Source organism: Perognathus longimembris, chromosome 10 (genome assembly GCF_023159225.1).
Source record: "Perognathus longimembris pacificus isolate PPM17 chromosome 10, ASM2315922v1, whole genome shotgun sequence".
NCBI classification, from domain to species: Eukaryota; Metazoa; Chordata; class Mammalia; order Rodentia; family Heteromyidae; genus Perognathus; species Perognathus longimembris.
Window position 1 is genome coordinate 45,031,425 of NC_063170.1, and position 576,716 is coordinate 45,608,140.

The following is a 576,716-nucleotide window of genomic DNA, read 5'->3' on the forward strand; positions in this document are numbered from 1 at the left end:
GCACATTTTTTTAGTTCTGCTTGTAATCCATAGTAATTTAGAGTGGTCAGAATCTAATTATGCCCACTTTTGAGTGACATTTAAAATAGGCTGTCATCTTATCTGGAAAGCTTCACGAGGCAACCATGCAGAAGTTGCTGAGATTTTTTTTTCCAAGTTCTGGGGCTTAGACTCAGGGCCTGAAGCACTGTCCCTGGCTTCTTTTTGCTGAAGGCTAGCACTCTACCACTTAAGCCACAGCACCACTTCTGGCTGTTTCTGTATATGTGGTGCTGAGGAGTCAAACCCAGGGCTTCACGCATGCTCGGCAAGCATTCTACCACTAGCCCATACTCCCAGCCCAGTTGCTGAGATCTTCCCGGGGGATTTTTGCCTATTTTAAGGTACCTGTTTATATTGCAGTACACTCTTCAGTGCCCAGAGACATTTCTGCAGTACATGACCATGGCATTGAATAAAAGCATTCTGAAATGCAGGAGAGGGATTAATTCATTGCAGGACAGTTTTTAGAAGTTCATCTCTAAACAATGAGTTGTTGGAGAAGCAACTCACAGTGCCTGCTGGCTATGCTTTTTGGCTGTACCATTACTCAGTCAAGCTGATTAAGCCTAATTTTGGTCAAAATAAGTTTATGCCTGGGCAAACAACCAATGTGCAGAGGCAATTAAATTGAGATTCATTTTATGATGGAGACTCTTAATAACTACTGTGATATTCAACATCATTCTGATAAACCAAAGACACCATAATGTCCCCATTGTGTCAGACTGTCCCAGAATTTATTTGCTATATTTTGCCTCAGATTTGTGCTCTTTGATTCTGGCACCTCCTTGTCTCTGCTAATGGTTCATATCAGCCAGTCTGATTCATGGCTACAGGGAAGGTTTTCACAGGAGCTGGTTGGATGGTTGTTAAAAGGAATAACAAGCCTGGAGTGACAGATGGTAGACTTTATTTTTCTGGATCATCTGCTTTTGTAGGGAATAATTATACATTCAAAATAAGAGGCTCCAGAAGTCAGATCCTCCTGAAGTCTACCTCACATATATTTCTTCGTGGAGAACCTAAGATACAGTAGCAGGGAGAGCAAGGCTGGGAGAGACCCCTGAAAACACAGTCATGATGTGATCTGGGTCATTCCTGCAGTATCCTAGTCTTCTGACCTTATTCTCAGCTGATAGCCTAGGCTTTGCTTTAGCACTTTGAGTTATAATGGGGAACTTTAATCTCCAGATACACAGTCATTATGACTTTATTTCCTCCTCTCCTCCTCCTCCTCCTCCTCCTCCTCCTCCTCCTCCTCCTCCTCCTCCTCCTCCTCCTCCACCTCCTCCTGCATCATTGTCTTCTTGTTCATTCGGGCTTGAACTCAGGGCCCTGGGTGCTGTCACAGAGCTGTTTTACACAGGCTGGTGCTCTGTCACTTGAGCCACAGCTTCACTTCTGGCTTTTTGGTAGTTAATTGGAGATAAGAGTCTCATAGACTTTCTTATCTGGACTGGTTTCAAATGTTAATCCTCAGATCTCAGCCTTCTGAGTAGCTAGTATTACAAGCATGAGCCACCCATGCCAGAGGAGGTAGAATATGGTTGAAATGTGGCAGTTTGGGGGGGGAGTCAGGGATGCCTCAGGTGGAGGAACTTGAGATAATCCTTCTCCTGTCATGACTCCTGAAAGCATTACAATAGCCTGTCAGGGTCCTTCTATTTATTTCATTTTCCCCCCTTTATCTCTTTTGCAGAGAGATCTAGTGTAATGTACTTAAAACATGTGCTTGGTTCTGTATGATTTCATATAAAGCACATGGTGCTTCTGTTGCATTTTGTTTGAAGTCTTTCATAAATAGTATTGTTTTATGGGTCTTGGTTGATTTCTTCCATAGTTCAGGATGCAGGTTGCTTTCAGAAATTCCCATGGGAGGCGCTTTCCACCTGGTATTTTGCCTCCTTTTCTTTCCTAGCCTACATTCACACTTTTTCTTATCCTGAACTCAGTGGCCCTGATATTTTCATCTATAATGCTATGGTCCTCCTGGGGTTTGGAGGATGCTCTCTGTATGAGAGGCTTGGTTACCTCTATAAAATCACTAGCGATGAGCAGAACCTGTTCACTCTTTTTTGAACAAAAGATGGGCTCCTTTCTAGATATATTTTCTATCTGCTTATTTTGCAGGTATGAAGTGGTATAAATTTTCATGTTTCTGATTCCTTGTGAGGTAGGGACTCGACTCATAGCACTGTTAGCCATTTAGACTTCCCTTCCTATGACTAGTCTGTTGCTATGGCATTTTGTATCTTTTTCTAGTTGATTTCTACCTGTATGTTCCTGATATTCATCCCATGGCATTTCAGATAATGCAAATACCATAAACATTTCCTCTCTAATACATCTGGGTTTGGTTTGCTAAGACTGAGGTTTTTGCTGTCTCTCATTGCAGATGAGGGTGAACGTTGAGTAAGAGAGGCTGTTATTACTTTTCTGTGGAAAATTCCAGAAGGGCCTTCAATTTACTAATTTATCCCACTGTCTGTGTGCAGTGTATAGAAATGTATCCACCAGATGTCAACTAAGAGCCCTTCCTTTTCAGCCAAGTGATACTGCTTTGAACCTATTCAGCTCGTTGGAAACCAGAGAAATTAACCCCTATAGGAAATAACATCACTATAGGAAACTTACATTGCTATTGAGTTCCCCCTTGCTTTGGGACTCTCCAGTTCCATGGTAACATGACACCTGGTTGTCACTTTTCATTTACTTCTCCAAGAAATTGTCCTGCTCCATGCATTTGCCAACAATTTGATTTCCTCTCTCCCTTCCTCCCCTCCTCCCTCCCTCCCTCCCTTCCTTCCTCCTTTTTCTCCTGTCTGGGGACTTGAGCTCAGAGCCTGGGTGCTACACCTGAGATTTCTTTCACTCAAGGCTAGTGCTCTACCCTGAGCTCTTGAATGACAGCTCCACTTCTGGCTTTTTGGTGGCTTTTGGAGATGAGTCTCCTGGACTTTCCTTCCTGGGCTGGCTTTGAGTGGTGATCCTTAGAGCTAAGCTTCCAGAATAGCTAGAACTATAGGCATGAGACACCTGAACTCACCCCCCCATCCCCAATTTTCCCATTAGGTTAGATGGGCCTTTTAGAATGGGAGAATATTTCTAAAGCTAAGCTGCCTTTTCTCTTGTTTTTAGAGACTAACTCCATGGACTCTGACATTTATCAACTGTGTGATTTTGGAAAAATCCTTTTCATTTTAGATTACTGGAATGATCTAGAAGTCTGTGATATGATGCCAGAACCATTCCCCATATCAAGTTAGTAGCCAATGACAAGAGTTTGAGGTTTGCTTTGCCTATGTAAAGGGGTTATAAATTTCACTGGAATATCTATGTACTCTCCAAAGTTAAAACAAATTAGTTGACTTTGGGAATATATAAAAACATTGGCTGTGAAGTAGGGAGGCACATAATGTACAAGAGACAATGTAAAGGTTACACTCATTCTCAGGTGTCTGATTAGAGAATTAGCTTTCGGTACTGCTGTAACCTTGGGAAATGGATGTTTACTCTAGTTTACTGTATTGTGCACGGGCTGACCTATTCCATGAGCCAGGGAGGATGGGATCCAACATTTTTTTTGAAGTGTTTTTGGCTCATGTCCTAGCCAGATCTTCCTGAGTGTCCTGTATGTTGAGGGTTTGCTTCTGCCTTAATTTCCCATGTAGCTAATTTTTGCCTTTGCCTGCTCACCATTCTTTTATCCTCTGTGGAACTGTGTTTTGAACACAAGGCATTGGGCTTTCTAGCTTTCTCTACTACTGGAGCCATGCCCTCAGCTCTTTTTTGCTTTAGGCATTTTCTAGGCGTGAGCTTGCATTTTGGGGGTACAGTCTCAGATATTGATCTTCCTAGGTGTGGCCTCTCATATAGCTGGATGATAGGAACATACTGCCATGCCCCATGTCCAGCTAATTGACCTAGATGGAGTCTTGCTAACTTTTTGCTTGGGCTGGCCTTGAGTCATGATCCTCCTCATCTCTGCTTTGTGAGTAGCTCGGATTACAGGTATGTGTCATTGTGCCTGATTCTTCCTCACTCCTTACTGCAGCAGCAAGGCTTACAATATTCCACAGTCATCTCTGCCCTAATTCTCAGTCCATAGCATATATGGGGCTAATTATCCCTTTTCCCTACTTACCAGTCCAAAAATTTCAAAGGATTTAGCTAACTAGTTCCAACTATCTTAATTAGCATACTGGTTCTCTACTCAGAGCAATTGTCTTGGGAATGGGTTCTTGATTTGATTTGGGGCCCAGGACTTTTAATGGAATTGCTGGGGACAAAAAGCCCCTTTCTTGTCTATTTTATTTGGAGTTGTAAAGCAAATCCTGCTTCTACTGGTAGCCACCTAAATGGAAAGGCTATGTGAACATGAAGGGAAGGCCAAGCAGAAAGCTTTCTGAAATATCAAGTGAGTCCCTAGCTATGCCTCAAGATAGCACAGCCCCAGATTTTCTAGATACTAAAGTCAAAAATTCCCTTTCTTCTTTAAGCTGGCTTGACATGGCTTTTTTTTTTATCACTTGTCTTGGAAGGAGTCCTACATAATACATTCAAGACATGGAGATTGAGATATATGTTGGTAGCTGCTGCTGGCATAATTCTATGAGCAGTATTCTGGAACATTCTGATATAAGAAAATGAATGTAGTCCTTGAGTTGCTAAAACCTACCTCTCCCCAGCCTTCCAAAGGGATCTTCTCCAAGCAGCCCTGCCCCTGCCCCTTCCTCCCTCCCAAGTTAATCTACTTGTCCTAATAGATGTGAATGACTGTGCCTTACCTCATTGCAGCCTGTGGCAGCAGCAGAGGTGGGAAGAGCAGGCAATTCTGTGCTTATGTAGAGAGCAACAATATTTAAAGAAAGAGGCAGGAAAGTAGATCCATATATGATTTTTCTTTTTTTTTTCTTTTTCTCTTTTGTAGAATTGAAGCTTATGAGTTTATCTATGCCCACTATGTTCATAATTACAATTTAATATCTGCATACAAAAGCTAGGTAAAAATCCATTTTTCCCCAAATATACAAATTTTCTTTTTTGGATAGTTTAAAACATTTGATCACAGATTTCAACAGAGTTTTAGGCTGAAAAAAATATATAACCAATCTAGCAGTATCACTTGACACTGTTTGCAAAACACACATCTTCCAAAGATCGTAAACCTCTCTATTCTGTAGCATTTTTCGGATTTTTTCAGGGCATGAAAACATTACGGGGTGGAGGAATGTCTCACTTTCTTCAGACTAAAATCTATGGAGAACTAATTTGGCTCTATGATCACATGAAAGACGTTGGGTTCATAAGAAAGATCCAAAAGAAAGAGATGGCGTAAATCATGCCAGCTCACCATGCCCGGATAGTGTCTGTATCCAGAATGCATGCAAACAGTGTCTCCTGTCTTACGTTGTGCTCCATAGCCTGTGTGAGAGCTGCCTGTGCCTCGAGGAGCACAGGCTTGCTTCTGATTGTCTTGTGCATAGGGGAGTCAGTTTGAGCTGAGCAACAGAAAGCCACAGACAGCATTTTACCTGCACAGTATTGCTCTTGAAGGCAGCATTAATTAATGTGGAAACACACTAGAAATGCACAGTTTTTGCATCTGCAAATATTTATACAGCACAGTAAAAATTCTGTGATAAGGCCAAACCTTTTTTCCCCCTCCCTAGTCTGTTTTTTTTTTAAATGTGTGTGTTTTTAATGTATTTTTTGAAAGATTAAAGTGAAACATTTCAATCGTAAAAAATACACACCGGGCAAATCCTTACCTGGATAATAAATATCTACATCACAGTACAATAAAATTTCTTCTCTATAAAATTTACATATGGATTATAGCCTGTCACTATTAAAAGAAGCACTAATGCTAATATTTCCATATTATTAAAATAACAGGAAAATTATGAGCTTATTTTAGAACCTGATGCCATCACCATTGGAAAGGGCAGAGATTCAAATGTCTGCCAGCACTCTCCTTGTAAGGAGGAACTGTGGCTTGGTTTTTTACTTAAATTAAGTTCATGAAAAAAAGGTTTAGCCTTACAAACGCTGGCTACATTTCAAAAACCATGATAAGACTGATTTCATAATTTATGACTCATGCAGCAAATGGTCAATATGACACAAAACAGGTTAGAGTTCCACAGAATAAAGATGTCTCACGACAATGTCATGCTCTGAGGAGGCTCAGCAGGGCCAGGAGGCTGAGTCTAGGATGGGGTCGGGGGAGGCTGTGTGGAGAGGAGGCCAAGGCCAATACACCTGTCACAGAGCAGAGCTGGGCCAGGCAGCCCTCTCTCAGGATTGAGCTGCAGACCAAGGTGGTGACACTTGGGGCACAGGTGGTGGCAGCGCTGGGCTGAGCTGAGGCGTCAACACGTCAAGCACATCATTGAGGACTGTGACTAGAAAAAGCTGTGAGGCAGCATGTGGTGTTTTTCAGCAGAATCATAAAGGAAAGATCTTGTTTTAGATTCTAGAAGTTCTTCACATCGAAGTTGAAGAGCAAGGTACACCTGAGTGTACAAATACACCTGTTCACGCATGTTCGTGCGCGTGCACACGGGCACTGTGTGTGCACCCACCCCATTCATCCCTAAAAATGAGTGATTTCTAAAGAAGAACCCCAGAGCCATGGCTGTGTTCCCCTCAATGAGAAGGAATGTCTCCCCACTGTGGTCCACACTTGATTTGAAAGTCGGAACAGTGGTAAGGAGAAAAAAGTTAAATAAGTCAGAATGAACCCCTCAATTGGATTACCTTTTATAAGATGGAGTCTTAAGATGCACTAAGTATCTCAGTCAGCTTCAGAAGGAATGAGTTCAGTCCCTCCATGCATCAGAGTCAGGATTCTTTGAGTCCTTATAACACTTCTATTTTCTTTTCGATTTGAAGCACTCTTAGGCTTGTTCTACCCAGCATGAAGTATTCCGCCCTCAACAAGGTTTCTAGACCAGTGGTTTGTCATTTAAGACAGTCACTTAAGGAGCTGAGGATCAAACTTTGCCTGGGGCTGGCTGGATGGTTGTAGAGCTAATGTGCCAACCATCTGGCCAGGGGCCAGCAGTGGGATGTTGCTTGAGGTCAGGCTCTGCACTGACCTGGGTGCCGGATGTTCCAAGGGACCTGCCAAACCAATGAAGCAACTTCCCCCCAGAAACTCTGATGTTCTAGGAGGTTCAGAGCTTGCTCAGCAACTCACCTGCTTGCCTCTCCCCCATTTCCCTTTGGGAGGAAAATGTGTCTCCCACAGCAAACATGTTTGATTCCTTAGAGAGTGATGAGTGTTTGTTTTGTAGAGTTCCCTAAGGAGATTGATCAGAGGCAGCAAAGGCCATCTCAGAGCAAGTAAGGAGACTGCCAGACAAAAATGAAGCCAGCGGTCTGTAGGTACTCAAAGCAGGCACTCTGCCGACGAACTTCATGATTACCATTTTAATCCCTTCACACTGATTTTCTTATTTCATTTCCTCCAGAAGCTAGTTTAGTGGTTTTAGTGCATCAAACATATCCCCTCCCCACCCCATCCTCCCAATGGTTTTCAATCATACTTGGGATTTTCAGTGCTGTTCTTTTTTTACAAGGCCACCCTGCCTTCGGATAAAGAGTGAACTAGTATTGTCATTCTTACTTTGAATCAATATCAGATAAATATATTTCTTAACTGCTAATGGGCCATGCTTTTTTGTGTAATAAGCTAGAAGTTTGAAAAGGAAAGAAATAATCAAAAGAACCATATGTACCTTACATAATTTCATACAATATTGAGGATCAGGAGGATTTTGGAGATCATAACTTATTCAGATTATAAAAACCAAACAAACCAAAAACCCAAGACCTAAAGTCTGGAATCTACCAGTTGACAGAGCATAAACTAGAACTCAGGCACTCTGACTTATCCAGTTATGCTCCACCAAACCTGAAATTAAATTTTTCACTTGGTTTTCACAGTGACTTTCATTCCTTTGTAGGTAAATCTCACTGATATGGCTTATTTTCCCCAATATTTGCAGGATAAGGCAGTAGAAGGCAGGCAAGGAATAGTTCATATCTACTCTGCCGGTGAAGAATGAGATACATTCAATTTTATGGGTACATTCTCTGCTTATTTTCTGGTGTTAAAGTGATATGTCACCATTTGTTTTCTGGGCACAGCTACTCTCATTGGTCATTAGAGGGACGAGTTGGGTGTGAAAGGTAAGAGAGTGTTCCCATAAGTGGTCCACAGGAGTTTTCTGTTGAGTTATCTGCCAGGGTAATGTTATTGAAAGGATGGGAGGTTCATTGGCAGGGCCAGGCTCAGAGAGTTGAGCTATTTAGTGCCTCAGAATCTGATGGAAAAGGGGACTAGGAAATATTTGTGAATACAGCAAAGAGCTTGAGGGTCTAAGAACAGAAGGCAGTATCTTCCAACTACTGTACAGGAACCCTGCATTTCCTTCAACTTCAGATGCAACTACACTAATCAAGAGTTCAACTTTGCATTGCTCCTTGATTAGAAGACTCAATCTACACACAAATCTTCTGTTAGTCCAGCAACAATGCAGCTTGTGTAAGTAACTTCAGGGCCTTGGCAGAAGACAGATCAGATGCGATTGAGAAGTGATACCTCCCTGTCAATAGGTCTGATTTCTGTGGGAATGTCCTGGGAGCTTAAACCCACAGGACAAGCCTTCTTGAAGTTGTCCTGCTGTGAGGAGAATTTTTGGAAACTACATTAACATTGAAGATTCCTAATTTGGGGGAGGGGCTCACTGAAAAAAAAATACTTTGCTGTGGCCCCAACCAGTCAAATTCTTGCACACCTTGGAGCCACTCCCTTGTGCAACTTGAATCATAAAGTTACAAAACAATATCAAAAGGACGGTTGCTATGTTAGGACGCGAATATTCTTGTACATTCCAAGTTATGCTGCTAGGAGGGAGGAAGAATGCCGAAAACAACATGCTCCCGACAAGTGAAAGTTAGTTTGAATCTTTCCCTAAAAAGCTACAAGTCACATTTAACGACAGGTGGGTGATCTTTGTTCCATTAACTTGAGCCCTGAAAAGAATCAGGATCACACCAGGCTAACTAGATTGTCTTGGTTTTAAGGCTTCTTTAGTCTTCTGCAGTGCCATTTGGTTTGCTCAAGTCTCTGGCTAGGGACAGGTGGGAGCTGGTGATGGCTTGGTGCTGGTGAAATGGTGGTTCCCCACCCCACCTCTACCTCCACTGCTGTGAAACCTTCAAAGCATTCACATCCCAGGACAAGGGAACTAAACGCAATAGTGACAAGTACCCGCACTTGAGGGGCAATTTCATCCATGTCTAGGCCAAGACTTCCTCCCTTCCCCTCACACACTCCCTCCAGACACAAAGAGACAAGGAAACAAACAGAGAGCTTAGGCAATGGAATGAAATGACACCCAGCAGTGCTGTAGGAATTATGAGAACGAATCCAGTCTAATCCTCGAACACTTCCAAGAACAAAGGGGGGAAGAGCTCTGTGGGGCATTCCACCTTCATGTGGAGGAAGCGGCTGGCGTGGCAGGCTCCAATCATCCGCAGGTCTGTCACTTTCATCAGGAGTTTTGGCCAAAAGTGTGTCACGTGGTGTTTTCGGTAATTGATATAGTGTTCAAAGGCCAGCAGGAAACTGTCTTGGTATTTCTCTATTCTTTCAACACAGGCCAGCCCTGGGCGATCTGAGGGGAAGGAAGAAGAAGGGTATGAATTCAGAGGTGGAAATGGTCCAGGTCCAGTCATTTAGAGGGTGGTGAGCAGATCTGGGGACTTTGTGACCCCTAGGAATGGGCAGGACACACTATACACTGGGCATGTGGGGACCAAGTTACAGGGAGTAGCAGTGCTTGGTCAGGTGAGTGTTTCTAGTTTATGCCGATTGCCTTCTTCAATTGGAAAGGGGCTGCCCCCTCCTAGGTTAACATAGTTTGGTACGAGTTATATAGCAAGGGACAAGATTCTGAATTTCCACTGTCTGCCTGGAAGAGAAGATGGACAGACTTGGCTATGCAGAGGTAGTGGGAGGGGTGAGAAGAGACTGGAGGCATCACAGGAGGCCTGGAGACTCAACAAAGAATTCTGGACAGTAAGAAGGTTTTGGTCATTTGCCAAGCTCAGTGACTCACCCTTATTCTTTTTCATTCAGCAGTCCTGTTTTAGCCATGCATATCAAGCCCCAACACCCCTGTACCTAAAGCACCTCAGTGTATAAATTGTCCCCTGGTATCCATGGTATTGGTTCCAGGTATCAAATCTGAAGATAATCAAGTCCCTCAAGTGGTGTGGGGCTCTGCATATAACCTACAACATCTTTCCTAAGTTATTTCTCGATTACTTATGATCACTAAAGCAATGTTTTGGAAAAGGCTGTTTTACACCCCTGCTGAGGAAGTGACCAGAGGGCAAATATTTTCAAACTGTGGTTGGTTGAATCTGCAGATAGCTTGAGGACATGGGCCCAGTGTACTATTTTTTTTTCTTCTGATACATACACACCTCTGATAAAGTTTAATTTACAAATTGGGGAAAGGAAAAGACTAACCACAATAATGGTAACAAACAATTGTAATGAACAGTTATAACAACATACTATCATAAAAACTGGTTTTTCTTTTCCCAAATAACCTTACCGTACCTTTTCAAATATAATGATTTTCTACTAAATTTTGCATATACAAATTGCCATCATCAACACTCTTGTGCTTCGGGGGCACTTGCTAAGGGAAATTATCGTTTATTGTTGTTAATCATAGGGCTTGAACTCAGGGTCTGGGTGCTCAGTCTATGAGCTTTTTCGCTTAAGACTTGCTCTCTACCACCGTGAGGCACAGTGCCACCGTGTGTGTGTGTGTGTGTGTGTGTGTGTGTGTGTGTGTGTGTGTGTGTTTAGTGAGATCCATTTCAGCAAATGAACCAGAAGTAGTTGCACATATTCTGTAATCTCAGTTAAATAAGTGCTGGTCTAGCAAGTGTAAGATATTGAGCTCAGCATTCTAGAACTTAAATTTTTTTAAAAGATACCGTGTAACTAAAATGCTACACAGACTATCAGCTTAGAAGACAAGGCTGGGGGTGTTAGGACCATTTGTAGTCTAACTTCTAGGCTTTGTCAAGTGTACGATATCTTGCTTGTGATTCATTTCTGGACTATCAGTGCTACTGACAAATGTCGTTATACAGGGAAGGGTTATTGAAGGAGTATAATAAGATCAAGATCAGTCCATGCATGGATTCATAGCATAGGGTCTGCTGGGAGGTGGTGGGAATGTCAGGAGGGGGGGCCTCCTTGTAGGCGGGAGGAATGCAGGAAACTGCCCTGAAATGGCATCTTTCACACCAGTACTGTGGCTGAAACCTTGGAAGCCATGAGTCACAATACTCCTCTCCCCTTTTCTAAGTGGTGCTGGGGTTGAACTCAGGACCTCCTGCATCTGAACAAGTACTCACTCTATCACTGAGCAAAATATCCATGCCCCTTGTTCTCCCTCCCCCTTCTTCTTCCCTTCCCCTTTCTCTCCCTTTCCTTCCTTTTTTTTCCTCTCACTCTCTCTCTTTCTCCCTTCATTCCTGACACTGTCTTGATATGTTACTGAACTTATTGGCTTTGAACTTGACATTCTTCTGCCTCAGCTTCCTGTGAAGCTGGGAATTTAGTCATATATTGCCATACCTAGCTTTTTTTGGTAGAGTTGATTCTCTCAGGCATTTGTCACAGAGGCAGAAAGCTAACACATTGGCCATGACCACTTCTTCCCTTTATCACCCTTACTAAAAAGGCGATCATTTTCTTAACCATCTGTTGAACTGACTCACAACAGAGAAAACACTGTTAACTCAGTAATACACATTCCTTTGCCATGAACGGAAGACAATCATGCAAATGGACAAAACCCTTTTAAAATAATAAACCTTATGAAAGGTAAAAGGTGAGATGGCAGCGAACTTGTAAGCCACATGTTCTGTGTACACAGAAGATGAGGTTTATAAGAGGGTGTGAACTTGAAGGTGGGAAAAGGGGTCCTTCAGAGGGTCTGCCCACCAGTCTCTAAGATGGTCCATTGTGCCAGGCCATCTATTCATATTTGAGATTTTTCATAAAAAATAATTGAAAAAAAACACTTCTCTAAAAAAGTCTGCTATAACAAGTTTTCCTGTAGTAAATACATTCCTAGATTATCTGAAGAACTCTGGTGTCTCAAGTCTATAAAGCCAGCATACTTGTGGCTGCTATTTTATTCCTATAATCAGCCAATAATCACGGATTGAATCTTATGAAACACTGCCCTAGGATAGGCCAGTGGAATTAGACAGAAGACAGCTCTTTCCATGGGAGATAGACAAGCAGGAGTTATAGAAGCTTATAGGAGTATAGAAGCTTATATAAATTATATATGTTGATAGCCAAAGAGAATGTTGATAGTGATCAGAAATCATCTCTAATTAAAGAGCAGCTCCCTTTACACCCTGTGGTGTGTTTTGTGTTTCTTATGACATGAACAACAAAGAAGTGTCATCATCATCATCATCATCATCATCAATATCAATCAGTCATCCACCCCTTACAGTTTTGATAAGATGTTCCATATAGAGGTAGGCTACTGAATCAGGGCAGGAGCTAGGACTGGTTGGCCCAGGTGAATATGGCTGATATGATTTAGGACTGGGCCTGCAACTCATGTGCTTACCATATACTCCCTCGCAAAAGCCAACAGCTGGGGAAGAAGTCTGACGGCCTACTAAGATGAAAGGCTGAGTAGAGAGGAGTGTGAAACTGTGTTCTAAGGCCCATCTCCAACTTCAGCCATCTTCGATGTTTCCTGCACTTCAGTGTTGTATTGCAGTAGAAAAACTTAAGTTCTGCATGTGGAAACCACAGTTCTGATTTAACAGGCAATGGTGTGTCCACTCATATGTCTATCTTGTATATGCAAAACCAGAAGGCAGCAGAGCTGGCTACAAAACAGGCTGGGTCATGGGTGCTGGAAACGGGTCATTTCATGGAGCTCCAGTTACCTTCTTTGGTTTCTTCCCACAACCTTGGGGGAATTGCAAAAAGCATCAGATACCTGATGCCCTTGTCCAGTTTCCAGCCCCCTAGCAGACCCCTTCCTTTCTTGCTGAAGGAGAATAAGCAGGGATGGAAAGCTCCTTGAGTGATTTGAATTAGTGCTGGACAAACAAAAGCCTGTCTCCAGTGAGCCTGGGCACACTTACCTGAGGACATCAGCAGCACGGCCTGCAGGAGGGCAACTTCCGTGTCATCCAGGTTGAAAGACGACAGAGACATGCCCAGGTCGAAGATGGCATCCGACACTACCCCAAGACCTCCATTTTTCAGCTGGCCCCTTGTCACTGCCATTTCCCCATTCAAGGTCAAAGTCTCGCTTTCTGGGTCATAGCGCACAGCGGCTCGGAGGGACATGATCTCCATGCAGCAGCCTTTGAGGAGGATGATCTGGTCTTCGCATGGCAGCTGGAAAGAAGCAGCCGCATCAGCAAAGCACAGGACAGGTCCAGTCACAGACAATCACATGCGGCCTGCATTTCTTGGAGCCCAAGCCTCTCCTTTCCCTACCTGGTGGTAGGCTTGTGACCACCACTTTTGAAATCTGAAGCTTGGTTGTGCTTTTCACTAACTTAAATCTTAGTTTGCATTCTTTTTATGACAAATAGTAGTGTCTTGCTGAACCAGTGACAAAGCCCTTCCTTTGGGGGTTTGGAGTTTGCCCTACATGTAACTAACTGCCTGGGAGCAGGGTTTGTGTGAAACTCACCAATTTTTGTCCCGTGGCACCTACAGTTAACAGCTGACTCACTGCTTAGCTAGCGACAGTGCTTCAGTTTTTGGAGCAGGTTTCTTTCTTGAGTCTCTTCAAAGGCACAGAGCTAGGAGATTCCTGACAGATACAGTTTAGAAACAAGGCCCAGAGGTAGAAAAGATCTCCCAATGTTGCCTGGTGAGTGAAGGGCAGACATAGGACCAGAATTCAGACTTCATAGTTCTTCTAAGGTTATGTTCTTTAGAGTAACTCAGACACTAGAATTGCTTAGCACCATAAGATCTTTTGCTAGTGTCACAATCTCTCCATGAGCTCATTGGCTTACTCTGTTAATTAGGATTTGTGATAATGAGATAACATTAATAATAAAAATTAAAAGAGAATGTTGCTAAGAAAAATAAAAAAAAGAAATGTGTTTTCTGGAGAGGGCAAAAGTTTTAACTAAATGTCATTGTCAAACTCACTTTTCATGTACTGGGTATTATGACAAGAGTCACACACTTCTTTCTTGTCTAGGCTGGCTTTGAACTGTGATACTCAGATCTCAGTCTCTTGAGTAGCTAGGATTATAGGTGTGAGCCATTGGTGCCTGAGTTACAGTAAGGTAAATATTCTAATTCCAATTTACTTATAGGTCAGGCCCTGAGAGGGTAGTGTGCTAGAGTTTGAAGTTTTTTTGTTTTTTTTGAGTGTAAGTTGTGGGGCTTGAACTCAGCCTGGGTGCTGTCCCTGAGCTCTTCAGCTCAAGGCTCTACCACTTGAGCCACAGCGCCACTTCTGGTCTTCTTTTCTGGTGGTTAATTGGAGATAAGAGTCTCATGGACTTTCCTGTCCTGGCTGGCTTTGAACCTTGATCCTCATCTCAGCCTCCTGAGTAGCTAGGATTACAGGCGTGAGCCACCAGCACCCAGCTACATGAAGATTTTGTAGGATGAAATTAGAATTTGAAACTAGCTCTGTCAGAATTCAAGCCCCAGAGAAGAGAAAACACTTTTTGAAAAAAGTATCATGGATGTGACTAAGTTTTGATAAACTTCATTTATGTAAATTACACCTAACATCTTCCTCTTCATTAAAGGTGCTAACAATTTCTTTCTGGAAATTCTTCTTGCCAATTTTGAGCTATTCCAATAGGTTATCATGTAGATGAGCCAAAGCCCAATCTCCTTTACAGTTCTGGCCATTTTCAAGTTTTTACTAGCTCCAGCAGAGTCACCTTACTGTTTCATATTGCTTATATTTTCCTACAGAATAAAAGTCATTTGGTTCTGGGTTATGCACACAAATTCTCTCATTCTACTCACTTTGAGAAATGACTGGGTTTTGCTTTTGTTTAGGTTTTAACGTGAACTCATCAATTATAGCCTTAGGTGTCTGCTCAACAGCACAGCGGGAATCCTGTGCTTGGTGAAGGCCTGTGCAGGTGAGAGACGAGGCTGACCACTCAAGGCCCAGGCTCCCCATTTTAGCCCCTTTAGGATCATCTGAGGGCTTTTGAAGATCTCTGCCCTACCCACAAATGTCTGCACTTCTCCAGGCGCTCTGGTAATACTTCTGCTGCAGGTGTGTGTGCGTGTGCGTGTGTGTGTGTGTGTGTGTGTGTGTGTGTGTGTGTGAGATATTTGAACTGAGGGCTCTGAGCTCCCAAGGCAGGTGCTCTGTTGTTTGAGTGCATCTATAGTCCTTTGAATTTAGTGATTTTACTCATTTTATTTCCCAGAAAGGGTCTTGTACTTTTTGCTTGAGTGAGGCTCTTACCTCCTCTTCTAGCATAGCTAACAAGTGTTTATTACCATGCCCAGCTTGTTTGTTTGAGATGGGGTTTTGCTAACTTTTTTTCTTTTGTCTCGGCTAGCCTAGAATGGTGATCTTCCTGTCTTTGCTGCCCAAGTAGCTTGGGATTATAGGTGTGAGCTCCTGCTACCTCCCCGCCCCCCCCCCCCCGCCCCGAACTGGACTGCACTCTTGACGACCCCTGGAATATAAGAGCAATGAAAATTCCTCATTGTATCAAACTACTTTATCTGTCACAAAGAATGCTAACTCAGGCAGGCCCCACCTTTGAAATTAGGTCTTCTTCTTGATGAAGTAAGTAGATGTCTTCTTTTGAAAAACCTAACTATTGACGATGAGTTCATATTTAAATAAAAGCTGAGTAAGTATTTGCAAAGTTCACTAGGGGCTTAGTAACTGGGCCAAATGCTTTTTCCTTAAAGGGTTTACAGGGTCCTGATGAGATTTGTTTCAACACATGTCGAATAATCTCTGTGGCACCTGCCACACGCCTTCATTGTGAGATCAGTCCAATAAGAGCCTGACAGGCAGAAGGGAGAAGCAGGGGGCCTTCCACAGCCTTCCTGTCTCCTTAGGAGAGAATCACTCAGGCTGATGGGCATACACAGTGCACTCTGGGGGTGGTTCTCAAGTGTTGCTTTGGCCTCTCTACTGGCAACGGCTGTAGCTCTCACAAAGGCTCCATATCACATCGGCCTTTGCTAGGTGGGCAGAATCTTATCTGGGTAATTACACACAGACATAGTTTGAACTGCAAATGCACTAGACTGCATTTGGTAAGAGTCTACCAGCTCCAAGACCACCTGTATCTCCCTCCCACAGGTTGCTCAGGGCCATGAATAGTTCGTGACCCTCTGGTGGGTATATAAGATCATAAGATTATAAGGCTGGCAGATGCTCAGGAGTCTAGGATTGGAAACATGTGTCTTTGCTGTGATAGTGCCTCCCACACTTTTGTGAATTGGAGATAGTGAAGTATCATGGATACGATAAGTTGGCTAAATTTCCATAAACAAGGAAGGGTTGAAAGAGGGAATCATGGCAGTAAGGCATCTTACATTTCCAGGGGAAACTTGGAGGGAGAAGCTCACCATAACTCAGGCTGGGGAAGGCCTCAGTCCACTGTCACCCATGCCACAGACGTGAGCACGGTGTCTGTTACGTTAGGGTAATGTCCTTTTCTTCATCCTCTGTCTCCCCCTCCTCTCACTGAATTTTCCTTTTCAGTGGTTGGTTTACATAAACTTTATTATTATTTTATGCTAGACCTTTACTATAATTATTATTTGCTTGAACTCAGGGCCTGGTGCTGTACTTGAGTTCTGTTTTTGCTCAAGGCTAGTGTTCTACTACTTGACTTATAGCTCTACTTCCAGCTTTTTCTTTTTCTTTTTTGGTAGTTAATTGGAGATTACAGTCTCATAGACTTCTCTTCTGCCTGGGCTGGCTTTGAACTACAATTCTCAGACCTCAGCCTCCTAAGTAGCTAGGATTACAGGCATCCAGTTTAAGCTTTACAATTTTTTTAACTTTTTTTTTTTTTGCCAGTCCTGGGGCTTGAACTCAGGGCCTGAGCACTATTCCTGGCTTCTTTTTGCTCAAGGCCAGTACTCTACTACTTGAGTCACAGCACCACTTCTGGCTTTTTCTACATATGTGGTGCTGAGGAATCAAACCCCGGGCTTCATGTATGCCAGGCAAGCACTCTGCCATTAGGCCATATTCCCAGCCCCTAAGCTTTACATTTTTAATCAATATTTCTGGTGGGCATTTGGAGGGTGCTTGCCACATGGACAAAATAATGAGTGCTGACTGAGTAGAGAAGGTGAGAAACACAAATGAAGTGTATTTTCACGATGTCCTGACAGTGCTTTCAAATGACTGAGCCTTGCTAGTTAATAACAATATTATTATAGACAATATCCACTATTCCTGGAAACTGATGGGACTATGATGAACGATAAAGCAGAAGGAAAAACAATGTCCTCACCTCACAAAACATAGGCAACTTTTTGGCAAAATCCACCACTCTGGTGATCGCTGGTGTGATGATTTTTGTGAAATGGCTGAAGGCTTCCAGGTCAACCTTCCCACCTTCTGGGGCATTTACTATTGGTGCTTGTCCAATGTCTTCTGGCTGTGGGGAGAAGCAAAAGTGATTTCAGATGCAGAGAGAAGCCTGGCTTGCTGCCGTTCTCACATGGCAGAAAATATCTTCTGAGTTGACATCCAGCTATGGCTTCTGATTTCTGCTTTGTCCATTAACAAATGGAATAGTTTGCACAGCATTCATTATTGAGCCAAGTTATATGTCCTGGCCATTGCTTGAGTAGGCCTTGCTGATAATGTTCACAGGATTGGTGTGGGGAGAGAGGGGTGGGGGTGAAGAGGAGGAGATATGGAGGAGCCAGGTATGGTGGTAGCCTATCTGTAACCCCAGCTGTGAGGGAGGCTGGGGGTGGACGGTCATGATCTGAGGCTCACCTGCTCAAAAAACAAAACAAAACAAAAAACAAAGCAAGACTCCATCTGAAAACTAAGCCAGGTGCCAGTGGGTCGCACCTGTAATTCTAGCTACTCAGGAGGCCAAAATAGTTCAAAGCCAGCCCAGACAGGAAAGTCTGTGAGACTATCTCCAATTAAGCACCAAAAAGGCAGAGTGCTAGCTTTGAACAAAAAGCTCAGGGAGAGCACCCACGCCCTAAGTTCATGCCACAGAACTGGCACACAAAAAATATTATTAAAGGGACTGGGAATATGGCCTAGTGGTAGAGTGCTTGCCTCGTATACCTGAAGTCCTGGGTTTGATTCCTCAGCATCACATATATAGAAAGAGCCAGAAGTGGTGCTGTGGGTCAAGTGGTAGAGTGCTAGCCTTGAGCAAAAAGAAGCCAGGGACAGTGCTCAGGCCCTGAGTTTAAGCCCAGGACTGGCAAAAAAAAAATTATTAAGGCATAGCTCAAGTAGAACACTTGCCTAACAAGTATAAAGTCCTGAGTTAAAAATGGTGTGTGTGTGTGTGTGTGAGAGAGAGAGAGAGAGAGAGAGAGAGATATGGGGGAATGAATGTAGGAAAAGGGATGGCAGACACTAGGAGGTTCTAGTTCTCTTAGCCAAGAGTGTTGGCTTTGGGCATGTGTGATATGCATTCTGAGGGCTCTGGGGTGACATTTTCAGTGCACTGCACAGTAGTGTGTTAGTAGATAGGAGGAAGGCAGAGTATAGATTAAGGTTGGGGTAGAAGTTGGGTGTGCCTAGCAAACAGCACCCTGTGCTGTTCTTGCTTCTGTTCCAGTGACTGGGCCTTGAACTCTGTCGTTACAGACCCTATTTGAAACGGTGTCAGTGGAACACCAAGGGGAGAATCTCAAGGCTGGGCAGTGAGTTGTGCAAGCCTTAGAGAAGAATGGGAATGTTACTGGTCTCTGCTATTTACTTGTTCAAGCAGAATCTATGGCCTTTCTGGTAAAAGGAGATGGGCAGGGTGGATATCAGCTGGGGAAACTCTCAGGCCCTCCCTGGGCCTGATGGTGTACCATCAGCATTTCCTGTTTCCTGCTTTACTGCTTGTGGAAATTGGCATCTCTGTGGCTCTTGATCTTTCTTGTCTGAGATAGCCACCGCTTACTTGTGATTTGTGAGCTGCCCCTGTACATAATCTCAAGTGGCCTTCATTGAAGCTCAGGTGGGCAGGTGAGCACACCTTGCAGGGTCTGGGAACCCCTACCCTACACAGCAGCCTTTCAAGGGATTGTCACTCCTCCTACCACTCCTCCTGCAACTCCTGACAGCACACTTTCCCCTATTCTTTACACTGTTCTTGCCAGCCTCTCCAGCTTTCCTCCAAGTGGTGACCAGAGAGATCACTGAGACTCACAGCCTGCTCTTTGGTGGCCATCTTTGCCTTGAGCTACAGTGAGTAGACAGGAACAAGACCTGGTCTCTTTCAGACACCCATGGAGCTGGGGGGTGGGGGGGAGGAGGAACTGATGCCAGGACGTTGCTTCTCACTCACCTGTGGCAAGACCCAGGCCCCAAACTTCCTGTGCTTGAGAAGTAGCAGATTTCCAGGCCCTTCATCCAGGGAAGGGCCAGAGAAACTGCATTTCTGACAAGTATGCAGGACACAATGGCTGCTGCTGCTGGTCTGGGGCCACACTGAGGGCACTGATTTGGCTGTAACCAAATCCAGCTCAGAACGATCAGCAGCCATCTTTCTTCCCCCATATCCTATTAGCTTGCAGCAGGGAGGAAAGCAGATAAGTCTCACTGTTCAGCTGCCAACATACCAGAGTAGACTAGAGTTGCCAGGCCCTGCATGGCTGTGGGAACAGCCTGCCTCAGCTGCCCAGGAATCATGCCTTGTTATGCTAGCAAACACTTTACAATATCTAGGTGGTCCTCTGTATTGTTTGTATTGGTCATGCTGAGTGGACAGAACTTGGGTTCTGTCTTGTTTGGGTAATTAAGTGACTGGTAATGGCCTGGGGCAAGGGTTGGCATACTTTGCCAGGCTAGGTTTGGGGATTTTCTGCATGCAGATCAAATGACTGGAAAAATCATGGACACATCTTCTCTGCCACTGGTGAAGCTAAGGGGCAAGGGACATCATTCCCTCTTTGGGTGATGCTGTTCTCTGCATCCTGTTACCATGTGCATGAAGTTCGCTTCCCTCATCTACTTCACAAGGCTGGTGTGAGGAACATGGGCACATTCTAAAAGGTAGAGAATTATACAAGAAACTCACTAATATATATGTTAGGAACATTTCTAAAGAATGGTTTTGGCTTAGCTGATCCAAACGTTTCCTGGTGGAATATTGTTAGGTCCAATCTGATTGTATTTGAGTGGTAAACACACTGTCCTTTGAAATGCTCAAGAGTTAATATGGATCTGTAATCATTTCTCTTCAATCTGTGGGTACATATGGTATTTCAGTCATGACCTATGACCCCTCCAAAGATTTGAAAGGAGTGAAAATAATGCAAGGAAATAAGGCAACATCATCCAAGTAACATCTCAGATGTACTTTTCTGTTGATAAATATTTGTCAGGACAGGATTAATGTTTACTAGTATGAATCTTAAGTGGCAAATATAGTGGCTATGTACAGAGTAAGACCTTTTGTATCATTAAGGTTTCTTTCCATAGTGGTTCTCGGGAATAGAAGAAAAGGGACATCTATGAATCAACAGAGTTTAGTAACAGGTATGGGAAGCCTTGTTGTGACTACCTCCCCCAGTTTCCATTTATAAGGACAACACATAACTTGATTCCCCTTGATCTGTTAGCCATCTCCCTGTGAAGCTCTTAACAATTCTCACCCTAACTTCTTTCCTGTACCATAGATGCATGTCCTAGGCCAGCCCAGCTGACCCCACCACATTGCTTCCACAATTTGCCTTACATGTTTCCACTTTGCTGTTGACTTTTCTCATCATACTTAGCCTTTTTCTGAAACCCCCACTTTAGTCTATCCTATCTCTTCATCCTGGAACCTACATCATTCATCTAGATCCAGTTTACATCCTGTGTTGTAGATACCTAGTCAGACGACTTCAGCTGAAAATGTTTACCTCATTGAACACGTGTATCTCTCCCATGGTGTTAAAAAAATATCACTTTTTATATGTAGGTAGTTATACATCCAAGATGAACTTTCCAAAGGGAGGAGAAAAAGACTAAAGTGTTTGCTACTGTGTACAAGGTGTTGTAGCAGGGGACACAAAGCTTATTGAGTGGGGAAATCAATGTTTGTTTATTCGGCTTGTATTTCCTGAGCCAGTATTATGGGGCCAGGTGTAGATCTAGATGATAAGATTATGGCATCAAGGAACTTGCAGTGGAGTGAGAAAAGACAGGCAATACATACATTCACTGAAGCATTTCAGTTTAAGAATGAAAGTGACCTGAGTAAAGAGCTGGGTTAAGGTCAAGTCCTCTGAGAAATAATGTGTGGTCTTTGACTGGAACAATAAAGGGGAAGCCAAGCAAAGAGCTGCAGGAGGAGCATGTAAGGCAGTGGGGGAAAATTCTCACAAAGTCTCAAGGCCAGGAAGGAGGACAGAACAGGTAGAGGCCAACAATGGCATGAGATTGAGGTGGGAGCTCATCAACTTGGGCCCTGTGGACTATGTATGGATTTGGAGATAAACTTCAATGCAGAAGGGGTCCACCGAAGATCTGCAAATGAGAGAGGCATTGGGAGACTTACGATTATTGTGTGTGTGTGGGGGTGGGGGGTGGGGGGGAAGTGATATGCCAAAGAAAGAATCTGACAGTATCAGTAGCTTGGGGGAAAAAAAAACTTGGGAGAAAATTATACAATGACATGATTTAAGTGCTTTTGGAGGTCGTTCTGCCTTGCTTGGCTAGAGTGGGTTGGACTGTGGGGTTGGCAGTTCAGATGGACAGAAATGGAAGGAGATGCCATGGATGTGGACTAAGGAATCCTGAGTGGCTTCTCTGGCTAGTGGGGATGGAGGAGGAGCATGTAAGGCAGAGGGATTTCTCCTTTAGTTGTTCTAGAGAAGTAGGAACTGCTGCCGGCTGGCCTTGGATCAAGTGACTGGCTCAGTGCCATGGGCTTCTTGGCTTGACCTGGTAGCTCTCTGGCACAGGCAGAGTGGGCTGGGGCCAGATGGACTCTGTCTTTCCCCTGCTTGTTCACTAGGTGTCTTCTTGCACTTGGGCAGAGGGCCCAGACAAATGGGGATTCCAAGTTCTGGGCCTTCAGACATGGCTGTAGATGCCCACTTTTCCTTTCTTTTACTCTGATACCATTTGGTAAGGGCACAAGGCAATTGAGCCTTATTTAGACAGGTGAAGTCACTTGCTCATGGGCACACAATTAAAAAAAAGCAACTGCTGACCCAGGATGTCTGGTTCTAATGTCCATCCTATGATCTGGACTCCTCTGCATTCTCTGAAATCATTACTTGATTGCATTTGTCCTGTGACCTGTCCACACAAACCATGTGTGGCTGAATCACTCATCCTGATCCACCCTTCTGTGTGTGCCACTCTCTGATCAGAATTAAGAGAATTAGGCAGTGATTTCTTCCTTGGGTAGAATGACAGGGTCCACAGACAAGGTTGTGGCTTATGCTTTGGAGCCTTTGGAAGACAGCAAGTGCCCCTTCCCCCAAACGAGCAGGATGGCTTTCCCTTGTTTGGCATTAGAGCTACTTGCTTCCTCCTTAGCCTACTTCTACTTTTCTTCATCACTGTCTATATACAGAAATTGTTGGTAAAACTGGGCATTTCTGTCAAGTCCAGAGACTGGAGTAAAACACTAGAATATGACATGATTTAAAGGTTTGGGGGAATGATTTCTATACTATGGCTTTAGATTTATTATGAAACTCCATATGGCTTTTGCAAAAGTTCCTCATTTTTTTTTTTGCCAAAGTATCATTTTCTCAAATATAAGATTTGAAACTGAGGTTCAACTTACCAGTCTTTTTCTGATTTGAATCTTTGCCTTAGGAGGAAAAATGATGGAGTAGCTTCTTTGGGGAAAAAAACTACTTACCCATTAATGTGTACTCCTAGCTTTTATGACAGCATATTATTTTTAATCTCTTGTGACATATTACTATGTTATTAACATAATAAGCCTTTTCAAAAAATTTCTTTGAGAACAGGTTGGGACATCACATAAAAATGAAGGAAATATGTATAAGCAGCCTGTTCTGTCCATCCTTACCTTGTGGTACACAGACACCATAGAGCATAGGTAAGGATTCTGAATTTCCTCACAGGAATAACTCCTCAAAAGTGTGCAATGTTCATTCTTGGCATAAATATACAACCAGAGCCACCCTCTGCATGGAGGACCTGTAAATATGCAAACTAGCTTGTGTACTGTCTCTGAGAATGGGCCTGTGGCACTGGCTACAGTTTTAGAAAGTTACCTCTCAGAGTTTTAGTGACTTATGACACAGCCGGAAGTGGGGCTCTTCCTGGAGTTTCCTAGATAGCTGCCATCAGATGGCAGCACAGGCTGGTATCCCAAAGGCTTTTCTGGTGTCTGGGTTGGTTGGGGATCTCTCCTTCCACAGGGTCAGCTTACGCTTCCTCTGGGTGGGCTCAGACCACGTAAAAGGAGGGGAAGTCAAATAAAATTCTAAGATACCCCTGTGGGAACAGCAAACCTTAGTCTGAGAAGTCACTCAGGCATCTTCCCTGCCCAAACCCATTGTTTGAAGGAATCAGACTTGCCCAGATCCAAGGAGAAAGAGTGACAGGAATCCTCTGTGGGAGAGAATGGGATGGCAGCCACCTCTGATGTGACACACCATGCAGGGCTGGCACTGATGGAATGAAGTCTCCCCGAGGAGATGCAAGAGTGATGTAGGCTGAAAGAGTGAATGACCACTGGAAAGGAAATACACTGTGGAGACAGATGGGACCATGGAGTACTGGTCCCCCCAGCATGCCTCTAAGCATACATAGATTGCAAGCTGTTAAACAGTTATATTTTGATCCAAGAGTTAGAATTTCATGTCAGCTCCATGGGTGGAAGGAGATGGGACAGGTACTTGTTCATCTTCCTGATGAAAATTCTTGTCATGGCTCTGGCACAAAGCAGGGCAAATTGCTCTGTGAGCTACAGAGCAATTGGTTCTTTAGGTGTTGGACCAGTGGCAAAGGGCTTTAAAACTGTAGACCTAGAGGCTGGTTCTCACTACTTGACATTGTGCTGTCTCTGCCGAGACCAAGAGACATGGAGAAATTTGTGCACATTTTGTTATGAATTTGGAGCCTCAGCTTCCCTATCTACAGCTCAGATGTCATCTCAGAGGTCCCTTTATTTCTCTAGACTACTTGATTATCAGAAGTGAATCTCTCTTCATTTATCTCATTTAATCCTAGTCATCTGTCTCCCTTCACTGGGATGTGGCTGACTTCCTTCCTGGCACCTGGTAGCTCCTTAGTAAATGTTTTAGTCTGGAAAGAAGCACCATTTTAGTGACTACCAAAACTAATTTTAGACTTGTAATTCTGTCTATGTGAGTAAAGAAAATAGGTGTAAAATTCCCTGGGAGAGGCCTGGGGTGTGTTCTGACTGCTTTTCCCGCATGGGACTCAGCTTGGATTCTACCTCTGGGATGTCATGTGAAACCAGAAGGAGACATCAGGCTGGATATGATTTTTTTTTTTTTTGAGGATGGAATGGATTTAGGCTAGTGGCTGGCTATAGGACTTTGTCTTGCTAAGTCCTAAATATGTTGGGTTAGGATGGGTCTATTGGTCTAGAATGAATGTTTTTGAGTTTTCTGGCAGGGATGCAAGGTGAAGACGTTCAGAGGACATCATTGTGTCTTGGCTTGGATAGGTGGTGAGGCTGCCTAGAGAAGTATGTGGAGCTCAGACTGGAGGTGGCTGCAGCCACCACCGCCACACACAAGCATGGAAGTTCTGCTGTAATGTAGAGACATTGATGTATTTATCATAGGGTTGGTGGAGAGAGTTCATGGATGGACTGCACTTCACTGTGCTAAGGTTTTGCTGCAAGGGAAGGCTATCAGCAGATGGTTAGCGTTGTCTTTTCAGTACCACAAAAATGAAGGTTAATAGTTTTAGGGGAAGTGAATTAGGGCACAGGCTTTTTATTCTTTCCAATATCTCCCTTTCAAGTCATTTTGACATATTACCCTATCTCCTTAAGATGGGGAGGAGCTCTGATGTGTCCTGGCAGTGGACGAAATCAGACCACTGGAGCAGGGCTCGGTGAGGTCCCATTCACATGCTCCCAAAGGGCTTCGTATTCTCTGGGGGAGGATCAGTCTCAGCCCTGGCTGGGCAAATGGTCCAGCTAATGAGGTGAACAGAAAGCCTGCACTCAGGAGAACTCACTTGGCTTTCGAGTCTTGGGCTGGGCTTGCTTCTCTCTTATCATTTAGACTCCATAGTGCTTTAAAGGAATGGGGAGCACTTCCCTAGTACACAGCACTGTATAAAGTACCAGTGGTCCACAGGTGTGGAAAGGTCTGTTTTCTCCACTGGCTGCCACCCCTCCCCACACCCATGCCCATTGTCTTCCTGGATTCAGACTCATTATTCCAAACTGAATGAACATTTGGATTTTGGTGACATAAAAATTCACCTGAGGTCTGGGCCTCATCCTAGAGGTGGTCCTGAAGGGCCATGAGACCCTGGGAGCACGGAAGGTAAGGCATCATACAGTCACAGGAGGGAGGAAATAACTGTAAAAGGGAAAGCTAGCAGGTAATGAATTCTGCCAAGTCGTTGGTCTTGAAGGCTTTCCCAACAGCAGTTGTAAGCGTATGTTACCCTTGGGAAAGTCAGTGAATCACAGAGCAAATAGGAGTGGCTGTTCTGTCTCCCACAGATCACTTCCAATCACAGCACTGTAAGGTGTTTTCTTCCTCTTACCTCTCCTCCCTCTCTGCCTTTCTTCTCCTCTTACTCCCTCCCTCTGACCTACAGTTTATCTATGGCTAAAATGGAGCAGAGAGCCCAGAAGCCCAGGGGTAGGAGGCCAATCGGAGTTGAGTGAGATCCACCTGATCATGGAGTCAATGCTGAGCTCTACAGGAAAGCCTTACCAGAAATTTCCGTTTCTGCTTCCAGTGGCTGCCCTGGGCATTGGTGGCCACATGTGCTTCAGTCACGGTCTTGATGAGCTCCCACTCCTCATCTGTGGGCTCTGGCTTATGCCCGATGGACTTCTGCAACTCCTCCCGCCGCCTCTTCTCCCGGTTCTCTTCAATCAGCTTCCTCTTGGCCAGCCTCTTGCTGTCATCCAGCACCACTGGAGAAGGAGAGGTGAGATGCACACACTGATATCGGCTTGCAAGACACCTGAAGCATCGCATGTCCCCCAGCCTGGGTGGCACCGAGGCAGGGGAGTTCAGAGGGTCATTTTATTTCCCCTCTGGCTAGCCCCTGTCCAATGGGAGCCTAGTGCCAAGTTCCCAATGCCCAGCCAGCTTTTAAGACAAAAGCTCTGAGGGGACTTGGATACTGGGTGCCCTCAACTCCACAGAAGGTGGCTACAAAAAACAGTGACGCAGAGAGGTAGGATTAAAGTCTGTTCCATTCACATGATCACAGGTAGACATGTCTACTACTCATCATCTGAATTCACAAGAGTTGTACTCTCGTTAGAATGGTTCAGTCAGGAAATGTCACCTTTTTATGGCTTTCCCTAGCTGACTGTGATGTGGCTGGGCAGCACAGGTACCATCTTTGTGTTACTCTTTATACCTGGATAGTTGCCAATGACAGGTAAAGGGTCACAATTGGAATCTGGAAAGACTTGGAATTGAATCCTGACACTCCCATCTTCCTCTATGGAATGAGATCAATATTACCCATTTCACACAGTATGCAATGTGATAATGTATTCTAAGGACACATTTATCATTTGTACAAAAGGGAAAGGAGGAGAGCAGGTAACAAGAAACCTATACTTCTGTGGTTAATTTCCCAAAGAAAACCATTCCACTAGACTTGTAACTGCAACAGAAAGGCTTGGGCTTCATGTTACACAGTCATCGTGTTTTAGAGTAAGAAGGGAGCTTCGCTATTACCCAGTCCATCTCCTTCCTTTCACATTGATCCAGAAAGGTCAGAACTTGCCTAAAGTTGCACAGCAAGGCTCAGGACTCTAGTTCTTCACTGTCATTGTCCTATGGCCATTTTGTTGGTGACCAGGTCTCCTCAGCTGTCCCGCAAATAGAATATTAGACCCTAGAGAAGCTAACCTGAGTTGGATGGTGAGACCTGTGTAAGCATTTACAAATGTGGGAAATACAAGTGAACACTGTTCCATCTGGGCTCTTTTCCAGAAGGATAATTGTAGCCACAGTCTCATTTCTTCAACCACTTCCATTGTACCAGAGGCTATCACACTTGACATGTTATCCAACTTAGTCCTGAACACAACCACCTACAGCTTCATTCTCGAGGTCACACAGCTGGTAAATGTGAGACTCAGAAGTTTTTCTGCCTATAAACGTTGAGCTCTTCACCTCCTGAAGAAGTAAAGGCACCCGCACTCTTTATACACAGTAGATGAACACTGCCACTTGTTTAACCTCAAACACTCAGATCTTAATGGATGTCCAATAATAATGACTCATTCTTAGTGACATATCTAAGCATTTGGTCCTGAGTCGCACAATTGCATATCCTTATCAGGAACACTGTTGGCAAGAGCTGCAGTCTCTAAAGATAAAGAACACCCTCAGCCAGACGTAGGCTGAGGTTTCCAGCCTAACATCCTAATAATAACACAAGCCTCTTCCAAGTCTCTCCATTCTATTTTCCTATTTGGGCAAAGGAGGACATTCCATGGATGTTTTTGTCCTCTCCAAGAAAATCCTACTTATCACACAAATGGCAGTCACGCGTATTTCTCTTACATCTGGAAAAAAAATACTCCTTGCATTTTTTACCTTTCCTTTAAAAAAATTAACTCATAATTGGAATCCCTAATTGTGTGCAAAATTTATGGCAATAGTAATCAATACTGTTGGCCTGGCAAGAGAGAGGCCATACCTTTCTAGGGACATAATTATGTTTAATTGAAGTGACTGTTATAAATCTCTCCTGCAGTGTGGGAGAGGAGAGACCCCTAAGGGCTAAACTCACCCCAATATGTGGTACTTTGAAAAGTGGGTAGACCTTTAGCTCCAGTGTTTTGGGCTAAAAATATAACAAGCAGCCATTTGAAGGATGACTCATGTAAAAACATTCAACCCCGAATTCTTCAGGCATTGCTGAACATGATGTTTTTTGCCACTAGCCATCTTAAAAAAAAGTCCATAAAATCAATTTCTGATTCTGCTTTTGAGAAAATATAAGGACTGCTCCATGAGGCCCTCACCAAAAGAAGCCTGGTGAAAGTATAACCTTGTGTTGCTAACATTCTGCCCTGCAGTCATCCCTTAGAATCTTTGAGAGTTAGAAGATGATATGGAAACACCCTGCAGGAGGCGAGGGGTAGTGAGAAAGCCAAGTATTCCCTACACGATCCTCCCATTCCTGATTCTTTTCCTGCCTGGTTGATCTTGAACCAAACCCTTCCCCAATCAACACTCCTTGAATATGAAGCAAATGAAAGCTACTTACAATCCGTTGCCATGCCAACATAGATGCATTTCTTAAAGCGACATTCCTGGCACTGATTTCGAGTGACTTTGTCTATGACACATTTTCCTTCATATTTGCAGGAATAGGATGGATGGAGATTTTTCTGAATGGTTCTTCTAAAGAAACCCTATAGGGGAAAGAAAGGCCCAAAACAATAGTTTCATATTTTCTAACAAATAAGTGATTCTGCAGTTTGGTGTCTACATAACTGAGGTCCAATGGTCTTGGATTTTAACTTATGTTGAGACCTCAATTATATCCTCAAACATAGGACAGTAAGCCCAATGTAAACTTAAGGAGCTGTCTTAGGACTGTAGAGTCTATATCTTTTTGACATTTATTCAAGGAAATGCAGCTAAAGGAAGAACTGAGGGTGTATTTATATATTATACATTGAGTGATATATTGAGTTTCATAATTATGTTGCTAAATTGAGCTGTGGGCACAAATACTTTAATAACTTAACCAGTAATTAAACAGTTTAAAAAGTCTTGCATTTAGAGATTTTAATTTTTTTTTTGACTCTGGAGATGGCTGTGACCAGACCAGCTTCTTTCCAACGATAGAACTTGGGGCAGGATGGGATTCTCTGTTTTCTACCCAAAACCTTAGCTGACTGCATCGGGATTTTCTTCCTCTGTCTTATCTCCCCGTATCTATAGACCTACCTACAAGCTTAATGCTTCTCTTTTTTCCTTCTGATGCTTTTTGGTCCTAGACCTGAGCCACTTACATTAATGTTCTCAGGGGTGTTATCCTGGATCTTTCTGGACATGATCACCAGGCCAAGCAACTGCACTCTGAATTGTAGGAACAGGAATTAATAATGGCAGTGAGTACTTCTTGTGAGGTGCACAGTACAGAGTGCTGCAATCCCAATTGCATCCTTCTATCTTCCAGACAGCCATATGAAGGAGATAACTCAATGATATATTCAGTAAAACAAAGGACTAAAATACTAAGCCCAGGCTCAGACTGGGAGGTGGACTGGGTGGGGGCAGGACAGAACCCTCTTGTGAAGGAGTTTTGACTCCCTAAGAGGTGATACTGGGAATCTCCCTCACTGTGAGCCTGACCTGGGTTTTGTGTGGTGATGGGAGCAGGCCCCCAGGACCACAGAGACTACTGAAGGAACATGCTAGAATAATAGTCTGTGCACTTTTTTACTGGAATGATTGAAATGAGAGTGTTTGATTTCTGTGTCCTACCTCTCTGATGACTTTTCTTGACTACTTCATGGGCTTGAGTCTCTTTATGCCATTGCCCTCGTGTAAACTATCATAGAGGAGCCAGGAATGTGGCCTAGTCATAGAGTACTTGCCTTGCATACATGAAACCCTGGGTTCGATACCTCAGCACCACATATATAGAAAAAGCCAGAAGTGGTGCTGTGGCTCAAGTGGCAGAGTGCTAGCCTTGAGCAAAAGGAAGCCAGGGACAGTGCTCAGGCCCAGAGTCCAAGCCCCAGGACTGGCCAAACAAACAAAAAACTATCATAGAGCCTATTTTGATATAATAAGGGATCACTTCATCTGAGTAAATGTAAAAATGCTTGGTCCCTTGATTTTAAACAAAGAGGAGTAAATCTCAGTCTACTTAAATCCTTTCAGGGGTTGAGAACTTAGTGATAGAGCATGAATGAGGCTCAGATGTCTTCAACAAATAAATGAGGATATATATGCCACTGACTTGATGAGCAGATTGCATTTATACATCAATATCTTTTGGGTTTCTGAGGAGCTGAGTCCATTTCTCAGTGGTTGAGACACACCACTAACTGGAAGGACAGGGAGCTAAGTACTACCCACCTAGCTCAGTATGTGTGCAACATTTTAAGTTTTGAGTCTTTCTTAGGAAAGAATAAGAAGCCTTTCTTCCTACAAAAAATGCATAAAAACTGGCACATCACAACACAGAAAATATCTCCCAAAGATTTCACTGGGCAAAGATTCTACCCATACATATTGTTTGAAGTAGATGGATTTTTAAGTTGTAGGTTAAATAGACAGTACATGAAGCATACCTTATGTGTTTCATTTTACTTTATTTTTTTGCCACTCTCAATTTCATTTGAAAACTTTTATCTCTTCCTAGTATTCTCTGTTTTTGTTTTTGGTGCTAGTTCTGGGGCTTAAACTCAGGGCCTGGGCACTGTTCAAGGTCAGTACTCTATTAAATTGAGCCACAGTTCCACTTCCAGCTTTTGGGTGGTTAACTGGAAATAAGAGTCTTATAGACTCTCCTTCCTGAGCTGCCTGAGCTGGTTTTGAACCATAATCCTCAGATCTCAGCCTCCTGAGTAGCTAGGATTATGGGAATGAGCCACTGGTGCCAGGCAAGAGGCTCTGTTTTTACACTAAGTAAGTATAATCTGCTTCTGGCCATGTCCCTTTCTTGTTTTATGTTGGAGGCAGTCTAGAAACCGGATTCTGATCACAGACAAAGGCACAGAGGTAGAAAAATCCAGCCCTCAGCTGAGGGACCACATGCAGTGGTATAAGCCTGTAATCCTGGCCATTCCAAAAGTAGAGGTAAGGTAATCACAGTCCAAGGCTGGCCTAAGCAAAAGTGTGAGACCTTATCTAAGGACAAACTAAAACCAAGGGATCGAGGCTCAAATGGTGGAGTTACCGTGCATCAGCTATGAGGCCTTGAGTTCAATCCCTCTAACCACCAAGGAATAAAAGAGAAGTGGGGGAGAGAGATAAGGAAAATAAATCTCAGCTGCATCAGGTCCCCAGATATCTGGCAGTCTTAGCAGAGAGGTGTGCTGACTTTAGTTAAGCATGGATAAGAGGCTCATTGCTCCCTTTGTTAAGGGTAGTTGTTGGTAATGCATTTAGTCAGCCTGTAGAGCCATTCGAGGAGATAAGTATAAAATGGAATTTTCACTAGGTTCTCTCCCAGAATTCATAATTTGTCCTAAGAAACTGATTTAAAATAATTTTAATGTTGCCTGACCAGGTAGGTAAAGACTTATAAATATGTGCTTAGAAAAAAAAAAAGGAAAAGGCCAGTTTCAAGTACTGGGCTTTGGGAATTACAGAAATGTACCTAAAGTTACAGAATTATTATTATTATTTTTGCCAGTCCTGGGGCTTGAACTCAGGGCCTGAGCACTGTCCCCAGCTTCCTTTTGCTCAAGGGTAGCACTCTACCTCTTGAGCCACAGTGCCACTTCCAGCATTTTCTGCTTATGTGGTGCTGAGGAATCAAACCCAGGGCATCATACATGCTAGGCAAGCACTCTACCGCTAAGCTACATTCCCAGCCCCAGAATTTTATTAATCTCACATCAAACCAATAAACTGCATGTGCAGTTCAACAGAGTCTACTAGTCTCCTAATGAATAAATAGGCAAGATATACTTGTAATTAGCTTGTAAAAACCCCTAAAGACATTATTTTCAGAGCCATCATAGCAAGCAACCTTCAGTCTAGTCTTTGTTTTGGAACTGCAAATTGCAGATCTAAGGGATCTAGATGAAAGAGGGCAGGTTTCATCACATTGCAAATAACAGTACTACAGAGAAAAGGCCTTGGAACTCCAGAAGTGTTAAATGCAGAACCTTGAACATGCTAGACAAGAGCTCTACCATGGAGTTATATCCTCAGTCCCTTTTTTTTTTTTTTTTTGCCACTCCTAGGGCTTGATCTCAGGGCTTGGTCACTGTTCTTGAGCATCTTTGTGCTCAAGGCTAGTGCTCTACCACTTGAGCCACAGTACCATTTTTGGCTTTTTCTGAGTAGTTTACTGGAGATAAGAGTCTCATGGACTTTCCTGCCTGGGCTCGCTTTGAACTGCAATCCACAGATCTTAACCTCCTGAGTAGCTAGGCTTATAAAGGCGTGAGCCACCAGCACCTGGCTGGCCGTTGTTTTTTTTGCGATTGTCTCAACTCTGTAGAACAGACTGTCTTTGAATGCAGTATAGTTCAGGCTGGCCTCTAACTTACAATCCTCCTGCTCAACCTCCCAAGCACTGAGATTATAGTATGGCTCCGATAAGTAAAATTTCAATATAAGAGGTAAATGCAATATTCCACAAGAAAATAATTTCCCCAACTTTAAGTACATCCCCATTAGCAAACCATTACCTGAATGCTGAATATAACATGAGATTAAAATTTTTCTTGGCTAGGTTCATGGGGTAAAAGATACATTTCATAAAGCATAATGTTGTCAGTAGGATTGTAAGTAGATATATTTAGACTTTCTTTGGAAACGACTGGACTGGCATTTCCTGTCACGTTCTCTCTCCTCAAGAAAGGTCTGTAGAGAACAGAATGGATGACCAGGATATATTTAAAGCAGACTGTGAAAAAGCCACATTGAGTAAATTTCAGAATGTAATTGAACCTAAATAACCTGAAGGAGATTTCCTAGTGGAGCCCTGATGGGCCAGTTCATGCAGATTTGCAATGGAAACAGCTTGCAAGAGATCAGACACTGGCCCCTCTATAGATGAAATCAGGAGAAGGAAAGATTTATTGCAATGATGAAGATATAGGCCTTTTCAAACCTAAACCGTAAGTCTAATTTCATTATATTCTGTGTATAAAAGCCACTTGGAAAGGTGAAGAACCCAAACATCACATTCTAGCGAAGTTTCATATCATCGTTTATGATTTGGGATAAAGAAAATTTAGATCTCACGAACATCAGGCACCTGAGTGGTCGCAGGCCATGAACGTTGACATTTGGTTTAACGTCAAGTTCTAGAGGAGCCCTGTTAGGGGATCGGAGCTGGGCAGAGGTCTGCGTGCTGGGCACCTGGGCACTCACCTTGCAGCCTTCACAGGTGATGCAGCGGTAGTGGTACCCTGTAGCCTTGTCCCCACACACGACACAAAGCTCGTCTTTGTCCAAGTAGCTGGGGATGTACCCTGTGAGAGAAGCACAGAGAGAACAGTGAGAAAATATCATGTGGAAAGACACGCCACACCTCTCTCATCGCTTGGTCAGGATGATGGTTTGCTAAGAGGGGTGTGAAGACAGAAAAGACTTAATGAAACCACACAATCTTGTCAGTCCTCGATCTCAGAGTGCTGGAGCCCCAGGTGGAATCTGTGCACTGTGCGGTGGGAACAGCCAGGAAGATTGTTTGTTGGGTCTCAGGAATCACAGTGATTTGAAACTGCTGCCGTGCCCTAAATCCTGAATGACACCATCTCAGTCATAAGGCTAGTTTCAGAACTTGTTTTTTAAAAGACTCTCAATGCTAGAGTTGAGTCACTCCATGCAATGAACTCAGAAACCTTCATAGCTGGAAAGGTCCTGAAAGAGCTTTTAAGCATTTCTCAAGTAAAAAAATAAAACAACACAAACAAAAAACAATAATAAAAAAACTGGCCTTGAGAAAACTGGGGAAAGTAAAGGAAGGGGTGACATTGTTCAAAACAAGAAATATATTCATTACTCGATTTATGAAATGGTAGCCCCTGGTACAATAACTTAATAATTAAAAAAAAACAAAACTCTGGCATTGGGTGGAGGTTGGCCTCTAAGGTACTACTGAAAACTACCAAGCAGTCTGAAACCTAGATTCTTAATTTCTAGTGTCCAGTTATGCTAACCTTTTTCTAAACTTCAATGTTTAAAGCAGAATACCCCAGGCCATCTAAAAACTTTTGGTCAACTTGAGATATTATAATATATAGTCCAACACCAGGGTAGTCCAAAGTATGGAATCACAACTCCCTTTGTACCCAGGATGCTGACGTTTAAAAACAAAAATGTGAAGTGCCTGTTTTCCACCTGTTGTTTTCTTCCTTACATGTAGAGAGGATCTGACACCCGGAAGTACCTGTCAGAGGGCCAGTTGGGTTCACAGGTGCCAATACTTTACTACAAAAGCAGGCTTTAGATTAAATCCTAAAAATCAAAGCAGGACATGATTTGTTGGGATGTGAGTGAGGGGAGGCTGAGAAAAATGAGTCTTTTCTTTTCCCCATCATGTGCTTAGGAAGTTCTTTGCCTCAGGAGATTTTTCCTAGTTTGAGCAGACTGGTTAGGTTGAAATGACTGATGACTTCTTTACCATGACATTTTCCAAGAACTTTTATTAAACTAGCTCACAGAAGGCTCACTTTTCAGGAAACAAAAGCTATAAAGAAAACAGAAGAGAAGGAATTGTTTCCATGATTTCTTAGGAACTACTTTGCTGAGGCTCCCGTTTAGAGAAGTGTTACTTCCCGCATGGCAGATAAATGACTTCAGCAGGAGATTTGGTAATGTGCAGGATTACATTTTTAAATATCACAGCTTTTCTTAGTTTACTTTTGCATCAGGCAAACCATGATTCATCTGTTGAGTTTACTTCAAAGTTTCCAAAACTTCCATCAGACATTTCAAAAATGAGAATTCTGGGAGGAAAAACAAGGAACTGTAATCGTTTGTGTGTTCAATCACTCACTATTCAAGAAGTCAACAAACATCTATTTAGCATATGATATGTGCTAAGCACTTTGGGAGACAGAGAGAATATAAAAATGAATGAGACATGGTCTTTGAGAAGTATATGAAAATCGAGTTCTGTTTCTCCAGCTCCTTCCTGCTTAGAGAGAAATAACTTACACCCCTTTCTCCCTTACCTCTGTACTCCGCATTTGATAACTCCAAAGTCTTTGTTGCAGTAGCTGCACAGAGTGCTAGTGGGAGCTGCTGTAGGAAGAGTCACAGCAGGTATTTGGGGGGACCTTCATGAGAGTTGGAGTTGGGGTAGCACAGGAAATTCACCTGCCCATCCTCATCCTTACCACTCTTGATGGCTTTAGCTTTTAGAGTTGGTGGTAGAACACTGAAATTTTCCCTCTCTCTGTGGTTCAATAATTCATTTAGGTGGTCACATAATTCAAGGTTCCGAAAGGTTCTGGCAAACTTGGAACCCAATGCTAATTCAGAAAATGGAATGAGCTCTTTTCATATTTTGACAGTTAGGGGATCAATGGTTTGCTTTTCTCTGTTGTTTTTTCTAAATTATTTTCTTGGTGGATGGAGGTGATTAAATGTCTTTAATCATCCCACCTTCTATAGAGCTGCCTACTTTTAACAACTTGAGTCGGTGGCAGTTGCTTACACGATCACACTAGCGCTCTCAGCCCACCACTTTCTTTCCCCTACAATATTAACACAGACACATTCATTGTATTTAACTAAAACAGTCGGTGCACGCAATGATACATCAATCATCATGCCTCAGTCCATTATTCACTGTGAAATAACTTTTGGCAAGCAATAACATCTCCCTCCCCCATCATGGCTAGGTTAGTTGGGGATTCTTTTCAGGAACTAGGTGCACCTGACAGCATCATAGAAGATCGCCACATTCTGCAGTTCTAATTCAGGGTCTTCCTATTCACAGACAAGTCACATGCCGGCCAGTAGGCTTCACAAAGGAAAGTATAACACTTCCATTGCCAAGTGTGGATTCTGATGAGTGTCATCCCATCAAAGGTGGTCTGTCTTGAAACAGGACAGACATGAAGCTACACTGCTCATGTGAGAAACTACCTCCACATGTCCCAAGGGACTGCTAGGAATGCCTAGCTAATCTACACCCCCCCACCCCCACACACCTTCAGGAAAACAGTGGAGGCCCATGACAATATGTGGTGATTCAAGGTTGCTGCATCTTTGCCAGCTTCTACTTGCTCAAATGCATTTTTCATACCACTGAACTCTGCTGCCACTTTATCAAGCATATTTTTACGAAAGTAAACATTCTGCTTGTCCAGCAAAGAACCTAGAGATGTTGTTTTTAACTGACATTTGGAAATGCCACATTAATTAAGTCTTATCTTGCATAAAATAATAGGTTGACAAAATAAAACATTAACTTTGTTATTGTTGGTGGTGGTGCAGGGGTTTTGAACTCAGAGCCTAAAGCTTGCTAGGCAAGTACTCTACTGCTCGAGCCACACCACCAAGTCCCTTTTTGCTGTAGTTTGTGTTTAGACAGGTCTTCTGATTTTTCTCACCTGTGTCTCTCAAGTAGTTGAGAACAACCATGTCCAGCTCACTTCAAAACAATATTTTTAGTAAGAACTTTATAATTCATATAATGGACAACTAAATAGCTTTCAATATACCCACAGAGCTGATTAATCATGACCACTATCAGTCTTAGAACATTTTTATCATCTCCAAAGATACTGCACAGCTTTAGGACTCACTCCCTGATTCTTCTCATCTTGCCTACTACTTCTGTCTTAGACAATCACTAATCTACTCTCTGTAAAAATTTGTCTATTCATAAAAATGTCATCACACAATATGTGATCCTTTGTTACTGGTTCATCACTTAGTTTAAGGAGGGGTCTTACTAACTTTTACCCAAGCTGACCTCTACATGGGATCTTCCTGTCTCTACTTGCTGAGAAACTGGGATTACAGGCATGCGCCACTGTGTCTGGATAGCAGAATATTGTCATGGGACATGGGATGTAAGAGGAAATTTGTGCAATTGCACTACAAATGTACAACAGTAAGATTGGCTTTGTGGGTTCCACTAGATTCCATGCTTTCTGTTAGAGTAAAATCAGAAAGTTGACCAGCACAACTTAGTTTGTCACAGCACAATTTGTCATCACTAGAATATGGAACCAACCCAGATGCTCCTCAGTAGATGAGTGGATCAAGAAAATGTGTATATGTGTATACGTATACACATGGAATTCTATGCTTCCATCAGATAGAATGACACTGCCCCATTTGTAAGGAAATGGAAGGACTTGGAACAAAATCATACTAAGTGAAGTGAGTCAGACCCAAAGAAACATAGACTGTATGGTTTCCCTCATCAGGAATAATTAGTACACATCTAGGACTGCCCTAGCAGAAGATCACAATAGCTCAATAGCTATGTACATATATGAACACAAAAGATGGTGCTAAGTGAAATGAACTCCAAGTTATGGAAAATAGTGGTTTATCACAGTTATTTTCAACATAACGTGAAATTATGCCCTTTTTCTTTTGACTTTCTTTTCTGTGGTTTTACCCCTGATATCACTGTACCTGATTTTGGTACCCTGGATATTGTATATACATGTAATGGAACTAGGGAAGGGAAAGAGAATATCAAAATCAAGAGACAAAGGATAAAAAGACCAATGCAACAGCAATACTTACAAAACTATATGTGTAAACCAACTGTACAATTCATGGGGGGGGGGAGGAAATGAGGGAGGAGGTAACAAGGTGGGTAAGAAATGTATGCACTACCCTACATATGAAACTGTAACCCCTCTGTACATAACTCTGACAATAAAGAAATGAAAAAAAGAAAAAAATCAGAAAGCTGGTTAGTTCTTTTGAGTAAATTATAACAGCATGGAAAGCACTAGGAGGAGAAACCTGGTACCCTGACTGACACATGGCTCTAGGTAAACTGAATATAAAGCTGATCAATCTTGGTGGAAGATCCAAAGTAAAAGCTGCCACCAGAAAAGAGAAATCCAAGTTGGGAAAGGAAACCCTTTCCCCCATGTGTAATCTTACTTTGGGTATAGACCATTTGCCTAGCCAAACCAATCCTGGCTCCTTAAGGTAGCAGCTGTGATCCCAGGTGGATGGAAATCCTCTAAGCAGGCCAAAGTGTACCTGGATGATACGTTGTTCACCTGAGGAATAATCCTGGAGAACAGATCTGATGGACTCTGACCTATCTCGCAGACTCTCAGATTTGAGCCATCAAGAACCCCAAGTTAAGTTGAGATTGCATTTTAACACGCACAAGAAAGCTAACCTATTAGCACATGTACTTTTGCTTCCAATTTTATACTGAATTTCCTCAGTCCATCTCATGCTGAAGATCCTTTCAATTTAAGCTTCTCCCCTGCCCCACCCCCACCACTGGAATCTTCTTCCTTAATTCTTTACATACTTAAAAAACCTTGAGTGTTTAGCCTTTTCTAACATATGAATCATGATCCCGCTTGCATTTAATTCTTGATACTAGGAACAACGCTTTGCTTCACACTCATCATTAACTCTCTGACAAAACACTATAGCAATTAATTAAACCATGTATCCATCCATTTATTTAGCAAACATCTAAGAGCTTTCTGTGTGCAAGTCACCGGGCCATGGACTTGAAATGGCATTAATGTAGAGAGGTCTTTTACTGCTGTCCAAGAACCCCAGCAGAGCTGTGCATGTGTGCATGTGCATGCATGCGCACGTGTGTGTATGTGTGTGTGTATGTGTGTATAGAGGGGTGGGTGAGTCCCATTTCACTAACTCTTCAGAATAGCCACTGCCAGCCTTCCCTTCTGCCTTCCTGGGAATGCTGAGCCTTTCATACTTTGCTCTCAGGCTGCCTGAGTGACAGCAAACACTGGAGTCTAAGGCTTCAACCTCTCATGCATTGGGAGTAGAGTAGGGAGGGGTGGTGGGTGGACCAGGACAGGGACTAATTTCAGAAGAGGGGTACGGACAAAATGACAGGGATTCTGGATTCCCATCTGAGGTCCCAGGATAGTGAAAAGGGCGAAGCAGGCATTGTATTATCTTTCCTGAAACTAAACCATATTGATGTTTAGTCCTAGGCTTTGGTATAACATAGTTTATGCACAAGAAGTCCCAGTTAAAACTTCCTTCTTCCTGTCTCTGTAGACTCACATTCTTAGTAGCTGACATAATCTTCCAATCTGCAATTCAAAAACAGTGCAATTTTACTGAGAGGAAACAGACTGGCATAATGAAATTTTAATCAAAAGGGCACATTCACTGGCATTCTACTGGGTTTGCCTTAGTCTTTTTAAAAAGTCATAGCCAAGATTTAAAACTAAGAGATTACACACAAAATCCAGCATTCTTACTTCATGTGAAAGAATGGGATATCTGACAATCTGAGCTCAAAGTCTCATGGGGCAATGGTTAGCTAAACTGAGAAGGCAGTCCAACCTCCCCTGCCCCCCAAGAAAGAAACATCTATGTTAGCTCTCTGCATTCTTCATCATGCCCTACTATGCCCCAACTCCAATGTCCAACCTTGGCATCATTTATGGTTTTTTTTTTTTCCAGTCCTGGGGCTTGAACTCAGGACCTGAGCACCGTCCCTGGCTTCTTTTTGTTCAAGGCTAGCACTCTGCCACTTGAGCCACAGCACCACTTCTGGCCATTTTCTATATATGTGGTGCTGGGCAAACACTCTTGCCACTAGGCCATATTCCCAGCCCCCATTTATGTTTACTTTTATATCTTGTTGCTTTAAAAATAAATGAAAATATTTCACAGATACTTAATCACAAGTAGGAAGACAAAAGTAGTCTAAGGGAAATGAAAGAGAACATATTTCCATGTCAAAATGAGAAAGGCTCTTATGATATAACATAAACATTGTATGTTATGCTTGGGAATTGGCAGCTGTTATGAAATATTACTGTCATTAATATATCACCAATAGCTCTGGTGCTCATGGACACTGACATTTTAGATGGTTGGTAGGTACTACTGAGATAGTTTCCTGCTTTGAAAGGAGTTATGGAGGTCAAATGGACTAGGGAGTAGACAGAGAAAGGGAGGCTTACCAGAAATGGATGGTAGGTGCTTCTCATTTTGCTTTGAGAGTCAGTGTATGACTTTTAAGGCACACATACTTGTTCTTACCGCTACTTCTTGTCTTGCATACTTGAAAAAAATGCATCTGAAAATCTATTCCAAATAAGATTTAAGGCTACATAGCTCTCAAAATGTAGGCTATCAATTATTCAGTGGTACACTGTGTAAGGTGGAGTTTGGGTAATGTCACTGTTGCTGAGTTCATTGCATTGATCTCATGGTCCAACTGCACTTCCTGCACAGAGTGTGCAGTAAAAGGACTTACTTAGTGCCTTCCTATACTTAGGAGCTAGGAAGATGTCATATAAACAAATATACATGGCCTGTTGCATGCATGTAAGCATTGAGTCACATGAAGACATGTAGATATATGTTCAGGTATATTCCACAGGTTACCAAATAGCCTACAACTCACATGCAAGTATCAAGTTGCATGCATCTATGTGGATGTTTGTTCAGATGTATTCCACAACAGTTGAATCACTTGGAGAACTGAGAAGGGAATTTTCCTGTCACATACAAAAAAGTTCCTTTACAAAATGTACTTTACTTCCAGTGTTTGGAAATATTGAATTCTTCACTATCAAGGCAATAGTTTACCACCACTAGGGGGTGATTTTGCTGTGCAGTGCACCATTTGGCAGTGGCTGGACATATTTTTGTTCTCACAACCAGTGTGTATATGTGTGTGCACCTGTGTGCTACTGGCATGCAATGGTCAGAGGTCAGTGCTTCCCAGTCTTCTTGCAGCGCCTAGACAGCAACCATAACAGTTACCCGAGCTTCCATGTCAATGGTGCCAAAGTTGAGAAGCCCTAGTCTGAAACACCTTAAATCACTTAGGTTACTTAATTTTTAAAATTAAAAGTGACAACCCAGTGCTGGTGGCTCCTGCCTATAAATCTAGCTACTCAGGAGGCTGAGATCTGAGGACTACAGTTCAAAGCCAGCCTGGGCAGGAAAGTCCCTGAAACTCTTATCTCCAATAAACCACTCAGAAAAAGCCAGAAGTGGTGTGTGGCTCAAATGGTAGAGAGTGATCCTTGAGCAAAAAGAAGCCCAGGGACAGATCCTAGGTCCAGAGTTCAAGCACCAGGACCTTAAAAAAAAAAAAAAAAAACAACCCCCAAAACAAGTGAAGTATGTGTGATTCAAGGATATTGTGTAAAACACGGGATACTTGATTTTGAAAGAAGCTACCAGGATGATGGCAGGAATATGGCTTTGGCTAAATGGAGGTGGCACAGGCTGTAACTAAGGTGATGCAGGCCGAGGACAGCAGGTCATCACAGCAGGCTGTATCTGCAGCAGGTCTAGCTGGAAGGAAGCCTCATTGGTTCTGGGCTGGGGCTAGTTGGCAGACAAAGGAACTCATGCAGAGATGGGCCAAGAGTTTTAGAGCAGAGGCTATAAGTACTGACCTAGATCAAAATGGAGTGTCTTGCAGCCAAGAAAAGTTGCCTAAATTTGTGCTCTTTAACTGGCCATGGAGGAGGACTTGAAGCCATGAGTCAGAGTCCTGTATTGGGACAGAGGACATGGAAAAACTGCAGTGTGTGGCTGAAAGATGGAGGAGCACAGGACACAGTGCTGGCAGGAGTTTCCAGGAGAGCCCAGAGCCTTAAAGCAGCCTGCTGAGGGAGCTAGGAAAGGCTGGTACCAAGGACAGTGCAGGACAGCTCAGCATCTCTGGATGTTGTGGAGACAGGAAGGATATAGAATCAAGTGAGTACTGACCAAGAAAGGATGCTGAAGATGGGTCCTAAAGCTGGGCCAGCATAATGGTAGAAGGGAGGGGAGCCTGACCTCAGGCTAAGTGCCTGAAGGCTGGGAACTAAACAAAGGGCTTTGTCCTTGGCTGCTGACATTGTCCATGGAGGGATGATGGAGGAAGTTGATGAACGTGCACCCTCTATGCAGGAAATCAGCAGTGCCACTATTCCTTCCCAAGCTTGCCAGGCATCTGACTACTTCAACTGCTCATTATGCCTTGGATTTCTACCAGTAGCTCTCATCATAAGGAGTGACAATACGTGTTTCAGGATGAGGTTAGGCATCCAGTGTGATCACTGAAGGACATTGCTTTGATAAGACAGATGCCTAGTTCTCAGGAAAGAAAAGGAATCAGAGCCCACTCATTTATCTGCACTAGAAATTGGTTTGGGAATTTTAAAAAATTGTTCTTCACTTTGCTTTCATTTCTGTAAGCAGCAAAAGTGTTCAGTATTTTAAAAAGTAGCATTTGCTGGGCATCAATGACTCACACATATAATCCTAGCTACTCAGGAGGCTGAGATCTTAGAACTGTGATTCAAACCCAGTCTGGCCAGGTATGTCTGTGAGACTCTTATCTCCCAAGTAACCAGGAAAACAAGAAGTAGATCTGTGGCTCAAGTGGTAGAGCACTAGCCTTGAGAAAAAATGCTCAGGGACAGTGCATAGGCCCCAAGTCCAAGCCCCAGGACACCTCTCCCCCCATACCAAGTAGTAGTGTTTTCTGGAGCAATGTTATCTTTTTATAGTATATAGGTGGAAGTGCATAATTTAAAAGGCTAATCAGTATCCCAATGGCACACTTTGTAGACAAAACTTCCAATCATAGCTCACTGGGACTGAATCCTCTGGATTTAATCTAAACAAGTTCAATTGGAGGGAAAAGGAAGGATGGAAGAGAAAAGCAATGTAAGGGGAAGTAATGGGGGGGGAGAAAGAGAGAGAGAGAAGGAGAGTGAGAGAGAGGAGAGAGAGAGAGAGAGAGAGAGAAAGAGAGAAGTTGGGAAGACTGCTTAATTACCTTACGTTCACGTTTATGGGTTGCAAAGGATTCCATGAAGAAATTTTTGAATCATTCTGCCTGCCTGCTTTTCACATGACTAGGTATGACTCTGAGGCTTGACAGTACTGTTTGTCACATAACAGGTTTTATTTGGGGGAGGGGTTTGGAAATGGGGGAGTCTAACATTCTCCATTCCCAATGCTACTCTATGGTAATCCTTCTCTAATTTAAAAAGTGGCCAAAGGAGTTCTAACTGGAGATTGTTTCTCTTTGGGGCTTAACTCTTCTTTGTAATCCATGTCTCTTGGTGTGGGTTACTTCAAATATCCTCACCTTGCCATTTAATTCCTATTTCTAACATCACATGGAGCCATCCCACTGAGTTACAGAACACAAAAAAGGACTAAGTCCTGTTTAGAAGAAAGAGGCAATAAGAACAGACTCAAAAAGTACAGTTCTGCTTTACTTCAGTTTGCTTTCTGCAGAACTAAAACAGAGTATGGAGCAAGAGCACATCTCATCAGAAGCAAAATTAACAACTCTCTCCTTGATGATGCTTCAAAACTAGAGAATTCTCAATCTCTTAGATGGATGGCAGTTCTGTTGGAAACATTCCAGCAATTTTTGGACATGGGTTCCTATAAAGACGGGGTAGAGAGGGTCACCTAAGAACCACGTGGAGGACAGCTGCCCAGGGTAGACTCCAGGGAAGGATTCTGGGTAGGTGGACTTTGAGGCTGCTGGCATGAGCTCCCTTCACAGCAGCCAGATGCAAGCATTTGGAGGACTCTGGAATCTGATTAAAATTTTGCATGAAACCAGCTAGCCAAAGCAGAAAAGATGGGGGAAAAAACAACAACAGAGGATGTGTCCATTTTTAACTATGATCACAAAGCAGAAGGCCCCCAAGTCCTGGCTGCCAATTCTCCATCTCATTTTAAAATTCATTCTCTCTCTTTTCTCTTGAACAAGTGGTGGTGGTAGGGGGCAAAAGTGTTTAATCACAACTAGCCAGCATGACTGATTTGAATAAAACACGAAAGACAAAGAGATCATGTCCATTCTAACTAGGATGAGGGAGAATCTCAATGTGGTTTTGATTTACATTTCTTTTATGGCCAGAGATGTTGAAATTTCTTCATGTGTCTGATGGCTATTCTTATTTGCTCCCCAGAGAAGTCTCTTTTTAATTCATTAGCCCACCTATTAATGGGTAGTTATTTCTTTGAGGATTTGTTATTGGGGAGTTTAATTGTTTGAGTTCTAGTATACATTTGATATGAGGGCCCTTGTCTGTTGTATAGCTAGTGAAGACCTTCTCCCAATCTGAGGGCTTTGTATTTATCTTGCTATGTGCTTTGCCATGCAGAAACTGCAGTCTAATGCAATTCTATTTATCCAGCCTTTCTTGGGTTTGTTGTTTCTGTTTTTTTATTTAGGAAGTTTCGACCTGTGCAAAGGAACCATAGTGTATCCCCTATCCCTTCCTGTAATATTTTCTGGGTATCTGCTCTTACCTCAAGGTTTTCGATCCATTTGGAGTTGATTTCAGTCATTATCAAGAAAACAAATAATAGTAGATGCTTGTGGGGATGTGGCCAAAGGGAACTCTCCTACACTATTGGTGGAAACATAAACTGGTTCAACCACTCTGGAGAGCAGTATGGAGGTTCCTCAAAAGACTAAACATAGAGCTCTCCTATGATCCAGCAATCCCACTCCTGGGCATTTATCCAAATGATTACAAACAAGGCCACATGAAAACTACCAACACAACTATGTTCATTGCAGCATTATTTACCATAGCTAAGATATAGAACCAACCCAGATGCCCCTTAGTAGATGTAGATGAGTGGATCAAGAAAATTTGGCATATATGCACAATGGAATTCTATGCTTCCATCAGAAAGAATGACATTGCTCCATTTGTAAGGAAACAGAATGACTTGTAAAAAGTCATATTAAGTGAACTGAGCCAGACCCACAGAAACACAGGCTCCATGGATTCCCTCATTTGTAATGATTGGTATATGACTAAGATATTCCTAGCAGAGGATCACAATAGCTCAATAGCTATGTACATATGACCATGTAAAATTATGCTAATTGAAATCAACTCCAAGATATAGAAACCAGAGTTTTTTTTTTTATAAATGTACTGTGTGAAGTTATTTCTTCTTTGCTTCTTTTTTCTCCACCTTGGTTTATCCCCTGTTGTCACTATTTTTGATTTTGGTACCTTGTGTCTTCTATATATGTTTATCTGATTTGGGGAAGGGAAAGGGAATAACAAAACGGTGAGGCAAAGGACAAAGAGTGAACCAGTGCAACAGCAGTACTCATAAGACACTATGTTGGAAATGAACTTTACAAGTTGGGGGGGAGGGGAGTAGGAGGGAGGGAAAGTGGAAGAAAACAAGGGAGAGGTGGCAATGTGCAATAAGAAATGTACTCATTACCTTACACATGTAACTGTAACCCCTCTGTATATCATCACCTTTACAATAAAATGTACAAAAAAGAAATGTCCTAGGAATGTCTAGTAGGTATGAGATTTTTGTTGTTGTAACTAGTCATGGGGCTTGAACTCAGGGTCTAGGTGCTGTCCCTGAACTTTTCTGCTTACTGCCATCATTGTATTACTTTGAGCCATAGCTCTGTTTCTAGCTTTTTGGTGGTTGGACATAAGAATCTCATAGATTTTCCTGTCTGAGCTGTCTTTGAACTGTGATCCTCAGCTATCAGTCTCCCGAGTAGCTAGGATTACAGGGATAAGTACTGTAAGGGATTTTGTGTGTCCGTGACTTGTTAAAAATTTGTTTTCTTGCCACATGTAGTGGTGCGCATTTGTAATTCTAGAATTCAGGAGGCTGAGGTAGGAGGCTGTGAGTTTGAGGCCAGCCTTGACTATAAAGTTATCAATGTGTTAAAAAGATGAAAGTTTGTTTTCTTATATTGCTTTGGGAAAAATAAGACTATGTATCTTGTATTTCAGCACTCTGAATGTGACAATTATATCTATCCTCGTTCTCAAAATTCTTCTAGTTTCATTTTAAATCAGATTCATTGGGCTAAATAAAGCATAACTCCTCCTTGGTGCATGTTCTTCAGGGTTTGATAACATTTTCCTTCCTGGCTACAAGTGCAAAAACACAGAGAACTAAAGGTCATTCTAAAGCCTACCAATTAAGGAGTCTTTGTTTTCATATATTCTCCAGTTCTGGTTAAATCTATTGTTGTTACTGCTCCCCTTGCCTCCCCCCGCCCATCAATGTGTACATCTAATTAAGGTACATTTTATATGAAACATTATGGAAGCTCTCTGCACAGTGGAAAACTCCTATTAAAGGCTAGAGAATAAAGCATCCTTAAAGTCGACAGCCACAGTAACAACAAAACACAGCAGTTATGAACCTCATGAAAATAGGTAAAAATCCAATTGGAAAATGAGGCCTGCCCCCACTGAACACCTGTTTGCAGTCTTAATTTTGCCTTAATGAGACACTACTTATGTCTTTCAACAATAGCAAGAATCAATAGTGGATCAATAGGGATAAACAAGTTGGGTATGACCTTTTGTCTTAAGACCCAGTTAACAGCTGGGTTTCATTTTTCTGGGATTTACTTGAAGAACTGTAACAGTAAATAATAGTGCATTTAAGAATATTTGTCTAATTTGATTTAGTAGGTTTGGCAGGTGGCAGTGGCTTTTCAATGGTTTTGAGAAATTACATAAATATATGCATACAATGTGTCTTTTCTTCTAGCTCATGCATCAGATTAATTAGTAAATAATCCCTGGCTTCATAAGCAAGTATTCCCTAGTGCCGGTTGAAGAAAAACAGAGTGAAAAGGACAAAAGGGAAGACCCTGAAAAGTTGTGCAGGAATTTTTAAAGATAGTGGTGTAAAAGACAGCGGTTATTATAATTCTGCATGCTACAAAAGGCATAGTCAAGCATGTTTAACGAGGTAATATTGATTCCTTTCAAAGGTAAATTCCTTATGAATAGAAATACATACCATTTTACTTATAGTAAAAACTAAGTAGGGATTTTAGGGTTTTTAAAAATTTTGTTTTTATAACAGGATACTTTTAATCAAGAGTCACATTAAGAAAATTTTTATAGAAACTGTCAACTAAATAAGCCATATGATTTTTTAAAGATGCACTTCATTAATTTCACAGAGAAATTTTCCTTCAAAGATTGAAAAGCATCACATTCTTGCAAATTACAGAAACCTGTTAATTTGGTTCTCTATACAAAGAGTTGTAGGTCATACTCAGGATGTACAAGGTGAATTTGAGGCATATTTGTGGTAGAATTTAAATCTATTAAAAGCCTTCCTGTAGCACTATTTGTTTACCTCTTTTATCTTTTTGTAATACAAGAAATGTTCTGCTGATTGGAAATTAAGAATTGTTCTGTTAAGATACATGTATGTTAACACTTGTTGTAATATTGGATTATTTCGAAAGTTATTTCACTTGATTTTCTATAACGAGCTCATTTCTTATTGTAAACTTAGATTTTAGGTGCACAAATGTCAAAGTATAGTATATATGTTTTTGTTTAAGTTTTATATCCTGTTTGATTTGGTTACAAATAGCTTTGCTAACAGTTCACACTAATAAATAAATGTATAAAAAAGAACATTTACAAATCTCACATAATCACACGATTGCACTGTCAAAGAAATCCTTCAACTATTTCTCCAGATAACTAAAACAAACTTTCAATGATGAAGTACCAAAAAAAAGTCAAAATGTAATTGTGGTCTGAATATGAACTGAGGAGAATTATCTCACTTCAAATTGTACCACGTCTGTCCAAGAGGAAACCTCATGCCTATTTTCCTTAGCAAAGAAATCGCTACCACTCTGTTGGTGAATAAAGACAGACAGACCCACAGGTACATACATCCTAGAAAACCAACTCTCTCCAGCTCTCACACCTGAAGAAAGAAGGTGCTTGGAAATCATTGTGGCCAACAGTCCTTCAATCACCTAGCAACCTCTCTTTCTGCTGCCTTTTAACTTTGAATTCTCAGCGTTCATATACAAAAAAATGTGACAAAAGAGATGCACACTAACTTCAAAAGGAAACAGAAACCACAAATGTAAGCAGAAAGGGTCCCTACCTTTTTTATGAGAGTACGATGGTGACTGCACTTGAGGAAAAGTAGGCTTTTCTTCAGGGAGATATGCAGGCTGGCTGTATTGATGCAGGGCCAGGTCCAAGTCAGAGTTCTTGCTTTTCAACATGTTTCCAGGGTAACTACAGGTATACGGCTGGTTCACTGCCCAGGCCTGTTCCATATATACGCTGTTCCTGGGCACCGTCTGAGCAGCACCACCACCGAAGCCCCTGCTATCCTCCAGGTACGTGTAATAATCAGTGGCCTGCATGTAGCAGTTGCTGCCGGCTGCTGGGCACACTTCATACATTTCTTGCATACAGTAGTTCATTTTGTTATCCTGGCTCAGTTTCTACTTTACATATACATCCACTCTACGCACACAGTCACCAGCCCCCTCCACCCTATGAGCAGGGCCTATACGCAGAGAAGCACATATACATACACATGAAAGGACAGGGCAAGATGAATAACCACGACCAGTCCAGCAAGCCAGCTTGCTTCACTTGGGAATAGCACCTGATGTGCTAATATCCTACCCAGATGGAGGTGTCTTGAGAGCTCTCCTGCCATCCACACACACAGTGGAAAGCAGATTTATGACTATAAAGGTCTTAAGCTGTACATGCAGCTAATTCCTGGGGAAGATGGCAGGCAGGTGCAAATGGCCTTACCCAGATAGGGGAGCGATAGCAAGAATGTCCCTTTTACTGTGAGGCTGGGAAAGATTCATTTTATACATGGGGTTTAACCCTTTTCAACTTGATTAGAAAATGATTAGTCATTGTTATGTCATTATAGTTGACAACTTAAGCGTGAAATGTTTTTGAAGACATCTTAAGATAATATCCTTGGATACACAGACAATCCTAAAATCAATAATCTAGTTTATTAGCATCAGCCAGAGAACATCTAGGAGTAATGAGCCCAACAACTGACTGGGAGGCTTTAATCTAGTATGACCATTAGTGGATGATTCTGTCATTGAATACTACCATTTGGCTTTTAATAGCTGGTTCCAGCCATCCTTCCATGATCCTTGAGTCCCATTGGCCACCTTGGAAAGCAGTGATATCATGTGTTCTATCCCCTTCCTTGTGCCTGGGCATTTTAATATTGTTAGCACGGATCTACATAAGACTTAAAACACTTGTCTTCATGACTTTTTTATAAGGGTGAGAGCATACCAAAGAGCCACTATGAAGAACAGACCTGTATTGTAGCAGTTTTCCAGTTTCTTTGTGCTCAACAATACTGATTAGCAGTGTGTGGAAATCTGTGCACCTTCTTATTTCCAGTTACATCTGCCTTTGTAATTATTTTCAACTTCAGTGTAATTGAAGTAGAAGAATTCGTGGACTTGTCATTTGAAGATAGTGATCTAAGAGGAAATGTATTTCCTCAAGAATCGCCATGCCTTTTTAACTAAGGAATTATCCAATTAGACTGGAAATGCTTGCAAGGTGATTGAGTGGCTTTCTTTCTGTGGATGGTAGCCAGTGTTGTCCACAGATGCACATGGTTCCTAGATCATGACATCAATGAGGTGGGAGGCTTTACTGTATGCCAGGGGCTCATTCTCTTTCTCCTGATAGATTAAAGTGGACCATACTTGTATGGTACTTTATAAATCTCCTAAAGGTTAATCGACTTAAAAAATAACCAAGAGACAAATTAAAATGAAAGAGACCCAAGCTGACCCATGTGTATGTTTGGCAATATGACTTTACAGTAGCCAGGCAGAGGTGAGAGGATTGTGAGTTCCAGTTCTCTAGGGTACACAGCAAGATCATGTCAAAAAAGGAAGAGGAAGAGCAGAAAGGGAAGGAAAGTGAGAGGAAGGGAAAGAAGGAAGAAGGCGAGGGAGAGAAAGAAGGAAGGAATAAAAGGAGGGAAGGAGGAATTGACTAGAAAACTACAATTGACCTATAAGTGAAGGAATGTCTCTATAATTAGTATTTCCTCCCTATTGAAAATGTCAATACATTGTATTGGAAGCAATGACTATTTTCTGCAAATCCCAGAAAAAAGATCTAAGCCTTATTGGTTTTTTTTGTTGGTTTGATATCATTTATCTCAATTTTCACAAAATGAATCTGAAAAAAAAATCAACCTTTCAATAAAGCAGTCATCTTTCCTGGCAACTATGCACTCTAAGTCCTCTTTTTCTGGTTGGGAGCTGGATGTGGAACCCATCTGTACTTATAGTTTTTCCCAGAGCACTTTCTGGTGTCCTCTCTATTTGCTAAAGGCCCAAATCTAAGCCTGTCCTGTTTCCATCACTAACAATGCCAACTAAAGCCAGACTACGAAGGGACACTCCAAAGGAACACTTGAAAACCATTTTCAGGAGTCCCTAGTGTGTGCTTGGGAAATCCCACTGTTATCCTCCCTCTGGAAAGAACATACACACTGTCATGAAAAAGGGTGAGGACAACTCCTGAAAACTTTCTTCCTCTCACTTTTTGTCACTGGTTATTGTGTTTAGGAAAGGGTGAATTTCCTCCAAAATGTTTGACTAGCATTCTATTTCACTTTTATCTTTTGGAAAAAACAGAACAAAGCTCTCACCCCAAGCTGGAATACTCTACTTGTAATGAATCCATGGAACTCTTGTTGCTGTTAACTGAAAATGGAGCTCAGTGCTTACATGAGAAACAGAGCCAAGTGTGTCCCCCATGGAAGCAATTACACTTATACCTGAGACTGGCTGTGCATGCTTTCCCCAGTCCTGGGGATTGAACTCAGGGCCTAAGTGCTGTCTATAAGCTTTTTGTTGTTGTTGTTGTTGTTCTAGGCTAGTGCTCTATACCACTTGAGCCACAGCTCTACTTCCAGCTTTAAAGAGTCTCAGGAACTTTTCTGCCCAGGCTGGCTTCAAATCATGATCCTCAGATCTCAGCCTGTGACTAGCTAAGAGTACAGGCATGAGCCACTGGTGCCCAAAGCCTCAAATTGTTATGTCCAAGCTGGTGTGGCACTTTCCTTATATCTCTGCCTACCAAGAATTTAGGATTATAGGCTTGAGTTACTTTGTCTGTCTGCCATTGAGATTTTTGAAGTTCATGTTATTTGCATAAGCAGTGGAATTTGAAAAACCACTGTATGACCTTCAGCCAGAACATCCAGAAATTTTATGCCTTTGGTTATTTCCTTTATTTTATATTTATTTTTGTGCCACTCCTGGATCTTGAACTCAGAGCCTATGTGCTGTGCTTGAGCTACTTTTACTCAAGGCTAGTGCTCTACCACTTGAGCCACAGCACCACTTCCTTTTAGTTTTTTTAATTTTTAATTTGATTTTTTTTTTTTTTTGGCCAGTCCTGGAGCTTGAACTCAGGGCCTGAGCAATGTCCCTGGTTTCTTTTTGCTCAAGGCTAACACTCTGCCACTTGAACTACAGCGCCACTTCTGGCCGTTTTCCATATATGTGGTGCTGGGGAATCGAACCCAGGGCTTCATGTATATGAGGCAAGCACTCTTGCCACTAGGCCATATCCCCAGCCCCTGGTTTTTTTTTTTTTTTTTTTTCCTGTCCTGGGCCTTGGACTCAGGGCCTGAGCACTGTCTGTGCCTTCTTTTTGCTCAAGGCTAGCACTCTACTACTTGAGCCCCAGCGCCATTTCCATTTTTTTCTGTTTATGTGGTGCTGAGGAATTGAAACCAGGCCTTCATGCATGCTAGGAAAGTACTGTATCACAAAGCCACATTCCCAGCCCCAACAGCCAGTTTCTTAAATAATTAAATATACTTTATAAATTAATTTCACGTTTAGTTCTTCAAATCAAGATCCAGATTAAATATATATGTTGAAATAATTTTTAAAAATAGTGGTAATATGAAGTCTTCTCCCTTTCTATGTTTTCCTTGAAATGGTTTTGGATAGAAAGCTTTATCATATGAGTTTTTACTGTAAATTTTGCTGATTTTCCTATATGCTAACAGCTTCCTTTATTGTTTTCTGTCAATAATGTCTACATGTTCAGTTTGATTTGGGCTTAAATTTTTAGCAAGAATGCTTCATAAATTGTACAGTGTGCTTTAATTACCTTTAAATAGTTATACAAAGAAGTGGCCATGTAACAAAACAGTTTATGCATGCAATGTATCTTGATCAATGCCACTCCTTTCAACATTCTCACCGATCCCATCCCACCCATTCCTTCCCTCTTAATTTTGTAGCATATACACTGAATTCTTGACTGCATTCTCTTACCCTTTTCCTCTGCATTAATTTAACCTCTCTCTTTAGACCCTCCCTACCTCTTGCAAGTATCTGTTTCTTGGGCTTTGACTTTACCTTTCTAAGGAATTACATTCTTTGAGTTCTTTCAATCTACCATATTTCAGTTAATACATTTGTAACCAGTTGCATGTCACCCTATGTGTTTTCTTACAGGTTTATAGGCTAAACTTTTATAGTTTAGCCTCCACATAAGGGAAAACATGCAACTCTCTGGGCCTGACTTACTTCACTCATTTTTCCCCAAGTTTTTCCATTTATTTACAAATGATATAGTATTATTGATTCTATTGGATGAGTAAAATTCCATTATGTATATATATATACCACATTTTATTGCCATTCGTCCATTGAGGGGCATCTGGGCTGATTCCATACCTTGGCTTTGGTGAATAGTGATGCAATAAATATGGTTGTGCAGTGGCCTTACTATATCCTGGTTTGTGATCTTTTGGATAAATGCCCAGGAGTGGATCATAGGATAGGTAGTTCTATGTTTAGTATTTTGGAACCTCCACATTGATTCCCTGAGTGGTTGAACAAGCTTATAATCCCACCAACAGTAAAACAGAATTCTCTTTTGGCTATATCTTTGCCAGTATCTGTTATCATTTTCTTGATCTTGGCCATTCTAAATAGGATGAGGTAGAATCTCAGGGTTGTTTTGATTTAAATTTCCTTTATAGCTAGAGATGTTGAGCAGTTTTTCAGGTGTTTATTGGCTAGTTTTACTTCTTCTGAGCTGTCTCTCTTTAGGTCATTAGCCTAATTGGATTGTTCGTTCTTTGAGAGTTTACTTTTTGAAGATTTAATTTTTTGAGCTCTAAGTCTATTTTGGATATTAGACTCTTCTCTGATAAATAGCTGGCAAAGATTTTCCCATTCTGTAGGCTTTCTTTTTAGCATGTTGGCTATATCCTCTGCTATAAAGAAACTTTAGAATTTTCTTTAGGCAGTTGTACAAAAGAGTTGCCATTCAACAGAGCAGTTAAGGAATACAGTGCTTATTGATCAATGTCACCACTTTTAACATTCTTACCCACCCCTCTAGCCCACCCCTTCCCTCACTTTTCTAGATTATATATTGGATTTTTTGCATTTAAAAAAGCAATTTATGTATCCAATTCATCTTGATCTGTGTCATCCCTTTGATACATTTCTCCCCCACCCTTCTATCCATCCCTTCACTTATCTTAGTTTTGTGGCTCATTTTCCACATTTCTTCTTATGCTATTCTCCTCTTGATCCCCTCCTACATCCCCTGCAAGTATCAATTTCTTAGTACTCATTTTGTTGGTCTCTGACTTAATTCTTTCTAAAGAATTATATTATTTGTGTTTTCCATAGCTTCTATTATTCTTCAGTTAATTCATTTGTAACTTCTTGGGTGCCACCCACTGTGATTACTTCTAGATTTTAGGAAGTTTCTAGTTCTCACTAATGAGGGAAACCATGCAACCTGTGCTTATCTGGGTCTGGCTTACTTCACTTAACATAACCTCTCCAAGTCTTTCCATTTCCTTATGAATAATTCAATGTCATTCTTTCTAATGGATGAGTAGAATTTCATTGTTGATAAAATGCCATTAAGTCTTCTTGGATTTATTGTGATTCTGAATCTTTATTCAAAGTTCCTGCCTATGCTGAGGAGCTCTAATGTTTCATTTCCTTTCTGTAAAAGTTTCATAGTTACAAAGCTAAGGCCTTTGATCCATTCTGAATTGATGCTAGTGCAAGATGATATAGAAGGATCACGATTTATAAGGATCTAGTGTTGGTTTTCTGTATGTGGACATCTAGTTTTCTCAGCACCATTTGTTGAAGAGCCTCTCTTTCTTCCAGTCTATGTTTCTGGCTCCTGAATATTAGATGACTATATAGGTCTGTGGGTTATTTTCTGGGCCTTCTGTTCCATTGGTCTACAGGGCTGTTTTTGTGCCACTACCAAACTGTTTTTGTTGTAATAGCTCTGTAGTAGAATTTGAAGTTTGGTATGCTTTTGGATCTTTTGTGGTTCCATATGAAATTTTGGACTGCTTTCTCTCTCTTATTGAAGAATGATGTTGGGATTTTGATAGGTATTGCACATTGAATTTGTAGATTGCTTTGGGCAGTATTGCCATTTTCATGGTGTTAATTCTGCCAATTCAGAATGCAAGGTCTTTTCTATTGCCTTATGTCTTCAGTTTCATTCTTTAAATTTTAAAGTTTTCACTGTAGATGTCCTTCACATCCTTGGTTACTTTCTATATTTTTTGAAGTTATAGAAAATAGATTGCTTTCTTGATTTTAGTCTCAATCTTCTCATTGTTGGCATACAGAAAAGCTACTGACTTTTGTGGGTTGGTTTTATACCCTGCTCCTTCACCAATATTTTAAATCAGCTCTAATAGCTTTATGGAGGAGTCTATAGGTCCTTTACATAAAGGATCATGTCATTTGCAAAAAAGGATAGTTTTATTTTTTCCTTCCCTATGGATCCCTTTTATGTTTTTCTCTGTCTTATTACTCTTGCTAGGAATTCCAGTAATATACTGAAGAGGAGTGAAGAGAGTGGACATCCTTGTCTTGCATTTCATTTTAGAGGAAACATTTTTAGTGTTCTGACAGTAAGTATAATGTTGCTGTGGGTTTGTTAGAATGTCTTTATTATAGTGAGAAATGCTCCATGTATTCCTCACTTCTCCAGAGCTTTTATCATAAAAAAGATGTTGGATCTTGTAAAAGTATTTTTTCTGTATCTATTGAGATGATCATGTGATTCTTGTCATTGCTTTTTGGAGAGTACATTGGACTTCAGAAGCAGTGCTTTAGGGAGGGCCTATCCAATGTACTTGCAAACAGGTAGCAAAGACAATGAATCTTAGGGCAACTGCAGAGACTTGTAGCTTCTATTCTAATTATTGTCTTCACTTTGCTTTAGTAATAGAATATCTAAATTTGAGTTGAGTTCATGCCCCTTTGGAAAAGCTTCTTATTTGCTAATCTTCTTGTACCCAGATGTGTCTATGTGACTTCTACCCAATGAGTTGTAATAAAGGAAGTGGTATAAGGCAGTTTATGGGAAACTTACAAAACAACATAAAAGATAACTAGTGCATACCATTTTGTTCTAACTTCTACTTGCAATGAGAATATGATAGCTGGGGCTCTACCCACCATTTTGGTCCATGAAGACAAGAGCCATACTCCTAGATAGTGTGTGAGTGAGCTATGAGACTAGCTTGCTGAAACCCACAGGACTGCCATACTAACTAGACTGCCAAGCTTGGGAAAACCCAAGAAATAACTAAAATGTATTTACACTGTAGTTTCATTTTTTTGATAAACTAGAGCACTACCCAGTTTATTGTGAAGGTTAAAGGACTTTAAATAGAGCTCTTGTAACAGTGACTGATGTAGGTGACATAACTACATACACATATAATCACTATTACTAAAAGGTGTACTTTCTCTTCTCAGACTACATTTCACTCTAGGTCACAGGCCTACAAACTATAGCCTGTGTGTCAAAAGCATCTGTTTCATAAATAAAGTTTTATTGGCACAAAGCTATGTTCATTTGCTAACACTGTGTATAGTTGTTTTTTGTGCTCCAATGGAAAAGTTAAGTATTTTCAAGAGAGATTATATGGCCTGCTGAAAATACTTACTGTCTGGCACTTTGGACAAAAGTTTGTTTCTCTAGGTGGACTTATCCTGTCTATAGATTTAAGTGCTGCTATCACTGCTGCTCCAATTCCATCATTACCAACAGGACTTCCAAAATAGCCTTCCCATTAGTCTGGCCACTCCTTGGCTCTTTCTGGACATCCCTACAAAAGAGAGATGCTTATGAACAGCCAAGAAGGCCATGTAAAATCATGGCTTCTCAGTGCATTTGGAATCACATCCACTCTACCAAAAGGCAATCTATCTCCAGTTCCCATCAACTCCTTCTCTTCTTGTATACTTGACTCCAGCCCAAATAGTGTCCTTGTTGTTCTGTGAACACTCAAGGTCTTATCCACCTCAACGTACCTCACATATTTTCCTTTCTGTCTGAAATGTCCTTTCCTTGAGATCTTTCCAGAAGAAAGCCTTTTCATCTCTCAGGACTGAGATTAAATGTCATTTGCTCTGTATTTCAGGAGCCTCTTGATTCCATTATAGGTCTGGAGGCCTGTGACAATCATCACATGTATAACAACAATATAAAATAATACATATATGCAGGGGATGGCTATTCCTTTAAGACCTGGGGCAGCTGCTAGCTGGCCCCTCCCACCTCCTTCCGGGTTCCAAAACCAGAAGAGAAGCCAAACCACCCCCGCCTCTCGGTGGTGAGCCAGAGGCGGAGCCAAGAGGTCTCTGCCTCTGTGGGAAGTTTTGTGACATCACTGTTATGGACACACTCATTAGCCTATCATTAGCACCTGGCCAGTCCTTCTCCTTCGCGTGTCATTACTGGTATAAGACTGTTAGCCCCTCCCTCGAATAAACCAGACTGCCCCTGAGGCTTCTCCGAGACCCCACGCACCCATGTCTTCCTTGGCAAGTATGGGGAAGGGGGCAGGGCATCCCGCAACCACACGCTGACTGAGGCTATCCGTGGACCTCGCTCCCGCAGTCAATTCCTTCTGGCCAGAGGAGATGCATTGAGAGCGATAGGGGACCACACGGTAAGGGTGGACAGGCCCAGGACCTCCACGTGGATGGAGGTAGAGCTTAGCCTGGCAAATGGCGGCCCAGACATGGGGTGGGGCGGAAAGCCCACAAGCAAAGTCCCGAGCTATCAGTAGCCCTCAGGAAATTGGAGTGGGTTCTCTGGGGCGTCTAGGTTCCCCCATCAGGCAGCTGAGACGGTGGGGCAGAATCGATTTGTGTTCCAAGGAACTGGATTGGACTTTTGGGACATTCGGGCCAAGGGCCGAGGGCGCGGTTTCGTGGGTCTCCTGGCGCCGGGCAGGGAGGGACGGCGTGGCTTTGCATGTCCTGCAGGAAACCCGCCATGGTGGCTGCGCAGTAGAGAAGCGCAGAGGGTGCGCGGGGCGGTTGCAGCAGCAGTCTGGGCCAGGACACTCCCCCCCCCCCCCACCCCGTGATTTCTGGGCCACGATTTGCGAGCGAGGCGGCGGCTGCACACGCTGGGCTCCGGGGACGCGGGGCCCAAGGCAGGTAGTGCGAGTTCCGTGGCGGGTGCTGCAGGGGTCACGGCCCCAGCGATGCTTGGGGCCCAGGGTGGGCGGCGTAAGTTCCGCGGTGGTGCTTGGAGCGCGGTGCAGGAGGCTGTGGGACCCACGGAGCTTAGTGCACACGGTTTTAGGGCTGGCCTGCGCCCTCTCTACCTTGCGCTGGCCCCCTGCTTTCCTTTCTGCTTCTGAGGCCCACCGGGGATGGCGCCCTGGAGCGCAGGATTTTTGGGGCTGAAACTGCCTTTGCGCCGGCTCCCTCCCCCTGCCTCTGAGGCCTTGGAACTCACCAGGCTCACCTACCTACCATCTAAGGCTGGCTAATCTGCTTTAAAGGAGACAAAAGGGTTCTCAGTTTCTGTCAATGTTCGCTAGTTGGAGATTCGTTAAGCTCTGATGTTGTGGGCTAAATTCTAAGATTGGTTAACAGATAAAAGAGATTCTAACAAACAGCCCCAGGTGCCAAATTCCTGGAGGCTGGGTGGGGCTAACAGCTTGTCTGCAGCCCCTCGGATGGTCTGTGAGAAAGGCGTCCCGCTGTGACCCTGCAGTCCATCCTGTTAAACTTGCAGCTTACAGGCGGAGTTAAAACAAGAAAAAGCCCCAGGTTCCCAACTAAAACGGAGTATTTGGGGGGCAAACAAATGGTTCTGATGCAACAATAAATAATTTGGTTGGAGTTCCTAAAATTACCAGTTCAAAGATACTAAAAATTGGAGGAGTTTTTCTTGATGGTTAAAAAAGTTTGTCTGATGTGATTTGATCCCTGTGCTACTCTTACAATGTGGAGATATTGAAAAAGCCAGGTGCTGAGGCCAAATCTCTTGTGCTTTATAATTCTGGTAAACACGGTTAAAGGTACTTTTGTCACAATTGTCTTGGATATTATTCTAATGATTCGGTGCTAAATTCTGTGTGAGACTCCTATCTTAAGTTACATATAATCAGGCAAGCGTTTTAAAGTATGTATAATTAACTGGTGAGGATAAAAGTAAATTCTCATTCACCCTGTATGTAGAAAAAATATGGCAAAGCAAGCTAATGGTTCTCACTAATTTATTGGGAAGCTAAATGTATAAGTGTTTCTAAATTTGTAATTGTGATTACTACATTAGGAAAAAAATTGTCATTTAAGTTCAGAGTCTTTCGGATGCAAACAAGGCTGAGGCAAGGATTAAATTACATTCCTAGATGAAAATTTAAACAACCAGAGTGCTAACATTTTGCCAAGTCAAAGGTACCATAGCTGTTGGAAGCCACAGAGTTATCTTGGGATTTTGTGACTAGGAAAATCTCTTAAAGTCATCACCCTGCTTGAGCCAAAAGGGCATCAGCCTACAAAAGCCAAAAGAAAAAAAAAATACTCAGAGCAACCAACCAAAAATTGCTGGGGGAGTTTAGATGTCTTTAACCAGTCTGTGCAGAATTTTGCAGGCGACCCAGCAGGAGGTGACAGTCTATCCAGAGGACTCTGAGAGATGCCACTACAGCCTCACCTAGATCCAACTCATCTCTCCTGCCTGACTCCATCACATGGCATAAGGCCTGCTAATTTGGGATGGAAGACACAGCCACTGCTAAAGCTGAGACTTCCACACTGTTTTAACCCTTTGCCCTCGATGTTCATTTATCTGTGTTCTCTTCCACCTGCCGGTAAGATCAAACGGTATGATTCAGATTGATGGCACATAGATCTCATGTTCTCTAAGGGTTACATCCAAAACTTTGACAAGTGGTTTGTGGTCAATTCTCAACAAGTTACAGATGGGTTATTCCTGTTGCTTTCCTTGTTGCTAATTGGACATAAAAAAGGGCTTTTATATCTGAGACTCCTTGGATCACAGTTCAAAGCCAGCCCGGGCAAAAGAAAATCTCTCTAAAACTCCATCTCCCAATTAAACAATAAAGAGCCAGACTGAGAGCTTGACTCAAGAGAACCAGCAAAATGCTGAAAGCAACACCGTGGCTCAAGTGGTAGAGCACTAGCCTTGAGCAGAAGTACTCAGGGACAGTGCTCAGGTCCTGAGTTCAAACCCCATGAATGCAGATGGGAGCATGCCATCCCAGCAACAAGCGCCAGAACTCTTGGGACTCAGCCAGTCCAGGAAAACAGGGATATGGAGAGGAGTGAGAGGAGAATGGTGTCATATCCTAAATGGAGTTGCCTTGTCTCGCCCTTTCAAAACTGATCAGAGCTGAGAGGTCAAAAGGAATAGTACCTGTCCATTTTCCTTTTTTCTGCCAGTTATATATATGTGTACATATCTATCTTAGCCTCTGCCTGGCTACTCCAAGCCGGTTTACTAGCACTAAACACTTCCTTCCGTTATTCCTCCTTCTTTGTAATTTACCACAATTGGGTTTATGCTCCAAACGGAACTTTTCTGGCTTATGCCCAGGGTATGTTCTATGCCATTCATGTTAACTAGCTCTGAAAACTTGCCAGTCTTTTGCTTGATCTTTTCAAAAGTCTCTTTTAACAGAATAACATCTCTCGATGAGGTAATCACCTGGGAACTTGCGGTTCAAGGCCATCATCTTCCACACTGCTGTGCCAAGCTACAGAGGCTGGCCAGAGGAGACCATGACACCCTTTCCCTGATGGCCATTCTCGTGTAATGATGGGGACTTTTGCCAACCACACTGGACGGTACCAGGCCATATGGCAAATCAGGGGCCCTTGACTACTTTGCCCCCTTTCAGCAGGAAGTAGTTTCAGAAGAAATGACCTTCGCCCATACTCCCAGCCTGGTGCCCTCCTGTGTCATAATTTAAAAAAACAAAAGAGGGGGGGAGCAGCCCCCATGACTAGTTAAGGACAGTCATGCTTACATTAAATATCTTAAGAAATATCTTAAGAATTTTAAATCTTCCCAAATCAGTACGGGAAGGAGCCTTGTATATGCCTTTCCAGATTGGGAAATTAAGCCCAGAGCACTCACTCTGGAGAAATGTCTCCTTCTTGCTTTCTCTGGGAAAACAAGGACCATGCCGGATTTCTTCTGCGCTTCCATGGGAATATGGAAAGCCTCTGCATACAATAGCAGTAAATGACACCAAAGGCAGCCAGCTTCCCTTCCTTGCTTGCTTTCTAGACTCTTCCTTGAGCGTCTCCCGTGGCGCAATGTTTTGCTGTGGCAGTGTCACCTGCAGCTTTGCATGAAAACTAGAGAAAATTTGTACTGTTGTTTCTCCTTTTGCTCTCTCCCTGCTGCTTATCTTAGGGGGTCCCATTGGAGGGAAATAGGAGCTGAGGGTTTTGACACCTTACTTCAATGTTTTTGATGATGTTTAAAAAAGGTAGGCACAAGGGTTTAGTGCCTTGCCTTTAATGTTTATGAAAAAAATGTTTTACTAACTACATATGTTAAGTCAGCTGCTGTGAACTACCAGAGTCGCCAGAACTTAAACCTGCTTCTACCTCACTGCCAAAAGAGGAATGATGTCTGCATTTATCCTGAGTGGCGTGGAAATGGGCTAAGGACTCCAACTTCTCTGGACTGAGCCAAATGGATGGCCTCTTCACCTACCCCTTCCTTTTGTGGAAGAGGCCCCATATGTATCTTATGTCAACATTTGCCTTATGCCTTCATATGCCATATGTTTACAGCATCCCCTGCTTATTTAAAAAACGAAAGAGAGGGAGAGGTAGGGGATGGCTATTCCTTTAAGACCTGGGGCAGCTGCTAGCTGGCCCCTCCCACCTCCTTCCAGTTCCGAAACCAGAAGAGAAGCCAAACCACCACCACCTCTTGGTGGCAAGCACGTGTGTTGTGATGGCGCCCGCTGAGCCAGAGGCGGAGCCAAGAGGTCTCCGCCTCTGCGGGAAGTTCCATGACATCACCGTGATGGACACGCTCATTAGCCTATCATTAGCACCTGGCCAATCCCTCTCCTTCACGTGTCATTACTGGTATAAGACTGTTAGCACCTCCCTCGAATAAACCAGAACGTCCCTTGAGGCTTCTCCGAGACCCCACGCGCCCCTGTCTTCCTTGGCAAGTATGGGGAAGGGGGCAGGGCGTCCTGCAACCACACACTGACCGAGGCTATCCGTGGACCTTGCTCCTTCAGTCAGTTCCTTCTGGCCAGAGGAGATGCGTTGAGGGCGATAGGAGACCACACGGTAAGGGCGGACAGGCCCAGGACCTCCACGTGGACGGAGGTAGAGCTTAGCCCGGCAATATATAATCCATATATAAAATATAGAGGACTAAGTGCATTATAAAGAAAGATACCATTTTCTTGAGAAAAATTATGTTCTAAAATAAGTCAGATTCAGAGACAAAACATGCATATTTTCTCTCATATGGGAGCTGGATCTAAAATACAAACATGCACAATAACATACATAGGATTTTACACATATACACACAAACAAATCGAGTAAAGGGTGGTATATGTAGGGGGAGAGACCAATGGTGTAACTCCTCTGAACTAGTTAACTGCTTAAGAAAATGACTACTAGGAAGTGAAATCATGTTCAGGGAGTGGTAAATTGGGAGGCCATGAGAATGGAGGAAGGGTGAGCAAACGTAGTAATTATATTCAATGTACATTATGTAAAAATTGAACTATATAACTTGAGGGTAGTGATGAGAGGGGGAAAGATGGGAGGGAATGATGGAAGGGGTAATATTGGCCAATATGCATTGTACTCATAACTTGACTTATGGAATTGTAACTTCTTTGTTAAGCTACTTAATAACATGATTAATGCAATAAATAACATGATACCATTTTAAAACACAAAAATGTCATGAGTTTAATAGGGGAACTGTTTTGGGGAGATAGCCAGTGGGAGGGAGAAGAATGAAATGTGAGGGTGGCGAGTATGACAAAGTGAATTATATACATGGATAGAAACATTTTAGTGAATTTTCCTTGTAGAATTAATGATTATACTTTATATATGGCAATAAATATATTATCTTACTCTCTGAGCATTCCTGATAGAGAGGAATGGTATAAAATCCATCCAGCTTTCTCTTTTATATGTCTGGCAGTAGAGAACAAAGATAGATCCATTTACCTTTTTTAGTCTACCTCAACTGAGTTTATAGAATTGTGATTCGTTATCACTGCCAAAGATCTCTGCTCCTAAAGAGGTTATATATCAAAGGCCAAAACATTTCTTTCTCTCTGAAGGAACTACCCAAATTGAGGCAAGTTTCCTTCCTAAATGTAAAGGGGTAGGGCCCTCAGTTTCACCATCCAAATGCTAAAAGACACCTGGATGTTAGGTCATATATTTGACTGTCAGATATATGCGTGCTTTTGTGGTCTCTTGATGTCTAGAATCTTCTGACTCACCACTTTTATAGATTAAGATTGTAAAATAGACACAAGAGATACATTAAAGACAAAACAATAAAAAGTTCAATAATCAAATGAGTCTGGGAAATGATGCACTTCCTCTTAGTGATACACCACACACATACACACACACACACACACACACACACACACACACACACACACACACACCCTGCTGTGTGTTTTTGTTGGCTTTGTGTAGCAGCATTTCTCTAAAGTCCTGTCAGAGAACTCCATGTCTTGGAACATTACAAATACCTGGTGAAACAGACTTTGAGAATGCATTCAGGCATGATCAGATCTGCTCTGCTTGGTATGTACACAGGTTCTGAGGCCACATGCAGGGATAGGGTCTCACCTGGAAAAGCAGTACCCTTTCTCAAGCTATACACCTAAAGAGGCTGAGCAGGTTCCGAGGGTGAGTGTTTTATTTTGTCTTTAGGAGGAAAGCCACAAGCTGGACACATGGACGTATAAATCACCAGGGGTTCCACAGAACAGGACTCAGAGCTCTTCTCTTTCAAAACCCATTGTACTCTGTATTTGTTTCTAATTTTTCTCTTTTGGTATTTAATAAAAGCTTTTTGACAGTGCCAGCTGGTTATAGCTCCACAAAAGGCTAGCAAGGGGAGCCTCTGGCTTACAACTCACCATAAAGTGAAACGTACTTTCACAGAAATGTGCTTGAAAGAAAAATGACAGCACAGCTTACTACAGAGGGAATGGTTTCTGATCTGGCATAGTGGAACAAATGGAGTGGGGTCAAGACACTTTGGGGGCCCGCTGACGAATGAAGTTGGCAAGGGAAGTCCTGGTGGCCTTCTCCACCAGATGCTATCTGGGTCTGAGGTTTATGGAGTGTTTTATTTCCATAAGGTGGGCTGGTTGTCCTGGCATATTCACAAAAGACTGCCCCCAGGGCAGCAGCCTTCCACTGGGTGAAGAGCAGTCAATGTTTAGAATTAGTGAGTGGAGGAGCAGCCTCGGTGTGTCTAGAAAGGTTTTAGAATATGCCCTAAAGTACCTGAATCCTCAGAAAGCAGTTCTGCAACCCCTAGCTTTAGCATCTTCAAGCTCTTTTTTTTTCTTTTTTTTTTTTTTTGGCCAGTCCTGTGCCTTGAACTCAGGGCCTGAGCACTGTCCCTGGCTTCTTTTTGCTCAAGGCTAGCACTCTGCCACTTGAGCCACAGCGCCACTTCTGGCCGTTTTCTGTATATGTGGTACTGGGGAATTGAACCCAGGGCCTCATGTATACGAGGCTGGCACTCTTGCCACTAGGCCATATTCCCAGCCTCTTCAAGCTCTTCTTACAAATGCAAAATTTTCAGCTCTACCCTTGGACGACTGGATCAGAAACTCTGGAGGGAGTTGGCTTGCTGGGGTTTCTGATGCACCTAAAGTTTTTTTTTTTTTAAATCTATCTACTTTATTGTTATTATAAAGGTGCTGTTCAGAGCTAGGTATTGAGTACTTTTCCCTTTGGACAGTGTCTTCCCTCCCCTCCCTTCTCCAGTCCCTCCCTCCCGTCTCTACTCACTAGTTGTACAGTTCGTGTTCATCACGGCATCCAATGCACTCCACTGAAATGCAGCTCAAGTTTGATAGTCACCACCCTGTCAGGTGGCCAGGTGGCCCTTAGGATGGTCTACCTCCAATGTTCATCTGCTCTGGCTGTTTTGGGAGCTCTGGATTCTTAAAACTTTTTTCCTTTCTCTTTTCCTTCTGTTTCTGTTTACCCCTGGTCTGGAGGCAGGACACCATAGAAGAGATGGACAAGGAGATTACATTTTTTAAAATGTGTGCTGGTAGAAAGACTTGAACTTAAAGGCTTCACTCTCTGGCTTAGTTTATTAGCTCCATTTGGCACTCTACCACTTGAGTTATAGCACCACTTCCAACTTTTCGGTGGTTAGTTGGAGATAAAAAAGTCTCTCGGCTTTGTTTGCCTGGGCTGACTTTGAACCAGAATCCTCAGATCTCAGCCTTCTAAGTATATAGGATTATAGATGCGCCCACTGATGCCAGCTAAAAATAATATTACAAGGACCAGACTCAAGCTAAAACAGGAATTGGAATCCTGTAACAGATGAGTAGATCAATAAAATGTGGTATATATACACAATGGAATTTTACTTATCCACTACAAACAATAATATGTCATTTGTAGGGAAATGGATGGACCTAGAACAAAATATGCTAAATGAGGAAAGCCAAGCTCAGAGAAAGAACCAACTCATGTTTCTCATATATGGAAGCTAGATCTAAAATGTAAGTGGACATGATAATCTACACAGGACTGCAGGCATTCACACACAGACCAAAGGAGGATAGCTTAGGGGAGGAACACAACGGTGTAACTTCTCTGAGCTTTTAAAATATTATTTATTGCAATGAACTCCAGGAAATGGAAACATAGGTTTTTGGGTTTTTTTTTTGGTGGTTTTTATTGTGTTGTTGGTGGTGTTTGCTTTTGCTTTGGACATTGTTTATTGTTTATTGTTTATTTGGACATTGTCAAGGGGGACACAGAGATGGAGAGAAGGAGGGGTGAACAAAATGGAATCATGCTATTTAGTGTACACTATGTGAAAAATGACCTATGTAACTTGTGGGCAGGGATGGGAGAGAGAAACTGGAGGAAAGTGAAGGAAGGGGTGACAAAAAGAAATGTATTCATTACCTGACTTATGAAATAGTAGCCCCTCTGTACAACACCTTCATACCAATAAAATATTTACAAAACAGGAAGTAAAAACTGAAAAATTAGAGCATCATTCTTTTCTTCCATCACCTTCCATGTTTAGATGTTCAGTTAGTAGACAATGGAAATACAGTGCTGTCTGCATCTGTCTCCTCTGAGATGCTAAGAAGCTGGCAACTTTTTAAATGAGCAGAGAGAAAACTGGAGGACATGTATGGAAGTGGAAGTTGCTTTGAGTCATCCAGAACACACTGTCTCTGATAATAATTAGGGGTTGGTAGCTGACCTAACTACTCGTAATCACCCAGCTAAGAAAGGCTAAAGACAAGAACCCTCATTTGGAGTCTGTACTCCCAATGTGGGAAGTCTTCACTTCTAATGATTGGAGCAGAAAGTTTTCCCTTCTCTTTCCTATTCTTCCATACTTTATCCTGGTGAACTAAAATGAATCCCTATTTAATGGCCACCTTGTAGCCGGGTGCTTATGGCTCTGAGCTATAATCCTAGCCAACTCAGGAGGATGAGATTGGAGGACTGAGATTTGAAGGCAACCTCAGAAGACAAATCTGAGACTCTTACCTCCAAATAACCAGAAAATAGCCTAACGTCGGGGTATGGCTCAAATGGCTACTTTATGAAACTTTCCTTTGGTTGAAACCCCTTGGAATGTTTTTTTTTTTTTAATTGCAGATCTCAAGTTCTTGTGATTTTTAAAGAAATAGGAATAGTATGCCTGGTATACTGTTTTTTGCTGTGAAGCTTTTAGACTTAATTAATCTAGAAAAACAGCATGCTCTATGTGGTCAATTTAGCATAACTCTCCTGGCCTCTAATTTGGTTAATTTAGATGACCTTATAGTCCCAGTACTTGGCAAACTCTATCAGAGATCTTCAGGACTCTATAAGGTACAGTGAATTTTGACATCTTTAAAACTGGTTTTGGTAGTAGTGGAGTTTGAACTTGGTCTTATACTTGCTAGGTAGGTGCTCTACCAATTGAGCCATGTCTCTAACCCTTTTGTCACTGGTTATATTCGGTGGTTATTTTTAGTGTCTTGCTTAATGCTGGGGTTTGTTTGGGCTGTGACCTTCCACCTTGTTCTTTTCTGAGTCACTAGGGATGAGAGAAGTGTGCCATTATCCTTCCCTCATAGCTAGAATAACAGGTGTGTGCCACATTGCCCAGCTATTGCTTGAGATGGAGTCTCAAGGCCTAGGCTGGCCTTAAGCCACAATCCATGGATCTCTACCGTCTAAGGAGAGAACAGACTTAAGCCACTGTGCTTAGCTGACTTTTGACATCTTTGCTTTTGTGAACACAACGTTATCATAAGCTTTGCCTGCACCCTGTCATCATAGCCATAGCCTTAGGATGCACAAAAAACTTCCACATCATGTTGTATATTTTTATAGGCCTCTTCTATCTCTAATTAGTTCTTTTTTTTTCTTCAAGAGTAGTTGCTTGATTTTTAAAAGTGTACTCTATTTTGATTCTATCTTCAACTACATTCTAACCATTTGTACGGTTATTAGGTGGCCTCGTTCAGCTTCATCAACTTAGTTCTACAATGTTTCCTGACTTCCAGTTTATGCAATGATCCAAGCACTGTGGTAACCACTTTTATGTAGACTATAGCCTATAAACTTTTTAGCTGCCTCACCAGTATCTATTATCCTTCTTTGGAGGCAAGGCAATACATTAAGAGAGGTTATATAACTTGTCAAAGGTCATAGGGCTGATATGTGGCAACCCGAATGCACACTAGAGTGTATGGCCGAGACAGACAGTATGCTTGTGTTGTTCTGTTGATGCATTCATTGGTAGCTTACCCTAGGGTCTAGGGTTCTATCAGGCTGTGAGGATCAAATCTACAGTAATTCTTTATAGTTGTCCATTGGTCCTCTTTGAGATATCCAGAAATGTAATCAGTTTTAGACAAGGGAATTTATACTCCTAGACAGCTTAGGTACTGGTGGCTCACACCTGTTTTCCTAGCTACTCAGGAGGATGAGATGGCTCGAAGTCAGGCCAAGCAAGCAGGAAAAATCTGTGAAATTTATCTCCAATTAACTACCAAAAATCTGGGAGTGTAGCTGTTGTTCAAGGGGTAGAGCACTAATCTTGAGCAAAAAAGTTCAGGGACAGTGCTCAGGCTCTGAGTTCAAGCCTCAGGACCAGCACAAAATAAAACAAGGCTACACATTCCTTGTTGGATGCTTAGCCTATGAAATTCTCTTTTGCATATTGAGAAATGGCAGTCTGCTTTCAGCATAAGGATTTATTCTCTTTGTCCCATTCAAATTTTCAAGTAATGAACTACAGGGCCCATTATTTCCAGATACATTTGTGCCATTTCAGATGCAAATTAAGGACTCAAGTTCTAGAACAGTATCATTCATATATATGTATATATATATATATATATATATATATATATATATATATATCTCCATCCTTAGGATGAAGATTCAGGGTTTTATTCTGATTGATATTTTCTAAGACCAAAGGCAAACTGTAAAGTTTCCTCGTGCTATGAGAGAATTAAACACTATCCAAAGAGGACACAAGATCCACACAGTTGGAGTTGCAAGGATGACTTTGGAAATGTTTTAGACCACTGTTATTATCTCAGAATTCTTCTGTTTTCTAAGCCAGCAGCAGAATATCTGTGTTACTTTCATGAATAAACATTTAGCTCAAATTCAAAACCAAGTCTGTAATGATCCAATATGGTCTCTTGTAGAGCATCATAGTCCAGAAAGAACAATGAAATTTTGGTTTGGAAATAACTTGAGTTGAAATACTGGTTTAATATACTAATGAGGTGTACTGCATGGCTAAAAGTGAGGTGGGTGTAGGTGTTTTCATTCATCTTCCCCAGTAGATCATGGAGAGAGAGAGAGGTTTTCTTTTCTTTTTTTTTTTTTTTTTTTTTTTGGCACACTTGAATAGCAACTAAGCAGGAAGAGGTTGGTAGTGAAAGTTAGGCTCTTATTTCACTCACTTGTACTGCTTCTGTTAAGTAGAAATTTATTTAAATGTTTTGAAAGTTCACTGATTTACATGTTTCAATACATTCCAAGATCACTTTGTGATTGATTTTTACAAGAATGTGCATAGTTTAATTCCACCTCATATTCATTATGGTTAATATATTTCCCTCTCTCTAGAAAAAATGCACTCTTCTGTATTTTGTTGTTTATGGATGTCATTTGTGTACCTCATTTTATGTGATTTTTAGTTATCTATAGCAATATATTTTCCCTTAGTTTGATGTGTTAAGATAATGATTTCTTTGTAATTCACACTGATGAAATCGAGTTGAAAAGTTGAATGGCTTTGTGAGGGGAATGTTTTTGACATTTAAAAGATATAGTGTACTTTATCCCAGGGCAATGTCTCAGAGATTAACTTTAAAATAAATTTCCATCATAATAGGAATAATGAATGAGTGATTGAGTCATTTACATTTACTTTGCCTTTCTACCTTTCAGAATAACGAGTGCAAAGATCTAGACTACCACAATTGATGTAATTTTCAAAAGATTCTTTGTTCACTAAAGGCTTCAGTCTTCCACTTACACTTGAAAAATGTTAGGAAGAATGGCAGGTAAAAAGTTCAAGGTATGGAACAGAGCACCACATAGGTGAGCTGTAAGAACAATGTGTAGGTGAGCTGTAAGAACAATGTGCTATGTGCAGATCCCTCTCATAAAAGACCTCATATCGTGGTGTTGCATTTTTGTGCAGTATCCAGAAAAGGAAAAGCTACAGGAAGAGAAAGTGGGTGAGTGGTGGCCAAAGGAATGGGAGTAGCTGGAAGTTGTTTTGGGGTGATGGGAATGTTCTAAAGACTGTGGTGATGGTTGCAAGCCTCTGTAAATACACTATCCATCACCTGTCCATCTAAAGCAGGAGAATCTGATACTACATAAGTTATATGACAATTATGTTTTATAAAAGTAGAAGTGGATGCTCACTTTGGCGCAGGACATACACTAAAATATATGGCACGATATAGGGAAGATGAGCTTGGCCCCTACATAAGGATTAAGTGCAAATTTGTGAAGCATTCCACATGTTTATAATAAAAGGTGAAGAAAATAGGAATAGAAAAGATGTACTTGAAATTAATAAAGGGCTATCTTGGAAATAAACTATACAACTTGGGGGGTCAGGGGGCCAGGAGGGAAAATACTGGGAGAGGAATGAGTGAGGGGATGAAACTGTTCAAAAGAAATGTAGTCAACACCTGACTTAGGTAACTGTAACTCATCTGTTTACCACTTTTACAATAAAAATGAAGAAAAAAATGAATAAAGGGTATAAATAACAAACATAGTAAATATCATATTAAATGGGGGGGGGGGAGAAACAAACTGTTTCCCCAAAGTCAAGAACAGGACAAAGATGTCCATTTTCCTCGCTCTTTTTCAACATTGTACTAGAATTCCTAAGCAGAGCAATTACGCAGGAGAAATAAAAGGGATTCAAGTAGGGAATGAAGAAATCAGATCCTCTGTATTTGTTAATGATATGATCCTGTATTTAACAGAAACTACAGACTCCACCAAAAAGTTCAAGAACTGATATTTTGGAAAAGTAGAATATAAAAATCAATACTCAAAAAAGGAAAACAAAAAAAAATCAATACTCAAAAAACCAGCAGCCTTTCTATATACCAACAACAAAACGGCTGAGAAAGAAATTAGGAGAACAATTCTATTTACAATAGCCTCCAAAACAATGATACCTAGGCACCAACCTAATGAAGTGAAATACCTTTATAATGAAAACTACAAGTCCTTGAAGAAATTGAAGAAAGTATCAGTAGGTTGAAAAAATCCTATAGTCATGGATTGGCAGATTTAATATTGTGAAAATGGCCATACTACCAAAAGAAGTATAAAATACAATGCAATCTATATTTATAAAAATCCCATTCTTCACAGAATTATGGTGCAAAAGTCAGTATGGAGGCAAAGTAAGACCCTAAATTGCAATTGCAATTCTGAGTAATAAGACCACTGCTGGAGGTATCAAAATACCAGTCTTCAAAGTATACTACAGAACTATGGTAATGAAATCAACATGATACTCATATAAAAACAGACCTGATGACCAATGGAATTGCATAGAAGGTTCAGAAATAAGACCACACACCTATACCTACTTTTTGACACATACAATGGAGAAGTGACAGTATTTTAAACAAATGGTGCTTAGAAAACAATGCATTTTCAGGAGACTGAAATTGGACCTCTCTTACCCTGTATAAAAGTCAACCTAGTTAGATCAAAGACCTCAAAGTAAGAAATTTTAGGTTTACCATGGAAAAAGACAGGAAAAAAATACTGAAAGATATTGGCACAGGTGTAAATTTTTCCCCAAATTGGACTCTAGATGCTCAGTGGATGGTAGTAAGAATTGACAAATGGGACTACATCAAATTAAAGAGTTTCTGCACAACAAAAGAAAAATCATTAGAATCACATGACAAACCACAGAATAGGTGAAAATCTTCACTAGCTATTCAGCAGATAAAGTATTAGTATCTAGAATACACAGGTAACATAAGGGAACAAGCAATCCTAGCAACAAATTGGCAAGGAAACTGAATAGATAATTCTCACAAAAAGAAATACAAATGGCTAATAGTATTTGATATCGTTAGCCATTATGAAAATGCAAGCTAAAGCCACATTAAAATTTTAACTCATTCTAGTCATAGAGGCAGTCATCCAGAAAACAAACAATAAATGCTGGACAGGATGGGGATTAAGAAGAACCTTCATACATTGTTTGTGGGAATGCAAAGTCTTGCAGCCTCTGTGGATGTCAGTATGGAGTTTCTCCCAAAGACCAAAAATAAATTCTCCTTATGAACTTACAATATAATGATAATGAACTTATCATTAGTCATATATCTGTTTTTGTTTTTGTTTATTGGTACTTGGGATCAAACCTAGGACACTGCACTTGCTAGGCAAGCACTTTGCCACCGAGCTACATCCCAGTCCTTATTCATATATCTAAAGGAACATAAACCAATACACAGAGGGACACTTGCATATCCATGTTTATTGCAACACTGCCTGCAGTAGCCAGATGTTGGAATAAAGAAGGTGTGGTGGTGGTGGTGGTGGTGGTGTGTGTGTGTGCGCTCATACTATGGAATATTACACAGCCATATAGAAAAATGAAACCATGTCACTTGCAGGAAAATGGACACAACTAGAGGACCTCATACTGAGCAACACAAGCCAGGCTCAAAGAAGCGAAAAACCATGTTTTCACTCATATGTAGAAGCTTGACCTAAAAGACACACATAGTTATAAACCTATATGTAAGTATATATGTATATATTCATATTCATGATTACTTATACAATTGAACATAGACCATGAATCAAGATGAGAGACTACTCAGGAGAAGGAGGGGAAATGGAGGGTGACTAACTTTACAAAACATTGCAAGTACATACTAATACAGCCTAGAGTAAATTCAACATAAGCAGATGATCAATAGGGGGGACAGGGGCTGGGGATATGGCCTAGTGGCAAGAGTGCTTGCCTCATATACATGAAGCCCTATGTTCGATTCCCCAGCACCACGTATACAGAAAACGGCCATAAGTGGTGCTGTGGCTCAAGTGGCAGAGTGCTAGCCTTGAGCGGGAAGAAGCCAGGGACAGTGCTCAGGCCCTGAGTCCAAGGCCCAGGATTGGCAAAAAAAAAAAAAAAAGAAGAAATGTACTCATTACCTGGCTTATGAAATGGTAACTCCTCTGTACAACACCTTAATAGTAACAACAAAATTATATAAAAAAATAGGGGGAACAGAAAGGAGAAATAGACTCTTGTTGGTTGGGAACTAGCCTGTGCTGGTGGGGAGGATAAATGAAGTTTTATACTGTCAAAATAGATTATTTGCAAGTATAAAAATGAAACAAGGAAACTTGTTGGAGATGATGATTTGCAGAGGGGATGAAAATGAGGCAGACAGTATGGAAGAGGGGCGAGACTGATTGTAATAGAGTATAAACTATGTATGGTGATGTAACAATGAGCTCAGCCCCTGGGTAACTAATACCAGCCAGACAATAGAATTTCCATCATTACTAGATTGTTAATAGATTTACTGATTATTTCAAAGCTTAGCCTCAATGTTCCGCTAACATGTCTGTTTAAAAATCGCAGGAAGACCTGGGTACTGGTGGCTCACACCTGTAATCCTAGCTTCTCAGGAAGCTGAGATCAGAGGGTCACCATTCAAAGCTAGGCCAGGGAGGAAAGTTCATGAGATTCTTATTTCCAATTAACCAGCAAAAAGGCAAAAGTGCAGCTGTGGCTCATGTGGTAGAAGGCTAGCCTTGAGCCCAAAAACTCAGGAACAGTGTCCAGGCCCCGAGTTCAAGTCTCAGGACTGGTACACATGCATGTTGGGGAGGGGTTTGAGGCTCAAGGGATCATGCCTATACTTTTCGCTTAGAGGATCACAGTTCAAAGCCAACTTGGGCAGAAAAATCTGTGAGACTCCATCTCTAATGAACAAAATGCCAGACTGGAGGCTTTATGGCTTAAGCAATAGCAAGATTGTCAAGCAACAGCGTGGGATCCTGAATTCAAGTCCTGATACTAACACACACACACACACACACACACACACACACACACACACACACACATCCCAGGAAGGAAAAGGGGTATGCTTTCGATTCTCAGCACATAGTACATTATTGGATACATAGAACATACTTGAATGAAAACATTTTTAGTAAGCACCAAGATGAATTCACAGTGTCTGGTGAACCAAACTGGCATTGTTATGAGCCCAAATAAATTAATGAGAACACAGGAAAGCATTTAAATAACATTTTGTGACCCCTGTAAAGAGGGGAAAAACAACACAAACAAACACAAGTCACCCTGATGGAGAATGAGCAAGAGAGGAAGACATATTTGAACTGGGGATGGAAGAGAATTTAAGAGTTTTTGAAATAGGATCAACTTTTCTTTTAATTTTAAAGTTAACTTGCTGTTGCCACTCCTCAGATCCAAATCTAGAAATGGTGAGCTTACATTCTTAATTTTATTTCAACACATCAAGACGTTCTACAAAGATTCACAGAAAATATGCAGTGACACTGTTTTTTTTTTTTTTAAATAATGTAATCTGATTGCACAAAGAAAAGAATGTCCAGTGAAAATGTGAAATGACTGTAAGCGGTGGCATCTGCTTGTGATCGTCAGGGCATCTACCAAGCCCAGTAGTTTTGCCAGTGTCATCTTGTCTTTCCTTCCTGAATGAACTATGCCAGGGGTGACAGAGAAACAAGTAACCTTGACTCTCCAGATTCACCCTCAGAACACTGAATGGAGCTTCTGAACAGAGCTTTTGGGACATACACTTCCCTCTAATTCAAGGAGATAATGAACCAGCCCACCGATGAAGAGCTGAACTATGTGGGGGCCTTAGCATATAAAGATCCAAACTATTTCTGAGTCACATAATGAAATTCAAATTCTTACAGGAACAAACATGTGCCACAGCTACTTTTTAATACTTCTGCCAAAAAATTATAATCTGATTCTAATCACAGGGAAAAGTCAGTCAAACCTAACTTGTGGGACATGCTGCAAAGCAGTCAGCCTGCACTTAGAAATGCCATTCCCAGCTGGTGGCTCACTAGCTACTCTGGAGGCTGACACCTGAGGATTGCAGTTTGAAGCTAGCCTGGGCAGGAAAGCCTTTGAGACTCTCATTTCTTTCAAAAAAGCCTGAAATGTATTTGTGGCTCAAGTGGTAGCCCTGCCTACAAAAGCTCAGGGACAGTGCTCAGGCCTTGACTTCAAGCCCCAGGAACTCAGGGCCTAGATGTTGTCCCTTAGCTTTTTTTTTTTTTTTTTAAATATAAACAGTTTATTTACTCTAAACAGCAGCACAGACAAAAGGCTATATAAACACAAAGGAAGTGGTGCATAATGGAGACCCTGGCTGACTTTGGATCTGAGGCTCATAAGCAACAGCCCAGGTTGTGAAGAGAATGTGTGGGAGGGAGGGAGCGGTGTGTGTGTGTGTGTGTGTGTCTACAGATCTCTTAAACGGTGTGAAGCATGCCTGCATCTGAGAGCAAAGGAACTAGCTCCTAGGGGCTTTCCCAAGTGTAAACGTTTATCATTTTATAGCAGTTGAAATACTGACATCAATATTAAAATAAAAGCAAGTTTTACATAACAATCAAAAATACAAAAGACTGAAGAGACCCTGTATGAAAAACTGGGGCAATTCAGCGAAATGGAGAAGTGTATGCAAGTGGCGAAATGGAAAATGGCGCCTGCCCAACCCTCCCAGGCAACTAGTAATTGTATGGAGCGTCTTAGATTAGCAAAATGTTGTAAACAAGTTCTTGCCAAACCAATCCCTTTCTTTCACAGTGCCAAGGGCGCTGCTTAAGAGGGTGCGAACTTCTTGGCTTGTGCCCGAACCCTTTTCTCATACTCCATTCTGTTTTGGCAGTAAATTGTATAGGCATCTGCTTGAGTTGGGTCTTGGATATTTAGTTCATTTATAAGTTCCTGTATTCCTAATAAGATCTGCTTGATCGTGATGGCAGGACTCCAGTCCTTGTCTTCCTCCAGGATGGACAGGCACACTGTACCAGAAGAGTACATATTTGGGTGGAACAGCGGTGGCTCAAATTTACATTTTGGTGGAGAAGATGGGTAATCATCCTTGAAAAGCATCCGCAGTTTGAACAAGCCTCCTTCCCATGGAGTCCCCTTCTTCCCTGGGATGGCCCACTCCCAGTTCATCAGGTTCATTGTGCCATCCAGATTCTTGGTTGGGATAGCCACTAAAGCCAAACGGATGGTCTTTCCTCTGCGCCTTTCTCTCCTGGGCGAGTCTGCTGAGGGTGATCCCCAACATATTCAAACTCCCTGGGAGGCCGCGGCCGGTTGCAGGGGAGGCTATCCCTTAGCTTTTTCACTCAAAGCTTGCGCTCTACAACTTGAGCCACAGCTCTACTTCCACCTTTTTAGTAGAGATAAGAGTCTCCAGGACTTTTCCTGCCTTGGCTGGCTTTAAACCATGATGATCATATCTCAGCCTCCTGGGTAGCTAGGATTACAGGTGTAAGCTAACCAGCAACCAGCTCTATTCTATAGTTTTTGGAGATTACATAGTGTGGTGAAAATACTTAACAATAATATAGTTTTGCAAAGTATCAATAGATCTTACATGCTCTCACCATGGAAAAAATTATAAGGATTGGGGCGATGAGTTTGTTATATCATTTAGCTTGACTTAATAATTTAACAATGTATACATATATCAAAGTAATGCACTATATACTATAAGTGTATTCAATGTTTAAAGTATATTTTAAGGGCTGGGGATATGGCCTAGTGGCAAGAGTGCTTGCCTCGTATACATGAAGCCCTGGGTTTGGTTCCCCAGCACCACATATATAGAAAACGGCCAGAAGTGGCGCTGTGGCTCAAGTGGCAGAGTGCTAGCCTTGAGCAAAAAGAAGCCAGGGACAGTGCTCAGGCCCTGAGTCCAAGCCCCAGGACTGGCAAAAAAAAAAAAAAAAAAAAAAAATATATATATATATATATATATTAATAAAGTTGTGGGAGGGAAGAAGCAGACTAGAGATACACATGAGCTCAACAAAATACATAATTCTGGAGCCTGGAGCAGAAAAATAATCAGTATAAAAGATAATTGGTAGTAGCCTCACCTGGCCCTGCCCAGAGGAATGAAACCCATGAAAATCATTCATCAAGGTCAAGTCCTCACTCCAGCCATGGTCCTCATCCCATGTTATCCTTTCTCAAGGGGGATGGGTACAAGAATGCATGGAATTTAAATAAAACCTGTATATCAGAAGATACTATGTGTCAATGATAAATTTCTTCATTTCTGATCATTATACCATGGCTTAGAGAATTTCTATGTTTTGAGGAGACATATTTAAGTATTTAGAGTTGAGGGAGATGATATTTGGAGCTTATTGTCAATGGCATGAGGTTTGGTGCATATACAAACCCATACATCCTGTCACATGGACAGAGGATAAGACCATTGGGGTAAAATGTTAACAGTGGGTGACATCCAGGTTAAAGGGCATATGGAAACTTTTCATGCTATTGCAGCTTCTAGTTACGCTTGAGACTACTTTAAAGTAAAAATGTTAAAAGGAATCTATGGGTCTTCCTAAGAGATCTTCCAAGAAAACATGTAACTTATTCAAACTTCAAGAGTGATCACTGTTGACCAATTTTGTTTTTCCAGTTCAACTCAGAAACAGAAACCAAGTCAAAAAGCAAATGGATTTACAAAAACAATGATCAAAAATAAGTATTTGTTTGATTTGAGAAAAATCAGTGAGATTTTCAATGTGATATTCTTGATATTGCGAAGTCTTAGAAAAGAATCATGGGATGGTATTAATTTCCATTTGGGAGGAAGGAGGTAGGACTCAGCAGACACAGTTTACCGATGGGCCTATCACAAGTGACTAGGAAGGGATAACAAAGCACTGTTTCCTATGTCTTCTCATAAATATTAAGAACTTCTTGTAGATACTGGTTCCCTTGGAAACCCATTTAATTGAAACTGCTGTAAAAATTAACATGCATTTTTCCCCCTCCTAAAAGGGCAGTAGCTCCTTTTACTTACACAGTTTTTGACCTTTAGTTTTATATCTTGGGCTTTATTATAAGTTCTCTCCAGAGCTAGTCAAACAAAGAGCCCAGTCCAAAGTTATCTTTTCATTAGTTCTGAGGGTTGACTTAAAATAGTATATGGCCTTTCTAGTTGCACATCATGGATGGTTCTGGGCAGTGGCAGTAAAATATGCCACTCACAGTATATTGCCATTTAGACTAATAAACCATCCACCCACACACAATATTCTAACTCAAATGCCAAGTGACTTCATAACAAAGAACCGAGTCTAACAGTTTTATTTTTGATACAGTTCTATATTTTAAGAGGCCCGTGTATAAGACAATTTTCACAAATATCACAGGACAGAGTTCCACCAGAGACCAAAATCCTGTGTCAGGCCCATGTCATGGAGAAGTCCCTGGACTATGCAGGCTTTCTGTCTCTCATCTTATTTCCAAAGCTCACCTGGTTCTGGATTTCTGGTACCCTTCCTATCCCCCAAAACAAAAGAGGCTCATGTCTATCCCAATTTAATCAAGGAGACTGAATGATCCAGATTTAAAAGACTAAGCTGTAAATACAGCCACCATCAGAATCAGCCACAAAGAGGATAATCAGAGAGAGCAAACAGCCCTGCATCAAGGTAGGTGGTTGGTGCAGGTGAAAGGGTCTCCAGGATGTCACCAACATTGTTGTATCACCTGGGCATGTCACTTAAACCTTTTACCCTGGGGAGATGAGGACATAATCAGTTGTGTCACCAACTGTATCAGAGGAGTGAGCTCATCACAGAATGTGAACATGTCACCAGGGTCTTCCCTAGGGAACTGCACGGGGTCTAGACCCTTATGGAGGGATGAGTTAGAGAAGCATCATGAGAGGAAAAAGAGGCTGCTGAAAGAGACAGTAGAGGGAATAATTTCCCTGTGCATCCTGGAGTTGATACTGTTTTCATTGGATTGATTATCACATAGGTTTTGGGAGCTAGTACTGATTTAGCATACTTTATCCTGTTTTTCCTTAAAAGGGGAAATATATACTGAAGAGCTAATGTAACAATGGAGTGCTGACTTTTTTCTTTGTGGTTTATTAATCTCTGACTATGTTCTTTGTTGGAGAAAATTCAGTGATTTATCTAGTGTTAAGAAGTTAGGCAAGGGCTGGGGATATAGCCTAGTGGCAAGAGTGCCTGCCTCGGATACACGAGGCCCTAGGTTCGATTCCCCAGCACCACATATACAGAAAACGGCCAGAAGTGGCGCTGTGGCTCAAGTGGCAGAGTGCTAGCCTTGAGCGGGAAGAAGCCAGGGACAGTGCTCAGGCCCTGAGTCCAAGGCCCAGGACTGGCCAAAAAAAAAAAAAAAAAAAAAAGAAGTTAGGCAAAGTAAGTCAAGCTCAGAGAGACAGCACATTTCTCACATGTGGAAGCTAGATCTAAAATATAACTGGTCATAACATATATAGGGTTTTAGGCAATCACACACAAACAGACTACAGGAGAATATTCTTAGGGAGGAACACAATGCTGCAACTTCTCTGAACATTTAAAATTGTATTTATGGAATCAAACTCCAGGAAATGGAAATAAGGGTTTGTTTGTTATTGTTGGTGTTTGTTTTTCATTTGCCTTTTTTTTTCTTTGCAATGGGTAAGGGACTTAACCACAGTGGGAGGGAGGAAGGATGAACAAATGCAATCATGCTATTCAGTATACACTATGTGGAAAATGACCTATGTAACTTTTGGGTAGGGATTGGAGGGGAAAACAAAGGAAGTGACGAAATTGTCAAAAATGTACTCATTATAAACCACTGTGTATAACATGTTAATAACAAAATTATTTTTTAAAAGTGTCAGAGCCGAGAACCAAATTGTAGCCAAGTGATCTAAACATTCTCTGTATCTATGAAGTGTTAGACAAGATCCCTAGAATTTAATCCAGTAGGCCAGCAACATAACTGGGAGATTCTGGAGTTATTTCTGGACAGCAGGTGAACAAAATGTTATTCACATATTTGTTTAACTTCAGTACATTTTGTAGTTTCAATCTGTACTCAAAGTCAGTCCTTTGGAAGGAGTGGTAGGTGGCATCTGTCTTCAAATCAGTGTGCCCCAGCCTCTACTTTGAGGTTAATGCTACTCCTGTTAAATGGTTTACAACCTGACCCTGCATAGTGGTTACTTAGTAGTCCTGTTCCTTATTCTGTCTCTCTTCCCCTACCATCTCCAATCTTCTCCTGGTCTCCTTGCATTCCCATTTATCCCATTGCTTTTACTGAATCCTGCAATTGGAGAAAGGAATTCTATCCAACCCATTCATTTGGAGATGCTACCTACGTGGTCAGATATCCAGGCAGGAAGTTTACATCTGGAAAGGCCTTAGAGAAAGGGCAGTGACAGAATTTGGGATATTCAGGGGAATGTGTAAGAGATCTCCTGGGGGAGGGGAGGCCTTGCTTTCTAGCATCACCTACAACTAACTGTTGACCTTCCCAGTGGTAACCTTTGAACTCCAATGAAAGGTTTAGTCGTCACTTGCTTGCCCCAATTTGGTCTGAAAGTGAGCTGTTGCCAAGTGTCAGGGGATATGACTATTGCACCAGTTTCCTTTCTATCCAGAATATTCCTGGCTGAAGAAACTCTAGTCCTGTCAGTGTTGGCTTAGTTGACATATAGCAAGAACCCTGGATATCTAGTGCTCCTCAGCATCTTTCCCAGCTCTGGTACAGCAGGAACATTTCCCATCTATTGGGTGCTTACTCTGCCCTGTGGGAGTTACACATTTCTATGAAATGTGTTTTCTTATCCATCTCACAGATGAGAAAACCAATGCCGAGCAGGGCTAAGTGATACATTCATGGCTCAATGGCTAATAAGCAGGAACACCAAAACAGGAGGCCAGACTATACAGGTGTGTGAACTCTCCCACTCCCAGCCACATATTTGCGCTCATACAACTTTTTAGCCTATTAAGAGTTTGAATGGGATATTATTCTTAATACATGCTTGCTTTTATTATGTATTCCTAAGATCATATCTTTTAGAGACTTTTCTAGTGATTATAGCATCATTTATTTGAATATGTCCATGTGGATTGACATGTAGCTATATGGCCTCCAATTTATTGGTAACCAATACAAAGGTACAAAGAACACTTTTGAACACAAATCTTTTTTTTTTTTTTTTTTTGCCAGTCCTGGGGCTTGAACTCAGGGCCTAAGCACTGTCCCTGGCTTCTTTTTGCTCAAGGCTAGTACTCTGCCACTTGATCTACAGCACCACTTCCGCCTTTTTCTATATATGTGGTGCTGAGGAATCGAACCCAGGGCTTCATGTATATGAGGTGGGCACTTTACCACTAGGCCATATTCCCATCCCCTTGAACACAGATCTTTAGGCTTCTGTGTGAGCATTTCTGTGGGACAAGATGTGAAGAGGGGAATTTGCAATCAGAACTGCATTTCACAAAATGGCAGACACTGCCACATTGACCTTGCAAAGCTCATGGCCATTCTCCACAAGAACCAAAGGACCAAAGCAAGATAGAACAGAATCTTGAATTTGTTGTTTTTCTGTCTTTGACATTGCCTTATTTCCGATTTTACCCTCACCCCACCCCTTGCTGATAGGACAAGCAAGGAAAGATAAGCTATTTCTTTCTTCCCTGGCCTACTTATGGGGTACTTGTCCCTGTCTTTGAAGTATATGATCCCCCAACTATCTTTCACATACCAGAGCAGATAGAGAGCCTTCACTCTGGTGTGGATAAGGGAGGCTCTTTGGAGTGCCTGTGAAGTGAATGAACTGTCTTCTCTTAGCAGAGCCTGAAGACTGATTCATGGTATGCAGGGCAGAGTAGAGAGCAGAGATGGATAGAGCTGATGGTACACTTGTACTGGGCACAGCGTCTTAATCTTCTACCTTCTAAAATACTCATTTACCCGAGTATGTCCTTGTGTTTTACTTAAGGACAAAGATAGTGATCACCTGGCTGAAAATGTGGATGTCTAACTTGAAGGATTATAATGCACACAGTGACTTGCATCAATGTCTCCATTTTTTAGAACACTTCGTTATTTTGGTAAATGAAGAAATGTACATCATTTAAAAATGTCATCATAGATTTGATTCATTTTCTTCTCTTTATGAAGAGCATGGAGTTAATAGTCTGCCCTGAAGCTGACACATTGTTTTAAAAATTACTTTACCTTGTCTAAATCTTGGAGACTGGTTTAATAAATTATGGCCCATCTACAACCAAGAATAATCTATAGGTAATAAAAGTCAAGATTTGGAAGAATATTTAATGATATGGGAAATGTTCATGATATATTACTAAGCATTAAAAACTGGTTAAAAATTGTATGCTTAGTGTGTTAGCTCAAAAATATAAAAAGATGGTATGCCTTATTCCAAGTTGGTAAAAATAAATATATACAGAAAGAAGGGCTGAAATAAAAATGGTAACAGTTCTTGTCCCTGGGAAATGGGATTCTAAGTGACTTTTAAAAGTTACTTGTGATTTGAAAACTAAGAGAAATTTGTTTTTTTCTGCAGAGGACAAGGAATTTTTATAATGAGAAAAAAATAACTTAAGAAATTATGACTTGCCTTCCTGGGTATCTAAGATTCAGTTGTTTTTTAAAGTTAAGACAGCAGAGATCTACAGAGAGACGTCAGTGGTATCAGAGTGTAGTGACCCTAAAACCAGGGAAGGGAGTGTCCTAGTGTTCTTGTCCTCTGGGGTTCAGTGTTTCAAGAAATTCTGAGTCTCCAAGGGCAAACATGAAGTATGGAGGCCTCGCTGGCTGTCCTGCTCCAGGGGTCTATACCAGCCCTGGCAGAACTGAGGAGGATCAGGCCCCAGGAAAACAGTGCGGACTTCCCAGAAGGACTCGAAGCCAAGAGGGATGTGCTGCCAGGCGGCCAGAGAGAGCAGACCTTCAACTGACCATTATCTTTAGCCAGGCCTAAGGAAGGCCCAAATATAAGTTCAGAGTCAAGCGGCTCCAAAATAGGGGCCACAGAAGAGAGGAAAAGTATACACCCCAGAGTACCCACTAGGTGGCAGACCAATTCCTAGTTTGAGAGTTTAAAAGTATTCTCAATGGCCTTCTGATTAGCCGGCAGATTCCTGGGCCCCTCTCCCAAGATTCAGTAGCCTAGGTGGGGCCTCAGATTCTTAGTTCTTTCCCTTCTCTCCTTCCCTTTTAGATATGCTCTCTGTGTAGACCAGGCTTTGCTTTGAATTCATAATCCCTCCGGTTACAGCCTTTTAAGTAGCTGGAATTATAGCTCAGATTCTCTCTACTCTCTCTCACGTGTGTATGTGTGAACATGTGTGTATGTGTGTGTATGTGCACACATACATGTACATGGGCTTAAACTCAAGGCTTCCTACTCTCACTAGGCTTTTTCCCTCAAAGCTGGTGTTCTACCACTTGAGTCATTGCCTTTACTTCCAAAGCTTTGTGCTGGTTAGTTGAGCTAAAAAGTTGCATGGACTTTTTCACCCAGGCTGGCTTTGAACTGTGATCCTCTGATCTCAGCTTCGTCAGTAGCTAGGATTACAGGTGTGAGTCACCAGCATCTGGCCAGGTTCTCATTTCTAACAAGCAATGATTAGAAATGCTGTTAAGTGCTGTCTGATATCCATTCATGCTGCGCACTTACTTCCGGGCTGGCTATCTCAGATCTGGGCTACATTTTCAGGCACTCATCCTTCAGTATATTTATATGAGTGCCTACTGTGTGCAGGATGTTCTTCTTGATGTCCAAGCATGAGGAAAAAGCATCGGACAAAAGGATATCCAACTAGTCCCTTTCCAAGGGCTCAAAGGTCATCATACAGGTCTACATTACAGAATTCCAAGTACTAAATTAACTGCCTGAATTTGTGCAATGAGCTGTTAGTGCAACTTGCTGGACTACCACACTTTGAGCTCCAAATATATCATGTCAGATAGTCCAGAGTGACAATAGATATAACAGGTAAGTGGATGGGTAAGAATTCCAAAGAGGAAAGGCAGATTACCCACTGTATTTTCCTGGCCTCTCTGGTGCTTCTCTAAATAAATACAGGTGTCCCTTCTGAAGGAGTCAAATTGAGTTAAGATTTTTGGGCCCTGCTGATATAGGCTCCTGGTAACATTTTCATGTTTAATGAGTGCACTGTCTTGTGAACAGATTAAGGTGAATCCTGGTGGTACCTCTGAAAATCACAGGGAAATTTATCTTAGTTTCCTTTCCACTAGAATCATGCACTTGACCAATTATATCTTCCTTTTGCATAATCTCTGACCTTCCGTGGAAAAGGGCTGGGAGAATGTGCAGGCTTCCAAGAAATGCCCCACCCCACTCAGCACACCCCTGCTATTCTCCCCTCCATTTCTTGCCAGGAACACATGGACAGAAGGAGATACACAATTTAAGGATACATAGCAGAATCGTAATAATCACAGAAAGTGCCAGTTGCTATTTAGAGGACACTACATGTTAGAAATCATGTCAAATGCTCAAATACAGTAGTTGATTTAGTTTTATCAGCCATCTTGTAACTTTGCTCAAAGATAGAAAAGAAAAAGGGCTAGGATTCTACCCATAATATGTCAATCTCTAAAAGCTGTGGTCTTAGCTTCTGTTCTATATGTCTAGGTTTTGCATCCAGAGACTTTTCCCTCTCCCTCCCCACTATCCCTTTATTTTTAGACAGGATCTTGCTATGTCACCTAGGTTGGCCTTGAGCTAGAAACTTTCTGACTTTAGCCTCTTAAGTACTGGGGCCTTGTAGGAACCATGCCAGTTTCCTCTCATTTTAAAGGCACACCAACAAACTGAAAAGCATAGTGTTGGTAACTCTAGGAACTCTAGGCCAGTACTTCTTATTAATGAGAATAGATGTTATGAATGAATGAATGTGGGTATCAATTGTGATTGAATCAACCTTAATTCATGAAAGTACTTAAAAAACATTTTTATTACTGTAAAGGTAATGCACAGAGGTATTACAGCTATACAAGTCAGGTAATGAGTACATTTCTTTTTTAAAAAATAATTACTTATTTATTGTCAAAGTGATGTACAGAGAGGTTACAGTTTCATACGTTAGGCCATGGGTACATTTCTTGTACTATTTGTTACCTCCTCCCTCATTCCCCCCTCCCCCCTCCCCCTTTCCCTCTACCTCCATGAGTTGTTCAGTTGGTTTACAGCAAATGGTTTTGCAAGTATTTCTTTTGGAGTCGTTTGTCTTTTTATCCTTTGTCTCTCGATTTTGATATTCTCTTTCACTTTCCTAGTCCTAATACCAGTATATATAGTATCCATGGTTACATTTCTTTTTCTTTTTTTGCCAGTCCTGGGGCTTGAACTCAGAGCTCAACCACTGTCCCTGGCTTCCTTTTGCTCAAGGCTAACACTCTATCACTTGAGCCACAGCACCACTTCTACCTTTTTCTGTTAATATGGTACTGAAGAATCAAACCCAGGGCTTCATGCATGCTAGGCAAGCACTCTACTACTAAGCCACATTCCCAGCCCTGTGAGAGTACTTCTTAAATCACAGGAGCATTTGGAGTGTGTTGTTGGCATTTTACTATGAACCAAAGACAAATGAGGTTTTAAGACTGCCTATAAAATTTGAAGATAAAAATCTGCTAAAATTTGTTCACTAGTGTTAAATCTCAATGATTTTTTTTTTTTTTTTGGCCAGTCCTGGGCCTTGGACTCAGGGCCTGAGCACTGTCCCTGGCTTCTTCCCGCTCAAGGCTAGCACTCTGCCACTTGAGCCACAGCGCCGCTTCTGGCCGTTTTCTGTATATGTGGTGCTGGGGAATCGAACCTAGGGCTTCGTGTATCCAAGGCAGGCACTCTTGCCACTAGGCCAAATCCCCAGCCCAATCTCAATGATTTTTAAACAAAGGTAGGTACACTCACACACACAGAAACCCATCCTACATTGTGATTCCTTTGAGACACTATTTGCTCTTTTTATTATTCCTTTCAAAATTTCAAATCTCTTAAACAATAAACATGGCGGTTCAAACACAAACCTTCTCAAAGGGACCATGTCTAGTTTTGCTGCTCAGATCCCTTGTTAATCATAACATTTGGATACACTATTTTCAATTCAAACCATCAGTATACTTAATTTTCCTGGTAAATGGGATACAACGGGCTTTAAAACTATTTTCAGAAAAACAAGAATGCCCTTTTGCAAGAATGACAAACAATTTTGCATTTATGTTCAAGGTTAAAGTTGGTATAAGTCACATTTGGAAGTCTACAAATTTTCATTATTATACATTGGTATATGACCATGTGATTCTTAGGTATATGATCATGTGATTTGTAGAGTATACAATTTAAACTCTTCCATGAGTAAAAGTCCTCAACAAAAACCAAAATGACACTTTTTAGTTTTTATACTCTAAATCAGAAAACATGGGAAGTGACAGGATCCTAGATGCTGAAAGACACAAATCGATTTGAGAAACACATTTTGGGAAGCCCTAAAACCATAAAGCGATCAGCACCGAGCCATCTGTTGGGGTGGAGGTGATTTGAGGTGAGGAACCACTAAGTCTCAAGACAACCAGGAATTTAGACCAGTTCAACTTTTTTTCTTCTTATGAGGTGATAACCTTCTAACACCATAATCTCCCCCATTCAGTATAATGACACAAGAATTTAATGAGTAAAAGACAACTTAAAACTTCTCTTCTGAATATCCATTTTCTATTTAGGTAAAAGGCAGGGTAATCTGTCTAGCTGCTGGCACAAGTGTAAAAATGAACACGTGGATATATTTACATACTCCATTCTGAGCAAGTAGCAAAATAAAAAACCAACTCTGTTTCCACTCAGATCTAAAAATAGAATTAAAGCCAAAACTTACAGGCCTTCTGCTAATTAAAGAAATAAACATGTTTTTGCTCCAAGTGTCCCAACACAATGTGAAACTAAAATTAATTGCTCTCTTCTGGATCCTACTTGTTTATATTTAAAAGAGAAGTTGAAGATAAACCTGACAGAAGAGTTGAGGAAAACACATGGATGGATGCTATGCACTAAAGAAATAGAGTATATAGTTGGAATAGATACTTTTTTTTAACCTTGTGCAAGGTGATAATAAAAAAAAAAATCTGGTTACCTTTACATTTCTTCTCCTCTGTTTGGAAGGCCTGGGCGCTGGAGACACTCTGATCGTTCACATCGTCGTGGTCCAGATGGAAGATTGAGTTCGTCCAAGTGGATTGGATGAGGTGTGGTGATTGCTCATTCTTCAGTGTGCTGCGCCTCTCTGCATGGCTCTTCCTATGCAGGCAGGCTTCAGACATTCCTACTAGCTTCCAATCCTCCCCCCGCTCTGGACAGTGCTTCGGTTTGTCCCAGGCTGGAAGGCCATTTTCTGGATGGGTTGAAAAACATGAGGTGATGAGCTGCTGGCATTGTCAAGGTTTTGCAGAGATGCCAAGTTCTGAAAGGCAGGCTGTTGCTTGGTTCTTTGGGGCTGACAGCACTCCCCTGCCCTCTGTCTGACAGCAGTGATGAGATGCAGGCTCCGTCAGCCTGGGGCCATTTAGTCACAGTAGATAGACTGCTAATATTGGAGTCATCAAAACACTCTCTTTACTTTCAATCCCTAGAAAGATTTTTGCTCTTCCATGGCTATATTTCACCCGTACCCTGCCTACAGCAATGGCCCAAGAGCAAGTTGACACTGCTTTATGTCACTGCTTAGATGTCCATGTGAGGTCTTTGGGAGGCAAGGCTGGCCATGACCTTAGGTTAGATTCTCAGGACATAAAACATCTGGGATTCAGCCTTGTTTGACTTGGGTTTTATCACAGGCTGACCTGAAAGACACTCAGGTACTTAAGTAGAATACACTCACATGGCCACACTGCTAGTGATATTTGTTATCACTACCTTATACCCAAATACAAAATATACACAAAACCAAACAAACACCCCTCCTCTAAACCCAAGGAACGAAATCTGAAAAATGAATTTTATAAAGGATTTCAATGTAGCCTCAAGCTGGCACTGAGGTGAGACAAGGGAAGCAGGGAATACTTTAGCTGGATGGCAAAGTAAGAAATGGGTAACAGCATGAAGGAGCTCCAAATCTCTTTGGCTTGGGTATCAGTAACTTCTTTATGCATATTATATTCTTTCTATTCAGTTTATAGAAATGTGAAGGCCTGTCCTTTAGGAAATGGGGGAAGTATCAAGAACATGAAAAAAAATTTCCATCTATCTCCTTGGTGGCAAATACTTCTTTATGTCTTTACAGGAAATAAAGCAGAAAGAAAAAAATAAGCAGTACATATGTGTCTATATGCTAATTCACAGACATTTAAAAATCTAAATATCTGGCTATCCTTATTCCCTGAAGTTCTTAAGCAACTGTCTGTCAACACTGGGAAAACTTATAGAGTCTTCCTAGTCAAGTGGCCATACAATAGTGGAAAGACTATAATCAATGTGGATTTCTTTATATTAAAATCACCAAAATGCTATGAATAACCGTATCCTGATGCTCATAGTCAAGTCATCGCTGACCTGGGTGTAGCCCAGGGAATTTGCAGACATTTAAAAGGAGTATCAAATGAGGAACACTAGCTATCTAGTTTAGCTTTATAGAAACTCCCTCTCTGAAGTCAGACATTTTCAGCTGAGGTTGGCTGTATGGTTTCTCTAAAGGTGTAAACTACTGTCTGTTACTTTTGGAGGTTATGCTTACACTTCAGAGTCCTCTTGTTACTTGTGAGACTCACGTGCTTTCTACTTCCACTTTTGGGAAGACTGAACAACAACAAAATGCTAATTAGTACATGCTTTTTTGTGAAGTAGAAATTTCTTTGTAAATAGAAATGCTAGGGCTGGAAGTAGTTTTAATTTGGCTCATAAGCAAAGTCTCCTTTACAAAAATCAACAGTGTGCTACTTTGGGGATATAACCTTTGATCTTGTTCAGAGAAGAGCTCTGAAGATGCACTGTATGGAAAGGGCCTTGTGAGGTCTTGTTATCAGGTAAGTTAAATAAATATGGGTACTTTCTTCTCGGTGTTTATAGAACATTATTGATTGCATGGTGAACCAGAAAGATCTGGCCTCAGTTCTAAGGTTCAAACATGCCAGCCACTAATGCAATTACTACCATTTATTCTCTCCATGAAAAGGAAACAATGGTTGGAGGCCTTGGGAGACTGCCTTGTATTTCAGACCAATCATATCTAAGTAGAATCTATTCAAGTATTATCAATGAGAATTTAAGGTTTTCATGAACTAAATAAAAAGTAGCTGAATGCAAATGTTAATTCGGGGCCTGAAGAGCTACATTTTATTTCTACAGAAAAAAAATCACCCATGCACATTTCCACAGTACCGATTAGATTTTCAGAAGCAATCACCAGCAAATTGTATCCTGTAAAGTTCAATTTAAATGTTAAAGTTCTCATGGTATTTTAGAAAGCCTTCGATAGTTTCAATTTTTTTTCTCTACAGAGATTCTAAAAAAAATAATACTAATTCCCTAGTGCCAACAGAAAGGAAGAAAGGTAGCCAAACTGGGTAGTTGCCACTCCCTGGTGAAACAGGGCTTTGATGAAAAGTGAAAGGCATGGCACCCAAGGAATACTGGCATATAGCACAGCCTGTTAAAGTTCGCTCAGCATGTCCATTGGACCAGCAAGAAGGGGTTTCTTATGAGGCTATGTTCAGGGTGGGGCAAAGGATAAGACTGCCTGCCACTTTCCTGAGCACTTGAGATGGATTGGGAAAAGGGCTGCATTCTCAGGAGGCATTTGTGAGCTCATAATTACTGTCTGCAATTACCTTCACAATAACATTCATTTGCTTAACTAGCAGGCTTATTGGTTGGGGCAATGCAGGGAAATGGAGACTGAAAAGTCCTCATTGGGTTATGGGAAATCCTAACAGGAATTTGTTTTTAAAAGGATTTTTGATCCTTAACAACAGGAGGTTGGTAGAGACAAGCAATTGCTATTCCATTCCTAAGGAAGGATGAGACAGCCATTACACCAGGCCCCGTAGTATCTACCTAGTGGGTGGGCTATCAATAACAAGAAGTCCAAGACTACCATGTTCATAGGGCTGGCAATAATTATTCTCAAGAATGTTTTCTATTACCATGTCCAGTGCCAATATAATTGCCTCCCATAATGCTCAGAGCAATAGGATGTTTCCTTTTAGAAAAGATCCTGAAGATTCAACCAGTGATTTTCAAATGTTGGTGTCTATCAGGATCTCCTGAGGAGCTATTAAACACACAGAAGACCCAACTTCTGAATTAGGCTCGGTATGTGTTCTCCAGGCAACATTGATTGATAACCCCATGTGACTTTGAAAACCAACAGTTTGAGATTCACAGGGTAAGATAAATTTAAGAAAATGATTACTAGGTGTTAGATATGTAAGTAACCTCATCAGATTTTCATGTTTTAAATAGCCTCAGAGTAAATTTGCATTGTTGTTCAAAAATCCATCAGTTGTTTTGGGGGTTTTCTAACTGACACATTAAAAGTCAGGTGTGAATGTTATCTTGTGGGTTCCAGGTAGGATGTAAACAACTATTTATTCAAGAAGTCTGTTTTGAGAGCATTATCTAGGAAATATTGTACAGAATAGAAATATAAGATTTTTTTTAATGGGGGGACTATAGAAATAATCATTTTCTTAGCCACACAATCTCTTAATCATGCTTCTTTGAACCTGCAATTCTCCGGAATAGCCTCCTTAAAAGCTAGGATTACAGGCATGCACTACTGGTATTTGGCTAACATTTGGCTTTTAATACTTCATATTCTAGCCACCAGGATGATCAATTTCATGCCAGTTATGATGAAAATTTGTTAAGTAGAAAATAACTACATGGATATGTGGTCTGCTGCTAAATTAGTTACCGATCAAGCTGTATGTTTCAGGGAATTTAGACAGAAAGGGTTGAATTTTGCATTTGATAACCATCACTAATGGCTTTGAATGTCACAACACTGATCTAAAACATCTTTTGCAAAGGAACCCCCCCCCCAAACTTCATTAGTCTAACTGCCTATGTATAACTCTGGAGATTTCACTAAAGATGATAGAAATCTGTCCATCAAGGAGGGAAAATTATACCAAAATTGTTCAAGTATTTCAGGACACAAAGGGAGTCAGCACCTTATAAACTGGTTAGCAAGGGTGAGCTGATTAAGTTGGGATTCCCTGGCCCCTCATTATAATAAGTGTCAGCAGTGCATGGTGGCATACAACTGATAATCCCAGCACGTAGGAGTGTGAATTCGAAATATTGTAAGTTTGATACCAGCTTGTGACACATAGCCAAACATTGTTGAGAAAGGGAGAGACAAGAATTTAATCATTCTCATTATTCAGATTAGTTTTAGGTACAACCCACACAGCCACCCCTAACTATGTAAATCTGTGATGTTTTTCCTGCATTTGGAAACCATTTATTTGTTCCAACAACACACAACTGTGTATAGTTTCTAAGATCTTCCTTGTGTATGTAGGTATGCTAGTATCTCAAGGGTAGAAACCTTGGACCTTGAGATTGGGACAAAATACTACTTTGGCATTCTCTGTAATTTAGACTCGAGCAATGGAGTAGAAAGTTCTGGCTATTCTAAAGCACATTCTATAGTTCAGGTCACAACTTGAGAGGAGGCTACTTCTAAAAGAATTCGTACAAAGATGAAGAAGGAAACCATATTATTGTATATAAATTACTTTAATAAATACTGGTATTAATACTAAAAATCTCCACTTTGTGCTATACACTCAGGCAATGAGCTTTCTTGAATGTACCAGGTTCTGTGTTAGTGCTCAGCTCAAAACAAAGGCAAGGTTCCAGCTATCCAGCCTGGTTTGATTCCTCAGCACCATATAAACAGAAACAGCTGGAAGTAGTACTGTGGCTCAAGTGGTAGAGTGTGAGCCTTGAGCAAAAAGAAGCCAGGGACTGTGCTCAGGCCCTGAGTTCAAGCCCCAGGACAGGCAAAAAAGAAAAAAAAAACGTGAAGAAAAAGTTCTACTTACATTTGCATTGAATTTTTTTAAAGTTCAGCTTCATTAATAGTGTAGAATTTATGATACAATGTGGCTAGAACTAGCCCATGAATCTATTAATAGTTGGGTAGATCCAAGTGCTTACAAAGGTTATTGACTGAAATATGGTAGACTCTGGGGAGAACTCTAATAGTGTAATTCCTTAGAAACTCAAAGCCCAACAGAATAGGCACCCAGGAATGGGTAGTTGCGAGGAGGTGGGTGGGGCCAAAGGAGATGGGTACACAGATGAAGAGGAGGTGGTGGGGGGAGAATGCAGTCAAGAATTCATCATATATACTACAAAATCAAGAAAAGGCCAAGGGTAGCTTGGAGGCTGGGTGAGAATGTTGAAAGGGGGGACACTGATCGAGAGGCATTGTATTCATAAACTGCTTTGATAAATGGCAGCTTCATTGTACAACTAGAGATTAGAAAAATATTATAGAATGAAGGGATTGAGTGCTGGAGGCTAATAATATGCTCAAACATTCCATCTCAACAATATGTCTGCAGCTGCCCTTCAGCAATGAGAGTTGATGGAGGCTAGTGGTTGGTTACCCTTTGCTGAAGGTATCCTCAAAATATCTTCTTGTGGATAAGTCTTACAATTTATGGTCTTTGTTTCAGGTAGGTTGCTTTCCATTGTCATATGGTTTTGTCTTTCTTTTACTGAGCACCTGCCTATTAATTTTCCCTCCTTTTGAGACTGGACTTTTCTGTGTGTATGTGCAGTGAATTTTAGTTTGCTATCACAGAGGGTTTCTCTTATTTCACTGGCAGGGACTCCAAGTCCATTAAGTGAGTGAGACTTGGGGGCTGCTAAGAGACAAAGGAATCTTTTCCTTATCTGGCTGTTTCCAGTTCTCTGGTTTTTCTGTGTATTCCATTAGGCAATCACTTTCCAATGAAAAACAATCACCATGGGCATAGAAACCTCAAATAATTATTCTGAAACCAGAAACTACAATGATAATCTCTTGATAATAAGTGAAACCCATGAACAGTTTTAAAAAGTTTGTGTTTAGAACATTTCAATGGTATACATCAACATATTTTAACAGGGAGCCTGAAATAAAAAAAGTAAAACCAAGTAAACCATAACACATGTTCAGAGATGGCGGCAATACCTTCATTGGTGGTGATGAGGATTATAAGCAACACTTTGTAGTTATTTAACTATAGGATAACTACCTGGCTGCTGGAGCATTGGCCAGGGGCTTCAAAGGCAGACCAAATTCTTTCTGGAGCACAGAGTAGAATGGTCATTTGGTTTTCTATAATTTATACTGGATTTTATTGGAGAATCCTCAGGTTAAATGACTCAACCTTTTGAGGTAATTACTCTAAAGGCCACAGAGATTCCATTTAGGAGATTAGAAAAGCTACAGCTGTTCAACAACATTCATATTAAAGAGCCACCAATGCATATACAAGGGAACAGATGTTTCCTTCCAGGATTAGATAGGTTCTCCTGTGTGGAGGTTCAAAGCATAATGCTTATCCTTTTGGTTGCAAGCAGCATTTAAAAAATAAGTTTATTATTACTATTAATATGTTGTACAGAGGGGCTACCATTTCATAAGCCAGGTAATGAGTACATTGTTTTTCATTTTGCTTTCCCCAAATTTCTTCCTCCCACCCCTGCCCACAAATTGCAACCAGCATTTTTGAAAGTGTAAGGTAGGCTCTGATGCTGGCTCTTCTTGAGTTCCCAAATGTGGACTGCCCCTTCCCAAAGCAGGAAATGCATGTGAATCTTTACTAACTGTGGAAAATGGGCTGGGATATAATTTGTGGATAAAGAACAAACATTTAGAATTTTTCAAGTAAACTGCATGAGTGTGACTGTTGAGTAATCAGATTCATTTTCTCCATCCCCCTGGAAGAGGGAGTCTCAGCACTTGGTAACAGAACAGATTCATTTAATATGCTACACTTAGGGATTAGCAAATGGACAAAAGTATTTGTGGTGTGAACAGTATGACAAATAGCTCTACCAGTTGCTGTCCACCCCTGGGGTTTTCATAGTATATCACTATATTTTTCTGTTTCTAAAAAGAATTATCTAGGATCAAGATCAAGGCAGATGTTCTCTTCATTTCGGGAACATTTGGACTCAGGGAAGTTTTGTTTGGGAAGGGGTTCTACCATGTTAAGCATTTGTCTTATTCTAGGCTATAACTTCAGGCAAGACTTTTAGATCTGAAGACTTTTGTAAGTAGAGACTTTGGGGGGAAGTTTTCAAGACCTCAAAATAATACTATATATATGCATTTCACTAAGTGGGCCTTAGTGGTAATAACCATCACTGGGTATCTATTGTCCCCTAAGCCATCTTCCTTACAGTCTGCACCTCCCATACATTATCCAAATAGTAGGACTAGAGGGAAGAGGTTCTGCATTGTGGTACAGGCCTATAATCAAATTCAAAGCCTCCAAGGGCACATACAAAGATGTAGTCCTGGGGCTGGGAATGTGGCTTAGCAATAGAGTGCTTGCCATGAAGCTCTGGGTTCTATTCCTCAGCACCACATAAACAGAAAAAGCTGGAAGTGAAGCTGTGGCTCAAGTGGTAGAGTGCTAAAAGAAGCCAGGGGCGGTGCTTAGGCCTCAAGCCCAAGCCCCATGACTGGTTAAAAAATAACACACAAAAAAACGCAATCCCAAGAAACAAAATAGCCAGGAGCTAGTGGTTCATGCCTATAATTCTAGCTACTCAGGAGGCCGAGATCCAAAACAGCAAAGTTTGAAGCCAGCCTGGGCAGAAAAATCTACAAGACGTCGTCTCCTAAATAACCAGAATAAATCCAAGCTGGAGTCAGGACAAGTGAGAGAGCGCCAGGGGAGCTGGCAAGCCAAGTAAATGTGAGGCTCTGAATTCAAACCCTACCAAAAATAAAACACAACGCAACAGACAGAAAAATAAAAGGGCCTAGAGGGAAAACCAAATTGTTTTGACCTACCTGTGTTGTGAAAGGTATTGTATTACTCTAGGTGGGCCCAGTTGCAGTTCTGTGATTCTTTTACAGTTCAGGGACAGTCCTTTGCAGGCCTTTTTTTATGCTTTTCAATCGCCTTAAATAGAGTTGGTGAGCCTGAGGCTGGAGAGGGGCGGGGTGATGAGTTCCTGCAGCCTGCCCCCCTCCAACCTGTCCACCTCCAACCAGGTTCAGCTGCCCCTAGCTTCCTCAAAAGGTGGCAAATATCTAAGCCCTTAGCACTCAAAGTATTCCAAGACTTACAGCATCAGCGTAACCTGGGAGCTTGTTCAAAACAAGTTTGGTCCAGAGCCAGCCTGTCATTTTAATAAGATCTCCAAGTCACTTGCGGGCATACCTGAGTCTCAGATCTGTTTGGTAGTTTCTATACCAAGCAGACTGAATTTGTTAATTGTGCTGTTTTCTTAATTTAAACTTTGGTGGTGAGACTTAGTATTTACCATTACTTATTATAATATCATATCTAATATAGAGATAAGACCTGTGAATTTTCTTGTTTGGAGGGGAACATAGTATTTGATGAGATATTAAAAAGGAGGTGCTTTAAAGGTCTTTATTTCCCAAATGGTTAATTTCATTCATGAGATGGGAAAATCCAAACACCAAGATTTTTTATTATAATCTTTTTTTTGGTAGGTTTCCCTTGCCAGAGACATTCAGCAAAATAATAAAAAGCAGCAGCTAATATTTTATGTAAGATGACTATGCCTGGCACTTAGTCGGAGCGTTTCCCGCTTCATCTTTACAGTAATTCTAGAATGATTATCCTCATTTTTATAAAGATATTGGGAGCACTGGCAGGTTCAACCACTGCTAGAGGTCACACAGTAAATAAATGGCAAGGTCAAGATCCAAATGCAGGCCGAGCACCTGAGCTCATGCTTGCAATCCTAGGCTACTCAGGAGGCTGAGATCTAAAGATTGTGGTTTCAAACCAGCCTGGGCAGAAAAGTCCATGAGACTCTTATCTCCAATAAACTACTTAGAAAAAGCTGAAGTAGTGCCAGGGCTGAAGTGGTAGAGAGACAGCCTTGAGCAAAAGGAGCTCAGAGCTCAGGGATAGCACCCAGGCCCAGAGTTCTGCCTTAATTTCGTTTTTCATGTTTTTAAAGTTCTCATCACAGAGGTCTTTCACTTCTTTGGTTAAGGTTATTCTTAGGTATTTTATGTTTCTTGAGGCTATTACAAAAGGAGTTGCTTTCCTGATTTTGGCCTTGGTCTTCAGGTATTAGCATATAGAAAGTCACTGATTTTTGAGGGTTTATTTTATATCCTGCTACTTTGCCAAAGTTTTGAATAAGCTCTAGTAGCTTGGGAGTAGAGTCTATGGGTTTCTTTAGGTATAGGATCATGTCATCTGTGAAGAGAGCAAGTTTAACTACATCTTTTCCTATTTGGATCCACTTTATGTTTTCTTCTTGCCTAATTGCTCTGGCTAGGAATTCTAGTACTATGTTGAAGAGCAGGGGAGAGAGTGGACATCCTTGTCTTGCTCCTGATTTTAAAGGGAATGAAGGAGTAGGAGAAACACTTGGGCTCCTTGGCACAGGATGAAACTTCCTTAACAAAGACCCAGAAATGCTACAAATCAAAGAAAGGATGGACAAATGGGACTGCATCAAGCTGCAGAGCTTCTGTAGGGCAAAGGACATAGCTTGCAAGATAAACAGAAAGCCCACAGACTGGGAAAAGATCTTTACCAGCCATACAACGAACAAAGGCCTCATATCTAAAATATATGTAGAATTAAACAAATTAAATTTCTCCAAAACAAAACCGCAAAGAACCAATAGCCCCCTCAACAAGTGGGCTAAAGACTTACAAAGAGGCTTCTCTGATGAAGAAATGAGAATGGCCAAGAGACATGAAAAAGTGCTCTACATCACTGGCCATGAAAGAAATGCAAATCAAAACAACATTGAGGGGCTGGGGATATGGCCTAGTGGCAAGAGTGCCTGCCTCGGATACACGAGGCCCTAGGTTCGATTCCCCAGCACCACATATACAGAAAACGGCCAGAAGCGGTGCTGTGGCTCAAGTGGCAGAGTGCTAGCCTTGAGCAAAAAGAAGCCAGGGACAGTGCTCAGGCCCTGAGTCCAAGGCCCAGGACTGGACAAAAAAAAAAAAAAAAAAAATTGAGATTCCACCTCACCCCAGTAAGAATGTCCTTTATCAAGAAAACTAACAAGGGGCTGGGGATATAGCCTAGTGGCAAGAGTGCCTGCCTCGGATACACGAGGCCCTAGGTTCGATTCCCCAGCACCACATATACAGAAAACGGCCAGAAGCGGCGCTGTGGCTCAAGTGGCAGAGTGCTAGCCTTGAGCGGGAAGAAGCCAGGGACAGTGCTCAGGCCCGGAGTCCAAGGCCCAGGACTGGCCAAAAAAAACAAAAAAACAAAAAAAAGAAAACTAACAATAATAAATGTTGGAGGGGATGTGGCCAAAAGGGAACCCTACTTCATTGTTGGTGGGAATGTAAACTGGCCTAGCCACTCTGGAAAATGGTATGGAGATTCTTCAGAAGGTTAAACATAGAGCTCCCCTCTGACCCAGCAGCCCCACTTTTGGGCATCTACCCAAAAGACCACAAACAAGAACATACTAAAGCTACCAGCACAACAATGTTCATCACAGCACAATTTATCATAGCTAGAATATGGAACCAACCCAGATGCCCCTCAGTAGACGAATGGATTAGGAAAATGTGGTACATATACACAATGGAATTTTATGCCTCTATCAGAAAGAATGACATTGCCCCATTCATAAGGAAATGGAAGGACTTGGAAAAAATTATACTGTGAAGTGAGCCAGACCCAAAGAAACATGGACTCTATGGTCTCCCTCATAGGGAATAATTAGCACAGGTTTAGGCTAGTCACAGCACAGGATCACAAGAGCCTAATAGCTATGCCCTTATGAATGCATAAGATGATGCTAAGTGAAATGAACTCCATGTTCTGGAAACGAGTGCTATATCACTGTTGTAATTACTTTCAACATGCCTTGTGAAACCGTAGCTTCTATTCTTTTTTTTTTTTTTTTTGCCAGTCCTGGGCCTTGGACACAGGGCCTGAGCACTGTCCCTGGCTTCTCTTTGCTCAAGGCTAGCACTCTGCCACTTGAGTCACAGCGCCACTTCTGGCCATTTTCTGTATATGTGGTGCTGGGGAATCGAACCCAGGGCTTCACGTATAGGAGGCAAGCACTCTTGCCACTAGGCCATATCCCCAGCCCGTAGCTTCTATTCTTGATGATTCTCTTGTATCCCCTTCCTGTGGTTGTACCGCACCATCACTGTATCTTATCTGAGTACACTGGATACTGTATATACTGGTATTAGAAGTAGGGAAGTAAAAGGGGAGAGACAAAGAATAAAAAGACAAATGACTCCAAAAGTAACACCTGCAAAACCATTTGGTGTAAACCAACTGAACAACTTATGGGGGGACAGGAAAAGGGGGAGGGGGAAGGGGGAATGAGGGAGGAGGTAACAAACAGTACAAGACATGTACCCAAGGCCTAACATATGAAACTATAACCTCTCTGTACATCACTTTGACAATAAATAAGAAAAAAAGAAGGGTTTATTGCTCAGTTTCCATGGTTTTACAAATTCTGACCTTTTTCACTCTGTACCTCAAATAGTAAGAGTTGTTTTTCTAAAAAAAATAAAAGCATTTAATTTTTTTTATTCCAGTAAATTTACTGAACAAGAGACGGCTGTGTCTGGAGAGAATGCATCTCCCACTGGCTGTTGCTGCCACTGCGGCTGTGTGTGGTATGTTTACGGTGGGCTCTGCCTTCAAGTATCCAAAGAACTTGGGAAAACAACAACAAACACAAACAACCAGCCCACATAATGGAGCACTGATTTGTTTTCTAGCTGCTTATTTGGAAGTTAAAAAGTCACAAAGTAATTTAGCACTGAAAGAAGGATAATTCCATTTGTGATTAGGATGTTGGGAGCTAACCCTCATAGAGTGCCTGCCCTGGGCCAGATCTGATGTAGACCATGTTGTCTTAACTTCCAGTTCCAGTGACTTGAGGGAGAGGCTATTGCTAGACCCAGATGACGTGTGAGAAAAGTAAAGATGGTTCTCAAAGTGACCTGCAGCAATGGGAAGCTGCTTTCCTCACTCCACTCCACAGGGGGTGCAGCTGAAGCCTACAGAAGCAAGCATCCACATCAGTCCCCAAGCTAGTAAGGGCCAGAGCTGTGCCAGATCCTTCTCAGGACAGAGCATGTGTCTGAAAGCAATGGGAACTTCCTGTAACCCAGATAAGCTATGTGAGGGGTTTATCCATCTCTTCAGGAAAGACAATCTGTACAAAAAAAGAATGGAGTCAAGGATCCTATTTCTTTAGACATGTATTTAAAACCTTACGTCCAAATGGATACCAACAGAATGAATCGAACATGGATGCTTAGGAACTTGAAGGACCTGATTTTTACGGGGGTGGGGGGGGGGCGGGAAAGCTCAGCTTTGGATAACAAACATTCTAGCTCTCTGAAATTCTGGCCTGAAATATTTTCTGTGCAAATTTTAGCCTAAAGAAGAAACATTATGCTGCCAGCAATTATCCTGTTTGCTGTGGCGTATGTCTACATGACATCTACAGATGATGGCTTCTGCAGAGATAACTGAACCACCACATGCTCTCCAGCCACACGGTGGCACATTTGCCTTGTGTCATCTCCCTGCTGGGTTTACTTAGGATGGTGGAACAAGTGGGAGGTATTGGAAGGTACTGAAAATCACTCAATTTTTGCCACGGTGCAGAATGGGCTGTGTGTCTCCTGGGGAAGCCTATCAACAGCTGTGCCAATTTAGGGGGTGGGGAGTAGGGAGTGGGGGGAAAGTGTATTGGCTTGAAGAATGAGCAATGAGGAAGGATGATGCCACTCTGGAAGAACGATCTCATTTCTGCCAATTGTCTCCATGGAAGAATGATTTTTTTTTGGGGGGGGGGCAGTCCTGGGGCTTGGACTCAGGGTCTGAGCACTGTCCCTGGCTTCTTTTTGCTCAAGGATAGCACTCTGCCACTTGAGCCACAGCACCCCTTCTGGCCATTTTCTGTATATGTAGTGCTGGGGAATTGAACGCAGGGCCTCATGTATACGAGGCAAGCACTCTTGCCACTAGGCCATATCCCCAACCCTGGGAGGATGATTTGGCAGATACTTGTGTATTGGTTTAAAGAGAGATATAGAGATGAGATGGATGTTACCATGTGTTCCATGGGGCTGCCCCTTGGTGAGGGTCCTTGCCAAGTTTTCTGTCCTCCTTGGAGATGTTAGCTGTGTTGGAAGATGGCTTTGGGGGTCATCACTTGGCAGGCATTGGTGTGAAGCTGACACTGAGGGGGTGTAGGACAGTTGATATTGAGAAAGCCTGACTTGGGCAAAAATTGTGAGGTGAATTTTTCATGGTTCTGATTTAAAGGCCTTTTCTCTTCCCTGGAGCTGTTTCCTCTCTGTGCTTGCTATCTTTTTCTTCCTACCAATCAGCATGCCTGATGCTAGGAGGGAAAGTCTTATAGGATTAATACAAATGAGGTATGGATGTGGTGGATTCGGTGCTAGCAGGAACATTTATATTTGAAATAATTTGTGATCTCAAGTCAGCTCTGCTGAATGGATTTTTTAGTGAGGGAATCATAATAATATGGACATTTTTTTGAGTAGGTGGGAGAAACGGAGGGATTTGTAAGGCATGGCTGGCTTCAAAAATCATAATATATATAATCTATATGGGCTATGGTACCAGTAGAATATAATCATGGATGCTTTTCTTGTTGCCAACAATGACTTGCACTTGGTATAGATTGCGTTTAATTTCCTGCAAGGAAACAAACACGATATGAAACCATGCATGCCTGGCACCTGGTACTCACACCTGTAATCCTAGCTACTCAGGAGGCTGAGCTCTGAGGATTGAGGTTCAAAGCCAGCCCAGACAGGAAAGTCTGTAAGACTCCTAGCCCCAATTAACCACCAGAAAACTGTTAGTAGTACTGTGACTCAAAGTAGTAGAGTGCTAGCCTTGAGTGAAATAGCTCAGGGACAGCACCCAGGCCCTGTGTTCAAGCCCCAGGACCAACCTGGGGTTTGAAAAAATAACACTTCTTCATGCATGTTAAATAAGCCTTACTTTAATTTCCCTTTATTGCAAATATTTGCTAAAAGCCATGTATGTGCTATCAATCATCCTAAATCTTAGGCTATGGTCTTTCTCAGCTGCTAAGACACATGTTTGGGGGACATGCATGTCAGAAAAAGGATACAAGCAGAAGCAAAAGCAAAGCAAAACAAAATAAAAGCCCCAAAAGAAAGAACAAAGCAAAACAAAAAACCTCAACCAAAAACCAGGAAGGGCTACAGAATAAATTCTTCCCATTTCAAGATTTAGACTACAGTTTTGGCCTTCCTCATGCCAGCTCATGATGATGCAAACAAAGGGAGTGACCTCGGCTAACCCATACCACGTGACTTTATGAATCACTTCACCTCATTCACCATACTTTCTTTTTCTGACTGCCAGCTAAGGACATGTGTGGAAAACTGATGCTCAGAACTATTCCATGCCCACTGCCAGAGGCAAATTAGCTCCTTTGGTACTGGGGCAATGGGCTCTGAGGGGTAAAATTTAGAGAACAGTGAGGACTAACAGGAACACTGGTGCTATACCAGTTCAACCACCTCATCTATAGAAAAAGAAATAGAGGGTCAAGAAGGTTCGATCAAAGCCACTAGGCCAGCTATAAGAAAAATCAAGCTTGGATATCACACATGGGCTGGGAGTGTGAGCTGTCTAAGTGAACCTGGGCAGAGGCAGAGAATCTTCTAGACTTCTTTGTTTTGGAATTAGCAGCTCATGTCCTCCATGTTTCTAATTTGTTTTCAGAATTAAGGCAGCAATTGGCTAATCAGAATCAAATAATACTGGGCTGAAATACTCAGAGGATTCCTGTGCCAATCTTATTAGTGGTCAGACTTTATAGTGTGCCCCTGGGAGTAACACAGGCATTCTGTAAGAGGATGGGCAACTCTGGCGATGGGTTGTGGCCTGAATGTGGGGAGGAGAGAAGAGAGAAGAAGAGACACGGGAAGGGGGAGAAGAGAGGAGGGGAGGGGAGAGAAGGAGAAAAGGGAGACAAAGGGAAAGGAGGGGAGGTGTGAGAAAGAGGAAGAGTGAGAGAGAGAGGAGGAGAGGAAGAGAGAGATAGCGAGAGAAGAGCAGATCAGGAAGTGAGTTTGATGACGTAATCAGCAGAGCCAGCCAAGCTGTCCAGGTCCAGGAGCCCCATGGGTAGCCAATTTATGTTTTGTCCTCTGGTCTCGTGCATATCAAGACCAAAGACCTTTATTCAACTGATTTGTGGCACACGGAAAATTCTTGTGAAGTGATGGGGTTTGACAAGGTCAGGAAGCAGAGAATTCTTAATCTTGGAAACCTGGACTCTAACCCAGGCTTCTACTAAATAAATATGCTTTGCCCACCTGCTTGGAAAGGGGTACAGCCTACCATGGATACACTTCCCTGCCTGAAAACACAGATTAACCAGCCAGTCCCAGTCTGAACTCCTAAGAGCAGGAGCAATGAAATGCGGGAACTGTGGAGGCAGGGCAACAGCAAAGACTCCCAGAAACTTTACCCATTGGCTTTCTACGTAAACACACCAAGGGATATTTAAAAGTAATGGATAATTCTCAAGCATCAGCCAGAAGTTGGAATGAAAAGGCCCATTTCTCAGTCAGCCCTGTGACACTGTATTGGTATGTTACCCTTGGACCATGGAGTGGGTTGTGATGGCATTTGGGTAATGGGGAGCATAAATTCACCCTCTAATGTGTTTGAAGCAAGATAACAAGACAACTTCCCCTAAGCTTTCCTGGGAGGGCTGGTGCCCTTGGCCTGCACCTATGGTGATGATGGACCACAATGACAGCATGTACCATTCATTATTTGGGGTTCACTATGTTCTAGCCAAATTGCTAAGCATATTGCATTGTTTCTTTTCTTTTTCTGTGCTAGCTGGTCCTGGGGCTTGAACTCCGGGCCTGGGTACTGTCTGAGCTTTTGTGCTCAAGGCTAGTTCTCTACCACTTCAGCAAGAGCTCCACTTTTGGCCTTCAAGTGATTAATTAGAGTCTCATGGACTTTTCTGCCAAGACTGGCTTTGAAGCATGATACTCAGAACTCAGCCTCCTGAGTATGTAGGATTACAGGTCTAAGCCACTGATGCTGGGTTGCACTATTTCTTTTAACCGTGACTAGTATGGAAATAAATAACAATCATCTCCATTTCACAAAGGAAGAGACTAATTTTGAGGAAGGGAAAACTGGGAGAGGTCACATGGAGAGATGTTGTGTCATACTAGACTCTGGGAAGACTTGACCTTAGGCCTGTGCATTCAGCCACTTTGTTGCCTGAAGAAGTTGGCAATGGTTTGGAGCATAAAAACATGATTGGAGTTCAGATGATATGTATCCTCTTGGTATATTCATGATGTGCTTTCCTTTCCTCCATCCTATTTGCATTTAAGATAGAAAGATAAAAGAATACAGGGAAATAAAATAGCTTTGTGGTAGGAATAAAGCAAGAAAGTAAAGTGTAGATCATCAAGCAGAACAAAACCATAGGAAATAGTAAAACAAGAACTGAAAGAAAAAAAAGTTGAGAGCCAAAAGTGAGAGTTTTCCCAGATGGGAAGGTAGCCATGTTGTGGCCTTTCTTCTCTTGGGGTTCATGCTGGCTCTTTCTGAGGTATCAACAAGTGAGAGCGCCTCTGTGACCTCATTGACCTTTCAGCTTTCAGGAAGCCATTCGCTACCTCTGAAGATCTTCCTCTGATTTATCCCAAAGTCTGAGCAATGTGAAGGCCTCCAGCCTTAAAGAGGGCTCTTGCTGTTTCTCTGCTACTGAACAAATATTTATATGTAGCTTGCAATTTATGTTAGAAGCCCTTGCAAGTTTAAGGGCTTTCTTTCATAGATACAAACAAACATTCTCACCCTGTAATTCTACTTTCAAACAATAGGAACAATTTGTACTTGGCCTAACACATCTTAACAAAAACACAAGTATTTACTAGCTTGCTTCATCTAAAATATATAGGGATAAAGGGCTTTTCTAGATAGGTCTGTAAAGGAAAAAGGAAAAAAGAAAAAAATAACGAAGAAATCCTATCCAGTTGCAGAGCGGGCAGTAGAAGGTGTCTCAGGAAGCATGGATATTAACACTTCTTGGGCACCTACTAGTGATAATGACTATACACAGTTCCTAGATTGACCCAGGCTTCCCTGAGCTTTTTTCCCAGCTCTGCTTTCCCCAGAGTATACTGTAGGGTCTGACAAATAAGAAGTGCTCAATAAATGTGTACTGATAGGTTTAAATAAATTTTCACACAAGTCTAGGATTCTTTCTGCCCCTATTTGACAATTAGGAAGTTGAATTCAGTTCAAAGTCACAAGGTTAATAAGTGACAAACCAGGGATTTGAACCCAAAGATACATGACTCCAAAGTCTATGTTCTTTGCACAATATCATGCACACTCCAGAAGTAGCACTAGTTGCTTGGTTCTATTACTTCTAAAGGTGGTCAAAACTGACTACCCTCACCTGCTGTAGAAATGCTGACATTGCTTGACACAGGGTCAGACCATGGAAACATGGTTTCTAAACAAAAAAGATGACTCCATTAGAAGGAGCAAATCCTTTCTAAGCCTGCTCACCTTCATAATTTTACTATGCATTTTGTAGCTCCAATCAAAAGCATATGCCATATTTCCTAGTGCATACCCAGACTGTGGTTTCTAGGTTCCTCGCAGTAAATCATGGTCAGGTGAACAAGTTCTACCCAACAGAATGAATGATAGCATTGGGTTTCGCTTATGATACAGTCCATGTGTTTCCTTCTATTTTCTTCCTCCTTTCCCTTTTTCTGTTGAATGAAGTCACAGGGATTTGAGTGTTTATCTACTGTAGCAGAGAGAATTATTTCACTAGTAGCTGGTGCATGATTCCAAATAGCTTTCCTTCCTACTATATCACTAAATATTTTTACAAATTCATTTAGAGTCAGTAGGAGCTTAAGAAGTGAGAAGTATGAAGAACTGTCTATAAGAACCAAAACATCTGTACTCAGCCTGGCTATTTAGCCATACACAGGTTTCTCTGTATTCATGAGCTTAGCTTTTCTTCCTATAATTTTGGATGTTGGGCCAAATGGTCTTTAAGAATTCTCCCAATGAAGCTGCGATAAGCCTTCTCAGAGATTAAAAGCACACACATTCTCATGCTCAGAAACTGTGATCCTTTGACTGAACTCTTGAAAGGAAAAGACTATTAGTCTGTCATGTTTATACTCCCCATATCCAATATCTTAGATGCTTAAAAAGTGTTCAATTTAATTAGCATTTTATGTGAAAACCTCAGAGAATTTACTAATGTTCTAATTTATACCGGTAATTTCTTGATCTAATTTGGAGCATGACATGAAGAAATCAAAATTCTCATGAATATTTTCAATATGCATTACTATGATAGTATATTTTATATTCATTTACATAGACTTAATCTTGATTTTTTTTAATACTACTGTAAAGAGTTGTTGATTAAAGGTAATGTGAGCAGTAATTAGTATTCTGATGGCATCATTTATAGTTCTATAATACTGGAGTATAATTCCTACTTTGAGATGAGAAATTCAGATTACTCAGAATTTTCTCTTTAAATATCTATTAGTGAGGCCCATACAAACAGAATTGGGAGAAGCTATGGCAAATTTCAAGAGTTTGGAAAATTTTAAAGGAAATTATATGATGACAGGATGCATCTGATACCCTTTCTCATGAAAAATCTCTATGTTTTTGAAATAGATAATTTTCTATTTATCTGTGTAGTATAGGAAACATTGGTCATTTCATTTGGCACACAAAGAGAATCAGATTAGTAATTTCCTTTTTTTTCCTTTACTAAAATAGAGCCCATTTTATTCCTTAATGAAATGTACTTACTACTTAATAAAATGTAGCTTGGTCAGTAAACCATTTGAAAGCACAGGGACAGGGGAGTTGTGAGTGGTGGGGGTAAATACTAAGAATCTTGACAGAAAAATGCTGGGAACCACAATTCAACACTACAAATAAAATAGAATCCAGTTATGGGAAATTAACTTCTTTTGTTGGTGTTGTTGCAGAAGGGAAATGTGTATTCCCTGCCACTTCCTGCTTTCACTTCCCCCATCCTGTGCCTATGGTATCCTAGGTTCTGCATCTTGGGAAGGCCTGAGCCTCCAGCAGAATACTGAAGATAATTCCTTTGCTTTGGCTACCATGGGAACTGATGCCTATTAAAGCTGAAGCAATAATAATAATAATACCAGCAATTTTTAAGATGTGTATTTTATTAGGTATTGCATCAAGGAAAGACTGTATTAAAAATTACCTCCTTCTGCATGAATTATTTGCTTCAATGCTTTAGATTATGACTTCACTAAAACATGTTTTTTAAAAATAGAATAAAGAATAACAAAGGTATTTCTTATCTCTTACTTTTTAGAGAAAGAAAAAGCCTTCAGCTATTCAGAAAATATAGGAAATATTTACTTGGGTCTAAATTTAAATGATCCACTGCAAAGAAAATGGGTGTTGTGGGGATGGGCTAAACATAGATTTTTTTTTTTTTTAAAAAAGCTTATCTGAAAAATAGACTTCTTAAAAAAATACAAATTCCCACATACATCTCCCACACCTTATTATAGAGTATTAATTCTATTGGCTGTTTCTTTTACAGTTAAATGAACACTTAAGTGTACAGGTTAGGTTCATAATGACTGTCCTATGCTGTGCCTCAATTCTTTGGACTTAAGGTTAAGTGATTTATATACAAGTTCACAACATTTCTTTAAGAAAAAGCTCAGCATTTTTAGCAGAGAGTTTTTTTTTTTTAAACCCTCCCCAAATGAGTTACATATGTATGCCTGGCTAAGAACAAGAAGATTGCACACCAGGGAACTACACTCTCGTGAGGCTTTAAATGAGGTTATTTAATTTGTTAAAATACATACATTAAAAAAGTTCTCCTATAACTGAATGTTATATAAGTGAAAACACTTTGATAAAGTGAAGGAGGAGGTAACAAGTTTGATAAGAAATGTACTTAGTGCTTTACTTATGTAATTGTAACCCCTCTGAACATTACTTTGACAATAAATTTTTTTAAACAAAGAATCATTAGAAGGGTCAGACATTGTGGTGCAAGCAGGTAGAGAGCTAGAAGGGTCATGGCTAGAGATGAACTCAGGTAGAGTTAACATGACATCTTATCTGAAAAACAAAAGTGAAAGGACTTCAGGAATGGTTCAAGTGGTAGATTTGCTTACTAACATGAGGCTCCGAGGTTAATCCCCAGGAAAACACACACACACCAAAAAAAAAAAAAAAGCAAAAAATAACACAGATGGTTTTCTAAGTCCATGACTACAGAATCACAAAGAATTTGTGGGAGAGAACCAAGTTTTCTCATGACTAGCTTATTTTTTTCGAGAAATCTGCCCTGGTAGAGTAATCTAAGGGAATTTTTTTCAGCTTTTTTTAAAATTAAAATTTTATTGACAAGATGATGTACAGAGGAGCTACAGTTACATAATAAGGTAGTGAGTACATTAAAAAAAATCTTTTTGAGGAGTTTACTACTCGGATGGGCCATTTCGATGCTGTTGTCTGTTGAGCAAACACAGGGCTTTAAAATTAAAATTATGGGTCTGTTACACATTTGGTAATCACAGAGTAACAACAGGCAGTCCTTGGGACTAAAGCACCAGCAATTACATTTCAGTTTGTCACCTGTAGCCACCTTAGGCCTAGTTGAGGTATTTTTGGTGGTGTTGTTAGGCATCTGCATAGATGTCTAAACTAACATTTTCTAAAACATGGCTGCTAGTGAGGGGAACCCATGTGTATCAATGGTTCTCAAACTTCTATGTGTATCTGAGTTACATAGAGGGTTAATTTCATGCATCACGACCCTGGCTCTCAGCACTAGCTAAGATGGTAGTACAGGAGTGCTGCTGCTTTCATTTTCACCGAACTTCCCAGTGATTCTGATATCCATCACCACGTTTGAATACAACTGCTCTTTTCTTAGTACTGGAAGCAGTTGGGAATCATTTAAGGAGTCCCCCAGTACTACTCCATGGAATCTTAGGGGTAGAACACAGGCATTGGTAGTTTAAATTGCTCCCCAGTTGACTTTCGTGAGAAGCCAGAGTAGAGAAACACAGGGGATAGACCATGGTTCTTAGACTGGGTTGTGCTCAGAATGTCTGCTGAGTTTGAAAGAAGTGCTGAGTCTTGGGTTCTACCTACAGCTTCCAGTTTAACCGTTTGAGAAGGATGTTAGGATTTGCTGAGCTCCTGGGGTGATTCTTGTATGCCAACTTTGAGCAGGATGAGGTTGGGTCCTGGACAACAGGCTTCTACTTCAATAAGTCTAGGAAAGATTGCTAAGCATACCTACCTTTGGGAATTCACAATGCATGTTAACATGATGAAGACAGAAATGTCAGTAAAGGACAAAGACTAAAGCAAAACAAAAACAATCACTAATTGGATTCCTTTAACCCAGTTCCTGAACGTTTGGGAATCAGTGGTCCAGAAATTTGGTAGTCACTGGGGTAAGACTGGGCAAATCATTTGTTCAGTGGGCTAAGATCACGCTGGCCTTGGCCTGTAACAGGTAATTTGAGAAGCTTGGAGAAAATGACTCAAGTCAGCTCCATGCCAGGACATGTGCAGTCGGTGGGTGCAGGGAACTGCAGCATGACCAAATCTCAGAGTTAGGATGGTATCATAATGGAAACTTGTGAGAAGAGCAGAGTTTTATAAACAGGAGCCTAGGACTTCCCAGCTAGGGCTGATGACAGGTGGCGGTGGCATGTAAAAATAACTCTACTCACTGTAAACAAAGCAACACCATATATTTCATTATGCGCCAAGATTATTTTCCATTCTTTTGAAGGAACTTGCATCTTCATACATACCACCACTGGGGGCTTGGGTGGCATCTTGGAGAACAGACAGGAAAAGAGCTCCCACCGTAAAAGAACCTTGATACCTTCTGGGCATCATTTACAACAGCAGAAGTTCAGATCTGCCCTGCCACTGTTAATTGAGATGGGTTTATTGGGGTGCAGATGGTGGAGACGTGGAGATAGTGAGATGATGGCAGTGGAGGGTAGTGATTGTAGTGAAGGAGATGATGCCAGAGGTGGGTTGGGGACCAGGGACTGTGAGCTAGGGGTTGGGGTGAGAGAAGGCAAACCCAGACATTGGAAAGGCTGGCTTCAGAAAGAATATAGAAGTTGTCGAGGAAGAAGCAACTTATTTTTCCCCATTTATTTCTTTATTCTCTGTAAAGCTTTAACTGGTGGATGTTTTCAACTTCCTGATCGCCTAGCTGCAGCTCAGACTTGGCAACAGAAGTTCTAGATTCAGCAGTGTGAGAGAAGGGAATGGTAACAGTTCATGAATGGTCTCTTTCAGAAATCCCCTTCCGTTTGGCAGTATCTTCTCCAGAAGTTCAGGGAAGTTAAAGAAGGAAGGGACAGGTAAACACAGGAGAGCCAGTTCAGCTCTACAATACCCTATGGCAAAGTCCAGCATCCTTGAATCATATGAAGTGTTAGTGTTCCTTCTTTATAGCCAAGGAAAACATTGTTTTTTTTTTAATTTGAAAAAGAAAAAAAAGGCTGAGGGTAACTGCACATGGTCTCTCTCTCTCTCTCTCTCTCTCTCTCTCTCTCTCTCTCTCTCTCTTTCTCTCTCACTCTCTCTCTCTTCCCCCTACCCACATGCTTTTGCTTGTTTGTTGGTTCATTTTTGCCAGTGCTGGAGATGGATCCCAGAGCCTCTCATGCTAGGCCTGAGCTCTACCACAGAGCTATACTTCTGGTATCTTTATGTGGTTCATTTATTAATTTTTTCCTTTGCTATGGTAAGAAATTACAGAAGACCTTGAGCTGAGATGCAGGTCAGCTCTCTTCCTCAGACTGCATGGGCCCCTGGAGGGATATTCACTGTCTTCTACTAATTTCTGTGTGACAGGGCACCATGCAAAGTGATACACATTTATGATTTTCCCTTCCCTTTCTTTCCGGGTGAGTGGGTTTCCTGGAAGATCTGTCTACTTTGGGGTTTGAAGAGGAGATGCAGATGGGGGATGTGCTAAGAAGGGGCCACGATGCTCACAGGAAATGAGCAGGTGGAGTTCTGGGGTGGGAGCAGGGAAAGAGGAGACTAGGAGGCAGCGTATGTATAGAAACACACAGGTTGTGATCCTCCAGGGAGAGAGGGAAGAGAAAACGTGAGGTTTGAGCGGTTCAGAGTAGTGTTCTGTGGGGGAGCTGTCTGAGGGTGAATTAAAGGCATGCTGTGTGATGTGTGGGCCACAGTCTCCTTCACGTCCTCCACACACTGCAGAGATCACTGATGTTTCCTTCCTAGTCTATTTGCAATGAGATCTTCATTTCTTTCAGAAATGATACTGTGCTGAGGAGGAAATCCTCAAGGTGCTGCTGTATCATGTGGCTACATACCCAAGATATAAAATTCAAGTCTTGTTTTTTGTAATTGGCTCAAACAACAGTGGAGCTACCTATTCAGGCATGCCTTTTCTCTTCTCTGTAAAATGATTCATGGCAATGTTGGTAATGTATACGGTTGGCTCTATAAAAGCCTAGGAAATATTTAACTGCTTTTTTATTTTTTTGGTCACAGTCAGGTTAATAGGAATCCAGAAGAAAGGGAAATAAGCCTCCAGATGCTTTAGAATAATTAGAATTTGGAATAAGTAGGCAAATTAGTCGCGAGACTGCTTTCTCTGGTGTCAGGAGGGAAAGAAGGCAGAGTAAAACATTGACACTGTGACATACTGGCTTCCCTGGGTTTCTATTATTCCTTCTTTTAAAAAGGTGATCAGCCTAAAGTCCTGCGTACCCTGCCCCCCCCCCCCCCCGACCCCGTCCTGCTGACTAGTGAAGAAGGGACAGGAAGATGGATGGAGGATGAAGAAAGAGTAACAATGAGAAGACATGGTTGAGAACTGCATATTGTATCCTCATAGATATTTTTGTATCTGACTATAAAAGAACCATATGTTGAAATAGAAGAACTAACTTACTCCAACGAGCCCTTGAGCTTTGGCTCTCCATTCTCACCGAATTTTTTTAAGTTTCACAAGCAGTAAATCATAACATGATACCCCAACAGAGACTATCATACATAAACTAAAACAGTTTGTGTGTCCCCCAATGCCACAGTTTTGAAAGTACATGTAAACAGTTCAAAATAAAAATAAACACAGATCAAGATGCATCATATTCATAAACTGCTTTGTTAAAATAGCAAAAACATCCAATATATTCTACAAAATTAAGGAAAAAGAGGGAAGGGGTGAATTGAGAGGAATGGGTGAGAATGTTGAAAGCTGTGACTGAGCAAGATACATTGTATTCATAAACTGCGTTGCTGAATGGCAACTCCTTGGTACAACTACTTAAAGATAATAAAAATATTTAAAAAAGCCAAAATAAAAATTAGATACAGATAGAGGGAGAAGAATAAATCAAATGTGATAAGATGTTAACATAAGAGTTCTGGGTGAAGGGCAGCTGGGAACTCTCGATATTTGTTTGCACCTTCTCAGTAATCATGAAGTAGAAGAGGTTTTAAGCCTGGTGCCAATGGCTCACAACTGTAATCATAGCTACTTAGGAAGCTGAGATCTGAAGATGACAGTTCAAAGCCAGCCCAGCCTGAGCAGGTAAGTCAGTGAGACTTTTATCTCCAATAAACTACTCAGAAAAAGCCAGAAAGGATGCTGCAGCTCAAGAGGTGGAGCGTTAGCTTTGAGCAGAAAGAAGCTCAGGGACAGTGCTCAGGCCCTGAGTATAAGCCCTAGGATCAGAAAAAAAAAAAAGGTTATAAAAGTAAAATGTCATAAATAAAAAAAAGAAGCATCTACTAATTTTTAACATTTATGATAGGTAAGGAATTTTTTTTGGCACATAAAGCTTAAAAAGACAAACACAACAATAGACAACTAAAACATGGTTTTTTTTTTTTGTTTTTTTTTGCCAGTCCTGGGCCTTGGACTCAGGGGCTGAGCACTGTCCCTGGCTTCTTCCCGCTCAAGGCTAGCACTCTGCCACTTGAGCCACAGCGCCGCTTCTGGCCGTAAAACATAAGTTTTGAAAACAATAAAGTTTTTGTAACTGATCCATTTGTGTGTATGTATAACCAAGTTAATTCTCAATAAGGAAAATGTATAGTTTTCAAAACTTGTAAAACTTTGCTTAAAGCTTAAAGTTACCCAGGAAGCAGAGGTGTGAGGATCCTGGCTCTAAGCCAGGCTGGACAGGAAAGTCCATGAGAGTGTTATCTCCAATTAACAAGAACGAACTAGAACTGTAGCTGCGACTCCGTGATAAAGTATCAGCCCTAAGTGAAAAAGCTAAGGGACATCACGCAGGCTGGGAGTTCAAATTCTAGTACTGGCACAAAAGCCAAACCAAAATAATGAGACTTTTGCTTAATAAACTACCTCCTCCAACACAAATAGACTAAGTTCCCCAAAATTCTGTAGTTGGAGGGTAAAATTTGAATGAAAGTTGAATGAAATTTGCATTGCTATTGGGTGCTTCCAAATAATATAGTTATAATTTGGCAATAGAAAACATTTTTAATGATGTTCGAGTCTTCAATCTAGCCTTTCCTTTTACTTAGAACTTAACGAGAGGGAGAAGAAAACCAGGTGCAAAATTATGTACTAAGCAGGTAATTATAAATATATATTCCATTTTCCAACAACTATACACTCATTCTGGTAATGCAGTGTTAACAGGCTAACAAGAAGGAACGATATCACTATTATGAGTAACTCAGTCTCTATGAGTAACAGCCTTTGGCTGAAGATTGCTTATTGACAACAGGAAACATTAACATTATGTTTATTGGTAACACTAGCTATCTTTGGGCTGGGGGTGTGGCTCAAGTGGTAGAGCAGCTGCCTAGCAAGTGGGAGGTCATTAGTTCATTTTGAAGTATGTCATTAGTTTGCTGTCAGTAGTAACCTTTTGTCAGTAACCACACAAAGCTCTCTACTTACTGATATGACATGCACACACTGTGATTCTGTTTCTGGAGGAATGAATGGCTGTTGAAGAGCATCTGATGAAAAGGAACACTTAAACACCTACCCTTGGAAAATGCCATAGGCTTCATAACAAAACCCTGAGTTCTCCACTCTTTCTGAGTTCTGAATTTTGTTTGGCTTTGCAAAGCTGGTTTCGTAGAATAGTCTCAAAACACAAAATACTTTGCTCCAGGGATTACCTTTGGTTTATGTTCAACCATCAATGCTTTACATTATGAAAATTTAATAAATATTCAGTTTTAAAATGTAAATTATAGGTTCTTCAAAGCAGAGGAGAGTTAGGAATGAGCTAGTCATACACTCTCAATTCATAAGGAATACAAGATTTAGAGAGACTGTCTTCCTTAATTGATATCATTAGTACACAAACTTCATTAAGTAAAGCAAAAATAATAAATAAGAGAGACAAAGTTCACAATAGGCAAATGGACAATAACTATGAATATCAAGTTACAGGTGAAATCCAAGTAGACAATGTGTGTGTGTGTGTGTGTGTGTGTGTGTGTAAAGATACTCAAACCCAGAAGTAATAGAGAAAATGCAAATACTGAATTATGCTTAACAGAATACCTGCTAATAAAACAAGTGAATACAGGGAAATGCAAAGGGAGGGAGAGGGAATGCAAGAGAGGGAAACAGGGATAAGTACAGAGAGCTACATAGGAGCAACCACCTCCCTGTTACACCCAGTGCTGATGCCTCCATAGCTGAAAAGAAGAGGAACCCCACAGGGAGGTTAAATAATCAAGGGCCTCACAGGAAGTGCCAAGGAATGAGGGATATGTGGTTCGCCCTTGGATTTCAAGTACATACTGTTTGTTGTCTTGCTCATTCTTTTTTTTTTTTTTTCCTGTCTAGGTAGCTGGTGCCTATATTTAAGGCCTCTTGTTGTCTATTTTGTTTATTTGTTTTGTTTTTGTTGCCAGTCCTGGGGCTTAGACTCAGGGCCTGAGCACTGGCTAGCACTCTACCTCTTGAGCCACAGCGCCACTTCCAGCTTTTTCTGTATATGTGGTGCTGAGGAATCAAACCCAGGGCTTCATGTATACAAGGTGTGCACTTTATCACTAGGCTATATCCCCAACCCCTTCTGCTCTCTATTTAAGAGTTAATTTTACTTACTGGATCTGGTTTCAAAGGCAACATTGATGACATAATGCCACCACCTAGTTTCCTGCTGCCAGGTTATACACACACACACACACACACACACACACACACACGACAGACCCTTACCTCTGCCTGCTTACACTGGCACAGCAGTCTGACTTGCTGCTTTTCTTTTCAAAAAAGTCCCAGAGCGTTTAACTTTGGTATTGAAAAATGTTAGGTCTTCTTAGATTTGAAAAAAAATTCCCTGATGCCGTAAATCATGATTTTATTCAAAACAGAGCTCATCACATGTCATACATGTGAGCAGAGCTCTCCTCAGATTACCTAGGAAGTGAGACCTAATTCCAGACTATTCAGATGTCATGTTAAGGTACTTTCTTATTTCCTCTCTAGGTATCAGTGTTTTTTTTTTTGAAGAGCAACTTTATGAAGTCCTAATTTTAAATTAAGTGGGTTAAAGCAATGCAGTAGGCATTGGAATGGAAAGAACCTATGTACCAAAGATGTGTATGGGACTGACAGATATGAAAATGTTGGCCTGCTTGCTTTTAGAAAAATAGAAAGAAAAAATATGAATACTTGGCTTTCAAATTTTGCTCCTGGAGCAAGCAGTTAGTCCTAACAGTTTACAAGTTTATTGTGGTTTTCCTTTAGGTTTTATAAAATAAATATGTAGCTATAATCCCACAGTGAGTGAGAGAAAGTGTGTGTGTATATATGGGGGGGGATAGAAAGAGGAAGGGACACTTTCCTTTCACAAATAAAATGAGCTTCCAAAGTAATGATTTCTTATTGAGCCCTTTATCATGCACTAGCACATACGTTTAATGGAGTTGTTTCTTATGAAAACACGACTACCTACAGTTACTTTCTATGTTAGGAAGCAAATGCTGGACAGGTGGCTCCTCCCACTAGGAAGCAGCTGGGCTTCCAGCTCAGCCTTCCTGGAAGGCACCAGAGCATTTAGAGGTTTATGGGTATCCTTCCTAATGCCATGGGAATCAGAAGAACAGGGCTTGGTACTAGGCTGAAGGGTGTACATCAGAGCTCATGAATCAACAGCAGGCAACACATTCTGACTGGCCCACCAGTCTTTGATATTTTTACAAGATAAAATGTGGATTTCTTACTTCTATTGACAATGAGCACTATCTGGATACACTGGGCTTTGTTCCTGCTTCCCAGTGATTGTTGTGTGTGTGCTGAGTACTCTTATTTGTCCTTACACCCCACCATTTCAGTCATTCCTTTTATTTGCCTGGCCCCGCAGGGGCCTATGAGTGTGCAACTTCTGCTCTAGGTGTACAAGGAATGCGTGCTGTGGGAATGTTACATCCTTCTGGGGTTTGTTCACTCTCTGCTATAATCCTTGCTAACAAATCTCATAGTGTTCCACTGGATGCCATTAGACTTTTCTGTTGAGTGGGATGAGCAGCCTACCTTGGGGAAGGTCCACAGACTTGGTCAGGATCTAAAGCCATCTGTTACATGGATGTGAGGGACCACAACGAGTAACATTCAGTGTGCAAGGGTGATCTTTGGAAGTCTACAGACTAACATTGCCCCTCCATTACCATCCTCATTATATGATATGCCTCATAGTTTCTGAAGATTATAGAACACATTGCAGGGATATATTCACAGGAATAATAATGGTTGCTAAGACCATCAGATTGGCCTTTAGGATCTGAACACTTCAGGTGGAACACAAAAGGAGACACAAAGAAAATCAAGGGAATATATAGATACCTGTCATACTGTTGGGCGTCATAGGTTAGTAATCATTCTGGATCCTTTTTTTCACTGACATTGCCTACAGAGAGAAAATACAAGACAAAAATACATTTTTTAAATTACATTACATACATTTTAATTAAGGAAAATGCATTTTACTTAATTTTTTGTTCTAATAACATATGAATTAATTAGCTTGAAGTGAGATTTGTTACAACTCAGAACTGAGAATTTAAAAAAAATTTTTTATTATCAAACTGATGTACAGAGAGGTTACAGTTTCATACGTTAGGCATTGGATACATTTCTTGTACTGTTTGTTACCTTGTCCCTCATACCCCCCTCCCTCCTCCCCCTTTCCCTTCCCCACCTCCCCCCGGAGGTGTTCAGTTCACTTACACCAAACAGTTCTGCAAGTATTGCTTTTGTAGTTGTTTGTCTTTTTTTACCCTGTGTCTCTCAAATTTGGTATTCCCTTTCAATTTCCTACTTCCAATACCAGTATACACGGTTTCCAATATACTCAGATAAGATTACAGAGGGCTGGGGATATGGCCTAGTGGCAAGAGAGCTTGCCTCCTATACATGAGGCCCTGGGTTTGATTCCCCAGCACCACATTTACAGAAAATGGCCAGAAGTGGCGCTGTGGTGCAAGTGGCAGAGTGCTAGCCTTGAGCAAAAGGAAGCCAGGGACAGTGCTCAGGCCCTGAGTCCAAGGCCCAGGACTGGCCAAAAATTAAAAAAAAAAAAAAAAAAAAGATTACAGAGATAGTGTAGGTACAACCACAGGAAGGTAATACAAGAACATCATCAATAATAGAAGCTACAGATACACATGGGACGTTGAAAGTAGTTACAAGTGTGATATAACAATTGTTTCCATAACATGGAGTTCATTTCACTTAGCATCATCTTATGTGTTCATAAGGGTATAGCTATTGGGCCTTGTGATGCTCTGCTATGACTTGCCTAAACCTGTACTAATTATTCCCAATAAGGGAGACCATAGAGTCCATGTTTCTTTGGGTCTGGCTCACTTCACTTAGTATAATTTTTTCCAAGTCCTTCCATTTCCTTACAAATGGGACAATGTCATTCTTTCTGATAGAGGCATAAAATTCCATTGTGTATATGTACCACATTTTCCTGATCCATTCGTCTACTGAGGGGCATCTGGGTTGGTTCCAGATTCTCGCTATAACAAATTGTGCTGCGATGAACATTGTGGCTATACTGTGATTTTGTTTGTGGTCTTTTGGATAGATACCCAAAAGTGGGACTGCTGGGTCATAGGGGAGTTCTATATTTAGCCGTCTGAGGAATCTCCATACTGCTTGCCAGAGTGGCTGAACCAGTTTACATTCCCACCAACAGTAGGGTTCCCTTTTGGCCACATCCCCTCCAACAATTGTTATTGTTAGTTTTCTTGATATATGACATTCTTACTGGGGTGAGATGGAATCTCAATGTTGTTTTGATTTGCATTTCCTTTATGGCCAGTGATGTAGAGCATTTTTTCATATGTCTCTTGGTCATTCTCATTTCCTCATCAGAGAAGTCTCTTTGTAAGTCTTTAGCCCACTTGATGAGGGGCCTATTGGTTCTTTGCGGTTTTGTTTTGGAAGAAGGTAATTTTTTTAGTTCTGCATATATTTTAGAGATGAGGCCTTTGTCTGTTGAATAGAACTGAGAATTTTTTTTTCTTTGTGCGTTTTGGGATTTGAACTTAAAGCCTGGGCTCTATCCCTGAGCTTTTGGGCTCAAGGCTTGTGCTCTACCAATGGCTGTTGTGGTACTTAATTGGAGATAAAAGCCTCATAATGCTTTCCTGTGCAGCCTGGCTTCAAACTATGATCCTCAAATCTCAGCCTGCTAGGTAGCTAGGATTTTGGGCATGAGCCACCAGCACCCAGTCAGAACAGACATTTTAAATATAGTTGTGTAAGATTACAAGGCCTCTTTACTTTGATCTAAGGGTTCCTACTATACACAAGTTTTCAAAAGGATTTTTTTCAAGGTCACATTCTTCCATCTCAGAAGAAAGCAACCAGCCTATTAATTGGTTATTTTTTTTCCTCCAGAGATCTTAAAATGAATTATCATCTCCCATCCAGGTCTTTGCTTGTTAAAATGTGATCTGTGGACCAGTAGCTTTAGCCACAGCTGCTAGCTTGTCACAAATAAAAAATTTGAGTCCCATCTCAATGAGACTCACATTTGGACAAAATCTCAGGTTACTGATGTGTACTTTGAAGTCTTAGATATTCGGCTCTAAAGAACTGAATCCTTTATCTGCACACTTAGGGCTTTTCTTCAGTCAGAGCTGACTTCCTCCCCTTTACCACAATATTAATGAGATCCATAGCAACAGAGAGTGGCCGTCAGACTGCCTCTGGCTGGTGTGTGTGGGGCAGGGGTGTCTCAGTGTGCCAACAGCCACAAGCACGTTGACGGAGAGCAGAGTGCTGGGATGCACAGAGATGGACACAGGCTGGTGAATAGAGGTCAGGGTTCTTCGCCATATTGTGGGACAGACGGGGCTTGGGCTCTGTTTTCTGGAGGGTGTCCTGAGAAGTAATTTCCAAGCCCTGTTTCATGTCAGTGTGAAGCAAGGAAATGAAGACAGGCTTCCTTTGTTCTCCAGGTTGTGCTGAGTGAACTATTAACGTACTGTGCACAGGAAAGCCACTGGACAAGGAGGGACCATAATAATGTAAGAGAAGAGGAAGCACATGGATGAGAAACTGTGTTTACAACACAGGCTTAATATATAGCCAGTCTCTGGCTCTACGTTAATGCTACAGTGATGAACTCATACCTTGATCATAGTTCTTGTCACACTCAGTGGAAATTATAGGCTTACATGGTCATCTTTCCCACTAGACTTTAATCTCTTTAGGGCAGGACCTGTCTGTCTCATCCTTCTATCTTCCACATCAAGTAGAGTATGAGCTATGTAAATACAGGTTGAATAATGTAATATAATGGATGAAGTTTATGATATGATAGAAATAATCTGAATTGACAACTGATAGAGAGATGCATGTTAACTACTAGAGAAATGTGTTCTTGATGCCAGCTTTTCAATGGATACCAGCCACTAGCCCCTGCTCTATCTTCATTCAACAGTTTAACTGCATTCGAAGTGAGAGGGATCAGGATCAGACAAGAACACAAGTGGTATTTACAATAGTGAATGTCTGACTCTATCGCTCTTTTCAAACACTATGCTCCCATGAATCTCTGCTTCCAGTCCATAGCTGCCATGTTTTTACATGATACACTCCCCTCTCTACTGACCCCACAAATGTTCTGGAGGGGGAAGGAGCCTGGCTCAGGCTGGGTCAACCACAATGCGCCCTCTCTGACCAAGCAGTTCAAGAATCTGAAGTGAGCTGATAAGGTGCCTGCCTCTTCCAGGATAATTGAAGAGAAAGGAAAGAAAGGAGGAGGGAAAGACAGGGAGAGATTTTGTTTATTTCCTTTCTAGAAGAATTCATGAGAAGAATTCACTGTTTTAGGCCATATATCTCCGCTACCTGGACAAAGCCCATTTGAAGATGAGAGAGAAGATAGATCTGACATTTAAAGAGAGCCCAAAGTGAAGAGAAAGCTGGGGCCTTATATCTGGCTTAGCTCTTCCTGAGGCCCAGTGGCATCCCTTCTCCTCTAAGGGTCTGGCCACTTGTCAACTCCTTCTGACCTTTGACCTAAGCTGCTTCAAGTCAGGTATCTTTCATCCCCACCCCAAAGAGTCCTGACTGACCTCACCTAGATTAGAACACAACACATTTAATGTCAAGGTGTCAAAAATAGAAACTGTCCAAGAACAGGAATAGCAATCTTATGAACACTTCAACCTTACGGACAGCACCAAAACATGTAGTATTATTTTCATCATTCAGTATTTAGTACAATTCTCCTTGATGTGTAGTGTGATTTGGTACTATTGTTACTGTCGTATAACAACAATGACTATGGCTAGAGCATTAAAAGGCATACTATTACTGCTGTTACACTAATTCTTCAGTATTCTTTAGCACTTTGATGGGGTCGTGTGTGTGTGTGTGTGTGTGTGTGTGTGTGTGTGTGTGTGTGTGTGTGTGTGAGGTGACAAGGGAACTGTGAGGAGATTCCCACAGGGCTAAGATGTCTCAGTCCATTCTTCCCACTTTCAAGGCCTGTGGCATGTTCTGTAGGAAAAAAAAAAACAACAACAAAACTTGTTCTCCCTGGAAGTGTGCAAAGTGAGCAGTCACCTTTCAAATGTGTAAAACATATTTATGTTTAAAAATGTCAGCTATGGGAAAGTTGCTATTGCATCCTTAAAAGCTGAGAAGTAAATGAGATTAACTATCAATACTGGAAGTAGATCAGGTATCTTGGGTCTCACTGTGAGCATGTGTGGGAGTACTGCCTACAGACAGGGGCCAGGGCATATGTAGCAGCTCCATTTTAACAGAGGCTTCTCGTGTTGAATGTCTGCGGAGATGGCAAAGCTATCTAAGAAAGTCTGAAGGAAATCTAGGAAAGGGAAGAGTCACAGGAAGGTTAGATGGTGGGCTTTGAATATTCGACAGGCTGTCAGAGGGTGAGAATTTGAAACATGTCAAGTTCATTGAGGACAGATGGGGGTGGGGAGACGCTGCTGGAGACGGCTACAGCACCTTCTCTGTTCAATCTTAGACACAGAAAATGCAGAATCTCATACTGGGGGCTGCTTCAGAAGAGGAGTACCCTCCCTTCCCAGGCTGCTTCTTGTTCTCAGAGCATCTCAGACATCCTTTGAGACTAATGTCTTGGGCTAAAATAACGGATCAGTGTGGGATATGGTTCTAGGCTAGCTCATGCCCCCTCCAGATTCTCCTCTAATGCTTCATGTGTTAGCTTAGTGGATTGCAACGATTAGAGATGCCTCCTCAAAGAATGAGTTACAAGCTCCATACTCTTGAAATACATTTTCAGGGGTGCTCAGACACCCCACAAAACAAAATCCACTCAGATGCCAGATGACCCTTTGGCTATAGACTTTGGTCTCTATTAGGATTCAAGTCCTTCTTGTAGAGATACAAGTTAATGTAAATATGCTCTAGAGGCTAAAATGAAAGGGAATATGAGAACTATGTTTTGATCTGGAGCACAAAGAAGGCAAGTTTCAAGTGACAGGCAGAAGAAAGATGGGTTTCTGAGAGGCAAACTTGGAGGTTTATGAGGACTTTGCCAACCCATAACTTTAGTCTAGGACTGCCCTGCTCATTCTTTTTTTTTTCTTCAAATTTTTATTATCAAACTGATGTACAGAGAGGTTACAGTTTCATACATTAGTGCCCTGTTCATTCTATCAGATGCTACCTCAGGCCCTGGGCGACTCAAAGTCAATTACTAGCCCAGCCTAGCCCTGGAGGCCTGCGTATTAATGTGAATGGATCATCTCTCTGAGGGAGGACAGGGTCCTATTCCTCTGCTGGGTGAAGGCTGGAGACTCTAGCCCTCTGAAACAGACATTAGTAAATAGCTCTTCAAAGGCTAAACTTTATTTTTCATTTCAGATTTTCAGCAAGTCACTGTTAAGTGTTTTTCCTTCAGGAAAGGAGACAATACAATGAATTTGCTGTGACTAATTATTTTGTTCTTAGCACAATGGACATCCTTTACTTCTACTACTTTATCCTCTCTTAATATGTGCCCAACCCTCTCCTTCTTGGGCTCATCTTCACTCTTCATTTTGGTCTGCACCTGTGCTGGAGACTGTGTGTCCCTCCACTCCCCCCTTTCTTTTCCTTCTCCTTTTCCATTTCTCTCCCAGGCAAGGTCACCAGGGCCCGCTTCATAGAGCATGGGCTTGAATACTTAGCAAAAGAATGACACATGGGGTGTTAAGAATCTAGAGATACAATCTGACTATGGAACAAGACTATTCCAGAGGGCAGTATGGAGACTAAATCAGATGCACGGTGGCTCTTCCATCTTGTGCTGGGGGAGCCAACGTTTACTGCTACTTTGAGGACTGGGTCAACTGTGGTTCAGGTAAGATTCTTGGTGGTCAGATAACTCCTGCACATCTAAGACCACCTGCTACATCACACCCAGTGAAACCTGGAGTACCTTTTAGTCAAATAATTCAGTGCTAGACAAGTGAAGGAGAAACTAGCTAGACTAGCCAACTTGGAAATGGTCATCTTGCCTCCTGTTGAGTTGGTAGTGTTGCTTGGTTCCAGCTGCCTGTCTCTACAGGTGGGCAATTATCTCGGCAGCTTCTAAACAATGAGAGTAGCCTTGCAGACACAGAGCAGACAGGTGGCTTGGGAACTGTCTGACTCAGCAGGAGCAAGGACTTCAGCAGAGCCCAGTTGGCAGAAGCCAGCCTTTCAAACTGCCTCTACTGCCACCTGGTGGACAGAAGGACAGCTTGTCTGTAGCAACTGGAAAGCTTAGTAGTGTTTGTGCACTTGTGTGTATACGTGTGTGTGTGTGTGTGTGTGTGTGTGTATGTGTGTGCTGATGGTCTGGAAACATACTCATCGTGTCCAGAGGAAATAAATAATTCCTGAGGGTACCACACAGAACCACCAGATGCCTGAAAGTGTAATTGTGGTTAGATGACTCACTGAGACACAGGCATGAAAAACAACAAACAAGAATGTGAAAACAAAACATTTGCATTGAAGCAAATGATTTATTATTGATTTCTAAAACGTATTTGATGATGAACTAGACAGCAACAAACAGTCCACTCCCACCCTCCCCTGGGGCCGCTTCAGGAGGATAGAATCCAGTCCATAACTAGTTGGTAGAAGTATCATCCACAGGAAACAGAAGTAAATAAATAAAAATCCACTCATGTCCCAGGGAGATGGCGCCACCCGGTCTGTGCTTGTGCTCTGCTGCTGTAACTGGAATCTGCAGGGGGCTCCTTACAGTTTTAGCACTGGGATTACCACTCATCTCTGTCATGAAGAGAGCTTTGCACTTACATTCCCCGAAGAAGAAAATAAGCCCCAAGCCTCTCCTAATAAGTGTAATTATTGACTACTTTTTAAATGCCCAATGGTGGGCGGAGGAGGGAACTGCACGTCAATGTTCTTACAGAAAGAGACTTCAGAGACAGAGCATGGTCATGCATGCCTGCAATTCAAGCACCCAGAAGGCTAAAACAGGAGGATTAAAGCTCAAGGCTACTCTGAGATACATATGGAGATCCCGTGGACAAAAAACAATTGAGATCAAAAGCAGGAGGGGAAGCTCAGTGGTATGGTGGTTGCCTAGCCACACAAGGCCCTGAGTTTAATCTCCAGCCCAGAATAAACAATAAAAATGACAAATAGATTTCAGCAGTATATGCAGTTAGGTTTGTGCTGCTTGGTGAACATTCTTTGGGTTAATTGTCAGCACTTTCAATGGTTTTTCTGTGAGTGTTGCACACACAGAATGGAACGCAGCCTGGATTTTATCTCTGAACGATCTGTTACTAGGTGGTTTTCAGTAGTGCATCAGAGCAATTACTAGGTCAACTTTGTATGAATATATTATGGTTAAGTCATGAAGAAAAGGCTGGGACCCTTGATGGGAAATTAGGTTACTTACTATTATTATTATTATATCCCAGTCAGGGAGCTGAGATGGTAGGATCTGGGTGGGAATATTAAAAGCATGGGAGTCTTTCAAAGAGGCGCATGGTCATACTTTGCTATTACGTTTTCCCCCTGACAGTTAGTTTAAATTTAGTACACACACGTGCTCACGTACTGCCTTGATGTATGATCTAGTCAGAATCCACGGGGGGGGGGGGGCAGCAGAGGAGCCACCACACAGAGATGCCCTCATCCCAGTGCATGGCATTCAACTCTCAATGTTTTCTTACCTGGTGACCCCAGGTTGAAACAAATATTTTAATGCACTGTTTATCCAGTAATTAGATTCCAACAGCTTGGTAATAGTATTTCCAGGGTGTCTAACAGTTGTTTCTGTGTTGCCCTAAAAAATGAAATGTTCCTGTGGGGTTGCAGTGATCTGGCTGGGGTGCCTGAGCAGAGTTTGGGAATCACGGCTATCACTAGTGAAAAGTACAGGGGTATGATTTGCCCATCTTCATTCTCCTCGCTCTGGAGCACTGTCTGTCCCACCATCGCCCCCTCAGTTGACCTTTCAGCTTCATCCTGGTAGGCAGTCTGTCTGGCTTAAAACCATAGGGTAAAGAACCAAGAACAAGGTCTTCCTGGGTGCATGGTAGTGCCACACACGCTCTTTTTTCTGTCATATATCTCTTCTAATAAAATTTTCTATCATTTTTACTTCCGAAAGAAAGAAAGGGAGAAGGAAGGAAGGAAGGAAAGAAGGGAGTGAGGAAAAACAGGAAGAAGGGACATGAAGGGAAGCTTAACAAGGTTTAAAAGGCAGTCTTGAAAACCAATCCGCTCTGGCAAGCCTTCCAAAGTTCCCAGAGCCCTAACACATGGGCAAGATGTGCTGAAGACTCTAAAATACAAAAAGAACCCAGCCTTGAGGGTGGAGAAGCGAGGGGATGGGGAAAGACCCAGTGCCAGTGGAAACTGCAACCTGCTAAAGACAGCTGAGGAGCTGGCCCAGTAGCAGAGCCTTGGAGTTCTTTGGTGAGACTCTGACCAATGAGGGTGAGGCCGTAAGCATGTGGAATGGCAGTGTGAGAACCCCAGCGGGCATCTCCTGTCGGTGCAGTTTCCAGCGGTAAATAGCGTGAGTTCCCTGTAGCATTCTCTAGCACCATCTGATTACTCGAAAGACTTGAAAACAGATTTCCGGGTTCCCTCCCACCCTCTGCCAGTTGCTGATGCACTTAGTTTGGGGGCCTCTGGGAAGTCTGCGTCCTAACACACATGCCTGGGGAATCCGACTTTACTTCCCAGGCCTACAAGCTGACAGCCACCAGCCTTAACCACTTAGGAAACATGGAGCAGCTGTCCTGCGGGCTGCAGCGAGCTATGGCCCTGGACTCACTCATGAGTGCTTAGAAGAGGCCTCTCCAGGGCCCTGTTGAAAACTTCTCCTGTGAGAGGCGTGTGGGCATGAGCATGTCCCACAGATCTCTAGAGACCTGCGCTGTGTGGCGGTGACTGGGAATGTCCAGTATGGTGTCCTGCTGCATCCTCTTAGTCACGAACACTCCTTCCCTGCCTCTTTTAACCATCCCCTGAGTGCTGGCAAAAATCACAACCAGCAGGGTTTATGGAACATAACATACTCATTGCTAAGGATGAAAACCTGGAGCTATGTGCTGGAGGACAGGTGTACAAAGGGGCACCGACAGCTCAGTCGCCCCTTTCCAGTGGACTTTGGTGCTCGACCATCCATTTTCCTCACCTGCCTCAATATTAATTACCTTAGAGCAGAGTTAGCAGAGTGGGGGTCCTCAGATCAGCAGCTCCAGTATCACACAGTGCAAGTGTTCAGCCTCTGCCCAAGGACCCAGGGTCCCCACTTCTGCAGGCCACACCCCCCACGTGGGGAATGGGTACTGCATGGCAGCGCTGGTGCTCCCCCGCCCACAGACACGGATGGGAAGGTCTTTGCAAGGTAGGATCGCTGTCCTGCCTTTCTTCCCCTGGCACGGATAAACATGTAATAGGAACAGGGGGCCTTGGCTATTGATGTTAGGACAGCTCCGCTGTTTGCCCATGAGAGTGACTAAGCACTCAGGTGGTGTGCCACCTCTCAGAGTTGCCAGCACATTCAAAGCCATCTCCTGCTTCTTAGGCTTGCATTTTCCATATTTACAAATCAGCATTCCCAGCATTGTCTCCAAGACTCTTACATTCCTTGCAACTCCCGAAGCCAGAAAACCAGATGCCATGTTTTAGCCAGTGTCTGTTTCTTCTGGGGGAAGGGCATTTCTGCATGATTCTTAAATTCCATCCTCCCGCCTGCTGATTATTTTTCTGCACAATAGAACGAGATTGCTGATTCATGTTCAGTTTGTGGCTCCAAGCGTCTTTTTCCCCCCTGCTGTACTTGTGCCGATACAACACAATAATGCTCTATTCATCCTTCTGAATTAGCAATGCCAACAGCTCAGATAGGCAGGCAAAGGATCCCCCTCCCCTTGGCTTATTTAAAGCCTTCCCACAAATAACACATTTTGAAATATTATATGGCCTTTGCTTTGAGCCACTTGGCTCACTCGCTGAAGTTCAAGTCACCTCCTTCAATATTGTGCACCAGAATAGGCCAACGAGCCCTGTCTTACGTTCAAGGACAAAGCCTTGCTAATATGCAGAAGCTTGTGTTTAGATCCAGCCAAATATGGGATTAACCTTAAGGGCTGATGATCCAGGCAGCTCCAGGTTTGCAGTCTGTAGTCGCAGCCCTGTTCATTCTGTAGCAGTGAGCTCTCTGGAAGTTTCTGGGCACAGTGTTGCCAGTAAGTACTTGGGGTCACTGCGGGGTTTTGTTTCCCAGCTGCAGCGTCAAAAGCAGTGGGATGACTTAGTGCTGTGCATGCTCTAGTGGTCAGGCTGGGCTGCGCATCAAACTCACCCAGGCAGCTCTGCAAAATCCCAGTGCCTGGGCTGCGACCCAGACCAATTAGAGCTCTGAACTCAGGCCACTTCTGGAGAGCTGCCCAGTGATTCTGCTGCCCAGCCAAGGTTGAGAATCTGGGCCCTACTGTGGCTTCAAAATGGGATGTGGGAGGCTCCCTGCATCCCTTCTTGTTCCTCCTCAGGAGAGCTACCACTGTAATCCTGCTCGAACAGGATTCAACTTGTGTGGCCTCTCTACTGGTTGTGACATCCTCTTGTCCCCCCAGTCTCTCAGTTTCAGCTTTGCCAACCGCCTCACTATTCCTCCAATATATCACTTATGCCTTTGCCACAGGGCCTTTGCCCAGGACATTTTCTGTGCATTTCCTACAATGCTCATCTCCTAGACACCACTTCAGGTCCTACCCTTGCCTCCATTTAAGTCTTCAACACCTTAGTGTTTGGGAACGTCCATCCAGATATCCAATCTCTGCCGCAACCCTCCCGCCTCACAATCCTCCACCGCTCGCCTGGCTCGCCATCCCACGGTGTTTAGCATGTCCTACAGGTAACTTCCTTCCCCTTGTCATTGTTCCTTATTGTTCTGTCCCCAAGAGCTAAGACAGTGGGTGGCACACAGAAGCTCTTAATAAATGCTCGTTAAAAGGATAACAGTGGCCATCTTTGAAAGGTGCTGGGTGGAGGAGTGGAGACTCAGTGACACAGGAAGAGAATTAATTTTCTCAAAAAATTACCAATTTTGATTATTCTAATTTTGCATGATTCTAATCACTAGGCCATGTCTAGGGGACAGAAATGCATCCTTTTTTTGAGAGAGAAAGCTGCAGAGTATTTAGCTATAGTCCAGTGGGGGGCTGGGGACTGGTTTAGGGGTAGAAAGTAACCATTGATGGGTGTAAAGTTTCCATTTGGAGTGAGCAAACATCCTCCTAGGAGAGTATGGTGATGGGTGCCCATTTCTGAAAATTTACTCAGGTCCACGAAACTGTACACTTCCAATGGATGAACTTCTTAGATGAATTGTTCAGAATGGACCCTTCAATGAAGCATCCCACAGCATATGAAAACTAAAGTGGGAAAAAAGCCCCAGCTAATATTGTTTCTTACCACACCCTGGGTTTTCTTTAGCACAATTTGCTGCCAGTGACAGCCATTCCTTCCTAAGCAAAGGTAACCCAGGAGTCTCAATGGTTTGAACAAAATGGTTTCCCTAATACCTTTCACACCTTTCAAAGTCTGAGGTCTTCTCGGGACTTTGGGCAGCCAGTTTAAGTGAAATCAAATTTTGTGTACACTTGATACCTTTGAATTTATAATGCCAGGAAGACCTCTAAGACTCTCTATGGATGGCCCCTTGTCCTGCACATCAGCGAGTCTGTTGGAAGCCAAATACTGCTTGTCTGGCAGCGCTGTGAGCACCCCATACTTCACTGACAGCACCGTTAGATCTGTCCACACGTATGGTGTAATAACAGCATGCTGCCATTGTGATCATGGAAAATTACAACCCCATGAAGACCATTCTCAATCTCTGGGAGGGAAGGAAAACTCTCTTTTTGTTCTTCTGCTTCCTTCGCTGTTCAGAATCTCATCCCATTCCTGCCATCAGATAGGGGGTCTTGTTAATGAGAAGAGGCCGGAGCTATCTGCCTCAAAATTCTCATCAGGAGAGTCCTAAGAAGGGTGCAGTGCTGTGCCATAGGAAGACTCCTGGGATTGTCCAGTGGTGCTAAGGATATGCAGCTACAATGCTCACCAAGACTCAAGATGTTTAAAAGAAAGTGATGCTCACAGTTCTTTTCTGCTATTCATGAAACAGAGGGTGGGATGGACCGAGAACCTTGATTTTCTCCCCACAACTGAGAAGTCAGAATAACCACCTGAGCCAAGTGCTCCTAACCACAGAGCCATCCTGCTTTCCACCCACCATGTGTGCACTACTCAGCCAGGTGCTGTGCTGGGCACTGCCTTCTCTCCTGGCAAGCACTGCTTTGTGAAGATGTTGGAACATCTACAAATAATTCAAATTAAAGGAGGCTGTATTTGGTAACTTTATCAAAAATTCAGATAGCCCATGGGAATGTGTACAAGGGAACGAATAACCAGAAATAACCAAATAATGCCAACAATGACATCAAAACAAAATGCTACAAACACAGATGCTCTGAAAATCCCTGGAGCTCCCTACACAGAGGCCATGCCAACCTCCTTGGTCAAGAGCAGGCTGTGGATGGAGCGTCCCTCAGAATGCAGGAATGTGTAAACTACAGGTAATTGGACTGAAGTCACTTTGATCATGCTCTCTGGACCCTTTGATAGAATATCTCCACGAGCTTGTTTTCATATCATCTGTCTTGTTCCCAACAGAGATGTGGTGTGGATGAAATGAGTGTAGACAGAGACAGCATTTAGGACCGTGCCTTCCACATAGTAAGTGTTCGGTAAATGTGGAGTATTAATGTTTGTTATGGGGCACTGGGCATTGGGCAGTGGAGAAGAATTCCATAAGGTCCTAGTTACTTGGTGGCAGAGAGAGAGAGAGAGAGAGAGAGAGAGAGAGAGAGAGAGAGAGAGAGACAGAGACAGAGAGAGACAGAGAGAGACAGGCAGAGACAGAGACAGAGACAGAGAGAGACAGAGAGAGAGGGGCAGGCTGGCATGGGAAGCTGTAGTTTCATCACAAGGCAGCAAGGCAGGAGTGAGAATGGGGTTTACTTCAAGTGGTGACTGTAGGGTGGTGGTTTTTGAAAAGGGCACAGTATGTGGTCGTGGTGAACTGGTTTTTAAAAAGATCTGGTAATCTTAGGAAAGAGTAGTGTAGCCAATCCTTTAGCATGATACAATGTAACAGAGATCAAATGTGGGGGTGCATGTGGGGAATCCTACTTATTGGGACAGCAGCTTGTGTGATTAATGGGTACTGTTTGAAGTCTCTGTGTAGACTTTCATTACTGCTTTCAGTGGGAGAACCTTTAGATTCCCTTCTGCTTTTTCTTAAAGAATATAGTTTAGCTCTCAAGATGGCACCTTTTAGGGATATCATTTGCAAAGCTTCAATTGTGACAGTTCTGGAGTCAAGAGGTGTTACAGGTCTCTTTCCTGATCCATTTTATTACATAAAAGGAAAGACAATGGGCCCTGGCCCACAGTCTATGTTGTAGATTTTTACACTGCCATCAACACATTTTGATTTTCCAAGAAAGAAAACAGTTACTTGATCTGAAAGCAAGGATATCCAGAGAAATAGGAATCAGTTAATTTCTAAGATACCAAACAACAACAACAAAAAGTCAATCCACCTCCAAGGTGGATCCCCATGAAATGCATGAGTAAATATCTGGAGCTCCCTATTCTGAACCTGAGGGCCAATTAGACAAATTGTGTTGCCTGGCTTTGTAATAAAAAATCTACAAGTCTAAAGAGTTTCTGGTTGTTGTGTTCCATGAAATCATGTGGAGAAAAACAAAAAGATAATGACACCTTAAATGTGAATCACCATACATGTGAAGATAATAACAATGAGGAAAATAAAGGGAATAACAGCAATAGCTGCTACTGTGTATGGGAATGTGCAGCACTGGGAAATTCTCTTAAGTGTCCTACACTTCTGTCTCCATTACTCCTTACAGCAACCTAGCTTGTAGGTAATGCCAACCCATTTTACAATTGGGGAGACTCAAGGTGAGAGACATGGCTTCCTTGACCAAGATTGGAAAGGTTTATAAACAGAATAGTCAGGAATCAGTTCCAGAGGTCTGAAGATTTGCGTATCCAGATTCAATGCTCTGGACCACACACTTGAGCACTCTTGCAAGAATAACAATGTTGGCATGCATTCACATTACCTCTTACATTTGTAATCCCACTGGGTGCTTATAAGCTGATTATTATTGTCTACAGATGAACAAGCTGGGGTTGAAAAGCTTAATGTCTAAAACTTCATGTAAAAACTGGCATGTGGAAAAGTCAGTGCTCAAAATGATGTATTCTGATCTTGAACCCATGCTTCTTCCTGCAGTATCTAAGCTGAAATCTTTCCTGAATGGGAGGTTTGGACAAATGATTTTTATGTTCCTACCTGTGAAGACAAAAGTCAAGGGTCAACCATGCCTAAATTTATTTTTAAAAGTGAAGTTTCCAGCTCATACTAGGAAGCAACTAAAATTTTAATGTATAGAGTACAAGATTTGGCCAGGATGACACAAATTCCTTTCAAATTTCACTCTCTATGAGTCTGAAAGCTTCTCATACAGCAAACTTTGTGCCGGCAAGACACTTATTACTTAAGTGGCAGGAAAACATTTCTTATTAGATGTGAGACATTTCTGAGTTCAGGAAAGGTGATGGAGTTTTCAGAAAATTAGAAGTTCTATTAATAATCACTGCTCCATTTGATTGAGGATATTATTCTTATTGGTTTGGAGTCAGGTTCATGAGAATAAAACCTTATCAGTGTACTAGCTGTGTAGGAGTAGGTGAAAATGACCTGCCCTTAAGTCCTAACCCACATTGCTACCTAGCTAATTCCGTACTGATGCTGTTAGAGATATGTATAAAGGGATTGCTAGTGAGTATTGCTCTAATGGGAGAAAAGTTCTTTTCTGAAAAAATAAGAAATAGAAATACTTACAAGACAATATACTGTAAGCTAACTGTACAACTTGGAGGTGGGGTGGGGGAGGAGGGAAGGTGGGAGAAAAATGAGGGAGGAGGTTACAAGTTGGACAAGAAATGTACTCACGGGCTGGGAATATGGCCTAGTGGCAAGAGTGCTTGCCTTGCATACATGAAGCCCTGGGTTCAATTCCCCAGCACCACATATACAGAAAATGGCCAGAAGGGGCGCTGTGGCTCAGGTGGCAGAGTGCTAGCTTTGAGCGGGAAGAAGCCAGGGACAGTGCTCAGGCCCTGAGTCCAAGGCCCAGGACTGGCAAAAAAAAAGAAAAAAAAGAAATGTACTCACTACCTAATATATGTAACTATAACCGCTCTGTATTTCACCTTGACAATAAAAATTAAAATAAAAAAATAGTTGGAGATGGAGGATATCAATAGCTGTTTAGAGGAAAGATCTGAGAAAGCACGAAGGAGGAAGGGGATGGCTGCCACTTCCAAATCACTGGTTTCCTACAGCAAGAACAAAGTGCCTGTTTGCTACAAACTCACCTTTCCACACTCTGTGATTCTGGGACAGAGATTTGACAACTATTTCTCACAGTCCCTTGCCTGAGTGCTTTCTATTTTATCCATTGTAAATGGTACTGATGGAAAATTGAATAAGAGTCTCATGGACTTTTCTGCCCAGGCTGGCTTTGGACCATGATCCTCAGTTCTCAGCCTCTTGAGTAGCTCGGATGACAGGCGTGAGCCACTGGCCTGGGGGTGGGAGTGCACTTTTAAATATGGGTTTGAGCAGACAGAATGGCAAGAAGGTCAACGGCCTTGCCAGCTCTTTGGATTTTTTCAAGAGAAAATAGAAATCCAAATTTGTCCTTGAAATCTGGTGTTTAACTCCTAACGCACTTGTAAAATAAAGAAAACCACTACTTTGCCAAATAAAACACATCTTGTCAGCCGATGCTGGCCCAGCGGATTGCCAGTTCAAATCTCCAAAGAAGTGAGCTTGGGTTTTAAAACAAACACATAGGAACTGTAAGCCCTGTCATCTTAGGAAGCCAAGCATGTTTTCCATTTCCTCAAGCATTTCTGGAACTTCTCACTTAGAACTAAGAGTGGCTCTTCAAAGCCATCTCCCCCCTCCCCCTTCACCACATCAGAAATCCTGTATCATGGGGACTTCAAGCTTGTTTGGATCCTGATTTTATTTACTAGATCTGATTCCCTTATAACGTTTGGGTTTTTCTGAAAATTCAAATTTACCCTCAAAAGACCTAGGATGTGTTTAATAAAATCCTCTTGGCCTTGAAGGAAGTCCCAAAAGAGGAGTTGCAAGTATTTAGAATCGGGTAACTAGAATCAATATTCATGCATGCTTGTTACTGCCGAAGAGGTTTGCATTTAAATGTGTAGGAAGCAATGCCAGGCTATTGGCCTTGCAGGCATTTGGTAAAATGCTCAGTATACTGAATCGGGATGATTGCCATTAGAGAGTCTTCCTTCCCTCCCGCCTTCCTTTCCACCCTCCCTTTTCTCCTCCCTCCTTAGAAATTGTTCAGTTCTTTGGATCTGATTCATTTTGGGGATCCTTGGCATGCACATCTGTACAAACAAGGGCCTTGTGCCAATCACAACCAGCACACACACCATTCTCCTAAGATCATTGGCTTAGTTAGTGTGGTCAGTTGATGACATTAGTCATGTCGACTCAAAGTGAAGAATAATTGTGGTTTTTTTTTGGGGGGGGGGGCTTGGCAGCTTGGATTTTCCTCCCTAACAACATGCATGAATCAGAGGACACGAGTTTGCATTTTAGAAATATTTATGGTAGTTAGGAAACACACACTGTACTTGTTATTGTTAGATTCCCATAGAAATAAGGTGTCCTTACGAAGGGTATAAAGGAAGCATGGAGCTGTCCACTAAGATGTAGACTCTAACAATCCCATGTGGTCAAATGTTTAAGTCTTTGTTGCTCATCGTTAATGAAAAGTGTACAATATTCATCTCATTCCATCATTCTGGTATCTATCTTGAAGTATGTTGTTAGGACTTTATCTTAGATTAAGTATATCATAACTGTACATCCATTCATCCTTCTTCCCTCTATACATCCTTTTATAAAATACATTTTTGAGCCTACTTTTGGTCAACTATTATGATAGTAGGAATGAAGTATGAGGCAAAGCAATACACAATATCTACTACTAAAAAGCTTAACTGTCCTTTTGGTGAGAACAGATAATAAACAAGTCAACTCTGGAAGTCAATGTAAAATGATGGGCTATGTTAAGTATTATAAAGGAATGATTAAAATGTGGGATTTGACTTAGGGTAGGTAGCCCTTCCAAGAAAAAGCAGTGAGTGGGATGAGATTCCCAGAAGTACCAACAAGGACAAGATCAACAGACACATAAGAGATGCCTAGGTGAAAAGAAAAGGTCAAACAATACCAATTAGGCTCCATGGACATGGGTAGCCTAGCCCACATAAGAGGTGACAGGAAGCTGCTAGAACTGGAGGAGAGCGAGGAACAAGAGGAGATGAGGCTACCGTGGTCTAGCCAGGTGGAGATTTTTAGGCCATAGATAGGATTTTATATTTATCCAAAGTTAGAATAGGTTAAAGTATCTTAAGTTAAGAAAATAGAAAGATTAGATGTTTCTGTGGGTGTGCCAATTCTAGGCCTTGACCTCAGGGCTTGGGTGCTGACCCTGAATTTTTTGCTCAAAGTTAGTTCTCTATCACTTAAGCCACAGCTCTACTTCTGGCTCGTTGATAATTTACTAGAGAGAGGAGCCTTCTAGGACTGGGAATGTGGCTTATTGGTAGAGAGTGTTTGCCTAACATAAATGAGGCCCTCGGTTTGATTCCTTGGTACCACATAAACAAAATAACAAAAATCATTAAATAAATTATAATTTTTATAAAAGAATTTAGGAGCCCTGGGTTATCAGTTATGATGACCATAATTTGTCATGGGATTTGGGACACCTCGTTCTCTGGTTCCTAGATTCATGAACTTAGATGATGTCTACCTATCCAGGGATGACCTCAACCATCATGGCAGACCCTTTCAGCATATCTGGATTGTTCTATTGATCTCTTTAGTTTTTAAGTTTTTGCGGGAGGATATTTTGAATGGACCAAGAAGAAATACGCAACATGTGAGAAGATGGAGACAGGTGTACAGTTAAGAAAAAAGAAAGAAAAAAGTGAGTCTGAGAGTTTATGGGAGCTGAGGGTACAAAGAAGCCCAGGAGAATTTAGTTCTTCAGTCCAGGAGATCTTAGTTTCTTCTAAGATCTATAGACAAATATATGTTTCACAATACTATATAATTTACCTAAAAAGACATTTAGGTAATTTATATAGCTCTACTCAATAGATAACATATAGATGTACAATATATGGAATTGAGGTATCTAAATTAGGGCTGTCAAACTTTACCATGAGTAGGCCAGATAATAAGTATCCTGGGCTTTGAGTGCTATATAGTCCTTCCCCCGCTGTCCCCCTTCAATTACTCAATCATCTGTGTAGTTCAAAGGCAGTGATAGACATAGAGTTAGTAAGCCATTTGCATAGTTTCCATGCAATGAATTATAATCTGCACTAATCACCTACGATAGCAGGTATGTGCACTCTTGTCAACACAACCATAGCTTCCCTGGGTTGCTGCCCCAACTCAGAGTTGCCTAGAGCTGAACACTGGGTGGCCTGTCATTCACTTCAGCTCTTGGAACTCTGCAATCAGGAGAGCGGTTGTGTGGTTTGGCTCTGCACATTTGTACTCACCCTTCCAAATCCACTGAGTGGAGAATCACGGTCTGAAGCTTTTGGGGATCAAATTGGTGTAATAAATCAAAGCCTTCAACTTCGTTCATTTATCTGTCACCAGGCTGGAGAGGCATACCTTGCATGGATCGGCAAGGAAGGAGAGATGGCAAAAGAAGCAGGCGAGGAGCAGAATGAGGACCAGTGCCTGGGGCCCAGTCATCACTGAAGAAAGAGGGAAAACTTTCAAAAGGACATCCAGCAATGCAAGTGACGCCTGAGAACCCAGGGGTGGGCGCGCTGCGCCAAGCTGAGGCCCAGAGACAGGAAGAAGAGGCCTGGTTGGCTGCTCTTAGTGAGCTCCCATGGGTGGGCCTAGTTTCAAAAACAAAATAAACTTGAGAGAACAAGAAGGGAGGTAGGAGAGAAACAAACAAACAAGTGAAGCTGCAGCTTAGGCCTTCTCCCAGCCAACTGTCCAGCCCTGTGCCTAGCTGCTGGGAACTCTCGCCCTCCTGTGCTGGGCTGTTGCTTTGTACTTAGCACGACTTGGTTAATCACTGCCTCTATGCTGGCCCAGCTAGGCTAGAAGTCTGAAGGCCATTTGCTTCTGTGTCAAGGCCAGATACACGAATGAAGATCTGGTGCATTGAATATAGGCTTAGTGTGGACCAATCCCTCCATGTGACTACTTTATAGGCTGTACTTGGGTGAGTAGCCAGCACTGTCGTTCCCTTTCTCAACCAGAAGTTACTGAGGCACACAGAGGCAGGAGGTTATCGTAAATAGTGCAATCAGGTCACTGGGCCCCAGCTTGTCACCTCTCAGAAGTAGATTGCCTTTTCTAGAGTTCCAAGTTGGAAAGAACATTAGAGATGGCTTGATTTCACTCCTTATTTTTAGATGTAGAAGTGGAAAATGAAATGGCTTGCCCAAGGTCGCAGAGAGCCACTCGTGGCAAAGCTAACTGGGCTAGTGGATACTTCTCCTTCACATCGCTCTGGGAGTATCCGATCACTCCTCCATAAAGGCCAAAGAAAGAGCAGAGGATGAGGCTGGGTAGAGGTGGCTTTCTAGCAGTATGAAGCAAGAGTCTATATGATCTTATGATTGCACATGGTCCACAGAAGCTCCCCACGCTAAGACAAATTGGCGGAACTGAATGATTTAGAAATCACTGGTGGTCACTCGGCATGCCCAGTAAGGAAGTGTCAATGTGATTTTTTTTTTTTTTTGCCAGTCCTGGGCCTTGAACTCAGGGCCTGAGCACTGTCCCTGGCTTTTTTTGCTCAAGGCTAGCACTCTGCCACTTGAGCCACAGCGCCACTTCTGGCCATTTTCTATATATGTGGTGCTAGGGAATTGAACCCTGGGCTTCATGTATTCAAGGCAAGCACTTTTGCCACTAGGCCATATTCCCAGCCCTGTCAGTGTGATTTTGAACATGGGCAAGTTGCTCATTTCAGTTCTGGCACAACAGAGATGCCTCCCTAAGCTGTGGGTAGACGGTGCTGTAAATGTACAGCAAGGCCATTGTCAGTGCTCAGCCACAGGACTAATGGCAGCGGAAACCAGTGTGTTGAGTGCGTGCTTCATGCTTCTGGCTCATTTGCCAGAAGACTCGGAGGGCGGCATTTGTTTTTAAGAGCCAGAAAGAATCCAGATTTGAAAAGTAGCATTAACAATAGATTTGATGCCAAAGTTCTCAAAACAAAACTACAGAGTTGGAAATTGGTTTTCCTTTTACTTCCCACCTCCTCCTAACTCCTAAAAGTTGTTTTCTTAGTGCAGTCTAGAAGTCTGTTTTGGATACGTCGGAAAACCCAAAGCACTGAAAGGAAGCTTTATCTCTACTTATAGATAAGAATCCAGATATAGGCTTAAATGATTTGGTTTATTTTCATTAACAAGTATTTAATTTTCATCTATACAAATAGGTTGCTTCAATGTGTGGGTGTGCAAGTTTTTTTTTAAAGTGGCTTTATTGAGACATAACTCTCATATCCTGCAGTTCAACCACATAGCAAGTGTATAATTATTATAAAGTATATAATTCAGTGGCTCATAGCACATCCACAGAGTTGCACAATCAAGGCCAGAGTCAACTTTGGAACATCTCGGCTCAGGAAAGTTCCAGACCCTTCAGCTCCCAGGCCTTAAGCTGAGGTAACCCACTAGACAACTTCATTTCCTAGGAAGAAAATTATATGAGATCGTGGTCTTTTGTGTCTGCAAGTTTTTGTTTAAATAATTTGATTCAAAGAAGACAGCATGAACAGAAGAAATTCGTTTGTGTTTTTCTTTTCTGGGAGCACTGTATTGAAGCCACCAGGGACTCATGGACCGTGAGACAGTGAGGGGGGGGACTAGACCCCATGCTTTCAGCAGAGGGAAGCAAGACAGGACAGGCCTGGGGTTTGGACTTCAAGAGAAAGAGGTCAGTTAGTCTTTAGAAAAGAAAACAAATGTCCTTGGGAGAAAGCTAGGCTTCTCCGTGAAGGTCACTTTTACAAGGCATTGATCATTTTTACACATTCTCCCTAATCATATCAGGTCCCTGGATATGTGATCATGTACTTCCTGTAGACACTGAATCGCAGGCACTCACTCCCCATCCCCCAGATCACTCATCCACTGTTAACCTAGCTAATGATTTCACATGTTTCTGTGCTTTCAACCTTCCAGCAGTTGCTCTTTACCTCCATTCTCAGCTAATGTCTCTCCCTATTTCACAATGAAAATAAAGATGATCAGCATGCAATTGCCTGGGCTTCCAGGACCACAGCAGCTACTCTCCAATCATTATCAATAGCTAAATAGTCAGACACTACAGACCAGGACTTCACCACCCCTCCCCCCCGCCCTCCAGTACCAGAAAAGGTTAAATAGTAATGCTTAAAACCGAAGGTAGGGCCCTGAATCATTAGGCCTGGGAGGGTGTGAAAATTTGCATTGCTAGTAATTCCCGGTGTGGTAGTGTGTCTGCCCAAGGACTCACTTCGAGAAGCGCTGTGGCAGATGAGGTGGCAGTGGTTCTGAGGTTATCCCTATGTGGGCCTTGGATGCCAGGCTCTCTCATGGGGGGATACTATACCAGCAATCCTGTCCTTCTTTGTCCCCACTTATTACTTTATTGGGTTGTCCCATGGACTGGCAAGTATGCTATTTCTTAGCTGTGTCCTGTTGGATCAAACTACTTTCCAGCTTCTGCCAGCAATCTCTTCCTCTTTACAGAACAAGTTTGTCCTTAAGACTGACTCCAGTTTCTCTCCCTTCTTCTTCTCTGACCTTTCCCATCAGCCATGGTCTCCACTACACTATGCAACCATCCCTCAATTATCTGTCATCAAAACCTTGACACATCCAAAGCTAGAGGACAGACCTTTCTCATACCTTAGAAACTCCTGACAAAATTTCCCCACTCTCTCTTCTGTAATCACCAGGGATAATTATTCTACATAATAAAAAACTTCCTCCTACTTCCCTCATTACTACCATCACTTCCCACCTGAATTATTATGATAGCTAGTCTTTCACCCATTTCTCAGCATTTTTTTCTCAATGCAGCAGTCAGAGGTGATTCTTTTACAGCTAATTGTGTTCTGTGTCTCCATGGGCCAAATGAGAAGTCAGCTCATTCCAATTTTTCCCCACCAAACCATCCACTGGTTTCCAGTCCCACTCAGGATTCAAATCAAAGTCTGCTTCCCTTCGAATATCACCTCCTGCCTTTCTTCCTCACTCCACTCCAGGCTTGCTGCCTGGACACATTGCTGTCACTTTTGCCTCAAGGGCTTTGGATTTGCTTTCTCTGCAAATCCACGCTTTCTCCCGCCACCATCTTCTCTAAGTTACAGCCCAACAGTTAACCTTTTCAATAAAATTTTATCCACTTCCCATTTCCTGATCACTTTCTTATTTTCTCTTCAGTGAGCATTCTCAACTTCAAATATTCTTCATGGCTTATTTATGTATATCATTTACTGCCTACTCCCTACTAGTTGTAAACATCATGAATAAAGGATTCTTTTCCCACCTCCTAAATTATTCTATGACTTGTAGGTACACCCAGCAAGCCCTACACAAACTTCAGCCAGCTTTGATAGCTGAAAAATGCCTTTCAGTCATTTATATGTAATGTTCAGAAGTTTCGCCACTTCTGGCATCCTGCCCAACCTTGCTCTGGTGCTGGACTGCTTCCAATTTTCTCTTTTTGCCTTTTTCACCCCACAGCTGCCACATAGTGAGTGCACATGCCAGAATCTTCACACGGTCTTATTTAACCCTACAAAAGCCACTGTGGATTGGGGCGCACGATCTCTGCTTATCAAGGGAAGAGACATGACTGGAGAGGGAAGTTGGCTTGTTGAAGATCACACAGCTAAATAAGAGGCAGAAAGAGAATTTGTCAGATCCTAAAGCCCATACTTAAAAACCCACTGATATGCATAATATACAATAGGCTCAATTTCTTAGCACTTAAGGTTTGACATTTACTTTGCAATTATTTCTGAATAATTACTTAAAATCCTGGGAGTGACTTCAAGGTCCATTAGATAGAATGATTCATGTAACTAGAGATATAGCTACTATTATGGTTTTTTTTATATTCCTCAAAAATAGTGATTTTTAAATAGTAGTATAAAGGGTTTCAGTTCAACATGGCAATTATGAGTACAATGCACCTTGATCAACATCACCCCTTCCATCTTTCTCTTTCATCTATCCCAACCTCATCCATACCCTCAAGTTTTCTAGTTCCATTTTCACATACGTGCATTGAGTATTATGATTGTATTGGCTCACCACTCTTATTATTTTTGTTATTTTTATTATTATGCTGACATTTCTTCCATAGAAGAATGAGGGCTTAGATGGAAGGGGTTCTGGATAAATGTTTATGAAACAATGTTTGCCAAGTTAGAGTCACAGATGATAAAATTAATATCCAGAGTTCACTGTTCTCAGACCATATTTACCATTCACAAATTAAGGAGAAGAGCTTTGAAGGATTAACTATATTAAACAAAAGCAAGTGTTTGTATAATGCTAACCTACAGCTGCACCCAATGGAATAAAATATATCAGTCCAAAGTTTTCATTTAAAGTAGTGTTTTACTTAAGATTTTGGAGCCACCGAACCTAGGAAGAATAAAAGAAATGACATTTCCAACCCTTCCCTGCATTGGTTAGACACAGTCACAGATCATTAGGCCTTCCTGAAAGTGCCTCACTTTTGAGGAAATGAATAGGTCTACAGAGCATATGAGCATTAGAGTTGAGTCAAGAACCGAAGGGCCCTTGCCACTAAAGAAAAATTTTGTTTTGAATTCTCCCCACCCCGCTGCCCCTTTTCCCCTGAGAAGTTGCAGATAAAGCTTGGGCATAGAGAATCAGCATTATTGTGTGGAGTTCAGGACAACTTTCTTTATATGTCTCAAATAATTGCCTTGGTTTTATAGCTGACAAGGCCTATGTTAAATGAGGTACTATATGGAAATTCCTTAGCCCAGTGGTTGGTACTGAGGAACCGCTCATTAAATAGTAACCTCTCATTAAACAGTAACTACCATAAACTATTATTCCAAGGGCACTTCATGCTCTAAGTCATTACTGTTCCAGGAAGACTAAACCCTCCATTCATCAGCTACCTAAAAGTTAATATCTCGACTATTTGACATTTGGACAACTCTCCCCCACAATAATCCTGTAGTTGCAAAACAAAAACAAACAAGAAAACCCATGTTATTTTATTAGCAATATCCTAATAGTCCACTAGAGGGCAGTGGGCCTCAGAGCTCAGGGCACTAGAGCTGTGGGCAGGCAGAAGGGTATTGTGGGTGCTGAAGTAAGTGATACTGTAAGATAATGCTTTTGGGTGCTAAGGTATGTTATGCAGAAAATGAAAGAATAATTGGAGAGAGAATGGTGAGGAGAAAATGGAAACACAAAGCTTTGGGGAAGAAAAGATTGGTCTTGCGAATGGGGAAGAATATTAATAACTTTTGAAGGAAGAATAGGACCCATGTTGGAAGTAGTCTTGGTCTACTTGAGAGGAAGAGTGAAGAGCACTGTGGCTGAAAAATAGTGAAAAGAGATAACAAAAATGACTAATTTGCCTGAAATCATGGGTTTTAGACCTTGAATTCATTTTTAAAAAAGCATGAAGAGAGCTTCACCTAAATTTACTCAAATTTTATGTTCCAAGACATAATGTGGTACAGAATGTCTCTTTTGTACTTTTATAACTTTGTGTAAAAATTAAGGTTCTTAACAATACCCATTACTAATTTTTCTAATGCCAAGAAAAATATTGAGAAATATCTTCATTGAAAACGATTACTGCCAGGTGGTAGTTGCTCATGCCTATAAACCTAGCTACGTAAGAGGCTGAGATCTGAGGTTCCTGGCTCAAAGCCAACTCCAGGCAGACAAAGCCAACTCTGTTATCTCCAATTATTAAGAAGCCAGGAAGGAGGTTTGGTTCAAGTGATGGAATGACAGCTGTGTGCTTAGACTTTGAGGCCTTGAGTTTCAGCTCCAGTACTAGAACAAAAACAAACAGAAAAGCAAGCAAGCAAACAAACAGAACCATAAACTATTTAAACCATTAATATTTTTTGTTTTCTGGAACTGGGACTTGAACTCAGTGTCTGATGTTTTCACTCAAAAGCCATACCTGTAGGAAACTAATCTTCAGATTTATATAGATGTTTATTGAGAATGATTGTTAATAAAAATTTTAAATTAGCATTAATGTCCAATAATTAGGAATTACTTGAATAAATTGGCATGTTTCCAAGTTATTAAAGTTATCTACTTTTAAATATTTAAATTTAGCTTAAATATTGATAGCATATTTTTAGAGGAAAAACAAGCAGCAAAATAAAAACTATGTGTAAAGAGTGAACCCAGTTTTTAAAAGAAACTATATTCAGAAAGCAATAAAAACATCAAAATGACAGAATGTCATTTATAATGCTTCTCTATATTGAATTCTTTTCAAAGAGTTCATTTTTTAGTCATAAAATAGTGAGATTAAATATTTAGTTTGGAAAATTTCATTTTTGTTAAAAAATATGTCCAGTGTGACTTTTATATAGATAGAAACTGATGTGGGCTGGGAATGTGGCTTAGTGGTAGAGTGCTTGCCTAGCATGCATGATGCCCTGGGTTTGATTCCTGAGCACCACATAAACAGAAAAAACCAGAAGTGGTGCTATGGCTCAAGTACTAGAGAGCTAGCCTAGCAAAAGAAGCTCAGGGACAGTGCCGAGGGTCTGAGTTCAAGCCCCAGGACTGGCATATATATATATATTTATGTATATATGTTATTCATATTTATATATGTATGAATCTTCCTTTTTAATACTTAATATTTAATGAATGAATTAAACAAATCAAGCAAAAATATTTCTAGCAGCCACAAAACAAAGAAAAGAGTATAAGTCTATACCACAGCTGGCTCTAGCAATCATCATCTTTAAAAGTATTGATCATAGAGGCTTATCCTGTAAATGCCAGATACCTGGGAGGTGTAGGTCAGACAAATCATGTTCCAGGTCAGCCTGGGCAAAAATGTAAAACATTTTCTGAAAAATAACTAAAATAAAATGAGCTGGAGGCATGGCTAGAAGTGGTAAATTAACCTGCCTTGCAGCAAGTACAGACAATAATAATAAATAAATTGTGGGCTTAAAGAGATATTTGTGATCATGAGGTCACGAAGAAGCAGGCTCAGGTTGTAACTTCAGAGGGAGCTGAATCCCACACCGTGGGGTCCCTTGTGGTGGGCAGAGGGGACCTGGATGTGGGGCCTCTAATGGCATTTGGAGGAAGAAGCCCAGCTCAGGTACCCAGCAAAGGCTCTAGTGTTCCCATTGCTCTAGAAAGAAAGCTACAAGCCAACACTTAGCTTTATCTGTTAAATGTACAAAGGGAGATCTAGGGCTTACAGATGACATGAAGAAAATGTAAAAACAAAAAACAAAATTGAAGCAATCACTGATAGAATGGAAGGTTTGGGCCAAGTTTCTCCATTAAGCATGATGATTAAAGACGTACAATATGTATCTACGGTGGTGGTGGTGTGGGGGGAAGGAAGGCAGAAATGGAGAGTAAAGGAGAGGGGAGGAAAGGAAAGGAGAGACAGAGGACAAGGGTAGTGAATTTATGAAGAGCACCAAACCAAGGAAAATAAGAAAATTCCTCTGAGACTTTACTAAGACAAGAGAGGAGAGCAAGATTCTAAAATAACGAGATGAAAAGCGAGAGGGCAGAATTAAGGAAACCAACAGAAACAGAGATAGAGCTAAAATGTTCAGACGAAAACTATAAAATAGTGAGGAGAGAGGGAAATGATGGAGTTTATAGCAGGTAAGTGAATAGAGGTGGATGAGGTAGTAGAATATGAAGATAAGTCAAAAGGACAGTCTAGATTCCAGGAAGAACTGGATTAAGAACCACTGACTGTTGACAAAGATTGTGTACTGGACTCCACTTTGGTCAGGCACCTGACATTTCTAGGCTCATTTGGACACTTCCTCTTATAGCCCAGCTTTAGCAAGAAACATTTATAATATGTAAGAGCCCTGCTACGTAGCATTCATAGTGTAAATCCACATTTATAAAATTATTTCTATTTACTCATACTTCCTTTCTCCTATTTTTGTTCATATTCATGGAGAAATAATCTAGGGAGAAGATTCTCCAAATGTTGGTGGTGCTTGTTATTTCTGAGTGCTTTGGGCTATTTATTTCTTGCTTTAGTTCTTACTTTTTTTTCTGTTGTGTTTAAAGTTGAGTAGTAAATGCTACTCAATTTACTTGTCAATCCTACTAAATAACTACTGAGGCAATATAATCTTTATGTTTTATGAGTAGTATACTAAGAGTAACAATGAAATAGAGTGATTTCTTATATTTTGCTAGCATTCAAGTATGCAAAGGAATGTTGTGAGTTTAATTAAGCAACAAAAACATGTAGTACAAGTAGAGGAAGGATTAGAGTTTTAATGATTTACCAATGTTATCTCCAGGGTCCAAGGACAGAAGTTTTCAGTTGCCTATGAAAAATAGATATATTTAAATGATGTTTGATTAAGAACAAGGATATAAGCTTCTGTGTTCGGTCACTGGCTTATTCCTTCCATAAATAATTTGATCACACACATTATCAGTAAGAAACAAAGTGTATATTTTAGATATGAGGCCTTTGTCTATTGTATGGCCAGTGAAGATCTTCTACCAATCTGTGGGCTTTCTGTTTATCTTGTGAGCTATGTCTTTTGCCATGCAGAAGCTCTGCAGTTTGATGTAGTCACATTTGTCCAACCTTTCTTTGATTTGTTGTGTTTCTCGGCTTTTAATAAGAAAGTTTTGACCTGTGCCAAGGCGCCCAAATGTTTCTCCTGTTCCTTCCTGCAATGTTATCAGGGTATCTGATTTTACTTCGAGGTCTTTGATTCATATATGTAGAACTCAAAAAATTAAATCCCCCAAAACAAATCCTCAAAGAAACAACTGCTCCCTTAATAAATGGGCTAAAGACCTAAAAAGAGACTTCTCTGAAGAGGAAATGAGAATGACCAAGGAACACATGAAGAAGTGTTCAATATCACTGGACAGAAAAGAAATGCAAATCAAAGCAGCACTGAGATTCCACCTCATACCAGTAAGAATGTCCATTATCAAGAAAACTAATAGTAACAGAGGCTAGAGGGGATATGGCCAAAAGGGAACCCTACTATACTGTTGGTGGGAGTGTAAACTTGTTCAACCACTCTGGAAAGCAGTGTGGCGGTTCCTGAAAAGGCTAAACATAGAGCTCCCCTATGACCTAGCAACCCTGCTTTTGGGCATCTACACAAAAGATTACAAGCAAGACTACACTAAAGCCGCCAGCACAACTATGTGCATCGCAGCACAATTTACTATCTCTAAAATATGGAACTAACCCAGATGCCCCTCAGTAGATGAATGGATCAAGAAAAGGTGGTACATATACACAATGGAATTCTATGTTTCCATCAGAAAGAATGACACTGCCCCATTCATAAGGAAATGGAAAGCCTCAGAAAAAATCATATTAAGTGAAGTGAGCCAGACCCAAAGAAACATAGACTCTATGGTTTCCCTCATTGGGAATAATTAGTACATGTCTAGGATAATCCTAGTAGAAGGTTGCAAGAGCTCAATAACTAGTACATACGAACACATAAGATGATGCTAAGTGAAATGAACTCCAAGTTATGGAAATATGTGATTTACCACTGTCATTGTCAATGTACCATGTGTAATTATGCCATTTTCTTTTGTCTTTCTTGCCCAGGGTTTTACCCCTGATGTCACTGTTACTGATCTTGGTACTGTGGGTATTGTATATATGCTTAATGGAACTAGGGAAGGGAAGGGGAACATCAAAATGGAAAGGCAAAGGATAAAGGATGAACCAATGCAACAGCAATACTTATACAACTATATGCTGTAAACCAACTGTATAACTCATGGGGGAGGGAGGGAAATGGGAGGAGATAAGTTGGATAAGAAATGTACTCACTGCCTTACATATGAAACTGTTACCCCTCTGTACATCACTTTGACAATAAGGTTTAAAAAAGAAACAAAGTGTAATGATTTTTGTAAATACATTTATGTTTTATATAAGAACAATCTCAGCTCTTCCTTGTTTGTACTGTTTTCTGAATTTTTTCTCATGAGGGAAAATTGTTTTTAACAGCAGAACTAGGTATTTAAGAAGCGTGGAAGGTAACAGTTCTATGGAAAACCGAAATTTTTTTAAAAAAGCAATTCAAATACAATATTGCATCTTGCTTTTTAAATAATCTGTCTTCTTGTCTTTGAAAGGCAAACAGGCCATTGAAAACGTGCATGGTGTGCTAGACACGTAGCCAGGTTTATTACTGGAGTGGGTACGATTTTATTAAACTTTAAACACATATTAATGTGCTGTGGGTATAGTTTGTGCTGCAAAACTACCATGAATGTTCCCTCCCCGGCTCACTTTAAACATGAAATACAAGTGTCAGGTTGGAGGCGAGCTGGAAATGCCTTTCATTATCAAAACTAACAAGAATGTAAAGGGATCCACGCTGCCATTTAATCAAGTGAGCTTGCCCTCTTGGGTGCTAACATTATGAGCCTCTATGTATAATGCCATTACTCAGGCTGGCGAGAAATTAGATCCTTCAGCCCTTCCAGCTGTGGCTGCCGCATGTGCGGCCTCTGTGCACACCAGAACTAAGGTCGCAGCGAAGGAGGCAGGGTTTAGCAGGACATGGAGATGTTGGTCAGACAGTGTCCTGGAAACTGCAAAGGATTAAGAAATGCCAGCTTCACTTCTCTCTCCAGTTCATCCTGGCCTCTTGGGCAAGTCTCTTTGCCCTTTGGATCTCATGGAGATTTGGCTAAAGTTCTTTCCTTCTCTAACATTTTTTTTTTTTTTTTGATAAGCACAGGCACGAGTTTTCATCTAATCTTAGTGGTGATGTCAAAGATTCAGCCTATCTACCTGGTGCCCCTGACAAAGTTCATCTCAATGATTCGTGAGGGGAAACAGGTTCTTGCCACCCCCAAATTCCTTCTCCCTTTGATACACAGGTACCAGAGGCCTTCCTCTTACTAATATACTGCATATATGTACTAATAATGCATATACAAGGATAACTTGTTCTTTCTTCAGAGTCAAGTTTTTATGGGCTATTTCAGTTATCTGTGTGCAGCTCAGATCTGTGGTCATTAAGAAAAGTTCTATATACAAAGGGTGTATTTAGTGCTGGAATCAGCGTCTCACTCCCTTCCTGTAGAAGGTTTTTATGCTTACACAGCCAAAGCACCATTAGAAAAAAAAATCAGAGTATTCTAGATTGAACTTGGTTGCAATGTGGCTTTGAAAACACCGAGAAAATCGTAGCCTGTTCTTCCTCTGCCCCCCTCCTCCCAACTTCCCATGATGCAGCTCTAGGACGGTGAGGAAAGAGTGCTGAGGACAAGTCTGATTCATTCTAGAATGTCTATCCTTGAGGGTGGCTAAATTCGAAAAGCAATTGCAATGGGAACCAGTGCTCTGATCTAAGATTACTGAAAGATTTTTATAAGGCCAGAGGGAGGGCTTTTCTGATTCTCATGAGAAAAAAAAATCACTCTTAATTTGGCCTTGGAGAAACAGAACACTTTAAAAAAAATTTTTTTTCCCAATGAGAGGTTTTCATTAGAAGAGAAGGCACCCTCAGCAGTCCTAGAACCTCCCAGTTTCACCAATGTAATTTTCTAGCTTTCTGGGGTTTCATATGGTTCTTCACAGTGCCATTTCTCAGTCACATGTGTACCCATGATACATGCTCTGATACCAATACCTTTCTTCCTGGAGAAAGAGGCAAATTTAGTTAGGAAAGGAGAGATAGGTGGTCTCTACGAGGCCTGTTTTTTGCGATACTAAAGGTGAAGGCAAATATATTTATCACTTTTTAGGTGATGTAGAATAAAGAATCAATGAAGATATACATTGGAACGCAGCTAATATGTATTCAAAGACAAACTAATAAAGATAATATGTGCTTTTTGATTTCATATGCCTTGTAGATGTTACTATTATGCTTCTTTTAGTAGCATCATCCTATTCACAGATGATAGCTGATGAATTCCTCGAAATACAAGTGCTCAAGCCTTAGACATCCTCCAGCATAGATAAATCAATACCACATTGGAATTTTTCAAGATGACAGATCATCACAAAGATGTCCAGAATTCAGCACCATTTAACTATATGATTCTTCCTGGATATTTTCTTCTTCTCTTCCTAAGTCTGTTTCATTTGTTTTGTCAGTACTAGGAATTAAACTCAATGCCTTGTATTTACTAGGCATTGTGTTGCACCACTTGAACAATGCTCTCCACTCTTTTTGCTTTGTTTTTTTATCAAGTGGGTCTCACATTTTCTCCCCAGGTTGGTCTTAGATTATGATCCTTTTACTTCTGTTTTTCATACATAGCTGGGATTATAGGCATACATCACTATGTCTGGCTTGTGGGTTTTTTTTTTTCCATTTCTATCAAGTCTTCAAGTTGATGAGGATACTTCTGGTCCAAGTATCATATATTGTTTTGTCTCTCCTTTGACGCTCATCTTCTCCCTACCTGAGTAGCTCTCCTTGCCTCCCTCACCCTTCCTGCCTCTTACCTCCCTCTCTTCCTCACCTATGGGGAACAACAGAACAAAGCTTTAGTTTCAGTTTGCTCTAGCTACTCATCTTTCATCTCCTCTAAGGCTCTAGGGGTTTGGGAAGTGAAGCTCATCAGTCCTGCTCTGAGGTGTTGTCAGTTCCTTGGGGTGGATGAGAGACTCCACAAATATCTATAACAAAAGGTGGAGGCTGATAAATGCTCTGGAGTTGATCCAGATAAAATGCTAAGTCCGTAACAGGAGAGGATTGGTAAATCTCTGTTCCTTCACTTAGCACAATAAATTCAGTCTTTTTAGGTGAATCAGGCTCTTAACCATTCATTAGGACTTATTGAACTAAAACTTTCAGGAATCAGAACCAGAAGTGATGTTTAACCTTTATCATGCCCTTTTTCAGTTCTTTAACTAGAATTAAAGTGGCTATTGTACACTTATTTGTGAATAAATATAGATAGTGCAGAATCATGGGGTTGGATTTTAGTTCAAACTTTTCTGTTATTTGCTCTTTAAAAAAATCAGAGGGGAAATTACAGTTACATAAGGGAATGCCTCTTTTAATTCTAGTAACTATGACTTTATATTGATTGTACTTTTTCTGTGAAAACATCAGGTATGTGATTTGTTGTACTAGTAAGAAAGAGAACACTAACTTTAGATATTTCTAAGTCTATATCAAAAGCAATCAATCAGTCTATCTATCTATCTATCTATCTATCTATCTACCTACCTACCTACCTACCTGTCTATCTTATTTCTCTAAACCTAGATATTTATCTATCTATAATTTTTCTTTAAGTTTGGGATTGAAGTCAGGGCCTTTCTGATGCCAGGCAGGTGTTTTACCAATGAATGATATCCTCAGCCATTCTGAATATATGTTTGACAAAACACAGTAAATCTACTTGTAACAAGTGTTAAGGAAAAGCATAACCCATGAGTGGCTTAGGAAGAAGTGGTCCTTGGGAGAAGGAAGGTTCCCAGTGACATTGGCTGGTGGACAGTTGTTTATGTTCAATGGACAAGACACAGGGTCAAAGCAATGCCTTATATTCTCTTTCTCCCACATCTCATATGCCAAGGACCCACCTCAACCAACCTTTGTACACCAGACGTAACACCAACTTCTAGCTAGAATGTAAATTACAAACATGGACCATAGGTATGTTTGTCACACATGGATCAAAGGTATAGCTATTTGTTTTTAGCAAAAGGGAGAAAACTGCAGTTAGGAACACACTTTTTGTTGAATATGATAGTGTCTGCTTGTTAAATCCCCTTCCTATGGCCAGAATGAATGTTTGTTCCTGAAAAAAAAAGATATATTTCGACCATACTAGTGTTCCAATGGACTTGTTTATAGGAAGGTGTAGAATAGCAAGGTTTGTAGCTCAGCTTAGAAGAGAAAGGAAGAGAACAGGCCAAAGGAAAATTGATCTCGAGAGATAAGTCAGGAGCACAAACAAAATGCAAATGAAGGAACTGCAGACACAAAGATGAGGCCAAAGGACCTAAATCTACAAGGCAGCAGAAAAAGGAAAGAAGGGGGAATGCTCCAAAGACAGGGAGAATGCACTTCCAGACTCTGGGATCTGGGCGTTTCAAGTCTTTACAAAGTATTGTACAAACTTGGAAGACACCAGGAACTTCAGTTGTCCAACAGACAACCCCTAAGTCAGAAGAGAAAAATGGGAATTATTCTAAGTAGGAGATTGGTTGGGTAAGGGTGAAGACACAAAACTTGTTTTTTTATGGACTGGTCCTGGGGCTTGAACTCAGGGCCTGGACATTACCACTTTGAGCCACAGCATCAATTCCAGCCTTTTGGTAACTAATTGTAGATAAGAATTTCACAGTCTTTCTTGCTCTGGCTGGCTCTGAACATGATCCTCAGATCTCAGACTCCTGAATAGCTAAGATTACAGGTGTGAGCCATTGGTGCTCGGCTTGTATTTAGATTAGTTAAAATTAGCATTAAGAATGTATTATAGAAGATAAAATTTGAAAGATGTTATGAAAAGAAACAGAAGTCCAACATACAGACTTAACACAAAGACCTTAGTCCATTTTATCTTTCACCTCAACTCATTAGAGATAGATGGCTTATAATTAAAATTATAGTGGGTACAAAGTATCAGACAACAATATCTCAGACAATCTTATAGTATAGAATTGTGAAACAAATTTGTTGGTAATTTTTCCAACACTCAATAGGACATAAGACAACAAGATGTTACAGCAATTGAAAGTCTTTGTTGTTGGGTATTGTAATTTGTAAAGGAAACCATGGGACTAATGTGTTGGAAAAAGGGACTATGGTTCCATGGACAGAACCCGTGTCAGATAGGCGGCATCTCAAACTCCATTTTGCCATGAATGTGACATATAAATAACTTGGAAAGTGATTTACCTTCATGGAGCTCAGAAAACAATACCTTAGCCTATGCACTTGGGGAGCATCAAATGTTGGGAAGGGCTTCCCTGAAGTTCCTTTGTCTACCTAAGGACTACCACCCTCCAGACCCCCCTCCCGCCCCGCCCCCCCCCAAAAGGAACATAGTTGCCTTGAAATTTCTTACTGAAACTTCATTCACCAAGGAAGCTTAAACTCAGTACAGAGTAAAAAGGCTGAAAATCACACTCCACACTCAGAGCCATTGTAGGTTCCACAAGCTCATCTTGTCTTCTAAATAACATTTCCTACCCCCTCTTAAATTGCCTACACCCATACTTTCCCCGCTCCTGCAAAGAGGGCAGCCTCAACCATCTGCTCTAACTTTGAGTTTCCTGTTCTGCATGTCTGCTATGCACACGTGCGTGGTAGTTGATCTGTGTGGCTTACCTACTGTTCACCTGCCTGTTATTCATTTGCTTCAGCAGGTTTAGGTACTGAAACTTCAGAGGGAGTGTTTGAGCTCCCTTACTCTTATCTGAATTCGAGTTTCCTCGATGATGATGTGGGAGTGAAAGCATTGATACCAGCATTGTAGTATTTATTTCAAAGTGGCCAATATGTACAAATGGCAATGTTGGGGTTATGATGCTTCCAGGGCAATGTTTAGAGGCAATGGGAATCACTGGACGCCATACTTATTGGGATCATTTACATTTTCCTATCTATCATGGTTGGTAAAAGTCTGCAGGATCTCGTCTTAGTTCTGAAAAAGACTGTCAATGATTTGTGATGAGCTCGCCTGTTGACTCACCAAAAAGATAATGATTCTGTCTTACTCTTAGTTGAAGATAAAATATCCCTGCAAAGAATCTTTTTCTTCTCATTGAATCACACTTTTGTCAAAACCACACCATGTAAGTCAAGGAAATGAATTTCTAGGAGGCTTAGGCCATGATTATACTAGTTTCTTTTCACCATCACATTGGTTTACTGGAGTTGTATTAATGTAGATTAACATATGCATGCGTATGTATATTAATGTATATTAATTCATGCAGTATAAGATTTCACATGTTCATCCTCTGAACTGTCTTGTTGTGCTTAGGTTCCTTTCCCCTGCTAAAGTTCATTGACCTCACATCTATTCTTAGACTATTTGGATCCAAGATAGCAAATAACACAAAACATTATGTCGCAAAAATAGCACCAAATCCTGGTTTGTGTTTCCAATGACTCAATGTATGACATCATTGGGAATTCCCTCATCCAAATGTGTTTATGACCGAGGAGCTAGTGCGAATAACTCACAAATACATGCATTTACAGGAGGAGTGTAACAGGTAACTCCTAATTATACTCACACACCCATGTGTATACTACAATCTCTCTCCACCATGAGCTGCCAATCATAATTTTTGTATTTGCAGGAGGTTGTTAGCTTGCAGATCTTTTGCCTAACTATCTAACCAACTCCCAGCAGCTGTAATACGTCAGAGGCTCTAGCAGTCTTTCCCACTGCTTTCTGTCATTTCCAGTGAACAAAATAGACATTGCAGTTTACCATTTGAAAATCTCTCCAATAATATCCAGGTTGAATGTGACATTAATTTGTATGTCTCACTACCACAGCATTGTGGGTATAATTAGAGAATCAGAAGAAATTCTGTGATCAGAATTTCAGAGTAGACACATGCTTGGTACATCATCAAGGCTAAGAGCTCTTGCTTATCAGTGGCAGTGATGGTACTGCATATATCTCTAATTCCTAGATGTAATTTTGAAATCCCCAATTCTTCATTACTAGTTTGGTGGCAAAATCTGACTTGATTTCATATCACTGTTCCACAGTCTTCATGGTTCTGACTTAGTGTAAGTAGTCATATGCTGTACTGCATATATTTGTTTGACTATGATATATATTCCTCCAGAAAACTAGGGTATTGTACTGGCATATAGCATATGCTCAGTAATACCTTCTTGAAATCCTTTCCCCACTGAAATCCCTGAAATCCTCTGCAAGGATTTTGGATCATGGGCTGTGTGTGAGGTCACCAACCATATTTTCTTTATGTTTTTTTTTATTGAAAAAATTTTTTTCTTATTCATTGTCAAAGTGATGTACAGAGAGGTTACAGTTCCATATGTTAGGCATTGGATACATTTCTTGTATTGTTTGTTACCTCCCCCCTCATTCCCCTCTCCCCCCTCCCCCTTCCCCTCTCCCCCCATTAGTTGTTCAGTTGGTTTACACCAAATGGTTTTGCAAGTATTGCTTTTGGAGTCATTTGTCTTTTTATCCTGTGTCTCTCAATTTTGGTATTCCCTTTCACTTTCCTAGTTCTAATACCAGTATATACGGTTTCCAATGTACACAGATAAAATACAGTGATAGTGCAGGTACAACCACAGGAAGGGGATACAAGATGATCATCAACAATAGAAGCTATGGTTTCACATGGCATGTTGAAAGTAATTACAACAGTGATATAACACTCGTTTCCATAACATGGAGTTCATCTCACTTAGCATTATCTTATGCATTCATAGGGGATTAGCTATTAGGCTCTTGTGATCCTCTGCTATGACTAGCCTAAACCTGTGCTAATTATTCCCTATGAGGGAGACCATAGAGTCCATGTTTCTTTGGGTCTGGCTCACTTCACAGTATAATTTTTTCCAAGTCCTTCCATTTCCTTATGAATGGGGCAATGCCATTCTTTCTAATAGAGGCATAAAATCCCATTGTGTATATGTACCACATTTTCCTGATCCATTCAGTACTGAGGGGCATCTGGGTTGGTTCCATATTTTAGCTATGACAAATTGTGCTGCGATGAACATTGTTGTGCTGGTGGCTTTACTGTGTTCTTGTAACAAGATCAGAGATGAAACAGGTAACATCACCACAGAAAACCAAAATTCAGAACACAATAAGGGACTATTTTGCAAACCTTTATGCCAACAAATTCGAGAACCTTGAAGAAATGGATGATTTTCTAGAAAAATTTGATATCCCCAAACTCAACCATGAAGATTTAAACCTTCTAAACAGACCCATATCCAGCATTGAAATAGAAACGGCAATAAGTGATCTCGCATCCACGAAAAGCCCAGGTCCAGACAGAGTCACAGCAGAATTCTACAAGGCCTTCAAAATAGAATTCACACCAATATTTCTCAAACTCTTCAATGAAATTGAAAGAGAAAGTTCACTACCAAACACATTCTATGAAGCCAGTATAACCCTCATCCCCAAACCAGGCAGGGACTCATAACGGAAAGAGAACTATAGACCGATTTCCCTGATGAACATTGATGCAAAAATTCTCAACAAAATTCTGGCCAATTGACTTCAATAGGTCATCAAAAAAATCATACACCACGATCAAACTGGATTCATCCCAGGGATGCAAAGTTGGTTCAATATACGCAAGTCAATTAATGTAATCCACCTCATCAACTGGAACAAGGTAAAGAATCACATGGTTATATCTCTGGATGCAGAAAAGGCGTTCGATAAAATCAAGCACCCATTTATGATAAAAGCCCTGGAAAAATTGGGATTCCAGGGAACATTCCTGAATATAAAAAAGGCAGTTTATGACAAACCAACAGCAAGCATAATTCTAAATGGTGAAAAGCTAAAGCCATTCCCTTTAAAATCAGGAGCAAGACAGGGATGTCCGCTCTCTCCTCTCCTCTTTAACATAGTACTACAATTCCTAGCCAGAGCAATTAGGCAAGAAGAAAACATAAAGGGGATCCAAATAGGAAAAGATGAAGTTAAACATTCTCTCTACGCAGATGACCTGATCCTATACCTAAACAACACCATAGGCTCTCCTCCCAAGCTACTAGAGCTGATCCAAAACTTTGGCAAAGTAGCAGGATATAAAATAAACCCTCAAAAATCAATGACCTTTCTATATGCTAATGACCCGAAGACTGAGGCCTAAAACAGGAAAACAACTCCTTTTGCAATAGCCTCAAAAAACATAAAATACCTAGGAATAACCTTAACCAAAGAAGTGAAAGACCTCTATGATGAGAACTTTAAAAACATGAAAAATGAAATTAAGGCAGAACTAAGGAAATGGAAAAACCTCCCATGCTCCTGGATTGGGAGGATTAATATAGTCAAAATGGCAATACTGCCAAAGGCTATCTACAAATTCAATGCAATACCCATTAATATCCCAACCCATTTTTAATGAACTAGAGGAAGCAATCCATATTTCCTTTAAAAATTCTTTCTTTTGATTTTTTTCTTGCTTTGGAGGTATAAAAATATTCTCATTCCAAGTCTTTCCTTTCCTCACGAATGGGGCCAAGTCATTCCTTCTAATAGATGCATAGTATTCCATTGTGTATATGTACCACATTTTCTTGATCCATTCATCGACTGAAGGCATCTGGGTTGGTTTCATGTTTTAGCAATGGTAAATTGTGCTGCAATAAACATAGTTGCGCTGGTAGCATTGGTGTGAGTGCTTGTAGTCGTTTGGGTAAATTCCCAAAAGCAGGGTTTCTAGGTCGTAAGGGAGCTCTGAAGTGAGCCAGACACAAAGAAACATAAATTCTATGGGTTTTACTCATTGGAAACAATTAGTACTTGTCTTGGATAGTCCTAGCAGAGGAGCACAATAGCTCAGTAACAATGTATATATGATCACATAAGATGATCCTAAGGGAAATGAACTACAAGATTTGGAAATAAGTGGTTTATCTTTGAAGTTGTTATTTCCAATGTACCCTAGAAAATTATGCCTTTTCCGGGCTGGGTTGTACCTCCGTGGCAAAGTGCTTACCTAGCAAGTGCAACGTCCTGGGTTCAATCCTCAGTACCAAAAAAGAAAAGACAAAAAAAGAATTATGCCTTTTTCCTTTGTCTTTCTTCCCCATGCTTTTACCCCTGATGTCACTGTAACTGACTTTGGTACCCTGGGTATTGTATGTATGTTTATTGGAACTAGGGAAGGGGAAAAGCAAAATGGAGAGATGAAGGGTAAAAGGTGAACCAACACAACAGCAATACTTACAAGACAATATGCTGTAAAGCAACTTTACATCAGGGGAGGGTGGGGAAGGAACTGGGGAGAGGGTAAGGTAGAAGAAAAATGAAGGAGGACATAACAAGTTTGATAAGAAATGTACTCACTGCCTTATGTATGTAACTGTAACTCCTCTGTACATTACTTTGACAATAAAAAATAATAAAATATTCTCATTCATGTGAAGATAGCAGACAGCAAAAATGTTTTCAAATACCTTTGTATATTTGGCAAAGCAGAAAGATTGGCCATATTGTATTTCTTGTAAAGTATGTAACTCATGTGTGGAATGGGAAATTCAGGTCCATACCAACCTAACCAACTGATAGATCATGTGGCTACTCAGATCTTCCCTCAATCCATCTGACAAATGGTTTAGTTATTATGCCTCCTTCCACTGACCCACCTAAAAAAGAACTAAAATAAACTATACAAAGAAAAAATATCACTACTAAAAAGTGAAAATCCAGAATTATTTACCATCAATAAGAGTTGAAAGGTGAATATAGCAGAAATAGAAGAATACCTATTGGTCCATATGAAACTATCTAGCACATGGTTCTATCCTGCTGTCCACTAGCTCAGCTCCCCCTCAGCAACTGGATTCCTTTGGCTGTCAGTAAGCAGAGCCAATCAACATTCTTCCTAGTCTTCCTTGTGTCTTTTTAAAATAGACCAATCTCATCTTGGAATTTTCCTCCCTTCTATGGTTGTGGTTATTCTTGGATCTCAACACCTCCAAGATAGCCTGGCATTTATTTTCCTTTAACAACAATTTGGACCAATGGTTCTCAAACTTTGATAAACACAAGATTTACCTGAGGATCTTGTTAAAAGAGCAGATCCTGAATCAGTGGTTCTGGGCTGAAGTGTGAGTCTACCTTTATCTTATTTTGTTTATTAATTTTGCTTGAAGATCTTTATCGGCTTAATTTGATTCTACAATTCAGAAAAACCTATGCTGCATAAAATAGAATGAGAATCCTCATGAGCCAGCAGAGGATGGGTTTCATGGACAAGGGCTTGAAGCAAAGCAGACACAAACAGAAAGCAGACTGTTCATTTCACAGTCATTTTCCTCGTAAGATGGAGATAGAGAGACACAACAGCAGAAATAGAACTGATTGGTTAAAGGAAAGTTACTTCAGGTTAATTTTTCTTGTGTAAAGACTAAGTAAGGCAGAGGGAATGTTATTATTCCATCTGAAACTGAGGAAATTTGTCTGCTAACTTTTTAAATTCTGATTTCTTGAAAAGTAAGAAAAACTACTACAATTCAGCATTATCATGTGGAACATTACTGTGAAGAGCTCATAGTTTCGTTTTATTGCCCCCAGTATTGAGGTTTTGAACTCATTGCCTTATGCTTGCCTACCAGGAGTGCTACCACTTGAGCCATGCCTCCATTCCATTTTTTCTTTTGGCATCTATGTCAAAGATTTTGATAGTCCTGCTCTACTGTTGTCCTTGGGTGCCACTGGGTTTGTTTTTTTTTTGGCTACATTATTATTATTTTATTAATTTATTTTTCATTGTTATTTATAAGGAGTTGACATTTCTCTTTTATACTTGGCTCCTACTACAGATGAATGAGAATATATATTATATATAATATATATTATATATATAATATATATGTATATATTTTTTTGGTTTGGGTTTAGAAGAGCAACTTAAGGCTGATATCACCTGCTTATATTTGCCATTGTTTCTTTTGAGATTTTTATTTATTTATCTGTTAAACTATCTTTAAGTATTTGCACAGGGAGGTGCCATTAGCAAAGTGGTTGATTGAGAGTGACTCAACCTTGTTTCTGTGCAGGGCTGAGGGGGATTTAACCCACAGGTGGGAGACCAGGCTCTGCCTTTTGAGATCTTTGTGCACAGTCAGGTTATCCTCGGCCCTTTCCATGTGAAGAATGTAATTATGATGCACACAAGGAGCCAACATCAGTGAGCTTTACTCACTCATAAGCCACCACTTGCCAAGTACTGAAATGTCCTGGGACTGCAAAAGGGAAAAAAAAAAAAGGAACTGAGTTTGCAAAATCTCCCATAGGCTTCTGTTAATTTCTTGCAAGGCAACCTTCTGAGAAAAGCCACTATTCTAGATCTATTCTTGTCCTATTGCAAATTCAAATGTCACTACTGTGTTACTAAATAGGATTGCTTGGGACAGTTACTTATTAGTTATTGTTAGTTGTAATAATGGACACTCATATTACAGTTGGTTGATAAATGGACTCTTGTATCACCATTAGGTCCAGAGAATCAAGTTAATTATTCACATTTATTCACTCATTTAATCTTTACTAAAGTGTGCATTCAGCATTTATACATACTAAATGCATTCAGCATTTATGCTCAGTTACTTGAGTGTAAGGATCAACATTCCTGAGTTCAAATCCAGGCTACATCATTGACCAACATTTTGGCTTTGAACAAATAGTCTAATTTTATAATTGGTTCTGTTATCTGTAAGAAGGAAAGTGATAGAGTCTACTTTGCTGCCTGTATTGTGAAGTTTAAAAAATTCTCCGCACAGTGCATAGGTCATGTTAACTAGGCAGTAAATGTTGCCATCATTACTGTCTTAATGTGCAGGGCACTGGGCTAGATCCTGAAGACACAAAAATGAATAATAAGATGAGCTTATGAGTGGTGGGGAGGTGACTTGTACTGAGTATAAGGTGTCAAGTAGCAATGTTGACAAAAATCCACAAAGTAAGTGTGCAGGGAACATTTGAGCAGACCCAATGCCTATTGCCAGGGAGAGCAGTAGATGCTCAGGGAAGATGGAAGGGAGAAATGCTGAAGCCAAGTTCTGAAGAAAGATAGCTGTGAACCACATCAGACAGGAATTCATTCTTGTTTCAGATGATTATATGCATGCTATTTATGGAAGCTAGTTCAAAGACATAGTTTCAAAGAAAATATATTTAAAATGTTTCAGTTTCTGCTAATCTTTTGTTGTTTATTTGTCCGTAGGTGGTTGAAGAAGAGAATACTTTAGTAATACCATGACTCCCAAGGGAGAAGGGACAGAACACAGAAGGAACTGCCAAGATGACATAGAGGAGGTGCCTGAATAGGGTGGGAAGTTTCTCTGGAGGCATGGGGAGGAATGTTATTGGCATTGGATAAGGAGAAGCCAGGGATGCTGCTAAGTATCCTATAATATACAGGACAGCCCCTTATAATGAAGAATTATCTGATTTAAAACGCCCATAGTCCCAGCGTGTCAACAGCATGCACTAGAATCACGTGCAGAGCTTATGAAAAGTCGCATTGCTGAGCCTGACTGCAGAATCTGGGACTCAGCAGGCAGGAACCTGGGTAGGAACCTGGAATCTGCATTGCTAACAAGTTCCAGGGTGATGCTGAAGCTGTTGGCCTAGAGATCACAGTTTGAGAACTACCTGACCTCTCAAATCTAAAAACCAATGATTTCTTTATACTTTTTCCTTTATGCAAAACTTGCGGTGGGTAAATTGCCCATTATATTTATGTCAGTTGCCAATAGAACCATTCAATGAGTTATAAAGATTTAATTTAGAAGTCTCCAATATGCTGCCCCAAGTCTCAGCTACTCCCTTCTGAATGTCTTATCTCCATGGATTTCTTGGCCAAAAGGAATATGATATTAAAGTTTTAGGCAGAAAGCATTTTCTCTAGTATTCAAATTGGTTACAAAGAGTCAGCTTGTACCAATTTACCACATACTCAATGTTCTGAATTAAGGGGTATCATCATTAATAATCTATTCACTTGACAATAATTATTAAGTTTATTTTTCCTTCCAAATAGAAGTCTAGTTCTCTTTTATTTTCATCTTAAGAAGGACTTAGAAGTTTCGGATGGGTTAAAGGAATCCATAATGACGCTGGAGCACTGAAAATCTGCAGAACGAAAAGGTATCAGAATCACAGAACACAAAATACACGAAGATTCATCCTGCCCTGCAAAAACACTTACACTCTTGCTAATTCACTGTTATGGTATTGGATAGAGAAGTTCTTGTAGAGTTGGGTTAACCTCTTCCCTCAAAACAGATAGATAAAGTATACCATAAAAAACCATGGAAAAGAAATGAGAAATAGCTTGAGTCATACTAACACCAATAAGACTTGCTAAGAAAGGTTGTGCTAAGACACAGGCACCCGTAGCTCACACCTAGCTACACAAGAGGCTAATATCTGAGGAATATGGTTTAAAACAAGCCCAGGCAGAAACACCCATGAGACACTTATCTCCAGTAAAGCAGCAAAAGGCTGGAAGTGGAGGTGTGGCTCAAGTGGTAGAGTACCAAGACCTTGAGCTCAGTACTGGCACAAAACCAAAACAAAAATAACACACACACACACACACACACACACACACACACACACACACACACACACACACACGAAAGGTTGTGTGCAAAAAGCTAAGCAGATTTTGCTTTACTATGGAGATCTGAGACAGTCTTGTCCATATCTAGGGAATGGGAGGGTGCTTGACCTCTGGCACACTTCAGGAAGAAAAACATGTTTGCTTCTTGACTGGGCAGCATGAATTCATACTTTCACAAAAGGATGACATTTTTAATTTAAAAAGAACCTAGAATTACGATAAAGGAAGACAAGTTTTGTTATACCCCTCTATTAAAGTTGCACTATTGGTGAAAACAATTTAAAAAGCCAGTAATCACATTGCATTGCATCTGTCTTCATATTTGTCCATCACTGCCTCCAGATTTTTAAGTTCTTACAGGCAGGAACTTTATCTCCAACTCCCTGCAATGCTAGTAGGTAGCCCGGCAGTGCATGTGGCAAGTGTTCAGAACTGCTTGGTCATAAATATGCACCTGCCGCCTGTTATATTTACATTTTTAACATTCCAATTTCACATAACATGAATTTGATGGTACCTTTATTCTGTAAATGGAGAACTGGAAATATTTACAACAGGAAAGTGAACATGTCCAAGAGAAAAATAAAGATATCTAATACTGAAAGAAAAAGAACTCAAGGTCAGAAGAGAATTGATTTAAGAAGAAGATGGTATAATTTCCGTAATCCTAGTTTGGTCTTTCTCAGCTTTCTATCAAAGAGCTTTTATAATACATTTGAACAATTCAGAATTTTTGTATTTTATCTCCAGAATGCCTTGTGAGACAGTAATTATAACACGCTGAAAAGTTTTGCTTTTTAAAATTTTATCATTTTCCATTGCTCTAGGATTCATGAATTTAGGGTTCTTAATGTATAGTGTATGGAACTTAAAGCTCTACTGATAAACCCCATTTCAATATAACGCGTTTCCTTTGTAACCTGTGTGTATTTTATGTCACACATTTAAGCTTTATTCTTTTTTTCTATCCATGACATTGGCTGAATTTATTTTATTGTTATTGGAAAGGTCATGTACAGAGGGGTTAGAGTTACATAAATCAGGTAATGAGTACATTTCTTTTTGAACAGTGTCACCTCTTCCCTCATTTTCTCCCAGGTTTTCCCTCCTGAGCCCATCCCCCACAAGTTATATAGTTCATTTTCAACATAGCGTCTAGAAAGTGTCACTGCTGCATTTGTTTACCTTTTGTTCCACAATTTCTGTGCTCTCCTTTCTCTCCCCCAAACAGATAAACTTACATACAAGACAAAGGTTCAATGGCTATGGTCATACATATAAAATGATGTTTATTGAAATGAATGGAAACAAGAGGTTTTATGTTATTTTTCTTCTGGTTTATCTTTTTCTCCTTTGTCACTGTTTTTGATTTCTGTACCTTTTGTGAGCTTTATCCTGAAGAAGTGTCCATAGACTTGATCAAAGAGCCAAAGAAGTCCTTGGCACAAAAATTGATACAAATATCAGGCCACCTTGGCTGGAAGATGATTACCTATTACTGTTCTTTCATGAGCTATCACCACTTTTTCATGACTCATGTACCTTATTTCCTTCCCAGAATACTGACCATTCAGTCCTAAGGGCCTGGTTATTTCCTGGGTCTCAAATGGGATGGAAATATCCCAGAAAATAGTACTTCCACAATCATATGTTAGAGAAACAATGGTTAATCTAGAATCCATCCTTAGTGTGAAAGTGATTTTGTGTCACACTAATCATTGGAAAGAGAAACTTATTATGACTGAATGTCTGTGCTCTCCTCAGATTCATATACTGAAATCCTATCCCACACTTCCTACCCAACATGATATTTGGAGTTGAGGCCTTTGGGAGATAGTTATATTTAGGTGAGTCCACGAACAGAGTACCCTTCCTTTTTAGATTCCTTTCTTTGCGACTGGACAGTTCTGCCTGGCTTCCCCCTACAAAGTGCCCTTGGTTTTACTCTTTTCTTTTACCTAATCCTTGCATATTCATCATAAACTTCCATCTCCTGGGGCTATGGGTACTAAAGGGCCCTCCTGTCCATTAAGTCTGCATAGATTGGAAGCAGACAAAGACTGAGCAGATGAACATTAGATGCCTTAGTATTGTCATATGTGTTACCTTATTTATGCTTTCCTTTACTCTCTGAACCATGTTAAGCGAGTAACGATTTTTCCTGGCCCTGACTGAGGAAATCACTGGTAGAGAAGTGTAACTTCTACAAGGCTACTATCTTCTAGTTTGCAAATGGCCTGAGAGATTCCTCAAGCGTTCCAGGTCCTTGAGGAAAGGCCAAGAGGAGATAGAACATTTAATCATGAAAATTGTCAAGTATTGGGTTTACTGGGCACTTTTCTCTACAGTTGTAGCTCCACAAAAGCTGCAGCTTGGAAGCTGTACTGAATAGGATTCTGTCTGTGTATTAATATAGCATGGTATCAAAAGGCCCTGGGCTAAGATTTAAGAGCATCTTTAAGTCTTTCCCAAATCTAGAAAGCATGTCTTTACTCCCATGTTCCCCAGCAAGACAAGATGTGACATGGGGTGGAAAAGCTAGGCTGTATGAGGCCAGGACACAAGTTAAGAAAGCCAAGTACTGGTGGAAACCCAGAGGAGACTCAGTTCCCAGCCTCAAGAGGAAATGAGGTATGATTGACAGCTGCCTAGCTCGAGTCTAAATCCACATCCTGAGTTCAGCTGTCTGCAAACCTTCCAACATACATGAAAAAGAGGCCAGCCCGGGATTATCATCAGCTGAGAGCTCACTCATGCTAAGTTCTACAGTGGGGTTCTATGGGATTCCATCTGCCTTCTGAGAGCGTGTGCTGGGACCATCCTCCATTAATAGACTTAATAACTGTTTATTTCCATTGCCAGTAAAAAAAAAAAAAAGTCGCCTGAAAGCCTCAAAAGGATGTTTTTACCCGGTTCCTAGCAATAAGTTCTGCCTTTTTCTGCCAGTATAAGCAAGCCTGCCAAGACTGAAAGTTCCTGGGTAGAATGAAGTACACAAAAGCAGTGTTTTTCAAAGTATGGATCCTAACCCATACAAGTGGTTTATGAAATCAATTTACTGGGTTGCAAGTAGTACCTTTTCAAAAATGAAAAGAAAGACAAACAAGACACAAAAAGAGAGGAAAAAAGAAGACAGAGCAGGTTGGGGAAAAGAAGAGTTTACTATTTTATTAAGTGGAAGAATTGTTTTGTAAAACTTTTGTTTGCATTGCAAACATACATCCCTTGTATTCTTGATCATTACATAAAATGTCTTTCTTGCTGTGGGCTATGGCCATCAATTTGAAAGCCACTGCACCAGAGCAATGCCAGAACCAGTGAAAGAAGTGACTTGCTTAAAGAAATAAAGCCCTTCTGATTTCTGACTGTTGCCCAGAGTGCTGGCTAAGAAAAGGAAAGGAGAGGAGAGGAGACCTCCGAAAAAATGGACAGGAGCCCAGTGTGGGATTTCAAGCCAGCGCCTGCTGGCCAAATCGAAAGCTGGCTATGGGACAAACAAGAGCTTCATTACTTCAGATTATTAGCTGCATGAAGACTGAGGAATTCCTAAAGAATTCAAGCACATATGATTTAAAGCACTGGCAAGATCCCCAGGTGGGGCTGGAGAAAGATGCTTCAAAGACGCGTGGTTGCCAGTTTGTGCAAAGTTCTAAGGGCATACAAAAGTTCAAATGTGAGAGATGCATATTCCACTAGGAAACAACATGACAAACTGTCAACATGTGGTCATTTTACCTTATGAAAATGTCATTTTTATATGGTTCTGTCATCAAAGAAACTGCATTCCAAGTTTACTTCAGTAAACAGCCAGTGTGTTGATATATAACCATCCATCTATCCATCAGTCTTATTTATTTACTTAGTTTGGAGGGAGAAGACTACGAATTAAAGTACAAGTTGTCTTTAAGAAATGAAGTAAAATGCTAAAATGTCACTTGGTGTTTCAGTTACAGCTGTCACATAAAGAAAAAAAAATCCCTCTTTGTCATGAGAAGTTTATTTCTTGGTTAGAAGGTCTTAACTGCAGCCTAGGCTAAAATATCTGAGAAGTTTGTCACAGTTTTTCTTTCACAAAATTCCTCTAAAATATTTTTTTAAAACCCTGAGACTGAAGTCAAGCTCGCTTCTTATTGACACAGCAAAAACTTCATTACTGTAAGATTAACCTACCCATTTCTAGCAAGACACTAGTATGTATGGCCTTCCTCTAGCATACTGACTAATCTAAAAATCCCTTCCTTCATCTTTATCATTTACCAAGGGCAATATTAACCATCTCTCCCCCTATTTTATTGGTGGCAGAAAGCCTTGAATCTTGGTTCCTATTTCCTTCCAGAAAAAGAAGTGAAATGAAGCTGTGCTTCCTTTTTATATTCTCAGCCACTCAAGATATACCTGCAAAGTTGCCCATAATTTCAGAGCTGAAACAAAATAAAACAAAACCCTCCAAAACAAAACAATAAAACCAAACCAAACCAAAAAAATACCCCCCAGGCCAGAACACTGGCAGAAAAAAAATTGTGCTTCTTTTTTAGTTATGAAGATGAGGTATAGCTCTTCTTCTTCTTCTTCAGTAAATTGCTTTAAAGACATATAGTGTGTGTGGCTCACTCTTCATGAGCCATAAAATTTTCAGTATGGGTGTCTATCACAATTCTACAAACAATTGTGAGAGGCATGGACCAGAATCCCTCATTGGGCCATTTCAGAAATGTCTGAATTTACACAAGAGGCATCTTGGAAACAAAATGTTATTTCAAACTAACAACAATCCCCATGCTTGTTGCCATCAACTTCCAAACTGGTTTTTGAAATAAAAAGATATGGATTGAAGTTCCTCCTTTTATTAATTCTAAAGATTCATGTCAAAGATTTAATATTCTCAACAACTCAATTCAGCTTTTACTTTGAGACAAGATGCCCAATTAAGTGGCTCAAATACCCTAATTAGCAGTGGCTCAAGTGGTAGAGGACTTTGCTTAGCAAACACATGGCCCTGAGTACAAACCAGTACTTTACAACAAAACAAAACAGAACCCCTAATTAATTAGAAATTGGGGAGCAGCTTTTCTGTGACTAGAGGAGCTTGCTTTGGGTCTAGCAATGCTCTATCCTGGGTGGGGATCAGAGTCTCAGCAGAAGACCTACATAGCAATGACTAACCTTGAATCTTTTACTTTTTAGATCTGCCAGACATGAAATAAAAGACACTGAAATGATTCTTGAACATTTTCTGACTAACCTCACTGTGGTGCAGGTGGCAGGAGCTCCCCAAGCTTCCTGATCATGAAAATCACCACACCAAAAGGAGTAGTTCAGGAGATCCACTTTAAAAAGAGCCTGGCCTTCTGGATTCTGTAGGACTGTTGTGTTGAGTAGAAGACACTAACTGATTCCCCCTTCTTGTCTGTCTCTCACCTTTTTACACGGTACCATCTGGGAACCTTGCCTAATCTATAAAAGAGGATCCTGCTACATTCCTCCAACGACAGATTAAAGTTGAACACGAACCCCCAAACTCATGCAAACTCAAACACAATTTCTATACTTGAGCGGCTTTAAGATTTTAGAAGGAACAAACAGTACAAGAAATGTATCCAATGCCTAACGTATGAAACTGTAACCTCTCTGTACATCAGTTTTATAATAAAAACTTAAAAAAAAAGATTTTAGAAGGAAGACTGAGAAACTAGAAGGCCTTTGACTCCTCAGCTCTACCCTTTCCATTCACTATCTTCCACTTACAGAGCTCTGTGTGGACCTGGCTACCTCCCATCTGAGATCCAAGCTACTCCACAGCGCCATCAGTCACCCTTTGAATCCCTGGCCTATTCTCAAGCACCTTTGTTGTAAAAGAATAGAGATTTTCTTTCAGTTGTCCATTGGAGAGCAAATGAGTTAAGCTTTTGACAACAGAGGATGGGCATTCTGTATCTAAAATCCTAAACTGGCAATCTTGAATGTGGCATGGTACAAGTGTATCTCATGTGATGGATCATATTTCAAACACAGGTACATTAAAAAGTACTATCTAACACTGAGTGCTGCAGGCTTGCATCTCTAATCCTAGCTACTCAGGAGGCTGAGACTGGAGGAATAAGGTTCTAGCCTGGGCAGCAAAGTCTTTGAGATTGTATCTCCAATCAACCTACAAAGAAAGCTGGACTGGAGGCATTGCCTAAATGGCAGCGTGCAATTTGTGAGAAAAAAAAAAAGCTGAGCAAGAGTGAGTTTCTGAGTTCTAGCCCCAGTAAAATAACAACACATTCAAAAATGATCTAACCAACAGAAGGTTGGGCTGAAAGCATGGCTCAAGGGGTAGAACATAAGTTGCATCAATAAGTAAGCAAGCAAAACAAGCACCAGGCCCTTAGCTCAAACCCAGGACTGGTAGAAAAGAAATAAAGTGAACAAACACAGTACATAAAATTACCTTTAAGCTATATGCAAAAAGTGTATACTGAACATGAATGAATTCTGTGTTTAGACCTAGAGACCCAAGTTTAATCATAAGACCCAAGTCTAAACAAAGATCTCCAGATATTTCATTATATAAATATGTACGCAAATGTTCCAGGAACCAAACATATCTGAAATCCAAATTACTTATGGTCTCAAGCATTTTGGATGAGGAATAGTCAGCATGCATTTTGACACTGTATTTCTACTTGTTGAAATATATATTCACAGATAATTCATTGTGGCACGTGTGATATTACTACACTCTAGAAACAACTTGAATGCCCATTAACTGAAGATTCAGAAAATACATTTTGGTTCATCTAATAATTCCATGGATTTAGATGTGGCTATTAAAGGGAATGAAGAAGTCATACAAAGTGAAATAAAGTTATATGGAGAAGTATGGAGAGACTTTTCTTTAAGGAAAAAAGAGCTCATCTGTGTAAAATCTATAAATACGCACATATCCCCACAGTGCATATGTACTGTGTCTATGGAATTTATAGTAAGATGCATAAAAATGGAAAAAAAATATTACTAGTGGCCACCTGTTGGTAGTGTGGCTCGGAGATATGATGGAGGACTTTTCTATTTATATCTACAACTGCTCATTGTCATTATGATTTTACTATAAACATGCATTGCTTTTGTTAAGAGTCTTTCAAATGATCTATGGTCATAGGAACTACAGAAATCACACCTCTCAGCCGTGGGGTTTAGAGCCTGTTCATATTCTAACACTTGGATTTTGGCGTTGTGGTGAAGTAAGGTTCTGAATTGAGACGTAAAGGCAGTGCTAAACTGGCTCCCTCCGCAGTTGCCCATGCACTGATCACCTATGTGCAGCACTTGGTTCTGTGCCCGGGGTCCCAGCTCTGTCATCAGCTCTTTGCTTGAGGTCAGAATCTATCTTACCCTCAGGAATAAATCTTCAGTTCTCAGTCCTGAGCCTGGACAAAGGCTGATGCGTACAAAACTCAATGACTCAACTCAAGTACAGTTCTAGCATAATAATGGAACAATAGAGTTTTGAGGGAAAAGGGGCTATTTTGCTGTAACGATTTTAGCAAAGTCGTCCATAAGCCTGCAAATCACACTACAGGGCATAACCTCCAAACAGCTGAGCGTGCTGTCCCCCCCACCCCTTTGGAAGGCTTTCCAGTCTCTTGCTTTCACATTCTTAATTTCCAGGTTATTAAACCCGTCTTTTCCTTTTGCAGTAAAGGACAGCCAGTCCCCCAACATGCATTCCATTGGAATTTAAAACTGTGCTTACTGAGACAACTGGTTTCCCACTGCTCAACCTTCTGCATGGCCTTTACTTCCTCTTCATTAAATAAATTCTTTTTTAAACTATTTTTTAAACAAAACCTGTGCTTAGCTGTTGTACAGAAAAAGAATTTTGGCAAAATCTGGTCTCTGCTGGTTAGATTATTCCCTTCTTGGGATGTGTTGGAGCAGGCAGGTGAGGCAGGAGGGATCAGGCTGCTAAAGACCACAGATGCTGTATGGGACACAACCCAGAAGCCCAAACGCGTCTGGAAATCCTAGTCTGTTGGATCAGGTTAGGGGCTCTCCTCGGTCTTGTTTTGGGAATCAATATCTTGTATGGCTTTGAAGTCAGGTTACCCTGGGTTCAAATCCAGATCCATCACTTCCTAGAGAGGTGCCTTCTTAGGCAATGTACTTAACTTCCCTCCACTTCCATTTTTCTACCAGTGAAATTCTGATCATGCTATCTTACTGAGGGAATGTGAAGATTCAGGGAGAAGATATCTGACAAATTTTGCACAATATGTCATTAATGGTAACTGCCAGGCTTTATAATTAATTTTGCTCTTGTCAATAACAGTGCAATACACATATATATATATATATAATCAAACTTAATTACAGAGAGGTTACAGTTTCATATATTAGGCATTGGATACATTTCTTGTACTGTTTGTTACCTCGTCCCTCATTCCCCCCTCTCCCCTAGTGCAATACCTTTTGATAAGATAATGCCAGTGTGCTCCAAAAGCATGAACTTAGCTGCAAAGTAGAGGCTAGGTTTCCACATTCTAGCCCTCTCATTGATCTGTGTCAGACTGTATAAAAACATTTGAATGCCAAAAGAGAAGTTTGACTAAAGCTATAAATTTGGAATCTTTTTTTTAAATTTAGAGATTTTTTTTTACAGATTTGTCCAAAGTATCATTTGACAGAACTTCTGAGCTGCAAAGTTTTTGTGTGCTGGTTTGGTACCTTCATGGCACTCAAGGTCTATTACAGAGTCCAGTATGAAACATTAGCTGATTATATAAAAAATAAGACTGGTTTTATTTTATTATTTCTTAAGTTATTTTAAGCAGTTGTGCAAAAGGGTTTCCATCCAACAAGTTAAATTATGGGTACAACACACCTAGACAGGTTACTCTTTTCTTTTTCTTTTTTTTTTTTTTTGGCCAGTCCTGGGCCTTGGACTCAGGGCCTGAGCACTGTCCCTGGCTTCCTTTTTGCTCAAGGCTAGCACTCTGCCACTTGAGCCACAGCGCCACTTCTGGCCGTTTTCTGTATATGTGGTGCTGGGGAATCGAACCCAGGGCCTCATGTATATGAGGCAGGCACTCTTGCCACTAGGCCATATCCCCAGCCCTAGACAGGTTACTCTTGAAAGTGTCCTGGGAAGCTTATTTTGTAACTGAAAAAGTCTCATTGCTTCCAGATACTCTGACTCCGAGGATGTTGAGATGTGTTGTTAACAAATCTAGTGTGCTTTCTTTGGAAGACTGTGTAATCACTCTGCAGAGACCTCCCCTTTTGTGTTGTGCCTTGGAAACAGGGAAACTTTAGACATAGAGGAAGAAATGAGAATTGAGCGTGAATGACTTTCTCCTCCTTAAGAAAATCTAGCTTTACTATGGCTGCCTTTAATTTCATTTAAAATTATATACTAGGTCAAACATGCAAAAAAGAAATAGAGGGCTATACAAATAAATATAATTTATTATTTTGATCATAATCTGATCAAATCTTATCGTTTTGTTATTCTGCTGATTTCCTATGCACATATTTTGTTTACTGAAAATGTATGGTAACATTCCTCCATTAAATAAACTTTACAGAAGATGAAGCCAGATTAGTTTAGGTCTCTCTAAAACTCAGGTATGGGTCGTCATTTCTTGAGTGTGACACTGTTGGTACTATATTCCCAAGGGCCCCCTGAGGGACTTCACTGGAACTGGCTGTATCTAGGTGATGACTGGTGCAGGAAGGCAGCTACCCCGTGAAGTCTGTGGCCATCAAAGTTAGTTTAGGCTCACCGTTTATCACTCACTCTGCTTAGACTCTTTCCTACCATCCATTCACATTTCTCTGAAGACTGGAAACATCCGGTATGCATGCTCTCTGTAGAGTGGATTGTTTCCACAAATGGCTGAAATTCTTCCCATCTTGCATTTCTTTGGCACTGTGAGTTTGCCACCCCTTTTATCAAGGCAAGTGGTCTGACTGAATCCAGCTGGCCCTTTGGCTTACTTTGACCAAGAGAGTGCTTAACTGGTGCTCTATGGCTTCTGATACTACACTTTGAGAGGCTCCAAAACCTTTATTTCACCTCTCCTTTGAAGCTGGCCCCTGAGGAAACAGTCAGATCTCATTGAGGTGACCATGCTGTGAGGAAGCCCAAGCCCACCATCCTGAGAGACCACATGGATTAAGAACAACAGATGCCCGAAGAGTATGGGATGTTGTAGTCCCAGCAGATGCCACAGAAACATCAGCCAGAAAAACCCTTTCCAGACTCCAGAATCATAAGAACGTGTTCAAAGCCACTAAGTTTGGGGGTAACTTGTTAGTGGGTAATTGAAACATGTGACCTCCTTCATTGTAAGATGTAAGCACATGACCAAACATGATGTGCTAGGCAGTTTGCAATGGAGAGGGTTCCAGGAAGATTTTGTTCCTATAATGAAACGCATGTAGGGAGAAATGACTATTTTTCCAGGCTTGGAGGTATGATGCTGTGTCATTCTGAGGGGACCTGAGGACAAATGTCACCATGAGAAAGAAAGGCAGAGTGACACAGCAGGGCACCATGATCATCCTGTCATGCCACACCAGCACACTCTAGAACCAGCCATCTCCAGAGTTCTTGCTTTGGGAAACAACACACCTTGAAGTCATTTTTTCCCCTCTCAATTCTGTTGTTTTTCTGTCAAATAACCAAATGCTATGGATTGAATTCCAAGGAAAAGAAGAAACTTCCTGAAATACCAGCTGCAAGTTGCTTTCTAATTACACACTGGCTCCTGGCACAGTCATCCCAGGTGCGAAAAGAGCAGGAAAGAGATGTCTTCCCTCCAGTGCAAGCAGACAGATTACCTATGAATTCCGTAAAATTGCTGTTAACTTTCTGAACTACCATGTCCAAAAATATGTTGACAGAAACTCAAATTCCTCATATAATCATAGTTCAAATGTTGTCCCAGGTCTGAAAACTTTCCACATTCGTTTCTGGAAGTCTAATTTAAACATATAAAAAGAAGCTGATATTCTTTATAGGAGATTAAATATAGGTAGGGCACAGTATTAATGAAAGTACCCCAAGGTATCAGTGAGAAAGAAATGTGAATACATGGAGAGCATAAACCATGTTTGAAAAGCCAAGACACTTACATCTATGCTCTATCCACAAACATGTGCACTCAGAAGATGTAAGGAACACCTTTTCTTTGGGGAATATTTTACTACAGGTTAGTATATAATTGAAATAGTATTTAAATAGGTGCTTTTGATGCTATTGATTGGCCAGCAAGTTCACTACATGATTTTGCTGAGTAATTGGAAAGAGCTTCTTACGCTGACATAGCTGAGTATTTATTTCATCTGAAGTATAAAGACAAGTTTGTTCAGAAGTTAAATTTTCCACTCAAGATAATCTATATAGAATGTTTATTGTTTTGTTTTTAGTGCTGGTACTGGGGCCTGGCATTGTCTTTGAACTTTTTTTACTCAAGGATGGCACTCTACCACTTGAGTTATACCTCCATTTATGGATTTTTGATAATTAATTTGAGATAAGAGTCTCACCAACTTTCTTGCCTGGCCTGGGTTTGAATTGTGATCCACAGATCTCAGCCTCTTGAGTAGCTAGGATTACAGGTGTGAGCCTCTTGTGCCTGGCTTGCGATGATTTTTTTAAATTTAAATTTTCACCTCAGTTTTTGTAAGTATGACTGGACTTCATGGCTACTTTGAACTTCTGAATTCAGCTAGAACCTGCTGGCCTTCTTCTCTTCCTGTGATTTACCTAGAAAAACTGAGCAGTGAAAAGGCAAACTTCACTGCACAGTGTTTTGAGACCAGCCTGAATGCCTTAAGTTTGGTTCTAAGGCTGAATGTGCCTCTCTGTGCCCATGACTGTGTGTGCTCCCCAGGTGTCTGGTATTCTGTCTGGTTGTGTCCGTGCTGTCTAGCAGGATGCGCAGTGATAATCATGTCTATCTGCACTATTCAGTGTGGGAGCCATTGACCCCAGGTGGTTACTGAGCATGAAACATGGATTCCAAGAAATGGAACATTTAGATAGTTAACTGGAGTATTTAAATTTAAATTTATTTTACATTGAATGTTAAACAGCCAGCTAGGGTTAGCAGATACAGTACTGGACAGTAGAGATAAGCAATCTAAGTCTCTTCTCATGGAAATGCTATTGACTCTTCATACTCCAGCTTTCTACTTCCTTTTCTTCTTCCTACCTCTTCAATAACTCTCCATTGTCTTTTTATTTAACTTAGAATTAAAGGTCAGATACACCTCGATTGCCACTCTAGTGTAGTCAAGACTTGAGACATAACCATCAGCATTAACCTGCTTCTTGAAATAGAAAAAATAAGGGCCAGGTCTTAAGAGGCTCTTTGATCTTCCATTAGAGAGTCCAGTTGGAGAGACAGGATATGTTTGCAAGGAATGAGAGCTGACATTTGAGTCAAAAGGCAGCCCTGGATGTGGCTTCTTATTTTAGGATAATAGTAGCTTCAGTTAGAAGCTTCACTGTTCAAAGCTGCTACTAATAAATGGTCAGGAAGTAGCAGAAGATGGGCAATTCGTTTCCAAACACTGTCTACTGCAATTACTTGGCGCAATGTTTCTGGCATGCCTAGGCTGAGGACAAAGTTCAGAAGCTGAGAAGAACGCTGGACTAATGGAGGAACCTGGTCACCTGGTCAAAAGATAAATATGTATAAACTCACCAGAACACGACATACCATCAACCGGTTGGAAAAACAAAAGGAGAGAAAAAGTCTTGGCTCCATTTTTGTTGAGCCTGAGAAGGTTCCAGAAGGAAGATCCTCCATAAAAGATGATCAAGAGCCTCAAAGATGATGGGTGTGCATTTTTGCCCAGGGACATGGCTTCTTCCAGGGCTGTACACTGAATGGGACTACTCATACTCTTCATGTTTCATTGTCTCTATCATGAAAAAATACAGAGGAAGAGAGCCCCAAGATTTGGCTTCTTTATGCTTCAGTAGTGTCTCTCATATAACCAACTGAGGAGTTAATCTCCTGTATAAATCAGTGTGTAAATTGCCTAAGTAGGGTCACGGAAACAGTTAAGTTGGATATTTCTTTAAAAACTCTTTCAAAAGACACTTTATGCACTATTTGTAAACCACACAGGTAGGTGTTTGAATTAACATGTTCTTTCCTTATTAGAAGAGCAATGAATACTCATTGTAGAATAATACAAACATAGAACAAACTAAGAATCACACTTTATACCTAAGGGTTCTTTAAAAATAAGAAAGACTTTCAAGAGTGGAGGCTGGGTTAATCACTAGCCTTTCTGGGAGCAAGGAGACTCTGTTAGCAGATCTGTGAAAACTTTCCAAGAAATTTCAGGTAAGGCCTTGAAACTATGCCTTGTGTCAGCTTGATGCCCTATCCATACAGCATGCAGACAATTGAATCAGAAATTACTTCTATCTGTCTTGTTTTTCCCAAACTACCAGGTATGACCATGTTCTCCTTCACCATTTTAAGACAGTTCCCATGATGGAAGGAACAGCATTTCTTACTTTTTTTGTATTCATCAAAAGTACTGTTTGAAATGAGAATATTTAGATATTTATCATGTGTATATCTAAATTCTTTTTATAACAGATTTTTTATTATTACCTTTAAGTAGTTGTACAAAGGAGTTGCCATTTAACAAAGCAGTTTATGTATATACTATATCTCGATCAATGTCACCTCTTTCAACATTCTTTCTCTACCCACTCCTTCCCTTACTCTTCTTAATTTTGTAGAAGATATATTGTATTCCTGTCTGCATTTTCCTTCTGTCCTGTCCTCTTTTGTGTGTAACCCTTTCTCCTTGATCCCATCCCATCTTTTTGGAGTACCCACTTCCTGGTGTTTTATTTTGCTAAACTTCAATTTTGGTGTTCTAAGGAATTACACTATTTGAGACCTCCCTTGAATCTATCATATTTTAGTTAATTCCAAACATATGTACTTAGGAGTTTGTAAGTTAAATCTAGACTCCACATATAAGGGAAAACATGGATCCTTTGTCTCTCTGGGCCTGACTTGCTTCAATTAACATAATTTTTCCTAGTTTTTTCCATTTCTTTACAAATGGTACAATACCATTCTTTCTAATGAATGAGTAAAATTCACATATATATATGTGTGTATATATATATATTTTTTTTCTTGATTCATTTGTCCATTGAGGGGCACTGAGGCAGATTCCTCACCTTTGCTATGGTGAATAGTGCTTCAATAAACATGGTTGTGCTGGTGGCTTTACTGTATCCTGGTTTTAAATAGAAATTCCAAGAAATTTGAGGATTCTAGGCAAGTGTACCTTAAAAAAATCATTTTTTCTGATTTACTTTCGAAGCAATCACACCACAGTTTATACCTTTCAAGCATGTGGTTTTTCTTGGAGGAGGAAGCTGTGTGCCATTTTCAGTGAGTTCTTGTTCCTTCAAGTACTCAGGGAGTGACAGGAGGCGGAAGCAAGACAGCTTTGGCTAAATGTCCTCCACCTTGGCTCTGGCTCCTAACATGCACGGCATTTTCTCACTTACTCAGCAATGACTCAGTCAAAAACAACTGATTGTATCTCTGGATCTGTCCAGTTAGATCACAGAGCAATATTCTCACGGTGCCCCAGGGAGGAAAGAACTTTTGGCGACTTCTGGAATTTAGCATATGTTCCCAAACAATCAGCGTGAAAGACAAGCATGTGCCATTTACTCACCTGAGGATGAAAAATGGGAACCAGAGTGGCTGGTGAAAAGGGACAGTACTTGTTATATTAAACCAAGGGCAACTCAATTCATGGTTCTATGAGTTATGACCCAAAAGAAAGTAAATTTTTTCGACTTAGTCTCTCAAACATGAATTCTGGAGCAAGCTAGAATCACTCTGAACACGAGAAAATCAGATACTTTAGGAAAGATACTCATCTTTCTTTCCAAATATTACTCGTCTCTTAGATATACATATTCATGATAGAGATGCATCGTGATTTTTTCCTCTGATCATTCTGCAATTGCTGTGTATTCATTTAGTTTCCAGATTCTTTTTATTTCCTCTCACCACAATGATGCAACAAAAATTTTATATAGAGAATGCTGCATACTGGTGTTTCTGCTTTTGTAGGCTAGTTTCCAGAAGGCTGAATCATTTAATACATGATGTATATGTGTGAGTGTTTTATTTGTAGACTGTGCTACACTGTTTTTCCAAAATTCATAAGATCACAGGCATGTGGTAGATACTTTTTCCCATTTCTTCATTTCCCATAGTGCTGGATGTTATCACTCCTTTAACATACTTACTGATTTTATGGGAGGGATAATATCTCATTGTAGTGGCTAAATGGTAGCTCCCCAAAAGATGTTCAGGACCTGTCTTCAGAATGCATGATTTGGTAAGGGAGTCTTTGCAGATATAATTATGGGTCACCATTTGAGATCCTTCTGGATTGTCTGGTAGACCCTAAATTCAATGACAAATGTTTTTATAAGAGACATGGAGGAGAAAGACACACAGGGATAAGAGAAGAGAGAAGACAGAGATTGGAATAATGTACCAGCTACTGGAAACTCAAGGAAGGACTCTCCAAGGGCTCACAGGGCAATTGTGGTCCTGCTCAGATCTTGATTTTTAGATTTCTTGCTTTGGGGAGCATGAAAAAATCCATTCCTATTATTTAAATCCATCAAGTTTATGACAACTTGTTATAGCAATGCTAGGAACCAAATGTATTCATTGTCACCATAAACCTGGGTGTTTGTCTGAAAACTGCTGAGATTGTAGGTATTTTCACATGGATTTGCATTTTTGGTGAACTGACTTCATATCATTCTCCAGTTTTCTTTTTTTTTTTTAAATTTTATTTCTCGGTTCTTACAATGGCTGTGGAAATGCAGACACTAACGCTTTGTCTTCCACCTGTTGTGAGACACCTAGCCTGTGTTTTTGTCTTTGTTTATGGTGTATTTGGTCATACTATACAATTAAAAAAAAATCCCATGGCACAGTACACTGAAGCTCTTATCTATCCCTTATGGGTTAATCGCCCATTGTTTCTAAATACTTCCCTGAGACATGGGTTGTAAAGATATTCTCCTAGATTTTTCTCCAAAATATTTCTGGTGAAAATAAAGATAGTCTCTAAAAATAAAGAGGTTCCTGCCCTCATGTTTATCTCACATGGCCAAAGGACTCTGCAGATGTGACGAAGGGTATAGCCTTTCAGTTGGGAGTCAATCTCAGCATATTCAAGTGGACCCAGCCTGGTTACCCGAGTCTTCATGAGAGAGAAAACTTGCTACTGTGGTGAGGAGTTGTGGCTAAGAATGTGGGTCAGCAAGAGTCCACACTGTTGACCTCAAAGATAGAGGGGAGAAGCTATATGCTAAGGGATGTGAAGCTCTGGGAATTTCAAGCAAAGGGCCTCTCCCTCTTCACTGAGCCCTCAGAGAGGAATGCAGCCCTGGAGGTAAAACCTGCATGAGACACCTTGCCTAGAGAGCTGAAGGGCAATTGTCTGTTACAATGACTTTGTATTAGTTAAGATGCTAGGTTTGTGGTGACTTGTTGGGCAGCAATAGAGATCAATACATGGTCTTATGTTTGCTTAGTTAAAAATGTATCTTCATATTGCCATCTGTAATTAACTTTTGAATTTATATTAGCAAGTGAGAATAATCTGGGTTGTAGGGAAACACAAATCTGTTATACAGATCGATTTGTTTAGTTCTTTGTCAATGTATTGTGTTGATATCAGCCATTTCAATATGTTTAAGTATTTAGTGGGACAAGTTAGTCTGTTTTGTTTTTAGAATAGTTTTTTAAAAAATGGATCTTATCTATGTCCTTCAAATAATTATTTTATATATATTTATACTTTGTCTAGTTAGAGAGACAATTCCATCTGCACTTATAACTGATGGTTCTTAACAAACAAAATATGCTATGTATCTTAGTTGAAGACTTATGAGCTTGAGGCTCCCTTTGCCTAGAAAGAAACATGCTGATCTCAGTTACTCACATGTTCTTTTCCTCATGGACACTGCAGATTTAGGCTCTTCCATTCACTGCTATTTTTCCAGAGATCAGACAAGTATGTAGCATCCAGTTGGTGTCTAATAAATATTTTTTGTGTGCTTAACTATAATGAAGACTTATTGATTTTCGTGCATTTATTTTTTAACCCAACCATCTTGTAATTTTTAAAAAATTAAAACCCTTTGGATACAATGTGTGAGTATTTTATTTGTACATACAATCCTGTCATCAACGAAAAAGATGTTAGTCATTTTGTGACTTTATGCCCATTTCTTACGATACTACCAAACTCACAGACATAATGATAATGATACTGGTGGAAGGGAGGACCCCTAGCTGGAGGAGATTGTAAGGATCTTCTCAGTTCACTACTTTTCTCCAGATTTCATGTTCTTTGCTATGGAGCTTTGCAGAGACTTTAAGCTCTACGTTTCATTTCAGCTACATGAGAGCTTTGGCCAAAGGGTTGCTGGCAGACATGATACAAGCAGAGGCTTGAAAAGTGCCACTGACACCGGACTTGCTCTTGACTCTACTGCTACCATGACAGCATGTCTGAGCTAGCTTGATGGAGAAGGATAACATGGAGAGTATAATTTTCCCATTGTTCTTGTAGATGCTATCAGCCCATGGCCAGCCAGCCCCTGACATGTGAGTATACCCAGTCAAGGGACTTGCAAACTAGCCCAGCCTGAACCTTGGTCCCCACCTACCGTGGGCTACATGCTAATTTACTGTTACCTGCTATGTTTGGAAGCTGTTATAGAGCATCATCATGACAAGAGACAATTCATATATGCTCTAATACCTGATTTTACTGCAAAGGGTCTGAGAGCTTTAACATGTAGACTTTGGTTATCAATTTTTTTCTTTGTTGTTTCTTTCTTTTTGTCATATTTATTCATTTATCTGTCTTTGGAAGGGTAAAGGGGGCCACAGAAATGGAGGGACAAGGGGTGAGCCAATCCAACAGTGGTACTCACTAGACAGCACAGGAAGTTGAGTCCATGAGACTCTTTTTGTTGCCAGTCCTGGGGTGTGGACTCAGGGCCTGAACACTGTCCCTGTATTCTTTTTGCTCTAGGCTGGCACTCTACCACTTGAGCCACAGCGCCACTTCCAGCTTTTTTCTATATATGTGGTGCTGAGGAATCGAACCCAGGGCTTCATGCATAGGAGGCGAGCACTTTACCACTAGGCCATATTCCCAGCCCTTTGGTTATCAATTTTACTTGCTCCTCCCTCTTTCTGTTTTCCTGCTCAGCATCTCAATCTATTTTGCAGATATATTACTTTGAGCTTGCCATACATTTTTCTCTCTCGTAAATTATTTTTTGCACATTGAATCTCTTTCATGTCTAGATATACCAGTGCACTGGCCTCTATTGCTTCCTGGAACATCATTTCCATAGAGTGCCAGGGGTGTGGAGGACAAATCTGCAGATGGAGTTTGGGTTGTACGCTGGGAGGCATGGATGATGTAGAGCTGGCAACTGAAGTTGTGTGTATGGGATGGGGTCAGAGGGGAGTGGAGCATGTATTGATAATATCTGCCCATATACTGGTTCAGATAATAAGTGGTAATGGACCCAAATCTAATTTAGGCATGATACTTTGCAGGTTGCATCATAATTACCAAATGAGGACAGACAGATATGATGAGTTGGAAGCATTTTGATGTATTTTAATAATGAGGTAAAGAGGCATATCAACTGTATCCATTATCAAATTTCTCTATCTACTATTAAGAGAAATTATTCACAGTTCCATATTTTAGAAGGTGAAGGATCAGAAGAGTTCAGTAATTTGCATTCAGTTCTATGCAGGATTCAAAATCAGGTTTGCCTTCACTTAATCCTACCTTGCTGCCTTCCTCTAAGCCTCTTAGACCATTTTTTTCTGAACCTGAGTTCACTTCCAAGAAATCTGAGTCTATCTCCTCCTCTAGCAGACTTCAAAAAGTGCCTTTTCCAGCAGATAACATACTCCCCCCCCCAACTCCTCCATTTATCAATTTAGAAATGCTTCAACGTTAAAGCCCTTCAATGATGTTTTTATTGCTTAGGTCCAGAATGACAAATCATTACACATGGTATATAAAAAGAAACCATTACAATATTAATAGTTCAGTCATTTGGGGATTAAAGGTTTGGAGTTTGTTTTGGCTCACAGAAGGAATATTAGTTACCTGTACTTCTGGTTTTCAGGAGGCTCATAACTGTAATAGATAACAGCTCCCTGAATCTAAATTTCCTGGCACCTGACAGGTCTGCTCTAGAAAGCTCAGATTTCCCCATGTCTGACCACCCACAGGGCGGAGGCTGAATTCTGTCAACAGTGTGGTCTCTTCTATAAAGCAGCTTTCCACAGAGGGCTCTGCTTCTCACATGGAGATGCAGAGCACTGCCCAAGACCACTGGGTTGTCATAAATATAGATTCCCTGAGAGGAGAAAATATAAACAGAGCTGAAGAACAAGGGAGAAATTCTCCCCTTTGGTCTGCTTAGAGTCAACTAACTATGCCTCTAGGAATGGAGGGGGTTCTGCGCCAACAAATTTTCAAGGTGGTCAGAACAGCTGGCCTCTTCTTTCTAGGGCACAGCAGTTTGACAACTAGATGAAGAAATAACCAGTTTGGCTGTTATATTTACCCTCTCAGCTTCCCTTGCTCAAAGTTCTTAAGTTGGCTGTTTGAATTGGGGACTCTCATTTGCTAGGCAAACCCTCTACCACATGAACAAATGCCCCAGCCCTTTTAATTTGTCTTTCAAATAGAGTATCATAACTTTGCCTTGGGCTGGCCTCGAATCTTGATCCACCATTTCTGTCTCTCAAGTAGACAGAATTGCAGACCTGTGACTCTATATCCAGCCTGATCATATTTTATAACCTTATAACAACATAAATCGATGGAGGGGGTATGAGAATTCACTGTAACTTTTAACGAGAACTAAAATCTATTTCTAGGCAAAAATAATTTTTTTTCACTTTCTTACAGTTAATTGACAAAGTCAAGTATGAGCAAATTAGCATATCATTCATATTCTTTAAAAAGTCACATCTTTAAAACAAATTAGTATTACAGACCCTCCTTTTCCTTCAAGTTAAAGGAAGAAGTCCCAATGAAATTAGAGTTCTTGATTGATTTGCAAACACTTCCAAAGTAAACGGTAACATATTAGTGTTACTTTATTATTTGGCAGTAGAATAAACAAGTATATACTCACTAATGTTAGTCAGCAAATTTCAGTATCTCACAGAGTCGTGTATATGTTGAATATTCTCTCTAGCCATGGATTATTTCTATGTTGACTGAAGATGAATAACATGAGCTTGTTTAAGTTAAAAGTTTGGAACATATGTTTGTGGGATTAAAAAGATTAAAACATCAAAAGATATCTGAAAAAATGAGGGCGAACACAACTATCTAGACTTATCAACTCATAGCTGAAACTGCATTGTAAATTTCTATTTTTATCCCTTTCCACCTAACATTAAACTTAACCATTTCCCCACGCTATAATCTCTTCATAAACAGTGATTCAAATGATTTTAATTAACCCACCATATGTAGTTAACATTATCCTACTGAAAGATATTTGGCTGATTCCCAAATACAAGTAATGCCAAAGATAACATTTCTATATGCAACAAAGTTTACTTGTGAATCCTGAGTTCTTTCTTTAGAAAAAATCCTGAGAAATATCCAAGAAGATTCCACAACTGTTGCTTAAAATAATTTGAACATTTAGTAGGCTCCTTGCAAGTTGTGATCCTCAACCATTTTTTTGAATTTAAATTTTTTATTGTTATTATAAAGGTGATATACAGAGGGATCACAGTTATGTAAGTCAGGTAATGAATGCATTTATTTTTGGAAAATGTCACCCCTTCCCTTCTCTCTCTTTTTTCCCCCCACTATCCCCATCAACAAGTTGCACAGTTCATTTTCAACATAGTGTCTATTGAGTACTACTTCTGTGTTTGTTCATCCTTTGTCCCTCCATTTCTGTGTCCCCCTTATTCTCACCAAAGACTGATAAACAAACAAGACAAAAAGAAAAGGAAGAAAAAATAACAACAAAGAAAAAATCTTTTGTTTCCATTTCTTGGAGTTCATTTCCAAAAATAACTTTACATGATGAGAGGCACATAGGCCTTGCAATGCCTTTGTGTTCTTCCCTAAGAGGATGCTTCTGTGGTCTCACTGTGTGTGTCTACAGTGCTCTATAATTTAACATGTCTTGAGGTATTTTAGTTCTAACTTTCACATAGGAGAGAAAACATGTGTCATTTCTCTCTCTAAGCTTGGCTTATTTCACTTAATATTATTTGTTCTAGGTCCATCCATTTCCCTGCAAATAACATAATATTATTCTCTCCAATGGCTGTGTAAAATTTTATTGTGTACAAGTACCACATTTTTTGTATCCATTCATCTATTGGAAGGCATTTGGGGCTGTTTCCATAACTTGGCTCTTGTGAATAATGCAGCAATAGACATGGATGTGCAAGTGTCTTTACAATATCCTGGCTGTGATGTTCTGGGTAGTTTCCCAGGAGTGGTATGGCTAGGTTGTAGGGAAGATCCCTGTTTAAGTTTTTGAGGAACCCCCAGACTGCTGTCCAGTTTACGTTCCCAGTTCCTACCAACATTGCTACAGGATTCCTGAGATTCCCTCATCCCTGACAGCATTTGTGGTTGTTCAGATTCACAATGCTCAACTATTTATTTGAAAAAAAAATTCAAGTATTTCCTTGTGTCTTTGTTTTGTCCATGCTCAGGGTTTTTTTTTTTTTTTTTTTTTTTTTTTTTTTTTTTTTTTGGCCAGTCCTGGGCCTTGGACTCAGGGCCTGAGCACTGTCCCTGGCTTCTTCCCGCTCAAGGCTAGCACTCTGCCACTTGAGCCACAGCACCGCTTCTGGCCGTTTTCTGTATATGTGGTGCCGGGGAATCGAACCTAGGGCCTCGTGTATCCGAGGCAGGCACTCTTGCCACTAGGCTATATCCCCAGCCCGCCATGCTCAGTTTTTTTTTTTTTTTTGGCCATTCCTGGGCCTTGGACTCAGGGCCTGAGCACTGTCCCTGGCTTCTTCCCGCTCAAGGCTAGCACTCTGCCACTTGAGCCACAGCGCCGCTTCTGGCCGTTTTCTGTATATGTGGTGCTGGGGAATCGAACCTAGGGCCTCGTGTATCCGAGGCAGGCACTCTTGCCACTAGGCTATATCCCCAGCCCCTCCATGCTCAGTTTTTTAAACCCTGAATTCCAGTTGCCTTCAGCTGAAGTGTAAAGCATGGGTTCCAGACCTCTTGCCAATGGCCTGAGCTTTCATGGCCCATTGTCACCAAAGCTGGGGTACATATCGGCAGCCTTTGAAATGGCCTTTGAAATCTGCCTATCTGGGGAAAGAGAGGATGCTGAGGTTTGAAGAAGGTACAGGCATCAAGGTGGCAGAAAATTGTGGAAAAGAATACTAGGTAAGACTACCAAAGATCGGGAGTGAGCTAGCCAAGAGATGGAGTGCTGCTGGCTTTGGAATTTGGGGTTCTATGAAGCATGTGTGGGGTTTGGGTGTCATGGAGGGTTGATGTCTCTGCAGAGCTAGAGTGTGGATATAGAACATCTCTCTCTAATGAGATCTACATTTGAGTGTGTGGCTAAAGAGGCAGAAACTATTCTAGTATGAATGAAACTTTTGTTATAAAGCCAAGAAAAAAATAAATTTGTGGTGTTTGGAACACACTTTTGGAAAGAGAAATGATTATCTTTTAAAATAAATAAATAATGATCTTTGGTCTTTTGCATATACTTAGGACTATGTACTTATATCTTAAAATTTTTTTTTTTTTAACCATTCCTGGGCTGTGAACTCAGGGCCTGAGCACTGTCCCTGGCTTCTTTTTGCTCAAGGCTAGCACTCTGCCACTTGAGCCACAGCGCCTACTTCTGGCCATTTTCTGTATATGTGGTGCTGAGGAATTGAACCCAGGGCCTCATGTATACGAGGCAAGCACTCTTTTCCCAGCCCTATCTTAAAATTCTTGATCAACTTTTCAAATGCATCCTAGATAGTACTTTTGCTCATAGTAAAAGCTCAATAAATAGTGGCTGATACATATATATATATATATATATATTTTTTTTTTTTTTGGTGAAGATATCTCCCTTCTATCGTGGTTGAAGTGGGGGTTGTCCATATCTTTTCAATGAAACTTTCTGGTATTAATGGAGCAGGCATATGCTTTGCTTTTGCCTTTGCGACTCCATCAACCTAAAGTTATGGAATCTTTTTTTTTCTGAGGGAGGAAACTACCTACTTTCTAGGACATTCAGATGCCATACGCCAGCTATTCAAGTAGAACCTCTGCACTTGCTTGTCACCCTGTTGACAAAGCTCTCCCTGACTCTCCTATCCTTTCCTTCTTTGGCCAGGTCTCTTCATCCACAGGCAATCTCCTCACCTCCTGAGGTCTATTATGGATCAGTGGTCCATCTATAGTATGCATTGTAATTTCATTTATTGAGTCATTTAAAAAATTTTAGTATTTTTCAAACTTTTAAATTTCACCATGAGAAATTATTTACATGAATTGATTTCTTCTTTCACACAACTGAAACAACAGTTTGCTGAAATAACAGACTGAAAATGTTTGGCAGTGAAATCTGGTTCCTTTATTCTACTTTATTAGGAACAATCACAAAGTTACAATCATAAAGGCTGCTGGTGGCCCACTAAATTGATCTTATAACTCACAGAGTATAACATAATATTTGAAATACTGGGTTGTTTTCTGTCTCTCCAGTTACCTGCCCTTGGCCTACAAAAAAGCCTATAAGGTCAGAGAATATATATATTTGTCCTGTTTACTTGCATACAGTTGAAAAAAATCAATATGTGGCAAAAAATGAATAAATTCCCGTATAAAATGTCACTAAATTTTTCTTCCTTATTTTGACATGTCCAAGATTTTAAGTAAAAATAATTATTGAAGAGGACTATGATTTCTTATTTTGATAAAGTGAGTTTTGTAATTCAATTTAACATTTGGGTGCCCAAAAGCATTTGCTGAAGAAGATACTGACATTTGCATGGAAGCTACTGACATCACTGAGTTCTTTAGCAAGATACACTAGAGGAATAGAATAGAACTTTTAACTTGATTTGTAGGATGCAATACAAAACTTCTGCTTAAATAAACCAGTAAACTCCACTCTCCTGTTCAGTCCTGTTTTGGGTATGAAAAAACAAAACAAAACAAAAGGACATGAAGCTAAGACAAAAGCCAGGAAAGATTTCATTGCTAGCACATTGGGTTTTTGAATAATGGGCAGTTAGGTGGGCTGGTTTATCTGAAGAGAAGCTGAACACCACACTGGAGAGTATGTAAAGTGTCTCTATTCTACTTCCTTATGTTTATTTAATTAGCTCAGTAGGCAGAACATTAGTCTCATCCTATCAGATACTCAATTATGCTATCATTGGTCTTTGAGACTGGAGAAATAAAAAAAAAATTCCATTCAGGGTAACAAAAATTTCAAGGGATTTAAACATAGTGGCCCATTCCTAATACTTTTCTATGATGGGAACCTGACAATTGTCTTTGCTTTTCTAAAACAAGATGATGTAGCAGGGTGTGATGGTACATGCCTGTCCTCCCAGCACTTAGGAGGTAGAGCCAGGAAAATTACAAGTTCTGAGCCTAACCTGGGCTACAGAATAAGTTCAAGGTCAGCCTAAACTTTTGGGAGACCCTGTCTCAGAAAACTAGTAGGGTAGCTCACTGCAAGAGCACATGTCTATCACACACGTATCTGTGGGTTCCATCCCCAGCCTCCAAAATTGAAACAAACTCAATTCATTTTCATTTCCTTTTGTTAAAGGGAAGAGCAGAGAAAGACAGGATTCCCTTCTCCATTCCTTACATAAATACCTTTCATGGGACATTCATGACTATTACTCTGCTCTGAAGGCTTCTCAAACTACTTTGCCTCAGGATTGGCTGGAGTGCTTCTTAAAGAGGTTGCTAGGACCTACCTCTACAAGTTCCCTCTCAGCAGATTGAGTTGGGAATCCCAGAATTTGCAGATATCACAGTTTCTGGCAATTCGGATGCTCCAAGCAGGACAGTTCGAGAACCATTGCTTTAAAGCGACAATTCTCAGCTGGGGTGATTCTGTTCTCTGATAGACACTGGACAATGTGTGGACACGTATTTTTTCTCTGTCAGCATTTAGCACATGCAGGCCAATGATGCTGCTACATAGATAACTACGATGCACAGAACTCCCTCCCCCAACAGATCTTCTACCCCCAAATACCAGTGGTGTTATGGCTCCATCTAAACTCCCTTTCTCATGGAAACACACTGTTTAACAAGAGCTTAAATAACAAGTAAAACAAGAGCTACTCATTTTAGAAGCCTACAACTAAAATGGGATGATGTCACAGACATTAAATTAATTGGGTGGTGTCTCAAGCAGCTATCTACTGTCATCTTTCTCTGTGTCTCTGTCTCTTCCCACATTCACATGTCCATTAAGCTTATAAAACACCATACAGCCCAGACATTTACTCATCCAAAATGGAAATGAAAGCCTATGTATGGTTGATGAGGGGTGTGAAGCCACTTGGGACTGGGAAACAACTTTATTCATCCCCCAAGGGGCTGGCAACACCTTCTCCAAAGCAGATAGGATTCTGGAACTTGTAAATACCAGGTCCCACAGGATAATGGAGTTGGGAGGACATTGCTATTTCCTAACAGACTCATTATTTCTTTTCAATATTATTTACTAATGGCAGACGATTTTGCTTAGTATGTTGGGCAGAGTTTAAACAAACCTAGGAGGAATTTAATTATTCTTTTCATATGCATTCTTTGTCTTCCTCTCTTTCATAGAGCCTCCTCTCCATCTAGTTCCAGAATTTCCAGAGACTATGCCACAAAGAAACCTGTTCTCATGTAAGAGAAAGGTATTTCACTATCAGTTGTGACTTCCTCTCTTCTTGCCATATGCTTCTTTTCACTCTGAGTTCCTGTCTTAGCCAGTGGTCCCCTAGTAAGAGTTACTGATGACGAAACTTAGGAGTCATTCTTATTTCTCTTTTCCCCCATCCAAATTATTTAGTTCATCTTTAAGTCTTTAGGGTTCTCCTTTTTATGCCCCCTTTCTAGACTTATCATTCTTTCAATTTTAGCTTTGTTTCACACCAACATTCTGACTCCTTGGTTATTATAGAATAGTTTTTCAGATGGCCTAACAACCTATAGACTTAGCCCCTATTCATCCTGCTTCCAGAGTAAATGCTTTAAAAGACACATTTGATCATGTAATCTCACTGCTCATTTCCTACTGATACATTTAAAGACCTTATGGTGTTTTAAGAGGTACATATAGATTGGTACTAATCATATTTTGTTCCATTTTTCTCCATTTACTCTCATTTTCTCATTATATTGTGACTAGTCTGAACTTTTGTGGGTTGTGTTTTGGTGCTCTCTTAGCATAGCTAGCTTTCCATGTTTGTGGACTCAGCAGTCACAGATTCAACCAATCATAGATGGAATATTAAAAAAAATCACATTCATAATGAACATGCACAGACTTTTTCTTCTTGTCGTTATTCCCTGAAAATACATATAACAACTATTCACATAACATTTTATGTTATATCAAAGGTTATAAATAATCTAGAGATGCCTCAAAGAATGGGAAATATGTGTAGTTTAGATGCACATATGATATTATTTTATACAAGAGATGTGACATTTGGAGACACTGTCCTTATATGTGTGCTATGTCCCCTGCCAAGAGCTGCTGAACCCTTGTCTCTGTCTTCTTCCCTACTTCCAACTATCCTAGGCTTCAGCTAAGATGGTACTTGTCCTGAGAAGCTTTCCTTTACCTCCCAATACAGAGTTAGGTGCCCCACCCCTGTGTTCTCATGGCACCTCGTAAAACTCCTCATTGCAATTATCCTCTATGGTAATTGTCTAGGTCCCCAGCAGCCTGCAAAGTACTAAGAATATTGGATCCTCACATCTATTTGTGTGGTCACCAGAATTTCTGTACCTGGACACAATAAATAATGGCTGGACTTCTTGGTGGCAATTTTAGAACAAATTTAACAAAGCTGGTGGTGAGAAACTAAAGCATCATTCCCAGGAGTCCTTGAAATCAAACAAATTTAACAAAGCTGGTGGTGAGAAACTAAAGCATCATTCCCAGGAGTCCTTGAAATCAAACTATGTGTCCTATATTTCCAACTCATACAACCATAGAACCAGACCAAGCTGCAGTGATAATATTGAGGACAGGTCTCCTATGATCTCCCATCCTTTCTATATTCTTTTTTTCTCTATTGTACATCCAACTAGATCAGCGAGTCATAGGAAGCCAATATGGCTCAGCCACGAGGAGTCAAGGTGAGAAGAAGGAGGGGTGAGATCAGTGTGGCAGCACCACACAGGGTCTAGTAGGCATGACAGGTGCAATGATTTTGTTCTTAGCTTACCAACAGCCCTTAAAATGTTTAAGTAGGGCTGGGGATATAGCCTAGCGGCAAGAGTGCCAGCCTCGGATACACGAGGCCCTAGGTTCGATTCCCCAGCACCACATATACAGAAAACGGCCAGAAGCGGCGCTGTGGCTCAAGTGGCAGAGTGCTAGCCTTGAGCGGGAAGAAGCCAGGGACAGTGCTCAGGCCCTGAGTCCAAGGCCCAGGACTGGCAAAAAAAAAAAAAAATGTTTAAGTAAAAAGTGACAGAATTTCTTGTTGATGGATTAGAGGATGTGCCAATGATGGAAAGAGAGACCAATTGGCAGACCACTAGGACATTCCAGTGTGTCTGTCGGGTGATGTGACCTAGGTGGCAGGAATGGAGACAAAAAGAGTGAGCAGACTCTTCATGAATTTTGGAGAGAGAACATGTACCAGTTGCTGTGAGTTTGGATTTGGGGGTAGGGGAAGAGGAAGTATGGTGTCTGAGTTTTTGGATTCAACAGTTGGGTGAAGAATGTTACTGTTTGTTGAGATGGGAAGACATTGAGCCCCACTAATGTTCTCACTTCTGCAATGAAAGTTGCCATCAGCTACAACTTACAATCTTCTCTTTCCCTCTCCACCACTTGAGAAATCATTATCCACACCACTGAATACCCCAGCCTAGCTTGTGTTCCTTGAAGGTGAGAGTCTCTTGCCTATCTTCCCACCTAGAAATACCTGAGTCAGAGCCTCCGTACAATTTACCAACAGCAAACATTCTGAAAGCTGCTAAAATACCTTGCCACCCACTGACTGTTCACATCTTTCAGATCTTATCTGAATTGGACACTCAATAAAAAAAACCCATTACCTTTGAAAACTATGTTCTTCTCTAAAAAAAGCCAGGCGTTTAACTTCTATTATATACTCTATTATTATTTAAAATTATTCCTTTTCACTTTATATATACTTACTTTTCTTTCCCATTAGGAAGTATTGCTGTAAAAAGTAACTTCCTTTCCTCTTTGATTAACTAGGAACTGAGGATAGGTTTCTTCTAATAAAAAACACTGAATTATTGCAAGTGCATTTCTTTTTCTACACTGTTCATTCAGATTTTGGTTAGAATGCTTTTAAAAAATATGATACCATAATATCATCTTTCACTTGATTTTACAAGTTTTTTTGAAAGACACAAATCTGGTACATATTAGGAGTCAGACTTATATTGTAACTTCCCACACAAAGCTAGAATGGTGTCTATAATTCTTAACAGTAAAAAGGAACATAATTATGAAGAACTTATGCACAGGCAGAAATTATGCTTTTTCTGTTCTTCCTTTCTACTTATGACCTTTGAGAAGTAGTCAGGAAAGTTTATTTTTGTTCTGTCTACTCCAGTACTGACATATATATTTTATCCATGTTTTGTCATTTATACCTCTCACATGTGATAAATTTTACCTCTCCTTCACAGCACAGCACACACAGTGAACATATATTTATCAGGATAAAATAATTTGTTGGAGGACATATGGTAGAAATAGTACCATCTTCATCCAAAGCCAGATCTTGGTAAACAAACAAAGCCCCAGGGATTTTCTGTACACAAATAGTCCATTCAGATTCTAGGGGAGGAGATCACCTTCAGACAATCCATTTCCACAGGCACACTCACCAAACTCTTTAAGAAGTCCATGGATTTCACAGGGGTCCGTGAAATATTTGCTATGATGTGCCAAGTTCACATTTATTTTCTGCACAGTAGGTCACTCTTTTTTTTTCCCTTGAAACTAGATAGTCAAAGAAGTCTTTCCCCTCACCCCATCCCAAAGTATCAAACCCTTTTTCCTGGGAATCCTGGACAAGCCATTGTTTCCCATACTTGAAATGAGGGGCAGTCACTCTGGCAAGCCTTTCCTTCTGTTGGGGTCCACTTCCACATCCTCCTTCTTTCTTGGTATCATGGGACACTCCTCAGGGCCAGCCTCTTGGGAACCATCCTCTGATACATATTTAGGTTTTTTCCCCCCTAAATCAACTAGAATAGCACTCCAAGTATGGCACTAGGAACAACTGCAATTTTCTCTTCAATTATTCATTCAGTGTTTGATTTCAAAATAGGAAGATAAAATTCTTCCCTGGTGACACGCTTCCTAAAAAATTTTAAAGTTTATATTGATCAAAATGCACTATACTCATGTTGAATTTAAACCCTTTGTACAACGACTATAAAGATAAAAACACAATTTAAAAAATTAACGATTAGGAAACACAGAATTCTAATCCATATCCTTTGATTCTCCTACTTCCCTTAATCTGTGACAGAAAAGGCTTGACCCCTAGGATGTAGATTTCAGCCTTTCCCTCTCTAACTTCAAGACACATGGGCAATAGCAGACACATTTGTGGAATCTTGCCCTTAGCAAGGCTATGTAAGAATTTCAAGAGGACTTGGCCATTGGAAACCCACAACTGGACTATGGCCAGACCTTGACTTAAACATTAACAAGATGGAGAGTATTCTGAGGTGGCGTGACACTCACCTGTCCTCTGGGCTCTGAAGATCTGCAGACATTGCCATACGTTCTGCCTGAGCTTCTCCTACTCCAAGTCCAGAATGGAGGCTCTCTAAGCAAATCAACTGCTGGAACTCAAAGCCACATCCTGAATGTAAAGCGGCTGAGCTATCCCAATTACATGCTCCTGAGATGCATCAGAGATGCCTGTGCTGACCACTGCTGGGCTGGCATCATGACCATGTGGGTTCTGCCATACAACGCTCCTCCCAGACAAACTGTTCTCAACTCCAGACTGTGCTCTCTGGCTGGAGATTCCTCACCATGCCCCCTGGCTTGCTGTGGGAAGCTGGTGTTGCAGCTGTGATAGGATGGTGAGCAAGGCATGTGGTAACCTAAACCCCCATGAAATGAGACTCCAGGAGTATCAGGAGGCTCCCAGACAGCTAACACCTGACACGCTACCCTAGCCACGTGCACAGGCACTGCCACCATTCCAATGTTTCCTCCCCTGCTGGTCCTGGTGCATGTCCACTCAGCCTGGTAATAATAATAATTGCAGAGAGCAATGCTTTTCTCTGCTAATTATGCTGCTTATAACTTGCAGAGAATAAAACAATAATTTGACTTGAAATAAAGCTTCATCACCCCCTTCACATGGAAAGTATCTTTGAGTTTGAAGCCATCAAGACTTCAGATTGATCATTGTCAGAATGCAATCCAAGTATCTTTTTTTTTTAAAGCAGCTTTCTGAAAATGTGCCTTGTTTACTGCTAAGGTACCCAGCAATGAATTTAATTTGCTTTATTGCCCTGTTCAGAGAACATGTTTCTGCTGGTGTGCAAGGTCTGGAAGCTGTCTACGTGCCAAGGCAATGCCCCCTAAATGAAGTCTTACATAAACCTGACAAATTATCTTTAGATAGAGGTAATCTCTGCTATTGCAGAGCCATGAAAATAACTGCTAGTGAGTTACCAGAGCTCACCGTAGCTGGTTGAACTGACTTGTAAAAGCCAGAAACACATATGTACTGGGCTGGTAACATCTTACTGTAAGATCTTTTAAGGTACTGGTATACTTTATTTTCTCTCCTCTTCCCAACCCCTTCTCTTCTTGTTTTCCTTCCTTTTTTTCTTCTTCTTTGGGTAGCATTTTTGTCTTTTCTCTTCTCTCTTTACTTACTTCTCCCTCCTGACTCCTGTCCCCTGTCCCCTTCTCATAAGCTATCATTGAGATTCTATATTTTACTCTCAATTTACCTGAAGCTTGTAGATTCCAAACATCCTGCATCATTTTGTGGATAACTGTTACCCAGGCTAGATCTTTCCAGAAGATGTTTATCACCTCAGCCTTCTACTTAATAGTTGTTAATGGCTTCAATGGGTACAAAGTGCTTTTCAAGGAGCCGGGTGTCCGTGGCCTATCCCTTTAATCCAAGCTACTTGGAAGATGGAGATTAAGATGATCAGGGTTCCACACTAGTCCAGCCCTCTGCCACCCCAAAAATTGTTTATGAAAACCCTAATCTAAGTTTAAAAAGCTGGGTACAGTGGCTTAAGCCATTCATCCCAGCTATGACAGAAAGCATAAATAGAAGAATTGCTGTTCAGGTATTTGCCCAGGCAGAAAGTAAGATTCTATCTGAAAAATAACCAGAGGGAAAAAAGCTGAAGGTATGGCTCAAATGGTCAAGCACCCACCTAGCAAGGACAAATAAAAGAAATGTCAAAGACCTCTGACCTATGTCTACAATCACTGCCTTGCACAGTCCTGCCACCTGTATTCATTCAAAGTGTACCTGGAATCTAGGATACCTGGAAGTGTACCTTGACACTAAGTGCACTGACACCCAAACAAGCTTCACCTTGTTACAGGTCAGAACTGCTGCAGCTACTTGTTCCTTTCCATGTAAGCCTTACAGGCCCACGTCCTTCCTTTACTTCCTCAGGCAAAGTAACTAGAGATACTTTCCTGCTGTAGTTAATGGTGCATTGCAAATAATTCTTCCTATCAGTCTCCCCATGTAGGTTGAGTTCCTGGGACAAAGTTGTTGCTGACTTGCTACTAGGCAGTTGCTCAATAAATGTGTGCTGAATGAACTTTGTTTCTTTGAGTTTCTCCTAGACGCCTTACAAATAAGAAGCAACATAGTCTGATGCTTAGGAATATGATTATGTGGAGTCAAATCCTGACCCTTCCAGGACTTGAACAAGTTAAACAGTCTTTAGGTGCCTCCATTTCCTTATTTGGAAAAAGAGAATGAAGAAACATTGCTAAATCATAAAGTGTTTATGAAGGCTAAATGAAGTTAGAGTGAGGCCTAGAAAACAGAGGCTCATGCTATATGAGGGTTTGTTAAATAAAATAGGAGTGATTTAATACCATATGCTAGTATCCAGATACTTGAGGAAGAAGGTTCTAGATGTTATTACAAGTGGCTCCATTGAGTTTAGTAGATTCTTAATTAGGAATACCATTACTCCAATCAAATGTATAGATACTAGATCTAGTAGTGGTTATTCATATGTGTGATACCAGCCAGCTCATTGGTAGAGAAGATCAAAGTTTAAGACAAATCTAGGCTAGATCTCAACAATCTAGGCATAAGGATAGACACCTGTAATCTCAGCTATGTTAGGTAGAGGTTGGATTGTGGTCCAAGGCTGGCAAAAAGTATAAGATTCTATCTAAAAATAACTAAAGCAAAAGAGGCAAATGGCAGAGTGCTTGCCTGCCTGGCAACAGCAAGACTCTGACTTCAAAGCCCAGGAATGCCCCACCACCACATGCAAAACATGCATAGATGTTAACACCAGGAATAAAACTTTAAGGCCTAGTATCGTGGTAGACAACTGTTATCTTGGCAATTGGGATGCTGAGGCAAGACGATTGTCAGTTGAAGGCCAGGAGTCCAGCCTGTAATTTATTATAGTAAAACCCTACCTCAAAAGACAAACTAAGGCATAAACACAATAAAACTCCATTTGAAAGGAGAGCTAGAGTAGGCTTATATCACACTCAGGGCTTTTGCACAGGTTGAACTGCTAGGTCTAAGATGCATATAGCAAAGAAACCTATCTTAGGCTATCATGTGTGTGAAAGCATATATCAGTTCCAAACTATTTAACACAAAAGGTGTCTGATGTCCAGAAAAGGAGTTCAAGTGAATCCTTCATGCAATTTAATTAAAAAGATAAAAGAATAAAAGACTGAGGAGTCATGGCATTCTGGATTTTCTTTGTGTGCAGGTAAACCAAAAAGGCCATTCACTAGACTGAAGTTCTGCAAAATGTATTTTAATTTCACCTCCGTATGCTCGTCATGTTTAGTCCTTTGTGGGTATATATCCTTGTGTGCAGTGTGTGTGTATGAGTGTGTATGTGTGTGTGTGTGTGTGTGTGTGTGTGTGTGTGTATTAGTCCTGGGGCTTGAACTCAAGGCCTAGGTACTGTTCCTGAGCTTTCTTACTCAAGGCTAGCACTCTACCACTTAAGCTACCGTTGCAGTTCCATCTTTTTTTGCTGGTTATCTGGTGATAAGGGCTTTTCTGCTTTGCTAGCTTCAAACCTCAGTCCTCAGATATCAGCATCCTGAGTTGTTGGAATCACAGGTGTGAGTCACCAGGGTCCAGCGAGCCTGGTGCATTTTATTGTAAGTATCCTCCTACAGGGCTTCAAACTCCAGCTGTCCTAACAGTCCTTCCCCAAGACAGAGGCCTACCTGTATGCAGTATCTCTCAGGATGTTCTCCATCTCCTGACTGTAACTCAGTTCCCGAGCACTACTCTCTTCAAAGTCTCTTGAATGTATCTGCTTCTCTAAGCACTCATCCTGCATGACAATGGCATGCTGCCTTTTTGTTTCTCTCATGAGAATGTGAGCCTAAATCTTTGTTGCTTTTTCAGGGCCATACACATTTCCTGGAACACAGTGGGTATTACTGAATGAACAGACTGCCCTGGGTCTATAGGGGCAAATTCACAGTGCCTCAGACAGCAAGCTCTCTCCCTCATGCATGGCCCTTTAGGGATACTGTGTACTGAGGTGTGTGGCTGAGGAATGTTCCCATCTGACGAAGCTAGAGCAATTGTACAATCAGGAAGGAAAAATAGGATTCCTTAAAAGGGTTAGTTAACTTCATAGTCAGAGCCAATAATTTAAAAGGATTAAAAAACTTAACTTCAACTATGTCTATTTTCTTTTAGAGGAAAATGTACCTTGTATACAGAGCAGGCTACTAGCATTTACCCATTAGGGTGTCCAAATGAAAAAAACGCTGGCACTACCAAGTTTTGGAGAGGACAGAGTAACTAAATAATTCCCATATATCAAAGTTGTAAGTTTGTGTAACTACTTCTGGAAAGCTGTTTCAAAGTTTCTAATATAGTTGACATAAACCTACCTGGTAATCTGTCAAATATATTCTTATATATATAGCCAAGAGAAATACCTATTACCCCTAGCTGTCAGCCCCATATGAGACTCCAGTTTCCTATTTTTCAAAAGGAGAATAAAAACCAATTTGTGGTACATCTATATCATCGATACAACATAGCAATATAGAAGAATGAAATATGAATCTTTGCCATCAGGTATGAGTCTCACAGTTTATACTGAGCAAAAAACAGCAAGCTCCTAAAAGTATGTATGAGTTCATATCATGTAGAAGAAGTTTAAGAACAGGTAAAAGAACCAAAGCAACAACAACACAAACAAAAAAGAAAAACATAGCCTTTAAGTAATGGTGATGAAAGTCAGGAGACAAGTAAATACCAAATAAAGGGGAGGGCAGGGCATGAGGAAGCTGGAACTATTCAATATCTTCTTCTGAGTCGAGTTCCATGGAGTACCATGAAGTCTTATGGAGAATTTTTTCCTTGTTTTGAGGCAGGGTCATGCTATATAGCACAGGTTGGTCTCAAACACAGTGCTTCTGCCTCAGCCTCCTGAGTGCTGGGATTACCAAAGCTCTTAAGCTTTGTAACTGCACGTACTACCAAAGCCCTTAAGCTTTGTAAATTGCAGGATATGCATGTTCTCACTCTCTAAAATTTTTGCTAAGACCAAGAGATTGTAAGAGTCTAGATGAACAGAAGGGCTCAAACCATACATTATTCACATGCAGCTCAGATCTGGGGAGAGGAAGGTCCTATACATCTTCTCTGGCTCAGAGAAATGACCCGTCAGGGCTATACCAGTGTAGGTGTGGAACATAGCACTGTGGTAAATTTAACATGTTCACATAACTAAGGGCAAGGACAGCACCTGCTCAGGTGGCCACACCTGCAGCTTAACTCTCTTGTTGCTACTGGTGAGCATCTCAACTTGGCTCTTATACTATTTTAGCAACAGACAGAGCCCTTTTCTCAATCACTTACCTTGTATCAAGTTATTTCCTTGGGGTGGGGGTGCTCTTTGGAAGTCATGTCATAAAAGAATGAAGTTAGAGCTCTGTGAAAACTGTAATCTTTCTAAAATCAGAAGAGAGGTAATAGAATCTTTCTGAAAAGCTCCACAGAAATGTAAGCGGAGTTAGAGATGACGGGAAACCTCAATTCTTGTAGCCTCACAGTGCCTGCCACATCTGTTTTACTTATAAGGGAAAGGCCAAAGATACTTTGGCCATGAGCCAGGCTGATCCTGACCATATGACACCCGTGGTGGCCTTTTCTGTGTTTTCATCTGGAGAAGACTGCCTCTGGGGAAGGCTAGATGGTTATGTGTAGGCCTGTCCCTTTGATGGAATGTCCTGAAGCTCAGCAGTGCCCAGCCCTCCCATTGCTGTCAGCTCAACAGTGTGCCTGGACACATTCCTTAGTCTAAAGAGCCCCTGCCGATGTGCTGGTGGAATCTACCCAGGGTTAGAATCTAGAATTGATCTTCTCATGGGTATTTATAATATTAAATACCAAGTAAATGTACATATTAAATGCAATAGCACTGGCAAGTCAGCATTTTTTAGAGTGATCACACCCCTGAGGAAGTGAGTCACTCATTACCTGTCTAGCCTTTGCTGAGTTGGAGTTTGTACTCGTGGACTTGAGGTCTATGCGACAGGTGGATCAAGTGACTAGTTATTTGTTTTCTTATTCCTTGGTTCATTAGGTCTTGCCAACTGGATTGTGAAAGCAGGAAGCTCACAAACAGGTGAGAGCAAGAGCCATCTCTAAAGTCTAGGACGGCTCATGGAAGCCTCCACCTCAGCCCTCATCTCTCTGCCACCATCCTCACAGGGTACCACCACAGATGTGTCTTCTGGCAAACAGAGCTAGGGAAGAAAAATCACTGTACAAAGAAAAGAAACAAGCAAAGTTCTCCGAACACTGCCATAGGAAATGACTCTGTCCAGTTTTATGCTTTCAATCCCCACTTCACTGTACAGGCTTAAGAACCGGTTGTGTTACTCTAATGACCTAATAGTAGCTCTGTGGTGACTCTATTTCATTCCTACACTCTTCCACAGGAAGCCTTAGTGCAGCCCCTGCCTCTGGTGCCCAAAGTCCTGGGCATTCTGAAGGTAAATTTAGGAGGAAGGTTTCTGGATAATGTAAGGAAATTAACACTAAAAGTTATTTATAGGCATCTTTTGCTTTTGGCAAAGATATTTATTTTTCATTTACAGAAAGAATATAAAATTCCCTTTTAAAATTTATTTATGCCCAAATAGTCAACATTAAAAAAATGTATATACACATTTCTAAGTCTTGACATAGAAAAGAGAAGGCTAAAAAAAAAACCACCTCACTGATACTTTTTAATACTGGTTACTTCTAATGGCCTTTTGGATACCAAGTTATATAAAATGTAATTTAAAACTAAACTCTACTTGTTATTTTTGTAATGTAGTTAACTAAAACCTTGAAAACTGCATATGTGATTTGACTTTGTGGCTCACATATTTACTGGGACAATAATACATTGGAGCATATGGCCAAGGAAAAGAAAATAATCTCAAAAGTGCCTAAGAAACTAGGACTGTGAATATATTTTAAAGTATTCTGTCAAGAAATTAGAGAATAATTTGGAGACAAAAATTATAAAATACCAATCTGTAGGGAAACAATGATATAGGTATAGATTTCACTTTGTCCTCTTAATCACTTAGCCAGGAAACTAAGCCAGTAGGAGAAGCTTAAACCCTTTTATCTTTTCAAATCAAAACTATGTTTCCATGGGTTCAAATAGAGGTAGAAAAACAATCATTTTTAAGAAGTTCCTGGGAAAAGTGGTAAGAGGATAGTATCATTTTTTTCTGAATCTAATCTACATCCACCAAATAACAGAGTTTATTGTATTTGCCCTGGGCCAGGCCCAGCTCTCTCTACTATTTTATGGCCTTCTGAGTGTAATTAAGGGGATAAAGTTTTTCAGGGCCCTCCTGAAGTTCCAGGGCCCAGCTTCAGACTTTGGGTCTGCAGGTTAGGGGCATCACAACATTTTTTCAGCTTTTCTTCTTGAGCTGAAAGCTGCTTGCTTTAGGGGACAGTTGCAAAGGGATATTACTGGGAACATTTTTCCTTTTCTGTTGTTATTATCAAGGGTCTGACTCACCTACAACATTCTTGTTATAGGAGTTGGTGTTTCTTGTGGTTGAACCATAATGTGAGTAGAGAGCCCTATGCTCATTTTTATTACATTCCCTTGTCTAATCTTTTACAGACAAGATCAAAGCCGTTAGCTCCATCTTCCCTCCCCAACATACTGCCACATTCCACAACAGAAACACTGTCTGGGTGCTATGCCATGGGTCACTCTCAGGTTGGGAACTCTCTCAGATAGAGAACTCAGGAGTGATTTAGTCAGGAGTTAAAAAAAAGAGCATTGCATTCTTGTCCACTTGTTCCCTGCTTGCCCCAATCCTTACTCTCCTGACATTTGGAAGGTAGGCCTAATGGTGTTAAGAGTTTCCATAAAAATTCATTCATTCATTCAGATGAGTTCTATGTGGCTTACAGATAAAGTCAACATCCTGGTTTTCTCAATGAATTGACATTTGCTAACAGAATTAGGTACCAGGCAACCACATGTCAGACAAGTACAGTTCTGAAGCACATGTTTTTTGAGGATCCTCTTCTCTCTTTGCTCCTAGAAGCGGTACTTCTGTACTTTAAGATGACAGCTATTTCTAAGGAGATCATCTCTAAGAATCCTTTCATTTCTAGAAATCTCTTTCTATGTGACCAGAAGCACCAGTAGCTGGCATAAGCAGATGGAGAGCTCCCCATGGCCTCTGTTAAAAGATTCTAGAAGTCTTAGAAAATTATTTTACTAGGAGGATTTAGAAATTAAGTCTAGGAGTCTATATTCAAACTATTTTAGAATTCTGCGATAGTATTGTTGCTGTGTACTAGTTCATCTAAATATATAGTTAGCTACTTTCTTCCCAGAGTATGTGTACAAAGGAGACCCTCCATACCAGAGTGGTATGCTGGATAATGCTTGGTGCAAACTGCATGCGAAGCAGGTGGTAGTGATTCCCTAACTTGTTACATAAAGTAGCTACCTTTGAATGGAAGGCTTTTGCTAAATTAATATTTACTGCTCAGTTTATTTGTTCTGTAAATACTAATGCTATCTGCAAGACTTGTTTAAGGTAGGATTTATTTCTGACAGCCCATGGAGTAAAAAAGCTAAGGGACAGTGCCTAGGCCCTAAGTTCAAGCCCCAGTGCCAGCACAAATAAAATAGCTTAAAAAATTTACAGATTTTTCCATCATACCAATTGCTTTCAAATTCCAAGTAGACACACCAACTGTCATGTATTTGATGCTCATATTCAATTTCTTGAATATCGGATCCTTCAATATAGCATACAAATACGTTAGCATTGAATTCTAAAAAGAATGTGAAATTTAGTAAGTGGAAGTCACAGTGAACTTATACACATTTTTTTTGGCAGTACTGGGGTTTGAAATCAGGACTTTGTGCTTGTTCAGCTGATAATCTACCACATGAGCCATGCCTTCAACCTTGGATTTGGCTAGTTATATTGGAGATGGGGTCTTGAGGACTCTTTGCTTGGATTGGCTTTGAATAGTGATCCTCTAGGTTTTGGACTATCAAGCAATCTAGAATTACAAGACATGAACCATCAGTGCCTGGCTTATGTGTAATTTTTATATGTGAGTTTTTATTGATGCAGGTCTCTGCCCTATAAACAGGGAGCTAAGGGCAAACTGTTGCAAATGCTGGATGTTGGGTGGGAGGGGAGAAGGTGAAGGAGATGTCCACTAGCCTGGCTCCAATGAGTTTGCAACAGACGACCACCTAAGTGACTGCCATGAAGTACAGTGTGGAATACAGGCTAGATGGAATCACTGTATCAATGGCAAGGCTTGCCCCAGAGCCCAGATACAACCTCCAGTATGGTCCCAAATTTGGAGAAAATATAACCATGCATGTAGCTTTTTAGCAAGCTTTGACATATAAGTTAATTTACAGTAAGTGCTGTAAAGGAGTGACTGTCTTCTGTATAGGCCACATGCCTGACATACCTGGTGTCATTTAATCTCAATGATTAGAGAAGTTCAAGGTCACAGAGGTGGAATTTGAATCAGTTCATGGCTCATATCTAAGTCCAAATGAGTCTCAACTAAGTTCAGCCAGTTATAGGATTCTCTATTTTCCAGTAAATAGGTAAATAACAATAGTAATAAACAGCAGCAGCCACCACTTAACATGATTTCTTGGATGTGCCTGGCAAAACTGTTTTATGCATTTTGCATACATTAACTGACTTCATCTTCATGATGATTTATTGACATATCAACATGGTGTTATAACTGAGAAAACCAATAAAGGCAAGTTCAACGGACCCTTCACAGCTCCAGAGCTAACCTATGGCAAAATTAGGATCTGAACTGGGAGTCAATAGGATTTGAACCTAGAGTCACTTTGCTGCCATATGGTGTGTAGACAGCACCATGGGCATTGCCTGGGAGCTCTTCTAGGGACATGGATGCTCAGGCCCTCCAACCAGACCTCTGGATTAAGAGTGAGCATTTTCAGCAAGATTTCTTAGTGCTTGCATGAGCATTTAAAACTGGAGAAGCAAAGGCTGCACCACCAGTGAAGGTTACATCTACTAAAGAGGAGGTAAGAGACTTCTACTTCTATCCTAGATGGAACCCCCAATCTGAAAGGCTTCTACAATTCTTGAGCTACTTTGGTAACTTACCTGTCTCAGTTTTTCCTCATGTAGACCTAGGTCAAAGGTGGGTCTTTTTTAAGCCAGGTGTGGTGGCGTATAACTTTAAGCCCAACTATTTGCAAGGTAGAGGAGGAGGATTGTATATTCCAGGCCAGACAACCCAAATTAGCAAAACCTTATATCAAAAACGAAAGACATCTCTGGGTGCTGGTGGCTCATGTCTACAATTCTAACTACTCAGTAGTCTGAGATCTGTAGGGTTCAAAGCAGCCTGGTCAGGAATGTCTGTGAGTCTCTTGTCTTCAATGAATCACCAAACAAACCTTAAAGTAGAGCTGTGGATCGAAGGATAGAGCACTAGCCTTCAGCAAAAAAACTCAGGGTGAGCACCTAGGCCCTGAATTCAAACCCCAAGACAGACAGGCATGTGTGCACACACACACAATGCACATACACACACACACACACACATATATCAACCAACCAAGAAAACACAACAAAACAGAAAAAACTAATAACAACAAAAGACAAAAACCAAGATGGTTCAGGGTGTATTTCAAGTGGTAGAGTACAGGCATGAGGCCCTGCATCAATTCCCAGTATTGAAAAATAAAAAGACAGAAAAGGCAAAGGTAAGTCCTTTTCATGTCCCTGTCAACTTCTTTACTGTGGATCACGGAGGTGAGAGATGTACTCTGATGGTTTGTCTAGAATCATTCATCCTATTATCTTCTCTCTCTCTCTCTGCCTTCCCCCTTTTTCTTTGCTTCCCCCTGCCTCCAGTAAAACAGTGGTAGTCTCACCAGATCCCATGGAGATGTATCTTTCTACCTCCAAACAAACTCACTCAATGATTTCCTAGTTTATTTCTTTAGAAGAATTCAAGCTACTAGGTATCACTAGATGTCACTGCCATCTTGTAACAATTGCTGTTTCTTCTCTAATCTCTTTATTCAGAAACACAATGCATACAGAGAAAAGACCACAGGTGTTAACATTTTACCTTCCATTTCTATTCTCTGATTTTTAATGGGGAACATTCATTTTTATTAACATATAAAATAAAAATATGAGCTATGGAATTCTGTAAACTGGCCATCATCTGTAGACCATAGATCCCAGCTGCAAATGAAGCTGAGGCTTAAAGTAGAAAACCTGAGATTTGGGGATTTAGCTCAGTGGAAGTGTAGGGCCCTGAGTTCAGTCCTCAGCTCTGAAAAAAAAAAGAGTTTAAAATATGAAACAATGAGAGAAATAAAAAAGGATAACATTACATGGATTCACTTTTGAAACACTAGGACAGGTAGATACAAAAAACAAAGTATTTATTTAAAAGATATATGCTGGGCAACCAGGTGCAAGGCTTAATTCGAGGTCCTTGGGATGGATCTGTAAAAAAACAGATAAAGGCTCCTGCACCTCAGCTTTCTTGGGGCTTGTATTTTAGTGGAGCCTAACAACAAACCCAGGCACAGTCATGTGAAATGTAGTCATAGCTACTTGGGAGGCTGAGGTGAGAGGATCACTTGAGGCCAGGAGTTCAAGAATACTTGGGCAACATAGTGAGATTTCATGTTGAGAGTAGAGGGAGGGAGAAGGAAAGAGAAGAAGGAGGAGAGGGAGAAAATGAATATAGGGAGGCTGAAGTTTTAAACACAGTTGTCAGATGAACATCAATGATTGAGTACAACTTGAATCAGGGCTTGCAAGGGGTGAAGACATGAGCATAGTAGATACCTTGTGAGAATACTGAAGACAAATAAAAGACTGGGAAACACAGTCAACAAATAAGATGGAAAAATGATAGCATTCTCAGCAGAAAACAAGTTTGTGAAAATCAATTTTAAAACATTCAATATACTTGATGGCACAGAAAAATCTTGAACAATGTGCACAAAAAAGTGCAGTGTGTCCAATCATACAAGTAATGAAAAGTACATATGAAAGCAGTGTCACTATTGTGTTATCCAGCTCATGAAGATTAAGTAATGCTGGTGACCTTATATGAGAGAAACAGTCTTCTATGCTGTTTGTGGAAGCATGAACAACACAGCCTTTATCAAATTATATCAATAATATAGATTAAATCAATCATATAAACAATGGAGACTACATCAAATTATCTTACAAAAGGCTATAAAATAATCCATGTCTATCAACAGCTTTTATTTTAGAAATACCCTTTATGTAACTGATTGGAAATTAAGGCAAATTTATGTGTAAGTCTATTCTTTATAATTACAAAGTCTAGGATAAATTTTTGTGCATTTTCTAAGAATTTGACTCCTCCCCATAAATCAAATATAAATACCTCAAATTTCAAATACCTAAAGCCAGATATACCTCCTCCAGCCTTTGAATATCTTCCTCCTCCACTTCCTCCTATTCTTTTTCTTCTGCTTCCTCCCCCTCTTCCTCATCTTCCACTTCCTCTTCCTTTTCCTTAGATCAGAGAATGGCACCGACACACACCCAAATCTTAAGATATAAGCCCAGCACTAGTCTTTGATGGCTTCTCTCTTACTTCCTGCATTCTATCAATCCCTGTGTTTTGCCAGTTCTACTTCTGTTGTGTTCCTGAAATCTACCCCTTCCTCTCCATTCACAGTTGGAACTGCACTCATCATTTTACACATAGGCAGCCTTTTCATTAGGGTACCTCCTTATCTGGTTGCTGTGGCCAGTCTCACCTCTTCCACCTTTTATATCTCATCTTTGCCACAGGACCTTTTCTAAACTATAAAAATGAATTAAATCCTTGGTTTGTCTTATTTTTAAGTGGCTTTCCACTGCTGTCAGATTAAAATCTAGGCACTATAGACAGACTTCCATGGTCTGACACTGATGGGAAGTTCTCTTGTCCATCTAGCCTGAATTCTTGCCCCTATCTGGAACAGTTGGAGCACAAATTACATCTCATACCTCCCTGTACCCTTGCTGTTCCTCCATGTAACTTACTGTTACCTTTCTAAACTCAGATGAGGGTATCCCATCCTTTAACAAGCCTTTCCTTACTCCTATGTCCCCATTTCCTAAAGAACACAGGGTATATTTACACCATAGCTTGTATTATGTTGCTGTACAAACAGTGGTTTGTTTGATGAGTGAAGAAATGAGTGATCATCTACACCCTTGTGTCTCCGAGTAAAAATTCTCTGAGATCAGTGGCTCCTAAAGTCTGGTCTGTGGATCACAACATCTACATCACTGGGGAAATTGCTAAAATGCAGATTCTCAGACCCCACCTGGGGCCTCTTGAATAAAAAACCCTGGACCTGGCATCCTGAAAACTGTTTTAACAAGTTTAACAAGTTAACTGCAGATGATCTAATGCATACCTGACAGTGAGAAACATTGCTGTAAGACTGCTCAAAACTAAAAGCAGCCGTATCATTGCAAGGAAACATACAACTTATGCTATAAGAAGTGCATTTGCTAAATGTTTAAAAAAATTCAAGTTAGGAAAGAGTTCACAGCTCTGCTCTGTGCAAAACAATATTGTAGACCCTCCCCCCCTTTGGTAACAATTTATATTTTTTCGATTCACTTTATCTCCCAACAAGAAACAAAACAGAATAAACCACTAATGACCTACCTTTTCTCTTCCTCTCTCCATGCTCTCTCATCAAGCTAACCACTATTTCACAGTTGGAGTGTGTTCTTCCCATACCTATTTCCATATTTGACTACATAAGAGTGCAGGCATTTATCTTTAACGATAGATGTTGTTCAGGAGATTCCTGAAGAAATCACAATGCCTGCCTGCCTTAGTAAGCTGTGGAGTCAAGAGCCAACAACATCTATCAATCTGCTCTTCACCAACATTTGGTGAAAACACGTAGAAATCACATAGGCCTTATCAAGTGTAGTCACACTGGGTTACATGTATTTATTGTAACTGAGATTTATTTTAAAGCTAAAATAAAAAAGAAGGCCTTTGCCTTGAAGTCAAGTGTGTCAGACACACAGTAGCAATAACGTTTGTGAGGATAAACTTGGTCATTTTGCCCAGACTTGCAAATCACATACACAGGGGAAGGATGCTTATGTGAGTATGTCATACTGTGGGTGTGTGGTACCCTAAAACAGCCACAGTGAGAGGGCAGGTCCTGACCATTCCTCAACACAGATTGGTTTCAATTTTGTCAACTGTTAATGTCTGGACACTACCTGCCACCTTCTGGCTTAATAAAAGAGATGTAATAATGGACTTGGGGTTAAATGCTTTGCAATTTGGGAGTCATAACAGAAAGTTTATGAAAATATGGTTATTAAACTATACACTTATTCCTCCTAAAATGCAAAGATGAAAGAAGGAAGGAATAGATAGAGGGAGGAAAAATCAAGGAAAATAGAAAAAAAAAGCAATTGATTCCTTCTCCATCCTGCCTAATTTTTCCTCTTCCTCCAGCTTAGTTTTTCTTCATCCTCTTCCTTCTCCTCCCCCTTCTCCTCCTTTGCTCCTCTCTTCCTTTTCTGCTTCTCCTTCTTCTGATTTCCTTCTCTTCTCTTCTCCTCCTCTTCCTCATGTTTTTATTATATATTAATGGAAGGGGTTTCATTGTATTATTTCTACAATGTGTATCATGTATTTTAATCCAATTTACCCCTCTATTGCTCTTTCTTATCCCCCACCCTATTTAAAAACAATCTTTAACAAGTTTCCTTGTTCTACTTCCAGACAAGCATACAGCTTGTAGCTGACTTCCCAGCCATCTTTACAACTCCTCCTCCTTTTATTCCCTTTAAAAGTCTGTTTGTTCACTCCTTGCTTTTTTGTTTTTCTTTCCTTCTCTAGGTGATTCTCATGGAGGGTACCTTTTGATTGTACACGTGTGTATATTTATTGGTGTGTTATTTACACATTGTGGATAGATGGCACCCTTAGTGTACTGCCATTTTCTGCAGAGAAATACATTCATGTACTTCTTTTGTTTATCCAGCTCCATAGCTGATGTCTGTCCTGACTGGTCCCTGGTATATATTCATAGTGGATGAGTATACATATGTGTGCACATGTGTGTTTAAACCCAGTTCTATTTTCTCCTATTTTTAACATCCTTGAACATTGTTTTGAACACAGCTAATTGATGAACACATTATCTGTGTCCAATTCATTCTTCATAAATACTATTTGGTATGTTTATTATTTCCTGGCTTAGATGCTATTTATTAATACAAAGCTTGTTACCACAAACTGGGGTCTTTAAAAAACTGGGGTCATTCATTGCTTTCCTTTCTATCCAAGATGTACTGCTACCAGATCAACTCCTCTAATCTCTTCCCTGATGGTGCTTGCTTTCATGCCAGAGGAGCCTCTAAAGTTGTTGGAACCAGGTCTGTTAGGTATCTCCACAATATTCCTCCATAACTGTGTCTCACTTTTATCAGAATAAAGGTATCAAGATACCTGGCTACAAGTTCCAGCTTTCTTTGCAACTAGGAGTCAGTGAATAAGATTGCAGGTAATTGGTAGATGGGAATTCTGGTAAGGCCCTCTAAAATAGAAAAAAAACGATTGGCTAAAGATGTCTTTTATCCTCCCCACTCATCTTTCTTATTGTCTAGAACTTGTACAGGAAGGTTAGAGTTCTAGCAGCTATCTTGAACTGACAGGAAACATGAGGGATAAAGTTGTATACTAGGAATATTGATGCAGACAAAAGCAAGGTAACACAAGTGCCTGATAATCATGGAAACATGTCTCTGGCTCTGCAAAGAAGAAGAAATCTCTGTTTGTTTACCTCATCATTATGAATGGTTTTGTGTTGTGACAGGTTCCAAATAGTATTTATTCTCTTGACAGGATACATTTGTTCAACATAAGATGCTGATTTAATTCCAATCTAGTGCTTCTTTTCCTAGAAATTGGGGCTTACAGACTGGCAGTTCTCAGCCAAAGTCTAGCCTTGTCCCCATGGAGTCTTCAGGTACTTCTCCATTTCCCCTTTGCTTTCCTTGTCTGGATACAGACCATGGAAATTCTATGCACACAAGAGAAATGGTTACATTTCTGTCACTTCAATAGCACTGCTGTAGGAAACAGTTCTGAAAGGGAGAAAGGAGATATAAGTCTAACCAGGATATTTTTCATTTGTGAAATCACTTATGGGATTGCATTATTGGAGAAAGAGAAGGAAAGAAGGAAAGAGGAAAAAGAAGGAGAAAAATAAAAAGAAAAAAATTCCAAGAACGTTGGCTCTAGGACAATCACTTGCCACAAGTCCCTGGAATGAGGAAGACATATAATTTCTGTCTTGGTATTTTCCAATGGGTTATGTTGACTCTGAATGTCTTGGAGCAAGTCTGTTTAAATGAAATTGCAAAAAGGGAAGCAAATTCTGCTCAAACTCCTACATTATGTAATTTCATCTCTGCTCTCATGCACATTAATCTAAACTAGTTGGAGAAAATCTCCTGCTAAATTAAATTTAGTTTGATTAGGAAATTTGCGTCACGTGTAGGCAAAGCATGGTATGTGTGGGCTAAAAAAATGTCCTGGTTATTTAAAAAATTTGTTTTACTGATGACTCAGTTTTACCATTCCTTCGTAAGCAAACTAAATTTGTGTTAATGTAGATCTGAACTGGGGCTAAGCAAGACTTTTGCCCTTTGCTGGGAAATCACTCAAGGAGTAGCCAGTTTGTTCTTTCGGAAGAAAAGTAATACAGCCACAAAGACTGGGACATTTGAGTATCTTCAAACCCTTCCTGCTCTGGCTCCATATTACCCTTTCTTGCCATTTCTCAAAATCGCCATAATTTCCTTTTCAGAAACATTTTCCCTGCTCTTCTCATTTTATTTTTTTTCAACAAGCTTTCAAGGACAGGATTGTTTCAAAATGAGAGGAAGGGGCTTGTGAGAAGACTTCAGCAAGAATGTAGGTCCAAGAGCAAGTATTTGGCAGTGCTTGGTAACTCCCGAAAGCAAAACACAGAATCTACCAGCATCCTAATTTATGGGTATCATGAAAGCCTGTTTTTCGAGCTCAGTCACCAGAAGTTCTATTTTGCTACAACGCATGAGGAAGGGGAATGTTACATTTTACAGGTCACCGAAAAAGTATTCAAATACATAGGAGTAAACACTTTTAAACATGAAAATTTCCCTATTATGAATAGTACATGTCAAAAGAGTACAGGAAAAAATAAGAAACAGACATTACTGCACAATAGACAGTCCCAAATAAAAAGCCAACGTTTCTGGAACTCCTGAAGTTCCAGGTCTCACTATGACATAACATTTCTCCATCAAAGATCAACGTGCCATTGTATAGCGAGTTACTTGCTGAGAACATCCAGAAGCACAAGTCCTATCCCTGTTATTTTATTTTATTACTTCATTTTATCTTTACTATATTCTGCATGGGCCAAAATTCTGAAAAGAGACTCAGAGGATGTTGACACCAACACTATCCTTAACTTTTGAGCTGAGTTTGAGTCAGTAGGAACTTGTAGAATAGTCCTGAATGTGCCAGGCCTGGACCCTTATCTATCTGTACAGGTGAAGGAGGCACAAACAAGGGATGCTTTAAAACTGTCTCATTCTGTATCAGCTGGCTGTTTAAGGAAGTAAGATGCATCAGAGTGAGATAAGTATGTGTTGTGCTTGTTACATGTTTTCCTCTGGTGAATCCCATTATATATGTGGAATTGGATAGAGAAGTCCAGTAGCCAATAGGTGAGAAACAAACTGCTTCTTAGGTGGGTGACCTGCATCATCTTCACCTACCAGCATTGCTTTCCTCAAAGACTTTTAAGGTGTTTCTTGGAGCCCTTAAAGCTTAAAAGACCCCTATTTAGAAAACATTCTCTCTCTAAGGGCCGTGGTGCTCATCCTTTAAAGCTTAAAAGACCCCTATTTAGAAAACATTCTCTCTCTAAGGGGCGTGGTGCTCAGTCTGTGACACCATGGGAAGGCAGTGATGCTTGGCCAGTGGAATCAAACATTGAACCTGGGACTCCACACCTGAGCCTCCTTGGGCACACTGAACCATCCCACGCTCAAAGACTCTCATGAGAGTCAGTGCTTCCATTGCATAGAATGCTCTGATGGAATTTTTGATTGGTGATTATTGAACAAAAATAGTACAGGAAGATCACAGGATCTCTGATCTTCAAAAGCTTTTTATAATGACCGTTTGACCCAAATCAGTGAATAGCTCATGCAACTTGAAGAAAGCAGATTGAATTCCAATATGCAATTGTCATAGTCTCATTTGTTATATGCCTAATTTAGTTTTTGCATTATTTCCCTTCTTTATTTTGATTGTCAATGGAAGTATCATTTCCATAAACTAAAATGTGCTGATGAGTTTTGACAAATGCCACGTAGCCCATAGTTGTGTATAAAAACACACAACATTTCTATCATTCCAGGAAATTCCCTCTTGTCCTTGGCCCATTAATCATCTTTTTTTTTCCTGAGGTAATGATGATTTTGATTGCTACTACTATGGATTAGTTATGACTTTTCCAAAACTAGACAAAAACGGATTAACAGAGTGTGCACTCTTGAGTTTAATCCCTCATGTTTTGAGCCTTTACAGAAATCTTTCCTTAGTTTTGTCATCTGTAAATGAGGGTGGGACTGTCTGGCAAGAACACGTGCAGGCATTAGAGTTCTAGATTGGGGTGGTGGTTATCAGAGGTCACCTTGATTGGGACAGGGGGAGAGGCTGAGGAGTTGAGACTTTAAAAGGTAAGCCTTTCTACTTCAAAGAGAGGGAACAACAGTCCTTTTCTGTGCTTTACCAATTGTAAGATTTCATTAGGGAAAGGAGAAAATTATTTAATATATATGTAATATGTACAATATGTGCAATAGGTAATCAATGTAAAATACAGTATGCAAGGCACACAAAATATGTAATATGTAACAGATGTAATATATTATGTGTAATATATGTAACAAGCTATATACACACACATTGGAGACCCACAGATTTCCAAGGTTCTTAGTAGCCCATTTTCCATGAACACTGCATGTATTACCAATGGTATTTTCTGATAGGAGAGCTGGGACTGGGACTGGGCCACTGGTTTGGAGGGCTGGGAGACAGAGGCAGCCAGACTGGGGCCCCCTGAGGGAGGGCTTGGGCTCTGAGCACTGTAATATTAGTACTGGTTACAATCAGATAGCACTAGCCCAACTGAGGCGCCTAGACAATAGGCCAGAGGCCATGGGTGAGGGGAGGCACAAAGACAGCATTCAAAAGACCCAAACTCCTGCAGCCAGTGAGCATTTCTATGGACTCCACCAGACCCTGGCCAAACCTGAATGCGACTCCAGTGCCAAAAGGATATTTTTTTTCGTGGTGAGGTTATAAACTGCTAAAAATAATAAACACAGAAAGGAAAGTGCTGACACAACCTTAAATGCAGACAAACTGAAACTGTTGTTCTACTAGTGAAAATAAATCAAGCTCCAAATTAGAATCCAATGTTCCAAAAAGGGTGCTTGATTCTTTTTACCACATATCTCTAGCTGAAAGGGGAATCCAAGTTTATCACTAAAGAAATGGAGCTCTACTACCCAGGTGTAGTGAATGTCTTTTCTCTCTGGCTGTTCTAACCAATGCTTATCTAATTCTTAAGAATGATTTTGGCTCTCAAGGAAAACATATATGACACAGGATGGCTGGATCTTTGTGAGACACAGTTTTCCTGCTTAGGGAAATGGGCTCTTCCCTCTCACTAGGTTATGATGACTTTCCTTCTTCAGAATAAAATTTTACCATTCTCTTGAATACCTACACAGTTCAAAACATTGTTAAATCAAAATGCAGCAATGCCGTAATGGGAAGATAATTCCTAGAATGCTAAAAAGTGTCAGTTAATAGTAAAAAAATCATAATTTTGCAAATAGTTAAGTCAAGCTTGGTATCTGACCTTCTTATTCATAAATAATGTGCAGAACTTGGCATCCATGCAGGTTAACCAACTGGAAAAGAATCCACAGATCTGGAAAAGAAAATAAACACAAGATAAATATATGTTTTATTTTTTAAAATTCCTCAACATTTGATCAATCTATACTTGCTCTAATTTCTATGTTTGAATAGGATCTGGTTTCTGACCTGTCTCTGATTTCTGAATACATGCAAACAGACTAGATTAAAATCTCTTTTTGAGGAGAAGATGGTTTCAGGGGAGGGACTTCATAGCAGTACAGAAATGGAATGACTTTGGTGGCTTCCATAGATCTACTTTTCTACATAGTTTCAGGAACAAAATCTAAAGAATTTTGCTTCAGTAAGTTGGCTGAGAGACAGGCATAAACATCAAAGTGATAGGAAATTTCATACTAAAGAGTCCAGCTTCCTGTCAGAGGATAGCTCCCAGTTGAGGTCTTAACAGATAAACTGTGTGTCTGTGCCTCATGAGGCACTGCTAGTTGACACCGGTGGTGAGGGGGAGAGGCATCAGGGGATGTGGCCTGGCATGATGCAGTAGTGTGGTCTAGACTCTGCTCTGGGCTATCAAACTGAAAATACTGCACAGATACAAACACAACTAGACAGGCAGACAAATAACCCACACCTATTGCAATGTTCTAAGAACTTGTCTGCACTGCCAGTGAAAAGGTGCTTTTCAACTGTGATACCCAGTTAGGCAGCTGGGAACTGTTGGTCTCAGAGCCTTTTCATATTGTCCCAATAGTAGGGAATTAAAAAAAGTAGCAAACAACACGGCATGATTCCACAGTGTTTGTGGCTATGCATAACTTAGAAATCTCAGAAGACCAGAGATTGGTAAAAGATAAAGTCTGTGTTCCCACTACCCTAAATTGACAATTGTTAATATTTTTGTCACGTTTGTTCTTTTGGTTCCCTGGGTATTGTGTGTATGTTTATCTGCATTAGGGAAGGGAAGGGGAACAACAAAATAGTGAGACAAAGGACAAAGGGAGAACCAATGTAACAGCAATACTTATGAGACAATATGTTGGAAATGAACTGTACAACTTGGGGGGGTTGGAGGGGAGGGAAAGTAGGAGAAAAATGAGGGAGGGGGTAACAAGTGTGACAAGAAATGTACTTACTACCTTAGGTATGTAACTGTAACCCCTCTGTACATCACCTTGACAATAAAATTAAATTAAAAAATATGAATACAACCTAGGTACAATTTCTTTGACAACCCTAACCTAAACTCAGAACATACATTTGTTTATATTTCTCCTTGCCACTTTTAAAAGCTGCATTTGCATACATATTTGCATACCAGGGCAACAGTGTGCTGTGACTGGAATCTCTGTGCCCACATCTCTCTGTACTCAGCATCACTCGTGGGAGCTCTGCTATGGGGATCTGCAGAAGCTCGTTGCTTCCAACCGCCACACCGGATAAATACTCAGTCATTGTCTCTTCACCCAACACCCAACGTTTATGGTACCATAAAAATGCTTGTTATGTCATTAAAGCGATTGCTGGTTATGTGTGGGTTTGCATATGCATGCAAGCATGTGTGTGTGTATGCTCGTGTGCGTGTGTGTGTGTGTGTGTGCAAATTGTCTTTTCTACTCCACTCTTGGCTCCTCAAAACTTGGGCTCTTCCATGTAGAAAAAGGCAACACATATTTGGGAAAAATGGACTTGCTTATTATTAATTCCTCCTCAAAGCACCATAAAAGAAGACTTTGGAATTGTATTTATCTATTTCCTTCAAAATCTGTGTACACTGCTCTTGCTATAAACCTTCTGATGCAAGCATTTGCTTTGCTCTCACCGTTCACGAGACCACCAGTGACGCTGGGAGTATGAGGCTGAAGACCCAGACATTTAGAAACACATAGTGCCCTAAAGCCTTCAAAAAGATTAACTCAACAAACCAGGAAGAAGCAGCTCGTGGTTGTAACCGTCATTATAGCTTTATGGCAATTATGAGTTAATGCACATCATTATCTCTGACATTAATTTCTAAAAATAAGCAGTGTCTTTTGCATATACATAATATTTACCTTTCAATTTATATTTTTGAGAGTTTAATTCCTAGACTTTGAGGACTGCGTGTGTGTGTATGTGTGTGTGTACATATGCATACATACATATACATACATACATATATAAAGTTGGCTCATGAACATAATCTGAAAATTCTTACATAATAAACCATACATGTTTTTATTTGTAACATTCATTAAGCACACTCCATGGACATGGTTGTGTTAATTTTTCACCTAGTTTCACATAAGTTAATCCTCATAGTGACCACATAAGGCAGGTCTTAACAATCCTATTTTCCAGAGGAGGAAAAGGAAAAGAGAGAAATGTCCAACCAACAAAGAAGAGACTGGCCAGGAATCTTCCTTGGACAGTCTGAGGTTATAGTTATTATGAACACCTGAGAACAGGCCCGGGCTCTAAATAGCTGAAAAGAAACTGAAAAACTTTCTTTGAGGATAGCTTCCAAACATTGCTACAAAACAGACACATAGCATCTCATTCATGATGTCTCCAATGGAGAGCAAACTTTCAAGCAGAAAAATTCAAAGTAATTTCTCCATGGTAAAGGCGATTTAAAGAAGCAAGGCCCAAGCTCAAATCCTTCCAACTTAAACAGACCCATTTTGCATTCTTCTCTTTAGAAAACAGAGAGCTGTGGATTTGTTTAGGGCTGAAAGGAGACTGCCCAGTTTTGTTTACACAAGATTCAAAGCAAAAATGAGAATCCCTCCCTAGGACAACTTTAGCTCAGAATGTGTGTTCTTTACACATTTTTAATTGGGGCTCCAATATATTAACAGTGCGGTTATTTTGTAGTTTCATAAGAATCTGTTTTGTAACTGAATCATATTTATATTTGGAATACATTTATTTCTGGGCATGAAACAGTTCATTTTATTACGGCCATCGACCTCAGGTGAGGTTGGCTTCCCATAGCTTCCCATAGCTGCTCCCAATTAATGCAAATTGAAGGGTAAAGGGTATAAAAGGCATCTTTACCTTGGTTGACTAGTATGTTATTTATAAATGGCTCTTTACAAATGTAACTGTACAGAACAAATTAGCAAACACATAATGTGCATGTTACTACAAACTTTGAGAAGGCTTAAATTTATATTTAATTTAATTTTAAAAGGCTAATATCATGGCAAAAGTTAATTCTATTTATCTAGGGAGCTGTCTCAAACTGTTTGAATAGCATTAGTAACCTACATTCCTTTTGTGCTTGCATTTAAATGGCTTACTCAGTCTTTTAAATTTTTATTTTGACAGTTACAGAGTATCCTCTTATATCATTAAGCCATAATCACACTTATTGAAAGCCAGCACAGTCTTTTCTGCTACTATTTCAAAGGACTCTAATTCATAATATGGCATAAGTACCAGTTCTCAAATGTAAGTTAATGTATATGACAATTAGCTCTTTAAGGAGAATGAATTTTTTTAAAATTTTGTTTGATAATTTTAAATTATACTCTTCAGGAGTAGTTCCAATTATATTTCATATCCCAAAGTCCCATTTCCCTATGCCTTTGCTAACATAATCAATTACTAAATATTATCTTTACTTATTTGATAGCAGATCAACGGAACCTTTTTTTTTTTTTTTTGTCAGTTGTGGGTTTTGAACCCTGAGCCTGGGCACTGTCTCTGAGCTATTCAGCTCAAGGCTAGTGCTCTAGCATTTTGAGCCACAGCACCACTTCCACATTTGAATCATGTTTTTCTTTTTCTTGCCAGTCTTAGGACTTGAACTCCACTTGAACTCAGGGCCTTAGCACTGTCCCTGAGCTTCTTTTTGCTCAAGGCTAGCGCTCTACCACTTGAGCCACAATGCCACTTTTGGAACCTTTGTTTTAATGCAGGTGAATCAAACTGAGACTCTTTGAATATGTTTGAAAGGTTTATTCTTATTTTGTGATATTTTTCCTCCTCCTCTTCCCATCCCTTCTTTTCTCCTGTTCTCATCTTCTCTTTCTTCCTTCCAATTGTCTATTTCTTTTTCTGCTAGTTAAACACTTTCTTATCAATGTAGGGATGCTTTGTATCTTCTACAGAAACAAATTCCTGTTCTTTTGGCTTTGCCTTTGTAAATTTCGTCAATTCAGATTTCTTTTTCTAATTTAGCTTTTCCTTCCTTCCTTCCTTCCTTCCTTCCTTCCTTCCTTCCTTCCTTCCTTCCTTCCTTCCTTCCTTCCTTCCTTCCTTCCTCCTTTCCTTCCTTCCTTCCTCCCTCCCTCCCTCCCTCCCTCCCTCCCTCCCTTCCTCCCTTCCTTTTTCTCTAGCCCTGGGGCTTCTGAGTGCTGTCCTTGAAGTTTTGTTGTTGTTGTTGTTGTTTTTGCCAGTACTGGGGCTTGGACTCAGGGCTTGAGCACTGTCTCTGGCTTCTTTTTGCTCAAGGCTAGCACTCTGCCACTTGAGCCACAGCGCCACTTCTGGCCGTTTTCTGTATATATGTGGTGCTGAGGAATTGAACCCAGGGCCTCATGTATATGAGGCAAGCACTCTTGCCACTAGGCCATATCCCCAGCCCTGTCCTTGAAGTTTTATGCAAGGCTAGTGCCCAACCACTTGAACCTCACAGCTCCACTTTAGGCTTTTTGTGGTTAATTGGAGATGAGTCTCAAGGACTTCCCTGCCTAGGCTGGCTTTGAATCATGTTCCTCAGATCTCAGCCTCCTGAGTAGCTAGGATTATAGACATAAGCCACCAGCACCACTTTCTTTCTTTTTAAAAGTTGTGGTAAGATATTTAACATGAGACTTACCCTCTTGACAATTTTTTTTTAATGCATAACAGGAGGTTGTTGAGAATAGGTGCAGTGCTCTGTCTCTCTTTACTGTAATTTTGTCCTTTTACACTGTAACTTTGCAGTTCTCCTCCCTGAAGAGGTTCAGTCTATTTTCCTGCTGTCTTTGGTTCTGTTTGCGGTCCAGTAACTTACTTTGCCTAATTACCAGGGTGTTATTGGATATGCTGCTTATAGAAGTTTGAAGAAGTCCTTGTTGTGTTTTAAGGGCTTCTCTGTCCTTCTGTGATTACCACAACAGCATACCTGAGCTGGCCTGCTACCAGGGAGAGGCATAAGGTGGAGCTGGCTCGTAGCAGGCAGAGAGAAGTACCTTGCTGATGTACAGTGTACAGCTGACCATAGAACCCACTCAGGGATTGTAAGAACTAATCAGCCAACCTTCAGATTCCTAAGCCAATAAATGCTAATGTTGTCAAACTTCTGAGTTTCAGGATGATTTGTTACTACCCCATTAGTTATTCACTAGCTAGCTAGTTATTCACTAGATAACTCACATAGGACTTGACCTATCATAAAATTTAGTAAATATCCATCAAATGTCAGCTGTATAGGTGGAGATTTAGCTGAGAAGAAATATAGGGTAACCTAAGTATTTAAATAGGAGTATATAATGCAGGCAATTGGTTAGGTGAAGGAAAAGATAGGTAGTTAAAGAAAGGAGAAAGAGACATCTAGGAACTCAGAAATGTGGAAAGCCTCTGAACTACCTAGATAAGAATGAAGGTATGGTTATTACAGCCCTATCACAAGAGTGATCCAGAAAACAACTGAAAGCACCGTGGGCCTGTCCAGAAGCTACTGAAATCCCAGGAGAGAGAAGACTGTGTCACTAGTGAGGCTGGCTGAGGCAGAAGGAGAGAAGACCCTGCATTGCCCCTTCCTTCAGTGCTACTTTCTCTTCCTAAAGCCTTTTCTCTGAACCCAGAGAAGGCACAAACCTCAGGAGGCCAGCCCTCAGGGGGACAGCAGGGGAGGGAGAGGAAGGGGGGAGGATTTAAAGGCAGACAGATACACACCCAGCACCAAGTATAAAGCCTGCATAAGGTGCTGCGAAGTTCTAAGTGGCACAGCCACAAACCTAAGTGAGAACTGGAAAAAGTGGCCTGGAGGTGAGGAAGAGTCTGACTAGGAAGGGAGGAACGGAAGGAGGTCTAAAATGGCAGTGGCTATGTCACAAAATGCAGAAACTTCTGGGGATAATGGGTATTTTGGTTTAACTTGGCTGTAGATTTGGTATTTAGGAGGAGGGCGCCGGGGTGAAGAATGTGTTGAGGCTACAAAGGCAGAAATGAGTCAGACACCTGAACAATTTGGGATTCTAAACCAAGAAGACTGGAGTTTTTTTTTCCAAAGGCAACAGAAAAGGGATCTGAGCAAAGATAAAATGATCCAAATTGTGCACCAGGAATATTACTCTAATGGAAAACTGAGGGCTAGATTGGAGAGAGAAAGACACCTAGAGAGAGAAAGAGAGAGAAAGGGACAGACAGAGACAGAAAGAGAGACAGAGAGAGAGACGCAGAGACAGAGAAACTAGATCATGAAATATGAATTAAGCATAGAACTCAGGGAATTCACAACCCTCCTTAACTAATTTGCAGGCATTTGTACAAGCACTGCTTCCGGAGAGATGGTACATAGATTTCTCATGGTTTTCAATGGACTCCATGACCTCTGACCCCATCAAAAAAAATTTAAGCCCTTGAAGCAACAAAGACATTGCAACATGTCTACTATAATTCTTCTAATGAGGATCAAAAACACAACAATGACAATTGGAATGGAAATGAGAAACAGATACAAACATTCATGAGATCTGATCTAGATGAACACGAACAAGAACAACAGGAACAAGAGATTCTGAAGGACTTAACTCTGTGTAACACCCACCTGTTGTAATTCCTTCCCTTCCCTTTGCAGCATGAGGAACAATGCTTCAAAGACCCCTAAAAAGTTCAGGTAAGCACAAACCAAACATGCTACCAACTGCTCCTCCCCCACAGACACTACTAATCAAATACAACAACCCCTTATTATTGCTGAACTCAAACACAACCCAAGTTCTTTTCAAACAGTGCCTTAGGCAGATGAAACTAACATCTCAGCTCACGACTTTCCTAGAGCTATTTTTATTTATGACATCAACTATTCTATCATTTTATAAGGGTGAAGTACCAATGAACAGGTGTATTTGGCTGAATGGATTACATGCCAATATGATCTGTAGATGTGTATCTAAATACCTAGTTTTCACTTAGTTACATAGAGTTGGATCACTACTTACATCTTACCCACCTTTGTGTATCCACTTAATGTTAAATACAAAGCAAAGCGTAGGTTTGAATTACACTGAATTGGAGGAACTCGTTTCACATATGTGGAAACTTATTCTATTATCAAGCTGTCATAGTGAAATTTTAAAGTCAGCATATGTCATTACAATAAACTATAAGCGACTTTACTGGGTGGCAAATTATTAACTCCAGTTATAGGCAAGTAGGTTTACAGTATTAAGATGAATCATCAGCCTTACAAAGTATGGGGATCCAGAGGTTACTATTTGAACACTATTATAGTGATTTACTATCTGACATTTGAAAGAGTGCAACTGTTGGATCTGCCTTCAGTGTAGATCTATAGGAAAAGACAGATTCTGTTACACTGAATTTGTTTTCTACCATCAGCTAGTCAGAAAGGACACTGTAATTGTCTATATCAACATGGAGACTTAAGTTCACTGTAACACCAAACTCTTAAAGTATAATCTGCTTAATTCAGAACACTTTGGAAAACTGTCTACATACTAATGATTCTCACAATAGTGGAAAAAATTGTAAAAGATTCTAATCAGCAATTATTTGATCATGATTCATAATGAATGTATGCTTTTAAAGTCTGTAATATATACACATATGTTAAATCTAAACAAGTTTCACAAAACCACACTTGTGTTATACATGTGCATATTTTCTATTTCACTGGACACTATTCTTTTTACTTTATTACTCTATTCAATTCATTCCAGTCTTTTTTCTATTCTTTTAAGTATACTTTCATTAAACAAGTTAGCAATGACTTGCTAAATTGATTTTATTACCCACTAATGGGGCCCAACCCACAAAAAAAACACTTTTGTAGCAAAATATCTAAAGTACTCTGACTTTATTCACCAATGTAAACATATCCACAAAAGACCAACCCTGAAAACTTAGCAAGAGGGGGAAAAAAACCCTCTTGGCTTGCTCTCTAGCATCCTGGATGAAACCAAGGTTTGTGGAGCCAACTTTTGTACTTGTGGTTGACAATGCCTGAAAACTAAAAGGCAGGGATCAAATCCTCACTCTCCCTCTCAACACATCTCTTCCGCTAGGTAATTTATACTGTGAGCCTATCAAGCTATTCAGCTTTGCTGTCAGTTACTGTTCTTTTTCCAACAGCAATGGAAATACAGCATTGGTTTACTGTATTATGTCTTAGGTAGAATTAGATTACTCTCCCTCCTAACCCTTTCAACAAAAATGGCATTCACCACTTCACAGGGCCACCCCTGGAGGATCTGCAGACAAAGTGTGGCAGAGAAACTATTCCTTATGAAGGAGCAACAGCAGAAGCTGGGTCTAAGCTTGTCAGTCAACATTATACACAAGAACATGCTTTGTGATGATTTCCTTGATTGAGTGAACACAATTGAAACCAGAGCAGCATCATCGAAAGCAAAAACAAAGGACAAATCTTCATTCTGTCTGCAGACAAAAAGCTATTGACTTTGAAAATTAAATCTTTTTTTTTGTCTCTTTCTAAAAGGACAAATACAGACCGATAATATGGTATACTCACACCACAGATCCTTTGGGGACTGTATTGAAGATTATTGTGGTTCTGGAATAGTGTGTTTTGCATTTTGCATTTTTTATTTTAAAAATTCACTTTGGCATCCACATGTGTTGTATCTTCCACATCCCTGCCCATCAAACCAATTAACAATTAATGAGGATGTCAGAAGCCATGAGCTTTTCAGCTCAATGCAGCACTTCTACTTGTAAGCATGTATCCCAAATAGGTAATTATAGCTATGTACCAAGGGTTTGTGACAAAGATTTCTCTATGGTACTATTTAGAATAGCAAAAGGTTAGAAGGATATATAATTAGTTGCTAAGTGTGTGTGTGTGTGTGTGTGTGTGTGTGTGTTGGTGATTGAATGACTGGTGGTTTATATTCTGTATATTTACCTATAGTTACTAGATAGTCCAAAATAAAAAAAACCAAATATGTTGAAAATAACAATGGTCCAGTGCTTAATACTTAGCTACTGTGAAATTTTCTTTTTTAAAATTGTTATTGTAGACTTGACATACAGAGGGAATGAAATTTTCTTTTTTAAATTGTTATTGTAAAGTTGACATACAGTGGGATTATAGTTATATGAGTTACGTAGTGAGTAATGAGTACAATTTTTTTGAACCATGTCTCCCCTTCCTTTGCTCTCTCCTGGTTTTTCCCTTCCTTCCCACCCACAAGATATCCAGTTCATTTTCCACATAGTATCTAGTAAGTATCACAGTTGTATCAGTTCATTCTTTTTCCATTTTTTTGCCCTCCCAAATACAAACTAACAAACAAGACTGAAGGAAAAGGAAACAAAAACAGCAACAATGGTAGCTAAAATGTCTCTTGTTTCCTTTTCTTGGGGCTCATTTCATAGAATAATATTTTATACAATTATCTGCACATACCTAGAATGTGCCTATAAATCTACAAGTAAATACACTGAAGGAGTACACACACACACACACACACACACACACACACACACACACACGGATATGATAAATTACATAGAACTCTAGACATTCGTATACTGAGGCCAAAGGAGGACTGTGAAATTTTCATGTGGAAGATTTTCACCAGTCCAAGTGAACCATGCTTTTAGAGAGCTGAAGAGCCTATCAGAGCTGGGCAGAGCACAACTCTGAAACAACAACATCTAACGTTCAGAATTACAATGAAGATTAATTAAACAAGATAAATATCAAGTGTATAACGTGCTTAGAAGGGCACCTGGCACATGAAAGCATGATGTGTTTGCTGTTATCATTGGCCAGGTTAGGGCAGATATTTGTCTGGCTTCTTGTTGAACTTAACATGAAGGCCCAGGAAAAGATGGGTTGGTTCTAAGGGACCCAAAAGGTATGCTCCCCACCTGGACTATTAGAACTACTGAACTCAGTAACAAAGTCATGGAATCAGCATAGTCCCCATCCAGGAGAATATGAATAAACGAGATGTGGTACAGATATATCATGGAGTTAGGCCATAAAGAAAGACAGAATTTTGTCATTGGTAGGAAAATGAACAAAGATGGAATTCATCATTTTAAATAAATAAGCCAAATGCAGAATGAGAAATAGAGAATGTTGTCTTTCACATGTGTAATCTAGAGTTTATAAAAAAGAGACGAAACTAGAGTGAGTACTGTTAGGGAAGAGGAAGGGGACCAGCAGGAGGGAGAATGGGGGATAACAAAGAGAAATGGGAGGAATGAATGTGATCAAAGCACGTTGTAGACATGTGTGAAAATAATAAAACCCACCATACCTTATAATTAATGCATATTGAAAAGAGTGGGTCAGAAGAATTTGATCACTGTTTTGATTATGGCAATTCATTACGTGTGTGTGTGTGTGTGTGTGTGTGTGTGTGTGTGTCTCTGTGTGTATCGAATTGTATATTTGAACTATATTCCATTTGTGTCAATTAGACCTTAATATGGCTATTTAGAGTTCAAGATAAAATAATTTTGTAGGAAGCAATCCTAAGAGAATTTGTGGCCTACAGGTCAATACTAGAAACATACTTAAAGACTAGATTTCTGGCAGAAGGAGATCCCAGATGGGAGATAGAAGGACAGGAAGGAAGGGGGAGCAACTGAGGTGGTAACTGCACATCGAATCTAATGGTTGGCTGTTTAAATCAGTAAGTTGCAATGTCTTATTGAATTTAAAGTGTACTAAAATTGAGTAAAACACAATAATCATACTAAAGAAAGGAGTGATAAGTGTAAATAAAGCAACCCAAATCCCTTTCATTTTTTGGAAAGTATTCAAAATCACAAATTATAACATATATCAACAGATGATCATTAAAAAACCCTGACTTGATGACTATTCTGTGTCACAGTGTTAGCTCCTGAGTCTGCACTGTGTCTCTGGCTGGTCAGCTTTTGTGCTTGCGATAAAGCTTGAATTCTCCAGACTTTGTTTGTGTACTGGACTTATTTTTGCTTGGATCCCATAACACTTTGATGACTTACTGCTTTTTTTGTGTTATTTACTGGAATTTTAATTGCTATCTGTAATCACTAACCCCAGTTCTGCTTCTGTAAACCTGCTTTCTTGTATAAACACCACCTGCATGTGGTCTTCCCTCTTAAAGACCCTGTTGAGAGAGGGGCCCATGTGCATTCTACTATACAAGAGGAGGGTGCAGTTGTCCACTAATAAAGACTCCTTGCCTGTTTAAAAAAATTGTAGAGTAACTGCTAAAGAAAAATAAAAGAATAAGTGACTAATGAGCCAATAGAAGAAAGATACTTCATCAATTCCAATTAAGACAATTAAAAAGAGGAAAATAAATGCTGAAGTATTAGCAAACAAAAGAGTAATACGATAGGCTACACTCTAAGCATATGAGTAGTTTCTTAAGATACAAATAAATATATAAAGTAATATACATTCTTTTTAATCTAAATAATTTTCAAAATCCCATTTGGGTGCCACTGAAATGAGACACAGTTTAGATGTAAGGATCCTAAAGTTTCAAGAAAAAATAGAAGATTAATGGCAAAAGACATTTCAGAATAGAATCAAGCCATAGGAAGATAAAGAAATTCTAAATCTGAATCGTCAGGGCTTAAAAGATATTAAGTCAACACTGCTAAAACTAAAAAACAGCAGCGAGAATATCTATCATTGGTGTAGGAGATTTCAGAGGGTTCTTTGAGGCCAGACTGTTATGAATGAGCAAATATATAAGTGTGGAATTGTGATGAAAAATTTGACCTAATTGATCCTTTTAGAGCACCTGTGCCAATAACTACAGAATATACACAATGTGCTTGAACATTTACCAAAGTTTGCCATGGACTGGAAAAGAAATGTCTGAACAACTCTCAGAGACTCAAATTATATGGAACATTTTCTCTGACCACAGTGCAGTAGAAACCAAGATCACACAACTAAAAATTACACTAATGTGTGGAAATTAAATAATGCCCTTCTAATTAACCCATGGATCAAAGATAAAGAGTGATGAAAATTAGGCAGTATTATTAGGAATTATAAAGAAAACATGACATATCAATTGTGTGAGATGCAGTTAAGGCATGATGAGAGGCTAATTTACACATAAGTTTGAGACCATCCTGGGTTACATAGTGAGTTCCAGCCTGAGCTACATATGAAGACCTTGTCTCAACAAACAAGAAAATGTTCATAAAATTGATAGGCCAGTAACCAGATTAATCTAGAATAAAAAGAGAAAGAGAAGCTTAACATGTGAAAGAAAGAAGTAAATCACTCATAATCTACAGTCATTAAAAGGTAGGAGGATTTGTGAGTCATCAATGGCAATATCAAAAAAGTCATTAGAGTAGATAAAATACTAATATTTTTTTCATATTAAACAGGACAAAAAGAGTAAAAAATGTGAATGGTTCTTCATACGTTAAAGAAATACACTGGGTGCTGGGTGCTCATACCTGTAATTGTAGTAACACAGGAAACTGAGACCAAGGATTGAAGCCAGCCTGGGCAGGAAAATCTGTGAGAATCTTGTTTCCAAATATCTACCACCACAACCCCCCTCAAAAAAGCTACAAGTGGAGCCACATGGCTCGTAGAGCCCTAACCTTGGTCATAAAAGCTCAGGGACAAGTTGGGAGCTAATGGCTCATGCCTGTAATCCTAGCTACGTAGGAGGCTGAGATCTGAGGATTTTGGTTTGAAGCCAGCTGGGGCAGGATAAGTCCATGAGACTCTTATCTCCTATAAACTACTCTTTTGAGGTCATTTAAATGTACTCACATTAAGACATTCAATAGAGTAGATGTACTGTGACGTGCTAAAACGTACATCTTTCCTGATAGTGTCTCAACATTCTCACCAACAGGCCGCCTTATGACAGTTCCCTTCATTCTTGCCTTTCCTGGAAGACATTCCAACACACTAATGGTATCCCTCATACCTTGTGCTATAAGACACACAGCCACAGTTCTCCACTCTCAGTGGGTCCTCGTCTGCTAATCGGATTCTGGTGTCTTGGTACTAACCCCTCCTCCCATCACACCATGTCTAAGGTATGCCTTCCCCTGCAGAACCTGTGAGAGTTATAAACCCTGTAATTTCACATGCCTCAAGCATATGTTCATGGCCATGTTGGGGTGATCCTTACAAACCCCACAAAGGGACTTATTCTTCATTTAGGATACCCTAGGGCTGGAAGGAAATGTTCTCCATCTGGTAATATTTTACAGCAAACATCCTACTTTATGTTGAATACTGAAAGTTTTCTGAACGTTTCGCTGAAACTAGGAATGCATAATTCTAGAATACCTTCAATTACCTCTTGAACTGAGTTGTTAGACATTGCATTAAGGATTAAAGAAGACACTAAAATAAAGACATCACAATAACTTTAGAAATTTCCTATATGAAGAAAACCAAAATATTCCACAGAGAAATGATTAAAACTAATAAATGAATGAAGTCTGGCCACTAGATATAAGATCCATATTTAAATTCAACTAGAATTCTATACACAGCCAACAAATAATTAGAAAATAATTTAGTAAGTTTAGACTTTGTAGTAGAATAAATGTTAAATATCTAGAAAGATAAATTATAAATATGCAAGACTTCTGCATATTAGCTGTAAAATCTTAATAAAAGTAAAGGAGGGAATACATGATCATAGATGAAGAGACTCAATATTCCAAGGATGTTTATTCTCCACAAATTACTATATATATTCAATATAGTCCAAGTCCCATATGTTTGAGGCGGTGGAAATAAGTGAATTAATTCTAATATTTATGTCGAAAGACAATGAGCCAAGAATAATCAAGGAACACTGAAGGAGAAGAACATTACAGAACTTAATACTGCCAGTGTTACAAGTCTACATTAATCCAAAAAGTATGCTATTGACACATGATAGAAAAATATACCCAAAGAATCCAGAAATAAATCCATCCACATGTCATCATTTATTGTTAAAGATGACCTTGAACTGCAGTGAAAAAAAAAACAGTACTCTGAAGAGATGGCTCTAAGTAGGTATTCATATTAGTTTTGCAAATTGTACTTTCTTTCACTTCATATAGAAAAATAAATTCTAGATGGACTTCTGGTCCACATGACAGAAATAAAACACTAAAGCTTCCAGAAGATAACACAGGAGAATATTTTCTGATTTAGGAGGCAAAAGTTTTCTTAATCACAATGAGCACTAAATAATAAGAAAACAAAAGAAAAAAGTAAAGGAAAATATGAAGATTTTTTATGGGGCTTAGGAAATGTTTTTCACCAATTGACAATTGTTACTAGAAAGAAAAGTGAGAAATAATATTTGTAACACATACGCCTACCAAGGGATCATACACAAAATATCTACATAACTCCTATAAACAAATGAGAAGATAGGTAATCTAGCATGATTTAGCCAAAAGACTTGAACATCCTCACATAAGAAAATACCCAACTGCAAAAAAGCCTATGAAAAGGTGCTTAACCTTATTATTGGGAAAGTGAAAATGAAAAACACTATGACACATACACATATTCACAATAATGGCTAGAATTTAAAATAATCCTAACATGTAGTCTTAGAGGAGACATGAAGAAATAGGAGCCCTCCATGTGATTGATGGTAGTGTAATTATTTTGATTTCTCTCTATCTCCTAAACATGAATATACATATATTATGAATAAGTAATTTCATCCCAAACCTGACAGATATGTATACACAATTCACCAGATGATCCAAGTAAACATGTCCATAGACACACTTTTTATAATAATCAGACTGGAAAGAATTTAAATGTCCAAGAGTTCAATTGCTCATCATAGTATATACACTGTATACATTATAGTGGAGAATAAAAGTCAGCAGTGACAGCAGTGACAGAAGTGGTCTTATGCATACAATATTGAAATATTGAGCAAAATTACCCAGGGAGGATAAAGTACATTCCACATTAGCCCATAGCATAATGTTTGAAGCACAAGTATCCTCAGCTTTCAGAATTCAGGAGGGCTCAGTCTCTCATTTGGAGACAGACTGGATGGGGGTGGGAAGAGATTTTTTTGTTTCCTGTCAATGTTCCATTTAAGAATAAAATAGACGGTTTCCAATATACTCAGATAAAATCACAGAGATAGTGTAGATACAACCACAGGAAGGTGATACAAGAACATCATCAATAGTAGAAGCTACAGATACACATGGGACGTTGAAAGTAGTTACAACTGTGATATAACAATCATTTCCATAACATGGAGTTCATTTCACAAAACCGTCTATACTGGTATTAGAACTAGGAAATTTAAAGGGAATACCTAAATCGAGAGACACAGGGTAAAAAAAAGACAAACAACTACAAAAGCAATACTTGCAAAACTGTTTGGTGTAAGTGAACTGAACACCTCATGGGATGAAAGGGAAAGGGGGAGGAGGGAGGGTGGAATGAGGGACGAGGTAACAAACAGTACAAGAAATGTATACAATGACTAACGTATGAAACTGTAACCTCTCTGTACATCAGTTTGATAATAAAAATTTGAAAAAAAAGAATAAAATAGATTCAATGGATATATTTACTATAGAAAAAATTTATCAAGCTGTAAACTAATGGTCTGCATATATCTTTCATATAAGTAGGTTTATTTAAGACAGATTACTGAACAACTATTGCATTGTGCTTTCCTCTTATAACCCATGAGGACATAGACATTTGTGAGAAGAAATTGTCATGGAGTTTGAATTGTTCACTAGGGTACATTTCAGACATCTTGCAGACTGTAGAATGATGCTGTTACTCTATATGGGGTGGGGACAAGAGACGGCTAAAAGAAACATTAAGGTATCAGTTTTCTACAAAGAGATTATTTCATTTTTCCTCTTTCTAAAGAATAGCAAAAGAAGTTTTTATTTTCATGTATATTAGTTATAGGAGATCAGTGACAAAGGTTTCTGAAAATAATCAGTTTCTTCTCTTCCATGGGGTTTGACAAACTCTGCCCTAAATTGAGCTATAACTTAAGAGTGGTCTTCAAATTTTCTTCATCACAGCCATGGAAAGAAATATAATTTACGTAATGACTCAATGTACAAATATATACGCTTTTCTTTTGGTAAAATGTTTGATTGTTATTATAAAGGTGATATTCAGAGGGGTTACAGTTACTATAAGTCTGGTAAAAAGTGCATTTCTTCTTGGACAATGTCACCCCTTACCTTCCCCTTTCTTTCTTCCAGTCTTTCCTTTTTTTTTTTTTTTTTTTTTTGCCAGTGCTGGGGCTTGGGACTCAGGGCCTGAGCACTGTCCCTGGCTTCTTTTTTGATCAAAGCTAGCACTCTACCACTTGAGCCACAGCACCACTTCTGGCTTTTTCTGTTGATGTGGTGCTGAGGAATTGAACCCACGGCTTCATTCATAGTAGGCAAACACTACTGTTAAGCCACATTACTATACCCCTCCCCCCCTTTTTGGATTTTATTTGGGACTTTACAGGTCATACAGTTAGACATTTGGGATTCTGTTAGACACTTTCTAACAGTACTTATGATGAGTAAAGTACATTATATGCACATATGAAATATTATAATGAAACCCATTAAAATTGTAAAAGGAATTTCAAAAGCAACCGTACTTCTATTGTGTTAAATTTTTGTGGTATTGCACGCCTACAATACTTGGAAGGCTGAAGGAGGGTCATGAATTTGAGGGTAGTCTGGTCTATATAGAACATTCCAAACCAGCCTGGGTCACATACGGAGATCCTGTCTCTACAAAACAATTTTATTTTGGATTGACACATACACTTACATAAATTTGAACCATACAGTTTAGCAAATAATAGCCTTGCTTTGTGCACTTCTTTCTGATATTTTCTATTGTGTTCTAGTCTTCATGCCCTAATCCATTAAAATGGCTGCTAGGAGTCAGTGGCCTGTAATTCTAGCTACTTGGGAGGCTGAAATTGAGAGGATCTAAGTTCAAGGCCAGCGCAGGTAGAAAAGTTTATAAGACACCATCTCTAGCTAGATACCCAAAAGCTAAGCTGGAAATGTTGCTCAAGTGATGGAGCACCAGCCACGCAAGCTGAGTGAGTGCAAGGCCTAGGAAATACCAGCATTTGTCCTCAAGCACTGGTGGCTCACGCCACTGTGATCCTAGCTACTCAAGAGACTGAGATCTGAGGATCAGGGTTGGAAGCCAGTCTGGGCAGAAAAGTCCCCATGAGATTCTTATCTCTGATTAACCACTCAGATACTGGAAGTGGCAATGTGGCTCAAGTGGTAGAATGCTAGCTAGCCTTGAGCACAAAGAGGCTTAGAGACAGTGCTCAGGCCCTGAGTTCAAGCCTCACAACTGACAAAAAAAATAATGAGGTGGCTAATTACTAAAAGAGTTAAAATAGTTATGCCAATAATTCGTGTTGCAACTGAGTTTCAAGAAGATTGTCTTCCAGAGTTCTGTGAATTTTGAACTATTATTTTGACCCCCAACTTATTGTTAGTGTCTGCTTTTGTTTTCCTTTGCCTTCTTGACATTTCAGATTTATTTTATTAATTTTTTTTTTTTTGCCAGTCCTGGGCCTTGGACTCAGGGCCTGAGCACTGTCCCTGGCTTCCTTTTTGCTCAAGGCTAGCACTCTGCCACTTGAGCCACAGCACCACTTCTGGGCGTTTTCTGTATATGTGGTGCTGGGGAATCGAACCCAGGGCCTCATCTATATGAGGCAAGCTCTCTCGCCACTAGGCCATATCCCCAGCCATGACATTTCAGATTTATGCTAACCTATATAAGTAGTCTTAATCTTTTCTTAAAAAAGTGCTTTAAAAGACATTTTCAGACGAGATCGGGCACGTTCAGGGTGGTATGGCCATAGACTAAAAGACATTTTCAAAGTTACATAGCAAATGGGTCAAGATAAAGCCAGTGGGGAGAAATTCATCTACGGCTGCAGAAAGAGGAAGCTCATTACCTATACAACAGATGCTTCCTGCCCTGCCTCTGTCACCATGTCGGGACACATTTGAGCAGATGGTGGCTGTGACTGAGCGACTGGGGCTCACCTCTAACCTTTCAGGGAACCATATATAGTCTAGCTTTCCATGAAGTTCTCTTGCATTTCCGACAGGTGGGAAAGAGAGTGCCAGCTAATTCTGAGAAACACAAAGACACCTTTGAAAGAGGAGCAAAGAACTCTGCACCTGACAATGCAGAGTGGTGTGAGCATCTCTGTGCACCACCGTGATAAAGGAGTTCACGGTCTTGAGTTTCCTTTATCTCTCTTTACAGGGTGTCAGGTCTTTCTCGGGCCATTGAAACTGTGTCTACAGGGGAGTTAGCAAACATGTCGGAAAGCAACTAGCTCAGACATGTGAGAAGAAACCCTCTCTGTCTAACACAGGGGCAAGTTTCACCTTAGTAACACTTTCATTTTAAACCATTCTCTACGGTCTGTTTGAACAAAAGCTTCCACACAAAAGGATCTTGGATCACTTTTAGGCAAGCTGATAAACCTGGCTTATGTTCAATATCCAAAGAAAGGAAGACATGTTTGGGGCTAAAAAGTGTGGTCTGGCTTGCTGATGCTGTCCCTGTGAGGACACAGGGCTTACAGGCTGAAGGTGATATGAATATGAGCTGCCATTTCTTTTGAGAAAAAGGGTCAAAATAATGAGGAATGGAATAGGGTGAACTGGACCAGCAGTAACAAATGTGAACTAAGACTCAAGTGCACAAGTGTGTCCACAAGGCATATGCTGTAGCATGAAATCAGAAGCAGCTTACAATTCCAAGCTAGGGAGGGAGAGGCACGAATGGATGTGACAATGCACCAGCATTAAGATAATACTTACAGGGGGCTGGGGATATAGCCTAGTGGCAAGAGTGCCTGCCTCCGATACATGAGGCCCTAGGTTCGATTCCCCAGCACCACCACATATACAGAAAACGGCCAGAAGCGGCGCTGTGGCTCAAGAGGCAGAGTGCTAGCCTTGAGTGGGAAGAAGCCAGGGACAGTGCTCAGGCCCTGAGTCCAAGGCCCAGGACTGGCAAAAAAAAAAAAAAAAAAAAAAAAAAGATAATACTTACAAATTCATAAATGTAATAAAAATGAACTAAAATACAATGAATTAAGCATTATTTCTTAAACATAAGAGTATATACAAATTATATATGCACAGAAACATTCATAAGAAACACTGTAAAATGTTAAAAGATGCTGCAAACATTATCTAGTGAACATTAAATTTGGTTTCTATCCTTTATCTTTCAAAATGCCCACTATGGGCATGGCTTGCTTTCACAGCCAGAGAAGTAGAAACTATATTTTAAAAATGTAATGACATATTGCTTTATAAGCTCTTTTTTTTTCGCCAGTCCTGGGGATTAACCTCAGGGCCTGAGCACTGTCCCTGGCTTCATTTTTGCTCTAGGCTAGCACTCTACCACTTGAGCCACAGCACCATTTCTTGGTTTTTCTATATATGTGGTGCTGAAGAATCGAACCCAGGGCTTCATGTACACGAGGCAAGCGCTCTGCCAGTAGGCCATATTCTCAGCCCCACTTTATAAACTCTTAACTTGTTCAGCCATAGATTCAAAAAATAGGACAGGATTTTGTCCACATTTTTTCTATAATGACAATTCCAGGAATTAAATTTTCAGCTCAATGCAGAGAACAGAAAAACTGCACACATCAGTGAATCATATATAAAGTAAGAGATAAACAAGAATTCTTACTCACTGGGTACACTTTCAGGTAGGAAGGCCAATGTAGGAAACACAGACCTTGGCTTGGGAGTAGAGCACCTTCCTAGTATGTGAAAGGCGCTAGGTTTTGCTTCCCCCAAATAAACAGCAAACACAAAGCACACTCAAATCTCTTACCAGAGACATGTATATGTGTATGCATGTATATTAGGTGGGATATGTGGAACAATTTAAAACTTCAGTCTACAAATAACATTAAAGGTTGAGATGGACTGGCTGAGAATACAAACTGTCAGTGAAAATGTCACACTGACATCAAGTTCCTAGATATTCTTTCCCAGTCCCACAGCAACTCATGTCACTGAGCTGGCAACAGGCGAAAGTGAGCAACAGACTAACCTCCAAAGATATTGAAAGAAGAATGGAAGGCAGAACAAAAATTGAGGCTGCTGGATTCAAGCAGGGACTATAGCATATCCCCAGTGAAACAGCAGGTGTGCACAGGCTAAATAAAGTATCCTCAGTTCACATGTAGTTTCTGGTTATTTACCCACTTTGCTTTCAGTATGGTCATCACCAAAGGCACAGTGTTGCTCTGGCAAATGTAAGGGTGAAAAAGATAGGCCAATCTGCTTTATTATTGATTTATCTAACTTGATAGATTTTACAAGGAATTTCATATGGCAAAAAAGCAAAGTTCCTATAACTTTTAGTATCTGATTATTATTAGAAAGGTACTTAATTTTTTTAAAGTCTGCTTTATTATCCCATAATTGAAATAAAACAATATATCAGGTCAGTGCAACACATTTTAAATATTACAATTCTGGGGAGTCATCTTGATGAATTGTTAAGGGCTGCTGATATTTTCAACAGTTTCTTGATAAGGTACATGACTAAACCACCTATGATACAGTTGTTCAAAGTCCTGCTCTCAATTAAAGGGTTCTAAATAAAAGAACTTCAAATGTTATCACAAAATCAGAACATGGTCTGAGGGAAAAACCATGAAATATGCAATGGATGGCTAGGATCTAGGAGCTATCCACTGGGTTTATAGAGAAAGTAAATTATTTCACCATCTTATGATGCTTTCCAGTCCTTAGGTTAAGACATTGCTCTTGACTTTGGAAATAACATCAGGTTATTGATATTCCACACTGGAAGAAAGAGAGTAGGATCCAAGTGGGAGGGGAGAGAGGAGCATAGTTGGAGTCTGGATTTCTTCTCTGAAGGGAGGGATTATGACATTAACTCATGCATAAAAGCTAAACTTGATGGCTATGTGAAGAACTTGGTTTGGAAATGAGACTACAAATCCCTGTGGTGTGGGGATGCTCCTGCCCATCTTCCTTCCTATGCCTCCATCCCAGGCAGCTCCATGCTCCCTACATGAAGTTGGTTTGCCATGGTTTATGGGGGAACTCATCACAGAAAGCCCAAGATCCGGCAAGGAGTGGTAAGTTCTCACTGACATCAGAAAATACACGAGTAGTAAATGAATAGAGGAGACGGGAAAGTTTTTCCCCTGCCAGAAATGCAGTTCATAAATATAGAAAGAATGACGGCAAAGGAAAACTATCAATGGATGACAATTTGAGCAAGAAAAGAGGTAGGTATATAGTCTGTAGGTATTTCCTTCAAACTATTATGTTAGTTTCAAAGAGAAAATCAGCAACTTTACAGTGAGAAAACCAGGCACATGCACCAAGTGATAGAATGCTAACATCCATAAATGGTACAAGCAGACTTTGTGCACTGCACACGATGTTGCATGGACATGGACGGCCTCCCTGCTACGAAAGTCCTCCCAAAGATACATCACCAGAATCTAACATGAAGGAAGTATCAGAAACCAAAGTATCAGACATCCAGACCTCTGACAAATTATCTGGTCTCTACTTTCCCCAAAAATGTTAAGGCCAAGAGAAAGAAAGGAGGCTGAAGAACTGTTGAAGAATGAAGGAGAAAATAAAATGTGACCAGCTAACTGTCAAAAGTTAGGGAAAAATATATCTCTGGGGGGAAAAAATTTAAAAAACAAAACTATCATCAAGGACAATGTAGTACAGCTGACAGGATCTGAGTACAGTAGGTCAATTATATAATCACATATATCAGTGTTAAGTTTTCTAGGTTTGTTAACTTCTGTATTTGCATAAGAAAGTCTGTCCTTGTTTGTAGGAAATATTACTGAATTATTTAGGAGTGAGGGTGAGAAAGACAGAAAAGTAAATGGCAGAGACCACAGTACAGAAATATCATTCTCTATCTTGGGATTCTTCCCTAGCCATGCCAGAAAGTCAGGCCAAGGAGGGGTTGGGCCAGCTGGGAAATGGGCTTCAGTTATCACCTAGAAGAAAAAAGAATGCATACATGCATGCCTACCCAGCTTAGGAACAGCTGGGGGGCATTTCTACCATTTCAACTATCTAATGCACACAGGAATATAAAATACCATCTTAAATATCATCTAAGATAGGTGTGAGACTTGATGATACATCCTGAGGCCGAATTTGGCTCCAGCTGTGAACGGGAGAAATTGGACAAAGCATGTATGATCAAATACACAGTGGGACCGCTAAAAGATAGACAGTACCATGCAAAAAAGGAGTAACAGAAAAAAAGGAAAGGCTGAAAGTCCAAACAACTCTCAAATCGTAGCAAGCCAAACCGACTCAGATTTTAGGCTTGAGGGTCATTCCTTTTGGTTTGTTGTTGTTCCTAACAAGCCCATTGGAGTGTTTTTTTGGTAATTTTTTTCTATCCCAAGGTAAATTCATAGAGGGCAATCTGATCCCTAAATCTTTGATGGGAGGTTTTCTGGTCCATTGAATTTGGGAGCCACTGGAGTTGATTTTGGAGGTCTTCCCCTTTCTTAACACTAGTGCAGGTTTAGAATGATTCTGAGAAGCCATGGGTTCCACTGAATCCAGGAAGCTCAACCCCCTTCATGCCTTCAGCCAGGTTTTGTCTAGCTCCTTTAGTTCCAACTGACACACTAGGCTCAACTGTTCATCCACACTTTCTGCACATACCTTGAAAACTCAGCCTCTAAAGCCACTGTGCATTTTTCCTCGTTTATGACAGTAGTGTCCAACTTCTCAGTACATTAAACCCCTTGGAAGGGCCATGGTGGATACTACAATGTGGACTGCATATGGCAACAAGGAAGGGGAAGGCACAGAAGGACTTGGTGTTTTTTCCCTATGCATCTCGAACTGGTCTTTGTGTTAATTAACGCTATCAGCTTTTTCTCAAGAGATCACAGTTAGAACCTGAAGACATCAAATACATTTTCATTGGGTACTTCAGAGAAAATTTTTTCAGCAGTTACTACACTTTTCAATAATCTAGTACCAATAATTAAACCACATTGTGAAGCTCTTATTTGTTTTGAGCCACCTGGCTTAAAAATTGAAATCAAGAAGAAAAAAGGGATAATAGCTCTAACCTAATTTTGTTGTTTTTTTCCCCCTTTCCTACTTGCTCTATTATTATTTTCTTTTTTTTAATGAATATTTAGGAGGCAGAGATTGGAAGGATTGAGTTTGGGGCCATCCTAAACATAAAAGTTGAAAATACTCCCAAGCTCAACCAATCAATGCATGTGGTGTTAGTTATGGGAGAAGCACAAGGGCCCAGCTTAATATGTGCATCTGTCATTCCCACAAGGAAGCACAAGGAAAAGTTTCACCACCCGGATACATGGCCCCAGCACAAGACCCAACTTGAACAATAACCAATTCATAAAGGGGCTCGAGGCATGGCTCGAAGTGCTAGAGCACCTGTCTAGCACAGTGTAAGGCCTTGAGCTCATTCCTCAGTATCAAAAACAAACAAACAAATAAACAACTTGCACTGAGACTGGAAACCCAGTTTCTTTTGAAAAGCATTGTTGTTCAAATAGAAGGAAAACATATATGAAGTATTGAAAAAAAATCAGAAAGTTTGAAAGCATACCCGTGGAAAGCAAGTCCCCCAAGTGCTGAGACTGTCAAGAAAACCTTATTTATTCCAGAAATGGTCTTTGTGTACAACTGAATATGTATGTGGATATATCCTTTTCACCAAAGAAGACAGTTCATATTATAAGTCTTTCTTGCTCTTTTGTTTGGCTTTTAATTTGAACTCTTTTCAAATCAATATATTAAAAATTACTATGGTCTTCAAAATCAGCTACATAGTATTCCATTATACTTATTCTAATTATAATTTTATTAATCCACCTCCCAATACCATATTTGGAGTTTATTGCTATTCTTTGACATTGTAAGTGATGTTGTATTGGACTGGCTGCATGGGAATACCTTGTGTGTACCTTCCCATATAATTCCCATACACTGTATTTACAAACTCCTATGTTAGTAACACTACCTATCATTATTTTTTCCTATTGCATTGTATTAGTTTCCTCTGCAGCATTTACTATGAGCTGAAAAAGGATGAACTTGGTAGTTTTTGACATATCTCTCTTGTAGAATGGAACTTTCCAGGGGTCAAGAACTTAGCTTTATTCATCATTGTATCCTCAGTTCTGGGAAAGAAACTGTCTTCTGGTCAGAGCATAAAAAGTGTGTGATGAATAAATGAATGAATGGTTTGCACATTTTACTCTTATGAGCATTGTTTTTTTTCTTATTAGTTCATAAGAGTTCTTTAATGATTCTTTCACTGTCATTTGTGTTAACATATTTGCTAGTGGGTGTTTACTTGACTATGTTGATGATGTTAATTTTTTTGCCATAAAAGTGGTCATTTTATAGACAAAATAACATATTTGTCTTTTATTTTACAGCTCTGTATTTTGTGTCTTGCTTAGAAAGGCCTGAAGCTCTCCAGAGTTACTTTTAAAATGTGTCTGGTATTTAATGATTTGTTTGCATGTTGGAAACTTTGATCCACTTGCAATTTATTTTGGCCTCATTTATGGTAGTGTAATCGGTTGTGCTATTTTTTTTCTCAAATAGCCATTTGACTTTGATCTCACATTAATTAAAGAATATTCTATCCTTTTCTCATTATTTGAATATTCTTTGTCCTATTCCAAATTCCCTTAAACACTGACAATTACATTGAGTCCCTATTCTTTATCATGCATTTGCCTTCCTAGTTCTAGGTTGGTATATAATTTTTATTTTATTTCTTTTTACTTTATAATGTATTTTACCACCTTGGTGAGACTGAGTCCTCCTCTTTGTCCACCCTTCCATCAGAATTTTCTTGTCAACTCATACAAGGTTTTATTTTTTTTTCCTCTAAGAACCTCAGAAACCACTGAACCAGTTTGCCCTGCCACCAAAACGTTCCTCCTTTGATAGTGATCAGATGACTGTGGGGATTAATCTAGGATGAAATGACCTTGATATGAGAACCTGCACCCTAAGTGTTTCTCTGCTCTCCCAACTTCCTGGACCCACATGAATAAAATTTTACTTTCTTCTAGAGGAAGGATGAACGTGACTCATATCAAAATTAAAACTAAGCGGCTGGTTTCAGCTACTGACTGTTGTGAAGCAAACCACTCCAAAATTCAGTGGCTTAAAACAGCGATCACTTTTACACTGTCTCATGATTTTTGGGATGGAAATTCAAGCAGGGCTGGGTGAGGCGATCTTTGTGATCAGCAGGTAGGTGGGCTGGGATGCAAGCTCAAAGATGGGTCCGTTCACTCACTATTCCCATAGATGGCAGGAATGCTGAGCTCAACTGGGACTATTTCCCATAGAACCTGGATGTGGCCTCCCTAGCCCTTCCAAGGTCATTGGGATTTAGCTGGTGGCTCAGCCTTCAAAACCAAGGCCTTTGATGGCCCGGCCTTGTAAATGCCCTAGAGGTTCTTCTACTATGTGCCCTTTTTCTTGATGAGATCACAAGCCTACATAAATTCAAGGAAAGGAGACACAGAGATGCCCAGATGTAGAACTGGAAACTTTGGCCTCAGTACTTTGGGACTCAGGCTTGAAAGACAGATACTCTTTCTGCTGAGACAGGCCTCCTGCCCTGATATTTGCTCGTTATCTTTGAGATGTGGTCTTTTTTTCCCATTTGGAGTTCCTGGGATTTATCTGGCTTTGTTAGGCTTCCAGTTATAGCTAGGATAACAGGCATTAACCATGGTGTCCAGCTCTGCATTGAGAAGTCTCCTGAACTTTTCTGTCCCTGCTGATCTTGACTCAAGATCCTCCCAATCTCAGTTTCTTAAGTAGCTAGGCTTACAGGCATGTGCTACCAGCTCCTGACCATTTTTGCTGTTGTTGATTTTGGGCCTCGAACTCTGGGCCTGGGTGCTGTCCCTGAGCTCTTCTGCACAAGGCTAATACTCTACCATTGGGCCACAGTGCAACTTCTGGTTTGCTGGTAGTTAATTGGAGATAAGAGTCTCATGGACTTTCCTGCCCTGGCTGACATTGAACCGTGATCCTCAGATCTCAGTCTCCTGAGTAGCTAGGATTACAGGCATAAGCCACCGGAGCCAGGCTGACTTATTTTTTAAGGAAACATTTCAGTTGAGTTTTATTTCTTGCAAGCACAAAGGACAAGTGACAGTGCTCAGCATGACACTGGCTTTCCCTGTTCTCACTGCCTTTTCTTCCTGGCTACTTTCACAGCTTCCTGGGCGTGTCTCCAGAAGGTGGCAGGAGCAGAGAAAGTCATCAGGAATTTGCCAATTTTTAAAACTTGCAAACATTTAAAATTTAGCAAATTGAAAAAAAAAAAAGACTTGCTAGTTGGATGCAATGCTGCCTAGTGGCAGAAAAGAAAGCTAAAAGTACATGATCAAGTGTTAGTAATGAAACTCAACAATGCGTTACAAAGAGCGCTGGAGCTGGTAGTTCTTTGAACTGATCCAGGGCTTGATTTCAGAGACCTTCAGCAAATATTCCAGTAAAACTGCAGTGATTTACTAATTATCTCCTGTGCTAGGTATCTATGCATGCCCACTGTTTAGTTGAGAACACCTGGGCTTCCAGTTATGCTTGGTAGGCCAGTAATATTAGCATTACCAGGCAGCATGAGAGAAAAGCAGTCTCATGTTGAAACCTACATGCACTATACCAAAAGATGCATTTTTAATTTTGCAGAGGAAGGGGTACTGGGGGTTGAACTTAGGGCCTCATGCTTGCTAGACAGATGCTCTATAACTTGACTTACACCCCAACCTTTCTGCTTTTTTAGTGTTTTTAGACAGGGTTTGTTGGATTGAGGTCCTTTTACCTCTACTTCCTGAGTAGCTGGAATTATAGACATGAACTACCAGGCCTGGCTTGTTTGTGGAGGAGATGGGTTCTCATGGACTGTTGCCCAGGCTGGCCTTGAATTGTGATACTGCTGTCTCTACCTTCTGAGTAGCTGTGATTACAGGTTGCTTGTAGTGACACTGTACCTGGCCCAAAGATCTTAGCAATTCAAACAAACTAGGTGATTCATATTCATATTTAAAAATTTAAACTATGGCTTTGTGTCCTTGATTCACAAAGATAACTGCTCAATGCAATCCATGGAGAGCTGCTTTTAAAATGCTGATATCTGAGCTCCTTCCACTTTAACTCCGATTTAATTGGTTTGGAGTGAGACCTGGGCATACGGATTTATCAGAGTTCTCCAAGTAATTCTAATATGCAGCAAAATTGAAGAAGCATTGTTTTATATAGTTTGCACTTGCTACCAAGTGTATATTACATCTGGAATGATTGCTTATCATCATTTAAATATGTCTTGTAGCCCCAACTTGAATGCATTTCATGTAACAGCTCTTTTCCAAGGCAGTTTTCTTTTGTACAAAATATGCACTCAGTAAACATTTGCTGCTATTACTGTTGTTGAAAACAGTGCTTTAATTGGCCTTCAGTGGGACTCAGGCATCTGAATTTCTGACAAAAACGCCTCGTGTGATTCTATTGTGAAGCTAAGGTTGAGAACCATTGGGCTGACTTCCACAATTCCAGCTGATGGTTGCTATGGAGAAATTTGGGTGGAGGAGTGCCAAATGTTCTGGTTTTAAGAAGCACCTCAAATCCCAGACTTTTATTTTTAAAAATGTTGATGACAATTTCATAATTTTTTTGCAAAAAAAAATTATGTGAGCAAAATAATGCATCCCTGTGGGTGGTGTGAGCTTGTATTATGTGTGTGGGGGTGCTTGTGAATGGGTCACAGGACATTCAAATACATTGAAGGTCATGAATGGGGATCCAGGATCCCCGAAGGATTGGCATGCTACTACTGCTACTGCATGGGAAAAACACATCATTACCATTCAGTAATCCTAGCTTCAAAAAAGTCATGATTATATTGCTGTTAGTATACATAATACATAGCCCAAACTAGAGGCTGTGACGTTCTTGGAGAATAATAAACTGTGCCTCATTCAGTATTCTTTGCAAATCTGGATGTGTCAACCGAAGCAGGGAATGTGTAGCAAAAATAAGGGGGTGGGAAGTATCGTGAGGTGCTGGGAAGAAGGATATCCTATAGGAGCCAGGCACTGCTGTCATGACTTCTACCGACTGCCTGAGTACCACCCAGTGAGGAAGCAAATCCAAAAGAAAGGAGACCGAGGACAAAGGCTGGGACAAGAAATAAGGGTCTGCAAGGAAAATCCGTCGCCGGAAGAAAGGTTTTCTATCTATTTTATGTTTCCTTTGTAGCCTCTTCTGTGAGGACTTATTTCCTTGGGCTGTTAACCAGGGATCCTTTGGTGAATGTGTGGTACAGGGATGGGAGCATGTAGGGACCATGCAGCCAGCCAGGCTGTGTTCTGTCATAAGGACTTCCTGCTGATGGGGCACAGATGGCAGAGGGCCTACAACCGGATGCTTACTGCCCACATCTCTGTGTTTGTTTCATCATAGTAAAGAGACAAGGGATAGCACCAACATTAAAATAAATGATAAGGATCCTTCTATTACCAATGGTAATTATAACAGTTATCAAATGCTGTGTACTGGGCCTGATAAAACATGTATTGGTGCACGTTTGAAATCAATTGAAATGTTTAATGTTGTTTGTCAATTCTTTGTACTTAAATTTATTTTAGATAGTGCATAAAGACAAAACATTTATGGGTGGTACTGTGTGTGGTTTCATACTGTGTACATGTTCAAATCAGGATGAACACATCCATTTCTTCAAATATTTATCATTTCTTTATAGTAAAACCATTCAAAATCCTTTCCAATAACTTTTGAAATATTCAGTCTGTTATCATTATCTATAGTCACCCCCGTGCAATTGTATGCCAGTACATCTTAAAGGTATCAACGAGAGCTTAGTACCCACTGATTAATCCCTCCTCATCACTGCTTCTCCTTTAACTCCCCATCAGCCACTGGCATACTGTTATATTATTAACTTGTATGAGGTAACTTTTTAATTCCACATGCAAGTGAGATCAGGGGGCATTTATCTTTATTTGCTGGTCTGATTTCATTTTGCATAATAATCTGTACTTTCATCCATGTTGTCACAAATAACAGAATTTCATCCTTTTGTGGCCAAATAATATTCTATTGTGTATATGTACCACATTAAAAAAATTATGATTTTTAAGTATCTGTCCAAAGGGGTTTCAACTCCACATGTCAGTGTATTCAGGATAAATGCACCTTGACCAGTGCTACCCCTTCCAGAATTCTCCACACCCTTCATCTATAAGAGAGTAGCTTCTAGCTCTTCTGCTCTCCAAACACTGGTTCCCTCTCCACTTGTCATAAAAGGCCAAGTGCCTGCAAACCTCTATGTCCACCAACTTCCCAGGCTCCTTTTCTATTCGCTGTCGCTCTGCCTCCCCACTTTGCTGGCCTTGCCTGGTACATCCTGTCTGCCCTTACCAACCATTTGCTGTTCCACCACAGCAAGACCTTTGCTCTTTCTGATCCCTCCAAAGGAACTCTCTTCTTCCTTTTCCATGATGGCTTCTTATATCTACTCTTACGTCCATATTCCCTTTTCTTCTTTAATTCTCTCTATTTTACTGGCCACCTTCTAATATTCAATATTTCATTACTGGTTCTTTTGTACATTGCCCTTTTGCTTCATGAAGATGAAGATTTCCTTTCTGTCTGGTTCACAGTTATATATCCAGAATCTGCATCAATACCAGGTACCTAACTGGTACTCTATAAGTATATTAGAGTGAATGAATAAACTTTATCTCACAGCCACTGAACAAATGTTGAATGTGAAGTTAGGGTACATTCATTGAAGATAATAAGTGACTAATTGTTAGAAGAGACAGTGTGAACCAAGCACTGCCTGACATTGACTGGTAACACTTGTGAGCAACTTGTCATTTGAATATTGTGGTCCTTCTTGGACAATGGCAAATGTAACAATGAGAATTGAAGTAGACATGTGTTGGGGACAGTTGGGATTAGGGAAATTACTGGGAGTTGGTGAGAAAATGAAGGAAAATTCTCAGTCTTATTTACTCTGGTTAGTTTCATTCTTAACTTTCAGAGCAATTAATGCTACTTCTTAGATGATTATTTGTTGGAGTTGGATCTTTGAAGTATTATTCTGGTAAGAAATAAGTCAAAGGTTAGCAAATTGTGTTTTCCTGGGGGGTAAATATGTCAAGGGCTAATTTAGATCTTAGGTTGCTTAAGGATTTCATCCAATGAGAGCCAGCTGCAGGAATTTCAGAATCTAAAGACACTGTAGGAAATTACTACTGCAAACATGTCCCCAGGACTCTTAAAGGCTTCTGTAGAGAGCTCATTAACTCAGTTTTTAATGTTTCCAACACTCCCCCATCCAAGCATAAATCAGATGTAATTCAATTCATGCCAGATACAGGGTGCCCAGCTGACCAATTGTGTCTAAAGCCTCAGGGCACTTGGTAAATATTAAGCAACCTACTCAAGCCTGAGCTTTCAGTGGGTCAAAGTGCTTAGTGCATAAGATCTTCATTTGTAAGATGTTTAGCAAAACTCAAAAGCAAAGTTCAAGGAAGAGAATAAAATATTTTCTTTGGATAAAAAGAAGTTTTCTTTTCACACATCTTTTGAAAGCTGTCTGAAAAAAAAGCTATACAAACAGGAAACATCTTTTGGCAACTATGTGAGAAGCATGGTGAATAAGAGCTTCCTAAGTCCTGCATACAACTTAAATATAAGGACGAAAATAATGGCTTGACATTTATAACTCATTAATTTAAAGCAACGAACTTTACATTTTCCATAAAAATAATTTATGTGCATTTTACCAGTGGAAAAAGTCAAATCTGTGTTAAGAACAAAGAAATTTAGAAAACTGGTAGATTCTACCTTCAAATATAAACACCTTTAACAATTTGTAATTATTTCCCATTTCTTTCTCTTCCTTCTTTCCTTCCTTTCCCTCCTTCCTTTCCCTCCTTCCTTTCCCTCCCTCCCTCCCTCCCTCCCTCCCTTCCTTCCTTCCTTCCTCCCTTCCTCCCTCCCTCCCTCCCTCCCTCCCTCCCTCCCTCCCTCCTTCCCTCCCTCCCTTCCTCTCTTCCTTCCTTTTTTTGTGCTGGTTCTGAGGGCCTAGGTGCTGCCCCTAAGCTTTTGTGCTCAAAACTAATGCTTTACCACCTAAGCCACAACTCCATTTCCTACTCTTTTGGTGGTTAACTGGAGATAAGAGGCTCATGGACTTTTCTCTCTTGGCTGGCTTCAAACTAGTATCCTCAGATCTTAACATCCTGAGTAGCAAGGATTACAGGTGTGAACCATGAGCACCTGGCTTCCTGTTTCTTATATGAGACCTAATTGTGAATTTTATTAGTAGAGAGTGAATGGACCCTAAGAAATAATATGAGGTTTAGCCTATGTATCTAGAATGTCTTGAGTTGCAAATATTAAAATTCTGTGTAAGTCCTAATATTACTTAGCTCTCTATCACTATAGAGAAATTCTTGAGACAACTCATTTATGAAGGGCAAATGTTGATTTTGGCTTATAGTTTTGGATGTTTCAGTACATAATCTGTTGACCTTTTAATTTTCTTTGGGAGGGGGCAGTATCAGGATCTGAATTCAGGATATCACGCCTGTTTTGTTTGCTGCCCATGGCTGTGGTCTACCACTTGAGGCACAGGGCGATACAGTCTACCTGAGTATCCTGGCTGAGCTGACTCTGAACTGAAATCCTCCAGGTCTCAGTCTTCTGAGTAGCTAGGATTACAGGTATGAGGCACTGGCCCCTATCTGGCCTTTTTTGTTTTTGATCCTGTGATGTGTCAGACTTTCATAATGACCTGTGTAGCGGAGAAGAAGCACAGCAAGGCCAGGGAGCAGAAAGAATGATGAGGGAGCTGGAATCCTACAAATATGTTTAACAGTATTCCTCTCCCTTTCCACCAATGACCTAAAAGCCCCTCACTAGCTCCCACCTGCTAAAAGTTCCACCAACTCCCAACAGCAACATCAGGAAAACCAAGGCTTTAGCAAATGGACTTTTGGGAGACAGTTAAGATCCCAAGTACAGTAAATGGATACTTACTTTAGCTATAAAGGCCTTGCCCCTCAATGCAAATATTCACTCATTTCTGTGTTCATTTGCTTATTGGCAAAAAGTTGTATATTGGTGAACCAATATCTGAAAAGAATATGGTAGTAGCAAAATAAATCAAAGAGCTAGAGAGTAGCTTTGGAAAAGATTCAAGGAGATGAGTAAAATGTAAACAGATATGTCAGAGAGATTAGTTACAATGATGAGTTCCCACCACTACCCTCCATTGTTCCATACCTCACTGGAGGGATTACTTGATTGTTCCCATTCTAATACTGTATTGCCTGCTATATTCCTGCATTACCCATATGAGGCAATGCAGTGGTGCAGGACTGAAGGCAATCACATTTTTTAATTGCCTACTATGTGTCAGACACTCATGTTTTAGTAATAATGGCTATATGCAGAAAGGATCTATAATATGAAAAGAATGACACACAAATTATTATTTCCAGCCTTTACAATAATTCTGTCAAGGAGATATTGTTATTGCCACTTTGTAGAAGAGAAAACTAGGATCTGAAAAGTGTTAAATAATTTATGTTGTGTCACTGAATAAGTAGGTAAGTTCGAATTCAAACCTGAGGAAGGAGATAAGCTAGAGTGCCCCAATCCTCATGCCTGATTATCTGTCTGAAAATGAGAAAAAAATCAGTTGGATTGACTTACACTGCTCTCTATGGAAAGGATTTGTGGGAGGGTTCACATGAAAAATTATAAAGCTGAACACAGATAAATGAAAACCAGCCTCTACAAGTTATACTTTTCAGATGAATGATTGAGAGGATGACTTGAAAAACTTTGTGGGGACATGGATATTTAATTTTGCTATAGGGGTGGGGTGGATCTGGCCCATGGGCCATATAAGGCCTGCGAAATCATTTGACCTTACCTGTGAAAGCAACTATAGGTAGGACTTGGAGCTTTTTTCAAAGATAAATTCAGTAAATCTAGGCCAGTGAATTATATTATACATATCCAAATAGCCTTTGACCTTTGGCAGAAAATATTTTCCTACGCTTGCTTTAGAGAAATTAAAATAACCAAATCAGGCCACTTTTGGGATGAAATATTAATTCATAATGGTGTGTTGTCTATGCATAAACATCTAGATTTTTCTACCTTGTACTGTTCACTTAAAAAGCATGATTCATTCATATCTTAACTCCAGATATGTTCAGCACACACCAGGAAGATTCACCATTACCTGCTAATAAATTCTTCTTTTCAATTTTAAAGCATAACTTATTTTTTCTGTGTATTAATTGTATAGACTTTATTGTGATATTTTCATATATGCACTAAATATATTCCCCCCACACTCTTTCCCTGATTCCCTTCTCATTTATTTATTCTGGTCTCCTTCCTCTTTGTTGTGTGCCAGGCCATATTTCCTTCTACTTTCAGCTCATCTTACATATGTATCTTAAAATATTCATATATAAGCACTGTGTTTATAAGAAAAATCATTGACTTGTGATTTTTATTAGTCTGGCCATGTTTTATGTATGAACATAAGAACTCTTCCTGTTTCTTCCAGCAAGAGTTACAAAGCACACCGGTCTAGTATAGAGTCACTGCATCCAGTTCAGTCCCTGTGAATTTGCAAGGGCTCAGGGGTGTGCAGGGCTGGGCTGAGGGCAGGCTGGATACTCCTGTTCATGTTTGCAAACTGATGGACTCCAGAGAGGAAATGATAAATGCCACAGAGTCTCCAGCCAACTAAGTGTCATTGGACTCTCTGAAAACAAATAAACTAAAGTCTTCTGACTGACTAGAATGGCTTTGGTGACCTTTAATAACATGCCTGCTTTGTGAGGTCCCTGGGAAGTTCCATCTTTACAAACTTGGGCTACAGATAAAATTCCTTGTAAAGATCAAATCCATGAATAGCTCATTACTGTAAACTGGATTTCTTACTTGGGAAATTGAAAGAAATATGGCAACTATAAACAAAATAATTGTCATATGGAAAGTTTGCTAGCTAGAAAAAATAGCTTTCTTAAATGTTTTAAGTTTATTTTTAAGAACTTGAACTTAAAAAAATTTACATTACCTGGTCTAATTTCTTTGTGGAAGTATCATCAAATAATGTAATAATTTATACTTGTACCCTCTATTTTCTTCGTTAGTGACTTCTTTTTTTTATGGAGTTTGAAAGCTCATGAGAAATACTAACTCATTTAGAATTTATTTTTCTCCCCATCTATATTTTCCATGTACTGCCAAGACAATATAATAGACACTTCAGATACCCTTTGATGCATTGGGGAAAATAATAGGAAGAAATAAGAGAACAGTAAGAATAAGTAGGAAGTAAGAAATTCTAAGTTGGGATTTTTTTTTTTTTTTTGCCAGTCCTGGGCCTTGAACTCATGGCCTGAGCACTGTCCCTGGCTTCTTTTTGCTCAAGGCTAGCACTCGGCCACTTGAGCCACAGCGCCACTTCTGGCTGTTTTCTATATATGTGGTGCTGGGGAATCGAATCTAGGGCTTCATGTATACGAGGCAAGCACTCTTGCCACTAGGCCATATTCCCAGCCTTAAGTTGGGATCTTTTGACCTCATTCAAACTTATTAGCTAAAAAACCTGAGAAATGTTTTTGGAAGATCAGAATTATTTGTTTATATGATGATTTCTATCCTTATTAAATGGGCTAGTATATATTTCCATACTGAAACTTAACGTCTTTTCAAAATTAAAAAAGTATGAGCACAGTTAAAATACAATGGGATGAAATATTTGAAATTAAAATTGCTCTTGGCAAAGCAGATTGCAAAATTCATCATATACAGTGTCTCAACTCTAACCCAGATGTGTGAGTCAGTTTGGGGGGGAACCCTAGAAGACCACCCTAGCATTCCAGTAAGGAGCAGATGAGTATGTATGAGCCATCAGTCCAAGCTGAGCCACAGCCAACTTAGCCCCTATAGAACAAGCATTAGCCACTTACTCTGCTGGCAGCTGTTATCTTACCTGCTGGGGACTTACACAGAATGTGTCAATTCTAGGCTAGAGGGGGAGGCGAGGGGAGGCAGAAGCAAGCCAGACTGCTCTTCCATTTCACATTTTCCCTTTTCAGAGAAAGTCATAGCCTGGCAGTGGCAGTGAAAAGTAAAACGTCAATACCTAGCCTTCTCTTCACCCTTGTCTCTGTCGCCAACACCAACATTGACTATTTCTACTTTCAAGGGAGTGCTGGCTCTCGGATCACTTTAAGGATCCAAGTCAAGTTAGTCGTGGTCCCATTCATCAGACCCTTTGGCTTTCTATCTTTTGTCTTCTGGGAATATACTACCACTTCCTTCTTCAAATAGTGCTAATGAACGCTTGTAAAATGAATGATATATTTATAATCCTTTCTATTTGTACCTGTTAGTTTATTAGGGACAGAATGGAGCCTGAGGATATGAGGATGCCAAGATCTTCACCTTCAAAGAACTGTCTTTTATTGGGAAGAACATGGAGACATTAGGCCACAAGTAGAAGAGGAGACAAAGATCAACGAAGCCTAAAGAGTGAGCAACCACACTGGGAAGAGATTGGAGATGCCTTCAAAGCTGGTGTGGTAGTTAAAATTTTGAAGTTAAAATTTAGAAGAAGGAATGGAAAGTATTTTCAAGTATGACCCAAGATACAAATATAAACTGTCCTTATTTTGGAGTTAGCACTCAGGGCTTTTCATTTGCTCTATCATTTTCATGACATGCCTAGTCTTTTTTTTTAACAGTGTGATTTTAAAAAATATTATCTTTAAGTAGTTGTACAAGAGAGGCATCATTTAACAAAGCAGTATATGAATACCATGCATCTTGATCTGTGTCATACCCTTCAACAATTTCATTTCCCTTTGGTCTACCCCTTCTTTTATATGTCTCAATTTTCTAGTATATACAATGAATTCTTGACTGCACTTATACCCTTCCCCTTCATTTCCTAGCTCTCTCTCTTGTTGCCTCCCCTTTGCAAGCACTCATTTCTTGATGCTTATTTTGTTGGCCTTTGATTTATTCTTTCTAAAATGTGTACTATATAAGCTCTCTACAGCTTCTATTATAATTCAGTTAATTCATTTGGAACTGCTTGCATAACACCGAGTGTGTTCACTTATAGATTTATTTGTTTCTCTAGGTCTGGCTTCGTTAACATAATTCTGTCCAAGTCTTTCCATTTCCTTGTGGATGGCACAATATTATTCTATTGTGTAAATATACCACACTTTCTTAATCTGTTCTTTTTTATTCTTTCTTTTTTGCTTTCTTTTTCGGAAAGGGTCTTGCATTTTTTTCCCCAGGACCAGCTTTGAACAGCAATCCTACTTACAAGCTCTCTTGTAACTGGAATCACAGATATGCATCATCACATGTGGATTATTGGTTGAGATGGCGGGGGTGGGGGGTCTCACTAACCTTTTCCCAGGCTAGCTTTGAACCATGATTGTCATGAATTCTGTCTCCCAAGTAGCTGGAATTACAGGTGTAAATCACCACACCTAGCCCTAAAATGCTCCTAATTGTTCAAATTTCAGACAGGGGAGGATATGCTATAGTCTTTGTTAACCACATGGGATTAACAGAGTAATGAAATAACAATTCATTGGACACTTCTTCTCATAGGGTACAGACCAGCATTTAGGTTTGATAGTTAAGTTGTTATGCAGAGACTTTGGGCTCTAGGCTTGGTTTGACGAGGTTCCAGTCCTACTATATTACTAAAGATGAGAGACAGTAGTGGAGTTGCTCGTGTTCCTGTTTTTTTTTTTTAAACCCCTTATAGGAATACTGCAGCAGAGCACTTCAGTGCATTGAAGATTGCTTCTCTTTTCCGGTAGGTCTAGACCTGAAAGGACTTCCCACAGCACTACAACCAGCTTGCAGTAAAGTGTTCTGAGTTCTGCTGAGTTTACAGGAAACCTCTCAGGGGTACAATCATCTGAAACAGGAAGGAGGGCCAATGAGCAAGTGGGAAAATTGCAATTGCTGTAGGGTGAAGAGGATGGATGAGTACCAATACTTAATCTGTAATTTACAAATTTCTACTCAGGGATATGTTGGTAAAATATTCCTGGCAAATAAAACTCCAATTTGCAGATTTGGTGTAAATAATCCCACTGCAGTTAAATTTAAGCTGCCAAAAGGATGTTACTACATGCTGAGCTGGCAAGAGAGGTGCACAACTGGCCCCTGTGGCTCTTGAGTGAGTACCGGTAGCTTAAGAGTTAACACAGGATCCTCCAGCTCCCAGCTGGTACTCTTTATACACTATCAACTTACAAAGGTATGATATTTATTTTAAACACGTATCTAGATCAATGTCCTGGGGATAAAAACCTTAAGACTGAAGCTTGAATCTTAAGACTAAAGACTGACTTGAGAAAGTCAGTTATAGGCATTTCTTTTCTGTGTACATCATGTACTTCAGTTTTGAGGATCCATCCCTGGTTACACCTAAAGGGACCATTGAAGCTGGTCCTGCAAGGAAGGATTCAGGTTCAATCCTCTGTACTAAGGTGAATCAGAGATCAATAGGTCCTTTCATTCCAGTCTCACAGACATTCTGTTTTCTAGCCAAGCATTTCTGTCATTTTCCATGCTTATCTGGCCACCCCCATTTTACAAATGGGAGAAGTCTGTTTTGGGAAACTAAACAACAAGCTCCAAATCATATCTTATCATACCTTATAATTGGAATGAATCTCTACTACTGCACCAATGTGCTTTGCCCATTGCTTGGGAAAATGTGGTGGAAGGGTGAAATAACCAGTGAAAGTGATATAGGATATCAGACACAGGGATGTGTTGGGCCCCACAAACATCCTATGAGTTCTGCTTTTGTCATAATGTGTAGACTACACTCCATGAGGCCTCAAGTGGCCTGTGAGACTCAATATCAAAAAGAGATTGGGTTCAAAGAGAGCAAGAATTTGCCCTTCCCATCCTAGACCAAATGTGAATTAAAGCATTATGCATATAGCTGGTTCTTTTTAAAATACTATTTCCTGCATGGTTTATCTCCCCAGTCATTATCCACAGACTCTGGGAAGTTCTAAGAATATGCAGGCGTAGACACAAAGCCTGGCTTCATATCCAACATTATGGAAAGGGACCATATACTATGGGGCAGAGTTCCTATAGCTATTTTATACAGTAAGTCTCAGATGAATTTTTTTTGAAGAAATGGTTTCATGACTTTAAAAAAAAATAGAAAACTCCAGCAAAGCCCAAGGTCTAACTTGTTAATTTTCAACAAAGCTCCTTGGTGTAAGATATGGGCTCTCATAAACTTAAAGGAGCCTCTATCTGCTTTTTTCCCATGACCTGGAGAGATAATATATGTATAAACACAATGAAAATAAAGATGTGTGCAGACTAAAGTCAACACAAATCCTGTAACCCTAGTCTGATCCTTCCTACAACCTAGTGTCATTTCAGTGCTGTGACTAGCAACCTCACTGACCAGGGTGACTTCAGATGACTTTCCAAACAACCCAGATTCTCTCAGCTGACACTTTGGGGGCTAGCCATGACTTTTGGCTCTCTGAACGAGCACACAAAGATAACCACTTTTCTCACATTTGCTGAACTGACAGCATCATAGGCTACACAGGCCTTTGACAAGCTCTCCATGAACATAATAAACAAGAACACCAGGTGAGGAGACCTACAAACAACGAGTCACAACATAATGCATTTCAGATAGAAAACTGAAGAAACAAAAAAAATGTCTTCTAAAATAGCTAACATAATTAAATTATGTCAAGTTGAAAAGAGAGACACAGGGGGTATAATACACTAAATAATAGAGATTTAATTTGCACTGTACTATATTTCCTTTAGTAATATTTAAATACTAAATACTTTTATGGCCAACACTATTAAAGTTGCAAGCAAAGATAGGCCTATACTGCAGCATATTTTAAAATCAATATTCATCTTGAAAATGTAGCTTTCCCATTGTAGTCACAATGGAGAATTACATTGAAAATTTGATTTGTGCATTATATGTTCCTACTATGCTTCAAAGTACTTAAATATATGTATGTGCATACATATATACAAATATATAATTCAAGTATATGTTTATGTGTATTTACAATTTTCAATAATTTTTTCTGGTGCTAAGGATCAAACCTGAGGCCGTGAATATGCTAGGCAAGAAAGAGCTCTACTGCTGAGCTTCCTTCTCAGCTTTATAATATTGTTTAATGGCTATTGAAATGTTGTATAAGTTCTTGTTGAAATAAAAAGACTGTGAGACTGATACTATAATTTTAAAGGCAATTAAATAATTTAAAAATTTTCAAGCTATATAAAATGACTATGGGTTTCTAGAATCAAGGTAAGAGTACTAATGCTTATTAGATGAGATTCCTTTTTCCATTATATTTTTATTATCTTCAAGTAGTTGCACAAAGGGGTTAAGAATTAACATGTCAGTTTATGAGTACAATGCATCTTTTTTTTGGCCAGTCCTGGGCCTTGGACTCAGGGCCTGAGCACTGTCCCTGGCTTCTTCCCGCTCAAGGCTAGCACTCTGCCACTTGAGCCACAGCGCCGCTTCTGGCTGTTTTCTTTATATGTGGTGCTGGGGAATCGAACCTAGGGCATCGAACCTAGGGCCTCGCGTATCCGAGGCAGGCACTCTTGCCACTAGGCTATATCCCCAGCCCAGTACAATGCATCTTGATCAATATCACACCTTTCAGCATTTACCTCATCCCTCTCAACCCCACCTATTATCTCAAGTTCCCCAGTTTTATAGGATGTACATTGAATATGTTTTACAATCTCTAGATTTCTAATGGAATGAAATGAACACAAATAGGAATAAAAAGTAAAGAGAGTTAAGTTCATTAAAGCTTTCTCATTTCACTTTTTCTAAGGTTATTTACATAAAGACAAAACACTTGAGTCATAGTTGCCAATGATGTAACACATTAGTGATAGCTGCTTGTGTCACAGTAAAAATCCAGATCACAGGCAGGGATGGAAAATATTGCTCTACTATTCTCAAAGCTTAATTTTGCCATACTTGCCAAGAATATAAAAAGTTAATCTTCAGCAAAGCTAATGTGCTTAAAATAGTCTATTGTTCTCAACAAGTTATAAACCTGGATTAAAGAACTGTTTAACACTAGTGATACAAAATTCAAATACACTGGCTCTTTTGCACTCTGTATTTTCCACTCTGTATTACTTTTACTTATTTTTATTTTTTTTAAAATTTAAATTCTTTTTTAAAAATTTACTTTTATTGTCAAGGTGATGTACAGAGAGTTTACAGTTACATAGGTATTGAGTACATTTCTTGTCATTCTTGTTACACCCTCCCTGTATTACTTTTATGAAGGCTCAGAATTTATGATTGGATTGTTTTTAAAGAAAAAAATGCAAACTATGTTAAAGAAAGTTGAGTGCTCACTCCAATCCTTTAAAGTAGCATTAGCTTTCTTCTAAATTACAATTTTGGATTTAGTTGCTTTGTCATAGTGAGATACTATATTCAAATATTTTATTAATATTATATATAACTATACAGAAAGAAAGAAAAACATTTAAATATCAGGAAACAAACTCAAATATTACCTGAAGCTAAAATTTCTTGTCTTCAATGCCACTACTGATAAAAATATAACAGGATCCTGAAAATAATCTCAACACCACCACTACTTGAAAAAGTTGCCATTTTATCAAAGTTGACATTTTTTTTTTTTTTTTTTGGCCAGTCCTGGGGCTTGGACTCAGGGCCTGAGCACTGTCCCTGGCTTCTTTTTGCTCAAGGCTAGCACTCTGCCACTTGAGCCACAGCACCACTTCTGGCCATTTTCTGTATATGTGGTGCTGGGGAATTGAACCCAGGGCCTCATGTATATGAGGCAGGCACTCTTGCCACTAGGCCATATCCCCAGCCCAAAGTTGACATTTTATACAGAGTTGTTGACAGGTGCTGGGACTTGAATTCAAGTTTCTGACATCAAATTCATTTTTCTTCCTGTATCTATAAAATTGTTCTGTATTGATGACTAGATCTCTACTGAAGAGAAAATTAGGAGATAACTTATAGCAACAGAAACAAATCAGAAATAGATATGTTTTTCACAAAAGATCAAGGACAGATTAAGTTACCCATCCCATAACTCATTTAAAGAGGCCTAAATTTGTCCTCAAAGAACTCCCAGCAATGTGAGGTAGCTTTGTAGATAAAGCCAAACTTGGTGAAAGATCAAATTTATATGTGCTTCAGTTGTAGTAGCACAGGAAAAGATTTTTAATTGAGTCTGTAATGGAGAAACAAAACACTCCATAAAACTAAACAACAACAACAAAAAAATGAAAGCAACAGTTGTAGGCTTTGGGCCACAGACAGCACAGGGCTTTCTGCCTTGAGTCACTTTCACATTATAGTTCATGCATGTGTATCTCAGTGAAATGCCTGCTGAGTAGAAGAAACATACACATTTGGATTGAGCAGGCAATTATGGAGCAAGGTACTGAAGAAGAACCTTCACAAAGGATGAACTCCAGACATATGAATAAGGTCAGTCACCTTACACTTTTAGCTAAAATTTAAGTAAAACATCTATTAGACTACCCAATAGCTATTCTGCTGATGGACAAGAAAGATGTCTGAGGGCTGTATAATGTCAGGAGATGCTTGCATTCCAATGAGCCAGACGAGAGCCTGCTAAAAGTTGAGGCTCCAAAAGGGGAATGCTGCAGAAGGACTACTCCATTCCTGGAGTGAGGACTACAAAATATTTATAAAAACAAAGTCTAAAACCAAGCCTCACTTACTTCCAGGGGATCTGTCAGAAAATTAAATCCTTTCCTGGATAGACCTCATCACTCTTTAAAGGAACACAATGGTATCCAATGTTTTAACATGATCACACCCACAATGTCCACCATGACATTTTAAAAAAATCATTACATATGTGTTCTGGCTGAACTTTGAAGTGGTTAGTTACAAGTTCTGCATGCTCTTGTCTGTATTCTGCTTCTGTATCCTACTTATAGTAGTGTATGCTGGGACTTAGACAGGAAAAGTATGAGTTTGAGGCCTGATTGGGCTACGTACTGAGACCCCTGCCACAAACACATAAGCAAACAAAAAGAATACAAATTTACAGCCAAAAAATCCTTATTGATCTTAGTGAAGTCATTCCATTTGGTTCAGTGGGTCCTTCAATTCTCAGTATTAACCAAATAGCCAGGTGAATGCCCACCTTTGTGAACACAGGGACAGATGGGCACATTACCCGTACCTGGACCAAGGAGTGTCCTCTTTGGCACTGGTCCTGTAAGAATGTTGCCATGTATGCTGGTGTTATGTGAGAGTAGTGGGGTTTGTGAATCGTGTGTACCTCACAAAGTGAAGTCTACTCAAGAGATGGGGAGGCAGAGGTGTAGCCACGATGATACTATATTGTACTGTACCTCTGGACTCAGTCATATCAAAAGGACTTTGCAGACCTGGATTGGTGAGACTGAGAAGTGTCTGAACTCTAGGTTATGAAGCAGCAACCATCCTGACAGGCTCAGATGCTCAGGGCAGCATGTGTGCTGCACAGTGACGAGTATGACTTCCTGATGAGAGTCGACACTTGATAGCTGAAAGATGATCGTCCGAGCTGCTGGTTAAAAGCCTGTGTTATCATGGCTAATGTCTCGCCCTCCCCCAATATCCTGAGAAGTGAGACCTTCCAGAATTTTATTCTAGCTACAAAATTCTACAAGGCTACAAAATAAGGAACTTTCTAAAGTCAGCTAGGTACCAGGTTAGTGTTAATTTGGCTTGTTCAAGCCAACAAAGAAAGTATAAGATGAGAGACACAGAAAGTTAGTGACAACACTTGGGAAGAAGCTTATAGGGCTTCTCCATACCTTAATTTGCAAAATCTTTGACCACTTTATATTTCTCATGTTTTCAAGGTTCAATTCAGCCAAGTCTACCATCTACTAATGTGGGCTCTAAAGAAACTCATAGTGAATGAGGCAGAAGTTGAATTAGGCAAGGTGATTTTTTGCTGTTTTCTTTTAGCCAGACTATGTCATAAAGATTCTGATCTGTTAACATGCATTCTGCCCTCTAATATGTAAACTTTACATGACCATTTAGGACTAGAAATGTGGACTTCAAAAACTGATTAATTATCAGGTGTTTCCTACTAATAAATACTATTCCTGGAAACTAATGAAAATTGACTATGTCACCTTTATATTCATTTTTAAAGAGAGGACACCATTAGATAAAAATCTAAGGAGAAAAAGGGCATAAGTCTAAAGAAGAAAACAAAGCTTTCCAAGATCCCGGAATACAAATGTAACTGCTTATTAATAACTTGGTATGAAAAGTCAAGAGAAATACTCAACTTAGAAATCTCCAAGTGAGAAGATATTTCTAGCAGTAGTCTGCCTACTTGGGTACTCGTTTAGTGCTCATTTTGTCTGAGACATTTTTCCTCCTTTAGGAGTAGAAAGTACTAGAACAGTGGTCTCTGGTGAGTATGAGGATTCTGTGACAGGTCTCCACAGCTCAGAGTGTGACTAAGCAAGTAGACGCTATATGTTCACCCCACCTCCACAGAGCTGAGCATTGTCAGTGCAGGTGATGTGCATGGTATTGGACTCTTCATCTTCATGGTAGAGCCCTTGGAAGGCTCAAACCAACTCAGATCCTCACTGACTCAGGAAAATCAGTTCTCATTCTTCTTAAGCCATGCTATTTCCAGCTCTCTCAGAATCTCACCAACTTCAGCACAGTTTCTCTAGCAGAAAACACTTTCCCCTCTTGACTGCTGCCACTTACTATAATGCATCAAATTCTGTCCGATTTTCTTCTTTACTTGTTTAGTCTATCAGAGTATCCACGTTCCCTTTTTGATAGTCTGGAATTGGTTCCTTCCTTACCTGCCTTAACCTTGAACAACCTTCTCAGGATTGTTGACATCATTTGACTATGTGTTAAAATGGAAAGGGGACCATTATTCATAATTATTCTGATAATGGGTTTAAATTGCATTGTCCTGCATACCATAGGTATATGCTCATCTATTTAGGGAGACTCCTCCTCCATAGACACTCATCCTTGCTTGGTTGCATCCCTTTGGCACATCTCTAGATTTTATAAAATATAAGCGTTCTGCTAATATAATTGAAATCAAACTCAAGACTCATTGGATTTAGAATCTTTCCCAGAGCTCTGTTAGGCTTGGGTAATGTGACCTCTCTCCAACTCTGCTATTCTCTTGCACAATCCTGCTATGTCATACAAGCTTTGAAAATGAGTTTTCTACAACCACCAGGTATGCTCCACTATTATGACCTTGTACCTTCTCACTCTTCTCCATCATGGTTGTTCATATTCCTTTCAAATCCATGCCTCAATTGCCATACCCACATGCTTAACCATACTTCCCTAGAAAAGTGAGCAGAATGAACAGTTAGGAAAGAAATCCTGACCCCCTATTCCCCCATCCCCTCGAGACATCTAGACACATCTAAGGTGAGCATAGCTCCTTGGAAGGTGACAGGTACAAACTATCTCTGACCCAACTGTCTCTGTCAAATGTTCTAATTTGAAAAGTCTCTCCAAATCATAAAATAACCTGAACTCAAGTGTTCCCATTAATTGGACTGGAATATGACTCTGTCTTTAAAAGAGCCTCTGATAGGAAATGCTAAATAAAATGACAAAACCAGGAGCAGATCCTAGCTTAACCAACCAGAATTATCCATAAGCCCAGATGAATCCTCCTCCTTTCTCCTCAGCAAAAGAAAAGCCTTGCAATATTCAGGCCTGGACTTTTATGTCTAAGAGAAGATGCCAATAATCTAGGAAGAGTCATAGATACAATATTTGGAAAAATAGACAGTCTAGCACTTTCCAAATTAAATATGAAGAAGACAAGAATGAAAAAGAGAAACTAGGCCAAAATAGCAAGGAAAATTTTAAATTGAAGAAAGATCAAAGAAGATGAAGCAAGAAAGGAGAGAATTATAAAGCTAAGACTGATGAAAAATGTACTCTAGTAATAACCCAACTTCAATAAATGGGAGAAAAACTCCTCAAAATGGTTTGTATTGCTGAAGACATGAACTAGGATAAGTTTGATAAAGGTTTAATAAAGCCAAAGATGAGATGAAGAGAGAGTGGGATAATAAACTTGGTTCACTGAATTCCTCCTGAAAATATCAGAATATTTGCACAAATATGATTTGTCTGTAGAAGTCGAACCAGAAATAAGTACATCTCCCTATTGTGCTGCCCAGAACCTTGAGCAACAACCCTGGCTATTGAATGCCTCTGGAATTCTGGAAGGTAGAACTTAACAGTTACTTATACAATCTATATCTGGTTTGTGCAAGCTACAACTTTCAAACGAGAGCAATTTCAAGTACAATTTTTACACAAGACAACCCCATGGACATTTCAATTTTACAAATAGTTCAATAAAAAAGTTAACTTAAGAAAAAGAGGAATTGAAGACCTTGGGATGCAAAAGGAATAACAAAACAGGACTTAAGGAAATCTCACAATTAAGTTAGAGAAAAATGGAAACAAGGCTGATATATTGTATTTAATGCCTTGTTTGTTATCTAGGGCATCTATGACAGTCATTGCATATTTCTCTTCATATCACATACAAGGCTTTTGTAAGACAAAGATCATTAGATAAATGAATAAAGGCTATGGATAAGTCTGTCATACTAAAAAGAACTATAAATGGCACACACACACACACACACACACACACACACACACACACACACACACTATGTATATACATACTCAAGCTCATTTTAAAGAGAGGAAAATCATAAATTTAATACTAATCTGATTGGCAAAATTTCACGATTGTGTTAGTTATTGGTGGAACAAGGAACCAAGCAATCTCAGAACATCAGTAATGGAAGAAATTGCTGCTACTTTATTTTAGGACATTTTTATAGTATCTTTCAAATATTAAGTGTGCCAATTCTTAATCCAGCAATTCCAGTAATGGGAATTTAACACATGACTGGTTTGTTCAAATATTCAAATGCAAATACACAGAATAAGTGTGGAAATTGTACTTTTGTTTGAAATAGTAAATCTACTTACCCCCTCAAATTAAAAAAACCATATACACAAGCAAACTCTGTGTGTCTAACAATAAGGTAATTATAACACATTTGTACCATGAAATGCAATGAACTCATTAGAAAAGGAATTATTGAAACATGGAGAGGGAATCTTCAAAACACATAATTAAGAGAAAAATTCAAGGTCAGAATGATGAATATAAGATAACTGAGTATACATTAAGAAACAAAATGAATCATTTTTATTTCTTAACATTTTCATTCTATCATTACTAAATCATATAGGATATTTTTTTCCAGAAGAAGGCTTTGAAATGCAACTATTTTTATCCAATCAATACTAGCTCAAAGTGCCTTCATTTGCTTCTTATACTTTTGCACTAGACTTCAACTAGATCCCAGCTCAGCACATCTGCACAGTCCATACTCCAGCCATTCTGGGCACCTCCAGTTAATTGAATAGCTATGGTCCTTGCGCAGTCTTTTGCATGAACATTTGCCTCAGTATGGAACCTTTTCCTTCAGGTCAACTCAGTTTTCCTTTCATGTTTCAATGCATTCAGCCTTTTCTCATATAGACTCATGTATGCTCTTTCATTGACTGCAATTTATAATGTGAATTTAATTTACAGTTTTCTTTAACATTGAATCTTCAACAAAGCTCCTGACCTACGACTCAAGTAAATGACAAATTTCAATTTATCCCTCTCTCTCACTATCTTCCTACCTGTTTGTCCCTCCATTATCCATCTATCCTTCTTTTGGTCTACCCTGTAATTGTATTTGAATATCTGAAAGAAACCACTAGCCATGACTAATATCTAGGACTGAGACTGAGGGAAGGAAGAGGTGTGAATGAAGACTTGATTTTTAAGTATTTGTATTTATTTTCACACTTAACAGATGAATTAAATAATTTAAGATGATATCATAAAAACTTGTTAATAGTGTTACATCATTTTTATTAAAAATATCCTCAGTCTACAAAGGCAATTAATACCTGAACTTCCTGTCTGTAAAACTATAGTCATCTCTAGAAGAAGAGATCATTGAGATCATTCTTTTTTCTCGTCAAATCAATTCAGTGTTAGTTTAAGAATCAACTAAATAGAACTCTTCACGAGCATTCTTCTGGGTGTTTGTATACTCATGAGAACATATATCTGTTTTTTTTCCTCTTATAAAAGGTATTAGAATAATTCCCCAGGAAATCCAGACACATTTGACATTGTCCTTTCAAAGACAGAACAACATCTAGGAAGCAGTCACTTGATTCTGATTAATGAACAAATGAACCTCTTTAACCTAACTCGCCGTAGGTTGCCTTCCCTTGATGAAACTACTAGCTCCTATACAACATAAGAAGGCAAATTCTCAATTATTATTGAATTAATAACATCAAAGGTCTTCACTGGCCTCCACCTCTACTGAATCTACAAATTATTCCTCCTTGGAAGTCTTCTCTGTCAGAGGAATCATTCCAGCAGCCATATTTCAGCAGGACTATACCAGGTCTTGTCAACTTCAGACAAGGCCACCCAGCATCTCCTTATTCATTGGCTCTCATTGAAGACACAGATCTCAGACCTCTACTTTTGCTTTCTAAACAGAGGCAAGCCTCGCCTTAAAAAGAACCATAGAACTCTAGAAAGAGCCTTAGATTTGAGGGAAAACAATGCCTTTCTGTGTTGTTTTGGGGCCTTCTAAACTATTATATAGCAGATGGCAATGTCTGGTTGTTTATTAAAGTCTGCATTCTGAGGTTTCGGATATCATCACAACTCCAAAGGATTTTTGGAGTTGGAGATAGCCATGAAGTATTTTAAAGAATTGTTTATAGACACAGTAAAGGATTCTAATTTAGATAATACCCAGACGAATACTTGGAGGTGGGGTCCTTGGTTAAAAAAAAAAAAAAGAAAGAAAAATTTAGTTGGGATTGGAATCTGTGAAAATCTCTGATTTCATTTAGAGAACAGACATACATAAAACTCATTCACCTTCAGTATAATTTCCACCCGAGGCATAATTTATCCTCGGGAAAATTAGAGCATGTGGCTTCTGATTGCCAAAGCCTAGGGGTGAGTCACTTGACAAGACAGAGTTTCTCTTACACAAATGACCTCTGGAAAGAAGTCAAGAGGACTTCCTTGTACTCTAGCACACTCCAATAAATATGTTTGGGAATTTATTGATATGGAAACATTGCACTTAAAACCCATGCTTCTCTAACTTATGTCACCATGATTGGAATAGGGATTACTTTTGGGGAGACATATGCAGCGCAAAGAGACTGAGGGAGGGGGCCTTTTGGGTGTGGGAAATGTTCTAAATTTGATCTCGCTGGCTGTTGGCTCCATGGTTACATACACACACAAAACTCATCAAAGCAGACATTTACAATTTGTGTACTACATGAATGTAATACCACAGTTAAAATAAAATTTAAGCAAAGGTATGATTATTTTCTGAAAGCCTAGGGGATTATGAATTGGGGAAAGGGCTTTTTAAATAAGAAGAGCAGTATGCAACTTGTCACTTCCAAAGTCTAATAAAAACTTTATAGTGTAATAAGGATTATATTACAGGTGATGTTTTGCAGATGTCCTAAAAGATGGAGCCCCATTAATAAAAACTACTGGAGCATGAGCATATAATTTGAAATGCTTAGTTTTTATTAATGATTAAGAAAGTAGGGACAACTGGCCATCAGCCTGCTACTTGGGAGAATAAACTACTTTGAAATTTTCCATTAAAGAAACTCCTTCCCAATCTTAGCTTTGAGATACACCATTTATATCACAGAAGGGCACAAACTATTAAAACATTACCAGGGAAAATGAAATATACTATAGTTCACATACATAAACACACACACACATTCTCTCTTTCTCTTTCTCTTTCTCTTTCTCTTTCTCTTTCTCTTTCTCTTTCTCTTTCTCTTTCTCTCTCTCACACACAAACGCATATGATATTGGGATATGCTAGAGTTCATGGAGGAGCTGGAGAGACTCTAAGTATTGGAGGATTTTTGTCCTCCTTTTTTCATATGCACCATAATTTGCTTTTACATCTTTGAGCTTCTGGACTACAAATTTCAAGTGTGGACCTAGAAATTATAATTTCACTAGCACCAAAGGTAATAATAGCTACTCTGAGCAAGACAAAACGGGACAGCACCAGTGACAGATAAATAAAAAACATATAAACCAAGTAGTAAACAAATAATCAGAACAATTGGAACTGAGTTACTGGCACCAATAGAAAGCAGCACAGTTGTTTCCAAATGGAAGTAGCCTATGAAACCTCTAAGAAATCTCCAGATAAATCACCAACCAATAACCTTTCCCTCACCTTGAAATGCTGCACTCAATCCTACATATTAGTTATTACCCTGAAATGAAAATTTCCATATTTCTTCCCATAGTATATACCCACATATGCAGCTCATTTTATATGAAATGATGGAATGTACAATATGACTTTCAAAAGTCATCTTCATTTACACCCCATTTAAATGTGTACCTTCAGACTCCTTAGCCTGAGTAACCTCAAGCCCATCCCATCCAAACTCTAGCATCTACCTAAACTTCCAGGCACAAGGTCCCCATGTCTCTTGGGATAGAACCCCATTCTAGAGACCCAAGCCTCTGTTTCTACAGTTTGAAACTGAACCTATATTCTTTGTACACCACTCTCTCCATCTTGTATTCTCAATAGCGCAGACTCAAAATATGTGCCAATGCAATGACCAAACCATCTCTCTTGTGCCTCGGATGAGTCCCTTCTTTCCATCTCCCCCACTTTCCCTGTTCCACTTACAAATGGCAAAACACCATGCAGGGAGTAACCTCCTCTCCTCTCTTGACCTACCTATAGCATCTTTCCTGTCTAGTCAACACAGAGTTAATTTTTTTTTAAATATAGATAATATCCCTTTCTTGCTCAACACCTTTTGTGGCTCCTTATTTCACATGAGATAATCTCTAACTCCTTAGTAACAAATGCTGGCAAGGATATGTGAGGAAAGGGGCCTTATATACTGTTGTTGGGAATGCAAGTTTGAGTCACCACTATGGGAATCAGTGTGGAGGTTCCTCAAGAAACCAAAAACAGATCTATTATATGATATTGCTGTGCTATGCCTAAGCATCTACCGGAAATCAATATATAATAGAAATACCTGCATACCTATGTATATCATAGCACTATATACACAGATTCCCCATTATGGAACCAGTCAAAATGTCTATCAACTGATGCATGGATAAAGAAAATGTGGTATACACACACACACACACACACACACACACACACACACACACACACACACACACACACACTGAGATATTATTCAGCCATGAAGAACAAAAGCAGATGGAACTAGAGATCATCACATTAAGCAAAATGAACCAGATGCAGAAAGACAAGTAGCACATGTTTTCTACCATATATAGAATTTAGGAAATAAGTTGAATAATTTCATTCCTTCTAAGCAGGTCTCACATTCTCCTCTATGCTCTTCCCATTCTCCCCACACTGTTCTGTATTCTTCATTTAGTTAATTACCTACCCATGCCTGAGGACATTAGAATTGATAAACAAGAATGATTGACTTTTTTTTTTTTTGGCCAGTTGTGGGCCTTGGACTCAGGGCCTGAGCACTGTCCCTGGCTTCTTTTTGCCCAGGGATAGCACTCTACCACTTGAGCCACAGCGCCATTTCTGGCCATTTTCTATATATGTGGTGCTGGGGAATCGAACCCAGGGCCTCATGTATGTGAGGCAAGCACTCTTGCCACTAGGCCATATTTCCAGCCCCCTAGAATTGATAAATTCTGTCTACTTCCAGAATTCTAGTTTCTAACTTTAAGGCATCTACTTCCTTGGTCAGGCTGCTACTTCCCTCAGTAACTACACACTTCCCAGTGACTTTCTTTCCCACCAAAACACATGCTCTTTGTAGGCTGGCTCCATGTCATCATTTCTTGGTAGTTCTTACCAGCTACCAAGATGCCTTTGGCTGGTGAATCCAGCCAAATGTGCTTGCTAAGAGAACAAAACTAAGCTGGAAGACTACTTCACAACATGGTTACAACCACGAGTGGTGTCTTCCCTTCCTGAATATTTCGAATGATACTCTGCATGACTTGTTGGATGTAGGAAGATGTTTCTTCTGACACACAAAAGAAGCTGGAGTATCCTTTCCAGAAGGTATGACTGCCAGTGTGCTTTTAAGACTACAGGATGAATTCAGACTTTCCAAGTGGTTTGGAACTGAGTTCGTAGCCCTTATCACAGAACTCATTGACTAAACTGAAATTCCCAAGAGCAAATCTCTGGAGAATTTAGCAATGCAGGGCAGGCCTTGGCTGTGTTGCTCATGTACAGGTAAATGCCCAAGTAATTGCTATCCGTGGGCAGTCAGTCAAAATGCAGCTTTGAGACTATAAAAGGGCAAGTGCTCTCATGAAGGAAAAATTATAAAGTATTGTTAGATAGAATAATATGTGACTGATGACATTTCACCTTTTATTATTATAGCAATACTTTAAGAAGGAAATGTAGTTAAGGTTGTCAGAATTTCATTTTAACCCTCTCTTTAAGGCTGTTAAAAATTCACTCATGCTGAAACTTGCCTTTCAGGTTCCCAGCCAGATTTGTGCTTTGTTTTCAATCCCTTGTTCTCTAATGGAATGCAAAATATCATTCAGGGGAAAAAAGTTTTTCTTTTTTTTCCCCCTCCCAGAGGATCTTTCTACATACTGTTTCCTATCTCCTTTCCCTTTTCTTCCTCTACTCCAGTCTCTGCCAGAAGGTGAGTGCTAACAACAAAAACAATCAGGAGATACTCTCCAGTAAGAGATAATTAACAGCTTTTTGGAAATGCTTACAAAAATAGCTGCAACAATAAGCAAAACTGAACAAGTAAGAATCTGTTCAATGGTATACACTAGAAAAACCACAGCCTTGGACTGCTGTAAATGACCACCAGGGATACAACAGAATCAACAACAGGACTCTTTGGAGCACTCACTAATAAAAGGTAGCCAATGACAGCTGTAAGGTTTCTTGATAGGTTGACATATCTCTCCAGGTGACAACCTTGTAGGAAAGAGGAACCAGAAATATTCTTCCAAGGAAACATTTGCATGACCAACTCACTGATTTTATTTAGATTGTGCTCTTGGCTAGCAAAGCCACATGGTCCTCCTTGAAAGCCCTCTGATATGGATGGTAACATGCCAGGGACCACTGATTCACTGGTCAGCTACCTTGTGTCAGGCAGAATGCTCAATTCTTCATAATAAAAATGTATCATGGGGCTAGCCAGAATCACAGACATGGAGGTATGTGCTCGTGCACACCTGAAATCTCACCTCTCAGAAGTCTGAGACAGGAGGATGACAAGTCTGATGCCAGTCTAAACTACATGGCAAAACCCTGTCTCAATTTCTCCAGAAAACATGAGAACCATCAAGCCTACTTTGCAGCTGAAATCTACTTTAGGTAGATCCACGTGCACGTAAATGGCTTTAAAACACTCCCAGGCTTGCTTTGCTTATCTGGAAACAGCAACTGACCAGACTGATTTTCTGTGCTGACTGGTATATGAGATATCAACATACAGAATGTTTGTAGACATCCTGCCAGTGCTTTGATAGACATGTTAGATCTTGCATGTCCTATCCTTATTACAGAAGTTCTGGAATCTGGGAAAATGTTGTAATTAGCCTTTATCATTATAAACAAGTCTACAATGCTTCCCATTTAAAAACTCCTGAACAACCAACTGGCTATTTTTCTGTTTTATGCTGGTACTAGGGAATGAATTTGGGGCCTGGGAGTTTGCTCTCTCTCAGCCTTTTTGCTCAAGGCTGGCACTCTACCACTTGAGCCACAGCTCTACTTGTGGCTTTTTTTTATTATAAGCTAGAGATGAATTATCTGATGGGCTTTCCTGCCTAGGGTGGCTTGAAACTGTAATCCTCAAATCTCAGACTCCTGAGGAGCTAGAATTACATATGTGTGCTAATTCTTACTCTGTCCAGCTCTTACTCACTATAACAAGAAACCAGATAGGTCAACACTAGTTCATTTGGCTTTATGTTTCTGAATCTTCAGGCCCAAAGTTCAAAGAAACCAAGGGTTGTGAAGTTGGTTCAAGTTTAAGACCAATATAGCTGCTCTGTTTTTAGCCAGGCTTTTAGCCTGATGCCCAGCTGCTTGCCAATCCTTTCTCTGAAAAAAAAAGTATATATATACATATATATATATATATATATTCGGAGAATGTATATATGTACATACACATATATATTATTTTTAAACTCTTGTAATTAGGAAAATTATAGTGGGAATAGTCTGAATTCTCTATTTTTAGCATGAAGAATGCATAGCCTGGGATTTTGCCAGGTACCATGGGAAGATTTTTGGTAGATATTAGAAACAGTCCTATAGACAATTTTACCCAGCTGGTGGAAAAGATATAAAAGAAGAACTATCCTCTAGAGAAGGTCATGTGGACAAATGTCCCTATCTCTGAGGAACTGGAATGCTTTGTCTACCATTCTTTGTGTGTGTGCACATGTGTGTATGTGCCAGGCTTGGAGCTTGAACTTAGGGCCTAGGTGTTATGTTTGAGCTTCTTTGCTCAAGGCCAGCACTCTACCACATGAGCTCTAGCTCTACTTGCAGCTGTTTTGGTGGTTTATTGGAGATAAGAGTCTCACAGACTTTCCTCTACAGGCTGGCTTTGAACTGTGATCCTCAGATCTCAGCCTCTTGAGTAGCTAGGACTACAGGCATGAGTCAATGGTGCCCAGCTTGTTGTACCATTGTTAAATAATGTCATCTTTTAATAGATGTGCCCATAAAGCATTTGTTAGACTACATAATCACTTTATAATCTAATACTTGTCATTAAATCTGAAGAAAGTGATTCCTTGTTAAACTTTGTTTTTAAAGTATTATCTTCATAGTTTATATGCAGTGATTGCTCCAAATATCCCTTCTTTTGTTGTCATTGTCAGTCCTAGAGCTTTAAGTCAGGGCCTTGGCACTGTTCCTAAGCCTTTTTTACCCTTCAAGGCTAACCGTTCTCTATGACTTGAGCCACAGCTCCACTTCCAGCTTTCTGGCAATTAATTGGAGATAAAGACTCTCACAGGCTTTCCTGCCCCAACTGGCTTTGAACTGTGATTTTCAGATCTCAGTCTCCTGTACAGTTAGTGTTTTATGCAGGAGCCACCAACACTGGCCCAAAGGTTCTATTTTAAAAGCCTATTAAGAGCTGTTGGGACTTCTGGGAAGACAGCAGAGGAGCAGCAGAGCCCTAGCTGAGCTCCCTCCAACATGGCAGTTTTCTCACCCCATAGAAACTTTTACTCCTAGAAAGACAGCCAGAGTAAGTTCTAACAGTACAGGGATTCTGGCCAGGAAGGAAAAATTGACTTTGCTCGTCTGAAAACACAGATTTGAGCTCCAGGCGGCATCCTGCTGCTGCGCCAGTGCAGGCACCGGCACAGCGCACGGCACAGCGCCCGGCACAGCGACCCGCACTCCACTTGGCTAAAGCACACAGCATAGACCAGGGAGAAATCCTCCAGATGGCGGCTGAGCATGGATGGGCTGAAATCGCAGAGAAAGCATGAGTACCCCACGAAAGATATTCTCATTCACACCCACAGAGCAGCTTCTGGAAGGTAGCCCTTCCCCCACTGCCAGAGCAAAGCACCATCTTTAACACTGGCATAGGGTCAGAACAGACTGGAACTAAAGCGGGACTGGGGAAAGCGAGGACAAAGGAGCCATCTTTGAAAAGGGCAAGAGGGACGGACCAGTGAAAGTCAGCTCTGCCCAGGAGAACGCCCCCTGCCCAGGTGGGAGGCTCGTCCTGGGCCAGGGCTTAGCCAGAGGTGCCCCGCCCTGCCCTGCCCGCCGGAATTTCTAACTTTACAGCAAAAGCGACAAGCAGTTACCGGCAGCACAGAAACACCAGACCGGGGAACAAACAGTTCCTGAAACGGATAAATGATGCTGTCACAGAGGAAGCCCAACTCCCAGCCCGAAACGGAGATGAATTCCATAGCCAGCTCCGCCAGGCAGCTGCCCCGCCCAGGAGGGAGGAACCTCCCCCAGGCAAGCAACTCTTAGCCGGGTAAACCAGGCCAGAGGTGCCCTGCCCTGCTGAGTCCACAGCCTATTCAAAGCCAGGCATTAAATGCTGCGGCCCCACAGCAAACAGAGGAGCCGCAGTTCCCAAGACTGCTCACGTCCCCATCTACAGAGGACGCCCAAGGCCTACCTGCAAGCTGTGCGAACCACAGAGACCCAGGATTGCATCAACAGGGGAGAAGGGTCACAACAGATCCACCCCCTGCAAACTGATAGCAAGTCAACCAGCCAATCAGGAAAATAGACTGCAGACCATCGCAAGGAAACCAGAGACAGGGGAAAGACCACAGAAACAAGGAGGACTCCATTTTTTTTTTCTTTTCAAATATTTTTAAACTTTTTAAAAATTTAAAAAAAAATTTTTTTCACTTCTGAAACGTCATTGGTTTTCTTGTTTTCCATTTTTACCTGTTTGTTTATCAAGTTTTTTTTTTTTTTTGGTTGTTCATTTTTTCTGTTTTTTTTCCTTTTTATTTTTCATTTTATTTTTTTTTAATATTTTTTCTCTGTTTTGTGCATCTGTCTTCCACTATTTTTTCTTTATTTCTCTCTTTGCGTTCTCTTTCTTTAAAAATTACTTTCCTATAAATAACACCTCCACTCTTTTCTGCTAACTCTCCATTGTCTATCATATTAACCTTGTTCTTTCTACTGATTCTACTCTTCTCCACATTTCCACGTCACTGAAACTAAACCAAAATCACCACCCCCCCAATACATTTTACTCTATTCTCTTTACTACCTCCAACTTACCCTCCTGACTTACTGCCTAGACCTCCAGGTTCCATTGACTCCTGGTTATTGGATAGAGGGTATCCCAGCTTAATCCGAGTGAATCAAAGGGGTTCATAGAGAAAGCCAGTCCTAAAAGAACTTAATATAAAAACAAGAATTGTGTATAGGGTTGTAACAGTAAATAAGTAAGTACTGAATACAGGACCCAGGATCGATTGTTATACTGAATTGTATTCTTTAGGAACGCTAAATCTAATTTTATAGACAGGTATAAAAGGTATCTGTATATAATTGTGAACTTGTAAGATTTACACAACAGTGCTTGGTAAGGGCTGCTTTGGGTCTTAAACGGTGCTCACAGGTGCTGGTAGACTGGCATTCCCAATCCAAATGGGCAGAAGGAACACAAGAAAGATGGCAAACAATGGAGTCTTTTCTCCCACTCAAAACAAGCAGGAAACAGAGCAGTCAATCAAAGACATAGACGAGAATGCTCAAAATGCTCTACAAAGTCTACTGATAAACATGATAAATGAAAAGTTTGAATCAATACAACAATCCTTCCATAAAGTAATAGATGATTTCATGACCTCAAAAAATAGAAAGATAAATGAAATTCAAGAGTCAAATGAAAAGATAGCTACCCAGCTAAAAGATTTGAGAGACAGCACTCAAAACCAAATTAATGAAGTAAAGAAGTCCATGCAAGACCTAAGAGATGACATGGAAATCATCAGGAAAGACCAGTCAGAAGGAAAAGAGATTCAAAATCAAGCAGCTAGCCTATAGTCCTGACTAACTGAAGCAGAGGATCGAATTTCCCTAGGATCGAAGATTCCCTAGAATCTATGGGAGAAGATCTAAAAGCAATACAAAACCAATCCAATCGACAAAACAGATCACTCCAAGAGATTCAAGATACAAACAGAAAGCCCAATTTAAGGATAATAGGTATTGAGGAAAACTTGGAGAAAGAAGTTAATGGGATAGGTAACCTATTTAACAGAATATTAGCTGAGAACTTCCCAAATGTCCAGAAGGATAGGCCTATACAGATACAAGAAGCATTTAGAACCCCAAACCGACCAGACCAGAATAGGACATCCCACTGACACACTGTAATCAAAACAGGATCAGTAGAGTACAAGGAAAGAATCCTTAAAGCTGTAGGGAGAAGAAAACAATCACGTATAAAGGAAAAGCAACCAGAATTACCCCAAACTTCTCAGCAGAGACCATGAAAGCAAGGAGAACCTGGAATGAGGTATACCAAACACTAAATAAAAATAACTACCAACTAAGAATACTGTACCCAGCCAAACTCTCATTCATAGCCGAAGGTCAAATAAAAGTCTTCCACAGTAAGGAAAAACGGAATCAATATATCTCCATCAAACCAGCTTTACAGAAAACCCTCAAAGATGTATTATACAGAGAAAATAATCAAGATCCAAATACAGACAGAGAAATGAACCCTAAATAGTAAACATCAGATCAAGAAATGGGAAGACACAGCTTTTAACAAGATAGTGATAATGAAAGGAACAAACGATCATCTCTCAATCCTAATTCTCAACATTAATGGACTTAATTCACCAATCAAACAACATAGGCTCATAAGTTGGATCAAAAATCAAGATCCATCTTTTTGCTGCCTCCAAGAGACACATCTACCTAGCAAAAGTAAACATCTTCTAAAAGTGAAAGGCTGGAATCAAATCTATCCAGCAAATGGCCCCCATAACCAGGCTGGAGTTGCAATCCTAGTATCAGACAAAATTGACTTCAAATTTAAAAAGGTAAGAAGAGACAAAGAAAGTTACTACATACTAGTAAAGGGATCTCTCCTACAGGAAGATATAACCATTCTAAATATCTACATACCAACTGCAGGAGCACCCAACTTCATCAAACAAACAGTACTGACTCTCAAAACACTCATAGACCCAAACACATTGATAGTTGGGGACTTTAACACTCCACTATCACCTCTGGACAGATCAACATGCCAAAAACTGAACAAAGAAATCATAGAACTAAATAACTGCATAGACCAACTAGACTTAACCGACATCTACAGAATATTCCACCCAGCAACAACAGAATACACATTCTTCTCAGGGGCACATGGAACATTCTCCAAAATAGATCACATCTTAGGGCACAAAGAAAATCTGTACAAATTCAGAAGCATCAAAACCATTCCCTGCATTCTCTCAGACCACAATGGAATAAAATTAGAGCTCAACTCAAACAGCCACCAAAGAAAATCCTACAATTCATGGAGACTAAACAACACACTGCTGAACCATCAGTGGGTCATTGAAGAAATTAAAATGGAAATTCAAATGTTTATGGAATTCAACCAAGATGAGGACACAAAATACCAGCTCCTTTGGGACACCGCAAAGGCAGTACTCAGAGGAAAATTTATATCTCTGAGTGCCTACACCAACAAACTGGAGAAACAGCAACTCAATCATTTAAGGAAGCACCTTAATTTCCTTGAAAGAGAACAACAAGCCAAACCCCAAGTTAATAGATGGAAGCAAATAATTAAAATCAAATCAGAATTAAAATCAATTAGAGACAAAAAAAACCATCGAAAGAATCAACAAAACAGAGTTGGTTCATTGAAAAAATCAAGAAGACAGACAGACCCCTGGCAAACCTGACCAAAAAATGAAGGCAGCACACTCAAATAAACAAGATAAGAGATGAAACAGGTAACATCACCACAGAAATAACCGAAATTCAGAAAATAATAAGGGACTATTTTGCAAACCTTTATGACAACAAATTCGAGAACTTGGAAGAAATGGATGATTTCCTAGAAAAAATTCATATCCCCAAACACAACCATGAAGATTTAAACTTTCCAAACAGACCCATATCCAGTATTGAAATAGAAGCGGCAATAAATGATCTCCTATCCAAGAAAAGCCCAGGTCCAGACGGATTCACTGCAGAATTCTACAAGGCCTTCAAAACAGAACTCACAGCAATATTTCTCAAACTCTTCAATGAAATTGAAAGAGAACATTCACTACCAGGCACATTCTATGAAGCCAGTATAACCCTCATCCCAAAACCAGGCAGGGACTCATCATAGAAAGAGGACTATAGACCGATTTCCCTGACGAACATAGATGCAAATATTCTCAATAAAATTCTGGCCAATCAACTTCAACAGGTCATCAAAAAAATCATACACCACGATAAAACAGGATTCATCCCAGGGATGCAAAGTTGGTTTAATATACGCAAGTCAACTAATGTAATCCACCACATCAACCGGAGCAAGGTAAAGAACTACATGGTTTTATCTCTGGATGTGGAAAAAGCGTTCAATATAATCCAGCACCCATTTATGTTAAAAGCCCTGGAAAAACTGGGAATCCAGGGAACATTCCTGAATATAAAAAAGGCAGTTTATGACAAACCAACAGCAAGTATAACTCTAAATGGTGAAAAACTAAAGCCATTCACTTTAAAATCAGGAACAAGACAGGGATGTCCACTCTCTCCCCTGCTCTTCAACATAGTACTAGAATTCCTAGCCAGAGCAATTAGGCAAGAAGAAAACATAAAGGGGATCCAAATAGGAAAAGATGAAGTTAAACTTTCTCTCTTCGCAGATGACATGATCCTATACCTAAAGAACCCCCATAGACTCTACCCCTAAGCTACTAGAGCTGATCCAAAACTTTGGCAAAGTTGAAGGATATAAAATAAACCCTCAAAAATCAACGGCCTTTCTCTATGCTAACTACCTGAAGACTGAGTCTGAAATCAAGAAAGCAACTCCTTTTGCAATAGCCCCCCAAATCATAAAATACCTAGGAATAACCTTAACCAAAGAAGTGAAAGACCTCTTTGATGAGAACTTTAAAAGCTTTAAAAATGAAATTAAGGCAGAACTAAGGAAATGGAAAAACCTCTCATGCTCTTGGATTGGGAGGATTAATATAATCAAAATGGCAATATTGCCAAAGGCTATCTATAAATTCAATGCAATACCCATTAATATCCCAACACCATTTTTTAATGAAATAGAGGAAGCAATCCAGAAATTCATATGGAACAATAAAAGACAGTGAATAGCAAAAACAATCCTAAGCAGAAAGAGCAGTGCTGGAGGAATTACAATACCCAACTTCAAGCTGTATTATAAAGCTATAGTAATAAAAACAGCTTGGTATTGGCCCGGAACAGGCCTGAAGACCAATGGAACAGAATTGAAGACCCAGAAATGAACCCACAGAACTACGCCTACTTAATCTTTGATAAAGGAGCTAAAACAATAGTTTGGAAGAAAGATAGCCTCTTTAATAAATGGTGCTGGCAAAACTGGCTCAACACATGCAACAAACTAAAACTAGATCCTTATATATCACCCTGCACCAAAATCAATTCCAAATGGATTAAAGACCTCGAAATCAAAACAGACACCCTGAAAACACTAAAGGAAGGAGTAAGAGAAACACTTGGGCTCCTTGGCGCAGGATGGAACTTCCTTAACAAAGACCCAGAAAGGATACAAATCAAAGAAAGGTTGGACAAATGGGACTGCATCAAACTGCAGAGCTTCTGCACGGCAAAGGACATAGCTCGCAAGATAAACAGAAAGCCCACAGACTGGGAGAAGATCTTTACTGGCCATTCAACGGACAAAGGCCTCATATCTAAAATATAGGCAAAACTAAAAAAATTAAATTCCTCCAAAACAAAACCACAAAGAACCAATAGCCCCCTCACTAAGTGGGCTAAAGACTTACAAAGAGACTTCTCTGATGAGGAAATGAGAATGGCCAAGAGACATATGAAAAAGTGCTCTACATCACTGGCCATAAATCAAAACAACATTGAGATTCCATCTCACCCCAGTAATAATGTTCTTTATCAAGAAAACTAACAATAACAATTGTTGGAGGGGATGTGGCCAAAAGGGAACCCTACTTCATTGTTGGTGGGAATGTAAACTGGTTCAGCCACTCTGGCAAGCAGTATGGAGATTCCTCAGAAGGCTAAATATAGAACTCCCCTATGACCCAACAACCCCACTATTGGGTATCTATCCAAAAAACCACAAACAAAATCACAGTAAAGCCACCAGCACAACAATGTTCATTGCAGCACAATTTGTCATAGCTAAAATATGGAACCAACCCAGATTCCCCTCAGTAGATGAATGGATCAGGAAAATGTGGTACATATACACAATGGAATTTTATGCCTCTATCAGAAAGAATGACATTGCCCCATTTGTAAGGAAATGGAAGGACTTGGGAAAAATTATACTAAGTGAAGTGAGCCAGACCCAAAAAAACACGGACTATATGGTCTCCCTTATTGGGAATAATTAGCAAAGGTTTAGGCAAGTCACAGCAGAGGATCACAAGAGCCCAATAGCTATACCCTTATGATCACATAAAATGATGCTAAGTGAAATGAACTCCATGTTATGGAAACGATAGTTATATATCACAGTTGTAACTATTTTCAACGTCCCATGTGCATCTGTAGCTTCTACTATTGATGATGTTCTTGTATCACCTTCCTGTGGTTGTATCTATACTATCTCTGTAATCTTATCTGAGTAAAATGGAAACCATCTATACTGGTATTAGAACTAGGAAATTGAAAGGGAATACCAAAATCGAGAGCCACAGGCTAAAAAAAGACAAACAACTACAAAAGCAATACTTGCAAAACTTTTTGGTGTAAGTGAACTGAACACCTCATGGGGGAAAGGTAAAGTGGGAGGAGAGGAGGGAATGAGGGACGAGGTAACAAATAGTACAAGAAATGTATACAATGCCTAATGTATGAAAGTGTAACCTCTCTGTCCATCAGTTTGATAATAAAAATTTGAGAAAAAAAAGAGCTGTTAATGATATTCTGACTGTACCAAGTAAAACAATTGTCCTCACTTAGCACATAGTTGTTATCTGGGGTTCTCTTCCTATTCTAACTATAAGCCTAATTGGCTTCTGACATTCTGTGTACCTCCTTTGAGTTGTCGGGATGACCGGATCCACTTCCCGTTCCAAAATCTGTTCACCTTTCCCAAATACGTTTGCATTGTCATCATGACAAATATCATGACCTGAGTGCCCTCTGTGTGACGAGCATTGTCCTGAAAATTCTAGAGGCATTAATTTATTCTTTATGAAAGCAATGGGAGTTTGAAGGATGCAGATGCTAGTGTCTAGAGAGGTGAAGCAATCTACCCTGGAGCCTCCATGTTGAATGGGGAGCACAGGTGTTGTCACACCCAACACTACTGTCCTCTGCTGCTCCTCATGGCCGGCACCCTGCCATGACACCCCACTGAGTGTGCTGCCATTCTCAAAGCATTTGCATGTATATCTTCTCATTTGGTTTTTCCAAGTACACACAACGTTTTGTTTAAAGGGAACTACTCCATCTGATTACTTCCTACCCCAAGGGAAATATTTAATATTTTATCATGGGCAAATTTGTTGAATTTGGCTACAGTTTCTTCCCTAGATAAAATTTTCTAGATTTCCTTGAGAATTAATTCCAGGTTTAATCTATCTAACAGTATAAACTTCATTTAAATAATTAAATCACATGTAAATCATCCTGAACTTAGTACCTATGGCTTCTATTTTCCTGTTATAAAGTCCTACATCTTTCAAGGTGATTTGCTGGATTTAGCAGAAACAAGGAAACATATTTAAATGTGTCTTAAGTTATAACTGGATGCATTTCAAAAAGTCATATATGGCTGGGGATATGGCCTAGTGGCAAGAGCGCTTGCCTCGTATACATGAGGCCCTGGGTTCGATTCCCCAGCACCACATATACAGAAAATGGCCAGAAGTGGCGCTGTGGCTCAAGTGGCAGATTGCTAGCCTTGAGCAAAAAGAAGCCATGGACAGTGCTCAGGTCCTGAGTCCAAGCCCCAGGACTGGCAAAAAAAAAAAAAAAAAGTCAAATATATTAGTCTCTACATATTTATATTTATATGAGTAACATTTGAATTACATGTTTAGATTTATTTATACTAAGACAAATCTGAGGAAGAATTTTCATAACTTTGTGACATATTTTACTTAGAATGTCAACATTCCTCTATTCTTATTGCTTGATATGGAGAATTAAGTATTTTATTTTATTTTACATCCTTTCTACTTCCATAGGCCAAGTTTTTCAGGACCTGTATGATAATATGGCTCAGTAAAAATAAATGCGAAATGACTAAATTACTTATTAATTTTTATCATGCTTTTCATTCATAGTTTCAAATTTGTTGTTTCCAATTTTTTGTGTGTGATTGTTTTAATATTTATTCACAGCATGTGTCTTTATGGCTCCTGGCTGCCATTGAAAGGGTGGGCAAGCAATATGAATTAACAATAACACACTTGGTATGTTGTTTCCAATTTTTGCACATTATCTCTAAGCAAACTATTGAGGTGTTTTTTTCCTGTAGAAAACAACTGAACCTAATTTCTTGGAGAGAAGTCCTCTCATGCCTGCTCTCTTACTGATTTTCAGGACATTTCTGGGAGGCCCATAGAAGAGTGCGACAGTATTTCTATATTATTAGATGCAAGGAAAATCTTCAAGAGAGGAGAATTAGATACCCACTGTCCCTGGAAGAAACAAGTGCTATGACTACTCTCAGTAGCCTCACCTGAACAGAGCTTCACACACTTGTCATGAAATGGCTTCCTCCTGCTGATAGTCACACAAAGAATCCTGCCCAACAAGAGTTCTCAAAACATCTCAGGGAAGGTGGTACTTAGGTTTATCTCTGTGAACCAAAAATATACATATAAATAAGTTATAAGGGTACCTGGGAGCTACCACTACACTTATCCCAACCAAATGACATAGACCAAGAAAGCATTTGCACAACCACTCAGCTACATTTCATCTTTGCATATTCAGACCAAAGTAAACAAATAACTGCTGCTTCAAACAGCTAGTTATTTTTCTGGAATGATAGGCATATAAATTCAGGAACAGTAGTAATGTTTTTCTTGGGGTGACAGGGAGACCCCATGAAGTGAGATTCTACAGCTTGCCATCAAACTTCAGTTGTGAGACTGCTGAAGAAACAGAAAGATAGAAGACACAGATCCGATACATTTATACAGAATCCAGTCCAACCTTCAACGGTAATGGTCCTTTTAATTCTTTGGATCCAAATTTTGTCGGTGTTGTTGTTATATTGTTTCGTTTTTCTTTTAATGAGTTAGAAACCAAGGGTTCATGTCTTTGTAGTTGAGGAATATAATCCACTAAGTCCCAACTTGGGCCCGGAATTTTTTCTTGTTACTTCAGTTATTCCAACATGATCTTTGATAGATATTTTTGTACTTTTTTAACACAGAAAATGGAGAAAGGCTTGAAGAAGTTGAATAACATTGAAAATCACCAGGTTATCCAGCAGAGCCAGGATATGGAGTCAGTCTGTAAGATCCTATTTCACTTGTTGCCCTTTTGAGATAAAAGCTTATGTGCCTCAGGAATTTTGGATACATGATGGAAGTTTCCTTACAGTTTCCAAAAGCACAGAGAATGTGAAAGACAAATCTGCCTTCAGGAGATTTACCACTTTCATAGCTACAGAGAGGGTAGGCATTTGACTTGGTCCTGAACAACGTGGCCTGATGGAGTTTCCTTCCCTGCTGGATTTTATTTCCAATTCACACTTTGAACATAGAGGTCATATCCTTCTACTTTAGACCATATTTCAAGGACCAAATTTTAAGGGCTCCAGAACTCCTTGGAGGAAAAATGTTTTATTTGCTCCTAATTAGTCCCATAAAAGCCAAATTTACAAACTCTCCCAAAGTGATTTCTGACTCAAAATTTTAGGACAGGTTTTTATCCCAAATAAGCACAAGAATAAAATACTGAAACACCATCAAATAGTACCAGCATTTACAAGGCACTTTCTGAGTAGATCACACAGGGCAGTTTAAATATGTTTATGTGGACTAGTGAGGAAAAGTGTTGTTGTTGTTTTCTGTAATTGATATCACTCTTCATTTAGTTCCTAACCACTATCCCCTCCTCTCTAGGGAAATCTTAGCTTACTAAACAGAGGCTATGTAAATAGGTTCTTTAGTTATTCCAAGGGTTTGTTTAGATTTTCAACCAGTGTGTGGGTCTCAAAAAAGAGTAACAACAAGCTCTTGGTATAAGTGTCCTATCTCCATGGCCCAGCCATGCTTCTGGGAAAAATTCATTCCAGGATATCGACTTGCAAAAGAATCAATTTGGAACCTTTCCTCACACTATATAAAAAAAAAATACCTCAAAATGAATTACAGATTCCAATGGATTTTAGAGTATATAAGGTGAAAAAAGAAAATGCAGGAGAAAAACCTCACACTCTTGGATTGTTTAAATCCTTTTTAGAAATGACATCTAATGCATAAGACATTTAAAAAATATATAAATTTGACTCCATCAAAATAAAAGAAGTTATGCTTCAATAGGACCTTTCAGAAAGTAAAAAGATAGCCTACAGAATGAAAGAATATATTTACAAATGCTATTATAAGGAACTTGTATGTAAAATGTATAAGGAACTCAAACTCAATTACAGTAAGACAATTCAACTAAAAATGAGCAAAATCTATAAATAGGAGTTACTTCAAAGATGAAACAAAAATATAAAATGAACACATAAAAAGTTCACCATCAGCTGGGCACTGGTGGCTTATGCCTATAATCCTAGCTACTGAGGAAGCTAAAATTTGAGGATCGTGGTTTGAAACCAACTCAGACAAGAAAGTCCTTGAGAATCTTATCTCCAATAAACTACTCAGAAAATGCTGGAAATGGCACTGTGGTTCTAGTGGTAGAACACTAGCCTTGAGCACAGGGGCTGAGGGATGGAGCTAGGCCCTGAATTCAAGCAAGCCCCAGGATTTGCGGGGGTGGGGGGTGGGGGAGGAACAACATCCTTAGTCATAGAAGAAAAGCAAATAAAAACATAATTGACTGGAATTTTCATCCCCATTAGAATGGTTACCACCAAAAATAAATAAAACAAAATAAGTTAATAGTTTTTGGGGGTATAGAGAAATTAGAGTTCTCATATAGAGAACTGAATGGAAATGTAAATAATATGGTACAGATGTTTTAGAAAGCAGTCTGGCAGTTCCTTAAAAATTGAACATAAAGGTAAGCGTATGTCCCATACATCTAGTTGTATGCCCAAGAGAAATGAAAATGGAAGTCCAGTTAAGAACCTGCAATCAGATGTTTATCATAATTCATAATAGCCAACACATACATCAACTAAAATACCCATTTGCTGATGTGTGGGTAAGCAAAATGTGGAGTTATATGATTCCGTTTACACAAAATGTCAGAAAAGTCAATGCTATAGAATTAGACTTTGTACCAGTTGTTGACTCAGGCTGGTGATGGTGTGGGAGGAGGGGGAGAAATGGGCAGTGACCACAGCAGATATCCTTTGGGAATGAAGAAAGTGACAAATGGATTGCAGTGATGGCTCAGCACTGTGAATACACTAACAACCGCTGACTGCATACTTCCAACAGGTGAGCAACACGGGATGTGAATTTTATCTCCACACAGCTTATGTGTATGTGCATGAATCTGTAAATGTGTATGTTTATATCCCTAACATCATCCAGGATCAGCTACAATCCAAAGTATGGGCCACACCCTGGACCAATGAAACAACATCTCTATGGGTAAGACACAGATAGCAGCCTACCTTCTGTGCTAGTTGATTCCAACATTCAGCCAAAGGTAAGAGCACAATCTCCCTGTGAGGGGTAAATTGCCAAAATTTTCCCTTCTCTGGAGGTGTTCCTGCCTCATGCCCTGTTAGATGACATCTGTGATATCTGTCACGTCAGACCTTTGTCAGGACGTTTCCCTGTGACCCTGACTGACACATTGCAGGCACATCACAGAAGAGACTGAATGCTTCATTTGGAGGTGGGGGGCGGGGGTGTTCTGTGCACTGCTGGAGGCATACCCAATGCTTGAACCTCTTTGTCTTTGCACAGGTAAAACTCTGGCTCTCACTTTGGAATCTCCAAAGAAGAGTGTTCAAAGAAAGTAATCCAATAAAACCCACCTGGCCAAAGCATTTCCCTAATTAACAGAGTGGTTTCACTTTGGTTCTTTTCATCTTGAACTCCACAATTTCACAACTGCATATGTACTGCTAGAGCAAGTGCATGACCTGGTTACAAAGAATTCACACATGAAAGCTGTAACTACTGCCTCGCTGGTCACTGGTAGCAGATACAAAATGCTATTGAGGAATGGCCACTTGAATCCCATTTTTTAAATTGACTGATCCTTGCTTTGCTAATCCTAAAGCAGAATACCAGTTAATGTGATTTTAAACATAAAAATGAAGCCAGGTACTGATGGTTCATACATATAATCCTAGCTACTCAGGGGGCTAAGATCTGAAAACGGTAGTTTGAAGTCAGAAAACTCCAAGATGCCCTTATCTCTACTGAACCATTAAAAAGCCAGAAATGGAGCTGTGGCTCAAGTGGTCGAGCACCAGCCTGTGTGAAAAACTAAGCAAAAGCTCAGATCCATGAGTTCAAGCCCTAGTAACTACATAAAAATAAACAAACATGCAAATAAAAAAGAAAATAAAAAGGATATAGTATATCAACTAGGACTCAAAATAGATTGTCATGTAAATTGTTACAAAGAAAAATATAAAACATCCAGATATTATTAATATAATTAAAAGTATGCTACAATCAACTTTTTCTATTTTTTGCCAATATTGGGGCTTGAACTCAGGCCCAGGCATTGTCTCTGAGCTTTTTTGCTCAAGGCTAGCACACTATTATTACTTGAGCCACAGCTCTACTTCTGGCTGTTTGGTGGTTAATTGGACAGTTTCACAAATTTCTGCCTAGGCTGACTTCAAAGTAGGATCTTTAGATTGCGGTCTCCCGAGTAGCTAGGGTTACAGGCACAAGCCACTGGTGCCTGGTGTTACAATCAACTTTTAAGTAAATGAAATAAAACTTTATGAGCCAAAGAGAAAAAGACAGTATGTGGAAAGATTCTGAGCACTGGGTTTGCAAAAACAAAAGGCTCAGGATTAGTTTGGGATAAGTGCCCCTCAGCAATTGATGGCCATTGATATGATGTGTAAGCTGCTTAAAGATTTGCTGCGTTTAGGAAAGTACATCCACAACATAAAACCCCTACAGCTACAACAGGTACCTAGAAATTCACTCCTTTGTTTGATGTGTTCTTTCTTTGGGTATAACACTGCTTAAGTCACAAGCATGTCTGCCTTGCAAATCATGCAATAACTTTCACCAGCCTTAGCATTCACAGTCTTGCTGAGCCCTGCATGATGGCACATAAGTAGCACTTTTACCAAGGTGTTTTAATATAGCATTTACTTCTGACATTTCTGGGCAGCTATTCTTTCAAAGTGGGAGTGGAACACATCTGGTCTGAAGAAAACAGCTGCTGATGAGAATAGCTCACATCACATGCAGAGATAAATCTTTTTACTAGTGGCATCAGACCAAAGAAGAATTCCCAACTCAGACAGTTGTGCTTGAGTTTCTCCAGAAAAATAAAAATGTACAACAAGGTGATAATTCAAAACAAAAACTAGCCTTTATTCTGTCCAATAACTGCTTATCTAGTAACGGAGAGAGTGATGCTGAATAAAGAAGTTGAAAATAGTTGGGGATAAATATCAGTAATTTTTTTTTTAAAAAAAGACACAGATGGAAGTGGGACAAGGGGACAAAAAGGCAATAAAAAACTCAGATGGTTAAAAATAATCCCAGAAAATCCATACATATAATTTTGTCAAAATTATACTTTCCTTAGCCCACCTGAAACATATATGCAATGGTGGCAAAAGTGATCATATTGAGGTCTGACTCTTTTTTTCTACTTTTCAATGCATTGAGAAGAACTGCATTTCCAGAACTAGCTCAATCATTTGTCTGGCATAGAACAAGATGAAAATGCAAAGTCCTTGTTGATAGCTGCAGGACAGTGGTAGCAAGGCATTTTACCAAGCACAGAGAGCCCTTCTGAGCACAGGACTGCATGACAGCCCAGGTTGCAGGCCAGAAAGCTGATGGTTTCAAAATGTAAGAAATGAGAGGCAAAAGTCTCTAACATGCTTATCTCTTGTCTCCTAGCCAGGTCAACTTTTCCTGTCTGATCACATACTTCTACAAATGCTTTCAGAAAACAGCTTAGTAATCACCTGTTGCTTTCTCATTTATAGAAACCAACACAAGAAAAATTAAATGACTTGTTTATGGTGTGAGTCAAATGCCAGTGCCAGAATTAAATCCAAACGACCCCACACAGTTACCCTGCAATACCCTGCCCTGAAGTTCCCAGGGTTATTCAAGGTTATTTGGGTTGGGGGGGGGGGGAGGAATAGGGCAGGTGAGAAGTGGTACTGGAGCTTGAATTCAGGGTCTCAAGTGCTTGCTTGGATTTTTACTCAAAGCTTGTGCCTTATCTGTTGAGCCACATTTCCACGTTCAGCATTTTGTTGGTTAATTGGAGACAGATTCCTGGATATGGTTGCCTGGGTGGCTTCAAATGAGATTTGCAGGTCTCAGCCTCCTGAGTGGCTAAAATTACAGGCCTGAGCCACCAGTGCACAACTGTTCTCCAGTGTAAATGCAGACAATTAGGAAATAGTAACTATAGAAAGCAACATCAAGCCACGTGCTGGTGGCTCACACCTACAATCCTAGCTAGTCAGAAGGCTGATGAAATCTGAGGATCATGGTTTGAGGTCAGCCCAGGTGGAGAAGGCTGTGAGGCTCTTATCTTCAGTTAACAACCAGAAAACCAGAAGTGGCACTGTGGCTCAAAGTGGTAGAGCACTAGCCCTGAACAAAAAGATCAGGGACACACCTAGGCCTTGAGTTCAAGTCCCATGACTGACCAAAAAAGAAAAAAGCCAAAATGCAGTTCTACAAATGACAAACCAATGTGACAGCAATACTTACAAAACTAGATACTATAAACCATGGGGGCAGGGGAGGAAAATGGAGAGGGGGAAGGCGGGGAATGAGGGAGGAGGTAACAAGTTGGATAAGAAATGTATGAACTGCCTTACGTATGAAACTGTAACCCCTCTGAACATCACTTTGACAATAAAGAAATAAATTTTAAAAATCATTAAACCTTCCAATAAAAAATTCTCAAAGAACAACCATCCCAGTAATAATTGGGATAAAGAATTAAAAAGAGACTTCTCCGGAGAGGAAATAAGAATGGCCAAAAGACACATGAAGAAATATTCAACATCTTTGGCCATAAATGCAAATCAAATCCATATTTAGATTCCACCTCACCCCAGTTAGAATGGCCATTATTAAAAAAAACAAATTATAGTAGATGCTGGTGGGGAGGTGACCAAAAGAGTACTCTACTACACTGATGATGGGAATGAAAAGTGCTTCAACCACTCTGAAAAGTAGTATGGAGATTCCTTAAAAGACTAACCATAGAAATAAAATAACATCCAGCAATCCCACTCCTGGGCATTTACCCAAACAAACACAAACAAGGCCACAGTAAAGCTACCAGCATAACTATGTTCCCTGTAGCATTATTTACCATAGCTAAGATATGGAACTAACCCAGATGCCCCTCAGTAGACGAAAGGATCAAGAAAATGTGGTATATATACACAATGGAATTCTATGCTTCCATCAGAAAGAATTACATCACCCTATTAGTAAGGAATGGAAAGTCTTGGAAGAAATCATATTATGTGAAGTAAGCCAGACCCAAAGAAATATAGGCTCCATGGTTTACCTAATTGGTAATAATCAGTATATATCTAGGATAGTCCTATCAGAGGATCACAATAGCTCAATAGCTATGTACATATGACCACATAAAATGATGTTAATTGAAATTAACTCAAAGGTATGGAAAAAAGAAGGTATTTTTTTAACATACTGTATGAAGTTATTTCTTTTTTCTTTCCTTCTTTCTTTTTTTCCCTTTGGTTTACCCCCTGCTGTCACTGTTTTAGATTTTAGTACCCTGTGTCTTGTATATACGTTTATCTGATTTGGGGAAGGCAATGAATAACAAAATGGTGAACAAAGGACAAAGAATGAACCAAATGCAGTAATGATACTTATAAGACACTATGCTGGAAATGAACTTTACAACTTGGAGTGGGGGAGAAGTCAGGAAAGGGAAGGGAAAGCGGGAGAAAAACAAGAGAGGCGGTAACAATGTTCAAGAAGAAATTTACTCATTGCTTTACTTATGTAACTATAAGCCCTCTGTACAACATCTTAACAACAAATTTAAATTAAAAAAAATCAGTTTTCAAATTCATGTCCTGAGTCAACATTTCCTAACTTTTAGGGTAAACAACATCATATAACAACTTCAAACCCTGAATCTCATTGTCTTTGCTGAGAGCTCATTTGCATTCTCAGTGTTAATGTTCATAGGCCAAGGTAACTATTACTGGTTATGAGGAAACATGTTAGCTAATCAGTGTTCTTGCACAAATATTTAACATAATTCCAAGATAAATCAAACTTCAACACTGAGCTAAAGAAACACCTTTTTAATCCGAACCTAAGATTCTAATAAGTTACTGCCTTTTGGATGTCCTTCAGCATGAGGTATATTTTTTCTTTTTTTTCTTTTAAGATTAACAGTTGAATGAAAATAAAGGTTGGCATTTTCAACATAAACATGAGGTCAAAATTGTTTCTTAACAAATATACAAAATGATATTGGGAGGATTAGTATAGTCAAAATGGCAATATTGCCAAAGGCTATCTACAAATTCAATGCAATACCCATTAATATCCCAACACCATTTTTTAATGAAATAGAGGAAGCAATCCAGAAATTCATATGGAACAATAAAAGACCATGAATAGCAAAAACAATCCTAAGCAGAAAGAACAGTGCTGGAGTAATTACAATACCAAACTTCAAGCTGTATTATAAAGCTATGGAAATAAAAACAGCTTGGTATTGGCACCGGAACAGGCCTGAAGACCAATGAAACAGAATTGAAGACCCAAAAATGAACCCACAGAAGTATGGCTACTTGATCTAAAAAAATAGGATGGAAGAAAGATAACCTCTTTAACAAATGGTGCTGGCAAAACTGGCTCAACACATGCAACAAACTAAAACTAGATCCTTATATATCACCCTGCAACAAAATCAATTCCAAATGGATCAAAGACCTTGAAAAAAAAAAGATACCCTGAAAACACTATAAAAAGGAGTAGGAGAAACACTTGGGCTCCTTGGCACAGGACGGAGCTTCCTTAACAAAGACCCAGAAATGCTACAAATCAAAGAAAGGATGGACAAATGGGACTGCATCAAACTGCAGAGATTCTGCAGGGCAAATGACATAGCTCGCAAGATAAACAGAAAGCCCACCAATTGGGAGAAGATCTTTACTGGCCATACAATGGACAAAGGCCTCATATCTAAAATATATGCAGAACTAAAAAAATTAAATTTCTCCAAAACAAAATAGCAAAGAACCAACAGCCCCCTCAACAAGTGGGCTAAAGACTTAAAAAGAGATTTCTCTGATGAGGAAATGAGAATGGCCAAGAGACATATGAAAAAGTGCTCTACATCACTGGCCATAAATCAAAACAACATTGAGATTCCATCTTACCCCAGTAATAATGTCCTTTATCAAGAAAACTAACAATAACAATTGTTGGAGGGGATGTGGCCAAAAGGAAACCCTACTTCATTGTTGGTGGGAATGTAAACTGGTTGAGCCACTTGTGAAAACGGTATGGAGATTCTTCAGAATGCTAAACATAGAGCTCCCCTATGATCTAGCAGCCCCACGTTTGGGAATCTACCCAAAAGATCACAAACAAGAACACACTAAAGCCACCAGCACAACAATGTTCATTGCAGCACAATTTGTCATAGCTAAAATATGGAACCAACCCAGATGCCTCTCAGTAGACGAATGGATCAGGAAAATGTGGTACATATACACAATGGAATTTTATGCCTCTATCAGAAAGAATGACATTGCCCCAATTGTAAGGAAATGGAAGGACTTGGAAAAAATTATACTAAGTGAAGTGAGCCAGACCCAAAGAAACATGGACTCTATGTTCTCCCACATAGGGAATAATTAGCACAGGTTTAGGGTAGTCACTATGAACGCATAAGATGATGCTAAGTGAAATGAATTCCATGTTATGGAAAGGTCTGTTATATCACTGTTGTAATTACTTTAAACATGCCATGTGAAACCGTAGCTTCTATTGTTGATGATCCTCTTGTATCCCCTTCCTGTGGTTGTACCTGTACTATCACTGTATCTTATCTGAGTACACTAGATACTGTATATAGTGGTATTAGAACTAGGGAAGTGAAAGGGAGTATCAGAATTGAGAGACAAAGGATAAAAAGAGAAATGACTCCCAAAGCAATACTTGCAAAACCATTTGGCGTAAACTAACTGAACAATTTGTGGGGGGAGAGGGAAAGGGGGAGGGGAGAGGGGGGAATGAGAGAGGAGGTAACAAACAGTACAAGAAATGTACCCAAGGCCTAACGTATGAAACTGTAACCTCTCTGTACATCACTTTGACAATAAATTAAAAAAAAACCCAAATATACAAAATGAAACACATCTATCTTCCTAAACTCAAGCTTGTGTGCAAATTTACTGCAATGAAATGTCTGTGGCTAGGACACACCCGTTGAAAGATGCTGTGCAAATGAAATATAAGTGAAACTTCAACAGCTTATGAAAAGCACTCAAGCAGGTGATGGAAAGAGTTCAAGGTGGACCAGCAATGGCATAATGCAATGAAATTCCATTCAGAGAGGCAGGTGCCACCCATCGTCCCTTCTAACAATGCATGAGGCAAGCTCCCAGCCTTAGGGCCTGACACATCTCCAGTTTCAATTATACCTCCATATGTATTTCATTTTGGTAAACTTCCCTAATTCATCTGCAAAATGTGGTGAGGAGAGTCACAAGGCTAGTCCACATGCTTTCTAGATGTCTTTGTAAACTCTGGAATTTGTGATGCATACACCTTTCATTTTACCTAATTGGGCTGTCTGCACCTCCCTCCCCCCACCCCCCCAAAAAAAATCCACTGGGTGGTTAAAATTAGTTTTGCATGAACAACACTTTGCCCTGTAGGTAGCAATAAGGAAAAACAAAATATTCTCTGGCTTGGATAAATTTTGGCATAATTACAGGTCTGGTGTTTGGAAAGTGAGGGCTGGATGAAATTGGTGCAGAGACATGCATTACCCAAAGTGCCTGAGACTACAGCACTTACATCTCATTAACCGCCAATTACTGTATTCATAATTTAACACAAAAAGGAAAAACACAAACGGGCTTAAAAATATCCCTTTTATCTAGACTTCAGTTTACACTTGGCCTCTAAAGACAGGATTAATGTAATAGGTTGAGAAAGGGAGTAGTTAGATTGAGCAATAAAAACACTTCTGATAACATGGAAGGCTATAAAAATGGTTTGGCTGAAGCTATTAGCCAAAGATAAATAATATGCTGCAGGATAAAAAGGAACAGTTTTTTTTTTCTGGATCATTATGTCTGGTATGTTTTTAAAGATCTTTCTTTTACTGAAAAATATATCATACCCAATCTTAGAAATATATTTGAAATTCATGATTTAATAGCCTTTGTTCATCAAAAATTTCTTTTCTGACAAGATGATGTTCAAGAGTTTTGGTAAAACATGGAAAATGAGAGCTGGATGTTGTGATGCATGCTGGCAGAGGATAATCTCAGCACATGGGAGGCTGAGGTACAGGAGGGTTAGAGGCAGAAGGCATTTATTGATAAATTTTTCTTTTGTTTTATTATTATCATGATTACCATTTGTATACTAGTATCACTATTCTTCTTATCACTATTGCTAAAAACATTATTGCTACTACTGCTGCCATCTAATCACACACCTCCTAATGAGAATACAATCTTAAGATTAGTGCGGTTATTGCATTTGTGAGTTCTAATGAATAGCACTTTCATTTCTAGGCCCTGTGCTGGCTTCCTCTCTCTAGTCAGTCTGCTGAGCTCTGCCAACAGTCCAGGAACCAGAGGCTTCAATGTGATTTGGGAGCTGCTTTTAAATGCAAATTCCTGGGCTTCAGGCCAGACCTACAGAATTAGAAGCTCAGGGGTAGGGGTTCACCAAAGAGTCTGATGTTCAGATTTGAAAGCTCTGCTCCACAGAGGAAGTAGCCCAGGTGCTAGAGAAATGAGGAGGGAGGGATGGGAGAGTGCTGAGGATACACACCTGATCTGCCACCTGCAGGCTTTACCTGTCTGCTTAGGGCAGGCTGCCAAAGCCAAGGAGAAGAAAGCAAAGTCTTAGGCATGTTAAGCCAAGGAGAGCAGAGTAAAGTCTGGGGTGGGTTTCTTCTTTCTGAGCACCAGGAGACGAGGCACCATCAGAATTCCTCCCTTCTTGCAACCTTCCCCCTGCCCTTTTCCACCCAGCTTTTGTTTGTCTCTTTTGCCTAATAAACACTGAGAATTTCAAGACTCCTTATTTTCTATCAGTGCAGACATTCAGATTGTTTTAGTTACTCTTTCTGTATTAGTATTTCTTAATGTATGAGATTCATGCTCTTCAGAGTATTGTTGGTTCTCAAGCACCCAATCAAAGTAGCTAGAGGCCGCCACATGCCCTCAAATGACTGGTGTACAGTGTCAGGTTTGAGAACAGCACTTCTAATTTGTGGGCCTGACCTGACAATTTGGACTAGCTTTCATAATATGTCCCCCAACTTTTTGGACTAGATATCAAATTATATCCTCCAACTTTTCTCTCTTCTTCCCTCCTCCACTTTGGAATAACATGTTCCTTGATAACCAAGTAGATAGTAAAAATACACGTATAAAGAAGAAAATATTCTTGACATGTATTCCTATCACCAATTTTGATCTATATAATTACATAAAAGAACATGTATCATTTAAATAAAATTAGGATATAAAATGACCACAGTCAGACCATTAAAAGATACTGTAAGTTATCTCACTTATCATTAAACAATTGGGTACAAAGATCTTTACATTTATCCCTGATGGCCATTCTGTTTTATTAGAAAATGGTTTTGAAGCAAACAGGGTAAAATGCCGACACATGTTGAATTTTGGATATAATGCTCAAAACATGGCCTAGGGGACGGTGTGTGGGGTTCTGAGGCTCCAGTAGGATGTCTATGGGGTTAAAAATATGTTTTATAGTAATATTAAAATGATATTTGTCTTTTCCACTATGCTGACATTTATACTGTTGGTAAAATCAACAATGGGTAAGACTGTGGCACCAGTCAGGTGGCAGTGGCACCGTAGGAATGGTCATTTTATTCTTCACACCACAACTTGCAGCAGAGCCATCAAACCAGCCAGTTTGACAAGGATGTTATCGCGGCAACAGTAAACATCCTCCTGATGCAAGCTTCATCCTGGGACTGGTTTTGTAATATTCTGAGCGATGCACACAGGTTACTTATGCATACCCAGAGCGGTGCAGATGGACACGTGGCAGGGTCTGGAAGGAAGGCGTTGGTGAGACACAACTGCAAACACACCTACATGCTTTCTTCATTGAACATCACATTTTCCTTGAAAAAGCCACCAAAACTACTGTTATTCAGACTTGGTTGCTTGATGAACTTTTTATCAAAAATGAATGAAGTTAATCCTTCAGCAAAAATAAGTGGTGGTATCTGTTACCAATGATACAATTCAAGTCTTAAAATGAAAGCAAGCATTTGGAAAAATGTACTTATCACCATGGACTTGACAGCTTCTTAATAAATCCCTTCTGAGATCAGCAGAGAGGTGTCATAGAAGATACATTTTTGTAACTGTAATAATGCCACTCTTGGGGCTGGGGATATGGCCTAGTGGCAAGAGTGCCTGCCTCATATACATGAGGCCCTGGGTTCGATTCCCCAGCATCACATATACAGAAAATGGCCAGAAGTGGCGCTGTGGCTCAAGTGTTAGAGTGCTAGCCTTGAGCAAAAAGAAGCCAGGAACAGTGCTCAGGCCCTGAGTCCAAGCCCCAGGACTGGCCAAAAAAAAAATAATAATAATAATTCCACTCTTCGCAATTTTTTTTTGTTTTAGAAAAGTTGGACAATTTTTATAAAATAACACTTATGTTTACATGTAAATAATCTTGTGTTACTATTTTCAATTAAGTAAGAATTCAAACATCTCTGTTAATTTTTAGTATGGTAAGTATTAGAATAATGATAAAATTTGTTTGTTTGAAATAGAATTTAAGAATTAGACCAAGTAAGTTAATATATGCTGATACTATTTTCTATACTTTTCTCAGTGCATATAAGTGAACTAAAAGAGTGAAAAAAACATACCACTGGCATGGAAGGATATACACATTTATATTATATCTTTACCATATCTAAAAACGACCATGAAAGAAAAGCAGATGAATCAATCTTGTCAATCTGATAGTCAAAAAATATTAGGTCTTGATGTTAATTTATATCTCTCATGTAAATTTGAAAAATGATACATGTTTGCTAGTGATTTTAATTTCTTTTGGAAAGTTCTGTTTTTTTCTTTTGTTTGTTTGTTTATGTTTTTGTTGGTGGTAGGGCTTGGACTCAGGGCCTAGGTGCTGTCCCTGAGCTTTTGCACTCAAGGATAGGCCTCTTCCATGTTGAGCTACAGTGGCACTTCTGGTTTTCTGGGGTTAGTTGAAGATAAGACTCTCACAAACCTGCTAGGGCTGGCTTTCAACTAGGATCCTCAGATCTCAGCCTCCTGAGTAGCTAGGATTACAGGCATGAACCTGGTAGATCTGTTCTTTTTATTCATTTATTTACTTGTTAATTCAATATATGTTGTTTGAGCAAGCTAAATGTGCACTGCTTGCTTTTTGGCTTATCTGGAATTCATAACTAAGTCATTTGCTTGTTACAGAAGCTGGTACAATATAATTGTGGGGCTCAGTTTGGCATATATCTTATTTCTATAAAATCTTAATGAAAAAGAATCGTATTCATTTGTTTATGTATTGTCTATAGCTGCTTTTGAGCCACAAGGACAGAGTTGAGGAGTTTGGAATGCCTGCAAAGTCAGAAGGATTTAGTATTTGTCTTTTACAGAAAACATTTGCTGGACATTTTAGGTTTTTCTATGAGAATGCTATCTCTTTTCTACCTAGTTGCCATACTGTTTTATGTGTTAAAGAAATTGTGTCTTGAAGATGTTTTCCCATTGTATTTATAGATTTTAAGTTTACTTATGCTTTTTTTTTACTGAATAGACTTCCATATTTTATGTAATAATTTTATCAAATCATTTGTTTATTATAAATATTTTTATTACCCTTAAATAGTTGTATAAAAGACTTGCCATTCAACAAAGTGGATAAATCACCTCTTCAATATAATTATTAACTTAGGGGGAGCATTGAATATTTTAATATGATTATTTTAATAACATATTTGCTATTTTGCTTTTCATTTACAGATTAAATTTTTTTTTAACAGGCAAGGAACAGAGAGGGGCACAGACCTTCCAGTGACTTTGGAGGTTATGCTTTAATTTTTTACTTTGTCAATTTGTTGAAGGAATTCCTCAGTGATTCTGACAAGCTGCATTAAATTGTTACACTACTTTGGGGAGAAGTAACATTTATAAAATATTAATTGTCCTTGTCAATGAGCATAGGATGTTTGTTCCCCTGTTAAATCTTATATTCATCTAAGTAATTTTATAACTTTTGGGCAACTCTTGAAAGTTTAGGAAAGCTATTTTTCATCCATTTGGTTCTCTCAAAAATTTCAATTTAGAAAAATGAGAATTGCTTGATTCCCAAATTTCATCACTTTATCTAGTTTTCCCCTCTTGACATCTGAATTTCAGAGAGGATTTCAGAGAAAATAATCATACATTTTTTCTTTTTCAGTTTGACAAATATAAACAATTTTACAGCTAAGGGGATATTAAATCTGTATGTCATATAATCTCCACCATCTTAAGTAATTAGAATAAGTTTTCATAATCAAAATGAATTAAATTTGGGGCATTTGTAGAGATGTTCTGAATGTTCTCATTTAATCTACTGATAAGATGAATTATAATAAAATGTATCTCTAATAGTAAAATTTCCATGTTTTAGATTCTTTTTTTTTTTTTTTGAAGAGCCAATTCTTTTGGTCATAATTTATTGTTATTCTTTTTTTTTTTTTTTTGCCAGTCCTGGGGCTTGAATTCAGGGTCTGAGCACTGTCCCTGGCCTCTTTTTGCTCAAGGTTAGCACTCTACCACTTGAGCCACAGTGCTACTTCTAGCCTTTTCTGTTAATGTGGTACTGAGGAATCGAACCCAGGGCTTCATGCATGCTAGGCAAGAACTCTTCCACTAAACCACTCCTTCTTGTTATTCTTAATGTTATTTGATTAAATTTTCTAGCATTTTACTTGGGATTCTTTAGTCTATGAAGCAGATGTACAGGGAGTTACTCTTATCTTTGTTATTACTGTCACATACTATAAGAGAAAATTAAGTTGGTATGGCCATATCTTTTTTCTCTTCGTAATAATATTTTACAGTTGTTGGGATAATAAATTTACACATGTAAGGCATAAAGTGGGTTACTAAAATTAAGGTAATGAAAGTGACATGTGGTACACACTTATCTCACCAAATAATAGGGAAAAAATATAGTCATGCTGTTAAGAACAGCAGTAAGAGTCAAATTTAGATTTTAATTTTTTGGTACATGGGGCAACGTTATGGGCTCACAGTCTTCCAAATACCAATATGTAGGCAAATGAATAACAGTCAACTAATGCTGTTAACGTTTCTCCTAGGTCTATTCGAATAGCAACTGGACTGAGACCAAATACAGAGCTTAATCCATGTATTAGCAAATCCAAAGAAAGAAAAAGTCAACCCTTGGAGCACAGCCACTGTAGATAAACTGAGCTAAAAAAAATACAAACTTTGGCAAGGAGTGTTGGGCACTGCCCATAGGAAGAATACAGAGCCTAAGAGCTTTGAGCCTAAGACCATAGTGATGCTAAACGTGTCCTCCAGTGGAAGTGTAGGCACTTCCCCAGCCCTCATCATGACCCGAAGAAATGTTCTTCTATACCAAGTAGCTTTGTGCATACCACCAACTTTGTGATTCTGTATTCAGAAATCTCTCCTGATCCTATAAAAGGTGTAAGAGGGGTCCAGAACCTCTGATTGCTTTCTACTAGGAAATATCATTCTTTACATGTGAGATTCACTTTGGTGCATATCTCTGAGAGTCATGTATGGCATACCAGACCCATCAGCTAAAACGGCACTTCTTTATGATTTGAAATGCTATTCAGTTATTATGACATTTTTAGAATAATTTCAAATACACTCGAAGTCATGCAAGAATAAAATGGCTAATTGCAGTACTTTGAATATTAGAAATAAATCACATACAACATATTTCACTGCTCATTGCAACTCATCCACGTGGGTCTCAACTCTTACTGGGTGGCTGAGACTGTTTGGTTGGATAATTTCAATGGGATTTCCATCCCACAAATCTATAGCTCATTTCATCTGGTTACAACTGCCTCACTCAGTACAGATAGATATTTTTTACAGAATAGTCATTTGACCATCATTGACTTTTTCCTATGATTAGATTTTGTCTATCAGCCAACAGTATCAATGGAATTGGGAATTAATTCTCATTCTCATTTCTAGTGAAATTTGCTAATGATGAACAATTGCTCTATTTTTTAGCTCTCAAAATAAAATTCACAGACTCTAATATATTGAAAATATATTTGACTCAGAATCCAGTTATTTATGCCAGTGCAGCCCATCCTTAAAATTATCCCTTTTACATGATTAAAAATATGCCCTCTTAAAACTGCAGATAGAAAGGATTCCTAAAAGGCTAAATATGAATTCAGTAAGGATTAGTTTCTGATTGATTGAACTATCTGAGTTTCCTGAAGCCATTTTTTTGATGAATGATAGATATATTTTGACCAATGAGACAGAAACAGTCAAATATCAGCAATTTTATCTAACATGGCTCAAGTATTAAAGGTTTATCAGCATATTTTCTCTTGCAGGTGAACAGAAATTTCCCCATCAATATCCTAATGACAAGGAAGATTTCTGAAATAAGTTGGCCTTATTTTCACTCAATTATTCAGACATAACACTTCTGAGAAGGGAATGACATTTGTTTCATGATCTGCTCTCATTTGGCTTCTCTTCCTGTATCAGACTGAGTGAAACAATATTGTACCATTCTGTTGTTGTGATCACACAAAATTTCAACATATGCTTAGTATTTGGCTCCAAGTGCCACTATGTCACCAGGTTCACACTTGGATCCATCCTTGAACACGTGTGTGAGCACGTGTATGAGCATGTGTGTGAAGTTGCATGCAATCTCATTTGGGTATTTGTTTCCTGCTAACAGAAAGTCAAGCATATGTTTGAGACCAAGCTTCCCTTTCTTTTTGACACATTTTATGTGATGAGTTGCATTAAAAATATAACAGCATTAAAAATTAGAAAGGATGTGTATTTGTAAACATTAACTGTGAGTATGGCAAAGACCTTCATATCAACTAAAATGTGTTTGCTAAAGCCATAATCCAACTAAAAAAAACAATTTTCATTTGCTTTATAGCACAGTTCAAATCATTAAAAAAAAGAAAAAAAAACTCCCCCATAAAAAATAAAAATGGTGAAATACCACAGGGCTTATTTGAACATTAAACTATCCTCTATAAAAATGTCAGCCTAACTGGATTACTTCCATCAATGCTGCAAAAGTAGAAACAACAAATGAGATTTTGATGGTGGTAGGTGAAAAAAAAATCTTCTGGTATTTCATTTTTGTGGTTTATGAGGTTACTAAAACCCTCAGTGTAATTATGGTTTGACACTTTCTATCATTTTTTATTTATAGTCTTCTAAGGGAAGTGGTGTAAATTGCATTTGCTAAAACATCATTGGACATGTTTTTAAGTACCCAAAATGTCACAGGGTGTGGGATATGATGACTCAAAACAGGAACAAGTCTCTGGCTACAGATTCAAGATGCGTGGAAAGCAGAGGCAAAGCTCAACTCTCAGTTAAATTAGCACAGATAGGCTACATTCTGTAGGAATCCAAGTTTGGGTGACATGAAATATATTTGGCTATATTTTCTTTTGAGCCAGTGTAATGCAGAAATAAAATAATGTGGGTTTTTTTTTAAATTTTCCCTATTTTGCATTTTTTTGTGTGTGTGATTTTTTTTTTTTTCCGGAGCCGGGGACAGAACCTGGGGCCTCACACTCGCCAGGTGGGTGCTCTTCTGCTAAGCCAGATCCCCAGCCCCTTTATTTTTTAAAATTATTTATTGTCAAAGTGATGTACAGAGGGGTTACAGTTTCATAGTTAAGGCAGTGGGTACATTTCTTGTATAACTTGTTACCTCCTCCCTCATTTACCACCCTCCCCCCTTATCTTTTGCCTCTCCCCGCCCCATAAGTTCTTCAGTTGGTTTATACCAAATGGTTTTGTAAGTATTGCTTTTGGAGTCGTTTGTCTTTTTATCCTTTGCCTCTCAATTTTGATATTCCTTTTCCCTTCCCTAGTTCTAGTACAAGTACATACAGTATCCAGGGTACTCAGATGAGATACAGTGATAGCACAGGCACAACCACAGGAAGGGGATACTAGAGGAACAACAGCAACAAAAAGCTATGGTTTCACATGGCATGATGAAAATGATTAAAACAATGACATAACACTCATTTCCATAACATGGAGTTTATTTCACTTAGCATCATCTTATGTGTTCATAAGGGCACAGCTATTGGGCTCTTGTGATCTGCTATGACTAGCCTAAACCTGTATTATTTCCTATGAGGGGTTTACCTGCAACAAATTAAAACTATATCCTTACATATCACCTTGCACCAAAATCAATTCCAAATGGATCAAAGACCTCAAAGTAAAATCAGATACCCTGAAAACACTACAAGAAGGAATAGGAGAAACACTTGGGCTCCTTGGCACAGGACAAAACTTCCTTAACAAAAGCCGAGAAATGCAACAAATCAAAGAAAGGTTGGACAAATGGGATTGTATCAAACTGCAGAGCTTCTGCAGGGCAAAGGACATATCTTTCAAGATAACAGAAAGCTCACAGACTGGGAGAAGATCTTCACCGGCTATACAACAAACAAAGGCTTCATATCTAAAATATATGCAGAACTAAAAAAATAAATTCCTCCAAAACAAATCCTCAAAGAACCAACAGCCCCCTCAACAAGTGGGCTAAAGACTTAAAAGGAGACTTCTCGGAAGAGGAAATGAGAATGGCCAAGGGACATATGAAGAAGTGCTCTACATCACTGGCCATAAAAGAAATGTAAATCAAAACAACATTGGGATTCCACCTCACCCCAGTAAGAATGTTGTTCAATATCAGGAAAACTAACAATAACAAATGCTGGAGGGGATGTGGCCAAAAGGGAACCCTACTACATTGTTGGTGGGAATGTAAACTGGTTCAGCCACTCTGGAAAGCAGTATGGAGATTCCTCAGAAGGCTAAACATAGAGCTCCCCTATGAGCCAGCAGCCCCACTTTTGGGCATCTACCCAAAAGACCACAAACAAGAACACACTAAAGCCACCAGCACAGCAATGTTCATCACAGCACAATTTGTCATAGCTAAAATATGGAACCAACCCAGATGCCCCTCAGTAGATGAGAGGATCAGGAAAATGTACATATACACAATGGAATTTTATGCCTCTATCAGAAAGAATGACATTGCCCCATTTGTAAGGGAATGGAAGGACTTGGATAAAATAATCTCTTGAAAACAAAACAACAAAAGTTTTAGAATAGAAGTCTTTATGATAATGGGTGCTTGCTAGGGAGATATATGATATTGTGGGTAAGAATGTGAGCTCTGGATTGTCAATAGGTTTTATTCAAATTATGGCAGTGTCACATGTTAATAGTGTTAGCTATATTACCCTGGGCTGTTGATTAACCTTTACCCATCAATTGCCTTAAGTATAATGATGGGGATGCCATTTGGCCACTGTAAAAAGTAAATGATGTACTGTGTTGAAGCACTAGCAGAGCACCTGATAAGTAGAAATGCTAGACAATATTAGATTCCTTAGACAAAGGAGTACATTATGAATTTTGAAAGAGGAGATTCTGAACACATTGTAAGAGAGAGGCAGCTGGGGAAATGTCTACAGATGTTACTACAGAAATTGTAGATGTCCATGCATTCACTGGTTAAGGGACCGTCTGCAGATGTTTTTGCATTCCAAACTCAATCTGTTGGGCTTGTCCATGATCATCTGAGACAGTGTCATTAGTAGACCTCTATGAGATGCGGAAAATAAAAATTTCTGGAACCTGTTTTCTCCATAGGCTACTAAAATTTGTTTCATTTTGGTGAATGCATTTTGAATGGAAGATCCTAAAACTGGGTGTCTGTACATCACCAGAACATACTCCTAATATTGTTGATAAAGAATCTTGAGCAATTCTTGATAAGCCAGGAGAAAAAAAATTAGGCAGCAATGATAAAGGAAACTCATTACATAAATGACATTCAGTTCCAGAAGTTTACAGGAGGGAAATGCAACCTAGGATTAGGCAAGGATAATCAGAACACAAAGTAAAAAAGAAAATGGGTAGAAGATGTATCAGGACCACAAATAGATCTGAGATCATAAGCCAAATTGCCTACCTGCATGGACATCCATTAGGTTCTACACAGGCAGACTAGCAGGAGCCATACAAAATCACTCCAAAAGCTTTGGCTGGAGAAGACCAAGTTTCCATGGTATTTACCCTTTTTACAACATATAAATTAAAAAACGTTAACACCAGAAAATCCTGCTAATACCCTGTAACAATATAAACCAACAATAAGTGCAAATAAAAAGGAATCTTCATCTCAATACTTATAAAAGACCTCCCATTCTAGTGAAGCTAATTCCTTGACTAGGCCATTAAAGTATTGGAAATTAATGTTGTAAGTAGACAAAATGAACTTACTTCAACTATATGGTTAGTACCACAAATTCAAAATCAAAATTAAAAGTTGTTTAAATGTCTTCTAAAACTGCAGCTGTCCTATTTATTAATTTTTAAAAAGCTTAAGTGAGAAGGTCATTGCCTCAGTGACCTGCACTAGATAGAAAGACAGCTCTGGTTTCGAATGTCTGCATTTTTTGTTTCTGCTGCGGAGGAAGATAACAGGATGACCCATCCTCATCAAAGGGCTAGGGCCTCTGCTCGTCCAGGCTAAACAGTCCTGGGAGTGCTGAGTTGACAACATGCTCTATTCTCATCTTTCTTTTGGCCACTGGCTGAGTGTGGTGGCCAGGGTTAGTAGTTCAGCCTGCTGCCGTAAAGCTAATTGAAACGGCAACAGTGACCCCATTATCATCTTTAAACCCTGTGAGCTAACTGGCTCAGACAGCTCTGGTTATATGCTAACATCAAGGCTGAAATAATACCAGTAATTATGGACAACAAATCCGAGCAATTTTCTAAATAACAAAAAAAGGTAAGATTAAAACTCAGGCCACCTAACGTATGAAACTGTAACCTCTCTGTACATCAGCTTGATAATAAAAATTTGAAAAAAAATAACAACATGACGAGGTAACAAACAGTACAAGTAATGTATCCAATGCCTAACGTATGAAACTGTAACCTCTCTGTACATTAGTTTGATAATAAAAATTTGAAAAAAAACCTCAGGCCATAATTAATTTACATGTTCTGATAGTATTATCAAATTGACAACTTTTCAAATTCAACATGTACCAAGATTAAATAATGACCGGTGAGATAAAGGAGGTCTCTAGGGGTGGAGTTGGGGGTTCACTTTGAGCAGCCATAGTAGTACTCTTCTTAACACTCATGTTTAAATTACATGGCTAAGTAGAATATGCCATGGGCTTGATTTTCTTTTTGCACAGGCCAATAAACAGGGATTACTGTGCAATTAATTGGGTTGCTTAAACCTGATTAAGATCTCAACAGTAGTACTAATAAATGAACTGAAGTTAAAAAATTATAATGCAGCATGCTCTATGATTATTTTGATCTAAATCAGTAATTCTCAGTGACAGTGATTTTGCTCCCAGGAGAACAACTGGTAATATCTGGAGGCATTCTTTTTATTAGCATCCATTAATGGTACAATGGGGTTTCAATGATATTTTCATTGAAGTGTATGATGGACTTTGTCAGATTCATCTCCTCATTTGTACTCACTTAATTTTCTTCCTCCCATTCTCCCTCCTACACATTATTTAGTGGATCTAATGATGTTGTCTTCACATGTATGCATATGTATGTATATATATGTATGTGTATAGTCTTTATGTATAAGTATATGAACATATACATACATACACATGGCACATGGAAACACTTATGACTTAGGGATAGGACAAGCTGATGCTGCTGGGGAAATCCACACAATCAGGGATATATATATATATATATATAATGCAAGCATCTGATTGGCTCACCATCTCTTGCTATGGGTGAAGGCAAAATCAGCAGGCTGGAGGGGTGAGAATGTTTAAAGGGGTGACATAGATTAAAATGAATTTTATTCATAAAATAGCTTTGTTGAATGGTAACTCCTTTGTACAACTACTTAAAGATAATAAACTTTAAAAAAACTTATGCTGAGAGTATTTGTTGCATAATGCAAAAATTTCCAGGATATTTTAAAATACAAAATACTCTTTGGTAATGAGTTTGAGGACAGTATAGGAACAAGAGAGGGGAAATTTTAAACATTGTTTGTGTAGAGTACTTCATTATAATGAGTCATTCAAAAATATGAGTGCTATTTACAGAGATAAATGCTGAAGTGGCTTGATTATAAGATAATCTACAATCTAGCTAGTTTGTTTTTGTAACATGGATGTCAGAATTGTATTAAAGCAGTTTCTTTGACTTAGACACAAATATAACTTTATGCCTGGATCTTCCTATATATAAGGACATATTTTAAAGTTTCAATGATTTCAAGTTCTCATCTTGATCAAAAATTCATTAAGGCCATAGAATGTATATCCTTCAAACAGAGATCCTTGTAACAATCTATCACCAGACCCTGTCAATGCCAAATCAATGGGTTTTTCACTAAAAACGATTTTGAGATAATTGATTAACAATCTGAAAAATCACAGTTATGAAGACAATTTCTTCCCTGTATATTAAAATGATATAAGAATATATTATAAGGGTATCAGAGTGAGGCATGCCTGTAATCTCAACTACTAGAAAGGTGGAGCACTAGGGTGATGGTCTGGGCAAAAAAGTTAAGACTATCAAAAAATACTCAAAGTAAAATAAAAATGGTTCAAGTAGTAGAACACTTGCCTAGCAAGGGCAAGGTCCTGAACTCCAACCTCCTTTACAAAAGAAAAAAAAATGTTACCAAGAAATTAGAACAAAAACAGATAGATGTAACCTCTGACTGTGGGATGGTGCTTTGTTCAAATCCTCCTACAGTGGAACAGGAGAAAGGCCAGGGAGACTGCAATGAAGCATCTCTCAATGAAAGAAGCTTACGTTTCCTCATCAAAACCTTAAATCATTAAAAATGATCAAAATTCCAACACAGAAGATCACATACGAAATAGACTTGTCATATTTTTGACAAAATAGTTTATGTAAGATTATTTAAAAACTAAAAAGTATTATCTAATAAATGATTGGTCAGAGAAACCAGAAAACATATCAAAGGAAAAATATGTTTAAAATATGTGTGAAAAATATCTCAGTTCATTAGTGCTCAAAGAAATATAAATTAAGATTGGGGCTGTAGCTCATTGGTAGAGCTCTAGGCTAGGATGCACAACATTCTTGGTGAGGTCCTCAGAAATACACACACACACACACACACACACACACACACACACACACACACAGAAAGAAATAGTGAAATAAGGTACCTTTTGCTACTTATCAATTTGCCAACAAAACAAAACAAAACAAAATCCTTTGACTTTAAGTAGGAGTAAAACTGAGAAGTCTTCTTATACTACTAGGTGATAGATTGGTGAAACCTTTGGGCTCACTGAACTCAGGAAAGTAAAAGGACTGAAATATCTCAAAATATGGGAAATACAATTTAATACGTAATTTTTTATACTGTTGATTATTTTTCACTTTTAGTTACATCTTTAGGGACAAGACATGGCAGTGCATTTACATAAACAAGCAGAAAATCAAATTCTACCATCTTTAACCTGATAAAATAGCACTGATGCTCAGAAGGACTTAAGGAACAATATTGCATCACTGAGGCATGACAACATAGCCTTGAGAAAGGATCTTCCTAAAGGGAAAAGTCTGTGTTTCCAGGGACTGAAGGCTGATTAGAAACCTTTGATCTTTATCTGTGAGAAAGTAAGTGATCATAGATTCAGTATGTTAATTTTACTTGGACAAAGGAAGTCCTGCTAATAGTAGGAATTTATTTGTTTTCCCTCTTTCTCTTCTAACCCAGTATGTGACTAAACAGTACATATCTTTATCTTAGGAACTCCAGACACAAGTGAAATAGGCAACAAGAAAATAGAACAACTAATTTCATGATAATTTAGAAGATGAAAAGGTTAAATAAAACTTTTACTTAGATTAGATTAGATGGACAGACAGACAGACTTGTGTGTAAAAGAAGAAGTACAAGCTAGGCATCAGTGGCTCACGCCTATAATCCTAGCTACTCAGGAAGCCAGGATCTGAGGATTGTGGTTTGAAGCCAGCTTGGGCAAGAAAGTCTGTGAGACTCTTATCTCCAATAAACTACTCAGAAAAGCCTGGAAGTGGTGCTGTGGCTCAAGTGGTACAGTGCTAGCTTTGAGCACGAAGAAGCTCAGGGACAGCACCCAGGCCCTAAGTGAGGGAAAGAAGAGAGAGGAGAGAGATAAGAGAGAGAGAGAGAGAGAGAGAGAGAGAGAGAGAGAGAGAGAGAGAGAGAGAGAGAGAGAGAGAGAGAGAGAGAGAGAGAGAAACTAAATACCTAACCTTCCCTATGACCCAGCCATACCACTCCTGGGCATCTACCCTGAATATCATGAGCCAGGATATGATAAAGACACCTGCACATCCATGTTCACTGCTGCACTATTCAGAATAGCCAGGATATGGAAACAACCCAGATGCACCACAATAGATGAGTGGACCCCCAAAATGTGGTACCTTTGCACAATGGAAATTTACACAGCCATTAGAAAGAATAAGATAATGCCATTTGCAAGGAAATGGATGGAACTAGAACAAATCATGTTAAGTGAGGAAGCCAAGCGCAAAACAAATAGTTTATGTTCTCTCTGGTTATGCAGGAATTAGATTTAAAATACACCTGGATATGATAAACTATACAGGATTCTAGAATGCACACACAGTGAGACCTCTTAGGAGAGAAACACAAAGAAGGCACAATGCCTAAGTGCCTTATGGTATTTATAGAAAATAATATACATACCAGAATGAACTCAACAATATGGAAACAAGAGACCTCTCTTTTCCTTTTAATTTTACTTTTTTTAAGTTTATAGTCTTTATTTTTTGATGATTCTGTCTTCCTTATGTATGATGTATTCAAATATCTTGGGAAGGATTGGGGGAAGGTACAGAATTTGAGGGAAAAGTGTGAAAAAGGTGAAAGAGTTCAGAATACAAGGACCCTCACCGAACAGTGAGGAAAGTAAACTATATAACTCCTGGGTAGAGAGGAGAGGGAAGAACTGGTGGAGAGCAAGGGGACAGAAGACACGGTACGAAAGGAAGTGTACTCATTACCTGACTCATATAATTGTAATTCCTCTGTACATCATCTCTATAATAACAATAAAGTAAATTAATAATAAAAAAGAACAAATGCATGAACAAGGTATGCTTCAATGTTGCCCAAGAACTCAGTTTTGAATTTTCTCTTTCAAAATTCAAACCTATAGCAACCACATAATCTCTATACTAATTATAACTTAAAAGTGTCAAGTGCAAAAAATCAGCTCTTCAGCTTGTCCTGGGTATAGACACATTATATTAGGGGGGAATTAATGATTTCTATGAATAGTGTCTTACTAACAACTTTCCCAAATTGTACCTGTTTTAGTAAAAGGAGTAGCTTCCTAGAAAACTGTACTAGCCAATAAACATGTCTACAATAAAATGACATCTGTTGCAACCAATCCCTAAAGGGCTCAAATAAACATGTAGTCAAGCACACAGGTCTTATGTCATTGATCAGAGATGAGCCTCCATTCATCTTTTATGTCTTGGCACATTGAGCAGAGGCACTGTCTGCCTTTAATGCAGACTCACTTTGCAAGGATGTTTGTATACTGAGCAGAATTGAAAAATAGGGACAATCTCTTGGTGCCTATAAAAGATAGGGTACCATAAACTCACATATCTGGAAAGAAAAGTGTCACGTGGACTGAATGGCAACCCTATGTGGAAATTAGGCATGAAACAGGCAGGAGAAAATAATGATAACTCTTGCCATTACCATTGTTGTGAATAATAAACTCTGTTTTGTGTTATGACCCAAGAATAATGAATTTTTTGCCTTCATGTGCAAAAGAGTGGCAGGCTACTTTGTTTGCTTGAGACTGGGACAAACATCTCAGACCTTCCATAGTTCTTGTCAGCATGAATTGTACAAGGAATCTTCCCCCTTTCTTATCAAAGGATTGACTTTATGGGCAAGCTAATGCTTTTCAATAAATTTAGTTTTTCCTAGTTTGAAGGTAATTTTTTATAAGGGTTGATTCCTGATACTGCAGAAGCTACTTTACTACTGATCCTGTTTTGGGAACAATTTTTAAGGTATCCAATGACACATATAGTTAGGGGAGGAAAAATTAGTTCAAGAGATCCAACTATAAGATATTTAGAAGCTGCTACCTGAAAGAACTACACAATAAAGACTTGTTTCAAATTAAGGAATTCCAGAAGCTCTGAGCAATGGGGGCAGAACTACAAAGTTCAGACATTCTCAAGCATTCTGTGTCTTTCTGCTGTGGAAGTGCTGAATGGGTAAGACAGATTCTTAACACAATCCTCACTTAACAACATGTGCATGAACTCCTGGGATTCTTATTATTTACTTATTTATTATCTTAAAGTAGTTGTGCAAAGAGGTTTCAATTTAATATGCCATCTTGATTAATATCACCCCTCTCATCAGTTGATACTTAAAAACTAATTTTTTAAAATTTCCTTATTTTCTTGAATACTGGGCTAAAAAGTTAGTGCATACAAATACTTTGTACAATATAGTTCCTGTCATATAAAACTGAAAATAAAAATACTGTGAAAAATATAGTCACTGGCATATACAGCTGAGCACACAATGTATTTATATCATGTAAGACATAGACACTGCTGTATGTAACTGAAAGTATAATGTATATAAATGCCGTGTAATACATAAACACTGAAAAGTACACTATATAAAAACATTATATAAGGTATGACATGTAAAACTTAAAGTATATTAGAGTCACACTGGACAATTTTAGCATACATTTATCTAATTACTTTTACTCCTTTACTTCATAGTTCATTTTTGTTTACTATCACTTATCTATCCCATTTGCTAAGTGACTGCACAGGTTCTATCCATGAATCAGATCTGGGTCATGTTCCAACAAGTGTGAGTATTCATAGGAAACATAGAATGGAATATTTGGAATCCAAACTGTTTTAGAAAAGTTGCTATATAATGATTTTGCTGGATGTTTAGGAGCCTCATTGTGGAATTTCATGTTTATTTCCTTGAGGCATATAAAATACTACCTTCAAGATACTGCCTTAAGTAAACATAGTTTGTTTATTTTCTTCCTATTGTGCTTAGGATCTCCAAGGAATATGCACAGCAAAGGGGACAGGAATTTAAGTTCAGAAGACATGGTGCTTGCACCTGGGCAGGCCAGGACCCACTGCCAGGAAAGTGTATTAAGTAGAGAAAGTAGGCCAATGAGAAATTTTCCCTGAGTAGTATTTGTGCCTTAAGATGAGAGGACATGGAGATGTCTTCAAGGCTTTAAGTGCCTTCCAAATTTCACTGGAAGCTATACTTGTAGGATGGAGTGCTAAGGAACAGCTTAATGATTAAGCATTGAAGATGAAGAACATGATGAGTCTGTTATCTTTCTTTGGTGGCTGTCCAATGGGTAGCTTGCTTTGTTTATAAAAGGCTTATCAGTGTTTAATAAATAGTTCTTTGAGTTTACATGGGAACCTCCCTTCAGTCTGTGTAGTCTACTCTCTGGTTCTATATTCATCAAGCCACTTACAACCTTGTTTAACTCCTAAGTAAGTCATCTAGGCCAGCATGTGTCCAGTTCTGTTACTTTGAACACATATGGATCAAAGTCAATGTGGCTTGTTAGAATGCAGATTTCTAGACCCTGCTTCCGGCCTACTGAATCAGTCTCCTTAGGTGAGCCCAAGATCCATCTACTTCTCAGTAACTCTCCCACTGAATTGGAAAATGGGCTGAGCTTTTGTGTAAAGGTCTACATTGAACATACCCTGCTCTGGAATTTAGTACTTTAATGTTAACTCAATTTGAGCAAAAACTCTTTAAATTAAAAAAACCACAAAAAAGTGGTTTCATAATCTTAACAGGCATCTCTTAAGTGTGTTTTCATGTATGTTTTATGTCTATTTACTATTACTTGACTAAATTTGATTGATCAAACAAGTACATATAATATAATGGCTGATAAATGTGGTCAGATGCCCCTGCAGAACTGACTGGCCTACTAATAAAGCATATTTGTACTGCTATTTAAAAGTGAACCAATTAAGTACATATATATCCATGAACATCATTCACTTAAGTAGGCTTGAGCAAACATATTAATGACATAAACTAAATTTTAAAACAGAGAATATCAATGCAAAATAACAATAATTTAACAATTACAAAGAGGGAATATCATTGCAATATATTTTTCTATTTGATCTCTTATTCTAGAATGCCTGAAAATAATAGTTAAACTTTTTTGCTTCTTGACTTTAAAGTACCATTTTCTACCATTGTATTCGGTTGAATTTGTAAGTTGTGTCTCTCCAGTTCAACCATTTCCCCCTGTACAAGAAGGCTGCTCTCTCAGCTCATTTATTGGTCTGCTAAAATTAAATGAAAAACTTGAAGTCTTGCCCATTATCTGTGAATATGGATGAATACCAGGAAGAAAATTTACCTCTATGTTTTTAGTTACCTTTGGTTGTTTGTAGTCTGATAAGTGGGACACCTTTCTCATTGCTAACCATGTTGTTCCATCTGGAGTCTCTGCTCCTGACTGCACAAAGTCAAGGCAATTTAATTTGCCACCAGAAACTTCCCGTTGTTTAAAATACACTCTATCTTTGAGCTATGGTTACTGTCTTCTGCAATCCTGCAGAATCCTGGTTTGTCCAGTTATCATGCACATACTCAAATACACACAACCAAGGGGGTAGCCATTAAAGAAACAAACCCTATCAGTGGCTTTTTTAATGTTAATTGGTTGAGTAAGCTATGGCCTTGAGACATTGTATTTGTTATTTTTATTATTATTACATTCAGTACTGGGCTTTGAACTCAGGGCTCATACTTGCTGGGCAGGCAATCTACCACTTGAGCTAGCTTCTCAGCCCTTTCCTTCAGTTTTATCTACTTATGTTCTCTATGCTTAACATTGAATAATTTATTTCATTGAGCTCTTTGTATTTTATGACCTACTACTGAAATCTGACATCACTGCAGTGCAGTGCTCATTGTTATTGAGACTATAAATAAACAAAAATATTGCCAACTTCAAAAAATAGAATTTTTCATACTTAGTCTTACAAAGATATGATCCTCCTATTTCAGTACCACATAACACACACACACACACACACACACACACACACACACACACACACAAATTACTGAGAACATTTGTAAAAATTCAAGTTCTTGGGCTTTGCCCTTCAAACACTTCTTTTTATAATTAGAATATATTAATTGTACAATGATAGGATTCACTCTAACATTTTCATAAATGTATATAATATAATGTACTTTGATTGTGTTCACCCTATCTAAATCCTTTCTTGGCTCTTCTCCCCACTTTTAATGTTCTCCTTCCTCTTCCCACTCTCCTTTTAACTTTCCTATCTTCCCTGCTGAGTTATAACTGTGGGATGACACTCAGGTATCTGTGTTTTATATTGGCTTACTAGGTGGTTGTTGATTTTGTTGACTGAGACATCAAAAAAATTGTACACTTTCCTTTTATTTTTTGTTGGCTGTAGGTCTTGAACTCTGCGCCTGAGCATTTTCCCTGAGCTCTTCAGCTCAAGGATAGGACTCTACCACTGTGAGCCACAGAGCCACTTCCAGTTTTCTGGTGGTTAATTGGAGATAAGAGTCTCATGGACTTTCTTGCCCTGGCTGGCTTTAGCCACCATCCTCAGCTCTCAGTCTCCTAAGAAGCTAAGATTACAGGCCTGAGCCACAGGCACTCAGCAACTTTTGGTTCTTGATACTCCCAGCTGCTACCATTGCTTATACTGCCACTGTCCCCACATCACCCTCAGGTGAAAAGTTGAATTTCAGACTTCCTTAAGACAAACTGGTGGATATAAGAGGGATAAGCCTCAAGTCACCACCTTTTCAGCTGCTACTGAAAACTTCTCCCTTCCCCAGCCTTCACTAAACTTGCCATATGGTGGGTCAACATGGACAATTTTGAGTCTCACATCTCAACGTGCTCTGGAATACCACTGTGCAAGTTGAATAGAGGGAAGTCTCCAATATGGCCACCATCTGCTGTTTCCTTCTCTACATGTCCATGCCACTCCTCTTTACAGAGGTGGAATCCCAGTGAAAATATGGCAAGGAAACTTGTTGAAATTGTTTTGGGATGATGGGAAAGGAAACTGATGTATGGGGTAAGATTGACTGGAATATTTTTTAAATATATGTGAAATGTTACAATGAAATCCACAGCTGTACAACTAATGCAAGCTAAAAAATATATGACAGAAAGATTTTGTGTGTGTGTGTGTGTGTGTGTGTGTGTGTACTAGGTATTGAATGCAGAGTCTGGATGTTCTTCCTTAGCTTTCTTGCTGAAAGCTAGCACTCTACTACTTCAGTCACATCTCCACTTGTGACTTTATGCTGATTCATTAAAGATCAGAGTTTGGTAGACTTTTCTACCCAGACACATATCTCAGCCTTTTGAGTAGCTAGGAGACAAAAAGGGAAAGAAGGAAGAAAAAAAGAGAAAGAAAAGAGGTAGGACCTCTTTTTCCTTCCTCTTCAATCTCTTTAATTGCCTTCTAATTTGCTTTGTAGGATAGAATGAGGAGGAAGTGGTTTGTTGGGTGCTGGGACTTCTTAGCTTCCGGCATGAGGAAGGACTGAAAGGGGCTGCTACTTTCTTCTTCAGATGCAGCTTCCTTGTAAAAATGGTGATTGTCCTAAAACCCCCATGCCACAAGGAAGCCCCAAGTAGCCACACAGGTAGGTCAGCAGGTAATTGAACAATTCCAGTTGGGTCTTTCAGCTCAACCCAATCACTAGCTGAAGGCAGAGTAGGCATCCTTCAATCAATATTATATGGTGCCAAACTGTCCAACCACTACTGCCTGCAGTTCTGACCTATCTACTGTGAAAAGTAGGAAAACAATGTTATCTGCAACCACTGAGCTATGGGGTGGCTTGTTATAGGAAAATAAATAATTGAAATACTTGGGAAGCAAAGAACATGTATGAGGTAAGGAAAGGGAAGGATAATGTGAAAAACTCTGTGATCAGTTTCTCTGGCTCCTGCTCCCCAGCATTGGAATTTTCTAAACAGTAGAATTACCCTGTAATGAACATTTGAGATCAACTTGCTTAGAGCTTGGTGCTTTATTCAATGCACATCCACTCTTATTCCTGTACTATATGTGACCTTAAATTATGTGTTGGTTAATGTATCAGACTAATGTGTTGTGTATGGAGCAGACTTGTAATACCAGGATACATACATTATGTGTTACAAGAAGGTGAATAGTGCTGCTCTACTGGTGTTAGTGTGTATGTATATATACTGTACATTCTGTTATGTATACTGTATCTATAACATAATATGACATAATACATGCATAACATAGTTATGAGTAGTTTATGCTAATCAATGCTTTATATAGGAATCTATTTATTGAACATAGTTTTATTCTAAAAGAAAAAAAAAGGTAATTCATGACCTACTCAATCTTTACTACTTCCCTAAAGATTGTCAGAGGAAATTTCTCTGTTCCAACTCAGCAGAAGACAGGGTATTTAAATTTACATGGCGAGCACTTTACCATTAGGCCATATTCCCAGCTAAGGTACTTAAATTTAAATAAAGAAGTTTTATTTACTTCCATGCCTGCTCTGCTCTTTTCACAGAGGCTGAGCATAATTGTTCTGAGTGGACACAGGCAATATGAGTTTTTGATGTTTGCCATACAATTCTAACATCGAATTATGTCTGAAAAAATGGTTGAGACTGTGTGGGCTTTACAATCATCTCTAGTTTTGAGGTCAAAGAACTTACTAGTTTTATAACCTGAAATTGCCATAACTGGTCCAGGACGATCCACCTATTCAGATTCTTGGGCTTCCCCCCAGACCCACCGAATCAGAAAGTTTGTTGGTGGTGCCCAGCCTACAGGTAACTAATTCTGTCATGGTGTACAGTGTGAGAATTATTGTGCTATGTCATGAGAATAAAATGACTGACTCTCTGTCCCTATCCTGTTCCTTTCCTAGAAACCTATTCTTTTCCATTAATCAAAAAATCTTGTTTTAATTGATTTTCTAAAGTCTAGTAGCAAAATTAAAAAAAAAATCCAGGTAATTTGTTTTCTGTTTTCCTTCTGATTTTACATATACACTTTGAATTTTGTTATAAAAGAATGAACAATAAAATAACTTATTTTATGATAGCATAAGTAATATTTTGATATAAATTTGCTTTTTTACAAAAAGGAGCATATTGTATATATTGCTCTAAAGCTTTCTTCACCTACTTTTCCATCTACTATATGTCTTGCATCCTACTATTCCATACCATTTTCTTTGCATTATTGGGGGTTGAACATGCTAGGCAGGTGCTGTACCACTTGAACTATGTCCCCAAACCTTTTGCTTTTATTCTGCATTTGACATAGGGTCTCTCTTTAGCTCCTTTGCCCATTTCCTAATTGGTATACTGGGCTTGGAGGGGCTTAGTTTTTTGAGTTCTCTGTAGATGACAGATATTATGCCTTTGTCTGTTGCTGTGCTGGTAAAGATCCTTTCCCATATGGTTGGCTGTCTTTCTATTTTGGTGGCTATGTCCTTAGCTGTGCAGAAACTTTTTAATTTGTAGTAGTCCCATTTGTTGAGTCTCTCCTCTATTTGTTGTGCCCCTGGGACTATATTCAGGAAGTTCCTTCCTGTACCCATAAGTTCTAGCGTCTTTCCTACTCTGTCCTTCAGTAGTTTCAAGGATTTAAGTCTGAAATTGAGGTCCTTGATCCATTTTGAGTTGATCTTGGTGCATGGTGATAGGCTTGGGTCTACTTTGAGTTTTCTGCATATGGCTGCCCAGTTCTCCCAGCACCAGTAGTTGAGGAGGCTATGTTTATTCCATTGTATGTCTTTAGCTCCTTTGTCAAATATCAGCTGACTGTAAGAGTGTGGTTTTATTTCTGGATCTTCAACTCTAATCCATTGGTCTTCCAATCTGTTTTTATACCAATACCAGGCTGTTTTTGTTATGATGGCTCTATAGTAGAGCTTGAAGTCTGGTATTGTGATACCTCCTGCACTGCTTTTTTTATTTTGCCTAGAATTGCTTTGGCTATTTTAGGTCTTTTGCTGTTCTATATGAATTTATGGGTTGCTTTCTCTATTTCAGTGAAGAATGTAACTGGGATTTTGATAGGGATTGCATTGAATTTGTATAACAATTTGGGCAATATGGCCATTTTCACTATAGTGATTCTGCCTACCCATGAGCATGGGAGGTCTTTCCATCTCCTTGTGTCTTCTTTGATTTCCCTTATTAGATTTTTATAGTTCTCATTAAATAGGTCCATCACGTCCTTAGTTAGGTTGATCCCTAGGTACTTTATTTTTTTTTTCTGGCTATTGTAAATGGAATTGTTTCCATAATTTCCTTTTCTGCTTGTACATTGCTGGTTTACAGAAAAGCTGCTGACTTTTGTGGGTTGATTTTGTATCCTGCTACTTTGCCAAAATGGTTTATTAGGTGTAGGAGTTTGGGTACTGAGTTTTTTGGGTCCTTCAGATATAAGATCATGTTGTCTGCAAATAGGGATAGCTTGATTTCTTCCTTGCTGATGTGGTTCCCTTTGATGTCCTCCTCTTGCCTTATTGCTATGGCTAGGGATTCTAGCACTATATTGAAAAGAAGTGGGAAGAGTGGGCATCCTTGTCTTGTTCCTGAGTTTAGGGGGAATGATTTTAGTTTCTCTCCATTTAATACGATGTTAGCAGTTGGTCTGTTGTATATGGCTTTTATTTTTTTGAGGAATGTTCCATCTATTGCTGTTCTCTCCAGAGCTTTTAATAAGTATGGATGTTGTATTTTGTCAAAGGGTTTTTGGGCATCAACTGAGATAACAATGTGATTCTTGATTTTAGTTCTGTTTAAGTGGTGAATTACATTGATTGATTTACAGATGTTGAGCCATCCTTGTGACTGTGGGATGAAGCCTACTTGGTCATGATGTATAATTTTCTTGATCAGTTTCTGGATCCCGTGAACATATTTTATTGAGGAGCTTTGCGTCTGTGTTCATTAGTGATATTGGTCTGTAGTTCTCTTTTTTTGTTGGGTCTTTGCCTGGTTTGGGAATGAGTATGATATTAGCTTCATAGAATGAGTTTGGGATTTCTCCTTCTGTTTCTATTTCGTGGAAGAGTTTAAGGAGTATTGGTATTAGCTCCTCACTAAAGGTTTTATAGAATTCAGTGGTGAATCCATCTGGGCCTGGGATTTTCTTTGTTGGGAGGTTCTTGATTACCCCCTGTATCTCTCTGTAAGTTATTGGTTTACTTAGTTGATTTATTTCTTCTTGGTTCAGTTTGGGCAGTGTATACTCCTCTAAGAATTGATCCATTTCTGTAAAATTATTGTTTTTTAGTGAGTAGAGGTTCTGGAAATAGTTCCTTATGATTGTTTGAATATCGTGTACTTGTTGTAATTTTTCCGGTGGAGTCCCTGACTTTACGTATATGAGTCTCTTCTTTTTTTGTAGGTCTCACGAGGGGTCTGTCAATTTTATTTATTTTCTCAAAGAACCAGCTTTTAGTCTTATTTATTTGTTGAATGGTCTTTCTATTTTCAATCAGATTTATCTCTTCTTTAATCTTTGTGATCTCTCTCCTCCTAGTCATTTTAGATTCGATCATTTCTTGTTTCTCCAGTTGTTTTAGTTTCGTCGTGAGGTTATTCACCTGCTCTGTTTCTATTCTTTAATGTGAGTGCTGAGGGCGATGATCTTGCCCCTCAGTACTGCCTTAGCTGTGTCCCATAGGTTTCTTTGTGATGTATTTTCATTGTCATTGTGGCTTATGAATTCGTTAATTTCATCTTTAATTTGGTCTGTGGCCCAAGTGTTGGATAACAGTGTGGGATTTAGCCTCTAAGAATGTGTCTAGCCTCTGTGGTAACTGTTGTTATTGAGGGTTACCTTTATTCCACTGTGGTCAGATATAATACATGGGATGACGTCAATACTTCTGTATTTGCTGAGGTTCTTTGTGTGGGCTAAGACATGGTCTATTTTGGAGTATGATCCATGGGCTGCTGAGAAGGTGTATTGGGTCTCTGTAGTGTGGAAGATTCTGTATAGATCTGTCAGATCTGTTTGGGCTATGGTGTTACTTAGGTCCTCAGCTCCCTTGCTAATCCTCTGGGTGTTGGATCGGTCTCTTGGAGAGAGTGGGGTATTAAAGTCACCCACTATGATTGTGTTTGGGTCTATCTTGTTCTGTAGTTCTGTGAGAATTTGCTTGACATATGTAGGGCCTCTTTTGTTTGGTGAGTATACATTTATCACCATGATGTCTTGATTCTGGATTTTTCCTTGTATTAAAATGTAGTGACCTTCTTTGTCTTTTTGAGTTTGATTTTAATGAGAAGTCCAGCTTGTCTGAGATCAGGATGGCTACTCCTGCTGTTTTGGTAGGTGCTTTGGTAGGTGTTTTGGAAGATCTTGCTCCATCATTTCATTCGGAGCCTGTTTTTATCCCTTGCTGTAAGGTGGGTCCCTTGTAGACAACAGATGGCAACTTTTTGTTTGTGGATCCATTCTGCCAGTCTGCTCCTCTTTATTGGAGAGTTTATACCATTTATATTCAAAGAGATCAGGATAAGAGTGTTTTTTCTCCTTCCATTTTCTTATTAGGCTGTTTTTCCTCTATTTTTTTATTTATTTTTTGTCTTTAGTGAGCTGCTCATTCTGTTGGGTTCTGGCTATTGTAGTTTCTGACTGTTTTTGTCTGTGTGTCCTGTCCGATTTCTGTTGGGTGGGATACCCTCTTAGAATTCACTGTAGGGCTGTTTTTTTATTCACATACTCCTTTAGATCCTCTTTGCTATGGAAAGATCTGGTTATCCCCTCAAATATGAACTCCAGTTTCGCTGGATATTTTATTCTAGGTTGGCAGTTGTTGGCCTGTAGGACTTGGATGGTGTTCTTCCATTCTCTTTGCGCGTGGTAGGTTTGTGTGGAGAGATCTGCTGTTATTTGGATCCTCTTCCCATTGTAATAAATTTCTTTCTTCACTTTGGCTGCATTCAAAATTTGCTCTTTATTTTTGAGACCTGAAGTCTTGATTATTATGTGCCTGGGAGTGGCTTTTCTAGGGTCTGGTCTTCCAGGTATCCTATAGGCTTCGGTTACCTGTATGAGTTCCCTTGTGAGATTGGGGAAGTTTCCTTCAATCACTTTATTGAAAATATGTTGAAGCCCTCTGCTTTGGTATTTGGCTCCTTATTCTGTTCCAATTATGCACAGGTTATATCTCTTGTCTTTGTCTACTAGCTCCTGGATTAGTCTTCCCTGGAGTGTTACCATTTCTTGGAGTGTGGTAATTTTCTGGACCTTACTGGCTGCATCATAGTCCAAGAGAGAGATTCTGGCTTCCATATGGTCAATTCTTTGTGCTGTGGATTCAAGTGCGGAGTTGATGGATGTCAGAGAGCTATTTATGGTTGCCAGATCAGCTCTGATCATGGAAATTTCTTCCTTTAAAGAGTTGTATTTTGGGGCTGGGGATATGGCCTAGTGGCAAGAGTGCCTGCCTCATATACATGAGGCCCTGGGTTCGATTCCCCAGCACCACATACAGAGAAAATGGCCAGAAGTGGTGCTGTGACTCAAGTGGCAGAGTGCTAGCCTTGAGGAAAAAGAAGCCAGGGACAGTGCTCAGGCCCTGAGTCCAAGCCCCAGGACTGGCCAAAAATAAAAAAATAAAAATAAAAATAAAGAGTTGTATTTTAAATCTATTTTTTCACGCATTTCACTTCTCAGGATGTTAAGGTCTTCTTTAATGGAGGTTTGCACTGTATCCATTTTTGCTTCCATTTATTTCTTGGCTTCCTGGATGTCCTTTGAGACTTCCACTCTAAACTCCTGGAATTGTTTTCTGATTTCATTTCTGAGGCTTTCCATCATTTCTGCTTTCATAGCCTCAGTTGTTTTTTTTATTCTCCATCTCTTCTTCAGTTGTACTGCTTTTTGGAGCTGGTGAGTTGGCTTGACCTTTGATGAAATTTGTTATATTTCTTTGTGATTTGCGCATCTGGAGATCTGTGGGTGGCTTCCCTGGTTTGGTTTTGTGCTGGTTCCCACTGGTCTGTCAGTGGGAGACTTGTTTGTGTTCTGGCTCTGGGTTTGAGTTTGGCTGTTGAACCTTACTTCCCAATGGGTGAGCGTGACTGTCTCGGTTGTTGCCAAGGTGGTCACCCTCACTGCATTTGGGGGTAGGTAGGTTCTGTGTCTTTCTCTGCGGGATAGTGTCCTGCCGCTGTGTTGTGCTGACCCTAGCGTGCCCCTGGTGGGGTTTTGCTGGTCGCTGATTCAGTGTGGTGTGGAGGCATTTCTCTTCTTTGGTTCTTTTTTCCACTCGGTATCTTGGTCAGAGGAGCTCACCTCTCAGGCAGAGTTAAGTATGTTAAAGCTATGCAGCACCTATACTGAGGATATTGTAAATAAATAGATGTGTCCTTTGCATAGATTCTTATCTGTGTGCCAGTGGCTCATACCTTAATTAGAGTTTCTCAGGAGGCTGAGATCTGAATATCTGAGATGAAAGCCAGCCTGAACAGGAAAGTCCATGACATTCTTATTTCCAGTAAAGCACCAAAAAATTCAGAAGTGGAGCGCAGCTGCAGCCGCCTCAGCCATGGCCCAGCAGCACTTCCCAGCCCCATCCCGGAAGTCTTTGCCGACACCCGGTGGACTCCGCAGGCCTCACAGCGTTGCCCTGCCTTCCTCGCACCTACGAGGCCTGCACAGCAGCCGGGTCTCGGGAGTGCAGGCTCGCGGTGGGGCTGGGTCTGAAGCAGTCAACCAGGACAGAACTTTCTTAACAAAGACCTAGAAAGGCTACAAATCAAAGAAAGGTTAGACAAATGGGACTGCATCAAACTGCAGAGCTTCTGCAGGGCAAAGGACATAGCTCACAAGATAAACAGAAAGCCCACAGATTGGGAGAAGATCTTTACTGGCCATTCAATGGACAAAGGCCTCATATCTAAAATATATGCAGAACTAAAGAAATTACCTTCCTCCAAAACAAAACCGCAAAGAACTATTAGCCCCCTCATCAAGTGGGCTAGAGACTTAAAAAGAGACTTCTCTGATGAGGAAATGAGAATGGCCAAGAGACATGAAAAAGTGCTCTACATCACTGGCCATAAAAGAAATGCAAATCAAAACAACATTGAGATTCCATCTCACCCCAGTAAGAATGTCCTATATCAAGAAAACTAACAACAACAACTGTTGGAGGGGATGTGGCCAAAAGGGAACCCTACTTCATTGTTGGTGGGAAGGTAAACTGGTTCAGCCACTCTGGCAAGCGGTATGGAAATTCCTCAGAAGGCTAAACGTAGAGCTCCCCTATGACCCAGCAACCCCACTTTTGGGTATCTATCCAAAAGACCACAAACAAGAACACACTAAAGCCACCAGCACAACAATGTTCATCGCAGCACAATTTGTCATAGCTAAAATATGGAACCAACCCAGATGCCCCTCAGTAGATGAATGGATCAGGAAAATGTGGTACATATACACAATGGAATTTTAAGCCTCTATTAGAAAGAATGACATTGCCCCAATTGTAAGGAAATGGAAGGACTTGGGAAAAGTTATACTAAGTGAAGTGAGCCAGACCCAAAGAAACACAGACTATATGGTGTCCTTTATAGGGAATAATTAGCACAGGTTTAGGCAGTCACAGCAGAGGATCACAGGAGCCCAATAGCTATACCCTTATGAACACATAAGATGATGCTAAGTGAAATGAACTCCATGTTATGGAAACGATAGTTATATCACAGTTGTAACTACTTTCAATGTGCCATATGTAACTGTAGCCTCTATTATTGATGATCTTCTTGTATCACCTTCCTGTGGTTGTACCTACACTTTCTCTGTATCTTATCTGAGTATATTGGAAACTGGTTATACTGGTATTAGAACTAGGAAATTGGAAGCGAATACCAAAATCGAGAGACACAGGGTAAAAAAAGACAAACAACTACAAAAGCAATACTTGCAAAACTGTTTGGCTAAATGAACTGAACAACTCATGGGGGCGGAAGGGAAAGGGGGAGGGGGGAAGGGGGAATGAGGGACGAGGTAACAAACAGTACAAGAAATGTATCCAATGCCTAATGTATGAAACTGTAACCTCTCTGTACATCAGTTTGATAATAAAAATATAAAATAAAAAAAGAAATTAGTAAGTAATTTAGTTCAAATACAGTACTGAGAGCCTGTAAAGAACCAGTCTATTTCCCTTTCCTGGGACTTTACTATGCTGAGGAGAATGGATAACGAACCTGTAGTGCCTCAGTTTGGATTATCATGAAATTCAAGTCCTAAACTGGGCACCTCAACATTTGTGTAGGCTGAGCCAGAACTGAGAGTGCAAAGCCAGTCTGTGATCCAAAGTGGGCTTGAGGTCACCCAGTGCAAGTCTCTGTCTCAAACATGCCTCTCTCCTCATACTCCTGGCTCAGTGGGTACTAGTTTTGCATGATCCAAACTGATGCAAGTACTTAATCTCTCAGTGCTTTTGTTTTCTGCTCTCTAAAAGTGAAATAGTAAAAATAACCATTCCAGCATATGGTTTCTACGAGAGGCAATATGCACAATGGTCAAGTACACAGATTTCAGAGTCTATTTGGATTCTAATTCCTACTCATGTATAGATTTTTATTTGGGCAAATTCTTAATCTCTCCGTTCCTAAGTTTCCTTTCCTATAAAATGAGGTTAATAATAGAATTTAACTGCTGGATTGGTGGTAATGGTCAAATGAGTGAAGATAGAGATAAATCTGGATACAAATTGATAACATATAGATCTATCTACCTGACAGTAAGAACAGCACCTGGTTGGTTCTGAGCTCTATGCATTAGCATAATAATCATTATAATTTAGAATAGTTTGCATATCCCATGCTGTTGTAACCCACACTAAAATAACAGTGGTGGTGCCATGACTACTGTGGAGGCCATTCGTGTTTGGAGTTGTACAAAATTAGGCTGCGTATCTACCCAGTTCAGGATGCATTTTGGAATGAATCTCTGAATAAGGCCTGGTGTGTACTTGGTTTTTGGTGATTGACCTCTTTCCATTCAATATGGAGTATGGGAGAACCAATCACGTTTGCCTTTTTTCATTTGTTTGTTTGACGTTGTTTTTGGTTAGCTGGAAACTAGCTGCAGAGATAAGTTTATGAATCTATAACCTGCTTCCAACCTACACTCACTTCCAGCCTTAATCTTGAAAATCTTGTACTGTGCCCTAGACAGGTTCATGTCAGGTTCCTGTCACAAACATCTGCATTAAGTTGATTTTTTTTGAGTCACAGAGTCTTACATTAATTTAGATTAACACAATTTCTGTATTCTCTGATTTATCTTCTATGCCAGTGAACAGGGAAACTTTCCGTCTGAACTCTTAATATGAATCATAATTAATACAGAAGATGGCTAAAAGATTCAGCATTTCAGTCATTTTATCTGATGAAAACACCCACTTTTATCTGCATGATTTATACTGTGTCAAAGGAAATATACCCATATGGAATACGCTTGTGAGTCACAAACAAAGCCAGTGCCCAAAATACAAATCAAAAACACCGTCTAGAACAACAGGCCTCAACTAATGAATTAAAATGATTGGTGGTTTCTTTAAAATATTAAGCCCATCAATGCTTGCCAAGAACCTCTTGGCTAGCTGAGGGATTCAAATGCATTGTTCAGCTGGAGTTTGAAATCCTTCCATTCATCATTGACATGTGAGAGACAAGACAAGGTTTTTGACAAAAAGGGGATGGGGCGCCAGCTGGTTTCCATCTGTATCTCCATTGATTGTACAATGAAAGCCCACCTACTCTAATCAGAAGGCTGTGGGGTACATGGAAAATGAATACTCAGTGTTTTTAAAGAAGCATAATCGCCCCTTCCCAACCATAGATATATAAATATTAATGAACACAATCTGGTTCTAAGCAAATTTAGCATGAACTTTTAGCAACCCTCCCTTGACAACTTCCTCCCATTTTAACTGAATTAAGCTTCTAAGTTCTGTGATTAAAAATAGCAAACCCTGCACTGAAGTTGGATGTGTAACTGAGGAAAACCTTTCCCTTCCAGCTAGTAACCAGTTACCAGAGTTCATATCATTGTGTGCTTTTTATAACCAAAAAAGGCCTCCAATTCAAATGGAGGCTTAGTAAGTGAATAATGAGACATACAATCAATTAGAAATCAATTAAAAGAATTTAAAAATCAAGGAATAAATTATTAACTTATTATTTATGCCATTTCTATTTTCAAAAGAATGTGAGAAAAATTTGAAGTTCTTATTTATAATAGGAAAAGAGTTGTTCTGTATTATATTTTAACTTCCCTGCAAACTGACAGACTGTGAAGAGAATTTTAAATGCTAATATTCAAAAGTAAATATTAGATGCTTTTCTGGGATGCTTGAACTTGAAATGCAATATCCCTAACCATGATTATTTGCTTAATCATTTTTATGACACTGGGGATAGAACTCTGTGACTTGCACATGCTAGACAAGCTTCTACCATTGAGCTATATCTCCTATCTGACTCAGTCAATCCTCTCCCTTCTTGATATACTACCAGGAGTTTTCCCTTAAAAATACCAAAATATTTAGGTTTGAAAGTTTCCACTAATTCCTTCTTTTACTTTTCTTCCTTCTAGTTCAAACAAGAAAAGTTTGCATATTTGCTCTAATGTTTTCCAAGAAGTATATTCCACATTTTTACCACTAATGGTTCCCTGTGGATCTAAGTGGTCAGAAATTCTAAAGCAAAAAAATGTCAAGTCAGGCCAAAGAAAATATGAAAAACTTAATCCATATACTTAGCTTTAGTCAACCATTTGACTGAAAAGAATTAATCTTTCTTTCCTCTTCCTTGATTTGTTCTCATCCTGTCAATAAAGAAATTATTTTGCTGAGCACCTACCATGTGCTGGGTTTAGAGAAGGTATTGAAGAGCAGCATATCAGAGTAGTGCTTCTGGTGTTAGGCACAATGTCAGCTGTCAGTGGGTGAGAGTGCTCTGTGCCAGATGATAGCTCCAGGATGTGCAGAACGCACAGGTGATTATCACTGGTGATGCTATCATTCTGTAGTCCCCTCTCACCATGCCTTCTAGTAACACATACACACAGGATGTTGGCCAGAGTTACTGCAGTGTTAGGGTTTAAGGTCAGTTTCATCAGATCTTGTTTTTAACCTTTCCCAACCCAATTTGGTTATTAGCAGGAGGATTAGATGTCAAGATAGTGTCAGTAAAGTTGAAGAAGAGAATAAACTAACGTAAGCTTTCCAAGAAAATGCTGAGTCTATCAAAATGAATTTTTGGTTATGCTCAAGGCAAGAAGAGGAAGTGCCAGGCTCGCAGACTGAGCCAGATGGTGTGACATAGCACATGACAAAGAGGAAGCAAAATGATTCTTCCTCCGGCTTCTTTTGCAATTACCACAACGAAGATTGAGCTTCAAAATACAAAGAGGAGTTCATTTCACTTAGCATCATCTTATGTGTTCCTAAGGGTATAGCTATTGGGCCTTGTGATGCTCTGCTATGGCTTGCCTAAACCTGTACTAATTATTCCCAATAAGGGAGGCCATAGAGTCCATGTTTCTTTGGGTCTGGCTCACTTCACTTAGTATAACTTTTTCCAAGTCCTTCCATTTCCTTACAAATGGAACAATGTCATTCTTTCTGATAGAGGCATAAAATTCCATTGTGTAAATGTACCACATTTTCCTGATCCATTCATCTATGGAGGGGCATCTGGGTTGGTTCCAGCTTCTCGCTATGACAAATTGTGCTGCGATGAACATTGTTGTGCTGGTGGCATTACTGTGATTTTGTTTGTGGTCTTTTGGATAGATACCCAACAGTGGGGCTGCTGGGTCATAGGGGAGTTCTATATTGAGCCTTCTGAGGAATCTCCATACTGCTTGCCAGAGTGGCTGAACCAGTTTACATTCCCACCAACAATGAAGTAGGGTTCCCTTTTGGCCACATCCCCTCCAACAATTGTTATTATTAGTTTTCTTGATATATGACATTCTTGCTGGGGTGAGATGGAATCTCAATGTTGTTTTGATTTGCATTTCCTTTATGGCCAGTGATGTAGAGCATTTTTTCATATGTCTATTGGCCATTCTCATTTCCTCATCAGAGAAGTTTCTTTGTAAGTCTTTAGCCCACTTGATGAGGGGGCTGTTGGTTCTTTGCAGTTTTGTTTTGGAAGAAGGTAATTTTTTTAGTTCTGCATATATTTTAGAGATGAGGCCTTTGTCTGTTGAATGTCCGGTAAAGATTTTCTCCCAGTCTGTGGGCTTTCTGTTTATCTTGAGAGCTATGTCCTTTGCCGTGCAGAAGCTCTGGAGTTTGATGCAATCCCATTTGTCCAACCTTTCTTTGATTTGTAGCCTTTCAGGGTCTTTGTTAAGGAAGTTCTGTCCTGTGCCAAGGAGCCCAAGTGTTTCTCCTACTCCTTCCTTTAGTGTCTTCAGGGTGCCTGTTTTGATTTCAAGGTCTTTAATCCATTTGGAATTGATTTTGGTGCAGGGTGATATATAAGGATCTAGTTTTAGTTTGTTGCATGTGTTGAGCCAGTTTTGCCAGCACCACTTGTTAAAGAGGCTATCTTTCTTCCATACTATTGTTTTAGCTCCTTTATCAAAGATTAAGTAGGCATAGTTCTGTGGGTTTAATTCTGGGTCTTCAATTCTGTTCCATTGGTCTTCAGGCCTGTTCCGGTGCCAATACCAAGCTGTTTTTATTACTATAGCTTTATAATACAGCTTGAAGTTGGGTATTGTAATTCCTCCAGCACTGTTCTTTCTGCTTAGGAGTGTTTTTGCTATTCTAGGTCTTTTATTGTTCCATATGAATTTCTGGATTGCTTCCTCTATTTCATTAAAGAATGGTGTTGGGATATTAATGGGTATGATGCTAAGTGAAATGAACTCCATGATATGGAAACAAGTGATATATCACAGTTATAACTACTTTCAACGTCCTATGTGAATGTGTAGTTTCTATTATTGATGATGTTTTGTATCACCTTCCTATGTTTGTACCTACACTATCTCTGTAATCTTATCTGAGTATATTGGAAACCGTGTTTACTGGTATTGGAAGTAGGAAATTCAAAGGGAATACCAAATTCGAGAGACACGGGGTAAAAAAAGAGAAATAACTACAAAAGCAATACTTGCAAAACTGATTGGTGTAAGTGAACTGAACAACTGGGCGGGGGGGGAGGGAAGGGGGGGAGGGAGGGGGGCATGAGGGACAAGGCAACAAACAGTACAAGAAATGTATCCAACGCCCAACGTATGATACTGTAACCTCTCTGTACGTCAGTTTGAAAATAAAAATTTGAGAAAAAAAAAATACAAAGAGGAGACCTTGACTGGTAAATGTTGGTAGTCTACTGAGAAAATGAGAAAATTAAAAATGAGCACAGAAGAAAAGTATCTGACCCTAAATCCAAGTGGATTCTGGTCTCTGGAAAGGATTAGGGGAAAGAAGCAAGCATGGGGGAGAAATGTGGAGGATAGAAGCAATGCCTATAACAGTTACAATTCTAGAAATTACATTTAACATAACTTATAACTACTATGGTAGAATGAGTAAAGAGTAACCTGGGATTAGGAAGGAGACAGTCACACATCATATAAATACACACACAAATGTATATGATGTGTGATATTTGACATGCATAACACATGTGGTTGATTTTGCATGTATACTATTTGCTAAGTTATATGTAACAGTGTGAATGTAAATGAATCCCCAAAGGCTATCCTGTGTTGAGTGCTTGGCTCCCAGCTGGTGGCGCCACCTGGGAAGATTGTGGAAACCTTAGGAAGAGGAGGATAACTAGATGAAATAGGTCACTGGGGGAAGAGGTAGAGGCAATGACGTTTGTCCCCAGTCTTTTGCTCAGCTATTTCTAGTGTGCCACAGAGAGCCTCATTCTCTACATGTTCCTGACTCCACAGGTGCTGCTTTCTGCCTCATCACGGGCCCCAGAGACAATGGAAGCAACCACTGTGGGCTGAACCTGCTGAAATTGTAAGCCAAAACCAATCCTGCTTCTCTCAAATACTCTCAGGTGTTTTGATCAGCAATACACAAAATTCTGACTAATATTGATCCCAGTGGTGTTGTATGCCTATGTAAACAACATCCTTAACATTGTCTGGCAAAGTATCCTTGAGATTAAGAGGATAGAATATGGCTTAAATGACAAATAATCAATAGATAGGTTGGACATCTATTAACTAATTAACATCAATTGCTAAGATAGTATGTAGAAATATGTCATCATGCTCCCGCCTGCCCAAAATTTTATTGATTTGTGTAAAGATAGAAAAGACAGTATAATGGTCATGTGATTGTTTTAAAACCATATGAATAATTGGATGAAAATAAATCAGATGAAATTTAGAGATTAAAAAATATAAAGTACTGCACATATGGTAAAAGTTTGAATTGGGAGGTGAAGGACGCATGTTTGGGAGAGTCATGCTGATAGCAGTTGAAAAGGAAAAAAAATGCTTTCATAGGGTGATATAGTAGCACTCATGAAAAAAAATAGAGGAAGATCTTAAAGAAAGAACGTTTTGGGGGTCCCTTTATTATAATCTTTATTGTAATCCTGACAGTGCTGGTGACTTAATTGTGTATTAGCATTTTCTATGAGATAATATAATGATAAGCAGGAGATGGGCCTGGTATTGTTATTAGTACAACATAGATCTACCAGGATGTTCTTAAGGACCTGGTTAATGTTGTGAAAGATCCAGAATCCTTAGGGAGATGCTGAAGAATGGGAAATGAAGAAGGGAAAGGAAAGCAACCATGAGACACTGACACAGAAATAGATACATTGTGCAATGAAACAGAATGCTGAGACAAAACAGTCTCATATAGAGGACTGTTATATTGGTGACAGCCTTAGCAGTTGAGATCAAAGTAGGATTCATGGACTATACATGTCATGCTAGTACACTTGTTTTTCAGACAAGAATCATGAGGTACATCTCATGCCTTGTAACACAAAACACATTTCCACATAAACTGTCCTTTTTAGACAGATAAAAAATTTAAAACCTATGGGAGAAATGTAGTGTGGGAAGGAGAAAACTTCTTTAGCACAATTTAAAAAATACAAACCTCAAGAAGAGATTGATGTTATTAACTACATAAAAATTAAAGTCTGGTAAAATGGATCCCATAAGGAAAGATGGCAAGAAGATGTGCTATGTTATCAGTGAAGTAGTAACCCAAAATTCATTATCAGCATTCACAAAGGACATACATCTAGTGGGCTTCAGGAAGAATAGGCTATGGGCACTCAAATAGATGTGACACTTACAGAGGAGGACACTGGACCCCCGCCCCCTCGCCCCCATACGCATCTCCATACCTGCTTCCACAAAGCTGTGTGGGTCGAAGGAATAAAGAATGTTCCATGTCATAGTGTTCAATTGTCCAGAAAACAAGCAGACTAAAGATTTACCAGACAAGTTTTATTCATTACTGTCAATGGTCTATTATATCTTGCCACTCATGGTCAGATAGTTATAAAACTTCCCAAAACAAAAACTGGAATTTATGTTCATATCAAATGCTATAAAGTAGAATAGCAAGCAAGAAAATTAGAACTTTGATATACTTAAAATGGATGAAGGATTTGTTTTTCTTATATATATACACACACCCTATGACTACTATAAATATCAAACAAAAAATGGAATTTCCCTAAACCAAAAAATGTGTTATATTTACATTTATAACTGCTATAAAATGGCAAGCCACAAAATCAGGATAGCTTGAAGAACACCTAAAAGAGAAAATGTGTGCAGACATGAATAATATTTCACACAATAGGAAATCTCAATGGCTCAATGGTAAAAACAGGAAATTTTGCTAGAAATCAAGGCAATACTTTTCAGACCCTCGTAAGATAATCTTTGGTTGGATACTGTTTAAGAATCTGACATTACCAAGGGTTAGCAAAGATGTAGAGTAATGAGAACTCTAATACACTGCTGTCTCAATAACTTAAAAAATATAATTTGGAGTTACATACTAAGGAATGCACTTACCCTAATTCATCAATTCCACTCCTAGAGAAACTCTTATTACCATGTGCCACATTGATTAAGAGTTTCACTTATTCAACAGACACTTCTGAGCAGTGTTTTTTGTAGTAGGAAATTAATGGAAATAAACTCTTCCAACAGCAAAAACTGAAAACTACATACAAGGACTCTGGCATATTTGCACAAGTGAATATCAATCATATAGTGGTGGTAAATAGACACAATCTACCTTTATGTAGTGAATGGATAAATCTTTGAATACAAATATGAATGAAAAGAGCAAGCCACAGAAAAGCATATATAGCATGCTACCATCTCTACAAAGTCCATAGAAGAGTCAAATTTTAGAACATGTATTATTAAGAAAGATGAAGCTAAAAATGACCATAAAAGTGAATAAACCTGAAAAAATTCAAAACGATGAATTCAAAATAGTGCTTATAGTCAGTTTTCCATTAGTTCCATGTCAATAGGGCTTGATTCGAGATATACTTTCCAATACAAAGAGAGGAATTCCTCAGCATGTTCAGACTTATTTTGAAGTATGTTTCAATGTTATGTTTACATTCTAGCCAACCTACAATACAGGTTATAGGCAAGAGATAGGGATAAGGAGAAAGAACACTCTAAACTCAACATATACATTATTGGTGAATGCCTACTTCTTAAAATGATTGCTAAGTTTATGGGAGATTTATTTCAGCCTTAATGTACATATACATTGTAATGTTTATATTTATTCATAGGTAAAATAAATTAAGGGAAGTGTGTATGTATGAATGAAAGAGAGAAGAGGGAGGACAACAGCCAAGGAGAGCAGATCTTCTAAATCACATCAAAGCGGATCATGTAGGCCCTGAAAGACAAGGCATGGGATAAGGAATGTTTCACTTTGTCAGCACTTGAAGTATGTTCTCATTCAACTACAGCTTGACATTGAATTCTTTCTAGAAGTGTGTTTCTCTGTTCAATTTTCTATTAGTTCCATGTCAATGGGGACATTATTAAGGGTATACTTTTTAAATAAGAGAGGGGAGCCTTTTAGCATATTTGGAATTATTCAAACTATATTTCAATATCATGTTTAGTTCCTGGCACCATAGTCCCAAGACCATATAAATTTGAAAAAAAAATAAAGAGCTTCCTATGAAAGTTAATGTAGACACTGGGCACTGAAAATCCTTTTCACAGGAACAGTTAAGTGAACTGGAGTTTGAAACCTTCAACGGAGAGAAGAGCTTAGGAAAAGATGTGATAGCCAACTTCAAAACTCAAGAGAAACTCGGTGAGGTTTCAGCTTTCTTCTGCATATAGAGTGGCCACCCACTGCCAGTGGAGAGGGATGTACTGAAGCTGACTTAAGCTTTGAAAATTAAAATATCAGCTCACAGCAGCTAGCTGGAGGACTAAAGCTGGAAGGTGGCCTATTATAGTACAAGCATTGCTACAGCTGTAAAAACTTGGTTCCTTTATAAATGTTAATAACCTCCATTTTCCTTGTAATGAATGGGCTATATTTTATCATTCAGACTAGGTGTTTAGTATATATTACTTTTTAAAAACCAAATAGTCCCAATAATTTTTAACTTGAGTTTAGTTATATCATTCATTCATTCATTCACTTATTTATCTGGCAGTACTAGGATGTGAACTCAGGGCCTCACACTTGCTCAGCTGGTACCTCTTGAGTTATGCCTCTAGCCCTGCTTCTTGCTGGTTATGTTGGAAATGAAGTCTAGAGAATGTTTCTGCCTGGGCTGGCTTAAACTGTCATCCTCCAGAATCTCCTTCCTGAGTAGCTAGGATTAAAGTTGTAATCTACCAGCACCCAGCTATATCACTTATTTTGTATTTCTTTTCATTCAGTTCCGAAAGTACAGATAAAGAAGGAAATGACTCCTTGGGAGAAAGAATTAGGAAGATTGTGGTTCAAAACCAGCCTGGGATAATAGATAGCAAGATCCTATGTCAAAGAACTAGCCTGGTATGGTGGTATTTGTTTGTAAAATAGGCAATCTAACTCCATGGAATTTACTTAACCCCTCAAAGCCTCAGCTTTCACCCCTGTAAAGTGGGATGATAATAATTTATCAGTGATAAAATAATGTTCCTTCCAAATAATTCCATGCCTTAATCTCCAGAGCCTATGGACACGTTAATTTAGATAAAAAAGGGGACTCTGCAAATAAACTAAGGAGAAATTTGTATGTAAGGGTAGACACATGCAGAGAGAGAGAGAGAGACAGAGACAGAGACAGAGACAGAGACAGAGAAACAGAGAGAGAACCAAGGGAAACAGAGATGAGACTAGTCTGGATTGCATAGTACAATCAGAATAGTCACATAGTTTGCTCATAAGAAGAGTGTAGGAGGGTCAAGGAAAGGAAGATTAATTGATGGCAGAAAAAGAGATTGGCATGATGGGTGCCTTCTTAAAAAATAAGGGAAGAAGCCCTTAAATCAAGGAATAGTGGATCGCTACAAGTTGAAAATGCAAGAAAAATAATAACCACAAACAGTACAATAAAAAATCCTATTGCTTCCATTTCTTGGAGTTTTGTCACCGTTTTGGATTTCTGTACCCTTTGTCTTGTATACAAGTTTAGCTGATTTGGGGAGTGAAAGGGGAAGCAAAGAAGCAGTGGGACAAAGGTGAACCAATTCATCAGTGACACTCACTGGATATCAGAAATGAACTATACAACTTGGGAGGAAAGGAGAGGGAAGGGGAAAATTGGGAGAAAATGAGGGAGGGAGTGACACTGTTCAAAAACAAATGTACTCATTGTGCCTGACCTATGTAACTGTAACCCCTCTGTATGTCACCTTTACAATAAAATTTAAATAAAAACTAAATAAATAGAAAGGTAGCTATGGAGTTCTCAAATCAGATTGAAAATGTTCCTTCCTTGTTCTAGCAGACTTATGAATTTATTATAAGTGAACTTTTAATTCTGTTAACGGCTCTATGTGTAGCTCTGAGCATAATCACATGAGTTTTTTTGAAATCTGTTGATCTGATAAATTATGTTGTTACTATTGAATGTTAGAGTATTTAACCTGAGATAAATCTCACTTGCTCATGATTAATCATCCTTTTCATATGTTTCTGGATTTAATTGATAATAGTATAGTAAGGTTTTTGCTCAACTATATTCATGTAGATTATTGACCACTAGTTTTTTAAAATAATATATTTGTCTGCTTTCCTATCAAAGCAATTCTTGCTTCATAAGCCGAAAAGTGTTAAAAACAAACACAGAGCCTCCCCTGAAAGCCTCTGAACTCTCTTGACTTTAGTCCTGGGGAACTCTGACTTCTGCACTATAAAATAATACATGTGTGTTATTTAAGCTCTTAAATGGTGATGGCAGCAACGGGAAACTACACCATCTCACAGAGAGTTTTGTGAAGACCAAGTGAGATAAGACAGTATACAGTACTTGGCTTCTATAAAGATTACACAATTTACCTAAAGGAAAGCTAACATCACAATCAGGCATATTAGTGTGTCCTTGGTGGTTTTCATACAGGAGTCTGGAGTTCACAGCCATTGGTGCTAGGCATCCTGACAGATGCCCAACGACTCCAGAACTCCACACCTAGGATGGAATTAGAGGCCACACCATTGCAGTCCTAAAATTCAATGACCATATGCTTACTTAGGTAGCCCAATAAATGTACTTCAGTCTACCTCTGACCTTCTCTCATGGCTTAACCTGTAGTTCACGTCAGAATTTTCTAGTGCCAACTGCTCCTGAGTTATCATTGCTCTGGGCACTGATTAACCAGGCGGTCTTAATCCCATGACTGAAACAAAAAGAAAGAATGAAAGAAGATTCATACCACTTCAGTTAAATTTAGATTTTAAAAAAAGGTATTCAATGTTTTACAAATTACATTCTTAGCAAAAACTTTTAGCTTTGAGAGTCCATATGGATCCTCCGGCGCCTTCTGTCCTGATCAAGTCAGCTGCTCCCAAGAACAGGGCTGCCTGGCCGCTCTCACCAAGCGTTCTGCCAGCTCCTGTCCTCCTAAGTGGCAGGCCATTTGACACAGTTTCCTTGCTGCTGAAGGTGTAGATAACAGTACGTGGGGATCAAACATGACCAAAATAGCGTGAACACTGAAGTGCTGTTGAACATAGCCTCCTTTTATATCCTACTTTCTCCAGCTCACCATGGGAAGAAAATCTGAGAAAAAAGAAGTTTTGCCATCCATAAGTCAGTCTTCAAGCATAGACTATTCCTATTGATTTTAGCTCAGCATGGGGAGGGATATTGTGAGAGAGATTGACAATACTTGGCTAACTCTCAGAGGGTTTCTTTGACCTGAGAAAATCTCCACAAGATGACTGTGAAAGGACAATAGATCTCTGTCCTCTAGGGATAATGGGGAAGACATTAGGTGAAAAAGACAGATACATGAGAGGGGAGAGAGGCATTCTAGGGGTTTGAAACAGAGTGGGGAGGAGACCGGAGACAGTAGGAGATGAGGTGCTAAGGTCAGCTGCATCAGGTCCATGCTGGCCATTCTGATTATCTGAAATTTTATGGTGCAGACTTCAGCCATTAAAGACATAATTATCATCAGGCATGCAGCATAAACAGATTTTTTCTTTTAGAAAGAGGAATAAATGGTAGTGGTTTCCAGGATGTAACAATTGTTTGGTTCAGGGAGAGGCAGTGGGAGTGGGAATGGACGCACAGGAGTACAAATTCGCTAGGTGTGAGGGAGACAGGTCCACAGGACCTGGAAGCTTCATGTTGCCTGGTTATGTGCATGAAGGCAAGGCATCAATAATGAGGTTGCAGGAAGAGTAAGGCAAACATACAACCACAGACACTAAATGGAGAAGAGTAGATGATGGAAGGTAAAGAGAAAATCAGAACCTTAGAGAACAGAGTAGCTCACACAAAGGGCTACAAAAGAAGAGAAAGGAAACGAACCCACAAGCAGCAGGACACAGGGGGAAATATATAAAAAAAAGTAAGAATGGCTGGGCTTCGGTGGCTTCTGCCTATAATCCTAGCAACTCTGGAGGCTAAGATCTGAGGATTGTGGGTTGAAGCCAACCTGGGCAGAAAAGACTATGAGATTCTTATTGCCAATTAACTACCCAAAAGGGGGCAGTGCCCTGAATGCAAGCCCTAGGACTGGCACACATAAAAATGAAAGAATGGTTTCAGAGAAACCCTGTGGGGAAAGATGGCCATGGAGAGTGCTCTTGAGCTGGGCCTTGAGCAGCAAGATGGTTCAGTGGAGCAAAATGAAAAAGAGACACCACCAAACCCTGGATCCCCAAAGCCTTGAGCATCCCTATGTGATGTGCTTTTCTCTCTCAAGCTTGGTGAGATGATCTTCACAAATTGTTTACGACATGGAGCCCAGAGGAGAAACGAGGCTTTCTCATACTCCCACATGTTGCCCGTGGTTAGCTCTAGCCACACCACTCTACTACTTAAAACAAAATTTTTCCCCAAAGGACTAAAAAAGCAAGATAGGAAACAAGAATCTAGGTCCTAGTAGGCACACAACAATGTGGAAAGTAGATGCAGTGCTGGCCTCCACCTCCCAGCCCTGCCAACTGTTAGAAAGAATAGACGATTAGGCCTTGGGATAATTCATTCTCTCACAGAAGTAGAAATTAATTGCAGCTTAAGTGACTAGGAAAAAAAAGTCAAAGAACTCCATCAATGCTTATACACACAATATTCATTAAATGTGCCCTTAAGAGCAGTGACTAGAAGAAGTGGGGACTGGAATAGAATGAAAAATGACAATTATGCCCTGAGAAAGGGATTAGATGTTCCCCAGGGTGAGTCACAAAACAAAAGAATGACTGAAGGAGAAGAGAGGAAGCAATTGCTCTAGCAAGCAGTGTTACTGGGGGTCAGTGCAAGGGACTCGCGGCTTTTCCTCGTGATAAGGAATAGACAAGACTGAAAAAGATAGGTCTTTTCTACCAATTAAAAAAAAACCCACACAGCAGAACAGAAGACAGAATGAAGAATGGCAAGAAGCTGAATCACAGAAAGGAAGGATCAGAACAGAGATGGAGTGGGGGAGGGGTAATTGGCTACTATGCACCATTCTAAATTCACTGGAGAATGCATTGTGGAGAGCAAGGCAAACTTTGATCTATGACCTGACTGAGAATGGCAGAGATGGAACTTCAAGTTCTTTAAAATGTCTATCTATAGATATAGACTAAGATAGAAATAGAGATCAATGATACAAATCATATAGAGATATAGAAATATACATATATAGAAACACATATACAAAGATGTCTCTTTCTTGAGATTAAAAAAATGTATCTACTTGAGTCTGTTGGAGGAATAACTAGAGACAATGCCTCAGATGACAAACTCTAGGCAAGTGAGGCTTTCAGGGGAAATCTGGGAGGAAGGGAAGGAAGCGGGGCGGGGGGGGGGAGGGCAAAGGCAGGCAGAGATGTGGTGACTGAAGCCATGTGTGATCCCACAAAGAACTCTGCAGTGTGAATCACACAGAGGCCTTGCTGCACTGAGCCACGGGGCTGGGTGCTGGCTCCTCAGCAATAGCCAGTCCCTAGTGAAGGGCTGTCCCCAGGGACGGGCCATAACCCCAGGCATCCATGCATAAAGGTGGTGTCATGGTCATGGGCAACTTTCCAGAGGAAAGTGCAGATGTGAGGAATGGGAGCTCCTTCAACACTTGCCACAACTGGAGACCAGGCGTGGCAGCCCAGGGACTGGCTCTGGGTACTGTGTGCACAGCTCCTGCTTATGGCGGCTTCTTCCTTCCAGAACAGCTACACAGCAGGCAGGCAACCTACTTCAGAACTGGGTGACCTCTCAAGGGGAGCTGGGAACTTTCTGTACTGCCTCCCACTCTATAAAATTACACCTGTAAGATTCTACTTTTTAAACCTTAATGCAATTTTGTATGTGGTCTCTTTGTTGGTTGGTCGTTTAAGCAACTACTTTCCCCTCAATGACAAGGCATGTAAGATTTCTTCTTAGTCTTCTTTTGTCCACCCAAACTCCTACTTGTATATCTTAAAGACAATGATTTAATAACTTCTGAAGGCCATTCATCTTACTTCGCTATACATTCCATGTAAGTAACTTCTTTAGTGAAGCAAAATCTATTTCCTTATAATTTCTGTCTTCCAAAGTCATTAAAAAGAGGTCGAATCCAAAATACCTTCTCTTTTACAAAGTGAAATAGCCACAGCTCAGATTATTCCACAATATGGGACATGATTTCAAATCTGCTTATCCATCTGCTTCCTGCTCCATGAAGAAATTCCAGTTTGTCCATCACTCCAGTCAGGGAGTTCCTGAGAACTACCCAGCCCTGCAGGAGTGGTATGACCCACATGGATCAAAAAGGAATATTTTTGCTCTGGGCACACCAACTCAATTAATGCAATCTAAAATTAACTTTATGATTTAACTAAATCCTACGACAAGATTCATTATACCACTGATTTACACACTAGCTTGTAAACAAGTAATTTACATATTTTTGCATGTGCTGTCTTATCCCATCTTTAGTTTCCAGATTGACTTTTATTTTAACTCAAGTATAGTCAATCTTCTGTATTCATGGATCAAAACTATTTAAGAAAAAAATACTAACATCTGTACTGAACATTACCAGATTTTTCCTTGTCATTATTCCCTAAGCAATATGGCTTAATAATTATTTATAAAGCATTTACATTGCATTAGGTATGATAGCTAACTTAGCCATAATTTAGAGTATATGAGGATATATGTAGTTACATGCAAATATTTTCCTCCTTTGTATAAGGGGCTTGAGGATATGTGTGTTTTGCTGGGGATCCTGGAATAACTTAATCCCTTGAGAATACCACAGGGCAATAGAATAGGCTTTTACAGATATTCTGTGAAAAGTTACGGGTGATCTGCTCACACCAGCCTGAAATGATCTCTTGGTTTGTAATTGTGTTACTCAATGTATGTGCTATGCTTCCAGGTTTCACATTAATCATAACTCTGATAAATATACTCCATCTATCTATGAATCAATTAATAGATATAGTATGCTTATACATGCATATATTTATATATACACATTCTAGTTTATTTCTACATATGTGTGTATATCCTCATAAAGCTATCAATAAGAAACAATGTTTTGATAGGAGTAAGAAAAGATCTTCAGGGCTGGGGATATGGCCTAGTGGTAAGAGTGCTTGCCTCAAATACATGAAGCCCTAGGTTTGATTCCTCAGCACCACATATATAGAAGAGTCCAGAAGTAGCACTGTGGCTCAAGTTGGCAGAGTGCTACTCTTGAGCAAAAAGAAACCAGGGACAGTGGTCAGGCGTTGAGTTCAAGCCCCAGGATTGGCAAAAAATAAAAAAATTTAAAAAAAAGAATAGATCTTCATAATCCACCATTGGAAACCACTGTACTGGGAGTCATTATAGTATCTATAGAGGTTAATTCATGCTTTTTCAAGAGCCAGTCCAAACCCTATAGTTAACACATCCCTTCATATATGAACTCTCATATATTAAGTGTTGAAGAATATAAAATAATTTCTAAAACACATGCAGTTATATTCATTTATTAGAATATAAAAACAGGATATGAAATAAGAGTAGTGGTGGTGGTGGTGGTAGCATAGTATTAGTAGTCATGTGTGTATTTGCCCATCCTGGGGCTTGAGTTCAGGACTGGGGGATGTCCCTTAGCTTTTTCACTCAAGGCTGATGTTCTGTCACTTGAGCTACAATTCTACTTCTGGCTTTTTGCTAGTTAATTGGAGGAGAAAATCTCATGGACTTTCCTGCCTGGACTGGCTTTGAACCATGATTCTCAGATCTGCTGAGTAGCTAGGAGTATAGGTGTGATGGATGGGATGAGATTTTCTGGAATACAGTGTAAACATGTATGGAAATGTAACCATGAAATCCACTCCCTTGTAAAACTAATGTGAGCAAACAAACAAACTTTTCTAGGTGATAAAAGCCAAGTGCAGAGTATGCCTTCAGAGTTTTTAAAGTTATTTTTCCCATGTAGAAGAGGATGGCAAGTCTTAAGGGATCCGGAGTAAGGATCCATAAGGCTCAAATTACATATATAAGAAAAACAGGTAACCAGAAATAAGAAAATACAAGGAACCAAATGACTGTATTAGCTATCTTTTGCTGCACAACAGATGTAATGTAAGATTAAGGAACTGTGAGCCCACAGTTCCTTGTATTACATTAACTAAGCCTTTTGCTTAGGACTCACCAGGCTGCAGGCACAATGTTAGCAAGGGCTGCAAACCCACTTGAAGCTCAAGCTCCCCTTTCAAGGTCACCGATGGTTGGAAGAATTCAGTTCTTTGCACTTATGAGGCTGAGGTCCCCAGTGTTTGCTTTCATTTTTTTCCTGACTACCAGCTGGGAACTACTTGCAGCTCCTGAAGAACACCTGCCATTCCCTGCCAGGTTGCCCACCCCACACTGCTCTTTACATGACAGGAAGGGAAACTCTTGATTCTGGTGAGATGGAGTCTCACCCAAAGAAAAGAGATCATAAACATGTGTACAACAAGAAGTGGGAATCAGGTCTATCCCAGAATTCCACCTGCCACAGGGCATTAGCATGGCTATAGTGAGGGACAGAGTGAGGGACCATAACAAAGATCTGCAGAAGTCTTTCATACCCTTTTATGAACTCTGAACTTTATCCCGAAAGTTACCAAAGGATATTTCTTACAAATAAATCAAAACTGAGAAATAGACAGTAAGCCAGGAAAAAAAGAGATGATATAAAAATCTTACAAATTATAAAAGAATATTGTGTTCATCTCCATACTTGTAATTTTAAACTATTAACAAAACATCAATCTTTAAATACAATATGAATTACCAAAATTGACAAAAGCAGAAATAGAAACTCTAAATGGACAAACTGATTAGAGAAAACAACAAATATAAATGCCCAACATATGTTCAAAAGTTGTAAGGCATTATCTGCTTCAAAAGTGATCCTGGCTGGCAATGGTGGCTCATACCCATAATCCTAGCTACTTGGGAAGCTAAGATTTGAGGATCATGGTTCAAGGCCAGCGCAAGTAGGGAAGTCTGAGACTTTCATCTCCAGTTAACCACCAGAAAACTGGAAGTAGAGCTGTGGCTTAAAGTGGTAGAGTACTAACCTTGAGCAAAGAAGCTCAGGGACAGCACCAGGCCCTGAGTTCAAGCCCTATGACCAACACAAAAAAGAAAAGTAATCCTGTCACAAAGAATTTAAGAGACTATTTCTTTCTAATTTTCAAGAACAATATAATTCCTATAGGTATATGGCACAGAAAAAAGATTAAAAGGTTGAATATGACACAAGCATCCTTTTGACATTAAAAATTCATACTAAAGACTAACTCAGTATGAAAACTGATGTAATGGTCTAAAATAATTTTTTGTTTTGCTTTTCAATGTTGAGGAGAGAACCGGGACCTTAGTTTTGGCAAGTGCTCTACTAGTGAGTTACACATGCAGCCTCAGAAACAGATACTGAAAACTGGCCACCTAGACTTGGTCTCCAAGAATGAAAAGATGATTAAATATTAGAAAAAATCTATGATTTTGGCACATCATTTCAATAGGTCAAAGGCAACACACAATAAACTAAAAGATAATATGATACTCATATCACCTAGTGATATATACACACATGCGCATACATATGCACATATAAAACAATTTTTCTTAATAGATATCATCATTATTTATATGATTTTCATATTAGAGAATAAAAATCTTAAATTGGACAAAAGTTATGAAGTGTTATAGAATCCTAATTCTATAGGAGGATGTAATTTGAACCCACATCTGTCTGGCCATAAAGAAGACACTCTGGCTTCTTTTTACAGTCTCCTTATAGATGACAATCATTTTGTAACAACTCAAAAGACACATCTAATAAAAAGTCTCAGGACATTAGGACTGCAATAAGGTTTCTTTGGTGTTTCTTGGAAAACTTATTGTAAAATAACTACAATAAGAAACAAAACAAAAATAGAATATAAGTAGTTATTTTTCATATTGCCATGGAAATTATGGCTAGTGCTATAAAACATGATCCCAAAAGAAGAAGTGTCTTCTTTGAAGAAAAGAACTATTTTATTTTAATATGATTGTTGACTAATAAAACACAGAACTAAGTGAAATATTTATTAGCCTTTAGCAAATAAATGGAAACACTGTACACAGTATGTCTGTGACCACTAACTAGAAAAGCAAGAGAAAATGATCTCAAATATAACTAAATTAAAAGCACCTAGGAATTGCCATGAAAAACATGCAGAATATCTATATGAAAGCAATATTTTTGTCATATTTCTTCATATATGAAAACCCAAAGATACCATGAATGATTGAAAACTGCAAGAATACAAACACTTGTGGAGTATTGCACAGTTTGCACATAATTCCATGCAAAATGCATCAAGGTTTTTAAATTAGAAAATAAATTCTGACATTAACCTTAAGGCATGCTTAGGTGATAATTGCTAAGATTCATTTTAAACTCAGAATCCTATAGGGCTGGAGGCCACCATTTCAGAAATAAAAGCAGATAGTATGCTTTTATGTAAGTCATATACGTTATAGTGGGCTATCCAAACTATAATATGGTTCTGCTACAACTAGCAACAGCTAATTAAAAAATAGACTGCCCAGATACAGAAGCCCACACAGTAACTTAATTCAGGGTAGATTTAATCACAGAATAGTAAAGAGGAATTTCAATAAATGTCATCAGGCTATTAAAAAATTTTAAATTATGTTCATATCTCATAGTATATTGCCAAAATCAATTACAATAGATGACACATTAAATTTTAGAGTAAAATTATTAAAGACAATAAAAAATATAGGAAGTTGCATATTGAACAGTGGGACACACTGAGACACAGTGGCACACTTACTGAGATAGCTCAGTAAGTAATAGTTGGTTTGAGTACAGTAACAAACATGAAAAAACACTCATATAGCATACAGCATAATAGAAAGCAGACATCAAACTAGAAAAATAATTTCCAGAGTTAAGACACACAAAGATAGTTCATAAGCAAAGTACTAATGGATAAAGGGCACAGATCAATAAGACAGAACTACAAATATCGAGTTAGCATTTGAAATTTCTTTAAGTGATTAATGCTGTTGAACTTGAAGAAAAACAGACACTCCCATGCATGTCATAGGAACGTATCTTGTCCCACATCTAAATCATGCCACAAAAATGTGGAAGCCCTTTGATTATATGTCCTAAATATTGTCAGAAGGAATTACGAAGGTCATACTAGAAGGGATGCAAAGCTATGAGCCACAGCTTTCCTTCTAGAAGAAGGAACATTCAGTTCTTACTGTATATCACAAAGTGTCAGTCATTGAATTACTACCACACCATGAAGAATATTTATGCAATGAGAAAATGCTTCCAGTGAAGATGAAAAAGATGTAAAAGTTTAACTAAACTATGGCTCTGATTCTGTCGTATCAATATATGCAAAGAAAAGAATCTGAAAATGAAACACAAATATGCCAGGCTTGCTATCTCAGAGTATTAGAATAAGTCATTTTTTAATTTTTGACATTAGAATAAAGTAGTTAAAGAATAAAAACAAACTTACTACTGACAAAGAAACAAGCCATTCAATATTAGACATGGCATACTTTCTAAATGCAACATAGAAGAAAGCCCTTGCTTTTTGTGCCCTTCTAGTTTTACTGCCCTCTGTTAGGGGGAAGTAAGCTGTTTAAGGTGTCCCATGACTCATCTTAGCCTCTGAAAATCATCCAAGAAGCCATTTCTCCATCAGATTTATCTAAATCCTTTTCTGCTCCTTCTACTCCGGCCTCTTCCTGCTCAACCTTTACTATTTCTATTTTCCTCCTCCTCAAAGTCTGGTCACAACAAAATAATCCCTACACAAGAAAGGTGGCAACAGGATGGTGGGCACACTGCTGATGGTGAGAAAAGGATACATGTTTCCCATAGGTGCATTCTGCCGCCGCCAAATGAAGGCTCGTTAGTACCATTCCCATTGCAAAGGGGAAGCCCCTAACCTTCACTCTTGAAAAACCCTCCAATTCCTACTATTCACCTTGACACCAGATGTCCCTTTCTACTTCAGCAGTTTAATCCAGGTAGCTTCAATAGCAATAACATTCAGTAATGATTTAGCAGGTGCCTTTTGTGGTTTTGGGAAGTGTAACAAGTATGGGTAGCTGGGTAATGGTTCTTAGAAATATTCCCACTCTTGTTGTCGGTGGTGGTGGTAATGGTGGTGGAGGTCATGGAGCTTGAACTCGGGGCCTGGCTAATGTCTCTAAGATTTTTGTGATCAAGGCTAGTGCTCTACCACTTTGAGCCACAGCTCCACTTCTGGTTTTCTGATGGTTAACTGGAGATAGGAGTTTCATGGTCTTTCCTGTCCAGGCTGGCTTTGAACCATTCTTAGATCTTAACCTTCTGAGTAGATAGGATTACAAGTATGAGACAACAGCACCTGGCCCTATTCTTATTCTGGAACTGTGAACAAATAAAAGGGCTTACAGGTATGATAGGATTGTGATATGAGAGCTTATCATGTATTATTTAGTTGTAATTTGTTATAGAGGCCAAATACAATAAATGCCAATAAGACCTAGTGACACCCTCCATGTAGCCTAGCTGGCACTTCCCATCATTAAGACATTTCTTTTTTTCCTCTCAAAATTTCTCTAAGTGTGTTATAGTCAATTCAAATTTTTCAAGAGTTTTTTAATTAGGCAAATATACTGTAACACCTTCTTGGAAATTCATGATTTGCTTTAGCTTATGAACAATGAAGTACTCTTATGCTTAAGTATGTTTTACTTTTTGCAATCCAAAATTTCCATATATATTTGACCAAAGAAGTTTTAACATCTATTTACATAACATTATTGACAATAACCAATATTTACTGCTTTGCATGCTCCTAGTACCAGGTGCTGGGCTGGGTTCTGTGGATACGATGAATCCATTCTTTAGATGAATCCATTCAGTATCTCTGGCCACGTCTAAAAAGAACCATAAAAATGTTCATGCCCATTGTTTGCATCTTCTAAGAATTGTCCATTACAAAAGTGACAAATGATGTAAACCTATTGAAGGCCACTTGTCATTTTAAGAAGTTTAAACAAACTTTAGTATATCCTATCAATTTCTATGGTTCTTGAGAAATCTTGTGTATATTTATGATCAAAAGTGTTCCAGAAAAAAAGTCATGTTGCTAGATAGCAAGTATGCCTCTTTGCATATAAAATTCTGTAAGTCTATCTTCCACAGTATCATTAATAGCATGTTTCATATTGTACCTATTTATTTATTTTTGCCAGTCCTGGTGCTTGGACTCAGGGCCTGATCACTGTCCCTGGCTTCTTTTTGCTCAAGACTAGCACTCTACCTCTTGAGCCACAGCACCCCTTCTGGCATTTTCTGTTTATGTGGTACTAAGGAATCGAACCTACTTAATGCATGGTAGGCCAGTACTCTACTACTCAGCCACATTCCCAGTCCCCCTATTTATTTTTTTACAAGGTATTTTGGGAAGGAAGATAGGAAATATTTTCCCATATTTAATTTGCTAAATAAACAAAGCTGTTACTGAGAAATCAAGCTAATGATCTCAAACTGTTTCACCAAAGGTTACAGAGGGCTTTTTTCCATTTTTATTTATTTATTTATTTATTTATTTATTTATTTATTTATTTATTTATTTATTTATTTTAGATGGAGTCTCACTATGCATCCCACACTAGAACTGGCATCAAACTCTCAATCTTCCTTCCTCAGCCTCCTAAACACCGAGATTATAGGGAGATACCACTATGCATAGCTAAGCATCATTACTTCTTAAGTGCTGATACCCTTACATACAGAGGAGCCCTTCTTCATTACCATTGTCCTTCTGCATCCCTCCACCTTCGGTTCTTAAAAGTCTAGGAGCTTTATGGATATAATTTATTGGTCTTATAAGACAGTGCAATGGTGTAGGAAAATCATTTGGGTTCTCACTTAAGTAGGTAATAACATTAGAGTATGAATCACGCCCTTATTTTTGCAGATGATAAAGATTGGACATGAATACTATTTGAGCCCAGCTATAAATGTTGCTACCATTGTTGTCCTTGCTAAATTTCTTTTGCAACTCTTCCCTCTCCCACAAGTACAGGGGACATGGTTATACAAACATTGCCTCTGTTTTTACAGGAAAATAAGTAATTTAAAATAAAGGTAGGTGAATACTTTTTAGCAGCATATATTTTAATTATAAAATGAGTAAGCAGGCCTGCTCTTTCCAATTACTTTTCAATTCCAATTGATAGAATTTCAAAAAACCATCATGGATTTATTTTTAAAATTCAATTAGAAAAATATCTGGAGCATTTAATTAATGTTAGCAATTATCATGTATACTAATGAGAAAATCCCATCAACCCTTTTTATATACTATTGAATATTCAATACAGTCCACCATTTTATACCAATTAAATAGGTGTTTCAAAAAATCAAATCTTGAACTTAAAACGATCTCAACAATTCAAACAATTTTACAGAGAATATGCAGTAAACCTAGCGCTTCCTCATGCCACACCTTTCTTTGCAGTAATGGGAGGGTTTGACTCCAGAGAGAATGCCCTTTGTTTCTTCTTGTGCTCTTACTATAATGACTCTAAGTTCAATTCCCAGAGATCAGTGTTCAGCTGTGTCACCACATTACTCAGAAATATCTGCTTCTATTTCACTTCAATTCAGCCTGTGGATAGTCAGTGGTGCTGTGACTTTTCTCCTTGAATTAAATGATGGTGGTCACACTTTTGAAGAACATAATGTACTCTTTACAACAGTACTAAGGACTATTGGGGAAGAGATCTCAAGTCACTAATGAAAGTCAAGAGAATAGGAGAGAAGCTGTCCATCCTGTGCTTAGAATATGTCGGGGGTTTCTGCTCTTAAATTTGTTGCAAGAGGCATCTGTCAGTCAGTGGCCACCCAAAGATGTTTTGGGAGGTTGTGTCACACAGAGAGAATAGTTGCTTCTTGCTGCGTAACACTATGGCCACAGGTCTGAAAATCCTCGTCATCACAGTTAGGAAGGTGCTCTTAAGTGCTTGCTCAGTGCTGGGGGACAGAAGATTGCTGCCCTTTTCCCTGACACATGTGGTCATCTATTGGATTAGGACACATTGTAAGCATAGAAATGCTGTCAATCTCTCGAGTTCTCCAGGTTCTTGCTGGTGATTTGTTGCCAAAGAGTAGAATCTAATAGCTATCTAAAACAAAGTTGAAAAAATCCATACAACTGTATTAAAAAAAACAACAACACAAACTGGGGTCAAAATTCTATTTAAAAATTTTTCAAAGACTCAATTTGAAAATCTGTACTGCTTAACTCTGAGAAAGTTGCTATCAACCAAAATTGTTTAATTAGGGTGATATTTAAAATGTAGGTGATGTTAATGATTACATTGGATATAAGCAATATTATAGACACAATCACTGTGAGTTAGAAATGTTAAAATATGCAGAATGATGGGAAGCCATAGGAGCTTTTAGAGGGGCAACAAAGCAGTGGTTGTAAAGTTGGTTAAAGAAATATAAGGAAAGAACAAAGGGGAAACACAGGATTTTTAAAAATGAAGGTTACAAACCCTTCAATGCAAACTACTTCAAATAAGCTATTTCTGTTCAAGCATGGTGAACACAACACCACGTGGTTCATTTTCCCTACTTGAAATCTGTTCTCAACCATTTTCATGAGTTCACACATGCACAACTCATGCTTGAAACCAGGCAGGCCACTTTCACATGCAGTGCAGTGTGACACACCAGGGTCCCATCAGGCATCCCCAGTAAGGTCTGATCACTGATTGACAGACAGGATCATTTCAACAGGTACTTTTCTGGGCCCAAGCTATCCACTCTGGAGAATACCAACAGAGGGAAAGAAGTAAGACTGTATTTTAGCTTGACTGGGAAAGAAGCTAATTTGTTCTTCCTGTTTATTAACAGACCAATATTTAGTCCAATATCTCTAATTTGCAGTGGGAATTTGCTTCTTCTCCTGAAAATTCAAACAGGTGAATGGGTTCTTCTCTAATATTTCCTCACAAACTTCATGATCACATGCATGCCTTTTAGAAAGATGAATAAAAGTTTTTCAAATTAGGGAAGCCAACCTAAAAAATGTTCATCTTGTATTTTATCTAAGTAACTACCTGTGAGAATAATTTATCTCAAAACAGGCAGTATACTGATAAGAATTTCTGCACAAGTGCTAGTTTTCATAACAACATGTAATAACGAGGTAAAATAAGTATAAGTTTTGATGAATAATAGGATGCTAAGAAAGTTATTAACTTTAACAATAAAAATCATGACAGTAGGAATAAGACATTGAAGCTTTCAGATGAACCCAAGAATGAGTGAGGAAAGAAAGAAAAGCAGGAGGGAAGGAGAAGAAAGGAGGGATATGAATTTGTTAGCTTGACAGTTACCTAGAAAAGAAATTGAAGGTAGAGAAGAGCAAGGGAAAAATTAGAATTCTTTAGATCAAATGTCCCAAGTTAATATTCAGTATTCTTTATACCAATTGCAAATCTTGTTGACTTCTTAAAAAACAAGTCCATTGGTGTCTTGTGTAACTGTAGCTTAGGAACCATGTGACATTTATTCAAAGTCTTTGGGTTAATTCAAAGGAAATAAAATCTACATGCTCAGAAAGATATTCCTGCAGAGAGACAGATAAGTCAGCATAAATTACAACAGATCCCATATTTACCCATTGGCAGCCCTTGCAAAAGCTAACTTGCTCTGAAGTTTCTTCTGTCTGAACTTTCAGAATTTGGAAGATAATTAATTATAAGAAAATATTTTCTACAGCGAGAGAAGGGGTAGGCTGGGAGGGCTGGGTGAGAATGTGGAAAGGGGTGACATTGATCAAGACCCAGTGTATATATAAACTGCTTTGTTGAATACAACTCCTTACAACTTAAAGATGATAAAAGTATTCTAAAAGAAAGTAAACATTTTCTCCTTCGTTGGACATTTGTGTACATATTCTACATTATTTTTGAAGTATTCTTTATATGTACTCTTAAAAAATATGCCACCCCAGTGTATCTACAAAGACTTTCAAAGTATTCATGGCAACCCTTGTACTTATTTTTCCTAAAAACTCAGAAGAGTGTTTCTGAGTTGTGTAATAATGAACTTCACTCATCCTTCTGTACAAATTAAACTAGGCATTGTAAAGCACAGGTAAATGAAAAACTGGGTTATAAAAAAGAAAATGTACTGACCAATCCATGTCAAGCTCAGCTCTTTTTTTTTTTTTTTGAGAGAGAGAGAGAGAAAGATTAAGGTGCATACAGTCAACTGGTATGAAGGTCACCAAACAAAGTGTTGCAACCTTAAAGTGCCATTGCAATGTAGCTAGCAAATGGCAGCCCATTTACTCATTCTGTTTCTTTACCTGGTATTAGTTCATGTCAAATTATCCATAAATATACACTATGACAGTCCCTATTATATTTGCAGCAAAGTATTTCAAAGATGAGTGCAATTTTTCTGTAAGTTGAAATAAAAATACTCAAATAGAGTATTTAAAAAAAAATTGGCTCCCTACATCCAAATTTTGTGAAAAATGACAGCTGAGCTCAGAATTCCATAAATGATTTCTTTAAGATAGAGATGGAGCTATGACAAATCTGTCCTTAAACTATTCATTATTCTGCCTGCTGACAATGGTTAAGTTACCAAATTGGTTTCTGCTGGAAATTTTTCTTATTCTCATGGGAAAGAGCTGAAAGCCATGAGGCCCTTCAAGTACCTTGATCTTTCTCAATTAAAACCAGAAGGAAGAAGTCTGGGCTTGAAGGCCTCCATTTACTTTTTGCCTGCTTCTTCCTGCCACTGTTCCTATTGGCAGGAGACCTTGCAAAGCAAGTAGTTCCTCACTAGGAGTGGAAGTGCTTATCTGCTTAGTCTCCCATTGCGGGCACAGTCTCTTTTAGGAGCACGGTCTCTTAGGAGGTGAATCAGACTCCAGCAGATGACCAAAGGCTCACCTTTGAACTCTAGACTTTTCTCAAGCATTGGATTATTTCACTTTGTGTTTGTGTTCCAGGGGTCATAGGTGTGTGAGGGGTGTATGTTGGGGGTAAGAATGGTACTTCAATGTCTATGTTGTAACTGAGAGAAGAGAGAAAGGGGCTAGTGTATGTGGTGGATGTGTGTGGTGAAGCGTCAAGGTCAAGTGCACCCAGGGTCATAGGGGGTCAGGACACATTCTGGACTCCTTCGCATCTAGAGATCACTGGGCAACCCTTTGCTATTGATGGGGTCTACCAGTTATAGGAGAAAACAGGAGAAAAGCCATGGGGGTTGGGGAGAGTTTTTAAGCCCTCTGCTTTCAACTTGTTTCAATAGCCAAAGGGGAAACCAGTAATGCCAATTCTCTATTTTCAAAGCAATATTTTCCACCATGGATCTTTCTTTGTATTGCTTTTGATTGTTTGGGGCATTAAGATATTTGTCTTGATGGCTGAATTTTTTGTCCTGTCTATAAATGTTGTGCCCAAGGAAATGTCCTCTACTCCCTTTCCCTATCCCCGACCTCACTGTTCCCATCCTGTCCTGTGATCTGAAAATGGAGGCAGAAGTAAAAGTCATGGGTTATGCCTCTCATTCTGGATCATTGGGAGGCTGAGGACTAAGGATTGCAGTTTAAGACCATTGGGGCAGAAAACTCACCAGACCCCTCCACAAGCCATAACTGGGTACAGCTATGTGGGAGGCTGAGATTGGGAGGATCAAGGTTCCAAGTCTGCCTGGGCAGAAAAGTCAGAGAGACTCTACTCCAGGGAAGGGAACTGGACATGGTATGGTAGTGCACACCTGTGATCCCAGCTGCTGTGGGTAACCCTGCTGGATCTCTTGCCTTTCTTTAAGCCCATCCCCACTGTTAACAAATCCACAACTGTACAAATATGTGTGTATGAATATAAAACATCTTTTCATTTCCAATATCTGTATAAAAGTGCTAAATTAAATATTCAATATTTAGAAACATAGAAGGAAACACCAAAATTTTTTTAAAACGAGACTTTTTTTTAAAGCCTTTGTGACTGGGTGCTAGTGGCTCACTCCTATAATCATAGCCACTCAAGAGGCTGAGATCTGAAGACTGTGGTTCAAAGCCAGCTTGAGCAGTTAAGTCCATGGGACTCTTACCTCCAATTAAACACCTCTCCCCTACAAAAATTATCTATGAGTGGAGCTGTGGTTCAAGTGGTAGAGTGCTATACTTGAGAAAAAACAGTTCAGGGACAGTGCCCAAGCCCTAGGTGCAAGCTCCAGGATCAGCACATTCAAAAAGCAAAACAGAACAGCCTTTGCGTTGTCATCATGACTGCCAACTCCATGCGAATAAGCCTCTCAACTGCTCTTATTCAGTGCCAGTGCGGTAAGTATTGGCAAGGGTAAGGAGAAATTAGAATCTTCATACACTGCTGATGGAGATGTCAGTGATGTGACATTAAAGAAACACAGTTTAGCTAATAAAAGTCTTCTCCCATTACTATATTGTGCTTTATCAATCTACAAGTAAATGTGCTGGATGGTAAAAGAAAGAATTACACTTCAACATGATAAATTATCTGAGACTCTAAACACTCATCCAACAAGACCAGAGGGAGATATTCTTAGCAGAGGATCACAAAGGCTCAATAGCTATGCACATAGGATCATAGAAAATGATGCTGAGGGAAATGAACACCAAGAAATGGAAACAAGAGGGTTTGTTGTTGTTGTTGTTATTTTGCTTTTCCCCCCTCTCCCTTGTCTCTGCTTTTGATTTTTGTCTTGTATGCAAGCTTATCTGTTTGGGGGAGAGTAAAGGGGAGCACAGAAATGGTAGTACTAAGGATGAGCAAATGCGGCAGTGACTCTCACTAGACACTCCGTTGTAAATGAACTATACAATTTGTGAAGGAGGAAGGTCAGGAGGGAAAAACTGAGAGATGAGGGAAGAGATGATACTGTTCAAAAAGAAATGCACTCATTACAAATGCAAATGCAATCCTGCTTTACATCACTCTTATGATTTAAAAAAACCACATTAAAAACAGTTTAGCAGATCCTCAAAAGATAAGTATAAAGTTACCATGCAACTCTGTAATTCTACTCCTTGATAGAGAGCTCAAAGAAATAGAAATAAATGTGCAAAAACTCATACCCAAATGTTCACACCAGAATAACCCAAGTTCCTATTAACCGATAAATGAGTAAGCAAAATACCACATAATATACATAATTAACCACTACTAAGCAATAAGAATTACAAGTTCACATACTACAATATGGATAAACCCTGAAAACATGTTAAGTGAGGGAGATCATCATAAAAGGCCAGAGGTTGTACAATTCGATGAATCTGAGAATAGGCAAGTAAAAACAAAAAGCAGACCATGAAAATAATGCACATAGTAATGATCACTTTCTTCAGATGAGAGCTTTAGGTTCTACTTTTCAATAGCACCCTAGAAAGGTCAGGTAAGAAAGGCCATTTTTCCAGAGCAGTTCTAATGGATAGCACAGTCTTATGGAAGGAAAAGGAACTCTAAAGAAGTTATAAAAAGAGCAGGTCTCACGGACGTAGTGATGGCTTTCCTTGAACTTGTTCCTTGGCCCAGTATTTACATTTATAAGAAAAATGACATCTGTTTAAAGTCAGCACATACCAGAAAGCTTAGACTAGAATATCTAACCAAGAGGGAGGGAGGTCTTCACAGGTGCCTGGCTCCTAGGCCAGTCACCACCTTTACTCAGTTCTTAAGCAGACCTCTCCTTTAGGGGCATCCCAAATGGGCCGATGAATTGAATTGCAAATTCTCTCTCTAACTTTTCCAACAAAATTGTTTTCCACTCGCCTTCTCTTTTCTGCCAAACTCTTGGTTTTTGAGATTCTGAGAGATCTCATCCAGTTTGGGGGCTTCTCTTATCCCATTTTTTTCTTGTGTTGGCATCAGTGAGAAATGATAATGAGAACTGATAAGGTCATTTTGTTTTCTTGTTGCTGTGAGTTGTCAAGCAGAGCTTTGGTTAAATCATTACTTAGGAGTCAATTTTCGGAGAAAAATGGTATGAACACAATACTCAAAAATAATCAAAACCACTTAATCTGTTCTGATAAGAATTTTGACCCTGAAAGTTAATCTTTGACTTGGATACTTCTTAGCGACCTCTCTTTCTGACTTTCCTCTGTTGCAGAAAGTCTAAAGTACCTGCATGAATTCTGGCTTCATCCCAAAGGAATATTTAGTAGGCAGGGGCAGTAGAACTGTTTTCAATGGCATATAGGATTCAGTTTTACTATTCCACTTACTTGGTTGCTGATGAGAAATTAGTGTGCCTAGTCTTAACGCTGGCCTACATGAGCTGGAGAATGTGAGTTTCTATTTGAACATCACTGTGATGCTGTGATTACTGGTCTACTTTCAGAAATGCATTTTAGAGCAGTTTATTAGCTGCTTCACTAGACTCCTCTGCAGATTAGCGTCCTCTCATGTAATATGGCAAAAAAAAAAAAAGAAAAGAAAGAAAAGAAAACAAAGTCTTTTAGGGGTTTCAGAGCAAAGCATTTTAAAAGTAGGTTGGAAGTATTTGTGAAATATAAAGGATCCATTCTGTTGTAGTTGTTTATGGATAGAGACTAACTTAGAATGAGATCAGTTCCTTGTCTATCTCATAAGATGATGGAATGGAATTTTATTCATGATGGTGGTGAATATGTTTAACTATTGTCCTACCATCCAGTTTGTATGGTATTTGTTGTGTTAATAATTCTCTTTCAGAGGCTTTTTTCATTTGAACCATTAGCATCTATCCTAGATAGAGGGATAAAGGCAATCAACTGTGACCTTGTCTAATTTTCAGTTTGTCTAGAAAATCTTTAAGGAAAAGTTAGCACAAATGGTAGCAGTTTGAGTGTGTGTCATAAATTAATAAATGTCATCTAGTTTCTAGTTAAACTTCATTACATTATTCTAAAGAAAGTAACAAGAGAGGGAGAGACTGCAAAGGAAGGAGGGAGGAAAGTCAGGAGGACAGAGAAAGAATAGAAAGAATGGACTGACTCACAAAAATCTGTATTAATTGCTATCATTTGAAAAATGAGATTTTACTGCCACATGAAGGTTCCCCCATCCCCCATCACCAGAAAGATGTAGCCACTCAAAGACTCTTTGCAAAAGAAAATTAAAAAAAACATTTTTTTTTTTTTTGAAAAAGCTTCTTGCCACAGGACAACACTGAAGAGTTGATTTGGATTAGGTAAACTACGCATAGCATGCAGTCCTTAAGATCCTTTCTAAGGGCGGGGAATATGGCCTAGTGGCAAGAGTGGTTGACTCATATACATGAAGCCCTGGGTTCGATTCCCCGGCACCACATATACAGAAAAAGCCGGAAGTGGCGCTGTAGCTCAAGTGGCAGAGTGCTAGCCTTGAGTAAAAAGAAGCCAGGGACAGTGCTCAGGCCCTGAGACCACGCCCCAGGACTGGCAACAAAAAAACAAAACAAATAAAGATCTTTTCTAAGTCCCTTCATGACTGGTCCCCTAAAGACATTCTGTCTGCAGTTGGCACTTGATCAGGACACCGTTTCACATGACTGATGCATGAGAGAAAACCTCTTACTGTCTGGAATAGTACTCTCTGAGATTCTTATGCATTTTCTAAATAATAAAATGGTGCGCAGGTCTCTATTTTTTCAAATGATTTTCATTAGCTGACCAACAAACCTGGCCTTCTTCAGCACAGTCTAATAAGGCAAGAGAGGAAACTGCAGGCATAAAGAAACGGCTGAAAACATTCCATCTGTGGTATCCATGCAAGTGTTTTCTCAGAGTTCTTTCAATTTTTATAAAAATAGGGCTGTTTTAACATCATCATGTCATTAAATAAGCCACCCAAGCAACAGAAAAACATTTTAAAATCTCAATACAAGGGAGCCTAAGACACTTTCTAGTGCTATACCCTCAGCAACACCCAGCCACATCTCCTGGTGAGGATATTAGCCTCACACGTTGGGCACAGTGGAAAGCCACATGAATTCACTGGGGTCATGACTGTGGCAATTGTTCAGTGTTGCCTCAGTGCTTGAAAGCAGAGCCTCTCAAACATGAATAATTCAACGGGCATCTTGTTAAATGCAGATTCTGGTCCAGCAGGCTATCCAGGTGGGGCTATCAGTCAACACCTCTTTTGCTTTTTCTAGCATATATATTAATTGTAAAAAAAATCATGGGTTTCATTATGATATTTGCCTACAAATATAATGTTTTTGATCATATTTATATCTTATTACCATTTCCTGTCTCCTTCTCTCCTGGGCACCTTCTTTTCCCCAGATAATCCCCCTTCACCTTTCATGTATTAAATCATGTTTAAATCTAGATTCTGAATATGAGAGAAAACATTTGATATTTGTCTGAATCTGGTTTATTTGGCTTAACATGATGATCCTTCAAATGGCATAACTTCATTCTTCTTTATCTTTAAATCTATCCATTTGTTGATGCCCATCTAGGGTAATTCCATAAAGTTGGCTATTCTGAATAGTGTTGCCATGAACATCAGCATGTACATATCTTTATTATAAGCTGACTTTTAATTCCTTTGAGGATATGCTACAGAACTACAGTTGGATCGTGCAATAATTTAGTTCTCTCTCTTTTTTTTTTTTGCTTTTGTGACCTCCATATTGATTTCTATAGTGGCTGCATTAATTTACATTTCCGTCAACAGTGAATAACAATTTCTTTATCCTCTGCATTCTCACCAGAGAATGATACTCTTTTCCATTTTCTTTTTTTATTGCTATTGTCATGTCATTTTATTAGTACAATGTATCTTGTTTGTCTTTTTGACAGCAGCCATTCTAACTGGAGTGAGCTGTAATCTTAAGGTTGCTTTCACTTATATTTCTTTTATGACTAAGAATGTTAAACTTTTCTCCATGCAGTTATTGGCCATTTTGTACATTTTCTTTTGAGAACTGTCTGTTAAATTCACTTGCCCATTTATTTACTTGAGCATTTATTTTGTTTTTAATATTTGAGTTATTCATCTATTCTGAATATTAATTTCTTATCAGATGCACAGCTGGCAAAGATTTTCTCCCATTCTGTAGGCTTTTTTCTCACTCTGGTAGTTATCCCTTTGCAGTGCAGAGGTTCTTTTGTAAAATCTGATACAATCTCATATATTAATTATTGAGGAAGTTGTTTCCTATGACTATACCATGAAATTTTTTTCCTTAATTATTTTTTAGTAGTTTCAGATCTTTTAAATTGAGATGAAGTGCTGGTATGCAGTCTTAAACGGGATTTAAAATCACTGTGCAGCCCAGGCTGGCCTCAAACTGTTGTCTTCCGGCTTCTGCTTCTTGAGTGCTGGGAACACATGGCATTCACGTCCATACTCAGCTTGATTTTTATACAGAGTGAGAGATAGGAATCTAATGTCAGCCATCTACATGATGATAGCCCATTTTCCTAGTGAGATTTGTTGAAGAGGCTGTTTTTTTTTTTCTCCAAAGTGCATTTTTGGCATCTTTGCTGAGAATCAGATGGCTGTAGCTGTGTGGGTTTATTTCTGAACCCTCCATTCTATTCCATCAGTCTACTTGTTTCTGTGCCAGTACCATGCTATTTTTGATACTACAGCTCTGTGGTATAATTGGAAAGCAGGTATTGTAATACCTATAGCATTACTTAAAAAATAGGATTACTTTGGTTTTCCAGAGACTTTTATAGTTCCATATAAATTTCAGGATTGATTATTTTTCTGCTTTATAAAGAATGTCATTGGAATTTTGAGATTTTTATATTGCTGATACATCCCTGTGGTACATCTATGCAAAGTTCTAAAGAAAGTATTAAAGTAAAGGAAATGAAAAACACTTTGAGCTATGTTTATCACAGCACAATTTCACATCACTAAAATATGGAACCAACCCCCTATGTTAAGAAAATGTAGTACATATACACAATGGAATTCTATGCTTCTATCAGAAAGAATGACATGGCCTCATTCATGAGGAAATGGAAAGACTTGGAAAAAAGCATACTAAGTGAAGTGAGCCAGACCCAAAGAAACATAGACTCTATGGTTACCATCATTGGAAATAGTTAGTACTTGACTAGGATAGTCCTAGCAAAGGATCACAATAGCTTAATAGCTATGTACATATGAACACATAGAAGATTCTAAGTGAAATGAACTCCAAGTTTTGGAAGTAAGTGATTTATCTTTGTTGTTTATTCTTTTTTTTTTTTTTTTTTTTTTTTGGCCAGTCCTGGGGCTTGGACTCAGGGCCTGAGCACTGTCCCTGGCTTCTTTTTGCTCAAGGCTAGCACTCTGCCACTTGAGCCACAGCGCCACTTTTGGCCATTTTCTGTATATGTGGTGCTGGAGAATTGAACCCAGGGTCTCATGTATACGAGGCAAGCACTCTTACCACTAGGCCATATCCCCAGCCCTGTTGTTGTTATTTTTAATGTACCATATGAAATTACATCTTTTTTGTCTTTCTTCCCATGGTTTTACCCCTGATGTTACTATAACTAATTCTGGTACCCTTGGTATTGTATATGTATGTTTATCAGAACTATGGAAGGGGAACACCAAAATGGAGAGACAAAGTATAAAAGGCAAACCAATGCAACAGCAGTACTTACAAGAGAGTATGCTGTAATCAACTGTACAACTAGGGGAGGGTGGGGAGGTAACTGTGGAGAGGTAAAGGTGGGAGAAAAATGATAGAGGAGGTAACAAGTTTGATAAGAAATGTATTCACTGTCTTACATATGAAACTGTAACCCCTCTGTATAGTACTTTGACAGTAATTTTTTTAAAAAAGAGAAAAACACTTTGAGGCAAATGAATCATCATGGCTGACTGCTTATCTGTGGTTCTTTGAAGGTTTAGTAGCTGGATTTGGGTGGCTGTGCCCCAGCGCTTTCGAGAGATTCAGCAGGCTGAAGCTCCCTATGGAACTGCCATTCCTGGCAGGGAAGGCCAGAAATGCATTTGCAATGAAAGAATATTTGAGGTTGGCTCTGAAACAGTTCAAGAAGACTTAAATTATGGCCTGCAGTTTATGAAATACTTGCTTGCAATATTTTTAAAAGTGTGTGTGTGTGTGCGTGTGTGTGTGTGTGTGTGTGTGTGTGTGTGTGTGTGTTTTGTAGGGTTCTCCACCATTATGACCTCTATTGCCTCTTGGTAGGTTTCTTATTCAATGCACTGGCCTCTAATAATGTAGCTATAATTTCAGTTTCCTCCACTGAACCTTTCATAAATGGTAAAATGAAGGAAGCATTCCCTTCCTCCCCCTCAGTATAGCAAGAGTGGCTCAAGAGCATGGATGTCCCACTGTGAGCACCCAACCTGCTGCTAAGGAGTGATTTAAACACTGCACTGGGAGAATTAGACATATACAACTCAAAAGAAATCCTCAGTTCTATAATGGTACAGAAATACTATACAGAAAATATTTAGGTACATCTCTAATTCTTAAATACGTTACATATGAACATTCTAAAAGGGAAAAATAACCAGGCTACCTAATTTTTATGTAATTGTCCTATCAGTGTTTTGATCAAGAATGTATTTATTTGTGTACTGGGGGTATATTACTATATATTTTTATTTTCATAGGACAATTCCAGCAAATAGCACAGTTATATTTTAGCCATTTGATGCTTCAACTCACATAGACCAGAAAGGCCCTAACATCTCATCCGCTGTCCCCATCTCTTTGCTCCTATTTTACCCAGAAAAAGTATTAGTCTATGTTCATTAAGTACAATTTTACTTAGCAGATTGTCTTACTGGTATTTTAAAATGCTAATTCTAAACTTTGGAAAAGGTTTGTTTCCAAAGACACAGGAAGCACTTGATAGAAGCTCTATGCATTCTTTCCTCTATTTTACCAGCCTGAAGGGATGTGATCTCTAAAATATTAATAGCTGACAATCTCAACTACTGAGTAACTCCCTGAATGAAGTCTCAGAACCAAAGAACTAATTCTGAAAATAATCAGTTAGTGAATTAGGAAACATACTTTGTGTCCTTTTCCTTTACATTAAGGTAGCTTACACAAGCGAGAGGAAATTCGGTTCTGCATTAGTATGTAAGGCACGTTAAAAGATAAGAAGAAATCTGGTGAAAACAATCATGTGCATACAGAACTAGCACTATAATTTGAAATTTTCTGTGACTTTTCCCATTACTAAAGCAGATAACTGAGGGTAAATTATTTTTCAGGGAAATTTGTGTGATCTGTGATATGGTAATGATGTTAGCTTTGTGTTTCAAACTGGTAGATTCAATTTCCCAGTGTGATGTGAAACAAGGAAAAAAACAACTTCTGCGTAATTTTGGAAAAATAAATTCGAATGGATAAGACTGTTCTGCTTACAGAGTTTACCAAAGGCAAATTACTTAACCTCTGTGAGCTATAGTTCTTTTATTCTATGAAATGATAATAAATCCAGTATACATTTCACTGAGCTGTTGTGTGTGGATTTAGTATGACATTTATAAAAACAAAAAGCTTGACACATCACTATGCACCCTCTGAATGAACTATAGCTGCTATTTTATTAGTACAACTGCTACTTGTTTACTTAACATTATAAAATGTACTGTGAAGGTACAGGCCTTATTTACCAAGATATGGCAGAATATCTTTATAAAAAAGAGGACATAGCCACTTAATTTAATAATTAATCCATATTTGGACAAGTCAAAGCTGAATAGATTTATCCTCTAAAGCAATTTTACTTTATTTACTTTATAGGATATCTGTTCTAGTAAAGTGGGATGACATTGGGTTTAAAGACTCCCTGGCTTTCCAAGAGTTTGAAACAGTTTCTAAGCAGATGTATTAAGTATGATGACATACCTGGAGTGTAGGATGCCATACATCCATTAAAAATAATGTTCACTCATATGTGATTATGCTTATCAGACATTGGTGAAAAAGGCAGTCCACAAAATTATGGGAAGACTGGGTCAAGAAGGTCATTCCTATTTTTCTACAAAGATGAACACAGCAAAGGTCTGAAAGGAAATATACCAGTATGTCAAGGATGGCTAGTAAGGTAGAGGGTAAATAGCTATAAGAACAATGACTATTTTTAAAATTCTTTCTGCTAGTACAAGGTTGGAACCCAGGAACTTTTGATCAGCTGGCGTCCTGCCTCTTGAGCCACATCTCTAGTCTAGCATTTTGCTGGAGTCTCGCAGGCTCTTCTGCCTGATCTGCCTTTGACTATTCTTCTGATTGTCAGCCTCCTGAGTAGCTAGGATTACAAGCTCGAACCACCAGCACATGGCTCAGTTATTGCTCTTGATTAAATAATGAATGAATGAATGAATGAATGAATGAATTGTTAAAAATTAAAACTGTCAGCAGAGAGCATCTTGGACAGGGCCTCACAGGCCAAAGACTGGATACCATGCGACTCACAATACATTGTGCCCCATACAAGTTAGCGCCCTCATTCGGGCCAAATGTTGCTCCTTGGAATTGAGAGCATTTGAATATATGATCTATGTCTCTTTCTAGGCTAACTTTCTAGAATTCCATGTGCTACAGACATATGTTGCAGAAAACCTTTTTTCCCCCCCTTTCAAGCTAGTTCCTGAAAGGAACTATGAGTGTGACATTGGAAGTGGTTAGGTCGACTAAGGTCCTTGTGTTCTATGTTTTTTGTATTATTGAATTTAACAATACAAATGTTACTCTTTTGATGAAAGAAATAAAAATACGAAATATCATTTGAAACAGGCAAGGAGCTCAATGTCATCATGAGTTCACAAATTGTACCATCTAGCCCACATTGTACCCAGGAATGGCCTCACATTTTATTTAAACTCAACAAATCAGTCAAAAATACGGTCCAAGAACAACAAAATCTGATGAAATGATATTGAAAGTGAGAAGAGAGAAAGGGAGAGTGGATGAGTTGGTGGGTTTGATAGGGACGTGTTATGTACATGTATGGGAATGTCACATGAGACACCCCTAGACAAATAATGTATGCTAATATACACACATGATAGCCACCGTTCTGGAATAAAGGACTCAAGTCAAATAGAACAAACTGTTGCAAGCGAGGATGAGGAAATTTTCAGATGGAAAGCCTCTGTATTATATTGCACCACCTAATGCTGTCAGCAGCAAAACTTAGCTGGCATCACAGTTCTAGTACAAATACTAAACATCCTGAAAATCTCTGTGATGAAACTTGTTTATGCTAATAAATAGCCAGCAAAGCAGCTTACTTGAAGCCTCAGACTCCAGACAGAACAAAATCTGTTGTAAAGAGCTCCTTTTGTCTAGGAATGAGCTAAATCTCCTGCAAGATCCAGAGGGAGAAAACACTTCCTGTTGTCCACGTTCCTTTCCTGGAACTAGTGTGTTCAGTGCTGACGGTGGGGAGCTTCCTCAAGGTGCTTTTCCATTGCCACTGAGAGGTAGTAGCAATGACCCAGAAGCCTGGGGAAAGAATCTTGTTTCTCAGGCTACCAGCCCCATAAACTCTTCTGGGCAAGGCACTCAATGTGTGGAGAGGATACCAGAGGGACAATCTATTCCTATCCTTGCATCCTATGGCTTGTATCCTTGCATGAGCAAGGACGAGATCTACCCACCAAAGACCACACTCCCATCACTGCTGAAAGGTTAGCCACCTCAGTCTTCCTCCTGGACAGAGACCAACTCTTCTGAAAGATTTACTCAGGTCCTGTGCCCCACAGAGGGTGATTTGGCTTGTTTCCTGTAGCCAGGGCCATTGAAGAGGTAGGGAGATGTATCTGAAACCTAAGTATTAGTAAAAGGATTAAGATTTCTACAGAACTTTGTTCCTGGAAAAATAAAGAGTCAGGAGGAAATGAAAGACCTGTCTTCATGCTAGCTCATTTCTAAATCTGATAATAATCTCTTAAAGACCTCAGTGGTACTATATTTTTCAAGGCAGAGGTAATTATGTTACTGCTTCATGAAGTGAGTTTAAAAAAGGAATTATACTGCCTGGGGAATTTCCACTGTGATTAGAAATTGCTTCAGAAGTGTACTTAATTCGGATATAAAATCTCATGGTGGATGAAGTACCTCCCAGGAATTGGGAAGGCAGGCTTGGAAGTAGTCAGTCAGCAAGCATTTCCAAGTACTCTCTGAGAATTAATGAGCACCCATAGATACAGCACTGATAATTTAGATGGTCACCTGTGAGGACACTGGTGATTTTATCAGTCGCACCCATCATCTGTCTCACTCTATTCTCTTTGAAAGAGATTGACACTTGAAATTCCCTTCAGAATTCCCTTCAGACATAGTTGCACCAACTTGGTAAATGTAGTATATTTCAACAGAAATAATGGTAAGTATAAATTATTCAACTTGGGCCCAAATGACATAGTTCTTATTTGGGTCTCATCTTAAAATATTTCATCTAATATGAATGTTGCAACTCTAGTTTTATTTTCACTGGAATTTACCTGGTGGTTCTGTTTGTATCCTATTACTTTCAAATGTTTTGAGTCACTGTTTTAGGTCTGATGTGTACACATAGAGCACCTGGACTTTGGATTTTTAGTGTAGTGTGTGATCCTGGTTTTCAAAATGAATCACTCAGTTTATTCACTGTTTCTTTGATCAAATATATATTGGACTTATTTAAATTGTTCTTTTTTGTTGTTTGCTCTTGAACACAATTCTTTAATATTATTTTTTATTTCTTTTTTGCTGTCTAATGAACCGATTTATTTAACTCCCCCCTACTAGTTTAGGAATATAATATTCTATTTCTGTTATTATGTTCAAGTTTGTGTGTCAAGCAAAATGTAAAGAAAACAACTACCGCTCACTTTCTCCCAAATAATACAAAGACGGTGCTATTTTCATCTCCCCTCATCCATGCTAGGAGAGTATTTAAGTTCTGTACTATTTTGCTAGGAGGGTACTTAAGTTCTATACTATTTTTAACCAAAACCCTTCAGAGCAGTGTGCATTAATATTGTTGCTTTACCAATACTGTTTGGTTAGATTTGCCTTCATGTTTGTCATTTTGCACACTATCCCCCTCATCCCTCTCCCTCTCCTGTGACCTAGTCCTTCTTTCTTAATTCAATTATCTTGCCATCCAGATATCCTTTAGTAGTTCTTTCAGCAAGGATTCAGAGTGGTTAATTAGTTGGGTCTCATTTACCTGAATGGGTTTCTAGTTAATCCTCAATTACATTAAATTAATTTATTTATTTTGCCAGTTCTGAGGCTTGAACTTAGGGTCTGGGCTCTGTCCCAGAGTATCTCTGTGCTCAAGGTTAGCACTCTACCACTGGAGCAACTCACCACTTGTGGCTCTTTCTGAGGAGTTTAATGGAGATAAGCATTTCACAGACTTTCCTGTCTGGGCTGGCTTTGAACCAAGATCCTCCAATCTCAGTCTCCTGAGTAGCTAGTAATCCTAAATTTTGAATTGTACTATAGCCTTTAAAGAATTCTGGGTTGACAATTTTGCTCAACATTAAACACACACACACACACACACACACACACACACACACACACACAAACTTCTTTGACAAACTACTGCTTGGTGTTTAAAGACTTGGAGGTAAGGTTCTAAAAATCCAGAGGGGGAGGAGGTCTGGTGTGCATGCTCAGTACATACTTCTTTACATAACTTTCAACTTTCCTGTGTCTGGAGACCTCCAGTTCAGCATGCATGCAGATGCACAGACATCCTTATACACAATCTTTCTCAGGCTGATTCCTATTAACTCTTGATTGAACATCTCTTTGCCTGGGACATTTTATGGGGGCCATACAGGAGCAGGGAAAGCATCTCAAGTAAAAGCTACTCTCATGGGTCTTTCGTACCCACACATGCTGACCTCAGCACACAACTTCCCAACAATCCAGGAAGCCTCGCGTGTCTTCAGATAATCTGAGATAGTCTCCTCATTAGAAATATGTGCATTTGGAAAACAATCAGTATATTTATTGGAATGCAATGAAATATCCATGAAAATGTTACTGTTGCTCTAAGCTATGATGGAGCCAGAGACATGCTAAAATCAGAATGTAATCTTTTTTTTTTTTTTTTGCCAGTCCTGGGGCTTGGACTCATGGCCTGAGCACTGTCCCTGGCTTCTTTTTGCTCAAGGCTAGCACTCTGCTATTTGAGCCACAGCGCCACTTCTGGCCATTTTCTGTATATGTGGTGCTGGGGAATCGAACCCAGGGCCTGGCACTCTTGCCACTAGGCCATATCCCCAGCCCCCAGAATGTAATCTTAGTGTGGAAAACAGGTAAAAGAAAATCAGGAAAAAAATAGCTGCTGGTACACTGTCTTTTGCAACACTATTCACAATATTTAAGCAACAAAATCTGCCTAAGTGTCTATTAGTGGGTAAATGGATAAAGAAAATGGAGCATAGATACTCAATGGAGTATTATTTATCCATAAGTAAAATCAAAATTTTATAATTTGCAATATAATGGTTGCAACTGAAGATCATCTTATTAAATGACATAAACACCTGTGTCACATGTTTTCTCTCATATATAGAATCTAGCAGGGGGAAAAGCGATGAAAAGAAAAGGGGAACTCTTTGGGATGCAGGAGGGAGAAAAGAGGGAGAAGACAGAGAAGGACAACTGAGGGTGTGAAGACAACATCCATAATACGTATGTGCAGAAATGCCACAATGCAACTCCTCACTTTGTACAATTTATTTATGCTAATTTTTAAAAAAGAAATGGCTGCTAGATGAGACTTCATTTTACTAACTTACATAATGGAGAGATGAGGAGAAACATTCTGAACAGTCGAGTCTACACTGGTGAGAAGGATGAGTAAAGAACAAAAAATAAAACTTATTTTTATGCCTGCCTTACCTGTGAGAGATAGGAGCTTTACAACATACACAGAGCTTCAAGCAAGTGAAGAGAAACCATCAATGGTTTGGATGAAGACTGTTGCTTAGAATTAATGAAGCCAATGGTTTCAAAGTGGTACAATTTTAAACTCAAAAAGTTTTAATTCCGCCTCCTCTCCAGGTTTAGATAGCATCCATGACTTTCCCAAGATAGAATTATTTTGGATTACAAGAACACTGTCAAAGCTGAAGTCCTGGCATACTACTGGATCCCATCACAGGCAGGTCAACTTTGTCACTCATCCCCAACTTTACCCATTGCCTCTACAGTTTTGCTTGACTACCACTTAAGTTTAAACAGTAGACACTAGTAGGTCCTTTATGAATACTTGCTCTTTTACTCTTTGGAAAAATCTATCAGAAAAGGGTTATCCCCATTTTAAATTGGAAGTGACAGACTCACAGAAACCTTGGAGATATTACCAAGGAGTCAAAGGCAATCAGCAGAGGAAAGCCAGTAGTGGAGAGGCCATGTCATATGATACTTAAAAACTTGAATTTCATGCCGTTGCCTGGGTTCAAATCTCAGTTCCAATATAACCTAATTATGTGTCCTTAGGAAAGTTGTTCAACTTCTCTAAACCTACTTTCTAAGGTTCTTATGAGTATTACCTGAATTAACATATGTAAACGTATTTGGAATAGTGCCTGGTGCTTATTTAGCAATCACAGTAGTGTTTGTTAAATACATAAAAGGAAGATAGCTATGAGTCAAAGCCATGTTGATCTAGAGCCAAGGTAGACACTTTTAACTAAGACTCTTCAGCCCATCAAATTTCTCAAATATTTGAAGAGGCTACTACTTTTTTTTAAATAATTACTTATTTATTGTCAAAGTGATGTGCAGAGGGGTTACAGTTTCATATGTAAGGCAGTGGGTACATTTCTTATACAATTTGTTACCTCTTCCCTCATTGCCCACCCCCCTGCCCAGGCTACTACTTTTAAAAAAGTTTATTTTCACCTTGCATTGCTCTTTCCTCAATGATCCTTAATATTACCTGGTTTCCAGAATTTGGCCCATCATTCTGGATGATTGTTCTTAAAGAATGAATAGGAGTCAAGATTTCCCCCAAATACTTAAGTATACAATAGCAAAACAATTTCTTACTAGGTATGAGTTAGATAGCCCTTTTGTTAGAGAAGTTTTTAAAATAATGATTTCAGGGAGCATTGGCATGACTGGGGAACATGCTGCAGATATAAATTCTCCAGCTCCACCCCAGGCTTAATGAATCAGAAACTGGAGATCCAGCCCAGCAATCTGTGTTTTAACAAGCCCTTTAGGTGATTATGATGCAGCTCAAGTTCGAGAATCATTATTTTCATGGAATTTAAAACCACAGTAAGGGCTGTGGTACCCACATTTTTGCATCAGCTTATACTAAATTAATGATTGGTGGTCTCTCATAATTTGGAACTCCAACTTGTGTAAGGTAGAATGCTGTGATTTGAGAGAGCCTTATCCTTCACATCTTCTTGATCAAGAGCCACTAATCTAGCTCCTCCATATTTCTCATTCCAGTCTTGGTGGTGGGGTATTTTGGCTCTCCTCTCCAACTCTGTGATCTCTGAACATTTGATAAGTATGTCATCTTCATGATATCTTTCACCACATCCATTAGATGAGAGTAGCAGAAAGCTCATTGTTCTTGGCAAAATTCCACTTCTAGCCTGTTGTTAATTTGTGAAAACATCCCATGCACATGACAGTTCCATTGTTAATCACCTTATCATCAGCCTGCCTACCTCCAAATGGACACCATAAGAAACATGCATTGTGGGCTGGGAATATGCCTAGTGGCAAGAGAGCTTGCCTCATATACATGAAGCCCCGGGTTCAATTCCCCAGCATCACAAATATAGAAAACGGCCAGAAGTGGTGCTGTGGCTCAAGTGGCAGAGTGCTAGCCTTGAGCAAAAATTAAGCCAGGGACAGTGCTCAGGCCCTGAGTTCAGGGCCCAGGGCAAAAAAAAAAAAAAAAAAAGAAAAAAAAAAAGAAACATGCAATGCTCAAAAAAGAAAAATTCTGTGAACACAGAAGACAGGGGTATTCTTAAATTTCCCTTTGTTCCTTCCCTTACCTTGTTCCTGTCTCTAACAGAGAGAAAGAGAAAATGGACAGGAAGCCAGTGAGATTCACAAAAATAGCTTCACAAAGATGATTTTCTTTTCCTTTCACACATCCTACTCTTCATAGCCCTGCATGGTAGGCAATTTTTCAAACTCTCTTCTACAGAGCCAGAAATTGAAATGCATAAAGTGAAACAAGGTTCTCCTAGGTCAAATCAGCTGGTTGGTGAAGTATCCATTGGGTATCCATTGCAGTCTGTACACTAGTTTGATATTTTGCCTACCATGTTATATTGATACTGCTGTGAATATGCATGGTGAGACAATACAAACAAGTTTGGAGGATCTATGAGATCTTCTTAGCCTACCCTTAGTATTCTCAGCAAAGAATACTAAACTCAACCACTGGTGGTCAAAAATCCAACTATGCTATCAATCAGAATGGCACCATCTTGAAATATCTATGAGGATCTAGCACTTAGTTCATTCTGTTAGAGTCCCCATAGTGTATGGACACATCTGGCCAGAATTGATTTAGTCCTCTGGCCTTCTGGCTCCAGAAAACGAATTCAGCTCTACAAGGGGCTCTAACACGAAGCCTATTGTCTCCTCCCACTCTCTCTGCCAGTCTTGGCAAAGTCAAGTCCTGGACTTGTTGAAGAAGGTGATTCATTCCTGTATGGAAAGAATGCCAAGATCCAACTGTACAAAAGATTTCTTTCTTCACATTCTTAGTTCCTGAGGACCTTAGATTCATTTACTGAAATGCAAACAATTATGTGTTTCCAGTTTTGACAGTTGAGTATAGTGGAAGGGAACACTATTTAGGCCTTCTCACAGACAAGTTTCCAGGGCATCTAATTGAACTGATTGACAGAAGACCTAATTTTTCTTGGCAAAATAAGAAACACAGCTCTGGAGACTTTCAGATAGCAGTTTCACACTGTTGTTCCCTCTTTACCAGTTTTTCTTTTTAAATCTTTCTAGCTTGGTAGACCCAGCAAAAGCGCACGTGTGTGTGTGTGTGTGTGTGTGTGTGTGTGTGTGTGTGTGTGTGTGTGTGATCCCTATACACTTTATCTTCTATAAACTATTACCTTCTTGTTTTTCATGGAAAGGGGATGAGCAAAGCCTTATGAGAGTATTGTTAACCAAACAATAAAGTAGATCATGAAGTCAAAATGATACAGAGCACAAATACAATTTTAGCACTTTCAACTAGAATATATCATATTTTCCTCAGTTGTATTTTTTTTTTTTTTGGCCAGTCCTGGGCCTTGGACTCAGGGCCTGAGCACTGTCCCTGGCTTCTTCCCGCTCAAGGCTAGCACTCTGCCACTTGAGCCACAGCGCCGCTTCTGGCCGTTTTCTGTATATGTGGTGCTGGGGAATCGAACCTAGGGCCTCGTGTATCCGAGGCAGGCACTCTTGCCACTAGGCTATATCCCCAGCCCACCTCCTCAGTTGTATTTTGAGAACTTTGCATATTAAAATAATTCCAAACATTTATTTATTTATTTTGGTACTGGAACTGGGGCTTGAATTCAGGGGACACTCCCTTAGATTTCTGCTTAATGCCAGTGCTTTACCACTTGAGCCATAGCTCTACTTCTGGCTTTTTGGGGGAGGGGCTAGAAAACAGTATCATGGACTTTCCTGCCTAGGGTAGCTTCAACCCACAATCCTCAGATCTCAGTGTCCTGAGTAGCTAGTATTGCAGGTATGATCCACAGTTGTCTAGTTGCCTTTCAGGTATTTAAGTACTCAGGACTCAGAAAAGCAAAATAAATAATATGTTCACTACATATTTTATGAGATTGTACTTAAACTTCTAATCAACAGTCAGTCTTGCCATGAGTTGTGGTGCATACCTGTGGGTCACAGTTGTTCTGAAGGGAAAGGAGGGGGATTCTGAGGAAGTTAGTGAGATTTTAATCTTAAAGTCAAATATAAAACAAAAGGCCAGAGAGCCATGGTTTAATTGGTAGAGCGTTTGTCTATTGAAAGCAAAGCCCTGGGTTCAATCCCTAGTACTTAAGAAAATTACTTTTATATAGTATTCTTTATTTACAAGGCTTACTTTTGAAAAAAAAACTATAAACAAAATTGCTGAGTAAGCATGGTTTCAGAAGTCAGAAACATAAAACCAAAGACAATTTAATGGTACAGTATCCTAAATATTTAGTCTTCCTTTGATAAGGACACAGATATAAACGAAAACAAAACAACAATAAAAATTATGAAACAGGCCAGGCACCAGAGGCTCAGCCTCTAATCCTAGCTACTCAGGAGGATGAGATCTGAGGAGCTCCTGGTTCAGAGCCAGCCCGGGCAGGAAAGTGTGTGAAACTCTTATCTCCAATTAATTACCAAAAAAGCAGAACAGCACTGTGGCTCACAGTGGTACAGTCCTATCCTTGAGCTAAAGAGCTCAGGGACAATGCCCAGGCCCAGAGTTCAAGCCCCACGACTGATAAAAATAAAATACCCCATGGCACCCAGTCCATCATTCTATTAATCTTTTTCCATTCCAGACATTACTAATCCAAAATAACACTCTATGACTAAACCCAGATAACTGGCCTTATCATACTTCCCAAATATATCAGCCCAAACAATTACTAAAACCTTTTGGAGTTGAAACAAAACAATTGGTCCTCTGAGACTTTAGGAGAAACAACAGTTAGATATCAGTGAGTAGATACCAGTGATGGTTATTGGTTTGGTTCAGATTTCTTAGGTTTCTTATGTGAGGTGAGGGGGTAAACAGCTACAATAATTCAAATACAAGATCTTTAAGAAAAATTCTAGCTTATGGAGTCTGTGTGTAGGTAAGTATGGGAGTTACAGGAAGAAGTTCAAACCTTGCACATTTACAGGTAGAGTAGTAGATTTAACTGTGTGGACATATATCACATTGGTTCATGTGGAAACATTTGCTTTGCTTACTAATTTGAAAAGTATAAATAAAATATGTATAATATAATGCATATAAAACAATGACTTAATATAATAAACTACACTTTTTAATTTAAAAAATGTTAGATCTACGATAAATCACGAAGGAGAAACCACTACACTAATGTGTAGTTTTCTATAGCCAATGTCCTAAAAAAAAATGTTCTATTTGGTATGGACTTGAAAATTGGCCATGTTCTTATTAGTCTAGAGGACAATGGTTCTACTTTATGCAACTACCTCCACAATACAAAAAGGACTCACATGATCTGGGAATGTGGCCTAGTGGTAGAGTGCTCACCTCATATACATGAAGCCCTAGGTTTGATTCCTCAGCACCACATAAACATAAAAAGCCAGAAGTGGCACTGTGGCTCAAGAGGTAGAGTGCTAGCTTTGAGCAAAAAGAAGTCAGGGACAGTGCTCAGGCCCTGAGTTCAAGCCCCAGGACTGGCCAAAAAAAAAAAAAAAAAAAAGGAGTCACAGTTTTTTAAATGAACAAAATATTGTTAATGATACATATCACAGGTTGATACTCAAATTAATGTCTCAATTTACAAAATAAGAACAACCTATAAAAATGATCAAACACAATATTCAAGGATTTTGATTTATTTCACTTAGAAATAAGTAAACATACATGTGCTATCATTTATAGTAACTCCAATATACTTTCTCATATTGTTCTTCAAACTGAGTTTATTTAGCATATACATATGTTATAAATTTAAATTAGTCCATATTAAACTGATATTTCATTGATGTGTATATGGTTGCAATATATAAAATCTTAAGAGCCATGAACTATCAAAAAGATAATGTTCAGCCAGGCATCAGTGGTACGTGTCTATAATTCTAGCTACCCAAGAAATTAAGATCTGAAGATCTAGGTTTGAAGCCATTTCTGGAAGGAAAGTCAACGAGATACTTATCTCCAATTAACCAACAAAAAGCTGGATGTGGGGGCTGGGAATATGGTAATGGCAAGAGTGCTTGCCTCATATACATGAAGCCCTGGGTTTGATTCCCCAGCACCACATATATAGAAAATGGCCAGAAGTGGCGCTGTGGCTCAAGTGTCAGAGTGCTAGCCTTGAGCAAAAGGAAGCCAGGGACAGTGCTCAGGCCCTGAGTCCAAGCCCCAGGACTGCCCCCCCCAAAAAAAAAAGCTGGATGTAAAGTTGTAGAGCACCAGCCTTGAGTGAAAAAGCTAACAGACTGTGCCCAGGCCCTGAGTTCAAGCCCTACAACTGGCACATGCACACACAAACATACATACAAGCATTATGCATTCACATGCACACACAAAGATTACTGATTAGTTTAGAAAAAAAGTAACAAAACAATTTAAAATAAGTAAAATCACATGCTTCATTTAACACTTGGATCTCATAAGAAGTTACAGTTAGGGCTGGGAATATGGCCTAGTGGCAAGAGTGCTTGCCTCATATACATGAAGCCCTGGGTTCAATTCCCCAGCACCACATATATAGAAAACAGCCAGAAGTGGTGCTGTGGCTCAAGTGTCAGAGTGCTAGCCTTGAGCAAAAAGAAGCCAGGGACAGTGTTCAGGCCCTGAGTCCAAAGCCCAGGACTGGCAAAAAAAAAAAAAAAAAAAAAAAAAAAAAAAAAGACGCTCTAATTATGGCATCTTTTATTACACATAAATTACACCCCAACTATATATTGATAAATATATTCTAATGGACATAAGCCAGGCACTGGTGGCTCATACCTGTAATCCTAGCTACCTGTAATCCTACTTGTAATCCTAGGAGGCTGAGATCTGAGAATCATGGTTCAAAGGCAGCCTGGGCAAGATAGTTTGTGAGAGTCATTAACCACCAGAAAACTGAAAGTAGCACTGTGGCTTGAAGTGGTAGCGCGCTAGCCTTGAGGGAAAAAAAGCTTAGGGACAGTGCCCAGGCCCAGAGTTCAAGCCACATGACCAAAAAAAAAAAAAGAACAACTTTATTATAAAAGTGATGATCTATAAATGAACAAGTTATAGAAGAGAATAAATCATTCACAGTTTTATAAAAATGCAATTTAAATTACATTTAATAAAATAGTGCTTTAAGTAACTCCTTGGACATTTCTGAGCAATCACTTGAGTAATTGCTCATTTCGTGGCAGTGTGAGAATAAGGGCCACATCAACAAGGGCCTGCAGGCCAGTGGAGAAGCTAGGTGGTGTCAGCAGTTGCAGCTGATGTCTCATGGGGCAAAGGCATTTCAAAGACAGCTCATGACTGGCACAGATCCTGCCTGGGAGATTGAAATCGCTTCCTGGGAACTGTATCCCAGCCTGGCATTAGCACCCTCCTGCAAGAAGTGTTTGGGCCTCACTCACATGTGGTGAAATGGGACTCTTTGCCCTCAGACCAGTGCTTCGTGAGGGACTTGGTTTTCCCCCTGTCTATAGACGCGCATGGCTTTGGAAGACTGTCTGGTTTAATTATCTGAACAACTTCTTTTGTGCTTGTTTATAGTTGTGACTTTGGAATAATATGTTTACAATTTTAACTTCACTAAAAAAGAAAAAAACAATAAATTTTCATTTTATAAAGGCCACTTTTCAAAATCTGTAAAGCTATATGAATGTTAAAGAATGTAGATGAGCTGGAAATCTATGGAATAGGAATATACTTCTAATCTTAGCTACTCAGGAGGCTGTGATCTGGAAGGTCATATAGATCAAAGCCAGCCTGTCTAGAAAAGTACACTAGATATCATCTCCAAATTAACCAGTGAAAGATGGGGCTGGAGGTATGGTTCAAATGGCAAAATACCAGCTTCACTTGATTTCAAACACCAATACTGAAATGTAAATGATCAAATTTTCAAATAATCTCTCATAAATTTGTAACATTTTTACTTCTGTAGGTATTACAACTATACTAGCACTTTTGTAACCTCCTGCCCCTCCAATTACCTGAGGAATTCTTTTGGATCCATAATTATTATCTACATCCTGTGGCTACCTTGCAGCTACTCTTGATCCCATCTTGATTTGAGTGAGGTATTCTGGGGTGGATGTTGAGGTGTTCTCTGCTACAGAATTGTTTTCTGAGATCGAGGGAACATTTTCAATCCTGTTGTCACTTGCTCTGCACTTCAGATAATTTAAACTCTTTCATTTGCTCCTTAGACACCCCATTCAATATTCTGAATTGGATAATATAGAATACTGACCAATGTACATAAATAAATATATTAAGTCTTTATGATAGTGGTTTCCGAGAATTATTTTCTTTTACTGTAACCTGAATTTTATTTTGCAATCATGAACTGAGATACACATACTGAGAAGGGGTGGGGGGGAGTGATCACATTTTTTTAATGAATAAAAGATTTCAAAAACATGTGATATATTCAAATATTTTCTATTCTAGTATGTTTTATATAAAATTTCTATTTATTGTGACTCATTATGTTGTTCCAAGATACATTAATTTGTTGGTAACCAAGTATGAAAAATACTAAATTTGACTAAAGAGGTTAATCAATACACAACAGGGCTACCATATTAACTCTTTATGTGTGTGTGTGTGTGTGTGTGTGTGTGTGTGTGTGTGTGTGTAAAATGGCTTTTTTCTTCCCATTTAATTAGAAGTAGAGACTTAACTGCTTCTCAAATTCTGTGTATGCTTAAGACCCTGGGGATCTAGTCAAATGCAGATCCTGGCTCAGCAGGTTGAAGCAGGGGTCCTAGACTGCATTTCTAACCATCCCTGAGAGGTTGTAGATGCTGTGGGTGGGTGAGACAGCACCCCGGAGAAATGAGAAATGAGTGTGTACGACTTAGTCAGGAGAATTGTATAGGCATAGCCAGGCTACCACCTTACAGCTAAGGCATCAAAGCAGGGGGCCTGCCTGACTGCCAGGCCTTTCTACCAGCCACATTCTACCACAGCATTCTTGGGAACACCAACACTTCACAGCCCTCTCTCCCTTGTGCTTTTTACCCTAGTTCCTTTCTCCATAATCTACCCCCAGCCAAAAAAGTACAAGCAATGCCATCCTGTTTCTCAGTGCTTGGAAGCCTCTTCAGAGTGCATAACTGCTGGATTAGGCAAAGCAGGAACAGGTTACATAAAACTAGCAAAAGAGGGTGCCAGCAAACCAGAGTGTGAAATACTCATTTAAGGAGCTTGTTAAACTGTGAAACTTGCTTGTCCAGGTGGACTGCACTCCTAAACCATGTCTGAATGTGACAGAAGGCAGTCCTGCAATTCAAAGCATGATTTCCTAATTCTATTCTATAGAAGTAGGGTTTTCAATTTAGGAAGTATGGAGCAAGGAATTATAAGATTTTCTGGGACAATACTAGGTTTCAGTACATCCATTTTCCATAATTTGGGGATACATGTATGGATTAAATAAAAATACACTGTGTTTTGAGGAGGCTATCTTTGGTATCATTATTTTGTATATATCTGGAAGGCCAGGGAAGATGTTTCTCACTACTATACTCAGCCACATAACTGGAGCATACTGGATACCAGACAAATGTTTGATAGCAAAGGAAATGTATGAACATAATTTTTACAATGTTGTGTTCCATCTTATTATATAACTGACCAGCTGATTTGCCATGACAGCTTGCTTTCCTGAGTTGAACAAGAGCCTTTGAAAAGGAGGCAGCAATAGAAAGTGGCATTCTCCAAGGTGCACATGTCCACTATGCAGTTGGAGAGAAAAGAGAGGAAGGAAAAAGGGTGTGAGGAGAGACAAGGGAGAGCAGAGACCAATAATTCCTAGTTGCTGGGTGGGGTAAGCTGTTGATAGGTGAGGCAGAAGCACTAAAAACAACTAGGAGATACATCCCATTTCCTAGACTTTGGATTCCTCTTCCTACCCCCATGAGGCCCAGGATCATAACAAATGGACAATCATTAGTGATAAGAAACTTGAGGGAGGGAGAGAGTCACGTACAGAACTAAGGTTTAAGGCACTGGTTTTCAATGGGAATGATTTTTGTCCCTCAGATATCACTTGGCAATGCTCAGACATTTCTGATTGTGACAGTGGGGACTGTGGAGGGGTGTGGGAGTCAGTGTTGATTAAAGGACAGGATACTCCTAAACAGCCCACAATATAAAACCGTCCAGCAATTGGCTATGGTCTGCCTCATCATGTCAACAGTGCCAAGGTTGAGAAACATCATTCTAGGGGAATAAAAGACACAGTAGAAACAACAGAAGCTACTAGGAGAGAGAATGCATTTGCTAAGCCCATTTGACTGTGTAGGTGCAGAATAGGGTGTTGGGGAGAATGGAAAGAGCATGTGTGAGAGAGAGGATGAGGTTGGGGGGGAATGAGGGTTCTGGCTGTGCTTCCTGCTCTCATGGATCTCTCTCTAGCAGATCCTAGACCACTGCTGGTGTGGTCTGCTGCAATGCTTCAGCCAAAGGCAGTCTGAAGCTCATGAGGACCAGGTAGAGGCCTTGAGGAGGCCAGCAACACCTTGGGAAAACTGGTTCAAGGCTGTCCTGCATGGGAGCCTACCAGTGATAATAAAAGCCAAGTCAGTGCTGTAGACACCCAGACCATGCCAATGCCTGTTGTCAGGTCTTTTGATAGTCAGTCGCTGCCTTCCTTTGCCTCAGGCTTCCTCTTGGCCACCCAAGTGGTAGTCCTGAAATTCCAGAGGATCAATCCCTTTGGGAGACACAAACATCCTACCCTCTTGCATCGGACAAGCATGAACCACAATGGGCTCTAAGTTTCCACAGTGCAACTCAGCTCAGTGCCCACAGTGGTCACTGCTCTGGCTAACTTTCCTATTGGCTGTCACTGTTTCCCTGGCTCACTCCCCACTCTCCCATTGGTATTTTCTTCACCCTTCCCTAAAGACAACTTGCACTTGAAGGCAAGTCTTCTAAAGAAACACTGGAGTAAGAGCTATGTGCTCTTACCTAGGTGCCTCTCCTGTCACTAAGGGTCACTGAGCCATTTTCTTAGGATGGTACCAGGGTTATAGAAGACTGGCTAACTCTGGAAAGTGGTATGGAGATTCCTCAGAAGGCTAAGCATAGAGCTCCCCTATAACCCAGCAGCCCCACTTTTGGGCATCTACCCAAAAGACCACAAACAAGAATACACTAAAGCCACCAGCACAACAATGTTTCATTGCAGCACAATTTGTCATAGCTAAAATATGGAACCAACCCAGATGCCCATTAGTAGACAAATGGATCAGGAAAATGTGGTACATATACACAATGGAATTTACACCTCTATCAGAAAGAATAACATTGCCCCATTTGTAAGGAAATGGAAGGCCATGAAAAAAATTATACTAAGTGAAGTGAGCCAGACCCAAAGCAACATGGACTCTATGGTCTCCCTCATAGGGAATAATTAGCACAGGTTTAGGCTAGTCATAGCAGAGGATCACAAGAGCACAATAGCTATGCCCTTATGAACACACAAGATGATGCTAAGTGAAGTGAACTCCATGTTATGGAAACGAGTGTTATAACACTGGTGTAATTACTTTCAACATGCCATGTGAAACCGTAGCTTCTTTTGTTGATGACCCTCTTGTATCCCCTGCCTGTGGATGCCCCCATGCTACAACTATATCTCATCTGAGTACCCTGGATACTGTATATACTGGTATTAGAACTAGGGAAGTGAAAGGGAATATCAAAATCGAGAGACAGGATAAAAAGACAAACGACTCCAAAAGCAATACTTGCAAAACCATTTGGTGTAAACCAACTGAACAACTTAAGGGAGGAGAGGGAAAAGGAGGGGGAGGAGGAATGAGGGAGGAAGTAATAAATAGTACAAGAAATGTACCCATGGCATTACATATGAAACTGTAACCCCTCTGTACATCACTTTGACAATAAATAATTATTTAAAAAATTGTTAACAGATATGATTAAATAACTGGTTAATCAAAAAACAAGAAAAAAAGAAGAAGACTGGCTAATTTTTCATCCCAAGGCCCTGGGCACAGGATCATTAGAGTTTCCTATGATCTGTAGGCTCTGATCCATCACAAGACACAACTTCCAGCACATTCCATTCCCTCCCATGGAGAAAACAAGCACAACTGCTTTTACTCAAGGATGGGATGACACAGAAGCACAGGCATAACCTCTCCGTATTGCTGACCAGTGGCCCCATAGTCCAAGGTGCAGGAGAACTCTGACAACAAGACTTTGAGAGGGGCTTTGCGACAGCTCTGGAAAGAGGCAAAGAAGAGCCAGACTGCCAGGGCTCACTCAAATGTTAATGAATCACCAGTGGAGACTTAAAGCCACAAAACAACACTGAAACAGTTATTTTAAATACCATGAAACAATGAGAAGAACTGGATTTAAAACTTCCTCAGGGAGAAGTCCAGTCACCCATATTTTATGTAATGAGTACTGTGAGCTAAACATCTTAAAGGGGGAAGAGGCCACAAAAATGAAGCTAGGAGCCACCAAAGTTGCTGTCATAGTGCTGTGTCCAAGAGGGTCCTTTACAACAGCAAAAAAGGAAACTTAAACAACAAAGTCACTTGACAGTGGTCTCAGAATTGTTGTTCCAGCAGAAACCTGAACTTGTCACCTAAGGAAGTCCTTGCTGACATACAAGTTGAAGAACCGGGCCACCAAGCTTGGGGTGTAGTCAGGGTAAGTAAGCCATCTTCAAACACCTCCCCTTGCTAATGCTCAGACAGGGGATATTTGCTGAGTCTCACTTTGGTGGAGAAGGTCCACTTTGAAGCTCTGCATTCTTGCCAATTTAGCAAGAAGAGATCTTCTATCTCAGGTCGGCTGTGAGTGGATCACTTTTTTTTTTTTTAAGAGAAAAGAAAAGAACAGCTGAGCTTTTCTGCAGGACAACCTATTCCCTTATTTATAATGCAGGACAGCAGGGCCTTGTAAGTGTATATTCTGGTTCATCTAAGGACACTCAGTTGTTCATTTTAAAATTAGATTCATCCTAATTATATGAAAACAGCCCATGTATGGTTGGCCAAAACAGCAGGAAAGCTTTGCTTAGCACCTGCCTGCTGCGCATACTTCTGAGATGGTGCTGAACTTGTTTAAGTGTGTGTCTTGCCCTCTTGGAACTTAAAATCTAGAAATGTCTGATTGATGAATATGAGTTTTGGACAATGCATACATTTGTAAGTGACTAAACATGCAAAGGTGTAGACAGAGGGGTGAGGGAAATTGTCATGGAAGGTGGTTTGTGTTTAATAAGACAGAATCAGAGAGAATTTTAATCATGATTCTAACTGAATGAGGCAGGATTTTACGAAATTAAGTGAACATACTGGTTCATAGTGGTCATAATGTGTGTGTGTGTGTGTGTGTTTGCGCACATGCACGCGCATGATGGGGTGCTAGGGACTGAATAAGACCTTCTCACATGCTAGGCACACACTCTTCCACTGAGCTATACCCCACTTTATATAAGAGAACTGAGCATCTACAGATTTTGGTAACCACTGGGGTCCTGAAATCAACTTGCCCACTCATTACAGTGTATGACACTGCAGCACCATCACATTCTATAGTAGCAGTATTTCAGAGGCCAAATGAGAATAAAATTGAGGGAGAAGGGGAGTTTTTTTTCCTTCACAGCCTCTAAAACATTTTTGATACTTTCAAACCACACCACTATTATTTCCATGGCACGGATGTAGTGACTGAAGTTCAAAACAGTCAAGAAACTTACCAGAGAGACCCTAACTAGATGTTAAAGCCAAGCACTCTGCATGGGTGTCCACAACCCTATATTTACACTGCTGCTTGATATATATTACTTCATGTCCCAGCTCCCACCCAACACAAGGCCCAGGACCTCCATCTTCTACCTGCCCATCTTACCTATGCTCAATACATGAACTAAGGTTTCTCCTCTCTGCTCTGTGACAGAACAAAACCGGAGCCTACACTAGGGGATACTCTCATCTTAGATGTCAATCACTGGCAGACATTGTCAGGATTAAGTTCCTATTGTTGCACATTCTAATTTTCAAAATACTTGTAATATTTCACAGAAACAGACTTGTAAAGAAAGTGGCCATTCCCAGGCTAATGCAAAGGCATATTATTTTGAACATGTTGACTCTATATCACTGATTACTTCTTAATAAATCTCAGTTTAATATGATCTTAGTGTCTCCTGTTTGCTTTGCTTTGCAGTGTTGGTGATTAAACACAGGGCCTTTACATATTTCCTAGGCCTCATTTCTTAGAATAAGACGTTCTAATAAAAAGTAAAGTCGGCACCACTGGCTCAAACCTGTTGTCTTAGCTACTCAGAAGGTTGAGATCTGAGGGTCATGGTTCAAAGCCAGCTCCGGTTTTGAAATGTCAAATCTGCTACTCTTATCTCCAATCAATCAACAAAAAACCAGAAGAGGAAGTGTGGCTCAAATGGTAGAATGTCAGCCTTGAGCAAAAAAGCTAAGCAAGCATGCGTGGCCTTAAGTTTAAGCCTTAGTACTGACACACAAAAAATTAGATAATGTTTTCATAAAGGTAAACTATTCTGCATAGTTACAGGGAGAGAGCTTCCTTTTCTTTGTACTTCTCTCAGGCTTATTATGCATATTCCTCCATTCAAAGACTTTTAATGACCATATATTAATTGTACAAAACAGAATTAATCATATTTACCTACGTATATGCTTACCACATATCCCATACCTTTTGTAGGTTCTTTATGGAACATGTGGATCTGGTGTATATGTGGTAAAGTACATTTATAATTTGCAAACAACTCAGACATCCTTTTGACTGCCCTATTTTAGTAAGCAATTATAAAATGCATACTAGAATAAATGCTAAGGAAATTAGTATTTTTCATCAAGCTGTTATGTAATGAATCATTTGCACAATCTAAAGCTCTTAAAAATTATTCCAGGCAAATGGCTTCCACATTTCTATCAATATAGCAAAGTCAACTCTGGCCTGTGTGCCCTGACATCTCCATTTATGTGCTTCTATTTTATAGAAGTACTCCAACTTAAACTATGTCACTAATGCATTTATACTGATTACAGGCAAACAATATTTTGATGATATCAGGTAAGATAAACTACAGTATTAAGCTCATGGGTTACTTTTTATCCTTTATAGTATGATTGTCAGGAAACACTTTAACTCATGTATAACTCACATATTTCTAATGTTCATTGCTGGAATATTAGAACATTATCTTTCTAATATTCAGTGCTGGGATATTAGGGTTATGTACACCACAACCTGTCACTTGTTTCTGTAAATAATTTAATTGATATGCAGCCAATGCTCATTTGCTTACCTGTTGTTTATGGTTGCTTTCTCTCTACAATGACAGGCTTGAGTAGTTTCAACAAAGAATGCATGTCTTGAAAAATGTTTATTATGTGCCCTGTTACAGAAAAATGCTTATCAAATCTTGGGCTAAAGATAACTGAGATAATCTACTTTACTTATACTTACCATTTTATGACTAAGGAAATTAAAGATGATATAAACCAAGCAAAGTGCTCAAAACATTGTTACTACTAATAAGGTGGTATTTATATCATGCCCTCTTCTCAATCATTTGCTCATTTTCATATTCCTCATCTAAAATCTCAATCAGCTAAACAATCCACATTTGATAATTAATAGTGGAACAAAACAATGTTAACATCATTTCATTGTGGCTGCATATCATCTGTCAGATAAGGAATTAGTAGCAAGCATATACAGTGTCCGCTTAAGAGGCTGTGAGGTAGTCTTTACGCTGATTTGAAAACATTTTAAAGGGGATCTAACATGGCCTCTGTTTTCAAAGTAAACTTGAAATTCCCCCATTTTTAGCCTGCTAAAAATATTCATTGTCAGAATTAAATTAGACAAACATTTCCACCTGTTGGAAAGGATGAAATCTGTTCCTATGTAAGTGTCTCCACTCCCTCCACCATCCCTCTGTGCAGATTCTTAGACACTTTCACTCATGAAAGATCCCAATGAACTCGTTAACAACAAAAATGTGATGTTCAGAATTTCTTGGATGTCTTCATGCTATAAGCTCAGTCCATGTTCCTCATTGTGGCTCCAGCATCCTCCTTCTTATCCCTTATACAAAGACTGGGTTCCTCATCATTTCCCGAACCCTTCACACTTGTATTCCTACTTTCTATGTTTGTATTTTATGTTCCTTCATGTTAAAGCTCTCCCTGCATGTCCACTATTCACTGACCTTACTACTTCATAAAAGTTACCATATGGCAATTGCCAGCTCAGTATTAGTGTTACCATCACTGTGAATTGCTGATATTCAATTGTGGATCAAATACAGCATTATTGTATTTAACCTTCACATATTACAAATGAAGAAACTGAGCACATGTCATGAAGCCAACTAAAGCCAGCATATGGGTGCACATGTTCCCCTATACAACGCTGATTCTTATCCTCTATAGCAGTGGTTTCAGTGGGCTGGTTCCACCTCCTAGAAGAAAATAATATTAGGAAACTTTTATGATTGTTACAACTGGTGCTACTGGCACCAAGTGAGTTGAAGCCAGCGATCCTGTTAAACATCTTACAATGTCCAGTAGGGAACTCTACTATATAGTGATGCCACTAGTATGGGGTACAAATAATTTGTCTAGCTCCAAATGCAAATAGTACTTGCTGTTGAGAAATACTGTGCTACACTAAATTGCCCTATAGACCAGCTCATATCTCTTTAGCAAGAAGTTTCAAATGTTGGTTCTCTCCATCGTCCCTGGCACCCAGGACCTGCCCAATTTGATAAGATTGTTGGGTGGAAGGATGGACTCAGAGGGTAGGGAAGAAGTTTAAGGTTTTGTTTGTGATAACTTCAATTAAATTAAATCTGAGTATATACTCATTTTTAAAGTCTTTTTAACCATTATATATACATATATATATATATATGGGATATTCAAAGGGGTTATAGTTACATAAGTCAGGTAATGAGTACATTTCTTTTTGGACAGTGTCACCCTATATTCTTAATTAATAGTAAAGGGATACATGTAGACAGAATTACAGGCCATTCCTTCACCTTATGGTTAGGAACCTAGAGAGTGGGTCACCAAATAAACTGTTTTTCAACAAGCCCCCAGGAGGCCAGATGCTTTTTAAATTCCTTATAAATACTACAGTACAGAATGAATCCATGGGTTCATCCTCCACAAAGATAATAATTTAAATTATTTTTAAAGATTTAACTTTGTAAAGTTCTCCTGGATCCTTTCTTATAAATAAGAAAAACAATATAAATTTATTTCAACCCTGTACTTTAATCTGTTGTAACTACAATTCAGATATAAAACACATTATTCTAGTTTTCCATGGCAGAAATTATAGTCAAGTTTAGGTGAAATTCCAAAGGTAACCAAACATACACATTGTGGGGAAAAAAGGTTTGTACAAATTAATGATATAAACATTACAAATAAATAGGAACCATAAATTATAATTACAATATTTAAAACGTAACATATTTAGGATGATTTTAAGAACATTGTAAAGTACTTCAATAGTAGTATTAATTAATGTTATATACAAACAGCTAGATTTTTTTAAATTAAAAAGCAAAAAGGTCCACTGTAGAGCTAGCATAGCTACTTTGATTTATCACTTAGTATGAAATGCAGCAAAATATTAAAATGAATGAGGCTAGCTTTTTAAAGTGCAATAAAGTGAATTTTTTCTTCACAACTTCTTGCATGGGAGTTTAGCTATTTTCCCCTCCCCCCTCTCAAAATATGGTAATCACATAAATTTTGCCACCTGCTTTCCACACTCTTGGACATTCACAACACGTACTAGAATTAACTTGGATTCCAAAAGTTCTATATGAAGTTATTAAGCTCAGGATTTCCCCAATACAAGTGACAATAAAAAAGACCAGATCTGTTAACACATCCAGGTCTGAGAGAGGACTGAAAACATGACAGGATTTGTGGTTGGGAACCTCCATGAGTGACATTTCTTACCATGATTTGGAAGCAGGGCACGGGAAATGCAAGAGAAAACAGAGACCTTTGTTACTGTATATGAGACAAACCTGTCACCAGAAGTGCCATACACTTGTCAAACAAACAGATTCTGCAGGTATGGACACGCAAGTTAGTTTGACACTTATACAGATGAGACAGCAATGTGAAAAAAGGTGACTAAGCCCAGGAACACTATGATTGTTATCATGATCCATCATTTTTTAGCACCTGTTCTGGGTAAACACGGGAGAAACAGACTTCTGAGAAAAAGAACTAATAAAGTGAGGAAAGTTTATGTGAGATTCAAGAGTTATGGGTCACAGGCTTAGGGCCAAAAGTTGGGACCAAATGTTAGAGGTCATAGAGAATGTGCAATAGGTTCCTGAATGTCAAAGTCATATATTATACCAAGAAATCCATGACTAGTCTCCTGATTCTTCCCATTTCAGGCACTGCTGAGCCTGCAAAGGCCACAGACCTGCTGTTAACATGAGTTCCTTTGTCCACGTTTTTGCTTCAATCAACTTCACACTCATGAATTTCTGATAAATCCCTAAGTCTGGATCATAAATGAGAGCCATGGGTTCCAGAAGGTCTCCTTTGGACACTAAAAACTTAAATGACTAGCTTAATTTAGATAAACTGTTTCCTGATTATTATGTGTAACTCATTTCCATTCAGCATATGCATATATACATACATGCGTATATATACATATAGACATGTATGCATAATATATTGGCAATTTTTGAAAAGCTGGATTAGAAAAAATATAAATCATAATCCAACATCTGGATTAGGAAGAGTTCATAAATGTAAACTAGAAGTTTCTTCACAGTGACAAATTGGACTAGGAACTTGTCGTTTTGTGTGTGTGTGTGTGTGTGTGTGTGTGTGCATGTGCGTGTGTGTATGTGTGTTGGTCCTAGGGCTTAAATTCAGAGCCTGGGCTCTGTTCTTTAGATTTTGCTCAAAAATAGTGTTTTATGACTTGAGCAGCAGCTCCACTTCTGGCTGCTTTTTGTGCTTGCTTGGAGATAAGAATCTCAAGGACTTTCCTGGCTGGCTTTGAACTTCAATCCTCAGATCTCAGCTTCCTGAGTAGCTAGGATTACAGGTTTGGGCCACTGGCTTATTCTTTCATTTTTGTTAAGCATTATCCATGGACTGTTCAAGGTTGTACTTTCTGGCCAAAGCCTCAAATGTCAGCTATTCTGGGTTAAGAGTAGTAGATACACAGATTACAAATTCAGGCTGTCAGAGACCAGCATTATCTATGCCCACTGGAAATATAGTCTAGAAAATATCTTGTTGGAATATGTCACTAACAGGATGCAAAGGCAGCTGCATGCTTTCCTGGGTAGAACCAAGGTTCCCAGGTTCTAACCAGATCCTCTTGACTTGTTTGGAAAAAGATACTTGAGTTCACAGCAGAGCTTGGTTTCTCACTCGGTAAAAATAGTACTGCCCAAGAAGCACTGCTAGTACAGAAAGTCTCCAAAGCCCTCAAAAATTAGGGCAGTGGGGCTGGGGATATGGCCTAGTGGCAAGAGTGCTTGCCTTGTATACATGAGGCCCTGGGTTCAATTCCCCAGCACCACATATACAGAAAATGGCCAGAAGTGGCGCTGTGGCTCAAGTGGCAGAGTGCTAGCCTTGAGCAAAAAGAAGCCAGGGACAGAGCTCAGGCCCTGAGTCCAAGCCCCAGGACTGGCAAAAAAAAAAAAAAAAAAAAAAAAAAAATTAGGGCAGTGGAGACCAAGGAACATTAGCATGGAATGTCCATCCCTATTGTAGCAGCAACTTGGCCAGTTTCCTGAGAAGAGGCTATATAGAAGGACATGAATGTGACTTAGTGATTTAGATATGGTGCTTGCTTAAGTGCCATCACCGACTAGCAATTTTAAAAACTCAGAATGAGCAGCCTTAATCAGAAACTCACAGGCCTAAACATATTAAGATCTACATTACTTGGATACAAGAAAATCCTAGGTGAATTGCAATAGAATTCACAGTACACCTGGGCTACAGAGACAGCGGCAATCAGCTCCACAGAAATAAGTCGAGTTTATTTCAGTTATGGTGTCATACCTGAATGCCAATAGGAATAATCATTTTATCACAATGGAAGGCACTGCAGAGTCCCTTGGTCTTAATCTCTATCCTTTTCTCTCTGGCTACACACTGAACCACAAAGTGCCTAGCAGGGCCAGGCATACAGTAGGCTCACAAATACCTGTACACTGGATGAAAAAGCAAAGCAAAGCATCCAAATGACTGTAAATCACACAAGGAGTTAACTAGCTCAGTATTGCTCAACCATCTTTGACACTAGCATGAGCCTTTCTAGTAAAACAGTCAGAGATCTGGACTTGTGATGCAATCCAGGCAGCAAACATTCATTTTGGGCAAAACCAAATTAGAAGGGACCTGGCATGGGAGGGAAAAACAGAAGCACCTCCCCTTCTCCTCCAGCTATCACTTCTTCCAAGTCTCAGCTGTGTTCATGTGCCAAACTCTCAACGATGCTCTTGCTGGGGTGTCAAGAAGGAGCAAACCCACACAACAATTCACCTCCCATTAAAATTCAGAAGTGGGGTAGAAACGGAAACAGCAAAAGAACTCTGTAGACTAAAGCAAAAACATCAGGGCCACTTGTTTAAGGAAGCCTGTGGCTATAGAGTCATTTTCAAGTTCTTGGCTCTCCTGTCCTCTCAGATTGCTCTACCCAAAAGTCTAGTGGACACACTAGATATCTGAGAAAGTTAGCTTAAAGGACTTGTTAGCCATTCATTCCTCTAGGTTTTCTGAGCTCCATTTCAGCATCTAGGACCATTGCCAGGAACTCTACCACTGGACCACACTAGCCCAGGCCCCCAGAGATAAACTCACATTGGGATACTTTTCTTCACAAAGCTGTGTGCAATTTTTTCTTCTGGAGCAAGGGCTGTGTGGCCTGCAAAGTGACAGGACAAACACAAATGCTTCTAGTGATGCTTCTTGTTAGCTGTGCATGGCTCATGTTCATGTGCTGATAATTCATAAGGCCCTTGAATGATATTATAAATTTCCAAAAGGCCCTTAGCAGAAAAAAGATTCCCTCTCACTGTGAGGAATGGTCAAAGATATAACCATACTTCATTTTCTATTTGAAATATTTTTGTCCATAATATGATTTATGATTGAATATTTCATATACACATGTTATCAGGTACCATAGCAAGAATTCTGCATCCATTACATTATCAGTACTAATCACTATCCTACACACCATCTCCAGGTTTCTTATTTTCTGTGAACTTGGCTACAATGGAACTTATAGCTAAATAAATACTCTAATGAAGTACTTAAGATTTTACTTTCATCTTCTTTCCTGTCTAAAACGTTGATCTTCACATTTTTAACAGTCTCATTGTTTTGTGGATGTGTGTGTGTGTGCACACACGCGTGCATGCCAGTCCTGGGGCTTGAACTCAGAACCTGTGTTTTGTCCCTGAGAATTTTTGCTCCAAGGGTAACCCTCCACAACATTAACCACAGGTCTACTTATGGCTTCCTAAGTAGATTATTGGATACCAGAGTGTCATGGACTTTCCTGCACAGCTGGATTTGAACTGCAATTCTCAGATCTCAGCCTCTTGAGTTGCTAAAAGATTCTAGGCATGAGCTATGGGTTTCTAACAGTCTTTTGTCAGATTTTTTTTGCCAGTCCTGGGGCTTGAACTCAGGACCTGAGCACTGTCCCTGAGTTTCTTTTGCTCAAGGCCAGCACTCTACCACTTGAGCCACAGTACCACTTCTGGCTTTTTCTGTTTACGTGGTGCTGAGGAATCAAACCCAGGGCTTCATGCATGCCAGGGGATCAGTCTACCACTAGGCCACATTCCCAGACCTTTTGTCAGATTTTTACTTTGCATTTACTCAGACAATTCTGAAAGTTGTCTCTCTAAACAAAAGCAAATTTCCATACATATCAATTATAATCTCTTTTCATTTTTCAATGGGCAAGACTTTTCATGAACAATAATTTGAAGATGATCCCTTAGGTACCATACTCTGGGGCCTACTGATTCAGAAAATGCAGTATTTTTCACAATTACATGATCCAAAATGTGTTATGAAACTATAACATAGGGAAAAAGAGAAAAGGTTGTCTGGTTTCACTTACAATACAGGGTAACTCTCAGGTTATTTTCAAATATACCACCAAAAACTACTTCTATCTAATTTTGGAACCTGCTAGTCCCATGTTTGCCTTCCACAGCTACCATTTTACAGCCTAAACTTGACCATCATATGCCCTTGGTCTCTTTAGGACTGCCAAGGCCAGAGGGACTGCCAAGACCTGCTGAGTGAGAAGTCATTGCTATCACCCAATGATGTCTGGTCTCTGGAATTTCACTCTTAGTACTGACAATGCCTCTGGAACAAATAAAGATGCCACTGAAATTCAGGGAGCTTAAGGTCAATGTCTTCAGGCAATCAAGTGGATACATATGACGACTCTTCTGTTGAGGAGTTCCATGTACTTATGGCAAATATTCCAAAAGGAACTTGTAGAAGCAGCCTCTACATTGTCACTACCCACAATGGTGAGCTGATTGCTGAATTTGTGAGTGAAAGAGAGAGATGACAGACAGACAGACAGGCAGGCAGGCAGTGAAAGAAGAGAGATTGATTTTGAACCACATACTTGGCTTGTATGCATGTACATACAAGCTGCAAATGTTATCATAACCAATTGGACCCAACTAACAATGCTCAGGCGTTGCGAAGAACACAGTGTTTGGATACAACTATTGATGTGTTCAAGAAAGATGTACCAGAAGAAGCACCTACTGTGCACCAAGAACTCTTGAACATGCCAGAAATCATTAGTGAAGGACCCAGTCAAGACCCCAGTTTTCACTGACTCCATTTTCTAAGGTAATTAACAATTGCCAAGTCAAAAGAACAATTCAGATTGCAAATAGGAAAGGACAAACAAGCAAACAAAAACCAGTGCGGCCTTTCTGAAAAAAAGAATAAGGGACAGCTCTTGTCCAGTGGTCAGAGAAGGGCTTTCTAAGAAGGTGACATATCATCTTACACTAGAATGAGAAGAGGGAGCTAAAGAAACCAGTCACCTTTACTCTGATTTCCATCAAAAAGATGAGCTTACTAAAAAAAGAAACCTACAAGTGCACTAGTGGCTGCACACACGATTTCAACAACTGCAGGTGAAATCCTCAACTTTCTCTCTTAAGGAGATTTTTTTTAGACTTATCTTTTTCCCGAAGATCGTGGATTAAAAGAAAATTTTATTAATTCATCTGTAATAATAGCAGAATCTGCTAAAAAAAAACTCTAAAAGAGGAGAAATGAGATTTTATTCCTCTTCATAAAGTCAGCGACTTTATGAAACAACCTCCCAATATCAATTAAATTATGCCTTTGCATTATAATACCAACAGGAATTGCTTCATGTAAAAGAAAAAAATAACAGTCCTGAGCTATGTTCAGCATCATCTACTTTCACTCATAAAACAAAGCCAAAATGTATTTACTAGAAGTTTCCTCTTTCAATACATGAGAAACCTTTCAAAATTTACTAAAAATAATGTTTTGATGGATCTGTTTAAGATATACAAATAATAAATAAGTGGCCACAAAACCTATTCACATAACGTAACATCAAAGAAATAAATTATGATGTAGCAGCTCTTTGGACCAACTGAACACAACCCAGGGTCATGAAAATATCTTAAAAAGTTATCCTCTACTTAAAACACTTTGCATTGAAACATTTTTTTTCCCGTTGGTGTATCCCTGCCTAGGACTTTCTTATTAGAACTAGAAATAATTAACAGAAGTGAATTAGGGAGCCAGACCAGTTACCATGAATATTCAAAATGAATCATGGAACGTTTTCACTGAAATGCATTTTTTTATTCCTTTCAACATAATGTATGCAACATATTATTACAGTATACACAAGCCATTACTAACTAAAGGCCAAATCTGGAAAAGATGTTGCCCAACAGGTCTATGTTACCTAATATATTTATCACTAAAGAAACTGCAGGTCTTGTGTTCAGACACTGTTAAAGGAATAGTTGATTTCTCCGGCTTCATATCCGGTTTTTAAAACTGAATCCCACTCCTACCTAAGATCGATGACGAGCTGAGTAAGAATTTCGAGTTCATTCACTGCCTAGACTTGGTGTTGGAATGGTCGCAATTTCTCAATGTGTGAATGAGTTGTCTGAACCTCGCTGCTTCAGGTAAACTCTCTTTGACTCATTTAATAAATGCTTCTAGGCCCTTCTTCAGAAATTCCCACTTGGGGAAAAAAATCAGACATTTAGCCTTTAATTAAAACAAACAAACCACTCTTACCCCGCCCCCCCTCCTCCTTAAGAACAACTCAGAAGGCTTAAGAATTAGCTCCCATAATAATCCTACAGTGGTCATTGGGAAATCGTCCTCCCAAATGACAACTCCCACTAAGAAGGACGAAAACCACTAGGAATAAAAAGACAACCAAAACAAAATTCCCCCGGATGAGTCCTTTCCCAGGGGGTGGGTCGGGAGGGAGGTGCCCAGCAGGCAGAAGTGGGGTCACAACCAGCTCCAGGCGACCCCCAGGACGATGCTGCGTCAAGAGAAGCCAGCGGAGAAGCGCTCGGGAGGCGGCGCGGAGCGGCTGAGTCGCCAGCACCAGCCACACACACTCGGGCGAATTCTCCTTTCCAAACCCGTGGAGCTGCCAGGGCAGTGGGCAGACAGGAGACAGGAATCTCACAGTCCCTTTAAACTGCCCCCCCCCACCCACCCAGCCATGCCAGCCAACCTTTTCCGAACCCCCGTGTGTCACACAACTTCCTTCTCATGGAAACTTCCACTAGGTTCCGCGGCGCTGAGGATGCCAAACTCCATTTCCCAAGGAGCCTGTCAACAACTAGGCTCGGGGTGGGAGGCACAGGGCCACTGCGAACGGAGCTAGGGGGGTGGGGTGGAAGGTGAGGGGGGGAGGGACCTGGTCACCGTGCTCCAGCGGTTGCCCATGCCAGGCTCGCCGGCGTCATAGCACGAGCGGGTGCCTTATCCCGGAGTCGGGGTGTAGCACCCTACGCGGAGACAGGTACGGAGGTGACACCCCCGCCGCCCACGCGCGCCCAACGCCGCCATCCCCCTCGGGGCTCCCGCGACACGCGTCCCCATCTCGTCCACCCTGCTGGACAGTTGCAACGGACCGATTGCCCCCTCTCCCCCTGTCCCCCACCCTCCGTGCCTCCGCGCCTGCCCGCCCGCCCGCCGCCTTCTCGCCCAATTTACCAGAGCCTTGGAGCCGGTCGGGTCGGGCGCCCGCGCCCCGGGGGGAAGGCAGCTTGCGGGCGCTGGCCCGAGCCCGGAGACGAAGGTCTCCTCTCGGCTCGCACTCACATTATTCATGTAAAGTTAATCCCCGCCGCGTCACGGCCGCCCGCCCGCCCGCCCGCCCGAGGATGTGCGCCTTCCTTGGCCAAGCCCCGCAGTCTCCACCCTCCTCCGCCCCCTCCTCCCGCCGGCGGGGTCCCGGGGAGCGCCTCGACACTCCGACCCAATGTCAACTCCCGGAGCCGGGACCGGCGGCCAAGCCAGGCCCGCGCCGGCCCTCCCGGGCCACTCCACTTTCACCCGCGGAGGAAGCGAGTGGAGTCCCGGGGCCCCGAGTCCCCGCCTCTCCGCGCCCCCCGCGCTCCCGGCCCGAGCCCCGCGCGCTACCTTACTCCGCAGCCCCGGGGGACGCCCCTGCTCGGTGCCGGCTGTGCCAACCGGTGACCTGGTTTCCCCTCTAGTCCTCTTGGCGGGCCGACTCGCGCGACGACGGTGGCGGCGGCGGCGGTGGCGGCCAAGAGCAGGCAAACCCGGCTCCGCCAGGGGCGCAGCGAGGAAATGGCCTCCTGGCCGCGCACCCCGCCGCCGCCGCCGCCCGGGAAAGCCCGGCGTGTGCTGACGTTCCCCGGTCGTCCCGATCCCGGACGGTGCTCCGACGCTCGGCCCGCGCCACCTGCGCTGACCCCTTGCCCCGGGTGCTCGCCCCACGCCCTCGTCCCACGCCGCCTCTGACCGGCCGCCTGCGCACCTGCCTGTCCGCGCCACCTGTGCCGACCCCTACCCCGGGTGCTCGCCCCACCCCTCGCCCCGCGCCGCGCCGCGCCGGGCCCGCCGCCTCCGCACCTGCCTCCTCAGGTGCGAGCGCCCGGCCGCGTCCTCCACCCCGCAGGTCTGCACAGGGTGGTGACTCTGTCCTGGCTTGGGTTGACCGCGCGATCTCCCACCCACCCACCCTCCCACCGGACTGCAGGTGCACGGAGGTTGGGGTGTCATTCTTGTAGTTGAAGAAGAGGAAGGAATGGGGGTGATGAGTGACCGGGAGAGGGGGGAAGGGAGGGCGGGGGGAACTTCCATGAGCGCGGCCTTCTTTGCCTGCCTGACAGGCGCGGCCCGTGCGCCTGCCTCACTTCTCCTTCCGCCCCCAAACCACTTGTGGCGCGCGCGTGTGTCGGGACATCTGGGCGCTCGGGCTCCTCCTGCGGGCCCCCTGGCTGGCCCAAGCGTCTGGAGGTTCTCACGACGCGGTTGCTACCGCTGCAACGAACAAACTGGAATTTGGAAAACGTCTGTTGCCCTTATAGAGCACATCCCATTATTTGGGATGTTATGGGAGAGTTATGTGCAGGATTGAGACTCCTCGGGCCACTCGTGAAGAGATGCTCCACGATGTTATCTTTATCTTGGAAATATGAACATAAAGATCTGGAAGACATAATTAATTTATACACTTGAAGTGTTCTGGTCTGGTAAATATTCAGTCTAAGATGTCCCCTTACCTGAAATGCCAAAGGTATGGTTCAGATTAGGGGAAAATAAATCAGGTGACTAATGTTCTGAGCAATTAATTCCTTGAGAAAACTATGAGTACCCAGCCAGCGAATATGCAGCCAATAGGAAGTTACGGTGCAACAGAACTATGTTGACAACAGAATACAATGACTAAAAACTACTTTCTAATGTACTATTCAATATACACATTAATGGATGTAACCCAGTATAACTGAGCTAGGATGATTTGCATCTTTCACTCAAGGTGAGAGTCGTGTACAAAAGATTTTTTTTTTAAATTATAGAGTTTTCTAGCTGTCCGGGTGGTGACAAGTGTCATATTCCAGCTTCTTTTGAGTGATGCAGGGAAAGGGAGCACCGCCCTCTTGCTGAGGACATTGACCATAATGAGCAGGAATTCTGAAGCTAGTCTTTGCATCTAGAAGAGCAGTTTCACCATGTTTTAAGAAAGAAAGATGCAGCCCCCAAGATTTGGCTGGGCAAGAGACAAAGGGCCTTATCTCCCCAATAGACTTTTTAGACTTCATTTCCCATGGACCATTTGCAAGTTTATGCTTTCTTCTTTGCCCTCAAGGAGGTTGCACTATAGTAGTTGTGGGCTTCTATAGTTGGAGTTGTTCTTTGTGGGGAAGTTCCTGGTCTGTGGTCCAGAGCTGCCCTGGATGTTTGGGTTGGTTTAAAGAAGAGCTGTAGTCTCTGCCACTAGGCCTTCTACACAGGCAGCCCCCTGGTGGCTAACTGTGGCTGAAAAAGCTGGTCATTAGTAAAAGCCTGGCTCAGGTAGGCCAGCAGGGTTTTCAGGTCTTTCCAAGGGCCAAGGAACCTTGTTAATAATTTTGTGGTACTGGGTGGTAAGGGGATGCAAATCTGTGTTCCCAAGATGGATGATAAGCCTGAGAACATGATGAAATGTTTGCCTTTTTTTCTCTTCTTGAGTATATGTTTGTCTAAAATCTTTCTTAAAAAGGAAACATATAAAAAGTGAAGTACAAAAAAGTTTGTTTTTCTTTGTTCAAATGTCTTTGTCTTTCTGATCTCATTTTGCCTGGAAACTTCTGAAATAAAGAGTCAATTAAAGTGCTCAATAAATCACAGTGGCATTATTCAAACTGTTGGTGAGACTGTGGTTGTAACACTGTTATGTAACAAGGTTATTGAAACAACATGAACTAGTTAGATTCATTTGAACAGGTCCTCTGAGGGCAGTGTTCTGAGATGTATGGCGGAAAAGGATTAGCAACAGAACATGACAGCTATTTGTCTGCTTTTACAACCAGGAGGGTGGGGGGTGGGGATTGAATGCAGGACTGACTGAAGGGGGAACGTATTACTCAAACCTACCCATGGTACAGTCAGACTGAGTTGAGAGAAGTCATCAGAGCTGTTTTCAGGACCTATGGAAATCCACTTGAGCCATCTTCATAAACAAAACCTAAGCATTTCAAGCTGACAACTCCATTCAAAGAAGTACTCCATTCATGGTCATTTCTCCCACTTTCAGGCTAAGAAAATGAATGGAACACAGGGACAAATGGAACTAAGCTTAAGTCAAACCAGTTTGAACCTGTCTATATTTAGTATTTTGAGAGATTGTTTATCATGATGTTTATTTAGTTATATTTTTATTTTAAAATATTACATTGAAATATCACCCTTGTTTATTAAGCTTTTTGGCCACTCAATGGGATTTTAGCAAACCCTTATGTGCCTAAGGTGTGTCCCTTACCTGTTGGTCTTGCTCTTGCCCTTTGTGCCCTCAGTATTACCAGTCTAACCAGAGAAATAAAGCTAAATTTACTAGGTGACAAAGGTAATTAATATATGGCATGATGCCTGTGGTCGGGCAGTTAGAGATGCAGAAGAGACAGCTTTAAGTTGTAAACATGAAATGGCATTTGAACATGGCCTTGTTAAGGACTAAAAAGATTGTTAGGACTGGAATCCCATTCTGTGGACTGAAACCATTGGTATTCTTTTGTTTATTCAACACTTCTTAGGCTGGTGGTACAGCCAAATAAAATAGCCCCGGAGATGCCTAATCTGTGCATTCACTGTTAGTTCCTCATTTTTCCTGTGAAGGGCCAAGTGACTGTGCTCCATAACTGCTAGATAAGAATATAAACTCTATATCAACCTTCAGGAAAGAGAGATTCTTAAGGAAGATAACAGACTCCAAATTAAGTATTTGAAGTCTGGAACTCTAAAGGGAAAGATATAAATTACAGTCACTTTTTGAGGGGATCCTAGAGCCAGGGTCTTTCTACTGTACAACAATCCATGGTTAAGCCTCATATATAATTTCTTATACACATGTCCTCCCATATATTTTATCTCATCTTTAGATTACTTATAACACTCCATGCAATGTAAATGCCATGCAGTTATGCTCTAATTGCTAAAGGAATAATGACAAAACAGGAAGCTGTCTGTGTTTACTAAAGATGCCATTTTTCTCCCATGCATCTTCAACTTGTGGTGGGTTGGCTCTATAGATGCAGGGCCCAAAGAGGTGAAGGGCCAAGACAGCTCAGGAAAAATGAGAGAGTATGGTGAGACTTTCTGCAGAAAGTGGCTACATGAAACATTTGGAAGAAGCCAGAGTGAGGGAATGTAGAGACAGTGATATTATTTCCTGGTCCTAGTACAAAATGAATGTGTGGGGCCTGTTACGCAAACTATTCAGAAAAAAAGGAACTGTCTTCTTCCTTCTTTGGCATTGTCATGACGTCTTTAATTTGCTATTTAGCTTTATTTTGAGTAAAGAAAAATAAATGTTTTAAATGACTGGCACAAATTTACCATTCCTCTTTATATTGTGCAATGCCAGTTTTCACTGCAAATATAAAAAGCCTTTTGCATATGTACAATACCAATGAAATTACAGTTTGTATTTTGTAGCTTATGTATGCCTATGTGTTTTGCCCTTACCAGAACAGTGGAACATGGAACAAAACTGTTTTTGTTTCACTTCTTAATGTGTGCCAGTTCTGTGTGCCAAAACTCTGCCTTTGGCCTGCTGGTGTGTGTGAGAGAACTGAAAGGAAAAGGAACTGGGAGCTGTCTTATCTTTCCTTTTCCTCATAGGTCATCATTTTCAGAGTAAGTGGTTAGCAAATACAGTGAAGCAATGGGAGTGTAAAGGGGAATGAAAACTTCCTCAATTGTCCTCCTTCTGGGTTCAAAGCTATTTCAGGGTAGAATAGAAAGCATAGCCTTGTAGGGTTGGCAAGGTCCCTCTTTCCTAGTTGCTGATGGGATATGCCTACCTCATACTGCCCTTGCTCAAGTCTCACCCACTGGAGCTCCTCCAGATTTCTATGTTTGTAGGACATCAAGAATGTTATATGTGTTAAGTAGGCATGCATGTGGTATGTGTTTCTTATGTCCATGCACATTGTCTCATCAGACTTTCTCTATAAAATGCAAGTTCCAAATTAAAATTGGTTCCGTATACAAGGGACAGAGTCATAAGGCATCTGGAAAGTGGCAGTGCAGGTGCCTGCCCCTACCTCTCCCCTTTCCTCCCCCCCACCCTTGCTCCTCACTTAAGGAACTGCTAGGCCCTGGGACAATGGGAAGGGCAGGTAGAGAATACCACTGGTTAGAAAATTGCATTCTGTTCCCTTGTTTTCCCACTGCAGATAGAAGGGTCCGAGATGCTTGGGTAGGAACTAGTAAACTCTAAGCTGAAAGAAGCCGGGTTCCCTAATTGCCATGTGGTAGAAAAGTACATTCCCCTACTGAACTGTTACAGCGATTGGATAAACAACATTTTTGTGTGTTAAGTCAATGAAAAGTGAGAGTTAATTCATTGCATTCAAAATAGTGTTGTCTTAATATACTTGTCATTAGGCCAAGTTCCATCACAGCATAAGTCATCTTTCTCCAAATAGATACAGTTAAGATAACGAAATAGATCTAGGTGCATCAGCACAGACAGAGATCCAAAACAAAATGTGTTAAAGCAAAGTTCACAGTGATCATTTTTAAATTGAGTTGTAATTTACATATGGTGATATAGATAAATCCTACACATTCAGTTTGATACACTATGTACCTTTATGCCACTGTGTAATTACTGCCCAGAATAAAATAAAAAAAAATTTCCAGCACTGTAAAAATTGACCATTTCTCTGTGAAGAGCCATGCCTCCTCCTTCTAGAGGGAACCATCAGTTGGAATTCTATCCCCATTGCTATTTTTATGTGACTGGAATCATAGCACATGTTCTTTCTTGCATATGGTTTTCTTTCATTCAATGTAGAGTTTTTTTCAGATAAATACATATTATTGTGGGGGTTAAAAAGTTCTTCTATTTTAAATTTTACTTTGATAATCTACTGCATACGTATGTGGCAATTTATTTATTCTCTACTGCATGGGCATTTGGTGTTTACAGCTTGGGAATGGAAACAAATCAAGCAGCTATGAACATTATTGAACAGTTTCTTCTTGGATACTTGTATTTGTATCTCTTGGACATCTGCTTAGGATTAGAACTGCTGGCCATTTATCAACTTAAATATTAAATAATATATACTTAATGTAGAATAACTGAATATGTACTTGATGATTCTATATAATAATTCTATTAACAGTACTATTGAGATGCCAGCAAAAGTATAAGCAATTAAATATAATCAATTAACTCTTAGTAACTGTAGCTCATTCTTACAGTTATCATAAATAAAATATTCAAGATCACATGGAATCTAACTAGAGTATTATCCAACATTACAAGTATGAGATCTTCCCAATGATAAATATTCAAAACTATTATTGCCTTATGTAGCAATTTGTTATAGTCTCTACTTGAAGCTTTCATAAACTAATACACATGCTAAAAAAAAAAAAGGGCAATGTAAGCCAGATGCCAGTGGCTCATTCCTACTCAAGTGGCTGAGAACTGAGGATTACTGTTGAAAGCCAGCCCAGGCAGCAAAGTTCATAAGATTCTTATTTCTAACCACCAAAAAGCTGGAAATGAAGCTGTGAATCAAGCATTAGCCTTGAAGAAAAATATCTAAGGAACAATACCTAGAGACACTGAGTTCAAGTCCCAATCCAAGCACACACACACACAAAAACAGGAATGCAAAAATGAAAATTCTGATGAGTTAAATTTAGTGCATCAAGGAAATGGTGAGTGAGGAAAATGGTGTCAAGAATTCTGAAACATTTTAAAAATTAAACCTTAGTTTTTTTAAATTTTAGCAATTTGTATAATAGACTTAATATGAATCAAGTAATTGCTAACTGGACTGTAATATCATGTTCATTATGAGCACACAAAAGTACAGTATGTTGCTAAATTGCCAGTCACAGAGGAGCTCTAGTTGTTCAAGATAGCTTCTCAAAACATGTCAATTAAAACTTTTAAAAATCACATTCACATGTATCTATTATGATTTGGATGTGGTTTGTCCTTCAAGCATTCATGTGTTGGAAGGTTATTTCCCAGTGTGGTTACAAGATGATAGAACCTTTAAGGAAAAGAGATAGCCTACTGGGAGGTAAATAGATCATTGGGGCCACAACTTTGGGAAATATTCATATAGTTCTTAAAGGATTCTATCAAGAGAAAGTTATTATTGTCATTGCAATCTTGGAAACTCTTCCTATTTTCATGTGGGCGCTTTCTTTTTCCCATATTCTCCTACCATGATATCACCTGTCATGATACCATGAACCCAACTGACCTCACCAGAGGCTGAATCAATGATGCCGCCCAATCCTAGACCTTCACCATCCCCAAACACCAGTTAAATAAATATCTTTACTCTGCAAACCATTCAGCCTTGAGTGTTTTGCTATAGCAATGGAAAATGAACTAACACATCAAAAATGGAAGTGCAATTTAAAAAATTTTAGTGGAGATATGCTTCCTACTTAGGAATAAAGTGAATTTTACTTATTTTCAGGGAATAAATGCTAATTCTGTAGATATATAACATATATAATATGACATTTATGCTTATGGTTATATTCAGATTCTTAAAATCCCTGAATGAGTCATATTTGGAACAGCAGTCCTAAGTTCTGATTTACTTGCTTCTGTCATTTTGAGTGAAATCTCAATTTGAGGACAATATAGGTCTTATGAAATCTATTTTTCTTTATTATGGTTTTCTTTTTAAAAAATAATTACTTATTTATTGTCAAAGTGATGTACAGAGGGGTTACAGTTTCATACGTAAGGCTATGGGTACATTTCTTATACTATTTGTTACCTCCGCCCTCATTCCCTCCTCTCCCTCCCCCTTTCCCTCTCCCCCCAATGAGTTGGTTTACACCAAATCATTTTGCAAGTCTTGTTTTTGGAGTTGTTTGTCTTTTTATCTGTTTTCTCTCGATTTTGATATTCCCTTTCACTTCCCTAGTTCTAATATCAGTTTATACAGTATACAGGGTTCTCAGATGAGATACAGTGATAGCTATTATGGTTTACTTTTACAACAAAACTCACCTCACCCTCAGTTAACAAAGTATTGTGAGAACTATTAGTCATAGAGCTCTTTCAACAACTTCCACACATATTTTGAGCATCCGTAAGTGATACATTTAGAGAAAACTGAGTCTCAAGCTAGTACAAGAAAAGCCTGTTACATTTTTGTAGACTTAGAGCAAAAAATGCTCATTGTGGTTCCGATAATGTCTGATTAAGGTTTGGAATCCAAGTTTATTTTTTTGTTGTTGTTGTTTTGTTTTAGTTTAGGGAGCTTCTCCAAGCCTCAATGTGAAAATAGAGAAACTAATCACACCTACTTGACAGGGAGAGGGGGTGAGGAATCTATGACAATGGTGAATTGTGTGGAATACCCTGCCCGACATGACAGTAGGTTGGTAATGAATGTGGTCATCATTGTTATTTTGGGGGAAAAAAAGTAATCCATAGTCCTCAAAAGCTTATAAAAATGGTAAAGGTGAAATTTTGTCTTGAAAGATAATTATTTTCCTTAACTAATTGCACAACAACAAATATTTATAACTTTCTTCATAGTACACCTACTTACTACATTGGCAGGGACTCCCGTATTATTGAACAAGATGTAAAGTTACTGAAAAGGATAAACACTTCCATCATTGCAAAAGATGAGTAAAATCCAAATACATTTTTGAATTCACACTTGTGGAGATAGTAACTTCTGGACATGGTCTCCTTTTGCAACCTATGGCTTTTAACTTTTAGCACTGATCTTTTAGAGAAAATGACTCTATTCTTAGAAAGATCTTTGTATGAATATTCTCTCCTAACAGTACCGACTCTTAAGTTGGAGCACCTTTCTCCAATGTTAACTTCTGAAATGTCTGGAATTTTTTTTTCTTTCAAAAGTAAATTGAATCATCCAGAACTCTTGAAATTCTGGGTTTGGAACTAAACTGATCTGAGCCAAACTTGTGTACTCTTAACTAACTTATTTATTCCCTGGTCCCCTTGGTCACATGAAAAAGTGCAAGGGCTAGGACTAAATAATCAATAAATCCATCTCTTATATTCTAGAGACCTGTGAAATGGCTAGCCCTTCAGCCATCAGAGAAAGATCTGTATTTTATAGAGTGCATTCTATTCCTTCTTAGCAACACAAAAATTTGGGAATAAATTTTTTTTAAAAACATGATCTGGTTTTATTTTTCTCTTGTGTGGTAAAAAAGGAACACATCTGAATTTCCATTTATTGGGAAAATAGGGAAGCAGCTATTTTTGTTTCCCTGATGAGCCTAACAGCATTTTTTTTTTTTTTTTGTCGAATGACAGGTAATTTTTATTTTCTTGGTTGGATGAACTATATATTGAATTAACTATCACTTTGCCTTTACTTAACTAATGACCAGAGATTCAGTAATTCAACTCATAAAATGTTCAGTGATTCCCATCCATTTTTTAATTCATCTGAAGTTGGAAGTTTCTTTTTCTTTCTTTTTTTTTTTTTGCCAGTTCTGGGGCTTGAACTCAGGGCCTGAACACTGTCCCTGAATACTTTTTGCTCAAGGCTAGCACTCTAGTACTTGAGCACTAGCACCACTATGGCTTTTTCTTTATATGTGGTGCTGAGGAATTGGAACCAGGCTTCATGCATGCTAGGCAAGCACTCTACCACTAGGCCACATTCCCAGGCCACTGAAGTTGGAAGTTTCTAACGGTGAAGATGGAAATTTACTCAAGGCTGAATTAATTAATTAATTAATTAATTAACTTTTTGCCAGACCTGGGGCTTGAACTAGGCATTGTCCCTGGGCTTCTTTTGCTCAAGGCTAGCATTATAACACTTGAGCTGCATCACTATGTCTGCCTTTTTCTGTTTATATGGTTTATGTGGAATGAACCCAGAGCTTCATGCATGCTAGGCAAGCACTCTCCCACTGAATCACATTCCCAGCCCCAGTCCCCCTTTTTTTGGCCAGTCCTGGGGCTTGAACTCTCAGCCAAGGCACTGTCCCTTGGTTCCTTTTGCTCAAGGCTAGCACTCTACCACTTGAGCCACTGTGCCACTTCTGGCATTTTCTGTGATCAATTGGAGATAACTCTCACAGACTTTCCTTTTCTGGCTTTGAACCGCCCAGATATCAGTCTCCTGAGTAGCTAGGATTACAAGTGTGAGCTATCAGCATCCAATGGTTAATTGTCTTTAATCCCTTTATTTCTGACTAGGAAAAAAAGTTCCTGATTCAAACTACACCCAAATAAAAATTGTAGCCCCTCCAGCAAGCCAAAGGTAAGGATTTAGTGAATTTACGTCATATCACTTCTGATGTCAGAGCTCAGTCTCCACCAGGGAAACATGAGCAATTTCCTCTTTGCTTTTGGAGCCTATTTTGAACCAAATTCCTCAGTTCTCAAGGTTCTTCTTCTTTTCCTTCCCTCTTAATTATTTCTAATTTGAGTTCTATCATAATTCATCTGGAAGCTGGCTTCCAGTGGACCCTGGAAAATATAGCTAGGGAAGATTTTGTCACTCATAATTTCTATTGTGAAAGTGACAAGACTCATAGCTTGTTACTGTAGTAATGGTCATTAGGAAAATTACTCTTGTTATACTTCCAGCATACTATGTTCAGTTCTGCCTCAGGGTCTTTGTACATATGAAGTTTATATCAGGCTGCCTTCCCAGATCCTAGCATGGCTTTTTCCATCATTTCACAGAGATATTTGACAGTGAGTTTTTTCTTTTTTTCTTTACCATGCCATCCAATAAAGCATTCTTCTTTCTCTCTCTGTCTGGTTGTCCAAACCTTGTACTCACACCAAAAGCATAAGCATTATTTGCAAATGTTTCTGATATGAAAATTCTCAGTCCATACTCAAGACCTGTTGATGTAGAGACCTGGAAGGATGAAGTATAGAAATCTTGATTTCAAAAGATCCCCAGGATTCTGATAAAAGCAGAAGTTCAAGACCCACTGTTGTATCCCTTTACTCCATCCTGATCCATGGTCCTTATTACCACCAAGATGATATTAGGTGCTCTGCTCCTTTTACCACCCATTTCCTTCAGTAGAACTCAAGTCCTCTGCTAGAGCTTAGGTGTGTTAGAGGAATTTACAGCTCTACTTTAGGTTGTATTAGAGGCCACAAATGTGTCCCCTACATTCTTCAGATATGAAGAATGCCTTCAGAAAAGATCTTGTGTGAATGAATGATCCACAATCAGAGAGGAACACACCATCTGACATCCTGTTAGCTTTCATTTCATACAGACTACTTCTAAATAAGTTGCTTAAATAGAATCTATTTATGGTTGTTCATTACTCTGGGGGTTATCTGGGCAATTCTACCAATTGAGAATGGATAATCTGTGATCAGAAACAGAACACAATATTGAGTACAAAGTTGCAACTCATTCTCTGGACTTCTATCACAGGTGATACAGACAAGTTGACAATGACAGAAAAGGGACTCAGGGTAGGAATTGCATCTGTCATTTGACTAAACTGTCCCAAGTTAGGATTTCTACAGATTACACTATGTCTTAGAACAAGGCTGAGATCTCACCATTCTGGCCTTACCATTGTGTTTGAAGTGAGTTGCAGGGAAAGACTATTATACTAAGACAGAGAGATATCATAGGAATCTGGAAAAGGTGTGGCATTAACACTTCCTTAAAGCAGATTTTGTTTTGTTTTATGCCTTCCCAGGATCTTTAATGTGCTAATTTGTATTGCAAATTTCGAAGTGGGAAATGCTTTAGAATGAGTGACTCCAAACTTTGGATCAGGAAGTCCCTTTTTGTACCAGGACCATCTAAGGGGAATAGAATTTGACAAACAGTGCCAGACTCATTTTATAGGCATATAACTTGTCATCTTGAACAGCCAGATAGTAACACTCCATCTGACATCCTATCCATTAGCCTTTGCTGCATAATGAACAACATCCCAAATTAGTAGCACAAACAAAAATTATTTTATTATTGTTCACAGCTCTGTTGGCTCTTTTGGTTAGCTGGGCAATTCCTGGATTGAAGAGTAGACAATCTATAGTAATTTTGTTGCATGTGTGGTGGTTTTCAGGATGGTCAGTGCAGAGCCTTCAGCTGAGATAGGTCAGTTTGTTCCTCATGAACGCTTACCTTTGTCAAGGTTTCTTTACATTGTGGTCTCAGAATCTAAAGAGAGCAGCAGAGCAGGCCTCAGCTCACAAGCTATTTTCATGTATCTGCTTATGTCACATTTGCTAAAATTCTACTGGCCAAAGAAAGTCAGTGTCAAATCCAGATTCAAGAGAGGGAAAATTAGGCTCTGGTAATTGAGAGGAGAATCTCTAATAGTATATTGCTAGGACGTATTTAGAGATACAAACCAAACATCTATTGTGAGAATTTGAATGAGAATCATCATGTATTAGTTTACTTTGTGCAGTCATTCCAAAACACCTGAGATTGGGTAGTTTATAAAGAAAAGAGATTTGTTTAGCTCACAGTTCTGGAGATCAGGTACATGAATTAGGCTCTGATTGGCTCTGGCAGGGCCTCAGGCACATGGCAGAACAAAAGTGAAGAATATGTATCCAGAAGACACAGGGTGAGACCAAAAGGGAGGAAACGTATCTGGTTCCTTCAAAGTGACCTGCTCTTACTCCCTGGAAGAAAGCATTGATTCCTCCTGAAGACTAATCATCCCCCAACTAGGACCCACCTGTTAAGGGTTCTACCATTTCCCAAATTGCCACATGGAAGACCTGTCTTTCAGTACAAGAACTTTTGGGGACAAATCACACTTGAACCATATTATGTCTTGTCTAATTTCCCTCCTGGAATTGAGCTTTTTTTTTTAACCAGTCCTGGAGCTTGAACTCAGGGCCTGGGCACTGTCCCTGAGCTTCTTTTACTCAAAGCTAGCATTCTAACATTTGAGCCATGGTGCCACTTCTGGCTTTTTTTCTGTCTATGTGGTATCAGGAATTGAACCCAGGGCTTCAGGCATGCTAGGCAAGCACTCCACCACTAAGCCACAGTTCCAGCCCAGTTAAGCTATTCTTTATCAAGCCTAAAGGACTTGGCACCATATAAAAATTTTTGTGCCAAGACTCATCAAAGTTTTTCCCCACAGTCCTTCAGAGACTGATAAGAATAATCAAGAACAAAGGTTATTGTACATGGAAAGGCTATTGTGGAATTTCAGAGTGGTCTTGGCCAAACTATGTTCCCTTCTTTACAGCTTACTCTCATTGTGCCACATGCACAGGAAAAAATGACAAGGGCTAAATAATAGCATCTATTTGTGCAAAGAATGATGATGGAACAATCTTACACAGAAAAGGGAGAGAGGCATGCTTGGGTGATCTCAGACTGTCAACAGGAATGTAGCTTGTGTGCTCAGCTTTGTGTGTATGTGTATGTTGTACATGTGGTGTGAGCACAGGGCCTCACACTTGTTGGGCAGTAGCTCCACCATGGATCCATCCCACTAGTCTCTTTTCATGTTGCCTTTTCAAGGTAGGGCTTTGCTTTATACATCGTCCAGCCTGGACACTTACGGTTTTTCTTTCCCATTGGAATAACAAGAGTTCAATCACTGACTGGAACAAAGTCTAGGCTGACCTGGAACCATGATACCCCAATCTATTTCCCAAGTAGCTAGGATTATAGGAAAAGCTGAGCCACCATGCTCAACAGTCAGATTTTATCTGACCATTATCTGTGATGATGCTGAGAACAGTGTAGTCAATCAGATGTCAGACTCTGGGGCTTGAACACAGGGCTTGGGCTCTGACCCTGAGCCTCTCTGGGTTCAAGGCTAGCACTCTACCACTTGAATCACAATGGCACTTCCAGTTTTTTTGAGTGTTTATTGGCAATAAGAATCTCATGGACTTTCCTGCCTGGGCTGGCTTTGAATCTTGATCTTCAGATCTCGGCCTCCTGACTACCCTCCTAGGATTACAGGTGTGAGCCGCTGGCACCTGACTTCTGAGACGATTTTGATGGAAAAATAGATGAGGTTAGTTCTTTGTGAAATTGAGTCAATAAGATGGAGAGTCATTTAAATGAATATCAGGTAGATATATTGTACACATACACATAAATGGAAGAAGAGCTGGGCACCAGTGGCTCATGTCTATAAATCTTGGCTACTTAGGGGGCTGAGATCTGAGGATTGAGGCCAGAGCCATCCAGGATAGACACATCCAAACTCCTTATCTCCAATTACCCAGCAAAAAAAAGTAAAAACTAAAACCATGACTCAGGAGGTAGAGTGCCAGCTGTGAACAAAAGAGCTGAATGATAGCAAGAGGCTCTGAGTTCAAGTTTTGGTACCATCACAAAAAGAAAAGTCCACAAGAGAGGGTTTTGAGTAAAGGCACTTAATTTAAATGAGGCAGTCACAGAAGACCTCTTTAAGAAAATGTTATTTCAGCTAAGAGCTGAAGAAACATGTACATGAAAGAAAATATTATATTTAGCAAAAAATAGCTGACAAAAGTAAACCAGACAACAACAGGAAGTGCAGAATTAAATAAAAGGAAACACAGTTGAATGTGTCTTGAAAAAAGAAGAAATGGAATGGTTAAATGATTGCAAAAAAAAAAAAAAAAGCGTGAATTGGGGCTGGGCATATAGCCTAGTGGTAAACTGCTTGCCTCGTATACATGAAGCATTGGGTTTGATTCCTCAGCATCACATATATAGAAAAAGCTGGAAGTGGCGCTGTGGCTCAAGTGGTAGAGTGCTAGCCTTGAGCAAAAAGAAGCCAGGGACAGTGCTCAGGCTCTGAGTTCAAGCTCCAGGACTGGCAACAAAACAAAACAAAAAAGTGTAAGTTGCCTGATCCTAAAGCTCTATCAAGGTATCCTGTTTCTTTTCTTTTTATTTAAAAATATCTTACTTCTGAATTTGAACAAAAATATAGTTTATGAGAACATCTGTTTTAAATTATCGTCATGTTTTAAAGGCTGTGCTCCATAAACAGAATAAAAAGCAGAACAGCACAAACTTTCACAAGTTAAAGAGCATGTGTGAACACCAGCTGATGCAGTATTGGGGACAAATTAGGAAAGGGAAAAACAAATTTTATGGTGTTTGGTGATACTATAGCCTGATTTGACAGAAAGCTAAGATTAGAAGTAAGGAATAAAATGATTTGTGGAGACTGATTAGCTGTGGTGGAATTGTTCAAACACTTATATTTCTTTTCTTTCTTTTTTTTTTTTTTGCCAGTCCTGGGCCTTGGACTCAGGGCCCGAGCACTGTCCTTAGCTTCTTTTTGCTCAAGGCTAGCACTCTGTCATGTGAGCCACAGCGCAACTTCTGGCCATTTTCCATATATGTGGTGCTGGGGAATTGAACCCAGGGCTTCATGTATACGAGGCAAGCACTTTTGCCACTAGGCCATATTCCCAGCCCCACACTTATATTTCTTAATGACATAGGAAACAGAAAGGAACAAATATCTCCTCTTTTTTCCTATCATTCATTGAGTTCCTTGCTGTTTTCTCATCTTTGGGTAGGATCATGGTTCCATATATAAAAGTTCAGACAATCTTAGTCATTTAATTGGTATTCATATCCCAATTCAAATTCTAGGCTCAGAGCACTATTGATGTTCTGGGCTAGATAATTCTTGGTCATAAGGGGCCGTTTTTACCATAGAGAATCAAAAGTTCCCTGGCCTCTACCCACTAAATCCCACTAGAACACATAGACAACCCTCCTATCATCCCCCAAGTCTCTAGATTTGCCATATGTCCTTGGGGACAAGGTCATCCTCAACTGAGAATTTCTGTTCTAACTTTCTCTGTCAGAAAATACAATTTTTGTTGCTGTTTGATTTCTAAAATTAAGAAACTGATGATTGGTATATTTTAGCACCACACAGAGAGTAGAGAAGTTTGGAGCTTCCTAATAACATAGCGTTTTATCCAGTTCTAGCCTAAAAAAGTATCTAATTAAATTAGAATCTTAATGTTTTTGGAATCGAGAAAAAGAGTTCTGAAGCACAAAGTTTTAATATACTTCTCACAAAATATCCAATAGACACAAAGTTACCAATTGGTAAGTTGATGTTTACAAGTTGCAAAGAAAAAAAAAACCCATATGTCTAATTATGAATCAATCTGCTACAGTTCTCTTGTTAAAAATTAGTCCCCTAACCACATAACAAAGGAAACTACTTGCCTAGGAAATACACAGCAGCCCTAAACTATCTCTGAATATCTTGTAACAACATCACCTTGTGGGTGCCTCTGCATACAGAGCCTGGGTATATAATTTGTAATTCTATACCTGGTCCTGCCTCACTCACACAGGACACTCTATTACTCACTGGCAACATGAAACAATTCATCTTTTTATATAATACATCGACACCTAAATAATGTAATCAAGTTTAAAGAACCTTAGAAAGGTCTGTTTTCTCAGGTTGTAGATAAAGTAATGCATACTTAGTGCTTTTACCAACATCAGAAAACACTAGAGTGAAAAGGCCCAAGTTTACTCAGCGGACACTGGCTCCTCCATGATGATAAATCAGCAAAGAATTGTTAATGTGCCTACATGGTCAATGACTAGTTAGCAAGCTGTTGACCTCAGTCAGTGGAGCATGCACAGGCTGTTAGGAATGACAAATGAAAAGTCTGTCTAACCCTAGCCCAGGCCCGAAAGGAGACTTATTGACTATGGGATATAAATGTAAATCAGACTGTAAATCAGTCTATCAGTTGTAACCAATGCATTATTAAGCAGATTCTTGCTAATATATTGCCACCTAGTGAAAGAATGTATGGAACAAAGTCCTGAATGTAAAAAGAGATCTTTTCTTTTTTTTTTCAGTTTCTATTCAATTCTTTCTTATTTAAAACACCATCCATCGATTATTTAGAGTTATACCTTTGTTGATAACAAAAAATTAGGGCTTGTAGAATATGCATACTTATATATTTAGTTGTTCAAATAGTGAACTTATAACTTTTTTAAGTGGGTATTGAATATATTTAAGTAGAATCTACACTGTTTTTTGAATCTGCAATATTATTACACCTTCTAGTCATTTCTAACAACCTCTCTCCAAGTTATCACTAAAATAAGTGTAATTTGAACTGAAATGTGAATGCTAGCTCAACAGATGAGTTGAATCTTATTACAACAGATGACAGCTAACATAAGAGGCTAAAGATAGTTTTATTTCTATGGGATCTAAATATAAGAGAAACAAATAAAATGTAACAGAAATAAATAAGGTCCACCCTCTGAGACCTTAAAGCCAAATCCCACACCAGTCTCGCATATTCTTGAATGTTGTGCTCACTCTTGCTATAAATACATTTACAATGTAAATACTCTGCTTGCCAACTTTAGTTGTCATATACTTTTGTATAGCTAAATAGCCATCTGAGAGCAGGTTGGAAAATGAGCTATGAAGCTGGTAGATAGCAAAGGGTGTGCTGAACAAAGACCAAAAACCCTAAAGCAATCACATAGTTACAGTAGGCCACAACATCCTAACAGGAGAGCAAGTGGCTATTGCCCTAAGAGAATCAGAATCAGAGAATCTGGAGTGGAGGAGCCTCAAAGTCTACCCTAGCCTTCCTTCCTGGTTTCTCAATGCTTCTCCTGTAGATCTAGTAAATGATCTGCTTATAGATATTCTAAAACCAAACAAGGATAGTAATGTGTTATTATTCTCACTCATCTAATTAACTGAGGGGAAAAAAGGGCAAAACTAAAGACAAAGCTCTCTGGCACAGGATGAGAAAACATCCACCCCAGGTAGTCCTTGTCCCTTAACCAACTCAACATGCCTTTAGTATTGTCTGGTGCATCTCACCAGTCTAATACTTCAACCATTTCTGCAGATTACCAGCCTGGCAAATGGAAGCATAGCCACCCCACATATTTATACTCAGGAGCCCATGCTGACCTCAAAGTTTCACCACCATCTTTTCTCAGGAATCTTCCATAATCCCTTTGGAACACATTTGGGAAATGTTGTTTCAATTGACTTTAAAATTGTAAGTCAAAAGACTCCATCTCCATATCCCTTCTAAATTCAAAATGAGTTAACTGCATAATGATAGAAGAGTTAAATTTTATTTAAAAGCTCCTAGTCACCGAAATAAAATAAAAGAGATGTACTTTAGGAACCTTTTCATAAAAATGGACTAGAATGATAAAGCATCCTATTTGAGGTCATGTGACTTGTGTGGCAAATTCCTTTACTCCCCATCCCTTGACAATGTCATTTATAGAAAGTAACTGTAGATTAAGGGTTCTCAGTGTGTGATCCCCAAACCAGAAGCACCTGTGAACTTGTCCAGAATGTAGAATCTTGGACCTATTCAAGTCCTCCTTACAAGCTTACTATCTTTGGGGGAGAAGCTCAGAAATCTATCTTAAAATAAACCATACCCTTTCTCCCCCGATGATTCTAGAACATGTTGAGATTTGACAGCCACTGCTGTAAAGGTAGAAATAGGATTGGATTATAGTGTGAGGTAACAATTTAAGTAGTAGTAATTTCAATAGATAGCCAGTGTGGATATAGTGCACTTTTATAGTGCACTTACACCTTGTGCTAAGTACACTGGATTATCACTAGCACCCCCAAAGTGCTGCTGTTGCTGTGTTTTTTGTAGGAAAATGAAGTTGAGGAAAATTTAGCAATTTGTTCAACATCAGCCAATAATTTGCAGCACTATTATAATGAATCAACTCTTACATACTTTCTTTACTATTATGACATGCTACCTTTCAGAATCAAGGAAAAGAAACCTCAGTTTGGAGGTGGAAATGTAATGCCTCAAGTTGTAGAGTGAAAAAGTGAAGGGATAGTGCCCAGGCCTGGAGTTCCAGCTCTCTGTCTCTCTGTCTCTGTCTCTGTCTCTGTCTCGCTCTCTCTCTCTCTCTCTTCTCTAAACTCACATTTCTTGTTTATGTTTGTAAAATTGCCTCTGTTGGGAAGATCACATCAGGAAACAGAGAGACCTTTGGTCATTTTCTCCCTGACCAGTCCTCAACCACTCAGCCACATCCTGATCTTTTCTCCTGATCTCCTCAGGGCTCTAAAAAATGCCCAGGATAATTTGAGACGGGTTTTTGTTTCATGTGAATGTAAATCTATTATTCACTCATGATCTACAAGCATGGGGCCCATTGGCCATCTGTGCTACTCAAAGCATGGTCACTAGACTGTCAGTCCTATTCTCATGCTGGCTCTGGCTATCTGCAGAATCTCAGCCCTGGAACCTACTGAATCAGAATTCCTATTATCACAAGGTCCCCTAGAATATTCTATGTGCACTGAAATTTGAGAAGCATTACTATATCTAAACCAATCCTTTTTTTACCTGAAGGCCACGGGAATTAAGTGATCAATTAAGTCATAGGTCTAGTTAAAGTGGAACTGACCTCAAGTTGAATATGCTGAATAGGTTTTTTTTTTAATGTCCTCACAGACTTTGACTATGTGCCACAAAATTATTCTAGCTAAAATTATTGGGAGATCCATATATCTTGGACATAACACTAGACACTTTATGTGGATTAACTCACTGAATTCTGTACATCTTATGAATTCAGTGTCATTATGTCTATACACTTCATATCAATTCAGTCCATTTTCTTATGGGGAAACTGAGATCCAGACTGGTTTGTACCTGTCTGAAATTATGAACTTTGAAATAGTGTACCAAGGATCAAAACACACATGGCCTAATTTTGAAATCAGCCCATAACAACATGCCTGCTTGCACCCCTTTATCTTTTCCAGTGACTATAGAAAAGTTCCTGTCAGCCTACTCATGCGTATCTGTACGTGTCAATCCAGCCATCCATCTATCCATCCATCTAATTTGATGACTGTTTTTTGGTTGGGATGGAGAAGTATGCAACATGTATGCAATCATTCTAACTGAAATTTCTGTTTTCTCTTTTATTATTCACAATAATAGCACCCCCCCACAGGTGTTCAGAAAAGGAATGGAAAGGTCCTTGCCTTCTAGTTATCTTGCCATCTTTCTCAGCTCCTCTCCCTTGCCCTTCAAGTCTTGTTCCTCTACCTCTCTCCTGTTGCTCTATGAACCCAGGTTGGTGATCTCTGCCTATAGAGTTGGAAGGTTAGGAAGGCTGTTCATTTCCCTTCCTGGAAGCATTGATAAGATAAAGGTAGGGTGGGGGAAATAGTTAGGAACAGTTATGAGAGAGCCATACCTTAGATGAAATAATTGCTTTTGTATGCTTCTTGAGAACCCAGCTTGGAAGAAGTTATTTCCAGCAGAAACCTCACACTCCAAATCAATGTAACACCTGAAATGCAACCCAAGTTTAAGTTGGAAATAGCCCTGGTTAAGCTACAGTATAATTATGAAATTTCGATTTCAGATTAAAATGATTTTCCCTAAAATAACCTAATAAATCCTCTTAACATTATGGACACCGATAGCCAAATAATATAGGAAAAAGCCTATCTTATAAAAAACCCTAAAAATTTTAATTAACTGTTAGCACCTATGAGAGTAATATTCCACTTTCACAAAAGTCAAATTTTACATGATTTTTCAGCATGTAGTTAATGTAAAATGATGAACTGCATATACTTTTGCTTGGGCCAGTGTGCATCTAGACTCTCAACAATACTTTAGAAGTTATGTGAATCAGAGGTTAGATGACCGTATAGACCTGTGTAATTTAATTTCCCTTATTATGATAACATATTTCCATAAATACCTTCTATGATTTATAAGACTTATACATTCAAAATTGAATAAGTATTTGCTAGAGTAAATATCACACCTTCACTACAATATATCTGGAATTTCTGTGTGGACTTTACTTAATGGGAAATGGAAAGATTTGTAGGTTTTGTGGGACTATAATTTTCAATCTCCTGATTTTATGATCCTTAAGGAATGGCTTTAATGCCATATAGTTCTGTGATTTTATTTCTTTAGCAAAAAAAAAAAAAAAGCGCAAAATGAATGAATTGTGATTGAGCCATGGAACCCAATTGCTTGCATATGTAACAGGGATTCTAAATTGCCGCATAAACACAGCTGCAGTTTTTCAGTCTGAAGGCCTGGAGAAGCAGGCTGACTGATAGGTGGGGGTATTTGAAGCTCTAAATCGAAGTGCTTTATTATGAGCTTCCGTAGACAATCACACCGCCTTATTTAAATCTGGGCGACTATAAAACCAGAGTGAATCAAGCTTTTTATCTAAGCCCAAATCTGAACAAGCAAGTTTAGCTCCAATCTTAAAAGTAGACAATTTGGGGCTGGGGATATGGCCTAGTGGCAAGAGTGCTTGCCTCGTATACATGAATCCCTGGGTTCAATTCCCCAGCACCACATATATAGAAAATGGCCAGAAGTGGTGCTGTGGCTCAAGTGGCAGAGTGCCTTGAGCAAAAGGAAGCCAGGGACAGTGCTCAGGACTTGAGTCCAAGCCCCAGGAATGGCCAAAAAAAAAAAAAAAAACTAGACAAATTGTACCTCATGACATGTCATTGGCTGCTGCCTTTATGAAGTTACCAGAGGGTTAATAGTTTAAGAATAGTTTATATTTGAATCATCTCACTGTAAACGTTATTTCGAAAGTTGTACAAATAAATATAAATCACACTTTCTCGCAGGGCAAAAAGCCTCATATAGGAAAATAGATGAAAACATTTATAGTTCTGCTTATTTATTTATGCAGACATACATAGATCCAAATACACATCTTAAACACTCTACCTGAATTTTAGTTTAAAAAAGCAGCAAGGGAAGGTAAATTTAAAAGTACTGTTTTTACTAATAAACTAATCACCCATATGGGAGGTGAAAAAGATATTTTAAAGAAACCTGTTGGCTAAATTTTGTTATTTAAATTAACATGAAATACATTTTATAATTTTAACAGTGATTTCAAAAACTTACACATTCAATGCCATCTTTTAAATATACTTAACATTTAACAGGTATTTAGGAGAATTAACTAATCACTGATAGAAAACAGATTCATTTTGTGCCTCTGGGCTTTTGAACTGTTGAATGGCAATGGATCCAATCAGGAAAATTTTGCACACTAAATGAAGTGGAAAACATCACTATACCCTAACACTATTTTAATTAATTCTATAGACAGTTGGGATTATAATTAATGTTTTCATTAGGATATGGCTCTTTTCCCTAGGCTAACTGGATTTAGTAAAGGTCTAGTGACTAAAGCTAGGACTCAGTAGCTTGCACAATAAATAATCTACTGTTTGGTGTAACTACAGGAAATTACAAGTCCAAGTTCTTTTCCTATGGTCAAACAATATAGCTATGGATTATCTTCTTCCATTATCACTTCCAGAAATGTAACCTAATCTCTGTCTTTACTCACACACCACTACCACAACAGGATAGGCAACCTACCCCTTTACCTCAGATTTGAGAAGGGGATTATAATTGGTTAAGAATTCCTGACTGTTCTCCTTACCATCAGAAATGTTTATAATGGAGAAGCAATTATTTTAATTGACTTAATTTGTATTTGTTTCCTTCAAGGAAGCAATGATTGCATCTAACATTTTTTTTTCAGACCATGGAGTTAATTCAAATAACCATAACATTGCTACATTTTCCACAAGACACAAGTAGCAGTTTTTGCTTTTCTGTTACTCTGAATTTCTAGCCTTCTGTGACATCAGAGCCTGGCATAGGAACTGAGATTCGAGGAGTGGTCAGTAGCTGTCTGAGCAATCCAGAGGCATCCCTGGTACATTTTTTATCCCTCATGTCTAACCCAACCATGCAGCCTGACATCTGTCAAAATGGACAGCTATCTTCAACTCCCTCCACCCACACTGTTGTCGAACTTCCTACCAGTGGTTTTTTTTTTCATTTTTAGTAACCATTACTCAATCTTTATGTGAAAATATTACATGGAAACTGCAAGAGATAAATAATGCATACATTTTAATGTACCATTCTAAGTAACATGATGAACCATTTCAGCACCCTTTCCTCCTTGGACATGAAACATTCCTTTGTCCACACTATCCCATGATGGTCACAGTGTTGCTGTGCTTGTGCTCAAGTTACCTTTTCTTACTTAAGGGCAATGGCAGAGCTTCTGGCTCAGAGGTAGGGAGTGTCTGCTCTGTGTGCTATATGAACTCACAAGAGCATTTGAAACATGATGGGATGGACATGTAATTTCTTGTATGCTTTGGGTCGACTTCCCACAGCTAGCTTCCCAGAATAATAATTTTGTATGGCTTTCTAATGACTTACAAACACCCAAATGGCCCTTAGCAGAAAAATGGTGCCCTATTTTATGATTATATTTTTGTGTTTTATTACTGCTGCTTTAAATCTCTTGCCTAATTTATAAATTAGAGTTTATTATAGATACAGAGCATCTTTAGTGTAAGTAGGGTGTATACCAACTGAGGAGTCAGGCATTTGCTGGAGTTGGGGGTACTAGAATTGATTTCCTGTAGCTAATGGGAACTACTGTACTAATTGGTCTTGCCATAGCACATCCTATTCCATTTAAAACTTGCTTTGTATTTCTTTTAGGAAAAAGGCCCAAATCCTTGACATCATTTATAAGCCTCCTTGCCCTGGCTTCATTTCACACTATTTTCAGTCTTATTATCTGAGCTTTCAGTTTACACTTCACTTAAGGTTCACTTCTGAGATCTTTCAGGCCTCTCTCTCTGCCCTTCCTGCCTGCAGAAAAATTTCCCATCGTTCTTCTGAAGAACCACCAACTTCTCTACCCCAGTACTTAGCACAGCCTGTCTCTTCCATAAACTGTAAGCCCCAAGAAGCCAGGCATTATGAATATGTCACACACCATTAGGTCCCAATGTCTAATATGCTGTGTGGTACATAAGACATGTGTAATAAATACTTGCAGAATGAATAAATGCCATTTTGATAGCCAGAGTTAGGATTTGAAAAAAAATCACTATGTTGGCAGTTACAGGTTAAAAAAGGCAGAGAGAGAGAGAGAGAGAGAGAGAGAGAGAGAGAGAGAGAGAGAGAGAGAGAGATTGGAGAGAGCGCCAGGAGAGCTTAAAAACCCCACAAAATAATATTTTATGTTTATTTCATAGCCATAAAATCACTGGCTCAATCAAATTCTTTTCTCTAGTCCTGGGGTTTGAACTCGGTGCCTGGGTACTACCTCTGAGTCTCTGTGCTCAAGGCTAGTGCTCTACTACTTGAGCCACAGCACCTCTTCTGGATTTTTCTGAGTAATTTATTGGAGATAAGAGTCTCATGGACTTTTCTGTCCAGGCTGGCTTCAAACCATGATCCTCAGCTCTCAGCTTCCTGAGTAGCTAGGATTACACTGGCACCAGGCAGACTAATCAAATTCTAAGGTAATTTTATTTATAAAACTGGATAGGCTAAGGATTTGAAACATACTGACTCATCACTTTTCTTCATCTGAAATTTAATAATTAGATGAGCAATCCTTAAAGTGATGCAGTCACCAGGAGCTCCCCAAACCTTTCCCAAGAGATCCATGAAAATCTCCCTTTGTCAGTCTGGGAGAGGCTGGATTTTCCTCATATACTTCAGTACAAACACCACACAACAGCCTGAGTATAGAAACAGTTATGAGATTGAGTTGTTTCACTATTAATCTAGACATCAAAGAAATTTACAGATATGTAAAACAATGCCATTCTTTTCACTGGAAAATACAGCTATTTAAAATATATATACATTATACTCATAATCTGACTTTTGTAATTTAAACTCCTTTGTACAACTACTTAAAAATAAATATAACACTAATATATATTTCTTACTTTATGATGCCATGATAAATCATGGCTATTTTAAAATCAATAACTAAAAATATCAAATATTTCTGTCTCCATTTTAGTTATGTATATATATGTATGTGTATGTGTGTATGTGTGTGTGTGTGTGTGTGTGTGTGTGTGTGGTGATACTGAGATTTAAGGTTTGAACTTAGGGCTATGTTCACTCAGCTTGAATTCCATCATCTTAGCTACCTCAGCCTTGCCTTCTTTTCTGGTTGTTTTTGGAGATGGAGTCTCACAGACTTATCTGCCTAGACTGGCTTTGAACAGTGAGTTTCCGGGTCATAACTTCCTGGGTAGCATGGATTACAGGCATGAGCCACTGGTGCCTGGATCCTCTTAGTACTATTGGTGCCACTGGTCTAGTAGAACCAACATTCAAAGGTTTTGAACATGTGAAGCCATCCTGAAACCAGAATGTTTGTGAAGTGTGACATTAATGAAGAGCCCAGGAGAAGTTCAAGGGCAACATAACAGAAGGTGACAACCTGTAGTATTTTAGAATATAGAATGCCCTGGGCATTCTGGATATCCCACACATGGCTAAGAGCAATGGACACTGGATATAATGTGTAATTTTGATTGATACCTCCATCCTTTAATCTCTGTGGTGGATTGACCACTAAGGGCCCATAGATGTCTTTTTCTCTAGAAAGCTGCCAGGGCTGATCCGTAGTGGGTTTAAAAGGCTCTCTCTGCTTCAAAGAGAAACTGACTTGGTAATGCAATCTATGTTTCTTGTGGAGTAAACTCATGCCAGTTTCTGGGTGGGAGGACTACATTCTTACTCTACCTTTCTCCCTGCTCCATCTTGCTTCTACCATTTTCTCCTGAAAATATTCCCCACAGAAATGATCTCCTTAGGTTTTACTTCTAGAAAGCCCGGGTTTTCATGTTAGACTATCTCAGAGTTTCTATCTTAACATTCCCCAATGACTGTGTGGCTTTAAACAGGTTAAGTATTGTTCCTTCCCCTCACTTTCCTTTATGTTAGAAGGAGCTAACAATGGTTGCTCCCCACTTGACAGGGTCCTGTAGTGCAAAGTCCTGGGCACAGTGCTGCAGCATGGTGAGATCCGCTCAGTGCATCCTTTCATCGTTCACTGCTTTGCCCTTTGGCCTTGGGCATATTCGTGTTTTCATGCAGTCTGTTTTCTGTGGGTCAAATATCAGGCTACCTCATCAATGACTGGAGGTCAGAAATATTTTTCAAGTGGCAAAGTACTTGGCAAAATGTGAGGTGCAGGCATGAAGCATAATAAGCTGTAATTATACAATCACAGGTGGCAATATCCCGGGAGGGGAGTGCCTCCGGGTTCAGAAGCCAGAGAGATGATGTTCCAGCCAGGGGCTTTCCCATTTTTCCAAGGCCTTGTAGTGAACATGAAGGCCTGGGAACTGGCAACTTGATGACCTTCAAGTCCAAGAAATTTTGCATCTGAGGCCTGCCCTCAGCCAGTCCTCACCCTCAATCACCCCTTCACAAAATCTTCTCTGGCAATCCCACCTCAGGAGCACTTCTCTATCTCATAGCCTAGCGGTACAGTTTCTCAGCACTTCCCAAAGCAGGCATTGACTTGGTCTCCATGTGTTGGTGGAGTGTGTTATCTGTCCTTGCCACAAGGAAAGGGGGCTCTGTATGCTGTTCACACTGAGTGGTCATACAGGAAGCACAGCCAGTCCTCCCTAAGGCTTTGCTTGGAGCCATTGGAATTGACCCTTAGCAGGTGATTCCTGAACAGAAAGAACTTTGAACATCTCTTTGGCCACACACCTAAAGCTGAGTCTAGCCTTTCTTGACTAGGGCCTCCATGCTGAGATTGTCCTTCAGAGGAACGCAAAGGTACCCAGGGAAGTTAGGGACTAAGAAAGCTTTCTTCAGAAAGTTCTCTTATCAATCCCAAAGACAGAAATACCCCAAACAGAGTGGACAAGCAAATCATGCTGTCTTGTCACCAAACAGGACCAGAGAGCTTTAATCACAGGCAAAGAGGCTGCAGTTAGAAACCAGTCCCCGGAGCACATCCGATTGATTCCATTTATATAAAGTATAAAAATAGGTGAAACTGATCTCCCTGTTGCCAGTAGGGTAGGGGTTGTCTTGGCGGGTGACTGGGTGGTGGTAGGAAGTGTGTGTGTGTGTGTGTGTGTGTGTGTGTGTGTGTGTGTGTGTGTAAGGTGATCAAGATGTGGACCTAGGCCCCTGGTGCCCTGAGGCTGGGATTAGCTTGGGGTGAGGGGTGGGCAGGAAATGCTGAGGTATGTGCCCAGCAAGATCACCATCCTAGCTCCCCTCTCTGACCAGCCCTTCTAGCCTGGGAAGATCTCAGCAGAGCAGGAGCTGGGCCCGCATTTGGCACCCTGCTGCTTCTGCTTGGGGCCCCCTCAGGCTCCTGGGGCTCAGGCAGCAGTGGCTGGAGAAGAAGGGGACAGTGCCTGTCCTGGAGTGACCCCGAGTGGCAGAGGAGGGGCGGGCCGCGGGCTGCCAGCTGGGCAGTGCCAGAGAAGGGAGGAGGCTGAGGCTGGGGTCCAGGGAGTGAGGATCTCGGATCCTATGACAGCTGTGGGCACAATGGGACTGTCCTTAGGAACCAGGGCAAGAGGGAAAGAATGGGGGTCTTTTGAGAGTTTGAAGTCAGGAGGGGGGGGTCCTTGAGGAAGAAGAGGAAAGGGAGGGTTCTCTCACCACCAGCCCAGTTCTAGGGGAGAGGAGAGGACCCCTTGATTGGGGAACAGAAGAGGGAGACATGGCCTGTTGGACTGTGGAACCCGGAGACAGACAGGGACCAGGCTGAGAGAGCTCAGGGACCCACGGGAGGAGGAATGGCGATTTATTGTTGGAAATGAGCAAGCCTCAGCCACTCAAATCTCGGGAACTGAAATGTCAACTTGTGCTTCTGAGTACCAGCAGAGTATTGCACTATATTACGATTTGGTGGACCGCAGAGAGTGGCATCTCTCCTGGCTCAGGACATTTAGTTTTGTTGGGAAGGTCCCACCTCAGCATTGGGCAGCCTCCCCGGGTCACTTGACAACTCTCTCCTCAAGAATCCCCCATGCACCATGGGTTAGCAGGCCTGAATCTTGCTTAGCACCAGACAAGGCCACAAAGGCCTGGCTGGCTCTACAGAAGGTGGGATCTCTCTTGTTCTCATTTACCAGTTACCTGTGCTCCCAGGGCAGAAGGGAGTCTGGAGTCTCGGATCGAACTCAGTAGGAGACACAGGCTGGTCTACTTTGATCACTTCCTGAAGTGAATTTAATTTTTCACTAGTTGGCCAATAAGAACCTCTGGAATCACCAAGGAGCAACTTAAAACTTTTTCTAGAGGACCACAGCAAAAAGTAGCTTTCAGGTTTTCCCCCAGGGAACAATGCCAGCTAGTTTTCAAAGACAGTAATATAGGACTATTGCTCTTTCTGGAGAAAAGACAATTAATTAAAGAAGAGAAAAGGGAAGGAAAGGGGAAAAAATGGAAGAGGAGGCGAGGAGAGAAGAGAGGAGAGGACAAGACAGGACAGGACAGGACAGGACAGGACAGGACAGGACAGGACAGGAGAGGACAGGAGAGGAGAGGAGAGGACAGGAGAGGAGAGGAGAGAAAATTTTACCGATATATTTTTATCCATTCTTTTGACTTAGTACTATTTTTACTTGGTCAAAGAAACACTTGTATCATGATTTCCCCTTGATTACAAGTTTAACAAAAATAGAAAGCATATTGAGCCTGGTGCTGGTTGCTCATGCCTGCAATCCTAGCTATTCAAGAGGCTGAGATCTGAGGATTGTGGTTCAAAGGTTCAAAGCCAGCTCAGGCAGAAAAGTCCCTGTGAGATTCTTATCTCCAGTTGGCTACTTAAAAACTGGAAGTAGAGCTGTGGGGCAAAGTGGTAGAGTGCTAGCCTTGAGCAAAAAGAGCTCATAGAAAGTACCCAAGACCTGGGTTCAAGCCCTACAACTACCTAACCCAAACAAAACAAAACAAAACAACCCCCCTGTTGGGGTCAACTGTACCTTTAAGGGGCCACAGCTGACCTCGGCCTGTCCCTCCCCTTCCTGTCTTTAACAGGAAGAGAAGCCCCTGTTCCTGGGGCTAGCAGGTGTGCTATGGCGGAGGGGTACCCCAGGGGCCCATTCTTGGGGGGCTGGACCTCTGCCCACAAAGGAAGTCTCCTGACATCACTTGAGGGACAGCTCCTTGGGACCAATCAGGGGCCCCTCTCTTGTGCCCACCTTTGGGGTATATCTGGGGGGCTCCTCATTTGAATATACAGAAGCCCTAGAGGTTTTCTCCAGGGGCCCACACATCCGTGTCGTTCTTGGCAGTTTGGGGGCACCCTGCGACCACACGCCGCCGAGGCTACCTGTGGCCATTGCTCCCAGGTGAGAGCGAAAAAGGACCACCCAGGAAGGGGCGGACAAGCCCCTTCTCCCCCCAAGAGAGGGGAAGTAGAGAGAGAGAGCCCACACCCCCCAAACCCATATTCAAGCCCTGTCAAGAAGCTATTTAATCATTTAGAAAGAAGAGCATTGAACTGAACTTTGGGCCATCTGGGACCTCTCTCTGACACCAATTTGCTGGTCATATAAGCCTCATTTTCTGCTTTCCCTTCTTCAGTAAACTGTAGGTATAGATCTCAAAGTTCCTTTAGGGAAAAAGTTTTAAAAATTGATTTTGAATAAATTTTGATTCACTGTACAACTTGATGTTTAATTTCCTCTGTTTCAAGCAGAAGAGTGAATGTCTGACATCCATGTCCTCACTCTGAATCTCTTCCATCCTCTCCCAATGTGCCAAGTGTGGTGCTGATGTCTAGCAGGCGTTATGTTTGGTTTGTGCCATTTGCAGATGTAGTGGGAGAGGGGAATGGCTGCAGGATTCTTGGACCAGAGAATCTCACACTTCGCTTTCCATTTTCGCTCTCATTAGCACACAACTTTTAAAAGTTGGCCTGGGCACAGCAACACTTTCACACATCCATACTAAAATCCATGCTAATCTTTCCTAAGGGATGTAATTCAAAGGAACTGACATTCTAATAAAATGCTGGCGAAGATAAATCACAGTTTCCCTCCAGTACATAATTAAAATAGCACTATGCAGTTGCTTACACTTCAGATAATAGCTTCCTACATATTGTTGGTATGGTTTTCATTCTTGGATGTTAATAGAACATTTTAAAGCTACTCTTCTTTTTTAAACAATGTGGGTTGTGGTCTTAGTTTTTCATTATGAAGAAGATACTATAGCCTAAGCTTGTTTTCTTAGGAGTTTTGGATGGTTTATTTAGTATATCTAAATCTGCCTTCTGCAGTTTCTAGTGATAGCTGACAAGTCCCCTCTGCCACTGTTATCTCATTGATACAGATATACATTTGTTTGGAGACAGTTTGAGTCTACAGTGTATGTCACTTGGGAAAGCTGAACTATTTTCTAAGAGACTAAAGATAGGAAATTTTGCCTTGGGTAAGGAAATTCCAATTTTGCTACGGAGTATTTTATACTGATAGTGTTTAATACCAGAGTATTTTATCCTGCTATCTGTAACACTATACTCTTATTTCCTTCATTTCCCCTAAAACTTATGGTTGCTTGCATAGCTGCTATTCTTTAGGCTATGAACCATCCATAGTCAAAATGAACAATTTCATCTTTGCTAGTTTTGCTTTATGACCAAGAGGAATCTGAAATTTTCATGAAGGAGCTATAGAGGAAGGGAGGTCCTCTTTGAGGATTCCTGTGTGTTTTAGGTGACACTTAGGTAGTTGTACACACTCTTTATCCAACACCTCCCGCTCCTGCCCTCTACTAAAATGGGTCATTTTTGGTAGTGCCCTTGAATAAATGTACTCACTTGACATATAACCTCCTTGATTCTATACGTTATGATGTCAACACTCTCTGATCAAGGAATGGTCATACAACACCTCAGATAGTTTTCAAAGCTTATGACTGGGTTTGGGAAGGACCGTCCATTTATTGGTGCTGAAAGCACCTAATCAACACCAACTCACACATGAACTCTAAACTACCACTGCCCTCAAAAGCAAGAATAGGTCATGAAGGCATAGACCAATGAGGTGGACAAGGAAGAATTGAATTGAGCGGGAACTGTATTCCTCTACACATAGCATGCTAGCATTTGCTTGGAAGGAGCTGCATACGTAGACAGACTGCTCTCAGGCAGAATGAGACCAGACAGTGCTCCTTGTTCAAGAGAGCTAAACAGGAGAAGGGCCATGCTCAGAGTCTGAAAGGTTTTCATGCTTCCATAACCCATACATACTTCTTTGAATTGAAAAAGCGATTACTCCATATTTTGCTTTCATATGCCTTAGGGATTTGAACAAAGCATTCCTCTCCACTCCTCCCCCCTTCAAAATGGCACTGTTTTCACTGTATTAACAAAAATGAAGCCTGGAGGAGAGAAAAACGTATTTGTATATCTGAGAAAAGGGTGAACAGGGTTGGAAGAAAACAGGTCAAGAGAAAACCTGCCCAGAGATGTGAAGGAGGGTGACTAAATTACGCTTTTAATCCAGTGAAAATCTCCTTTTGTTTTATGGTGAAAGTTGCTCACTCATCTACCTTAGTATCAGTATTTTAAAAGATGCCTCCTAGCTCTCTACTACCTGATTTAATTAGGCAAGTTAGACAGCAATAAAATAATAGGACCCCAGATAAAGAAAGGAACCAAGAATTAATTGTCCAAGGAATTCTTGGTTGCAGTATACAAATGGCTGTAGTTCTTTACAGAGTTCTTTTGGGGCACTGGCTTCTATCTTTGGCTCTTCTGCCCCTTAGGGCATTGGGATGGAAGGGAGAAAGGATAACACACGGTATGCCAAGTTCTTAAAAGACCCAAGGCAACAGACTTCTGTTACTTTCCTCTTGGTGGGGACTTGGCCATGACAAGCCTCCTTCTCCTTGTGAGAAAAGCCAAACCACAGCCTGTAGAAGAAGAGGAAGTATAGCAGCTAGCACCCTCAGCAATACCAGGCTGATATCCTAAATATCCTTTAGTGTTGATTAAATGCGAAGTGCTTCCTATATGTTTTTTCCCCCTTTCCATTCAGTTGTTTCACAGTTCTATGAGATGAGACACATGGTTGTGGCTTGGATAGAAAAGGTGAAAAAGATGTAGTCCCTAGGGATCCGGTTCTTGATGAGCTCAGAGCTGAATGAGCTGTTAGGGCCTGGGGTTTTTTGGGGGAAGTAGGTCAGTGGGGGTGTGCCTTTGAAGGCTTCTACCCTTTCTGAGCAGTGGGGCTGGGCAGACATCTTTCCTGCCACATGGCCCCATTGCCATGGTGTTCTACCTTGCCTCAGGCCCAAAGCAACACAGCCAGCCAATCTAGATCAGAACATCTGGCACTGTGAGCCAAGATAAACCTCTTCTCTAGGTTGGTTTGCTCAGTATTTTGTCCCAGTGAGAGACAGATGACTAATATTGACCACATTCACATCATATGGCTGATGAAACTGAGGTGAAGAAAAGCCAAAACTTATACAACAAATGGGGAGCTAGGATGCACACTTCACATGCTATTTGTCATGAGCAGGGAAACAGAGGCAGCAGCTCACAAGCATCTTTCTTAACTTTTGCAAAGCAATGAACTGGTACCCAATCCTCTTCATCAAGCCTACCTGGAGACCTACTGAGAGGAGGATGACAAAGGAGAGGTGTTAAGGCTACTTTAAATCATCATCCTCCTCCTCCTCCTCCTCCTCCTCCTCCTCCTCCTCCTCCTCCTCCTCCTCCTCCTCCTCCTCCTCCTCCTCCTCCTCCTCCTCCTCCTCCTCCTCCTCCCCCTCCCCCCCCCTCCCCCTCCCCCTCCCCCTCCCCCTCCCTCCTCCCCCTCCCCCCTCCCCCTCCTCCTCCCCCTCCTCCTCCTCCCCTGAAATTTCAGGATGGATGTGGGAGTACATGCCTGTAGTTCTAGCACTATGAGTGGAGAAGGATCCCAAGTTCAAGGGCAGTCGGGCAGCTTGGACTATTTAGCAAAACTTGGTTGTGAAAATATCCTCTTTATAAAAGCTTTCTGTCTTTTTTTCTCATTTCTTTATTGTTAAAGTGATGTACGGAGGGGTTACAGTTTCATGCATAAGGCAGTGAGTACATTCTGTCTTTTTTAAATTTTTATTTTTTAAACAATGCCCAACTGTGAGAGACATAGTTCCTTTTTAGGGCCAGCAGGGTAACTGAAGGCAACTTCTCAGAGTCTGGCTGGTGGCTAAGGTAGCAATTGTATTTAAATTTCAGGATCAGTAACACTAGCTGCAGCTCCCAACAGCACAAGGAGGAAGAGGTACTAGGCACTGGTTTTGTACTCCCTCAACTGCCCCTGGGGGCTAGAAATGGCTTTGTGTGGCAGTTTATTTTTACAACTTGAAATTTTTCCTCTCCTTTGAAAATTAAGACAGCCTAAGAAAGCCTTATATTTGGGCCAATATAGCAGCCAATTTATATAGCAAAGTGAAAACGTGGAGGTTTTCATGGAGTCATGAGCTCACCCACACTGTACATAATGTATCACTTAGAACACTCCAGATTGAAGTTTTATTATAGAGCAAGTGTGCTATGAACTAGTTAACTTTGAGTTTTAGAGTTTTTGAAATCAGAGAGCAGCTCCCAGAACTCATATAATCCATTTTTTTAAAATAGCAATTCTATATATGTCTTGAAAGCAACAATAGTAAAAAAAAAAAAAATACAAATTACCTGGTCTGAAAAGCTTATGATGTTGTGTGCAATTGGATATAGAGAGGTAGGAAACCACAATTTTTAATTAACCCAACAGTTTTCAGTTTGCCAGTCAGAAATTATTTTTTTTAACAATGTTAAGGTGATCATTTTTTTTAATAGATTTTTTTTTCTTCCAGAGCTGAGGACCGAATTTGGGGCCTTGTGCTTGCCAGGCAGGTGCTCTTGCGCTGAGCTAAATTCCCAGCACCCAGGTGATCATTTTTAAGGCTTGATGATATATATATATATATATATATATATATATATATGAGTTCAATTAATGGAGACATAGAAAAGGGGCCAAAGAATTTCTTCTCTTCCCTTCCTTTCTCTCCCCTCCCTTCCCTCCCTTCCCTTCCCCCACCCCCACTCCTCTCTCCTCTCCCCTTCCTTCCCTTCTTCTCTCTTCTCTTTCCTTTTCTTTCTCTTTCCCTCTTTCTCCCTCATTTCCCCTTTCTCTCATCCTTTCTTTTTCTGTCTCTGTCTCTTTTTGTTCTCCTTCCCTCCCTCCCTCCCTTCTTCTTTCCTTCCTTCCTTCCTTCCTTCCTTCCTTCCTTCCTTCCTTCCTTCCTTCCTTCCTTCCTTCCTTCCTTCTTTCTTTTCTTTCTTTCTCTTCTTTCTTTCTTTCTTTCTTTCTTTCTTTCTTTCTTTCTTTCTTTCTTTCTTTCTTTCTTTCTTTCTTTCTTTCTTTCTTTCGCTTGTCTATTTATCTTAACCTGGTCAGGAGCTGTATTTCAATTCAGGGCAGATTTTGCAAACAGAAGTACAGACTTGCTGAGCTGAGCCAAATCTGTCTATCCAATTACTGGGTTAGGGAGCTGGCGGTGGCCTTAAGCAAAACCTGTAATCTGTAAACCTCCATAGTATCGGTGACAGCCTAATGAAAGGGAGGGCCAATGGAGTGTATATGTTACTCAGTGACATACAGATGCACAGCTCTCTCTACAAATAGCCCACTTCAAATCTCATGGAAGAGAGCAAAGAGATACACAGTGCCTTGGAAAACAATCATTTTCTCTGTCTACAGTAATTTCTAGATGGGATGATTTACAAGGACAATAAATTCTCAGATCACTTGGCTGAATAGTAATTCAAATCGTTCAACTATGTTAAACATCAGCTTTAGCAACTCTTCCAATTCCCAGCTAGTTTTGTGACTTTGTAATAATTGGTGCATTTCTAGTTTTGCTAAAAGTTTCATTATTCATAAAGAAAATGAACTCAAGGGTAATATTCAATTATATTTTATCATATAAAATGTAATTCAATTTAAGAAAGTTAATGTATTATGTAAAACACAATATTGAGTAAAGAAAGCCAGGTATGAAAAGTACACGAATAGTAAGATCCCATAAATATGAAGTGGAAAGGCAGGCAAGACTTACTCATCTATCATGCTAGTGATCAGAAGAATTATTTTTCGGGGAAAGGAAGCTGGAATGGTTGGAGAGGTAAACAGACTTTTAGGGTACTGATAATACTTTACTTTTTGACATAGATCCTAGGAACCTTGGTGTGTTCATTTGTTATTGTTCTACTGTACAATCATAATATGTGTACTTTTAGTGTGTGTGTCATTCAAAAATTACAACTATTAATCTCTGTGATAGAACATTGTTTTCAGAAAGACAATGTTCAGGATTAATGAATCTCACTCCAGTTTGGAAATTTTCAAGTTAAATAAGCACTTTGAAGTCACAATAGAGCTCAAGATGTTTCAAAAAAAGAAATTCAGATTATCTCCCAGGGTAGTTTTTTAAAACCTATTTCTATAGAAAAATTGATGTAATCTGTATTGGATTGCAGATTCTTTTTTCTCATGCTTGGAAATACCAGCAAGAATAAAATCAGGGCAGCATTTGCTTGAGAAGATATTTTAATTCATGTTATCAGTATATCTTTAAAGTAACCCAAAACCACTGTAAGTGAGGTTTTTGCTGGGCCCAGCATTTTTAGCAGTAATGAGGTTTCATGGTGATTATCATGACCATCTGGTAATCAATACTGGGATATCTGCTCCAGTAGAAATAAAAACCCAGCTCAAATGTTTCCATTTATAGTTCCTTTTTCTTTTTTCTTTTGATAAAGCTGAGAACAGATAATAGATAACTTAGTAAATGTATGTTTCTATGGTTGAGTAGCCATGCAACTTTAAATAAACTGTGTCTTAATTTTGTTTCCATCTTTGATTGGTTTTTAATTTATTTTACAATAATGGCAAGGAACATAATATAAATGTAGTCTTGTTTAATAATGGCAATGCAAGTAATTTAAGGCTTTTATTCATTCTGCTGACAGATACTGGGTTTTCTATTCCACAAGCCAGTGGAGAACAACGATACAGGAGAAACAGTCACATCATCTAACCGTTAAAGTCCAAGAGAACATTAATCTTTTGTTTGACAAGTATATTGGCACTACTGGAGTTTGAACTCAGGACATCATCGTGATTCCACTTGCTTGCTGTGTTGGCACTCTACCATCTGAGCCAGGCATCCTACTTTGCTTTTGCTGGAGATGAAATCTATGGACTTTCCTGCTGGTGCTGGCTTCCAACCGTGATCCTCTGGGTCTCAGTTTTCTGAGAAGCTAGGAAAACAGCTATGAGCCACCAGTGTTCAGCAAAATAAATAAATGTTTTAAAGCAGCTTCTGGGTGCCAGCTGCATTTTAGGCTTTTAGGAACTTAAGAAAGAAGGAATAACAAAACTACAAATCGAATGATAGAATGGTTTACACTCCACTAGGAGTGACAAGGGATATGATATTTTCAATGAGTCTTCCTCACATATACACTTGTAATTCTCTTATATATATGGTATTAATACGTTTCTTATAAGTAAGTAGAACACATTTGAAGCTTTTAGGTTTTTTATGGTGTGACAAGCTGAGCTCTTTTATTGGTTTGTTTTTGAGACATGGTCTCACTAGGTGTCCCAGGCTGGCTGGCCTCAAAATTGTACCTTTCTTCTCAGACCCTCGGGGTGCTGAGATTACAGGTGCGTGCTACCAAGCCTGGGTCGTCTGTCTCTTGATTGCAATGTTTAGTCCAGTTGTACTTCCTCCTGGTTCTCACTTCCTATAACTCAGGACACACTTATTTGCACTCACAATACCATCATTGAACAGCAAATTGATTTGTTAGTGCTACAGAATCTTCACACCTCAGTCAAGTTTTGCTAGTTGTCTCAATATCTCTCTTGTAAAGTATGCATTGTCCGCTTTGAGCATGGCACCAGTGGCTCATGCCTATAAGCCTAGCTACTCAGGAGACTTGTGATCCACAATATGGTGTTTGAGGCCATCTCAAGTAGAAAAGTTTGCTGGATTCCATCACCAAATAACCAGCAGAAAGCCAAATTGGCAGCTTGGCTCAAGTGGTAGGGCCGCATGGGTGCGAGCAAGCTGAGTGAGTGTGAGGCTCTGAGTTCAAACTCACTACAGCCAGAAAAAGAAAAGAAAAAGCACCCCGGCCAGAAAAAGAAAAGAAAAAGCACCCTTGATAGAATGGTGACAGTTCTTCATTCTTTCTTGATTTCCATGACCTTGGTGCATATAAGGAGTAAAGACCAGGTACTTTCAAAATTGTCCTGCAAATTTATCTTCCAAAATTCTTTGGCAAGAATACCCCAGAGGCCATGGCCTGTCTTCACCATTGTATGACATTAGCTCAGTTACCATTTTAATCTGTCCCTTTCCTGTCCCTGCCACTTAGTCACAGTGGTCTTCTAGGTGTATCTGCTCTGCAATTACCCTAGCAGTTTATGGGATGTACTTTGGATCTAAGCAAATATTCAGTTCCTGATGATGAATACATTTATTCATTTATTTATATCAATATGGGCTCAGGCTTTCCAAGTTTCGATCATGGGTTATAGAGTCAATGGCTACTTGTTCATTTTATTGCTTCAGTCTAGTTTGCTAGCTTTCCAGATGTTTGTTGAGTGCTCTGGGCATGTCAACATCTCCCTCCCTCCCTCCCTCCCTCCCTCCCTCCCTCCCTCCCTCCCTCCCTCCTCCCTCCCTCCCTCCCTCCCTCTCTCCCTCTCTCTCCCTCTCTCCCTCCTTCCTTCCTTCCCTCTTTCTCCCCTCTCTCTCTCTCTCTCTCTCTCTCTTTATTCCTTTTGTCAGTCATAGGGCTTGAACTCTGGGCTAGACACTGTCCCTGAGCTCTTCAGCTCAAGGCTAGAGCCCTACCACGTGAGCCACAGCACCACTTCTGGTTTTCGGGTGGCTAATTGGAGATAAAAGTTTCATGGACTTTCCTGTCCTGGATGGCTTTGAACTGTGATCCCTGGATCTTAGCCTCCTGAGAAGCTAAGATTTCAGGCATGAGACACTGGCACCCAGCTACATCTTTCTGTAAGCATTTTGCTTTGCTGTTAACAGAAATTCTAGGTTCATCTCTTTCTTTCCTGCCCCATCCCATAATCCGTTTTGTTTCTCTTCCTTCAAGTGTAATGCTTTTCCCACTCTTCTGGACTTTGCTTATACACAGGGGTCCCTCCTTCTTTTGCATTCAAAATTGTTACTCTCCTATTTCCCATTTCTAGAGCTCTATATTCCTTTATGTAGATTTGCCCCAGCAGACATCATTTCCTGCAGTTTGAAGATCTTCCTTGAATGTATCTTGTAGAGAAAATCCAACGGTGGTAAATTCTCTCTGCATCTGTTCATCTTGAAATATTTTTAGTTTGCCTTCATTTTTGAAGGATATTTTTGCACGATCTATAATACTTGGCTGACAATTTTCTTCCCAGCACATTGCAGATGTCACAGCATTATCTGTGGTTTGAATTGCTTCTGGTGAGAAGCTGCAGGTGATTCTTACCAGTGCTCCTCTTGTAGTAATGTGTCTTCTCCCCTTATTTCTGGATTCTTCAAAAACTTTTCTTTTACCTTGGTCTTAACATTGGATTATAAAGTGTCTAGCTGTAGCCCCTTTTCTTCTTAAAAATCACAAGTATAAGCTGAATGCTGGTGACTAATAAATCCTAACTACTCTTGGTCTGAAGCCAGTCTGAGCAGACAAATCTGAGTCTCTTATCTCCTATTGTCTTGCAAAAAGCTGCAAGTGGGGGTGTGGTTCAAGTGATAGAGCCCCAGCCTTGAGCCTAGTGAGAGTTCAAGCCCTATTACACAAAAACAATTAACTCAAATGAATTGAACTAGGGTTAGTTAATTTAGCATCTCAGATTGGTAGCTTTTTCCCTCCTTTAAAACTGGAAAAATTTAGGGCTGGAAATAGGTCCTAGTGGTAAAGTGCTCACCTCGTATACATGAAGCCCTGGGTTCGATTCCCCAGCACCACATATATAGAAAAATGCTGGAAGTGGCACTGTGGCTCAAGAGGTAGAGTGCTAGCCTTGAGCAAACAGAAGAAGCCAGGGACAGTGCTCAGGCCGAGTTCACGTCCAGGACTGGCAAAAAAAAAAAAAAAAAGCCAACAAACAAAACTGGAAACATTTGAGCCATATTTCTTCAAATAAATGTTTCAGTTTTCATCTCTTTTTCTGCAGACCTGTTGGTACATATAGTAACCTGCCAGATGTATTTCTCTCTAGCCACTGGCTGGTCAGATTGTGAGTGACCCAGTCCCTTAGAAGCTTAGCTCAGCTCACTGTTCTCTGGTTCTTCCAGGCTTTGTGGAGTGTTGACCTCACATGCACAGATCAGAAGTCAGTTGATGATCAAGGGGAACCTCTGAGAGCTTTTCAGTAGCTCCTAGTCTGTACATCCCCCTTTTATCCAGTAGCCGGTCAGTCATCTTGGCAGCTCCAAAGTCTAATCTCTCTGCAGTGCGCCTGGCTACACTGCTCTGCTACCCTCTCAAGACCTCTGTGTATGGAAAGCACCTCCAGGCAGACAGAGAAGGCCAGTGTAGGGGTGCCTTAGGATTTACCCTTTTTTCAAGGTTAAAACTCTGTGCTGCCTATTGTTCAATATCAGGTGACTATGTGAGTAGTACTAATTTGACACCTGACACTCTGCCATAGCCAGGAGTGAACAAGTAAGATTCTGAGCATGTGTGAAAGCGACAAATGCTACACAAAAACAGTAGACTAGAGTAGGGAAGAAGTGTCTTACAGGGTAAAGGAACTGTATTGCAAATATGGATTAGGAAACAGGCATTACAATTTAACCTAAGTAGAAGGCACTTCAGATGCCTAAATGGAAGACATAGGGGCACCTACATGATCTGGAGGTATCTAAGAAAGATTACACAGAGGAAATGTTACTAGTCTAAGACTGAAGCATTAGTAGAAGTTAACTGGGCAATGGGAAGAGCTATGAGAGGTCTGGTATATTACAAGATTTTTGAGAGTTTGATTTATTTATCAACATCAGTTAGTTGCACAAAGGGGTTTTATTTTGACATGTTTGTTTATGAAGATAACGTATGTTGGTCAGACTCAACCTTCTATCACTTTCTCATCCTCTGTTTTCTAAGCCAATCTCAATAAACTCCATCCTTCCATTTTGTACATGTATATCAAGTATTTTGACTATATTTGCTCTTCCTCATCCTCATCCTCTTCCCTTCTATTTGCACTCAGACACCATAAGGGTGTGACCTTGAGCTTCTGAACCTGGCTTACTTAGCTTAATATAATGGCCTCCATTCATCTCCCTGAAAATGATATAATTTCATTCTTTTAAAGGCTGAATTGTACCACATTTTCTTGATCCATTTATCAGTTGTAAGATATCTGGAATTTTCCCCCCATAGCTTGACTATTGTGACTAATTCTGCAATGACTATTGTATCCTGACTTAAATCCCTGCAGCTAGAGTCCAAGAGTGGTATTGCTAAATGGTAGCTCTATTTCTTGTATTTTACGGAACCTCTGTACTGGTTCCCTTATTGGTTTGACTAATTTACACTATTATTCAAAATGTATAAAGATTCCCTTCCTCCTCTAAACTTTTGTCAACATTTGTTGTTTATCTTTATGATGATAGTCATACTAATTGGAGTTAAATGCAAACTCTGTTGTTTTTAATTTAATTTCTTTTTTTTAAAACCAGTGATTTTGAGCATTGGGCATTTATTTATGTATTTATTGGTTCTTGGTACTAATTTCATGAAGTGCCTATTCAGTTTCTTTACCCATTTGCTACATTAGATGTTGATTCTTGGGAGGTTAGTTTAGCTCTCGATAGTCTTGTTATTACTTCCTTGTCAGATGTACAGCTGGCAAAGATGTTCTCCCATTCTGTAGAATGTCTCTTCAGTCTAGTGACTTTTTAATTTGATGCAATCTTATTTAGCAATTCTTTCCCCTATTTGCTGAGCTATTGGAATTCCATTTAGGAAGTTTCTACCTATGCCAATGTATACTAGTGTTTTCCTTATTATTTTCAAACTTTCAAGTCTTATATTAAGATCCTTGCTTCACTTTGAATTGATACTAGTACAGGGTGAGAAATAGCGATCTATTTTCAGACTTTTGCATATGGCGATTCAATTTTCTCAGTGCTGTTGGTTGAAGAGGCAGTCTTTTCTCCAATTTGTGTTAGTCTGCTTTGTCAAAGATCAAATGGCTGTAGCTGTGTGGATTTATTTCTGGGTCTCCTATTCTGTTCTATTTATCTTGGTTCTGTTTTGTTACAGTGCCATGGTGTTTTTGCTCTATGGCTCCAAAGCAGAGTATTTTAAAGAATCAGTAAGATGCATTAAAAGAATGTAATGGGTGTAAGTTTGCTGGGTGTAAGTTGCTTCCTATTTCTGGAATAATGTGTGCTAAAGCAGAAACTGAGTCACAGAAGGCCTTGAAGCTAAGCATATTGAGAGGTCTGAATTTTGACATATGGGCCTTGGAAAATGAGTAAACATTTTAAGCAGAAATAAAACTTGATTATAACTTATCCTCTGAATTATCAGTGCAGAATGAGCATGCTGAGAACCATGAACCAACTAGTTCTTTTATAAATGAGTCCAGTTTTTACACAAAGCAGTCAAGTTTTATACCCCTTTCAAAAGCTGATGTCAATTGCTTCACATAAGAAGTCCTTGAGAAGACAATGCCTTTCAACCCAATGTTCAAAGATGTAAGATGACCTCAATACACTGAAAAAAAAGATGTGAAACTTAAATAGACCATGAAACTTTTGATTTCTCAACCATCACTGCTAAAAAAAGAATGGAAGACTGAATCATAATAAAAAATAGTTAATTGAACTGTGATTATTTGTGCATACTTAAAATAATCCAGAGAAAAGTGTATAAAAATGCTTAATGGGAGGGTGGCTAGAATCTCGAGAGAAGAAGAGATTCAAAAGAAAACTAACAAATAAGAAATTTGTCTTTTTATTTCCATGCCAGATGGGCCAGCTAGAAAAAAAAAGTTGCCTTTTCTGATTTTCTGACCTTTTTCTATATTATACTTGATTTGACTCAATTTAATTAACATTTATTGGCTTTCTTCTAGGTACTAAGGAATGGAAAAAAAGATGATTAAAACTATTTCCACATCAAAGACTTTGGGGAAGCAGATGCCTCTAATTATTTGTTACAAATGGAAGAATAGAATGATGGCTTCTATCTTGAGCTGAGAGGAAAAAGTAAATGCAGTGTGTATGTGTGTTTGGATGGTGACATTGGATTATATATATAAAAACAAAATAGTACACAAAGTAAGGTGCAAACTTCCATGGGAAACAAAAGGTTAAAAACTCTGAATTGAGAGAAAGATAGGTTTGGACTATGTAATATGGAAAGCTGTGTAGGTCTTAGTTCCACAGGGTAAAAAGGTTATTGCAGGAAAGGCCTGCATGATGGTTGGAGAAGGCATACATGGAAAATATCAAGTGTTGTTGATTGAGAAACCTCTTTGTTAGTAAGTCAGCCAATCATCTGCTAGTTCTTTGATACATGAGTGAGCCAACTATAGCAAGTGGTGACTGTTCATATGATGAAATAGGTGTCCATTTTCAGGGTCCTGCTCACAGCAGGATGACAGCCATTTCAATAGAAAGCTGAACCACTTTCCTTCAGTGTATGGTGAAGCAGCAACCTCTGCCTCGATGTGAGATAAAGCCCATGGTGCAAAGCCCGATCTGGAGCTCTGACAAACCAGGCTGAAGCTAGATTCCAGTAGAGACCCTGTTCTTGCTTAGTTCTTTCCTATGCCCTATCCTACTTCTTCATTTGTGTTTTATTAGTAGTTTGTAAACTATGAAAAACTAGAATTTTTTTTTCTTGTTCCTGACATCAGTGGAAAGCTTTCCCATTTTTCACTTAAGTGTTGTGAATATTAGTATTGTATCAAGAGAGTATTCCTCAGCTACACAGTAGGCCATACCCATAATCCCAGCCACTAGAAACTGGATGAGACACATTAAGAGCATGTAGTAGGATTGTCAAGTGAACATAGCTTCCTATTGTTGGAGTAATGTGTGCTAAAGCAGCAGACACTGAATCATACAGAATGTGAGATCTGGAGGATCGAGGTTCGAGGCCAACCACAGTAGAAAAATCTGTGAGACTCCATCTCTAAAATAAGCAGCATAAAGCTAAGCTTGAGGCGTAGTTTAAATGGTAGAGCACCAGTTAACCAAGGTGAGTGAGAGCACAAGGTCCTGAGTTCAAGCCCCAGGACAAAGGGGGAAGAGGAGCAGAGAGAGGAAGGAAGCAGCACTTATTCTTACTTTTCTCAGATTTTATCTCAAGTAGGGATGTAATTTATAAGTCCTTAGGCATATTCTGGAATAAGGATTAAAGTTTTTTCCTTGCCTTAGCAGATGTGGTAGTGACCACTTTTAATTCCAATACTTGACAGGATTAGGCAGAAGGATCACAAATTTGAGGCTACCCTTAACCAAGTTAGCAAGACCCTATCTCAAAAACCAAAGTACAAGGCAGGAGCTGGTGGCTCATGCTTATAATCCCAGCTACCCGGGAGACTGAGCTCTGGGAATTGTGGTTCAAAGCCAGCCTGAGGTGAAAAGTCTGTGAGATTCTTATTTCCAATAAACTGTTCAGAATAAGCCTGAAGTGGAGCTGTGGCTCAAGTGGTAGAACACTAGCTTTAAGCACAAAGTAGCTCAGGAACAGCACCTGGGCCCTGAGTTCAAGCCCCAGGACCCACAAAAAAACAAAACAAAAACACTAAAATACAAACCAAAGGGCTGATGGACAGATCAAATAGTAGGGACTTGCTTACCCTGTCTGAGATCTTGGATTCAATCCTCAGTAACAAACACAAACCACACACACACATACACACACACACTATGTCCTATTTGAGTGCTATATCAGTCAGTAAAATTCTTTTTTTTTTTTTTGCCAGTCCTGGGCCTTGGACTCAGGGCCTGAGCACTGTCCCTGGCTTCTTCCCGCTCAAGGCTAGCACTCTGCCACCTGAGCCACAGCGCCGCTTCTGGCCGTTTTCTGTATATGTGGTGCTGGGGAATCGAACCTAGGGCCTCGTGTATCCGAGGCAGGCACTCTTGCTGCTAGGCTATATCCCCAGCCCAGTAAAATTCTTAATATTGAATTCTTCTTATGCCTTTCTTCCTTATTTTTATTTTTATATCCTATGTGTTCACACTTCATTAGTGTTTCTCATGACTTCCACATGGAGAGTGATCTCATGTTTCCTTTTGGCGGGCATCTATGTCAGGTTTCTTATCAATGTTTCATTGGCTTTAAGGAAGGCATTTGGAGGGTTCAGAGCAGTGGAAGTGAACTGGACTTATCTGATCTTCCAAGGTGGAAAGGTTCATTTTATAGGAACACTGGAAGAAAGCCCATGGAAGAAAAAACAGTTGAATCTGTATGTGAATTTATAAATGATTTTCATCTTCTTTTTGCTTTTATAAATTTGAGATTTATTATTTTTCTCAAACATAAAGGCTTTACTGTGTACTTCAGGCTGGCCTGTAGCTTGTAGTTCTCCTGCCCCTGCTTCATGAGTGCAAGGATTATGGAAGTGGACCACTAAATTCAGCTTTCATTTGAGAAATTTTTGAACATAAGTATTTTATAATACACGTGAGAGAAATAAAGGAAGGGAAAAAAAGGGAAGGAATGTGAAAGAGGAAGTAGAGTTTTCATAGGATGAATGCTAGCTAAGAAGATTAGGCAAGTATTCTAAAGGTCCATGGAAGAAATGATAAGAATATATAGTAAAGCAGTGGTGGCTAGGAAAGGAGGTGATGAACAGAGTTGATAATGAATGCCTTGAGCCTGGATGAAATAACACAAGAAGAAGCACATTGCAGAGATGAGAGAGTAGAGATCAGCCATAAGTGGCAGTAAGTATGTGTGGTTTATGGGAATAAATGAACCCAAAGATGAGACTCAGGTTTCACCAAAATATTCAAAAGAGAATTCATCACAAAAGTTGATGTGAGAACATATTGGAGTGAGCCCAAAAAGAAGGGGCTTTGAGGCAGAGCGGGTGGCACTGAGGGGGACATGCTACATTGAGTTCTTTAAGGGTGGTAGATCAGTGATGTGTGTGTGTGTGTGTGTGTGTGTGTGTGTGTGTGTGTGTGTGTGTGTGTACCAGTACTGGGGCTTGAATTCAGGGCCTGGGCACTGTCCCTTAGCTTTTTTACTCAAGGTTGACACTCCACCACTTGAGCCACAGCTCCATTTTCTACTTTTTTGGTGATTAATTGCAGAACAGAATGTTACAGACTTTCCTGCCTGGGATGGATTCAATCCATGATCCTCTGATCTCAGCCTTCTAAGTAGCTAGGATTACAGTTGGGAACTACCGTGCCCAGCAACTAAATTTTTTTAGAAAGAGAGTTGTAAAAGAATGGTGGAAAACCAAAGCCTGAGTTAGTGAGTGGGTGTGGGAAGAACAGAAGTTTTCAAAACAAATTAACTGAAAGGAAAAAGAAATGTAAGTGTACCTCAAGTAGTATTAGGTGAAGGAAGGAAAGTGTTTTGTTTTTCTCCAAAGGAAAGGATTGTAGAACATGGCAAAATACTCTGTGTTCTTGGCTAAGTAGATGGACTTCCTGTTGCTCTGGATTTTTTTTTTTCCCAGAGAAAGCAACTTATTTCATACTACATTGAATCCAGCTGAATCAGTAAGGTGAGCAAAATAATTCAGGGATAAGGATATTTCTCAAGATTTACAAAGATCTCCACATTGGCCTGAAATACCAGGGTAATAAGTGATTTCTAGGCATTGAAGAATTCATATTGCAGGCAGTCTCTTTCTATATTTTTAAATTCATTTCCCTTGGTGTTTCTAAGTAGTATGGACCATGGAAAGTTTGTGCTAACTACTTCAAAATAAATGGAATGCTAGCCACATAACTTGAAGTTGAGTGTTCACTTTCCTTATGGAGAAAGGAAAACAAAAGCAGGCATAGCTGTATCATTCTCAAAGGGCCAATTTCTCCAGCAGTGGAGCCAAAGTTCTTTTGGCCAGTTCCTTGCACACTGGCAGGCCTTTTCTTGGCCTCTCTTTCTGAAGGTGCCCTGTCTTTGGAAGTTGGCATGGCTGCTGCAGGGGGAAGTACAGCTTTGGCCACTGACATAGCTTAGGGTCCTGGAAGACTTTGGCTGGCTCTGAGGACTGGAGAAAGGCCAGCTCTGTGCTCCTGTGTTTACAAACCTCCACAAAGCCCAATAGCCACTCTTAGCATGATACTGCCTACGTAGGTTTTGTAGGCAATCATAATCTGTAGTTTTCAATTGCTGGGTTTTTTTTTCAAGAAGTTATCTTCTAGCTTCATATGATCACTGTGAATACCTTATTCCCACACTATATGTCTTATGATTCCCAGGAAGCCCCAGACATAAAGTAGCTATGATACCTAGAGCATTTTTTTCTGCTTCAAAGCAACAGCATGACCACTGTCATTTAAAAATGAATGTTGATGGACATATGAACTATAGTTAAGGATGATGTGTAACAGTGTTCAGTTCATCTTTCTTTTGGACAAATGAAAAATGAACTCAAGTTTTGGCTTTATTGTTCCTTGTGTTTTTAAAAAAGCACAACAGAGGTTTTTACTTTTTAAAGGCCACACACCGCCCATATAGGTGAGGTGACGCTACCTGGAATCCCAGAATTCAGGATGAAGTGGCAGAAAGATCTTGAGTTTCAGGGTTAGCCTGAGCATAGAGTGAGACTCTTAAAAAAATGACAACAAGGGGCTGGGGATATAGCCTAGTGGCAAGAGTGCCTGCCTCGGATACACGAGGCCCTAGGTTCGATTCCCCAGCACCACATATACAGAAAACGGCCAGAAGCGGCGCTGTGGCTCAAGTGGCAGAGTGCTAGCCTTGAGCGGGAAGAAGCCAGGGACAGTGCTCAGGCCCTGAGTCCAAGACCCAGGACTGGCCAAAAAAAAAAAAAAAATGACAACAAGCAAACAAGGATTGGGGATGTACCTCAGTGGTATATCACCTGCCTAGCATGCACAAGGCTCTGGGGTTGATTCTCAGAACTTCCAAAATAAACAAAACAAAAACTACTTTTCAGTCACCAAGACTTAATGCTTTGAAAAATCTCAGGCTAAAAAAGGGGAAAAAATATCTTGTAAGCTGCATTGGAGATGACAAAAAATGGGTGATAAGCAATTTGTCAAAAGTTTGGGAAAAACTAGAGTTTACAAGTTCACAATTAGCATTTTTACTACCTTGACAGCTGTGCAAACAGATGTGCTCTGGTGTCAGGCTTCACTGTCAGACACAGGATTGAGAGGTAGAAATGGGAAAGAGCCTTGGGAGATGGAGTCCAGGATCTCTTATAGGGCTATGGGTTCTCTTCCTTCCTTGACCGCACAAAGGTGGAGCTGTGTCTTGCTCCTGCTTTGTCTGAGGCTTGCTGGTTCCCAGAAGGCCCCCTGGGTTCCCAGGAATCCCGTCCCCCGAACTCTCAGTGCCAATTCACAAATCATCTGAGCAAGGTTTTCAAGGAGATAAGTGAAGTTGCACTAATTGTTTCCAGGTAAAATGAAGACTCTACTACCTATATTGCCTCAAAATTACCACATTGTTTTGGAAAGAAAATATATAGTACTTAAAGGAAGCTGAGGAACTCAGTCTTATGGTATGTGATAAAATGCATGCCCCTGACCAGGTATTGGCCTTGACTGGTTCACTGGTGTCACATCCCTGTCCTCGTGCATCCTTCCTGGGGGTCAGTGAACAATAAGAGGTGAAGGGAAGATTACCTGGTTTAGGTAAAAAGAGGTGTTAACCTTGGGTTCTCCAGTGTCAGGAAAGGCATGGATTATTATCAGTTTTGTAATTTCCATGATTACCAAGTGACCCGGGAGAGCTCAGGTCACAGACAGGAACAGAAACCGGGTGCCCAGCTTTCATTCACACCTTTGGTTAATTCCTGGGTCCAAATAAGGAGTTACATACACAGGCATTCCTTTGCCTCCCAGGGAATGGGGCTACTTGGGTCTTGACAAGACCTTTGTCCTTTGCTCTTGCTCAGGCCTTGTTGTTTCTATTAATATGCAGAAGATTGGAACTTCCCCAACTCATTCTTCTCCAGAAAGGCTTGCTTGACAACTTTGCTACGAAAGTTTTGTTTTTCAAAAATACTCTGTACATAGCCTCTAAGCAGAATTAAATGATCAAGCTGGGAAGGGTGCATGGCAGCCAAGGCCTGGTGCTACAGAAGAATGGGAACATTTTTGTCCTTTTATGCTACAATTCTGAACAAATGCCCGCTCTTAGCAAGAATGTGTTAAAGCAATGTACAAGCACAAGGAGGCACCCAGAAAGGCTTTAAGAGGAAGAGGAGATGTAAGGTACACAGTTGTAGGAACTTTAAATCTCTGTAATCAACGTACTTAATATCTTTATCTCATTTCATCCTTTTTGCAACCAAAGAAGCAAAAATGCTATCCCTCTTGTATAGGAGAGAAACTGGAAGTCAGAGAAATTAAGATTTAAGACAATGTAGTCACCATTTTTCTGAACTTCTTTGCACCCATGGGACAAACTATTACTCATCATATGTTGTGTGGAACCTGGCGCTCCTTCTCCCAGTCTCCACTGAAACTGTGGCTGGCCATGGAACCTGACGCAGCTAACAAAATATAAGAAGCAAAGGCTGATGGCAAGTCCTCTGGGAATGTTTCACAAATCCTTTTTGTAAAGATCCAGATGGTAAGTACCTTTGCCTTGGTGGGACACATTGGGATTAAAGCAACACTCACCTGTACCCTTGTGGAGTGAGGGTGACTGTGAGGTTAAAACAAATGGACACAGTTGTTTTCCAATATATTATTTAAAAGAATAGTCAGTGGGCCAGATATGGACTGTTGCCTATAATTTGCTGACCTTTGAATTGGAAAGCTAGAAAGATATTGCTGAGTAAAATCATTTGTGGGTGTTTTTTTTTTTAATGTCTCTTCCCCTGATGCTATTATTCTGAAGCGTTTGGACAATTAGTACACATTGTATCATCTTACTCTTGATTAAAATGTGTTCCCCTTTGGGTGCTTTCAATCATATACAAAGACTTGGTTTAAGTATTTTGTTACTGAGAAATCTTCTCTTAGCACTGAAGCTAGGTGCCCAGCCTTATGTTCCTCTCTCTAAGCTTTCTGAGATCACAACAAGTGATTAAATATTAGCTTATGAGTTATTTAATATCTATTTTGCCCAATCAGAGATTGCACAATGAATTTTTATTTCCATATACTGAACAGCCTGCAGAAGCTATCAAAAAAAAAGTTTGTAAAGTAAGCAAATAATATGATAGAAAGGTCTTGTCCATTTCTGGATATCTGATATTAAGACAGTTAAAAAAAAACTACATGTATGCGTGTTGATTGTATGGTTGAAGATAAATGAGAAAATCACAACTTCATGAAGAAAGAGAATTAATTATCCCTAGGCAAACAAGAGCAGAGGGCAAAGTAAAACAGATTACAACCTGTGCTACTCTTGCTGCTCAGCCCGAGCAGGGGGCAAGTGGTGTAGTTGATCTTTAAGGTGCAGCCCAACTCCTGGGTTCATGGGTCAGCTCTGTCCACTGTCCACAGCAGCCAAATAAAAGATAAGTCATGGGGAAGAACACAGAAAGGAAGTTCTTCGTGGGGTGGGGTCAGCAAGGAGAAAGCATTTCAGTCCATCTTCCTGGAATAGACATTTGCCTTTGGTTTAAATAGCAAGAAGAATTGAAGGTAGGGGATAAAAGATGCATATAGTTGTGTCTCAAGGCTGTGGGTGCCAGACAAAAAATCACAGGTAGTCTAAGAGTTCATTGTCCCAGAATCAGTCAGATGGGACCTTGTTATAATCAGTGCCATTGACACTCGACCTGACAGGTGATCTGGTCCCTTCCTAGATTTTAGAAAACAAAGGAGCAAATGGCTCAGGGCAAAAGGCACAGGTACAAAGTGAAGGCTGGAATGCTTGGTTTTAATCTTGCCTTCTGTTAAGCACAGTAGCACAATTAAATTGTTGGTGCTTCTCAGAAAAAGCAGACTTCCAGCACCTGTTACAATGGGACAAGAGGGACCATGCCCACGATGTTAGAATGAAAACCACAAGCGCATGTTAGTACCAGTTAGTACTGAGAAGCAGTGTTCCAACAATCTTCTTAGTTCACCTTGGGGAAGTTCTGCAAAAGGATTGAGTCACAGAAAAAAAAAAAAAAGAGGACGTAGGGGAAGACATTGGAGTACACAAAAGGGAAATACGGAAGAATATGGAGAAGCTGCAGAGGTTTCTCATCCTCACTTTGCTCTGTCCATACAGGTTATAAACACTGAAGAATGAAAGCCTTGTGGTGTTATCTGTGGAGGAAGATCAATTGAGAAATAAATGCTTTATACAGAAGTTTCATTTGCAAAGCCCTGGGGTGGGATCAGCAATTTTGTACCTGTAATTGAATTTATGTTATTATAATTGCACATATTTTAAGCTTGACTATTTGGAAGAACTGTGTTTTCTTGTTTACTTGTGGCAGACATACACACATTAGATTGGGGTTAAAGCAATTGGAGCAGATTGAAATTCAGATTATATTTCTTCTTCCTTGATTAAAGAAGGATGTGAGGGAAATAAAATTATCTGTTATTGTTGTACCTATTGATATCCATTATTAAAATTAGAATATGTGTGATTTTAATATCTTTCCAAGTTACAAATGTGTTTGATGTATTTTCAAATTTGTATTAGAGATTAAAAACTATACTTGATGTTGGATTATGTTTAACAAACAATGCCAAAGATTTTGGAGTTTTCTTCATCAAAGAACTACTTAACTTTTATGGACTAGTTTCTCTATAAAAGGAAAATTTTAGACCAGATAATAAAAGAAACAATAATAGCCTTCCATGTTATTTATGGATGAGGCTCAGAGGTGTTAATTGGCTTGCTTTGGATTACATACTTAACTTGTAGAATGGACCTCAGGGTGTGAATCTTCAAAGTTCCCATATTTAGGAAGCTGCATAGTGTCACAGACTCAGTGGTTACATGTTTGGAGACATATTGGAATTACCTGGGGCATTCTATCTATCTATCTATCTATCTATCTATCTATCTATCTGTATGTCTATCTGTCTATCTATCTATCATCTATCTATCTATCTGTCTATCTATCTATCTATCTATCTATCTATCTATCTACCTATCTGTCTACCTATTATGTTATTTGTTTCATATGAGTTATACAAGGGGATTTCAATGTTACATCTCCACATATACCATATTCCAAATAATTCCACCTCTTCTATAACACTCACAGCTCTCTTGGGGAGTTATAAAGTACTAATGCCTAAACTCTAACCCCAGTCATAATTATTTAACCAGTGTGAAGTACACCCGGGGCTTCAGGCCTTTTAAAACCAGTATTGAAAATTGAGATCTGTTATTCTAGCTGTAAAATATAAAGATTGCATGACTACAAAATTATGTTTCACTTTAGGTCAGGAAAGCATATCTGGCAGAGATGACCAAGTATGCAGCATATGTGAAAGTCCATAGAATCGAATTCATCTCCTATAAAGGGCTTATATTTTTTTTTCTCAAGAGTCTTGAAGATTCTAAATGTGTGTCTCCAACAGTTTATTATTGCTGGATGCCAGAGAATTAATACCTAAGTCTCCAAAATGACTTCATAGAAATAATCCATTCATCATAGGGTGTTCACTGAACACTTAAGATTCTGGTAAGTTTACTAGAAAATCCAATTAAAGTAATGTTATTAATGATCTCACTCCTCAAAATAAATGTGGTGTCCTTTTTCCCTTCCTCTCACATGGTGTCCATACCATTTCAAGACACTTGAAAGCATGGTGTGAAGTTGGTGGTGGTAAGTGGGCGGAGGAGGAGTGAGGTTCATGGATTCACTGCTTGGGAAGATGTTGGAGTAATACATCTGTAATATTCGCTTGTATGACATCTGCAAACCTGACCCTCACTGGCACTTTGGCCTCTCAGTGTCTTTCCACATTTGAGGAAGCCTATGGCATCTTGTTCCTCCTCTGTCAAGAGTATTTTAGGCTTTACTTAAAAACTCTGTGTTTGTTCCCTGTTGAATCATGGTGAAGAATAAAATATGAGTGCTATTTTTTTTCTGTATATATTTTACTTCTATTTTGGAGTACAGGATCTCCTCTACATGGTTTGAAGAATAAAAAGTAATCAATTCCATCACAAATACCTGTCAGGCACAGGATTCTGGGAAATGCATTGCCTTATTAAACATTCGTATTCTATTCAAGATAAGGTAGAGAGCAGATGGATTTTATACCAGTGAGAGAATCAGGATTTAGAAAAAAATCAGTATGAAGAGCACATTTATTTTTCTGTGGCTGAAATTACAAATCAGAGAGATAAGACAAATAAACCACACATACATATGTACACTGGAAGTCCATGTATTTTAAGTATACTCTTATTATTATTAAGGGATTGTACAGAGAGTTTACCATTTCATTAATTAGGTCATGATTAAAATCCATGTATTTTTAAGAAATGGTACCAGAATTTTTTTTATCAAACCTTCAGAGTTACAAATATGTGTATATGTTCCCGTCTAACTATCATCTATCTATCTATCTATCTATCTATCTATCTATCTATCATCTAAAATCACATTTCATAAAAACAGTTTATTTTTCTGTTATATAGAAACTGAAAACGCTAGTAAATAATACCTCAAGATGCATATCATAATTGGAAAATTTTATTTCCATCCTGAAATCTCAGAATGTAACCTTATTTGAAAATAGAATGCAACAGATGTAGTTAACTTGGGTTGTACTGGAGTAAGGTGGGTCCTCATCTCAATAAGACTAGTGTGTCCTTATAGACAAGAGAGGTAAGGGGAGAATGGCTGTGTAAGACAGAGAACAGAGTGAGGATGCTACAATCCATAGGCCTGAGAGGCTTCCAGCTGCTAGAAGAGGCAGGAAGGGTCCTCCTGTAGGGAGTGTTGGAAAGAACAAGGCTCTGCCCAAATCACGCTCTGCTAAAACCATGAGTTCAGATTTCCAGCTTCCAGAATGTGAATGAATTCATTTCTATTGTTGCAAGACATCAATCTGGGTTACTCTGTGATGGCAAGGTTAGGAAAAGAACATGGTATCATAATCATAATCTTTAAAACATAAAAGCCAAAGTAAATGTCCAAATATTGAACACTTAAGTAAATTGTGAAAAATCACTAAGATATTTTGCTGCCTACACGTATGAAAATTATGTAGGTGATAGAACTACACAAAACTTCTTTGCTGAATAATAAGTAACAGTTACATGTCATAAAAACGAAAACAAAAGGAGACTGGGGCATGTACTTTGAAACAAAAAAAAACACGTAAAATCAATGAGTCATAAGAGTACTTGGATATGAATGTCACCTTTAATTCAATTATTTGGTACAAATTTAGTTCACTCATATATATGGCTAAAAAGCTTGAATTGGTAGCATATTTTGTGAACTGAGAAATGGCCTTTAAAAATTCCTATCTGTTCTAAAATTAAGAATTACATTGTTATCTCAGTCAATGCCCAAAAAGCCTTTGACAAAATACAACATCCATACCTATTAAAAGCTTTGGAGAGAACAGGAATAGATGGAACATTCCTCAAAACAATAAAAGCCATATACAACAGACCAACTGCTAATATCATATTAAGTGGAGAGAAACTTAAATCATTCCCCCTAAACTCAGGAACAAGACAAGGATGCCCACTCTCCCCACTTCTGTTCAACATAGTGCTGGAATCCCTAGCCATAGCAATAAGGCAAGAGGAGGACATCAAAGGGATCCACATCGGCAAGGAAGAAATCAAGTTATCCCTATTTGCAGACAACATGATCTTATATCTGAAGGACCTAAAAAACTCAGTACCCAAACTCCTACACCTAATAAACCAATTTGGCAAAGTAGCAGGATACAAAATCAATCCACAAAAGTCAGCAGCTTTTCTGTACACCAGCAATATACAAACAGAAAAGGAAATTATGGAAACAATTCCATTTACAGTAGCCAAAAAAAGAATAAAGTACCTAGGGATCAACTTAACCAAGGACGTGACGAACCTATTTAATTAAAACTACAAAAATCTAATAAGGGAAATCAAAGAAGACAAGGAGATGAAAAGACCTCCCATGCTCATGGGTAGGCAGAATCAATAGAGTGAAAATGACCATATTGCCCAAATTGTTATACAAATTCAATGCAATACCTATCAAAATCCCAGCCACATTCTTCACTGAAATAGAGAAACCAATCCATAAATTCATATGGAACAGCAAAAAAACTAAAATAGCCAAAGCAATTCTAGGTAAAAAAAGCAGTGCAAGAGGTATCACAATACCAGACTTCAAGCTCTACTACAAGGCCATCATAACAAAAACAGCATGGTATTGGTATAAAAACAGATTGGAAGACCAATGGATTAGAATTGAAGACCCAGAAATAAAACCGCACTCTTACAGCCAACTGATATTCGACAAAGGAGCTAAAGACATACAATGGAATAAACATAGCCTCTTCAACTACTGGTGCTGGGAGAACTGGGCAGCCATATGCAGAAAACTCAAAGTAGACCCAAGCCTATCACCATGCACCAAGATCAACTCAAAATGGATCAAGGACCTCAATATCAGACCTGAATCCTTGAAACTACTGTAAGACAGAGTAGGAAAGATGCTAGAACTTATAGGCACAGGAAGGAACTTCCTGAATAGAGTCCCAGGGGCACAACAAATAGGGGAAAGACTCGACAAATGGGACTACTACAAATTAAAAAGTTTCTACACAGCTAAGGACATAGCCACCAAAATAGAAAGACAGCCAACGATATGGGAAAGGATATTTACCAGCACAGCAACAAAGGCCTGATATCTGTCATCTACAGAGAACTCAAAAAACTAATCCCCTCCAAGCCCAATAAACCTATTAGGAAATGGGCAAAAGAGCTAAAGAGAGCCTTCACAAGAGAAGATATAAAAATGGCAAAGAAACACATGAGGAAATTCTCAACATCCCTGGTAGTAAAGGAAATGCAAATAAAAACAACCCTGAGATACCACCTCACCCCAGTTAGAATGGCCTATACTCTGAACTCAGGAAACCACAAATTCTGGAGGGGGTGCGGGGAAAGAGGAACCCTTCTCCATTGTTGGTGGGAGTGCAAATTAGTACAACCACTTTGGAGAACAGTATGGAGGTTTCTCAAAAAGCTCAATATAGACCTACCCTATGACCCAGCCATACCACTCCTAGGCATCTATCCTAAACAGCAAAACCCAAGATATCAAAAAGACATTTGTACTTCCATGTTTATCGCGGCACAATTCACAATAGCCAAAATATGGAAACAACCCAGATGCCCCTCCACAGACAAATGGATCCAAAAAATATGGTACTTATACACAATGGAATACTACATAGCGATTAGGAATGGTGAAATATTGTTATTCGCAGGGAAATGGTCAGAACTTGAACAAATAATGTTGAGTGAGACAAGCCTAGAACACAGAAAACAGAGGGGCATGATCTCCCTGATATATGACTGATAACAAAGGGAGACGGAGAGACAGTAGAGACCAAGTCTGTGAATACTGTATATGTTCTTGATACATTGTATATATGTCTACCTGACCTAGAGAAGGGATAGAAAAACAGGACTTAAGATATCACAAGAAATGTACACACTGCCCTACTATGAAACTGTACCCTTTTGGCACAACACCTTGTAAAAAAATCTGTGTTCAATTAATAAACAAATAAAAAAAATTCCTATCTGTGGATGTCTTAAAAACCTGTGGTTTACATTCACTGTCTTAAACACTAGATTTTCTGGTAACTGGTTTTAGAACACAAGAAATGGCATTATCAGTAAATAGTTATGGCCACACAACTTAGAAAACAACAGGATAGAAGCTTGCAGCTCTGCATGCTTGTTTGGTAGAATCTGAACTATAATTAATGCTTCCAGCCCACAAAATGAACGGGATTGGAGGGCTTGGCTCTGGGAGAAATATTTGCAGAGAAAGTTGGAAAGCTGAATAAACAGCTTATTAAACTTGACCCTCTCTTATAAATACCATAGTCTATGAAGTGATGAAAACTTAGAAAAAGTCTCTAAGTAAGATTTCAGAACCAGGGTCAATTTTTATTATATCACTGGAGTTGGAGTTGGCTTTGTCACTGTGTGTGTGTGTGTGTGTGTGTACTGTTGTTGTTGTTGTTTTCTATCTGACCTTTTACTTTGTGCAACAGTATGACTGTTCTATTTCTGTAAAAATAAATATTTGCTCTTCCTATCTCTGCAAGCTCATTTTTGGAAATCAATTTGCCATATTGATGAATTACAGTGATACCATTGAGTGGCAAATGTGACAGAATTAAAATATGACCTTATGTGATTAGGAACTTTTGCTTTACTTATTGTGTTTATGGAACCTGCATTGGCCATTTTTATTTGTGGAACAAAATAGGAAGTCACTCTCTGGGTAAAGCACTAGCCTTTCACCAATCCATCATCTTTTCTACGTTTTATGATAAGATTGTTCTTCCCAACAACTGGAATGATGTGGGTGTTTGACCAACTCAGCATCAAAGTGCCAAACCATCTGCTAAACAATTTTCCAAGAAAAATGCCATCCGTGAGCCGATGTAAAGAGTATTTTCAGTAGTGTTTTAAATTTGCTCTTTCCCTACCTGGGAGAAAAATCTGAATGAAAGTATTTTGGAGCCATCAGTGCAACTATCTCATGGACTCCTCTTGGTGAAAGCTCTCTTAGAGATTGTCTTAGGAAATTAGAACCCACAAAAAAATGTTTCAGTAAAGAAAGAAAAAAATAACCTACACATATGTGGATTCATTCAGTACTCTTTTCTAATTTATGTATGAATAGCCAAATTGGATATTCATTGTCCATTGGGTAATTTAGACTTGGGAAAATTCTTGGAAATATTGTATTATAATATTTGTTTTGTATGTTGTAATATATACATAATACATATATTTATATGTATATATTTATATGTATATATATTTATATGTATATATATTTTAATATTTATGTGTAATATATACTCTATGTAATATCTGGGAGCCATTGCTGGAACTGTTTGATCTACGGAGAAGTGAGAATATCCTTAGAATAGAGGGGTTTTTTTGCTTTTTTGTTTTTGTTTTTGTTTTTGCTAATTATTTATACAAAAAAATGTATGTGTGCCACTACTGGGACTTCAGTTCAGGGCTTTTCTCACTTGGCTTTTTCTTTTTTCTTTTTTTTTTTTTTTTTTGGCCAGTCCTGGGCCTTGGACTCAGGGCCTGAGCACTGTCCCTGGCTTCCTTTTGCTCAAGGCTAGCACTCTGCCACTTGAGCCACAGCGCCACTTCTGGCCGTTTTCTGTATATGTGGTGCTAGGGAATCGAACCCAGGGCCTCATATATACAAGGCAAGCTCTCTTGCCACTAGGCCATATCCCTAGCCCTCACTTGGCTTTTTCATTCAAGGCAGATGCTCTATCATTGTATCACATCTCCCCTTCTGGCTGTTTGCTGGGCAATTGGAGATAAGAGTCTCATGGCTTTTTTTGCCTGGACTGTCTTTGAACTTTCACATTCAGATCAAAGCCTCCTGAGTAAACAGGATTACAGATGAGAGTTACCAGTGTCCAACTGGAATACAGTTTTAAATGTGAGGGTTAACCAGCCCACTTCATAGAAAAGACAATCTAAATAGCATCAAAGACATTTTGTAGGATTTTAGTGTGAGAATACAGTTTTATTCATCACTTGAGTGGCTCTAAAAGGATTCATTTTAAGCCTATCTAATTCAAGATGATAAATTCTAAATGTCATTTTCTTCTTCTGCTAAATAGAATAGATTCTCCCAAGCACACAAAAATAAGATTACTCACACCTGCCTAGATGTCTGTTGTGGTGCCTGACTATTTTACCCATTTGAAATACTATTGCTTAAGGGGCTCTACATTCTAGAGTTCTAGCTTGGACTTTTAGGGTATAGCTTTTTATGAGGCCCATTTTCTTTCCCTTCAGTAGAGATTATTTGGAACAGACAATGTCTGCATTTCAGATATGCTTCCAGGTCATATTTAGAGCATGAGAAATGAGCCATTCCTCTGAGCATTCTGTAACCTGAGGAATTTTAATATTTCCATTTATTGGTTATTTCTGGAAAGGATGGTTCTAAAACACATTTTAATATTTAGACACTATTAGTTTCCAGTCTGAAAACTCCAAATGTAGGTTATTGAAAGCAGAATAATGTATGCATTTTTCAGGCATTCCCCCCCCCCCCCCCCGGCCGAGACTTATGGAGATCATTGTTGTCAACTTGTGAGAATGGAAGGCAATACATGTACTTCTGAAAAGGAAGCAGATTTAACATGAAAGGGTTTTACTGATGGGTATGATCCCACTACAGAAAGTACAATTCTTCTCATTACCAATGATTAAATAACAATTACCCAGCAAAATATTCTGGTGAACACTTACTCTGGGTGTAATGGTAATCAATGGGCTTCCAGGTTTTATTTTATTTAATTATTCTTTCAGTTGAGAAAGGAGACTGAATCATATCCCCAGAAGAGGTAGATGATTGCAGATTTATTTGTTATTTATGTTATTCTAAGGTATAAATGTCATTAAGTTAGGGGATCCTTAAAATGAAAGTAGAAAAAAATACAATAAACAGTTACAGGCCCTCTGCACTAAGTCTATTCTATGATTTTCTAGACAGGCTGTTGGGTATCTGGGGTTCTGTAGCAAATCTGAATGTATGCCAAATATGGAGGGAATGTGAGCAGGCAATTTCCTAACTAATTCTGGTAAATGAGGATACATGTTAGAAGTGAATAATCACCAGATTAGATGGATCTTAATTTGTGCCCTCTTCCTTCATTCTATCCTCTTCACCCACTGATGCAATTTTTGCTTTTTAAATTTTCACAGCAATTTCACTAGTTGGGTAGCTTATTTAAGTTAATGCTACCACTGTTAATGTTCCTCTTCTGTTTACTGTAACAGGTAACAATGAAGAAGAGCTTTGACTGGAATGAAGTGTTCCTACCATGAACTCTACATTGAGTACTCTACAAATTACCTTAAGTGTTATGTCCTTTAGTCTTCAGATGAGGAAACAGAGTATGAATGAACTAAATAATTTAACTAGCCCAATGTGACAATACCAATAAAATGCAGAGGTCCAGAACATGAATAAATTCTCCTGAGCCTTAGACCTAATCTCTGTGTGGTATCATATCTTTGCAAACTCTGTATATACATATATCCTGATGCCTTCTTGTTCATGGTATTTGCTCCTTTCCTTTGTTCTTCATTTTCTACTGTTTTTAATGGTGGTACTGGGATTTGAACTCAAGGCCTTGGTCTTGTTAGACAAGTGCTTTACCACCTGAGTCATGCTCCTAGCCCCCATTTTCCCCTCTTTTTCATGGTCTCAGTATATTTAATGTCTTTGATGATATCAGTTATACTTTCCTAGAGTTATTATTTCCTAGTCCAGTCTCTCTTCCAGTTTGTCCTTTTCTCATAATTTCTTTCTCAGCTCTGTGTGTGATTAGAATCATCTAGAGAAATCTAGAAAACCTGGTTCTGAGGCAGTTAGATACAAACATCTTCTGTTTTTTTTTTTCTTGCTTTTTTATAAGTTTAAAAATTGATTATAAATTTCAGATCAGGCTAATCCTTGCATGTGTGCATATCGGTATTTCTTTGAAAATGAAAGACAAGAAAGAAACCTGTGGGCTGGGGATATGGCCTAGTGGCAAGAGTGCCTGCCTCATATACATGAGGCCCTGGGTTCGATTCCCCAGCACCACATATACAGAAAATGGCCAGAAGTAGCACTGTGGCTCAAGTGGCAGAGTGCTAGCCTTGAGCAAAAAGAAGCCAGGGACAGTGCTCAGGCCCTGAGTCCAAGCCCCAGGACTGGCCAAAAACAAAACAAAACAAAACAAAAAAAAACAGAAAGAAACCTGTTTGCAAAATTCAGTTGTAGTTGACTTAACTGGTAGATTCTATTGAACATTTAAGGGAAAAAAATACCAACTATATAAAAGATGATAACCCTTTCAACTCAGTTGGTATGATCCTGATACCAAACTATAGGAACATTAACAATACACATTTGGGCTGGGAATGTGGCTTAGCAGTAGAATGCTTGCCTTGCATGCATGAAGCCCTAGGCTTGATTCCTCAGCACCACATAAACAGCAAAGGCCAGAAGTGGCTCTGTGGCTCAAGAGGTAGAGAGCTAGCCTTGAGCAAAGAGAAGCCAGGGACAGTGCTGAGATCCAGAGTCCAAGCTCCAGGAGTGGAAGATAGAAGAACTGTAGAGAGTTGGCCTGGTTAGAGGAAATATGTTACTTGAGCCAATCAAAATTATCAAGAGAGGTAGGTGGGCAGAAACAGTTGACAAGAAGCAAACATGTCTGTCTCTTTATACACCAGATAGCATCTTGACCTTGCATGGTCTCTGGGCCAGAGGTTGCCCATTCTCTATTCTTTTATTTCTGTAGTTCAGCTATTCCAAAAACTTGAATTAATTTACAACAACCTTTATGTATTCATGGATGGTTAGTATTTATCAAAATTGAAGAAGTGGGGAAAACTCCAAAGTCCATTTTAATGTGGTAAGTCTAGAGGTATGTAATTGGGAAAAAGGAAAAATCAGAATGTGGAGATGACAATGTGCACCTTAAGAATCATATTCAGGGGCTGGGGATATGGCCTAGTGGCAAGAGTGCTTGCCTTGTATACATGAGGCCCTGGGCTCGATTCCCCAGTACCACATATACAGAAAACGGCCAGAAGTGGCGCTGTGGCTCAAGTGGCAGAGTGCTAGCCTTGAGCAAAAAGAAGCCAGGGACAGTGCTCAGGCCCTGAGTTCAAGGCCCAGGACTGGCCAAAAAAAAGAAGAATCATATTCAATAGATTTCGCTTTTTAAATATTAACTATAGAAATCAAGTGTCATAGACACTTTCGTTAGGCTAGGAAAGAATGATTAAGAGTACATTTACAGGTATCGTTAAAATAGAAATAACATGACTGTCTCTCCCTGCTTGTTTGATGGGAAAATCTTCTCTATTAGCCATCACTCACTTGGACCCTAGTCTTAACAAGAGACATAAATATTAGCTATAAGACAGATTAGTTAACTTAAATGAGAGAAAATTAAGTTTAGAGAACTATCTCCTCCAGATTATACCTCTTATATAACAAAAGAATCATAAGAACATAAAATAAATATTTGTGTCATTAATAAAAAATGGCAACGAAGTTATCTTTATTTTTTCTTGAATAAAAACCCTACCTTATTTGGAGGAAACCTGAATAGGCCGTCTACACTCCTTTTACTTGGAAAGACAAAGGAAAAAAAGAATAAAACTAATGCTAAAACTTTAACTAAAAATAGGTAAAACTATACATTTCAACACTGGCAGGATTTCAGCTCTTAATGAGAAAAGAAAAGGAAGCCAAATTTGAAGAAAAATTGTTAAGCATATTTAAAGTTTGAGTAATTTATTTTATGGGCACTTTGTAGGACATTTTGATTTAGTATTTTTGGATACAAATGATGGATTATAAAATTCTTTTAAAAGTCAACATAGTTAATGATTTGAAATTTTAACAAATTCTTGAGCTTATTAACATCATTTGTATTCCTGCTTTCTTGATGTAATTTGACCCATCTTTTCCTAACATTTTCTTTGGTTTATAACTTTTTTATATGTTGACTCCATAGTTTTGTCACCTTTCTGATTTTCTAGCAACTTCTCTGGGCTTTTGATTATTTCTACTTATTTTTAAAGTGTTAATATATTTTTAATATTTAATATTTTATGATTATTTGTCCTTATTTTCTACTCCTCTATCACATACTGGAGCCTTGCTACTTCTTTAAGAAGTTATTGTAATTAGCACTCTCATTAACAATATAGAAATACTGCTTCTGACTTTCAGACCTGTAGGCTTTACCTATCTCCCAAACTTTCATGAACATCAAAATCAGGTCCTCTAGCTGTCACTCTTGGAAACTAATTTTTCTAGAGGAAGTTTTATAATCATTGTGATTGGCTGATGATTCTAGGAGGAAGTCATGTGAAGACCTTTCATATTCTCATAGAACCACTACTTATTTGACTATTTATTTCCCACTCAATCTCCTCCAGGGGCTTTTAAAACCTAATTTCAGTTCCCAATTCCTGAGCCAATATTGAATATATTTTTCAAAGAAAGACATTAGCCGATTTACATTTTCTTTTATCTAAAATTTCTTCCCCTGTTCACCTATTCCCCTTCTCCATGTTGTCCTCCCTCCAAGATGGAGTCACACAGAGGAGCCTTTGGTCCCATCTGCACATTTTTAGTCCTAATCAGTCACTTACCTTTCTTCCAAGGTCAGCTTCATAAACACACTTGTCTTTTTTTTTTTTTTAAGGAAATAGCCCCTTCTCCAAGCCTGTGGTTCTCAGGTGATTTTACCTTATAGAGGATATTTGGCAATATCTGGAGATAACGTTGCATTTTCAATACTGATGAGAGGAGATGGTGTTAGCTATGGGCCAGTGGAATAGCCCCAAATGCCAATGGTGGGGAGGGGAGACTCTGCTATAAATGTAAATCAAGTCAAAATTTTATTTCTCCTAGAAATGTAAATAACTAGATTTTGGGATCGTACTTATTCCCTTTGGATTCTTCCAGTATGTATCTATTTATTTATTGTCATTGTAAATGAAAGTGGAAGTAGATATTTGCCATTTTTAGGGGAGGGGTTGTAATAGAATTTGAATGCCAGACCTCATGCTTGTTTACCTTGTTTGTGTGGCTATTGTTCTTCCATTTGAGCCACAACTCCTCTGGCTTTTTACTGGTTATTTTGAAGACCAAGTTTCTTCACATTTTCTGCTGTTTCTGGCTTTCAACTGATGTTCTCCAGATCTGAGCCCCTGGCATTCAATTAATGTCCCTACTTTTTTACTGATGTTACTAAAAATGATAATTATGAAATTTTTTATTCCTGTAAATTATTCATATTTTATTTATCTAAATAATTTCTCCCTTAGCATCTCAAAATGTTGGGAACTAATAAAGCGTTCTAATTTGTAATTGCAGTCTAAGAAACAGCAGACATATGAGCTTGGATTTAGGTAATGCTGTGGTAGATGAAGAATTATCCTTGTTGAATATTTTTTTCTTTTTTTGCCGGTCCAACTAAGGGCCTGAGCACTGTCCCTCGCTTCTTTTTTGCTCAAGGCTAGCACTCTAGATCTTGAGCCACAGTCCCACTTTCGGCTTTTTCTGTTTATGTGGTACTTAAGAATCAAACCCAGGGCTTTGTGCATGCTAGGCAAGCACTGTACATCTAAGCCACATTCCCAGCCCCCAATGTGACACATAATTTTTACCATTTAAATATATTTTAATATTTAAAAACCTTTCAATTTTTTTCTAACAGTAGGGAGAAAATTAGAAATAGGTTGGTTATATAGATGATGCAAAATATGTAGAGCTGTAGTGATTTTTTTCCCCATTACTATAATCGATGTCTTGTTATATGCTTGGTCATTGCTAGCATATATTTTATATCTACCAACCTTGCTGTACTCAGAATTGAAATGTTTTACTAATTTAAAGTGCTTGTTGACTTCTTTTTTCAGGGTGAGTAATCATATCTGGAAAATACTTACACCTCTTTTTTTCCCCCTGCAGTTACTGTTGGGAAAGAGTCCTGTGTTCAGTAGCAGTATACATAGACCATAACCTAATAAGTATAGTTAAAATGTAGATATGTTTTTTCAATTTTGCTTTTTAAATAATAGATTTTATAAACTTAGGAAGTTTTTCTTTCTAGGTTTCTTATTTTAATTGCAGAAATAGTGGTCTTTATGGTTCCTTTTTCAGCATCTGTGTGTCCCCTACCACCCACATATGTGTGTGTATGTAATATACATATATATGTAAGACATATTTCTTCAATATGTATGGAATATAGCATAGGTAGATTTCCGAATGCCAAAATTTGTCTGCATTACTATGGTAAGTTTTCATGACTCCATCTCTCTTTCTTCTTCTCATGATATATATTAAATATGATCTTTGTTGAGACCTTTACTAAAAACCAATGCTATCACTGTGCTCTTGGGCCTCCAAAACTGTGAGCCCCATAAACATGTTTTTATAATGTACCCAACCTCAGGTGATTTGTTTTCACGACAAGAATGGGTTAAAACTAGTGCTATTTTTCAGCTACCACACTCTCTACCTTGAGGAATACCTCTTCTCCTTAATCTACTATATTCTGGCAGTTATAGCTTTAATATGATTGTAAAGATGCTAGAGGAATCCTACAAAGGCAATTTTTTCATAAAACAAACTCATTTTTCTTCTTTTCCAAGGGTGGGGAGAATGGAAACAGGATAGAGTGTGCTCTTATATTCTTTCCATTCTTTTCAACTTGACATGAAACATCAGTGGGTTACCATCTGGTTTTTCTCTAACCAGTTTCCTCAGCCTTATAGTTAGAACATTTAGCAAATGCTGGCCTTAGATAAGTATCATTGATTTTAAGCATTTATTATAAGTGTTTCTAAACCTCTGAACTTCAAAGGTATTTTAGTTGGAAGATTGAGAGGGTAGCTTAACACCCTTTAAAATGGAAACACCCAACTTTACTAGTCTTCACATTAAATAAATTTATGCCTTTTGGCCACACATACAAGCACACACATACAACAAATATTGGGTGTTGAAATTGGAATTTCCATGCATGTTTAAATAAGATCCATATTTTCAATAGTGAATATCTTTTCCTTTTTATGGGCATGTCATCAATACCATAAAAACTAGAGGCAAAATAAATAAAGAGATACATGCCAGAATCACATGTGAAGTTTAAATGACTTCAGATGTCTTTTAGATTTTACTGGTTTTTTCACATATCTATCCCAAGGGTGTAATACTTCAGTTAAATGTTTTCCAGAGGGTCAAATACTTTGTTTGTGAGCAACAGCTATTTCTTATAATTAATTATTTATGATACAATATGATAGTAATCCAATGCCATATTAATATTCACATAATTTTCCAGTGTTGGTAATAAGTCATTCACTCAAACATGGATTGTCTTTTTTTATGCTGAAGACAGAAACCAAGTTTTAAATAGAAAAAAATCATTTTACTATGTAAGTGGGCAAAGCTCTGTAAATTATTGCAGCTGGATCTTGTACGGTTATAACAGTAAATAAATAGCATTTTAAGAATATTGACTTAGGAGCTAAACACTGTAATTTAACCTTAAATGAATATTGAAAACTTTCTAGTACTGTGCTTTCAAATACAGAAGATGCAATTTATAATAGTGTATCTTCTATAAGACTCATATGACATTTATGATATGTAGCACAGTAGTCACCATAAATAAACATGCATTAAGAGTTGGCTGTTATATCATATTACTATTGAATTATGCCAAAGACTAAATAAAGATTTTGTTTCTGGTTGTATGACTTTTGGTATATTAGTTTCTAAATTACATGTTACTATGTATTAATGAGGTTTTTGTATACTGATTTCTTTACTTTTTTTTTTTCAGTCAGGGAGCTTGAACTCAGGGCCTGGGCACTGTCCCTGAGCCCTTTAGCTCAAGCCTAGTGCTCTGCCACTTTGAGCCACAGCAACACTTCCTATTGCTGAGTGGTTAATTGGAGATAAGAGTATCCTGGGAACTTTCTGCCGGAACAGAACCATGATCCTCAGATCTCAGCCTCCTAAGTAGCTAGGATTACAGGTGTGAGCCACTGGCTTTGGCTTGTGCACTGATTTATTTGAGTAAAACACCAAGTTGACTATTTGTGAAGGTAAGACTTGAGATATTTGTAGAGAATCATGAGAAATGCTTGCTCTTAAATTATTTTTTAAATTTACTGTATTGTTAATATAGAGGCCATGCGCAGAGCAGTTACATTTACGTGTGTCAAGTAATGAGCACATTTCCTTTCATACACTGTCCTCTATGCCTTCATTCTCTCCCAGTCCCTCCCTCCCATCTCCACCCACCAGTTGTCTAGTTCACTTTCATCAGTGTCCCTTGAGCTCCACTGCTGCACTCTTTCATCTTTTTCTCTCAAATTCTGTGCTTTCCCCTCACCGTCCTGAAGCCTTCATATTTTTTTTGTAATTTATAATAATAGTGCTAAGGAGATTCACCATGGTATTTCACCATGAAAATACTATATTTAAATCAGAATAGCTTCCTCTATTGTTCTCTCTTTACCCATCTCCCAGACCCCTAAATAATTAAATAACTAACAGTTGCAAGTGTGATTCCCTGTGAAATGTTCATACATACATTGTACTTGGGTATTATTCACCTGCAATCATTGTATTTCTTGTTTTTTTAATTGTTCAGGTGATGTACAGAGGTATTACAGTTACATACATAAGGTAGTGAGTACATTTCTTGTCAAACTTGTTACCTCTTCCCACATTTTTATCCCACCCTCCTTCCTCCCCAACCCCCTCCCCAAGTTATACACTTAGTTTAAAACATGTTGCCTTGTATTGTTGTTGCATTGGTTCACCCTTTACCCTTTGTCTCACCATTTTGATGTTCCCCTAATTCAGACAAACATATATAAAATACCCAGGGTACCAGAATCAAATACAGTGACAACAGAGCCTAAATCATAGGGAAGATAAACAGAAGAAAACAGAAATAATTTTACATAGTACGTTAAAAATAACAACATCAATGATAAACTGCTTGCTTCCATATTTAGGAGATCATTTTGCTTGGCATCATCTTATGTGATCATAAATACATAGCTACTGAGCTACTGTGATATTCTGCTAGGACTATCCTAGACATATACTATTACCAATGATGAAAACCACAGAGTCTATGTTTCTTTGGGCCTGGCTCACTGCACTTAGCATGATTTTTTCCAAGCCTTTCCCTTTTCTTACGAATGGGGCAATGTATTCTTTCTGACAGAAGCATAGAATTCCATTGTGTATATATACCACTGCCCTGGAAAGCAGTATGGAGGTTGCTCAAAAGGCTAAACATAGAATTCCACTATGACCCAGGAACTTCACTTTTGGACATTTACTCAAGGCATCACAAACAAGGCTATACTAAAGCTACCAGAACAGCCATGTTCATTGCAGCATTATTTACTATTGCTCTTAAATTCTTAGCTAAAAGGGGTAAGACTGTCATATATCAAGAATAGGAGCCCAGGTAGATTTGAGAAATATGGCAGTCATAACCTAATATTTCCAATGTAAATCAACCAGGACAGCATATATAGGCTCTTGTTAAAGTGAAGTTTTGTTTTTATTCTTCTAGGAATTTCAATCATCTAGCTTTTATCTCTAATACAAAATGAAAGAGTCATTGCAATCAATGCATTTCATTATTTCCTTCAAAGATTATAATAAAACTTAATGTTAAAATATTTTCTTATAAGCCACAGTGATAATAAATGTCAAGTAACTAAATATGATTTGTATGGTTTCTTTTTAAAGTTAAGCAAGGATTTATTTTAGTATAACAGGGCTATCTTAGGAAGATACTTTAAAGAGAATCGTTTCCTGCTCCTCCTGCAGGAAATCAAAGTTAAAGATTCTTTGTATTACTTTTTAAATAAAGGAGAAAAATGCTAACTGAATTCTTGCTACCTTATTTTTTTCCCAATTTCTATTCAAGTTCTTGATCACCATGTTTCTTTGTTCTCTTGGCTATGTATAGAACACCTAGAGATTCTCAGGTAACATCGATGCAGAACAGGATACGAGAGATTCAGTTCATCCTTGTGGGACCAACCAGTGACCCAGACCTGCAGGTTCCCCTCTTTATAACCTTCCTTGTTGTCTGGGAACCTGGGGATGATCTTATTGATTCTCTCCCATGAATATTTTCCTTGGTCACCTGTCTCTAGTGGATTTGTATTACTCTTCAGCCATCATTCCAAAGGTAAAGGTAAGGTCATTTCCTACAATGCTGGTGCTACTGTTCTGTTTTTCAGGGACAGTGTTAAGGCCCTGAGTTCAAGCCCCTGGACTGGCAAAAGAAGAAGAAGGAGGAGGAGGAGGAGGGGAGGAGGAAGGGGGGGAAGGAGGAGGAGGAGGAGGAGAAGGAGGAGGAGGTAGAGGGGGAGGGGGAGGAGGAAGGAGAGAAGGAGAGGGAGGGAGAGGGGGAGGGGAGGAGGAGGGAGAGGAGGATGGGGAGGAAGGAGGAAGGAGGAGAAGAAAAGGAGGAGGAAGAGGACTTTTATCAGTCTTTAAGGGTAGGCTGAATGGAGGTCCACAGGAGGCATTTCTAAATCCTATTTCTGAGAGCCAGTGAATGTAACCTAATTTGGAAAAAGAAAATTCAGTTAAGAGTCTTGAATTGAGGATATAATGGATTTTCAGGTGGACCCTAAATTCAAGGACAACCATCCATACAAGAGGTAGAATTAAAAGCATGTGAAGGTGGCAGAATTGGAGTTGTGTAGTCCCATGTTAGGGAATACTTAGAACCATCAGATATGGAAATCTTCTCTCCTGGAGACTGAGAGGGACTATGGACATCTTAATTTTGAACCTTCGCTTCCCAGAGCTGTGAAAAAAATGAATTTCTATTATAAGTCACCCAGTTTGTGGTAATTGTTTGCAGCCACCCTAGGAAACAAACACGTGAACATAAAAGTTGTGGTTGGCATTTTTTCCCCTTCTGCAATTGAAAACTGCATTGCTTCCTCCTGACCTTCTTGATTTCAGATGTAGAGCTGGCTGCCATTCAAAATGCTGCTTTCTTCTGATGACTATGTTGCCTACTTGTCTGTTTTTGCTGTTTCTGTCTTCAGTTTTCAGAAGTTAACATGATATGTTGTGACACAGATTTCTTTGAGTTTATCCTGTTTAGGTTCCACTGAAGCTTCTAGAGCCTGTAGGTTTATATATTTCACAAAATCTGAAAAATATCAGGCATTTATTCTTTAGATATTCTTTTAGCCCCATTCTCTTTCCGCTTCCTTTTAGTACCTCTGATGACATACATGTGATCTTTTATTATTGCTCCACAGATCCCTGAGGTTCTGTTTTTTTGTTTTTCCATGGTCTCTTTGTTCTCAAATTGTATAAATTTTTTTTTCCATCCCAAAGTTCATGGATTCTGTTTTCTGTCATCTCTATTCTTCTATTAAGCCCACCCACTAGTATGACTTTTTCAGTTTTATAGCCTCAAATTGGTAGTTTAAATAACTACTCTTTCATGAGATTTTCTTTTTCATTCATTTTTAGAAAATTTGTACTTTATTGTGAAAGCATTTCTGTAACATCTGGTTTAAAATCTTTCTCAGAGGATTCCAATATTCAATTCTTCTCAGTATTGGCATTGGTTGCTTTTCAAGTTGTGATTTTCCTGGTAATTGGTGTGTCAAGTGACTTTCAATTTGAATGCTGGACACTGTGCATATTGTGGTGAGAGATGCTAGCTTCTATTACAACCCTCTTCCCCAGTCCTTAGTACTTTTGTTCAATCCTAGGGAGGGCCTTCCACAGGCTCAGCTGGTATTCTCCCTCTGAGCTATGTCCCTAGCCCCTTAAGGTAAAGCTTTCACAATAGTATGCAATCATTCTCTTAAGGTTGGTCCTCCAGATTCTTTGTGGGCAGAAGTTACAATAATTTTTAAATTCTTTGTGGTGTTTTTCTCGGTGTGTTTGTTTGGTGTCACTTAGTTATCTTTACTGGCCCCAAACTGTGATCCTCAGATCTTTGCCTCATAAGTAGCTAGGATTCCAGCCCTGAGCCACCAATACCCAGCCCATGGATCTTTTCTGGTGGACATTTTCACCATCTGGTTACTAGGTGTCTCTCTGTGGTCAGGATGTCTTGGGCTTCTAAGGACAAAGAAGCTTCTCTGGGCAAGGTGATAGAATGAGGCGAGCATCTCTGCCTGTCTAAAGTGGAGAACATTTCTCCACCCACAAGTTTCTTATAGTAGGATCTCCCCAATCTCAGGTCAGTGAGATTTATAGCCAAGATTGCAGCAGCAAGCCATATGTTTGCTGTCACTGGCACGCTCTCTATCTTTTGTCAGAGAGGAGAATCATGCATGATTGGGAAGGAGGAAAACACTTTCATCCATACATTGTTCATGAGACTCCAAACAAGTTTCCTTTCCCAATGGTTAAGGTAGTGCTCCCTGCAGGGGGCGGTAAAACTGCCCAGACTACCCTCTGTTGCTGATTTGGGGTCAGAAAATGTTGATTCTGGGTCACCTTTTCTGTTGGGTGGGAGATGTAAAACATGTTCCTACTGTGGTTTTCCTCTAACTCTAAAGTCTTAAATCAGTTTATCTTCTTGTTTGCCCTGCTTATAGTTTGCCTCTTGCACTGTTTTCAAGGTTTACAAGTTTACAAGGCATGAAGAAACAGTGGCTGGTGGCTTTATGCTATCTTGTCAGGACACAATGTCTTAGGTAAGCTTTTTATTCTAATACAATGGGAGAGTGTACAGAATGAGTATCTGACATGTGGATGATTTCTATATGACTCACAAGCCCTTTTGTTCAAGTCCTCACCCTTAGTTCCTCAGAACAGGAGATTATTTGGGCTTCTTGCCATTGTAAGTAGTTGAGATACCAGTGAGAAAGAGTGGGCGCTCAATCCAATGACTAGAGAAGACAGACCTAAACCCAGAGGAGAATGTTATGTCATGATATAGTCAAAGTGTGAAGTCTATAACTACCACCAAAGGAATACCACACATTCCAGCAAACCACTGGAAGCTGGGAAGAGACAAGAGTGCCAGCGTGGCACTGCTTGCATCTTGAGATCAGACTTGTAGTTGCAGAATTGTGAAACAACTGACTTGTGTCACTTTTTAGGCCACTCGATTTATGATACTTTGTGATGGTAACCCCACAAACTGAGAGTAGCTTATGCTGTGTTGAAAATCCTTTCCTCGCTAGAGGAAACATGGCCTGATTGTGATACTCAGCAACTGGTGATTTAAAGAAGTATTGCATATTTTCCTAGTTTATAATCAAATTAAATTTTAGCCATTGCAAGCATCTAGGTTATTCAGTAGTTGCTGAAGGATGGAGCACAGGGCAGAGAGGTTCTTGCATGTTTCTTTTTATAGCATCTATTTGAACACCTACTTGCTGTAATTCTGAGACAAAACCTTCACTGTGGCATTCAAACCCTTTATTCCTCTCATTGACTCCTTGTCCATTTTCCTACACTTCCCCCCTCACATTCCTCCCACTCTCTGCAAATGACTAGTTTTCTCTCTTCTAACTAAACTCTCTCCAGATGACCTACCCTCCTACTCAAGTTACAGAAAGAATCTCTTCTACCCTTCTCCCTTCATCGCCAAGTCAGTGATAAATCAGCGCTCTCTCTCCCACACCTTTGTGCAGCCATTTGTTTTGAAGATAAAACTCTAATGCAGGTCAACGAGGCCCAGCTTGCAGAGAAAGTTTTGGTAGTTAAAAAGACAAATTTAGTCATGCTTCTTGAACTTTCTGAAGGTATGGGGTTCCATTCATGAAATTCCTTGCTGGACCCACTTTTAAGAGGTCACTCATGGTGACAGACAACCAGTGGGAAGGTTTTGCTGGCAGAGGAGAGATGACCAACATACGAGGACTTGGCTAACCACATACTTTCTCTTTCCATTACCCTAATCTACTTCCTGGTGGTAAGCAATGAGGAAAGAGGGCATCAGGATGCAATTGGAAACCTTTGAATGTCAGTCCACACAAGTAAGTGGGGCATGCATTCTGTGACAGGTAAGAGCCTGTGGACTCAGTATCAGGAAGTATAGGTCATAATCTGTCCAGTGCATTCCTTAGTGATATAACATGAGGAACAAATGTGAGCCACACATATACAAGCAGAAGATGAGTTCATGCTAGTACTATATATATATATAATATATATGTAATATGTACAAATATGTATACAAACATTTACTGCATATATGATATACACATACTAGATACACATATACATTTACTATATATGTATATAAGGTATACATGTGTGTATACATACACATGTATGGTATATATAGAAGTATATATATTAAATGTATATACAGTGAAGTATATATTGAAATATATTAAAATAAACATATATTAGATTATAACATATATTTCAAAATGTTTATACACACATACAAACACATATGTATTTCAATATATAATTGAAGCATACTATGACTTAAACCATGCCTCCAGCCCTTTTGGCTAGAGCTTGTTTATTGACAGGGTCTTGAACTTTTGCCTGAACCAGCTGGACCGTGATGCTCCTATCTCTGCTTTCTAAGCACTGAGATTATAGGTTTGCGCCACCATGCCTGGCTCTTAATAATATGTTTTATTTAACCTGAACACATCAAATACCATTCTTATACATGTATCCAATGTAAAAAAGAGATAGAGTATGTCCTATTTTGTACTGTCTTTGGACTCGTGTGCATTTTCAGTTTGACTAGAACATATCAAGCGCTTTGTGGGTCCTTTTGTCTAGTTGCTACTACATTGAAAAGTGTGAGTTTTTCTTACATACTAGTAATTTCAGGTTGATCATACATTACTGGTGTTAGCCACCACAAAAAGAACCATTATAGGTCACTTCTTAGTTGTTGTTGTTGTTTCCCCTGCTGTTACCATGCCGCCATTAGAATTTCAGTTAGAGTTTACAAGAGCAATAATGATGCCTGTTAATTCTTTCTTACCCTCACCAAAATGAGAATCTAAAAGAAAAACAAAACTCTACTTGTTTAATAGGCTACTACATGTGTTTTAGTGCTTGATAATTTTTTTACTGGTGTCTTATTTACTTCCCACAGTGAATTTCCAACAGGCAATTACACTACTTCCTGTTCACACCTGAAGGGGCAACATGTCCCAAACTACACTGATTACCTTTCCTTTTAAAATTGCTTTTCTGTATTTTCCAGGTTAAAAATAGCTATATTGCCCTTTCCTTAGCTGCCTATGTAGCACACAACCTAAGACTCCCTTCTAGTCTTTCTCCCTCCTTTACAAACCCCTTATCTAATTAGTCACCAACTCACACTGATTCTGCCTTATAAATAAGATGCCGTAATTTTAGGTGTTTTCTTTCTTTTTAAAAACCTCATCTCGGGCTGGGGATATAGCCTAGTGGCAAGAGTGCCTGCCTAGGATACACGAGGACCTAGGTTTGATTCCCCAGCACCACATATACAGAAAATGGCCAGAAGCGGCGCTGTGGCTCAAGTGGCAGAGTGCTAGCCTTGAGCGGGAAGAAGCCAGGGACAGTGCTCAGGCCCTGAGTCCAAGGCCCAGGACTGGCCAAAAAAAAAAAAACCTCATCTCACTGGGTGCCAGTGGCTCATACTTGTAATTCTAACTGCTTAGGAGGCTGAAGTATGAGGATCCCAGTTCAAAGCCAGCCAAGGCTGGAAAATCTGTGAGGCTTTCATCTCTAAATAACCACCAAAAAGCTGGAAATAAAGCTGTGGCAAAAGTGATAAGGGTGCCGGCACACGAGAACACTGATACCCTAAGTTCACCCCCACAACCAGCACACAAAACAAAACCCAAACCCCCAAAATCTGCTCTTGATGGTTGAGGCCTCATCTTCTTATATCTTAACTCCTGTTATGTCCTTCTTACTGGCCTTTGTCTTCATTCGTACTCTGTCCTTTCTGACACACTTCCCACATGACACTTTAATGACTCCACCTTTTTCTGGCTAGGGATTTTTAAGTGTTGTGTGAGTTCAAATAAGCTGGGCATTCTTTCAGTGCAGATTCTGATTCAGTTGGACAGGACCTCAAATTCAGCATTTTGAGTGGGTGTTGCTGCTGCTTTTGGCCCAGTGACCATGCTTGGAGTACTCCTGGCTGTGGGGAGAGATGATACACACCTTCCAATGCCTTCAAAAAGCTCTTGTGGGGGGCTTGTTCCCTTCATCTCTACTCATCCTAAAATGCTTATCCATCCACTGCATGGACTTACCAGGCCAGGGCAACTCATTCATTTTTGACATGTCAATTGAAAAAAAAAATCTCAGAATTTAGAATTCCCCCAGCCTTTTGCCTATCCATACCCCATTATTAACTGCAGCTGGGGCCAGACAGTCAAGTGTCCAACCTCAGCATCCATTCTGCCCTCTTGTGGCGTCTGCTGTCAAAAGTTTCTAAGGAAAGTTTTCTTTTTCTTCGTTATTATCAAAGTGAAGAACAGAGAGGTTACAGTTTCATTTGGAAGGCAAGTACATTTCTTATCCAACTTCCATTGCTCAAAGGCTATGAATGAATCAGGTACTTAAGTGGGAAGTAGAATAATGTGTTTTTCAAAGGAGATAGAAATACAATGAGTTTGGGAATCTACTACTCCTGAGATATCTTAATTCAACCCCAAGGTATTAATATCTGCTGGCTATTTATTGTGTCATGTTCCTAAGGCATCACTATTTTCAAGTTATCTTTTTTGTATTTCTATTGCCGATGTTACTGTTAAAGTTTTTTTTTTTTTGGTTAACTTTTCAGAGATCCAATGTTTTAATTCCACTGTGATGAAGAAAATTTAGCTCCTTGTTTTAATCAAGACCTCATTTGGTTTCATAACCAAATGAGGAACCCGGGCTGAACTTCATGAACAAATAAACCATAATAACAAATGAGGTCATGATTGAACATAACACCTAGGGAAAGACAGTGGTGTGTGTGCAGGAGTCAGAGAATCTCCTCTCTCTTTCCATGTCTCAACTTTGTTCCTTGTACTATCCCCATCTCATAGCTTCTGCTACATGGGAGAGGTTGACTATTCTTCCTAGTTCTAATCTCACCATGCTCAAGGAAGACCTTGTTGATGATCCTTGCTGGGCCAGCTGTGTGCAAACAGAGGCAAGAGTCTGTCAGCTCACACTACCTGATATGATGCATGAGAGAGAAGGAACAGTTTCCAGAAGAAGGCAGCATGCCAGACATCCAATACTAGAAATGTCTATTCCCTGTGTGTGGAGAACTAACACACATTATGATTTGGGATTTATGACAAAGAGGTTGAAATTCTGAAGTTCCAAATCAGTTTTAAAACATAGCCAAGACCTTTCATATTTTTAAAACTGCTCAAGATTATGTTTATTTAGAAATGTTTGCTTAATAATTGAGAGATGTTAAGCTTAGAAGTATTTATAAAGAACTGTAACCTCTAGTAACTATTGCACACTGGGAATTGGTAGTGAACATTATTGGATACTCTTCTAATAAAGCCCTATTTAGATCTTCCAGCAAGTTTAGTAACATCACATCTAACAATGTGTTTAAACTGTACCTTAAGGACTTTCTCACATTCATTAGTCATTAAACCAACTCTCACATGATTTGTGTAAAACACAAATTATAAACACATAGCAAACAGTGTAGACTTCAAGAGTGATTGATGATGCTGACCACATCCCTCTTGCCATTTCCACAACCTCTAGTTTCATGTGTCTGTTTCTCTTCGCTTGCCTTTGACTTGACATCTGTGGATTCCTTAGAGCAGGTTGACTGTCAAGGTTTCATTCTTGCAGAATGACAATTGTTTTCCTCATTTTCTCAATTTATTTTTCTTGGGGTTTGGCAATTGGAAAAGTATTTCTTGTGAAAATTTGGGAAGGAATTCCTACTTGAAAAAAGAAACACTGCTACTTATCATATTTAGAAAAAAACATGTTTCAAGTTCCAAATGACTAATTTGCTACTGTGAACACTCTTGAAAATGCCCTTTGAAGGGAGAGGGGCTTTAAAAGGTGACACATATGGTTATTCTTTTCCTCTGGGTCACAGGTGACAATAGTGTTATGTTTGTCTTCCTATAGCAGACTGAATGCCCCTTCTCAAAAATATTGTATTATAATACAGCAAAATTAGCAAACCTGCCATGGTTTGTGAATTTCCTACTGAATTATGAAGATACAAGCTTTCTTGTAGCTGTAGCAAGAAAGCTTATAGTTAAGAGAATAAGGGAGAAAAACACCTTCTCTCAGTTGGTTGCATAATATAAAAATGATGGCTCGGTATAACCCACTGATAATCAATGTAGGTTATAAAAAGGAACAATACATCCTTCCTTTCAAGTAAGTGTCACTAGGGATGTGTAAGAGTGTGGATAGATTCTTTTGGGGTGATTCATTCCTGAATACCTCAAATGCAGCAATATTTCAAAGATAGAAATAGTAATAATTTCACCAGCAGAAATCTAGAAAGGAATGTGGACAATATTTGGACTTTGGAAGATTTCCCTGCAAAAAATAAAAAGTGACACCTCAACGATATCACAGTGATGGGCTGAATAGTCCACTTGTGTGTACCCCCAAATCGCCTTGAAGGATGATATGCAGTAAGGTGGGTGGCAGAAAAGGAATGGAAGTCAGTTGCTGGCATATTGGCATTAGGTAGACATTTTCTTCATTGAATGCAAGACAGCACTTTGCCTTTGAGGTGTCTTATAATGAACTAGATCAATGAACTGGAGTAAAATTGAACTAAAATCACATCTGAAGAAATTTATAAACAAGGACAAATGAACATAGGGTAAACTTACCACAGCAAAGCCTCAATACATAATTATGTTACTGTTCACAAGTCTTACTTACCTAGATTTTTTTTAAAAAGCACACACACCAGAAAATAAGCAGACATCAGTGTCTATGCAGAAGGTAGCTCCTGTCTGCCTTCTAAAGTGACATAAGAACATACTGACAAGGAGTATGTTCAGAATGTTCAACTTTTAAATGCTGAGATTACTCAAATAATGACTAAAATGTGTCTACTATCAAAATTGTTTTAGTGAGGTAAAAAAATGAATAAAATTCAAACAAGAATTGAAAGCAAATGAAAGTTGTAACTGGAAAAAGCTTAAATAAAGCAGAATAGTTAACATCACATTCTGATTTATTGAGTTTTTACTTGGGGGCCAAGTAGGAACTTGCAGCAATTGTTTCACAGGAAAGTCAACACCTTCGGGTTTGCTGGGAGTTCTAAGCATTAGCAGGATCTGATTTTTTGACAAACCATCCATCTAAAACTTAGCCCTCCAAGTGGTACAGCTTTGTGTACCAAGCTCTTTCTCCAGGGTCTTGGGAATTTCCACTGGAACCAAGTAGTTAGTGGCAAATGGGAGAACTTCGGGAAATTTCCATGTGGATGCTACCTAATATCTGATTTCTTCCCTCCAGGGCATCCTCTAGGGGACTCTCCAGTATAAACTGAGGGTTATCTGAGCCTCCTTGAGCTTATCTCTGCATGCCATCTGTCTCAGCCGCAGAGCTGCCTTGGCAGGTGGGTGGGTAATGTTGTAGCTGCCAAGACATAGCCATGCTAGGGGTCTATAAGCATTCTTGGGGCAGCACCAAAAGAGGTGAGCAGGTCAACCAAACTTCCTCTTCTTCGAGACGCTCACACCTTCTGTAAATAAGAGATGCCACATCAGGCAGGCAGCTCAAGTACCACCCTCAAGGAGTCTTTGGAAAAATACTGGAAATCTGGGGTTATCTTCATTTCCAGCCTTGATTGAAACCAGAAACCCAGAGAAACTCGAGTGATTTTCAAACCCCTAATTCTACTCCTATAGAAACTACAATAGAAAAAAAATTAAAGACAAATACTATCAAGTAAAATGAAGGGAGAGAAGGAGAGAAGTAGGGATAGATAGAAATAAAAGCAAGAGGAAAGGGGGAAACAAAAGATCAACTGAGAGAGAGAGAGAGTTCCCTCTCTTTTAAAATATATAATACTATATTATTTTGCTCTTTATTATACTTAAATTATACAGCTGGCTACAGTATTTTTTCCATGGGGGTGGTTGCCCACAAAAGACATATTTCTGAAATAGGAAAAAAATGAAATGAAGCTGAACATCTGTTTTCAACTGAGAAAATTCATTTTTTTCCCTTTACATGCAAACTAAGTTACTCCAGATCTTGGTACATAACCCATCCTATCTTATAACATAGCAATTGCTATTGATACCCCACAGATGTCCCATTTGGGGGTACCCCAATCAGTCAACTCTGGTTTTCCAGGAGTCTAGATATGGTAGACAAGAAATGCCAAGGACATGGCATTTTTTGAGGACCATTCTCCACCAGAAATGCTGATGGAAAATGATCTCCATACCTCAGTCCTGGGTAGGGAAAATGCTGAATGACTCAGGGTTCTCCAGAGAAACTTGCCTCCAGTTCTTCACCTGCTGATGACCTGCCAAATGGTATCACATGCCAGTATGCCCAGGAGAATTCAATCTATGATGTGTATCAAAGGTCCAAGTTCACTCACTCTGCCCTCTTGTCTCCTGTAACTTCCAACTCCAATCCGTGAGTGGGCAATAAGGCTCAGAAGAGGTAGGGTCAGGTGGAACAGGGCACTTCCTTGGCTTCTGGCTTCAGGCTAACACTCACTGTAACTGTTCCTGTATCCCCATTCTCAGCTCCATTCCCTCCCTCACCCTGACTTAGCTTTCACACTGCCACCTACTAAATTCTTTCTCTGGATGTTACTATTGCTAATTTGCTTTCTTAAAAAAGGTGAAGCTGCATCAGAAAAAAAAACCAACCACAACTACTAAAAGCAACCAGATGGGAAACATAGGTACATCTCCATTTCCGGCATGTAGCTTTTCTCAATTCATGAAGATTAGAATTTCTGAGGAGCATCCGGAAATCTAGACATTTCCTTTGATTGTCGCAGCTAAGATGAAAATAAGCAGAGCAACTCTCTGATTCTCTGCCTACCACCCACTCTGTCCCTACTTCCCCAATCCAAGATAATAAATTGTTTTAAATAGTCTGAAAGTACCATTACCTCTGTTCTTATGATATTACTTCTGTTATTGCTTTCTATTTATACATTCTAGATCAACAGTTCTTGGAACTGTTGATGTGTAAAGCTTAAGCCATCTTCAGCACTTCAGAACAAAACTGACAGTTTTCTCTGGGTTCTCTTATTAGGAAAGTCTATAAGGCAATAATAAAAAAAAACTGGGTAAGAGGGTGGATTATTCATTTCTGAGCAGATAGTTCTGGAACTAAATCAGTAACAGCTGTGTACCCCTGATTAGTTCTACAGGTTGTATTCCATGTTGACCATCCTTTTAAATGTTCTGTCCCATTAACTATGGCTGATGGCCACTACTCTTTTCTCAGTCACTTGACTTCCTTCCTCTTGTATAGTTTTGGACAGTGTGTTCCTACTTTGCCAAAGCAAGGCCCTACACTATAAACATATGGCACTTACATGGACAGGGTAAGAAAGGCAGATTTATTCAGCCACTCTGAACTGATTTAATGCCATTCTGGTGAGAAGTTGGTGACTTATTTGTATAGATGAGTTAGAGATTCATAGGTTTGAGTCTTCAAATATGCAAGAGGATAAAATCTCTTATTCCTAGGCTGTATTCATGGCCTCAACCCCATTATTTGGCTGTAGGGAAGCTAATAAACTTTATACTGATACTTATTCCTAGGAATGACAAAGATTCATGTTAATCCCCATTGCTGGAATGTGAAAGAAAAGAGTAAACAAAGGAAAAATTGTTTCCAAAGAGTCAAATGCACCCACATTTTCTAATGGAAAAAATATGACACTTAACACTTCAGGGCGCCAGAGCAGGGCTCGTGTTCATCCTGTTTCAATGGACATTTGCTCTGGGTGCAAATCCTCTAGGATAGAAGTTCCAGATTCCTGACTTGGATAATAGAGAAAATTTAAAGAAACAAGCTCACATCTGTATTTGGGAGAGAAGGTTCTTTTTTTCTCTCTTGTAAAGTCAATGATCATGTGGATTTGGTGGTATCTTTAGAACAAATCTCATGTGGTCTTATGTAAACGTTCTTGGGTTTTTAATCTGTCAAGATGCTATTAAGTACATTCAGTCTCTTTAGAAATAATCATTGTTTCCTGGCCCTTGGTTTGGAAGGATTTCCAAATAAGATGACAGAAGCTTGGAATGGTGTCCCACTTGGCATTGTCCTGACAAGAATTCACTGCAGGCATATAGAGTGTGCCTGAGCTTAGGCAAGAGGGCTCCTACTTTGGAATCCCATAGTGATTGTTGATGCACGTCAACAAACCATTGCAGATAACACAGAAAGTCAGTGGGTAGAGGAAACAAGTATCTTCTTTCTGAGAACAGGGAGATAGAATCTCCTGATCTGTGTAAAATAGAATAATACTAACATCTTCTTAAAACTCTCAGTTTTCAGAATCATGTACAAATACATCATATTATAACAGATGACAACATGTGACATTTTCCCATAAAGTGTTTGTATTATTTGCTGGCTATGGTCTGTATTGCATCCATGTGACAAATGCTATTGTTTGTGGCTTTGTGTTGCTGACTCAAGTCTTTCATGTTTTCATAGGAGCCGTGTTTACTATAGGAGATAATTAATAGGAATACTGACTAATGAAAGATTCTTGCCCTGTGGATGGTTTCCCACACGTCTCTGTCATTACGTCTGAGGAATTATGTTTTCCTTACCCCATGGTTTTCTCCTTCTTTATATCTCACTAAGAATTTTCCATATTGGAAGATCTAGACTGGCTTTTAAAAATCACTTTAATACTAAAACATGAAAAAAAATATTTTTGCAAAGCATTCCTGTTTATGAGTCATTGACCCAAGTAGCAAAACCCAGCTTTTTTATTTTTAAATCATTTGAACCTTTGTTATTCTCCTTCTAATTAGTGTCCATTGTGTTTCAAAACACATTGTTTTGTATTTATTAATAGCTAAAGTATTAAATGAAACCATAGAAACCTCTGGAGGTGAAGTAGTTCTATTTCTTTAAATCACATAACTTCTTCCAGTCAAAGGAAAAGCCTTAATAGTTGAAGATAATTATTGAGTGATTTTTTTTCAGTATTTTACGCTCTTTGAACCTCTACATACAGTTGGACAACTTCTTAAAAAAGTTATTTGAATCAACTAATTGAAATGCTTTTAATTTTTGGTTAATATCAGCCTTGAACTTACTTGGCTTGCTAGCTCACAGCTGATCCTCTTCCACTTAGATCATGCCTTCAGCCAGACATTTTGCTGGTTAGTTGGAGATGGAATTGCACAGATTTTTCTAATTGGCTGTCTTTGAGCTGTAAACCTGCACATCTCCATTCTGAGCATCTAGGATTATAGGTCTGAGCTTCCAGCACTTAGGCATGAAGACTTTTTAACAAGTCTATATGCTGATGAGCTTTCCTTCTTTCCTTAATATGTGCATCTCTGAAACGGCACATTCAAAGTCCATGTTTGCAAAGAACTTCCCATTTCTCCTTCACTAATATGGTAACTCAACTAAGTTCTTTTAGATTAGATTTCTCAAATGTTGACTTTTACCTTTATTGTTTCAATATTATCCTAAGTCCGAGTCCCAAACCTAGCTTAGTTTTATAATCAATGAGTTCTTATCACTCAAGATAGGCTCTGTGGACCCACCAGAATCTGGAAACTTATTAAAAATGCTAAATCTCAGGCCTTGCACAGATTTGTTGAATCAGAATCTGCATCTTAACCACATGTCTTAGGTGACTTCTGTGCATCTTAAATTTGAAAAGCTCCAGTCTGGCCTGCACAAAGGAAGTTGATTTTGTAAATTAAAGTACCTTGTGAAGTAATCAGAGTAACACGTAAAGAATAAATTTTATTTTGATTTCTACTGAGAAACTTCCAGTTAGCTCAACTTGTACCTCAGGCTATAACATCTATCTATCTATCTATCTATCTATCTATCTATCTATCTATCTATCCTCTCTGTCTCTCTCTATGTAATAAACATATATATATATATATATATATATATATATATATTCCTCTGGCTCCAAACACAAATACATTCAACATGTGTATGGAGGATGGTCCTAATGAAGAAGGAAAGACTCACAGGTGAATGTATTAGTACAACCATCATTGAGAACAGTGATTAAGTATGTGTGTGGAAGGTTGGACAGAACAAGAAGGCTTCCTAATGATGACTTGATTTTAAGCATTGCACTCAATGAGCAAGTTGGCAGATATTCCTGGCAGACAGGCTTGAAGACAGTGAGACACATACACATTTGAGGAAACTCACATGGTTTTGTTTTGTTGAACATGAGGTATGGGCAGGTGTTGGGAGTAGTAGTTGGGAGTGAACTCATTGACACCATGGGAAATGAGGATGATTCATAGACAAAGAAGGGTCTATGGGTGAGGAACATGGTCTGAAATATTGTAAATACGTGCATTGAGGATAATGGACTGAATATGGTGGGGTAAGAGCAGAATAAGAAAGACCAATATAAAGGTGGCTGTAGTAGCCCAGGAGAGAGCCTATCATGTATAAAATGGTAGCATAAGGGTATACAACTGAGAATATAATCCAAAAGCAGAGATGAGGAATTCCCTTCATGATCAAGTAAGTTGGCCATCAGGCTTCCCTCAAACCACTGATGACACCAGTTCTACATTGAGCCTTTGCTTATTAAAGGAAATACCTGCTGGACTTTGACATAATGATCATGTGACATAGTTTTGCATTCCTAGGTGGATACTTCCCTTTATTTATATCCTTCATCTACTATAGTATCAGGAGTTGAAGAAAAGGTAAATTTGAGTAGGGAAAGAAAAATAAATATGGCTGAGTACATAAATATGTTAGGTAGATCTAAACTTTGGCTGATTTAGTTTCCACAATTCTGCAAAATCAGTGTTATCACCTTTTTTTGCAGCTGAAAAGAATAGGCTCTGGAGGTTAAAAATATTAGCTTAAGATTTCTAGCCACTACAAGTAGGATCTGAATCTCCACTCAGATCTGTGGCACACATTAAACCAGCTTACACTACTTCCTCCTTCATGGTTTGTAGACAACAAATTTGAGTCTCTGGCTACTTCCCTTGGCTATTTGACATATTCTGCAGAACTAGAGGGTAAGTGGGGAAGATACCTGAATAACTATGTAGATACCACAATGTCCAAGTTCTTTACTGATTATAAAGTCCCTGGCAGAACTTGTTTACTTTGTTTGTACACAATCTCCCCAAGCTTGGCCATATGTTTTTGCAGCCTACAGATGATTAGAAACAGCAAATTAAGAATGAGTGGGAGGCAGGAAAGAGCTAATAGATGACAAGCTGACATCAAGTAAAGAGCCAGAAAAAATATAAGGAGCCATAGAGAGAAAAAGTCAAGAAGCTTAGGTAATAGTGCTGTTCTTACTAGTTTCGATCCCAAACTGGCTCCCATATTTAAAAGTCCTTAGCTGGTGTAAGTGGTGCCTGTCCATGGACCATGCTTTCAGTAACAAGAATTTAGGGATTCTCTTTGGGTCTCACTCACTACAATCTGTTTAGTGTAGGCCAGGCTGCTACTTCAGCAAATGACCTTTGATCTACATGCATCATCTCCTCTTGATGGTGAAGCATCTCCCTCGCCTCCCCCGACAGGTCACCCCTTATCTCAAAATATCTTTCAATGCAACCTCAGGTTCAGTTTCTATGCCTAGCAGACCTGATCTCTAGGATTCATTGCCTTTGACAAACACTTTGAATACCATTATTCCTAGGTAGCTAATTGTTGGGAAGCCACAGAGCATTCTAACTTTCCAAGGGGTGAGTCAGGATCCCATCCCCCTGTCTCTGGATGCAGGGCCTTTGTATTTCTCAATTCTTCTCACCACGATGAAAACCAGGCACAGATTCTGAATTGGGAATGTGGAGGAGGAAACTAACCATAGAACTTTCTTTGAGGAAATTGCTCTATAGCTCTTCTTTTCTTATTTAATAATTTAGGGCTTTAAAATTTTGAGTCTAGGTGAATGTCCATTTTATTATTTTTCTTTGAAAATGTGTTTCTCAGTGATTGCCCTTACAGTTACCATTGGTCTCATAAGGTACAATATTCCATTTTCACCTAATATGATTTCTGAATAGTCATAATTGTCTAGATGCTTTCCATCTTCTGAAGCAAACCTTAATATGAGAGTAGTTACAATTAGGCTTATTACTCCTCATGGAGCAGGACAAGTCTGGAGTTTATTAGGGAGTTGAGTCCTCTGCATGTTTGATTTCCATTAAGTCTGGTAACAGATGAGGATATGAAGAAGACAAAACAGAAAAAAAGAGAAAGGAGCTAATGTTATGTGTAGAGTCTTAGTCTTTTCTCCTTTGAAAATTGAGATAGAAAACAAAGAATTACAAAAAACAAAAACCTAAGATAAAGGATTAAAATGGCTGTCCTGCTTTCCTATGATTCTACAAGTCTAAAACAGAACCTCAATTATATAACCCTATGGAGAGGCTGGTAGCATGGACAGGAAAAGGAGAGCAATTGTTAATAGTAGACAGTCAGAGAAAATGAGAAATAACAGCAATAATGAACTTTAGAAATATAAAAGAACCAAACCTAACATTGAATGCTACAAAGGCTGGTAAGGAAGAGAGAGAATTCCTACAAAGGGATTCATACAGAAGAGAAAACCACAGATGCACAATCTGTATACAAAAAGCTGAAATTAAGCAAAAAATATTAACTGTAGGATGGTAGATCTGTGTCTTGTGCAGCAAGCAGACACTGGAGAACGAGTCTCTGGCTCATAGTGATTACAACTCTTGACTCTCATCAGTAGACAGATCATGCAGACCAAAAAAAAAAATCAACAATTCCTCAGAGTTAAATTGAGCCACAGCTATGTGGCAAAGTGCTTCCCTAGAAAGTGCAGTGTCCCGGATTTGAACCCCAATACACCCCCCACTTCCCCCAAAAGAATAATACAAAGAATCAATGCATCAGAGTTGAATTTTTAAAAAATATATTTACAAAATATTAAACCCTTAGCCAAATTAACCAAAAGAGGGAAAAGGTTTACTATGTAAATTTTTCTTTTCTATGGTTTATCTTATTGTTACTGTATTTGATTTTGGTGCCCTGGGAATTGTATATACATTTATCTGAATTAGGGAAGGGAAAGGGAACATCAAAATGGTAAGACAAAGGATAAAGGGCAAACCAATGCAATAGTGAAACTCACAGACAATAATTTCAAAATCAACTATACTATTTGGGGGGCGGGGAGGGAATGTAGGAGAAAAATGAGTGAGGGGATAACAAGTATGACAAGAAATCTGCTCACTACCTTACATATAACCACTCTGTATATCACCTTGATAACAAAATCAAAGAAAAGACTTTAAAATTCTCAATAAAATACTTGCAAAACAAATTCAACAGCATATTGAAAAGACTACAGAGTGCCAGTTCCTCATGCCTGTAATCCTAGCTACTTGGGATGTAGATATTAAAAGGATCAGAGTTCTACTTTGGCTTGGGATAAAAAGTGTATAAGATCCTATCTCATAAAAAAAATGGTCATAGTGCCACATACCTATCATCTCAGTTATGGTAGGAAGAGTAAGTAGGAGGATTGTAGTCTAGGTTGGACTTGGGCAAAAAAAAATCCTATCTTGGAAAAATAACCAGGAGCTGAAGGCATGATTTAAGCGGGTAAGCACCTGTCTAATAAGTGCAAAGCCTGAGTTTAGACACTAGTGCCATCCAACAGAAAAAAGTCATACAGCAGGATTAAGTTGGCTTCATTCCAGGGATGCAAAGATGGTCCAATATGTGCAAATGCATAAATGTAATATAACACATACATATAATAAAGGAAAAAAAACTATAATCATCTCAATAGATACAGAAAAATCCTTTGAAAAAATTCAGCTTTTTTGTATTTTTTATTGTTATGACTTGTTTTTATTACTCCTATAAGGAAAGGATGAAAATTACATACAATTTTCTAGTTACTTTATTCCATGAACAATATTATGAATTATGGGAATGTTAAAACATTGCAGTCACAAATCATATATATATATATCACAAATCACACATGTATATTTACACGTGCTTTATAGTATATATATATGTGCATACACACACACATATATATATTAGAATACATAATATTGCCACTAAAATTTGTATAAGTGTAAATACAAGAGTCTCTTGAAGAAACTCAGGGATAGAAGGAGTATACCTTAACATGATAAAGGCTATATGTGGCCAATATTTTTATTAGATGTAAAAAAAAATTGTTTCCTCTGAAATCAGAAGCAAGTCAAAGGTGTTCAGTCTCCACAGTTATTTGATACAGTGATTGAATTCATAGCCAGAGTAGAAGGCAAGAGAGAAATAAAAGGGGTATAAAATAAGAAAGGAAGAAGTTAAATTGTCCCTATTTCTCGATGGTACAATCCTATACTTAAAAGAACCTAAAAAATCCACTAAAACATTCTTAGACACTTTTTAGCAACATAGCAGGAGGAAAAATAATCAACAAATAAAAATGAGTAGTTTTTCTATATATCAATGAACTATCTGAGAAAGAAATCAAGAAAACAATCACATTGACAGTAGCTCAGGGGAGAAAAACAACCTACTTTAACTAAGGAGGTAAAAGACCTTTACAGTTAAAACTACAAAACACTGAGGAAAGAAATTGAAGAATACAGCAGATGATATTTATGGATTGGTAGAATTAATATTGTGAAAATAGCTATACTACCAAAAGCAATCTACAGATTCAATACAATTTTCATTAAGATTCCAGTATCATTCTTCACACCAATGGAAAAATCAATTCTAAAATTCATATGAAAGCAAAAAGGCCTTGAATAGCAAAAGCAATATTGCTCAAAGAGAGCAATTCTGGAGACATCACAATCTTTGACTTCAGACTATATACTATGGAGGCATTGTAACAAAAGCCACACAGTACTCACATAAAAACAGACATGTACATCAATGGAATTGAGTAGCAGCTCCAGGAATAAACCCACATGGCACTAAGCTCTGGTTCTTAACGCAGGTGCCAAAGACATAATCGTGGAGAAAAGACAACCTCTTTAACAAGTGGCTTTGGGAAAGCAAACTAGATTTCTCTCCTCATGTAAGTCACTTAAAATGGCTCAGAGACCTGAATGTAAAACCTGAAACTTGGAAACTACTACAGAAAAACATAGAGAAAATACTTGCAGATAGAGGCACAGGGAAAAACTTTTTCAACTGGACTATAATAGTTTAGGAAATAATACCAGAAACTCACAACTGGGATTGCACCAAACTAAAACCCTTATGGTCACCAAAAGACACAATTACTGGAGGAAAGAGACAGCCTATAGAACAGGAGGAAATCTCTGTCAGATCTCTTTTTTCACAGGTTATAATATGTAAAATATATAAAGAGCCCCAAATGAAACACCAAAAGAATAAATAATCTAATTGAAATGGATACATTCATTGGACAGATACTTCTCAAAAGAAGAAATATAAATCTCCAATAAATACCTGAAAAATTCAACATCCTTAGCTACAAAAATGCAAATCAAGAGTACATTGAGGGGTTGGGAATATGGCCTAGTGGCAAGAGTGCTTGCCTCACATACATAAAGCCCTGGGTTCGATTCCCCAGCACCACATATACAGAAAACGGCCAGAAGTGGCGCTGTGGCTCAAGTGGCAGAGTGCTAGCCATGAGCAAAAAGAAGCCAGGGACAGTGCTCAGGCCCTGAGTCCAAGGCCCAAGACTGGCAAAAAAATAAATAAATAAAAAGAAAAAGAAAAAGAAAGAAAGAAAGAAACAAGTACATTGAGTACAAGAGTACATCTGATCCCAATCAGAATGGAATTATCATCAAGGGAATAAATAACAAAGAACAAACAAATAAATAAGCTAAACAACAAATGCTGGGTAAGGATGTGAAGGAGAAATAATCTTTTCCACTGCTGATAGAAGTGTAAATTAGTGCAGCCAGTAGTACTGAAAGGAAGTTCTGCAAAACCTACAAAGAGATCTACCATATGACCGTGTTATATCACTTTCTGACATGTAGCTGAAGGAGTGCAAATCAATATACAATGGAGATATGTCCACACTCGTGTTATTGCTGCTGTGTTCACAGGAAGAAAGCTATGGAATATGCTGACATGCCCGTCAAAGGTTGAGTGAGAAGAGAACATTATCTGTATGCACAGAGAGAATTTGGCAACTGTAAAGATGACTGAATTTATATCATTTTGAAACTGAAGATCCTCATGTCCAACAAAATAAGCCTAGAATGAGGATTGCAGATGGAAAATAAAATATGACATGAATGTAGAAAGGGGCACTTTGGTGGGAAGGTGGAGGAGGAGAGGACCTACCCCATCATCCTTTAATATTTTATGTATATATATGTATATGCATATATACATACATATGTATACATACACATGTATATATACATATATACATACATAAATACATACATATATACATTCATAAATATACAGAAATATATACGTGTGTGTGTGTGTGTGTGTGTGTAGCCTAAATCCATCCATTAAAGATTTTAAAATAAAAGGGAGGAAGATAGAAAAGAGCATCTGAAGAGATAAATATGATTAAAATACATTACACGCACATATGGAAATTGCAAAATGAAACCCTTAATATGAATTAATATATGCTAATAAAAAGGGTTAAAGTCAATTAGGTGCCTGTTCAAAGCCAGTCTGGGTACAAAAGTCAGTGAGACTTCATCTCCAATAACAGCAGCCAAAAATTGGACTGGAGATGTAACTCAAATGGTACTGCTCCTACACAGCAAGCAATTAGAGCATATGACACACCATGACAAAAGAAAATAAAAAAGACATACCATGGAGCTGGAGTAGGGCCCCAGTTGAGACATGTTGAATTTGAAGTGCCAGCAGGATGTCTATAAAGACTTTTGGGAGTCAGGCTTACAAATGTGGTATGTAGTCTCTATGAAAGAGAACCAGGCACCACACACAGGTGGATCTGATGCATATTGGTGTCTAGTTTAGGCTTAACAATGACAGAGGTTCAACCAGAGCCCAGAAGCCAGTGTACTCTTCTGACCTAATGTATTTCTACCACGAGCTCTCTGTAGTGAGGGACGTTTGCCACGTGGAGAAGTGGCTCAAAGTCACCTACAAGGTGTGGGGGTCACATATTAGTTGGCTAATGGGAGTATAAAGAACATATTTACCTGATCAGTAACCTGTTAGCACTTACCACTTCTCAGGCCAAAATCTTGGGAGAATGAGACATAGTCGTTGAGTGCCTGCGAGGAATTGGAACTGTGTTCTGGATTGGTACTAGTGGCTCTGAGATTTGAAGATTGTGGTTCGAAGCCAGCCCTGGAAGAAAAGTCTCCACATGACTCTTATCTACAATTAGCCACTCAAGAACTGGAAGTGGCGCTGTGGCTCAAAGTGATATACCACTAGCCTTGAACAAAAGAGCTCTGGAGAGCACCCAGGACCTGAGTTTAAGCCCCATGACCAACAAAAAGAAAATGAAGTGTGTTCTGGGTCAGTGGAGGGAACACAAGTAGAGCAACTAGCACTGGGGCAAGATGGTGGTGGCAAGGGCCACCCAGAATTTACTGCTGTGGGAAAAGTGTGCATTCAGAATGGCTTTATTATTTCATTAAGCAATCTCTACATAGTCAATGATGGCATGAAAGTTTCTAAGTTTTATCTAAAGGTTTATTTTCTTCCTCTCACCTTTAAAATTCAGATAGTATTTCATATTATTATATTATGTTTCTTATATATAGCCAGCAGTCTAAAAGTAATAGTTTAATAATAAAGCATGAAGGAATGATAAAATAGGAACTTATTTTCAAGATCATCCACAAATCTTTTTGCATTTTCCTATTTTTAAAATGTAGATTTGTTTTTACAGAAAGCAGGTATCAGTTTTAAAAAATTATTTTATTAATTTCTATTATCTTTAAGTAGTTGTGCAAAGGCATTGCCATTCAACAAAACAGTTTATGAATACAATGCATCTTGATCAATGTTACTACCCCTTTATAAGTTTTTATACTATTTCAATTAGCAGAAAAGGGTTTAAATACTCATAGTCTGTCCTCTAGATTATACAAGCAGACAAGTGACATATGAATATCTTTGCATTAGATTTAGAAACCAGTTCTGAAAAAAACCACATACCTACATTTCACTTTTTAAGAAGAAACATTCAGCAGCATAATTTCTTATGGATATTTTTCTTTTTCTTTATATCTTTAAGTAGTTGTCTAGAGGAGTTGCCATTTAACAAAACAGTTCATGAATACAATGCATCTTGAGCCATGTTACCCCTTTCAATATACCCACCCATCCCTCCCAACCTTCCCCTTCTCTGCTTTTATTCATTTTGTAGGATATACATTGGATTCTTGACTGCATTCTCCTTCCTTCTCTTCATTCATCTACTCCTTTCCCCTTGACCCCATCCATCTCTTTCCTTCTGAAATTAACATATGACTCACTAAGTTGTTTTCATTTACCAAGTCCATTCTCCTTAGTCCTACTAGATTGATCTTAAAATCTGTATCTTATCACAATTCCCCTGGATAGAGTCCTTTGCTGGCTGCCTATTGAGCTCTTGTCAGATTTGATCCCTGCCTAGCTTTCTTATTTGTTTCTTCTTGAGTTTTCTTTACTTTGATTTTTTTTCAGCAAGAGATTATTGTGGTTAGGCTAAAATGAAAGACTTACTTGAGCAAAAAAAAAAATAGTCTTAGCAAATTGAATGAAGTTATACAGGTTTGCCAAAACCAAGTTCTTAATGAGTTTAAAGGTCAAACTTGGTTGATATCTCCATAGAGAAATAGGGCTTTGATTAGATAATTTGCTGGTAACACTTTTCGTAAATAGAGGTGAAGATAATATGGAATGGGTATTGTGATAGAGAATATTAAACTCATTCACTAAAAGATGTAAAGTAATTTGCCAAGTGCCTTGTGGTAATGAAAGACTACATAGAGTATTACCCTACTATCAGAAATTGTAACACAATCTGGTTTAGAGATTTATGCTCTGGTAATTATTTCCCTTGAGTTCTTTATGTACTTGTAGTGATTAACTATGAGGAGGGGTTAAATACTTTTCATCATAACTTTATTTCTACATTTGGATTTCATTTAAAAATTCAAAATTAAAATTACTAGGATTTTGTGAATTACAACTGCTATGCTAGTATGAATAAATCTATGCTTTCTCTTAGCGTTAGAGCTCTGTAAAAGCACATATGGAAACTCAATATTCCTGAAGACAGTAATGGGTCTCCTCCCCATGGGGTTGAAGTGAAAGAGCTGTTGGCTTGGTTTAATGAGGGGTTAGGGAGGAAAACAAAGCCTTTTTAAAGGCTCTACATGGATAGGAGGCACATCAGCAGAGATGAACAGAGATGTAGGTAGAGATTTCTAGCAGACTGGACTTGCTTTTAATTTCTTCATATAATAAGAGGAATAGCACTTCATCAAAGCTTACAGTTCAGTTGCTTTTTCTGTAACCTCTTTACAAAGGGGCCCCTTGGAGAACTGAAAGTACCAACACTTTGAGAATCCATAAATGGCGATTGTGATTTGGAGCTATGAGTTTCAACACTGAAAATCCACGGATAACTTATTGCAAGTCTATGAGAAGTTATTTTCTGAAGTATACTATACAAGACTGTGCAGAGAAGGAAAGACAGCATTGGACTGGTTTGCTGTCTAATGTGGGAGATGCAGCTATTTTCAGCGGAGTCCACAGAATCAGAAGTCCTCCTACACTCTGGCTGTGTGGGATTGTAAATTGACCATCTTGTCTGAATCCCACATTTTATAAAGGAATCTGCCCACAACCTCAACAAGATGGAATTATCCTCAGAGGTCTCATTCCATCTCTTCTTCTTCGATCAGGAATAGTTCATCAGTTTCCTGGGGTCATTTTAGAGGACTTACATGGAAATAACTAGAAATAATACCACTAATTATCATCACTGATTTTTTATGTCATAAGGTTTGATAGCAGATTACCTGGATAGATTTAGCTCCTCATAATTTGATTGTTTCTAGCTAGGCCCTAGTGGATTATCACTTAGGTAGTTGGGGCACACTCAAGGCCCTCTTAAAGAACTCAAGTTATCAGTGGTTTTAAGAACTGAAATTTTTAAACCTGAAGCCTTAAAAAAACAAACTGATGCTCAGTTTACTCTCACCAAATCTGAGCAAACTGGATTAGAACAAAACTGAGTCATTTCTATTTTTAAACAAGTACAGGTGATTGAGAGTTCAAAGTCGAGACCCACAGAATGATAATTCATTCAGTCTTCTCAATATCCTTTGTACGTAGGCTTTACCATTGTAATACATATCAAGAAACTGACTCATATTTGAACCTTGTTATGGTTGGTGGTGTTGTTTTTCTTTGCCTTTTTCTTTTTGGTAAATTTTTGTGGGGAATGGAACACAGAAATAGAGGGAGTAGGGGTGAACAAATGCAGTCATGGTATTAAAAATACAATGACTAACAAATGAACTATGCAACTTTTGGGCAGAAATGGGAGGGGGAAGGGGAATAGCAAAGGAAGGGGTTACATTGTCCAAAAAGAATTGTACTCATCCCACTAGAGCACTCAGAAATAGAAGTGACTTGAGTAATTTCCTAGGTAGGGAGTTATTCTATCACATAGTGTAACTTCATATCTTTCCTGATTTGTTTATTATCTGTTTGTTTTCAATAAAATCAAAGTACACACACAAGAATTGTACTTATTATCTGACTTATGTACAACACTTAAATAATAACAATAAAATTATATTTACAAAAGAAAAAGAAGCTAATTTGAGCCTATGTCAATAGGTCCAAAGAATACCCATGAAAAGGTGCATATAACTATTGAGAGATAAATGGAAAAGAAAATTTGATTATAGTGATTAGGCTAAAAATAAATTTAAGCAAAAAAAGTCAGTAAGTTTACTGAAGTTATACAGGTTTATCATGATAAAGTGCTTAGTGATTTATATATGGTTAGATAATGTCACATCCAAAAACCTGGGATTGAGGTCTCAAACTCCTCTCACACCTCCTTCTGCCCAATAATAGGCAGTAAAAAAGGATGACATTTCAGAGTATTTTTCCACATGCATTTATCATTTTTTTTCAAATTTTTATTATCAAACTGATGTACAGAGAGGTTACAGTTTCATACGTTAGGCATTGGATACATTTCTTGTACTGTTTGTTACCTTGTCCCTCATACCCCCCTCCCTCCTCCCCCTTTCCCTTTCCCCCCCGAGGTGTTCAGTTCACTTACACCAAACAGTTTTGCAAGTATTGCTTTTGTAGTTTTTTGTCTTTTTTTACCCTGTGTCTCTCAATTTTGGTATTCCCTTTCAATTTCCTACTTCTAATACCAGTATACACGGTTTCCAATATACTCAGATAAGATTACAGAGATAGTGTAGGTACAACCACAGGAAGGTGATATAAGAACATCATCAATAATAGAAGCTACATATACACATGGGTCGTTGAAAGTAGTTACAACTGTGATATAACAAGCATTTCCATAACATGGAGTTCATTTCACTTAGCATCATCTTATGTGTTCATAAGGGTATAGCTATTGGGCTCTTGTGATGCTCTGCTATGACTTGCCTAAACCTGTACTAATTATTCCCAATAAGGGAGACCATAGAGTCCATGTTTCTTTGTACATGGATTTATCTTAATGTCACTGGGAAAAAGTGTTTTAAATATTTTTTCTTAGACAGTCAATCTCTTTCATTAAAATGGTTAATATAAACTGTTGTGTGTTTTCCCTTAATATCATTGTTGGGTATTTCCTCTAAGTCTTTTGGCTCTTTGTTTATATGTGTAGGGATAATGAAGATATTGAACAGGAAGAATGTTATCACAGGCTTCCTAGGCCTACACAAACAACCAAATGCAAAATTCTGAATCTGAGTTTCAGGTAGATCATTTTTTTTGTCTAGGATTAAAATACTGCTTGCTTCCTTCTCCATCTTCATTTGCTGTTTTTGGCAGCATCTCTAGTAGCAGATGTAGTGAGAATATGTAGGATTGCCAAGACATATAATCCAGTCCTTGAAATTGTGGTGGCTGTCACCTCAAATTTCAGACCCAGAAACAGCTTTATCAACTCATCCTTGAAGGAGTAGGTTCTGGAAGGGAGGGATTCTATGTAGTGATAAAACTCACAAGGAATCAATTTATAATTCACAATGCCAACTTGTGAAATCACAGTGAAAAAAGAACCTAGGCTTCACAACTGTTTGCTCACTGGGGGTCTTACTTTTTTACTTGTTTACTCTTTCAGTAGCAGGGCATTGAATGCCTGCTTCTAATAAAAGATTTTTTTTTCTCCATTGGGTTAATCTTCACAGGATAACTGATTGTAAACTAAAAATGTTTTATTGTTGTTGAGAACTGGACACAAAGAGCAGAAACTCACTAAGGCTTGTCTGAATTAAAAGTGGTTTGGAGAAAAATAATGGATGAATTTAGAAATCAAACATAAGAAGTATAGCTGTTAACAAGTAATTGATTGGGGTCCTTTTACCCCACTTAGCTAGGAATTGTTGGTAGGCAAGGAGAAGTTCTTCCACTTACCCTCACACTCATGTGCATTTTTTGTAATCCTTCATAAACAATGGCAGGGGTTGATCATGAGAAGCGAAACTAGTGGTGCCTTCTAGTGTCACAGCTCTTCTATGGGAGTGGTGGGGGAGCCTTATCTTTACACAGCCCGCTTACCTTGGGAGTTTGCATCCAGGGTTCTTGGCAGTGCTCTTCCCATTACTAGGGGCTGCAGTTTCTCTTCTCTCTGGCTCTTCTGACTTAAGTCTCATCTATATCTCTCTCTCTTCTCTGTCGTTTGTCTGTCTGTCACCTTTTCTGCACTTTTATCATCCCTCGCTGTCATTTTCCGGTCATTGTTATCCTGGCCCGGATCACTGCTACCATTGGATTGGGCTCTGCCATTGCCTTTTACAGCTACCTCTGCAGTCACCATTGGTACCTTGAGTCTGCTATTATAGCCATCACCCGCTCTGATCAGCTGCCACGGCCAGTTCTGCTCCAGGGATGGGTCCAGCTTACCTTGACACTTCTCTTGCCTGTTGCACTTCTTTTCTTTGTGCTACTAGCTCAGCTGCTCCACTAGTGATGGGAATTCAAAGCAGGCAAGAAAGATCACTTGTAAAAGAGCCTTTATTGGACCTAATATCGCAGCACCAGGGATAGCACGGGAGATTGTTTCACCACTGACTCAGAAAGTGAGCTGACTGGCCTGCATATAGAGCCAGAAAGGAGGTAGGATGAAGTGGGTTCCTGAACCAATCATGGCAGTGCCTTCATGCAAATAAAGGACTATGTTTATATCAGTACCAGGCCTTCTTCTAGGCCACCGTGAAAGTTTTCCCTCTGTAGTCTAGGTGAAAATGGCTTCGGGATCCTCTAATTTTCAGAGATTTGTGGTGGCTGTAAGTGTGGTACAAGCTGTTTGCCGGGAAAAGTCCCTTCAGGGGCCAGAGCTGTGCTTTAATAGCAAATGGTTGTGGTTGTCGTGAAGTTTGCGCAAGCTTTCTGTGGAATGTTCAAAGCTGGTGCTGGCTTGAAGGTAGTTCAATGGGCTGCTTAGCTGATGATCCTACACTCAGGGTAGCCGAAGTTTTAGGAAAGGTTTAACAGCTGCTAATTATGGAATCAAATCAGTTTGTCTTTCAACATCTTTGCATATTTAATAGAAAACAAAATATTAAAAGGGGTGCTGCTGTGTGTCCATTGCTCACACCTGTAATCCTAGCTACTTAAGAGGCTGCGATCTGAGGATCACAGTTCAAAACCAGCTGGGGCAGGAAAGTTCGTGAGACTCTTATATCCAATTAACCACCAAAAAACTGGAAGTGGCGCTGTGGCTCAAGTGGTAGAGTACTAGCATTGAGGTGAAGAGCTCAGGGACAGTGCGCAAGCCCAGAGTTCAAACTCCATGACCAACAACAACAACAACAACAAAAAGATACTTAAGTAGAAGGATGGTGTTTGATTTGAATCTAGCTTCTGGCAAAAAAGAAAGCCCTATCTGGAAAATAACCTGAGAGCAAGCAAGTAAATAAATAAATAAGCTAATGCTTCAGCAGTATTTCACAGGCATTCTAACAATGCTTTACTCGTGAGTCAATGTATCAGGGAAAGATGGGTCTCTTCTACTTATTACATAGCCAGGGGTCAGGTACAGTGAGAAGTTAATTGACCTCTCTACTTCTGGTTCTTTTGGCTGCACTGGCATTTGAACTCAGGGCCTTGTACTTGCTAGACAGGCACTTGAGCCATGTGTTCGCCCAACTATGTGTTCATAGTTCTTCACATTCCAGTTCCATTCTAGTCAAGTTTCCTTTCAGTTCAGAAAACACAAGACCTCACACTATCCATTCCCACTCAGTCTGTGGGCTTATGAGTTCACATCCTCTTGACTTAACCTAAACTTCAGAGAGTTCCCCAAGTCATGAGGCTGGCTCATCACAATTCACATACCTGGCTTTTCTGGGCCCTCGTGTCTTCAGTGGCTGGTATTTAGTTTTAGTGGAGGCCATGTGTTAGGTACTGGGGGTCATACTGCATGAAGGTGAATCTGAGGTTTTTGTTTAGGCCTTCTTCTCAGTGTAGAAATATGCTGAGTGATACCTGTGCGATGGAGACCAAGCTTATATCTGGGAAGCACATGTCCTTTCTGTATGCCATAGTGCCCTAAACGAAAGGATAAGGCTGGGAAGCAGGGCCCTGAGAAAAGGAAAAGTAGTCCACACTGTCAGTCAAAAAGATTTTTTCCAACTAACTCCTGCTTCCCCCCTCCCAGGTAATATGTTTTGTAGGGTCCCTGTGATGTGTTTAGAGGTACAGGTAAAACAACAACAGCAAAGAGGCTGAAACACACAGAACAGAAGGCTTTCTGGGACTTTCTAGAAAGAATCCTAGACATCAAGTATGATGGGCTTAATACTGGCCATTTCCAAATCCTAAGTGCTAGTATGTGTAATCTTATTTGGAGATGAGGGATTTGTAGATATAATGAAGGTAAGGACCTAAAGAGTAGATCACTCTGGATTAGAGTGGATCATAGTCCAAAGAGATGTCTTAACAAATAAGACAAAAAGAAGACACGAAGAGACACAGGAATGAAGACCACATAAAGGTAGATGCAGAAGCCTGGCACAGGGTGACATATGCTTGTAGCCCCACATATTTCAGAGGAAAAGAATTACTTGAGATCCTAAGTTTGAGATCACCCTGAGCAACATAGTGAGGCTATGCCTATACATGTACCTCTACCTCCTTACATTAAAGAAGCAAACCAATGACACAGTTAAAAATCCAAGTTCAAAGAAGCGATCTTGAATGGTCTCTATGAGCACAACCTAGGTATCATACACATTCTTTGAGGATTCCATAAATCATTGCATTGTTTTATAGACTGTTGAGAGGATGATCTAGATGATAAGCATCTCTCTAAAGTGCTGGCCAAGAAATTTTAAGTGAAGTCTTTAGTCATACTGTAAGCATTTCTGTGATGATCAAAAAAATCAAGATTTTAATTTCTTTTATATATTTGTTTTCTATTTTAAAATTAGATTATTGCTTGGGACAGCTTTGGTGGAGGAAACATTAACCTTAGTTCCAAAGAAGGCTGGTTTGAGCTTTTGATGACTACATATTCTGAGAACTGAATTCCAGATCACACTTATCCTCCTCCATCCTCCGCCTCTGCCTGTCTCCAGAACCCCTTAATTATATGCATGTTATCTTCCCGAAGACTTGGCTTTCTTCACACAGCACTATGGTGCCAGAGTCCTGAAAACATGGAGTATGAGTGACCCACACCCTTGTGATTCTATACCCCTATGGGCCACCTGGAGACTCACCGTCAATCCTAGTTTATGCATGATGAAATGGAGGCCCAGAGTCACAGTAACATGACCAAGACCATTTGAAAGATAGCAGACAAGCATGCACCCCTACATTCTGTCTCCAAGCTGACCCCCCACACACACACCATGCTTCACAAAACTTGGTAAACTTGCCATTTTCCAGATGTCTGTTGAGACGTTGGATGGAACTTGTAAATTCAGGGTCAGTAATGTAACCAGGAGGCTGCACTAGGTTTTGAACCTAGAGTCTCATACTTGCTAGACAGACATTATACCATGTCTCTAGCCATTCTGTTTTAGTAATTATTTTTAATAAGGTTTTCTATTTGTGTCTGGGGCTGGCCTGAGCTGTGATCCTCTCTCTCTTTTTTTTTTTTTTTTTTTTTGGCCAGTCCTGGGCCTTGGACTCAGGGCCTGAGCACTGTCCCTGGCTTCTTCCCGCTCAAGGCTAGCACCCTGCCACTTGAGCCACAGCGCCGCTTCTGGCCGTTTTCTGTATATGTGGTGCTGGGGAATCGAACCTAGGGCCTCGTGTATCCGAGGCAGGTACTCTTGCCACTAGGCTATATCCCCAGCCCTGATCCTCTCTCTTAACAAAGAGCTTTCTATGTACCTGAGATGGTAGGTGTGTCTATCACCAATACTTTATTGGTTAAAATGAGTGTGTGGGTTTTTTTTTTTTTTACTTTTGTCCTGGGTTGGCCTAAAAACCATAATTGTCCCAATTTCCACTTACCAAATAGCTGGGAATAAAGTAAGTTTGGTCTTCATAAGTCCTTTGATTGAAAGAAGTAAAAACATATGTCTTGATGGTTAGTTTGTGGACTGATATTTGTGTACTATAAAAATAAACAGTCAGAATGTTACTTTTCTGCCAGTAGAAATGTCTTTATCTCAGTGAATGACAACAGAGTGCAGTCAGTCAATTCGCCAACCAGGGTCGGGAGTAGTCAGCTTTGACTATTTTGTGTGTGTGTGTGTGTATGTGTGTGTGTGTGTGTGTGCACGCGCACATGTGTGCATGTGTGTGCATGAGCCTATACTGGGGCTTGAATTCAAGGACAAGGACACTTTCCCTTAGCTTCTGGCTCAAGTCTGGCCCTCTACCACTTGAACCATACCTCCATTCTGGCTTTATAGTGATTAACTGGAGACAAGAGTCTCACGGACTTTTCTGCCTGGCTAGCTTCATATCCCCACTCCTTAGATCTCAGCCTCTTGAGTAGTTAGAATTACAGGCATGATCCACCAGTTCTCAGCAAGCTTTCTATCTTTATTTGTCCTAATTTATCACAACAACCAATCACAACTTTAATTTAAAAATGATTTGTTATAAGATTTTAAAGAACTGTAAATATAATAAATTTTATCTACAACAAGTAAAGCACTAGAAAGATGTATGAAAAGATAAATTCATTATTTGCTCTTTTATTTCAGTTTCTGCCTAACTCTGACGTAGCCAATGTAATATTTTGGTATGAATCTTCAAAAACAATATCCCTGCATAGATAGTGCCTGTTTGTCTCTCGTCTGACTCTTCTTTCTACATAAGATTACTGTATAAATACAATTTCAAAACTTGAAATTTTCACTTCTAATGAAAAAAAAATGCATCTTTGTTTTAATTTCCTACGATGGATTAGATTGATCACATTCTCATTTATAGTCACTCTTTGTATCCTATATCATTGCTCATTTTTACATTTTATTTATCAGTGTATTACAGATTTCAATACAATAGGGATAATAAATATGTAGGTATGACTAATTTGGCTTAGTCCATCATTTGTTTTACTTTTATTTATAGTGTCATTTCTGTATAAACTTCCATTCTAATGTTCCCTGGTTAACGTTTTCTTCTGTGATACTTGCTTTTTTTGTATTAAAAAACCATTCTTATTATGGTTTCAGACAACATTCCTCATCTACTTTCAAACTATGTACAGAGTTAGGCTTATGTTTATTTAAAAAATACTAGCACTTTAGCTGTTTTGGTTACCATCTGATGGGAGAAAGGGTCTACTTCTGTTTTTTTTTTTTTTTCTGGCTGAATAGTCTCTTGGGCCACCTGGATTGATCAAAAACCTGACTTCCCAGGGAATCAGAAGGCTGCATTATTATGTATCAAATTTTCTTGCATTATAGAATACAATTTTGGGCTCTATCTATACTCCACTCAACACTTTATTGGTTTATTTGGTAATCACCTCTTTTCGAAAGTTGCCGGAACAGAGGCTTCTATCTACTCCAATTTCTAGTCCATGAATGTCTTAAGGAAACACATTTCCTCCCTCTTGTTTAAAGTCTAGCTCTGCTTCCTCATCACTTCCAGTAACACTGGCCTTTCTTCCCATGCCTTTGAAACCAGGAGAGGGGAAGACTGAGCAGTACCTTCTTAAGGTGTGACCACCTCAGCCTTTCTCGATGACTGTATCTTCCCCTCCCCTTACCTCATGGCCGTGGTGCTATGGAAACATCAGCAGCTGAGTCCATCCACAGCTCCTCACTCATGCTGGACAGCCTCTGACCATCCCCAGAAAGTGGACATCATCAAACAACAGGGGCCCACAAAACTCAACTTTCTTGCCTTCAGTGTTTTGAAAGTTAAATTGGGGGTGGGAAAGCAAATTTTCCCCCACATATCTGAAGCCCTATTATGAAAACTATTCTCTTAAAAAAAAAAACTTGAATGATAACTTCTGGGCTATTTTCTAAGGTACCATAGCAATAACAACAGTAATGCTGACAATAGCATCTCAAAATGAGGAAAATTGTTGTAAATCGTTTTAAGGAAGAAAAACAATTCCAGCAGCTTCTTGCCTCTCCCTCTGCCTCTTTCCTCCCCTTCTCATCAGGTATCTTAAGTCCCTGTGTAAAAATAGATTTTAAATGCACAGAGATGACATCCTTAGAAGCTGAAGGGCCCAAGTGTAGAAAGCAAACAGCTTAAATTACCAAGGAGAATAGAAAACAAGGGGCCTGGCTTTCACACTCTTAAATCCCTCCCCAAGGCAGCAGAAATTCTTTCCTGATAGATTCAATGCACAACAGGTGGTAAGGGAAGGGCCTGACTGCTGGCCATGACAGCTGGCCTGCAGTACAGCCTGCAACTCTTCTCCAGCAGCTCCCACCTGGAGATTTAGAACCATCTGCGAAGTGGATTCTCAGCAGTTCAAGGCTCTTCTATGCCAATCACTCCCCTCAAGTGATTGAATTGGATAGTTCTAGTTATCCAACCCATTCCAAGTAATGTGGAACATGGTTATAAAATCCTCAGGCTGAATCAGAAAAGACCTTACCCCCATCTCTTCAGAATCAGGAGAACTTCATGAAATTTATTGCTCGCAAGGGACCAAGAAGCAAAACAGATGGTGAGATTTCATCCTTTTTCTTTTTTTTGTTTGTTTCTGTAGAGTTAAAAATACCATCAATCAATCATGTACTTAGAAATTGGCAGTCATTACCTTTTTGTTATTTGATGAGTTGTACCAGAAAGAAAGTATTTAGTAAGGAAAAGGATATGTATGGGTCACCCGAAGTACACAGCCTGTATTTGGTGCAACCTAGATCATCCATCCTTTGTATTCCTTGTAGGTAGCTAGCTGATCATGTGACCTAAGTACTTCCAGTGAGGCACTAGCACCAAGGACCTCTGCTTGGGAGGGAGCAACTTGAGAAGTGCCACGCAGCCTCGAATGGGGTGGCAGCTGAAACCAGCAGCTTCTGGGCTGGCCACAGGGTGAGGGGGAATTTCTGCCTGCAGAGCAGAGCTGCACTCATGGATGGAAAGAGTAGCCTCTTCGCTCCCTACCACGCCAGGGCTGTGTATCTGGAAACTGAATATGTACTGCTCTTCACTTCCCCACTCTGTTATTTTAATCCCTTTCTGTTTCATCAAGGGGAGGCAACTTCTGTTGCTTGAGAGTAAGAATCTCAATTGAGGTAACGTGTGGTTTTTATTCAAGTGGTAAACAAAGTTCACTACAAATACTTTGTCAGTCATACTTTGAAAGTGGACGAATACTTTGATTTATCTTATCTATTCCAAACCATAAGCAAAATTATCCAGACAAAAGAGATCTAAGATGTTCAAATGCTAGAGAGCCAAGAGGGTCTTTGAATGCTCAGAGATCCCAGACTGGGAAAAACTCACAGAGCTAAACAATGAAATAACTGATTGAGCTGGAGCCAGAGCCCCGAGAGTCCACTGAGATGGAGCAGTAACCTCTAAACAGTTTGTGGGCCCAGATCTGGAGGAGGGATCCGGGAGATAATTTCTTTGAGTATTTGAGCTGTTTCCCATCACTTACCATTATACCACACTTGTAGTCCCAATGAATCACACATTGATTGTGTTTGATGCTACTTCTACATTCGGTTAACAATCTACCTTATATGTGAAGGGCATGGATGATAGCTTCACTTTAGATGAGATGCTTGATGATGACTTCTAAGGGTTGGATATTTTCATTTTCTCAATTTTAAAACTGGGAAATATCACACACACACACACACACACACACACATTCTTGGGCTTGAACTCAGGCCCTTATTATCTCACTTGTTCTTTTGCTTACGGCTGATACTCTACAACTCAAGCCACACTTCTTCTTCTGGCTTTTTTCTGGACATAATTGGACATAAGAGTCTCATGGATTTTTCTGCCTGGGCTTGCTTTGAACTATGATCCTCAGTTCCTATTCTTTGCCTGCTGGGTATGAGCCACTGCCACCAGCATCAGGCAATGTATATGACTTTAAAACAATGAGCATATGTACTAGCATTGCTTAAATAAGACTAAAGAGTAATGCCAATAGTCATGACTTCATTTGCTTTCCTAACCTTTACATGAAGAAATCCTCTATCTTAGAGACCCCAGCCTCATTTTTACCATTGATTTGCATTTAACCCTTCAAACTCATTACCAATCTTAAAAAAAAAATTAGGTTAAAACATGCATGTGAATGAAACCTAACCTTTGAGATAACTACTTTTAGTTGGCTTCATTCTTTGTTCACCCACCTATATATCTTTGCAAATATATAAATGAAACAGTATACATATAAATGAAACAGTGGGGCTACAGGGTTATGACATGTGACTAATTTTCACTGCTTTTGAGTACTACTAAACTGCTTTTTTTTTTTTGGAGGTTGTATTGATTTAGCGCACTAGCAATAAGATGAACGAATTCCCACCTTTTGACCCACCTGCGGTATTTTTCCATCTAGTGCCTTCTCTATGATGTGTAAGGATGGTTTTAGGTTGCATTTCTTCCTTGTGAGATCAATGAAGCTCAGTATACACGTTTGCTTATGAAGTTATTGGTAGCTAATTGGTTTAGTGATAATTGAAGGTTTCGCTGAAGGGCTTTTTGAAGTCTCTTATCTGTTTCCCCTTTTTGGTTTTCTTGTCTTAGCTTGGGTTGCTAAGAAAGCAGAGCATGCTGGGAGATGAAGTGCTGTGAGCCAAGGAGAATGAGGATGGGAGGAGGGAGCTGTTCTTCACACACATGTGAGGAGGTGCGGCTGCTTAAACAATACAGTTATAATATCTTTTAATTACCTTTTATAACATTTACATGAAAGCATAGCATAGTACTGTTATGAGAACTCATTACTACAATGATGTTAATTTGTCACAATTTGAACTTAGTATTAAACAAAATCAATGAGACATTAATTAATTAGTAGCCAACTAATTAATTAGAAACAGAGCCTCACTATGTAGCTAGGACTGTCCTGGAACTCAAGAACCTCCTGCTTCAGTTTTTCAAGTGCTAGGATTATAGGTGGGCAACACTATATCAAGGTGATAGGCATTCTCTAAAGTATCATCAATGCATCCTGGTGGGAATGGTATGATAATACTAGCTACTCAAAAAGCTGAGATCCAGAAGATTGTGGTTCAAGACCAGCCTGGGCAGAAAAGTCTGTGAGACTCTATCTCCAAAATAACTAGCAAAAAGAAAAAAAAAAGAAAAGAAAAAACAGGCTGGAAGTGTGGTTCAAGCAGTTAGAGTGCTCGCTAAGCAAGCAAACCAAGTGAGACCCTGAGTTCAAACAAAGGTATCAGAATTTGTTTAAAAGGATTAATCTATATATTTTCCTTTTCAAAATTCCCAAATAAATCTTTCTTGTTTTACTTTTCCTTGCCAAATGAAAGAGCAAATCCAGGAAGGAAACAGGAAGGAGCACATTTCTCTTACTGAGATGGGATGATGGTTCACAACTAGAGTCAGGGACTAATGTGGAGAGATCTCCCTGAAGTCTTCCTTGCCCGTGTGTTCACCATGTTCCCCTAAAGGGAGATTCTGAGGTGGGAATAGACACGGCATATGACACTCACGAGCATATCACTCCACTCATGTGGTTTTCTCTGTCAGCTTCTGGTTCAAATAAACTGCCTCCCATTGCTACCCTATTCTCAGTCCTCCACCTCTCACCAGCGTGACTATATAATTCCAGAGAGGCTGGCCAGATTTCCCTCCCTTGGAAGTTAAATCACAGAGGTAACACAGAGTAGCGGAAAGCAGTTAGAGCTGAGATGTCTGGTGGAGGAGACCCAGGAACTGCCACGGCTCTTGAAGAGGAATTGCTGGAGAGACCTGATGGTCGATTTCTCCCCAGTTTAGTCCAGCCCCAAGAAAACCTCTCCATTTGAATTTATCTTATCCAAGTGGTGAAACACACCCTAGGCTAAGCCCAGGCTTAGTTCTGCAGCTGCTGCGATCAGACTATTTGTTTCCACAGGCTTAGGAGATGCTCAGCAAAGTCTCCTTCTTGCCAGGTGAGAACATGTCTGGCTACACCTTCTTCCTATGCAAGTTTTAACATGATAAAAAAGAGATCAGGAATGAATTGCAAAGGGCTGGATACATGGCAGTGGTAAAAATGAAGCTGGGGTCTTTAAGATAGTGGATTTCTTTGGGTAAAAATGAGGAAAGCCATAAGATGATCATTGACTTTAGCCACACTATATTTATGAAGGATATATAAGTCAGTTTTTTTAAGTATTAAAATAACACTGTGAGCTTAACAGTAGTTGAAACTTGATGTTTCCAGTGGAGGGCACTGAGGCTTTGGGAGGTGAAGCCATCTCCTCTTGTAGACACATGACTTTGCAGAGTCCTGGCTCGCGACTTTGCAGAGTCCTGGCTCGCCGTCTGGCTGATCCTTTATACCATTCCCTTCTTTCCCAACATCAGTGGCAACAAATGAGCCACAGTGTGTCCAGGGGTGTGTTCCATGTTCTTAGGGCTCCATGTGTGCTTACTTCCTTCTCCATACATCTTAGGAAGAACAACTAAAGGAACTCACCTCTCAGGGTCAATTGTAAAGACAAGTCTTTAGCCCTGATGCATTAAGGAAGCCACAGCAAGAAGTTAAAAATAGTGCACATGTACCAAAGTGTGTGTGAAATTCTGAAGGACTTGTGAAAACCCAGATTGCTGCTGACCCCTCAGTTCCTGGTGGAATATCTTGTGGGAAGAAAAGAGAGGCAACTCAGAACACATTTCTACTTGATGGTGTGGGGCCATTCTCTGTGAACGATTTATGTACCAGCATCACTCTCCACCCTCATAGATAAACTCATGCACGCATGCACACACACTTTAACATATGCACACACAAACAGACATGTGCACACACAGACATATGCATATGCATGCACACACATATACATACATGCACTCATACACATATGTAAGTATATTCATAAACACATGGCACATACATGTGCATGCACATGCATAAACACACAGTCACATAGCACAGGTAAAGTAGGATTTTCTCAGTAGAGGAGTCATGTCAGTCATTGGTATTAATGAATATAGCATTCCTAATATGAAAATTTTCAGCCTTTTGAGTAGGAGAAAAAAATCTTTTTTCCCCACCATCTTGGTACCTTAGCTTTGTAGAAGGAAAAGCTTAGAAATTGATTTATTGAACCTTTTTTTTTTTTTTTTTTTTTGGCCAGTCCTGGGCCTTGGACTCAGGGCCTGAGCACTGTCCCTGGCTTCTTCCCGCTCAAGGCTAGCACTCTGCCACTTGAGCCACAGCGCCGCTTCTGGCCGTTTTCTGTATATGTGGTGCTGGGGAATCGAACCTAGGGCCTCGTGTATCCGAGGCAGGCACTCTTGCCGCTAGGCTATATCCCCAGCCCCTTTATTGAACTTTTTATGGCAATAAAAGGTAACTATAGAATTGTTCTTTTAATGATGTGTTTACAAATTGTCTTTTTTATTGCTTTTGGACATTATACACCTTTAGGAAAAGCACAGTAAGCTTACTTGTGAGTCAGTTATAGTTGTCAACTCATCATTAATTTTCCCAATAGCTGTTGTTTCATGACTCTAGTAATTAACTAAACAATGCTTTACAAGAATTTCAAACAGCCATTTGCATGAAGGACCATAATATGTACAACAGGAACATAAATGAACAGATTTATGGCCATTAGAAAAAGTCTTACCTTATTATTGGGCTATTAGGAGCTTCAGAACACATTTTCTCAAATCAGACATTTAGATTCACTGGCTTCAAAAGTTAGCTAGTAAGCCAGTTGCTTTTCAGAACCTGACTTTCATTCTTAATAAATATATTGTAATCCCATATTTTCTTTAAATGGACCATTTAGAATTTCCTTCTACCTTCCTTCAATTCTGAATCTATTTTTCCATACACTCTTTCTCAAAACTACCCTTCCACCCCACATATCGCTTTGTTCTTTTCCTATGGTTCTGGATTAGAACCCCAGGCCTTGTGCATGCTAGGTAAGCTCTCTACTGTTGAGCTACATAATGAGCTTCTTTACATGGCTTTTAAAGACTCTTTACTTATTTGCTACTTTCATCCTGTAGGGCTTAGTTGATGTTATACCTCTTCAGAAAAGCTCTCCATGGCCTTCCTCTAATATATGCCCATAGTATCTGGAACTAGCTCAAACACATTTTCTAACAATAAAAGTAAAACTGCCTGTTGAAGGTCAATTTTGCATTCAGAATGGAAGGTGAGTGAGAGAAGGGCTCATGTTTATTTCCCTCTGTTGAACTACTCAGCTGTAGAAGGTTCTTTGCTATCCATCTTCCAATATAGCACCCCCGATTCCTACCTTCTGTCAACATCATGATGAATCCCCTCAGGTAGGTAGCAGAGTTCATCTGTGGAACAGGACACCATGGAAGAGGTGCTGGCATGTCGTTGTGGAGGTTAGGCAATTAGGAAGTAGGCAGTTCCCATATTTAAGTGTTCTATAGCTTCCCCATTATAGAAAGTTCAATGGTCGTGCCCAGGAGGACAGCATGTGAAGCCTCTGATTCCAAATAGAAAGACATGTGGCAGTTAGAGGTCGATTTATTTATTTATTTTTTTGCCAGTCCTGAGGCTTGAACTCAGGGTCTGAGAACTGTCCCTGGCTTCTTTTTGCTCAAGGCTAGCACTCTTCCACTTGAGCCACAGTGCCACCTCTGGCACTATGTGGTGCTGAGGAATCGATCCAGGGCTTCATGTATACAAGGCAAGCACTCTTGCCACTAGGCCATTTTCCCAGCCCTAGAGGTAGATTTTTGAGCCCACTTTGGGGATGACTACAGATCTGGAGAACTGCATTTCTGTAACCTTCTGAGAGGCCCTGAGTCAGAACCATCCAACCAAGATGCTTTTACATGTTGGTCTTCTCCAGAGACTGTGATCACAGACTTTTGTTATTTTCAGCTGTTATATCTGTGGGTGATTATGCAGCAGTGGATGCCTAATTTAGTGCTGAATGAATAATGTGATGACAAAATAAATGAAGGTCTAGGAGGCAATATGATTCACACAATAACAAGCCATTATGAATAATTGAGTTCAACTCTTGGAACATTACTTTGCTTGTATGAGAACAAAGATAGATACAAATCTGAGCTGAAAACAGGACATGGCATTCTTTCATTATCTTAGACGTTCCTTTTAAAGATGATCTTGGATCATATCGAGCTTGGTAACCAGATTCATGGGAGGGTACATTCTACAGCTATTCTTTTAAAAATTGGTATTAAAACACTCTTCAAAAAGAAATGCACTCATTACTTGACTTGAATACCTGTAAACTCGCTGTATATCAATTTTAGATTTTTTAAAACCTTATGGCAGCCCACTGTCCTCTGTTTCTAATTGACCTTTCAATAATAGAAGAGCATTACTTCTATTCTAAATGTATATTTTCACAACTGTCTCAAATTCATGTTTGGTTAATGTTTCAAAAAAAACACCCCATTCAATAGAATCCAGTAATGCAATGAATTCCAAGCTTCATTGTAGAGGTATTGAAAGCTAAAAACAAACAATTGGCTGTTGACATTTGTACTCTATTATTCATATATTGGATTTTTTTTAAAGAAAAACAGAAAAACAATAAGGAATTTTCTATACATTTCATTTTCCTAAGATTTTTGTTATACTCTATTATATTAACCAACTACATTTGTGGCATTATTATAGCTTAGTCTACATGTTATTTTTGTCTAAGATTGCTTATAAAATATAAATTACTCATTACTGTGTGTGTTTGTCATATCATCCTACTGGAAAAATCCTCCAAAATGTTTAACATAAGAAATATTTATATTTTGAAGGAAAAAATAGTTGTGTTAATAAATTATTTCTTACGGAGACAATATTGTATATTGTTTGTATATGAGGTAAATAGTCATAATTTATTAGTCAATCAGATTTTCTTCCCTGAATGTGCTATAATCATCTTTAATTGGTATTATGTTTTACACAATTTACTATGAATAATAGTTTGGTTCTATTAGTAGTATTCTGAATTAATATTCTGACACAACCTAAATATCTTGCTATTTATTCCAACTCAAGAAAATAATCAGCATCATTATATTCTGTAATATGAATATTTTTCCACTAGAAATTGAGTATGAAAAAGCAATCATCTTATCTTGAAATACATAGAGAATATCAAGATAATTTGATGAATTGAAACAACCTTTTCAAAAGGAACAAAACATTTAGAAGCCCTACACTTCCTTATTTTGAAACTTACTACAAAAGTATAGGAAACAAAAACCTGGAGTGTGAGTGCCAAGACAGACCATTTCCATACAATGAGGGAGGAGGTAACAAGTTGAATAAGAAATGTACTCACTGCCTTATGTATGAAACTGTAACCCCTCTGTACATCACTTTAACAATAAATAAATGAAAAAAATCATAGAGGTCAAAAGCGTTGTACACTAGATTGACAATGTACATCAAGGGTAAGATTTTTTTTGAAAAAAAATGAAGAAAGCAAGGGGGGTGTTGAGGACTTGGCAGGGAGGGAAGAAGGGAAAAAATGAGGAAGGGAATACAAGTATGACAAGAAATGTATATGTAGTCACTACTTTAAGTATGTAACTATAGCCCCTCTGTACATCATTTTGACCAAAAAAAAAAAAAAAAAGTCCAGAAACAAAGCCTCCTATGTGAGGTCAAAAGAGTCAGTTGCACCGGGCCCTGGTAGCTCCCTCGTAATCCTTGCTATCTGGAGGCTGAGATCTGAGGATTGCAGTTCAAAGCCAGCCTGGGCAAGAAAATCCATGAGACTGTTATATCTAATTTACCACCAGAAAACAGGAAATGGTGCTGAGGCTCAAGTGGTAGAGCACTAGCTGTAAGTTGGAGAGCTCAGGAACACTGCCCAGTCCCACGACTGACAAAAAAAAAAAAAAGATACAAGGGCACTAAGTGAGGAGAACAACCTTTCAATCAATGGTGCTAGGAAAATGTCTTCATGCAAAGGAATAAAGATAAACCCTGTACCCTGTTCAAATTTTAACTCAAAATGAATCAAAGAGCTTAATATGAAGACCTAAAACTATAACACTGAGAATAAAACCTAGAGGCAGAAAGAACTTCCTGTCATCCCATTTGGCAATGGTTTCTTGGATTTGATACAAAAGCACCAAGAGTTATCATATAGAAGTCTCAGAAGAAGATTGATTTTCAACCAGTTAGAAGAATTTGAATTTAGTAAGTTTCTGAAAACTTCACTCTTTTGGGAAAATAAAATTTTATGCTTGAGGTAGATAATATTCCATAAGAGGTTACTTGAATTACACTACATATAGCTTTATCAGCTGGAAGTGTATTGATTTTAATGGATTCTTTTCTCACCAAGTTTTCCTTGAAATTCATCTGTTATGATTGAGATGAGGTTAGAAAATAAATTTATTCTATGCTCCATCCATGAAACAATTGATTTCTTGGTTCTATAAGCATAAGTGATTAGAAAATCCCTAACATAAATTATTAGCACACAAATATTTTTCTTACTATGCAAATATAAAATTTCCTCATACTTTTTAGTCATTTTTTTATTTTCTGATCCCAATTTTCTGTATTTTTTTCTCTTTTGCCATAGAAAAAGATATGTTGTCTTAGAACACTTTAACTTGCTTAATTGTTACAGTGATTAATTTTTATACTAATGGAATTTCCATTAAAACACAATTACTAGAATGTAATTAGTACAGTTATGTTTATATAATGTTTATTTATGCTCTTGAAAGGTAAATGAATCTAGTTGCTACAGTGTTTAATGGCTTAATTAAAGTGTTTGTGTAGATTTTATTTTGGAACTCAGCCTAGCAACTGGATTTATTGCATAAATTCATATAACATGTGTGTAAATATAATTAGGTTTGTATACAAAAATAGTAATAAACCTTATATATAATCAATATCTATTTTCCTTCAAGCAATATGTAATATTTCGCAGTAAAATAATTATGAGCGAAGTTAAATATACCGTTCTAAATGATATAGACATTGAGGTTTCTCCTTTGGCTGAATATCTTGGTTAATAGACCGCACAATTTCAAACATTTTTATGCTTTAAACATTTTATGATTCAAAAAATGTAATATATTCTACACATAACTATGTATATAGTTAATATACTAACATTAAAGTTAACATTAGTGATAAAACCCTACTCAGCTTATAAAATAACTTGTGCTCTATAGAAGTCATATGCAAATACTATTGTGTATACAGAGAAATCAGTGTGAAGACTTAAAGAGAAAAGCTACGAAAAAAACACAGTGAAAAGTAAATTAAAATTTATTCATAAATGTTTAAGTTCAAATGTAATGGCAGCCAAGCAGGGTGGCTCACACCTGTAATCGTAGCTACTTGGGAGGCAGAAATTGGCAAATTTGCCATTTAAGGTCAGCCATTGCACGAAAGTTCAAGAGACCTCAGGTCAATCACTAGCTGGGCACAGTGGTACACATTTGCTATCACAGGAACCTGAGATCAGGAAGGTCATGGCACAAGGGCAGCCTGGGCAAATTAAGTTCACAAGACTCCATCTCTAGATGGGGAGGAAGCCAAGTGTGGTGACAGAAGCCTATCACTCTAGCTACGGCAGGAAGTATAAATATCAAGATCAAGAACCAGATCAGCCTAGGCCAAAACCTAGACCTTATCTCAACAATAAACTGCAAAGGGCTGTGGGCATTGCTCAAGCAGTTGGGTAACTTCCTAGCAAACATAAATCTCTGAATTCAAACCCCAGTACCAGCCAAAAGAAGGAGCAAAGACCTCAATGGAAGATAATCCTAAGAATCCTCTTATTATTTCTTCTACTGTAAAACTTCTACCAGCAACACTCTGAGAGTCAACAGATCAGCAGATAATTATGTTACAAGTACTGAGCACATAGGAAATGACTCAGGAACATTTCTGAGTGTGATATAAATGGAAAGTCTTACAAAATATCTTATATTTCTTCTCTGAAATTTTGAGAGAAAGCTATGATGTCCTCTCTTCCTCTCCCCAAGCCTTTTCGGTAACTGCTGCCCCTGGAGATTTGGTCATTTTAGAATCCCTTTCTAGACATACAATTTATGTTTTAGCTATTCTTTGACCTTTGACTTTAACCTTTTGTCCCCAAACAGCAGTGGCATAACCATTCCTTTAGATTTCCCTGGTTATAAATGCCCTCGTTACTGCCCATTTTGAAGATGAAAATCCTTGTTTTTATTGATTTGCAAGAGTTTCCTATACTTTCTAAGTATTGATTCCTGAATGTTATTTCTGTCTCTCAAGTGTCTGATACCTTGTCCATAAGGGCTTGATTGTAATTGAGCAGCAGTTGTAAATTTTTTTTTTTTTTTTTTTTTTGGCCAGTCCTGGGCCTTGAACTCAGGGCCTGAGTACCATCCCTGGCTTCTTCCTGCTCAAGGCTAGCACTCTGCCACCTGAGCCACAGTGCCCCTTCTGGCCGTTTTCCATATATGTGGTGCTGGGGAATCGAACGGAGAGCTTCATGTGTAGGAGGCAAGCACTCTTGCCACTAGGCCATATTCCCAGCCCAGCAGTTGTAAATTTTGATAAAAATCAATTCATATTTGCCACCCTATAATTTGTATTTTTAGCTTTGACTCTGAACTTTGTCTTAATCTTGAAAGTGATCCCCTACATTATCTTCTATTAACTTTTCCATTTAAACTTCACACTTATTTTGTAGCTACCCACATTTTCTTTTCTAAAATGGCCATGTATCTGCAAATGTTACTAAGTTAATCATTGTTATAGCTGTTTTTAAAAGACTACACGTGTCATCGACATTCTTCTCTGGAGAATTCCGGTGTTATCTTAAATTTTTGTTGAGGACATGTGCAGTAGCTGTGACTGAATTTATTTCCTTGTACCTGGAATAAAGAGAACCTCCACGAATACTCAGGTCTCTTTGAGTTGAATTTAATATTTTAAGATTTCTAACTAGAACAAAGGAGATGGAATTTGGGCGTTCTCAAAGGGTGAACAGATGTTCAGCTTTATCAAATGCTTCTTCTTGATGTTCTGAGATACAGATTCCTGCTTTAGTCTGTTGATAAACTTGATAGACATATGAAGACAAGCCATATTCTTATTCCCAGGATAGATTCTACTTGATTATTATTCTTAGTTTCAATTTTTTTTTAGATTTATTAGCTTATGCTTTAGACAATTTGTTAATCCTTACATCTATTGTGTGGATGAAATAATTTATACTTTGCCTATCCCCACTAGGACACATTATTCCATTTAGGTTTGTCATATGAAATATTTCCATTTTTAAAAATAGTTTAAAAAATATTTCCATATTTTATTTCAGCTATAAATATTGCTCCATTTTCCATTTCTGATTTATGTTCAGATGCTTTCATAGTGTTGACCAGTTTTGACATTTCTTATTAGTCTTTAGAAAACCATCTCTTAATTTTGTTAATACATTCTTTTTCTTTCTTTTTTAAATTTAATTTTATTGTCAAGGTGATGTACAGAGGGGTTACAGTTACATACAAAAGGTAGTGAGTACATTTCTTTTTCTTTTTCTTTTTTTCTTTTTTTTTTTTTGCCAGTCCTGGGCCTTGGACTCAGGGCCTGAGCACTGTCCCTGGCTCAAAGCTAGCACTCTGCCACTTGAGCCACAGCGCCACTTCTGGCCATTTTCTGTATATGTGGTACTGGGGAATTGAACCTGGGGCTTCATGTATATGAGATAAGCACTCTTGCCACTAAGCCATATTCCCAGCCCGAGTACATTTCTTATCCAACTTATTACCTCCTACCTCATTTTCCTCCCACCTTCCCTCCTCCTCAACCTCCTCCCACCAAGTTGTACAGTTATTTTACAACATATTGTCTTATAAGTATTGCTGTTGCAATGGTTGACTATTTATCCTTTGTCTCACCATTTTGATCTTCCCCAATTCAGATAAGCATATATATATAATACCTAGAGTGCCAAAATCAAATACAGTGATAACAGGGAATAAACCACAGTGAAGAAAAACACAAGAAAAAAGAAATAATTTCACACAACATTAAAAATAGCAACAACAATGAAAAAACACTTGTTTCCATATCTTGTAGTTCATTTTGCTTAGCATCAGTTTATATGATCATATGTACATAGTCATTAAGCTATTGTGATCCTCTGCTAGGACGATCCTAGACATATACTAATTATTGCATTCTATTCTGTCTTTACTTTTTTTAAATCATATATCATGGATTTTCTTTGGTGCTAGTTTTCTAATTAAGAAATTAGAATTCAGTTGAATTAAGGTAATATTTAGCTTGTGTTTTCTTTTTTAAAAAAATTTTTTCTCTTTTCTGGTCAGTCTATTATTATAAGGCAGTAAGTTCCATGTGTTCTTTAGCTGTGAGAAATAAATTTAGATTCAAAAAGTTTTATTACTATTTTGTTTTGGTTCAGGAGATTAAAAGATGATATGAATTTATTTTTATTTTTGTTCCAGTACTGGGGCTTGACCTCAGGGCTTCACATTCTCACTCTACTTGCTCATGGTTGCACTCTACTTGTGTAACATCTCCAGTCCAACATTTCTTCTAGATAATTGTAGATGAAATCTAGCAGACCTTTCTGCTTTAGATACCTTCAAACCACTACCCTCCAGGTTTCAGCCTACAGAATAGCTAGAATTACAGGTATGAGCCACCACTCTTCAGTTAGTGCTTTTGCACATAAAAGAATTTTGAAATATCTGGTGTTTTATTGTTCATTTTAATTTTGGCACCTTATAGTAAGATAATATGATCAACCTGACATTGAAGTTATGTAATATATTATCATTGCAACCTAATCTGTAGTTCATGTGCCCACAAAGAACATGTTTGCTCTTGTATTGGGGGGAAAGTTAGGATTCATGCCGATCTAATGCCTTGAGTGAACTTAATTTGCTCTGATTATTTCGTAAATGTTAGCATTTCCCTAGCCTCAGGTCCTCCCACTAGCCCCCAGATTCACCTATTCCTAATGAGCCACGCCTACTCACTACCTACCTACTTCCCCTTTACCCCCAGAGAGAAGCTGCCACCTGGATAAGGTGCAGATGCCATGTAGCTCCCTCTCCCGTGGGAACTATGGCCCCACTAATAAACCTCCTATGAACCTTCTTCTCCTGTTTGTGATTATCTCTGCATAGTCCCCTGGGATGGCCGGGACATATCCTTTCAGTAAACCCATGAACTTTTTGTCCCCATAATCTTCAATTTTATGAGACGGGCTGTGTAGAAATCCTCAACTGTGATTGTTGGTAAACTATTTGTCCTCCAAATTCAGAAAGTATTTGATCTGTAGTTGTGAGAACATGTTGATGAGCTAATATACTTGTTCTCCTGCAACTTTCACCAGAACATGCTTTTCTTAATCATATGCTATCTTTTGCTTCAAATAAGAATTTTGGAGATGTTAAATTTCCCTTGTAGCCTTTAGCTTTTTCTTGATTAATATTTTTTCATTGTAGGATTTGTGGTCTGTATGACTCTTTATTTTGAAAAGATCCTCACAAGGTTCAGAAAAAAAACAAAAACAAACAAAAAAAACCTTGACCCACTACTTACTTAGTCTCCAGTGCTTGCAAATAACTGCATCGTTTTTCTTTTTGTATGTGTGTGTCTTTTAAATTTTATTTGAGTTTTAGATGCTCTCAGCAGGAAGTTGAGTTTGATACTAGCTACTCTGTCATATCTGGAAACAAAGAAATGCATTTCAAATAGACAAAATCCCTCATCTTCTTTGTTCCAACTAAATGAGTTTAAAACCATCTTGTCCTAAAGGAAATGTTCCTTTCAAACATGCGTCTTAACAACAGCTAGACACAAAGGAGAAAATGAATTAGTGAATTCAGAATTCTTGAAGTAAAAGTGAATAAAATGGATCACTCATTCCTGTCATCCATAGGTTGTCTAACCTCAGCATCTTTTTACATAACAATATAAATATCAGATACTATTTCTGAACATCTATATTTCAAAGGCAACATCAAATTTTACTGTTTTCCCAAAACTTACTCAGAACACAGAGGTGTTAAAATCATGACATAAAGGCTGTGAAATGCACTAATATCAAAGATATTTATTAATAATGAATCTATGCCTTTATGAGAAGTTTTACCTGTACTGATAGTTGATTGTTGAACATTGTGATTTGATCAATCATTAACATAATTAAGTGCTGACTTAAGCTGGTTGTGAAGCTAGTAAAAGTCATTTCAAAGTTATCTTAATTTACTTGGAAATAACTTTTTGATGAGCTAGAAGGAGCTTCTGTATAAACAATTAGAAGTCAACTTATTTGTATCATCTGATAGAGTGCTTGGCATATAAGTAGATTTATCCATGCAGGGCTGTAAAATCCACTCTTCATAAAAATAATTTATGTATAAGGATCAAATTCCGTGCAGAGTACTGGGCAGATATTTTGTGAAAAAGGCAAAATGGCTTTAAACTTTTTTTTTTTTTTGCTTGTGCTAGGGCTTGCACTCAGGGCCTGAGCACTGTCCCTGGATTCTTTTTGCTCAAGGCTAGCACTCTACCATTTGAGCCACAGTGCCACTTCCAGTTTTTTCTATTTGTGTGGTGCTGAGGAATTGAACTCAGGGCTTCATGCATGCTAGGCAAGCACTCTACCACTAAGCCACATTTCCAGCCCCGCTTTGTACATTATATCTCCTATTAAATGAGTGCTGATTGGCCAAGGGCAGTCAGGGTATAGTACCTATACAAAATAACTTAAAATTTTTTTAAATCATTGTTGTAATTACTTTCAATGTAACATGTGAAACCATAGCTTTTTGTTGTTGTTGTTGATGATCCTCTTGTATCCCCTTCCTGTGGTTGTCCCCATGCTATCACTTTATCTCATCTGAGTACCCTGGATACTGTATATATTGGTATTAAAACTAGTGAAGGGAAAGGGAATAATAAAATCAAGAGATAAAGGATAAAAAGACAAATGACTCCAAAAGCAATACGTGCAAAACCATTTGGTGTAAATGAACTGAACCATTCATAGGGGGAGAGGGAAAGGGGGAGAGGGAAGGGGGGGAATGAGGGAGGAGGTAACAAATTGTACAAAAAATGTACCCATTGCCTTACGTATGAAACTGTAACCCCTCTGTACATCACTTTGACAATACATAAGTAATTATTCAGAAAAAATCTTCTCATAACAATGTTTTTCTTCCCAGGTAGATATGATGGCTCAAATCTTCACAATTCTTCCTCAAATGTCTGAGATCTGGAGGACTGCAGTTTCAAGCCAGCCAGAGCAGAAAAGTAGAAGAGATTCCAAAATAACAAAAACCAGTTAGTCTGGAGGCATGACTAAAATAGTAGAGTGACAGCTAAACAAATAAGCAAGACTGTGTGGCCTGAGTTTAAACACTAGTACTACCAAGAAAAAGGTTTCTCTTAAGATTTTGCTGAACTGATTTAAAAGCAGAAGATGCAGAGTTTTAAAAGCAAACAAAAAATAATGAGAGAACTTGGTAAAAACAGATAGCTCCTATCATGGCTTCCCCCCATACTCTCGCTAGAAAAATGGTAAGGTGGTAGAGGAGTATTTACAAAAGACATGGGCTACAAAATTCAACAGCTAGTGCAGACTAAATTGAGCTTGTCATTTCAAAATTATTTATTTGCAATGATGTCATGGGACAAAATTGATGAGACAAAATTATATTTGAGACCCTGTGCTTTATTTGCACGAGCTGCAACAATGACATAGGATGTATGATTGAAAGCCAGAACCATTTTTGTCCGAAAGTCTAATTCATTCTTTGTAATCACATCTCTGTTTATTATACTAGATTTCCTCACTCTCTTCTCCAGTGTCTGTCCCAAGATGAAGCAGACTAGACCACCCATTTGTACTTTGTAGCCTTTTTTTTCATGGCATTTGTATAAAGCTCTTCCCATATGAATAGCATGACTTACAGGGAGTGTACTTTTACTATGGCAATTGGGATTGAGGTAATTTGCTCAGGTGATTAGTGCATGCAAATGCAATCTTTGCTGAGATGCCAGCTCTACTCAGCTGAGCTCCAACTGTGATCTTGGCTCATGTCACACCACAAGTCACAAGTGCTGAAAAATTGCAAAACAAGTCTTTTTTCACATCTAACTTGCTGATTGGGAAAGTATTCTTCAGCATTCCATCCAAAACATTCTATTTGTTGTGAGTTGAAGAAGAAACAACCAAGGGGCCTAGCAGAAAGAAAAACACTACAAACCCTTTTAATATCTAATATTAAATCCAATGTATGTACTCACATTTAATCCCTTATATTACTTCAATTTTCCAAAATGATTTTTAGTGCAAATAATAAAATCTGAGACAATAAATTTCATTCCTCCCCTTTTTAAGAATCTGCATAGACCTATAGTTCTTTAAAAAATGAACAAACTAAAACAGATAAGTTATATAGAAATAAAGGCTTGTTGCTAAAGCTAAATAATAAACACACACAATTACTTCACTCAGGTGGTCATTTATCTGATCTATGTGATTTATGATATGATCTATGTAATTTGTAAAATTATTAGGATAGACCTTACTTTTTAATACCTGGGGTAGAAATCAACCCTAACCTTAAGAGCTTTATAAAAAAACGGAGCTGTTTGAGCCAGTGAAACATGAATTTATTCAGAAAGCCACAGATGCTGTTTGACCAGAAGGAATCACCATCAAATGGTTATCATGCCCTAACTTAAAGATGGCACAGAATATATTTTGCCTCAAATTAAAATATATATATTATTGAAATTATTGGTGATTCAACATTAGATTAATGATAATTTAATAATTTATATGCATTATGCCATCTTAAAAATCATATCAAAAGGAAAGTTATAGGAATAGAATCCTCCAGAAAAGTTGCAGCCTAATCTGAGGCTTTCATAAAGAATAGTTGCCCAAAAAATGACAAGGGGAAAACAAAGATAAAGATTTCATGAAATTCAGACTTACTTTAAGAAGTTCTTTTTCTTACTTTAAGAAATGATTTCCCAAGAACAAGGCTTCCTAGAGTATGTAATACAGGATGAGCTAGAAATCTATGATTAAGGACTTTAATTCTTGCTGCCTGTTTTAGTGAAGGATTAGATTAGGGAGCTTTGCTTATTGGTTTTAGGTTCTTTGACACTTCTGAAATTATATGCAAAGGGGAAAGTTTCTATGGAGTGTATCAAAAGTTAATGTAAGAATATAATCTCATGGAGTACCCTATATGCAGCACCAAGAATGAGAGATGTGTCTATATTTCAGTCTGCACGGTGAACAGAAAAATCAATATACATTGATATCAATAGCAAAAGAATAAATTACCACCAGCATCTCCCTTGATCCCTTTCTGAGCATTCATACATAAATAAATTGCTACTTGTAGAGAATCCTTCACCAATATAAGAATGGGACATATATCCAGAAAAAAATTGCTGAACTTTTTATATATTCAAAAGTGGTATACTATACAAATGGATGAGTTAATCAATTATTCTGGGATTTTTCTCAATGCTTTAATCAACCACATTAAATAATATGAAACATTTCTATCTGTACACTGCATTAAAAAAAAGTTTTGTGTTATCTGTTAAAGCAAAAACAAAAACAAAAGTGGTATACTTCATTCTTCTTAAAAATCATTCTAATTTTAAACCAATAAGCAAGAGAAAATTCCACTTCTCATAGTACAAATTAAAAGACTCATGCCTACAAATAATTAATATAATGAATGATGCTTAAAATTAAATTTTCTTTGTCTATCCAAAGTGTCATCATGACACTTCTAAGATTATTGTATTCCCATCAGTTTACCAAAAGAAGAAGACTTGTAATGGGTCTTATTCTGAGAAAAAAACAAAGCTATTTTTATTGTAGCTTAGTTTCTGTGTTCTATATTTTGATTAGAGATACATAGGCCATAAATGAGAAAAATGAGTCACACTTCAATGTCTGTCTTTAACCTCTTTTAAATCCAAAACAGATTGCTGTCAATTCCAGTTTTGCAGTGATCCTAAATCAGCATGTCTCATGCCTACTGAGCAATACTTGGCAGGGTACAAGATTGTAAATCATGCTTTATTATGGCCAAAGCTACAGGGTTGTTGGTAACTTTTGATCATTTCTCCCAGGAGTTGTATTGCAGATCAGTGATCTAGTAACTCTAATATAATCTTCGAGTCAGATCTTTGCTGGTGATAATGATGATGATGGCAGGGGTGGTGGTAGTGGTGAGCATTCTCTAATCTTATGATTAAATCTCATTACTTCAGTGAGTTTATGTCCATGGACTATTACCTTCTTAAACATTTCTTGGGTATTTCTTTTTCCTATTTAGATGAGTTGGGCTAGAAGAAAAAGGAATCTCTGAATTCATCTCCCCAGGATGAGATAAAACCCAAGTGACAATCTTTCCTCTCGAATAGACCTCTGTGTTTTAGAGAATACTCTGAGTATATTTTATAATGATCACTATTTTTCCTTCCTCTATCCGGAGTCATGAAGAACTTATTGGATTTTCACCATATGAATTTTGCCAAGTTCCTGGATGTGAAACTTACTAAAGTCTGCAATCTACAAGACCTCCACCTGTACAAGCTAGTCTACCCTCAACTACCAGGAATACTAGCATACTAGTTCCATGTTTCTACCCATTTGTGGCTCCAGGAGCCTCTGTTGCAAGTAAATTGATCTGTCCAGTGGCTCTCTGGATTCACCAGTCTCTCCAAATTTCAAGAAGACTTGCCTTGCAGTTTCTGTTTTCTAAGAGATTCAAGGTAAGTCATTAGGATTTACTGTTATTTTTATTGTTCTTTTTGGCTGATCGATGATTTGTGAGTTATTTACATGATAGAGCTGAAAACAAAACTCTGTTTATTCTTTTACTTGTTACCAAATTTGAGCAATTTGCATTGTACTAGACTAGCTATTTGTAGGAGGCCCTTTGTGTGTGGAATATCAGAACAGGTGCCTCTTTAGGGGTGTTTTCTTCCTCTTCCTTTGCTGATACCAGGGAGAGATTGGTTCTTGGCAAAAGGGCTGTATAGCCATCCTTCCTCTTGCTTTAACAGCCTCGAGTATTCCAGAGAGTATCATTTAATGACCCTGAACTCCTTAAAATGCATTAATGGTTGTTATGCCCAGACAGCATCTATCATCTTGTCTGACCTTCCTTTTCTCCTTCAGAAGAAGAAGAGGATCCACTCTGGATTTCTTTTGCCCTTTCTTCACCATCTTCATGTCTCTAATGCTCCATTAAGTTTAACTTCTGTTGAAACAGTTCTCACTCAGAGTGAGAAACTTGTTGATTACTGAGACTTGATGGCAAAAGATCTCCTCACTGCTCTTCATAATGCCGTGACAGCTTCTTGCAAAAGATTTGCTGTTTTCAGTTGCTTTTGGCCACACTGACACATAATTTGGAGTTTGTGGATTTTGCTCTGTCTCCTACTTTCACCAAAGATGTATTTCATGGCTTTATTTTCATTCCCCTTCATGCTATATTTGGTTTCCAGAAAAAGTGGGAAGATTCAAAACTGAGTAACCTCTGTTCCAAAATTGGAAAAAATAATAAGAAAGAGTAAAAAAAAAAAAAAGTTAAAGCTAGAATCACTGCATTGCCTAGAACAGACAGCAACATGAATGCCTCTGGATGGGCCCAGTGAAGCTGCCTTCACAGACCCAAACCCACCCATCCTTTGTCCTTGCTTCAGAAGTGAAAAAAAATACTGTACACTTTTTCTTCTTTTTTTTTTTGGGGGGGGGGGGGCCAGTCCTGGGCCTTGGACTCAGGGCCTGAGCACTGTCCCTGGCTTCTTCCCGCTCAAGGCTAGCACTCCGCCACTTGAGCCACAGCGCCACTTCTGGCCGTTTTCTGTATATGTGGTGCTGGGGAATCGAACCTAGGGCCTCGTGTATCCGAGGCAGGCACTCTTGCCACTAGGCTATATCCCCAGCCCTCACACTTTTTCTTCTTGATGTCATATGCTTCTCATTTGAATCTTGACAAAGATCCAGGTAGTGATGTAAATGCAAAACCATTTACTCTTCCTTGGAAGAGTAATGCTTTCAGAAATCTGTGTTGAGATAATAAGTGAGAAAGGCAATTCAACTCTATTTACTCCTCTTCATCTGTAAACCATGACTGCATACCATGGGGAATCTGAAGATCCAGCCATCCACCTGCACGTACATGCATTCACATGGCAGAATTGCTTATTTTGTGGACACAAGTCCTTCAATAAAGTCTTCAGGGAAGAGTATTTCTTCAGCAGTCTCTGCCAGGTTCCTTCTGCATGGCAGACAATTTGAAAACAAAATGCCTTTCAGCCAATATGGTTTTCACATGGCTTCTGACTAATTGCTTACACTGTAATATCAAAATATCTTAAATATATTTGCATTTACATAAACTTAGCTATGTCCATGTATCTTGTGTTTAAAAAGAAATCTGGCTACTTATTTAGGGAACTGAAAGAAATAAGAGAATCTGTTCTTAATAACAAACATTTATTGAGTTTTAAAAGCATGTGTTGGAAGAGAAATGGAATTTATTTGGTGTCAGTCATATTTTATTACAAACTTAGGAATAAATGGCATACTTCTCAGTGGTTTATTAACCACTTTCAAGGACCAGCTCATTCTATCTTACACTACTTTACCACAGTGTATTAGCCCTGGGCTGAAAATTTGCTTAAAGATATTTCTAGAGCCTTTCTACACTTGGAGGACTTAGCACAACCTTTCTAGTCCTATGAAGTTAGGGCCCAGGCAGTGGCTTTGCTGCTGGTAACAACATGGTCAGAATGATAAACTCCAGGGGCGGGAAGGGAAGAAACCAGCTTTAGTCAGATGTCCTTCATCAGTCATCAAATAGGTAAAAACAGACACACAGAGCACAATAAAGGAAAGGAAGGACAGTAACCAGAAAGCCTACCAGTAGCTTACTGTGGAAAGCCTAAGAAATGAGCAGCAAAGACAAGAAGAGAAAAAGCCTGTGTGATTTTGAAGGCTGTGCAAATGGCTGAGGAAAGGAAATGATTCTAGACATAGTTGAAATGTTTAGGAACTAAACACAGGGGAAAAAAGCTTCTTCCCACTCTTCAAACTAGATAAAGTCTCTTAGACATGGGAAGTAGAGATAGGAAACAATGAAGAAAGAGGGCCCTAACTTGTATTTTGTAAGTGAATCTTGCCGGGAAAATGGAACATGATGAGAGAGCCAGTGAACTGAGCATGCAAAATGTCATCTGTGACTGATAAAGCAGAGTTCTCCCAGCTCCAGGAGCTCATGCTACCTGCTGAGCCTGGGGAAGCAACACAACTAAGCAAAGCCAAGGACCTCTCCTTAGCCTGCTGTACCTATGTTACTGTCCTGTGTTAGCCAGCCATCTCTAATCAAATGATGCTATGGAAAGAAAGGGGGAACAGGCAGTTCACAATTCCTTTTCCTTTCACTGCTTCTTTACTCATTGCTAACCTAAAGTTAAAGTGCGATGATAGAACATTCACATGTCCAGAATGGGAATAAAAACAGGTGAGTGAGTTTTGTACAGTATTTCTGCTGGTTTGCTAAACATGAAATGCATACGTATGTTCTAGCTGCAAAAGAGAAATGGTGCAATGTCAGTGACTCACATACGTGTTCCATGCTCCTGTGTTTGTGCTGAAGATTTGTGCTGCAGCGTATAAAGACAAATGGTAATGTCCACGCTCATTATTTAAGATGCTAATTTTCTTTTTCTTTTTTTTTCTTATTTATTGTCAAAATGATGTACAGAGAGGTTACAGTTTGATATGTTAGGCATTGGATACACTTCTTATACTGTTTGTTACCTCCTCCCTCATTCCTCCCTCCCCACTCCCCCTTTTCCTCTCCCCTCATGAGTTGTTGAGTTGGTTTACACCAAACAGTTTTGCAAGCATTGCTTTTGTAGTGGTTTGTCTTTTTATCTTGTGTCTCTCGATTTTGGTATGCCCTTTCACTTTTAATGATACTTATTTTTTTTTTTACTGCTTACTGACAAATACCTGTGGATCACAGAGATAAATCCCCAATAAGGGGATTTAGGAAAAAAAACCAACCCTATTGTCAACTTCCTGTGAGTGTGTGCATGTGTGTGTGGGTACTGGCACTGGGGCTTAATTAAATCCAAGTCCTGAACATAGGTCCCTAGCTTTTCCACTCAAAGATGGCACTCTGCTGCTTGAGCCACACTTCTGCTTTGTTTTGGTTAATTGAAGACAAGACTCTTACAGATATTCTTGTCCAAATTAGCTTCAAACTGCAATCTTCATATCTCAGCATCCTAAATTTCTAGGGTTACAGGCATGAGCCATCAGTGCCTGGCCATATTTTCTTTTTTGTTGTTGTTGTTTTATGACAGGTTTCTGTGAGAGTGATGGGGGAAAGGATGATTGATTTTTAGTTAAGGATGTGGGTTTTGGTAGATGAAGACAGCTTAAGCTGATGTTGTAGATACTTGAGCCTGGGAGTTGGGAGAGAGGGCAGCAGATTTCCTTGCTCACCATAGTAACAACATCCTTGATAACATCAGTGTGCATGGTGTTCTGTAAGTCATGCTATTTTTTAGTTAACTGTCATTTCTCACTCAATCTATGGGGCAAATCCAGAAGATTCTGGATTCTGGATTCTTTGACACCAGCCTATCTACATCAGAACCTGAACTGCCTGAGCTCTTGGGTTTGCTTGTCTCTATATTTCCTCCCAGGGACTCCATTGCTGAATTTGATGCTTTATTTTTCCCTTTGGGCTATACATTATAATCCCCAGGACGCTATGAAACTATTGATATGACTGGACTCTGGTTACTCATACCTGTAATTTCCAGATACTCAGGAGACTAAGATCTGGATAACTATGGTTTCAAGCCAGCCAGTACAGAAAAATCTGAGAGACACCATCTCCAATGAACCAGCAAAATGCCAGACTATAGCCATGGCTCAAGTGTAGTGTTATAACTATGTGTAAGAAAGCTGACGAGAATGTGAAGCCCTGAGTCTAAACCCACTATAGATGTGCAGCAGGCCATTCTCCCAGAGATTTTTTATTGTTTTTGCTTAAATAGTTTCAGAGGGACTCAGATATAAGCCTTTTTAATGTTGTTAATTTTTGTGTGTGCAAGTCATGAGGCTTGAACTCAGGGTCTTGATACTATCCCTGAGCTTTTGTGCTCAAGGCCAGCACTCTTCCACTTAAGCTGTGGATCCACTTACAGCTTTTTGGTGGTTAATTAGAGATAAGAGTCACAGACATTCCTGCATGGGCTGGCTTCAAATATAGTTTTCAGTTCTCATATTCCTGAGTAGCTAGGATTGTAGGCAGGAGCCACCAGTAACCAAAGAGCCTTGTTTTATTTATTTTATTTAATACAATATTTTTTTATTTACTACAACTTCAGATTTAGGAAAGTTAAGATAAAAAGCTTCCAGTTACTATTTACACAAATCTATCTTTTTTCACGATAAATAATTATGCTGAACCTGCTTAAGAGTAAATTGAAGACCTATTTTTTGCTTCTAATTGTTTTTCAACTACAAGAAATTGTTACATTTAACCACAGACCAATTATTAAAAATTAGGAAGTTAGCAATTTTATTATTTACTGTTTACTGTATTTAGATTCTTTTCACCATTTCAATATGTACTGTATAGTAAAATAAAGCTTACAATAAGCAGTTTTGTGATTGTTGACTGACTTTGGTTTTGCAAATATAATAGGAGAAAGCACCTACACTTTTTGGAGATGAGAATTTTAATTTATATTAGAATGTAATAATTGTGCATATTAATGGGGTACAGTGTAGTATTTAAACACATACATCGATCAAATCAGTCCCTATGATTTCTTTCCCTCCCTCCTTCCCTCCCTCCCTCCCTCCCTCCACCCCTCCCTTCCTTTTTCCTTCCTTCTTTCTATTTTTGTAATACTACCAGGGATTAAATTCAGCGTTTTGTGTTCTCACACATCTTTCTAGCTGACTAGCATTCCAGCTCACAACTATGTCTCTATACCTCTAATGTAGCATTTTGCTGGTTAACTAGAGCCACAGTCTTTTTTTTTCAAATTTTTATTATCAAACTGATGTACAGAGAGGTTACAGTTTCATACGTTAGGCATTGGATACATTTCTTGTACTGTTTGTTACCTTGTCCCTCATACTTTTCTGCCTAGGTTGGCTTTAAGCTGAGATCCTCAGATCTCAGTCTCGTGAGTTGCTAGAACTCAAGGCATAAACCATAAGTATCTTGTTTTTCTGCACCTATTTTATGTTTCAAGACCTCTTTTTCAGCTCTTCAGAAAATATTCAGTAGGGCACAGCAAAACCATGAACATTCAGTATTCTCCCCTGATGCTACTGTACCGCAGAGAACTACAGAACAAGCAGCCTCCTGGTATAGCTGGGGCTGCTGGGAAGACTGGGGTGATAACAGACACTACTTCCCTGAGAAGAAATATTTGCAGGGCTGTAACTGAGAGACAAGCAGAGAGCAGAGACACAGACATGTTATGCCTGAGGCCAAGGCTGGTCTTGAACGTCACCATTGACCCTACCTCTCACCCTCTACCCTTCTAGGAAGGCCTTGAAAGAGGTGTCTGGAAATTCTTGGGTTTCTCCACCATTTCCTTGTTTCTACCCTTCTTAAGGATGGAAGCAATTGTGTTCACACAACTGAAGGTGTTTTTCTGGACAGTAGTTCAGAACAGAGAGGTTCAACAGGAGCCTGGACTGCAGTGGGATTATTGCCTGGGTCCATGAACCTAATGGGTAGACCTGTTTGCTGGCAGAAGGCAGCACCAATGCAGTATCCATTGGCAAGTTGTCTGCACAATGAAATTCTCAGGACAGTGAGGGTTGTAGCCCTGGAGACAAGAAAAAGAAGCAGAGCTGGTGGTACAGGAGGGGAGAGATTGTCCTCAAACACTAAAAAGCTTGAACTGCCCTTACCTGTTTCTGGCAGAGCCAGGAATGGGGAAATAAACAGCTGATGCACATCATGTATTTTTTCTACTTCCATAGTATTTGTTAAGGCAATAATATAGCACATAATGTTAAAATAGATGAAGAATGGATAAAGACAGTGTTAGCTATCCCAAATGTGTTTTTGATTATCTTCTACTATATAACTATCCACTCTGAAAGTCTGAGTTTAAATTGATAATTCTGTTATTTGTCAGGATTCTGTGTTTACAACTGAGATTTCTCTTGATTTATTATTTATTTATTGCTCATCTTAGTTGGGGTCTTCTGAATCAGGGCAGCCAGATGGTGGCCATGACTTGAAATATTGGACAGGTTCACTTACGTGTCCTGGGGAGGATAGCTGAAAGGGGCTAGGAACAATTCTTTGACTCTTAGGTGATCTCAACCCCCCCCCACCCCGCCCCTGACTCTCCTGGTGATCCATCCATATAGCATCTGAACTTGTCACATGATGGATCAGGACCCTCCTCTCCTAAACTGTGGTATTCGAAGTTGCCAACTCTGTAGTCTTAAGCTTAGATGTGATCTAGCTTTCTTCTGCCACATTTTGTTAATCTAAGTCACAGGGTTGTCCTCTGTGAAGTAGAGAGGGAGTTTCTCAGAGTCTGAATCTAAGGAGGCATGGTTTGTATAGATAGGCTGGTTAACACTTTATTCACAAGCCACTGGTGATGTCCTAACCACATGGCCCCAAAATGTGCTTCTGGCAACAAGTTACAAAAGGTGCTGTTAGCTGTCACATTAGCATAGAGCCGTCTACATCCAAGTGGGAAATACTCCTCTGGCTCATCTAGCAGTACAGATTGAACCTTGGATTCTCTGGGTCTGCAAAGAATTCTGCATCTTGCAACATTTCCAAAAGTAGTGACACAATAAAACATAATCCAGGACAGCTTGTGTCTTCTAAGAGGAAACTTCTGCAAACTGACTTAGTAATGGTAGCTAAAATGATTAAGGTGGAATATACTTTCCAAAATGGTAGGATGGATGAAAGAAAACAATTAAATATTTTTTCTGTATACTTGGTTTTGTGGCTTGAGGCTGTCTACATTTTTCTCTTTGTTTGATTTAAAAGAAAAAGAATCAAAAGTCAAATTTGTTGATGCTCTCATGACTCACTCCTACCTTGTACTTCTAGAAAGTTTCCCTGTATACTTCAAACCATTCTACTTTGCTCCTAGATTAATTATAGTTGAATGTGATTTGAATAGTCTGCCAATGATATGTACATGGTTAATATACAGAGGAGAATAACATCAGTGTTTTTCTTAGGCCTTTCGAGACAAAAATTTTATTATGGCATAATCAACTAAATATGAGTAAAGTGTTTATGTCAGACATCCTCTATTACTTTCCTACTAGTAGACATTTATTTGCATAAAAGCACCAATACTTTAACCCAAACATTAAGGTTTTAGTTGTAGTTATAAATAATCCTTAGATTAAACTTATTATTTTAATTTAGGATCTACAATGCCATACTAACCTCCATGCCTTTTGGGAAATGTTAAATATTTCTCATGTTCTCAAGGAAGATGTAGATAGCCATTACTGTCCAAAGTGGGATGCTTTGTGGTGGTCCACTGTTGGAATTTGACAGAGCATAAGCTCTCCAGTTGATCTGCTGGTCATCTGTCTCTCAGGCAGTACCAAGAGCCATGGAAGGGAGCAGGCAGCTGAAGCATCTGTCCCTCTGCATCTGCCTGACACCCACACACAGTCCTTGCCAATCTGTGTTGATGCCATTTCTAAGCAGTCTGCCAGGATTGCCTTTGTTGGTAAATTATCCTCCAAAAATAACATCTTCTGGCTTCTCATTTAGAGCTGCTAAAGAATGACTGAATTGATTGTATAGGGCATCTCATGAGTAATAAACGGAGATCTTTTCTTCTCTCTGGGAAACTAAATTATGCTGGCCTGGTTCTCATCACAAACAGTATTATAAGTCTTATAACATAGGAAGTACATAAAATCTGCTTTGGAGGATGGATTTTTCTATCTTCAACGAGGGTTAAAGTAGGTATATAAGGGCCTTAGGTGGCTTGAATTCTATATTCTAGTTCAAAATTTGAAAAAAAAAAGGATAAATAGATAAATAGATAAAGAAAATGAAAGACAGTTTACGGTTTCCCAGGGTCAAGGTAGGAATATACTAATCAGAGAGGGCAAGAGATTTCAATGCAAGTATAAAATGAAAGTTATTACCTTGATTTCAAGCTTTATGGAAACAAATTATAAACACTGGCAGATTTGCATAATGGAATTTGTTAGTAACACAAATGACAAATGGGACATTAGCAAAAAATTAATTTATAAAATAAGGAAGATAGTTTGGGAATTTAAAATGATGGCCAGCTTACAATGTGAATAAACTATGTAGCTTCCTTTAGAATGTAAGGGCTTAATATAGTTTGCAAATTGCTCTCATAATGAGGCCATTTGTAATGTACATAAGTTGCTGTTCTATTTTCACAATGAATGAATGAGGTTTTAATGAATCATGCTTACTTTAAGATCCTGCAGAAATAGAATGGAATTGAAATATTCCTGATATAGAATTAAACTGTCGTTTATTAAAAACTTTCAGGTTTGTTATATGGTTCTTGGGTAAATTTGATTTTAAAATTATTCTTTAAAAGAAAAGAAGAAAGAAACATATATTAAATGGATATAATTCTGAAAAAATAATCTGGTTAAATAAATTACAAATTCCTAGCAAAATGTAGTACACTTCAGAAACCATTCTTTCTTTAATTTCCATATGCCAATTTGGAGTTGGTCTCTTTAGTCCAAACAGAGAAAGAAATAAACAGCATACCGTATTAATAAAGTGGTCATACTTGATAGAATATGCCTTAGTCATATTTCATGCACTTGTTCAGTGATCTCTAAGCATTCATTGACATCACAGATACAAGGCATTAATCTCAAGCTCTTCTTTTTATTGTTATTGTTATTATAGAGGTGATATACAGAGGGGTTAGAGTTACATGAATCAGCGAATGAGTACAATTCCTTTTGAACAACATGCTTTACAACCTTATCTTTGCCTCCTTCCACATCAGTTTTCAGTACATTTTGGAAAACAATTCAATAGCTTCATACAAGAAATTACAAAAGCTCACCACGACTGCCCATAACTGAGTGCATTGGTATACATTGTTATTCCAGGGTAGCTAAGAGCCTGTTGTGATTGACAAGAATGCAGGATCAGACCAGGCTAGGAAGAATAATCCATGAGGCTCTGTCTCCAAGGAAGGAAGCTAGATATGGCAAAGTTTGCCTGTGATCCTGGAAAAGCTCCAAAAGTAGGTAGATCAAGGCTCAGGAGCATGCAGGGGTGGAAGGAAATAAGACCTTACCCTAAAAATGACTGTTGAAAAACAGGGCTGGTGTGAATTCACAGAGGTGTGAATCATGGCTGCAAATCAAATGTTCAACATTTTTGTTAAATAACCATATTGGTAGGATTATTTTTCTCCTTGTTGTCTCCTTGATATCTCCAACTCTCTTTTTAAATAAATAGAATTATAGTTTGTAATTACTCCTTCTTCCTAAGACCATGTTTAGCAGAGATTTTAATTTACTTCGTGACTATTAGTGACGCTTAGCCATTGTGGAGCATTCTGTTAGAGTTAAATGGTAAGGACCTATCATTTAATTTCCAATGTTACAAAGATGACAACTAATAATGCTTTTCATATTTATACAAGAATGTCTTCTGAAAGATGGTTAGGTCTCACTAGATCTTCTGGGAAACTGGGAATGGGGGGAAAAAAAACCCTCTACTTCAAGGTTGTGAAGGAGAATGATACAGTGATTGTGGCATTTAGGATCACACACATATACACATATGTTTACTCACAATGTGTATACACCCATACATTCATTTAAACATATGTGGACATGCACATACACAGGCATGCTCCCCATATGAGTGATGATAAGAATGACCAATATCATAGGAAGATCAATTAAGATACCCTTTCCTTCCTTTTCAAAGATAGGCTGGAGAAAGATTAACCCATCTAACTATATCATTGGCTGGAGGAGGCATTTATTTTAAAGAATAAATCAAAAGAATACAAATAAAATGATAGATATTTTTGTCAAGGGATTAATTCAATGAGAAGAAAAATATATCAAAGCATCAGCTGAGCTCATATTTCATACCCAGCACAACTGACCAGAGACAACTCCTGATAAAATTTCATGTATTTTTTGTCTTTGCTTCATATATTGCAGACAACAATTACATTAAATTACTTCTAATATTTGTGTAGAAATGTTTAATTCTCAGAGGAGGCACTCATTCATTTCAGTACAAGAAATTCATCATAAAGCTTGACTAGCAACCAAGTTGTGGCAGCAGAGCTCTATTGGAATTTTTTTCTACATAGACAGTAAAATTGCCCTAGATAACATCATGCCATCATTAATTTTCCAAGTCTCCTTCATGTCATAGACCACAGGTGCATACAAGTTATGTATATGAATCTTGCCAAAGAGGAAGTATTTCTTAAGTAACTATTGCTAGCCAAGGGCAGCACTATTGTCCATTCAAAATAGCTACTTGGCTATTGGTTCAACAAACTATGTAGATGTATTCTGCATCTAGAATCTGTGGTTAAGGATATAAGTGGGGCACAAATCTGGCCTTATAAGAGTATATAGTTTTCCAGGTGTAGTGGCATATACCTATAATTTAAGCACTTATAAAGCTAGTCAGAAGGATTGTGAGTTCAAAGGCAATTCAGATTATATAGCAAGTTCAAGGCCAGTCTGAACTCCATCATATGAATGTAACTCACAAAACAGAATGGCATTTTAAATGTTTTTTTTCTGTATCAAGGTTCAGTTTAACTTTATTTGTAAGAGATAATTTCATTGGAATCTCTTATTTACATGAAAATTAATCCTATTATAGCCATTGCTCATGCCTGCATTTTTCCATTTGCAGTGAATTCTCCACTGCAATAATTGTTTCTGTATCTCTTTTTTTAAGTCTTTCTTTTTTCAGGTCCTATGGCTTGAAGTCAGGGTCTGGGTGCTGTTCCTGAGCTATTTTGCTCAAGGCTAGCACTTTACTACTTGAGCCACAGCTCCACTTCTGGCTACTTGGTGGTTACTTGGAGATAAGAGAGTCATAGACTTTCTTGCCCAGACTGGCTTGAAACAATGAACCTCAGATATCAGACTCCAGAGTAGCTAGGATTATAGGCATCAGCCACTCATGCCCAGCTTCTTTTAAACTTGAAGAAGTTGTACAAAGGGGTTTCAATACACGTGTCAGTTTGTTAGTATATGCTGGGAAAGAACCCAGTAGTATAACACCTTGGAAAAACTAGCTTGCAGTTTAACAACATAAGTACCAAGAAGCTAGAACATGCATTGCTGGAGGAGCAGTGAGGTCTATGGGAGGAGTGTAGACAAATAGAGAAAGAAAGTGTCGTGAATGCAGACATAATATTCAGTGGATATATGTGAGAATATAACCAGGTAAATAGAGGGGATGGGAAGGACTGGGAATAATGCGGGGTGGGGGGAGTGATGGAAAGGGTGGCACTGATCAAAAAGTTTAGTTCAGGGGCTGGGAATATGGCCTAGTGGCAAGAGTGCTTGCCTCCTACACATGAAGCTCTCGGTTGGATTCCCCAGCACCACATATATGGAAAATGGCCAGAAGGGGCGCTGTGGCTCAGGTGGCAAAGTGCTGGCCTTGAGCAGGAAGAAGCCAGGGACAGTGCTCAGGCCCTGAGTCCAAGGCCCAGGACTGGCCAAAAATAAAAAAATAAAATAAAAGTTTAGTTCAGTTTTAATAGAACTTTATTGAGAATCACACAGTGGCACTTTGTTTAGAAGCAATATGAGTTCATTTAAAACTGGTGGTAACACAAAAAAGTAAGTAAATCATGATTTAAAGTTCAAATCAAACCTTCTGATTGCAAAACTTACATTCTTTCCATAACATCCTTTACATTGATCAGTTTTGTTCTTTGGCCATTGGGTTCTACATTTTGGCAAAGAAGATATTTTTGTCTTTTTCTCCTACGCTCATGTTAGAAGCTAGAAGAGACAATTGTAAATGAAAATCATAAACACAAACATCTCAAATTTCTCTCTCTCTGTGTAGGACAATTGTATATAGTCTATATATCTATGATAATTACGGAATCAGGAAATTTTTGCATCTTTAGTTTAGTAGTTGAGGTAACCATACTGGAACATGAAGTGGTATGTTCTTTTGCTATATAATTTATAAGTTAAAGGTATAATGCCAACCTATTTCTTTTATGTGGCTGTTATATCTGGAAAAACTCTTCAGGCCTTGAGATTACATCAATGAATCTTCACTCACAACAGACTCTATTCATTTGTACTATCTTACATAAAATGAGGGAGGAAACAACTTCAGGTTTCAATCACTCAGTACTGCCTAAATTGAAGCTAGGTAATAATGTTTAAATAGCTAAATATTTTACATTGATCTGTATATAGTTTAGTGGGCAACTTTGATGAGGTGGTAGTAGCTCTCTGGAATAGAGAGCTTCATTATTACTTTATCCTTTTCAGAGGGAATTTGAGGCTTTAGTTTTCTCAGTGGGAAAAATTGCTGGAGGATTAATCAAGTATCTGTCTGACCTTAGTAAAATAACTAGTTAGAAAATATCTAGAAATACTTCTTGTAGGACTCATTAATAATCTAGACAAATATAGAGGATGTGTATATCATGCATTATGATTGCAGGAAAAATTCTTAAAGTAACAGTGATGTTCATGAATCTAAAGGAAAGTTGAGATAAGAATCTTAAAGAATTTTACCTTTATGGTTGAAAATCCAAATGCTGTGCTTATTAATAATATTGCTGGGAAAAAGGGCAATTTAAATGAATAACTATCCTTGTTTAGGCTTTGGTAATAGGAAGGAAAAATCAATATTATACTGATAATATTAAAGTTCAAAACATCTTATATATGTGCTATGAAATTTAAAATGCTAAGGTAAAACTTACTAGACTATAAAAATAAATTTTATCTCCTTTACAAGCCTTCTGTGTCCAAATATATTCAGTTGCTAGGAACAGAAAATCTGGCGGGATTTTCTGTTTCCTTTGTAGCTTTAATAAATCAGTTAGCTGTCTTCATATCGAAAGAATTGACAGATAAGGGCTGCTCAAGTTGGTTCAGTAGTTCAACAGTGTTCTTAGGAATCCAATAGACATAACAGCCTTTACTTTAGACTGTTTAGTCTTTTTATTTAGAATAGGATTCCACTGTCCTGTAAAACTTTTGGTTTATATTTCTTTCTTTTTTTCTTTTTTCCAGTCCTGGGGCTTGAACTCAGGGCCTGAGCACTGTCTCTGGCTTCTTTTTGCTTAAGGCCACCACTCTGCCACTTGAGCCACAGCGCCACTTCTGGCCTTTTTGTATATATGTGGTGCTGGGGAATCAAACCCAGGGCTTCATGTACGTGAGGCAAGCACTCTACCACTAGGCCATATTCCCAGCCATGGTTTACATTTCTTTAGCAAAAAAAAGAACCAAATGTCCATTCCTAGGTGCATTATTGACAAATAGGAATGATCACAGCTGGTTTAATTTCCTGGGGCTGGGAGAGGTTTCCCTTGCTTGTGATCAAGAGGCCTCTCCCCATTCCCATCCTATAAAACCGATGGGGTGACAATCATAACCACATCAACCAGCACAGAAATATTTTAGGAGATAAAAAATAATCATATCATCTGAATTTAAGGCATCGTTTTCTGACTAATATAGCCTGAGATAAATACTTGCCAATTTCTTAAAGTTTAAAACATAGATGTGCACATTTCTTGCAAGCAATAAGACTAAATGAGGGTATAGCATCATATCAAGCTACTATTAAAGAAGATAGATAATCACATCTTCAGCTTCTGTCATCCAAGAAATTCTGATCTAAACTCTAAATAAAGCTAAGCTACAGCTAAAAGGATTGGTTTTCTTATCAAAATGCTGGAATAAACTCCTGGTGATTTTGCTAAGTTCTATCTTCTTGTAGTACCAGACACTATTTTAAAAGTAAGATTACATCTCATCACATTGCATAATAACACAAAAGGGTGTTTGTCAGTGTTGTGTTTGTGGGAAAATGCACCAGAATATTCCCTAATCACACTCTTAGCATTGCCAAGAGCTGAGTACTAAGTCTGAAATTTAAAGATCTAAGTTTTTTTTTTTACCCTGCTAGTTTTATATACCTATGTTAACATAAGACAGCAGACTCTTGGTCAGAAATCTATGTTAATTATCATGTCTGTCAATTATCTATGACAGGATGCTACAGGTGTCCAATGCCCATCTGCAGGAAGCATACCCCAAATCAGAAAACTCTAGGCCTCTAGAGGGTTGCTGGTAGGTTGGCCTGCGTCTCAAGAGGCTGCTGATTATGCTGAATGTAAGCAATCTCTTGAGGGAAGCAAAGAGCACTTCATCTTTACTGTCTTAAGATGTCTTCACATGTATCTAGAAGAAAATATTGTGTTGCTCTCCAGGCTGTATTTTACACAAACAAGCTTATGTGTTTAGAGGATTGAAAATAGGGGAATGTAGGAAATTACTGGAGAAAAGTCTAATAACATTGGCTAGACACTCTGGAATCTTAGTCTTAGCAGAATTCAGTATTTTTCACGGACTAATCAAAAAACAAAATGTACATAATTTGAGTGTTTTTTTTTTAGGTCTATAGGGAATTCCCTTCCACTTTTCTGCTAGCGCACATCAATACCACTGGGCAAAATTCAAACAAAGGAAGAAGAGAAGGCAAATTTTGAATTTGGGCTAATCTTCCATAACAGACTTAAAGACATTTAACCTAATGACACTTGAAAAATTATACTACTTTTGTTAGTTTGGGTCACTATAATAACTGGTATTATAGAACTATTGAAGGCATAAATAACATTGACTTCTCCCAGTTCTGGAGGCTGAGAAGTTCAAAATCCTAGTGTAGATTAGATATGTGGAAAGGGCTCGATTTCTAGTTCAAAAGAGCTGTCTTCTTCCTATATCTTTGCATGGTTCTGGACTGTTCTTGTTTGTTTGTGCGTTTTTTTTTTTCCAGTCTTGGGGCTTGAACTCAGGGCCTGAGCTTCTTCTTGCTCAAGGCTAACAATCTAACACTTAAGCCATAGTGTCACTTCCAGCATTTCCTGTTTATGTGGTGCTGAGGAATCAAACCCAGGACTTCATGCATGCTGCTAGGCAAGCACTCTACCATTAAGCCACATTCTGGCCCCTAGACTCTTCCTGTTGTTAAAAAGTACTAACTTCATTACAGGGACTCCATCATCATGACCACACCTACATTTAATGACTACCAGAAATCTCACTTTTGTATTGGGGATTAAGGATTCAACATATAAATTTTGGATAGACATAGCATTAAGTCAATAAGAACTTGAACACTGATTTAAAAAAATTGCTTATCACCCCAAAATGAGATAAACAGATTATAAGAAAGAAAGGGCCAATCTATTCAAAATGCATTCTATGAATTTATAGAATGATCACAATAAAACACTCTTGTACTGTTGAAGTACAATAAAAAAACAGTAAGACAGAAAGAAAACAAAAAGAAATAATACTTCAACTTTACAGATTCTGGCAAAGGCAGTCTGACCTTATATATATATATATATATATATATAATATATATATATATATATATTATTGTCAAGGTGATGTATGGAGGGATTATAGTTACATACATAGGTAGTGAGTACATTTCTTATCAAACTTGTTACCTCCTCCCTCATTTCTCTCTCATCCTTCCTCCTCCCCAACTCCCCTTCCCCCAAGTTGTAATATATTGTCTTGTAAGTATTGCTGTTGCATTGGTTCACCTTTTATCCTTTCTCTACCATTTTGATTTTCCCCTTCCCTTCCCTAATTCAGATAAACATATATATATATATATATATATATATATATATATAATTTCAGGGTACTCAAATAAAATACAACAGGGTCTATCCATAGGGAAGAAAAACAAAAGAAAAAAAATAATTTCACATAGTACATTAAAAATACCAACAGCAATGATAAACTACTTGGTTCCATAACTTTGAGTTCATTTTATTTAGAATTATCTTATATGATTATATGTACATAGCTATTGAGCTGTTGTGATCTTCTGTTAGTACTATCCTAGACATGTTCTAATTATTACAATGAAGGAAGCCATAGAGTCTATGTTTCTTTGGGTCTGGATCACTATACTTAGTATGATTTTTTTTCTAAGTCTTTTCATTTCCTCAAGAATGGGGCAATGTCATTCTTTCTGACAGATGCATAGTTTGAAATCAGAACTTTCAAATGAAGGCACTTCAGTTTCTTGTTGTCTTTGGATCTTCCACAAACATTATAGTTCATATTTACATGCGAAGGCAGAGCCTCTGTTCAGGCTCTTGCCCATGAGCGTGACTTCTCTATCTTCCATGTTGAGCTGTACTTGATTACTGTACTTGATCATTATCTCTACAATAAAAACTTAATACCTCTGCAGTACAATACAACTGTCTCATTGTGAAATTGAGTTCAATGCAATTATAAGTCATCAAAAAGTTAAAGAAATTCATGAAGAAAGTGTTGACAAAAAGAAAGCACAAGAAGCTTTAGAATCTCATGCTTTTATTCAAGATGTTTGGAATTTTTTTCTTACATTGATATGACTTCTTTGTTTAATTTTTACATTGTACTATCTGGAGAAATTACTTGGGTTGTAATGGGATACATCATACTTCTCTCTTACTCATATTTATCAGTTTTTCACTTGATGGCAATGTTGTCAGAGTGGACAAAATTATTAAGTGGGAAATAAGTTTATCAGTTTGTGAAACTATAATTTTATGAGCTCTCCTTCATCTTCTGTCCACACTTGGTCTGAGTTAATGAGAGACAGCTCTTACCCTTAGAAATAATTGAATAATCCCTCTAATTTTCTCTCTGCTAACAATCCCTTTGAATATCCTGCAGCTGCCCTGTCATCATTGGGCATTATTTTGGCAATGTCACCAACAATACAAAAGAATACTCAGGGCCTGAGTGACAAGGACATTTCTATTTTATTTTAAGCCAAAGTATATTCCCTTATTCAGAAATCTTGGATCTCTGGATAGGCTGTTAATTTTGATAGCTAAGTAGCAAACCAATACTCCTTATTTGTCCGACTTTCATTAAATAGTACAAGGAAAAGAGACTCCATATGTTTACCTTCTTTCTATCTTCTGTTAGTCCAAGCAATTCAATTTTGGCCTCATATTTGCACCTTCAACTCAGCAAAGTACAAATCCTAGTGGTCATCAGAATTGAATTGGAACCTCAAAGATCTCAGTGTTCACCAAAGCCACTTGTCAATTTGCCTAAGTGCTTCTCTAAGTACATGGGATATTGTCAATTTGCCTAAGTGCTTCTCTAAGTACATGGAATATTCTTCTGGGCAGGAAGGAGTCTGGTAAATGAAATCTTTGTTGGTTATGTTTTCAGCACCTTGTACAGATGGGCATTCTTATTCTCCTCACTGCTCAAGGTCAGGCATTGTGCAAGATATTGGAGTGTAGCCAGAACTTGTCACTGCCCAGAGCTTACACTCTGATGAGAAAGGCAGATGGTCAAACAGGCTAAGGCACCAGGCATGTTGAGCCCCATGTTGTGATGAAAGCAGGCGACTGTGATCAGAGAGGGACAGGGGACCAACTTCCCAGAAAGGATGAGAACCTTCCAAAAAGCAGAAAGTATAAGATTGGGGAGGACAAGATTGAGAGTATGAATAGACACTAGGAAAAGGAGCTATAAAACTTGTGGTTGCAGGAAGGAGAGAAAAACTAGGAGAGAGAGCGAGAGAAGGGATGACATTGTCCAAAAGGAAATGTACTCATTACCTGACTTATGAACTATAACCTCTCCATATATCCCTTTTATTTAGCAATTAATTTTTTTATAAAGATTGAAAGATGAGAGTATGTGCACAGGGTATTCGAACAACTGGGGAAATCCTAATGGGGACTAGGTCATGGGTAGAAAAGAAAGTGGAAGTCTGTCTAGAAAAAGACCATAAGGAAATGTATGCACTATGAGGATGCTTCCTGGGAATGACAAGATGTCCCAGAAAGGTCTGCAGCAGAGCAGTGTGACAGGATTGCTCTTGTTACAGAGTGAAGATGGGACAGTGAAGGGGAATGTTAGAGACATGCAAACCCCTTTGGTGGTTGTCTTTGATCCCTCTATTAGCAAGGTGTAGATGAGATTTTGTAGAAATGCTTAAGGAAGTTTTGCTAGAGGAAACCTTCAGAGAAATGGGAAAAGCAAGAAGGCAACGAAAGACAAGAAGGGTCCAGTGAGGCAGATGCCACCTGAGCTTGTCCCCCAGGAGGAAACCATAAAGAGTGAATGGAAGCAAGTCTCAGGGAAAGGTGCTGGGCTTTCCTATCCTGCCTGTCAATCATGAGTCATGGGCTCTGCCTGGGGAAATGTGAATTTCCAGAAATATTTCTAGGTCTCTTCATCTGTGGGTGAAGGCCACAAGTACATCAAGGATAGTTCTCTGAAGCTAGCTCTAAAGTACAACGTGTACCAGTAGAAACACAGAGTAGCTGCAAGATAACACGTGAGACCCATAAGGGCACTGGAGGGTCTGAGGAGAGCTACTACAGTGTCCCATGCTGTCCTTGCAGAAGAGACTTTGATGATCCAGAAGCCAGGAGAGGTGAAACTGCATCGGAATCTGGTTCTGAAGTTGGATCTGGAGGAAGAGATGGCACTTTTCTTGAAAACGGAGAAGGAGAAAGGGAGAGGAAGAGGGGAAAAAAGAGAGCAAAAGGGCATGTGCATAAAGAATGATGATTATGATGATACAGTTCATATATTTTTATCTTTAACAAGTATTAACCTAAGATCCTAGAATAAAGAGCAAACAATTAAAGACCAGTGATTAAGAATAGTATTTAACAAGTGGGATAGAGGGAAAAACTGGGAGAAAATGAGGAAAAAGAGGTGACACTGTTAAAAAAGAAATGTAATCACCTGATTTAGGTAACTGTAACCTCTTTGTATAGCACCTTTAAAATAACAATAAAAAAGAAGAGGGAAAGCTTCAGCAAAAAGATAATCAGAGATTTCTGTATAAAATCCACACTAACAATGGTAGCATCTACCTGTCTTCATGGGTAGAAAGGCTGGGAAGGGTTACCAATTGAAAAGAAAGGGAACAGCCTAAAAGTGGAATCCTTTACTGGGAACAAATCACTGCTAAGGTGACAAGCATGAAATTCTATTTCCCTAGCTCTTTCATATGGATAGTAGTCAGGCTGCTGCTTTTCGCATGAGTCGGCCATAGTGGCTTTGGCCTGTTTGCCTGGCGGATTTTAGAAGGTATACCTGGGTTTTTTCCTTTCTTTTTTTTTCTGGTCATGTTTTTGGCTAATCTCTCAGAGTTGATTTAATAAAAGGAAGGCAAAATATTAATTTTTCTGAAAGCCTGTTTGGTTGGGTGCCCTTGAAAAAAAGAAAATAGATGGATCAAGAAATTAGCTGATATTAAAATTCTGCTATCTCACTGAAATATTTCATCGGCTGTTCAAGTCGATTTCGTTAATGGAGAGACCAGCTAGAAAAACATGTACAAAAACACAGTGTACTGATGTGATTCAATAATTTCCTCTATAGCTCCTTGGATAAATCCTTTCTGAAAATGGAATTTTTATTTAACATTCTCAAAATAGTACTTGAATCACTTAGAGATTGAGTCTTTGCCTAATGTGTATTTTGCAAAACCATAAGTACTAACATGCTAAAGAAAACTCTCATCCTTAGGAAACTATAACATTTCTCTAGAAGAAGACTAGCACATTCTAGAAGGCTCTAGGACAGTGGTCAGTCTACAAGAGGAAGCTTATGCTGTCCATACATATTATACACTTCCCTTAATCTTGGTTTCATTTGGGAAACAAGAAGCATTTTCAAAATGCTTCTAATATGATTAACTTCACTTAATGTTGCTTTTAAGTAGAAAGATGCCTTCTGCTAGCGAATGAGATACTGGCTCCCAATTGCTGCTGTGCAGCGTTTCTTGATGGACCATGTAAGACAGTCTTCCTGTCTCTGCCATTCATTCCATTTCTCTGATTTCTCAGAATAAAATCCCCAAATTTCACGAATACTTATCTTGTTCATCAGGAGTTCCTAAGTAAGTGTGAGTCATTGTATCAGACTCCCTCACTTTCCTGCCCTGGTGCCCTATGAGTGTTTGCATCTTCACCTCTGTCCTTCCTTTCCAAGCTTGCATCACTACCCAATGTCAATACAGCATTGAAGGATGTGTGGTTAGAAATTCTTACATAGAATTTCTACTAAATATCATAAGCTAATAAATGACTCAATTTTAGACACAGTTGTTCTCTAAGTAAATCAACATATCCCTTGGCTATTACTGGAGACACAGAGAATTATCTGAACACTGTTTTCTATGGTCCACACATCTCCATTGGCCATTATGAAACCTTATTTGTGTTCACATTTTTTATAATGCACAACATTGTCCATGTTTATGACAAGGTGGCATTTGTCATAGTTAATGGAAAGCTTTCTCAGAGATATCGAAGATCACAGACATCAATCAATCACAGGAACATTAGATTTTTCTCAAGGTCAGGCCAAGTGTCTTCTCCCCTCAGATTCCTGTTTCAAGGGACAACTTTATCATATTCATTGACTTGGGTACTGGCTATATGCAGACTTCCCACAGATTTTTATCTTTGATCTCAGACTCTCCTCTGAATTCTGTGCACACACACACACACACACACACACACTTACTTGACATGTGCTTTACAGCCCAGAAGTATTTGCTAAACAAATAAACAAGTTTACTTTACATGCTTCTAAATCTCATTCTCATGGAAAATATTATTTTAACCTTACTCTCTATACCCTAAACTCCAGGACCTAGCTGTTTTGTTTGAAGCTATACATGTTTGGCTTATATTTCAAGGTTATCTTGTTATTTTCATAAATCCAAGAATATTTTGCACAAGCACTGTGAAAGGAACAGATTTGCTGGGGGGTTAGCCCTGTCCATTTGCCTGCACGCTTCTTTCTACACCACTGTCTATGGATCTCCTGTTGGGCTGTGTGCAATCATGATCTCCTCCACTCTCCCAAATGAGGGTGTGGCTTACAGCAAAAGAAATACAATAATGGCTCCTAGGATTCACTGGTCTAGTCATGTGCTCTATTTCTTGAATAGAAAACATATCCTTCATAGAATTGTGGATGGTCTGTTGAAAGTCCTGTTATGGGTCAGGCCAGCTATCTATCTATGCACATTATGAGAATGGATGCCATCTTGTAAGGTGTGTATACACCAAGAATGACTGACCTGTATGAGATGCAGTTTGAGCCCCTTCCCCCAACTTATTAGGACTGAAGAAACAAGTGATGACAGTATACCTGTCACTAAGTTTTAAGTAAATAATTCTGGGGGAAAATGGGCTTCTTTTTCCTATGGCTCTGAGGGATTCTGGTATATGTTCATGAATCCATACTCCTTATTCATTTAGTTGTCTTTTCCTTTGTGGCACTGTATTACAGAGAAGGTGTTAGAAATGACCAAAAATCTAGTTGCATTCAGGAGAGAAGGATGCCTGGTGTTCAATTATCTAGCACAATTGACAGATGAGAAGCAGATATCTGGCCCATCACACTCACAGGGCTTGGATTTGATTTGTGTCAGGTGGTAGCGATCCAAAGAACCATTGTCATTAAAGGCTAGAAGGTACAACTGAGCCCCACCTAGCCTTTAGAAACCATCCAGTCAGCAGTGGCTTTGCAAGTGCTCATTCCTGACCAAATTTGTGCTGCAAGGTGGCGTGGTTTGTCTTTGTTTCCTTTGTTTTCTGCTGGCTTCTGAGTCCAATTCCCAATTCCCTAGCTATGAAGGTCTTTCTGTAAGGTGTTGTTGTTTTTTTTTTTCTGTTTATGACATTCAGAGTCCATTTCTAGTCCTCCCGGCTCCCAAGTTTGAGTAATGAACTGAAGAAGCCACAGGAAATGCACTAAATCTTCTTCTGTGAGGGCGAGATGAGTGTTCTTTGCCCACAAGCACGTGGGCTGCAGGCTGAGCTTCTCAAGGAACCCCAGGACCCCAATTCCCTCCCAGGCCTCCAGAAAACCCTGCTTGGATGTGCAAAAGAAATGTCTATGTACAGATGTTTATCCTCAGCAGTCAGGGAGTGAGATTAGTGCTGTGGTTGCCTCAACTACATGATTCACAGAGACAGTCTCAATTTTCTGAGTCATAAGGAAACCTCAGGTGGGCTGTGTAGCCCCAGGAAACCTTTGTGGTATTTCCATCCTGATGTTGCAACAGGAATATGATCTATAAATCCTGCCTGCTGGCCTCAAAATGCCAAGAAGGCATTAACATAAACGTTTTGAAAAACAAATGAGTAAACCAAAGAAGGGCAAGTAGAAGGAAGTGGGATCCAAAAATGTGTGGTTGCTATTTCACTCGCAGTGGTAAAAATGATCGAAGGGTGAGGAGCTTTTTGATGTCGTACGAGTGGAAATCAACAAGGAACTGATTATATAAAATGGAGGAAAAGGCAAGTTTTCAAATTAGTAACAAATAGATGAATCCTTTTTGGAACTTGTGAGATCATTAGCTAATCACCAGTCCTGGCCTAAAGTGGCAGTTTGAATTACCTAGTTGTTTAGTGGAAAAAAAGTTAGCTAGAATATGGCTGGGTTTTTTTTTAATATGAAAAAATACGTGTTTATTTAGAGTTCTTGAGAGAAGAGGAGAACTACTGAAAATGTATCCTTGGGAGCCAAATCAGATAAGAGAGGGCGAAAATGGGGCATGTTGACGATCTTTGGAAGATGAATAAAAACAATTTTAGATTAAATTGAACACAAAGGGCACTGAATTTGGAGCACTCAGATGGAAAAAGCCAACATTTAAAAATACTTTTCTACCAAGATATATTGTGAAGTACTATATATAAAGGTAGTTTCACCAAAGGAGGAAAGAGTTGGGCTCTTTGTAATGCAAAAAGTGATTAAATAAAAGGTGAAACTCAGGACAAATTACTATGGATGAGTATGTTTAAGCTCATGCTATCCATGGCCTTGGCTTATATCTTCTCTCTAGTTCCAAGGAAGAGGATTTGAGGTTGAGAAAGCAGATCCTTTAAGTTAGACAGCCATGGTGCAGATCTTGGCTCTGTTACATTAGGTGGGTAGAGCTACCCTCTTAAAGTACCACAGATGTGGTGGCTTTAATATTATGAATTCATTTTCTAATAATCCTGGCAGCCAAAAGATCAATGTCAAGGTAAAGATAATGGTAGGTTTGTTCCTTCCAAGACACTTGGCAAAGACTCTAGTTGTAAGGGATTACAGTCTGCCTCTCATGATTTTATGTTAGCTCAAGTAATAAACTCATTTGCAAATACAGGTCCCATTCTGAGCCACTGGAGGTCAGGACTTTGACACTTACCTCAATCTAGTACAATTTAACTATAAGGAACATTCATTATAGCTTCCTTGAGCATATCATTTAGTTCTTCTGAGACATCTCCATGATAAATAATACTCTCCATTTTAAATAGGGGCAAAAGTTGTTTAAGATGAGAGATAAACCATTCTACTATTAGCACTAGTAGTAAAAACTAAAAGAAATCAAATATTATTCCTATTTTGATAAGGCATGAGTTAGAGTTAAAAGACAGGGACTCCTTAAACTCTTTGGAATTATACTACTGCCAGTAAGCTTATCCCCCACAAAACACCTTTGACCTTCAAAATAGGATATGTCTTTAATTAGATGTCATATTATTCCTGGCCCATCTGAGTAGTTAATATCGCTTTTTCAGCCAGGAAAATATACCTCTGGTTAGAGGAAATAGTCTGATATTTCTGATTCTCAGATACTGTTTTGTTGGGGAAAAAAACAAAACAAAACAGAAACTCAAAAATTTTGGGTATATTATATTTCTTAGATTTGGGCAAAATCCTTTTCTTATTTATTCATTCATATTTTTCTATGCTTACTCAGTCTCTTTCTATAAAAATAAGTGTTGCTTTTCATTAGAACATGAGACACTTTCATCTGTGCTTTAAAGAAATGTTGGTCACTCATGTTTTTTACAGGGTTGAAATCATTGGAGGAGCAGCTCCACTGAGAGTCACCAGGAGAGGGCAGCAAAGTGTTTAGCAGCTGGGCTCACAGGGATGTGTTTAGGATGAGGGTTTTCTTTGTGCTGAACCTTAGCACCTTCCAGGAGGTCCAAGAATGCCTGATGTCCAGGCTGCATACTTAATGACAGAAAATTTAAATAATATTTTCAATTTATCAAGTCAGTTTATGAGTATGTCTTGATTAATGTCCCCCTTTCCATTGTTCTCCTCCACCTCTTCCAACTCCCTCTATTGTGTAAGTTACCTTAAAATAGATAAATGTTACCTTAAAATAGGTAGATGTTATACTGAGAGGGGCGGAGGGATTTGGGGGCATATGCACAAAGCCACTGGAAGCCACTGAAAGGAGCTAGTTTGGGACTTGGAGAAGAACTGGAACAGAAATAATAATGGATAAGAGCTGAGTGCTGGTGGCTCATGCTTACAACTCTAGCTACATATAAGGCTGGGATCTGAGGATCTCAACTCAAAGCCGGTATGAGCAGAAAAGTCCATGAGACTACTACTTCCTATTAACTAGAAGGGGAAAAAGTAGCTGTGAGACTTTTATCTCCAGTTAACCACTAAAAAAGCCAGCTGTGAAGCTGTGGCTCAAGTGGTAGAGGACCAGCTTTGAGCAAAATAGCCAAGAGTAGAAGGTGGCCTTAAGCTGAAGCCCTAGTATAGGCACAAGAAGTAATAATAATCAAGGATATCCAGATTCATTGCTGTCCACCAGATTCATAGCTACCACCTTAGAAAAGAAGGGTTTGAAATTTTTAAATGGTGTCCAGATGACAAGAATTTATTATTACTTTGCCCAAGTTGATAATAAAGGAGATAGTATTCAACAGGACTATTTGTTGAGATATGGCAGGTGCAAATAAGATCAGGCAGATTTGCTAATATTAAGGCTGAAAACAGAGGTGAATATTATCTGCCAAACAAGGACAGGCAGGAAATTATATAGAGTACCTACTCAGAACTTCATGAAATTAACCAAGGCAGCCCTACCAGCTCATGGAGGCCAGGCAGGGCTAAACTGTTCCTAGGCAGGAGGAGGGTGATGAAGAAAAGGTTCAAGGAACTACTATGATACCTCACATCTGAAAAGTGAGAGAAGCTTTTAGTGTGTAGCAGAAGGGTTTGGATAATTAAGAGATAAGAGGAGAAATTCTGGATTTTTGACTATCATACCTGAGAAAGAGCCACAATAGGAGCCCAGTGAATCTGCATATACATGAGAAAGAAAGAACAATTTGGCAAGGAAATGCACTTACTGAGAGAGTAAGAATGGTTACCTCTCTGTGTAGCTAGGCAATTTCATCTTTGTACATTGGAATCACCTAGTGACCATTCAACTGGTCCCAGCCTCAGAATCAGCTGTGTGGTTGCCTTGACAAACAGTCTGATACCAGACTATCTTAAATCAGCTTGAAGAGGTAGCCAGAATTAAAAGCCATTAGCTAGCTCACCTGCATCCTGGTTCTGGTTAAATGTTTCTTATACTTCAGGAGAGCCTGAGAAATTGTAGGTGATGACTCATCTCAGCTGACATTTATTGAAAGCTTTTTTTAATGGATTAGCTCTATTTGCAGCCCTTCATATGTATTAATTATTTCATTTAAACCTTATAATGAGAAGTGTGTTGTCTGTTAACTACCACCGGTGTACTACCTAAGGCTTATCACTCTGCAACAAAATATGAAAACACTCTGCAGAAATATATGAAGAGGGCACTTTTATGAGAGGAACAGAGTGGAGCAGTGCTTGTGTGCATCTGATCATACATATTAATATTTATCAAAATGAACTCCAGGAAATGGAAAAAGAGGTGTTTTTTTTCTTGTTTGTTTTGTTCATTTTATTTTCTTCTGGTCTTGTTTGTATTTATTTTTGGAAGTGTAAGGGGAGACACAGAAATGGAAGTAAAAAGGGTAAACACATGTAACAGTGGTACTCACTAGGTACTATGTTGAAAATGAACTACATAATTTGTGGGTGAAATGGGAGAGAACAAAAGAAGGGGTTACATTGTTCAAAAAAAAGTACTCTTTACCTGACTTGCATAAATACAACCCCTTTGTACATCATCTTTACAATAACAATAAAAGATTTACAGAAATATATGAGCTCTCATTGAGGGACTCATACCTGTAAATGCTAGCTACCAAGGAGGTCAATAACTGAGAATCGGGCCTGGGGATATGGCCTAGTGGCAAGAGAGCTTGCCTTGTATACATGAGGCCCTGGGTTCGATTCCCCAGCACCACATATACAGAAAACGGCCAGAAGTGGCGCTGTGGCTCAAGTGGCAGAGTGCTAGCCTTGAGCAAAAGGAAGCCAGGGACAGTGCTCAGGCCCTGAGTCCAAGGCCCAGGACTGGCCAAAAAAAACAAAACAAAACAAACAAATAACTGAGAATCACAGTTTGAAGCATGTCTATGCAGAAAAGCCTAAAAGGCTTCTTCTCTAATTAGACAACATAAACCTGGACTGGAGTTGTTGTTCGAGTGGCAAAGTGCCACTGTGAGCAAGCAAGTAAGTGGAGCAAAAGCACAAGGCCTTTAGTACAAGCCTTGAGGACATTTTGGTGATAATGATAGTAGCAACAACAAACTTATGTTAGAGAACTATGCAGAGGATGCCCTTGTTTCTCTTTAAGTATTTTGAGTATTAGGCAGGATTTAGTACTCTTGATTTTTTCAAAAAAGAAATGGGAAACTGTGGGCCCTATGGCTTCCTCCTGCTCTACCTCTCAGGAAAGGCAGCCCCCAAGGCCTTCATGACCAGTGGGGAGTGAGGTCCCCTGGCATTTTCGATAGGCCATTTTATTCAAGAGTGTTGGTAAGAAGTCTTGAACTATTGACTTACAATGCTGGAGACTGCATATAGCCTCATAGCAGCCAAGAGGGAGAAATATGGAGTTGATGGCAGAGCAGACTAATATTTATTTTAAAAAATGATCAGTCTCTGGCATGTGAGCTGATCTGCTCTTCACGTTTGGAATTCTTTTTCCTCTCCTGCCATCTGGTGGTGCTTCAGAACCACACTTGCTTTCATGCTGTTCTCCCCGAGCCCAGTAATGTCGGTTGTTACAAAATGTACTTCAAGGCCATGGCTGTTCAGATCAAGTCACATTTTTAGGTGATTTTGCATGTTTTTATTTGATGTTTACAACAGAACAATGGCTTACGATGCTTTATATGTACTAGGGCATTTCTCTTCTGCTAAATAATTTACTTCTGAAATTTAATTATGTGTCACTAAGTAAAATGGATATGAATATATACAAATCTATAAGTTTTATCTCAAATAGGAAAGCAAGACATATAATCCTATTAACTTGAGTATTTCTTTGAACATATGAATCAATACTTACTTTGGTGTTGAACATTAAAAAAGAAAAGACATTGTGATTTGGAAATTTCTTCCCAAAATGACCAGTTGCCTGTGGCAATGGGTGCTACTTATCCCAAGTCATCAGTAGGGGTCACTGACACCATAAAATAAATTGTTATCTGTTAGGTCGATTTTTGTAATGATCCCTAATGTTTCTGTCCATTGCAAGTCATGGGAAAAAAAATCAAATCCCAGGCTCTCGTGTTTCTGAAGAAATAAGAAAATAAGGTAAATACTGGCCCATTCTTTCACTTTCCCTAAAGCCTCCTTTAGGCTTACAACCTCTGCCTTAAGAATCCAAGAGGAGTTATCTCCCCTTCTTCTTAAACTCTAGTTTGGTAAATATTTCCCCCTGGAGCTCAGGGAAGCTCTATCAAGAAATGAAGAAAAATTTCCCTATATAAAGTTAAAACACCAAATTATAAGTAATAAAGAGAGGCTGTAAACTGTTGCAGCTGTATCTTAAAGTAAAAAAGGAAAAACACATTGATCAAGATGCATTTACTCATAAATTGTTACATTTGATAGATTCCTTTTTGTATAACTAAATAACTAAATAACACAAAAGCCATATTTACTTGTTGGAAGAGTCAATCAAGTATTTGGGTTTGCCAAAAAGTGTTAGTTGACTAGTGTTTATTTTCAACACACAGTACAAACTAGATGGTTTATCAGTGAATGGATGCAGTAAATACTAAATTCTTGACAATTAGCTTAAAATATTAGTTGAAAAATGCCTCAAAATATTGATAGTATTAGTCAAAAACTTAGAGTAATTGAAAATAATTTGATCACTGGAAATAAACAATGTAATTTTTTTATCAAAGAGAAAATGAACACTAGTACCTGAAAATTATTTGTTTTATCTTCTCTGTACCATTTTTTACCCACTTTGCATTTCTAGTTCACTTTCACAGTTCTAGTTTTATGATGCTTAAAGGTAGGATTAAAAAAGAACGAAACAGCTCAAGGTCTTTCATGGATTCAGATGAATTAGAGTACTGTACTGATTTGTTAATGTACAAGCTATTGTTGTAATGCTTTATCCCAAAGCTTTTAGCTTTTTCAGTACACAATGTTTTTCCACCTTTGGCAGCCAAACTTCAGGGTGTAATAAAACATTAGAACAAGAATACCTCATAAAATCATCTACTTTATAAAAATATGAAACTAAGGGACTGACATTTCTCTGAGATCAAACTTAGGAAATGAAAAATAGAACCTTGAATTTTGTCCTTCTAGGTTCAGTACACTAGCCTATATAATTTGAAAGAATCTTTAGGCATGATAAAATAGAAATTTCCTTTTATTTGCATGCCAATAAAATCAGCACTCTGGAATAGTGCCTCTCAATTTCTCATGAAGGCTCTTATCAGGGCACATATTGCTGTGTTGTACAATCTAGTCCAGTCCCACAATAGCATTGGACAATTAAGATGGCAGCATGTAGACTTTCCACTGTGATGATTGTCTTAGACCATCCAGATATTGTACCAAGACAAGATAGGGTGGGTGGTTTATAAGCAATAGAAATTTATTTCTCACAGTTCCAGACCTAGGGAAGTCTAAGCTCAGCACACTGGGAAACTCAGTGTCCAGTGACAGTCTGCTACTGGGACACCTTTTATCTGTATTCTTACAGGGCCGAAGGGGCTAGGGAGCCTTCTCCTACTTATTTCGTAAGGACAACCAGTCATATCTACGTGGTCTCTGAGATCATGACCTAATTCACATCCACCGCCCCCACTGTCCTTGGGGAATCGTTTTGAGGGGATGCAAACATGTAGATGTTAGCAGATGTCTCCGATGTCTTTGTCTGTAGCCTGCTAGATCTCAAAACACTCACATACCTATGGGGTGAATTCTCCAGGCGCTGTAGCTTCTAGACCCTGCAGAGTACAACCCTGCAGGGGTATAGGTCTACAGTAGTATCCTGAAGGCCTGGCCAGGTGCCACTGCATGGGGAGAACACAGGACTCCAAGAGGCCCCCAGTGGCCAATGCCAAGGTAGATAATAGGTGACACTGAATAGGTTTTACTTTTATGGATTTTTAGCTTTGCTTTTGAAAAAAATGCCATTTTTTAAACCAGAAATTCAGTCAACAATTTCAAGTAAGGATTTTCTAAATTCATAAGCCATGGACTAAGGGGGAGGACAGCACAGTGCTGAGACTCATTCTTCCCTCCAAAGCATATGTTATGGCTTCAGCTCTGCTGTAGAGTTTGACATCACACTTAGAAATTATGTTTTTAAAAATAAGACATTCCATCGCCTGCCCATTTTCTGATCATCTTATTGTTTTTCTGCCTTTTAGATGTGGATTCAATGCACTTAAAAATAGAAAGCAATCCTTTAGAGAATGCATACTACTCGGTCAAATACATTTGCTCATAAAAACTTCGGGCTTTTTAATAAGCACTGAACCAGAGATAGGTATATTGTCAATGCTTGCCACTGAGAACACTCATATAAAATCCCCTGTAGCTATTCAGGTTTAGGCTTATGTAGAATATAGTTTTTGTTCAGCAGTTTTATTTTCATATGAATGTGCAAAGACTTTCAGCAACTGTTCTTTATGGACCTGCATGCCACATAATGTTGACAAACCAGCATTTTATTGATGCATAAAAGCTTTTCTAGTCAAACAAGTAGGCTCAGCTATCCATTTGTCCCCTTAATACCAATATGAATCTTGTGCTTCTCAATTTAGATTTTTGAGACTTCGGAGTAGTACTTTTCTAGAAAATATACTTAGATTCTTATCCTTTGATGTGATGAAGGAGTACACTTATTCTTCCCTCACTTCACCCTTTAAAAACAATCAGAGCCATCTCCTATGTATGGTTTGATGGACTTTTTCTAGCCCTACTTCTAGAAGCTGAAAAATCCTATGGTCAGAACCAGCTGCCCTATAAGATATCTAACTACCCTGAGGGCACAACACTAGACAGGATGTGTATAGACATTTGTGTTGATGGCCCATCTCAGCATTAGATGATTACCCAACAACCTAGGCTCCACACCAAGGATCCATCTTCCATGTCCCCTCAGCAACAGCCACTATGATAGATATCTAGCTGCAACTATAAATGAAGCCCCTGGCAAGAAATATCCAGGCCACAATTTTGTTCAGAAGGAATTTTGGAGGGCTATCACAGAGTATGCTGCTTGAAAGGTTGGTAAGGGTTCCCTGATTGTCCCTAGTGGAAGTAATATTTGCATTTTCCAAATCCACAGTAATCTCAATTGGAACCCCAATAGTTTTATCTTGCAAGGCAATATCAATGGTGCCCTCTTTTATGCAGTTGCACATAAATCCTTGTTTTGTGACAAGGGTTTTTCCCTTTGAAGTTTCACTCAGCCTGAATTATCACAAGCAAGCTAGTAAAGAGGCAGCTACCTGTTCCTGAACCACACGAAGACTGACTCCATCCATCCTTCTCTCTGTTTCTTTCAATTCCTGAGGTTCAGTCTCTACTGTTCAATGTTCTATTTTATTTTACCAATTATTTACCAAATTTATTTCCCCTTTTCTCTCAACACTGCTAACGCTCTCTCATTAAATTGCAATGTAATTGATTGTGGATATTTTATTTAGAACACACAGAGTGGTAATTGCTGTGAAAATCTCCAGGAAAAGAAAAGCACCTATAATTATTTCCTTTGGAGAAAGTATTGTTTACAGAATTCAGATAAAGTAACAGTAAAGTAATATACTTTGGTTAAACATAATAAACTAGATGCAGTTAACTAAGTGTCATCTTTCTGCTGTCCTGAGGATCATGTATCTTCTCTACCAGTGATGATTTAATGCAATCCACAGGGCCAGAAGTCTTGCCTCTGTTCTTCAATCTTTCTTTGTACTCATCTTGGAAATCTGAGTTTAAAGTCACGCTGTAAAAGTAGATCCTTCCATATTATTACTATTAATTATTATTATTTTCTAACTTAGAAATAGTTTCCTCTCATATCGTTGATTGCAATTACTGTAATTATAAGAATTCCATGATTGCATAATCACTATTGTTTATTTAGCTACTTAAGAACTCCTCTGTTATAGAATAAGCTCTTTGGGAAAAGGAGAAAAAGACTATACTTACTTGTATACCAAGCTTAATTGTAGGTATACATAGAATGTACTTGGTAAAAACCTGTCAACTGAGTGCTGGTAATTTAGTATTGAGACCATTCTTACGTCCTTCTCCAAGCTGAAGTAATGTTACATGTTCTTGCTGTCAAATTTAAGATCACAATGTAGAGCTGGTCTGTCCAAGACAATATGTGGTAAACTAACTATACAACCTGGGGGCAGAAGATGGGAAGGAAGGAAAGTGGGAGAAAAATGAGGGAGGATGTAACAAGTTTGACAAGAAAGGTACTCACTATCTTACATATGTAACAATAACCCCTCGGTATATCACCTTGAAAATAAAATAAAAATTTAAAAATATGAATGATTACATTGGAATTAAGATGCACAGGGACCTACAGTGTCACAAACAACTTACCAAACAGACACGGCTTAGCTTTGGAGATTTTCTTAGCTATAGTCCTTGTTCTTCTTTCATGTTTTTAGACATTCTAGGAATATTTAAATTCTTGTAAGGTATAGACTGCTACATGGAAACCCATTGGATTGCTAATTAATAATAGGAAGTTATCTCACAGTCCAGGAGGTTGAGAAGTCCAAGGTCAAGTTGCCAGGAGCTTCCACCTGGTGAGGGCTCACTTCCTCAGTTGTGGAGGGTCATCTTTCTGCTGTAACATGAAGTGGAAGAGGGACAGGAAAGTTTCTTTCTACAGGGCACTAATTCCATTAATGCATTGTCCATCTTCATGATCTAATTATCTTCCAGAGGCCTTACCCCTTAATACCAATCACATTAATGGCTATAAATTTAGTGCATGAATTTAGGGGAGACAGACACATTCAGATCATAGACGAAGTCAACATTTAAAGTGAAACAAAATAAAATTAAACAACAAAAAATGTAGTTCATAATGGTTCATTGATTTTTTTTTCAGGTTGTATTTAGGATGTCATAATGAGAAGGGAGTGAAGACTATTTGAATCAGCCATGTTTAGGAAGGCTCTGGCTTAACTGTGTCCCTCAAATGTCATGTTTTAGAAACACAACCCTTGAGAAGCCTGAGATACAGTACAAGGCTCTCTCACCAGAGAAGATAATGGCACCAGCCAGGTTCTTAGAGGTCATAGCTTCTACAACCACAAGCCAAAGAAACTTTTCTTCAGTAAGTCAGTCTCAGATATTTTTATTGCAACATAAAATGGAATGAAATGGGTATAAAACATTCAATACACTTCAGATGACATTGCCCTGGAAACTAGCTTTTCTCTTCATCTGTGTTAGCATCTTGGGCAAATGTGTTTAGTAATAAACAGCAAGCAGTCAGAAAGAGGTTTATGTGAGTGCGTCTGGTCCCATGTGTGAATATTTAGAAGCACCTCTATTTCACAGGAAGTGGGATTAGAACCACCCCCAAGCACACTCTAGAACAACAGAACTATGGGGATTGAGAGCAGAGAAGAGATTTAGATGCCAAATCAGTGGCCTGAAATAAACATAGGTAGACTCTTGATGTTTCAACCAATTTCCATATGTGACATGCTACCCATAGTAAGAAGTAACATCCACTAGTTATCCAGTTTTTAAAAATCCAGAAAATTTTGACATTCTGTGGTTCTGATTGTCATGAACCAAATAAGCATTTACCTCTAATTGTATATAGGACCTATTATTATCTCCAAATTAGCTACCCATTGATACACGATAATTTTAAAAAGATTGAATATCCTTTTATTTACTTTCATTTCAAGGTATAATTACTAAACAATATAAAACACAAATCTTAGTTTATATATTGGTCTTTTTAATTTTTCAAATGTCTACTTATATGTGGCCACTACCCACATCCAAATACAGAGGATTTCCTGTGTGACAGATGGCATTTCCTGCCCCTCTCAAGCCACACTGCCTTGGGGAAACCACCACTTGTCACACCCCTTCCTTAATTGCCTAATCGTAGCAGAAATGAATTTCACATAAATGGAACAATAATGTTGCATTTCTCCCTTGTGTTTAGCCCTATATGTCTATTAGGTGCATCCATGTTTTATGTGATAGCATCATTTTAAAGAGCAGTCTTGGACTTAACCAGGAAACAATTACTTTCCAAAGTAAAGATATACCTTTATCCCCAAATATATCCAGCTTTTTTTCTTTAACACAGCCTAGATGGACTCACTGTTCTTCACACCTCCTTTCAGAATATTTTTGTTGCTATTACCTGTGATCTCACCCTCCAGATTTCTGTAGTTTGCCAAGCCTGCTTATCATATCTAATTATATCATTGAAGTCTGTCTCCATTTGGTAGACCATTAGAAAAGTAGTGAGGCTTTGTATTTTAGCACTCAAGCATGAGAAAGCACAGGGAACTGAAATTTTCACAAGTCTAGTGGCAAGGGCTATCTGTAATCCCTGAGGGTGCCAGTGATTTATTTACTTCTGCATTGCTGGGTTCATCATTCAGTTCAGCTTCTTTAGGGAGCAGAGTATTGAGTGTTCCTTGAGGTTAAGTTTTAGAGTGTTTTTACTTTAATTGCTGTAGACAAGGAAGAAGTAAGAGAGCCAAAAATGCAGTAGAAATAAGTATAAATGCTTTGTAATATGGTTCATGCAATTCTTTCATTCAGTTGAAGACCTGACACAAATCTGAATCACCTTCATTGTGTAGATAGTGTGCTAACAGGGACTTCTATCATGAAAGAATTCAACTATATGATTGGTTTTTCTTGTTTTACTTCCAGGCTAAGCAAGAATTTTTTGATGATAGTTTGGTGACTCATAAGGTTTACCTTAACAGATACATATCTGATTGCAAAGCAATTAATTGGTCTGAAGATTGTATACTTCAGCTTCATGAGCATGTGTTTCACCCTGTGGGGCTAGTATTCTCAGTCAGACAGTTCTCTGGTAGCTAGGCTGAGTCAGCTCGGCGAAGTGGCTGTCACAAAGACAAGTCTGTGCACTTCTCTGAAGCACTGTCTAGGGTGCTGGCTCTGCTGTCCAAATTCCTCATCAAAGTATTATTCACTCAGCCATCCTGATGTTGTCATCTGCCACACCTCTTTGGAGAAGGCTCTACTAAAGAGAGTCAGCCAGGTCAGAAACCTTTTCAAGGACTCATTGGTCAGTGTAGGTTTTGAATATGAGGCAAGCACTCTACTACTAGGCCATATTTCCAGCCCTCAATGTAGGTTTTGTGTACTGTATTAGAATCTATTTCCTGAAATTTTTCTTTCAGCCCACCTTTGGTATGGATCAAATTTTGTCAACATTCCATTCACATGTTCAAGTCCCAACCCTTAAAAAGAAGAATAGATCTTTTTGGAAGTAACTGAAGTTTTAAGGAGAGGGCTCTAATCCAACAGGTTTGAGGTCCTAAGAGAAGGAGAGTCCAAAGAAGAGGAAGAGAGAGAGCTCTCTCACTACACACACACACAGACACAGACACACACACAAAGAGAGAGAGAGAAAGAGAGAGAGTGAGAGAGCACAAAGGCCACAGGAGGATGCCATGAAATAAAGACTGAAGGCTGTCTTTGAGCCGAGGAGAGAGCTTTCACCAGAACGTATCAGGAATGGCATCCTGATCATGGACTTATACCCTCCAGAATCCTCAGAAAATGAATTTCTGTTGTTTAATTCCACCTGTTTAAAATATTTTGTTATGGCAGCCTGGGCTGGCAAATGTACAACCTGTCTCATTTTCTGTATGTTCTTCAGATTTTGAGGGCCATTAAAGTATAGTACTTCATGTTCTCAGAGTATTTCATTTTTATTGAATAACCTATTGAAATTTAATACACACAAATTTCCACTCATCAAGCAGGGACCTTGTGCACAATCGTAGAACCAGTATATAAGCCAAAAAGTACAGTCTTTCCATCCTAACGTGAGTAGTTTGTTTCTCTTTGTTGTTTTATTTCTAAGTGAAGTTTATTTATCTTTCTTCAGTGAGAGCCAGCTCCGCCCTGGAGAACGCCCCCTGCCCAGGCAGGAGGCTGGTCCTGGGCTGCGGCTCACACACTCAGGTGAACTCAGCCAGAGGTGCCCCGCCCTGCCTGCCAGAATTTCTAAATTTAAACCAAAAGCAGCGAGCAGCTACCAGCGGCACAGGACAACCAGACCAGACAGGAGAACAAAGTTCCTGAGACAGATAAACGGTCCCATCACAGAAGAAGCCCAAATCGCAGCCCTAAATGGAGCTGAATTCCATAGCCAGCTCTGCCAGGCAGCTGCCCCGCCCAGGAGGGAGGAACCTCCCCCAGGCAAGCAACTCTTAGCCTGGTAAACCAGGCCAGAGGCGCCCCGCCCTGCTGAGTACACAGCCTATTCAAAGCCAGGTGTTAAAGGCAGCAGCCCCACTACAGATGGGAGGAGCCACGTTTCCCAAGACTGTTCATGTCCCCATCTACAGTGGACACCCAAGTCTTACCTGCAAGCTGTGTGAACCAGAGAGCCCCAGGATTTCACTAACAGGGGAGGGGGGGGTCAGAACAGATCCACCCTCTGCAAACTGAAAGCAAGTCAAACCAGCCAAGCATCAAAATAGACTGCAGACCATCGCAAGGAAACCAGACTGGAGAAAGCCCACCCAAACAAGGAAGACTCCATTATTTTTTCAAAACATTTTTAAGCGATTTTTTATTTTTTCATTTCTGAAACGTCATTGGTTTTACATTTTTACCTGTTTGTTTTATCAAGTCTTTTTATTTGGTTGTTCATTTTTGTTTTTTTTCTTTTTTTAATAACTTTTCTCTGTTTTCTGCATTTGTCTTTCACTAGTTTTTCTTTATGTCTCTCTTCATATTCTCTTTCTTTAAAATTTGACTTTCCTATGAATAACACCTCAACTCTTTTCTGCTAACACTCCATTGTCTATCATTTTCACCTTGTTCTTTCTACTGATTCTACTCTTCTCCACATTTCCACATCACTGAAACTAAACCAAATCATCAACCCCCCCCCATATATTTTACTCTATTATCCTTACTACCTCTAACTTACCCTCCTGACTTACTTCCAGGACCTCCAGATTCCATTGACCCCTGTTTATTGGATAGAGGGTATCCCTGCTCAATCAGAGTGAATCAAAGGGGTTCAAAGACAAAGACAGCCAGTCCAAAAAGAACTTAATATAAGAACAAAAATTGGTCATAGGGTTGTAACAATAAATAAGTAATTACTGAATACAGGGTTCAGGATTGGTTGTTATATCAAAATTGTATTCTTTAGCAATACCAAATCTAATTTTATACACAGGTATACAAGGTATCTGTATGTAAGTGTGAACTTGGAGACTTCCGGGAAGACGGTGGAGGAGCAGCAGAGCCCTAGCTGAGCTCCCTCTGACATTGCAGTTTTCTCACCCTATAGAAACTTTTACTCCTAGAAAGACAGCCAGAGTAAGTTCTAACAGTACAGGGATTCTGGCCAGGAAGGAAAAATCCACTTTGCTCGTCTGAAAACACAGATTTGAGCTCCCGGCGGCATCCCGCCGCCGTGACAGTGCCGGCGCTGGCACAGCGCCTGGCACAGTAACCTGCACTCCACGCAGCTAAAGCACACAGCGTAGACCAGGGAGAAATCCTCCAGACAACGGCTGAGCACAGACGACCTGAAATCGCAGAGAAAGCGTGAGTACCCCACAAAAGATATTCCCACTCGCGCCCACAGAGCAGCTTCTGGAAGGCAGCCGTTCCCACACCGCCAGAGCAAAGCGCCGTCTTTGCCACTGGCATAGGGTCAGACCAGATTGGAACTAAAGCGGGCCTGGGAAAAGCAAGGTCAAAGTAGCTATCTTTGAAAAGGGCAAGAGGGACTGAACAGTGAGAGCAAGCTCCACCCAGGAGAATGCCCCCTGCCCAAGCGGGAGGTGAGTCCAGGGCCACCGTTTAGCCAGAGGTGCCCCGCCCTGCCCTCGGAATTTCTAAATTTAAAGCAAAAGCGGCCAGCAGCTACCGGCGGCACAGAAACACCAGACTGGGGAACAAACAGTTCCTGGGACAGCTAAACGATCCCGTCACAGAGGAAGCCCAATTCCCAGCCCAAAACGGAGCTGCATTCCATAGCCACTTCTGCCAAGGAGGCTGCCTCCCCCAGGCAAGCAACTCTCAGCTGGGCAAAACAGCCCAGAGGCTCCCCGCCCTGCTGAGTCCACAGGCTATTCAAAGCCAGGCATCAAAGGCAGCGGCCCCACAGCAGACAGAGGAGCCACAGTTCCCGAGACTGCTCACATCCCCATCGACAGAGGACGCCCAAGGCCTTCCTGCAAGCTGTGCGAACCACAGAGATCCACGATTGCACCAACAGGGGAGAAGGGTCAGAACAGATCCACCCCTTGCAAACTGAAATCAAGTCAAACCAGCCAATCAGGAAAATAGACTGCAGACCATTGCAAGGAAACAAGAGACTGGGGAAAGACTACCCAAACAAGGAGAACTCCTTTTTTTTTTTTTTTTTCTTTTCAAACATTTTTTAAAAAAAAATTTCTTTTTAATTTTTTCACTTCTGAAACGTCGTTTTTTTGTTTGTTTGTTTGTTTGTTTTCCATTTTTACCGGTTTGTTTTATCAAGTTTTTTTGTTTGTTTGTTTGGATTGTTCCTTTTCTGTTTTTCTTTTCTTTTTCTTTTTTTTCATTTTTAAATATTTTTTCTCTGTTTTGTGCATCTGTCTTCCAGTATTTTTACTTTATTTCTCTCTTTGCGTTCTCTTTCTTTAAAAATTACTTTCCTATAAATAAAATTCCATTGTGTATATGTACCACATTTTCCTGATCCATTCGTCTACTGAGGGGCATCTGGGTTGGTTCCAGATTCTAGCTATGACAAATTGTGTTGCGATGAACATTGTGCTGGTGGCTTTAGTGTGATTTTGTTTGTGGTCTTTTGGACCAGTCTCCCTTATAGGTAATTATTAGCACAGGTTTAGGCAAGTCACAGCAGAGAATCACAAGAGCCCAATAGCTATACCCTTATGAACACATAAGATGATGCTAAGTGAAATGAACTCCATGTTATGGAAACGATTGTTAAATCACAGTTGTAACTACTTTCAACGTCCCATGTGTAACTGTAGCTTCTCTTATTGATGATCTTCTTGTATCACCCTCCTGTGGTTGTACCTACACTATCTCTGTATCTTATCTGAGTATATTGGAAACTATGTATACTGGTATTGGAACTAGGAAATTGAAAGGGAATACCAAAATCGAGAGACACAGGGTAAAAAAAGACAACTACAAAAGCAATACTTGCAAAACTGTTTGGTGTAAATGAACTGAACAACTCATGGTGGGGGGGAAGGAAAAGGGTGAGGGGGTGGGGAAATGAGGGACGAGGTAACAAACAGTACAAGAAATGTATCCAATGCCTAATGTATGAAACTGTAACCTCCCTGTAATTCATTTTGAAAATAAATACTTAAAAAAAAGAAGAAACTGAAAAAAAAATGAATTATGCAACTAGTTAAAAAAAAACAGCAAATTAATGAAGTTAATGAAGTAAAGAAGATCATGCAGGACCTAAGAGATAAGAATAGCAAGGACATGGAAATCATCAGGAAAGTCCAGTCAGAAGGGAAAGAGATTCAAAATCAAGTAGCTAGCCTACAGTCCTGACTAACTGAAGCAGAGGATCGAATCTCAGGAGCTGAAGATTCTCTAGAATCTATGGAGAAAGATCAAAAAATCAATACAAAACCAATCTAATCGACAAAACAGATCACTCCAGGAGCTTCAAGACACAATCAGGAAGCCCAATTTAAGGATAATAGGTATTGAGGAAAACCTGGATAAAGAAGTTCATGGGATAGGCAACCTATTTAACAGAATATTAGCCTAGAACTTCCCAAATATCCAGAAGGATAGGCCTATATAGATACAAGAAGCATTTAGAACCCCAAACCGACCAGACCAGAATAGGACATCCTACCAACACATTGTGATTAAAACAGGATCAGTAGAGTCCAAGGAAAGAATCCTTAAAGCTGTTAGGGAGAAGAAAGTCATCACATATAAAGGAAAAGCAATCAGAATTACCCCAGACTTCTCAGCAGAAACCATGAAAGCAAGGAAAGCCTGGAATGATGTATACCAAACACTAAATAAAAATAACCACCAACTAAGAATACTGTACCCAGCTAAACTCTCATTCATAGCTGAAGGTCAAATAAAAGTCTTCCACAGTAAGGAAAAACTGAAACACTATATCTCCACCAAACCAGCTTTACAGAAAACTCTCAAAGATGTACTATACAGGGAAAATAATCAAGATCCCAATACAGACAGAGAAATGAACTCTAAATAGAAAACCAGAATATTATATCAAGAAATGGGAAGACACAGCTTTTAACAAGATAGATATAATGAAAGGAACAAATGATTATCTCTCAATCCTAACTCTCAACATTAATGGACTTAATTTGCCAATCAAACGACATAGGCTCATAAGTTGGATCAAAAATCAAGATCCATCTTTCTGCTACCTCCAAGAGACACATCTATCCAGCAAAAGTAAACATCTTCTAAAAGTGAAAGGCTGGAATCAAATCTATCAAGCAAATGGCCCCCATAAGCAGGCTGGTGTTGCAATCCCAGTATCAGATAAAATTGACCTCAAATTAAAAACGGTAAGAAGAGCCAAAGAATGTTACTACATTCTAATAAAGGGATCTCTCCTTCAGGAGGATATAACCGTCCTAAATATCTACACACCAAATACAGGAGCACCCAACTTCATCAAACAAACACTACTGACTCTAAAAACACTAATAGGTCCAAACACATTGATAGTTGGGGACTTTAACACTCCACTATCACCTCTGGACAGATCAACACACCAAAAACTGAATAAAGAAACCACAGAACTAAACAATTGCATAGACCAACTAGACTTAACCAACATCTTCAGAATATTCCATGCAGCAACAACTGAATACACATTCTTTTTGGCAGCACATGGAACATTCTCCAAAATAGATCACATCTTAGGGCACAAAGAAAATCTGTACAAATTCAGAATTATCAAAACCATTCCCTGCATTCTCTCAGACCACAATGCAATAAAATTAGAGCTCAACTCAAACAGCCACCACAGAAAATCCTATAATACATGGAGACTAAACAACACACTGCTGAATCATCAGTGGGTCATTGAAGAAAGTAGAACAGAAATTCAAATGTTTATGGAATTCAATGAAGATGAGTACACAAAGTACCAGCTCCTTTGGGACACAGCAAAGGCAGTACTCAGAGGAAAATTTATATCTCTGAGTGCCTACATCAACAAACTGGAGAAACAGCAAATCAACAACTTAAGGATTCACCTTAATCTCCTCAAAAGAGAACAACAAGCCAAACCCCAAGTCAATCGACAGAAGCAAATAATTAAAATCAATCAGGGGGAGCCGCCGTCGTGGTGCGGGCGCCGCCGCCCAGGCCTAGCGCAGGGCGTGGCTGCTGGTGCTGGGCTTCATGTTCGGCTGCAATGTCCTCCGGATCCTCCTGCCGTCCTTCTCCGCCTTTGTGTCCTGGGTGCTGCAGCAGGATGCGGAGCAGGAGGCTCAGATGCGGGGGGAGATCCAGGCCATGAAGCAGGAGCTCTCCACCATCAACATGATGGATGAGTTTGCCAGATACGCCAGGCTGGAGAGGAGGATCAACAAGATGACCGACAAGCTCAAAACCCACGTGAAAGTGCGGACAGCTCAGGCAGCTAAGATAAAGTCGGTGATGAGCGTCGCGTTCTACATGCTGCAAGCTGCCTTGATGATTTCGCCCATCTGGAAGTATTATTCCGTCCCTGTGGCTGTGGTTCCAAGTAAATGGATCACCCTGCTGGACCGCCTGGTAGCCTTTCCTACTAGGGTAGCAGGAGGTGTTGGCATCACCTGTTGGATCTTGGTCTGTAACAAAGTGATGGCGATCATACTTCATCCTCTCAGCTGAAGAGGAAGACGCCGCCGGCTGTGAGACTCTAAAGATGGATTTTCTGTTCTGTTAAAAATCGGATTCACTTTTAAAACAAAAACACACAAAAGTACACAAGTCACGAATGTTTTCCTTGGGCTTCAGAACTCCGTGACTAAGTCACTGAGCCAGAAAGCCCCGTGTAGGACATGGGTGGCAACCAGCCCACCGCGGCTCCAGATTTGTAAGTGTCGGGGTCTTTACGTGCTGTTTGGTGGCCATCTGAAAGGTCAGAATTTTCTACCAACTTAAGTATTTCGAAGACTTAGTGCTGTTTTTTTTTTTTAACTCCATTTAGAATTTTAACTTTATCGCCACTATTAGAATTCAAAAATTTACTGTTTAATTTTACAAGAACTGAAAGAATGACACTACTAACATTAGTGGACACTGGTGGTGCATCTTTCTTTAAAACATGTCACTGTTGGACACACATTTGTATGGTGTGTATAAAGTATGTAAATACAGTACTGTGAACCTGCTTATGTTTATTACTGTTTTACAAATGTACTCATGTGACCATAAAAAAAAACAAATCAGAATTAAATGAATTAGAGACAAAAAAAAAAAACCATCGAAAGAATCAACAAAACAAAGAGTTGGTTCTTTGAAAAAATTAACAAGATAGACAGACCCCTAGCAAACCTGACCAAAAAACGAAAGCAGCAAACTCAGATAAACAAGATCAGAGATGAAACAGGTAACATCACCACAGAAACAACCAAAATTCAGAACACAATAAGTGACTATTTTGCAAACCTTTATGCCAACAAATTCGAGAACCTGGAAGAAATGGATAATTTCATAGAAAAAATTGATATCCCCAAACTCAACCATGAAGATTTAAACCTTCTGAACAGACCCATATCCAGCATTGAAATAGAAACGGCAATAAGTGATCTCGCATCCAAGAAAAGCCCAGGTCCAGATGGATTCACAGCATAATTCTACAAGGCCTTCAAAACAGAATTCACACCAATATTTCTCAAACTCTTCAATGAAATTGAAAGAGAAAGTTTACTTCCAGACACAGTCTATGAAACCAGTATAACCCTCATCCCAAAACTAGGTAAGGACTCATCACGGAAAGAGAACTATAGACCGATTTCTCTGATGAGCATAGATGCAAAAATTCTCAACAAAATTGTGGCCAATCGACTCCAACAGGTCATCAAAAAAATCATAGACCATGATCAAACTAGTTTCATCCCAGGGATGCAAAGTTGGTTCAATATACGCAAGTCAACTAATGTAATCCACCACATCAACTGGAGCAAGGTAAAGAACCACATGGTTATATCTCTAGATTGGGAAAAGGCATTCAATAAAATCCAGCACCCATTTATGATAAAAGCCCTGGAAAAACTGGGATTCCAGGGAACATTCCTGAATATAATAAAGGCAGGCTATGACAAACAAACAACAAGTATAATTCTAAATGTTGAAAAACTAAAGCCATTCCCTTTAAATTAGGAGCAAGACAGAGATGTCTGCTCTCTCCCCTTCTCTTCAACATAGTACTAGAATTCCTAGCCAGAGCAATTAGGCAAGAAGAAAATATAAAGAGGATCCAAATAGGAAAAGATGAAGGTAAACTTTCTCTCTTTACAGATGACATGATCCTATGCCTAAAGAATGCCATAGACACTACCCCCAAGCTACTAGAGCTGATCCAAAACTTTGGCAAATTAGCAGGATATAAAATAAACCCTCAAAAAGCAATGGCATTTCTATATGCTAATGACCCGAATACTGAGGCTGAAATCAGGAAAGCAACTCCTTTTGCAATAGCCTCAAAAAACATAAAATACCTTGGAATAACCTTAATGAAAGAAGTGAAAGACCTCTATGATGAGAACTTTAAAAACATGAAAAACAAAATTAAGGCAGAACTAAGGAAATGGAAAAACTTCCCATGCTCCTGGATTGGGAGGATTAATATAGTTAAAATGGCAATATTGCCAAAGGCTACCTATAAATTCAATGCAATACCCATTAATATGCCAACACCATTTTTTAATGAAATAGATGACGCAATCCAGAAATTTATATGGAACAATAAAGACCCAGAATATAAAAAACAATCCTAAACAGAAAGAACGATGCTTTATAATACAACTTTAAGTTGTATTATAAAGCTATAGTAATAAAAACAGCTTGGTATTGGCACTGAAACAGGCCTGAAGACCAATGGAACAGAATTGAAGATCCAGAAAATGAACCACAGAACTATGCCTACTTAATCTTTGATAAAGGAGCTAAAAAATATGATGGAAGAAAGACAGCCTCTTTGACAAATGGTGCTGGCAAAACTGGTTCAATGCATGCAACAAATTAAAACTAGATCCTTATATATCATTCTGCACCAAAATTAATTCCAAATGGATCAAAGACCTCGAAATTAAAACAGATACCATGAAAACACTAAAGGAAGGCGTAGGAGAAACACTTGGGTTCCTTGGCACAGGACGGAACTTCCTTAACAAAGACCCAGAAATGTGACAAATCAAAGAAAGGATGGACAAATGGGACTGCATCAAACTGCAGAGCTTCTGCAGGGCAAAGGACATAGCTCGCAAGATAAACAGAAAGCCCACAGATTGGGAAAAGACCTTTACCGTCCATACAACAGACAAAGGCTTCATAACTAAAATATATACAGAACTAAAAAATTACATTCCTCCAAGACAAAACCGCAATGAACCAATAGCCCCCCTCATCAAGTGGGCTTACAAAGAGACTTCTCTGATGAGGAAACGAGAATGGCCAAGAGACATATGAAAAAATGCTCTACATCACTGGCCATAAAAGAAATGCAAATCAAAACAACATTGAGATTCCATTTCACCCCAGTAAGAATGTCATATATCAAGAAAACTAACAATGACAAATGTTGAAGGGGATGTGGCCAAAAGGGAACCCTACTTCATTGTTGGTGGGAATGTAAACTGGTTCAGCCACTGTGGAAAGCGGTATGGAGATTCCTCAGAAGGCTAAACATAGAGCTCCCCTATGACCCAGCAGCCCAATTTTGGGCATCTACCCAAAAGACCACAAACAAGAACACACTAAAGCCACCAGCACAACAATGCTCATTACAGCACAATTTGTCATAGCTAGAATTTGGAACCAACCCAGATGCCCCTCAGTAAATGAATGGATCAGAAAAATGTGGTAAATATATACAAAGGAATTTTATGCCTCTATCAGAAATAATGACATAGCCCCATTTGTAAGTAAATGAAAGGACTTGGAAAAAATTATACTAAGTGAAGTGAGCCAGACCCAAAGAAACATGGACTCTATGGTCTCCCTCATAAGGAATAATTAGCACAGGTTTAGGCTAGTCACAGCAGAGGATCACAAGAGCCCAATAGCTATGCCCTTATGAACACAAAAGATGATGCTAAGTGAAATGAACTCCATGTTATGGAAACGAGTGTTATATCATTGTTGTAATTACTTTCAACATGCGATGTGAAACCATAGCTTCTATTATTGATGATCCTCTTGTATGCCCTTCCTGTGGTCGTACCTTCACTATCTCTGTATCTTATCTGAATACATTGGAAACCATGTATACAGGGATTCGAACTAGGAAACTGTAAGGGAATACCAAAATTGAGAGACACAGGGTAAAAAAGGCAAACAATTACAAAAGCAATACTTGCAAAACTGTTTAGTATAAATCTACTGAACAACTCATGGGGGGAAAGGAGAAGGGGAAAGGGGGAGGAGGGAATGAGGGGGGTTGCTAACAAACAGTACAAGAAATGTTTCCAATGCCTAAACTATGAAACTGTAACTGCTCTCTATATCAGTTTGACAATAAAAAAAAAAAAGAAAAAAAAAACTAGGTATGGTGATTCAATCTGGTAATTCACAATACATGAGGTGTCATACTTAGAAGGGTCACTATCTGAGGGCACAGTTAAGAATAAAAGCAGGATACTTTTATGTGAAAACAAGCTAAATGAAAACCAACTGGAAGTTTGGTTTGACATCACAAGGACAAGGCCCCAAGTTCAAATTCCAGCACCACAAACAAAATAACCAATCAAAGCCCTCCTTCTATACATAGAAGATATTAGAATAGTTTTGTTGTCATTGAGAACAATGGAGTTTGTATCCCTATTTCCAGACAGTCCCGAGGAAACTCGAACATCTTAATGGAAGCATTTATCACCAAGAAATTTAAGCAGAGAGGTCTGTGCAAACCACTCATGTGTCCATAGGTGGCTCTCCCTTAACCAAAACATTGTCTATATCCATACATTTACTACTGGCCTAGCAACACACATGAACATGATTCAGTTTATATTCACACAGTGACTTGTGAATGTTTAATGGGATAGTAAATAAATATTTAAAGTTACATTTTGCAAATATTTTAGTGGCCAAAACTTACTCCTTAACATTTAATTTATCAACGATTTATGAGAAAAAATGGGTATTTCCTAGAGGCAGTTAAACTTTCCATTTTTTTCACCCCCAGGGCTTGAAGTGATGGAATGAACTGTTCTATTTTAGTTCTGGTCTTTTATGTAGTATTGTCAACCTTCTACTCATTTTATGATTTGACCTTCTGTCTTGATTTCTAATGTCAAGTTTTCTTTACTGAGTTTGGATCCTTCTTCACTTCTAGTCTAAGTATGTGAGTAATAAAGTCTCTAAGCAGTTATAAATGCATCCCTTATACTTAGTATATTTCTTTCTTTTTTTTTTTTTTAATCTGTCCTGGGGCTTGAACTCAGGGCCTGGCTGCTGGCCTTGGGCTCTTTGCTCAAGGCTAGCACTCTACCACTTGAGCCACAGATCTACTTCCAACCTTTTGTAAGTTTATTGTATATAAGATTCTCACAGACTTTCCTGTCCAGGTTGGCTGTGAATGTAGATCCTCAGATCTCAGCCTCTTGAGTAACTATTATTACAAAGCATGAGCCAAAAGTACTTAGCAATACATTGCCTTTCAATTATACTCAGTGTAAAACATCTGAAATTGCCAACTGAAATATTTTGTATGACCCAAGGATTATTTTAAAACATGGCTTTCAAATGTTTGCGTTTTTTTTAAGGAATTTTGAATTTTACTCCTAGGTTATTATTGCCAGAGAATATAACATGATTTTTAGACTACTAAAGTTATTGATTTTTAGTGGCATGCAAGAAAGTTTATTTTGGCAAATATATCATGTAAATTTGTGAAGAATAGATGCTTTCTACTTTCAGTGGTAGCATTCTTAATGCTAATGAGAACCAAGTGCCTCACGATGATTATTAGATCATCTATGTCTATCCTGCTACTTTTGTGTTTTTGTTGTGTTCCTCTCTGAGAGGGAATGTTAATATCTTTGGTTATGCTGACAGAATTGTCTATTTTAAACTTTAGTCAACACAAGACAAATATCATATTTTCTACCATATGCAAAAAAAGATGCAAATGCAAAGGGAAGACTTGAGGGAAGGACTAGTGGGTGGGAAGAGGAAGAAAAAGAGGGTGGGCTAAATATGATCTAAGTACTTTATATATACATATATGAATACTGAATAATGAAACCCACTAAAAGTTTTTTTTAAAAAATAAGACAGAGGAAGAGATCAGAGAAGAGAGATTATTGATGAGCTGAATTTGATCAAATTATAATATGTGAATATATGGAAAAACCATAATGAAACCCCTTTGTACAATGAATATATATGCTGTTGAAAAATATTAAAAAATGAAAAGGAGCAAGCATAAATGTGTAAATCCTCAAGAGTAAAGTTTTTAATATATGTGGAGCAAAAATGGATAGATTTGTGTTGATATGTCATGTTTTCTTTTCCTTTCCTTGGGCACCTAGACTGATTCCATAGCTGGACAACTATAAATATTACTGTTAAAAATGTGGGTGTTCAGTCTGCTGTATGCTGACTTACATTTCCTCAGAGTGGCATAGGTAGATCATATATGGTAGCTCATATATATATATATATATATATATATATATATATATATATATATATATCTGTAAATTCTTTCTATGGAGACCACATAGAACATTTGTAAGCATGATGCCTAAATCTCCTCTTTACATGTCACCATCATTGTGGTCCAGTCTGCAGACAGAAGTCCTGTTGACACTTTAGAATCAACATATCTACAATGGAACTCCTCATCCAGCTCCATGGATTTAAACCTCCTTTTTATTACTCTATATTAATTATTCAAAGGGGCTTATTTGTGTTATCCCCATACATTTTTGTAATGTACTTTGATCCCATCACCTCTATTACTGTTTATTGCTCCTTCACTCTCTTTTTAATCTTACAATGTTAATGGTTTAATTATGCTATTTGCATAATAAATATGTCATTTTATTTTATTGATCACCCCTGTAACCTACTGACACGATAAGTTAGATATACTATTTTTTTATTTTTACTATTTGATTTTTATTTATCCATTTCACTATTTTTCTCATATATTTTCATTTGGATCATCCTATATTTTAAAATAATTCTACTGTTTTATTTTTTTAATTTAGATACTTCTAATTTAAATTTTATTGTTTGTTGTGCATTTTAATATAGGTATCATTTTTTACTTATTATCTTTCAGTAGTTGTATGAAGGAGTTGCCATACAACAAAGTATTTAATGAATACATACAATGGAATTCGGTCATTGTCACCCTTTTGAACATCTTTAAACTGCAACAGTTGTATGAAATGTTAGAAGCTTGAAATCACGTATGCTCATTTGTCCCTCCCTTCTCCCTTTTCATTTATGGTATGATTTTAACATGTATCTCATCAAAGTATGTCAAAATCATATATACATCCATAAAGAGAGGCGTTGTACTTTATTAAAAGTTTTAAAGTACTAAAAGTTATTAAGGGTTTGGAGGTGTGGCTTAGTTGATAGAGAACAAACCAATAACTGAAAGTGTCAAGTACTGAGTTCAAGTCCAAAAAATAAGTTATGGAGAAGGAAATTGCTTCTAAAATTATCTACATATTTGCTATATCTGGTGTTTTTTCTGTTTTCTCAAATGCTGTGTTTCTGTTGGGTACCATTTTACTTATTCAAATGAAATAGTTCTTTCAGCATTTACTGTAGTGTGGGTCTCATGGTGACATAGATGATCTCTATTTTATGTTTGTTGCTTAGCATAGCAATATGAATTATAGGTTTATATTTTCTTTTTGCTCTACAAAATTTTATTTTACTCTCTTTTGGCTGCAGATTTTTCTGATAAAAAGGCATACATATTGTGACTTTTGCATGCAATACCACTTAAAATATCCTTGGAAGTTTTCAAGATATTTCATTTACTTTATAATTTACTAGTTTGACCACAGTTACTCTGTGTGGAGTTTTGTTTTTATTTTGTATATATATTCAGTTAAGACTATGTTAAATTCCTTGTATGTATGCATATGTCTTGCCAAATTTGGAAATTTTTTATCATTTTCCCATTATAGATTTTATTTTTCTCCTTCATTGTCTTTATTCTCTGTTCTTTGGAATTCCAACTACTTGAAATTAGGCACTAGGTTTATGCTCTTGAATTTTAATTTTAAAATTTACTTTACTATAATATTAAAAGATGTTTAAATGTAATCTTTATGCAATTCATTTTTATTTTCCTCCCATGAGTTTAAATTTCAAGTTTTGTAAATTGAGTGATTATGATATATACTGTTATAGATATTTTAATTATTTTAAAGAGATTTCCTGCCCTTCACGCAATCAATAATTGTCTTTGGAAATTTTCCATATGATTATAAGATCTTGGATTCTCTTGGGAATCTTCATGTGTGGGAAGATAAGTTACCAAAAGCTATTACTGGGAGATTAAATGTGTGTTTGATCTGAAACCGGTAATGGATTTGGACAATATTCTTGTTGTGTAAGGCATTTATACAACCAGGTTACTGGTACTCAGACCAGAGAAAATTCTATCTCTTTGTGTCAAAAGCTGGGGTATTTGATATTTCATATCCTCTTTATAAGACAAAATTACCCTGGTTCATTGTGATGTTTCCATACTTGCTTCAAGGAGGAAGATGACAGCGGCACATTCTGGCTGTAGTTCAGTTGGGTTTGTGGTGGAATCAACTGTACAAAGTGACCACACAGAGTCATCAAATTTTAGAACTGTGTTATTCTATGGTCCCATTGCCTGTCATCACACACCAAAAGGGAGCAAGTATAGTCTATTGATGTGTGTGTGTGTGTGTGTGTGTGTGTGTGAGAGAGAGAGAGAGGGAGAGAGCACACTAGGGTTTGAACTCAGGTCCTGGATTCTGTCCTTGAGCATTTTTTCTCAAGGCTAGTGATCTACCACTTGAGCGACAGTTCCACTTCCATTTTTTTTTCTGGTGCTTAATTGGAGATAAATATCTCATGGACTTTCCTATCAGGGCTGGACTGGAACCCTCAAATCTCGACCTTCTGACTAGTTAGGGTTACAGGCCGGAGCTACCTATGCCTCTCCATTTTTTTTAAAACAAATTTTCTTTTTTGAAATTTTTATTATTAAACTGATGTACAGAGAGGTTACAGCTTCATACGTTAGGCATTGAATACATTTCTTGTACTGTTTGTTACATTGTCCCTCATACCCCCCACCCTCCTCCCCCTTTCCCTCCCCCCCCACCGAGGTGTTCAGTTCACTTACACCAAACAGTTTTGCAAGTATTGCTTTTTTAGTTGTTTGTCTTTTTTTACCCTGTGTCTCTCGATTTTGGTATTCCCTTTCAATTTCCTACTTCTAATACCAGTATAGATGGTTTCCAATATACTCAGATAAGATTACAGAGATAGTGTAGGTACAACCACAGGAAGGTGATACAAGAATATCATCAATAGTAGAAGCTACAGATACACATGGGATGTTGAAAGTAGTTACAACTGTGATATAACAAGCATTTCCATAACATGGAGTTCATTTCACTTAGCATCATCTTACGTGTTCATAAGGGTATAGCTATTGGGCTCTTGTGATGCTCTGCTATGACTTGCCTAAACCTGTACTAAATATTCCCAATAAGGGAGACCATAGAGTCCATGTTTCTTTGGGTCTGGCTCACTTCACTTAGTATAATTTTTTTCAAGTCCTTCCATTTCCTTACAAATGGGGCGATGTCATTCTTTCTGATACAGGCATAAAATTCCATTGTGTATATGTACCACATTTTCCTGATCCATTCGTCTACTGAGGGGCATCTGGGTTGGTTCCAGATTCTAGCTATGACAAATTGTGCTGCAATGAACATTGTTGTGCTGGTGGCATTACTGTGATTTTGTTTGTGGTCTTTTGGATAGATACTCAAAAATGGGGTTGCTGGGTCATAGGGGAGTTCTATGTTTAGCCTTCTGAGCTATGTCCTTTGCCCTGCAGAAGCTCTGCAGTTTGATGCAGTCCCATTTGTCCATCCTTTCTTTGATTTGTAGCCTTTCTGGGTCTTTGTTAAGGAAGTTCCGTCCTGTGCCAAGGAGCCCAAGTGTTTCTCCTACTCCTTCCTTTAGTGTTTTCAGGGTGTCTGTTTTGATTTTGAGGTCTTTAATCCATTTGGAATTGATTTTGGTGCAGCGTGATATATAAGGATCTAGTTTTCGTTTGTTGCATGTGTTGAGCCAGTTTTGCCAGCATCATTTTTAAAGAGGGTATCTTTCTTCCAAACTATTGTTTAGCTCCTTTATCAAAGATTAAGTAGGTGTAGTTCTCTGGGTTCATTTCTGGGTCTTCAATTCTGTTCCAGTGGTCTTCAGGCCTGTTCCGGTGCCAATACCAAGCTGTTTTTATTACTATAGCTTTATAATACAGCTTGAAGTTGGGTATTGTAATTCCTCCAGCACTGTTCTTTCTGCTTAAAACAAATTTTCATTCACTGATTTCTTTAGGGTATTTTTATGAGGATGGAACATCTTATCTTTGTTAATTTTATTTTAAAATTCTCACAAACAACTGATATTGTTACCAATCAGTCAAAAAAGAGGGAGAAATATTCCATATTACAAGTATAAGGCGTTTGAATGTCAGAGTGCTTGTTGCAGCAAGGTGTACTGCACACATTGGGAACAAGCCTTTACCTCCACAGTAAGCCAGAGCTCCATTTGTTTATTGATCTCAGCTTGCCTGAGATCAGCTGAGCGCCACTGTTCTGTGGTTTAGAAAATATCAGACAGTAAAGTTGACTAATAGCCATACATCACAATGGAGCAGCTACTTTGGAATTCCAGGGTAAGCAATAGGACCAGTCTTTTGAATAAGAGAATATAATCTCATTAAATTTTTTCTGACATCAAATAGTCACCATTTCAAGAAACCATTTTATTAAGTTCCTGGTAAAATATATAATCTAACAGCTGAAGTAAACAGAGTGAGTAAACCTGCCTGTACCCACAGGTATCTATTTCAGTTTGGCAAACAGTCCTGCTACCACTCCAAAACGTTTTGTACCATTCCTTTAGAAGGTTTAGCACTTCTATTCAATACAGTCTTGTCCTGTTGAACCCAAGCCCTATTTCTTTTTTTTTTTTTTTTTTTTTTTTTTTTTTTTTTTGGCCAGTCCTGGGCCTTGGACTCAGGGCCTGAGCACCATCCCTGGCTTCTTCCTGCTCTAGGCTAGCACTCTGCCACCTGCGCCACAGCGCCCCTTCTGGCTGTTTTCCATATATGTGGTGCTGGGGAATTGAACCGAGAGCGTCATGTGTAGGAGGCAAGCACTCTTGCCACTAGGCCATATTCCCAGCCCCCAAGCCCTGTTTCTGAGAGTGCACATTATCAGTTTGGTAACATTCCAAAAGCTCTTCTCTAATGAAATTTTACAACCTTTAAGATAATAACGAGTTGGTTACCCCTAAGAAAAGAACTTTATCATGCAGAATAGAAAGAATAGAAGGAACATAGAAGTTACGAAGTCCTCAGCAAAGGGGAGTATAAATATTGGGTAGGGGAGAAAGGACGTTTTTGTCTTTACCCAAATATATCAATATATGAAGTCAAACTGCTCATTCAGAATCAGTAGAACCTCATGTGTGGAAAATCTCGATTTCTATGTTTCTTGCTCCACAGTGATGTCTACGATCCTAAGCCATCTTCCTTGATCAGCAAGTTAAACTCTCTTTTCAAGGTCCTGTTTAACTCTTAGGATTTGCATTAATGGTGATGCCTATTAAGTGTTGTGTCAGTTGTCATTGAAGTAGGCATAACCAAAGGACAGAGAAGAAATGGGATAGGAAGGTCTTGCTGACTATGGTAAGTATGTGGGGATATTTTAAAGACCTGCAAACTTTAGTGTGAAAGAATGTATCCATAAGAACAAAGAGAAAGCTTAACATTTGTGCAGAACAGTGAAAGGCAGATGGATAATATCTAATTAGAGTTTGTATTAGAATAGGTCATATAACCCATACTGTCATTAGAAATATTAAATAAAGGGGAAATGAATCCTTAAGTGATCTTGCAGATTGGGTGCAAAATCGTATGCAAATAGTCAAAATATGGAGTATTGTTAAAATTCACAGGCATTTGAAGGCACAGTAGTCTCTTGGGTAACCCATTACTGAGAAATCCCTTCTGTTGCCTTTTAGTCAAAAAGCCAGTATAGTGGTATGCATACTATCAATGTCTAAGCTGTGTTGATCTCTTACTATACGGCAGACAATGAATTAAACCTTTTAACAATGCTTTGAGGCAGAAGCTCTTGTTATTTTTATTTTTACAGATGAGGAAGTAGAAGCTTAGAGAGGTTGCATAACATAGTCTAAGATCATACTAGGGCTTTCACTAGAATCAGACTAGTCTATCTGATTAAGAAGCTCTCCACCCTAAGCCAAAGTGCTCAGACAGAAGTAAATTATTCAGTCAAGTAAGAAACCAGTCAAGTGAGAAACCATATCAGCTGGGCCTCTCATGTGGAATTACTTTATCCCTTAGCTACTTCTTTAAGGTTTGCACATCAGTAGGACTTACTTTTTGTAGCAATTATTTCAGTTATTGGAGAGGAAAACTCCAAGGAATCCCTGATTCTAAGATCTCAAGTAGAGTAAATAGTTACTGGGCTGGGCTGCAGTAATAGATGTTAATGGTCTACTGTGAGTGAAGGGGACCTGCAGCATGTTCCTTTTGCAAGTAAGGGAATGCTCCTGACTTCCTTCCCCACCTCTCTCATTTCATATCTTGCATATGGAACTCTGGATTCCCAAATCAAGAATTCTCCAGAGCTATGCATCCTGGTGAATTTGCTCTTCTGTCATTTCCCCCCATGTGAATGGCTGTGTCACATAATGCCTGGGAACTTGGCATTGCTCTTGCTGCTGGCTTCAAACTGTGATCTTCATCTCAGGTCTCAGTCTCCTGAATAGCTAGAATTACAGGCATGAGCCACTGATGTCCAACTAGGGTGTTTTCCTAAGGATTTAACACCTCCTCCTCATCCTCCCCCCCCCCCCCACTACTAGCTTTAAACTGAGGATCTTTGTGTTTGCTAGGCAGGTACTTTGCCACATGTGCCATGACCCAGACATTTTGGATTTTTAGATGATGATGATTTTGATGATGATGATGTTTGTAGATAGGGTCTTGTAATTTTTTGTCCATGGTAGACCTGAGACCATGATCTTGAAATGGCCCTCTGTGTATCTGGAATGGCACATGTATGCCACCATATCTGGCTTATTGATTAATAAGGGTGGGGGCTAACTAACTTTCTGCCTAGACACTCAAGCTCTTGTGTGCTCTTTAGGAAAGCGGAAAGGTGACAGTCTTCAGCTAGGTGGAACTCTTGGGGTACGAATTGTGAGATAAGCTGATCCTCAGTTATAATTTGCTGTAGTCTTGGGTGGGTTTGTCTGAGTTTGTGAAGTTGTGTTATAGGGACAGAAATGCAGCAGGTTATAAAGGCTTTCCTCTGTGGGAATATGATTTATAAACTAAAAGAAAGGTCTGGAAAAATAGTTGGTAACAGGACCAACACTGAACTGAACCATGAGATAGAAGACTGAGTGGGTTAATTGGGATCTCTCATTCAGACCTTCAGGAGCACCCTGCCAGGTACAGCCATATAATTGGATGCGATATATCTAAAAGGTTGTTTTCCCAATTGTTGACCACCTCACCAAGGTCAAGTTGACAATTCTTCCTCCACCTATAGGATGATGCTGTGTCAAACAGCAGGGTGGTGCCATTCTTTGTAAATCCTGAAGTTCTGTTGACCTCATCTTTTATTTGATTTTTGAAGGAATTTCCTCCAGGCAGCACCAGAGGCCTTTTGATTTTTGTGATTGGCTGCCTACCATAGTAATGATAGTAATTATCCTTTGCAATAATAATCCATATCTCATGATGCACACTACAACATCAGTGGATAGGGAATTACTAAGAAAATAGCCACTTCAATGGTGTTGACTACTAGAAAAGCTTGCCTCATGAGCAAAGGAGATGTTCCCATTAGCTTTTATGTGATTCTCAGATCCAAATAAATCTAACTTTGCAAATAGCTCCCATTGAATGACAATCAATCTTGCTTAAAAACACAGCTACTTATTTGTCTAGGTGGAAATGGAAAGCGAATGCAAATATCAAATTAACTAAACATTTTGGGGGGCCATATGGTTATTTTAAATAAATATTTGGTTTGAAGAATGGGTAACATTTGAATCCATTTCTAGTTTTCCTCTAATTGCTTTTCCTTGCCAAGAGAGAATTAAACTGGACTTGGTCTATTTATCCTCTAGCCCTGGTTATTTACTGGAGGATTTCTGTTGGTGGTTCTCTGTTGGTGGTTCTGATGGCATAGTCTACAGTCCCAGGAGACCAGTTGCTGAGGAGAAGGTTAGAATTAAAGGCAGTTTGGCATGAGATGTGTATTCAATATGTTCTTATTCAATAAGTTATTAGCAAAGAGGGTTTTTTTTTAGTTTGAGTAATTAGCTGTTCTTTCTGTTTCTTCCTGTCTCCTGTGATCACTGACTGTTTTTGAATAGAGGGAGATGAAAAGAGAAGCTTTTTCTCTACAAACAAACAGGAAATAAGTGAGAGGGACTACATGTCTCAGCTCCAACAATGAATGTCCTTTTCATGTCCCTGTAATACAGGTTGGAATGGCTAAAAGTAGATTGGATCCAGCTTCTGTGGTAATCTTGACAAAATAGACCAAATTCTTTACATTTTCAATGGAAGGACTAAGGAAAGATGGAGAGAAAAATTGCTGGTACATCTTGGTAACATTTTGTCAAAACATGCTGCATCAGTGCAAAACAGGTTTCCAAAGAAACAAATATGGACAAGTTGGCCTCACATGCCTCAGTGAGATCAAAGACACTCGTAATGGGGAATCAGATAAACAAAGCAATCGGAGCCATGGAAACATAGCTGTGCCCAAACAAACTCCACGCAATTATAAGCCCAGAGAACACCCACAGAGCTCTCAAACTGGGTACCGAAGGAGGCAAGGCTGCAACATCTAAGCAGGCAACAATGGAAACAGAAAAGTCCAGCTGAGTTAGGCTTGTCCTTCTCAGCTGGCACCAGAGTAAGTATTGCTTGCAGAAAACAACATGAAGCCTGGCAAATGAGGGCCCCCAAATAAGGGCTGTATTTTAGTAAATGGTGGGCAAAAGACACAGTCCTTATTTCTTAAGAAGAATACCATGTTTGCAATGTTGATAATGGTATGTATTATGTCGACTTTCTTATTAGGTAGTGTGGATGTAGATGTTGGATATATGCATTGTTAAGCTGTTGTAAAACACTGAGATTTCATGGTAGATAATTCTTATGGCCAATCGTGGGTCTACACATGATGTTGGCTTCTTGAGTCCCAGAGGAGAGCTGTTCCCAATGGCATATGCATGGCGCAATCATAAGAGCACCTGGTTAAAAGGTATGAGGTGGAACCTGGGAATTCTGATTTTTAACCAGCTCTCAGGTAACACCAGCATTACTGGTTGTTAAGCCACGTCTTGAGTTGAAATACCCTAGCAAATATTATTTTATCAACATAGTGAGACATGGGAAGGACAAGTTTGGAACTAATTGATGAGATCAGGTACTCATGATGTGGTAGGATGAGATGAATGTACTCATTGCAATATGAGGTATAAGACTTGGATATCATGGTTTTATTTCTCACAGTGAATGTAGACCTTTCAGTGGATGTGGAAGGTAGCAATTAATATACTAATGTCATGGGTTCAGAAGAGAAGTCAATGAGAAGGTGTGTCTCAGACTCTCTGTGTATAGCACTGCTTCTAGGGAGCCTTGTTCTGTATCTATGCAGAGGACTTTCACCATGACATACCAGTATTCTGTGCCTTCTGTAACAAATGACCACAAACTTGATGCCTGCAGACAAGAAAAATGGATACTTTCACAGTTTTCGAGGCCAGGTTTGCATGATTGATATTATTATGTTGAAAGCAGGATGTCCACAGGGCCATGTTCTTTCCAGAGGCTATAGGGTAAAATCGGTTCTTGGCCTCCTCCACAGTCTCATCCCTTGGCTTATGGCAACATCACCACGTAACATCAACATCAGAAAGACTGGATTTCTGAACTCACTCTCCACACTGTCTTCGAACTACCTTTTCATCTATGAGTGTCTGTAGCACCTTCTCTTAAAAGGACATAACTGTTTTAAGGGCCAACCTGGATAATCAGGATGATCTGCTTTCTTCAAGATCCTCAACCTGCAAAGATTATAAATAAGGAAAAGTTTAGAGTTGGAGGGATTAGGACTTAAAGTCTCCAGGAGCATTTTATTTTAGCTACTATCGAGACAGCTTGCTATGATGCATGGCTTGTGCCCAAATATTTGCTAACATAGGACCAAGATAGAAAAGACAAGGATAGATAGACCAGTAGTCCCAGGATAATTATCAGCTGAGGTACTGAGCTAGCTATCCATGTAGATGTCTGTTTGCTGTAGATCAGTGCAGATAAATATCTCATAGAAGCATGAAGCCTGGCTTTGGTTATAGAGCATCCTGACAGCTAGAGAACAAGGCAGTTACAGATGACATTGTGGCCCTGAAATTTAGGTTGCTGGGCAAAATGTCCTACTGGATCACCACGAACAGCACATCAAGATCTTCCTCAATGGAACCAAAAAGAAAAAGAAACAAGAACCTTTAAGATATGTATTTAGGTTCAGAGGAAGTTGTAATGAAAGGCACGGAGATCCTGTGACAGAAATATTAGGTTAGCATTGGCATCACTGACATGCAATAAATTGATGTTGATATTGCCCAAAGAGTCTGTTCAGAAGACTCATGTGGTTATCTGATTAAATAATAACAAAAGACCTTCTCATTTCTCATACTTAGTTTAGAAACATATGGTTCAGAGGTCATTATCGCAGTCTGTTTCTGCACATAAAGGTATTATGCATGCTATGGGTTAGAGGTATAGAAAAGCTGTTGCCAGGAGCTGGCTCCTTAAATGTATGTTATGAAACCCATGAACCAGGAAATCTGTGCAGTCACTTCTCATTTTAGCTTTCCAGCATTTCATTTGCTACAATATGGCTAGTAATGAAATAAATTTAAAGACATGAATCCAACATTATATTCCACTTAGAGTATGTAGTTGTTTACATGTATAGTTAGGGCTTTTTATGTGATAAGGTTTTGATTTTCATAGCAGAGCCACATGAATTCTAATGAATTGTAAAACATTTTAGGGAAGGTTATTATTTTCTGTGAAAGAATATTATGTTTGAATGTCAAGGTCTATGTACTCTTTGCTTCACAGTTTCTACTTCTAAAGCTGCCAGCCTGAGGGTAGGAGAAAATGTTCAGGAAAAAGACCAAATGAAGAAGCTGAGCAGACAAGGCTTTGGGATTCAGCTGATACACCGCAATGGACCAAAATTGAGATGCTTTTCGGGGGACACAAATAGTAGCAACTAAGTCCAAATGTCTCCAAACATCCCTTCCATTGTACAGATGAACATAAATCAAAACTATATCTGTGTATATTATTTATCTATCTAGGCATCTACATATATATTTCAAGCTGGGCTGATGGCGGGAATGGACAAGATGAACAATTGTATTCTCATACAATTGCCAATGAAAAAAGGATATTGAAGCAGAGTCATTACTAGAGAAACAGAGATATAAAGGATTGTACTATGTACAGGAAAACAGTGTTGGAAAGGACTCTTGGTGAACAGCCTACTAACACCAGGGAGTGAGAGAAGCTTCCCAGAATAGCTATCAGGAGAAAAAGGGGTGCAAGATAAGTATCAGGGCTTGTGTGAGACAAAAGATGACTAAGCCCTGAGAGCTAGTGATTCACACCTGTAATACTACCTACTCAGGAGGCTGGGATCTGAGGAAAGTAGTTTGAAGCCATCTTGGGCAGAAATTTGAGCTAAATGAGACACTTAGCTCTAATTAATCAGCGAAAAGCCAGAAGTGAAGATGTGGTTCAGGTGGTAGATTACAAGCCTTGAGTGAAAAGCTCAAGTCAGAGCAGGTGACCCTCAGTTTGGATACCCCTACCTCTTTCATTCTTGTCCCTGAGCCCAATGTGGGAAGACACAACTAGAGAAAGCCATCACACTTGTGTGAAGCCCTGCTGGAAACTGAGTAAGGAGAAACTGATTCTTGGTTTAAATTGAATGACATGGATCTTAACATGCTTTCTGAATTAAAAAACAATTGGTGCATTAATTGTGTTGATGGATTTGTGCACACCTCAGGGGGGGAAAGGGTAAGGGGGAGGGGGAGGGGGGTATGAGGGACAAGGTAACAAACAGTACAAGAAATGTATCCAATGCCTAACGTATGAAACTGTAACCTCTCTGTACATCAGTTTGATAATAAAAATTTGGAAAAACAACAATGGCAATTCCTTAAGTTATATCACCCTTCTCTGTCCTACCTCTGCAGTCTTTAAGCAGACGTGATAGACTTAGTAGTCACTTTGTCACTAAGAAGACACTAATGGTATTCTTGTCTCCAAAATGTGTTTCAAAACTTGCAGCTCTCTGGAGCAGCTCCAGGAGCAGCTCCACCCCCAGTATTCTCAGAAAAAAAAGTAGTAAATGCTAATTATTGGATGTGGGAACACACCAAACACTTTGGGGGAGTTGACCTCCAAATACCAAAAGTGATCAATGCTAAGTACTCACATTATTTCCAGTAGGTGCTGTTTTCTAATGTTGAGCTTTTAAAAGTCCTGCAGTGCCATCTCAGCACTGACCACTATGTCCTCTATAGTTATTCTGACTCAGGAACTTGGTCTTCCAACCACAGTAATCTCTACATACATGCACACCCGTATACTATCTGCATGCTCACCCACAGGCCTTTTCGTATAGAAGATGCAAAGTTCAAGATTGACAGAAGTGACTGCTAGAGAACTGAGCCCTTGTCTATTTTTTTTTCTGGAGGACTTCATTGAACCACTGATCTAAGTGATTTGTAGATTCTATTTTCATGGAATTTACTCCTTAGTACATAGAGATCTGGTAGGGCCATAGGATGAATCTGCACAAATAAAGGACCATTATTGGAAAACATATTTAAAGCCAGTAATAACCTGGAAACAGATAAAAGGTGTTGTGTTTGAATTTGCAAATTGTCACGTTTCCTACATAAATTCTGGGTAGGACAAGAGATTGTGGGTCGGGGAAGATAACTGAACAATTTCCTTACCTTATTACAGCCACAACATTTGTGGAGAAATTCCAAATATATAGACTTTTAAAATAAATGGTATATTGCTATATGGAACCCATTTATAAATGTGCAAAAAGTAAGCCTACCATTCAATAATTTTTCACAAACTTAGCATACTCATAGAAATAGTACTACATCAACAAGTCCCATTAGGATCCTTTCTGTGTTCCCTTCCAGGAAGAAGCTACTCTCTGTATTCACTCCTGCCTTCTAGTAACACAGCCTACTCAGCCTGGTTTTGAACTTTCTTTTTTCTTTTTCTGTTTGCCAGTCCTGGAGCTTGTACTCCGGGCCTGAGCACTGTCCCTGGCTTCTTTTTGCTCAAGACTAGCACTCTACCACTTGAGCCACAATACTACTTCCGGCTTTTTCTGTTTATGTGATGCTGAGGAATCAAACCACTAAGCCACATTCCCAGCCCTCTGGTTTTGAACTTTCTATAAATGAAATCATACGATATGAATGATATAATTTATTATATATGTATATATATAATATGTTCTCTATTGTGCCTGACTTCTTTTTGACAACTTTGTTATTTGTTTCATAAATACATTTATTGCTCTTGCTTTTAAATATTCCTTTATGTGAATATCATCAATCTACTTAACTACTGTACAGTGGATGGACGTTTGGGCTGTTTGCAGTTTAGGGTTATTATCAATAAGCTCTCTGTGAACTCTGACGTATATACATACTTGCAAGGCCTGGGATGCGTAATAGATTTCTGCTGGGTTATATGTTGAAGTCAGTGTGTGTGTGCGTGTGTGTGTGATTACAATTACACAGTACCCTTTAAGTGAGGATCACTGAGATACCACCCATACCTCTTCTTGAAGCATCAGTGCTAGCTAGCATTTGCTACAAATTCCATTATCCAGACAGCATTTTCCAATATAGTAACTTTTTTGATTAGTCTAATTCTGCTACTGCTATTATATCTGGCAGCTATCTCTCTGGGAAAACTTAATACATTTTGATATCTCTTATACATGGATATATCCAGAACCCCCTTTCAGAAATGGTTGTGGTAATATAACAAAGTCACATTTAACCCATTTCTAAAAGGCACGCAGGTAACCTCCATATCCTTTGTTATTTTGCATAAAATAAGATACTAGAGATCAGTCCACCTGCTGGAAATCTCTTCAGAAGTTTAATCCAATAGAAAATCTTACATATAACATATTTTGTATGAGTAGCTGAAGTTTTTTTTAAACATGGCATAAGACTCTTCTGTGAAACTTGTTTAAAATATATCTCTAGTTCAAATATATCCTATTTTCATAATGAGGATCCTGGGAAAAATTATTTCAAAACATATTTTTTATGATGAGGCAAAATTAGAAAATGATGCAGAGGAGTAGTACTAATAATGGATATTTTCTATTTCATTGGTATATTTAGCTCTCCCAAATAAATTATGTGCATGTAGTCATGGTTCCCAAAGCTTTCTGAATAAAAAGACTTGGACACCCAAGAAATTGTATATATGAAGAACAAATTACAGTATTATTGGCCATGTATGTAGTGTTTCCATTCCCTTAACAGGTAGTTATTGAGTGCTACAAAGGACCATAGTTTTACAAGTTGCATTTTATATGACTCCTGCCTGAAAGATTTTAGCTCTGACACTCACACAGGTGACTAAATCACATAGCATCATGACATTGTATAAACAAAGCTCTCTAGAAGTGGGTAGAAGGAAGAAATTATTCCAGACCCTTTGTTTCAGCCTTTTGTGTTTCATTTTCCAACACTCTAACAATTGCCAAATCTCACTGAGATCCAGCTTAACTCTTACTGCTTATTAGAAATGCAAATTTAGATGTTGAGACAGAAACAAATTAGGAAACCAGAGGGGAAGGGAGGAGGGAGGAGAGCAGCATAATTCTGGATAATCATCATGTATGTCACTTTTAAGTTTCTTTAAGAAAAGAAAGAGTACCTCACTGACTGTTCTTTACCTCTTAAAACAACTGTGGTACATAGTTGGTAAATATTTGCTGAATAAAAGATGAGTAGTCCTAGCAGAACTTAAGTCCATTGTTGATGACAAAATAAATTATATGACCTTAAAATGGATTCCCTCCTTTGAGGAAAAAAATTAAAAGAAACAAATCACTATTTAGCATGTAGATCTATGGGGTGATGTAGATTGCTCTGAGTCAGTAAAGCATGGAGCTTAACAAGGAATTTAACAGGTGGAACAGACTTAGAACAAGTCCTCACCCTTCCTCTTGCTAAGTAGACTGAAGTCTCTGTCCTTTCACGTGTAACACAGAGATGACAAGGATGGTTTCTGTCTTCCCAGGTTGGTTGAAAACTTTAAATGAGATAATGTAAAGTGTTTACCTGACACATGAGAAACATTTGATAACAAGAACAGCTTACCTTACTTAGCCCAACCTACTAGTTTCATAAAGCCAGTCTAGATATTTCCCTGACATGCATTTCAAACATAGCATAAGAAAAGTGTAAATCTTGGTGATTCTAGTGTCAGGGATGGCTCTAGTCTTGAGTCACCTTCACACTGCACTCCCCTTGGGTAATAACTTAGACATGACATTATTATCTCTACTACCTCTCTTATTAACTTTCCATTTCCTATTGCAAAACTCTTCAACTAAATAAAATCCTAAAAGACTAATCTACATGCTAAGACAATTTTTATTAGGAGAAAATTAACATGGAAATATTTATGAATGATATATTGCTAAACATACAAAACACCCCCAAATTGTACTTAAATTGAATATAACTTTGCATATATAAACATACGCTCTGAAAATAATTATTAAAACAACAAGGTGGTGTTATAAAGGCCTTTCCTTCCTTCTTTCCTTCCCTCCCTCCTTCCATTTCTTCCTTCCTTCTTCCTTCCTTCCTTCCTTCCTTCCTTCCTTCCTTCCTTCCTTCCTTCCTTCCTTCCTTCCTTCCTTCCTTCCTTCCTTCCTTCCTTTCCCTAGTCATATTGGGTTTTAAATGCAGGGTTTCATGCTTGCTCAGCTAGCACTTATGTGCTTCCATCACTGCTTTGGGCTGGTTAGTTTGGAAATTGGATGTCACAGATTTTTCTGCCTGGACTGACTTCAAACCACAATTCTCTTTGCTTTTCTTTATTGTCAGGTTCCCATTCTAGTAATTAAAGAAAGATATGGGAGGGCATGGTGGCACATGCCTGTAATGTCAGCAATTGAGAGGTTGAGGCTGGATGATTGTAAGACGGATGTCAAGATTTAGGGAAATATAGTCTCAAAATGAAAAAGAAAAGGGTTGAGATGTGGCTCAGATATTGAGCAGTGGTCTAATACATAACATACTCAGGCTCAATCCCTAATACCAAAGGAGGAGGAAGAAAAAGGAGAAAAACAGATCTCCACAGTTTCCCAGCCAGGCCAGAGTGAGTACTTGATTAATACACTGTAATAGCATTTTCTTCATTCCAGAACAATCCATCTTATTTTACTAGAACTTTGAGATCAGCTTATGCCATTTCATGTTCTCAGAAATTACAGGACTAATTTGTGTAGCTTGAAATGGAGTTGGTGATGTTTTTAAGTGAGTAAGCTAATTTTCATACAGAGAATAGGCTAGAGGAGTCCTTATTTAAGAATGTAACTATTAGTTCTACCAAGTTTGGCTTGGAAAACACAGTGCCCATAGGAACCAAGTGGCTCTTGGCTTGACCTACATTATAAAAATCTCTCATCTGAATTGCATCACTTGTATGGAAGAAAATAATGAAAATGGTCTTCAGGCCTGTTCTGATGCCAATACCAAGCTGTTTTTATTACTATAGATTTATAATACAGCTTGAAGTTGGATATCGTAATTCCTCCAGCACTGTTCTTTCTGCTTAGGATTGTTTGTGATATTCTGGGTCTTTTATTATTCCATATGAATTTCTGGATTGCTTCCTCTATTTCATTAAAAAATGGTGTTGGCATATTAATGGGTATTAATGGTATTGCATGAATTTATAGGTAGCCTTTGGAAATATTGCCAATTTGACTATATTAATCCTCCCAATCCAGGAACATAGGAGGTTTTTCCATTTCCTTAGTTCTACCTTAATTTCATTTTTCATGTTTTTAAAGTTCTCATCATAGAGGTCTTTCCCTTCTTTGGTTAAGGTTAGTCCTAGGTATGTTATGTTTTTTGAGGCTATTGCAAAGGAGTTGCTTTTCTGATTTCGGCTTCGGTCTTCAGGTCATTAGCATATAGAAAGGCTGTTGATTTTTGAGGGTTTATTTTATATCCTGCTAATTTGCCAAAGTTTAGGATCAGCTCTAGTAGCTTGGGAGCAGAGTCTATGAGGTTCTTTAGGTATAGGATCATGTCATCTGCGAAGAGAGAAAGTTTAACTTCATCTTTTCCTATTTGGATTCCCTTTATGTTTTCTTCTTGCCTAATTGCTCTGGCTAGGAATTCTAGTACTATGTTGAAGAGGAGGGAGAGAGTAGACATCTATGTCTTGCTCCTGATTTTAAAGGGAATGCCTTTAGCTTTTTACTGTTTAGAATTATGCTTGCTGTTGGTTTGCCATAGACTGCCTTTATTATATTCAGGAGTGTTCCCTGGAATCCCAGTTTTTCCAGGGCTTTTTATCATAAATGGGTGCTGGATTTTATCGAATGCCTTTTCTGCATCCAGAGATATAACCATGTGATTCTTTACCTTGCTATGGTCTCCCTCATAGGGAATAATTAGCACAAGTTTAGGCTAGTCACAGCAGAGGATCACAAAAGCCTAATAGCTATGCCCTTATGAATGCATAAGATGATGCTAAGTGAAATGAACTCCATGTTATGGAAATGACTGTTATATCATTGTTGTAATTACTTTCAACATGCTATGTGAAACCGTAGCTTCTATTGTTGATGATCCTCTTGTATCCCCTTCCTGTGGTTGTACCCGCACTATCACTGTCTCTTATCTGAGTACATTGGAAACTGTATATACTGGTATTAGAACTAGGGAAGTGAAAGGGAATATCAAAATAGAGAGAAAAAGGATAAAAAGACAAATGACTAAAAAAGCAATACTTGTAAAACCATTCGGTGTAAACCAACTAAACAATTCATGGGGGGAGAGGGAAAGAGGGAGGGGGAGGGGAGAATGAGGGAGGAGGTAACAAACAGTATAAGAAATGTACCCAAGGCCTAACATATGAAACTGTAACCTCTCTGTACATCACTTTGACAATAAATAATAATAAAAAAAAGAAACATAAAGAACTAAGAGAAAGAATGGACCAGTCACAAGGAACAAATAAACATGTATCTTTTCTCCTTAAAAAAAAGAAAATAATGAAAATGGAAACATAAGTTGGGTTCCTGTGGCTCATGCTTGTAATCCTAGCTACTTAGGAGGCTGAGGTCTGAAGGCCACAATTCAAAGCCACCCCAGGCAGGAAAGTCCATGAGACTCTAGTCTCCAATTCACCCCCAGAGGCCAGAAGTGAGGCTGTGGCTCAAGTGGTAGAGCACTAGCCTTGATCACAAAAGTACAGAGAGAGCACCTAAGTGCTGAGTTCCAGCTCCAGGAACTGCACCCCAAAAATGGAACAGTTGGGCCTGTTTGCACTATAGATGAAATAAACGAGCTTGACCTCATGTCCATGAGGACACCCTCCCACATTTTATCAGGCCCTGGGATACTGGCCTAAGGCCTCTGCCTGGGAGGGAGAGAGAACGTCGAGGGATCGAGAACTGGGAGGGATCAATGCCCCTTCATTGTCACAGTTTCCTCAAGTGGCAGAACTTAGATTAAAGCCCAGGTTCCCAAGTTCTAGGTCTGGAAGACACACTGAGATACTAAGAAACTTGAGCATTAACAGACATATATAAACTTTATTTTGGATCATTGTGTTGAGATCTCTCATCATGACTTAAATGGTCCCTCTTTTCCATCAAGAATTTCCATCTTCTCCCACCCCTCCTTCTCTGAGAATATAAATTATTCTTAGCCAATTTTACTGAATCAGCAGCCAGAATAAAACACTATCACTGGGAGGAATGAATTTTCTCCATTTGTTTTAATGGAGAGTTAATTTTAAGATTTAATTATCAGAAACACTGTCCATTTGCACTTCTGGTAACCTATTCAGAGCGGCAGAACAGAATTAGTTGGTATAATTTTATTCTAGGCTTGCGTGGGTAAGGTGCCTGAGGGAAATAGCTTGGGACAAAAGCCGAGGCATTCACTGTTGGTCATGGGTGTGAGGGGCTTTTGGGGGGATTTGTTTCTGTATTAGGGGCAGACCTCCTTGTCCTATGAACTACAAGAATAGAATTTGCCAGACATGCACATGTATCCATTGTTTCCTTGCCTGTCTCCTCCAAGTTTCTCATAGAAAGCCCCAGTTCCTAAAAAAACTTAAAGTTATACTTTGTTTTCTCAAATGAGGAGGAAAAGTTGTATCATAATGGTAATAATAATGAGAGTATGTGTTGTGGATTTGGCTCACCAATTCTGGCTGCACATATGAGTACTATGGGGCTTTAAGCAACTTAACTAACCTGTCTCTGACTCAGACTCCTCTTCAGTATAATAAGGATAATCACAAGAATCTTCTTGTGATGAGAACAAGCTCTTTAACCACGAGACACAGTAAACATCAGCTATTTTTTTTATCTGTGCATGCAATGAAGTCTAAGTAGTATTTGTAAAGCATAGCATTTAAAGTCTTCTGGATGTCTTTTTTAATTGTGACAAACACATGTTACACAACATCTATCCTCTTAAATTTTAAGTGGGTAGTATAATTTGTCAGCTACAAGCACATGATGTACAGCTTGTCTCTGGCACCTTTTCATTATTCATGCTGAAACTCTGCACTCTTGAAAGTTTACTTCCCATTCTCCCTACTCACTAACCTCTGGTAAGATCTGATTTGTTTTCTTTCTCCTGAAGTCTAATAATTGAAAATATCTCATGGAAATAGAATCATGAAGTCCTGGTACTTATCTGGTGGATTGATTCCACTTAGCATAATGCCTTCAATGTTTACACATTGTTTCCTATGTGTCAAAATGTCCTTTTTTACATGTGGAATTTGAAGTAACTCTTTGTCAAACTATCTACTTTTTTGTATTTTATTGTCATTGTAAAGGTAATGTACAGATTGGTTACAGTTACCTAAATCAGGTATCGAGTACATTTCTTTTTGAAAGGTGTCTACCTGTGAACTAAGGAACTCCACCCTCTGGTGCTGCTTAAACTACATTTTTTATTATCTGTAAGTAGTTAGTTATACAAAGGAGTTACCATATACATTTATAAATGCATAAACATTTATAAATACAATGCATATTGATTAGTGTCACCTCTTTCATCATTCTCTCCCATCCCTCCCAACCCAATCCCCTTCCATCAATTGTCTTGATTTTGTAGGATATGCAAGACTGCATTCCTCCGACCCCACCTCGCTTCCTATCTTCACGGGGAGGGGAGATATATCCTTCTTCTCTTTCCTCCACCTTTGAAGTACAAAATGGCTAGTGATCATTTTATTGAACTGTGAGTTTGATTTTCTAAGGAATTATGCTGTTTCAATTCTTTCCTGCAAATACCATATTTCTATATACTTACATATAGCCCATATGTGTTTACTTGCACATTTATAAATTACTTCTAGCTTATATGTGAGAAAATGTGTCCTTTGTCTCTCTGGGCCTGACTTACTTCACTTAATATAATTTCCCTAGGTCCATCCATTTCTTGCAAATATTCTTTTGCAAATTTCTGAATCTCATATGGCATTTCTTAAATTTTTAATGCAATAAAATGTCATTGGATGATAAGTGAAAGGTTTCCTCTGCTTACCATTTTCTATGTAAAATCTCAGGTTCTTGAGATCCACTCATGAAAAGCATTTAGAATGATGAAAGGGGTGGCATTGATCAAGATGTATTGTGTTTGCAAACTGGTTTGTTGAATGGTAACTCTTTTGTACAACTACTTAAAATAATAAAATACAATTTTATGAAAAGGAGAGTTTCATAAGATAAACATTTTATCAAGGATGGATTTTAGTAAAACAAGGTAAATTAGAAAGAAATGAAAAACAGGGAGAAACATTTCCTGCTCCACATGTAGAAAATGGGAGTTAATGATTCAAAATGATGGTTCTCACCTACATAGCCTTTATACTTTCTGAACTGAGAGAATATATACATGATTATGTCTGTGTCACAACTCCTAATCCTTAGACAATAGTTCTTGGTGGAAGAGATGGGTATTGGTTATTATTCATAACTATAGAGATGCAACTGGGTCTCAATGTAAAACACAAGAATAGCATGTGACTTTTAGAGTTTCCTTTTCCCAGATATGCCACTCATTTTTTTTGGTCTCTATTTCTTCACAAAGAGTTTTTGCCATTTCAAAAGAGGGGGCAAATTTTAATAGTCCTTCTTAGTTTTGCCAGTCCTTGAAATTTAGCATCTGAAAAGAATTATGGTTGGAGGGGAGCTCAGGTGCTTTTTCTCAGCTTACTTCCTGGATTTAATTTTTGAGCCTAACCCTTATATTTATTAAAAATATAATTTACCCATCTCTTCATATAACTATTCTGTCTCACTTATAAAAAGCAAGGAATGGAGATATTCTGAACTCTCTTTAGGGAATCATTTTTGGTAACTTATCTGTGGATGTATATCTTAATTTAATTTACTTTTTTATTATTGAAAAGTCATTGTACAAATGGATTTCAATTCAACATGTCAATTTATGAGTACAATGTATCTTGATCAGTGTCACCCCTTTCAACATTATCTACTTCCACTATACCAAATCAACCCATTCCCTCGAGTTTCCATGTTTTATTCTCACATATGTTCATTAAGTATTATAACCATACTCTTATTTCAAATTAGAATACAGTCTTTTATTCTTATTTGAAATAAGAATAAAGTCAAATAGTATTCATAAAACCATTTAACCATGGAGCAATGGTAGTCATTGAATGCATGCTAGCAACTATGCTGTCTCTATCTCCCATTTAGCTAATGCATATTTGTGGGGCATATTTGTGGTGTCCATGGTAAAAGTTCATCATATACTCCAATCCAGATGTCTTGCCTGGATGCTTTTCTCTCCCCTGCCTCTGATTTCCAACTAATTACAATTTTACCATCACTCTTTTGGACCTTATATTTATTGGTCTTTGGGTTATGAGTAGACACTGCTTCTCCTTCAGTAGAGTTCAAACCCTTTTAAGGCAAGGGCCCTCGACAATGCCCTCTACCTCTGTCCATGAGCATGGTCTTTCTCCAGGTGAAAAGCTCAGAGACCCATATTGTTACCTTATGCTATTCATTTGCAACCAATATTTTATGAGTTCCAGAAAAAAATTATGCATTGTTTTGAGGAAGGCTAATGAGGAATGGTGACATTACAGATAACTATTTCCCTCAACCTTCTCAGCTGCTCCCATTTCTCTGCTCTTACAAGATTGCTCATCTAGAGTTCTAGATTCTCCTCTCATTACCATTTAGGTTTTCCCCATACTCCTTAGGTGTCTGCAAGGACAGCTACCTCAACAAAGAATTTTGTTGAAAATTGTTTTATCTAAAATTTTCTGGCTCTGATTTTCCCATAGCAGTGCCTAGTATGGTAATGGGTATAGAGTAAATGCCTGATAAGTGCTTGTTGTATGGAGATACAAAGTACTGGGTTGTGGTAGAAGCATGTGGGGTTTTTTGGGAGATCTGGGAAGGGCAAAGATTGTTCTTATTTTACTAGGATTGTACAAGAAAGAATTCTGTCCTTAGTGACTGGAGGCATTTTGGAGAGAAAGTCTTTCTCCAACTGGCCACTACCATTTCTTTAACCAATAACTTCAGATTCGATGGATGATCATTGGAAAGAGTATTACTCCTCCTCAGGCATGTTAAATATTCACAGCACTTTGTTTCTCTTAACTCTCCAGCCTAAACTATAACGTAAGGTCATAGATATTAATGGAATCTTAAACCTTCTCTGGTATCCAAGCTCTCTTGACCCTGCAACCTCAGGGGTAAACAATATAGCTAGGTATTTCTCCCCTCCATGTGGCAAATCAGGTCATGTTTCTCCATGATCAGGCAAGAAAGTTGAAAGTTCACAGAACCCAGAGGGCAAAGAAAGCCCATGTTCTTTATAAGCACAGCTCAAGAGAGATGCACACTAGCTGGCTTATAAAAGAAAAGCCTGGAAAAGAAGACCAGAATCAACAAAGCAAGTCTGTGGAAGAGCTGTTTTCTATTTATGACTGAAGTGGCTCAGAGGCAGAACACTGTACAGACAGTTCCCTTGGTGCTGGAGGGAGGATCACATTTATGGTGTACTCATTCTACCAAGTTAATTCACTCATAACAATTTCTGGTACAAAAAAATTACACCACAAATGTTTGAGGATGAAGTAGACCAGTGATACCTAAAATGGGCCCCAAAGTGAAGATTGCAGGAGTGGTATGTAGGTGGTACCTAGATCATCTTTTAATTTTCAATACTTGTCTTTGCTAAAATATAGAAAAGTAATAATTACTAAATCAGAGCCACAATTTCACATACCGGTGGAAAGTGGAAAGAACTGCAGTTGCTGTATTAAAGCATGTTCCCAGTGGTTTCCGAACATTGAAAACTAAACCTGCCACCCAACCACCAATCATATGGGTATAGTAATGAGGGCCTGCACTGACTTTGTGTGAACTGACACTCCATATTTACTGTCATGTGCTTCTTAGGGAAACGGGAGTAGAGGAGCTTGGGTTATTTAAATATGATTTTGGGATGTGAACAACCACATTTAGAACGCTAGGTTAGACAACCACTTGGTGGAGATGTTGCAGAACAGATTCAAGCAGTAAATGAGATAAAATGGGCTTGGATATCCCATCCCTGCTGGGGAGTGAATAGTTCTACCAGACTTGATGGAAAGCAATTTACAAAGAAGGGATAACCTCCTTACCATTGCCACAGTGATGGTTCCTGGCATTTGTGGGTAGGGGGTCAGGTTTTAGACATTCTACAATGTGTGGGAAACCTACCCAAGGCACAGCTCTGTATGGCACCTCATATAATTTTCCATGACCTACTGGGCTATTGTCTAGGTTTAAAAACAACAACAATAATGACAAACAACAACAAACCCCTAGGTGGCTATTGATGACTGATGTCTGTAATCCTTGCTATTCATAAATGGAGATTAGGAGGAATATGATTTGAGGCCAGGTTAGGGCAAAAGAAAAAGTTTGAGAGACTCCCCCATCTCAACATGTAGTTGTCATGGAGGGAAGTATAAAAGGAGAATCACAGTACAGGAGGCCTACCAGGCAAAAAGCAGGATTTCTATCTCAAAACGAACAAGAGGGAACAAAGGCTGGAGGCATTGCTCAAATGGTAGACTAGGGCCTATCTAGCAAGTGTGATGCCCTGAGTTCAAACCCAGAACTGCCAAAAACAAAAGATGGTTCAATAATTTTCCTAAGGCTTTAACCATGTTTGGTAAATAAACAGTACATTTCATGGCTTAAGTATATAGTCATTTTCCTAGAGGTATGACTACTGTGTAATTTACAGGAACATCTCTTGAGAGATGGAAATCTATAGTGTTTATTATCAGCTCCTTTTATTCTATTTTGTCAGTATATATCTCTGTATATTATCTGAGTACATTGGAAACCGTGTATACAGGTATTAGAACTAGGAAACTGTAAGGAAATACCAAAATTGAGAGACACAGGGTAAAATAGACAAACGATTACAAAAGCAATACTTGCAAAACTGTTTAGTGTAAATCTACTGCACAACTCATGGGGGGAGAGAGAAAGGGGGTGAGGGAGGGGGGATGAGGGAGGAGGTAACAAACAGTACAAGAAATGTATCCAATGCCTAAAGTATGAAACTGTAACCGCTCTGTATATCAGTTTGACAATAAAAAAAAGACCTTATTCTTATGTTTTAGGAAGTCTATATTTACTTGGGTTATATTATCTGTGGATTTTGTAAATGGTTCTGTTTGAGACTTTCTCCAAGTTTCAGCTCCCTCAGAAGTTTATTTCTCATCGACAGTATTTCTGCTCATTTCCCCCAAAGGTCTGGCCCTGTAACCTGGTAGGAAAACTTATTTGGTTACAGAAATTCTAAACACTGGAATTTCCAGAAAACTTTGACTTGAAGTTCCATCCCAGTCAGAAAGGCACTGATGGCTCATGCCTGCAAATCCCAGTTATTCAGGAGGCTGAAATCTGGTGGATTACAATTTGAAGCCAGTCAAACAGAAAAGCCTTTATGATTTTCCACCACCATAAAAATGTGCCTGATATAAATCAACTTAAAAGGAAGAAACATTGATGTCGGTTCACAGTTTCTGAGGTTTCAGCCTATGCTTATTGTGGCTGCTTTGGGGCCTGTGGTGAACAAATATGTCATGGTAGAGGAGGCTACTGTCCATATTTCCGAAAGAAAGCAAAAAGCAAAAGAAAGAGAAGGAGAGGGTTCTAATATCTTCCCAGTAATATCCTCCACTTCCTGAAGATTCTACCACCTTTCAATAGTATCACAATCTATTATGATCAAGCTTTTAACACACCAGCCTACAGGCAACATTTCAGATCTAAAATATTACACTGGTTCTAGACCAAACTATCCAAAAGAAGAAGATAGGTCTTTACACACCTTCTGAGTAAGATATATAATGATGACTATAATATAAGCCCATTCTTCCCTTGTCGAAATACATATGAAATCTTTTTTTGCAAATAGAACAAGCCATGCCTTCTAGGATCAAACTTCCCTTTCTGTTTCCTGAGTAGTATAGCATAACAAATGTCCAAAGGTTTCAGCCAAGAGAATTCTGGTAACTGTCCGACCGACATTTCAATCAGTGGGGTACTGTATGAAAATGTCTACCTGTGTGACGGTTTTATTACCCTCAACACTTAATGGTGAAATGTGGTCTCAATCTTCTGCTTCGTATAGTCGTTCTTGGCTGCTCTATGTACTCAAGTGCTTTGGCAATATAGTTGGCCTTAAGTTCTTTCCTTAAGTTTTTCTTGTTTACTCTGAAGAATTCAAAAGGAATTGAGTTTTAGTTCTAGTTATGTGAGTAGCTAGTTTTAACATGCTGAGACAAGCCAGTCATGTTTATTAGCTTCTTTATGGATACAATAAAGAGATCAAGTTAAATAACTGTCATCACTACTATGACTCTCAGTCTAGAAAACTCTGAACACTAAGTTTAGAAGTGGTTTGAAGATCTGCCTTTTAAGACTTAATTCCTATCTGGTGAATGTCCAGGCTGGCAGAGGCACAAATAAGCAATTATTGAGTAATAAGACAGGTGGAGAAACTCACAAACTGTTCAGCTGTTTCAGAAATAGGACTTTGCCCAAATCAATTATTTTTTGAAGTGTTGCCGCTTTAAAAATGAAGTGAATGTGTCCAAACAGCATTGATTTTTTTTGAATCCACACAGAAATGACTTTTTAATGGCCTGTCTTTAGAATGAGCTCTGTATAGCTTGCCTTTAGCCTTGGCAAAAGTATTAAGATGTGATGGAGGCATTCTGCACATCAATTAAAGATGTTCCAATGCTAAATCAACAGGAGAGCCCACATCATTACAACTCTGAACTAGGAAGCTTCCTAATTCCTAGTCCTTAAACATTGCCTTGTACAAGGTGAGTACTCAGGAATGATTGTCACATAGTCTTGGAAATCAAGTGTGGATTGTAATTGGACAGAATAAGAATAAAGGGTATCTGAACAGCTAACTCATTGGCTAGATATCTTGTGCCAGCTATTCCATATGTTTTAGGAACTCATAAAATGCTGGCTAAGGTCAGGATTGGTATGGAATGCTTTATATTTAACTCTTTGCAACATATAAAATTATAACAGCGCTCTTATCATTATCATCTTATAGATGATAAAAGCAAACTTATTGCTATCAATTCAGCCAGAGTCTTCTGTACGTTGTAGCTTTATGCTAGAATTCGGAAGCAAAACATCAGTTTTCTAACTTCATGGCTATGTTTAGAAAGAGAAATGTGTGGTTGTTTTTTCAAAATAAGTAAGCAGATAGCTCAGTATTGGCCTTCGTTCCTCGACATTGTTGTTCTGAAATTCTTGGAGCAAAAGCACCTGTACAAATTTCTTTTTTAAGGGAGACCCCGGACAACTCCATTTCAGCTTTCCTTGACTCACCTAGCTTGGGTGGGTGTTCTGGATTCCTGTTTCTTTCTGCCCTTACCACCACCCCCTTATCTGAGGGTCAAGAGTCTGTAAAGGTTGATTTACTTTTGGTCAAGTCTGAAGTCGTTCTTATTTCTGCATTACTCTCTTTTTCTGGAAATGTTAGCCTGTACAGGGTGTATGTCGGGCTACTTTAACCCCTGTTCAGAGGACTTGTCTGTCTTTCCCACCATACAAGCTCAGGCCTCTTCTCTTCTCTG

At 39.3% G+C, this 576,716-nt stretch overlaps 1 protein-coding gene, 1 non-coding gene and 3 pseudogenes across 6 annotated transcripts; 2 read left to right on the forward strand and 3 right to left on the reverse strand.

Annotated features, from left to right (window-relative positions):
• Window positions 1-7,341: 7,341 nt before the first annotated feature.
• On the reverse strand, window positions 7,342-381,814 carry Thrb (thyroid hormone receptor beta). 5 transcript variants are annotated; one of them, XM_048355966.1, is made up of 11 exons: window positions 381,273-381,390; window positions 335,861-335,956; window positions 209,514-209,585; window positions 115,502-115,565; window positions 86,490-86,747; window positions 33,533-33,633; window positions 28,728-28,875; window positions 26,198-26,403; window positions 17,614-17,760; window positions 13,264-13,522; window positions 7,342-9,731 (listed from the first exon to the last, which is right to left on the reverse strand). In XM_048355966.1, exons 4-11 carry the CDS (start codon window positions 115,521-115,523, stop codon window positions 9,490-9,492), a joined length of 1,383 nt encoding a protein of 460 aa, XP_048211923.1. In that variant the 5' UTR covers window positions 115,524-115,565; window positions 209,514-209,585; window positions 335,861-335,956; window positions 381,273-381,390; the 3' UTR covers window positions 7,342-9,489. The 5 variants fall into 5 exon arrangements, with proteins under 5 accessions (XP_048211923.1, XP_048211922.1, XP_048211920.1 ...); XM_048355965.1 differs by lacking the exon at window positions 381,273-381,390 and adding an exon at window positions 355,143-355,184 and having other exon boundaries at window positions 335,861-336,296; XM_048355963.1 differs by lacking the exons at window positions 335,861-335,956; window positions 381,273-381,390 and adding an exon at window positions 381,702-381,814.
• LOC125358936 lies at window positions 69,639-69,742 on the forward strand. Its single transcript, XR_007212453.1, has one exon. It is a non-coding gene; the product is annotated as a U6 spliceosomal RNA (small nuclear RNA).
• LOC125358666 lies at window positions 75,094-75,624 on the reverse strand (annotated as a pseudogene).
• On the reverse strand, window positions 247,852-248,005 carry LOC125358939 (annotated as a pseudogene).
• A 122,597-nt stretch (window positions 381,815-504,411) lies between the features above and the next one.
• Window positions 504,412-543,797, forward strand: LOC125357940 (annotated as a pseudogene).
• Window positions 543,798-576,716: the final 32,919 nt, after the last annotated feature.

Coding starts and splice junctions, on each gene's coding strand:
- Thrb (XM_048355967.1), bottom strand. CDS start 48,557: ATGAACTACTGTATGCAAGAAATGTATGAAGTGTGCCCAGCAGCCGGC. Junction 33,634..48,229: donor ATCGTACTCTCATAAAAAAG/GTAGGGACCCTT, acceptor CTTCTCTCACAG/GGTACATCCCCAGCTACTTG. Junction 9,732..13,263: donor CGTGCTGCTGATGTCCTCAG/GTAAGTGTGCCC, acceptor CCTTCCCCTCAG/ATCGCCCAGGGCTGGCCTGT.